Source organism: Crinia signifera, chromosome 1, assembly GCF_055691185.1.
Source record: "Crinia signifera chromosome 1, ASM5569118v1, whole genome shotgun sequence".
NCBI classification, from domain to species: domain Eukaryota; kingdom Metazoa; phylum Chordata; class Amphibia; order Anura; family Myobatrachidae; genus Crinia; species Crinia signifera.
This window is the reverse complement of record NC_139217.1, coordinates 160,728,974-161,209,251: the sequence shown is the minus strand read 5'-3', so window position 1 is coordinate 161,209,251 and position 480,278 is coordinate 160,728,974. Positions and strand designations below refer to the sequence as shown.

Here is a 480,278-nt window from a genome sequence, read left to right as displayed (position 1 = left end):
TAAGCACATTACTGCACAATATGATACAGTCCATAAAGATCACAATGTTTTATGAAAGGTTAAAGAAAGCTCAGCACATTTAGGGCAATGTCATAACCCACAAAGTCTGCGAAGAGTCCGCCGTGTGCAAGGAAAACAAACAGAGCTTTGCGGAAGGTAATATACATGTTAATTGAGTTGAGTTTTTTTTTTATTTTTTACATATATGTTAAATAAAATAGCAAATATACTGCAAAACATGACACGCTGATCAAATTGTAATGTGAACAGATAAAAGTATTGTAGAGCCCAAAGACTCCTTCAACTTAATTACAAAAAAGTAGTTATTGCACATCACTTCCCCAAACCTTACACTACAGAATGAAACTTTTCATGGGAATAAGCATTGTGTACTATAGGAATCATGGCTTCTTATGGCATGGCCAACATGATCAGCGGGTAGATCTAGATGCAAAGAGCTGTGTTCTGGGGCCTACTCTGGGTCAGAATGTGAGTAGAATACTTAAAGAAGATAGCAACAGTAATATCAGAATAATAGTACACAGTGTAGTTAACAGTACCACACTGCAGATGTTTGTGTATTCTGAACTGAGATAAAAAAACTTGCTGCCAGTCTAAGGGAGGTATTCAATGCTGACCTAAATATTACCCACAGTGGCAAATATCAGCCAAGACCTATTCAAACACTTCTAGGACTCACCGCTGCAGATCCCACTTGTTTAAAAGTTGGATATGCATTGTCGTAAATGGATGCTAAATTGTCAAATTAGCAACCGTGTCTGGCTAAAAAGATGTAGATGCGCCACTACTTTTTGACTTTTGGAATTTTTCTGACAGTCAGAAGATCCAAAATGACATTGAATAGATTGAATGTAAATTCGATCTATTCTTGTCAAAAAAGGCTGATATTTACAAAGATTGGAAATATCAGCCGATATTGAATAACCCCAAAATTGACATATTGTAGTCACCAGTTAAGAAAGTTCTATCTGTCCAGTGTTCATCCACTCCAGTGCTGCTGAGCTGACCTCTCTGTCCAGTGTCCATCCACTCCAGTGCTGCTGAGCTGACCTCTCTGTCCAGTGTCCATCCACTCCAGTGCTGCTGAGCTGACCTACTGTACTGCATCTGTCCAGTGTCTAGGCAGCCTTAGGCATTTGCCTGGGGGCACCGGTCACTGGAGGTCGGCACTCGGGAGCAGGTCTCCCCCCCCATGGAACGAGGTGAACGGCGGCCACATTATCCCCCCTCCCGCCCTGGTATCCGAACTGATCATAGACTGACTCATGATACACAGTCATATGGTCGACCACTAATTAGTGGTCAACAGTCATAAGGTCAACAGGGTCAAAAGGTCGACAGGGTTTAAAGGTCAACAGACAATAGGTCGACAGGGTTTAAAGGTCGACAGGCAATGGGTCGACATGGTCAAAAGGTCAACATGGTCAAAAAGTAAATGAAAAAAGTCGACATGCATTTTTTACTAAATTTTCAGCCAACATGTGCTGACAGGTGGTATTTCATGCCCTACTATCCACTAGGGAGTGGTGGGAGAATAAAATAGTGTGCAGAGCACAGCGAGGCACCAAGCCTGACGCATGGTGAGCGCCACAAGCCATGCGAGGGGACACGGTACACTTAGACAGTGTCCATGTCGACCTATGCCGACATAGACACCCTAAAAACATTAAGACATCATGTTGACCTTTTAACCATGTCGATCTTTTGACCCTGTCGACCTTTTCAATGTCGACCTTTTGACCCTGTGGACCTTGTGACTGTCGACCATTAGTGGTCGACCATATGATTTTAGACTTTAGACATTGTAGATGTTTTATACCATAACCCCCGTCGTAGAGCGGGTGAGTGGTGGGGCTGGTCTGGAATCCACATACACCCCCGTAGATCGACTCGACGGCCGCAACTCTCCCCTCCGTGGACTCAGCAGCGGCCTGGGGTGCTGCTGTGCTTCGTATGGGCCCTGTGTAGGTGCAGTGCCCCAATGCATTCACATAAATATAAGCACATGGAGTCCGCAGTGCGAGTTGCCATTTGTGAAAAAGTATCAAATACACACTAAAGGTTTTTAACTGACCTATCTGACTAGTTTACAGATTTTTGGGGATGATGGTTTATTGAAGCATTATATTTGGTGTGCTAGGTTCTCCCACTTCTCGAGCCTTAGTGATTTAAAGGGTTGTGGATCATAGATATCTTTATATTGCTACGATATACATAAGATTATAAGTGTGGCTGGTAAAAAGTCAGACATAAAACAAATCTATAAAGTCAGAAATAATTAGAGCTGTGTTGGTTGGATGAATTGTATTTGACTATTTTAAACATCACTTTCAGGTATACAATTACAGCAAATTTTTAACAAATATGTTTTATTTTATTATTAACCTTAAAAATATTAATTTTTACACCTTTTACAAGTAATTTTTACACCTTTCCCCTAAAAAATGCATCATATACAGTGAATCAGATGACAACGCATTTCACCACATGGGCTTGTTCACCTGACATAGGTGATTATTCAGATCTGATCGCAGTACAAATATGTTTGGAAAATGGGCAAAACCATGTGCACTGCAGATGTAACATGTGCAGAGAGAGTCAGATTTGGGTGGGGTGTGTTGAAACTGAAATCTAAATTGCAGTGTAAAAATAAAGCAGCCAGTATTTATCCTGCACAGAAACAAAATAACTCCCCCAAATCTAACTCTCTATACATGTTACATCTGCCCCACCTGCAGTGCACACGGTTTTGCCCATTTTCCAAACAAATTTGTACTGCGATCAGATCTGAATAAAGGCCATAGAGAATGCACACAGTGAGATATGCACTATTTTTCTATTCGATTTTGCTTATAGAAGCAAAATCGAATAGACAATCGAATGGGCATCAAATGGTTTTTCTACATTTGATGCCATCCCAATGCGCACTCACGTGTAGTGTAAATCAAATAGAAAATAGTCTTGACAGTCAAGACTATATAGTGAAAATCTAATGGTAAATAGTGAAAATCTAATGTGTTCACTGAAGCATTTGATCCGATGTCCATTTCCTGCCTGAAGCCAGTGTTGATCTAATAGCAAATCTAATAGCAAATCTAATACCAAATCGAATGCACCTCGAATGGAAAATCAAATAGAAAATAGTGGAAATTGAAAAAGAGTAAAAAAAAACTTTGCAGGTCAAATAGTCCATATGTGACGCACCTTAAGACTTAAGGGGTGAGATTTAATAGGATGAGAGATTCAGAAAGTGAGAGTTTTGGTAAGAAATCTCCAGTTTTTTAAAGCGGCAATCATTTACACTGCTAAACCAGTTTGATTTTGCAGTGTAAATGATTGCCACTTTAAAAAAACTGGAGATTTCTCACCAAATCTCTCACTTACTGAATCTCTTATCCTATTAAACCCAAGGTGCATACACACGGTTCAATTCCGTTTTCGATTTACACTACACGGTAGCAAGCATTGGGATCGAACGCTACACAGCACAGTGTGAGGCTCTGGCATTCTGGGGCAGATGCATGAAGCAGTGAGAACATAGGAGAAGTGATAAAGCACCTGGTAAATTATCACTGGCCAATCAGCTCCTTACTGTTAAGTTAGAGACTGGGTTTAAAAAGAGACCGTTATGAGCTGAATGGCTAATGATAAAGTACCAAGCACTTTATCACTTCTCCTCCGTTATCACTGCTTTATACATCTACCCCTCTGTTTTTTGTTTACTACATTGTGCAATAGGTGTTGCCAAAAATTGCCAATAGTTATACTCTACAATTTGCTTCATCTTTTCCCAGAGGTCCTCAACTGGACTGAATTCTGCTGAATTTAGGCCCTTATTCTGATCGGTGCGGATTTTACCGCATGCGGTCGTCCCGCCGATGGTTATCGTCTGCGAATGTGCAGAGGTCACTCTGCGCATGTGCAGGCGATTTCGCCGCACGTATTCTTCAGACGCCGCACAGGGGACGGAGAGGGGCGTGAGGGGCTACTTAGCCTCATTACCCTATGCATACGCCCCGCGTTTCATGGGCGTTCCCATGCAAACGCGGGGCGTATGCATGGTAATGAAGCCGTGACGCACATGTAGGGGGCGGGCATCTAACGTCGCCGGATGTCAGCTGCCCGCCCCCATACATGATTTCATATGGACAAGTGTCCGTGTGGTCTTGGGTGGCGGGAGCTGGTGGAGCGTGCGGCCCTGCATTCGATGGTCGGCGACCATCGAATGCAGGGGCTGCTCCCAAGATGTCGGAGGCGTATCCCCGTCCACTTTCATGCGGACCGCCACATATCCGCGTACGGACGGAGGTGGCGATCCGTATGGAAGGCGGGGATTCGCCTGCACGGTCCTGGCCGCATATTCTGATCGGGCCGCACCGATCAGAATAAGGGCCTTAGTGTCATGTTCCAGGAATGTTCCCACTTTATGCTAGACTTGTAGTATAGAACTTAAATTGCTGAAAAGCACCATTTGGGGATGGAAACGCTATCACTATTGAAGGGTCACCTAATGAAAAAATTCAGATATTTCTGTTTTAAATGTCTCTCTGCCCATATTAAACCATCCAAACCAAATGCATTGTATGCCACATCATTATGCTGCTATTTCTGGTTTACTCTCAGGGGTGGATACATGGACTCAATATCTACTAGCATGGTTGGCATAGTGGTTATCATTACTGCCTCACAGCACTGAGGTCTCATGTTCAATTTCCACCATGGCCTTATTAGAGTTTGTATGTTCTCACTGTGCTTGTGTGGGTTTCCTCTGGGTGCATTAGTTTTCTCCCACAAACCAGAAGCATACTGTCATGGTGCCAGTGGCGTAACTATAGCTCCGCAGCCCCCACGGTGGCGGGGGGGCGCAGAGAAATTGGGGGCACCGCCGGGAGGCTGCGGGGCTATAGTTACCTGCGGTCTGCGTCTCGCCCGGCTGTCGGGACCTTCCTGACGTCACGGTCCCGGCCGGCTCCTGCTGCAATGAAAACTGATAATTAGAAAATGGCTGCCCCCGTACCGCAGACAGTTTTCTGTCTGCAGTATGGGGGCAGCCATTTTCTAAGAGTCCGTTTTCATTGTAGCAGCAGGAGCCGGCCGGGACCGTGACGTCAGGAAGGTCCCGACAGAGAGCCGGGCGAGACGACGCAGACCGCGGGTAAGAAGGGGGGGCAGGTTAGGTGGGGGGCGCCGAATAAACGTGCGGCGGGGGGGGGGGGGGGGGCGCTGAATAGTTAGTTACGCCCCTGCATGGTGCGTATACTCTATATAATGCAGTAGCATGATATAGGGAATGATATTTTCGTGCATATCGTCTAGTGTGTACACACTATATCCTTAACAATGCAAACTTCCATGGATCGCTAGTGATGTCCTTCATCATCTGTACATGCAGGATAACAGAGGCTACCACTAGCAAGAGCCATGCGGAATGCAGCATGGCCCCCTGCCCACCGTCGCTTATTGCGCATGGCATCAATAAGTGTGATATAATCATATGTGTACCCAGTAACAGATAAATTGGATTTTAACACAAATTATAGTGTACTGTACATAGGACTGGTGTAAGGCAAAACTTCAACCTACTGCCCTCTGCCTCCCCACCACTACCCATACTGCCACCAATACCCACTTTCCAACCCCTTAAGGCATACTTGCCTAATATTCTGGAATGACAGGGAAGCTGCCAAAAATTGGGTGGTCCTCCCAGCTGCCCTTGGAAGGTGGGCAAGTCCCTGCTTTCCCTGGAGGCCGCAAAGTAGGGAAGTATGCCTCAAGGGGAAGTATGGAAGTGAGATCTTAGAAGCTCCACAGCCGCCACCTGCATTAAGTAAAACAAGGATCTCATAGACATCCTTGATATTTTGATAGGTAGACTTGGTGGCGCCCCTCCCAGATCCCGGCACCCTACGCAGCTGCCTAAAACTGCCTAAAGGTAGAGCCGGCCCTGACTGTATAGGTTTGCGTGCATGTTGTAAGAAATGTAAAGTGTAAGATCAACAAAGAGCAGCGACTCATATGAGATTTTCTCTGTGGAATAACTATACAATAAATAAATAACTGTAACTAAAATTTCAGTCAAAAACTGTCATTAAACGGCCCAAACTAGGATTAGTCAGACCACACAATGTTTCCCCATCATTAAGTCTAGTGTTGCTTGGCCAACTTCAACCTGCAATCCATTTTATTCACCAACAGTTGGGGTACTTTGTGACAATGGGCCTGAATCAGACTTGACCGCTAATGTGAGAAAGCCGCCATCCAGACAGAAAGAGAAAACTCCACTTGCAAAATTGTGAGAGGATTGCAAATGGATCGCTAATCGATATTAACTTGCAAATCCATACGCAATTCCTGAAACATCGAACAGTTTTTGCCATCTGTGCAATCTGTGACTGAGGAAGTGGTCATCACCAATCAAAAACACCTTAGCATGCCTGCACTTTTTGAGAAACACCCAGCAAACATTACGTTTCCTCTCTTAAACGCCGACTTCCTGTCAGTCAACGTCCGGCCACATTGCATTTGCGATCCATATGCATTTTCTTTTGATAATTTCCCTTGCACATGCGCAAAGCGAACAGTACGCATGAGCAGTCATTCAATAATCGATCAATTTGTAAAGTTTCTGATTAGCAATCAACTATGATTTAGGCCCTTTGTTAGATACTCTAAGCCAGTAGGGGTATGGATTGTTAGGTTGACCGAAGGTCGACAGACAGAAGGTCAACAGGGACTGGAAGCCGGCAGGGTTCTTAGGTCCACCGGTGGAAAGTCGACAATGCTGAAGGTCAACACAATTTTGAAAAAATTTTTTAGGTGTCTAGATATAGACGTCTAGTTCTGGACACTGTCTAAGTGTACGGCAGCCCCTCGCATCACTCGCTGCGCTGGCAATCCTTCGGGCACGGTGCCTCTCTATGCTCGGCACACTATTTTATTCTCCCTCCATGCCCTAGTGGATGGTAGGGCATGAAATACCGACTGTTCTGGAATCACAGTGGGGAAAGTGTTGACCTTCTGCATTGTCGATCTTCCGCGGCTCGACCTAAGGACCCTGTCCACCTTCCAGTGTCGACCTAAGGAGTGTCGACCTTTCTTGTGCCAACCTAACGACCGCATCCCGCCAGTAGGATGGGTGGAACAGTGTATATTGTTTATTAAGCAGTTAGTTTACACGGAAATCTATTTTAAGGAGATTTGTTTTTTTGGAATCCCACAACAGCTAAGAAACAAAGTAGACTAGACATCATATGTCAGCGTGCTTCTAGTCTTCATAACTTGTAATCACAGTTGCACTTATCTTTTACAAGTTTTGTTTTAATACATGCAGTTATGTTGTCTGTGTATAAAGTCAACACATCTAATGATTTACTGAATGTTGTCTTGTAAAAAAAAAAAAAGACAGACTCACAGCTGGGTTGCTACATGGCTTAAGGCAAAAGCCAATTTAAAAAAAATAAAAGTCTGTGCTTTGGGAGGTAAATGTTTATTAAATCATTTCAGCTATTAAAAATATATGATTCATCATTGGCCATTCTATGTGATCCAGTACCAACACCTTTCAGGCATCTAGCATGAGGTGATTGTTAAAACGGCAATTATGTCTGTCAGCTCTGCTGTTCAGTTACAAAACAAATCATGAAGTTCTACTGCATTGTGGATCAAACAAAGTGTTGCAGAACTTTCTTAACTATAATACTGTGTATTGGTTTATTCACAGCATCCTATGGTATGTATATTACACACTGATCTAAAACTAGTTGCTTGTATTGTTTATTTCAAACTGGCAATAGCAGTGTTTCATGCATTATATCATGAAACCTATTTTTATTATTATTATTAATATTATTATATTAAAAATAATAGTACACTGTGATTACATTTATTTCTATAAAGTGCAAATTATTCAGTGTTTTGGTTTTTGTTTAAAATATATATATATAATAAAATATTATTAAAGAAAATTAACTGACATGTATTATTTGTTTTACATAAAATAATAACAACATAACAAGTTTTTCACATATTTCGTTTACTATAATCAGTGGCAGTTTTTAACTAGGGAACTGCAGCTCCACCCCTATCCCCCTCCCCAGTACTATCTATTGACTTCTGATTTGAAGCACTACCTACTAATCACAGCCAGACAGGCAATGACAGGTGAGATGTTTTTTTCCCTGGGTCTGCCAGTCTGGACTGCGGCTGCAAAGAGATCATGCCTCATGTGAATCCACTACACTGCTATTATGGCAGCCCATGTGATTTCTTAGGGCTGCAGCCAATGCAGTCCCTAGAAGCCAGCCTGTAGTTGTGTGCTGGACTTAAACCACACAACAGATTTAGGCTCTGCCTCCCACTGCTGATTAGCTTAAGCACTGCCTCCTGTAACACTTCCTGAAAATGTTTCTATGGGATGACAACATTCATCTCCTGGGAGGTTCTGAAAACCTCCACCTCCAGTAACAGTTTTGTGCCCTGCTTACTCACTCACTATAGAATTGTTTTCCAAACACAGGCCAATGTAATGTATTGCGATTTTGGCAGTGTGCAATTTTTTGGTCAAAAACTGTAAAAATCACACATTTACAGAAAATTGCACCTATAAAGTTTTTACCGTTACCAAATAATCGCACATATAAAATCAAAATAAAATAAAAATTTATCATTGAAAACATTAAAAATCTTTCTCTATATAAATTAAGTCAGACACCACAGTCAGGCGGGGTAAATTTACCGTGCATACGGTCTTATGCGATTGCCGAAAATTACCGCTATGCAATTGACTGTATTAAAGGCACCAATATATTTGCTGACACAGCCCTGGAACAAACTTTCAGTACAAAAGAATGACTAGTTGGAATATTACATACACGACAATCTCTTGTACCATATAACTTGACAACTAATGTACTAATAAATACCATGTTTTAGTCTGGCGACAAGCTCAAGCCCAAATAAAGATAGCACCCACTATTATTTTATTTTATTTATTATTTATTAACAGTTTCTCATACATATTCCGCAGCGCTGTACAGAGAATAGTTGAACATTCCCATCATACCCCTTTTTCCCATTGGACATAATTCCGGATTCAAAAAAGGCCTAACATCCCACACATTTGGTATCTGGAAACTAAATGGGCTCCATTATACACATCAGCTTTTAAATTATAACATTATGTCTATTTGTTCACAGGAGCAATTGCGGGGAAAATACCCGCAAATTCAAATCCCCTTATTTGTTTATTTTCAAATACATAGCTATATGACCACATTGTTACCAAGTTTTCCCAATATAGATAAAGGCGAAGGGCTAGATGAGGTGTTAATTTGTTCTCCTAATAAGATCTTTTCAACCTCTTTGTGCCGATAATCGGGTGAAATCGGCCCAAAATCGCAGGTGTGTGATATCTGATCCGATCCGATGCACGGTCCCGTGCGCATCGGACCGGATCAGGGAGGTCAGACGGTCTGCACATAAGATCACGTCCGACCTCCCTGTATGCATATGCCTGCCCACCTGACAGGCATATGCATGCAGACACCGGGGGAGCAGTGGGCTGGGCAGCGGGTCCCTGAGAGCTTAGCTTGCGGCGCCGGCGAGTGCTGACCTGGCCGGGCGGTGATGATCATAGATATCAGCAATGCTGCGGGATTTTGGACGGGACGCGCAGTGGCGGGTATTAGATTTTAAAATACTCGCCGTTCTCTGATTGGCTGAGCTCTCATGTAAAATCTGGTACATACAATGCGACCAATGCGATGGACCCAATTTTACATAGGAACCAATGTTAAATGGCCCCCCATACCCAATTTTTGATTGTATACCCACCCTGATGGGTAATTTCTATGTGAAATGCCCCCCCCCCCATTGTTAACGCCACCCCACGATGAATGCAAACCCGAAGCGTGGCGAGCGCAGCAAGCCCGCGAGGGGCGGCGATACGCATCCTCCGACCTTTTCATAACCCCACTATCCACGTCGGCGTGGAGTTGATTTTATATAGTGTGGCGAGCGCAGTGAGCCACTGAGCCCGAAGCGTGGCGAGCGCATGCGTAATACCTGCGGAGTAATGCGCGTCCCCACACGGGGCTCGCTGCGCTCGCTACGCTTCGGGCTCAGTGGCTCGCTGCGCTCGCCACACTATATAAAATCAACTCCACGCCGACATGGATAGTGGGGGTATGATAAGGTCGGAGCACGCGGACCGCTGCACTCGCCACGCTTCGGGTTGGCGTTTATCATGGGGTGGCGTTAACAATGGGGGGGCATTTGACATATAATTTACCATTAGGGTGGGTATACAATAAAAAAGTGGGGTCTGGGTGGCATTTTACATTGGGTCCAATGTAAAATCGGGTCTCAGGGACCATTTTACAGTGATTCCAATGTAAAAATCGGGTCGGTCGCGTCGCATCGCATGCGATTTGGTGGCATGCGATGCGATTGACCCGATGGCTTACAATTAAAATCGGTGGTGCCGTGCTAGGAAACAAGTACCAAAAATAGATATAAATTGTACAATATTACAATTTAGGGGGGTATTCAATCTGTGTCGACCTCCCGCAGCCATCTCCCGACGCGGGAGATGGCTGCGGGGCCCTTTTCAATGCTGTCTTCCCCGACAGCATTGAACAGGGGTTCTGGGCAGAACGATCCCGACATCACAAGCTGTCGGGCACGTTCTGCCGAGAAAAGCTGGAAATAGGCGAGCTCGTCTATTTCCGTCCTCAACTCGTGGCCATGCCCCCTTCTCGACACTCGGCGGCCGAGACATTGAATCCCGACCGCCGAGCTCCAGTCGAGCCAAGCGAGAACGGGACAGGGGCACGGCTGTCGAGCTTGCTTGACAGCCGTTCCCCTAACATTGAATACCCCCCTAAGAGATCTATACATAAAAATCTTATCATGTACCAGTAATATATGACAGTCACGTGTAGTGTAGAAATCTCCGTGAATTAAGCAGGTTGAATTTGGGGGTTAGTAACAGCCAGTGAGCATTTAGTAGGGGTAAACTTGATAAAACAAACCGGTTAGTGGGAGTCAGTGGAAAAAGCCAAAGATATGCACAGAAGCCGTTTAGCATGTAAACTGAACACGCATAAGACAGTCAGTGGCAGTAGTACAGTCTCATGGCAAAGATAATCTCACCCTTTATAAAGTTGATTGTGGATTTGGTTTGGAAGCTGGGGAGCCGGATGGTCCGGTGGCTCAACCCTCCAAGCGGTAACGATGTCCCAAATAGGTAGCTCAGATCGGCAGAATCAATGCGGCCAGAGGCTTAATGGCCCGCTCGGTTAGTGTGTCTGCTAACGTGGTTGCAGAGCTGATGGTCAGCCGGGCTTGCTGGATCAGGTAATGGGGACGGGCAGGTGGCTGCGTCTCGGAGGCTGAGAAATGCAGCCAACAGCTGATTGAATAGCAGCTGGGATCACGGAGATTGTAGACGTGATGTCATAGAGCAGAAGTGACAGATGTCAACGCGTTTCGTTTCCAAGGTAATGAGAAACTTTTTCAGGAGGTCCCCCATACATTCTAGATGGTGCCTGACAGATAGAGTGACCAACTCATCCCTTTAATCCGGGACTCATATTAATTACACAGGTTCTGTGGCAGTTTAAAACCAGGTGAAATGGAGTCTTGAGGTGTGGCAGTTTAAAACCAGGTGAAAGCCAGCCACAGAACCTGTGTAATTAATATGTGTCCCGGATTAAAGGAATGAGTTCGTCATCCTACTGACAGAGCAATTTAAGTGTTGATCCATTTGGGTGTACACAGCTGCTAGCACTGACAATACTTGAAATCAGATTGGACACCAATGGATAAGGGCATTCTTGGGTGCATTTCTGCCTAAAGTTAAAACTTAAAATATGAACAAATTACATATTTAGGATTATTAGGTCGACTAATTGGTCGACAGCCAATAGGTTGACCACTATTGGTCAACAGCCAGAATATCGACACATGAAAAAGGTCAACATGCATTAGGTGGACATGGAAAATGTCAACATGGAAAAAGGGAAAAAGGTCAACATGAGTTTTTCAAGTTTCGCTGTGCCTATGTCAACATAGGTTGACATGGACATCATATTAGTGTACCATGTCCCCTTCCATGGCTCCCTGCCCTTGCCTGGCTTTGGGCATGGTGCCTCTCTGCCCACTGGGATGGTAAAGTTTGAACAAGTCAATTTAAAAAATAAAAAAAATAATGAAAAACCTTTGTTTGTGTCGACCCTTTGACCATGTCAACCTAAAGCATGTCTACCTTTTTCCAGGTGAGGTCCTTCTGCGTGTCAACCAATACTAGTTGAACCATTGACTGTCAACCTAGATACTATCGACCTAATGACCGCATACCTGTAGGACAGTATCATGCCCTAATACTATATGATATATATAATACTATATGATTCATTTGTGTAAAGGAACCTACACACGGTTGACAAGCGTTCTGAGCGAAGCTGCTTCGCTGAGAACGCTTGTCCCGTCTCAGCACATAGCGCTTCAGCGTGTTGTGTGCTGAGCGAGGTGTCAGGGTCTCTGTTATTCACAGGTTATAAATTGCCACCTGATTCAGGTCGGCAGGGCCGCACATTTAAATTGCTGTGTGGTCAACACCCAAATCGATTTACATGCGTTTTCAGGCATTTTCTGAGTGATTTAGTAAAATTGTGCAGAAAATGCCGGAATGTCGCCCCGTGTGTAAGGCCCTTTAGAAATAAGGGTGGACTATGCTGTATTTTAATATAAAGGTCGATATGATGAAAAGCTTGGACTTTGGCATGAAGTGCAGGCTTGAACCCTGATATTTTTCATGTTTTTCTGCATATCTACAATTCTTAGTTTGCAATGTTATTCCCCAGATAGTAAGCATGTACCATAATGCACAGGGTGAACCATCTAGATTTTGCTTTATGATGAAATATCTAAAATCATGCCCTATATATATTTCTGATCATGCCGATATTTAGGGTGCTGTTGGAGTAAGAGGTCCAATTCATTGTAAGTGATTAGTATGCATACATTGTTTTGTATATTGGTTCTTATCCTAGAAGACTGAATATTGGCTTGTGACAAAATAACGTTAATAATTATTTGATTAAAATAATAATCACTCGTGTTATATTTTATTGGTTTCTAAAAATAAATATATAATAAACACTAGCATCTGCTTGGAGACTTAAAACATCAATTTAAAGAAAAAAAGTTACTTAATAAAGCAGTATCATACTGCCATCTAGAGGAAGCTGCTACTCCTGCATAGAGTACTATTTGCTGTTGATAGCTGATTTTAGAGCTGAACATGATGACGCTCATGTAGATTTGGACAAAATTTATGGAAAACTGTATGTGAAAATTGCACCCATATAAAATAGGCAACATGCATACTATGCAGAGCTACATGTGATGTAATATGCTGGCAACCAACTGTACAGATCATTTAAAATACATATTTTTCTTATCATACTCAAATTGCATAGCAGTATTTATAGCAGAAGATAGTGAAAACTATACTATTAGCACCTTACATTGGGTATACATTAGGTGATCTATAGCATGATATATTGTTCCAAGTCAGAACGGAACAATATATTGTCCATATCCCTTTGTACCCTTGAATGCACCATCAACGGGGTTGTCCCATCTGACCTACTGTACAACAGGTAAATGTGGCAGTATGTATTGTGCAGTACATCTTTCCATTGGCCCTAAGGTCAGCTGGGAAACACATAGGACCTTATTCAGGTCCGTTCGCATGGCCGTGTGCGCGATGTTTGCATTTTGCGCATGTGCAATTCTGCACATATGCATGTGCTGGGTGCATGCACCCATGGCAGACAAACTGTTCACTGGGTGCATGCACCTATCTTTATGGGCGGAGGGCGTGGAGGGGTGGCAGGCTGGCTATTAGCATAAGGGAACGCCCAGCCTTTCATGGGCGTTCCCATGAGAATGCTGGGCATTCTCATGCTAATGAGGCCGAGATGGACATGCGGGGGATGGGCAGCTGACATAATCGGATGTCAGCTGCCCACCCACCTCCCCCTGAGCGTACATGCATACGTAACATTGCTCAAACTAATATGGACGATATACGGCCTAGTGTGTACACTCTCTGTTGTTATTGATGTGCACTTCCGCATGTCCGGACAGGGAAGATCCTCGTTAACGATGGCCATGCTGCAGGGGCAGCACCGGGTCACCCTGCCTGCTATCCCCTGCAGTCGCTCACCTCATAGCTGACATTGGCAAGTGTGTATGCATTTGAAGATGCCTGCCACCCTGCCAGGTCTCCGATGCCACCAATGCTGGTGGAAGGGGACATCGGCAAAGGTGCATGGAACTTAAAATGCATTTTTGCTGCAATCTTGAACATAGGCAGGCAGTAAAAGCTGTCGGGTTCCTGTATCCATACAGACATGTTTCAATTATCTGCATATATTCATTACCTGCTATTGTTGCAAAACTATTATATACCGTCAATATATCCTGAATGGTTATTTTATAATATAATTGACAACCAATTGGGGTGATTCTGATCACCATGCTCCCCTGCATGTTCGCACAGTGGGTGTGCATATACTTTTCATACTTTTCATTGCTGTGGAGGAGTGGTGCTCCTTTGATAGGAATCGGGCAGCAGATCTGAGGGCGCAGTAGAGCTGGGAAACCTTGTTTTTTAAGACATGTGCAGCCGCTTGGTGTGAGTGGGCACGTTGAACTACATGTTCACCTTCCCATATGCACCTAGCAGTGCGGGCGGGGGGCATCGGCGAGGGGCTGCTCCCATGTAAATTTGTCCGCGACGCAGGTGTGAGGGGCGGGCAGCTCTACAGGAAGGTGCAGGAAGCTGCCACCTGCTTCCTGTACAGGGCGGCCGTGTCTTACATCTGCGAGCGCTTGCAAAATCATTCGATGGTCAGCGACTATCGAATGATTTTGTCCCTGGATATTCAGCGTGCGGGAGGGGGGGTGATTGTGCAGGCGGCATTAAAATGACATGCAAAGCTGCAAATTTCACAAATTTGTGTGTCAACCAGAATGACCTCCTATGAGTATAGATTTGACCTATTACAAAAGCACAATATATAACTCATGCATTCTGACTGTTTATATAACTGTATAACAGGGGTCATAACTCCCTAAAAAGAAACACATTGTTTACAGTATTTCTATTTCTACCTCCACTACTTTCTCAATAAGAAATACATTTAAATGTGTTTTTCTATGTGCGTATACTACGTTTGCTGCTTACGCATGCAGAGAACCTGAATATACATACTATAAAACCAAAACAAGATAATATTATTTCTTCTGTAATTAAACCTATCCCTGGAATCTGGAAATGTTTCTCCCCATCTTGATACATTTACAGTACAAATGACTACAAACATTTTTTAATAGCCAAATAATACCATTTGGATGCCAGATACATCAACAGACAGGATATTTTACTAGTAAAGTACTAAAAATGTATTTTGATTAAAACTAAGAGGTTATGGGTTTTGAATATATAAATAAAGCAAAACAGATTGCAAGCTCTTGGTTAAGGGCTGCACATTTAAACAAAGAGTCCTGATTAGCTGGATTACTAAGAATAACTATGTTGAACCAGGAAGGTGGCCAATGACAGACAGCTTTTACTACGGTGATTGCACATTAATTTCAAGGGCAGAGTGTAGGTGGCAGATTTATTGAAGGAGAATTCTCTTTTTTATTTCATAAATGATCATTTGATGAACAATCATTAAACATACATCTACATTATGATATGCCATTAACTTTTTACAAGTCCAAGACTGTGAAAAAGAAAGGTGGAAGTATCCTATGAAAGTGACAATATCAGGAATGCACTCAGAGGTCGAAATATAATAGTATGAGACCACTGGGAAACCCACAGTAAATTTACTTTAATATTCAGAGCAATTCTACTTTTAACTTATAGAGGCATTATGAGATCTCTTTAAGGCAAAATGCTGTCTGATACCAATATGCAGTATCAATGTCATGACAAAGTTGTGCCACAGTTGTGCACTGTTAATATTTTTGCGAACTACTTGTTTCTTTTCTGTTATGTCTCTTTTGCTACAAAACTAACCAGACTAGTGTTAAATCAATTCTATCATTTTAGTTAATACTATAGTATATTTACTGTAGCTCACTAATACGTGTGACCAAAAGAAGCAATCATGTCTCTTTTATGTTTTCACTACGCCATTTATACCCCTTTTACACAGCCATAAATATCCAGAGGTTATTACACATGAATGTACAGCAACCCAGGATATTGTGCCGTCTAAAAGCACCATGTTGAAATTACATGGGTTGAGTGACCCGGCATTTCAACACAAGTAGTGAGCAGGGCTGACACATATTTGTCACACCAGGGGGCTTAGTCGACGAGACTGAGACCTCTGGTGGGGACCTGGACCGGTACCTGAACCGGGAAGGTTGGAGAGGACCCTTGCGCATGGAGTGCGCGACAGTGCACCCAGAGCCAATAAGCAGTCAGAGGTAAAATACAACCGGAGTTTATTTGCAGATGGTTGTAATATTAACAGACAGTAAAGTATGCAGGAGAAATGACAGTTTATGCAGATTGCAATACTTTACACATGTGATGATATGTGGGATCGATGGTGGAACATCGGATGTGGAGACTGTGGGTCCGGAGTGACGGACGGAAGACTGGAGCTTGACTGTGGGTCCGGAATGACGGACGGAAGCTTGGCTTGGAGATCCGGAATATCGGACTATCGATGATGATGTGGGAACATCGGATTCAGGTATCGGATATGGAAGATGACTGTGGGTCCGGAATGACGGACGGGAGATGACTGTGGGTCCGGAATGACGGACGGAAGCAGGAGATCCGGAATATCGGACTAGCGATGAAACATCGATGGTGGATGATGCTGGAGCATCGGAAGGACCAGAGTCCCGGAGCTAGGCTTGGTCGCTGGGCTGAGAGGCAGGATCACAGGCGGTGAAATAACCTGGACTTCACAGGAGATGGAACAACCTGGAACACACTGCAGCATGGAAAACAACACCAGCAGAGAAATACACGTGCACGGAGACAAGGACAGCTGACCATACACTGGAGACAACTGAAGCACTAGCAATGGTTCTGAGAGCTCCCAGCATACTTATCCCCACTGGGTGGCCAGGATTGGCCGAGGAAGTATGACAGGGAGATCAGAACCAACAGGATTGGACAGCACAGACATGTGACTGGAAAGAACATGGCAGCCCCCATGTCTGCTTTGGCGGGAAAGTGTGTTTGTGCACACCATGCTGGATACTGGGAGTAATGGCAGCGGACAGGTGGATTGCCGTGCACTGGGGACTGTCACTGGGAGACAGGAGGCCGGCAGAGATGACGTCTGGACCGCAAGCTGAACCTGCGGAGGCACTTAGCCGGTAAGAAAGTCTGTCTGACAGCTCGGATCGTGACAGCACCCCCCCCCTTTAAGGGTGGCCCCAGGACACCTTTTAGGCTTGCGGGGAAACTTGGAGTGGAACGCCCGGATGAGTCTGGGAGCATGGACATCGATGGCATTGGTCCATGATCGCTCTTCGGGGCCGTAGCCCTTCCAATCGATCAGATATTGCAGACGACCATATCGGATGCGAGAGTCCAAGATTTTACTGACCTCATATTCTGTTCCACGCTGGGTGCAAACCTTAGGAGCCTTGGGGAGCTTGGAATGAAAGCGATTCAGAACCAGCGGCTTGAGCAGCGAAATGTGGAATGTAGCTGGCACTTTCAAATAGGGCGGCAACTTGAGCTTGTAAGCTACTGGATTGACGACTCGCTCAACTGGGAAAGGACCAATATATCGGGGAGCGAACTTAATCGATGGCACTCTCAATCGAAGATTCTTGGTTGACAACCAGACACGATCTCCTGGACGGAGGGCTGGCACAGCTCTGCGTTTCCTGTCGGCAAATTTTTTGTACCTGGTTGAAGCCTTCAGAAGTGAAGAACGAATGAGCTTCCAGGATTTGACGAACTGCCGGATGGTCGTGTCGACCGCTGGAACAGAGGACACAGGTTGCAGAGTGAAGTCAGGAACTCGAGGATGAAACCCATAATTGGCAAGGAATGGAGTGACATTTGATGAAGAATGATATTGGTTATTATGGCAGAACTCTGCCCATGGAAGGAGTTGAGCCCAGTCATCTTGGGAAGAAGAGACATATGTGCGGAGAAATGCTTCAAGGTCCTGATTCACCCTCTCCGTTTGGCCATTGGTTTGAGGGTGGTAGGCTGTGGAAAACTTTAACTTGATTTGAAGCAGGGAGCACAGGCTTCGCCAGAACTTGGCTACGAATTGGACTCCTCTATCGGAGATGATTTCAAGAGGCAGCCCATGAAGCTTGAATATCTCTTTGATGAAGAGCTGGGACAGCTTGGAAGCTGACGGAAGGCCGGTGAGGGGAACGAAGTGAGCCATCTTGGTGAACCGGTCAACAATCACCCAGATGGTGGTGAACTTGTCAGACTCTGGAAGATCAGTTACAAAGTCCATAGAGATATGCGTCCAAGGACGATGTGGCACTGACAGTGGCATCAATTGCCCAGGAGGAGACTGACGACTGGTCTTGTGCTGAGCACATTTAGCACAAGAGGAAACAAAGTCCTGTACATCCTGTTTGAGGGACGGCCACCAGTAGGACCTGGTGATAAACTCGTAAGTTTTCTGAATGCCTGCATGGCCAGCGAATTTTGAAGAATGCGCCCAACAGAGCAACTTCTTTCTTAGAGCTGGCTTTACATATCTTTTCCCTGTAGGGGGCGTGAGATTTGAAACTCTCGTTGCGGAGAAGGCCACTGGATCAATAATAAAATGTTGATGTGTGGACTTAGACTCACTTTCTTGCTCCCATGGGCGGGAAAGGGCATCAGCTTTTCGGTTTTGTGTCCCTGGACAGAACGACAGCTTGAAACGGAACCTGGAAAAGAAAAGTGTCCATCTGGCTTGACGGGGGTTTAAACATTGAGCAGACTTGAGATACAGAAGATTCTTATGGTCTGTGATAATTGTGATCTCATGAACAGCGCCCTTTAGAAGATATCTCCATTCTTCTAATGCCAACTTGATGGCGAGGTGCAGCAGCCATTACAGGAGGATGAACTGGACTTGGAAGTTCTCTGACAGGCTCAGGGCCACTGAGAGTGGTCTGTAGCTTATCCAGCCGGGAAGACAGATCTTGCAGACAATGAATCACTTGGCTCTGCGCAGCCTCTTGCTGATCCAAGCGAACAGCCAGTTGCTGTACAGGGCTGGGTGGAGATGCTTGGTTTGCGGCTGGATCCATTTGGCTAGTGCTTACTGTCACACCAGGGGGCTTAGTCGACGAGACTGAGACCTCTGGTGGGGACCTGGACCGGTACCTGAACCGGGAAGGTTGGAGAGGACCCTTGCGCATGGAGTGCGCGACAGTGCACCCAGAGCCAATAAGCAGTCAGAGGTAAAATACAACCGGAGTTTATTTGCAGATGGTTGTAATATTAACAGACAGTAAAGTATGCAGGAGAAATGACAGTTTATGCCGATTGCAATACTTTACAGATGTGATGATATGTGGGATCGATGGTGGAACATCGGATGTGGAGACTGTGGGTCCGGAGTGACGGACGGAAGACTGGAGCTTGACTGTGGGTCCGGAATGACAGACGGAAGCTTGGCTTGGAGATCCGGAATATCGGACTATCGATGATGATGTGGGAACATCGGATTCAGGTATCGGATATGGAAGATGACTGTGGGTCCGGAATGACGGACGGGAGATGACTGTGGGTCCGGAATGACGGACGGAAGCAGGAGATCCGGAATATCGGACTAGCGATGAAACATCGATGGTGGATGATGCTGGAGCATCGGAAGGACCAGAGTCCCGGAGCTAGGCTTGGTCGCTGGGCTGAGAGGCAGGATCACAGGCGGTAGAATAACCTGGACTTCACAGGAGATGGAACAACCTGGAACACACTGCAGCATGGAAAACAACACCAGCAGAGAAATACACTTGCACAGAGACAAGGACAGCTGACCATACACTGGAGACAACTGAAGCACTAGCAATGGTTCTGAGAGCTCCCAGCATACTTATCCCCACTGGGTGGCCAGGATTGGCCGAGGAAGTATGACAGGGAGATCAGAACCAACAGGATTGGACAGCACAGACATGTGACTGGAAAGAACATGGCAGCCCCCATGTCTGCTATGGCGGGAAAGTGTGTTTGTGCACACCATGCTGGATACTGGGAGCAATGGCGGCGGACAGGTGGATTGCCGTGCACTGGGGACTGTCACTGGGAGACAGGAGGCCGGCAGAGATGACGTCTGGACCGCAAGCTGAACCTGCGGAGGCACTTAGCCGGTAAGAAAGTCTGTCTGACAGCTCGGATCGTGACAATATTTAACCCAGCTCGTGGTACAGTGTGAATGGGTAACCTGGGTCGATGCAACCCAGGACCAAATCACAGACGTCTTCAAGCGCCGACCCGGTGATGTAATGCCTGCATCCGGTGATGTAATGCCAAGTGGGACACAAATGTAAATAGGGTCTCAAGCCAATGTCTGGCAGGCCCCAGAGATGGACTAACATTTTGAAAGGCATCCGGATGATGGACGCACTTGACTGAATGATGGATTAGATCATTTGTTTTCCCAATTCTTGATACCTGGCATGTACACCACCGCCAGGACAGGTAATTGTCTTTCTGCCCATTGAAGGATGAGACCTACGTCTAGCATGGTGGCACAGATGCGCTTTCCCCCCTTAATGGTTTATGTAGGCAATGGGCATCTCATTGCCAAACATATCCTGCTCTTAATATCTGGATTTTATCTAGGAAGCCTGATTTCCTTAGCTGAACATCTGCTCTGGAATGTCTATTAAAAAGTGACTGCCTTCCAACCCAGAAGATGCTTCTGTGGTAAGCAGGGTCCAAACATGAGCCCAAAAGACCCCTGTCTAGATGCTATCTATGAAGCCACCACGAGAGTTACAAACCCGAACTTCTCATGGTAGAACAATCGTCTGTGACTTGAGGTGAAGGGATGAGCGGGCCACCTTTTCAGAATTTCTAATTACAAGGATCAGGAGTGGAACTGTACATAGTCCACCAAGACATAAGTCAATACAAGAGAGCTAAGGACCTGCATGAACAAATTAGTTGATACCCGTTTGTGCTCAAAGAAGCAACAAATTTTGGTCTGCAGTGAGTGCAATTTGTTGCTGGGAAGCAACACATATTAAAGCTTAAAATTCAACACTACTCCCAGATGCTGCATCTCCTGAGATGGAGTCAATTAAGATTTCCGCTTGTTGGTGATCCACCCATAAGCTTAAAGGAGATCCACCCTTATGGGGACATGTTCCTGGAGAGTTTCCAGGGTGACTGGGCTAATAGCAGTAGCTCTTGCTGATAAGGAAGGATACATATTCCCAGATAACGGAAATGTGCTGCTATAATCACCTTGATCTCAGAAAATACTTTAGGAGCCATTGATAAATCCAATAGTAACTCCCGAAACTGGAAATGGTGAGTATGCATTCTTTCCCTTGGTTCCAAGGATAAAATAATGGAAAGCAACATAACCTGGGTACTTATAGGCAGGGGTGGATTACTCATAGACCTTCCAGGGAAGATTCCAGGGAGGCCGACACACCTGCCAGCCAGTAACTTTTTTAAAAGATCTGGCCCTGCTCTGAGTAGTGGCCCTGTTCCTTCCCCCTGCCTCCCACACAAACAGCCTTGTGGTTGTCCACCTATATCCTTTGTGGGCACCCATTGATGTCCACTGTGACTTCTACTAAAGGCAAAGGGGTGGGTGCTATCTAGGAGAGCATCAATGCCTGGGGTGATTCTGGGCTCCACTGGAGAGGGGTGGGTATATTTGTGGCATTCAGCTGATTATGGTAATGAGTTGCTTGTCTGCTTGATGGAGAAATATTTGAAATGTGGAGGTTTGTCACAGCATCTAAAAGGTCTTTGGGCCATCAGACTGCCAAGAATATTGAAACCAATGGCTTCAACACAGGTGTAGAGATGCATTAATCCTGCATAAATGGACATGTGGCCAGGACCCCAATTTTAGGGTGAGCACCTTTAGTGCATGCAAACGTCCTTCCTGACTCCTGTTCAGTTTTGTATTAATGTACTAATCCTGCCTATATAGTGTTGGTGCCACTCATGTGAGGCCACGTCTAGACATTTTTCTACAGATACTTTTAGTTTCCAATCATCCCCTGCTGGCATAAAAACTGGTGCCACACTGTCCCTGGGAAACTGGAATATTGGAAGCATATGGACTCCCTTAGAGCTGCAGCTTTTGTTGGATCTACTGGTACACTGGTGGTGAAGTACTGTATTTGGGTAGAGGACACTCTCAAAAGGTTAACATGCAACCCTGAGAAACCACTCCTCTCACCAAAGCATCCATTGTGGTATCCATTCAAGCAGCCAAAAAAAAAAGCAGAAGTCGTCTTCCCACTCTCGGATTTCACACGTGGAGGCTTGTCACATCATGCAACAGGCTTTCCCATAGGTTTGGTATTGGGATGTCTTGTGAACTGGGATTGTTTTCCTTTAGCCATGAAATAACCTGTGAATCTGGTAGAAAGCAGCAAGGTCTTGGAAGTTCCCAATGTAGCAAAAATCTTGACCAGCTCTAGACCAAAGAGGGCATCACCAGTAAATGGAAGGCCCTCCAGAGTTTTTCATTTTTATTATCAGCATTGGCGAGCCAATTACAAAGTCGAAGGGCTCTCTTCTTAGAAATCAGAACACCTGCGTCAATGCCTGCTTCACCTAAATAACAGCTTATATCTTGGATAAGCCAAACCTGAGACAACAGTTAATTCCCAGGGACAACAGAATGGAGACATTCCTTAAGACAATCTTAACAACCTATGGCCTTAGCTACCCATACAAATGCAAGGCCTTGATGTAGCAATGCTCCAGCATTAGTAAATGTGGACTTTTAGGAAACTTTCTATAAGTGTGATCCTTAAGGGAGGCTGTATTTGCAGGGTAGTAGATTTAATCACCCTGGATCTATAAGCATCCACTAGAGCAGGGTTGTCCAAACTTTTTGCGACAAGGGCCAGATTTGGTGAAGTGTAAATGTGTGGGGGCCAACCATTCAGACTGACATTCTTTGAATCATTAATCACATCAGAATGGTCCCCCACTCTGCCCCCATTCACTCTATGTCCCCCAGCCTGCCCCTTCACTGTATTTCCCCCAGCCTGCCCCTCCTTCACTGTATGTCCCCCATTCACTGTATGTTCCCCACTCTGCACCCATTCACTCTGTCCCCCAGCCTGCCCCCCTTCTCTTAATGTCCATCAGTGCCTCCATTCATTGTATGTCCCCAAGCCTGACCCTCCTTCACTGTATGACTCCCATTCACTATGTACCCCACTCTGCCCCCATTCACTGTATGTCCCCCAGCCTGTCACTGCTCCCCCTTCTCTGAATGGCCATCACTGCCTCCATTCACTGTATTTCCCCCAGCCTGACCCTCCTTCACAAAATGTCCCCCACTCTGCCCCCTCCCTTCTCTATATGTTTCCCAGCCCCTTGTGTGAGCCAGAGGAAGGAGAGGCAAAGCAGGCACTGCAAGGACAGGAGATGCTTGGGCTCCCGATGCTGCCCTCCACCAGTCTGCATGTTACAGGAGCAAGCTTCCCCCTTGCTGCCCCCCTCCCCAAACACTGCTGTCAATGATTGAGGAGTAGAGTGATATGCGATTGCAGCAGCAGGGGTAGGACGCCAAACACATCGGACTGTGGCGGCCGGCACCTCCTCACTGCAGCAGACAGCAAGATAAAGGCGCACTCGCCGGAGCCCCACCTTTAGTGTTCTGTGCTGTGCTTCCCATATCTGATGCTCTGCCCACTTCCAGCTGGAGGCTGAGGGCCACTTGCAATGACAGCACGGGCCGCAATTGGCCCCCGGGCCTGACTTTGGACATGCCTGCACTAGAGGTGTAGACTCCGAATAAGTCCTGTCTGCAGTTGGAAGTGTATAGAAGGTTGAAATATACTTTGACACCAAAAAACACTTATGTGTTTGCAGCTAGTATAGTAATACATTAACAATGTATAGAGTGTATTTCTGATGTTTCATGTTATCTTCATTGGGGGAAAAAAACAGTGCTTTTCTTTAAAAAATGAGGACATTTCTAAGTGACCCCAAACTTTTGAACGGTAGTGTATGTAACGGAGATCTCTGCATTTCTATTATCATGTAGGATTTAAGTACAACCCTTCAGTCCAACATACATCTATAACTATCAACAGAAACATTCAAAACCAATCAATCTGAACTATACAAGCTACCATGGGAAATAACATACACTTCCTACAAATTCACACCCTCAAGCAAGTAATAAATATTAAAACAAAACTAGCCACTTCAAAAAGAACACTGCTAGAAACTTAGAATACTAGACAACAAGCAGCTTTGCAGAAAGAAGAAAAATAACGAAACCAATCTGACAGATTAAGTTTACATTTATGAACATTATTTAACGCACCAACTTCTCCATCCACCAGCCTTTAGACATTCATTTTATCGTATTCACAATAATCACCAGTTGCCATATTTCTCAAGAGGCAACCATGCTGATATAACAAATAGGGGAAAAGGAATAGTAAGGAATGGAAGGGCAACTACTCCATAAGCATAACACCTGCTTCAGCTAGTACTATTAAACGGTGACAAGCTAAATATATATATTTAAAATGATATATAAAGAGCCACAGACCCAGGCTTTCTACGCTATGAGATAAAAATGATTGACACTGTGCTTTTGGCCCTCACTGTAGATGTTTCGGTACCCAGCCTGTTTGCACAGATGTTTAAGCTCTGCGCATGTGCATATTCTCATATGCGCACGTGCAGGGCTTCTCTGAACACCTTTGCGGACTTGCATAATCGGTTTGTCCCTCACACGGGGAGGGGGGATGGGGGTGGAGGCGGGAGGGGGCTGCCATGACAATGCTGGATGAGGCCAAGAGAATGCAGCCGGGATCTAGTCCTAGTTCTCAGATCCGGATGCTGCAAGTCTAAGTCAGCCCAGACTGACTTAGATTTGCGAGCAGGTCAACCATCAAATGATTTCGGCCCCGCCTGCTACCCTGCAAATGGATGTTTATGCAAAACATCCATTCGCAAAGCGGCAGTTTGCTGGGTGGCCTGGGGGTGGGCATTTCTCTCGTCCAGTGGACAGCGTTGGAAGACTCGCTAAACAGCGAATTACCGCTGCTTAGCGAGCCAACCCTAGAGGAGGTGATAGGGGATGGACCTTATTATAATTAGAATAAAAAAATATAGCCAACTAAACACGGTACAACCCTATGGACTAAATGAACATAGAAACTGTATATGTGCATTTTAAACCAGTCAGTTGAATCTGCTGTGTTGAGCAGTGTGCTACTTTAATATACAAGCACCCTGAGTGCACTGCACAATAAATTATTCTGTGTGTGCAAGATGTTGAACATGTCTGAGTATATTGTTTAAATCTGAGAGTGGCTGAAATATTTTTCAAACAAATTTGTTCATATGAAAGGATTTTCAGAAGTGGAGCTTTGGTACTTGTTTCCTAGAATGGCCACAATCGCGGGCATCGTGTACCTTAAAGTTAAGGTACACGATGCCCGCGATGGACCCGGATTCCTTTGAAATCAGGTCCATTTTGCCGGCAAAGGCAAAATCGGGGGCATCGCGTCGGTCGCGGCCATTAACATGGCCCCTGATGCGACCGACGCGATGCCCGCGATTTTGCCATAGGCTTCAATGTTAAAATATTTTTAACATTGAAATCGGGAGCATCGCGTCGGTCTTGTGCCATTATAATGGCACAAGATGAGATGGACTTGATTAAGTCCATCTCACATAGGAAACAATGTGAAATGGGCCAATATGACCCATTTCACATTGTATATGGCCCGGTCGTCACCCCACGATTGACGCCAACCCGAAGCGTGGCGAGCGCAGCGACGGTGTGCGTCCTCCGACCTTTTCATACCCCTACTATCCACGTCGGCGTGGAGTTGAGAATATAAAGTGTGGCAAGCGCAGCGAGCCACCGAGCCCGAAGCGTGGCGAGGGGATGCCTATACCTGTGAAGTTATACGCGTGCGCTCGCCACGCTTCGGGCTCGGTGGCTCGCTGCGCTCGCCACACTTTATATTCTCAACTCCATGCCGACGTGGATAGTAGGTGTATGAAAAGGTCGGAGGACGCGCACCGCCGCCCCTCGCGGGCTCGCTGCGCTCGCCACGCTTCGGGTTGGCGTCAATCGTGGGGTGGCGTTGAGGGGGTAAAATTGGGGGTCTGGGGAATATTTTACATTAAATCCAATGTAAAATAGGGTCCCAGGGACGCTATTCACATTTGATTCAATGTAAAAATCGGGTCGATCGCGTCGGTCGCATTGCATGCGATTTGGTCGCATGCGATGCGACCGACGCGATTTTTCCGACACGACCACCCCGATGCAAATCGGGGTGGCCGTGCTAGGAAACAAGTACCAGAGCTTTTTCCTTTGAAATCAGGTCCATTTTGCCGGCAAAGGCAAAATCGGGGGCATCGCGTCGGTCGCGGCCATTAACATGGCCCCTGACGCGACCGACGCGATGCCCGCGATTTTGCCATAGGCTTCAATGTTAAAATATTTTTAACATTGAAATCGGGAGCATCGCGTCGGTCTTGTGCCATTATAATGGCACAAGATGAGATGGACTTGATTAAGTCCATCTCACATAGGAAACAATGTGAAATGGGCCAATATGACCCATTTCACATTGTATATGGCCCCGTCGTCACCCCACGATTGACGCCAACCCAAAGCGCGGCGAGAGCAGCGAGCTCGCGAGGGGCGGCGGTGTGCGTCCTCCGACCTTTTCATACCCCTACTATCCACGTCGGCGTGGAGTTGAGAATATAAAGTGTGGCGAGCGCAGCAAGCCACCGAGCCCGAAGCGTGGCGAGGGGACGCCTATACCTGTGAAGTTATACTCGTGCGCTCGCCACGCTTCGGGCTCGGTGGCTCGCTGCGCTCGCCACACTTTATATTCTCAACTCCATGCCGACGTGGATAGTAGGTGTATGAAAAGGTCGGAGGACGCGCACCGCCGCCCCTCGCGGGCTCGCTGCGCTCGCCACGCTTCGGGTTGGCGTCAATCGTGGGGTGGCGTTGAGGGGGTAAAATTGGGGGTCTGGGGAATATTTTACATTAAATCCAATGTAAAATAGGGTCCCATGGACCCTATTCACATTTGATTCAATGTAAAAATCGGGTCGATCGCGTCGGTCGCATTGCATGCGATTTCGTCAAGATCCCTTCGGCTCCCAGGCCGTGGACTTCCCTCCTGCTCCCAGGCCATCTACAGTACTGTGTCGGCTTCCAGGCCGTCAACCCTCCATGCCGGCTCTCAAGCCACTGCTATCACTCCGTCCTTCCAGGCCAGCGCAGACCAAATATCAAGTTCCAAGTTCCTCTGTTCCAAGACCCAAGCTCACTGCCACTAGTCACCATCCATCTCCCGTGACTGGCCAATTAGCTGTGGGGAACTCAGGTCAGAGGGCCGCCACCGAATGCAGTGGAGTCCAAACCTCCTTGCGGGGGTCCCTGGAGAAAACCGTTGGTGGTGTTAGACTCCACGCCTCTGACCAGAGTCTCGTCAACTCCCCCCACCTAGCTGTGCCCGCAGTGCCAGTGTTACTCCATATGAACTGTCCTTATCTGAAGTTTGGTGACAGACAGCACTTAGTGTAGCGCCATAGGTATGACATTGCGCGGCTGGGGAGTTCTGTGAACCTCCATTTTGTGACATTTAGCTTTCTTGGATTCTTTAGAATACCAACCAATCATTTTTTAATTTAGACCAATTCATTTCCAAAATGTTGTACTGAAAGCTTGGGACTCAGTCAAAATATACTCATACATATCTATCCAGTCTCCTTTCACTGCCAGTGTTATCTTTACTTTAAATTTTCCAACTAAATTGGCATTTAAAAGGAATTTGCAAACTGAAGTATACTATGCTTTCGTTTCTGTACTAGGGGGGTTATTCAGACCTGATCTCTGGTCTGCTAATTTGTAGAGCCCTGCAATCAGGTAATCGCCACCAAATCCTGCCCTGTGCAATCCTGCAAAAAACTTGCAAAAAAATCGTAGCCCTGCGATTAGCCGCAAATCCAAACACAACGCCTCACCAACAAACTATTTTTCCGGTGTGTGCAGTCTGTGCGTAGCCCAAGACCTACTCGGACAGTGTGATAGAAACAGGCTGATAGTGGCCAGACTCACACATCCTCCTAAACTCTTGGGCATGCCTGTGTTTTCCCTGACACTCCCAGTAAATAGCCGTGTGACACCCCCAAAGGCCAGCTTCCTTTCAATCATCTTGTGTATGGCCAGTGATAAAAAAAAAGATGATGTATTTTATAGCAGGATGGCTTCCCAGCAGACATGCTACGATATGTATGATCGATTATTTCCGGTCCTGCGAAATCGCAGCCATGCAATCAGGTCTAAATAAACCCATAGATTTGGATACACAAGCTATGAATATTATTTACACAAGTAAAACATTGTGCATTACAGGCTCCCAGAATACATTAACCCTTCCCCTCTGAATATCAAATTTGTTACTACACCATTCATTAAAAAAGCTCCGGTACTTGTTTCCTAGCACGGCCACCCCGATTTGCATCGGGGTGGTCGTGTCGGAAAAATCGCGTCGGTCGCATCGCATGCGACCAAATCGCATGCAATGCGACCGACGCGGTCGACCCGATTTTTACATTGAATGAAATGTGAATAGGGTCCCTGGGACCCTATTTTACATTGGATTTAATGTAAAATATTCCCCAGACCCCCAATTTTACCCCCTCAACGCCACCCCACGATTGACGCCAACCCGAAGCGTGGCGAGCGCAGCGAGCCCGCGAGGGGCGGCGGTGCGCGTCCTCCGACCTTTTCATACACCTACTATCCACGTCGGCATGGAGTTGAGAATATAAAGTGTGGCGAGCGCAGCGAGCCACCGAGCCCGAAGCGTGGCGAGCGCACGCGTATAACTTCACAGGTATAGGCGTCCCCTCGCCACGCTTCGGGTTCGGTGGCTCGCTGCGCTCGCCACACTTTATATTCTCAACTCCACGCCGACGTGGATAGTAGGGGTATGAAAAGGTCGGAGGACGCACACCGCCGCCCCTCTAGGGAGCTAGTTGATGGCCTGGGAGCCGACATGGCTGTTGACGGCCTGGGAGCCAACGCAGGAGTTGACAGGAAACTGGAGAATTGATGCCTGTGTTGACTTGGGAGTCAAAAGGTGGTATGGCCCTTTATGGGCAACAGCAAACTCTGCTTGAACATGCTGGAGTGCTCTATCCTTTTCCTTTGGGAGCTGGAGATGGTAGATAGCGAGGAAGGTAACCTGGCAGATGAAAAGAAACCGGGGAGCTTTAATATCAGCAGCAGATTGCACAGGGTAACCACAGGGACTCTAGACAGGATCCTGGAGCCTTGGAATGTTAAGGACTGGATACACACAGGGATCAGACAAGTTGTTCAAGGCAGGGTTAATGGGCCAGAGGCCTTACCTATATTCCCACAGCAGGTCTATGATTGGCTGCAAGCTTCAGCAGCAATTAAGTCCAGAAAGTACCTGTGCACACCTTTGGTCACATGATTCAGTGCACAGGTCAGAGCAACAAGGTCACAGGGAAATCATAGGACAACAGAGTCATGTGATTGCAGGTGTCATGGCGGCACCCATGTGGCGTGGGACGCTGGCAATAGTTCAGGGCAATGCCACTCAGATCCTGCCATGGAGAGTACCCGGGGACAGCACAGACACACCAGTGAGCGGGTAAGGAACGCCGATGCGATGAGCACCGCAGTTTCTGACACAAGCTACCTGGCTCTCCTACATTGCTTGTATGCCTAGTTCCAAACTACATTAACTGGCTCTCCTGCATTACTGGAACCCCCAGCTCCAGCCATTCAGCTATCTTGCCCTGCTGGTGTTCCCAGCCTGAAGCCATTCAGCTATCCTGCCCTGCTGGTGTCCCCAGCCTGAAGCCATTCAGCTATCCTGCCCTGCTGGTGTCCCCCAGCCGGAATCCATTCAGCTTTCCTGCCGTGCTGGTGTCCCCAGCCTGAAGCCATTCAAATATCCTGCACTGCTGGTGTCCCCAGCCTGAAGCCATTCAGCTATCCTGTCCTGCTGGAATCCTCATCTCAAGCTATCCAGCTGTTGGAATCTCTAGCCCAAGTCATTCAGCTATCCTGTCCTGCTGGAATCCCCAGCTTAAGCTATCCAGCTATCCTGCCCTGCTAGTGCATACAGTTTCAAGCCATCCTCAGCAACTCCTCTTAGCTCTGTGAGTGCTTCTAGCGAGGGGTTGTGAACTGCTGATCAGATGTAGCTAAGTCCAAACCTCCTTGCGGGGGTCCCTGGTGAATACCGCTGATCAGTTAGACTCTGCGGCCTCGCAAAGGAGTCTAGCCAATACTTGCGTTCTGTTATGTGTATGTACAGCTTCACATCTTCCAGTGTTCCTGTAGTGCTGGCATCCCCAGCTTCAGTCATCTGGGAATCCTGCTCTGCTGAAATACAGCTTAATGTGTTCCAGTATTCCTGCATTGCTGATGTCCCCAGCTTCACTCATCTGGAATCCTGCTCTGCTGATATCCAACTTCACCTCTTCCAGATACCTTGCTCTGCTGGTATTCCCAGTTTCATGCCATCCTAACCATAGACCTAACCTGATCCAGCTCTTTCTCCTGAAGTGTGAGCAGAGACTGTAGAGAGAGTCTTCTGGAGAAGAATTGCAATTACTAGAGTTCTGGAAGCTAGTCTGGAACTGGACTAATGCTGGAGGCCGGACAAGAACCAGAATAGTGGTAGAAGCCGGACTGGAACCAGATTAGTGCTGAGGCCAGACTGGAACCAAAATAACAACCAATGAAGCTTAGAAAGGATTTCTCCAGTAAAGAGAAACTGGAACCCACTGGATCACATGGACTGGAGCTGCAGAGTCACTGAATCTCAGAGAGCACAGCACTGGGTGTTGACTTTAATAAAAGCAATGTTGTACTGGTAATTTGAGAAAAGACAGGAAAAGAGTAAAAGAATTTATAGGATTAACCTAGAGTGGATTGTTGTAGCAGTCAGGTGATTTTGAAGCTGAGCTTTGAGTGGTGGACAGACATAACTACTGTATATTCAACATAAGCTGTGCCCATGTTGGTGTTTTCGAGGGAAATCTGGTGAATAGCATGCAAAGTGGGATTGCTGTGATTGGCATATGCAGTGATGTCCCTTCATGCTCAGACTGGGAGTGCGAATAGCTAACTGAGAGCGTTGTGCAGTGCCGGTGAACCTCTGTGACACCAAGGAGCAAGATGTAACTGCAGGAAGTCCAGACCTCTGTGCCTGTTGAGACAAGCAGCAGTATCTAGAATCTCTATTAATACATTTGGGCGTGGAGTTTTTAGCTTTGCAGCTCCGATTGCAGAACTCATTTCCTCGCCCAGTTTTGGAGGCCCCCACACAAACTCATGACTTACCTGTAACTGTTTTCTCACTAATGCCCCTTTAGTTCAGTTTCAACACAAATTCTTTGCTCTATTTTGTATTAAGTTTATCTTTTATCATGTGTTTTTTTTTAAATGCAAAAGTCATCCATGGAGATACTGTACAATACATATGCCGGCATCCCGAATGAGGGAATCCCTCCCCCAGCCCTCTCTTCTAGCGGACTAACCCTAACCTCTCATCCCCTGCAGCCCAACCTTAACCCTCCCTGCTAATGTCTAACCCTAACCCCTGTACATCATTGCCTAAACTTAACATCCCTGTCCCTCCTCGTGCCGCCTTACCCCTCCACTCAGCAGAGACCCGCAGATCTACTCTGCGGTGCGGTCCCGGCTCCCCTCCTGCTTCTGCTATGAAAATGGTCCATCACAAAATGTCCACCCCCATACAGCAGACAGTTTCACAGAACATCTGAGGAAGCCGCTGACACTCTAAGAGGCGGGGAAACGCGTCATCCAGGAGATTCTATCTGCTAATTCACACTCTGCAACACCGCTGGGAGACCCGGAAGCCGGAGCAGTGCGTTCGAGATAAGGCTGACAAGCTCAAACAGCCGGGAACCCTCTCCAGGCGTGGGCAACAGAATCAACTCCTAGCAGTGGATTACAAACGGAGCATACAGTAAGTATAACTCTCTGCATCCATTTACTAAAAAAGCTTTCTAACATCTTTAAGCTTATCTATGGCTCTAATGACTGAGTTTTAATGAAAAGTTTGGCTGGAAATTAACCCTTGGCTGTGCATAACAATGTGTGTCTGTTTAAAACGCTTTTTGAGCCTCCATTCACAGACTAACATTGTCTTATACCAAAGACTGCTGGAAATTAACCCTATGCATGCCTAGATTGCCTATAAAGCTTTGCAAAATATATGTGCCTCATCTTATGGTTAGCCATAGTATAGGATAGCTAAAATACCGCACATTTCTCTGTGCAAACCATATGTAGCATATTAAGAGATGCTTTTGAATTGTTAGTTATGCACCATTAGGTTTTTTAACCATATATATATATCACCGGCCTGTGTTTTCGATTTTACAATTGACTGAATACTGTGATAATTGTTTAAATAAATTTGTACTTTGCTTTTATTACAACATTATGTGTCTATAGTGTCCTTTAGCGCCGTCTACTTTATTTCTATTGAGTTCACTATTGATAGTTATCTGCTGTATGGGGGGGCGGACATTTTATGATGGTCCATTTCCAAAGTAGCAGTAGCCAAGAGGGGAGCCGGGACCGCACTGCAGAGATCTGCGAGTCTCTGCTAAGTGGAGGGGTAAGGCGGCATGAGGGGGCATGGGCGGCACGAGGGGGCATGGGCAGAGGGGGGGTGTAAGGAGCTTAGGATGGAGGGGCCGAGGCGGAGCTGCCCGGCAGCTCTGCCTGTAAATACTGTAGCATGATGGGTGTGATCCACCGTGACCATGCGCCCCAGTGGCGTCTGCTCCCCCCCGCCATTGCTGGGATTGCAGAGCGATACTTACACCACTGCTGATCGGTGATTTGCAGCAAATCCATATGCAAGCTGCTCACCATCTAATGATTTTTTCAGTGTATGCAGCCTGTACGTAACCCAGGACGTAACCTGTGGGTGCGATAAAAAACAGCTGATGTCACATAACTTCTCTTCAAACGGGATGCAGTTTAAATCCCGGCGTTCAAAATCCCGACGCCGGAATCCCGAACGCCGAAATCCCGACACTTTCTCCCCCCGTGGGTGTCCACGACACCCACGGAGAGAAAATAAATTAGTGTGCCGAGCGTAGCGAGGCACCGGGCCCACTGCGTGGCGAGCACCGGGCCCACTGCGTGACGATCCCCGTCCCCCCCTTGTCGGGATTTCGGCGTTCGGGATTCCGGCGTCGGGATTTTGAACGCCGGGATCCCGACCGCTGGCTTTTCATGCCGAATCCCTTCAAACACCTGGGAAATCCTGCATTTTCTCTGACACTCCTAGAAAATGGACGGTTACCACCCCCAACTGCCAGCTTCATGTCAATCAACATGTGTACGGCCAGCGATAAAAAAGTAGTAGGATTTTATCGCAAGATGGTCTTGCGCATGTGTACTACTATGAGCCGTATGCAAGCACAGTCGTTTCATTATCGCCCCATGTGAACAGGTCTGAATACCCCCTCAGATAAGGTGCGAGGCTCTTTCTTTCTCCAACACTAGGACAGTCTTAAGCCCCAAACAGACTAGACAACAAATTAAAAGATATCGCTCAGAAGACCCTTCTGAGCAATATGTTTTCAAATGCAGTCTAGTGTGTACACTTAATATAATTTACAACCTATTTACCAATAATGTTCAGTGTGTACACTAAATATCTTTTGACCAGTGGCACAGCCGAAATAGAGAATTCCAGAGGTTATCAAACTTTGGGTCCTGACCCCAGTGGGCCTCGACCTTCTCAGCATGGGGTCGCATCTCCATGCTGCTGACCATCAGGTTGATGACTTTTCTAATCTCAGTCAGTGATTCAATCTGTTGAATTGTCTGTTATTTTAGACGCCTCCCATCATTTTGTGCCTCCACAATGCTGCCATGTATGTGCTGTCTGCTGGCTACACATGTGATGCAGGAACTTGCTAGGGTCCTGTAATTAGTTTTATTATCTGATGGGGTCCCAGAGCAAAATAGTTTTAGGACCCCCAGATAATTCTATTGACAGCGTACCCAAGTTGTCGAGTTTGTGTGGGCTTTAGTAAACCGCCCTGAGACACCTTTTTCTAGCCACTCAAGTTATTCCCCCACCAAACGCTAACTACATGCACCCACAGTCATACATACTGCTTTTTGTCCGCGGCCGCTACTTCATCGCCTAGTGTGCACAGAAGGACTTTGGTGCATGCACAGTAGCAAAACATGGCATCACTGCATCTACAATCAACACCTGTGAGTCAAGCTGCAGCACGGATGGTGTAATTGTTAACATTACTGCCTCCCTTCACTGAGGTTATGGCTTTGATGCCCACCATGGCATGAATGTTCAGAATATTCTCTGTAAAGCACTGCAGAATATGTGTGCGCAGGGCCGACTCTAGACACGCTCAATAGGAGTGGCCGTGTCGAGCACCAGGCCTGAAGAGCGCAGTGCATAAAGTAAGGGAGCAGCCCCCAACTATTGCCAGTGCCACCCTGAGTCAAAAGCGCACAGCAGCAGTGAACACAGTGCCATTGCGCCTGCTGGCTGTCTGTTCCATGGTGCTGCCTTGAGGCTCCTCCTATGCATGCGTAATGAGCAGCTGTATGGTGGGAGGTCAAGACGCCACCCCACTCATTACGTCATGTGTAAAGTGTGCTGGGGCAGGACACCCGCCCTGCTTGAACTAGCTTTGACTTCTGATAGCCTGGGGAGTGGGGACGGTCCGGACGTCACAGTATAGCAGGGAGCCTTTTATTGTATGCACTGTCTCCTCCTATGTTGGTGAGCAAGCGAGCCTATTATATGGCCCATAAAATTTACAGTATATATGTAAACTTTTATTATCATTATGTCTTTGTACACTGTATAACTGTTGGATGGATCATGTCACTGCGTCAGATTAACGGTCCGTTTACAATTAGATTTTTGCTTTGCTATTTTTTTACTCAATGTACTGTATGTCTGATGTCATGTGACATGTGTGGAGGGATATATAATAACAGTTATATTGCACACCTGCTTTTTTTACAAGTACTGCACCCAAGTAGGCATTGTTTGGCAAACAATACCTACTTGGGTGCAGTACCTGTAAAACAGCAGCAGGTGTGCACCATAAATACACAGTTGGTAAACTAGGCTATTTTTTTTGATACTGAGTAAGTAACAAGAAATTGGTTCCCCCAGCACACTGAATAGTATTAGTAACCAATCTTGAACACTACATAATAGAATTCAGAAATATTGGTTACATATACCTGCGCAGGTGTATGATATGTACCCAAGCCATGTCAAGGCTTCTCTGTATATTGGGGGTCCCTAGTGCTATATCTGGGTGCAGGGTGTGGCACCCCAAAAACTATCATAAGCTAGGAAGCCCAGTGCGGCATGCCAGTGAAATACTATAGTGTTAATAATTAGTGATAGGAAGCCAAAGCTATATATAAAGAGAGAGAGATCAAATAAAAAATGGAATGCAATTAAAATAAGAGAAAGATAGAGTTAGTGAGGGAAAAGTGTTAATAGAATGTAAGGGCATGCCGCACTAAAGCCACCCAGCCCAATCAGTCCAGGGGCACCGCACCCCACACCACTGTTACCCTAAATTGGGTCTACAATTAACCAGCAAGGAGCCACATGATAATGGCTCCTTACTTGATATATCTGAACTAAGAGCTACCTACCTTGGAGCAACCCCAGACTACTCCATGTGGCATATCAGGACCTGCATCTCCACCTAATACAAGCTCCTCTCTGCCTCTAACAATATACATCCAGCCCAATCAGTCCAGGGGCACCGCACCCCACACCACTTGTATTAAGCAGATATACCACATGGAGTAGTCTGGGGTTGCTCCAAGAAAGTCGGCTCCTGATTGTCCGCTAGGCGGCCAATAGAATCATTTGGATGAGAGGCGCGGAAGATGAAACATCCCTGCGCCTCTCAGTCCGATCGGGTGCCGGCGGCTGATGCGGTGGACTACGGCGGAGACAGAGAAGATGACGGGATCTTCGCCAGAGGACCTGGTGAGTAGGATTTCCTTCCATAGGTCCCCCATGGATTTCTTCAGATCCAGGACTCTTCAGCCCTGGAGCCCCGGACCAGCCCCGGACCCTGCAGCCCGGAACCCAGGAACAAAGGCACCGGACCCAGGGACCTACCGACGGGCTCAAGATAGGTAAGTATCAGTATGTATGGGCTTTGGATGTATTAAAGTTTTATTTTTATTGTGTGTCTGTGTGTTTATTTGACTATTTGTTTTACTGTGGAACTACAAGTGCCAGAGGGCCCTTTAATGCCCCGCATGCTGGGACTTGTGGTTCTCCAAGTCCCAGCATGCAGGAGAGGCTTGCTGGGACTCATAGTTCCACATTAAAAGACAATCGTTTTTATTCTATTTTTTTTTTTTACACTTCAATCAGCGCGGTGACCACCGCACAGGGTCACCGGGGACAGCACCAGGATTCAGCCTGGTCAGGTAAGTCCTGGAGGGGGGGACCCCTTAATTGGGGGGGTCCCCACTCCCCCAGGGCCCCTTGCCAGGCTGACCGGTCAGAGGGCTGACTGCTTTGGCCGGGGGGACTTGTATAAAAACTCTCCCCCCGGCTGTGGCATTACCCTGCTGGCTGGTTTGGCCTGGGGCTGGTTCTTAAAATACGGGGGACCCCTAGTCATTTTGTCCCCCGTATTTTGGGAACCAGCCCCGGACCTGGATTTAAAAAATCAGTGAAGTCCTATTTGTCTGGTTTCTTGATTTTTTAATACCAGCCCCGGCTCTTTCAGCCTGGTGCTGGTTATGGCAGTGGGGGGGGACCCCATACTGTTTTTTTTTAATGGGTAAAAGGGTACCCCTTTCCCACTGCCGAAAAAACAACTTTTAAACGGGTAAAACTCTGCTTTTTACCCATTTACAAAAAAAACCTGTATTTTTAACCGGGTAAAGCAACCTGGAGCATTCCCACTGCAGCTCTACCCGTCTAAGCCTAAAAAAACGGCAAATTACCGTTTAAGAGCTGCAGTGGGAAAGGGGTATTATTCACTGTATAACAGTGGCGCACGCAGGGGGGGGGGGGGGGGGGGGTTCTGAGTACCCAGAACCCCCCCCCCCCCCAGGAGTCTAAGGGCCCTTGGGAACCAGAGATATCTCACTTCAAAGCAGTGGTCACCAACTAAGCCTGTTAATTGCTCTTTCCAGTCAGATATTTCAGGTTCTGTGTTAGTGTTTTTCTGAGGGTATATTTCAAAAGCTGGGACTCTCCCCCTTTGATGGACACTAGTAGCTTGTCTCTACTGTTCCCAGAACCAGAGATATCAGCCTTCCAGCAGCTGGTTACTGCTCCAGCTCCACACACCTGGTATGTAGTTTTATCTTCTCGTTGGCAGATTGCTCTGCCTCCTGAACTTTGATCCCCTAGTCCCCAATACCATTTGTTAGGTGGGATTCTCTAGTTTTTAATTCCATTAAACTGGAGATATCTGCAGTCAAGCAAGCTGTCCTCCCACCAGAAATGTATGAATAATAAGCCCACCCCACTATACACCCCATCTCTGCATATTAAACATCCTCTACCACCCTGGAAGTTATGTATCAGGGCCCCTTCATTCAGCCCAATGCCCCCTTCTCCCACCTTCTGTCCAGTAAAGGAGTAATTAGTGGAAATTACTGATCCAGGCCCTATGTTGAGCGGTTGATATAATACCCCCTACCACCCGCGGGACAGCAAAGCTTCCCCCACCCCTACTGCTGGAGAATCGGTAGGGGCCCCAATACATTGCTATGCCCAGGGGTCTACACTGCTGTTGACGCCCCTGTATATATGTACATACGTGTGTGTGTGTGTATATATATATATATATATATATATATATATATATTTATTATTTATATAAATTTGGTCTATCTATAATACTTTACCTGACCCGGCATATACTGGGTCACCTAAGTGTCCATCTCCGTGCTTTGCTCCGCCCCTCTGGAAACCCCCTTCTGAAAATCCTGCGTTTGCCCCTGTATAGCGGTGCATAACATGATAATTATGTTATGCACCACTATACTGGTGTTGATGGTCTTATGTGTACAAACATAGGAGCAAAGCCTACAGTTGTAGTAGAGGGGGTGGAGACCATAGGTGCCGATTCTGTGGGTGCTTGAGGGCCCGAGCACCCACCCGCTCAGCAGCGGCCCACCCGCCCGTGTCCCACTGCACTCCCCCACATTTATGTATTTGGCACTGTGGGGTCATTTATGTATTTGGCACTGTGGGGGCATTTATGTATGTGGAACTCTGTTGCCATAATTTGAATATTGGAGACAACTGTTCTGCGTAATATAAATCAGTATTATTTTGTGGCCACTTTCCCATGAAGCCACTCCCCTATATTTTTGGCATGAGCACCCACCAGCAAAAACATAAATAGGCACCTATGGTGGAGACTCAGGGTGCTAGAATACCTGGAGCATGCCCTGTGTGCGCGCTATATAAATAGCTGGTAATAAATAAAGCACGTTCTCCAGAAAAACAGGCAACCTTGTAAAAAAAATACAGGAATTACAACGTGCTTTGTTTGTAAATGACACCTGAACAATTATTATGTACTGCAATAATAATACAATGGGAAAACTGCATGTAACCATTACCAGCACAACAACACTGCTGTAGCATCACAGAACGGCCCAGGACAGTACCGGTACCAGTGCCACTGCTCCTGCTCCTACTGCTCAGCAGCAGCAGTCAGCAGTGAGCACAGTAGACACGCCAGTCACCGGCACCGACCAGACCCGCCCCTTCCTACCAGGCGCGATGACGTCACGGAGACTGGTGACGCACCACGCAGGCTGGCCGGGTCGCTTTCGCTCACACTCACTGATAGCGGGGATGATGGGTGCCAAGTAGTAGGGACTCGGACCAACATAGAGGGAGCAGCTGCCGGCAGGTAAGTGCTGGGTAGCAGAGTGGGCGGCATGTACACCTCTCTCCTGAGTCAGTCTCTCTGTGGGCAGAATACATTGCATTGTGCTGGTTGTTCTTCAGTGCTGAGACTGTATAGCTGTCACAGGACACAGGGTTGCACTCTGGGGGGATATACTGTTTATACTTCATGAGTGCACCATTTAAAATATTGTGCAAGATTTAGGTATCTAATGTATACAGTATATTATGATTAAATATTATGTCACCTAAACAGAAGTGTTTATTGTTCAATGATAAAAAACATTGTAATAAATATTTTATGTTTCTTGAACTTTGTACCAAACATTAAGGACTGGATCCAATTAGCCCTGTTAACTTTTCTCCCCCAAACCACGTCAATAACGCAATTTATGACCAATTTTAATGGAGAAAAGAGGTTTCAGTTTTAATAAATGATATAAATGTTTTGGTGAACTAATGACTCATGAGTGCCCTACAAATAGAATACTTGTTTATTGTTTTTGATGCAATGTGTATATTTTTTTAGTTGACTGCATACCAACATTAATGCAGTCCATTTCCCCTGCTCGGTCGGCACTTTGACATTAAACCTGGGTCAGTCTTTATACAGAAGGCTACCCGAGCTTAACCCTTTTTATACTGTAACCTGGGTCGAATTGCCAGGTTGGTTGACATGGGGTATAGACTTTGGTACTTTTACACCACACCTCGACCCGGGTTGACACGTCACCTACCCTGAACTTTCCCAGGTCCGAGATGCAGTATGAAAGCGATATATATTGTGAGAAACTTCAATACCTGGCTTTGCAGCAAGATACAAGGGGTTGAATTCAGTTGTTGCAATGGGCGCCACTGGATTAAGCCACATATAGTAGCTAAACCAGTGTAAAGTCCTGGTATTTTCAAACATTTATTCATGGCTAAAGAGCACCGGATCGGAGCATCAATTGAATTTCTCTGTCAGAAGCCTGTTGGTTAAGTTGCCCAGTAAACCAATTAAATTCCCCCCAAGGTGTTGTCAAATAAGGTATACACTTACAGTACTAATGGATATTAATATATAACAAATCGGTACTCTTTACCTAGAACGGCGCCCGCGATCAGAATCGCGGGCGTCGGGGGTAAAAAATCGCGGGCATCGCGGGTAAATCAAAATCGGGTACCCGCGATTACCGCGATTTTCCCATAGGGAACAATGTTAAAAAGCCTGATTGGCCGCGATTTTACTTTAAAATGCCTCAATGCCCGCAATTTTCACATAGGAATCAATGTTAAATGGGCTACAGAGCCCAAATAGCCCCAATTAACCCTTAAATGTCACCCCAATTTTTGTACGCCACCCCACGATCCACGCCAACCCGAAGCGTGGCGAGCGCAGCGGTACGCGTCCTCCGACCTTTTCATGCCCTACTATCCACGTCGGCGTGGAGTTGAGAATAGAATAGTGTGGCGAGCGCAGCGAGCCACCGAGCCCGAAGCGTGGCGAGCGGACGCGGATACCTTCACAGGTAAACGCGTCCCTTCGCGGGCTTCACAGGTGTCCGCGTCGCCACGGACACCTGTGAAGTCCGCGAGGGGACGCGTATAACTGTGAAGGTATCCGCGTCCCCTCGCGGGGCTCGGTGGCTCGCTGCGCTCGCCACACTATTCTATTCTCAACTCCACGCCGACGTGGATAGTAGGGCATGAAAAGGTCGGAGGACGCGTACCGCCGCCCCTCGCGGGCTCGCTGCGCTCGCCACGCTTCGGGTTGGCGTGGATCGTGGGGTGGCGTACAAAAATTGGGGTGACATTTAAGGGTTAATTGGGGCTATTTGGGCTCTGTAGCCCATTTAACATTGATTCCTATGGTAAAATCGCGGGCATTGAGGCATTGAATGCAAAATCGCGGTCAATTATGCTTTTTAACATTGTTCCCTATGGGAAAATCGGGTGATCGCGGGCATCGCGTCGCGGCCGTTTATGTACTGCCCGCGATGTCGCGATCACCGCGATGGGCGCCGTTCTAGGTAAAGAGTACCAACAAATCTATTCTACTGAATGAAATCTGTCCATTGTGCGATCTTATACTGCTCTGCTGCAAGCATGTCAGGTGGAAGGTGAGTGGCTGACAGCTGAGCAGGGTAGTCTCCTCTTGCATCAGGCAGTGTCCGATTAGCTGCGAAGAGTGTTATGTGCTGTTTTCTCATCATTTCAGTGTCGGCAATGACACCCAATCTCGAATCCTCCATGAGCACGTTTTGGCCTGAATTCTTCCAAAATTGTGAGAATTCAGGCTATTGTAAGTGCTGGCGCTGCCACAATGACTAGCAACCTTGAGATCATTGTTGTAAGACCTAGGAGATAATATAGCGCTTTTTGGCAGGCCCTCACTAGGCTGGTAAGCAGCCACAATCTCAGCAGAATGTTGACATTGGAAATATCAGCATTGTCATAATGTCGACAGTTCCAGATAGTTTAGAGTTAGGCATAAAAGCAAAAACAAAAGAAAAATTAATGTCAATATTATGAATCTGTCGATGTGCTTGGTGTAAAAAGTACCACCATATTGACTAGAGAATATTGATGTTGCTGTACATTATACACTGCTCAAAAAAATAAAGGGAACACTAACATAGCACATACTAGATCTGAATTAATGAAATGTTCTTATTAAATACTTTGTTCTTTACATAGTTGAATGTGCTGACAACAAAATCACACAAAAATGAAATCAAATTTATTAACCCATGAATGTCCTTAAAACAAGTCAAAATGAGGCTCAGTAGTGTGTGTGTGGTGTCTCCACGTGCCTGTATGACCTCCCTACAACGCCTGGGCATGCTCCTGCTGAGGTGGTGGAAGGTCTCCTGAGGGATCTCCTCCCAGAACTGGACTAAAGCATCTGCCAACTCCTGGACAGTGGCGTTGGTGGATGGAGCGCGACATGATGTCCCAGATGTGCTCAATTGGATTCAGGTCTGGGGAACGGGCGAGCCAGTCCATAGCATCAATGCCTTCGTCTTGCAGGAACTGCTGACATACTCCAGCCACATGAGGTCTAGCATTGTCTTGCATTAGGAGGATCCCAGGGGCAACCTCACCAGCATATGGTCTCACTAGGGATCTCAGAATCTCATCTCGGTACCTACTGGCAGTCAGGCTACTGTTCGGCCCTACAAAGAAATGCCACCCCACACCATTACTGACCCACTGCCAAACCATTCATGCTGGAGGATGTTGCAGGCAGCAGAACGTTCTCCTTGGCATCTGCAGTCTCTGTCACGTCTGTCATGTGCTCAGTGTGTCATCTGTGAAGAACACAGGGCACAAGTGGCGAATTAGCCAATCTTGGTGTTCTCTGGCAAATGTCAAACGTCCTGCACAATGTTGGGCTGTAAGCACAACCCCCAACTGTGGACATCGGGCCTTCATTGAGTCTGTTTCTGACCGTTTGAGTAGACACATGTATATTTGTGGCCTAATGGAGGTCATTTTGCAGGGCTCTGGCAGTGCTCCTCCTGTTACTCCTTGCACAAAGGCGGAGGTAGTGGTCCTGCTGCTTGGTTGTTGCCCTCCTACGGCCTCCTCCATGTCTCCTGATGTACTGGCCTGTCTCCTGGTAGCGCCTCCATGCTCTGGACACTACGCTGACAGACACAGCAAACCTTCTTGCCACAGCTCGCACTGATGTGCAATCCTGGATGAGCTGCACTACCTGAGCCACTTGTGTGGATTGTAGACTCCATCTCATGCTACCACTAGAGTGAAAGCACCACCAGCTTTCAAAAGAGACCAAAACATCAGCCAGAAAGCATAGGAGCTGAGAAGTGGTCTGTGGTCACCACCTGCAGAACAACTCCTTTATTGGGGGGTTGGGGGTCTTGCTAATTGCTTATAATTTCCACCTGTTGTCTATTCCATTTGCACAACAGCATGCAAAAATTGATTGTCAATCAGTGTTGCTTCCTAAGTGGACAGTTTGATTCACAGAAGTGTGATTAACTTGGAGTTACATTGTGTTGTTTAAGTGTTCCCTTTATTTTTTGAGCAGTGTATAATAAACCCCTACAATGTCAGGTAAAAAAATGAATAATAATGTATTCTACCTTCATTGTTCATGTAAGATAATTTTATGTTCTCCTAAAATAAGTGGCTATGCTCGTACAGGTAAAAGTGACCATGGTTAGTATTTGAATGCTTATGTTTGCTTTATTTTCCAGGATTAACAGAAGTGAATTCCCATCATGCATCAGAAGGTCCTGAAAAGTGCCCACTACATAGAACTGGGTAGTTACCAGTATTGGCCAGTACTGCTGCCAAGGGGAATTAGACTTTATTCCTATGAGCAGATCCCGGTCTTCCTTAAAGACAATCCATACATTACTGATGGCTACAGAGCTTATCTTCCATCCCGTTTATGTTTGAAAAGGTGAAATAACATTTTAAATGGCATTTTTCTGAAACCTACAGTAAACAGCATTTTAATATGTAAAGTTTAATAGTTTTAATCTTTTAGGGTGTACACAAGGTTTGATATAGTCTAGTGGTTCCCAGACCTTTTCATTGTTACCCAGCCAAAAAAACCTCAATACATGTGGCATAAACACTTTCAAGACTATACACAAACAGACGTGTCTTGATACTTATCTTTTTTGCACCATGTTACATAAGACACCTGGTACACTGGAGTGATGGGCAATTTAAAGGAGGGCTTCCCTTGAGCCCACACTGGAAAGATTTAATGAATAATGGAATGATCACTGTTCTGTCCTTCATTTGAATAGAATAGGTCACTAGCGTCGATTGGGCGTGCAGCAGGGCAAACAATTGTCCATCGATTAAGGCTGTTGAAGCCCTCAAATTGCCAGTAAACGTTGCGCAATGTAGCAGATTTGTCACTAGGAAATTACAAAATGGCCCAGCTTCGCTCCAGTGTGTAATCAGAATTACACACTTTGCTTAGAGTAGTGATTCCTGCACTTGGGTATTTGCTAAAAGTGTAGTTACGATTAGTATGTTTTTGCAAAATGAATTTGGTTTAAAGTACCAGATTTAGCATAATAATGTGTGTTGCAAATAACGGTACTTATCTGGGCTCCCGTTTTTCTTGTGAGACCGCGTCCCCTCGCGGGGCTCGCCACGCTTCGGGCACGGTGGCTCGCTGCGCTCGCCACACTATATAAAATCAGCTCTGTGTGTAGTTGGATAGTAGGGGTATGAAAAAATGGGTTGCATTTAACATGGGAGCCCAGATAATACATAAGTACCCAAATAACTAATATGGGTCTTTGGCTTTCTGCCCAAAGTGTGTCCTTTTTCCTGAATCTTGTAATGCTGTAGCAAGGAGGTGAGTTTCAATTAGCCGCAGTAAATGTTTTTTTTTTTTTTTTTTATGGCAATTCAATTGGGTATGGATCATTAGATCACCAGCATGTTGGTCAACATGGGTTAGGTCGACAGGGTCATTAGGTCAACATGTTTTTTTTTATTTTTCTTTGTCCCGAATGTCGACATGGACACAGAAATGTAGCACCTCGCATGGCTCATTGCACTCTCCATGCTTCAGGCACTAATTTATTCTACCACCACGCCTTAGTGGATGGTAGGGCATGAAATCCCGCCTGTCGGGACATGTCTGCTAAAAAAAACAATGTTGACCTAATGACCCTGTCGACATAGACTCGTGCCGACCAACATGATGGTGACCCAATGACTGTATCCCATTCAATTAATGCCCTGGTTTTTTTTTTTGTGGTAAAATTTACCCATTTTCAGTATGAAAAAACAGGACTTGTATCCATGTGTCTTTGTAACTGTGGAAAAGAAAACTAGCCATGGTAATTTACCATGTCTTATTGACTTCTCTCATTAATATTTCGGATTACCACATCTTTTTGCAAATAGATTCTTATAAAGTAGAAGATTAGGGTACATATATATATGAAGAATAAGTTGCATAACTGAGGAGCAAAGACTGTAGTGCTCTGTGGGCTATTTGGCTCAATTTTAGGATAGGTGTCATTGTAGCCCAATGATGCATCACGTTTTGAATGCTAAAAAAAAATCCTGAATCACATTTTACCTATTATGTGGGAGTACTGGTTATTAGACTCCTCGATCTCTGGAAAGGAAATGTTATGTGTCATTGTGCCAGATACACTACGCATCAAAAGTGATAAAATGTTAAAAGAGAAATGGTTGAGGGGGGCTGTCTGCTATCATTCCTTCACTTACATGATCAAGAAGTCCCTACACACGTCAAAGAGAACCCATTACTTTGGAACACAAAAAAAACATGGCACTGGGTGAGACACAAGGCAGGCCTAAATTCTTCTAAATCTATACACCTTCCTTTTTTAAATAACCATGATTTTCAGGAGGGTCAGGAGGTACAGTAATTACCCATTTACCATATGGCGAGTGGGCGGACTCTATATTATTGGATCATTGGTTGACAGGACTCTACGTAGACCTTTAACATTTTCAGAGGCAATAGAAAAATATCCTACAAGCAGTAGAAAATTATTCTACAAGCCAAATATATCACTTTAGTCGCTCGCCAATTCTCGAATAAGGACTGGACCGACTCTTTAGACCTGGGGTAGCCAACCCTAGTCCTCGAGAGCTACCAACAGTGCATGTTTTGCAGGTCTCCTCACAGAATCACAAGTGAGCTAATTACTGTAGCTCCATCTGTGGATCTTTTAAAATGTGTCAGTGATTAATGAGTGCAGCTGTGCAGCAGCTAGGTGGTCTGGAAAATGTGAACTGTTGGTAGCTCTCGAGGGCTAGGGTTGGCTACCCCTGCTTTAGACGTTCTGCTACAACAACCACCCCTAGAGAAAAAAGCTATCCCCTGTTAACATTTTAGAATTGTTCTGGGCTATTCAACATCTAAGCAGGGACTGATACAATGGCTCACTAAGTTTCCTAATTATGAAAATGAGGATTTGGTCAAGGCCTTAATTAGGTCTTGCAAGACCCTCCCCTACTCCTCCTACATGGAAATGTTTCTTAATATTTACCACAGAGCATATCTTTCACCCCCATAAGAGTTTTTTAGTGGGACCTTCTAGCTCTAGCGCTTTTTATAGATGTGGTAGTTTAGATGCGGATCTCTATCACTGCTTCTGGGCTTGCTCGATGGCTAGGAGCTTTTGGCTTCAGGTCAAAAGATATACAGATGCTCATCTACTCAATTACACCCCCTTTGCAGCTGAATGGGTGGTTTTGGGTATGATCCCCCCCAGACTTGAGGGTTAGTAAGGGTGGCAGACGACTTTTATTAGCAATAAGCGTGGCAGCAAGGAAAACCATTCTACAGGAGTGGACCCTTTCAATCACCCCCGAGATTCCCATTGTTCAAATACAAGCTATTCCATCTATTCAGGATGGGATTGGGTTGAGACGACTCTGAATAAAGAATCAAAAGTAGAGAAAAGTAGTGGGAAAGTTACATAAATACCCTATCCCTGGAAGTGAGACAACAGATACATAGAAGCCTGAAGGATACCTCCTGGTACCTGTTACGGATCATCGCAGAGGATCATCCAATAGTCACGGAATTGCCTAGAGTTGTAGGAGAGGGGGAGAGCATATTTTGATTTATTTGTTAATTTTTTTGCAAGTCTTTTATATTTATGTTATTATTTTACGCTCAAATGGAAATGTGCACAATTATCTAAGTACTCTGTTGCGAAGATTCAATATCTTAACAAAAGCAGAATTAAATGTTTCATTTATGCTACTGAAAATGATGACGCAACGCATTGAGTTGGAACCATCATGTTACCTTTTATTTCAAAACTTCCATGTATGCTACATTCCCATGTATTTCCACAATGTGTTATTTTTCCCTCCGACATTTAATGTATATCCAAAATGATTGTACATTTCTTATATGTTACAAAAGTGCTTAATAAAGAATTTGGAAAAAGTGATAAAATGGAGAGTGATAAACAACCAGCCATTCAGCTCCTAACTTCCATGTCACAGACTGTGTTTGAAAAATGTCAGGCAGGAGCTGATTGGTTGTTTATCACTATCCATTTTATCACTTTTGAATTGATTATCACTAGAATAACTATTGTAGGTTAATGCAGTTTAAAAGCAGGGACTTTCTTTTGTTAGTTTTCTGCATAGCAGTGTAACCATTACACCACTTTGAGGGCATTGAGGTCCGGCAAGTCACTATTGTGTGTCTTGCTTTCCTGCTCCAAACTTGTATTATTTACTGGTGGGGCTAATAGGGCCTACACACGTAGCAATTTTAGGCCCTAATCTGCGTGATATTACTTAACTAGATTGCTCAAAAATGGCCCTACACCTCTGTGTGTGTAGGGGCCATAGCGAAGCCCTTTCAGATTGCTCAACACACAGCACCGACACATCATTGTGTTCTGAGCGATCTAGCTTTGTGCCCCTTAAGGCCTACACATGGGGTGATTTCAACCCTTTTCCTATCATCTGCAGGGATCACAGGGCTTTGCCTGTCCGCAATGTGTGCTGAAGTGTGTCGCTGAGCAAAAGTGAGAAGTTGACTTGTGTGTGTGTGTGTGTGAAGGACTTTAGGAAGTACAGTATGTTAAATATTTATCAGAAGCCTTACAGTGCTGAGGACAAGTGGTACTTATGCTGTACTCAGAATTTTTTATGTAGATTCTGAGGATCAATCAGATTAGTCATTTGTAGGTATTATAGCAGAGACTAGAACTATGTTTATGCTGGTAAATGCAAACTTAACATTCTATGGAATTTGTTTTAAACCATAAATCTACATATAAGTATAATTGAATGATGTTTGTGTGTGTGTGTGTGTGTGTGTGTGTGTGTGTGTGGATGTTCCATGATAAAGCTTTCGAGGGTTAACTAATTATCTTAAAACTTTTCACACTACCTTATCATCTTAAGGGACCATCTTAGTTCGAAGATGGGTTTAATCGGACGACCCCTTAAGGGTGCGGTCATAAGGGTCTGTGGTTTTCATGCATTGTGCTCTAAGTAATTGGAAAGCTTATGACTTTCTTAATAAAACCAGGGCCACTGAAAGTGCCACCGGGCCCCGGTAAAAAGGGGTGTTGCCAGTGGAAAGGGGGCATAAATTAAATTTGCAGGTGGTGCGGGTTGGCTGTCCCCACCCGCTCTTAACAGCACTGAATACAACACAATAAACAGACTCCCTTAAATGGACCCTTATCCCCTTGAGAGGTGGCTTTTCCTGGGGCAGGACAAACCTGACTCCTGCAGCAGCTCCCGCTCCCCTGGGGCTGCTGCTGACAACTTCGGCTGTTTGCGCCCGCTTGGAGAAGCTCAGCCATCATACAAATGGCCAAGTGTGGCCGATCATCCCTGAGTGGCCCCGATCCTCCCCAAGCGGTGATGGGAAGGATCGTTAATGGGGGTGGTGGAGGATCAGCGACGGGTTATGGGGGTGCACCAGTGGTTCATTGCTGGAGGCACTACTGGCGCACCCTTTCTTTACAGTGGCATGCAAGGAAAATTCTCGGGAGAGCCCACTCCTGCAGTGCAGCTCAGCTGAGAAATTTCCGGGCATACCACCAAAGGGGTTAAAGGCCTATTCGGGTCCGTCGAATGGCCTTAAGACTAGCACATAAATATTTTGTTTATTTACAAATCATACTCTGTTGACTTTAACATATTTTTAATTCTCCTGCAGCCTCTTTGTTTTATCCAATGAGACCGTTAACATTTGGAGTCACTTGTTTGGTTTCCTGCTCTTCTTCAGTCTGGGGGTTTACGACATGATGTCCGTTTTGCCATCAGCAAATGCTTCCAGGGAAGATTTTGTTATCTGTTCCATCTGCCTTTTCTGTTTTCAAGTAAGCATGCATGACTGCATAATCCTTTTATCTGTGATATCTACTAATCAATGTTTAGATAATTATGCTGATTGGTTTCATATTATTACAACATGGGTGTGTGAACTTGAAATGTGTTCTGTGCATATATAAAATGCGGTTAGCAGAAACCTTAGTTTGCCTACTATATAAAGCGTAATGCATAATAAAGGCACTGTTCTCCTGGCGCTTCATATATTAGTGGAGTTCTTTTAGTGTATAGGGAATTTTCCCTGCTGCATGTGATCAACGGGATTGGCAGTCCCTACCAAATAGGCAAATCACAAGAAAGAAAGTTGGGGTTTAGTGAAATAATATATATATATATATATATATATATATATATATATATATATATATATATATATATATATATATATATATATATATATATATATATATATATACACACACACACACAGTAGTTCTCAGTATATACTCACTGCACCAAACAATTTTGGGTTTTCTGATTGGACTATAAGGATTTTTCAAAAATATGGCAAAAAGAGATCATACAAAACCTTTTCCATTAGCCTCAACCGTGACATACTTTGTATCTGGGTAGCAAGCTAATGAGTCAAGGATTATGATGCATCTGCCAGCAAAATAAGAATAATATATGGAGTACAATTGTAAGGTGGTACCCCTTGTATTGATCTTAACAATTAGATCAATCAAGCCTTAAGTTAATTCACTCTAGCATGCAGAAAAAATTCCATATAATTTCAAATGTTTATGAAAAAGTCTCTTATTCCACACAGTGGTAGCAGTTATTCCAGATCTTTATAATTTTCATTGAAACATTTCAGACACTTGGAAATAGCAGATGAGGATATCAAATGCATTTAGCCCCTTAACAGGACTTTATCAGGGGTTTACGGATAACAAGAATTATTTTGGGCAGCTTACACAAGTAGAAACTATTCATAACAAGGTGGTTAATGGATCCTTGTACAATTGATGTACCTATTCCTATTATCTCTGTTGACAAATCAAACGACTGGACGGGGCATATTCTTCCTCCAGAAGATGTTACAAAACATGGTCACAGGCTCTGTCTGAATGAGCTCATTTAAACAGAGCATGTGACCAGAGCACATCTCCAGAAGGTGAGAATTGCCTCTAGAACAATCCCAGACTCTGTACCGAAATTACCGTTTTTTTAAATCCGATTAAGCAAAATCCACCAGGAATTTAGCCTGGGTCTTGGGTCTTCCTCGACACATTGGGTTTTCTCAGATTACTTGAAGTTGCCATCGCAGTTTTAACCAAATAAAGGCATGGCCACCCAAAGAGGTCTCATCTATTGACTTACCGTCTGAATGAAAAATCTTTTGTAACATCGCCTGGAGGAAGAATATTCCCCGTCCAGTCTGTTGATTTGTCAACAGAGAGAATAGGAATAGGTACCCCAATTGTACAAGGATCCATTAACCACCTTGTTATGAATAGTTTCTACTTGTGAAAGCTGCTCAAAATAATATTTGTGATCTGTAAACCCCTGATGAAGTCCCGTTAAGGGGCGAAACGTGTTGGGTATCCTCATATGCTATTTCCAAGTATCTGAAATGTTTAAATGAAAATGCTAAAGATCTGGAATAACTGCTACCACTGTGTGGAATAATAGACTTTTTAATAAACATTTGAAATGATATGGACTTTTTTTCTGCATGCTAGAGTTACTTAACTTAAGGCTTGATTCATCAAAATGTTAAGATCAATACAAGGGGCGCCACCTTACAATTGTACTCCATATTTCCCCCGTCTCCCACCCAACAGGTGATTTTGTAAGCTGAGCGGCCCCCACACTGTTACTTTAATTCTTGTGGCGCGACACAAGGGTCTGTTCTCTCTAAGAATTATATATACTTATATATTTTATTTGATAAATATTAATTCTAGGTGTGTAGAGTTGGTACTTTTTTCCTAGCACGGTGTCCACGATTTTTAGTCGTATGGCATCTTATGTATTTTATCGCATCGCATGCCATATAGCCGCATGCGATGTAATGCGATTTAAGCACCCTATACAATTTTTAATTGTATAAGCACCCTTATACAGACTCTTCTATGGCTGTTTTTAAAAAGGAGTATGTGATCAGCACGTTATGATGTTTGCCTGGGCAGGATGTATTGCAATGTAAGTCCTGCAGGATGCCGACTGAACTCTGAGGTTTTATTTTTTTTAAGTGCATTTCCAAGGCTTGTGCTTTTTATACATTTTTTATTATTATTATTTTAAAAACTTTTGATTTTGTCTGATCACCAGACTCACACCGCAATACATCTAGTGTCTGACTGTTTCGCAGCTTCTCTGACATTTTACTTCACAAAAAGGGGAGTGGATCCTGTGCAGGAATGCGAATGGTTGTGCACGCATACACATTGTTTGCATGTGGCCGTACAGAGGAGAAATCATTTGCTGGTTACTTATTTGTATCAATAGTGCTTTTATTTCTACCCATCATCCAAGAAGTCAGAGCATGCAGGCTGCAATAAATGTTTATCGCTGCTTGTAGGATCTGTGACTGCAAGGCGCACAGGAACACACCCCGCCTTGCATCGCAGTTACAGGAAAATGACATGCGATGTGTCACTTTTCATGCAATTCATCGCAGCAATGCGTCATATCACACCAGTGGATGGCGGCCTTAAAGCTCGTCGGACTTCTCACTGGTTGTAAAGTGCCACTTTAAACTTTCGCCTAAAACCTACCTCGAAGTGACTGCTTACAATGGCCTCATAAATAGAGCCATTAGTCCTTAATAGAGCCCTTAAGGTTCCCTTATACTAGGGCGATTCAAATGCAATTTGGCCATTTTTTTATGCGATTGCGATGATAAATCGTATGAAAAGCATTAAATTCACATGTAAGTGACATCAGATGCCATTCGTGGTCCCGTGCGCATTGCATCGGAGCCTGAAGGTCGTACCCACTGCAGGAGAGATGTTGTTTAGCAGGATTCGGTATGAAATCCCGACGGTCAAAATCCCGACAGGGTAAAAATCCCGAATGGGTCGAAATCCCGACAAGGACAAAATCCCAACATGGAAAAAATCCCGACATGGTCAAAATCCCGACATTTAAAATCCCGACAGGGTCAAAATCCCGACCTATAGAATGTACAGGTGAAACAGTCTACATGACTTTCGGTCGACAGGTGCGAGGTCGACATGGTTTTTTTCACTGTTTTTTTACCCGAATGTCGACACAGTCTACATGGACACAGTTGCAAGTGAACTGCAGCCCCTCGCATTGCTCGCGATGCTTCGGGTACGGTGCCTCGCTGTGCTCGGCACACTATTTTATTCTCCCACCACGCCGTAGTGGATGGTAGGCCGTGAAATACCGCCTGTCGGCACATGTCGGTTCAGAAAACAGTGAAAAAACCATGTCGACCTCGCACCTGTCGACCGAAAGTCATGTAGACTGTTTCACCTGTACATTCTATATGTCGGGATTTTGACCCTGTAGGGATTTTGACCCTGTCGGGATTTTGACCCTGTCGGGATTTTAAATGTCGGGATTTTAAATGTCGGGATTTTAAATGTCGGGATTTTGTCCTTGTTGGTATTTTGACCCATTCGGGATTTTGAACCTGTCGGGATTTTGACTGCATCCCGTTTAGCAGCCAAGCCAGACAGGCTTGGATGGGATTGCTTGCAATATATATCGTATGCAAAAGGACCACATACGAAAAATATAGCATGCCATCCTGCCACTCTGGAAAGTTCTGGGTGGCTCAAGGGGGGCTCATGTGCGACTTCTCCCTTAATAGAAGTCACACAAGTGTTTGGCCAGCTTTTAGTCTCAAGTAAACTAGTAGAACAACGTTGTCTACCACCCCTGCCATTTAGAGAAATCAACTACATATATGATGACGGAGAATTGTGACTTGTCACTGAAAATATCAGAATCTGTTTTATTGACCAGGTATACTTGCTTATACTAGGAATTTGTTTTCGGTTTGCTGTGCAGCAGCCAGGTGGGTAACAAGTAAACAGCATACAGTATAAACAATATAAACAGGTGGGGCAACATGTACAGTCATATAGAAAGTTATTCTGAGAGGGCACTGTGTTAGATTATGTGCAAAGGGTTATGGCGCGACTAGACAGTGAGCTGTTCATGAGTTCACGTGTCAACAGGTGAACCGCGTGAGGAAACAAACTTTTTAGGCTTCTGGTGGACCTGGTGGGAATAGCCCTGTAGCGTCTGCCTGATGGCAGCAAGTTAAACAAGCCATGGCCAGGATGTAGTTGGTCCTTGACTATCTTCGTTGCCTGCTTTTTTCTCCGAGTTCTGACTACCTTTTGGAGTCTGCATTTGTCTCTCTCGCTGGCGGAGCCGTACCAGACCAGTATTGAGGAGCACAGTACAGACTCCACAATTGCGGAGTAGAAGAGGAGCAAAAGCTTCTGTGGGATGTTGAACTTCCTCAGTTGCCTAAGGAAGAATAGCCTCTGCTGCGCTTTTCCAACAATAGTATCAGTGTTGGGCCCCCATTTAAGGTCCTGGGAGATTGGAGTTCCTAAGAACTTGAAGGGGTCCACTAGTGACACCACAGTGTCAGCAATTGTTATCAGAGGAACATAAACAGCCTTCTTCCTAAAGTCCACTGCCATCTCAATGGTTTTGAGTGGGTTGAGCTCTAGATGGTTGCTGCTGCACCACCGTCCAATCGGTCCACTTATTGTCTGTAGGCCGATTCGTCCCCATCCTTGATAAGGCCAATGATGGTAGTGTCATCAGCTAATTTGATTATCTTTACTGATTTGCGCCTCTGAGGTGCAGTCATTGGTGTACAGGGAGAAGAGCAGGGGTGAGACTACGCAGCCCTGGGGTGCTCCTGTGCTGATGGACCGCACTTGGGAGGTGAATTCCCCCGCTTTCACAACTTGTTTTCTGTCAGTCAGAAAGTCCACAATCCAAGAACACCTAGCTTCAGGGACTCCTAGGCTAAGTAGTTTGGGGTGCAGGATGTTGGGGATGATTGTGTTGAAAGCTGAGCTGAAGTCGACAAACAGGACCCTTGCATAGATACCAGGCATATCCAGGTGCTGCAGAATGTAGTGCAGGCCCAGGATGACTGCGTCCTCAATGCATTGATTAGATCGGTAGGCGAACTGGAGGGGGTCTAGCTGGTGGCCAGTCACAGCTTTCAGGTGGTGCACTACCAGGCGCTCTAATGTTTTCATGATCACAGATGTCAGAGCTATCGGCCGGTAGTCATTCAAATTTGTAGTAGTTTATTTCTTGGGGACGGAACAATAGTGGAGCTTTTGAGGCAGAAGGGAACCTTGAGTAGCTCCAGTGATTTGTTGAAGATCCTGGTGAGTATGGGGGCAAGTTGACCCGCGCATGCTCTCAGGGCAGATGGTGACACCCCGTCAGGACCTGGTGCTTTCCTTGGTTTGGCCCTCTTGATCATCTCCTCCACCTCTACTTGAGTGACCTGGAGTGACTGGAGTTGGCTGTCGACATTTGGGGCAACACAGAGGGTATGGTTTGGTTCACAGTGGTCTACTTTTTCAAACCTGCAATAGAAGTTGTTTAGTTCATCAGCTAGGTCTTGGTACATGGAGGTGGGTTTGGATGTTTTCTTGTAGCTGGTTATAGATTGTGTTCTTTTTCACACAGATACAGGGTCATTAGTGGACAGGTCATTTGTCAGCTTGTCAGAGAACCGCTTTTTTGCTAGCCTGATTTCTTTTGTTAGGGAGTTCCTGGCTCGGGTTGTATTGTGCTCTGTCACCACTGATGTAGGCCTCCTCTTTCGCTCGGCAGAGTTGTCTGAGCTGGGCGTTGAACCAGGGCTTGTTGTTGTTGAAGATGCGGTAGGTCTTGGTGGTTATACATATTTCCTCACAGTAGCTTATGTAGGATGTGACGGTGTCAGTCAGGTCATTCAGGTCAGTTGCCAAGGCTTCAAAGACCCCCCAGTCTGTGCAGGACCCACCAGTCCATGCAGTCGAGGCAGGATTGGAGTTTCAGCTTAGCCTCGTTAGACCATTTCTTAACTGTCTTGACGACAGGCTTAGCTGCTCTCAACTTCTGCGTATAGGTAGAGAGTAGGTGGACGAGGCAGTGGTGAGATAGTCCTAGTGCAGCACAGGGGATTGACCAGAATGCAGACTTAAGGGTGGTGTAGCAGTGGTCAAGGGTACGCCCTTCCCTGGTGAGGCACGTGACTTGTTGTTTGAACTTGGGTAGCTCCTGGCTTAGGTTAGTTCTGTTGAAGTCACCCAGCACTATGAACAGAAAGTCTGGGTGTTTTTGCTCCATGTCAGATATGCTGGTTGCCAGGTGGTGCAGGGCTTCCTTTGCGTAGGCAAGGGGGGGGGGGGGTGGATGTACACTCCCACTATGACAATCGAGGCAAATTCCCGAGTGGAATAGAAGGGTGAGGGCTGCATGATTTGCCTAGGATCGTGACATTGGTGCACCATCTATCATTGATGTAGAAGCAGATGCCGCCTCCCTTTGTTTTCCCTGAGAGAACCTTGGAGCGATCAGCTCTGTAGAGACCAAATCCTGGCAGGGACACCGGGGGGTCAGTGTGGTCATCCAGCCATGTCTCTGTGAAGCATAATGCAGATGATCCTGCAATGCTTGACCTTGTGCTTCCCATGAGGAGGGACAGCTCATCGAACTTGTTTGCCAGGGAGCGCACGTTTGAGAGCAGGATCGTGGGGAGTGCAGACCGGTGCCCCGCCGCTTCCACCTCAATAAGGCACCGGTACGACAGCCTCTCCTTCATGACCAGGGCAGGTACACACTGCGGCTTAATCCAGGTTAGCCTCTGCTGGCAGTGCTGAAGAGCTGATCTGGTGGTCTGGAACCACCGCCACACTGCCCTGCGGGTTTACTTTTCTGCTACCTCTGTGAATGGTTCTCCAACAACTGCCATTCAACTTTGCTGCATTGTTTCTGCACAGGGCAGCGTGGACTGTGAGGGCTGCCAATCTGCCCACGTCCTGTACCGTCAGGCTCATACGGGTGGTCTGCTCCAGGGGTGAACTTCATTTCAGAAGGGCTTCTCTGCTGTGCTTGGTAACCACACTTGGCAGGGTCATCACACTCGAGGGGGTGATGAACGAGGACAAGGACAGGGGTGACATGTAGTTTGGTTGAGCTGCACAGCTACAAGGCAGCCTTCTGCGGTGCCATCTTTGTAGTAGCCAGTATGATGAGAACACTTTTCCTTTAAGTCTGTGAGTGCTCCAGGTTATTGCTGTGTGTGTGTGTGTGTGTGTATATATATATATAATTTTCAAGGTGCAGAGTGTGACGGGTTTTCTCCCCGAAACGTCGGTCTGTCATTTTGCACGTTGTTATGATTACATAAAGCACTTTGTTTACAAGCCTCCGAGTGCCGCCGTTGTTCTTCAGCCTTCATTCTTGTATTGGAAGGCACCGGAGCATATATATATATATATAGATAGATATATCTATCTAGATATATCTCTATCTATCTATCTATCTATCTATATATATATATATATATATATATATATATATATATATATATATATATATATATATATATATATATATATATATATATATATATACATATACATATACATATACATATACATATACATATACATATACACACACACACACACACATCGCAACCCCCCCCCTCCAGCAAGACACATACAGAAGCCTCCTCTCCCCACATGGCATATACCCTGAGCCGAGGGCTGGCCCGATCCTATTTCTTGGGGTAAACAAATATAACCCCTAACTGGCTTTTGTGGGTTGAGGGGGTGGGAAGTATCAATTGGCCCTCTCACAAATAAAATAATAATAATAATAATATACTAGAAAAGACATAACCCGTAAACAGGGACAGAGCCCAAAATTTAGGGCATAACTTTATGGCCACATAATATTACCAATTCACTTTACACCACACATTAGTGCCACACACTTCGCCAGCTAGAGCCATTTTTACACACTCTGCCAGGATTCCGCATTATGCCACACACTGTTATGCCCATTACACAACATGCCACATCGGTTTGGTTTGGAGGTTCTGCGCTGTGATATTAGAGCAGCTTTTTTATAATAGATAGATGTAGAGATTTGTAAAAATGCGCTAATAAATGAATATGTTAGTCGAGTGGTACCTGTAAAAGAATTGGCGTTAGTGGTAATGTTGACACCCTTTTGGGGAAGACATATAAGAAGTTGGATGACGCTGATACTGTCCCTGTAACTAACCCTTACGTAGTTCCGGTGGGGGTGGTATCTCCGTGTGGCAGGGCGCAGTGTCAAGGCTGCCGCTTGATGTTGTTGCTTTTTACCAATTCTAGTATCCAATGCAGCTGCTGCAGCTTTTGTTTCACGCCAAGTTCCGCTTTGCTTTGTATAAAAGCTTCAGACTCCATCAGACACAGATATACAATGCCACATATCAAATAAATCAGTGGAGTTTTGTACAATTCCAACCAAAAGATGCTACATTGTTCAAAGCCGCTCACTTGCACCAGGCGTCTTGCGATGCTTTTCATATTGAAACTAGGTGTACGAGGACACATCCGTACTGTGTATTTCATTTTGGAAATTAATTCAACAAATGTCCTTATTGTTTCTGGGCCACATAGTACTGTAGGATATAAAATTATACACAAAAAACGTTTCCTGTAACATAGATGCATAGTTTTTGGAGTACCTGTGTTTCTATTGAATGTGGTGTTCATATTTTGGGCGGCTGCGTACATTGGTGTCAGTGTAAGTTAAAAGTAAAGGAGTGTGTTTTCTTTTGCAGGTCTGCATGTTGTGCTCCGTGGGATATCACCTCTTTTGTTGTCATCGATCAGAGAAAACCAGCCGAAGATGGATGGCATTGGATTATGCTGGCATTTCAATAGGCATCTTGGGTTGCTATGTCTCTGGGGTGTTCTATGCGTTCTACTGTAACAATGTAGGTAATCTTTCATTCTTCGATTTTATTCTTGATCAGCGAAAGAAATCATTAATTTCCTGGCTCAAATCAATGAAGCCATCACATTGGTTTCCAGTGCCTCAGGCAAGGGTTTATTTTGTATTCTCCAGACCTTGAGTCTTATTTATCTTACTAATGAGCACTGTTGGGAGCTGAAGTCCACATCATTTTCATGAGTGAATTTCCATATTAAAAATAATGAGTGAAGGGACATGTTGAACTCATGCCTTCTGTGTGTTCTGTTTGAACATGCTTTGCCAACTGCAGCTGTACTGTGAGTACTTCAAATACAGTCTTTTATGGCAGGAAGAGAAATGCCAACTGAGAGCCATTTGGGGTTCATTAACTGTAGTCTTTGATTGGGGAATTGAGTGGGTCAGTGGTCTGTCACAGGATTTTTTAACATTCTGTATGAGATGCTACATGTCCTATAATTTCTAATATAATAATAAAACAGAATCAATAATTGTGTTTTAAAGTTTAATAATTGGCTATATTTTTAGCCCTTGATTAGCATTACCTGTCAAGGGAGGAAATCGGTTTCAATTACAAGGTAAAAATTTTTGTTTAGAAAATATATACTGTCAGAAGTGTTTGCAAAGAGGATGGTAGACAGGATCTATGCTCAGGGCCGGTGCTAGGGTGTCCGGCGCCCTCCTACAAACCATAAATTTTGCGCCCTTTCACATTGCCATTGCAACAAGCTGATTGTGGGAGCGTATGCAACATGCAATCCTATGGAGGATCTCGGGTGCACGTACATGTATGCATACACCATCTCAGTGCTGTGTCCGCAAAATGTTACAGGCACTAAAGGTCCGCAGGAGCACACATCGCATCGCACGCTGCTATTGCAGCGTGTATGGCCTTTTTTAGGCACATAACCCAGCCCATTATTTAAAAAGTGTCTAAATTAATATAAAAAAAATCTACAATTATTAAAAAAAATTGTTATAAACATGTATAATAAAAGACTTACTGTTCTTTTGCTGGTTAACTCTTGTGCAGTCCCTCCTCTTCTATCTGCATAGGCAGGACGCTGAGGACGCCATTACACCCCTCTAGGAGGAGATAGAGGGGGCGGAGTGTTAAGGACTGGCAGTGGCACTGGCACAGCACACTGAGAAGAGGGAAGGAAGGGGATGCAGCGCTGCTGCCTGTTTGTCATATGATTGACAGCTGACCGGAGCAGGGAGTAATGGGTGGGGGACATGTCATCCAGGCATTCACAGACAGCGCTACATGCCTCAGCGCAAGTGTCCGTGAGGAAGAGGGGGCAGGTCACAGGAGGAGGAGTGTGTGTGCGCGGTGCAGGGAGCTTCTCAGTCTCTCCATACTGTCACCCGCTGTCAGACAGGCGCTGCAGGCAACATGCAGGCTGTGTGCACTCCCGGTGCAGGGAGCAGCTCTTTATACTGCCGCCCACCCGCTGTCAGAAAGGCGCTGCGGGCGGCGTGCAGGAGGCAGTGACAGTGAGGGCTGAGGCAGCTTTAGCAGAGCAGGGAGGGAGACAGCGCCTTTTCAGCATGGCGCCTCCCTGCTTTGCAGGAGCTGCTGAGTGGGTAGCGCCGGCCCTGTCTATGCTCATCCAAAATTGGTGACTTAGTTTAGGAGAATGTATGGCTTACTGGAGACAACATCTCTAAATCTGAATAGCCATATTACCTTGAATTACATGCATTATGTAGGAATTCAAATGCTAAGAGGGCAACATTTGGTGCACTGCTAAACATCATTAACTATTAATTTAGTATATTGTACCAAGATCAAGAGCACTTCCTACTGTCTTAGCCTTTACCAACAGCAGGTTCCCAAGCTATATCTGCCTAATGGGCCCTAAACACATAGAGATGTGTGTAGGGCGACCTAGCTATGCTAGGTCGGGCTGTGCTGCGCCGCTATCGCATACCACACAGAGCTGACAGCCCACACACAGAGCGAGCTGTCAGCTCTGTGTGCTAAGCGAGCAGACAGCGCCAGTGTTCTCCGGTGGGAGAACCCTGCCGATGCCGAGATTGATGGACACTGTCCATCAATCTCGGCCAGCGATAAAGACGCGCGGGGACTCGCATTGCTGCCGATATAGTCCCCACACACCGAGGTGAGGGCATTTTATAAGCGACTTTGCCAAACTAAGCAATATCGCTTAGAAAATGCCTTAATATCGGCATGTGTGTAGGCCGTATAAGTCAACCACAAGAAGGAGCAGAGGAGCAAATTACATTTTAAATGTGGCTCTAATACAGTGGTCTCCATCCTTAATCGGACGTGAGCGACTCGAGACAAAATAAACTTCCTGAAGAGCTACTAAAATTTTTGTCAAAAAAAAAATAAAGTCTGCCTAATAACCAAAAATGTCCCTTACACATTATGCCACACATCACAATTTAACAAGCGTGCCCCCCCAAAAAACCAACATGGTTCCCTTTAATTGTCTCTCAGACTTTTTGCTCCAGTTCTGCTTTTGAACTATCTTTGGGAGCACCACCAACCACGGACTGCTAATAGGATCTCTCCTAAACAGCAGTCTTTATGTTGGTTTAATATAATTATTATTGCTTCTTATCTTTAAAACTTATTACCCAGCCATTGCCAACCCACACCCTATCAAATTCCACTCATCACAATGCCCCTGATACTATGCCACACACCATAATGCCCCTGATGCATAATACATACCTCCCAGCTTCGCCGGTGGGTGAAGAGAAACACCTGCGTGCGCCCAAAATTTTGAGAGCATCATTTTTGCTGTTCTAGGGGCATGGCGAGTGCTGTGTGAGCTGCTGGCCTGCCCCCAGCCCATCTGCCTGCTGCTGTGCGCATGTCCACTGTGTCTTATGCCCACTGCAGGCGAGTGGGACTGCGTGGGACACAGGACCATCCCTCCCAAAAAATGCATTACAGTAAGGCTTCTAATTACCTGCTTGTTGCGAAGGGGTCAATGCTCGCCGCTTGCCCACTGCCATCTTCACCCACACTCCTCCCCCTCGAAGGAGACAGATGCTTGAGATCATATTTCACCTCTAACGTCTTACATGGAGCACAGTGCTGCAGCATTACCCGGGAGAGCATAGTGCTATGCACCCAGTCAGACACTAGAGGTCAAATATGATCTGTAATGTCTGTCTCCTTCAAGGTGGAGGGGTGTGGGAAGGCACAGTTGTTGAGCCACCCGTATTGCTCTGGTGAGCTACCGGTAGTTCACGAGCAACGGGTTAGCGACCACTGTTCTAATCAAAGGTAGTCCTTCTCACAGTCCTGTACGTGTTACTGTATGTTGTCACCTGGAAGTGATCGTTTCTATACCACCACTATTCATTTTGTACTTTGTATAGTTTTAATCATTGTTACACTTTTTTAATAACCTTGCACATTGGCTCACTTTAATATTCCTGGATTAACAAAGAGAACAGTAACCAGATTTATTATATTGCACAATGGCGTGGGCTTTATTAACCTGGTGAAGCTTGAGAGGGAAAAAAACATCTTATAAAAGTAATACTTTTGAGGACCTGCAGATGGTATTACTAATAACTTATACAGTAGCACTTTAGAGAGAGAATGTCTTTCGCATCTCTCCATTTCCCATTGGCGCTTAAAGTTTAAATTTACATAACGTTCCAAGGCCTATGTTTAATAGCAGCAAATTAACTTACCTGTGCGCATATATGTCCTCATACATCTAGCCTCAATACGCACACAAGGTCCCATACAACTCAGCGCTGATTGCTTGTATTTAAATAAAAATACTTGTTTGCAGTGCAATGAGATAAAGACGTATGAGGAGACTGTGCTTGTTAATCTTATATGGTGCTTGTATAGTGTGTGTGTGTGAGGGACTCTGTATATGGAGCAGAACAGAACTTGCATGGGAAAAAAGCTGCTGCTACCATGTTGTAGCATATTGTGTACAGATTCAGAGGCTTAAGTCGCCCGATGATTTTCAAGGGCTGTGTGGAAATACTGCAGCAAGGATGTATGCAGAGCCGAATTTCCCATTAGGCACGTGAGGCACCGGCCTAGGGGCGGCACATGTTTGGGGGCGGCACTTGGATGCCTGTGATAGTACTGTCAGCCCAAATGTACCAATAACTGCAAAATATCCACTGTACTGTACTATATTCCATCTAAAATAGAGTGTCAATGATAGGACATGCAGATAATGCCCCAGTAAACTGTCCTACTTAGTAAATATGTATTCATAATAAAAGAACATGTCACAGTTAGTGGCTTTTTTTAAATAAATCCATTATATTGGCTATTATCAAATGAGAGCTTATAAGTAATCAATAAAAATAATCTAATTAGACAGGGGGTGAGGGGCGGCGTTATTGTTGTGCCTAGGGGCGCCGTCATCCTTAAATCCGCCCATGGATGTATGAGGACATATCTGTGTGTTTTCTGGTGTATTAATGGAATCTGGAGCACCAAAGGGAAAAACACAAATGCATGCAAACTTTATTCACAGGTGATAGCTTCACATAACAATGTGGAGATCTCTGCAAAGGTCATTTCTGAGTTCTACATTTCTAAGATACAAATAGTGGAGGCTTTTCAACACTGTTCTCTATCTGGAGAGATTCCTGACTGTTCTGACATGCTCCCATTGTTTGCTATGGCACCTTTTGCAAAACAAATTGCAGTGACTAATTTCCTTTTTTTATTCTAATTGTTTTTTTAATGAGAGCTGAGCTGTTTCAGATATGGCGGTTTAAAATTGGTTCTTTATAACAAAACTGCATGTGACACCACCTTCCTCATTAGCCAGTGCCAGCAGCATCCCCGAACACCACTGAATAGCAATTTCAGCTGGCACTTCAGTCAGGAGATGAGAAGATGAGATCTCTTCTTCAACTTTTCATCTACAGTACAAAGTATATTGAGGTGGGATGCAGGGGTAGTTTATAGTAAGAAAATATCTTGCATTAGAATGCAGACAGTGGTGTTGCACTTTTAACAGTTTTAAGCAGATGGGCTTCAACTAGGAATGGTATTCTCGATGATGGTAGCAGGTTACCATCCCCGTGGTAGCATTAATAATTGAAAGAAAGATTAGTGTAAGTTGTTGGATCCTATAAAAAAAATGGGTTTTTAGTTGACTTTTAAAAGTTGCTAAAAGTTTTCTGCAGTTTAGTTGTGAGATTTATTTCCTACTGACAATCTTTGTGTATTATTTTTCTGGTATATTAACACTATCTCATTAATGTCTTCCAGTATTGGCGTCAGGTGTATTTAATCACCGTGCTAGCTATGATTTTGGCAGTGTTCTTTGCTCAAATACATCCCAGCTACCTCACCCAGCAGTGGCATAGACTTCGTTCCGTTATATTTTGCTCAGTTTCTGGATATGGAATAATTCCAACAGTCCACTGGATTTGGCTGAATGGCGGTATTGGGGCTTCTATTGTCCAGGTATGAGCAATAACACTGCTTATTGCATTAATTGTGTTCGTATTCTTCTGATTGTTGAATTATGTACAGATCAATTCTCTTCTGCAGGAGTTCGCCCCCAGAGTCATTGTGATGTATACAATTGCAGCTGTTGCTTTTCTGTTTTATATTTCCAAAGTTCCGGAAAGGTATTTTCCAGGTAAATAAACCACTTTAGAAGCACCCTCCCCAAATAACAAATGCTGTAGTCTGCATAATTAAAAGTGATAATGGCCATGCTTAGGCTGTTGTATTCCCTACTTACTTTGGTGACCAAAGTGGGCAAAAATATTGTACTACATGTTAAGGGCAGATTATCAATCCATTTGTCTCATAGCCAATAATATACAGCTGCGCTTCTACTTAAGTGACAAAGGAAGAATTTAAAACCGTTTAGGCAGTTTAAGCTCCAAAAGAGTGCGGCAAGATAGAAATGTTTTTTTTTTAAATGTTAGGTTTTTTAAATGAAAGATTTTTATATAGATCAGGGGTGGCCAACCAATCAGAGGCAAAGAGCCAAAAAAATATGTTCTGGTAAGAGAAAGAGCCGACACCATGCAAAAATGGACGTGGCCTAGCGCCTGAAAGGCCACGTCTCATTTTAAAATGGGCTGTGGCCTATATAAAAATTGAGCCAGTTTCATCTATCTGGCCTTAAATTTCTTAGAAAGGGCCTTGCTTACTAGGGCTTTGGGGGGCAGTCAGGAGGGATCAGGATGGCAGGTGGAGCAGGAGCTGAACACGCTGTGAGTCAGGGGCATAACTAGGACTTTGTTGACACCATAGTAAAATCTTGCAAGGGCCCCAAAATACAGTAAAAAAAAAACTCACACAGGGCAAATAGCACACATCCTGGGTCCTACAGAAAAAAGAATACACTTTTGCTCCCACATGTAAAAAGTTCCCACATGTAAAAAGTGACAGTGGCCACTACAGGAAAATAAACATACACACATTGGCCACAACAGTTAAAAAAACAAAAACAACACAATGATCAATGATTGCAAGTTGCAACCAAAAAAAAAAAAAAAAACATATTTGTTGATAGCTCCATTTCCTCTGTGTCTATCTGGCCCCATATGTCTTCTGCCCTACCCATGTCACCAGACCTCAGCTTACTATATGTACTGAACCTCCATGTTATTCTGCAGACAAAAGACACATAATGGTGGATCTCACCTTCCCAAGCCGGTCAGCTTGGTTTATGTGGAAGGCCATGCTGGTAACAGGGTGCAGTGTCCACTCTGCAACCACCATTGCTCCTGGAAACTCGCAGACCAAAGGTCAGCATTCAGCATCTTGTTATCTCCATGTTCCCGGGGTGCACACTGCACAGAGCCAGTGGTCCTGGAAGAAATTGCTGTATGTGCAACTTAAGCTGGCACTCCGCAGTTACTTCCTGGCCAGCCTCTCCCAGCAGCTCCCTGCCTCCTGCACTCTCCCCAGTAGTGCTTTGCAGCACAGAAAAAGTTAGAGGGGAGGAGGGAGGAATAATCCAACTGTCACTGGCTCTTCCATCCCTCTGCAGAATTGCTGCTGTCTGGGGGAGGATCTGAATAGTATTGAACTGGTGCTGGAGACGCTGCCGCCGCCAGCAACCTCCGAGCACGACAGCACATGCCCCGGATCACTCCCCATGCGGCCGCGGCTTCGGCATTCACAGCACTGACGGTCCGCACAAGGAGTGACCCTGCGCATGCGCTGTCGCACTAGGAGGACACCGGCGGCAGCAGCAGCAGCGTCTCCAGCGTCAGTTCAACGCAATACTCTCACATTGTGTTTGGGTCTCTGCTTATGTGGCGGCGTGCACGCCCAACCCGCCGAGCCACAGATAAAGAGGAGAAGAGCCTCATGCGGCTCGCGAGCCGCGGGTTGGCCACCCCTGATATAGATGTTGGGGAACACAAGCCAGCATCTCGATCGTAAGTATGCTGGGCACCATTAGGGTTAGGCTAGGGGGGATTTGGATTGGGTTTAGGCATTATGGTGGGTTAGGCATCATGTAACGTGTAGGGTAGGCCTGATATATATATATATATATATATATATTCCATGTTAAATGTTTAAACTTTAAATATGCGATAGTCAAATATTAAGTACTGTTGTCTTGTCCAATTCCAGAAATGTGACCTTTTTACGATTTTGCAGGACAACTAAACTACCTTGGTTCCAGTCATCAGTTGTGGCATATACTTGCAGTAGTGATGTTGTATTGGTGGCACCAGTCTACAGTGTACATCATGCAGTACAGACATAGCCAGCCATGCCCATCACATGTGGAACATCTGTGATGTAAGAGAATGACACGATGTATGTATAACTACAGCCATTTGTTGAGTTCTATCATTACTAGGTGTGATACAACAGTGCATTTGAACATGAAGTCTACATTTTAATTAAACACTGATGTGTCAGTAATACATCTTATTACTGATCGGTATTTACACGGAGATTAGATATTGTACATAATGTAAATTAAGTCGCTATATGACACTAATACCTGATATTTTGTTCACTTTATGGAAATGTAACTTCTTTGTAGACCTGGCAGAATATTACGTATTGCAGCTAGTAAACCCCAAAACATACAGTAGGTTCTTTGTAGTTTCATGAGGCTATAACTGAAGACCATATCATGCACATGTCTGATCCGACCCCCATACATTACAATGACTTCTCCCCTTTTAGAAGTCGCACACAATCCCCCCCTTCAGCCGGATTGCATGCAATACTAGCCAAGCCTGACCGGCTTGGCTGTGATCCGGTAGATGACTAGTGCAGCAGCTGCCACTCGCAGGCTTGCGCGTTGAGCATGGGACCAGTCATAGCATTGGACCTGCTGTCACATACGTGCATTTTATGTGATTGATTGCAGCATTTACATAAAAAGTAGCCAAATTGCATGCAAATCACCTAGTTTATGGCAGCTATACATCCACACACAACTTTTCATAATTTAAGGGGTTTACACGCATTCAAAGAAGATTTAACCCTATTAAAAATGTCACTGAACTGTTGCACCACATTTATAGTACATTATTTTTTTTAAATGTATTGCATTATATTCATAATATATGCATTATAGTCCTAAAATAATTTATATGGTATTTGTATTGAATATAAAACCAAAACTGTGTTGACATTATGGAGCTTGTTGATCTATTTTTATATAAAAATAAGAATGTAGACACAAGTATATTTAAACAGTAATATGAATAGAACAAAGGGGCATATTTAAAAACCAGTGATATTCTTATATTCTCATTACTAATCTTAAATGGTGCCCCAACTAATCCACTCCTAACTGTCACATGTTTCAATAATGACAGTAAATGATTGGTTGGAGCCAGGGCTTTTTTTGTGCAGGCTCCAGCAGGAACTGTGGCCCTTATTCTAGTTCACTCTTTCTGACAAAATATTTCTTAGATGGACAAAACCATGTGCACTGCAGGTGATGCAGGTGTTACTTGTCCAGAGATAATTAGATTTGGGTGGGGTTTTACACCTGCCTCACCTGCAGTGCAAATGGTTTTGTCCAGCTAAGAAATATTTTGTCAGAAAGAGTAAACTAGAATAAGGGCCACAGTTCCTGCTGGAGCCTGCACAAAAATAGCCCTGGTTGGAGCAACCTTTAGGATTAGCAATGCGTGATAACAAGAATATCACTCTTGTTAAATATGACCCTAAGTCTAAACATTAGTTATTGCGTAATTTCACTGTCTGTATTTCAGTTTAGTTTCTAAAAATAAAGAAGATTAAGTCACCTCCATAATGGTAGAAATGTATCAAAACCCTAAGTAATAAATCATATGCCACCAAAAGTAATCTTCTACACATGGTGGCACAGAGGCTCTATCAAAATAAGTAATTGCCAGTAAATTGACAATTGTCTTGTAGTGGCTGTTTACCTTAGAGGAACAAATGCTTTGAAGTAGTTCAATAGTAGCAATAAAAATACTCATGACAATAGTATTTAATGCACTAATGGGTTCTTATTAAACCTATTCTCTTCCAGAATATCATCATCTTGAGAGTGCTGCTACCTAAATTAGTAATGAAGGCAACTGAAAGCTTTAACAATGATGTTAGTGTCTTTTGCGATAACAAACCCACGAGACACCCATCTTCGTTACTGCAGTTTTGACATACTTCGAATATGTAGGTGCAGTTGTAAAGTCACAAGCCATGGAATAGAATTCTGCAGACACTAAGTTTATGGTGAGATCCCTAACACGTTCTTAAAAAGGAGATGGCCTGCTAACAAGGCAGTTGGGCTTTGAACTGCGGAAATCATGGGCTTGAGAGAAAATACCAATCTGTCTTCCATAACTTGTCATTTGCATATCAGAAGGGATCAGTCACTGTCTGCAGTCCTGTAAACATATGGCCTTGCGGAGACCATAATGTGGTCAAACATTCCATTCATTTTCCACGATGACTGTTCATTGCAAAGGACTTCAAAACCTCTTTATTATCAAGGTCTTTTTGTTATTGCCTTTAAAAGAAGTAAGAGGTATTAAGCGTGATTGTAAGCTATGAAGAATTTCACCCCTTTCTATCCTTTTTTTATTTTCTGCACTCAATGTGCAAATGTGTATTATAGACTAACATTGCTTACTGGATTTTTTGTAAACATACCCATTACACTCCATTTTCCCCCCCGTTTCCTTAATTAGTGCCAATTGTATGTACAAACGGTAATTCATGCTAAAGTCTTTTTTTTTTAAGTGGTGTAAAAACAGAAATTGGTCTCTTCACTGCTTTGAGCCATTAATCAATAGCTATATTTACTGGATCCAGGCTTGGTACATGTGTAATTCACATTAACCCTTCAGTGTTAGGCAGCCAGCAACACAGAAGCTAACACCAACTAGGGAGAGAGAGCGAGACCACTGGACCTTTCCAGACAGGTGAGCAGGTGTTGCATAGCTCAGCCTTTTACACATTGCAATGGACTGCAGAGTAGTAACTTGAATTATTTTTATGTAGTATATATGTTATGCTTTATTGAGGTGAAATGTAATAGGATGAGAGATTCAGAAACAGAGATTTGGTAAGAAATTTCCAGTTTTTTTAAGCAGCAATCATTTACACTTCAAAACTGTTTGATTTTGCAGTGTAAATGATTGCCGCTCTAAAAAAAACTTGGAGATTTCTTACCAAATCTCTCACTTTCTGAATCTCTCATTAATCTCTATTAAATTTCCCCCTTGGATTTAGTTATTTTAGGACTGAAACTACACCAGCTGTAGTATCTCCACAGCCCTAGAAATTTTTCTTTGACCCTACAGTATTTCTGCAAAGTGATTTTTTTTGTTCCCACTCAATGATTCTGCAGTGGCAGTTTATGAAAAGTCATATATGGGTATTGCTCACATGGAGAACAATGTCCATCTTACAGATGTAGTCACGCTTATTGTTGCTGCAGTCACACCATACGAATCGCACGTTAAGGTGTACTGAGGTGCAGGAAGATCCAAAGAATGTAATTACACTGCTTCACCGCTTGGTCACAATTACAACATTATTGAAAACTACAGTACAGTGCTCTGTAGCCGCAGATGGATATGGCAATACAGAATACAATGTACAGAAAATATAATTGTATTTATAACAAAAAGCACAAAATCTAATTATTAGTGTGAAATGCTTTGTAAGCATCTCTTTTGTAAAAAGAGAGGTTTCTTTACCTCTTTCTGATCAGGCAGGTAATTTAGCATCCACTGCAGCTTGGCGACTTGCAGTAGCATACAGTATCTAGAAGTCCTAGTTTGCATAGAGATGCATACAGTAGTTTGTGACAGTATGGAAAGAGTAGCTGATCATGACTGTACCTGAACTGAGTTCACTGAAAGGCTTTGCAAGCATCACAAGTTGCAATGTGTATTGAAATGAGCTTTACAATGTAAAACCTATTTAGCATGAAATTGATAACAGAACATTACATTATTTGTAAAAAGTGTACCCCTGAACCCTAAGGAAAGGGCATGGCGAACCCACTAAGACAAGACAGCCACTGAGGCAGGTGATGATCACCTGCAGTGACACAGTGATAATCAGTGAATTTTATTGGTTTCGGGCATTTCAGATGCTGAAACAGCATAGTGAAAGCAAATAATCCTAATGAATTTATTACGCGACCTGCAGCCTGGCATCCATGGCAATCAGAAAATGATGCTCAGTGCATGTACTGTAGTTTTACATTTCTAGTTACTGTGTGTGATCTGTATTCAGTGTTCATGTAGCCCAGCAATCCACTGTAAAGCATGTTTTCATTGTGTCTGCTCCTACTCCTGTATCCTGCTTTTAACATACAGTATTTCCTGCACTATATTACTGTACTGTATTTCAGTATTTCCTGCACTATATTACTGTACTGTATTTCAGAGACCTCACCCATGTGTAGTGGGGATTTTCAAAAGCAGCATCTAGTGGAGGATCATAAGCAACTCCTTACGCCACACTAAACCACATTACGCCAAAGTGCGCTACTGTATCGATCTATGTTGCCATGGGATATGTATGTAGTTTGAGTCAGATTTAAAGATTCATTTTTTCTATAGCCTATCTGAAATTACCCCTTGTTTTAAAAAAGTCTAAATGATAAATGATTGTATAGACCACAAGACTCTTAATTAATTGAAGTTTTAAAGTGTATTTAATTACACACCAAAAAAGAATTCTTACTTAGACCTGGCCCCATTTTGTTTTTAGAGGTTTGATGCCCATTGCTGATAACCTATTTTTGGAGTTTTATGAGGCTTTACCACCAAATACTAACCTGCATATCGCTCATATATTACTGCACCATAGTGAGCGGAAATTCTTGCAAAGGGAATAAGCACTAAAGCGGATTGTATCATTTTGAAATGTTAATTTTGAGTTATAAATTTGAACACCGTAAATGTTATAACTGTGACAAGTTATTAAGTATTGAGGGGGCGGAATATCCACCCACAATTGTATTCATACAGATGTGTCCTAAAGTTCCCATCCTTTTTGCAGCGTTTGATGCAAAACTTCTGCAATTCCTGAGCTGTGACCTTTTTTTTTTTTTTCAATTTTCCTGCTCTTAATTTTGTTTGCAAATAGTGGCTAATTAGGATTTTTTTTTCATGCAAAGATTAAGTATAAAGTTAATGATAAAGCATATCAATGCATGGCACAGGTGACTTGTACAAGTTTTTTATTACACAGAATGAATACTTCATTTTAAGTCTCGTTTTGCTTTATAGTGTATTTTTTAGGATTAGTCATTTTGTAATAAAGAAATATGGTATAAAGTCGCAGATTAAGAATAGTGATGCACAGTGCTGATCACAATTTGAGTTTAGGTGTATTTGGACACATCTTTAGGTAAGCGCCTTGAAAGAATTCCAAGCAAATATGTATTTCTATACACGGCCAGCAATTGAACTACCAATAATGTACAAAGCAGAGATCATTGTAGAGAATTGGAGCCAGTTAAGGGGAATTCAATGTTTTCTACAAAGCAAGAAGGACAGTAGTATGGAATGATTTTCATTATAAATGTATATAAGTAAAACAAGTTTCTTTTTTAGAAAACTGACTGCAGCTTAATATTCTGGTATATTGCATGCATTAATACGTATATGGTCCATTGGTAAGATTACTACACCAAGCAGCTGTACAGTACCAGAAAAATTAAGAGAAAAATGTGACATCATATTTTGTTTACATGTAATCTAGACCCAACAAATAGGAGTTATTTGTAGAAATCTAACTTACTAAACTATTTCTGATTCATATTTATTTGATTATTTATCCCAAAGCAGAAAGCACTGCATTGTGCAACTGAACAAAATGTCAAGGTTAATAATTTATAACATGTTATTTAAATGTCTTCTTTTTTTAAAACTATGTGAATAATTATTGGATAATAAAATGTATTTATGAATCAGTGTTTTTTTTTTACTTACATAGCCATCTTAACAGCAGCTGAATGTCTTCTGCTGTTCATTTCTTGCTTGTGGTATAGTGTAGAAAACTAGAAAGGAAGTTTTCTCTAGAACAGTGGTTCTAAACCTTGGTCCTCAGGACCCCTCAACAGTGCAGGTTTTCCAGGTCTCCACACAGAATCACAGGTGAAATAATTAGCTCCACCTGTGATGTTTCAAAATGTGTCAGTGAATGCGTGCATCTGTCCACCTGCTGGGTGACCTGGAAAACATGCAATGTTGGAGGGTCCTGAGGACCAAGGATGAGAACCATTGCTCTAGAAGTTCTCTAGATATAGTTGAATGTAACATGTCACATTTTTAATGCTAAATTGCAGGGGGGGGGGGAATCTATTCCTTGGATAAAAAACTGCCTTGGTCTTAAATGTATAAAATTGCAAAGAATGGGTGACGGGGAACATGGCTACAGTCCGATTTTCAGGTGGGATTGCCTGGGTGAAAACCTATGTTGATCAACAGCAAGTTAAGTTTTGAAGTTCAGTAAACCTTTAGTGACTACTGTGGTTTTGACCTATACCCACCGATGTAGAGAGAGCAGAAATGATTTTTAGTAAGGCCTGAAATTGCATCCAGATGTTTTGCCATTATAAAGTATACAAATCGCATATTTAATGATATGCGAATTCAGGAAAATCCTACTAAAATTCGTCACATATGCAGACCAGGTTCTGACAGGCAAATGTGACAGAACCATGCACAGATCAATGTGCATGGTTCTGTCTTTAAAATGTGTAAAAGTTAAATAAAAAAAAAATTGGTTCCAAAAATATGGGGGACAAAAAAACTGGGGTCCTCTGTATTTTGGAACCAGCACTGGGCTCCAACAGACCGCGGTGTCATGCCACAGCCAGGGGAACACTTTTTTTTACACATAAGGTCCCCAGCCATACCATGAGCACTGTGGCTGGTCAGCCTTAGGGTACCTGGGGGAGGGAGGAACCTCCCCCCCCCCCCCCGGGTTGTACTGGTGGACTACCAGCGGGGTCCATTAATGCCCCACATGCTGGAACTTGTAGTTCGCCAAGTCCCAGCATGTGGGGGAGGCCTGCTGGGACTTGTAGTCCACTTGTATAATGCAATGTTATGTATGGATGATTTAATCCTATCAGGCCGGCATCTACAGCCCACGGACGCTGGTGACAGCCCCAGGCTTCAGCTCTGGACAGGCACAGCCTGGGGGGGGGAGAACCCCTTTGTTGGGGGGTCCCATTCCCCCAAGTACCCCGTCCAAGGCTGACCAGCCACGGTGCTTATGGTACAGCCGGGGGACCTTGTGTAAAAAGTGTCCCCCGGCTGTGGCATGACACCGTGGGCTTTTGGAGCCTGGTGCTGGTTCCAAAATACGGTGGACCCTCAGCTTTTTTGGAACCGGGGCTGGTTTCAGAAATATGTTGGATCCCTACACTTTTTGTCCCCCATATTTTTGTCAGGCTCAATGAGCCTGGGGCTGTATAAGCTCAGGAGGGGGAAACCCCATGGCATTTTCTTTCCTATTTTTTTTTTTTTTATGACTAAAAATCCCACATTATTGCATTCCCCCCCACCCCGGAATTCGCATCTCATTAAATATGCAAATTAAACGGAAGAAATGCAATTTTAAAAAGTGCGATTTCGGAAAGTATCGCACTACCTGCTCTAACTCAGCTGATGCATGGGAGTTTGCAGCCAAGATCATCAGAAGTGCCATAAAGGTCCTAGGCCACCTCGTCATCCTGTCCTTCCTCATAGGTGAGTTTGCTACAAGTGCACTTTTCATGGCTGGTGCTAGGGAGCAAATGCCTCCATTGTCTGTGGTACGCTACTGAAAACCAAGCTTGATCTCTGAATAATGATGTATCCACAAAGATATTTAGCTCTTCAATCAAATGTGTTGCAAATTAATATTAGCATGATGAGTACAGAAAAATATGCTTGGTTAAGGGTGTAGTGATATATAGCCCTGTATATTTAAAGATAAAACCTACATGGCGCAAGGTCTACCCCTACCTTTCAGAATATAAATAATTACTAGTGTAGTACAGGTCAGGTCTCCATGAGCCAAATTAAATACTACAGCCACAAATGGATTAGTTATGCCGCTTACCATTGTAATCCAGAAAGTCTGCTTGTGTGTCATCTTTGCAAAACAATGAGAAAAAGATGCATTTTTGGTAAAAGACGCTTGTTGCTGACCAAGTCACACAGAGCTGGCAACGCCTATGCGTTCTGTGTGCTGCAACTCATTACGCATGTGAGCTAGATGAGGATGGACACCTTTTATTTATTTATTATCGTTTTCTAATAACAAAATTCTATTTTTGACACTTACTCAACTAGGCACCTACAGGCTGGGTGTGCTAGGATAGCCCCAGGCATCAGATGTGGCCCTTTGGTGCCCTTGAGGAAGGAGACTCATTTATTTGGGGGGGGGTTTGCCATGCCTCCAGGGACTCTTGCCAGTTGTGAATGCTAAGGTCACAGGTAACACTATAAACACGTCTCCCCCATCGTGGCATTACCCTACTAACTATTGGAGCTGTACGGTGGTAGAAGAGGGGGAGAAAATGGGTGGGTGGTTGAGTGGTTGAAAATAAGATAGTCCCATGGCCACCAATCAGATTCTATATTATCTTCTAGATCAGGGGTGTCCAAACCGGTCCTCGAGATCTACCAACGGTCCATGTTTTCCAGATCACCTAGCTGCTGCACAGCTGTAGTCAATGCTAACGGTCACATTTTCAAACCTGCTGCATTCACTCCTACTATAGATCCACAGGTTGCTTGGAAAACATGCACCGTTGGTAGATCTTGAGGACAGGTTTGGCCACCCCTGTTCTGGATGATGCAAAATAAATAAATAGAATCTGATGAGCTGCTATGGGCACTATCCCATCTTAGTAAATATACCCCTTAAGTGTTCAGCTCTTGAGATCAGACCTTGACCAGCTTTAGAATATTACATTATTACATTAAATTTAAAAAAAAAAAACTTGAATATTTGGAATATGGCACATGGACATCAGACATCCTGCTATTAAAGTCAAGCACCCAAGGACTCTTTCATTATCTTATTTATTTTTTTCATAATGGCCACTTAAAAATGTAGGAACTTCTACAATGTCATAATTAGCATTTTACACTAATAATGTACAGTATACTGTACTACATTCTGAATCATAAACACATTCTGTGAATGCCTTATTGCTATTTCCCTTTGTAAAATCGATTATCCTACATTTACAGTACATAAGTCTCATACCAGTCTGTACACAATGCTTTCACTAGAGTCTCTGGACCTTACCTACAGTAACCAAACACAATGTTACTGGCTGAACACAGATCCAATGGAGTGCCTAATGCATACATCTTGATATTCAGCATGTAAAGCTTGCCATGACTCTTCTAGGCTCATATATTTCTATGTGACTTCTTTTCCATCAGTATCAGTTATAGTACAAAGATACATTCACATTAAGGCTAGTGCAATTAAATACAATGATAGTGGAATGACGGTTTCCAGCTTAATGACATACTGTATGGTGCAAACTCCTTTTACCATAAATTGGCTATCATTTTGCTGGAACTGCTAGATAAGCAATGTATTCTAGCAACCCTGGAAAATGTTACAATTACAATTTTATCCAAATAACATAAGTTTGCATTAACCATAAGACACAAACATTAAATAAACATCCTGAAAATGGTTGAAAAACATTTTAGGAATGGAAATTAATTGTTTTAAGTAAGCACTTTCATGTTAATGATAATGGCACTTATTCTGAAGATCAGTAGGCACTAGTCAATTCTTGATTACCATCGGATTCAGTACTTGTCACCAAATACTCTTCGTAGAAGTCGCTTAGCTGGTCAATGATGGGTTCTTGCTTGATCCTTTCATTTTAGGGAATGGCATGACAAGACAAGTCTTTTTGTCCCGCTCAGTGTAGAAATAGGGACAACATCCATTTTTACTTTACAAAATAGAAATAGGCTTGTAGAAAAAAATGTAGGGATCTTTGAGATAGTCATACTTAGTATTTTTTAGAATAAAAAAAACCATACACATTAAATCTATACATTCATATAAGAAACTCAATTTATGTAGGATCCAGGAGAAAAAAAAAAACTACAACCCCATGAGTTATATAAAACTAACTGCATTGAAAAGGAATACTGAATCACTAAAAGTAGGCTCAAGTATGTGGGTTTTTTGGTTATAGATGTAAATGTGCTATATTGGTACACTGTTTATTTAATATAATGTACTTCACTGCTTAGATGAAGATAATAAACCAATCAATGTTCAAGCACAGTCCAAAGTAAATCTCAGTGGTTATCCCTCAGTCCTTTACCAAGAGTATTTTTCAGTGAGACACACCTAAAAAAGTAACATCAGTATATTCTCCCCTTGATGAAAAATACAAAACTATCAGAATACTAATATTAAACAGATTTGCCAATATTTATCTCTAAAAACAACATTTAAAACTTGGTACCCTCAGAGAATGATGTAATGATATGTGTACAATAACTGGAGTGTTGCAAGGTAAGTTACAGTAACAGACTACAGATGTGGCCTATTACAGCATTGCTTATCTGTAGGAAACTGCAATTATTTGCACCAAAGGTCTCACATTCAAGTGAATGATGCAAGCAACAACAAATCTCAGAAGCTGCATGCCTCAACAAACAGCTTATCTGGACACATCTGTATCTTTTGTGGGACACTGCCTGATTCACAGATGCTCGCAGTTCATGCAACAGCTGCATCTTTGAATTCAAAAATGCCAACCCCGGCTTCACCAATCCCTGAAAACTATGTCAACCTACCCCTACTGTAGGGAACACTGGCCAGCTCAACCCACAAATGCTAACATTCTTTCAATCAGACTGCGGCTTGGAGGCACTGTAGGATCTGTCCTACACATGCGCAGCCGCCACACTATTGGAGATGTACCTAAACCATTGGGTTCACATACATCGCTGAAACAGGCCACATGTTTTCAACCCCATAAAATACTGTTTTCTTATGAAGCTGTATGGAATCAAGTTATATGGTAAGAATTTAGTGGAGTGTAAATTATTTAATGCTATACTTGGTGGATGCACCTTGGTTACAAGGAGTTTTCCACCTTTAAAATAACTTTAATGTATTTTGTGCTTAAACAAAATTAAAATGCATGTAATGCTGAAGAGCTCACCCAAGGGTGTAAGGGGTGCAGCTGCTCTGAGGCACAGAGCTGTAAGATATATGTACTATATACATTTATCAACATTTGTTGGTACATAGGGGCAATTACAAACATTTGCTATGGGGACTAAGAATATCTAATTACGCCTCTGAGCTCACCCATGTAGTATGCAAATAAAATGATAAAGTATTTGGTGAGTACAGCTGGGTACACATCTATAAATATTTCTGCAGACAGAATGGCCAGTGTGTTCTGCATACACGCTGCCTGATCAGTTGTGCCTTATGTGTAGACATTTACATGCACCCATTCATTTGCAATGTCAATCACCACCGGCTTGTGCAGCAAGTGCGATGCATCAATATATCTCTAGCTATATTGCATATCGGCTTTTCTACATCGCCAACTAAATGTGTCATTCACAGACATATTGCTGGTACACACTGGCCAACAGACCAATGATACATCGCGGCTGTTCAATTGAATGGCTGAAATATCGGCCATTGCGTACCCATCATAACACAGATCAGTATATGGCAGATACAGCAACGCAGGTAATAAAACTTGCAGGAGGTAATGTACAAAACAATGGACTAAAATTGGATGGTGGGAACCCAATTACACTAATCTCAATCAAATATGAAGGATCGTAGGATATAAGTATGGAGCCTATGTACACTTCTGCACAGAAATCATTTTTGACTGTTCAATAAAAATACTTTGAAAGTTGAATTAATAAAGATGCAGGCGCTCTCTTATGAGACATATATTAAAGCTAAATCTTCACATACTGTATTATTAGAACAATTGTAAAAAGTTATGTTTCCAGACTGCTTGCCTAGATGTTAAAAATGTGCTAAAGGTTAGAATAAAAGTTTTTCTGTTATATAAGACTTAAAAAAACATTTAAAATATTTAAAACCTTTAAAATCTTTGCTAATTAAAAAAAATCTACTGTTTTGAAGGAAAAGGAGCTGCGCCAAATGGGTCTAAATCTAATGGATGTGACTGAGGCTGCATGCTTGGTTGCTGCGTTCTACTTTGTAAGACTAGTTCTGTGAAAGGCACTGCGCCAAAGTCATCCATATTGATGCCATCACTGCTGTGGTAAGCTCCATGCAGTGAACTTTGCCTTGGCCTGCCAGCTGTAGCTGTGTTATGATCGCCACGGTTATCTGTAAGTCCATGATGCTGGGTTGGCCTCATATCTTGAGTAGGAAATGGTTTGGCACCAAAAGGGTCCACCATGCTATCATCTGCTTGTAAAATGTTGTTGCGATCTTTAACGTCTGTAAGTGAAATGCTAATGTTTTCCTTGGAGTCGGATATAGTAAGAAACTCATTGCTGCTCTGAGAGTCACGTCTTCCTCCTTTTTTGTGCCGGCGAACTTTCTCAGGTGTGCGGTAACTGGGCTTGGTGGTTTTCTTTGTGCTTGATGGAGTTCCATGATGACGCTTACCAGTGTTATTTGATGGCTCTTGTTTTGTGCGTCTCTGCCGAGATATTTTCTGCAAATTACGTTGTTGCTTAGCTTTTTGTTGGGTCTGACTTCCAGTGAGTTCTTCAAATGGCACCAAACCAAAAAGGTCCTCTTGACTGGGAGATTTTACCTGTGCATGAATAGGCTGGAAGGGTGAGCACCCAAAAACATCCACATTACCTGAAGAAGCAGGGGATATGACTTGGCAATCTTCCTGGTCTTGCTTTCGATTGAATGGTGCATGAGAAAACACATCAAACTCATCACGTTCTTTTTTGCTTCTCAATGTTGGAGAAGATTGTTTTGGGCACTGTTCCTCTTGCTCACATTTCTGAGTGTTAAGAAAGAAAAATGGCACAGCTCCAAAAGCATCTAGTTCTTGAGTAGATGGTTTGTCTTCATTGCTTCTACTAAGTGGGTGAGTATTTTCCCTATGATGGCTTTCAGTGGCTTGTGCATTACTACATTTAAGCTTCATGGTGGAAACTTTAGTTTTTGTTCGGTCATAGTCTGAATCAGAGCTATGTTTTTCTTCTTCCTCTTCATCGGAATCCATTAACAGAGGTCTTTGTCCAATATTTTCTGGCTCGGTATCATTGTCTTCATGGAAAATCCCTTGGTCCCCATGTAAAGTTTCTTCATCCTCCTGATCATCTTCTTCACTGCTCTTGGGGGAAGGAGGGTCTGATTCAAAATCACTCTCAGAGTCAGCGCTCTCTTTTGTTGCCTTCCGGGAGGAAGACTGTTCCTGTATATTCTGACGCTGTTTTTGCTGTTTCAAGGACTCATTCTGCTTTTCATCTTTACTTAAAACTTGGGAAACAACATCTCCGGCACATGTTAACTTGTCAGATATTTTTCCAAGTGAACCTATGAATTAAAATAAACACATTTTAGAAAGATTATTAGAGGAACCAAAATATCAAGCCCAAGCCAGTTTACTACTACTATTATTATTATATGCTTATTTTTCTTTTTCCGAGATAAAAAAAAAAAAGTGCACGTTTAGTATACTTCAGACCACATGAATGGTTTGTTCGCTTAAAAATTCTTGTATTAATGCATTGGAATGACAAATGTGAAATTATACAGGCTGGTTTAATGGTGGTGGTGCCTGCATAGTTTGTCAGGAGTTTCAAACAGCCTAGAAAAAGATGTTTATAGTGCAGCACCAATTGGGCAGGAACAGTCAGATGCCAATATGATGTCTTAAATGCCAGCAAATTTTCATTAAAGATATGGACTATAACTAGCAGTGGCATATTTATACAGGGTACAGCAGTGTTTGCGGTGCACATGGACCCTTGGGCCCACACCGCACTCATTTTGTTGATGTTTATCCCCCAGTAGAGCTGCCAAAATACCATGAAAAATGTTGTGGTGGTCATATTTCCAGCGATCTACGCATGCGCAACAGAGTAACTAGGGTATATTATTTATTAAAATTGGCTCTGAAAGAAAATGGTTAAAACTGGTTGTGCATAGTCTCATCCTGCCTGGGAGACATTAGAACGGTCTTTGTAATTACAATCACATTTGTGTTTGAATGTTTTTTTGAACATTGTACAGTAATTCACACATTAAATTGTTCTTTCTTCCATTCATGATATTTTCTGTTGTATACAGTTTTGTTTGTAGGTATTCAGGCCACAATTTTTAATACAAAATCTGCATTTGAAGAATGCAGAGTTTGCAAGTTTGAGACTTTGGGAGGCTTTCTTTCATACATTTTTTGGGGGCAAAATAGTATATAATTGTTGTTTTTCTAAAATCTTCATTAAATAATTAATACTCAAATAAAAGTACCAATGTGTCCTCATACATCTAGCCTCAATATGCCTTTCAGAGGAAGATGCCTTGTGGGAGTGAATCGCCAGGTTCTGTGCGACTTTGCAGACTTTATTTTTTAAGAAAATAAATCTTAGTCAATGCAATACGACTGTGCTAATTAACATTTGACACGTGTGTATGATCAGTGTACCCAGGACCAATGAATGAGGCAGGGACAAGCATGTCACTGCAGCATTTCCAAAAGGATTCAATTTTATTAGCCTCAACGTTTCGGGGCTACAAAATCGGTTTGAAGGGGAACACATTTAAAATGATTGTAAAACGGCGTCGCTACCTAAAGTGATAAATACAAAATCACAAGCAAGTGTAAACAAACAACATCAATATATATATATATATATATATATATATATATATATATATATATATATATATATATATAGTGTGAACGGCTGGCACTTCTCTTCAAAGAGACTTTTTGGGCCAGGTGCCTTCAGCGGGGGAACAGCCAATGGATGCCCCAAACATACAGTGGGGGTAGCAGCGGCACTCAGGACTTCATGAAGAAAAAACGACAAGTAGCCAATAGCAATGACGTTTCAGCCCTTTCAGGCTTTTATCAAAAAACAGCTTACAGTTTTTTGATAAAAGCCTGAAAGGGCTGAAACGTCATTGCTATTGGCTACTTGTCGTTTTTTCTTCATTAAGTCCTGAGTGCCGCTGCTACCCCCACTGTATATATATATATTTATATCACTCCTATTAAAAGTGTCAGCTGAAAAGTTCCCAAAATAACTTCTTTATTTATTAACAGTTTCCTATATAGCGCAGCATATTCCATTGCGATTTACAATGGGAGACAGTGATAAACTGGGTATTTACAGAAAGGCAAAGGTATGAGGGCCCTGCTTGCAAGAAATCTGTAGGGAAATAGGCATTGATACACAAGGACAGATATTCTTTATTTCATTAATTTCACCCAGCAGTTTGGCCAGGGGTCAGGAGGATGCAAAATGTGAAAAAAGAAAGAGATGATAAGTGTGGACTGTACAGTGGGGATGTAATGAGCTAGGAACGGTATATGACTGTTAAGTGGCTGGTTCTGGAATTTGATAAGTTTGCCTAAAGAGGTAAGTTTTCAGTGAATGCTTGTAGGTTTGGAGACTGGAGGAGAGTCTTATTGTGCGTGAGAGGGCATTTCACAGAGTGGGTGCACTCCAGAGAAAGACCGGCAATTGGGAATGGGAGCGAGTGATGAGTGTGGCTGAGAGACTTAATTCTTGTGAGCGTAGAGGTCGGGTTGGAAGATATTTTGAGATAAGAGATGTATGTTGGTGTAGTTTGGTTTAAGGCTTTGTGTGTAAGTAAACAAATTTTGTATTGAATATGGTATAATATAGGTAACCAATGAAGGGACTGACTGAGTAGCTTTGCAGATGATGATCGTCTGGCTAGGAAGATTAGCCTCCCAGCTGCATTCATTATGGATTGCAGTGGTGAGTGTCTGTATTAGGGAAGGCCAATAAGGAGACTATTGCAATAATCAATGCATGAGCTGATGAGCGCATGGATTAGAGTTTTTGCTTTGTGTAAGCTAAGGGAAATATTTTTATATGTTTTTTTTAGGTGCATGTAGCATGATTTTGCGACAGATTGAATGTAGGGAACAAAGGAAAGTTCAGAGTCAAGGATGACAACACCTAGGCAGCGAGCTTAGTGGTAGGAGTTATTTTCATATTCTCAACAGCGATAGAGATATCTGGTTGGTAAGTACTATTTATTGGTGGAAATATAATTAATTCTGTTTTAGAAATATTCTGTTTGAGGTGGCGAGATGACGAGATGACATCCAGGATGAAACCACAGAAAGGCATTCAGACACACAGCCCAATACCCACAGAGACAGGTCCGGGGTGGATAGGTAGAGCTGAGTATCATCCGCATACAAATGATATTTAAATCCAAAAGAGCTCATTAGTTTGCCAAGAGATGAGGTATAGATAGAAAAGCAGAGGACCTAAGACTGAACCCTGAGGTACTCCAACTGATAGATGTAGTGAAGAGGAGGTGGAATAAGAGAAATGAACACTAAAGGAGCGGTTAGCTAGGTAGGATGAGAACCAAGAGAGGACTGTGTCTTTAAGACCTAGGGATTGTAGTGTTTGTATGAGAAGTGTGTGGTCAACAGTGTCAAAAGCAGCAGAGATATCTAGAAGAATTAGTAGTTAGTAGTGGCCTTTAGACTTAGCAGTGACCAGATCATTCACAACTTTAGTGCGGTCTCTGTGGAGTGTTTGGAACAAAAGCCTAACTGAAGCGGGTCCAATAAGTTGTGCTAGTTAAGAAAGTGTGTGAGGCGAGTGTAGGCAAGTCTCTCAAGTAGTTTGGAGGTGCATCGAAGCTGAGAGATGGGATGGTAGTTTGAGAGAGAACTTTCAGAATCGGAGTAATAAATGTGTCAAGACTCTGGCAGGGAATTGAGCCGATCACCTGCATACCAATTCATCTCAGATCTTGCCAATCTTATCCCTGAAGTAGGCAGCAAGATCATGGATAGTGGCTCGTGGCTTGGGTGAGCGAGGGTTGGGAAGTGATTTAAATGTATTAAAAATAAGTTTTGGGTTAGAAGCTTGAGCAAAAATGAGAGCTTGTAAATGTTTGTTTGGCAGTTTCCAGGGCATAACTATAGTAGATAGTCTTATATGTTAGAAGTCCAGTGAACTGTGAGATTTATGCCATTTATGTTCAACTTTCCAAGAAAGATTTTGTAGGTGTCTTGTTAATTTAGAGTGACACGCTTGGAGTCTAGGCCTACGTGGAGTGTGGTGGGTAACTGGAGCCACTTCATCAAGGGCTTTTTTGAGAGTTAGGTTCAGGTGTGATACTGCCATGTCAGGAGTAGTGAATGCAGAATCAGGTGCAAGCTATTTCAAGTCATTGTAAAATTCCAATAACTTCAGTGCTTTCAATCCGAAAGGAATACAATATGTGCACACCAGAAAAAATAAATGTCAGACATATAGCGATGTCTTTCTGCCAGGCCCCTGTTTTCACTTTCCTTCCCTCTCGATGTTCCGAGGCATTAACATGCACTAATGCATGTTGTTCATTATAACATCTTTCGGGAGTTCTTACTGTGTGTATGTGTGTACACACATCCAAAGAATATTGGCCCCATACTGTAGGTAGAATTTTTAAATGCATTTCCTAACGCATTATTGCCATCAATCAGTGAAAGTAAGGGGGCAGGTGTAGGATTACATTTTCATGTAATGCATCCCAAAGTGATTTTAATATATGTATGTGTCATCTGAGGTATCTTAATTTTGAGCTAAATCAATAACTATTTGTAGCTGACAACAGTCTCTATTTATTGTTTATTTCTTTTTTTCGCCTAATCTCTACAATTCAAAAATATGATTAAAAATGTAAGTGAAAACAATTCAGAAGTCAACATCTGCATGTAACATAGGGCTTAAATTTCTCCACTTATAATCACGTCTGTAGCCTTTTAAGGACAATTGCTCATCCCTCCAGCAACAGTCAGGGGAACATCTTTAATCATACAAGATCATCCCAATCTTCAAGGAAATGTTATGTTCTGATGTTCTTTTTCTCGACATCCGATTAAACCTGATTAATGCCTTGCAACCAGTAATTACATGCCTTCTGCTGCATCGTCATCTGTAGAGGGGGGGATACAAGCTTTTGGTTTTCTCTCAATTGGTAACATACTGCTACCATCTTTTCACAGCAATTGGCCACATGTCAGACCCAAGGATTATCGAGACATTTCACCTAAATCTCTACAATTTCTTTGAAGAATGACAGAGAAGCATCTGCTCAATATTGCTGGAGATTTGTGGCTCTGATGCTGTGGTTTTCAAGACGCACAAAAACTGGAAATTAAAAATGTCTTTGAGGTTTACATTTTGTAATATAAATCTTTGATGTAGGTCAACCATAAAATACATCAGCTTGTTAAAATGACTGTAATGCTTAAACCCCTTCTGAGCAAACATTGTGAGTTTCTAAAAAGGGAGATGACAAAATAAATTGGTTCACAAAAGTATTATTTCATATTAATATTTCAGTTTGTCACATTATAAAAAAAAACCTGTTAGTGGATAAGAGAGAGGGTTTTACAATTTATTATGAATGAGGCAATGACATTATATTATGCCACAAAGCATAGGCAGGAAATATATATTTTGAAAGGTACTATATATAGTGAATAAAAGTATATCTACTGTAATTACAGCATTTAAATGACAACAAAACACCTTGTATTGCACATGTCCTAAGGCTTTTTTATTCAGTTGTTAGTCGCAAGGCAATGCAAAAAAAAAAGACAAAAAACCTTTCTGAGACCACACAGATTAATTGGATATGTAACACCTACACATCTGTGCAACTGAATTTAAATCTGTATATGAAGCACTACGATGCTGTGGTTTTAATCACGGCAAGATACTAGAACTCTGTGGGCCAAATAGCAAAATGTTTAAGGGACCCCCCAACTAACAACTACACTACGGCAATAGGACTAGTGCCGTACAGGAACAGTTGTTAGTGTTACCTATGATTTTAACGCTAGCCCACAAAACAACTTACTGCAACCTTTTTTTACCGTAATCCTGTATTAAAACATAGATTGCTCTCATATATACATACACCGTTCTAATACATACGCCTCCACCCGAATAGATACTGTAATGTGCAGATGTGTGTGGCTATTTGCTTTGGTGCAAACACAATTTTTTTTTAATTTGAATGTAGGTTCTTGAAACAACATGCCACATGAATTCTACCCATGAAGAGTAACCTATGCAGAATATAGAATAGAATAATAAGAATTGCGTTTATATAACACTTTCCCCAACAGGACTCAAGGCACGTTCGCATGCTAGGGGTAGCCCTGCACAGCTCAGCTAAAAAGTCATTTGCAAATAGTTGGACACGCCCGTGTTGTCCAGTCTATGCCCCTGCAATGCCACCCCTTAGACTGCGGTTGCATTTTTCTGATTAGTGAATAGCAATTACCGTACTTCGGGGTCTGAAGCTGAATAAGTCCCATAATACATAAGATTTAAGTAACACAACAGGAGGCAAGTCATACACAAAAAGGAAATCCTTGAAAGTACAGTAAGTATAATAGCCCTTATTCAGCTCTTATCACAGTACAAATTTGTTCCCAAAATGGGCAAAACCATGTACACTGCAGGTGAAGAAAATGTATCATGTATAGAGAGTGTTAGATTTGTGAGAGTCATTTTGCTTCTGTGCAGGGTAAATACTGGCCACATTATTTTTACACTGCAATTTAGATTTCTGTTTCAACACACCCCACCCAAATGTAACTCTCTCTGCACATGTTACATCTGCTCCACCTGCCTTGCACGTGGTTTTGAGAACAAATTTGTACTGCGATCAGATCTGAATAAGGACCAATATTCATTCTGCCAATCTGATCAGCCATTGATATTAATGATCTGTGATCCGTCACAGAATTGTCAAAAAACAGCATGTTATTATATCCAGCTTCACCAGAATTAACCATTTTTTGGTTGGAATTGGCAAATCAAAAATCTTAAACATGTTGGATTTCCCCATTCTGCTGACCCAGTCATCAGCAGAAAAAGGAACTGCCCCAATAACTGGCAGATGTATGGGGATCTATACACAAGCATAACAGAGGAGGAGGAGCTTTTTTTTCCAAGACCCATGGATGCCTACATGGACCCAAGAAGACACAATCTACGCCGAGGAGGATGTAAGTATGGTTTCCCTCCACAGGTACCCACAGTGGATTTCTACTGGAGAAGGGGACAGATCTACTATCAAGATAGGCGAGTATGTATTAAAGTTTTATTTTTGTACTGTGCCTTTGCGTATTTATTTAACTATTGGTTCTGTTGTGGAACTAGAGAGTCCCAGCAAGCCCATTGATGGGTCGCATGCTGGGACTTGTGGTTCTCCAAGTCTCAGTATGCGGAACAGGCTTGCAGGGACTCATAGTTCCACAGAAGAACCCAATGGTTTATTCTATTTTTTTTTACACACAGATCAGCCCGTTACTCACAGCCCAGGGGCACTGGGGACAGCCCCAGGCTCCAGCCTGGGCAGGAAAGTTCTGGAGGGGGGGACCAAAGCTGACCGGTCAGGGGGTAATGCTTTGGCCGTGGGACCTTATATAATATGTGTCCCCCGGCTGTGGCATTACCCTGCTGGCGGGTTCACAAAATAAGGGGGACCCCTACTCGTTTTGTCCCCCCTATTTTGGGAACCAGGAACCGGCCTTTTGAGTCTGGGGCTGGTTACGGCCATGGGGGGTTGGGGGGCAGGACTGTTCCGTGCAGGCTGCTGCCAATACATATTGATATTTAGTGGCCGTATATACGCCCGCGAAATCCGAATCCATACGACATCGGCAAATACAACTGGTTTCTAAATTTGCCTATGGAATACGAATTTGCAAATGACATACCACGGCCATAGCAGTCGTATGCATTCGTATTCAGAATACAAATATGAAAATTTGTATTCCTATTAAATTTTCCCCAAGTGTCATTTTTAAATGTAATAAACATTTAAGGTACAATGGGGTAGATGTATGAAGCAGTGATAAGGGAGGAAAAGTGCTGGTACTTGTGACTTATCTGGGCGCCCAATGTTGAAATTGTATGCCAGTACCCTAAGCATGCGATTTCCCTTGAAATTCCCTTGAAGAGAAAATCGCTGTTGCACTGTATGCTATTGTATTGCATGCGATGCGATTTGATGCGATTTGAATATGTACAGGCACCCAGATGCCTGTTTCATATGTGAAATGGCCCCCCAGACCCCATTTTTAATTGTATACCCACCCTGATGGCTAAATGACCCCCATTGTTAAAGCCACCCCACTATCAACGCCAACCCGAAGCGTGGCGAGCGCAGCGAGCCCGCGAGGGGCGTCGGTACGCGTCCTCCGACCTTTTCATACCCCCACAATCCACGTCGGCGTGGAGTTGATTTTATATAGTGTGGCGAGCCCGAAGCGTGGCGAGCGGACGTGGATACCTTCACAGCTATACGCGTCCCCTCGCGGGCTTCACAGGTATTCGCGTCCGCTCGCCACGCTTCGAGCTCCGTGGCTCGCTGCGCTCGCCACACTATATAAAATCAACTCCACGCCGACGTGGATAGTGGGGGTATGAAAAGGTCGGAGGACGCGTACCGCCGCCCCGCACGGGCTCGCGGCGCTCGCCACGCTTTGGGTTGGCGTTGATAGTGGGGTGGCGTTAACAATGGGGGGCATTTAGCCATTAGGGTGGGAATACAATTAAAAATGGGGTCTGGGGGGCCATTTCACATATGAAACAGGCATCTGGGTGCCTTCACATATTAAAATCGCGGCAAATCGCATCGCATGCAATCTGATTGTATGCGATGCGATTTGACGCGATTTTTCGGTGCGATGAAGAAAATCGGGCGCCCAGATAAGTCACAAGTACCAAAGTGCTAAAGTGCCTGGTACTTTATCTCTGACCAATCAGCCCCATACTGTCCCGTTTTAAACCCAGGCTGTTACTTAACAGTCAGGAGCTGATTGGCTGGTAATAAAGTACCAGGGACTTATCACTTCTCCCTTATCACTGCTTTATACATCTACCCCAATGTTTCAATTATACAAAAATAAAACCTAAGAAAACCACATTACTTATTTTTACAGAATTTTATTTACTAAATTAATGAAGCGGTATAAGTAGTTTTTTTAAATCATGTGAATTTGAAAGTACCAGGAATAGGAAAGCTAGTGTAGTAGAATTATTTATTTTTAGTTATTAACTTTAATATACTGTATGCATTCAAACTATACTACACAGCTGCACTTGCCTGAAGCAGAAATAAATGGAACAGAACCAAATGCATCTTCGGAATGCTTGCTTTGTGAAGGAAGAAGGGTGACTGTGGGTGTCCTGCACTCTTCAGGTTTATCTGGAAAGTAATGTGAAAAACATAACAAAAAAATAAAATAAAAATGAAGAAGTGCATGCTAGTCTAGAACATAAATTAATAAATAAAATAACCATGCAAAATAATAAAATTTATGATGAAGTGATTTTATTAACCCAAAAACATGGATTGACTTAAAAAAAAAGAAAATATGTATAAAAATATATCTGTATAAAAATGTATTTAAAAAAAAATTTGACTTTTGTTTCGGTTTAATGATCTAAAGTCACAGCAGTATTACATTATTACAATTCTCTGCATTGCTGACCAGCATAATGATGTATTCTTATACTGTATAAAACAAGATTGCAAATACAAGGTATTCAGGTATTAACAGTGACCTGCAATTCATAATTATATCAATTGCATACAAATCAGTGCTCTGATAATTCATAGAATACAGCATGTGCCAGTTACTGGTTTTACAAGTATCAGAGATTTTCTTTCATACACCAAAGTACCAATAGTAACATCATCTCAGAGGTAATTAAGCCACTACTTCCAATGGGATGGAATGAACTTTGTTAAGCTGCATTAAATTAAAAGAATATAATGGTACAGAGTAGTACATTAAAATAATATAATGGTATAGAGAAGTACATTGTAAGAACACACCAGTACACAGAATAGTACTTTGGAAGCATATATTAGAACATAGAGTAGAACATTGGAAGGATTTAAAAAAACTGACATTAACCCCTTCCTGACAGAGCTAGTTTTTGCGTTCCTGACAGAGCCATTTTTTTCAAATCTGACATGTCTCACTTAAGTGGGGATAACTTTTTTTTGCTTTTACTTATCCCAGTGATTTTGAGATTGTTTTCTCGTGACACATTGTACTTCAAGTTAGTGGTAAATTTTCGTCGATACAGTCTGTGTTTTTTTGTGAAAAATACCAAAATGTCGGAAAAAAATGGAAAATTTTGCGATTTGCAAAATGTTAAATTTTCTGCTTGTGAGACAAATAATCTTACCACTCAAAATAGTGAATAACTAACATAGACCATATGTCTACTTTATGTTGACATCATTATTTCAACTTCCTTTTAATTTTTTGGGACACTAGGAGGCTTACAATATGAATAGCAAATTCTCAAATTTTCAAGAAAATTTCAAACACTGATTTTTTTAGGGACCAGTTCAGTTCTGATGTGACTTTGAGGGACTTGTATGTGAGACACCCCCATAAATGATGCCATTTCAAAAACTGCACCCCTCACAGTATTCAAAACAGCATTTTGGAAGTTTGTTAACCCTTTAGGTGTTTCACAGGAATTAAAACAAAGTGTAGGTGAAATTTCAAAATTTCTTTTTTTTTTGCAGAGTTTCAATTTTAATACATTTTTCTAACGAATACAGTAGATTTTACTAGAGAAATGTGACTAAAAATTGATTCCCCCAATTCTTTTGTTTTCATAAATATCCTATATGTGGCCCTAGTGTGCACGGTGACCAAACCACAGGCTTCATAATAGAAGGAGCACCTACTTGATTTTGGAGCCTCCTTTTTATGAGATTATTTTTTAGGCACCATGTAGGTTTCTAGGCACCATAAGATGCTAAAAGTTAGGAACCCCCCCACAAGTGACCCCATTTTGCAAACTACACCCCTCAGGGAATTCATCTAGGGGTATAGTGTACATTTCAAACCCCCAGGGGTTTCACCAATTTTGATACAACTGGGCTGTGAAAATGAAAAAAATTAATTTTTCATTTTCACAGCTCAGTTGTATCAAAATTGGTTAAACCCCTGGGGGTTTGAAATGTACACTATACCCCCTGATGAATTCCCTGAAGGGTGTAGTTTGCAAAATGGGGTCACTTGTGGGGGGGTTCCACTGTATAGGTGCTTCAGGGGTCATTCAACCAGAATCTGTGCTGCAAAATCCAAAAATCACTCCTTCCCTTCTGAGTCCTGCCATGCACCCAACTGGTATTTTTTGGTCACATGTGAGGCATTGCCGTACTCGGGAGAAATTGGGGCACAGATTTTGGGGTGCTTTTTCTCCTTCATTCCTTGTGAAAATGAAAAATTTTGAGCCAGATCTGCATTTTTGTGTAAAAAATGTAATTTTTCATTTGCACAGCCCAGTTGTATCAAAATTGGTGAAACCCCTGGGGGTTTGAAATGTACACTATACCCCTAGATAAATTCCCTGAGGGGTGTAGTTTGCAAAATGGGGTCACTTGTGGGGGGGTTCCACTGTATAGGTGCTTCAGGGGTCATTCAACCAGAATCTGTGCTGCAAAATCCAAAAATCACTCCTTCCCTTCTGAGTCCTGCCATGCACCCAACTGGTATTTTTTGGTCACATGTGAGGCATTGCCGTACTCGGGAGAAATTGGGGCACAGATTTTGGGGTGCTTTGTCTCCTTCATTCCTTGTGAAAATGAAAAATTTTGAGCCAGATCTGCATTTTTGTGTAAAAAAATTTAATTTTGTACACAAAAATGCAGTTCTGGCTCAAAATTTTTAATTTTCACAAGGAATGAAGGAGACAAAGCACCCCAAAATCTGTGCCCCAATTTCTCCCGGGTACGGCAATGCCTCACATGTGACCAAAAAATACCAGTTGGGTGCATGGCAGGACTCAGAAGGGAAGGAGTGATTTTTGGTGGTGGAATGAATGGCGGGTGCTATGTCGCATTAGCAAGACCCCCGAAGCACCAATACAGTGGAACCCCCCCACAAGTGACCCCATTTTGGTCACCAGCTTTGGGAGGGGGGCTGGCGCTGCGGCTGGCGGGGGGGTGGGAGGGGTGCTGGCGCTGCGTCAGCCGGGTGGGTGGGAGGGAGGGGGGCTGCCGGGTGGGAGGGGGGGGGGGGCTGGCGATCGTTGGTGATCGGTGCGGTATACGCACACACACACACACACACACACACACACACACACACACACACACATATATATATATATATATATATATATATGTGTGTATATATATATATATATATATATATATATATACATATATATACACACACATATATATATATATATATATATATATATATATATATATATATATATGTGTGTGTATATATATATATATATATATATATATATATATATATATATATATATATATATATATATATATATATATATATATATATATATATATATATATATACACACATTTGCCCATTATTTTTTATTTTATTTTATTTTTCACTTTTCCAGCAGCAGCATGATGCTGCTGCTGCGGGGGGGAGGGGGGAGGAGGGGAGCGCAGCGTGCGCTCCGGACGTAGCGGTGGAGCCGCTGGAGCTGCTGCTGCTGCCGGGTGAGTGCCCGGCGGGTGGGAGGGGGGTGCTGCCACTCGGTGGTGATCGTGCTGCACCGATCACCACCGTTTTCTGTGTTACCGAGCGGCTTAGCCGCCGGTAACACAGGAAACGCTGTGATTGACTGTTCAGATTTGAACAGCCAATCACAGCGATCGCCGACCGGGGGGGGCACCCCTGCCCCCCCTGGGCGGCGAGGGGGGATGTCTGCTGTCAGGGACAGCAGACATCTCTTAACTGTCACCGCGTCTATAGACGCAGTGACAGTTAGAAACCATGACGTACATTTATGCCATGTGTCGGGAAGTACTTCCCGACCATGACGTAAATGTACGTCAAATGTCGGGAAGGGGTTAATGAGCAAGCGGGCCAAATGTTAGAATAGACAATGCTATACTGTAGTTGTGTTACAGCAATAAATCACAATAAAAACATCTCTAAAGTTTGACAGTCACTAATTCTGCAGTAAGATGGCGCCATTCAAGCTTTTTATGTATTGTAAGCATGACGCTGTGGATACCCTGAATAATTTTTACCCAATAATAAGCAGCCTAAAGACATAAATAAAAATTGATGATTGCAAAATATTACTAAACTTAAAATTGTGAGACTCGTGAACTGCCAGTGTACACAACACAGCTTTTACCTGGCATTCTCCGAACTCCCGGTGAAGCAGTTCTACCCGGTAATTTGCCTTTTAACACAGGTTTTTGTTGCAGTGTGAACGGGTCAACCTGTGTCTGCATACCCGTGTAAACAGCAGGTTTGGAGACCCAGGAATTTTGACAAGGGTTGAACTGTTCACACTGAAAAAAACCTGCGTTAAAAGGCAAATTACCAGGTCGACATGCTAGACCCGGCAATTTGCCTAGCAGTGAGAACAGGGTATTACACAGGTTCAGTAGCTGACTTTCACCTGTTTCAAGCCTGCATTTCACCTGGTTTTAATCAGCTATAACTTTAATCTCATACAACTGTATAGTAAAGTAAATAGCATCGCACCCTATGCGATCGCACCGCCCGGGAGGAAAAATAGCAGTGAATAAATTACATAGGAAAATTGCATCGCATGCAAAACACGCGAATGCGATGCGATTTCACTACGGCGCCCTGCTAGGAAACAAGTACCATTTTATTTCAATTTTCATTTCTTATTGATAAAGTTAAGAGAATGATCGCTAAAAAAATTTTAAGAGTCTTAATAATGTGGCACTGTGCTAATTAAGCTGGTAATGGATGGTGAAGAAGGAAAAAATAGATAATAAAGATTACAAGAATAGAAGTTTAAAGCATACAAAGCACCTGAAAAGAAAAATTGGTTAAAAATAATGTTTACACTCTTAATAATAGAGTGAGTGAATGTCCTGTGGGTACTGTGCTTTCCCTACCTCTATTGATAGATGTCAGGGTCAAGCGGGAGAGGTTTGCTGCTGCAGCGTGGAATAGCCGCTACTTGTGCTTCCTATCCACCGGCGTCTTCTTTGATGTTACGTCGCTTGCCAGACGTGTGCGGCAGCTTGTAGGACGGGAGATGGTCAGGGTGGCAGGATCCTCACGGCGGACAGCAGTGAAACAACGTGTTTTGTGCATCAAGCACTTTTTCAACTTGAAAAAGTGCTTGATGCACGAAACGCGTTGTTTCACTGCTGTCCGTCGTGAGGATCCTGCCACCCTGACCATCTCCTGTTCTACAAGCTGCCGCACACGTCTCGCAAGCAACGTAACATCACGGAAGACGCCGGCAGCCGCAAACATCTCCCGCTTGACCCCGGAATCTATCAATAGAGGTAGGGACAGCGCAGTACCCACAGGACATTCACTCACTCTATTAAGAGTGTAAACATTATTTTTAACCATTTTTTTCTTTTCAGGTGCTTTGTATGCTTTAAACTTCTATTCTTGTAATCTTTATTATCTATTTTTTCCTTCTTCACCATCCATTACCAGCTTAATTAGCACAGTGCCACATTATTAATATTCTTAAGAATTTTTAGCGCTCATTCTCTTTACCATTTGAGCTGCTTTAGTACACTGGATATCACTAAAACCTGCACTGTTGGTGTGCCTTGAGGACCGTGGTTGGGAATGCCTGTTTTAGAGGGTGTTAACTAAATAAGAAGTAGCTTCTGATTGACCCTGCCCCGTTCTCGGTCAGCTCGACCGAGAAAATGCAGGCGGGATTCAATGTCCCGCCTGCAGGGGAGCGAGAAGGGGGCGTGGGGAGATGGTCGCCGGCGATTGAATACCCCCTAACAGTTTTCGTACGTACTGATTTTGTAAATATTTATAATAATGGCCCCCAAAGAGAAAAATAACCTACCTATAGTCTATAAAATGCATATTTTACATTAAGCTAAATACAACAGCTGTCATGATCAAAAATGTATTAAACCTACAGATTCATATGTGCAATAACATATACTTATTTACAAATAACCCGGTGCAATACATACAGCATATTATGTGAACGTACAATAATGGTAATACAGACTTTTAACAATAAACATTGAAAATTATTTCATAAATGTTTAACTTTTCAGTAATAAATACAAACTATATTTTGCAATATTGCATTGGCTACAGAATGGCTATTCTATTGAAATAGTACATTTCCGTGTTGCAGCAATAGGATGCAAGATATCTTCCTGTTGTGTAAACAGCTGAAAGTGTTAATAGAAATAATGGCTTTTTATTATCTACTATCCATTTGAAACTTTATTGAATTTGTACATTAACATGGCAGTGTTGATGTTATGTTTTAATGGTTGCCAAAAGATTACTAGAAGGGGTACAGAAAAAGAGAAAAGTAATGTTAGAGAGGAGAGGCAATATAACACATTATCACAGTACACCAGTGATTTTCAACCTTTTTACCTTGCGGCACACTAAATAGGACTTTAAAATTGCCAAGGCACACCCTAAGATCCCCACAGGGCAAAACACATTGGCCACCACAGGAAAAAAACAAACCTATTAGCCCCCACATTAAAAACAATCACACTGATCCCCACAGGTAACTAAAATAAAATACATTGGCCCTTTACATGAAAAGAAGAGACCAGTAAATAACATTTGAACTGGTAGTGGCTGTAAATGGGTTTGGGCATCTCTAGATGTGGGGGCACACTTGAGAACAGCTTAAGGCACACTGGTTGAAAAACACTGCAGTACACTCTCAAATTAATAGTATGCGCCAGGCAAAGAACATAGAACATTTTAAGAAGGCATATAATGGACATATTGGAGAAAGTCTGAGAACATATAATACCAAAATGTGCTATAAAGAAAATAATTGAAGTACCAGATGGGAGTAGGCAGGGCCACCATTTAGGGGTGGGGGGGGTGGGTCTAGGGGTACTTCAGTAGAAATGGGGCCCGGATGACAGCATTGAGGTTAGTATCGAGCTGCAATATCACTAGAGACGCACACCCTAATGCACACACCTCCGGGCCCAGTGCCTCCCCGCCGCATCATGCTGTCAGTGACAGTGTACAGCTGCAGCAGTGTGTCTAAATTCTATATCTCAATACAGTGGTTATTTCTTATCACAAAATACAAACACAATTTAACATGTGGACAGTGGCCTTAGTAGCCTATGGCCGTTTCACCTAAAAGGCTTTATATCAAGGCATAAATCTGAGGACGGCATAATATACAAAAGCCGCTTATTCCTCAGGGGAGACCTGTACAAGTGATAACACTCCACACTGTGGCAACTTTGTTTAAAAAACATACATACACATCAGAGACTCCTCTATTAAGAAAGTAACAAGAAAATACAAAATAAATTGAACTATCAATCTAAGAATTGTATGGTGTGTATGATAGTGTGAGATTTGACAATTTTGCAAAAAAAAAATATATTCTAGTGGTAAAAAAATAAAATAAGAATACACACTCTCACTGTGTCTGAATTAAAGTGTATTAGTTATAAAATAATAATAAAAGTACATTAAAGATACACAGAGAAGGGTGGTGTATATCATTATCTATTTGTACTTGCACAAATAAACGAAAAACACACAGGGACATCGTATCCCTGCAAATTAAGGATTTAATGAAACAGTCGTCTGACACTGTTTTAATACACTTATTCCAATTTCTTTATCTTTCTCACATCTGTAGCTAACGTTTTAATATTTCACCTTTTTATTAGCAATATCATTAAAAGTTATATTTTATAATTATCAAAAGAGGATGTCTTAGTGCACCCAGCAATACTTTATTTTCTTGTGTGGTTGTGTAGTTTTCTGGGTGTACAGTATTTGAAAAACGCAGGTGCTCCCAGGCGTTTCTGAGGAGGGTCTGTGACATCAGCAATGACACTTCCAGTCTGTTTCAGTCACATATAAGTGGCAGCATTCGATCTACTCACAATTACACAGATGGCAAAAACTCGTTGATGGTTTGAGAATTGCCTATGGATTTGTGAATGGATAGCAATGCCATAATGCTTCCTGGTGACAAAATCTAAACTAAATTGTAACAGCCTTGTATACAGATATATAAAAATATATAAACATGTAAGTAATGTTAAAATTGAATGCCTCAATTCCCTTTTTGGTTGGTTGCATTCATTAACCCCTTCCTGACAGAGCTAGTTTTTGCGTTCCTGACAGAGCCATTTTTTTCAAATCTGACATGTCTCACTTAAGTGGGGATAACTTTTTTTTGCTTTTACTTATCCCAGTGATTTTGAGATTGTTTTTTCGTGACACATTGTACTTCAAATTAGTGGTAAATTTGGGTCGATACAGTCTGTGTTTTTTTGTGAAAAATACCAAAATGTCGTGAAAAAATGGAAAATTTAGCGATTTGCAAAATGTTAAATTTTCTGCTTGTGAGACAAATAATCTTACCACTCAAAATAGTTAATAACTAACATAGACCATATGTCTACTTTATGTTTCCATCATTATTTCAACTTCCTTTTAATTTTTTTGGACACTAGGAGGCTTACAATATGAATAGCAAATTCTCAAATTTTCAAGAAAATTTCAAACACTGATTTTTTTAGGGACCAGTTCAGTTCTGATGTGACTTTGAGGGACTTGTATGTGAGACACCCCCATAAATGATGCCATTTCAAAAACTGCACCCCTCACAGTATTCAAAACAGCATTTTGGAAGTTTGTTAACCCTTTAGGTGTTTCACAGGAATTAAAACAAAGTGTAGGTGAAATTTCAAAATTTCATTTTTTTTGCAGATTTGCAATTTTAATACATTTTTCTAAGGAACACAGTACATTTTACTAGAGAAATGTGACTAAAAATTGATTCCCCCAAATCTTTTGTTTTCATAAATATCCTATATGTGGCCCTAGTGTGCACGTTGACCAAACCACAGGCTTCATAATAGAAGGAGCACCTACTTGATTTTGGAGCCTCCTTTTTATGAGATTATTTTTTAGGCACCATGTAGGTTTCTAGGCACCATAAGATGCTAAAATTTAGGAACCCCCCCACAAGTGACCCCATTTTGCAAACTACACCCCTCAGGGAATTCATCTAGGGGTATAGTGTACATTTCAAACCCCCAGGGGTTTCACCAATTGTGGTCCAACTGGGCAGTGAAAATGAAAAATTAAATTTTTTACACAAAAATGCAGTTCTGGCTCAAAATTTTTCATTTTCACAAGGAATGAAGGAGACAAAGCCCCCCAAAATCTGTGCCCCAATTTCTACCGAGTACGGCAATGCCTCACATGTGACCAAAAAATACCAGTTGGGTGCATGGCAGGACTCAGAAGGGAAGGAGTGATTTTTGGATTTTGCAGCTCAGATTCTGGTGGAATTTTGGTGGGTGCTATGTCGCATTAGCAAGACCCCCCAAGCACCAATACAGTGGAACCCCCCCACAAGTGACCCCATTTTGCAAACTACACCCCTCAGGGAATTCATCTAGGGGTATAGTGTATCAAAATTGGTGAAACCCCTGGGGGTTTAAAATGTACAAGTGGGCAGTGAAAATGAAAAATTAAATTTTTTTACACAAAAATGCAGTTCTGGCTCAAAATTTTTCATTTTCAGAAGGTATGAAGGAGAAAAAGCACCCCAAAATCTGTGCCCCAATTTCTCCCGAGTACGGCAATGCCTCACATGTGACCAAAAAGTACCAGTTGGGTGCATGGCAGGACTCAGAAGGGAAGGAGTGATTTTTGGATTTTGCAGCACAGATTTTGGTGGAATGAATGGTGGGTGCTATGTTGCACCAATACAGTGGAACCCCCCCACAAGTCACCCCATTTTGCAAACTACACCCCTCAGGGAATTCATCTAGGGGTATAGTGTACATTTCAAACCCCCAGGGGTTTCACCAATTTTGATACAAGTGGGCAGTGAACATGAAAAATTACATTTTTTTACACAAAAATGCAGTTCTGGCTCAATATTTTTCATTTTCACAAGGAATGAAGGAGAAAAAGCACCCCAAAATCTGTGCCCCAATTTCTCCCGAGTACGGCAATGCCTCACATGTGACCAAAAAATACCAGTTGGGTGCATGACAGGACTCAGAAGGGAAGGAGTGATTTTTGGATTTTGCAGCTCAGATTCTGGTGGAATTTTGGTGGGTGCTATGTCGCATTAGCAAGACCCCCCAAGCACCAATACAGTGGAACCCCCCCACAAGTGACCCCATTTTGCAAACTACACCCCTCAGGGAATTCATCTAGGGGTATAGTGTACATTTCAAACCCCCAGGGGTTTCACCAATTTTGATACAAGTGGGCAGTGAACATGAAAAATTACATTTTTTTACACAAAAATGCAGTTCTGGCTCAAAATTTTTCATTTTCACAAGGAATGAAGGAGAAAAAGCACCCCAAAATCTGTGCCCCAATTTCTCCCGAGTACGGCAATGCCTCACATGTGACCAAAAAATACCAGTTGGGTGCATGGCAGGACTCAGAAGGGAAGGAGTGATTTTTGGATTTTGCAGCTCAGATTCTGGTGGAATTTTGGTGGGTGCTATGTCGCATTAGCAAGACCCCCCAAGCACCAAGACAGTGGAACCCCCCCACAAGTGACCCCATTTTGCAAACTACACCCCTCAGGGAATTCATCTAGGGGTATAGTGTACATTTCAAACCCCCAGGGGTTTCACCAATTTTGATACAAGTGGGCAGTGAAAATGAAAAATTACATTTTTTTACACAAAAATGCAGTTCTGGCTCAAAATTTTTCATTTTCAGAAGGTATGAAGGAGAAAAAGCACCCCAAAATCTGTGCCCCAATTTCTCCCGAGTACGGCAATGCCTCACATGTGACCAAAAAGTACCAGTTGGGTGCATGGCAGGACTCAGAAGGGAAGGAGTGATTTTTGGATTTTGCAGCACAGATTTTGGTGGAATGAATGGTGGGTGCTATGTTGCACCAATACAGTGGAACCCCCCCACAAGTGACCCCATTTTGCAAACTACACCCCTCAGGGAATTCATCTAGGGGTATAGTGTACATTTCAAACCCCCAGGGGTTTCACCAATTTTGATACAAGTGGGCAGTGAACATGAAAAATTTCATTTTTTTACACAAAAATGCAGTTCTGGCTCAATATTTTTCATTTTCACAAGGAATGAAGGAGAAAAAGCACCCCAAAATCTGTGCCCCAATTTCTCCCGAGTACGGCAATGCCTCACATGTGACCAAAAAATACCAGTTGGGTGCATGGCAGGACTCAGAAGGGAAGGAGTGATTTTTGGATTTTGCAGCTCAGATTCTGGTGGTATTTTGGTGGGTGCTATGTCGCATTAGCAAGACCCCCCAAGCACCAATACAGTGGAACCCCCCCACAAGTGACCCCATTTTGCAAACTACACCCCTCAGGGAATTCATCTAGGGGTATAGTGTACATTTCAAACCCCCAGGGGTTTCACCAATTTTGATACAAGTGGGCAGTGAACATGAAAAATTACATTTTTTTACACAAAAATGCAGTTCTGGCTCAAAATTTTTCATTTTCACAAGGAATGAAGGAGAAAAAGCACCCCAAAATCTGTGCCCCAATTTCTCCCGAGTACGGCAATGCCTCACATGTGACCAAAAAATACCAGTTGGGTGCATGGCAGGACTCAGAAGGGAAGGAGTGATTTTTGGATTTTACAGCTCAGATTCTGGTGGAATTTTGGTGGGTGCTATGTCGCATTAGCAAGACCCCCCAAGCACCAAGACAGTGGAACCCCCCCACAAGTGACCCCATTTTGCAAACTACACCCCTCAGGGAATTCATCTAGGGGTATAGTGTACATTTCAAACCCCCAGGGGTTTCACCAATTTTGATACAAGTGGGCAGTGAACATGAAAAATTACATTTTTTTACACAAAAATGCAGTTCTGGCTCAAAATTTTTCATTTTCAGAAGGTATGAAGGAGACAAAGCACCCCAAAATCTGTGCACCAATTTCTCCCGAGTACGGCAATGCCTCATGTGTGACCAAAAAGTGGCAGGACTCAGAAGGGAAGGAGTGATATTTGGATTTTGCAGCACAAATTCTGGTGGAATGATGGTGGGTGCTATGTCGCATTAGCAAGACCCCCAAAGCACCAATACAGTGGAACCCCCCCACAAGTGACCCCATTTTGCAAACTACACCCCTCAGGGAATTCATCTAGGGGTATAGTGTACATTTCAAACCCCCAGGGGTTTCACCAATTTTGATACAAGTGGGCAGTGAACATGAAAAATTACATTTTTTTACACAAAAATGCAGTTCTGGCTTAAAATTTTTAATTTTCACAAGGTATGAAGGAGACAAAGCACCCCAAAATATGTGCCCCAATTTCTCCCAAGTACGGCAATGCCTCACATGTGACCAAAAAGTACCAGTTGTGTGCATGGCAGGACTCAGAAGGGAAGGAGTGATTTTTGGATTTTGCAGCACAGATTTTGGTGGAATGAATGGTGGGTGCTATGTTGCACCAATACAGTGGAACCCCCCCACAAGTCACCCCATTTTGCAAACTACACCCCTCAGGGAATTCATCTAGGGGTATAGTGTACATTTCAAACCCCCAGGGGTTTCACCAATTTTGATACAAGTGGGCAGTGAACATGAAAAATTACATTTTTTTACACAAAAATGCAGTTCTGGCTCAAAATTTTTCATTTTCACAAGGAATGAAGGAGAAAAAGCACCCCAAAATCTGTGCCCCAATTTCTCCCAAGTACGGCAATGCCTCACATGTGACCAAAAAATACCAGTTGGGTGCATGGCAGGACTCAGAAGGGAAGGAGTGATTTTTGGATTTTGCGGCTCAGATTCTGGTGGAATGAATGGTGGGTGCTATGTGGCATTAGCAAGACCCCCGAAGCACGGTGAAATTATGAACCTAATATTCCATAGATGTGTGGTATATTTTAAAACACTCCTTTATACATAGGCCGGGTTTGTCGGGGCAAGTGTCACACTGGAAAATAGTTTGCTTTCTTATTCCCTTTTTATAGCAAACTTTGCACCTTTTTTGTGGTTAGGAAAGAAAAACAGTTTGTATCCCTATTGCACACTGAATGAGAAATATACATATAATAATCAGACAATACAGAGATCTTGGTTGCATATATCTGCAGATATAGGGTTAAGCCCCCAGGCCGTACGTCAAGGCGTCTCTGTCACTGGGGGTCCCTAACACTGGGTATGGGTCTGGGGTGTGGGCCCCCAACATGCCGACACAGGCTGACTACTCCAGGGCAGCACACAAATGAAAATTAGTAAGTGTTAAATAAGAAGCACATAAGTGCTATGTAGGGAGGTGAAGGTGTGATTAAAATAATACATACAAAAGGGAAAAAACATAAATGTTAATAAAGTGTTAGGGTGTGCTACCCTGGGGCAGACCAGCCATACCAACAAAGGGGGAATCACACTCCCAAACCCATCCCATGCACAATAACAAATTTATGGGCCTAATAGCCCAGTGTAAGGCCACATGATAATGGCTTTACAACATCTGAGAGCCAGCTTACCTGGAGATACCCCTGGCTTCTCCAATGGCACTCAGGTGTCAGCAATCCCTCCTATTGCTGACCCATCTATGCCTCTCAACTGCACAACATTTTTATTGGTAAGCTGCTCAATCAGAGGTCTGTCATTCAGGTGCCAACAGGGAGGGGTAAATCTGGTTAGGAAAGAAAAACAGTTTGTATCCCTATTGCACACTGAATGAGAAATATACATATAATAATCAGACAATACAGAGATCTTGGTTGCATATATCTGCAGATATAGGGTTAAGCCCCCAGGCCGTACGTCAAGGCGTCTCTGTCACTGGGGGTCCCTAACACTGGGTATGGGTCTGGGGTGTGGGCCCCCAACATGCCGACACAGGCTGACTACTCCAGGGCAGCACACAAATGAAAATTAGTAAGTGTTAAATAAGAAGCACATAAGTGCTATGTAGGGAGGTGAAGGTGTGATTAAAATAATACATACAAAAGGGAAAAAACATAAATGTTAATAAAGTGTTAGGGTGTGCTACCCTGGGGCAGACCAGCCATACCAACAAAGGGGGAATCACACTCCCAAACCCATCCCATGCACAATAACAAATTTATGGGCCTAATAGCCCAGTGTAAGGCCACATGATAATGGCTTTACAACATCTGAGAGCCAGCTTACCTGGAGATACCCCTGGCTTCTCCAATGGCACTCAGGTGTCAGCAATCCCTCCTATTGCTGACCCATCTATGCCTCTCAACTGCACAACATTTTTATTGGTAAGCTGCTCAATCAGAGGTCTGTCATTCAGGTGCCAACAGGGAGGGGTAAATCTGGTTAGGAAAGAAAAACAGTTTGTATCCCTATTGCACACTGAATGAGAAATATACATATAATAATCAGACAATACAGAGATCTTGGTTGCATATATCTGCAGATATAGGGTTAAGCCCCCAGGCCGTACGTCAAGGCGTCTCTGTCACTGGGGGTCCCTAACACTGGGTATGGGTCTGGGGTGTGGGCCCCCAACATGCCGACACAGGCTGACTACTCCAGGGCAGCACACAAATGAAAATTAGTAAGTGTTAAATAAGAAGCACATAAGTGCTATGTAGGGAGGTGAAGGTGTGATTAAAATAATACATACAAAAGGGAAAAAACATAAATGTTAATAAAGTGTTAGGGTGTGCTACCCTGGGGCAGACCAGCCATACCAACAAAGGGGGAATCACACTCCCAAACCCATCCCATGCACAATAACAAATTTATGGGCCTAATAGCCCAGTGTAAGGCCACATGATAATGGCTTTACAACATCTGAGAGCCAGCTTACCTGGAGATACCCCTGGCTTCTCCAATGGCACTCAGGTGTCAGCAATCCCTCCTATTGCTGACCCATCTATGCCTCTCAACTGCACAACATTTTTATTGGTAAGCTGCTCAATCAGAGGTCTGTCATTCAGGTGCCAACAGGGAGGGGTAAATCTGGTTAGGAAAGAAAAACAGTTTGTATCCCTATTGCACACTGAATGAGAAATATACATATAATAATCAGACAATACAGAGATCTTGGTTGCATATATCTGCAGATATAGGGTTAAGCCCCCAGGCCGTACGTCAAGGCGTCTCTGTCACTGGGGGTCCCTAACACTGGGTATGGGTCTGGGGTGTGGGCCCCCAACATGCCGACACAGGCTGACTACTCCAGGGCAGCACACAAATGAAAATTAGTAAGTGTTAAATAAGAAGCACATAAGTGCTATGTAGGGAGGTGAAGGTGTGATTAAAATAATACATACAAAAGGGAAAAAACATAAATGTTAATAAAGTGTTAGGGTGTGCTACCCTGGGGCAGACCAGCCATACCAACAAAGGGGGAATCACACTCCCAAACCCATCCCATGCACAATAACAAATTTATGGGCCTAATAGCCCAGTGTAAGGCCACATGATAATGGCTTTACAACATCTGAGAGCCAGCTTACCTGGAGATACCCCTGGCTTCTCCAATGGCACTCAGGTGTCAGCAATCCCTCCTATTGCTGACCCATCTATGCCTCTCAACTGCACAACATTTTTATTGGTAAGCTGCTCAATCAGAGGTCTGTCATTCAGGTGCCAACAGGGAGGGGTAAATCTGGTTAGGAAAGAAAAACAGTTTGTATCCCTATTGCACACTGAATGAGAAATATACATATAATAATCAGACAATACAGAGATCTTGGTTGCATATATCTGCAGATATAGGGTTAAGCCCCCAGGCCGTACGTCAAGGCGTCTCTGTCACTGGGGGTCCCTAACACTGGGTATGGGTCTGGGGTGTGGGCCCCCAACATGCCGACACAGGCTGACTACTCCAGGGCAGCACACAAATGAAAATTAGTAAGTGTTAAATAAGAAGCACATAAGTGCTATGTAGGGAGGTGAAGGTGTGATTAAAATAATACATACAAAAGGGAAAAAACATAAATGTTAATAAAGTGTTAGGGTGTGCTACCCTGGGGCAGACCAGCCATACCAACAAAGGGGGAATCACACTCCCAAACCCATCCCATGCACAATAACAAATTTATGGGCCTAATAGCCCAGTGTAAGGCCACATGATAATGGCTTTACAACATCTGAGAGCCAGCTTACCTGGAGATACCCCTGGCTTCTCCAATGGCACTCAGGTGTCAGCAATCCCTCCTATTGCTGACCCATCTATGCCTCTCAACTGCACAACATTTTTATTGGTAAGCTGCTCAATCAGAGGTCTGTCATTCAGGTGCCAACAGGGAGGGGTAAATCTGGTTAGGAAAGAAAAACAGTTTGTATCCCTATTGGCTCTCAGATGTTGTAAAGCCATTATCATGTGGCCTTACACTGGGCTATTAGGCCCATAAATTTGTTATTGTGCATGGGATGGGTTTGGGAGTGTGATTCCCCCTTTGTTGGTATGGCTGGTCTGCCCCAGGGTAGCACACCCTAACACTTTATTAACATTTATGTTTTTTCCCTTTTGTATGTATTATTTTAATCACACCTTCACCTCCCTACATAGCACTTATGTGCTTCTTATTTAACACTTACTAATTTTCATTTGTGTGCTGCCCTGGAGTAGTCAGCCTGTGTCGGCATGTTGGGGGCCCACACCCCAGACCCATACCCAGTGTTAGGGACCCCCAGTGACAGAGACGCCTTGACGTACGGCCTGGGGGCTTAACCCTATATCTGCAGATATATGCAACCAAGATCTCTGTATTGTCTGATTATTATATGTATATTTCTCATTCAGTGTGCAATAGGGATACAAACTGTTTTTCTTTCCTAACCAGATTTACCCCTCCCTGTTGGCACCTGAATGACAGACCTCTGATTGAGCAGCTTACCAATAAAAATGTTGTGCAGTTGAGAGGCATAGATGGGTCAGCAATAGGAGGGATTGCTGACACCTGAGTGCCATTGGAGAAGCCAGGGGTATCTCCAGGTAAGCTGGCTCTCAGATGTTGTAAAGCCATTATCATGTGGCCTTACACTGGGCTATTAGGCCCATAAATTTGTTATTGTGCATGGGATGGGTTTGGGAGTGTGATTCCCCCTTTGTTGGTATGGCTGGTCTGCCCCAGGGTAGCACACCCTAACACTTTATTAACATTTATGTTTTTTCCCTTTTGTATGTATTATTTTAATCACACCTTCACCTCCCTACATAGCACTTATGTGCTTCTTATTTAACACTTACTAATTTTCATTTGTGTGCTGCCCTGGAGTAGTCAGCCTGTGTCGGCATGTTGGGGGCCCACACCCCAGACCCATACCCAGTGTTAGGGACCCCCAGTGACAGAGACGCCTTGACGTACGGCCTGGGGGCTTAACCCTATATCTGCAGATATATGCAACCAAGATCTCTGTATTGTCTGATTATTATATGTATATTTCTCATTCAGTGTGCAATAGGGATACAAACTGTTTTTCTTTCCTAACCAGATTTACCCCTCCCTGTTGGCACCTGAATGACAGACCTCTGATTGAGCAGCTTACCAATAAAAATGTTGTGCAGTTGAGAGGCATAGATGGGTCAGCAATAGGAGGGATTGCTGACACCTGAGTGCCATTGGAGAAGCCAGGGGTATCTCCAGGTAAGCTGGCTCTCAGATGTTGTAAAGCCATTATCATGTGGCCTTACACTGGGCTATTAGGCCCATAAATTTGTTATTGTGCATGGGATGGGTTTGGGAGTGTGATTCCCCCTTTGTTGGTATGGCTGGTCTGCCCCAGGGTAGCACACCCTAACACTTTATTAACATTTATGTTTTTTCCCTTTTGTATGTATTATTTTAATCACACCTTCACCTCCCTACATAGCACTTATGTGCTTCTTATTTAACACTTACTAATTTTCATTTGTGTGCTGCCCTGGAGTAGTCAGCCTGTGTCGGCATGTTGGGGGCCCACACCCCAGACCCATACCCAGTGTTAGGGACCCCCAGTGACAGAGACGCCTTGACGTACGGCCTGGGGGCTTAACCCTATATCTGCAGATATATGCAACCAAGATCTCTGTATTGTCTGATTATTATATGTATATTTCTCATTCAGTGTGCAATAGGGATACAAACTGTTTTTCTTTCCTAACCAGATTTACCCCTCCCTGTTGGCACCTGAATGACAGACCTCTGATTGAGCAGCTTACCAATAAAAATGTTGTGCAGTTGAGAGGCATAGATGGGTCAGCAATAGGAGGGATTGCTGACACCTGAGTGCCATTGGAGAAGCCAGGGGTATCTCCAGGTAAGCTGGCTCTCAGATGTTGTAAAGCCATTATCATGTGGCCTTACACTGGGCTATTAGGCCCATAAATTTGTTATTGTGCATGGGATGGGTTTGGGAGTGTGATTCCCCCTTTGTTGGTATGGCTGGTCTGCCCCAGGGTAGCACACCCTAACACTTTATTAACATTTATGTTTTTTCCCTTTTGTATGTATTATTTTAATCACACCTTCACCTCCCTACATAGCACTTATGTGCTTCTTATTTAACACTTACTAATTTTCATTTGTGTGCTGCCCTGGAGTAGTCAGCCTGTGTCGGCATGTTGGGGGCCCACACCCCAGACCCATACCCAGTGTTAGGGACCCCCAGTGACAGACGCCTTGACGTACGGCCTGGGGGCTTAACCCTATATCTGCAGATATATGCAACCAAGATCTCTGTATTGTCTGATTATTATATGTATATTTCTCATTCAGTGTGCAATAGGGATACAAACTGTTTTTCTTTCCTAACCAGATTTACCCCTCCCTGTTGGCACCTGAATGACAGACCTCTGATTGAGCAGCTTACCAATAAAAATGTTGTGCAGTTGAGAGGCATAGATGGGTCAGCAATAGGAGGGATTGCTGACACCTGAGTGCCATTGGAGAAGCCAGGGGTATCTCCAGGTAAGCTGGCTCTCAGATGTTGTAAAGCCATTATCATGTGGCCTTACACTGGGCTATTAGGCCCATAAATTTGTTATTGTGCATGGGATGGGTTTGGGAGTGTGATTCCCCCTTTGTTGGTATGGCTGGTCTGCCCCAGGGTAGCACACCCTAACACTTTATTAACATTTATGTTTTTTCCCTTTTGTATGTATTATTTTAATCACACCTTCACCTCCCTACATAGCACTTATGTGCTTCTTATTTAACACTTACTAATTTTCATTTGTGTGCTGCCCTGGAGTAGTCAGCCTGTGTCGGCATGTTGGGGGCCCACACCCCAGACCCATACCCAGTGTTAGGGACCCCCAGTGACAGAGACGCCTTGACGTACGGCCTGGGGGCTTAACCCTATATCTGCAGATATATGCAACCAAGATCTCTGTATTGTCTGATTATTATATGTATATTTCTCATTCAGTGTGCAATAGGGATACAAACTGTTTTTCTTTCCTAACCAGATTTACCCCTCCCTGTTGGCACCTGAATGACAGACCTCTGATTGAGCAGCTTACCAATAAAAATGTTGTGCAGTTGAGAGGCATAGATGGGTCAGCAATAGGAGGGATTGCTGACACCTGAGTGCCATTGGAGAAGCCAGGGGTATCTCCAGGTAAGCTGGCTCTCAGATGTTGTAAAGCCATTATCATGTGGCCTTACACTGGGCTATTAGGCCCATAAATTTGTTATTGTGCATGGGATGGGTTTGGGAGTGTGATTCCCCCTTTGTTGGTATGGCTGGTCTGCCCCAGGGTAGCACACCCTAACACTTTATTAACATTTATGTTTTTTCCCTTTTGTATGTATTATTTTAATCACACCTTCACCTCCCTACATAGCACTTATGTGCTTCTTATTTAACACTTACTAATTTTCATTTGTGTGCTGCCCTGGAGTAGTCAGCCTGTGTCGGCATGTTGGGGGCCCACACCCCAGACCCATACCCAGTGTTAGGGACCCCCAGTGACAGAGACGCCTTGACGTACGGCCTGGGGGCTTAACCCTATATCTGCAGATATATGCAACCAAGATCTCTGTATTGTCTGATTATTATATGTATATTTCTCATTCAGTGTGCAATAGGGATACAAACTGTTTTTCTTTCCTAACCAGATTTACCCCTCCCTGTTGGCACCTGAATGACAGACCTCTGATTGAGCAGCTTACCAATAAAAATGTTGTGCAGTTGAGAGGCATAGATGGGTCAGCAATAGGAGGGATTGCTGACACCTGAGTGCCATTGGAGAAGCCAGGGGTATCTCCAGGTAAGCTGGCTCTCAGATGTTGTAAAGCCATTATCATGTGGCCTTACACTGGGCTATTAGGCCCATAAATTTGTTATTGTGCATGGGATGGGTTTGGGAGTGTGATTCCCCCTTTGTTGGTATGGCTGGTCTGCCCCAGGGTAGCACACCCTAACACTTTATTAACATTTATGTTTTTTCCCTTTTGTATGTATTATTTTAATCACACCTTCACCTCCCTACATAGCACTTATGTGCTTCTTATTTAACACTTACTAATTTTCATTTGTGTGCTGCCCTGGAGTAGTCAGCCTGTGTCGGCATGTTGGGGGCCCACACCCCAGACCCATACCCAGTGTTAGGGACCCCCAGTGACAGAGACGCCTTGACGTACGGCCTGGGGGCTTAACCCTATATCTGCAGATATATGCAACCAAGATCTCTGTATTGTCTGATTATTATATGTATATTTCTCATTCAGTGTGCAATAGGGATACAAACTGTTTTTCTTTCCTAACCAGATTTACCCCTCCCTGTTGGCACCTGAATGACAGACCTCTGATTGAGCAGCTTACCAATAAAAATGTTGTGCAGTTGAGAGGCATAGATGGGTCAGCAATAGGAGGGATTGCTGACACCTGAGTGCCATTGGAGAAGCCAGGGGTATCTCCAGGTAAGCTGGCTCTCAGATGTTGTAAAGCCATTATCATGTGGCCTTACACTGGGCTATTAGGCCCATAAATTTGTTATTGTGCATGGGATGGGTTTGGGAGTGTGATTCCCCCTTTGTTGGTATGGCTGGTCTGCCCCAGGGTAGCACACCCTAACACTTTATTAACATTTATGTTTTTTCCCTTTTGTATGTATTATTTTAATCACACCTTCACCTCCCTACATAGCACTTATGTGCTTCTTATTTAACACTTACTAATTTTCATTTGTGTGCTGCCCTGGAGTAGTCAGCCTGTGTCGGCATGTTGGGGGCCCACACCCCAGACCCATACCCAGTGTTAGGGACCCCCAGTGACAGAGACGCCTTGACGTACGGCCTGGGGGCTTAACCCTATATCTGCAGATATATGCAACCAAGATCTCTGTATTGTCTGATTATTATATGTATATTTCTCATTCAGTGTGCAATAGGGATACAAACTGTTTTTCTTTCCTAACCAGATTTACCCCTCCCTGTTGGCACCTGAATGACAGACCTCTGATTGAGCAGCTTACCAATAAAAATGTTGTGCAGTTGAGAGGCATAGATGGGTCAGCAATAGGAGGGATTGCTGACACCTGAGTGCCATTGGAGAAGCCAGGGGTATCTCCAGGTAAGCTGGCTCTCAGATGTTGTAAAGCCATTATCATGTGGCCTTACACTGGGCTATTAGGCCCATAAATTTGTTATTGTGCATGGGATGGGTTTGGGAGTGTGATTCCCCCTTTGTTGGTATGGCTGGTCTGCCCCAGGGTAGCACACCCTAACACTTTATTAACATTTATGTTTTTTCCCTTTTGTATGTATTATTTTAATCACACCTTCACCTCCCTACATAGCACTTATGTGCTTCTTATTTAACACTTACTAATTTTCATTTGTGTGCTGCCCTGGAGTAGTCAGCCTGTGTCGGCATGTTGGGGGCCCACACCCCAGACCCATACCCAGTGTTAGGGACCCCCAGTGACAGAGACGCCTTGACGTACGGCCTGGGGGCTTAACCCTATATCTGCAGATATATGCAACCAAGATCTCTGTATTGTCTGATTATTATATGTATATTTCTCATTCAGTGTGCAATAGGGATACAAACTGTTTTTCTTTCCTAACCAGATTTACCCCTCCCTGTTGGCACCTGAATGACAGACCTCTGATTGAGCAGCTTACCAATAAAAATGTTGTGCAGTTGAGAGGCATAGATGGGTCAGCAATAGGAGGGATTGCTGACACCTGAGTGCCATTGGAGAAGCCAGGGGTATCTCCAGGTAAGCTGGCTCTCAGATGTTGTAAAGCCATTATCATGTGGCCTTACACTGGGCTATTAGGCCCATAAATTTGTTATTGTGCATGGGATGGGTTTGGGAGTGTGATTCCCCCTTTGTTGGTATGGCTGGTCTGCCCCAGGGTAGCACACCCTAACACTTTATTAACATTTATGTTTTTTCCCTTTTGTATGTATTATTTTAATCACACCTTCACCTCCCTACATAGCACTTATGTGCTTCTTATTTAACACTTACTAATTTTCATTTGTGTGCTGCCCTGGAGTAGTCAGCCTGTGTCGGCATGTTGGGGGCCCACACCCCAGACCCATACCCAGTGTTAGGGACCCCCAGTGACAGAGACGCCTTGACGTACGGCCTGGGGGCTTAACCCTATATCTGCAGATATATGCAACCAAGATCTCTGTATTGTCTGATTATTATATGTATATTTCTCATTCAGTGTGCAATAGGGATACAAACTGTTTTTCTTTCCTAACCAGATTTACCCCTCCCTGTTGGCACCTGAATGACAGACCTCTGATTGAGCAGCTTACCAATAAAAATGTTGTGCAGTTGAGAGGCATAGATGGGTCAGCAATAGGAGGGATTGCTGACACCTGAGTGCCATTGGAGAAGCCAGGGGTATCTCCAGGTAAGCTGGCTCTCAGATGTTGTAAAGCCATTATCATGTGGCCTTACACTGGGCTATTAGGCCCATAAATTTGTTATTGTGCATGGGATGGGTTTGGGAGTGTGATTCCCCCTTTGTTGGTATGGCTGGTCTGCCCCAGGGTAGCACACCCTAACACTTTATTAACATTTATGTTTTTTCCCTTTTGTATGTATTATTTTAATCACACCTTCACCTCCCTACATAGCACTTATGTGCTTCTTATTTAACACTTACTAATTTTCATTTGTGTGCTGCCCTGGAGTAGTCAGCCTGTGTCGGCATGTTGGGGGCCCACACCCCAGACCCATACCCAGTGTTAGGGACCCCCAGTGACAGAGACGCCTTGACGTACGGCCTGGGGGCTTAACCCTATATCTGCAGATATATGCAACCAAGATCACTGTATTGTCTGATTATTATATGTATATTTCTCATTCAGTGTGCAATAGGGATACAAACTGTTTTTCTTTCCTAACCAGATTTACCCCTCCCTGTTGGCACCTGAATGACAGACCTCTGATTGAGCAGCTTACCAATAAAAATGTTGTGCAGTTGAGAGGCATAGATGGGTCAGCAATAGGAGGGATTGCTGACACCTGAGTGCCATTGGAGAAGCCAGGGGTATCTCCAGGTAAGCTGGCTCTCAGATGTTGTAAAGCCATTATCATGTGGCCTTACACTGGGCTATTAGGCCCATAAATTTGTTATTGTGCATGGGATGGGTTTGGGAGTGTGATTCCCCCTTTGTTGGTATGGCTGGTCTGCCCCAGGGTAGCACACCCTAACACTTTATTAACATTTATGTTTTTTCCCTTTTGTATGTATTATTTTAATCACACCTTCACCTCCCTACATAGCACTTATGTGCTTCTTATTTAACACTTACTAATTTTCATTTGTGTGCTGCCCTGGAGTAGTCAGCCTGTGTCGGCATGTTGGGGGCCCACACCCCAGACCCATACCCAGTGTTAGGGACCCCCAGTGACAGAGACGCCTTGACGTACGGCCTGGGGGCTTAACCCTATATCTGCAGATATATGCAACCAAGATCTCTGTATTGTCTGATTATTATATGTATATTTCTCATTCAGTGTGCAATAGGGATACAAACTGTTTTTCTTTCCTAACCAGATTTACCCCTCCCTGTTGGCACCTGAATGACAGACCTCTGATTGAGCAGCTTACCAATAAAAATGTTGTGCAGTTGAGAGGCATAGATGGGTCAGCAATAGGAGGGATTGCTGACACCTGAGTGCCATTGGAGAAGCCAGGGGTATCTCCAGGTAAGCTGGCTCTCAGATGTTGTAAAGCCATTATCATGTGGCCTTACACTGGGCTATTAGGCCCATAAATTTGTTATTGTGCATGGGATGGGTTTGGGAGTGTGATTCCCCCTTTGTTGGTATGGCTGGTCTGCCCCAGGGTAGCACACCCTAACACTTTATTAACATTTATGTTTTTTCCCTTTTGTATGTATTATTTTAATCACACCTTCACCTCCCTACATAGCACTTATGTGCTTCTTATTTAACACTTACTAATTTTCATTTGTGTGCTGCCCTGGAGTAGTCAGCCTGTGTCGGCATGTTGGGGGCCCACACCCCAGACCCATACCCAGTGTTAGGGACCCCCAGTGACAGAGACGCCTTGACGTACGGCCTGGGGGCTTAACCCTATATCTGCAGATATATGCAACCAAGATCTCTGTATTGTCTGATTATTATATGTATATTTCTCATTCAGTGTGCAATAGGGATACAAACTGTTTTTCTTTCCTAACCAGATTTACCCCTCCCTGTTGGCACCTGAATGACAGACCTCTGATTGAGCAGCTTACCAATAAAAATGTTGTGCAGTTGAGAGGCATAGATGGGTCAGCAATAGGAGGGATTGCTGACACCTGAGTGCCATTGGAGAAGCCAGGGGTATCTCCAGGTAAGCTGGCTCTCAGATGTTGTAAAGCCATTATCATGTGGCCTTACACTGGGCTATTAGGCCCATAAATTTGTTATTGTGCATGGGATGGGTTTGGGAGTGTGATTCCCCCTTTGTTGGTATGGCTGGTCTGCCCCAGGGTAGCACACCCTAACACTTTATTAACATTTATGTTTTTTCCCTTTTGTATGTATTATTTTAATCACACCTTCACCTCCCTACATAGCACTTATGTGCTTCTTATTTAACACTTACTAATTTTCATTTGTGTGCTGCCCTGGAGTAGTCAGCCTGTGTCGGCATGTTGGGGGCCCACACCCCAGACCCATACCCAGTGTTAGGGACCCCCAGTGACAGAGACGCCTTGACGTACGGCCTGGGGGCTTAACCCTATATCTGCAGATATATGCAACCAAGATCTCTGTATTGTCTGATTATTATATGTATATTTCTCATTCAGTGTGCAATAGGGATACAAACTGTTTTTCTTTCCTAACCAGATTTACCCCTCCCTGTTGGCACCTGAATGACAGACCTCTGATTGAGCAGCTTACCAATAAAAATGTTGTGCAGTTGAGAGGCATAGATGGGTCAGCAATAGGAGGGATTGCTGACACCTGAGTGCCATTGGAGAAGCCAGGGGTATCTCCAGGTAAGCTGGCTCTCAGATGTTGTAAAGCCATTATCATGTGGCCTTACACTGGGCTATTAGGCCCATAAATTTGTTATTGTGCATGGGATGGGTTTGGGAGTGTGATTCCCCCTTTGTTGGTATGGCTGGTCTGCCCCAGGGTAGCACACCCTAACACTTTATTAACATTTATGTTTTTTCCCTTTTGTATGTATTATTTTAATCACACCTTCACCTCCCTACATAGCACTTATGTGCTTCTTATTTAACACTTACTAATTTTCATTTGTGTGCTGCCCTGGAGTAGTCAGCCTGTGTCGGCATGTTGGGGGCCCACACCCCAGACCCATACCCAGTGTTAGGGACCCCCAGTGACAGAGACGCCTTGACGTACGGCCTGGGGGCTTAACCCTATATCTGCAGATATATGCAACCAAGATCTCTGTATTGTCTGATTATTATATGTATATTTCTCATTCAGTGTGCAATAGGGATACAAACTGTTTTTCTTTCCTAACCAGATTTACCCCTCCCTGTTGGCACCTGAATGACAGACCTCTGATTGAGCAGCTTACCAATAAAAATGTTGTGCAGTTGAGAGGCATAGATGGGTCAGCAATAGGAGGGATTGCTGACACCTGAGTGCCATTGGAGAAGCCAGGGGTATCTCCAGGTAAGCTGGCTCTCAGATGTTGTAAAGCCATTATCATGTGGCCTTACACTGGGCTATTAGGCCCATAAATTTGTTATTGTGCATGGGATGGGTTTGGGAGTGTGATTCCCCCTTTGTTGGTATGGCTGGTCTGCCCCAGGGTAGCACACCCTAACACTTTATTAACATTTATGTTTTTTCCCTTTTGTATGTATTATTTTAATCACACCTTCACCTCCCTACATAGCACTTATGTGCTTCTTATTTAACACTTACTAATTTTCATTTGTGTGCTGCCCTGGAGTAGTCAGCCTGTGTCGGCATGTTGGGGGCCCACACCCCAGACCCATACCCAGTGTTAGGGACCCCCAGTGACAGAGACGCCTTGACGTACGGCCTGGGGGCTTAACCCTATATCTGCAGATATATGCAACCAAGATCTCTGTATTGTCTGATTATTATATGTATATTTCTCATTCAGTGTGCAATAGGGATACAAACTGTTTTTCTTTCCTAACCAGATTTACCCCTCCCTGTTGGCACCTGAATGACAGACCTCTGATTGAGCAGCTTACCAATAAAAATGTTGTGCAGTTGAGAGGCATAGATGGGTCAGCAATAGGAGGGATTGCTGACACCTGAGTGCCATTGGAGAAGCCAGGGGTATCTCCAGGTAAGCTGGCTCTCAGATGTTGTAAAGCCATTATCATGTGGCCTTACACTGGGCTATTAGGCCCATAAATTTGTTATTGTGCATGGGATGGGTTTGGGAGTGTGATTCCCCCTTTGTTGGTATGGCTGGTCTGCCCCAGGGTAGCACACCCTAACACTTTATTAACATTTATGTTTTTTCCCTTTTGTATGTATTATTTTAATCACACCTTCACCTCCCTACATAGCACTTATGTGCTTCTTATTTAACACTTACTAATTTTCATTTGTGTGCTGCCCTGGAGTAGTCAGCCTGTGTCGGCATGTTGGGGGCCCACACCCCAGACCCATACCCAGTGTTAGGGACCCCCAGTGACAGAGACGCCTTGACGTACGGCCTGGGGGCTTAACCCTATATCTGCAGATATATGCAACCAAGATCTCTGTATTGTCTGATTATTATATGTATATTTCTCATTCAGTGTGCAATAGGGATACAAACTGTTTTTCTTTCCTAACCAGATTTACCCCTCCCTGTTGGCACCTGAATGACAGACCTCTGATTGAGCAGCTTACCAATAAAAATGTTGTGCAGTTGAGAGGCATAGATGGGTCAGCAATAGGAGGGATTGCTGACACCTGAGTGCCATTGGAGAAGCCAGGGGTATCTCCAGGTAAGCTGGCTCTCAGATGTTGTAAAGCCATTATCATGTGGCCTTACACTGGGCTATTAGGCCCATAAATTTGTTATTGTGCATGGGATGGGTTTGGGAGTGTGATTCCCCCTTTGTTGGTATGGCTGGTCTGCCCCAGGGTAGCACACCCTAACACTTTATTAACATTTATGTTTTTTCCCTTTTGTATGTATTATTTTAATCACACCTTCACCTCCCTACATAGCACTTATGTGCTTCTTATTTAACACTTACTAATTTTCATTTGTGTGCTGCCCTGGAGTAGTCAGCCTGTGTCGGCATGTTGGGGGCCCACACCCCAGACCCATACCCAGTGTTAGGGACCCCCAGTGACAGAGACGCCTTGACGTACGGCCTGGGGGCTTAACCCTATATCTGCAGATATATGCAACCAAGATCTCTGTATTGTCTGATTATTATATGTATATTTCTCATTCAGTGTGCAATAGGGATACAAACTGTTTTTCTTTCCTAACCAGATTTACCCCTCCCTGTTGGCACCTGAATGACAGACCTCTGATTGAGCAGCTTACCAATAAAAATGTTGTGCAGTTGAGAGGCATAGATGGGTCAGCAATAGGAGGGATTGCTGACACCTGAGTGCCATTGGAGAAGCCAGGGGTATCTCCAGGTAAGCTGGCTCTCAGATGTTGTAAAGCCATTATCATGTGGCCTTACACTGGGCTATTAGGCCCATAAATTTGTTATTGTGCATGGGATGGGTTTGGGAGTGTGATTCCCCCTTTGTTGGTATGGCTGGTCTGCCCCAGGGTAGCACACCCTAACACTTTATTAACATTTATGTTTTTTCCCTTTTGTATGTATTATTTTAATCACACCTTCACCTCCCTACATAGCACTTATGTGCTTCTTATTTAACACTTACTAATTTTCATTTGTGTGCTGCCCTGGAGTAGTCAGCCTGTGTCGGCATGTTGGGGGCCCACACCCCAGACCCATACCCAGTGTTAGGGACCCCCAGTGACAGAGACGCCTTGACGTACGGCCTGGGGGCTTAACCCTATATCTGCAGATATATGCAACCAAGATCTCTGTATTGTCTGATTATTATATGTATATTTCTCATTCAGTGTGCAATAGGGATACAAACTGTTTTTCTTTCCTAACCAGATTTACCCCTCCCTGTTGGCACCTGAATGACAGACCTCTGATTGAGCAGCTTACCAATAAAAATGTTGTGCAGTTGAGAGGCATAGATGGGTCAGCAATAGGAGGGATTGCTGACACCTGAGTGCCATTGGAGAAGCCAGGGGTATCTCCAGGTAAGCTGGCTCTCAGATGTTGTAAAGCCATTATCATGTGGCCTTACACTGGGCTATTAGGCCCATAAATTTGTTATTGTGCATGGGATGGGTTTGGGAGTGTGATTCCCCCTTTGTTGGTATGGCTGGTCTGCCCCAGGGTAGCACACCCTAACACTTTATTAACATTTATGTTTTTTCCCTTTTGTATGTATTATTTTAATCACACCTTCACCTCCCTACATAGCACTTATGTGCTTCTTATTTAACACTTACTAATTTTCATTTGTGTGCTGCCCTGGAGTAGTCAGCCTGTGTCGGCATGTTGGGGGCCCACACCCCAGACCCATACCCAGTGTTAGGGACCCCCAGTGACAGAGACGCCTTGACGTACGGCCTGGGGGCTTAACCCTATATCTGCAGATATATGCAACCAAGATCTCTGTATTGTCTGATTATTATATGTATATTTCTCATTCAGTGTGCAATAGGGATACAAACTGTTTTTCTTTCCTAACCAGATTTACCCCTCCCTGTTGGCACCTGAATGACAGACCTCTGATTGAGCAGCTTACCAATAAAAATGTTGTGCAGTTGAGAGGCATAGATGGGTCAGCAATAGGAGGGATTGCTGACACCTGAGTGCCATTGGAGAAGCCAGGGGTATCTCCAGGTAAGCTGGCTCTCAGATGTTGTAAAGCCATTATCATGTGGCCTTACACTGGGCTATTAGGCCCATAAATTTGTTATTGTGCATGGGATGGGTTTGGGAGTGTGATTCCCCCTTTGTTGGTATGGCTGGTCTGCCCCAGGGTAGCACACCCTAACACTTTATTAACATTTATGTTTTTTCCCTTTTGTATGTATTATTTTAATCACACCTTCACCTCCCTACATAGCACTTATGTGCTTCTTATTTAACACTTACTAATTTTCATTTGTGTGCTGCCCTGGAGTAGTCAGCCTGTGTCGGCATGTTGGGGGCCCACACCCCAGACCCATACCCAGTGTTAGGGACCCCCAGTGACAGAGACGCCTTGACGTACGGCCTGGGGGCTTAACCCTATATCTGCAGATATATGCAACCAAGATCTCTGTATTGTCTGATTATTATATGTATATTTCTCATTCAGTGTGCAATAGGGATACAAACTGTTTTTCTTTCCTAACCAGATTTACCCCTCCCTGTTGGCACCTGAATGACAGACCTCTGATTGAGCAGCTTACCAATAAAAATGTTGTGCAGTTGAGAGGCATAGATGGGTCAGCAATAGGAGGGATTGCTGACACCTGAGTGCCATTGGAGAAGCCAGGGGTATCTCCAGGTAAGCTGGCTCTCAGATGTTGTAAAGCCATTATCATGTGGCCTTACACTGGGCTATTAGGCCCATAAATTTGTTATTGTGCATGGGATGGGTTTGGGAGTGTGATTCCCCCTTTGTTGGTATGGCTGGTCTGCCCCAGGGTAGCACACCCTAACACTTTATTAACATTTATGTTTTTTCCCTTTTGTATGTATTATTTTAATCACACCTTCACCTCCCTACATAGCACTTATGTGCTTCTTATTTAACACTTACTAATTTTCATTTGTGTGCTGCCCTGGAGTAGTCAGCCTGTGTCGGCATGTTGGGGGCCCACACCCCAGACCCATACCCAGTGTTAGGGACCCCCAGTGACAGAGACGCCTTGACGTACGGCCTGGGGGCTTAACCCTATATCTGCAGATATATGCAACCAAGATCTCTGTATTGTCTGATTATTATATGTATATTTCTCATTCAGTGTGCAATAGGGATACAAACTGTTTTTCTTTCCTAACCAGATTTACCCCTCCCTGTTGGCACCTGAATGACAGACCTCTGATTGAGCAGCTTACCAATAAAAATGTTGTGCAGTTGAGAGGCATAGATGGGTCAGCAATAGGAGGGATTGCTGACACCTGAGTGCCATTGGAGAAGCCAGGGGTATCTCCAGGTAAGCTGGCTCTCAGATGTTGTAAAGCCATTATCATGTGGCCTTACACTGGGCTATTAGGCCCATAAATTTGTTATTGTGCATGGGATGGGTTTGGGAGTGTGATTCCCCCTTTGTTGGTATGGCTGGTCTGCCCCAGGGTAGCACACCCTAACACTTTATTAACATTTATGTTTTTTCCCTTTTGTATGTATTATTTTAATCACACCTTCACCTCCCTACATAGCACTTATGTGCTTCTTATTTAACACTTACTAATTTTCATTTGTGTGCTGCCCTGGAGTAGTCAGCCTGTGTCGGCATGTTGGGGGCCCACACCCCAGACCCATACCCAGTGTTAGGGACCCCCAGTGACAGAGACGCCTTGACGTACGGCCTGGGGGCTTAACCCTATATCTGCAGATATATGCAACCAAGATCTCTGTATTGTCTGATTATTATATGTATATTTCTCATTCAGTGTGCAATAGGGATACAAACTGTTTTTCTTTCCTAACCAGATTTACCCCTCCCTGTTGGCACCTGAATGACAGACCTCTGATTGAGCAGCTTACCAATAAAAATGTTGTGCAGTTGAGAGGCATAGATGGGTCAGCAATAGGAGGGATTGCTGACACCTGAGTGCCATTGGAGAAGCCAGGGGTATCTCCAGGTAAGCTGGCTCTCAGATGTTGTAAAGCCATTATCATGTGGCCTTACACTGGGCTATTAGGCCCATAAATTTGTTATTGTGCATGGGATGGGTTTGGGAGTGTGATTCCCCCTTTGTTGGTATGGCTGGTCTGCCCCAGGGTAGCACACCCTAACACTTTATTAACATTTATGTTTTTTCCCTTTTGTATGTATTATTTTAATCACACCTTCACCTCCCTACATAGCACTTATGTGCTTCTTATTTAACACTTACTAATTTTCATTTGTGTGCTGCCCTGGAGTAGTCAGCCTGTGTCGGCATGTTGGGGGCCCACACCCCAGACCCATACCCAGTGTTAGGGACCCCCAGTGACAGAGACGCCTTGACGTACGGCCTGGGGGCTTAACCCTATATCTGCAGATATATGCAACCAAGATCTCTGTATTGTCTGATTATTATATGTATATTTCTCATTCAGTGTGCAATAGGGATACAAACTGTTTTTCTTTCCTAACCAGATTTACCCCTCCCTGTTGGCACCTGAATGACAGACCTCTGATTGAGCAGCTTACCAATAAAAATGTTGTGCAGTTGAGAGGCATAGATGGGTCAGCAATAGGAGGGATTGCTGACACCTGAGTGCCATTGGAGAAGCCAGGGGTATCTCCAGGTAAGCTGGCTCTCAGATGTTGTAAAGCCATTATCATGTGGCCTTACACTGGGCTATTAGGCCCATAAATTTGTTATTGTGCATGGGATGGGTTTGGGAGTGTGATTCCCCCTTTGTTGGTATGGCTGGTCTGCCCCAGGGTAGCACACCCTAACACTTTATTAACATTTATGTTTTTTCCCTTTTGTATGTATTATTTTAATCACACCTTCACCTCCCTACATAGCACTTATGTGCTTCTTATTTAACACTTACTAATTTTCATTTGTGTGCTGCCCTGGAGTAGTCAGCCTGTGTCGGCATGTTGGGGGCCCACACCCCAGACCCATACCCAGTGTTAGGGACCCCCAGTGACAGAGACGCCTTGACGTACGGCCTGGGGGCTTAACCCTATATCTGCAGATATATGCAACCAAGATCTCTGTATTGTCTGATTATTATATGTATATTTCTCATTCAGTGTGCAATAGGGATACAAACTGTTTTTCTTTCCTAACCAGATTTACCCCTCCCTGTTGGCACCTGAATGACAGACCTCTGATTGAGCAGCTTACCAATAAAAATGTTGTGCAGTTGAGAGGCATAGATGGGTCAGCAATAGGAGGGATTGCTGACACCTGAGTGCCATTGGAGAAGCCAGGGGTATCTCCAGGTAAGCTGGCTCTCAGATGTTGTAAAGCCATTATCATGTGGCCTTACACTGGGCTATTAGGCCCATAAATTTGTTATTGTGCATGGGATGGGTTTGGGAGTGTGATTCCCCCTTTGTTGGTATGGCTGGTCTGCCCCAGGGTAGCACACCCTAACACTTTATTAACATTTATGTTTTTTCCCTTTTGTATGTATTATTTTAATCACACCTTCACCTCCCTACATAGCACTTATGTGCTTCTTATTTAACACTTACTAATTTTCATTTGTGTGCTGCCCTGGAGTAGTCAGCCTGTGTCGGCATGTTGGGGGCCCACACCCCAGACCCATACCCAGTGTTAGGGACCCCCAGTGACAGAGACGCCTTGACGTACGGCCTGGGGGCTTAACCCTATATCTGCAGATATATGCAACCAAGATCTCTGTATTGTCTGATTATTATATGTATATTTCTCATTCAGTGTGCAATAGGGATACAAACTGTTTTTCTTTCCTAACCAGATTTACCCCTCCCTGTTGGCACCTGAATGACAGACCTCTGATTGAGCAGCTTACCAATAAAAATGTTGTGCAGTTGAGAGGCATAGATGGGTCAGCAATAGGAGGGATTGCTGACACCTGAGTGCCATTGGAGAAGCCAGGGGTATCTCCAGGTAAGCTGGCTCTCAGATGTTGTAAAGCCATTATCATGTGGCCTTACACTGGGCTATTAGGCCCATAAATTTGTTATTGTGCATGGGATGGGTTTGGGAGTGTGATTCCCCCTTTGTTGGTATGGCTGGTCTGCCCCAGGGTAGCACACCCTAACACTTTATTAACATTTATGTTTTTTCCCTTTTGTATGTATTATTTTAATCACACCTTCACCTCCCTACATAGCACTTATGTGCTTCTTATTTAACACTTACTAATTTTCATTTGTGTGCTGCCCTGGAGTAGTCAGCCTGTGTCGGCATGTTGGGGGCCCACACCCCAGACCCATACCCAGTGTTAGGGACCCCCAGTGACAGAGACGCCTTGACGTACGGCCTGGGGGCTTAACCCTATATCTGCAGATATATGCAACCAAGATCTCTGTATTGTCTGATTATTATATGTATATTTCTCATTCAGTGTGCAATAGGGATACAAACTGTTTTTCTTTCCTAACCAGATTTACCCCTCCCTGTTGGCACCTGAATGACAGACCTCTGATTGAGCAGCTTACCAATAAAAATGTTGTGCACCTTTTTTGTGTCCTGCCCTTTTTTCCAGTGGAGGGGATTTCATCAGGAAAATGCTGCCCTGGTACAATACGGGGACCAGTACTAGAAGTACTGGGGCCCTCTGCCTGCTGGTTCCCAAATATTAGGCCCTTTATGACTTCCTCTTGAAAGTGCATAAATGTCCCCCTCTGGCCGGTAGAACGGAATAGCACGTAAGCGTTATACAGTGCCATCTGGATGATATACACGGCCACCTTCTTGTACCAGATTTTTGTTTTCCGCAGGGCACTGTACGGCTTCAGTACCTGATCTGAAAGATCCACTCCGCCCATGTACCTATTGTAATCCAGGATACAATTAGGTTTGAAGGGGTGGGTACTGGTACCTCGTACAGGGATGGAGGTGGTACTGTCTCCGTGAATTGTTGTCAGTATAAGGACATCCCTCTTGTCCTTATATTTGACCAACAACATATTTTCGTTGCATATTCCCCTGCTTTCACCCCTTCTCATTACTTGGGCAATGTGCGTTTTTGGGAGGCCTCTTTGGTTCTTGCGCACAGTACCGCAAGCTGCTGTACCTCTTGAACCAAGGGCCTTAAACAGGGGGATGCTGGTGTAAAAGTTATCCACATAGAGGTGATAACCTTTATCCAGGAAGGGGTGCACTAAATCCCAGACAATTTTCCCACTAACACCTACGAGGGAGGGGGGGCATTCTGGCGGTTCAATTCTTGAATCCTTCCCTTCATAAACCCTAAACCTGTGGGTGTACCCTGAGGTGCTTTCACACAGTTTATACATTTTTATGCCATACCTTGCCCTCTTACTGGGAAGGTACTGGCGGAATTTAACCCTTCCTTTAAAATGTATAAGGGACTCGTCGATACAAATAAATTTTTCAGGGATGTACACCTCTTCAAATTTGGCACTGAAATGATCAATGACCGGCCTGACTTTGAATAGCCGGTCAAAGGTGGGATCATCTCTGGGTGGGCAATGTGCATTATCGGTGTAATGTATACATTTAAGAATTGTCTCAAATCGAGTCCGGGTCATGGCCATACGGTAAAATGGAGTACTGTACAGAACATCTGTACTCCAATATTGCCTAATTTCTGGCTTTTTTACTATGCCCATATGAAACACCAGACCCCAAAACGTCATCATCTCTACTGCATCTACAGGGGTCCACCTAGCAAATGATGACGTGGGGTTTTGAGCAATAAACTGCTGGGCATATAAATTAGTTTGGTCCACCATTAAATTTATAAAATCATCAGAGAAAAATAATTTGAAAAAGTCAATTTCTCTGAGACCTGTGGAATCAAATTGGATTCCTGGCATGGCCAAAAACTCAGGAACCTGGGGCTCAAAATTGTCTGGTGGTGGGGTCCATACGAGATCAATTATTGGGGGGGGGGGTCTCAGCTGCTCTACGGGGGCGTCTTTGAGGGGGTCCCTCATCACCAGAGGAGGAAGAGGAGCTTAAGGCAAATCCTTCAAATTCCCCGCTTGCATCACTGGCTGTGTCAGAGTCAGAAGCAAGCATGGCATATGCCTCCTCCACTGAATACATTCTCCTGGATGACTGGGAGGACATTTGGGAGGACATTTGGGAGGACATTTGGGATGCCATTTTTATTTTTGTGTTACTGGTAGTGAAATGTTTCAACACGTGTATAGTGTAGGGGGGGGTACAAACTTTATTTCAATCCGGGGGGTATGTAGTGTGTAGTGTGTATGTAGTGCAGAAAAAAAAAATACTTTATACCAAAAAAAAAAAAAAAAAATGAAGGGGTTAAAAATAAAAAATGTAAGGGGTTAAAAAAAAAAAAAAAGGTCCTGCGCCAAAAATTGAGCACAGATGTTGGTCAGTAACGTCTGTCACTGAACAGCGCTCAAAGGCAACAGGAATTTGATCAAAAAAAAAAAAAAATAGATCAACCCTGTGCCGAAAAAGATGATCAGTGATGTACGTCACTGATCAGCGCACAGCGGCCACAGGACACCCACAAAATCACAGTGTGTGTAAAAAAAAAATTAAAAAAAGACCCCACAGCACACACACAAAAAAAAAAGGTGATCAGTGATGCGACACTGATTACCAGTGAGGTGCAGCAGGTGCACAACCTTTGGTGCAACTGACAGGTATATATAAAAAAAAAAAAAACCTCTGTACCCCCAAAAAAGTTGCTGATCACCTCAGATATAGTGATCAGCACAAAAGGCGGGGGCAGCAGACACAAAATTTAGCACTCTCTATCACTCTCTGTCACTATCTCTCTCTATCTCTCTATCTCTCACTATCTATCACTCTATGACACTGCAGCAGCAGCACTGACAGGTATATCTATATATAAAAAAAAACCTGCGCCCCCAAAAAGTTGCTGATCAGTTAATTTATACTGATCAGCACAAAAGGAGGGGGCAGCAGTCAGTTATATAAAAAATATATAGCACAATCTGTCACTATCTCTCTCTATCTCTCTCTCTCTATCTCTCTCTATAACTATCACACTGCAGCAGCACAAAATATAGCACTCTGTCACTAGGCCTCTCTATCTATCTCTCTCTCTCTATCTCTCTCTCTCTATCTATAACTATATCACACTGCAGCAGCACAAAATATAGCACTCTCTGACACTATCTCTCTCTCTATCTCTCTCTATCTCTCTCTATCTCTCTCTATCTCTCTATCTCTCTCTATCTATCTCTCTATCTATCTCTCTATCTATCTAGCTAGTACACTGCAGCAGCACAATTTCACAGGAAGGCACAAGTAGCAACAGGATCCAGGAAGCAGTGATGAAGCAGCGATCAGGTAAGTATGGAGCAAGTATGGAGCAAGGTTCTGGTCAGTATGGCGGCAGGGGGGTACGGTGACCGCACTGCACGCTATTCCAGACCGGAATGGCGTCTGCAGTGCAGTCACCGTTAGTTTAAATCCCCCTCCTTGGCTGTGATTGGTCCGTCGGTCCGACGGACCAATCACGGCCTTTGGGGGCGGGCGGGGTGAGGTGGGGTGACACCAGTGTCACCCTTACACCCCGCGGTGATTGGTGCTGTACTTTACAGCACCAATCACCTCTGATCCCGTGTCACCGGCGAACGTTATTCGCCGGTGACACAGGAAAACGCTGTGAATGGCTGTTCACACTGAACAGCCAATCACAGCGATCGCCGACGGGGGGGCGGCATCGCAGCCCCCCCTGGGCATGCACGGACATGTCTGCTGTCAGGGACAGCAGACATGTTGAAACTGTCACCGCGTCTATAGACGCGGTGACAGTTTAAATCCATGACGTACATTTACGCCATGTGTCGGGAAGTGCTTCCCGACCATGACGTAAATGTACGTCAAATGTCGGGAAGGGGTTAAAGCAATTCTGAGAAATAAGTTTATTCTTTACATGTCCTGGCATGAAGGTTAGGTGGTGTTTTATAGATATTAGTGGCGAAAAGGTTACATTTCTTTGTGTACAGCACATGTTGTTAGTTTTGGAAGCAGGATTAACCTTCATTCATATGATGTGGACAAAACCAATGGAAACATACTAAAATAAAAAAATTGTCATTGGCATATCAATACTACATTACGCACAAACTGTTATTTTTTTTGTACAGTGGCATGCAGAATATTCAACACCCTCAAGCAGGCATGTCCAAACTGTGGCCAGTTGTTGTGAAACTACACCTCCCAGCATGCCTTGCCATAGTTTTATCTATAGATTGTAAGCTTGCAGAAGGGCTCTCCTACCTCCAAATCTGTCTGTTGTTACCCAGTTTGTTTTATCACTGTCTACTATTGTAAAGCGCAACGGAATCTGCTGCGCTATATAAGAAACTGTAAATAAATAAATAAGAAATTCCCGAATCGCAAAACTGTGGCAAGGCATGATGGGACTTGTAGTTTCACAACAGCTGGAGGGCCAGAGTTTGAACTTGCCTGCCCTAAACGACAGTTTTGTTTGCATTACAAATGACACAAACTGATACCTTCAGCCAGTAATTTTATTGTGAACCAGATAGCAGCTTTTTTTCGTCCACAACATGCTTCTAAAAGTACACTTCCATGTCTTTTTGCAATATGAATCTGGTCGGATTCCTTTCTACAAAACTACGGTAGAGGTGCAGAGACACAAATTGAAGCCAAGATGGCAGGTTAAAAGAGGGAAAATATGGCTGCTTGGAGTGTCCCGACTTGTGGTCAAACCCTGGTGCAAGCTGTGAACTGATGTGAAGGCTGCAGGCTGCATCTGATAGGTCAACTGTCTAACACCCATTTAATCAAATTAATTTAAACTATTGAGGCTGTCATATAAAAGCAAGATTTGTCTACAGAACACGTAATACTGTGAGAAAGGTGGTAAGTAGGGTCTACTTACAAATTCTATATATTTAACATCAGATTATTATTCAATAAGCATTTTAGTACTTTTCTGCACTAGAAATAGAGGGGGAGATTCTCTAAGCTAAAAATGCGGTAAAAACCCATTAATCAGGTTTTTACCGCATTTTGGGATGCTGTAAGCATCCCCTGCCGGGTTACCGCGGCGGGGGGCATCGCCAAAAAAATCTGGCGATGCCCCATAGAAGCCAATGGGCTTCTACCGAATCCCACAACGACCCCCCCGCCGCCCCACATCGACCCCTCCCCCCTCACCTGTGACCAGGCACACCTCCCCCCTCACCTGCTGCCCGGACCTGTGCCCTCCTCCCTGCACTGATCCTCTTCCGGGTGCAGGAAGAAGGAGAGCCCGGCGCAGCAGCAGCGCCGGGTGTGGGAGGGAGGGGGGAGCCGCCGGGACCTGTTGGGATCCGGCGACTCTCACCGCAAAGGACAGCTCTTAACGCAAGAGCTGTCCTTTGCTATAATTATCGCATATGTTAGAACATATGCGATAATTATAATTGATGGGCGGCGAAGGGGGGCGGAGATTTTTAGAGAATCTCCCCCATAAACTGTAATTTGCATAACTTGTGTAGTGCAATTTTAGCCTGTTACATGAACAGGGATGGAGCCAAAATTACTACCATGCATATATGCTCAACCGGGAATGTACTTTTGTCCAGATGCATTGCGTCAAACTCTCAACAAATCCAAGTAGTGTTTAAAGCCATAACTCTATTGTCTGCCATTATTAGCTACATCTCTAGCAGAGATGTGCAGGTTTTGATTTACTCTGATTTCAAAGCAGGATCTTATTGGCTATCCCAAATCATATGACAGTTGTTGACAGTTGATAGCCAATAAGATCCTGCTTTGAAATCAGAGTAAATCAGAGAATGCACATCTCTAATCTCTAGTGAGGCTCCCACCTTTAATTAGTATAATGAATTGAAACACACACTCCGGCTCCTGCCGGACGGTGAAATCCCGCACGGCCAGGGAGCCGTGCCGCACACATTAGTTGTGAATGGACACTATTGTGTCCATTCACACGGGACGGCTGTGGCCATCCTCTCCATGATAAATTACTGTGTGCGGCAAGGCTCCCTGGCCGTGCGGGATTTCACCATCCGGCAGGAGCCGGAGTGTGTGAAACCGGCCTAAGTAAGCAATGAATTTTGAATCTGGTCTTATCCTTCCAAACCTCCATCTTATTAGTAAGCAAATGCAAAGGACATTGCCAGCCAAAGATACTTTGGTACTTATGTAGTATCTGGGCTGCCGATTTCTAAATCGGGTCGGATCGGGAGATCGCATCGCATCGCATGCGACCATGCGATTCGATGCGATGCGATGCGATGCGATGACCCGATTTTTCCATAGGAATCAATGTTAAAATGGACTGAGTCCATTTTAACATGGAATTCAATGGGAAAAATGGGTCCTTTTCATACCCCTACTATCCAAGTGGGCATGGAGTTGGATATAAACCTGTGGCGAGCGTAGCGAGCCACCGAGCCCGAAGCGTGGCGAGCGAAGCGAGCCCCGCGAGGGGACGAATACCGTCCCCTCGCGGGGCTCGCTTCGCTCGCCACGCTTCGGGCTCGGTGGCTCGCTACGCTCGCCACAGGTTTATATCCAACTCCATGCCCACTTGGATAGTAGGGGTATGAAAAGGACCCATTTTTCCATAGGAATCATTTTAACATTGATTCCTATGGAAAAATCGGGTCATCGCATCCGATATCGGATGCTATGCGATGCGATGCGATATCGCATCGCATCGCATCTGATTGTATGCCTTAACTTAAGGCATACAATCAAAAAATCGGCAGCCCAGATACTACATAAGTACCGATACTTTTCATAGCATGCAGTAAGGTTACCATGACTCTTCAATTAATCTATATTTACCCTTTTGCAACCTATTTTCACAAACTAGTAAATTGCTTCATACACCAGGTACATGTTGAGACAATACCACATTTTCCCAATGCCTAGATCGAGGGAATAGGGAAATCCTTTATAACTTGAAATTATTGGGATAGGCAATCATCAATGTCCACCAATCAGCAGAACAGGGAATCAGGCTCACATTGGGATTCGTATCTGGTCACCAGATCTACGATGTCTAGATCGACCACCTATGGTCAACCACGCTTAGTCCAACACATCTAGTTAAAAGTATATCCTTTTTTTATATTAAATTGAATGGATCAACACAGTGGGCTCTCTTTATTTAGTGTTTTTTTGGTTTTTAGCTGAATTTAATTTCACTTGGGAGCAGCATAAATATTGAACTGGTGCTGTGATTTTTTTGATTAGTACTTTATTGGCTGCGCCTGATATACCTAGTGTATACAATCCATTGTTTGAAAAATGACAGCAAGGAGCCGATTGGCTGGTACTTTATCATTCTCTAAAACTTAGTACATAGATCCCACTGTAGGTTAGGCATATATTTTTCTATAAGGACTGTGCTCTACACTGAATGCGCGAAGCACTACCACAATCAAAATTGTCAGACAATTTAGGAATATACGTTACATTTCAATATAGGCTCGATCCAGAGACGGATAAAGTATTGGGTCCCACTCAGATTTTGCCCATACTGTAGTTCCCTTCTTCTTCTGTCTGATTGACAGGCAGCGACAATTATTGTGTGGGGAGGGGGGTCTGTATTCCTAGAAGCAGAGACAGGTCTTCTCTGTTTTATATGAGGGGGGATCCAAGGGTCTACGTGTTGCCAAGCAGACTTCCTGGCAGTGCACCCACTGCTTTCATTGGCCAGCTATGCAAGCTGAGGCTTACTCAGCGTGGCTTCTGCAGGAACATCACAACCAAAACGACTTAATTGGGTCAACACCACTAGGTCGACATGCAGCAAGGTCGCATGGGTCTAGGTCGATAGGGTCATTAGGTCGACATAAGCATTACGTCGACATGGGCAAGGTCCACAGTCAAAAGTTCAACATGGGGTTTTCACAGTTTTTTAACCCGAATGTTGACACTGTCCACATGGTTACATTTTAAAGTGCACTGCATCTTTCGCTACGCTTGGCACACTTTTATTCTCCCACCAAGCCCTAGTGGATGGTACATGCCACCACACAAAACTGTGAAAAACCCCATGTCGACCTTTTGGCTGTCGACCTTGCCCATGTCGACCTAATGCTAGTGACAACCTAGACCCATGTTGACCTTCCTGCATGTCGACCTAGTGGTGTCGACCCAATGCTTGTCCACCTAGTTTTGTAGATCGAATGACCGTATCCCGGAAATTCAATGCTGCTTCTGTCCATGTCTGAATTAGGCCCTATGAACTACCACCTTAAGCCGAAGGGTATTTAAAAATTATTTGTACTACACTGCACTTGTTTGTATTTACTATCGTCAGATACATATTTATATTATGGTTTATTATTATAGGTTTATTAGGTTTAGGTTGTAACACTTTTTACACACACAGACAGACAAAAAAAATTCAGGAAGACAAAGCAAAATTAAGGTTTAAGTCACAAACCTAGTTACTGTATTAGCAAAATAATATGTTGGTCCACATATAGAATACAGAATTATTATTATAATAAAATGGCCACAATAAATGTGGTACTTGTATTTTGCTGCCATCAAGTGGGCAAACTTACTAAACACAGACCAACTCGCTTCCTACACATGTTAGATAAAAGGAACCATTCACCCTTCTTTATATAAATTCTCAAATTAAACCGTTTTAAAAATGTTTTAAAGCTGCTATTAATATTAAGTATTAGCATTTAGTTTTTCATGCAAATATTGCTGTTAATATTCGTATTTATCTCCAATATATTATAAATAATAGGTAAGTGGATATTTTACTGACATTATATTATTTACATCACCAATATTGTTTATTTCATTTTCTCAAAATGTAGTGAAATAAAAAATATTATAGTTATATAATATACGTATAATATATATATATATATATATATATATAATATAGTCTTCCTGACGGCGGCACTCAGCAGAATAAACACACCATAGGCGATTTTGGTAAGAAATCGACGTTTCAAGGCCGTCCGGCCTTTTTATCAAGGTGCACCTTGATAAAAAGGCCGGACGGCCTTGAAACGTCGGTTTCTTACCAAAATCGCCTATGGTGTGTTTATTCTGCTGAGTGCCGCCGTCAGGAAGACTATATGACTGGCGTATACCAATACGCTAATACACGGAAGGCACCAGGTTCATGTGCTTACCTGCTCGTTTGCTGTAGCCTACAGTGAGAGTGCCTCCTCAAGGAAGGATATATATATATATATATATATATATATATATATATATATATAGTTATCATTGGAACTACTGTACTGTCTTTTTTTTAAGACTACCTTAAACATGTTGTGTATTTTGACTTGTACATTAGCAAACTCACACATGGAATTCCCCTTTTACACCAAAATCACGGATCCGACCCAGTATTTGAAACAATGTTCCAAGCCAGGTGGGATCCGGGATTTGCACCATGTACACTGTGCTGCCGACCCGCAGTGTAAACGGGGGCGGCGCTTGGAAATTACATAATCTCGAAGCGCTGGGACCGCTGATCGCCACAGCCCCGGACCGCCACGCTGGGGGCAAGCCAAGCACCAAGGTAAGCTGCTGGGCTGCCCCCAGCCTCCGTCCGTGCGGTGAATGGATGCTGCGCACAGGCATTCATTCACCTTCTCCCTGCCTCCACTGCTGTCTGCACATTACAGCAGACAGCAGCAGAGGCTGTGTGCGCCCCCCTCCCAACCTCCATACTGATGCGGTCCGGAGTTTGGACATCCCCATTGCTGTAAACGAGAGCCGGGACGACTCGGCATACCCGTTTACATTGCCCACTACCCAGGTCCTGCCCATGTTCTACCCTGGTCAGGACCTGGGTAGAAGTCTCATGTAAATGGGTTGACCCCTTTCACACCGCCGCTGACCTGGGTCCACGAGGGAAAAACCCAGGTTTCTGCGGCGGAGTAAATGGGGTAAATTTACTAAAGCTTCTAAAAAATAAAAATAAAGTAGTGTTGTTACTCATAGCAACCAAACAGATTCTGTCCATAATTTCTCTTGCATCCTAGATGAGACAATAATCTGATTGGTTGCTATGGGCAACATCACTACTTACTTTTTAGAAGCTTTAATAAATATACGTCTGAGACTCTAGGAACATCTCTTAGCTCTATACGCAGACTGGCGATGAAATCCACAGCTGAACACTTTCAGAAAGGATGACCTCACGTAAGTGGGAGTGGTCTGGTTACTGAGTACAGACAGGTGAAAGCAACGGCTACTGATGTTGACATTTTGTAATGTTTTGTGACAGAGTAGCATGATCTATTCATGTGTTGAAGTTAAAAGAAGATGTGAATACATCCACAAAAAACAAACGAAAGAGAAAGATGAACAGGTTTATTTAACCATGTTGGGGAAAAAGAAATAACTCTTAGAGGCAGAACTTTTTAGTTGGACATTACAAACATTAACATAATGTGAAAAAAGGACCAACTCTTCTTTCAGGCATCGTCAAAGGGCATCACTGGTCTGACACAACTTGTTAAAATAATAAGGAAAAACTAAGCAGACAAGTAGGACACATTACCGTCCCAACTTGTACTTGTTGCAAAAGCTCTCATTTACAGTACCATCAATGGCTGTTCTTCACGTATTTTGTTTCCTAACAAACTAGGACACAATGTTGCCCCTCAGACACGTAGAAAGAAGTTGTGTGTTTAATTGTGGTCCACAAGCCAGGGCAATCTGGCTGAAAGTTTTGTATGTCCAATTTATTGTGAAGCAAATTAAGCCTTCAGTGTCCCCTTACTTGATCTCAGGAGGTCAAATTCCCTGTCCAGCAACTCTTCCTCTGTTAATTTGGAGAAGTTATCATCACCAAAGGGATTCCAGCCTGACATATCAGGGGGGTTATTGCCGGTCTGTTTTGGCAAATTGGAAGAAGGATCTTTGTCTGGCACCCTTCCAGGCCTGAAGTATTAAATAAATAAACATATATTAATATTTATTTAAATACTTTTAATGTCATGTACAAAAATGTGGTGAATTTTTAATGAAAATAGTACACATATTTCTAAAATCGCATCAACATTCCCTATCAAAACATTCCCATGAGTTTGCAGATCTCCATATGTCCATATTTGTTAGTACATGAGGTGCAAAAATGAAATATTACTATTTTAGTTTTTCTTTCTGAAGAAATCACTGGTACTAATCAAAGTTGTTATCCCCAGGCGCCTGTGTTATCTCATTAACCACTTGAATTTTCATGGCTCAGCTGCGCTGCCTATGCAGTAGGTGCGCGCCGGTGGTACCTCTTCTTTACTGTTTCGTATCTTTTTTGTTTTGGTGTGTTTGCTCACTTGAACATATATGGCTCTATGGATCTTTTATTAAAATTTGTTGTTTAAACTAAAGCTTTTACACTTACATATTTAGGGGAGTATTCAATGTTGGTCGTGCTCCCGCAGCCATCTCCCGACGGGGGAGATGGCTGCGGGGCCCTATTCAATGCTGTCTTCCCCGACAGCATTGAACAGGGGTTCTCGGCAGAACGAGCCCGACATCACAAGCTGTCGGGCTCGTTCTGCCGAGAAAAGCCGGAGATACGCGAGCTCCTTACTGGAGCTTGTCTATTTCCGCCCTCAACAACTCGCGGCCACGCCCCTTTCTCGCCACTCGCCGGCCAGGACATTGAATCCCGACGGCCGAGCTCAAGTCAAGCAAAGCGAGAACTGGGCAGGGCCATGGCTGTAGAGCTTGCTCGACAGCCGTGCCCCTGACATTGAATACCCCCCTTAGTGTTAGTGCAATTAACCTTTATTTATTCCCTTTATGTCTCCATTTTGCTTGGCTCTGACCCAACTTACACAGCTCTGATACATTTAGGATGATTCTGGTTCACTCAGAGTGAACTGAATTCGGCCCCCACCCGATGGTCGGTGTTTGCGCCTGTGCATTTCAGCACAGGCGCAATCCCTGACAGTGTAACTCTCTCTGCACATGTTACATCTGCCCCCCTTAAGTACACATGGTTTTGTCTATTTGAGAAGGAATTTGCCTTTGCGAGTTAACCAGAATAAGGGCCATACAGTAGGGAGGTAGCTGGGCTGGGGACATGGACATAGGTTGGCCATCAGAGATCCGCTAAGGGCCTATGTGTGCTTCGCATACCCGGAGAATGGCTGGCCCCTCTCCCCACTTTGGGCAGCACAGGCTGTAGTAGCTCTATGGTGGGACAACCAGGACAGACTGGCAGTTTCTTCACTCAACCTCAGCAGGCTTTTTTTTTTTTTAAATCAGTTTTTATTTAAGCAAACAGTAAACATACTGTGTGACGTAAATAATTCCATAGGGACAGCAAGAAATATTGAAGATATCAAAATAGGATATACATACAGTCCCATGCAAGAATATTGACAGAACGAATACATAAACATCACAAAATTACAATATAAGGCATCGTAATTTGTTTGCTAAACTTTATGCTAAGCCTACATACTTCCAATCCGCGTCATTGCTTTGAATGTGTGTAAATGTCCCATTGCCTACAGAAAACAGCAACTAAAGACAACTTAAGCTACATTTTAATCATACTTTCAAATATAAGCAAGCCAAACTAAAGTATTGTTTGGTACTTGTTTCGTAGCACGGCGTCCATCGCATCGCATACCATAAGGCATACGATGGTATGCGATGCGATGTTAGCCGATGTTATACAATTTTAAATTGTATACCATCGAATTGTATGCCATTGTATGGCATATACAATGGTATACGATCTTAAATTGTATAAGCACCCTAATGGATGTTTTCAATGTTAAATGTGCCCCCTATAAGATAAATAATTGTATAAGCACCGTAATAGGTGCTTACAATGTTAAAAGCACCCCCACGCCACCCGTACTATCAACGCCAACCCGAAGCGTGGCGGTACGCGTCCTCCGACCTTTTCATACCCCCACTATCCACGGATAGTGGAGTTGATCTTATATAGTGTGGTGAGCGCAGCATACTCCGCAAGGGGACGCGGAATACATGTGAAGTAATGCGCGTCCACTCGCCACGCTTAGGACTCAGGTGGCTCACCACACTATATAAAATCAGCTCCACACCGACGTGGATAGTGGGGGTATGAAAAGGTCGGAGGACGCGTACCTCTGCGCTCGCCACGCTTCAGGTTAACGTCGATACTGGGGTTGGCATAGGGGTGCATTTAACATTGTAAGCACCAATTAGGGTGCTTATACAATTAAAAATTGTATAGGGGCTTATACAATTTAAAATCGCATCGCATGCCATACGCTCGCATGCGATGCAATGCCATACAACTTAATATCGTGGGCGCCGTGCTAGGAAACAAGTACCTATTGTTTTTATAACAGTGTACTGTGCAACCAGTCACCACAAGTGCTTGGCTTACCATTAAAAAGTGCACAGACTGGGCCCCCATAAATATTTAGTGTAAATACTGCTAGTGTATGCAAGATAATGTACTGGAGCAAGGGTACTCAAAATTGCTCCCCAGGACCCCACACAGTTCACGTTTTCCAGGTCACGAGCAGGTGCACAGGTGCATTCATTACTCATTGAAACATTTTAAAAGATCCACAGGTGGAGCTAATTATTTCACTTGTGATTCTGTGAGGAGACCTGCAAAACATGCACTGTGTGGGGTCCTGAGGACCGAGTTTGAGAATCCGTGTACTGGAGTAATGCACTGTAGAAAATACACCTCAGAGCTGTGCAATATAAGGTAATGTATGTTAAATAATTTATAATTCAAGTGCACAGTCTCAAACCTGCACCCTAAAACAGGAGGTGGGGCCCTAGGCAGAGGGACTTACCATGGGTGTCCCCTGTACCTCTGTTTTTATGAACAGGTCCTCTTATATAAATGTAACATTGCACAAGTGCTCCATCGATTCATTGCAAAAAAAAATATAGGTGAATTGAATTAAGTGAGTCCACACTTAACGAAATGGCTAAGAGCCCTCTGTTTGTGTTACCAATAATCCCAGAGCAGGGAATGCCAGGTATTTGGTATATGTGTGGAACAAAACATCAAAAGGGAGGTTATATAGGTCGATTGTGTAAACTAACATAGAACACTTCAATACACAGCCTTTGGTAGACGTGCTAGTAGAGTTCACAATTACATAAAGGCTGTACATAAACTACTAATCAATTTCTTTTATATCCTTCAGTACAAGCAGATTCTACTAACTACCGGTGCATAAAATGGGGACAAAGTACAGTAAAGTACAAATATGTACCACACTGAGGGGCAGATTTATTAAGCTTGGAGAAGAGATAAACTGGAGATAAAGTGGAGATAAGGTAAAAGGAGATAAAGCACCAGCCAATCAGCTCCCAACTGTCTTTTTCAAACACAGCTGATTGGCTGGTGCTTTATCTCCTTTTACCTTTTCTCTGCTTTATCTCCAGTTTATCTCTTCTCCAAGCTTAATAAATCTGCCCCTGAATGTGAGCAGGATTTTGTAGAACATAATTTATCTTGTGCACTAGTTACCCCTAAAATAGTAGTGTCCTTACCTAATATTTTATATTATGGTCCTGTTTAAACATCTTAGAAAAGCTTGGCATATTCCCATATTTGAAAATCAAATTCAAAGTGAGTTTATTAAACTCATTCATTTCTGTGTGAAAAGAAAGTATTTTCCCCCTAAATTATACCACAGTTCTGGATCATACTTGGTTAGTTTTGCAGTTCTTTGTGTATTATATTTGCAATAACATTTAAAAGTAACTTACATGTTGGTATTACACACATTTCTCATTGTCCCCACTTGCTCAGGGTGGGGAGGAGCTGCATATGAAACTAAGGCTGCCGTGAACTCCTGAGGAGAAGTTAGATACTGCTGAGGCTGGGATTGGTGATGGAGCATGGCTTGCTGCTGTTGCATTTGAGCCTGCTGATACTGGTGAACCTGTGTGAAAACAAGATATATTTTACAGTGAAAAACGAAGAGTAGACTTTGCAAAAAATCTGTTGGCTGTCTGATCTTGAGTATCGATGTGTTCTCATCGGCCACCTTGAAAATCAAATACTTAATTTAGAGGACCTATTAATGCCCTGTGAAAGTGCTCTATTAATAGGATTATGAAATCAAATAGCCTTGTACATTGTTCACAGAAATCACCTTATGGGCCAGATGCACTAAGCTTCAAAAGTGATAAACAACCAACCAATCAGCTCCTGTCTGACATTTTTCAAACACGGTCTGTGACATGGCAGGTAGGAGCTTATTGGCTGGCTTCTTATCGCTCTCCATTTTATCACGTTTGAAGCTTAGTGCATCTGGCCCTATATGTGAAAGTTTCACAGTAATTATGGAAAAGTTAATGTTACTCATGAGTTATGCCTTTGAACAGTACATTTACTTGTTAAATATTTTGTGTATCTGACAAAAAAAACCCCCACAGAAAATGCAAAAAAATATAATTTTATTATTTTTTAGCAGTGCCATATGTGTAATAAAAAAGACAATATGCACAGGGGTTAACGCCTCTGTGTAAACCCCATATGTTTAATGCCTAAGTTTTGGAAGAACTAATCATCCAGTTGAGTGCTTGAAACCAAACTGTGCTTAATCCAGTCGTTACCAAACCTTTTTGAATCATGGCACCCAAGAGTATCAGAATTTATTTCACGGGAACCCTAGCCAAAAATGGTTTATGAAAAAATTCTGAAAAAACATTACCGTATGTACTTGAGTATAAGCCGAGTTTTTCAGCCTTTTTTTTTTTGCTGAAAAAGCCTACCTCGGCTTATACTTGAGTCAGTGGCTTTTTGCATAGGCGCGGCTACGACAACATGGCCGCCAGCCTCCTGCACTGAGGTTATGTCTACTGCGGGAGGCCTGGCCGCTGTAGAGTGGAGCCGGGCAGCGCCGTGGAGTTGGATGGCCAGACACAGGAGCAGGTCAGCAGCGGTGGCGGCCGCCGCGCACCCCCCCCACCCCCCCGTGGAGCAGTGGTCAGCGGCGCACCCCCCACCCCCTGGAGCAGGTCAGCGGCAGCCGCACGCAACCCCTCCATTGGATCGGACGCTGGAGGAGGTCAGCAGTGGCTGCTTTCCACCCTCAGACATATGCTATTAGTGGTTTCACTATTTTCTAGGGAATGTACAGACTTTAACTCTCAAATTCAGTTGCAGTGCAGGGAGAGCAGCCCGTGGTGTCCTGTGCAGAGGGAGCAGCCCGTGGTGTCCTGTGCAGGGGGAGCAGCCCGTGGTGTCCTGTGCAGGGGGAGCAGCCCGTGGTGTCCTGTGCAGGGGGAGCAGCCCGTGGTGTCCTGTGCAGGGGGAGCAGCCCGTGGTGTCCTGTGCAGGGGGAGCAGCCCGTGGTGTCCTGTGCAGGGGGAGCAGCTAGTGGTGTCCTGTGCAGGGGGAGCAGCCCGTGGTGTCCTGTGCAGGGGGAGCAGCCTTTGGTACCCTGGTATTATACAGAAAAATGTACCCGTAGCTGCTGCATTTCCCACCCTAGGCTTATACTCGAGTCAATACGTTTTCCCAGTTTTTTGTGGTAAAATTAGGTGCCTCGGCTTAAATTCGGGTCGACTTATACTTGAGTATATATGGTACATCAATAATTAGGGCTTATAAGTCATCTTCAGGTTCAATTATGTTCTGAGGGACAGGATTTGCTTCTGTTGGTCCACATATTTTATTACTGGAAGTCACAAGCACTGGTTCTGCTTTTGTATTTACCATAAATGTAGACCTTGTTTACCAATCAGTTTGGGAACCACTGGACTAAACGGTCTTTGAACTGGGAAATATTTGATTATTGATGCTTTAGGACAGGGATGGGGAACCTTTGGCCCTCCAGCTGTTGTTGAACTACACATCCCAGCATGCTCTGCTCCAGCTTTGCTATTTGGTCATGCTTAAACTGTAGCAGGGTATGCTGGGATGCGTAGTTCAGCAACAGCTGGAGGGCCAAAGGTTCCCAATCCCTGCTTTAGGAGATGATAAAGAAATACGTCACACAAGCCCATTAGGAAATGCTGACTGATGGAATAAAGTGGACTTACCATAGCTGGATATTGGTGTGGGAGTTGCTGTTGCTGATAGAGGGAGTGCATCAAATACTGTTGCTGAAGAAATTGCTGCTGAACTGCCTGCTGATACTGTATAGAACACAGAGCAATGGACATCGTTAATACAGTTTTATTTAATTGATGGTCTTCTTTTTGGAATTGTCATTTTGTTACTACTTCTTGTGACTATGGGAGCACCACTTTGAAGAATTGCAAATTTTATATAGCTACTGCGAGAAAACAATGAAGACAGTGTGCTTTATCTATGGCTTTTCCATATCCAGGGAAAGATACAGTACCCTTTATAGAGCAATTACTACAATTATCTCAATAAGACAGGCAAAGCAATAGCTTCATTGTCAACAGTTAAGAACTTTGTAAAAATGTAGTGCAGCCAACGAATTATCAGTCCAGCCCTGTATAACTACAATATTACTAATCAGAGATTGGGTACATTCTATTATTACTGGATCTCCGTGCACCCCCTAGCCCCTGAGGTGAATGGATGTCGCACACAGGCATACATTCACCTCCTCACTGGCTCTGCTGCTGTCTGCACAGTACAGCAGACAGCAGCAGAGGCTGTGTATGCCCCCCCTGCCCAACCTCCATACTGACCGCAGGACAATGAGGTTGGGCTCCCCCATTGGTGTAAACGGGAGCAGGGTCGAATGACCTGGCATACCCGTTTACACTGCCCCATCACCGGGACAGGGTAGGATTTGTGGGGAAATGGACCAGTGTTTTTTTTTCAGTCCCCCTTTTACACCAACACTGACTCAGGTCCACGAGGCAAAAATCTAGGTTTTTGACTCAGTGTAAAAGGGGTATAATTCAGCCTTTTACAACAAGGCACTGCGTATTTAACGGTCCTGATGTTGCAGAGACTGTCCCATGTTTTACAGATAGGTCCCCAGATATTATTTATTCAAAGTACCAATACTTTGTGTTGTACTGTTACACAGAATAGCATTTCATATCTTGTGTTACATAAAAGAAATTCTCACTGGGCCTGGACATAAGTAAAACAATGCACTAAGGGGGTGATTCAGTATGGCTAGCAAAAGTACATTTGGTTTGATAATAAACAAAAGCATTTGCACTGCAGGTGGGGCAGATGTAACGTAACATGCGCAGAGTTAGATTTGGTTCAGTTATTTTGTTTTTATCTGTCGTAAATACTGGCTGCTTTATTTCTACACTGCAATATAGATATCAGTTTGAAGTACACACCCCACCCAAATCTAACTCTTTCTGCACATGTTATATCAGCCCCACCTGCAGTGAACATGGTTTTGTCTATTAGCAAACTAAATGAGCTTTGCGAGCCAACCTGAAGCACCCCTTAAGTTAGAGTTCCAGGTAACTTGTGCCTCCAGCGATGCGGTTATTTCCAGAGAATGTCTTTCATGTGTTTAACATAGGTTCAATTGAGGCCACGCTGGAGAAGCAGACATGCGTTTCTGGTAATAGATTACAACTTTGACTTTGGATGAAAAGCTTAGAATTCATGAGTCTACACAGCTAACCCAGTGGCATATTCATGAAATATCATATTTTTTTCTCCTCCCTTCCCATCCTTTTTACTTTTCCCTCGGCTGATGCTACTGTAGCTCCCTGGTGTCACTGCTTTGCTCTTTATTGAATGATGTTTGCAGTAGAACAAAAGGGTATTAGTGTTGTTAGAAGTGGATTGTTCTGTGATGGAAAACTCATTTTTATTAACATTACAATATACAGTAGCATGATGAGGAACTGTAGGTGCTTGAATGTAAAGGGGTGACTAGGAATAAGCACTATGAAGACACACTGCACATGGATAAAATGAGACAGTACGGTGGCCTCTATGACATAAGGTACCCATAGACGGTCCGTTCCCGGACCGTCCATTTTGTACTATGCGATGCGCGCTCCTGCGCATCACATAGTACGGTACAAAAAGTATGTGCTGCACATACTTTTTGTACTAGCTAAACATCGTATCGGATCACATTGCATGCACTAGGCATGCGATCCGATACGATGCATGCTAATTAAGACCCAAACGGATCCGTTTAACGGACCGTGTATGGGCCCCTATAGATTTTCACGTTATATGCCAGCAGTCTGGTTCTGCTGCAGAAACATAATAGTGTACAGTAGGTACTCCTATTCAGCTGCATTTTGCAAGAAGGCATCCTATTGTAGTGCAGCTTAGTGTCTGCATCTTCGTCTTTCCTTGCTGTGCTGACTTCTTTGTCCTATCCTCAATGCTGAATTCATGTGGCAGACTAGCTGAATACCACTACATTTATTGGATCAGTTTAAGCCTAACAAGTTCTCCCTTTAAAATTAATGATTTAAACAATGCTTCCATGGTGGTTATCATTTCCATAAACGAAAGTTCACTATATTATGAGATGATATATCAGCAGAAACAGTCACAACAATAAATAAAGTGTATGTATGCATGCAAAAAACTGCAACCTACATTAATCTCCGGACTATAGGCCAAAGGGTATGGATCACTGGATAGACAGCAACTAGGTCAACATGGGGTTAGGTCCCACGGACACTTAAAAAGTGCACAGTGTCCCATTGCATGGCTCGCCATGCTTCAGGCACGGTGCCTCGTTACGATCGGCACACTATTTTATTCTCCCACAATTACCTAGTGGATGGTAGGGCATAAAAAAAAATACCACCTGTTGGCACATGTTGGCTAAATAAAAAGTTAAAAACCTCATGTCGACCGTTTGACTGTCGACTTAAACCCATGTCGACCTAACCCCATGTCATCTTAATGCTTGTCGACCTGGTTGTTGTAGACCTAGTGACCGTATCCTGAGCCAAATGTATTAAGCCTTAACAAGTGATAAAGTGGAAGAGGATAAAGAGAGTGATAAAGGACCAGCCAATCAGCTCCTAACTGTCATGCTACAGGCTGGGATAGAAAAATGACTGGAGTGGATTGGCTGGTCCTTTATCACCTTCACTATATCACTTGCTAAGGCTTAATACGTTTGGCCCAAGATGGTTAAAATTTTTCTTGTCAATAGCGTTAGCCTATGTTGTAGAACGAACCAGGGATCATCATCACATTATTGAGGAGATGTATCAAACCTGAATGAGATAAATTGGAGAAGTTGCCCATAGCAACTACTGTAATTTGTTTCTAGCACAGTCTATAAATAATAATAGGAATTGAATTGGTTGCAATGAGCAACGTACATACTTTTCACTCCAAAAGGTTTTACACAGATCTCTCTTTCTTTATGAACCCATTAGCGTGGGGAGAGCTGCCTACCTGTTGCATGTAGGCTTCCTGTAGCAGCTGCTGCTGCTGTAACTGATGAAGTTGCTGTAGCCTCCAGTCACCGAGCTGAAGTTGCTGTAAAACCCGGTGCTGTTGTGGAGGCTGCTGGATACTTTCACGAGCCAAAAGCGTGTCAGGCCCATTGCCAGGTCGTGATGCTGTTGTCTCTGCAACCGCTGAAAACAATGTATAACATACATATATATAAAGATGGGAATGGTGCTTATTACCCATTGTTATGCAATATTACACAGTAAGGGCAATTACTCTGGAAGTTAAATATGTAGACTCCTCATTCATTGTTGCTGCAGTCACAATAAACAACCCTTCTAGTTACGCTGAATTGTTAGCACATTTACTATCACCGGGCATCTTTGTGCATTTTCTCCCTTGAATATATGTTGTATTTGCATTGATATTTGCATTAAACACACCTATGCTATACACATAACTCATACAAATAGACGGTGCTGGTTACATTGAAAAGCAGCATCCCTATTTTTGGTGTGTAACTGTAGCACTATTTTTATACAAAATGCTATGTTATACCCCTTTTCCACTAGCCTAAATATCCTGGGTTTTTGCACAGGAGTGTGCAAAACCCGGGATTTTAGGCAGGTGGAAATGCTCCCTGTTAAAATAACCCAGGTCGTGAGACCCTGCATTTCTACCCAGGTAGTGACCAGGGTTGAACACGGGTTCAACCTGAGTCACTGTGTAGTGTAAACAGGTAACCAGGGTCGATGCAACCTGGGTCCCGTTCACTACAAAAGCAGGCGCTGGAAGATGCTTTCATCTAGTGTGAATGGGTTTGCAAGCTGGGTCGCACCCAGGTTGTAGCCAGGTACAAAGTCCCAGGTGCGACCCAGCTTGTAGATGTCAAAGGGGTATTACAGTGTTTTCCAGGCAGATACAGCCGCAATAGCAATGTACTAAGCCTGGTGAAGAGATAAAGTGGAGTTGATTGGCAGGTGCATTATATCACCTTCCACTTTATCTCTATAGATTGTAAGCTTGCGAGCAGGGCCCTCATACCTTTGACTGTCTGTAAATACCCAGTTTGTTGTAGCACTGTCTCCTTTGTAAAGCACAACGGGATATGCTGCACTATATAAGAAACTGTTAATAAATAAATAAAATAAATCTCTTCACCAGGCTTAGTACATCTGCCATTCTATTCCAAATGCTGTTTCATGTAACTGGAGACTATTTAACCAGAACCCTGCTCATTGTGTGCCTTACATCTCATGCTTCAACAGAGTTGCAGAATAATCCATAGTCGTATGCATCGTGTCTTTTGTACAATCTTATTTAATTACCATTATAGTAATTGTTTGTAACCTGTTTCCCACATCTGAACTGTTTTACTGAACCACACTGCTTTGTTCCACAGTAGGTATCATGAGACACCTGCCTGTACTTTCACATCACCAAAATAACCTGGGTAATTGCCGGGTTGCTGACTTGTCAACCCGGGTCAAGATGCAGTGTGAAAGGACCACACCTTATAACCCGGGTCCCCCAACCTGGCAATTCAACCTGGGTTATAAGAAGGGTAAAACCCAGGTCGCCCGCTGTATATTGGCCGACCTGGGTTTAATGTGAAAGCGCCAGACCAGGGTTGAACCCGGGATCAAGATCCAGGGTCCGACAAGGCACAGTTATGTGAAAGGGGTATATGTGGCCTTGGGATGAAGTGCTGCAACTAAACGATCTGCGGCCCGGATAATGACAATCCACGGCCGTTAACCGCAGAACAGGCCCGACAGCTTCTGAAGTCGGGCCCGTTCTGCAGTGATCCCGCATCAATGCTGTCCTTAATGACAGCATTGAATAGGGAGCCGCCGCTATTTCCCACGTCGGAAATAGCGGCGGCACATATGCTTGTCCATTTCTGTAAGACATATTCTTTTTATAAAAGTTTAATTCCTAGAACAGACACATCCAAAAAGCTTTGGTGTGTACCATGGGTGTAGATTAGGTCGATAATCAACAGGTTGATCACTATTGGAAAAGGTGGACATAGGAAAAAGGTCGACATGAAAATGGTCAACACGTGGAAAAAAATCAAAATAATTTTGTAAGGTTTTTTTTGGTGTATATGTTGACATCTGTCAAGATGGACCCTAAATTAGTGGGGGTCCTTCGCTCATCATGCTCCCAGTTGTAGTCCATGTGGATTGTAAAGAATGAACAAGTTATCTGAATGAATTTTTTTTTGTGAAAACCACATGTTGACCTATTGCTTGGGTCAGCCTTTTGTCGATGTCGACCTAGTGTACATATACACACACACACACACACACACACACACCACCCTTCTGATATATACAGCACACATTCACCAATGTGCGGGGGTAGCACACTTATGTCACATGTACCTTTGGCAATCACTTTATTAGAATATTTAATAGTACCATTGTGGCTCTGATGACATGGAACACTTTGTATGGCCATCTTCACTGGGGTTGCAGAAGTCGGGATATTTAGCGCTTTCATTGGGGCTGTGCCTGCAAATGCCTTAGGTCTCTGTCTTGGTGCAATTGATGTCTCTGTTGGTCCAAGTGAGTCTGTTATTCTGTAATGGGAAAGCAATACTGTGAAACATATCTACAATAAGCTTTATAATTTTCATATGAACCAAGGTAAACCTAAAATCCGGTTTGTGCCATGTTCCAACACGGTCAGAGTACAGAACGAATTTGGCACTTTTAGGTCATATTGGCTACAAATTGCTATTTGTGCACTCAAAATGTCCTGTGATCCTGATCAACATCGGGGGCCAAATGTAGTAGGGTGTGAGAATCAGAAAGTGAGAGGTTTCCCAGTTCTTAAAGCAGTAATCATTTACACTGTAATTAATTGCCGCTTTAAAAATTGGGAAAACTCTCACTTTCTGATTCTCACACCCTATTACATTTGCCGCCAGATGTTACTACTTAGACTTTTAAGACCGGTGTAATTTGGTAGGACCGTGACTGTGAAATGACAATGTGTGTGGGCATCATACAGTCAGTCTATAAGCCATATGTATAAATCATTGAGCTTAGCACTGTATAGAAAAATGCAATGGAAGCGCTGCGCTGTTTGATTAAAATAATTGCACCATGGATAAATGCACATGCACCAATATATATAAAATAATTGTTAAATAAACAAAAAATACAAAAAAGAAATGTAATAAAAATACTGGGTGGCCACCAGTTAATAGCAGTACCAATAATCACACAAATATTTCCTTCATATAATATAATGAAAGATAGATTAAGATAAAATATGCAACAAATATATTGTACTAACTTATTATCAAAGGATGGGACTATGTTCAATAGCTATTTAGTTTATAAATGCACCTTGTTCACATAACTAACAGTCCACTAAATGTCTATGGAAGTAATTGGTGGTATGTTGCTTGCCAATATGATGGATAAATGTAGAGTTTTGAAAAGGGCGCTGCAGGTAACTGCTGTGGTGCTGGGACTAGACACCCACAGCAGGGGTCCGGATTGACGGAGCTGGCTGAATGTAGATGGGAAAGTGTGCCGGGGGTCAGGGCAGCATATCACGTCTGCCGTGTGGTGCGATGTACTTTAACAAGTGTGCTGGGTATGGCGTCTCTCACTCACCGGTGATCCGTGTTTCACCGTTGGTGTAACAAATGGCTGCCAGAGTATGCACAAGGGTTAGTAGGTATCAAGTGACATCAAATTATTTCTGAGGGTTACAGGCTGGAGTTCGCCCTTCTCCAGCCCACCAGGTTTATTTAAAGAGCCCAAGAGTCTCTGCAGTGGGTTTTGCAAGTCTCGAGAAAGAATAAAAGTCTGGCACGCACTCTGGAATACCCCAAGTGATCAGGATACCGCGGTGCCACTGGTTTGTCAGAGGGCTTAGTGTCCTGTCTGAAGGCACTGATCTGGCTCCTCTGCGACCTCTGAAGGCAGAGAAACCGCCTATGTATTTACCTCTAAAGCTTGTGGTGCCGCAAAAGGCATGAAATGAAGGAGCCACAAATTGTCGCTTTTTAATTTTTGGTTCTGCCTGCCAGGAACGCAAATATACCATGCTTCTGCAAAGACCACAGAAGCCAAATTTTTTGCTCTCAAGATGGAGACATCCGATGCCACCCTACCTAGGAAGCAGCATCCTTGATAAACTCTGCTAAGGGTAAAAGTTATGTCCTAGGTGTCTTCTGTTGCAGTCCTGGGACAAGTTCTTCCGCATATTTTTCCGTGGCTCTGCTAACCTAAGCTTGAGCCACAGCCAGATGCAAAAGTACACCTGCTGTGGTATAAACTGACTTTAAAGTGGTTTCCAGATGATGATCTGGAGCTTCTTTTAGCGATACTGCCCCCGGACCCAGAAGAGTGGTTCGCTTTGACAAGTGAGAAAGGTAAACATCAAGTGGAAGGGGATCTTCCCGCTTTTCCCTTGACTCTAGTGAAAAGGGGTATAACATTTTCAAATGTCAAGAGATTTTAAATTTCTTATCTGGTGTGTTCCAAATGGCCAGAAAAAGGGTTATCTAATTCAGAAGAGTCTGGAAAAGTAATGTTTTTGAGTACCGCCAAAAATAGAGACCTGCACGGGAGCATCTTCCTCAGCTGTATTTAGGGTAGACTTGACAGCCCGTATTAACGCGTCAATACCCTCAGGATCATCCTTGCCACATTCCACCTACGGGAGTTCCTGTTCAGGGGCAAATGGAAAATCACCTTCTTCTAAGGAATCATCCTCATCTGAACACTCAGCTAGGGACAGTGAAGAAATAGCTTTGCTGGGTGTGGGTAGGGTGGTCTGAGAAGTACCAAATACCAATTGTGTAAAAATAATCCACTGACTAGCTGATTGTTTTTGCCCAAACTGGCTCAGAAGAAGCCATTTTTGCCAACTGAGTCTGAAGGACTTATCTATCTCTGTGTGACGCTGCCAATTCTGCTGCTAAATGTGACAGCACCGAATGAAATAAGTCACCAGTGGATTGATTTGACTGTGCCTGTGTCGCAGGAGGTGGCTGTAGTATAGGAACAAGGACCTGTACTGCAGCATAGCACATCTCACATAAGGAAACACCCTTGGTGTGCTGGGTAAATTGCTCCTTGCAGTTGTTACAGGAATATACTTTGAGAGCTGCTTTACTGTATATGAAGTAGCCCTTCCTGCCATAGTGCTGAGCAGAAACCATATAATACAGTATGAGTTAAACCAGGGCCTGGGTGAAATTAGGGAGAGAGGAGCCACAACACCCTGCCAATTGTAGTGTGTGCTAAACACAGTAACCCTCCGTGACTTACAGTACAATGTCCCTGTAGCCTGAAGTGGGAGAACTTCTGGCTGAAGACTGGAGTCTGGGTGGGGAAAGAGGGGGAGAAGCCTGCCACATCAAAATTCTTAAAGTGCTGACTCCTCCAGAACACAAACTCTATGCCCATACGTGTAGACTGCAGTGTCCCCTACAGCACGAAGGAGAAAAAGCACACAACTGGGCAAAATGATGCTTCAGGTGATGCTGATAAACATGTGCAGAGAGATTTAAATTTGAGTGGGTTATATTATTTCCGTGCAGTGTATATACTGGCTGATTTTGAATGTACACCATTAATATTAAACAGTTTTATGTTAACACCAATTTAGACTTCATTTTGAACACACCCACTTAAATCTAAATCTCTCTGCACATGTTACATCAGATCATCTTGCAGTCAACATGGTTTTGCCAAGTTGTGTGCTTTTTCGCCCACAATTCCATGGCTACAATTGAATTTGTGTTCTTCACTCATGTGTGACCCTTTATATTCCACCCAGATTGCACAGGGATAACTGATCCCTATGTAATGAACTCTTTGGGACATGGATCACAGAATAAAATAATGAATTTACTATTTTGTGCTTCATGTTTGCATCCATTCGTGTTAAAATTAAGTGTATTGCATAGGGATCTGACCACTACATTTTCGTTTGTATCTGAAACACGCATGCTCCATGTAGACCTATTGTACTGTTTATAAAGCAAATACATTTCCTGTGTTAAACAGGCAATACAAAAACATTTAGCAAAAATATAGTTTTTTCTTTTCCTACCACAAGATGGAGCTCTAATTCAACTTTTTCAAAGTCAGCTTTGGACATCACGTTACTTAGTGATAACATCTTCTTAACTTCCTTTATATTTATTATGCAGATTTAGAAAACAAATAAAATACATAGTGAGTCTTAAAGTTATTAATATGTGGCACAGAGACGGGCACCGAGGAAGAGGAGCAGGTACTAATTACCCTTACAGGGCTCTTGATGTTGTTTGGACCAGGTGCCTATTTGTGTGCGTAGCGCTGCTCTCAGCACTGCGCATAGTATTTTTTATAATTTTTTTGGAAGGGGATGTAGTCATGCCTCCAATATTTGGCCACACCTCCTTTCAGTACCTGGGCCCACCGGCCCTGCATAGAACATTGTCATTTTCAGCTTTTGAGCCCAGCTGATTTCTCCGAAGAAAATAACCAAGACTTTTGCAATCACTGTTCTCTTCTAAGCTTGTGCAATATTTTTGGTTACTTCTTGGAAATACAGTGTGACAGGGTGCCCAGTCATACCTCGTCCTAAGTCAAGATTGAGTTCTACTTAGGCTCAAAAAGTGAACAGTCTGTTTTAGTGCCTACAATCCATCCCACTACGTCCACAGGAATGCAGCACATGCCTTTAAGAACGCACACTACAGCAGATGCGCCACTGGGCTGTGGGCTTATTTATAGCAGCAGGAAAATAGATCCTCTTCAATTTTTTAAATCAACTGTGTTTAACATGGACCATGCAGTTGCAGGATTGGTCAATAAAAGTACAATTTAGGCATTGCAAACTCACCTGGTTTTTATTTGACTCTTTTTAGAAGCAGCCTCGCTTGCAGTCATGGGTTCTGGAAGAGCGTGTGGAATTGATGAATTCTACACACAAAAAAAGAATGCATAACAGTGATGTTGACATGTAAAATTATTTTCTTAAGTAAAATTCTAATTTAAAACTTTATTACTTTAAAATGTTAAGTTTTTTTTTGTGCGGCTGTTTCACACAATGGAACAACTTTCTATATTGAAGAAGCTAGATATATACAACTCATGGATAGAAGGACTATGATATAAGCCAAGGATAGCCAACTCCAGTCCTTGAGAGCTACCAACGTTAACGTTTTCCAGGTCTCCTCACAGAATTATAAGTGAAGTAATTAGCTCCACCTGTGGATCATTTATGTGTCAGTCAGTAATGAGTGCACCTGTGCACCAGCTAGGTGATCTAAAAAACTTGAATTGTTGGTAGTTCTCGAGGACTGGAGTTGGCTACCATTGATAAAAGCAGTAAAATAAAATCCAAATTGGAGTAGTTTAACGACATAAAGGTAATGTTCCACTAAAGCCTAGATCCCATCTTAACATATGAGAAACAATTTAAAAATGATGTTTCCCTATTTCTCCCCATTATATTTAGCAATATTGCAAATGCAGTAATAATAGTCAAATATAAGTATGCAGATCTGCATAGCTGTTAGAGCAGGGGTGGCCAAACCGGTCCTCGAGATCTACCAACGGTCCATGTTTTCCAGATCACCTAACTGGTGCACAGCTGTAGTCAATACTAACTGTCATATTTTCAAACCTGCTGCATTCATTCCTACTATAGATAAACAGGTTGCCTGGAAAACATGCACCGTTGGTAGATCTTGAGGACAGGTTTGGCCACCCCTGTGTTAGAGATTACAAATGTAAAAGTAGATCAATGAACACTTACCTAAAACATCAAAAGTGTGCCAATACCAAATTAATTGATAAATGGATACTAATGTTGTTTCCATCAGGGAGCAGTGTGACATACATAAATTCCTCTGTATAATAGGGTTGTGCGTGTATACACACATACCTTATGTCATTGGTGAAACAGTGTGGAAATATATAAATACTAAAAACCCATTTTGTGGGCACACCTTGCTATTAATTGCACTGTGCATGCTCCATAGCCAGGGCAAGTATGCTCCATAGCCATGCATAATCAACTTTGAGCAACTGCAGCCAATTCCGAATTTATGTATTTATGATCAATTATTTATACAGCATACACATAGGACCTAATTCAGATCCATTTGGTCCTTCGCACGGAGGACTGATGTTGTGCAGACGCACAAGGGGTACACCCACGGTGAACTTTTGGTTCACCGGGTGCATGCACCCTACACAGCGGGCAGGGGGCGCCGGTCAGCTCCATTAGCATATGGGAACGCCCAGCGTTTCATGGGTGTTCCAATGAGAACCCTGGATGTTTCTCAGGCTACTGAGGCCGTGACAGACATGTGGCGGGGGGGGGGGGGGGGGGGGGGCAGCTGACCTCACCGGATGTCAGCTGTCCGACCTGTCCTCGCACAGGGCGCCCGCAGTTTAGAGTCACTATAAAGCTGTCTCTGAACTGCGAGCGCTGGTCGAATGATTTCTCCCCACCTGCGAATGGATGATTATGTAAATCATCTATTCGCAGCCTTGCCGGGGGTCCGGTGTCTGAAGGTCTATATTCTGCAGCCCTTAACAGAGAATGGGGCAGATGTACAGTATTAAGCATTAACAACAGATAAATGCGAGGGTGATAAGGAGAGATAAACATCCAGCCAATCAGCTCCTTACTGACTTTTTTCAAACACAGGCTGTAACATGGCAGTTAGCAGGTGATTGGCTGGATGTTTATCTCTCCTTATCACCCTTGGCTTTATCTCTTGTTGAAACTTAATACATCTGCCCCATGATTTGCAATTCATATCAGTCCTTTCCACATAGGACCTTACAATATATATTCCCTATCACATACACAAGCACGCACAAACACATACATATATATTCATACTAGGGAAACAGTAATTTTTGTTCTGAGACAGTTTTCCTACCAATGTATTTTTGAATTGTAGGAGGGAAGGGGGTGCCAGATGACAGTGCGACACTCAGGATCCCGATTGTCAGTATGCAAATATCGGAATCCTGACAGTTCAAATGCCGACAGTCAAAATTCCGACTGATGGGCTATTCTCCCTCGTGGGGGTCCACAGGGGGCAAGGGGCTTCTTTGAGATCGCCCCCATCGAGTACCGGCGGTCGGGATTCAGATGTCAATATACTGACCGTCAGAATCCTGACTGTCGGGTCGTTATACCACACCTGGAGGAAACCACTGAGCCCTGGGAGAAAATACACACAATAAGGGCCATGGTGGGATTTAAACCCATGACCTCAGCGCTGTGAGGCAGTAGAGCTTACTGGTACACCATTCGTGCTGCATCTACGCTTGTGGCTGAGTGAGTGCTACTGGGCGGCAACTAGGCATTTCCACATTACATTTTCTAGTTCATGTAAATGGATTTCTGGAATATTCATTCAGAGTTGAGGTTACACAGCTATATATATATAATTTTATTCCGAACTATTGCACCAAGGATAGGGCTGGTGCAAGTCGGCACTTATAGTGAACACAGCAACTTTCACAATGGTATACATGGTGGGGTTGCAGCCAATGCATACAGGTGGTCTGCATTTATTTTCAACCTCCTTACCGCAATTAAAATGTGCCTTATTTAACATTACTTTTATTTGAGGTACATCTACAAAACACCCAAATAAATATAGTATAGTATTTAAAATGAGAACATAACCTTGCTATTGGATTGCTAACGATCAGAAATATTTTGAGAGTGAATATGTGCCTGGCAATTATGATAAATGCAAAAATACTCACATAAACATTTGGTAACGGACATTCTCTCTTTGCTAGTTTAAAGGCAAAATATGAAACTTGATAGATGTCAGGCCTTCGCTCCTGATCAGGTTCAAGCATATACCCTGAAAAGACAGGCTAAAAGTTACAGCACTACAGAGGCAAACATCAAACAGCCCTCACTGACAGTTTATACATTATTTGAAACCATGTGCACGATAACGACATATTGTAACAACATATTCATGTGCATCATCCAAGGAGTACACACTATATGGTTAATGATGAGTGCTCTCACGGATTGTTAGTGATGTCCAGCATGACCCCCTGCCCGATACTCCCAGCATCTGCAAGTGTGTATGACCCCACTGGGTCCTTGTCAAGCAATAAGTCACTGGGTACACATATCTAATGTGTATCCAACTTTAGTATCTCCAGAGAAATTGGAATTTGATACAGGGGATTTTATTGTTACATATAGAAAGTGATTAGAGGGCTGTATGATCCAGTCATACAGCACATTTTGGGTGTGCTGGTTAAATCATTGTCATTTTTACATTTTTTGTACAATTATATTTATTTCCAGAGGGCCTATAATAATTGCAATTCCGTAGATACTGTAGGTCATGTAAATGTCAACTCCCAATATGTTATTGTAGGTAGAACCAGCAGTTGTAAGGTGCGAGTAAAGAATTGTCCAATCTATCACATACATATTCCTGACATGGCATTTCTAAATTTATTTTATTAACATGCAGCCTGTAGTTGATATCTGTGTCATCGTAGCAAAGACTTGACATAGACTGACAGTGATTAATGAAAATTCAACCTTCACAAGGACTGTGTATAGGCAGAAAAGGTTATGCTCTCAGTTTTGTTAGTATTTTGCTGTTAAGGATTAGACTTGCTGTTTGGCACAATGGCGTTAGCTTGTTGTGCTAAAAGCAAAGAAGATTGTCCTCCCTCTCTTATTCTGCTATTCTTGCTCATGCCGGAACACCATTGTGAAATACATGATGTAATAACAGCTTTCATGACAGTAGATAATGAATTAAAGGAACAGCAAAGGGGTTATATGGGGCATACACACGGGGCGATTTAATCCCCATTTCTAAGCGATGTGACTAGATCCCTTAGAAATAAAGTACAAATCGCTGTGTGTGTGTGTGTGTGTATGCCCCATAGTGATAGCGATGTGTGGCCCCGCGCGTCACTAACACTGGGCAAAATAGTTTAACCATGCCTGAAATATCTAGTCAGTGCCTGTGTTCTCTCTATTACGAACAGGGGCAGTGACAGATCACTCAGCACACATCGCTGCTGCAGCGCTGCACGCTGAGTGATCTGAGCAACTCAGTACAAAGCTCAACTTGCCTATCACATCCCTTAAGTAAATCAAACTTTCTAAAACAATAGCATTGAATTAACATTTAAAACTAACTTCACACCCATTATACTGCATTATACATAAAACATCAGGGCCTAATTCAGACTCGACCGATGCCATTAGAATTTGCAATAGACTGCGAGGAGAAAGTCGCCACCCAGACAGAGAGAGAAGATGCTCCCTGCTAAATTGCAGGAGAATTGCGAATGGTTTGCCAATCACTATCCATTCACAATATATACTCAATTCCTGAACCATCCGTTTTTCATACTTCCCAACTCATTAAAGCTCCGAATTGGGACGAGTGCCCGCGGCCACTCTCACAAAAAGGGGCATGGGTTGAGATTCCCCTGCATTCCGCTATCGTGATTTGCTTCATTGTGGGGGCATGGCCAGCATCTAACCCCAACTTCGCTGCTATGCAGAGCAGCAGTTGATATGGGGCACTCACAACTGAGTCCTCAATGCAAGACACTGCTGACCATGGGTGAAGCATGGGACAGTCCCAAAAAAATGGGACTTCCCCGCAAAAATTGGGACAGTTGGGCGGTATGGTTTTTGCCGTCTGGGAAATCGTGAGTAACTCTGAGGCTTTAACCAATCTGCAACTGAGATAAGCTGGAAGTGGTCATCACTGACGCCACAGACCCCACTCAAAAACTACTGGGCATGCCTGCATTTTTACAGACACACCCAGAAAATGGAAGGTTATTACCCCTAAAAGCTGAGTTTCTTTCAGTCAAACTGCAAGAGGATTGCGTTTATGATCCATACGCATTTTCTGTTGCTAATTTCCCTTGCACATGCCCGACGCATACAGTACGCATGCACATATGCTCGATAATAACTTAAGGGTAATTAGCTGTCAAGTCTGAATCAGGCCCACAGTACGATGTTTTGCAAATATACCATTTCAAGCAAATTTACAAACAACGTACTTATATATCTTTGATAATGGCAGAGTAATTATTTTTATTAATCCCCGTTTCACTTTCTCCAGATACTTACTAATTAAACAATGTAATTTGTGGTCATATCGAGAATTGTCTGGAATGGTAAAATTCCCATCACAGATAGCAACTTGACTTTCTCCAAAGGGAAGGGTGAAAAAGCAAAGCTTGTATAATAAGCAGCCAAGTGCCTGAAAAACAGATTCCATTGTGTCAATGCAACGCAAGCGAAATACAGTTGGAAACTACAGGTTAGTATATCCATATTAACATTGTAATGCTCAGAGTGAATACAGGCCGATGAAAGCACCTTCTGTGTTTGTACATGTGTGAGAAAGATGTAGTTTCACTCTATGCCAGCAGATGGCAGTGTTTCGGAGACTCAAGGACACTAGACATATATATAGATGATATTAATATTTGTGTACCAAAAAAAATAGTAGTAAAGAAGAGCAGTTACAGTATACCACTATTGTGTTTAGCAGCTTTCTTTTTCACATCAATGGCCAATTCATTTAATTGAAACACTGAGCTACATGTAAAAACTAAAGTAAACTGCATTGATAGCTGAAATCAATTGATCAATGATATGAATAAAGCAACCAGCTCTTAATTTCTTTTTTTCCCACATCAACATTCAATGAGTCTCAATTGATGTGTGATCAAAGAAACCAATAACTGGAACTCCCCTCTCAACCAACCATTGACAATACAGGAAGCATGGGTAATTGCTTCTTTTTTTGTGTGTGTTTTTATAACAGATAAGTGGACTCCCAGAAGAGTTCTTAAAAGAGCATCTTGGGTCATCTTTTGTTATTTAAAAAAAATTTCCCACAGATAAATTACACATGCATTTTGCTAGGATCACAATACTCCACTGGCTTACATATAAGGAAGTTCTCATTGGATAACATTTATATTTTTTCATAAACTGGTAAATGTTTTTATTTTAGTACAAGGTGGTTTAGCAAAGATGATTGTGTGTGTTTTATTTACATACGGATTACTATTTTAGCATAATGGAAAGGGGATTAAGATATCCATTAAAATTTCTTACAAATCTTATGAAAGCGCTAAGGTGGCAGAGTTGCCACTAACAATCTCAGTATTCCATGAAGAGAGGGTTATGCTGTGTAAACACTGTTTATTTCAGTGTCACTTTCGATTCAATTCGGACTATACTCCAAATAGAATCGATATGGACTTGGTATGGCCAGACGCAGGGTCGGGCAATGTGTACACAGCATTAGCCATGTTGTTTTAGTAATATTCCATCACTGATGATTCTATTCCACACCAGTCAGCATGTATTGATAATTGGATAGACATTGACAGAGTGTTGACATTGTGCATGTCGACCTTTTGTCAATGTCTACCTTGTGCATGTCGACCTAATCAGTGTCTAGCCTATTTAATTTACACAGAAAATACAACGACATTAAACCTACCTTAAAACACAAGAGAGTGGCATTAACATTAAAATGATGTCCAGCATATGCACATCAACAAAATGCTTGAAGAACGGTCTTCTAATGCTGAAAATTACAGGTTCATGGTTTAGACTGTGTAGGGAATTAGACTCAGCTGGCAACAATTGCTGCATTACTGTTTACATATACGAGTCTTTACTTCCTGTCATTGCGCTATTGATTTTAGGCCTCGGTAATTGTGCTGTAACAGCTGATCATGCTACAGGATCAAGCATTACCAGCCTTTGTGTTAGCAAACTTGATGGCAGTAACAGGATTTGGTTCAGCTGCACAAGAAGCTGTGCCAGACTCACAAGACGCTGGCATTCAGCATTTACCATGTATGGCAAAGAACAAATCACAAAAACCCAAATATGTCCAATTTAAGTATAATGTCACCTCTTTGACTGAATTAGATAAAATAAGAAGCATTCCCTGCTTGCTGACTCATTTCATGTGTATACTACATACTCTTACCGAGAGCACACTTTTCAGTTGGAACAACTCATAACAATTGAAAAGAAAACACAATATGATGAGCAGCTAGATGTCCACTTAGAGCTGAACAAAAAAGTTTTCGGTACTTGTTTCCTAGCACGGCCACCCCGATTTACATCGGGGTGGTCGTGTCGGAAAAATCGCGCCGGTTGCATCGCATGCGATGCGACCGACGCGATCTACCCGATTTTTACATTGAATCAAATGTGAATAGGGTCCCCACGATTGCCACCAACCCGAAGCGTGGCGAGCGCAGCGAGCCAGCGAGGGGCGGCGGTGCGCGTCCTCTGACCTTTTCATACCCCTACTATCCACATCCGCGTGGAGTTGAGAATATAAAGTGTGGCGAGCGCAGCGAGCCCGAAGCGTGGAGAGCGCAGCGAGCCCTGCGAGGGGACGCGTATAACTTCACAGGTATACGCGTGGGCTCGGTGGCTCGCTGCGCTCGCCACACTTTATATTCTCAACTCCACGCCGACGTGGATAGTAGGGGTATGAAAAGGTCGGAGGACGCGCACCGCCGCCGCTCGCCACGCTTCGGGTTGGCGTCAATCGTGGGGTGACGACGGGGCCATATACAATGTGAAATGGGTCATATTGGCCCATTTCACATTGTTTCCTATGTGAGATGGACTTTATCAAGTCCATCTCATCTTGTGCCATTATAATGGCACAAGACCGACGCGATGCTCCTGATTTCAATGTTAAAAATATTTTAACATTGAAGCCTATGGCAAACTCGCGGGCATCGCGTCGGGGGCCATGTTAATGCACGCAACCGACGCAATGCCCCCAATTCTGCCTCTGCCGGCAAAATGGACCTGATTTCAAAGGAAATCGGGTCCATTGCGGGCATCGTGTACCTTAACTTTAAGGTACACGATGCCCGCGATTGTGGCCGTTCTAGGAAACAAGTACCAAGTTTTCTAATGTAAAAGTATATTGTCTAAATAACTATATTTGTAATATTTTTGCTTATCGTTGATTTTTGCACCTAAGGCATACACTTGCTAAACGCACCATTGCTCCACCTCTGAACTTAAAGAAAAAGTTGTGAAAAGGGCTTCACCAATGCTACCACCAGTATTCCAAGTCTCTAATGCCCCTTTCCCACTGCAGCTCTTAAACGGTATATTGCCGTTTTTTCCCCACAATTTACCGTTTAAGGCTGCAGTGGGAAAGCGCCAGAGTTGAAATACCGGTTAAAGTTAACCAGTATTTCAACCCGTTTTAAAAGCAGAGTCCTACACGTTTAAATACTGTTTTTAAGGCAGTGGGAATGCCTCTTAAACGGTATTTAAAAATCCCACACTAATTCCCCCTCCCCTGGTACCTTTCCTGGAAGGGTACCTGCACCGCACCCACCCCCTCCCCTGGCACTTACTGTACCTGCGTGGGGGATCTGGGCAGCGGGGTCCGGCATCATGGCATGGGCACAGCACTTCAGGTCCCTCCCTGTGGCTGGTGATTGATGCAGGGCAGCGGGGTGGGGTCCATTTGGGATCCGGGCAGTCCCTGGGGCTGATGGTAACTAGTAGTTCCCACTATGCGCATGTGTATTGAGCGCATATAAATTAGCCGCTCATTACATATGTGCATATGTAATGAGCGGCTCATTTATATGCACGGCGCTCAATACACATGCGCATAGTGGGAACTACTAGTTACCATCAGCCCCAGGGACTGCCCGGATCCCAAATGGACCCCACCCCGCTGCCTCCCCACTGCCCTGCATCCATCACCAGCCACAGGGAGGGACCTGAAGTGCTGTGCCCATGCCATGATGCCGGATCCCGCTGCCCGGATCCCCCACACAGGTAAGTGCCAGGGGAGGGGGTGGGTGCAGGGTAGGTACCAGGGGAGGGAGGGTGGTGCAGGGCAGGGGGGGGGGGGTGCAGGGCAAGTACAAGGGGAGGGAGGGTGGGTCCAGGAAAGGTACCAGGGGAGGGGGGGGTGTGTTATGAAAGACAGCCACTCTTTTTTAAATGGTTCACTGCGAAGGGAATAGCACTTAAACAGTATTTAAAATGGTAATCTGCTGCAGTGGGAATGCTAATACCGTTTTAAATACCGTTTAAAAATACCAGTACTTAAAACGGGTCTGCAGTGGGAAAGCAGCATAATGTTGTTATGCCTGCAGCAAATTAAAAATAGTCCAAAACTCTTGTCTGGAAATAAATAAACACACAAATAAACTTCACTGCACTAGTGTAACAACTTCATGAGTTGGATACAATAGTCGACAGCAGTGATTTTCAACCTTTCAAGCTTTTCAAATTGACATGGTATACCATCAGACCCCCATGGGGAAAAAACACATTGGCCCCCATCTGAAAAAAACAATGACACTGGTCCCCACAGGTAACAAAATGAAATACATAAGCCCGTGAAAACAAGAGACCATTAAATAACTGGTGTCGGTGGCTTAAAACTACTGTGGACATCTTTAGCTCCGGGGGCACACTTCAGAACAGCGCAAGGCACATTTATGTGCCACAGCACAGTGGTTGAAAATCGCTGGTCTACATTGTTACATGAATATATAAACTATAAACATGGCATAAAAAAACAAAATTCATATAATAATATATAAAAACTTGACACAGCATAGGCCTTGGTACTTGTGTATTATCACGGCACCCGATTTCATCTAAATCGCATAAGATATCGCATAAGATTTATCGCCCGATTTGCGGCCGATTCGATCTGCGATGCGATTTTGCGTCCGATTTTCGGCCTATTTTTTTCTGATTTTAGGCCGATTTGCATGTTATTCCATCCTTGCACATCCCCAGGTACTATGCGATGGTATGCGATGTGATTTTTGGGAAAATGCCCCTGATTGTACAATCAAATATCGCATAGCATTGCATGCCAGCAAGTGGCATGCGATGCGATGTGATTCGCAATGTTAAATGCACCCCCATTGTTAACGCCACCCCCACTATCAACGCCAACCCGAAGCGTGGCGAGCGGTGGCGGTACGCGTCCTCCGACCATTTCATACCCCCACTATCCACGTCGGCGTGGAGTTGATTTTTTAACAACACAGATACCAGTTACAATAAAGATTACAATACAATTCCATAGCAGCCGTGCTAGTAGGACAATCAGTTAACCAAAATACTAAGCATAATTCATAAAAAAAAAACATAAGATTTATTGTTTACTGTCGTCCATCTAGTAACAGTTAAACTAATTAACCAGCAGGGCCTTATACCTTAAACCATTACCCAATCAGACTGGTACCCCAACTTAAAGGAGGGGTTACGTTATTCATATATCCCACATTTAGCTAAACACCAAATACTTTGCGGTCCTAATTCCTCAACTATATATTACCATAAAGAAAACTAATTGTGCTCTAACATACTCAGTACTCGACTTGTGTTTAACATTATCTATAAATTTCAATACATTTCAATCAACACATAGTGTGGTTCATAACACCAATATATTATGTTTTTAAATTTTCCTTTAAGCTGATAATAACCCAAACAATAAAAAAAAAAACGGTGGAGTCCTACATTCCCTAGAACATCTCTTTATACTAATAGTGATCATGCTTTTTCAAATTAATGCTAACGTGTAAATCATAAATTAATAAACACAACCCCAGTCCCAATCCATCCCTCCCTCCCCCTATTATCATTCTATCCTATTAAATCTAGAGTAATACCATCGTCCCCATATTCCATAGAACTTAGTAACCGAGCTACTTGCCATGTAACTACTCTTTTCATGGTCCATGGTGGTGTTAACTAATGCAACCCATTCTTGGATCCTGGGACCCGTCTGGGCCATCCAGGAACGTGCAATTACTGTTTTTGCAATGGCACATAAAATAATACCAATATTGCTCATTTCTTTGGATATCGTATTAGAAGGCCATACTTCCATAATAAGTGCAGCTGGTTTGATGGTACAACTCGGGAAACCCAATTCAACCAGTATGTCCCCAACCTTCTGCCAAAAGTTTTGCAATGTTTTGCAATCCCATAGAAGATGCCAAAAGTCGCCCCCGTTGTTTCTACACTTTGGGCATTTACTAACCATATTAGAGAATCTAGAAATCCTATCTGGGGTTAGATAAGTCCGATATAATATATTCAACTGAATCTGCTGTATCCTGGTTGACCTAGTGGCCAGCACAGGTGCAGCAAGGGCCAACCCCCAAGATGTTAAGTTCAACTCAGGAATATCTTTAATCCATTTTGAAAATAACCCCTCCAGTTCCTCTCTTTGCGTATACTCACTCAAGAACTTATAGCACTTCAATAGCCTTTTATATCGACACATCTTCCTCAAAAAATCTTTAAGTGGGGAGTCCTTTATGGCTATTGGATTATTTTTTATTCATCTGATTTATAGCACTTCTCATTTGTAAATATCGATAAAACATCGTTTTAGGGAGATCATATTCCCTTTGTATCTGGATGAAAGATTTAAATGTGTTGCCCGTAAAGATCTGGCCAGTGGCCTGAATCCCAAATTGCCTCCATAGGCTACCCCCTTGATCACCCCCTAACTTCTCCATCTGCGGTAGTGTGAAGATAGCCCGATCTGGATCTACATCTTCATATTGCATACGTTTACTAATCCACTTCCAAATATTCCTTGCTTGTCTGAGCAGGGGAGGGAGGGGGGTTCTGGATTTTACATTACATTCAAGCAGTGCCTGGAGTGGAGACAAACCCAAGGCATCCTGTGTAAATTTAATAAGATCATCAGTCCATTCCTCCTCCCTTACCCAGCCAACCAAATGAGTCAATTGGGCAGCGTAATAATAAAGTTTAAAGTTGGGCATAGCCGCACCTCCTCGTTGTCTATCCCTGTACAGTGAGATCATTTTAATTCTCGGGGTTCTATTCCGCCAAATAAATGAAGATAATACTGAATTAATTTTCCTAAAAAAAGAATCTTGAATGAGGACTGGGGATTGTACAAACATATATAAGAGTCTAGGTAGGATTGACATCTTAATCAAACTAACTCTCCCAATAATTGTCAATGGAAGGTATTGCCAACTTTTACATTTATTTTTAATTTCACCTATTAGGGGATCCAAGTTGTCTAGGGGAAAGTTAACGGCTCTCCCCGAGACAACCACTCCCAAATACTTGAACTTGTCCACCGCCCGAAGGCCGAAGCTTTCACCAATCGGCCCAGTCCCGGACCTCTGAACTACGAGAAGATGTGATTTACCATAATTAATGGTAAGTCCAGAGTGTCTACCGAATTCCTTAAGCACATCAGTAACTATCGGGAGTTGATTAGCATAATCCGCCATCCCTACCAGCAAGTCATCCGCATATAAGGATACAATATTATCTCTTATGCCCACCTCACCTAATACTGTCCGCAGCTTGCACGCCAGTGGCTCAATGGCCAATGCGAACAACAGTGGCGACAGAGGGCATCCTTGTCGGGTACCACGTAACAGAGGAAAGGAACTGGATATGTACCCATTAGCTAATACCCTAGCCGAGGGAGATCTATACAACAAAAAAACCCGGTCAATAAAACGACAACCAATTCCGAAGGCCATCATTGCCTGCCTAAGAAATGGCCACTCAATTGAGTCGAATGCTTTATTCGCGTCAAAAGATGCAAGTGCAACTTTTTTACCTAATACATCGGCCATTTGGAGGTAAGTGTATAATCTTCGTATATTCATTGCCGTGGACTTCCCACGCATGAATCCGTTTTGATCAGGGTGAACAATTTTATCAATTACACTATCAAGCCGGTTCGCCAAGATCTTAGCATATATCTTTGCATCGACCGTAATTAAAGATATAGGCCGATATGAGTCCAATAAGACAGGATCTTTACCACTCTTCGGTATAACTGCAATGATGGCCTCCCTCATTGATTCTGCCAGGTCCTTCTTAGCATCCATTTCTTGGAATGTTTTCAATAACCTTGGGGCTAATGTCTGCACTGATTGTTTGTATATTTCCCCCGGTAAACCATCAACCCCTGGTGCCTTATTAGTCGGCAAAGATTTTATAGCCGCCTCGCCCCAATGTAATTCTAAAGGGGAGTCTAAAAAGATACAATCATCACAGGACAATCTAGGGAGATTAATTGTTCCTAAATACACTGCAGACTCCTCATTTTGCGAGTCCACTTTGGATTGATATATTTCCCTAAAGTGCGTTGCAAAGGCCTCCGCTATTTCAGCCGGCTTTGTATAGATCTCCCCGGTTTCTAATTGAATTTTTGGTACTATATTAACAGTATTATCAACTCTTGAGAGGTAGGCCATAAATCTCCCTGTTCGATCGATATTTTGATAAAATCTATGGGATTGCTTTAACATTCTATATCTAGTCATATTTTGAAGATGTTCCACCCATTCTTTCTGTGCAGTAAGCCAATCCACCCTATCAGCTTCAGTTTTTCCCGTAATATATTTCTGTTCCTTCTCCGTTAACCTAACTTCCAACTCTTGCGCTATTTCCCGAGCTTTCCTTTTAATCTCAGCGATCCTTTTAAGCAAGTACCCCCTCAATGTTGCTTTAAATGAGTCCCACACTATAATGGGGCTAGCGGAGTCTAAATTAGCATTAAAGAACTGCTCAATCTCTATATTCAATTCCTCAAGGCAGTTAAGGTGGGGCAGCCAGGCAGGATGGAACCGCCAATATCTATAGCCATGCTGCATTTCAAGATCGACCCGCATAACCAATGGGGAGTGGTCTGAGACCCCGCGGGGCTTATATTCTATCCCTACAACATCACCAAGTATATCCCCAGTTGTGAATATCAAGTCAATTCTTGAAAATGTATTATGCGAGGCAGAATAACATGAGAATTGTTTAAGCTTGGGGTTTCTTTCTCGCCAAACATCCCACCATCCTACCATTTTAACAAATTCCGCCAACCCACCTCTGCTAGCATCTTGACCCCCTTGTTTATTCCATTTATCCATTATAGGGCTCATCATCGCATTAAAATCGCCCAGGCAAACTACAGAGATATTCGGGCGCTGAGAGGCAAATTCAACCGCTGCCCTGAGTATATCAAATGAGAAAGGAGGAGGGATATAAACGGCCAGAATGCAATAACGTTTAGTGTCAACAACACCGTCCAAAAAAACAAAACGGCCAAGTGGATCTATTTTGGAATCTATAAGTTCAAATATAACATTTTTCGTGACGAAGACAGACACTCCTCTAGAGGAGGAAGTAAAAGTAGAATGAAATGCAGCACCTATCCAAGGGCGTTTCAATGCGTTTATTCTCCCTCCATACAGATGAGTCTCTTGGAGACATATTATATCAGCCTTGAGCTCCTTACATTGTTTGAGTACTAGGGAGCGTTTGACCTTCTCACTTAATCCACGAACATTCCAAGTTAGAAACGCCACCATAGTATTTAATGGTAAAACCTAGTAGCTTAACCTGCACCCCTCGTAGAGGTCTCAATCTACTTATATCATAGGCCCATCCAAGGCCTCTGGCATCATATGGCTGAGAGTACATAGCACATATACATAGTATCTCTGGTATCATACAACAACACACAAAAACATGGACGTAGATCAACAACATATACCCATGTCCCACCCCCACCCCCCACCCTGTATAACCTACCCCACTAGGCATACCTTACGCCCACCCAACTTTCAAATATCCCTCAAAACATCAAACCACTATCACCAACACTGAGGGCACTTTACTATTGGTCACTTCCTATGGCGGTCCGGGCCCTCCGAGGGCCGCGCACTAATACCAATCACTTATATCCACCACCCCTCCCGACCCCAAACCCCCCCCCCCCCCCCACCCGACTATTAGCTCTCAATCCACCAGAGGAAAAAAAAAAAAAAAGGATTTTTTATGAATATACATTTTTAACTCATATAAACATCAACAATAATATATCCACTTATGGACACATTACACATCTATGACATCTTTGTTTTATAACCTAAGCAGCAAAAAAAGAAGAAGAAAACAAAAAACTTCCTTAAGATACATACACCATTAGCGCACTGATATACCCATACGGGTACATAGCACATCTATAACTTATTTCATACCAGGGGGAAGAAAAAAAAAAAAAAGGTGATAATATCCATTATGTCACGTTATTATCTGTAGTCAATATTTTTTAACTGGGTGCCATTTGTCGATTAGATGGATAATTCCTATCTAGCCATGCAGTCGCCTCTCTGGGAGTAAAAAAGAACTTAGTCTCCCCACCATTTATAATTCTCAATTTAGTAGGATAAAGCATTGAAAAGTTCAAGTTCAGTTCTCAAAGTCTAATCTTGATATTTTTGAACCCAGCCCTTTCCTTTTGGATCAAGTATGGAAGATCAGGGAATAGGGAGATCTTTTTCCCGTTATACAAGAGGCCACCCTTTGATCTTGCAAGCCTCAGAATATTGTCACGGTCCTTGTAATGCAAGATTTTTGCAATCAAAGTGCGCGGAGCACCTCCAGGTATCGGGGGTCTCGATGGGACCCTATGTGCCTTTTTAACAGTGAAAAAAGGTGATAAGGCCTCGCTCCCCAGGCTCGATTTCAACCAATCTTCAATAAATTTTTCAGGCAAGCTGGACTCTACTTGCTCCTCAAAACCCACAAAACGAATGTTATTGCGGCGTAAACGCCCTTCCATATCTGATAACTTATTTTGAATTTCAGACATTTTACCGTCCAGACTTTTGACCTGGGTCTGAAGGGGCAACATTGAATCCTCAATACAAGAGACACGCGATTCCACCTCCGTCACTCGATTTCGAAGTTTCTGCGCATCATCTCTCAAAAGTATAATATCAGATTGCAATTTGTTAAGCTGTTCTGATAGGCGGGTCTCACATGAGTTGACTGCATCCAGAACCTGTTGGAGGGTAACCTCCCCCGATTGTTGGGGGGGGCTACCCCCTTTTGTGGGTGTAGATTGCGGGGTAGCTTCCCTTGACTCAGTAGGATTTTTTGCCTGGGACCGTGCAAATTTCTCTAGCTTGGCGGCGGCCGAGCTCTGCGTGGTTTTCCCCAATGTACAAGCTATGACTATTCACAAAGTCAATGCCAACGACTTAAAATGTCCCAACAAGCACAGGAGCGTTTGGCTAACACCAGAATACCCTTATATTGACCACAGGTGTATTAGAATTGAAAGACAGGGGTATATTATTACTGTGCTGGTGGTCCCAGAGATTACTGGTTCAAAGTTATTAATGTACCAAGGCTGTGCTTCACCACACACACATGGGACAATTTGTCACACACCTAGGAAATCCCCTTCAGCGTCGATAGTTTGCACAGGGTCACTCCACCATATATATGGGTTTATTAATGTTACTGGCAAGGCAAATATATACTAGAGGCAAGATGTTCTCAGCAGCAGTCCAGATACATAAGGGTCTCAAGCCCAATTCAACTGTTCTCATACAATGTGTGTGGACTTACCAACAGCCTGAGTATTGGACCGTTCCGTTGCGCCTACTACTCAGTATAGCCGCTGTACAAACATGTTGAGACTCACTGTTCACCCCTGTATGCTGGCACCCCTCCTTGCTGTATATCGTGGTCAGGGTCCTTTAACTTCTTACAGGTACGCAGCAAATAGAGGGGGGAAGATGGAAACGCCGGCCAGCAACTCGCCGCGTGTAGTGACTCCAGCACGCCGCCTGATCTCAGCTCTCTCCTCTCTCCTTCCAAGACGGCAACGTCTCCCAGCGCGTCACAGCGCGTCACGATTCCCAGCGTGCAGCGGGGCCCGGCAGACCCTCAGCCCAGTCCACCCGGGGAGATAGAGCTACCTCAGCCGCAACACGAGATGCGGCAACCAGACCACCAAAGACGGCCGTTCAGGGCAGGCACCAGGCTAAAGGCACAAGGTAACCCCGGACATATCACACGTATAGCGGGCGGGATGGCGGGAGGCCAGGGAGGCGAGTCCGGAGGCGTTTCAGCGGCGCCTCATTTCGTGCAGCCCTCGGAGAGGCCGGAGCTCCTCCCCTACGTACACGCCGTCGTGACCCACACCCCCCCCCCACCTGATTCTGTTTGTTCCTTCTACTCCACGCGTGGAGTTGATTTTAGATAGTGTGGCGAGCGCAGCGAGCGGACGCGGAATACATGTAAAGCTGCGCTTCGGGTTGGCGTTGATAGTGGGGGTGGTGTTGACAATGGGGGTGCATTTAACATTGTAAGCACCCATCAGGGTGATTGTACAATTACAAATCAAATCGCTTCACATGCATCACATGCCACTATATTGCATGCGATGCACTACGATGGAAATCGGGGGTGTGCAAGGTGTGCAATGATGGAACAGCCTGCAAATCGGCCGAAAAAATAGGTCGAAAATCGGCCGAAAAATCGCATCCGATTTTTGCATGCGATTTGCGGCCAATTTTCGGCCGATTTAGTGGGCGCCGTGATAATACACAAGTACCTAGGCCTTTATTAAAAGATATCACGATTCTAAGAGGTAGCGTCATGGGAAGTGCACCACACCCATACACGGCATTGGGAAGCACATAAACAGTTTGAATGAGAATTGGCGGGTGAGGGAGGTTGGGTGAGCAGGAGCTATGGCCCTAGCTAGCAATGTCCTCCATCGTCCTGCATGCAGGACCAAAAAAGGATTGATGCTGGAGAGTTCATCATCCACTACATTACGTGTGCACACCAGACGATATTCAGATGTTGTTAACCCGAGTCATCGAAATCAGCTAAATTGTCCCGTATATCGTCTATCATATGTACCCAGCTTAAGGTTCCTGTCGGCAGGTTTTGGTTAAGGAAATTAAATTGGCTGATGATAGAGCAGACGCCATGTAATCTAAAGGTGGTGTGAATGAGCAAACACCTTTGGACTACATGGCATACAGCAACCTGATTCATATCTATCGGACTCAATATTATTGTGTTTTTCATGTAATAAATGTTAGAATTTACACACATGTAGATATTGTATTTATGACATGGTGGAATATTGTATTCAACTCATGAAGTTGCTACACTGGCACAGTGAAGTTTTTGGTTTTATAGTATAGTATATTAATGCCACTACAGTACACAGCAAACGTCAATATGAGTATCTGTGGTGCTTACAATTTGCCCCACCACTTCTTTTACCATTTCTTTCTCTGCCTTATATGTGCTATTGTTCCCTTCACGTTTGCTCTGACCACACCCCACCTGTTTCACTGCTAAATAATTCCATGTCTGTGATCCTTCACCATCTGTACCATTGCCCCCTTCCTCCATGGCTGGTGGCTGCCCACCAGAAGTGGTATACACAAACTGAGGCACAACCATATTAAATGCCACAAAACTGGCAGGAAAGCAGATTTTTCATATACAAATCATTAGATCTTTCTCTTTAGAAGAGATAAAGTCAGGAACCAGACTTTCGCCATCCCAATAGTCACAAATCAGATGAATCCAGACCAGGGGTGTCAAACACAAGGCCCGCGGGCCAAATCCGGCCCGCCAGACCTCTTCATGTGGCCCGCGCAGCCGCCGCCAGCCTTCACCTTTTATTCTCGATTTTTTTTTTAAACAAGAAAGCCGCCTCTTCAGCGCAAGCACGGCAGCCTACAAGCCAGAGAACGTCTGCCCTCTAGCGCAGTGCCGCCGGTCGTCAACCCCTCCTCCGCTCCCACCTGCTGTATAGGAGCCAGAGAGAGGAAAGATCAGGTCCGTCGTGGTGAATGGTGCTGCTGCTGCTGTGCGCTCCAGGTCACTTACTGCTGAGTGTGCACTGCACAGTGACCGGGAGCACGCTGCCCCCCACTCCTGGATAGATAGTGCGAGGAGCGCTACTCACAGGAGGGAGGGGGAAATGCGCCTGTGTGAGAGCGCAGCTGTGTCCTTGGTGGTGGAGCAGCTCAGACTGGAGTGGACGCATCAGAGCGGGTAAGTGTCAAACTCTCTGCCTATGTGTGTGTTTGTGCACTGGCACATTGCAGCCTATCATTAATTGCTGTGTCCCATGATAATAAGCAGGACATATGCCCTAAGACTGAGTGCTGCTCCCCTGTGCAGGCAGCGTGTGCCCTAATGCACTGCAGTTCACAGCAATAGCAGGAGGGAAATGCTACTGCTGAGTATACAATAATTGAATGCAGTGACAATAATTTATGATAATAAAGAGTGGACACATAGTCCTACAGATACAACAGGACAACATTGGACCACTGGTGTAAGGAATCCGAAATTATTTCTAAATCAATCCAAGATAGTAGATCCTCACTATGTAAGCCCAACCCACGTGGTTACAGAAACCGAATACATAATGAGGATCTGCCACCTTGGATCGATGAGGATATAATTCCTCCACAGGTCCACTTGTGGGGTAATAACTATGACACATCCATCCTTATGGGGTATCAATAACATTTATTCAGTGCAGATTTTAAACTATTACCAGGCTGTGAAAATTGTATTGCTTATATGGAGTTGTATAGTTTTTACGCTTTTTTCTCTATTAAGTACTTAGTTCACAATCACTGACACACTTTTTTTTTTTTTTTTATACCACAAGCACTGCATATTGCTTGTATTGTGCAAAAAAAGAAACAGGTCACTATGCTGTGCTTGTCAAAAAACTAATTGGAAATACAGCATACAGTGACTTTTAAAGTACAAACTGTGAAAAAGGGCCAAATGTAATAGGGTGTGAGAATCAGAAAGTAAGGAGATTTTGGAAGAGCTTTCGGTACTTATATCTTAGTTGGGCGCCCACTATAGTTAGTACGCTCATACCCACACTATTCATGTCGGCATGGAGTTGATTTTATATAATGTGGCGAGCGCAGCGAGCCACCGAGCCCGAAGCGTGGCGAGCGAAGTGAGCACCACGAGGGGACGTGGAAAACGAAGGAAATAGCTTAGTGGGCGCCCAACTAACATAAGTACTGAGTTTTCCCATTTTTTTTTAAAGCGGCAATCATTTACTTGGCAAAATCAACCTGATATCCAGTGTAAATGATTGCCCCTTAAATAAAATGAGAAAACGCTCCCAAAATCTCTCACTTTCTGATTCTCACACCCTATTTATTACATTTGGACCTAAATATTAAAAGAAAAACAAAAATCTACAATTAGCTGTTCCTTTTTAATAAACATTCAAACTGAATTCACTTGATCACACATCCAAAATACAGGCAACTTTGCTTCCTCTTCTTCTTTACATTCTGAATAGCACAGTCCAGAAATTCCTGTCACTTGGTACATTGTCATTTTCAGAAACAAGGTCACGTTAAACCTTTCCATATTCTTCTGCTGCATTGGGCCACGACAAGCCTAGTGATTTACGTGAATCATTGTATTTTGTTTCTGTACGTGCTAGGCTTTACTGCAACAGTAATCTTGTTTTGAGACTACTGTATTTGATTTTTTTTCTTTTGATTGCTCGATGTACTCAAGAACACAAAATATTCCATGTGTTCCCTGTCAGGATAAAATCTGTTTGCAAAAGGACTTTCTAGAAGCTAAAAGATGAATGAAATAAATCACTGAAATGTAAACATCAAGATAAAGGGAGCATTACTTGGAGTAAGATGGCACATTATTATTACAGCAAATGGTGATCTTTTTCTTACCCATATATCTGCTTTTGTAGTAATTGGTTTTCCACCATAGAGGTTAATCATTTCAGGAGCTCTGTATGAGAGAGTGGTATACCTGAAATAGTTGTAAAGTGGTGTTTAGGAAATAGGAGGACAAACATACATAGATACATACATACATACATACATAGGGGAATATAGATCATAGCTTGGAATACAGACAATCCACCACCCAATCAGCTATTAACTAACATTTTTCTAACACACTCTGTAACATGCCAATTAGGAGCTGATTGGTTATCTTTTTATCTCTCTCAAACCTATGAAAATACCTCCCACAATGTCCAAACAGTGGGGCAGATGTATTAAGCCTGGCGAAGAGATAAACTGGAGATAAAGTGGAAAGAGAAAATGCACCAGCCAATCAACTCACAACTGTCATATTTCAAAACACAGCTGATTGGCTGGTACATTATCACAAAAAGATCAAAAAAGTTTTTTACATGTAGGAGTTGACTACAGCGCTGGAGCAATATGTTAATTAATTTGTTTTGTAGGATTTACAAGGTTATTCACTCCACTTGAACTTCACAAAATATTAACTCAACACAATTTCTTAAAACATAGTCACTTTATTGAAAAATCAAAAAGCCAATAAAAAATATGAAAAAATATATAAAATACCAAACAAAACAGTTCCTGGTTAGCTTTTTCATATTTCATATTTTTCATTGGCTTTTTGATTTTTCGATAAAGTGACTATGTTTTAAGAAATCCATGAAAGTCAAAAAATATTTTGTGAAGTGGAGTGAATAACCTTGTAAATCCTACAAAACAAATGAATTAACATATTGATCCAGCGCTGTAGTCAACCCCTACATGTAAAAAAAACTTTTTTGATCTATTTGTTTGGAAATATATCAAGATTGAATATTTCCTATTGGGGTTTAACAGCTGCAGGAAAAAGAGCGCTTGAGGCTGTGTGGACTGACTTTTTTCCCTTAAATGGTGCATTATCTTCTTCCACTTTATCTCTTGGCCAGGCTTAATATATCTGCCCCACTATACCTTATATATATGGGAAGAGATTTATAAAATTCAAACCCAGAAACTGTGGAACCCCCTAGGACAGGGGTGGCCAAACCTGTCCTCAAGATCTACCAACAGTGCATGTTTTCCTGTGGATCTATAGTATGAATGAATGCAGCATGTTTTAAAATGTGACAGTTAGTAATAACTACAGCTGTGCACCAGCTAGGTAACCTGGAAAACGTGGACCGTTGCTAGATTTTGAGGACCGGTTTGGCCACCCCTGCCCTAGGACATCAGAACATGAACAACACTGACGGCTGCAACCACAGAAACTAAAAATACATTTATGTCTCCCAAGCGTAGAAATTAAAACTTTTTAAATTATAGGTCAACAATCAATAGGTCCACCCCATTTTGTTGACAAACAGTAGGTCGACATGTAAAGAGTTTGACATGACAAAGATTGACACAGGTTTTTTTTTTACCTCAAAGTTTTCATCATTTACCATCCATGTGCACTATGACTAGGAATGTAAAGAGTTTGACCTGACTGTGACCTGACCTGACCTGTGCAGACTGCAATGGAAACATACCGATGAGGGTCCACATTTCCACTTATTTGGTTTGTATGTGCTGAAACATACAAAATAGCGCATACACACACACACAAGGTTAAGTTGGCATCTTCACTGTGTCGACCTGTTGTATCTGTCAGGCTTGTGATGTCTTCCTTTATCATGTCGACCCTCTCAACCTACATTGGTCGACCCATTGATCCACAGCCCCTAGATACCAGACCCCTGTTACCAGAGGGATGCAGTTTAATCCCGGCAGTCGGGATCCCGGCGTTCAGAATCCCGACGCTGGAATCCCGACCGCCGAAATCCCAACACTTTCCACGACACCCCTGGAGGGAGAATAAATTAGCGTGCCGAGCGTAGCGAGCCCGCAAGGGGGGGCCATCCACGTCCCCCCCTTGTCGGGATTTGGGCGGTCGGGATTTTGAACGCCGGGATCCCGACCGCCGGGATTTCATACTGAATCCTTACCAGAAGCTAGGAACCACTGGAAGCTGAAAGATGCAAATCCAAAACAGGAAAACTAGTTTAAACTGTAATCCACTGCAAACGCAGTAAAATACTGTAGTAGATTATTTATATCTGAAAGTCTTCATATGACCACATCTAAAAATCACAGATTGCTTCAGTAAGCCTAAAAAAATTGTGCTTTTATCCTCAACAAAAAGGTATTGTTGGCAAAGAAAGGTACTGCTTATACACTGTATGCATTGCTATTATTGGCTGGATGTTGCTATAAACTCATTTCCCCTTTAGCTATATTGCTTTACATGGTCAGTGCTGTGTCTGCAATGCTTAGTTTGTAAAACTGAAAATTGCTGCATTGCTAGGTGTGGTAAACCATTTCAAAATAATTATAGGGCTCTTATCATGCCCTCTCTCCCCCCTTATGCTTAAACTATACCCTATATTAATAGTGCATTTTCTTATGTTGGAGAAAAAATGCAATAGGACTTAATATATCCACCACTACATAGCTCAGTAATGTGCATAGAACAGTGGTTCCTAAACTGTGCGCCTAGGCTCCCTGGGGTGCCTCGGGACACTTGCAGCGGTGCCTCGGGTTGGTCTTCCAGGATCAATTCAAATTATTTATGATCAATTATTTCTGGACAAAACCAGTGCTGGTGGCTGCCAATCATACAATGTGTACAAACAGAACCAAATCCTGCCCCCTTTACCACATAACTGAACGGGATGCAGTTAAAATCCCGGCGGTCGGGATCCCGGCGTTCAGAATCCCAACGCCGGAATCCCGACCGCCGAAATACCGACACATTCTCCCTCCAGGGGTGTCCACGACACCCCTGGAGGGAGAATAAATTAGTGTGCCGAGCGTAGCGAGGCACCGGGCCCGCTGCGTGGCGAGCCCGCAAGGGGGGGCGATCCCCGTCCCCCCCTTGTCGGCATTTCGGCTGTCGGGATTCCGGCGTCGGGATTCTGAACGCCGGGATCCCGACCGCCGGGATTCAATACTGAATCCAACTGAACCTAAGAAACACATATAAACACAATCTACTTAATTTGATATATATTTTTTGGGGCCTAGGGGTGCCGTGGAAAAGTTCTGATACTCTAGGGTGCCATGATTAGAAAAAGATTGGGAACCCCTGGCATAGGATATCTCTCACACAGACAGGACCCGTATAAGAAGGACGAAAGGTCTGTAGTGAGCCTCCTGATGGCTGAGGGGTATTGGGAAAATATTATGTCAGAAACAAAACCTTGAGTCCACCAAAAGTTTCTACAACAAACAGGAAGTAGATGTATGAAGCCTTTAAGAGAGATATACTGTACTAAAGTACCAACCAATCAGATTCTGTCATTTTGCAGGCTGCGCTATTTGGTACTAAAAATCAGAGGATTCCCAGCATTGCAACTGTCAGTTCTCTATTTTGAGAATGACAATACTCATGAACAGTATGTGGGAGATTAATGATGAGATTGAAGGAAAAGGAAGAAAAGAGCTACAATAAAGATGCTACAGAATGTGGGTAATTCACTTCTCTGTAATGTCTGCTGAGTTTCAGCCCTCATGCATACTAATACACATTTGAAGCTTGCCACACAAAGATCATTATTAATAAAGATCAATGAGGCAGATGTATTTAGTCCGGAGAAGAGATAAACTAGAGATAAAGTGAAAGGAGATAAAGCACCAGCCAATAAACTCCCAACTGCTTTATCTCCTTTAAATTTATCTCCACTTTCTATTCTTCAAGTTTAATACATCTGCCTCAAAATGGATTATTGTTGTACCCCCATCAATGTACAACATTTCACCAAGCTGTTTGCAATCACACCATTTCTAGTCACCACTGACTTCTTCCTGTTATCTAGTTTGTGCTTATGGCGCCAGGAAACTTCAATGTAACTGTACTCCTGATATCAAACTACTATTCTTACTAGAATGTGTGGTATGACACTACTAGCTCTCTAGGCAAGGCCTTGCTTACCCTACTTCTAAAGAAGCTCAGACCAACTAATATAGTAATTATTTTTATTTGGTTTAGTGGACATTTTAGGTAAACATAGTACATTTGATAGTATGGTCTTAACAGTGTTAAGTGGATATAAATGTTCATGTAATTTTAAATATAATTTCAAATGTTTATTATAGAAGAAAGCTTTTAGTTGTGAAAACTACAATTAAAAACTGATCAGCTTTACTCTGGCTCCAGCTCTTTGAGCCAACCACCCTATTTTGGCATAAATCCATAGTCTCATCACACAGTGAAAATTATGAGAATATATTCAGAATATTCAAGTGATGTACCCTTTGGGCTATTTCACACGCTCTGGCTCCTGCCGGGCGGCGAAATCCCGCACGGCCAGGAAGACGTGCCGCACACAGTAGTTTACAATGGAGGGGATGGCCACAGCCTGGCAGCCATCCCTTCCAGTGGTGGGATCTGGCTGCAACCCCGCGGCCGGGCTGTGGCCGTCCCGTGTAAATGGACACATTTGTGTCCATTATTAACTGCTGTGTGCGGAACAGCTTCCTGGCCGTGCGGGATTTCGCCACCCGGCAGGAGCCAGAGCGTGTGAAATAGCCCTTTCTGTACCGTACTCACCTTAGATGCATAGTAAAATTAACACCAACCATCAAGAAAAATCATTAGCTTGATTTCCTAGATGTTTATACCGAAAACTAAAATCTGCAAGTAATTATCGAGCTAAGGGGCTCTAATTCAGACTGGTTAGCACGGCTGCAATTTTTTCTGACAAAACCATGCCGTGCAGGTGAAGCAAATGAAACATGTGCAGAGAGAGTAAGATTTGGGTGGGGTGTGTTCAAACTAAAATCTAAATTGCAGTCTAAGAATAAAGCAGCAAATATTTACACAATTATATATATATATATATATATATATATATATAATAACTCCCCCAAATCTAACTCTTTGCACATGTCACATCTGCCCCACCTGTAGTGCAGCATGGTTTTGTCCATCTGCAAAAATTGTAGCCTTGCAAAGAAGTCTGAATCAAGCCCATGACCACTTAAAGCCGGTCTCTAGGCCTTCCAGTGATATAATTATAATTAACTACAGTATATTGTACAGAACCAAATTTGTCTTCCTATTTAAAGTCCAAAAAGTACCCTACTGTATTAGGTGACAATAGTACAATAATAGGGCATGCAAGAGTTAAGGCTAAAACAATCACTTCTCCTTTGAGACCACACATTCTTCAAAACACCCCCAAATGAGCTGACGGAAGGCCTATTTTGAGTGGCAAATGTGTGAGCCACAACTGCTCAGCAAGGATAAAGATGTAGTGATATCCTATGTAGCACTACACAAATGGGTGACTAGTGGCCTACTTAACATGGAGTTCTGAGACTTCAGAACATCTGACTCTACTAACTGGCCACTTCGCCTACCCTTCTGGTAAAAGTGACAAAATTGGAATTTTTTTCTATATAGATTTGTTTCTATATTCACATTGATAAAAGGGTTATTTTACTATTATCCAGTTGGCTTTTATTTGGAGCACTATGGGATTGTGTTTTTCTCAGCAGGGAGCCTGAGAGTCTAAAGTGAAATGGTCTTGCACTTACCCAAATTTGCTATATTGACCGGCAATTGCAACATGTAACCCCGGGCCCCATAAAAGATAAATATTATTAACTTACTTTTTAATTTCCTCTTCAACAATGTTTACGCCATCTTTTTGAGGGTTAAGAAATCGGTTTGTTGCACTGCCAAAGTCACACAACACATAGTTCCCACTGTCATTTAACAAAATGTTCTCAACCTTGAAGACAAAAAAAACCAGGTGCATTATGCTGGGCATATATATTAGGCTGCGTATCAAAATCGAAATCACAACCAATGCATTTTAATTATGTTGTTATGCATACAAGATCTATAAACGACAATCAGGGAAATGTGGTAAATGGGAATGTCCTATTATAAAAAAATACAGAAGGGGTACTTGTTTCCTAGAACGGCTCCCACTAAGCTATTTGCTTAGTGGGGTATTCTGCGTCGGAAAATTGCATTGCATAGCATGGGCCATTTTAGTGCTGTGCGATGCGATTTTTTCAAGTAATATTAGCTATACAAAAATATGATTGTTTGTCATAAAATTAGGTTTTACGCACCCCCCCCCCCCCCCCCCCACACACACACACACACACACATACACACTATCCACGCCACCCCAGAGCGTGGCGAGCAGGGCGGCGGTACGCATCTTACAACTTTTTCATACCCCCACTATCCACGTCGGCGTGGGTTGACTTTATATAGTGTGGCGAGCGCAGCGAGCCCAAAGCACGGCGAGCCCCACGAGGGGACGTGGAATACATGTAAAGTTATCTGCGGGGCTCGCTGCACTCGCCACGCTTCGGGCTCGGTGGCTCGCTGCGCTCGCCACACTAAATAAAATCGACTCCACGCCAACGTGGATAGTGGGGGTATGAAAACATCGGAGGACGCGTTCCGCTGTGCTCGCCACGCTTTGAGGTGGTGTGGATAGTGAAGGGGGGTGCGTAAAACATCACTGTATGTCATACAATGATATCATTGTATAGCTAATGTAATGGCATCGCACACCATAAAAAAAAGGCATGCGATTTTGGGGGAGGTGCGACGCGATCCCCTGGGGCACACAGAGCAGTGAATAAATTACATTAAAAAAATCATATCGCATGGCACTAAAATGGCCCATGCGATGAGATTTCCCTACGTTTGCGTACGTAGAAAATCTGGGCGCCGTTCTAGGAAACAAGTACCACAGAAGGTTCTGTGCAATGAGCTAATTTTTTTCAAATTAGCGAAGCGTGGTTCTCACCTCCGCTTCTCCCGGTAATTGATGCAAAGAAAGGATATGAAGAATAATTAAAAAACGGAGGTTCAGTTCATCAATTTTTGACACTTATTTTCCTTCCAACTCAGTATTTAGTTGTATATGATATTCATAAATTGCAACTTGTATTTTGACAATATATGCTTATTAAAACAAGCAGAATTGGAAAGGAGATTAAAAAAAAAAAATGTGCAGAGAGATAAGGACCCTATACACTGGTCTTAAGGACAAATCAAACCCATTTTACATTCAACTTCCCTGGCAGCTCCCCGGGTGGGCTTACATACAATTTGGCAGTTGATTTTTTCTTTATTGTGATAAATCGCATCGCAGCGGAGCTGCTGGGAAAGTTGTAAGTTCCAGTGAATGGGTGAGAAAAGCTCTCTCGACCAATCAGCGACCACCCATTCATTTGAATGGGAGCTTTGGTAGCGGCAGGTGGGCGGCCAGGAAATTTCAAAACTCCCATTCAAATGAGTGGGCAGCTGCTGATTGGCTTAGAGAGCTCACCCTGTTCCCTGCCAGCCAAGGATGTAGAGCGATGAAACCGCTGGCCCACACCTAGTAACGGATATTGGATCAGATGCGATACATCGTGGGAGCTAAAAAGCACCCGTTTTGTACCATTGATGGGTCTGATTCAGACTCATTTTATGTTCTGCCGATCCAACCTCTGACTCCGATTCGACGAGCACGGGAACACGCATCAGATCCATTCAGAAGGCAAACACCTCCTATTTGGACACTTTATCCGATTTCTCAGCCAGATCCTTCAGAATTGGATGAAAAAAGAGGTCAAATGGCACAAATGTATGGGGGCCTATAGATTCAAGAGTGGATTGTCTAAACTCGCATCTAATTTGCAGTATAATAAAGCTGTCCAGTATTTGTGGGCTAGATGCAAAAGTAGCCAGTATTTACCAAGATTTCATAGACTCAATAGACCATGTCTAGTTAAAAAGTCAATAGGTCTTATATAAGTACATTTATTTATATATACAAAGTCTATCTAATTTATTCATGTCGCACGCAATCAATAAGCGAATGTCCAGATTTATAATCATTGAATATTATTTATGAATGTAAACAGATGAAACTGTATCATGGATTTCAAAATATAACAATACAGGTATTATACATAATAACGATTATTATGCCAGCATCCTTAAATACAATTAACCTCAGTGTTAAATACTGTGTATGCGAATACAGCGCGGGAGGGGGCGTGGCTATGAAGAAGCAGCCATTTTGTGATACCAAGTCTTTGTGTCCGCCATTTTAGATACCGCCGCATGGCATTCAGCCATCTTATAATAACTGTCGGCCATCTTAGATTCCACTACATGGCCCACAAAGGAACTTTAACAAAAGACTAATAACTTCCGCCTGGCAATCAAACATAAACTGACTGTACGTTCATTTGTCTTTCCACAACATTTATTCCAAATTACCTCTAACCTGCATCATGCAATACTCACAAATCCTGACTATAACTTGCACATCCATCAAACACATTATCCCTGCAGCATCATGCTAACAACACACAAAGCATTCACACTCTTCAATACAAAGAGTCCATACATGCTCACGCATAGCCTTACACATGCGTTCAGATTCATGCTTTCCTTTGAGCAAACACACACTTGATTAAGCACAAATGCTGGAGTCCATACATGCTCACGCACAGCCTAACACATGCTTTCAAATACATAGTTGTAGATCAATCTACCAAGCCAAACACATCCTCTCTGAACAGATCACAATCACCACACTTTCAACACAATACATACCTCCATATGTCCAGGGGCAACATCCCGCTGTTCCTATACATACACCATATACTCCACTCACGATTCATAACTACAGGCTAATAACACAGCACGTTTCAACCATTAGATCTATGTATGATATATTATTACAATGCCTTATCTCAATGATCCTAGCTAATCATTGGTCACACAGGTCACTTCTCAAACACAGACACAAGCTTTCTTTGTATAGCTATATGTAAACATACGCTGGGCCTATGCACATGTTAATATCTGAAGACAAACTAAGAATGGAAGTTAACTACTCTTAAACTCTCTAGCATAATCCATATTCCATAACCGGGGTCCTAGTACACAATACAATCGGTCCTACAAGTTTATACATTACTCAAAGTCATGTCCAAATCCATATGTAATGGAAGGAAACTCCCGGCGATACCAGACCCATCCTTTCTGCGTCTTGATCGAACAGCAACTGGCTATTTGGTTTTCTCTTGCTTCCCAAGAGAACTCTCGGGGGGAGGGGAGAATCTATTCATTCACATTTGCTTCAATAGCCTATAGACACGCCCCCTGATACTGTATTTCCTGGCTGGTTTACTGGTGTAAGGGAATGCTAATGACTTCATTTCTAATGCTGGTTTTTCTGTGACTAACTTATAATTTGTTATAACATGTGAGTGTGACATGATATGAAATTCTAATAACTATCATCTGACAGCTAGTGTAATTTCGCTCATTTAGAGACCAAGCATGACATTATGGGCATGGTTATAATTATGATTATGGAAATTATATGCTGGGATAAATTAGGCATTGACAGTCTAGACCAGGAGTAGCCAACTCCAGTCCTCGAGTGCTACCAACAGTTAACGTTTTCCAGGTCTCCTCACAGAATCACAAGTGAAGTAATTAGCTCCACCTGTGGATCTTTTAAAATGTGTTAGTCAGTTATGAGTGCACCTGTGTACCTGCGAGGTGAGCTGGAAAATGTGAACTGCTGGTAGCTCTCGAGGGCTGAAGTTAGCTACCCCTGGTCTAGACTATATGGTGTACATGCAATAGGTTAACAGAATGAAAACATAGCCAGGTAAAAAGGTCAATTGTGTCTGAGGTTGACCAGTACAAAAGGTCCAAATAACAATGGCTGACACGCAAATAGTTAACACACTTTTCACCATTTACTATCCACGTGGGCTATGATTGGCAAGAGTAAGCTCTCCTGAAGCATGGCTGGTGGAGAGCCAGCGTGGGTAATCTGAGCCAAATAATAATTTGGCTCAGATATGGTAAAACATATAAAATCACACACACAAATAAAATCATATCTATCATTATTGTGTTGACCATTTGATACAGTCGATTTTAGGGTCAAACTATTGACTGTCTATCAGTTTACTGTAGATCTATAAAACCAAACCCTATTTACCCTGCATGCAAAATAATAAATGTTTTTTTGCTTTGCCTCCAACATCCTAAAGTTAAAATGGAAATAAACGTTGTAGTTTGATTTTGAGTGTGAAGACAATAAATAGTAGCGGTGCTAAAAAAAAAAAAAAATTACCTTTAGATCTCTGTGAACTATTGGAGTTTTGCATTGATGAAGTCTGGCAACTGCTTCACATGTGTCACAAAATATCCTCAAGACTTCAGCCTCGGTAAATCCAGATTGGAGCCTTTGATTCATTTGATTGACAACTTGTCCAGCTGGGAAGTAAAGTAGGCTTTAAGTGCAAAACATCAGAACCAATTACAAGGCACAAAAGACATCAGGCCCTGCAAGCTGGGTTTTTATGAAACAATGTATAATAAAACTAACTTCCCATTTCAGAAAGAGAAAAGAAGCTGGGAAATTTCTGGGGCAAGTCGGGTCAACCTGGATCTTTTTTTCTGTGTAAACTCAGGTCATCGACTTTGGTCGCTACCAGAGTTATTCCTGGGTACAACCTGGGTTGCTTGCTTTCTGAAAGGTGCAACCTGTTCTTTTTTTTTTGGGGGGGGGGGGGGTTTCAAACTGGGTTGCGTTCATACACTGATTGGTTCAGATGGCAGGCCAGTTCCCAATACACAGCCTCTGATCCAATTGCCATCTTACTCTGGGCTGTTTGCATCTCTTTACCAGAGTGGTGTCTGGTACAGTGATTCTGCTGTCCATTCAAATGTGTCTGACTTCCTGGTACTGATATTTTCTGTCTGCCTTATATAAATGTCCCCACGTGTAGAGTATGAGATGTGAGGCTTTACAGCAATTGACTCCTCTCACCGACAAAAGCACTGTTATCTTCTGTGCATAGACTGTCTCTTGCCTACCTCCACCACCTCCTTGCAGTTTCTGCCACTGTCCTCACTCTCAAGCTATGCTGATAGACTCCAGCAAATTACCTGGATTCAGTGTGAAATTGGGCGACATCGGTGTAACCCCGTTCCAAATTACAGAGTAAAAGGGAGGTTGGAGCTGTGATCCAAGTCCAATCATGTTCAAAAATCTGAGAAATACCTAATCCTGTTTTTTGTCTGAAAGTGATCTTCGTAAATTTTCATCTAGACTTTAGACATAATTAACCCTTTCTCTGAATACATCTAGGACTTTACATTTCCAGATACTGTATGCTACACTTCTGGAAAATGTGGAAGAAAGTCACCTACATCCCTAATGATTTCATAATAAATAAAAAGATTAAATAAAATTAATTGGTTCCAAAAATTCAGACATAAAGTGATAAATGTATACTTACATGAGATTTACATTAAATAAAGATACCATTGTAAATACACCTGCATATCTCATGGGTTCAAACATGTTCTATAAAGGAGGAATCCTATGCAATAGCTTGGGATATAGAAGCCAGATGACTATGCACTTTTGTGTATTTTATGAACTGCAAGTTCTCACCCTCCTCTGAGGTTCCTTCCAGATCAGATACAGTAAGTTGATTTGTCATTGCAGAAACAGTTGTCAGTCATAGATAAAACTAGTTCAGAATTCATTATCTCTAGCTGCCAGCTGGACCTTATCTAACACACCTACAGCACATAAAACTGCCAAGCAACAACATAAGGTTAAGAGTGTGTCAATTAAAAGCCTAAAGATTTTAATTTGAAAAACATTTTTATGAGATTGAAAGCTGTATTGGTGTTTGTATGTGAATGAGCACAGTGGTGATTGATTCATGGTGCTACACAGGGGTCCGGTATGATATGCCGGTGGTCAAAATACCGATGCCGGAATCCCGACCACTGCAATGCTGACAGGGGGGGGGGGGGGGGGGGGGGGGGCGTGGACCATTTAAGTTGATCATAAAATCCACACCTTTCTTCCCTTTTAGGACACAACAGGTTAATTAATGGAGACCTAGCCCCCATTTTTCTTAATTCTAAGTATAGTTGAGTGCAATAGGAATTTAAACTAAAAGAAAATATAAGCATGTAAGCAAAAGTGTTCTGTTAGAAAGAAATACTATAGTAAAATAAGGGACAGTGAAAAAAATGCTATTGAAAGAAATACTTTTACTGGAGAAAATAGGGGTCTATTTACTAAGCAATTGGAGTGAGATAAAGTAGCTGGAGATAAAGTACCAGACAACCAGCTCCTATTTTTCAGCCTGTAATATGGTAGTAAGGAGCAGATTGGCTGGTTCATTATCTCCTTTAACTTATTCTCTCTCCAAGGCTTACTAAATAGACCAAACAGTACCAACCCATGAGCTTCTAGCTGTAATTTTTCAAACAGAAAATATGTATCAAACCTTGGAGAGGACTAAGTCTTTGGCCACACATAGTGGCCCGTTCAGTGGGAGCCATTTGGCAGCAAGGAGGAAGGGGGGCGTCATACACACAGCAGTTTGGCCGGATCCTGCAGAACAGGATTCAGCCACAACAGTACCAACCAGATTTCTAGTGCTACACAGCCGCACTTTGTGAACACACAAACCAAGAAATCTAGTTGCCCCGCCATCTCGGTCCTACCGCATGTGGTTGGACCTGGTGTCTGCTGCACCACCGCTAACGTGTGGGCGGCCACAGAGGAGCCCGTGTTCAGGCTCCTTGTGGCGCAGGGGGGTCCCTCTGATGGAACCCACTGCGTCACTACGTGTGGCCCATGCCTTACATACCATCCACTCAGCTTCTGGCATTTTAAAGACTTGTTAGACAGTTAGGAGCTGATTTTTGCTAATTGTCTTTCTCCAATAATTAATAAATATCCCCCACTGCATGCCCAGGCTTACCAGAAGTGCGAAAGTATGAGTGGGCAGAGCTACAGTAGTATGCTGAATTATCCTCAACATATTCAGATTGCACAGTTTATCTCCAATAAAGGTGTTTCTTCTGTATGATTGTGAAAAATAATGACCAGTATTAAAAAAGAAATAAAAAATTGTACGATAAAGTGGATTTTTTTTTACCTCTACAATACTCCATAAGGATAAGAATCTCCCAGACGTTATCACTAACAGCATTAACAGCACAGTCTAAGTAGCCAACAATATTCTTATGTCCAGAAAGCTCTTTCTGAAAAAAAAAAAAAAAAGCATCAATCACTATACAAACATTTTAATACCTTTTAGGAATTTAACTTATTTCTTTTTAAGGCAGGCAGCTTTAGGCATTTGGAGGGCGGAAGTTGTGCAGGTGTGTCGCCCCCCCCCCCCCCCCCCCCCCCCGGATGGCATGGAGGTGAGTGGAAAACTCCCCCATCCCCCCCGTGGAGCGACTTCCCACCGCATCGCCCATCCCCCCCCCAGCAACCCCATATGCCCGATAACCCCCCATGTGTAGCAGCAGGCCGAGTAGCCGGGTTCACTTAGTCATTAACCAACATTAATGCATTATATATGGCTACAAATGTAATTTCATTTATGAATATCAGTAAAATGAGTCGTTATTATGCTAGAAACATGCTCTTATATTTTGCCAACAAAACAGGTCAACTTTGTTGCCTGTGATGTTATCCTGCCCAATCTGATCAGCTCTGTTGGGGCAGTATGGGGTATACAATAAGCTAATGAGTACACTGACATGTGTTGACGGAGAGCTTTGCAATGGTCTATAGCTTTTGGCAATCAAAATATAAAAATTGATCATAAAAATACATGGCCCGTAAAAGCCCCGGGAACCCGCTTCCCCAGTCCAGGACTGGCGGTGTCCACTTCCAACAGCAGGGACCATGTTGTCCCTACTGTCCGCTCTAGGCTGAGCAGGAGATCTTGTGATAAAAGAGAGATCTCGCGCATGCCCATTACAGCTTGCCAGGGGGAGAGAGCTTTTTTTTTTTATTTATTTTTTAATAGAGCCGATATAGGAAAAACAGTAGGCAGCACTTATCTCCCCTGAGGGGAATAACGGTAATCGCTAAAGACATTCAGCAGCATAATACATGTAGATGTTATAGGTGCTGACTTCTACACGATATATGCAGATGAAACGGAACCCAAAAATTACAAAATGTGTGAGGAAAGGCTATTTAAATAGCTGTAAGTATCTGTCCACTTACCCTAACTCTCTCCCTAATACCCTACCTACTAACACTAATTCCTTAATATTGACCCTTAATTCTAATATCACTTATATCCTAGCCCTCAACCTTAAACCAAATACCATTATGCTAATGCCCCGAAATGCACCCTTAATCCTAATATACTAACCTAATGCACTAACCCTTAATTCAAACACTAACACCTAATCCGAACACTAGTGCCCTAACCTTATCCTTAAATCCCAGTACATTAACCCTCACACTTAAATCCACATACCCTAAACACCAATGACCAAACCTTCACTCTTAATGCACTAACACTAATAACCTAACCCATCCTAATATTAACCTAACTCTTAATACGAATACCCTAAGGCGAATAATTTAAACCCCACCCTTAATCAAACCCTAACACAAACTTTCACAATTAATCCCATTAGCCTTTATCCAAACCTAACACCAATGCCCTAATCTTCACCCCAACGCAAAAACCCTAACCTATCCCTAAATTCTAATACTAAATGACCTAATCTAAATACCCCTAGGCTAATATCCTAATCCAAATACCCCTAGGCTAATATATTAACCCTCTCCCTTAATCAGAAACCTGAACCCTCAAAACCTTCACAATTAATCCTTGTACCCTCAACCAAAACCCTGACCCTTATACTCTAAAGGCCCCCCATACACTAGGCTAATTTGCCCTTGTGCTCCCCCCGGCAGCTCCCCTGGAGGCTCATTTGCGATTTGGCACTTGATGTGGCATTTTTACAAGCAATAAATTGCATGCGATCACATCCGATTTGGCCCAATTCCCCGGTCCGTTCCTTCAGGATCAGGTGAAATCATCCCAAATAGGATAAGTGTATAGGCATACCCTAACCAAACTTCTAATCCAACTCTAACCCATAATGGTTCTCAACAGCCATCAATTTCTATTTAATTAAATAGCCTTTTCCCTGCACCACAACTCAAGAATTCATGTGCAGATTCACTGATTCTGCGTAAAACTATGGAAACAATGGGTTTTCCTCATGTTAACTCTTGGTGGTGTCTTTTTTTCTTATAGTAAAAAGTATATCACTACTGAAGAGTGCAAAGTTGGGCTGTCACTGCTGCATTTAAACTCTGCAGCAACAGCTATTTGTGGTCTTTGCTCAAAATTGAATCCCCCCTTAGGGCCTTCTGAAAAGATTCTTACAGATGGGTACAGTTGTGTGATGAAATCACTACTGAAACCTTAAAACTGTGTTAGCACAACTTCATTTTATGCAAGAGACATACCACAAAACATTATGTATTTTTCTTCAATGACAACAGGCACCAAAGGCAAATCATTTTTTTTCCCCAGCCTCAAGGAAAATATACAAAGTACTCAGGTTTCTCTCATCTTGCAATAGGTTCTATAGGGGTTATAACAAATTAAAAACACTTCAAACAACGGGGAAGAGACACATGCAGGTGTTTATTAACAGCAAGCTTACTTTAACCCCTTTATATATGGTTTACGCCTCAATGATCAAACCAAAATCTGTTTTTTTTTTTTTTTTTTTCAGAAAATACATTTGTTTTTAACACATTTAAATAATGTCTTGCCCAACACAATAGAGCAGTTTTATCAACGAGTTTATAACTCAGTGCATATAATATATGGTGCTCAACCCAATCCGCTCCTATCATTTGTTTGAAAATTGGCAGCTGCGAGTCGTTGGCTGGATCACCATGTAACATATGCAATAAGTTTTAAAACTCATTGCATATGATAAAACTAGTTGATATATCAGACACAATATTTTTTCTTGTACTAAAGATAGGGTACCTTTTTGGTATAAAAATGAGTTACACATAGTATGTACAGGTGACCAGTTATGTATTTTAGTATTTAACCATTTGGAATTATAGCTAAATCTATCTACTTTACTTAATGAACCGAACTGTTAATTAAAAAAGAAATGTTTTATTCTAGGGCAGAGGTGGGGAACCTTTTTTATGCCAAGAGCCATTTGTAATGTAAAAACATCCTTCGGGGCCATATATAAAATAGCCACGGTACTTGTGTATTATCACGGCGCCCAATTTCACTACGTACGCAAATGTAGTGAAATCGCAAGCCATTATTGTATGGCATGCGATGCGATGAGAGGAGATGCGATTTTCCCTGTTATAATGGTATTCAATGTACTATACCATTAAATTACATACATGTCATTTATTTACGCACCCCCCCCCCCCCCAGTATCCATGCCATCCTGAAGCGTGGCAAGCGCAGTGAGCCCCACGAGGGGTGGCGAAACGCGTCCACCCGAGGGGATGCATATTACTATGCTTGCTGTGCTCGCCACGCTTCGGGCTCGGTGGCTCGCCACACTATATGAAATCAACTCCACACCGATGTGGATAGTGGGGGACATTTAATTGTATAGCACATTAAATGTCATTATTATATGTCCAATCGGAATTGATATCTGATCGCATCGTATGCCATACAATAATAGCATGCGATGCAATGAGATGCGATTTTTTATCTGACCCGCTTTTTGTAATGTATTCACTGACAGAGCAGTGAATACATTACGTTGGAAAATCGCATCGCATCAAATCGCATGCCATACAATAATGGCATGCACTGCGATTTCATTACCCTGAATAGCCCACTACGCAAATGCCGTAGTGGGCGCCGTGATAATACACAAGTACCATAGCCACTTTCAAATCTCCCTGCTGCACCCATCCCACGCTCCAGTGGCTGCCGCTGAATAAGACTCCCAGTCACCCATGCTCCGGCTACTGAATAAGAGCCTTCAAATTCTGGTGAACCAAATCATATCAACCATGTAGATATGCAAAAAGTGTGGTTGTGTTATTAAGAAGAACAGAAGACTTTATAAATCAAGGGGAATTTAGAGGGGAGTTTTTGTAAAATAAATTGAGTACATTTCCAAAGAAACAGCTTTCCTCATGCTTTACAAAGATCACAAGAACTTTCAAATCACCCTCAAGTATATTTCACTAGTTAAAAGCCCATAAAAAATGACAGCCCAAGGTGCCCAAACACGGTGCGGTTTTCGGATGTGATGCACGATCTAGCGCACATCGCACAGCACTGAAAGTCTGTGCAGTCCAGACTTTTAGTACTAGATTGGATCATAACTAATACAAAAAGCACACTTTTTGTACTACATACAATGCAATCTTGTACAAGTACGAGTTCATCGTTCCGTGTATGGGCGCCTTTAGTCCCTATCTGCTCCTATCTCCAATCTCTTGTATTCACAGCTTCCACTCTCCATATCCAGCAAATTTAAAGTGATTATTTTGCTTTCACTTTCTGTTAAGGAAAAATTTGGTGCATTGAGTGGCCACTATTGGTCACTGGCGGTACTTCACCTTGGAAATGAGGAGTAGTTTGCCTTTTTATATATAGATTTGCATTTAATATATGTGATTTTTTTTATTATTGTTTCTTCTTAATGTTTAATAAAACTTATGAGTTTTCATGCAACATAATATATAATCGATTGACACAGAGAAACTATTTTTACAGAAAGGTATTTACAACATAAATTGAATGTTTACATGACACCCAGAGAGATTACTAACATAAAAAACATTACACATACAGTACAGCAGTAGTATGAGATACAGTATATGTCGATTTAAAGAAGTTTGTTTATTCCACATATAAAATGAAAGTTCTTCAAGGCTAACAGCAATATCACGGTGTGAAACCTTGAACATTTGAAGGTGGAGTGCTAACTGTGTCTATGAACACTGAGTGAAAGGGGGGTAAAATCTCTTACTGATCAGTACTGTTAGCTATGAATGCATTATAAATATTCAACCAGTAAATTATGAAAACATGTATTTTATTAAGATCAATAGAAAATAGGTGAATTAAAATGCAAACCCTTAAAGATAGATCAACATATTTAAAAACAATGTTGTTAAAAGGTTAAAATATAAGGTTATAATATAAAAACATTCCCTGTTGAAGACCATGAAATTATATAATGGGGAATAAAAGGTACATGTGTAGTTTCATGGTGCCGTGCTACTTCCAGTTTGTATGCTCGGGAAACTATCTAAAATAAAGTCACTTAACTCCATGCCAACGTGGATAGTTCATACCCCCACTATCCACGTTGGCATGGAGTTGGTTTTAGATAGCATAGCGAGCCCCCGAGCCCGCAGCGTAGGCGAGCCCGCAAGGGGACTCAGATGCACGGGGCCATGAAACGACACAAGTACCGAATAAAATGTAAAACACAACAAAAAGAAAAATCTAAAAACCACAGTAACACAGGCTAAAAATAAAATGAAAAACAAAAACAAATCTGGGGTTTTACATGGTCTCTAAGTTTTTTAAGCAATATTGTTTCCTGCTGTAGCTTGATGGGTGTAGGAGAATATACCGGCCATTCCCTGATTTGAGGCCTACTGTAAATGTTCCTTTCTCGGAATGTAGTCCTTACAAAGAATGGAGGGAAGTAATAGAAATATTAAAAAAATGGAGGGAAGGTGTGGGTTAATTATATTGCTGTAGGATGAACAATTGACCAACTAGGCATAAAACAGATGGTACTGAAAAATGATTCAGTGTGCCAGTCACTCAGTGCAAGATGCTAGACGTGGAGACCCGAACCATCAGGCTTCCGCCTCTATTTGTTACATGTAAAAAGGAAACAAATAGGTTTTATTTTAACACACAGGGAACCAAGCCACCACTTAAAAAAAAAAAATCCCAAAAAACGAAGAAACCAACCTTTTGCCTACTTGTTGACTTACAAAGACACATGAATTTTTTTTATTCATCTGTCATTCTTCTACCAGTCTTCAGTAGTCCACTGGTAGTGCTTCATGCTCAAGTTCTTAACCCATTACTTGTTCCCTAAAATAAGGCATTTTACTCTATGCAGGGGGCTATTAAGAGAGAGGAGCATTAAACAAATAAGCAACAATGTAAATCTAGGCCAAATTGTTGTCCACTTATTAGAAATAGAATATGGACCATGAAAGGTAATTTTTATTTTTTAATTTTAAAGGATCCAGGTGAGAGGTCAACATGCACAAGATCGGTATTGACAAAAGGTAGAATGCTCTGGGTTGGCATAGACAAAAGGTCGATGCGCACTAGGTCAACACTGACAAAATGTTACCACAAGCAAAAATATTGAAATGGAAAAGGCTGACGCATGAAAAGGTTGACACAAGTTTTTCAAAATATTTTCATAATTTAACATACGAGGGAACGTGCTGCAAAAAATAATAACTGTCGACCTAGCGCCTGTCAACCGTTTGTCAAAGTTGACCTAGCGCGTATCAACCTTTTGTCAATGTCGACTTTTTGGTTTCAAATTATTGACTTTCGACCTAGGGACTGTCTATCCTTTGATATATACCCTTACAATACCATTAACATTTGACATTCAGGTAAACTAAACATACAGTACTAAACATGCAGACTTTTTCTGGCAAATTACCATTCCGCCTCGTTTAGTGGGGATCTGGGGGTTGAATTGCAAACCGCCAGCTCCTGGAAGGGGTCGCGAGCGCCGGATCGACCAGAATCAGGCCCAAAACACATACTGTAGTGTATGGGAGGCCTTTAGGGGATATATTTTATTTTTTTATTTTAAAGAGAGGTATAATTGATAAAGAAACAGCCAATACACTGCTGCCTTACATTTTGCAGGCTGTGTTTGAAAATGACATTTAAATAAAGTTATCAAAAAAAAAATACTCAGCAGTCAGCTTCTCTTTCCAAACTTTGATAAATGCCTCACTAAATTACTTCACAAAAGGAGAATAATAAAGTTGATTTCTAAAATAAATGGTGCGTGCCCTCCTCCCTTTACTTCTGGACAGTCTGGTCATTTACAAAACATGCTATTATCTGGAAAAATTCTATATTTTTATAGTGACTCCTATTTTAGTGTAAAAGGTTTTATGACATTTGCAAACAAAAGGAGGCTAAAAGTTCACAAACTTTGTGTTAACAGAAAATACCTTAGCTACAATATGTAACCGGAAACCCTTCCATCTGTTTCATAAGAGTTATGTACAGTGCATACGTGATTTAACGCTAAAGGAGTCACATGTAGTATATGGTTTCCTGCTTACAAAGTAGGATGTTTTCAGAAAATATGTGCTGACCTGACATTACAGATATCTGTGATCACAGGCTGTGATGACTCCGTTTGCAGAGAGAATTCACACTGAAAATTATCAACTCAAATTAAAAGAAAACAAAAACTAATTATAAAAACAGAATTGTGAAATGAGGTGCTTTCTTCCCATTGTAAATCTACTAACTCAAAATAAAAAATAGCTACAATAACTGAATTGCTGCAGGCAACAAAAACTGTTGTTTTTGTGTAGTTTCACGGCGGCAGTTACATACAGTAGTTAGCGTAGCGTCCCTGTCAGGATCGGCGTAGTGTTCCCACGGCCAGCGTAGTCAGCGCCACAGTCAGTATCAGTGTAGAGTGCTCCCGCCCATTCGCGGCTAGCCGGAGCTTACGCAGTTAGCTGTCAGTCAGTCAGTCAGCGCTTATTACATTGTGTGGGAACCATTGACCACTTTAACCTGCCTGACATGACAGGTGTGAAGGTGTTCCTGAAACACCCCCACTATCCACGCCAGCCCGAAGCATGGCAAGCGTAGCGAGCCCGAGGGGATGCGGTAAGCGTCCTCCCGACCTGTTCATACCCCCACTATCCACATCAGCATGGATTTGATTTTATAAAGTGTAGCGAGCGCAGCGAGACACAGAGCCCAAAGCGTGGCGTACCCCGCGAGGGGACACGGAATACTAGTCAAGTAATCCGCGTCCACTCGCCACGCTTCGGGCTCGGTGGCTCGCCACACTTTATAAAAGCAACTCCACGTCGAGGTGGATAGTGGGGGTATGAACAGTTCGGGAGGACGCGTACCGCGTCTGTTCACCACGCTTCGGGCTGGCGTGGATAGTGGGGGCTTGAAATGGAGGCATTTGCCACATGGAGCACTGGCAAATGCGTCCTTTATTGTGCATGAGACGCACTTGCACAACACACCCCCCCTTTGTGCAGTAGACGCACGCGCTACCAAACCCCTAACCCTGTCCGTCTCCCTGAAGCGGACACAGTCAGGGTTGCCGTACCCTGCCGCAATAATTACTTAGACGCACAAGTGTCTGGGACGCTCCTGTATCTCAGACAGATGGAGCGTCTCTCCGCCGGCTCCCAAATGATCCCCTCTCCGCCGGCATCCACCAGCGCAGGTGATCTGGTGGTTACTGGCGCTGTGTGAGGAGCTCACTAGGCTTGCCAGGGACAGAGCTGCAGCTCCCGGGGATAGCACGGTGACTAGCTGCCTGACGGGGACACTACGCAGGGCTGCCTGTCTAGGAAGTCACTACACTGACTACGCTAGGCAGCTGTTGGGCTACGCTGACAACGTAGCTTAGCCTACGCTGAAAACGCAGTGTAGCCTGCCTCCGTGAAACTACACAAGTACCCAACAGACTATTCTCATTAATATCCATAGCTCATGTATACAGATACTGTAACATATAGATACTGTCTGGGAATATTCGCAGTCAGGAAGGGATTCGGAGTAAACTGTGATTGTTCTGTCATTCATTTAATCTTCCTGATGTGTACAAGCAATTGAGCTTGGTCTAGACCATTGGCCCGATTGCCTGTCATTCTGGTGTGTGACCGCCCCTAGATTTGGGAGGGATGCGTTTAAACTGAAGCAGAAATGTAGTGTACAAATGAAGCATTCCAGCATAGGTGGGGTCCATGTGAAAGATCCCAGTATTGCTTTTTAAACCTTGCTCTTAACTCAGGCCCTCAATGTGGCGGTGTATGGAGGAACTCATTATTGCGTGGTCAATAATCCTCTCTACTGTATGTCTGCTAGTCAGCTTCACTATAATGCTATTCATGGCCAGCTTAAGTCTTATGCTGGACATACAGTTAGGGTGGCCAATCCCGGGATTGGGATTGGCGGGATCCCGGGATTTGGCCCCCAAAACACCGGGATTTCAATCCCGGGATTGGAGTTTCCAATCCCGGGATTTCGGGATTAGACTGCGCATGCGCGCAGTCTAATGCCGGGCAGCGTCTGAGCATCGCTCAGACGCTGCCCGACTTCTCCCGGCAGCACTGCGCAGCGTGACCTCTCAGCGTGAGATCAGAGGTCACGCTGCCAGCCAGTGCGCCCACCCAGCCAGCCAGCGTGCCCGCCCAGCCAGCGTGCCTACCCGCCCGCCCAGCCAGTGTACCTACCCAGCCAGCCAGCGCATCCACCCGCCCACCCAGCCAGTACGCACCCAGCGTCATTGGACGACCCGTCCCCCCACCCAGCAACCCCTCAAAAAGTGATTGTGGGGCAGTCTTTTTATTAGGAAAGCCAATCCCGGGATCCCGGGAATCCCGGGATTGAGCATTTTTCAATCCCGAATCCCGGGATTGAAAAAATGCCCCGGGATTGGCTTCCCTACATACAGTGTCAGAAAAAAAGGTCTGTCAAACTGATAGAAAATCTATTTCCCCTTTCCTCTAATGTGAAAGAACAGATTCCACTGTTTGGCCAATGATTTGATGAGTTGGGCATGTTGTAAAATTGCTCATGGTTGCCCACTACTGATCAGTCGCGGCCAAACACAGTCAGCTTGATCTGCCAATAATCGGGCAGATAATTGCATAATGTATGCCTGACACCATGCCTGCTTATTTTAATCTAATTTCCAAGTAATATAACTGCAGAGTTCCTATACAACAAGTTCCGATCAGCGTTACAAATGACAGAACAGTTAACCCATCTGACATCAATCTACTTCACATTATGTATAATATGTGATATTTTCAAGAGAATGGATACATGAATATTCTCTACCTCTTTGCTTGCCTACAACCCAGCATCCTGTAGAAAGCATTTTGGTTATACAGATTTGTTGAGGTCATGACCAATGACAAATTCTGGTCATCTTTCAGAGCAAATCAACAGAGCTTTCTAAAAATAATCATCTTTACACAGCAGATGAATAAAAGAAACAAGCTTCTAGCACAGGGGATCGCAACACAAATCCTCAAGTATCACCAAGTCATGTGTTGTGGATATCTTCGGATATACCATATATACTAGAGTATAAGCCTACTTTTTCAGAACAATTTTTATGCTGAAAAAGCCCCCCTCGTCTTATACTCGAGTGAGGGTCCCACTTGAGTCAATAAGTTTTCCCAGTTTTTTGTTGTGAAATTAGGTGCCTCGGCTTATATTCAGGTTGACTTATACTCGAGTATATACGGTACACAGGTGGTTCATATATTTTGCCTCTAGTAATTATATCTCATGCTTCCAGAGACAGAATAAACGATCAATTTTTTTAGCACAAATATGATCACAGTCCCAAAACCTTTGCTTTCTGAAGGTTCAATGGGGCAGATGTATTAAGCTTTAACAAGAGATAAATGCAAGGATGATAAGGAGAGATAAACGTCCAGCCAATCACCTACTAACTGCCATGTTACAGGCTGTGTTTGAAAAAAAATCATTAAGGAGCTGATTGGCTGGACGTTTATCTCTCCTTATCAACCTTGCATTTATCTCTTATCTTTTTTTTTTTTTTTTTTTTTTTTATATTGAAAGCAATTGCCTTTAGGCTATGTGCATAAAGTGTATATGTAACCTAAATGCATTGTGTGTTTTGACATTGATCTCGTAACCAAGATCTCTCAATAACATGCTATTTTTCCAATATACAGAAAACTCATAAATCCAAACTACCTCTGGTCCCAAGCATTTCTTATATGGGAGACAACCGGGATTGTTAAACCATGTCTCCACCTCTGTGAATAAATCAAACAAAACAAGTCTACCAGGCTGTCAGACACTGCTGCTCAGTTAGAGAAACACCTTTGTGGCAATATGTCAACTTGCTGCAGCGGAGGGGTGGCGCTGCACAAATGTAATCAAGTATAAAATATCCACAACCAGATTATTCAATTCAGTAATACAAAATCTTTGAAACATGTGATACATTCATTTGAAATAGGGATGTCACATGCTCAAAGTCTGGAATTACATAAACAAAACACATCATATTAAAATGTTAACTATTAGGCATAAACCAAATACCAAAAACAAAAAAGAATTCTGCGCAGTGTTCAGAATTAGTGCAGCCCTCACACAGGTCATGTATAGATCTCATGGGGAAGCGGTCATCTATTAGAATGAACTTAGGTCTACAGTCATTAGATCGACCCCACTAGGTCGACTGGCAGGAAGGTCAACCTGACTTGAGGTCGACATGGGCCAAGGTCGACATGACTTAAGGTCGAATTTGCATAAAGGTCGACATGAGGAAGGTCGACTGGTCATAAGATCGACATGGGGTTTTTCTCTGTTTTTTGAGCCAACATGTGCCGACAGGCGGTATTTCATGCCCTACCATCCACTAGGGCGTGGAGGAGGTTATTAAAGCTGTGGCGAGCGAAGCGAGCCACCGTGCCCGATGCATTGCGAGCGAAGCGAGGGTCCAATTCTCATTGCCAACTGTGTCCATGTCGACTGTGTCGACATTCGGATCAAAAAACAGTGAAAAAACCATGTCGACATTATGACCAGTCGACCTTCCTCAAGTCGACCTTTATGCAAATTCGACCTTAAGTCATGTCGACCTTGGCCCATGTCAACCTTAAATCAGGTCGACCTTCCAGCCAGTCGACCTAATGGGGTCGACCTAATGACTGTAGACCTAAGTTCATTCTGACAGATGTACCGATTCCATCTCATGACCATAATAATTTCCTCTTTTTTTTCCGATGTTACAGAGCAAGCACAGTGCATCCACACCATACTGTGACAGTATGACTGCACAATGAGCTCTACTCCTGACCTTGACTAGATAAACATAGGTTGGTAAACAGTTTGGGCTGCATGTTCACCTCATGCTGGGACTCAGAGCCTTCTCTATATACCATTAGTCTGATCTGCTGCAAACCTTAAAGGCCCATGCACACTAGGGGATTTTGAGCTGAAAGCAGCTAAGCTTTGTCATTTTAGCTGCTTTCAGCTCAAAAGCCACCTGGTCGTATGCAGGTCGAACTAGCAATTGTATGTGCTTTAACCCTATCAGGTCCAACGTCGAGTCAGGCTCAACAGCCCTAGCGCTAGTAGCAGATCGAATAGTGAGCCACTTTAAAAAAAAAAGGGTACTTATGTAGTATCTGGGCTGCCGATTTTTTGATTGTATGCCTTAAGTTAAGGCATACAATCAGATGCGATGCGATGCGATGCGATGCGATGACCCGATTTTTCCATAGGATTCAATGTTAAAATGGACTGAGTCCATTTTAACATGGAATTCAATGGGAAAAAGGGGTCCTTTTCATACCCCTACTATCCAAGTGGGCATGGAGTTGGATATAAACCTGTGGCGAGCGTAGCGAGCCACCGAGCCCGAAGCGTGGCGAGCGAAGCGAGCCCCGCGAGGGGACGGTATTCTGTGTCCCCTCGCGGGGCTCGGTGGCTCGCTACGCTCGCCACAGGTTTATATCCAACTCCATGCCCACTTGGATAGTAGGGGTATGAAAAGGACCCCTTTTCCCATTGAATTCCATGTTGAAATGGACTCAGTCCATTTTAACATTGAATCCTATGGAAAAATCGGGTCCATCGCATCGCATCGCATGCGATTTGGTCGGGTGCGATGCGATGCGATGGACCCGATTTCAAAATCGGCAGCCCAGTTACTACATAAGTACCAAAAAAAGAACATTAACATTGTTCAACATTCAATGTAGACCATTTTTGAATAAGAAATAAAATAAAATAACAATAAATTGAAACATTTAAACCAGACTGAAAAAAAAAATTGGACTGCAAAGGGTTGAAAGCACATACGATCAGTTTACGACCTCAATGGAAGTCGACAGATCAGACATGCAGCACATCTGATCTCAGGCCATCCTTTTTTGATATTATATGGTTTCTTCTGTATTTTGAGAGAAAACATAGTTGCCAGGGAACCTACTACTGAGTGAACTCAAGACGTCCGTACAAGAGTTCTAGGAAAGGATTCGGTATGAAATCCCGACTGTCAAAATCCCAAATGGGTCATAATACTGACAAGGACAAAATCCCGACAAGGACAAAATCCAGACATTTAAAATCCTGATATGGTCAAATTACCGATATATAGAATGTACAGGTGAAAGAGTCAACATGACTGTGTTGACAGGTCGCGAGGTCCACATGGGTTTTTTCACTGTATTTTTTTACCCAAATGTCGACACGCTCGCGATGCTTCGGGCACGGTGCCTCGCTGCGCTTGGCACACTCTTTTATTCTCCCACCACACCCTAGTGGATGGTAGGGCATGAAATGCCACCTGTCAAAACAGTGAAAAAACCATGTCGACCTCGCAACCTGTCGACACAAAGGTGTTTCACCTGTACATTCTATATGTCGGTATTTTGACTGCATCCCCTAGGAACCAATTGTCCGGGAGGAATGCACTTAATGTGACACCAACCTGTAGAATATAAAATGCCAATATCCCCCCATTAAGGATAATAATGTTTATTTTTGTTTTTTATTCATTTAGAATTGCTCTAACCCAGCCATTATGAAGGGGTCAAAGGTTACGTTAAAGTATTTTTACCGATAATGGGATTATAATGTGATTTATTTTTCTGTGGGATAGTCTGTCTCCATAAAGTTTTATTGAAAATATTGAATATGCTTGCTTTTAAATGGGTGAATCAATTAATCATGCTAATTAGAGTAAGGGAACTCTGGGTATAAATATGAGCCCCGTACTCATAACAGCACACCTTGATAAAGCTGGCACTGAGTCCAGTAAAACGCGTTGGAGCATTATTCAGAACCAGTACTGCTGGACCCTCCATTGCTGTTGGACGTACCTGCTGATTTCGCTGACCACCTGGCCCCCAAAGGTTGGATGTCTTTGGTTGAATCAAACCTGGTACCATTTGGATATAAACATGCTCAGAGGTTGTAGTCCCATCCAAGTCATCTAATTGGGACTCCCTCATACAGCTCCCAGGATAAAACAGTGTGTGGACTCCATCAAGTGGGACTGCTGCTATTGTGGACAGTGCAGGTCATATACCAACCCCATTTTGGGTCAATTTATCTATTCTAACAGTCTGGAATATTCGGATGCTGTTTTTTTTATTCATTGGGCTGTATAACATGCTTTATGAAAACTGTATTTTAATATAATTGATTCACCCATTCTTATCATTTAAGCGCTACTTTCTGCTTTGTTTTTCCCCTTTTTTTTACACAGCCTGTAAATTTAGTTAGAAGCTGATTGGCTGGTAATTTATCTCCCTCCAAGCTATGATGAACCTCCCCCATTACTTTACCATTTTCTACTGTATATAACTGTTTACACTAATATTTTATTGTTTTTTAGTAAAAAAAAAAAAACTATTTCAGGGGGGGAGATACTGGTTCCTTCTGTAACTGTGGGACAGTACTGCAATTGAATTAAGTTATTTCAAGACACATTTTTGGACTCTCAATGACATTGAGATAATTATCTACTGTTTTTCATTTAAGTATAGTACAAAATAACTCATCAACATTTTACGAGGAAAGACATAAAATACTTTCACTCTGAACCCTGAAACAAAGATGAATAATTAATCTAATGTTATTTATACTGCGCTGCAATAATATAAAAAAACTCCCACAGAAAAACAAGATACTATTTTTAAATGTCCTTTGATGATCATGTCTGAAAGGCTTTTATCTTTGAAGCAATGAGTTTGCACTCTAGATGTCTGACAAATAATAATATAATAATCAATAGTCTTTACATTATATCAGTGACCGCTCATACCTCTGCGGAGGAGGGGGCTACCGCGATGACCCCCCCCCCCCGCTATGCTGCCACCACCATGGTCCCCTCCAGCTGCTGCCAGATATCCTAGGCCCTGGCCCCTGGTCCCCATCGCTGTAGCTTCTGCGGTACTGCACACACGCTGGTCCCCAGACTCTATGGGGCTGCTTTTGCAGCAGCCCCCAGAGGCATATGCAGGGCATGCACAGTATCATCCTCGTACTGTGCATGCGCAGAACCTGATTTTTATGGGCTGCTGCTCAGCAACCCATGTAGTTGCGTCCCGGAGGGAGGCAACACCTCCCAATGGGACTGCCTTGGGTGACTGGCAGGTTGGACTTGCAATAGGAAGTCACTGCCAGTCACAGTGAAGCCAGAGCAGTCTCACAAACAGAGACAGTGGCCCTTATTTAGATCTGATCGCAATACAAATTTGTTTGGAAAATGGGCAAAACCATGTGCACTGCAGGTGGGGCAAATGTAACATGTATAGAGAGAGTTAGATTTGTGTGAGTTATTTTGTTTCTGTGCAGGGTAAATACTGGCTGCATTATTTTTACACTGCAATTAAGATTTCAGTTTCAACACACCCCACCCAAATGTAACTCTCTCTGCACATGTTACATCTGCCCCACCTGCAGTGCACATGGTTTTGCCCATTTTCCAAACAAATGTGTACTGCGTTCAGATCTGAATAAGGGCCAGTGACAGAGACCAGTGGCGGATATTACCTGGGGGGCCCTGCAGCCCTACAGCCCATAGGTAAAAACCGCCATTGCATTATATTGTTTTTGTCTAAAAAGGATTTGAAATTGTTTTATTTTAATTATATATTTTAAGTAGAACAAAGCTCTAGAAAATATTTCAGATGTCAGAGCAGGATTTCTAATACACTGCTCAAAAAAATAAAGGGAACACTAACATAACACATCCTAGATCTGAATGAATGAAATATTCTTATTCAATACTTTGACATAATGTCCTTAAAACAAGTCAAAATGAGGCTCAGTAGTGTGTGTGTGGTCTCCACGTGCCTGTATGACCTCCCTACAATGCCTGGGCATGCTCCTGATGAGGTGGTCTCCTGAGGGATCTCCTCCCAGACCTGGACTAAAGCATCCGCCAACTCCTGGACAGTCTGTGGTGCAACGTGGCTTGGTGGATGGAGTGAGACAGGATGTCCCTGATGTTCTCAATTGGATTCAGGTCTGGGGAACGGGCAAGCCAGTCCATAGCATCAATGCCTTAGTCTTGCAGGAACTGCTAACACACTCCAGCCACATGAGGTCTAGCATGGTCTTGCATTAGGAGGAACCCAGGGCCAACCGCACCAGCATATGGTCTCACGGGATGCGGTCATCTATTAGAATGAACTTAGGTCTACAGTCATTAGGTCGACCCCACTAGGTCGACTGGCAGGAAGGTCGACCTGACTTAAGGTCGACATGGGCCAAGGTCGACATGACTTAAGGTCGAATTTGCATAAAGGTCGACATGAGGAAGGTCGACTGGTCATAAGGTCGACATGGGTTTTTCACTGTTTTTTGAGCCGACATGTGCCGACAGGCGGTATTTCATGCCCTACCATCCACTAGGGCGTGGTGGGAGAATAAAATAGTGTGCCGAGCGCAGCGAGGCACCGAGCCCGAAGCATAGCGAGCGAAGCGAGCGATGCGAGGGTCCGATTCTCATTGCCAACTGTGTCCATGTCGACTGTGTCGACATTCGGATCAAAAAAACAGTGAAAAACCCATGTCGACCTTATGAACAGTCGACCTTCCTCATGTCGACCTTTATGCAAATTCGACCTTAAGTCATGTCGACCTTGGCCCATGTCGACCTTAAGTCAGGTCGACCTTCCTGCCAGTCGACCTAGTGGGGTCGACCTAATGACTGTAGACCTAAATGCAGTCTGACGAATGATCCCATTCCGGTCTCACAAGGGGTCTGAGGATCTCATCTCGGTCAGGCTACCTCTGGCGAGCACATGGACGGCTGTGCGGCCCCCTAAAGACATGCCACCCCACACTATTACTGACCCACTGCCAAACTGGTCATGCTGGAGGATGTTGCAGGCAGCAGAACATTCTCCTTGTCATATCCAGACTCTGTCATGTGCTCAGTGTGAACCTGCTTTCATCTGTGAAGAGCACAGAGTGCCAGTGGCAAATTTGCCAATCTTGGTGTTCTCTGGCAAATGTCAAACATCCTACAGGGTGTTGGGCTGTAAGCACAACCCCCACCTGTGGATGTCAGGCCCTCATACCACCCTCATGAAGTCTGTTTCTGACCGTTTGAGTAGACTCATGCACATTTGTGGCCGTCTGGAGGTCATTTTTCAGGGCTCTGACAGTGCTCCTCCTGTTCCTCCTTGAACAAAGGCGGAGGTAGCGGGCCTGTTGCCCTCCCACGGCCTCCTCCACGTCTCCTGATGTACTGGCCTGTCTCCTGGTAGAGCCCCCCTGCTCTGGACACTACGCTGACAGACACAGCAAACCTTCTTGCCACAGCTCACATTGATGTGCCATCCTGGATGAGCTGCACAACTTGTGTGGGTTGTAGACTCAGTCTCATGCTACCACTAGAGTGAAAGCACCACCATCTTTCAAAAGTGACCAAAACATCAGCCAGAAAGCATAGGAGCTGAGAAGTGGTCTGTGGTCACCACCTGCAGAACAACTCCTTTATTGGGGGTGTCTTGCTAATTGCCTATGATTTCCGATTGTTGTCTACTCCATTTGCACAACAGCATGCGGAATTGATTGTCAATCAGTGTTGCTTCCTAAGTGGACAGTTTGATTTCACAGAAGTGTGATTGATTTGGAGTTACATTGTGTTGTTAAAGTGTTCCCTTTATTTTTGTGAGTAGTGTATATTATTAATCATTCCTTAAATGCCAATAACTGTACATTATTAGTCATCAAAATATTACCAACAGAAAGCAAAACATCACTTATGTAATTTATTTGTTCTCATATATAAGTACAGTACAGGTAATTATGAAATCTCCCTATCATTAAAGTATCACAAATTAAAACGGGTGCTTTTAAACACATGACAGCAGCTGATCATTTGTAACAAAAATATCACTAGTTGTTATATCTGCCCTTCAATTTCATAGACTGTACTTCAAAAGACTGTGCCTTAAGCTGGACATTTAAGAGGCAGATTACATGAGCCAAGTGGTTCTTCTCTTCCGTCAAATAATATGTTTCTATATTACACGTTTTACAGCATTTTAAAATTTACCAACCCGGCCGCACTGTCTTCAGCAGGCAGGGTATCGCCACCTTTGGGTGGTGATACCCTATAGAAGCCCATCTTCCACCTCCGCCGCAAACCCGCCGCCTCCGCCGACCCCCCCTTCCTCTGGCTTACCTTGCTGCAGGTCCTTCTGGACCCGGAAGGTAAACCCCTCCTCCCCCTAGCAAGGCAGCCGGAGGTCCTTCCGGCTGCAGGTGGGGAGGGGGGGGGGAGGAGTCGCCGGGGACAGCCTGTTTAGCTGTCCCGGCATGAAGGGAGGAGGAGGCGCCCATAGAGGTGATGGAGACAGGTATCACGGGGAGGCTCCGTCACCACAGTGCGATGCTAGCCGCATATGTTAATACATATGCGCTAGCGTCGTGGCGACCAGGCGGCGATGTATATTAATACATCCCACCCACTGTGAGATAAAATGTCTGTTGAATGATCCGGCAGTCTGAAACCCAGAAGATTTAGCGGCCATACTGTGGGCGGGATGTATCATGTATTGCATAATGTATGCAATACATCCCACCCCATAATGCATCTGTAGTATTTATTAACATAGTACTCATGAAAAATTATACATGAGACAGCTCTTTTACAGTTCAGTACACCCCACCCCACCCACTACAACATATAACCACACAATATCTGCATTTATCCCTTGGGTAGGAGACATTTTCTGCTCATTACCAGCAGATGAGCAGCTTTGTGGACGGCTTTGCATAGCACTGCATTATGCAAAGCCTTCCACCCCCCCAACTGACAGCGCTGGGCAGGGGGAAATCAGCTCAGTGTATATGCACTTATTAGTGGCTTTCCCCTCGAGCGATGATAGCGGTCATCGCTGTCCATACAAGCTGGGCATAATCGCCCAGTGTGTATGGACCTGGGAATCCACATTGCTAAAGGTGTTGTAGCGGTGTCCAGTGGCGGAACTCCCGGAGGCAATGGAGTCATCTGCCGCCGGGCGCCAGGCTTACAGGGGGGCACTGGCTCCATTGCCTCCGTTGTTCCGCTTAGTGCCGCTGCCGCCTGCCGCACTTATCTTACTCATACTACGGTGCAGCTGTTATGTAGCAGTGCGGGTCAGTGGGCGGGCAGGCGCTCCAGTTTTCTTATTACCGGTAGTAGTGGTACGCCGTGCAGGTGTGCGGTCGCCCCCTCCCCTGTGTTTGGGTTGCTCCCCCGTAGCCATGTGCGCAGCCCGCCCGTGTCGCTGCTCCTCTGTCACCTAGCGATAAAGCCAGGAGTCGGGCGGCAGACAGTATACTCCCCACAGCCAGTGTGCGAGTGTGACTGTCTGTCACTGAAGCAAGCAGGCGGCAGGGAAATGCGGCAGGGAGATGCGGCAGCGTTTGACTGTAAGTCTATGAATCTCTCTCTCTCTCTTTTTCTATGAAGGGGGGGGGGCACTTATCTTGCCTCCGGGCGAATTGAACGAACTTACGCCACTGGCGGTGTCCAAGGGTTTTCCTGATATTATATATAAATGCTGGATGGTAAGACTACTATTAACTCCTAAGAATCCCCATGTGAACAATATTATGCTAATAGAGGGTTATTAGAATTAGAAATTGAATACTTTGCCTCTGCATTGGTAATAGATTTTGTTTATTGCTTGCAATCATGAACAATTGTAAATTCGGCATTTAAGACAATGCTGTAACAATCCCTCAGCTCTGCAGTAACAGTGTCTAACCTGCATGAAAAAGGTGTGAAACTTATACTGTGGCACCAATTACACTGCTGACAGATGACTATCTCAATGTACCTGGAAATCCAGATCTCCCCAGGATTATTATTTACTTTATTAACGGTTTCTTATACAGCGCAGAAGGTTTCCGTTGTGCTTTACAATTATAAATACAGACAAAACAGTGTCTGCACGTACTGTGAACTAATGGTCTGAGGAGTCAGAGGAGGTCCTGAAGGACTGTTTTGAATCTACTGTGTGTGTGTTTATAGACTCTCATGGGGAGGACATTGATGGTCTTACAAACGGAGTTACAGATCATATTAATTTGTGTGTGGAAAGCACTGGGCTGGTAAAAAACAGTATGATGTTTCTCGAACAACAAACCCTGGATTATCCCTGGCATAAAGTCTCTTCTCAAAGATAAAACGAGGGCTTTTAGGTCAGGCAACAAGGAGTTGAGGATTGTGCAGAGGGAATGGAGGGCGAAGATTAGTAAGGGGAAGTAGAGCTATAGGAAGAGGATGGAGGAACAGCTCCAGTTTAGGAATGTCAGTGGAATCTGGAGAGATTTAAAAACCATTTCTGGCTATAAAGAACTGGTCTTCCAGACTGGGGAGGATTTAAAGTGGGTGAATTATTTGAAGGTTTTTTTTCAACAGATTTGATCAGGCTGTCACTTCACCCCTGGTAGATTGCCATCGACAGCAGCATCCTCTATCTTTAATGCCAGGGCATAGCCCTATTACCCCCTATTGACTCCACCCTGTCTTTTACAGCGAATTAGATGAGAAGTGAACTTAGTAGGTGTAATGTAAGGAAGGCTGCGGGCCCAGATGGTATCAGTTCTTAAGTCCTGTGCAGGGCAGTTGTGAGTGATAGCAACAACCCTCTTTAATATAAGTCTGTAGGGAGGGTACCGCAGTTGTGGAAAACATCTTGTGTGGTACTTGTGCCAAAAACTTCACATCCTAAGGACATCACAGCTGATGAAGTCCCTGGAAAGTTTGGACCTTGGCTATCTTCGACCCCTTGTGATAGCTTTGATGAACAGTTTGCTTATCAGCCTGGCATTGGGGTGGATGACGCCATCATATATTTGATGCGGAGATCCTTCCCTTCCTTTTGATGCGGAGATCCTTCTGGAGAGGGCTGGGGCCACTGTGGAAATCATGTTTTTTTATTTCTCCAGTGCTTCGAACACCATTAGGCCCATAATTCTGGGGAAAAGCTGGTGGACTGTGGGGTGGATCATCACCTAATCACTTGGACTAACCATCAGCAATATGTGAGGACAAGGGAGTGCCAGTCTAACACTTATTTGTAGTACGGGGGCGCCACAGGGAACGGTTTTGGCACCATTTACCCTCTATACTGCAGATTTCACATATACAGATGGAGCGCCTCTAGTTCTTGCCCGGGGATCGCCAGTGCAGAGGCGCTTCATCTGAATGGGACGCGCGTGTGTCTCCCCATTTCCAGACGGCGCCACTGCGGGTCCCTGCCCACCTTCACTTCAGAGAGACGGACAGGGATAGGGGGACGGTGGGGTGGCAAGGAGCACCGGGGAAGGTGGCGGAGAAAGCTCCGTAGCCAAGGGGCGCGCGCGAGCGTGCCCGTGGCAAGAGCCGGAACTGCAAACCCCTGCAAGAAAGAGGCCGGCTCCATCTGTAATACACCAACTTGTCATCTCCAGAAGGTCTCTGATGACTCTGCTATAGTGGGCCTGATTTTAGATGGGGATGATAGGGAGTACAGAGAACTTACACAGAATTTTGCTATTTGGTGTCAGGGGAACCATCTTCAGCTTAATATGGGAAAGACTAGGGAGTTTGTAGTTGATTTTAGGAGACATCATCATACTCTTCCAATACCGGTGAGGATTTAGGAAGTGAATATTGAGATTGTAAAATCTTTTAAGTACCTGGGTTTTCACCTGAATAATAAACTGGATTGGTCTGATCATTCTGCTGCTCTGTATAGGAAGGGGAAGAGCGGACTTCATCTGCTGAGGAGATTGAGGTCCTTTGGAGTGCAGGGAGCGCTCCTGAGGACCTTTTTTCGACTCTGGTGGCATCGGCCATATTCTATGGAGTGGTTTGTCGGGGCAGCAGCATTTCGACTGCCCACAGTAAGAGACTAAACAGACTAGTTAGGAAGGCCTAGTTTTGTTTTGGTAGTGCCTTTGGATACGGTAGTAGTAGTGGGAGAGAGGAGTATCATTAGCAAGTTAACATCCTTATTGGATAATGCGTCAGAACCACAAATATTTTGTTGGAACTGGGTAGCTCTTTTAGTGATAGGCTGCTTCACCCTCGATACTTAACGTAGGTCTTTCCTTCCTGCTGCAATTATATTGTATAATGGTCATGGTTGTGTATCTTGTGTGTTTGAACCTTGCTATAACAATGCAAATTTCTCCATTGTGAGACGAATAAAGGAATTCTATTCTATTCGAAAACAAAATGGTCAAATGGTAGGAGGGCCCTGCTCACAAGCTTCTAATCTATAGGGAAATATACAGTGATACAAAAGGAGAAGCATATACTGTATTCTATAATGCACAATGATCCACCAGATTGCAAAGGTTCATGGTGGGCTTGAAAAATATGATGACCGAGTAAAGTAAGCCAGGGGTCAGGAGGTAGATAGAGTAAATAAATGAGCAAATAAGTGAGCAAGTTTGTGCTGTACAGTAAGAATTGATGGATGGAAGGAAAAGTTTTATGAAGGTAATGTGGGCGGTTCAGGAATCCGATAAGATTGCATGAGGAGGTGAGTTTTCAGGGAACGCTTGAGGGTTTTAAGACTGGAGTAGAGACTTATTGTGCATGGGAGGGCATTCCACATAGTGGGTGCAACTCGAAGAAAGTCCTAAATGTGAGAAGGAGAATTAAGAACAGGAACAGCCCGGACCCTGGAAACAGAGACCGTCAACCTGCAGTGGGGCTGTATTCTCTCCCTACACGGTGATAGCTGTGACAGACATCCTTCCATTTGTTACCCAATATCCATGCTGTAAACTCATCTTAAATTAACCCAGGTATCAACCTTTGTCAATACCGGGGCAGGAATCCCATATTACAGGTGCCCATTTTTTTTTTTTCTGGAACCCTTTTCCACTGAGTCACAACCCGGGGTATTATGACAATAACCCAAAGGGGCATACTTCATATACATCAGGAAAGCAAACATGAACAGAGGAATAGCATCATATAAATATATATTTTTTATATTTCTCATATTGTTTTCTATGCCATTAATGAAGAAAATAATAAATAAATTAAACATTTGCAAAGATTAATTTACAAAAATATGTGCTCAGCACTTTGCAAAACTGGTTAATGTGGTCTGGTCATTGAAGTATAAAACTTTGGAGTGTTAAGGATTAATAGTTTGCAGCTACAAGCAGATTAATCCAACCCTTTCCCTGTTTGCTATGTGCTATAAATTGCATACATAACCTCTTCAGTTAGACTTACCATAATAGTTATTTCTCTCTTGCAAATGTTAAGGTCAGGCACATTGTTAACGTACATTTTCTTCAAAGCACAACGTAGTCCTCCATGAGTGCGAACCAGAAACACAGTTGAGAAGCCCCCTGAAAACATTAAAGAGACAAATAATCAATTGTCTTATAACGAACACATCTAATGAGTCAATAATACAGTGTTGCATATCTTAATGATTGGACATGGTGAGGTTAGGATAATATGAAAAATACAATGCTGACATACAGCACATTTTAGCAAATACATTGCAATAGATATCATAGAACACAAATTGTAAGCACATACAGTACAAAGCACACAATACAATAACACTTTAGCGTAACGAAAATAAATGTTTACCTCTCAACTGATATCTGACAGTATAAACTATTGAGCATGTACACTGTAGGTTTTATTAAAGCCGACTCCTGAAGAGGTCACAGCAGTGGCGTCACTAGGGTTGGTCTCACCCGGTGTAGTAACTCATGGTGTCACACACACCCCCCCCCCCCCCAATTTTTTTTTATAAACAAAATTGGGGGTGTGGCCTATCAGCAGGGGGCGTGGTCTGTACCGTGATTGTACTGTGTGCTTGCAGATTGAGTCAGCACACCTATTCCAATCTTACAGTATTATAGCAGTGCTGTATAAATTGATTGATAGATCAGTCCCTGCATTTTTACAGGCTACTTAAATCATTAAACACTGTTTATCCGTAATGCCAATTACACATTATGCCGCACACAGGGATGCCAATTACACAATAAGCCGCACACCGTGATGCCCATTACACCGCACACCATGATGCCCATTACACAATACGCCGCACACCATGATGCCCATAATTACGCCACACACCGGGATGCCAATGACACAATACGCTGCACACCGTGATGCCCATTACAACGCACACCATGATGACCATTACGTCGCTCACCGTGATGCCAATTACACAATATGCCGCAAACCATGATGCCCATGATTATGCCACACACCGTGATGCCAATGACACAATACGCTGCACACCATGATGCCCATTACACCGCACACCATGATGCCCATTACGCCGCACACTGTGATGCCAATGACATAAAATGCCACACACCATGATGCCCATTACACCATGATGCCAATTACACAATACGCCGCACACTGTGATGCCAATTACACTGCGCACCATGATGCCCATTACAACACACCGTGATGCCAATTACACAATACGCCACACACTGTGATGCCCATTAACACTGCACACCGTGATGCCAATTACACAATATGCCGCACACCGTGATGACCATTACACCCCACACTGTGATGGCAATTACACAATACCACCCCATAGTGCCAGACACAGATATGCCCCCACAGTGCCAGACATATACCCCACAGTGCCATATATGCCCCCCAGAGTGCCAAAATATCCCAGCATACATTATTAGGGGCCTGAACACTGCTCACAGGCTTAGCGCCGGCCTATACACACTAAGGTTACCTTCAATTAAACCAATCCTAACTGTGGCTCAGGCCTAATGCCTGTCGGTGACCGCAGGCCTAATGCCTGAATGGGGCACAGGCCTAGAGGCCTGAATGGGGCACAGGCCTAGAGGCCTGAGTGGGGAACAGGCCTAGAGGCCTGAGTGGGGCACAGGCCTGGGGCCTGACTAATCGAGCCCCTGGGCCTAGTGCCCAGCTATGGGGGCCTCAGGCCTAGCGCCCGGCTGTGGTGCCACGGGCCTAGTGCCCGGCTAATTGGAGCCACGGGCCTAATGCCCGACCTAGTGGGGCCACCGGGGAGTCCTTGGGCCAGGAGGACCCAACCAAATAAACAAAGGGCCAGGAGGGCCCAACAATTATATGCCCCTGGGCCAAGAGGGCCCGACTATAATGCCCACAGGCCAGAGGGGCCTGAAAGTACCCACGGGCCTAGTGCCCGACACCCGGTGGTCTAGGGTAGGGGTAGGTGGCCCAAGGGCCGCCTACCTGGGGTTGGAAGAGGCAGCAGGGGGGAGCTTCGTCAGCTCTTCTGCTGGCCTCTCCGGTGATGGCCGCCATCTTCTTTCTTCTGCCGCTGGCCTGTCCTGGCCAACGGCGGCGCCGCTCCCTTTCTTCCTCCAGGAGGCGCCGGAGATCTTCTGGCTTGATCCCGGCGTCTTCTGGCCTCTTCAGAGGCCGCCGGAGCTCTTCTCTCCGTCGCCGCCGGAGCTCTTCCTCCAGCTCCGCCTTCTATCTTCAGCCGGGGCGCTCCTGCACTCCGCCGGCATGGGTGCTTCCTCCTTTGCCTCCCGGCGCCGGGGCAGAGTACGGCACGGCGAGCGCTGATTGGCTCGCCGCGTCCGTTTCCTATTAGCTCACCATTCGGGAGCCGTGATTGGCTCCCAAATGGCGCCAGTGTTTATACGCTGCGGGCGGCGTTTTCCATTGGCGGCCACAAAGGCGCCAATTTCAAATCGGTTCACACTGCACAACAACCTTGACTGCAACCTGGGAATAACCCTTCTTTTAACCTTGGGTCAGATTGCCAGGTTTCTCAAAAGGCCCTCTCTCACCACACAGTGACCCGGGTCCACCCAGCAAAAACCCTGGTCGTACCAGAGGTATTTGTGCGGTGTGAAAGGGGAGTGGAACACTATTGTGTTATACAACTTTAAGTTTCTACATACTGTAACTCAATTTGAAGACTGATAGCTAGAAGGAAGTCATAAGGTTCATCTTCACATGACCAATAATCATTGCAAGTATCAACTTTAAATTAAGTCAGCGTAATAGTACATTCAGTAAATGGTTTCACAAATTTAAAAACAGTGTACGCTATGTTAGTCTACATTTCTATTTTCTGTGTCCACATATCCTATTTATCATGTTCCTGTAACCCAAGGCTTATTAGGATGTGAATCAATCTGTGCACGTACAGGATATTTGCACATACTCTAACTTTACAGACATCTGCAAAACATGTAGTACATACTATTAAATAATTGTCACTGTTGGCCTATTCATGGAAGTATGCTAAGGCCTATGCTAATACTACTTTCTCTGCAACACAACAGCAGTTATTAGCAAGTTAAGTGAAGCTGCATCACGGAAATAAGAAGATGCCCACCAGAGCAATCGCAGTACACATTCCAGCCTATGCGCAAGGACAAAGAATATCGAGCTCAAGGGTAGACCTATATTATAGGAAGACTGACCACAGCAGTGCCATCATACTAGGCATGGGCAGAAGGATCATACACCGGGAAGTCTTGTGATCACAAAGAAGAGATCTCATCTAAAAGGGCTGTAATAATTTCATTTAAAAAAACATATTCACGACACTACATAAGTTGTGGGATGTACTGTATTGCATCGTGGATACAATATGTATTGTAGTACACTCTGCCATAAAACCTACATATGGACAAATAATGGACACAAGTAAAATCCAGCCAGTGTTCAGTCCAGGGAGAAATCAGGCAACTCACGTCTAGATGAATAAAACCATTACAAAAATCCATAGAAAACTAGACTAACATTACTACTAGTAAAAAAAAAAGTGAAACTATTGATCAGATTCAATTAGATTCAATTAGCTTCAATGGTTTCTGGCGGCTTTGCAAGATATTTCTTGTGTTCTAACCTCATAACAGTATAGCAATACATAGCTGAAGGCTAAGCGGGCCTTTCCCTTTTTTTAATAGGCAAAGCCCTGCGATTTAGCAGGAAAGCCAGTGTAAGCACTGGCTTTACCTGTGGGGTATATGCAGAGCATATACACGAAGCAATCAGTGGTCCATTTTTAAGCGACCTAGTCAGATCTCTTAGAAATGGGGCTGAAATCACCCTGTGTAAGTATCCATATCCCACAAAACAAAACTTTTTAAAAAACCTATAGCATGAAACACATTTGTAAATATTTACTATATTAACCGCTTAATCCAGGTTTCAGCTGCTCGGTAACCGTATCGATGGGCTTTCTTAGTTCTTATATTGTTATCAGGAATACTGCTGGCCCAGCTATCACAAAATGCTCAAGAGAAATTGGGTTACTTTTCTGAAAGGGGACATCCTTTCACTCAATACAAGAATGTCCATTCATTTCAGAGAGCATGTGATAAAGGGGCTGAGAGCGTATTTGTTGTGTTCACAACATGCTACAACTGTCCTAAGCAGCATCATAGCATGTCTGTCAGGCAACTGATTACTTGTGTGTGAAACAATGTGCACATTGTCATGATGACATTACAAGTATCCAGATAGGAGAAAAAACCTTGCCATTTTGTGAACTAGCAAAGGCAAAATAGACCTAAAAAGGTAAAGAAATGTTAAGAGGACAAACAGTTTGGTGCAGTGCAATACAAAAGACCAGTAAGCTATGGTATATCCAAAAACACTTAGTTCAACCAGGCTTCATTGTAAAAACATCAGAAAATGCACCCTAACTGTAAAACGTCCATGATAGAGGTTTTTACCCTCCACTCAAATGCCCCTATTGTTTTGAAGTTTGCCATTAAAAAATGTTTTAATGGTCTTTGGTATCTAAGCATCTCAAACATTGTTAAAGATGTAAAGAAGAAAAATAAATCAGTTGAATTTTCAGATTTCTTGTATTAATTAATCAAACTTGTTTATGAAACCATATGGGGCTGTTTTGAGGAGGGAACACCTGTCCACATAGCAAGTTGGAATTCACTATAAAAGATAGTCTGACTATTGAATCAATAACAATCAGTAATTGTATTTTAATATTTTTTTGCTTACTAAAGTTTGGTAAAAAAAAAAATCTTCTTATCTTCATTATTCCTGCAATGGTAAAATGGCACGTGAGCTGGTTTACATTCCTCTGGGGGAAAAAAAAAGATATTGTTAGGTACTTGTTTAGTTTCACGGCGGCAGCGCGCCTCTATGTGCTTGAATCTTGGCAGTTTGCCAAACTGCCTTACTTCGCTAATCGTATGTACACACGGTGAAGATATGCCGTCCTAATAACCTAGTGTGGCGAGCGCAGCGAGTCACCGAGCCTGAAGCGTGGCGAGGGGACACTGATAACTTCACATGTAATCCGTGTGCAGCGTAAAAAATTTAGCGTCTAAATTAAGACACTACAGCGTCTATATTTTGACAACTCTTTGTTAGCGCGGTGTGCCGGGGTATCTACTTTAGACGACCCCTTTGTTAGCGGTGTGTCTGGCTGTCTATTTCTCTGTGGAACTACGAGTGCCACAATGACCTGTCAGCGCAGGGCTGCCGCAGAGTCAGCGTAGAATGCTGATAATGTAGATTACAGAAGTAAGGCAGCTGGCGAGATGCCAGGATTCAAACAGGCGCTACGCTGATAACATAGCTTAGAGAAGTAAGGCAGTTTGGCAAGCTGCCAGGGTTCAAACACAGAGTGGCGCGCACTGCCGCCGTGAAACGAAACAAGTACCTATTATTAACATTTAGATATGGTTGAATGCTCTGAATTTCTAGCATGTTGAGTATATGACTTCCCTGGTTAACAACTTTAAAAACTTTCCCTACCCTTAAACTACATTAAAAAACTTTCCCCAGCGTGTATGGATAACAATAACGGGGAAAATCACTGGGCTGAAAAACGCTCATTGCATTCACACACTTTTATCCAGGATGGACAGTATGGAAAGCCGTCCACTCCCTCGCTCATCTGCTGGTAATACCAGCAGATGAGTGGCGGGGGCCATTGATGATGCGGGCCCATACACACTGGGCATCTTTCAGCTGAAAGTCACCCATTTTGTATGGGGCTTTGGCAAAGGCACCAATTTATCTGGTACATTTGTCCATACATAAAGCTGTGTACACATTAAGCCCCATGCACAATAAACAATATTACAAACAACATTGTTCATTTAATATCATTACCGATGCATGCCCCCGTGGGTTGTTAACGATGTCCTTCGTCATCTGTACATGCAGCTCAATTTTGACCATGTTGGCATAGGGACAGGATGACATGACTGAACGATATCGTTAAGTGTGTATGCACTATATTGTTTGCCTGCTAGTTCTGAGGAAACCGGTCACAATATTGCTGCTAATGGAGTAAATTGTCTAGTGTGTATGGGCTTTAAGTCCCATACACACTAGGTGGCTCTGGCTGCGGCCGATATAGTTAACAATATTCCCTGCAGGCAGGAGATATTGAGAGCACACACTGAACAATATTGTTCAGTTATATATGTTTAATATGTATACACTATCAAAGAGATTCAACTGCATGACAGTAGAGCTTAGCAGCCAGTATGGCCGTGTATGAACAGCCCGTGAAATATTATTAATATTGTATACTACATGATATCTTCTTGGTGACCTTACCCTAAAAAACAAATAAATAACCAAACAGAACTCTCATAATGAATAGTAAAAGATGGAAATACAATGGAGCAATTGTTCTGACATCGAAATTAATCCGTTTGTCCATACACACTGGAGCAATGATAATGAAGGATGAATTTCTTCTTTAGCATGCATGATGTCGCTAGCAATATAGTCAGGTGTGATGTGCAGCACATCAAACTTGACGTTGTCGCATGCAACTGCGGGAGTCCACATATTGTCAGTACATACTGTGCAATGTAAGCGATATGCCAGTATAGATAAGTGTGTACCCAAGGTAAGATAAAACTATACATTGTATAGGAGTACATTGCGATGGGGGAATAGACTAGAGTAAAATGTGGGGAAGGCAAAAAATGCAAACCAGACAAAAATATATATATACTACTCCAGCAAATAGTTAATCATCATTCATTTGTGGAAAGGAAATCCTTCTTTTAGTAAAGTTATCAACATCTAACACTTGCATCCTGTGAGATTATTTACTCCACTCTAACCATTCCAATGAAAATGCTCTACTCTGCAGTGCAATCAAACAGCAATACACTCAACACTACTTCCTACTTCACTGCTTATTACTGTCCTATGACCAACACCCTCCTAGCTGGATATACTGTACAGAGCTTTACCCATACAGTAGAAATGGTGCTGCAACTGTCTTCTCAAACTGCCGTGACACTAAATGAAATAAAGTTCTAAAGTGATTCAAACAAAGCAAAGTTAAGGGTGCAACTACTATATGAAGCAACAGAGCGAGGGTGTAAGTTGAAACATCTGTATCTCAGAAGATCAGCCTTGCCAAGTACAAGAACTAAAGGCCCATACACACTAGACAACCTTTCAAAAGATATCGCTCAGCACGGTCGTGCATCATTATTGCCCCCATCATCGAAACATGCAGGTCAATTTTGGCTATGTTGCAAAGACCGGCATGTTCAGCAGCCCTGGGTGACGTCACTGAACTATATCGGTGACCAATATCTTTCAGTGTGTATGCACTATCTTGTTTGACTATATCTGAGGTGCCCCTAGTTGTCCAGTGTGTATGGAGCGTAAAACTTCCTTTTATGTTTCCAATCAATACATTAAGCAATAGTGCATTATACGGTTACCTTTTTTTTGGCAAGGCAACTGAGAAAACAAAAACAAGGGGGAACTACTGAATCCGTGGACCTTATTCTAGTCCACACGAATTTTGCAGCACTTCAAGTGGATTTAATGCCGCTCGGCGAGTTCCCTGCATTGCTGAGAATGGATGTTTTGCATAAACATTCATTTGCAGCTGTGGGTGCGGGGGACAAAATCAATCGATGGTCGCCGACCAAAACTAACCTCCCAGTACGGGAAGAGGGCGGGCAGCTGACATCCAGTGATGTCAGCCGCCCGCCCACGGCAGCCGCATCACTGCTGAATTTCCATGCAAACTCCCAGCATTTTCATGGGATCACCCATGAAACACTGGGCGTTCCTGTGGGCTCAACCATCGCCGCCAACCCCGCACTGGTAGGTGCGAATGGGATGGCGAACTGCTATGCACATGCGCAGAAATGCACATGCATAGTAGTAAAACATCAGTCCCCCGTGCGAACACGTAGGAGACCGAGTGAACCAGAATAAGGCCCTGTATCTTCATATACAAGTATTCACCTAACAAGCACATATGCCTTCTTTAAAATATATGAATATAAGGGACTAAACCCGTTCACAGATCTACAAGCTATATGCACGTTTCTGGGTATTTCATAGCATTTTATGAATGAACCCCAATCAGCGCATGTGGAACATTTTAAATATAAATTTACATTTAGATTTTTGAGATAATGTAAAAAAAAAAACTTGGTCCAAGGGTGATGGTGAAAACCTTTGAAAGAGCCTCATCTTCTGCTATTTTACCATTAAATAGTTTTAGATCTAGGTGGACCAAATATTACAGAATACATGGACCTAGATTTGTTTCAAACAATGTATGGGCCCAAAAAGGCTCCAAACCCATATGTATAAGATAATGATCATTCACATGTTTAGCTTTTATTTTGTATACACATATCGTTCCTATTTGTCTACCTGTAAAGTATGCGTCATCAGGAGTGACTAATACCACTGACTAGGACTAGGGTAAAGCAACCAACTGGCCCATGTGTTATTATGCTATGAAGCATGATCTACTGCTAGTGATCTAACCCTAAAAACAAAACAAACAAACATAAATAAATCGGATATGGATCTGTAAGTTATCTACCATGACTACTTAGTCCCCTGCAATCCCATGTGAGCACCAGCAGGAGAAAACAATGATTTTTATAAGGTGTACTGTGCACAAACAACTAAGCCTTCGAAGCAATGCATACATACAGACCTATCACAGTGGTGTAATACTGAAAGTGAAAATAAAGGTTCCTCAAGGTGTGGTAAAAATAAAAACGGACATGCATAATGTCGACATGTTCTCAATGTTGACATTGTCATAATGATAACAGTTGGCATGTCAACAATGCAGTTTTGTAGAACTTCTCAACTAACCCTAACTGCAACTATAAAGGAAGCTGATGAAGTTCTGTAGACTTCTCAATGTGATTTATTAACATTTGTGAATACTGACATTCCAAATCTCAACATTCAGACCATGACGATATTCTGGTGTAGACATTTTGAACATACTCAAGATGAGTGTACACAGTTTCTCTCACCTGGCTCTTATGCAATCTTTCAGCACTGTAGTACGGTCACATAAATATGATCTTCATCAAAAAGGCTGTTCTATGGATTTGCCCATTTGTACAACATTCCCATTATCAAAAATGACAGAATGCCCTAATTTTTAATTAGGCAATATTTGCCCAAGCTAGATATCAGCATAAACTGATTTAAATCTAAAGTAGGGCACGTAGGGCAATTCTTATGAGAATGTTTGCATGGAACTTCATGAACTATAGCCTATATCAGGGGTTCTCAAACTCGGTCCTTAAGTACCCCACAGAGTTTCTTTTTTCCAGGTCATCTGGCAGGTGTACTCATTACTCATTGACACATTTTAATAGATCCACAGATGGAGCTTATTATTTCACTTGTGATTCTGTGAGACCTGCAAAACATGCACTGTGTGGTGTTTTGAGAACATGTGGCCTATATAGTAGAGAACCTGTAAATACTTTATCATTTATAATAATTGCATGCCACATGAACTAAAATGCTAGAAACTGGCAGAGTCTCATACATTTTAAAGAAAGGTGTTTCAGGAAACAATATGTAATATGCCACCTTTGGGTGGCGATACTCTATAGAAGCCTATGGGCTTCTCTTCACTGCCCAATGCCTCCACCGCAAACCCGCCGACCCCCCCCCCCCCCCTCCCCCTCCCATTCCCTCTGGCTTACCTTAGTCCAGGTCCTCCTGGACCCAGAAGGTAAGCCCTTCCTCCCCCTAGCAACGCAGCCGGACGTCCTTCCGGCTGCAGGGGGGAGGAGGAGGCACCGCGATGCCAGCCGCATATGTTTGTACGTATGTGCTGGCATCGCAGCGTGCAGGCGGCGATGTATTTTAATACATCCTGCCCTTACTGTGGAGATAAAAGCTTAAGCACCCCATTTTATACATGGAATTAGATACATAAGCAGATATGCTGCAATACTGCTCAATGCATGCAGTCATGTAAAAAGGCTATAGTGTAGATGCTCAAAGTGCCATCACATTTATGGCTGCCTTCGACTTGAATCTTGTAAACAGAAATTAAATATAACAAAAACCTTTAAAACCTTAACCTTTTGCAGTAAAAAATTTTTTTGACAATTCAAACGGTCTGGTTTAAATTAATTGTAAATTTTTTTTTTATTATTCAAAAATAGTCTACATTGAATGTTGAACGATGTTAATGTTCTTATTTTAAAGTGGCTCACCATTGGAACTGTAATTAGCGCTAGGGCTGTTGAGCCTGACTAGGCGTTGGACCTGAAAGGGTTAAAAAAAAAGATACCGGAAAGCAATAGTAATACACAGACAAAACCAGTTTTTCGTGTATTACAACTATATTATCCTTTTTACAGTCAGCCTCTTTGAAAGACAGCTGATTTTTTTCAGTAGTTCTCAAAACTCCTTCTTCAGGACCCCAAACCGTTCATGTTTTGCATGTCACCTAGCAGAAGTACACGTACATTCATTACTCACGGTCACATGTTAAAATAAGCATAGGTGGAACTAATGATTTCACTTGAGATTCTGGGCCTGATTCAGACCTGCTCGTTGGATTGTGAATGTTCGGAGCCCAGCGAGCAGTTAAACACCACCCCTCCATCGGATGACCGCCACCTGACCATTAATTGATTTGCCCCATGTTCACAGCACTGGGAAAACCAGTGTTTTCTGTGACACTCCCTAAAATGCTGCGTTACTGGCTCTCAGTGTGTCAATCATGCACAGCTCATGCATGCGCACAGTGTACTATTCGCAGCCAGTCCCAATGGGTCTGAATCAGTCACTCGGTGAGGAGACCCGGAAAACATGAACTGCTTGGGTTCCTGAGGACAGAGTTTGAGAACCTATGAATTAAAAAAATTATTTTACAATTTAATTTTTATACATTGTGTTAAAATAGATTACATTTTAACTATAGTACGAGGGCGGATCAATAATTACCTGTGTTTGAAGACAGGTGTCGTTGCTGAGGAAAGTTGGTATTACTATTGTTTTCTTCCATCCTTAAAACAATGCCATACCAAATTTCAGATTTTTTTCATAGGTCAGTTTTTTTTTTCCACCATTTATGTGAAAAAATTTGGTCTTTATTCTTAACTCAGGTACTTAATGATCCACTCTATCAAACATATCTGAGGGTGAAAAACAGGATTTTTATTCCCCCCAAATTTTTCACTATTTACTTTATCACACAATGCAATTAGGTCCATTTGAATATCAGTGTGAATGGATCAACCCAGGTTTTGTGCCACGGCTCAGAGACCCTAGTCCCTAGTTTTGACAATGTATTATAATCTGAGGTAGATATGCTGCATTCTGAAAGGGTGTTCCCAAATTACTCAATCTGGTTTATGTTAAAAAGGGGTTTAATAAGCTCCTTTTAATTCCTATATCATACTGAAGCATGGGCTCTGAAAAAAAGAAAATGGCCAGGGTTGGGGAACAGTGTCAATCCAATCCAGAGACACAAAACCTAGGTTTCTCCAGGATCATTGCCTAAGGGAAATATTCTATCTCCCGCCACCATTCCCGACAGGAAAAAAAATGAAGGCCGGGCCCTATTCAATGCCGTCTTCCCTGACAGCATTAAACAGGGGATCTCGGCAGAATGAGTCCGACTTAACAAGCAGTCGGGCTCGTTCTGCCGAGAACGGCCGGGAATTGATGAGCTCAAGGTCTCAGCTCGCCGATTCCAGGCCGCTTCTTGCAGCCACGCCCCCTTCTTGACACTCGGAAGGAGGGACATTGAATCCCGCCTGCGAAATGAGCGTCGATCGGGCCAAGAACTGAGTAGGGTCACGGCTGTCGGGGCAGCCCGACAGTTGTGACCAGACATTGAATAACCCCCTAGGAGTGAAAGGGTTATTAACATGGGTATACACTGTGTTCATTATCACAGCTTGCACCAATGATTAGTACACCTGTTACTAGAGGTCAAAATGGAAATGTAGAATTAGCAGAAATGAAAATGTAAGGGAATGGTATTACATAATAGTACAATCAAAGCATCAGAAGGAATGGGGGGTATGGCAGAATGTTGTGCACCTTCCTCACTACCTCACTGTCCATTATTACACATATTACAGTATAAGTGACATTTATTTTGCTGCCTTAGTTGTCTCAGAGGACTTGTGCCTTTACACAGTCATGGACCCTTCAGGGATTTTGTTATTTACAGCAATAAATGCTCTGCTTAAATGAATAAGTCAGGCAATGGGGTCTAAATACGTATAGCCATTTATTTTTCAAAATAGAGGAACAAAAAGGTAAGGAAAACAGATAAAAAGGCAATTAGCAACCTGTCATTATAAGCCAGTGACTGTATAATACATAAAAGCTTAGATTTATTGCTAAACTATTAGCTGGAACTAATTTACCTGTATTTATATTCTAAATACCGTACTTGTTGATAGCAATAGCATAAAATGTATGCTGAGATAATAAGAGGCCATAAAGTCAGGATGTACACATTTGGTCATTGTGTGAATGTTTCTTTTGCACAGTGACGTGGCTTGAAAGCAAGCTGCAGCCACTGACAGGCTCCTGTTAAGGATAAGCAGTTCAGTCACTGGACACGTCTGCGTGTTACGGTTGTAACTGGTCTAAACCAGATCACTTCATATTCTTCTTTTCTTTCACACACACAACTCACATAATCAAAATCGTAAAGGAAGTTTTCAAAAGGAAGTTCTCTTTAAAAGGAGGACTCATTCACCATCAAATAATAATTCCAATAAAATGTTTGCTTTTAGACATGCAGTATTATTCAAGTTTAACAATTTAAAAAAAGTTTTTCAAAACCAATTTATATTTTACACATTTCTTTTAACAGTAGGTTTATACTGTATATTTGTATAGCTTGCAAGTGCAAATGCTGATAATTTAATGTAGATTCAGAGGGGACACGATCATGGGTCACCAGCATTATGGTCGACAAGCATTAAGTCAACATAGGTAAGGTCGACAGGATCATTAGGTCGACATGGGGCTCTTTACTGTTTTTCGAGCCAACATGTCCCGACAGGTGGTATTTCATGCCCTACCATCCACTAGGGCGTGGTGGGTGAATAGAATAGTGTGCCCGAAGCATGTCGATCATAGCGAGCCATGCGAGGGGACGCGGTGCTACATTTTAGTGTAAATGTTGACTATGGCCGGCTAAAAAACAAAACAAAAAAAAACCATGTCCACTTTTTCAATGTCAGAGACCATCGAATGGGGCAACCTTACATATGTGTGCAGAAATGGGGGGGCAACCGAAGTCAGCTTCCCCCCCCTCCCCCCTCCTCCACGGCCTCATTGTAATGAGAATGTCCAGCATTCTCATGGGAACGCCCATGAAACGCTGGGCGTTCCCATATGGCAACGGAGATGCCCGGCACCACACGCCCCTCTCCCCGCACGCTGTCCTGGGTACATGCACCCAGTGATCCCACATTTCGCAATGGGTGCACGCACCCAGCGCATGCACAGAAATGCCCACAGCAACCAGAATACCCCCCAATACATATTCATTACATTTGAGAAACTATTCAGTGGTGCATCATTTTAGTATTACTTACTACTGCAATGTGCAAGTTAATTAGGACAATACTTGTGTGTAGCTGTATTTAGTGTAACAAAGATTCCACAGAACTGTTTACGTTTGTAGACTCGCTTTGTTTTTTGGAAGGAAGTCTGGCTGGTTCGTCTTCGGCACTGGACCCAAAATGTGAAATAAGCGCCCTTCTTTCCCTCTGTGGGCCCCCCTCTGGGGTTCTCGCTCTCCTGGTGGTCGGGAAGACCATGGGCGAAATGTAATAGGGTGCGATTTTTAGACTAAAAAAAAATCGCACCAAATCGCACCTTTAAAAATCGCATTTTTTGCCGCGAATTCGCATATGTAATGAGATGCGAATTAGCGGCAAAAAATGCGATTTGCCGCGATTTGCCGCGATTTTTAGTCATGAAAATGTGCGCATTTTCAGTCCTGAAAATGTGCGCATTTTCATAAATGCGATTTTGTTCCAAAAAAAAAAAGTAAAAAAAAAAACGGCGTGGGGTCCCCCCTCCTAAGCATAACCAGCCCCGGGCTCATTGAGCCGGACCTGGTTCCAAAAATACGGGGGGACAAAAAGCATAGGGGTCCCCCGTATTTCTGAAACCAGCCCCGGACTCTTGGACCGGTCCTGGTTCCAAAAATACGGGGGACAAAAAATCTGGGGGTCCCCCGTATTTTGAAACCAGCACCGGGCTCCAACAGCCCGCGGTGTCATGCCACAGCCGGGGGACACTTTTTATACAAGGTCCCCCGGCCAAAACATGAGCACCGTGGCTGGTCAGCCTTGGACGGGGTACCTGGAGGAGTGGGGACCCCCCCAATAAAGGGGTCCCCCCCCCAGGCTTCACCCGTCCAGGGCTGAAGCCCGGGGCTGTCACCGGCGTCCGTGGCCAGTGGACGCCGGCCTGATAGGGTTAAATCCATCATACATATCATTACATTGCTTTTTACTGGCGAACTACAAGTGCCAGCAGACCTCCCCCGCATGCTGGGACTTGGAGAACCACAAGTCCCAGCATGCGGGGCATTAATGGGCCCGCTGGGACTTGTAGTCCACCTGTAAAAAGAATGTTTATAAAAAACACACACACAGAGAAGTACAAGTTTATTACACACACACACCTCAATTTTACACCAGCATACTTACCATTCCTGGATCCAGCGCTGGTCTGGCTGCTTCAAAGCCGGCTCCCCCCGCACTGACAGGCAGCGGGGAGAACCGGCTGTCTCCGTCGCTTCTAACAGCCTCTGTAGCGCTGTCCGAGTGCTACAGAGGCTGAGAGCGTGATTGGCTGAGCTACAGTATGCGTCTCCATGGAGACGCATGGCTCAGCCAATCAGGACTGAGCTATGCGTCTCCATGGAGACGCATACTGTAGCTCAGCCAATCACGCTCTCAGCCTCTGTAGCACTCGGACAGCGCTACAGAGGCTGTTAGAAGCGACGGAGACAGCCGGTTCTCCCCGCTGCCTGTCAGTGCGGGGGGAGCCGGCTTTGAAGCAGCCAGACCAGCGCTGGATCCAGGAATGGTAAGTATGCTGGTGTAAAATTGAGGTGTGTGTGTGTGTAATAAACTTGTACTTCTCTGTGTGTGTTTTTTATAAACATTCTTTTTACAGGTGGACTACAAGTCCCAGCGGGCCCATTAATGCACCGCATGCTGGGACTTGTGGTTCTCCAAGTCCCAGCATGCGGGGGAGGTCTGCTGGCACTTGTAGTTCGCCAGTAAAAAGCAATGTAATGATATGTATGATGGATTTAACCCTATCAGGCCGGCGTCCACTGGCCACGGACGCCGGTGACAGCCCCGGGCTTCAGCCCTGGACGGGTGAAGCCTGGGGGGGGGGACCCCTTTATTGGGGGGGTCCCCACTCCTCCAGGTACCCCGTCCAAGGCTGACCAGCCACGGTGCTCATGTTTTGGCCGGGGGACCTTGTATAAAAAGTGTCCCCCGGCTGTGGCATGACACCGCGGGCTGTTGGAGCCCGGTGCTGGTTTCAAAATACGGGGGACCCCCAGATTTTTTGTCCCCCGTATTTTTGGAACCAGGACCGGTCCAAGAGTCCGGGGCTGGTTTCAGAAATACGGGGGACCCCTATGCTTTTTGTCCCCCCGTATTTTTGGAACCAGGTCCGGCTCAATGAGCCCGGGGCTGGTTATGCTTAGGAGGGGGGACCCCACGCCGTTTTTTTTTTATAAAAACACTTTTACACATTTTTATTAACAGAACCATGCACAGATCTCAATGATCTGTGCATGGTTCTGTCAAATTCGCCTGTCAGAACCTGGTCTATTTTTTTTGCGATTTTTGGTAACATTTACCAAAAATCGCACCCTATTACATTTGCGAGTTGTATACTTTATAATGGGAAAACATCTGGATGCGAATTGAAATGTGACTAAAAATCGCACTTCTAAAAGTGCGATTTCGCGGTAAAAAGTGCGATTTTTTACCGCGATTTTCAACCTATTAAATGTGCGATTTTCGGAAAATGTGCGATTTCGGCCGTTTTTGACCAAAAATCGCACATGTCTAAAAAATCACACCCTATTACATTTCGCCCCATGTGTTAATGATCCTCCCACATCTTTATCAATGTAAAACTTGTTTCAACTTCGCTTCAGAACAAACAGTTGTCAACCTGTAGTAATAACAACCTCAGGGGTATTTGCTGTGACAGAGGGGTGTACATTAAAAAAATTATATCCGTAATGGCTGGGTGGATGTTTGCAAGCTATTATTGGCAGTACTTGCTTCTATGATGAGCCAAGACGGTCTTCCTTCCCCTTTTAAAGAATCTTAGCCTGAAATTTGTTGAAATCCTTAATTATGTTCTTGCCTTTAATTATAATGGGAACTGGCCCGTGCTTACAAAACCAACAGCTCCCAACTATACATTGACCAGGTGTCCTGCTGGACAAGTAAGAAACACATAAGAAAGCAGTATCATAGAGATATATTCCCCCATGAATACAGTGGTGATTCCTGCATTTAAATAAAATCAAGTTATTCTCTGACACAGCATCCCTAATATCAGAACTAGTCAATGTGACAGTAGTCTAATATAGTACATGTTAATTAGCATTTTCTAGTTGATTCAAAAGAATACATATAATACTCATTAACCCCTTCCCGACATTGCCTTTTATGGTAATTTTTTTTTTTTTTTTCCTCCTTGCGTTCAAATAAGCGTAACTTTTTTAATTTTCCGGCTATATAGACACATGAGGGCTTTTTTTTTGCGGGACAAGTTGTACTTTTTAATGGTACCATTTACTATACCGTATAATATTCTGGGGAATCAGGAAATAATTCAATGTGGGGTAAAAAGAAAAAAAACGCAATTCCACAATTTTGCGCTGGTTACGGTTTTTTTGGAGTTCATAGTTCGTTTAAAATTATGGGTTATCTTTATTCTATGGGTCGTTACGATTCCGGTAATACCAAACTTATATAGTTTTCGTTACATTTTACCACAAAAAAAAAAAATAGAAAATGTTACGGTTTTTCGAATTTGCGTCGCGTCGCCATGTTCTGCGGCTTATAACTTTTTTATTTTTCCACCTACGGACCTGGGTGAGGGCTCATTTTTTAATTAATACCATTATGGGATATGGGCGACTTTCTGATCTCTTTTAGCTATTTTTTTTTGGGTAGGCGATGCGACCAAAAAACGTAGTTTTGGCGTTGGGGATTATTTTCCGTTTACGCCTTTAACCGTGCGGGATAACTAATGTTATATTTTAATAGATCGGACTTTTAGGAACGCGGCGATACCAAATATGTTTATTTTTTTATTTTTTATTTATTTTTATTTGGGAAATGGGGAAAGGGGGGTGATTTGAACTTTTAATATTTTTTTTTTTTTTTTTTTTTTAAACTTTATTTTTTTTTTTTTTTTTACTTTTACTACAAGGCCCCCTAGTGTACTTGACCACTAGGGGGCGCTATCGCCTGTACTAGGTTCAGCCATAGAGCTCTATGGCTGAACGTAGTGATTTTATGCACTTCCTATTACATCCTGCCTCAGGCAGGATATGATAGGTATGCAGACACGGCCAGCACAGGGGTCTACATTAGACCCCTGGCTACCATGGCAACCGATCGGCACCCTCCGATCTCGCTGCGGGGGGCCCCGATCGGCGCCGGAGGGGGGCGCCCCCCCTCCGATCAGCTATTTAAGCACTGCGGGCGCTTTGCCCGCGGTGCTTAAAGGGTTAAACGGCCACGATCGGCGAACTCGCCGCTCGTGGCCGTGAGAGCAGGGACCTGGCTGTAATATACAGCCATTACCTGCTCTCTTTCAAGCCAGCTCACTCCGTGAGCTGGCTTGATTCCCCCGCAACCGACATATGACGTAAATGTACGTCATATGTCGGGAAGGGGTTAAGGGCAAGATGTAATAAGCCAGGAATAGTGATAAAATGTAGAGTGATAAGCCACCAGCATATCAGCTCCTAACTGTCATTTATTCAAACACAGCCTGTGGCATGGCAGTTAAGGGCTGATTGGCTGGCACTATCACTCTCCATGCGTACAACCAGCAGCAGCTGGTATGAGGATTGTCAGTCCTCTGAAATTAATGCAATAATGTGTGGTGATTACCAGCACTGGCTGAATCGCACATATATATTTATATATATTTAAAGCATGAATACCATTCCATGCAATGCGATCCCCTGGGGCATACAGAGCAGTGAATAAATGAGATTAAAAAAAATCGCATTGCATCGCACGGCACTAAAATGGCCCATGCGATGCGATGCAATTTTCATATGCAGAAAAACTACATATGCAACTAAGCTATTTGCTTAGTTGGCGCCCTGCTAGGAAACAAGTACCGCAATTTCAAAAGGATATCCAGTAACATAAATCCAGTGATAAAATGATTATAAGCCATGTTATGTGCTCAATGTGAAAGCGTTCCCCTCAAGAAGAACCTTTCCAAAGATTATTAGGCAGCTGAGAGTTTACAGATCCTGATGGGGGTCCACTGAGTGAAAGGTCCTTATGTGCTTTTAGGAGTGAGTTGCGGTCGCCCCAGGATGATTTCCTTCCTCAAGTGGAGCTCTATTATAGGCCTGAAGAAATGGTGATGCAGGTTGATTGTGGAGCAAGATCCCAAATAAGTGTCCAATAGAGCAAGTGGCATTATAAATAATATCACTATCAAACACATAAAATCATCTTATGGCTGGAATCCAATTAGTTGCAGAAATTTACCGCAGGTCATGGATTCGGGTGTGGCTATCCAGACATGCAGCATTTATCAAGGATTATACTTTGGGGGCTTTCTTATGTTCTCAAAAAAGTAAAATACATACAAAGAATTACTTCCTCCTAATTAGTTTGCATATCACTGTATTTGAAAGCAACAAATTGGTTTAATAGATAAACCGGCCACAAGGATGGTTATCTGATTTTTCCGCTGTTAGCCTGGACTGACTGTTCCAGTGTGCGCTTCCTGGCTATTTCGGGGTGGGCACTGATGTCATGTGACATCAGCCGTCCACCCCAAGCAGGTATGGGCATGCCCTACGTTTCTATGGGAGCAAAAGACCAAATAAATAAAAGGGGGAAAAAACTGTTGAAACAAAGGCAAATTTCTTAAAAAAAAAAAAAGCTACCTTAAAATGTTTATTGTACTTCTCCAGATTAGAATATAGGGTTCCCTGCAGAGGACTCACCACATACAGTCGTCACCAAATTATACATGTAGAATTAATCAGATGCTGGCTGATCCCCTGGCAAAGCACAGTTTGATGGGATGGCTATTGTTTCAATTAATTGACCTTTGCAATGAAAAAAATAAATGTACGCAGGCTGCATTGACAGAACATTTTAGTTAGGGAAGGAACCATATGGTTGAATAGATATTCAGAGGTGGATATCCCCTTAAACAGCTGCAGATGTTCAGGAAGTAAGAGGTAGTAAAAGATCCGGTTTTGTGGAGATTTCTGGTTTCTACATAACAGTACTCTTTGAAATGCAACACTTTCATATACTGTCTTAATTATTTAGCTGTTTGAGTAATGCTTTGTTCTACAAAATGCTAAAGTTTAATAAACAAAGGGGAGTACTCAGCCACCGGATGATATTCCCGACCTGTGGAAATATCGTCTGTTTCCGACAAGATTAGGTTGAATTAACATTCAAACTATTCAATGTCTGGTCCGTTTTTCTAACTGTCGGAATAGATTCCGACAGTCGGAAAGTCCGTTCATCAGCGAAAATTGACGATATTAGTCTAAAAGGGCTTCGGATTCCTCAATCCAGCAGTCGTTTTTGACAATGCAGATTAGACTTTAAAAATACAGTCTAATCTGCACAGGCAAGTCCCGGACAAAAATCCGGCCAGGATTTAACACGGATGCTCGATATTGCTGCCGGTCGGAAATATTGGTTAGAATACCCTCCATAGTCTACTATGATTAGTTAAAGCTGGAATAGTTAAGTTCTGCAGGAGGATATTGAAGTTTATAATGGCTAACGTCATAATATACATCGATAGTTCAGCTCAAATATAAAATTTATAACATAGGGGGGTATCCAAATGGGCGCAAAATTTTGGAATAATATAGGTTTGCGCGTTCTTGACACCCACTGTATCCAACTTTTTTTTTTAAATGTAAAAGAAAAACAACAAAAACAAGAATGATACTTACAGGTTCGGTAGTTGCAGACCCAGCATGTCATTAGGTTAGGTCGACATGGGTCATTAGGTCGACATGGGGCTCTTTACTGTTTCTCGAGCCAACATGTGCCGACAGGCGGTATTTCATGCCCTACCATCTACTAGGGCGTGGCGGGAGAATAAAATAGTGTGCCCGAAGCATGGCGATTGTAGCGAGCCATGCGAGGGGACGCGGTGCTACGTTTCGGTGTCTATGTCGACACTAGATGTGCTGACAGGCGGTATTTCAAACACTACCATCCACTAGAGCATGGTGGGAGAATAGTGTGCCCAGCGTAGCAAGGCACCATGCCCGAAGCATGGCGAGCGCAGAGAGCCATGCGAGGGGACGCGGTGCTACATTTTAGTGTAAACAAACAAAAAAAAAAAACATGTCCACTTTACAATGTCAGAGACCATTGAATGTGGTAACCTTACATATGCGTGCACCCTCTGGAGGAAATGGGGGGGCAACTGAGGTCAGCTGCCCCCTTCCCCTCCCTCCACCCACGTCACGGCCTCACTGCAATGAGAATGTCCAGCTTTCTTATGGGAACGCCCATGAAACGCTGGGCGTTCCCATATGGCAATGGAGATGCCCGGCACCACACGCCCCTCTCCCCGCACGCTGTCCTGGGTACATGCACCCAGTGATCCCACATTTCGCAATGGGTGCACGCACCCAGCGCATGCACAGAAATGCGCACAGCAACCAGAATTCGCCCCAATACATATTCATTACATTTGAGAAACTATTTAGTGGTGCATCATTTTAGTATTATTTACTACAGCAATGTGAAAGTTAATTAGGACAATACTTGTGTGTAGCTGTATTTAGTGTAACAAAAATTCCACAGAACTGTTTACGTTTGTAGACTCGCTTTGTTTTTTGGAAGGAAGTCTGGCTGGTTCGTCTTCGGCACTGGACCCAAAATGTGAAATAAGCGCCCTTCTTTCCCTCTGTGGGCCCCCCTCTGGGGTTCTCGCTCTCCTGGTGGTCGGGAAGACCATGTGTTAATGATCCTCCCACATCTTTATCAATGTAAAACTTGTTTCAACTTCGCTTCAGAACAAACAGTTGTCAACCTGTAGTAATAATAACCTCAGGTGTACTTGCTGTGACAGAGGGGGGTACATTAAAAAAATATATCCGTAATGGCTGGGTGGATGTTTGCAAGCTATTATTGGCAGTACTTGCTTCTATGATGCTCCATGAGCAAAAATACACTTGCCTAGCTAGAATAGTAGCCAAGACTGATACCCGCAGTATCCAACTTTTTTTTTTAAATGTAAAAGAATAACAACAAAAACAAAAATGATACTTAAAGGTTCGGTAGTTGCAGACACAGCAGGTCATCTCCCTCCATCTTACTCTACACTACTAAGTGGTGATTGGTCTCATCTTCTCTCCCTCAAATGCATAGGAAAACCCCCTATGCCACAGGGTCTATATAAAAGAGTGCACAATTCAATATGCTACAGTGCTACAAATAATAGTGTTACATATATCAGATGCGAATATAAAATATGTTCTTAAGAAGTAGGTTGCATTCGCATGATCAGTATTATGTGAAGTCCTGCAGCTCGGCCTCAAGGAGAGGGGGAGGGGGGCTTTGGGGGTCACACACAGTGTTGTGGCTGGATCCTGCAGAACAGAATCCAGCCATTGCTCACCGGATTTCTAGTGTTACATTGTAATGTATTTGTTCTTGACCAAAGCCGGCAGTCCCACCATCCGGTCAGTCCGCAGCATGCTGCTGAAGGACCGGCGGCTTCGACCCTGCCGCGAATATGTGCGTGTCCACATAGGATCATGTGTGCAGGCTCCTTGCGGCGCTAGGTTCTTGCTGAATGAGACCCACTGCGCCGCTATGTGTGGCCCCAGCCTTACACAAAACTGTGAGGCCCAGTACTAGAAGTTTACTGAACATCCCCTGCTTTCCAATGAACAAGACAGAATGGGGCAGGTGTATTAAGCCTGGTAAAGTGGTGATATAATGGAAGGTGATAACGCAACAGCCAATCAGCTGTGTTTGAAAAATTACAGTTAGTTGAGGGTCTGGTGCGATATCACCTCCCACTTTATCACCACATTATCAATTTACCAGGATTAATACATCTGCCCCAATACGTTATTTGTTTATATCTTTACAAAATTTATCTAATTAATACAGCAACAGTTTTCTGTTAATCTGTGCTTTAGTGTAGTGGTTTTCATTGCTAGTTCTGCAGACAGTATGTACTACAAAAGTATGATGACATTCCTAAACAACTGCTGCGATTATATAACAGAACTCTCAAAATGGAAAAAACAATACACTCCAGAGGTACTTTACATGCTGGACTATCAAAACTATTTGTACAGTATAAAAGAGCTTCTGGCATTTACAAATCATTACTGCTCAAAAAAAAGGTTCTGCCAGAGGGGTTAATATCCTCCAAACAAGAGGAGAAGAAGGTCAGCATCTGCTTTTAATAAATACTCTTCATGTTATAAACTTGCAGTGCGATAGGAGCTTACAAAGCATTTATCTCTAGGCCTTGTACAAAATACTAAACTAATTCCTACCACATTCCCAGTGGAGAACTTTTTATCTGGACCTCAACTGCAGTAACTGGTAAATATACTTTGCAAATTGTCATTACGGCTTTCACAACAATAAAAAAAAAAAAAAAGCTGTGTAGGTTAATTTGTCTAGCAGATGATGCCATTTCTGGGAGCAGCAGCAGCAGCATTGACTGCTTGGTCCCCTGCTAAGGAAACACACAGGAAATAGCCTCCAGATAATCAACAACAATGAAGACAAGTATTTTGGCTCAAAAGGGCTCATTGCGAGATACATTAATTCACTTAAATCCTTACTGCAATATGTAACACACAAAATGACCATTAGGCTTCTGACTTCTAAAAACACAATTTCATTTTCTCCAACCATTTCCATTACTCCCCTGGCTGCCAGAGGGACCTTAGCTTCACTATGCAAGGGTTAATTATAAACAGCTATCATCTGCCAGCAGTGATGTCAGAGTGTGTGAGGCCCACTGATAGACCCTCAAGCTGGAAATGTCTTTTATCAGCACTGTCGAAATGTGTTCAAAATGCTGCCGATACAGCATAAAGGCCCTTATTTTGGTTCATTCTTTCTGACAAAATCCTTCTTAGATGGGCAAAACCATGTGCACTGCAGGTGGAGCAGATGTGACTTGTGCAGAGAGAATTAGATTTGGGTGGGGTTTTACTTCAAAGTATTGAAGTAAAAATAAAGCAGCCAGTATTTTCCCTGCACAGAAACAAAATTACTCACCCAATTCTAATTCTCTCTGCACATGTTACATCTGCCCCCCCTGCAGTGCACATGGTTTTGTCCATCTAAGAAGGATTTTGTCAGAAAGAATGAACCAAAATAAGGCCCAAAGTGCAAACTATTACAGCACGGTTATTCATGGAAGGTTAACTTACATTAATTTTCTTGATATGAAAAAAAGTTACTAATAAAAATAGAGAACAACAATGTATTGGCTACCAATCCGTTTACTACATTGTCATACCTCCCAACTGTCCCGCTCTTCGCGGGAACATCTCGGCTTTTGAGGCCGTTCCCGTGTCCCACCCAGGGCCGGCAGTGGGGGGGGGGGGGGGGGGAGATAGACCGCTTCTATTCTGCAGCCTGAGGGGCTGGGGACATAGTCAGCAGCACAGAGAGCCACTAACCATGCCCCCACAGCGGTGAGAACATGGCAGCAGTGAATGACAGGGGATCTGATAGAAGACACTGTCCAGGAGTCACTGAGAAGTAATGTAATCACATGACTTCCTCATTTGCCCCCTCAACAGAGCTACAGCTCTCACCGGACACCCAGAGGGGGAGGGAGGCACTACCATTTATTTCACCCGCTGATGCCTGGTATTAGCTTATGTCCCTGCTTTAAGCAGCCTTGCAATGCTTAACCACTCCTTAACCAGTATTCAAAGTACTATAAAGTAAAAATCTAAATGCATCTCTTAAAAGAACTTAAAGACCAGCAAAATCATAACAGCATTTATGAAACTTCTTAAAAAACCCACTAAAACACACCCAAACACAGAGACGTTCCTGTGGCTAAGGACCACAAAACTCAATGCTCTGTAAGCAGAGGTCAGGCGTGTAATTCCCAGGCTACATGGCCTCCCAGCAGTGACACAAGCTGGAAATGGTGATGTATTTACAGATTTCAAATCCCAAGTCAGTTCAAACCAGTTACTTTGCTGCAGAGAATAGTCTGAGATTTGTGGATGAACTTTGTTATATTTCTGAGGTAAAAAAAAAAAAATTTAAACCAATTTGCCATTCCGAACTACAATAAAAAGGACAGCAGAGCCTCATTATGGTAATTATCAGTACATTTGAATAGCATTTCTATTTACATTACTATTAATATTTCTAATTTAAATTGTTTATTGCAGAACACTGCCCAAGGATATTTACACATACTGTACAAATCCTATACAGTAAAAGGCTAACGCTGCTCCTCACCTCTGTGTGGGAATTCATGTGTTTTGAATGCCACTAGTTACTAGATGGTTAATATCAAAGCTATTTAATTGTTGCTCTTTTTGGATGCGCACTGCTGATGATGCTGACATTACGGTTATGTTGTTCCGTTATTTTGACAGGCTAGTAAATAGTACATTATATATTTATTAACTGATGCTGTGAAAAAAAATGTAAGGATGAATTTCTGAGAGTACCACTTTCAGAGAGAAATGCAGAGTCATTTTGCCAGGAGCAGCCTGACACCCCTTCACACATAAGAACAAAAATTACCGGTTTGAAAATTTGTGCCTTTTAATTTGCTGAATAACACGGGTATTTCTTCTGTTTGAAGGGGTGAACCCCGGTCCTCAAACATGGTAAATTCCAGGGTCCCATGTTGACCCTTTCACACAGAAAAAGGACCTGCGTTTTTCACGAAATTACCGCAAAGAACTGTTTCACCAGGTAATTTTGTTTTCTGTCAGAAAGGGGTATTAGATGCTGTCCCACCAAAATGCTTTATTGGCGAATGAAGATAATGGCAGCATAAAATAACATTATTCTAAACATAGCATTAACGAGAGCCAATACCTACAAAACGAATACGGCTTTGCGTAAGAGGTTGCATAAATATTCCATCCCAAGTCCCTAATGAACCTTTGTCACATGGGTGCCACAGCTGTGTCTGTAATAATGATACCCCTATTATAATACTATTGTATTTTCTCTCTGAAGCAACGGTGTAAAGCACACAGTGGTAGGAAAGCAAATCACGTGATCTGTTGCTCCATGGAAATATCTCCGTCTCTGAGTTCTGGAAAAGTATAATTATATGTGGTACCACATATGCTTAGAGGTGGGGACATAGGTTTAGCAGTATGTTTCCCATGAGTTTTAAGGCATGCAATATATTTTATAGTCAGTATGCATAGTTTCCATAGCATGGTACTGAATGTTTGGTCCAACAATTTAAAGCTATAGAACAATGTTTCTTTAAGAAGGTTTGTTCTATTTAGAATGTAAAAAGATGACTGTAATCATGATAAAGCATATATGATATTGACACAGTAGACCCCAGTATATATATGAGAATGTACGAATGTATCCATTTATTACTAGATAACAATATTTCTATTATTTTAGCTGTAAACACACTAGCACCATAGAAAAGACAAAAGGAAACGAAACACTTCTAGTATACCCTTACCAATATGCACTGGAACGTTATACTGGATACTCACATTCATCTATAACCACTTTGTCATTAGTGAAATAGCCCACGCTGAATATTCTGGTCCTTACAGGTATATTTGCATATCCAGGCATGGCAGGCTTCTGCACAGCCTCCTGATTACTTGGATCAGCCCCTTCTTCTGAATAGGTAAGAAGCGGTCAGAAGTGTCCCTGAAGATCACACCTACACTAAATATTTATTTTTTAATTTGATTCCATAGGCAATGGAGGTAGCATGCACATCCTCAGTAATTCAAACAGGGCATGAGGTCTACAAGGTGTTTTTTTTAGTTCTAATCCTTGCCCCCAGTAGTCATGAGAAGTACTACAGGAAACAGTATAATTGTATAAGGCTACTTAAACCACACATCCAATTACATAAGAAGAATGCTGTTTTAAAGGAACCCCTACCAAAAATGTATTGTGCTGGTCTGAATGGGCACATTTTTGTGTCCTAATTTTAATACAAAGTAAATATTTCTGTCACTGCAATGATCTATGGCATTCTATAATAAAATACTTAGCTATTATGACCATTCTATTAGGACTCCTTTATTGGATTTAAGCTTTGCAAACACAGCCCAATTAACTACACCAACTGCTTTTTTCCCCTCACAGACTAATCGTATTGTTATAATGAATCTTTAATCAAAAACAGAAACCAATCTCTCTTATGGTCAATCAAGGTTTAAATGCTGATAGTCTGTTATGAAATCATTAATATATGCATGTGCAGTACAAAGATGTGTTCCTTTAGAGAGTGCCTATTTATTATAATGATGTTCTATTTGGCATTAGAAAGATACAAGCATGTGAATGACCGTACAATGAAGTATAGGGTCTGGTTTTATGAATACTATACAAGAAAAGAAAAACTATATAAAAAAGCATAAGCACAAAATGTATTAAAAAATACGGTACGGTTTCTAAACATACATTGCATGTATCCAACAAATGTCGATAAGTCAGTCAGTACACCTTCAGTTTCCGTTATATAATCACTTCAATACCAGACACCTCACTATTTTATCAACTTTACATCTGCCGTTACCTCATATTAAAAAAGGAAAATAGATCTACTTAAAACACAAAAATAGTAGGAGGATTTGTTTTATATCCAATGAATTAGCTCTTAATTTATTCAAATATCACATCTACTATCTGTTAGATATTTAAGAATTTTTTTTACAGGGCTCTTATAAAAGTGTTAATACAGTCTATAACAAATGTCATCACTTGTTAAATAGCCTAGCTGTTCTCAGTAGCATAAATATTGCAAACCTCGTGCCGTGTTATGCTGCCCAGTTTAAGAAACTGCAACCTGGACCCAAGTTGATGCCTGGTCTTGCTCAAAACGGACTATGCCTATGTGGTAGCTTTCAGCAGGTAAGGTGCCCATACACAGTTCATTTCTCTGGTGGGACACAATGAAAGTCTGTACAGCCAATGCTTTTTGTACTAAACCCAGCAGAAATTGTTGTTTGCAGACTTCAAAGTTACAAAACAGTACATTGAGAATACAAATATGGAATGTTTCCCCATTCCCATGGTGCCACAAGGCCAACCTGCCTCATAAAGACTCATCAGATGGGGCCCACTGCACTGCTGTGTAGAACAGCAAGACTGGAAGATTTCCAGAGCGACATTCACGAATTTGGGGCTTTAGACGTTTAGGCTTGAAATTTGTAATTTAAGAGATCCTATCAAATTTGATCAGCATCACACGCGATATGATAAATGGGCTTAAAAAAAAAGTGTTCTTTATTATTTTGTACTTAATCTAGTCCCCCGTAATATTATATAATAATATTATTTTCCTTCAATGGAACCCCCAAAATACAACATACATACAACCTCTAATGCCTGTGAAATGTGTAATTTTAACATGAAAACAAGAGTGTATTCGATGCGGCCGGCGAGAGGGTTTTTATGGCGAGGATAACTTGTCTTCGGAGAGGATCGCTGAAAACAAGCCATCCTCGCCGTTTAACCCCACGCCGGTCGCTCACCCTATTCAATGTTCCAGGGGAATACTCGCTGTCAGAGGACGGCGAGGATTGCCCCAAACGCTGAGGTTTGCAGCTAATGCAGGGACCCTGCTCCATTTAGCCGCGAGCTTCGCCATTTCCACCTCACTGTAAAAACGGCGGGTGCAGGGTAGGGTCAGTTGAATACTGACCCACGAGCTGTGACTGAGAGCAAGCAGCACTGCTCGCCGTCACAACTCGCTAAAGAGCATTAAATATACCCCAAACTGTCACCCACAGTCACTAGTTTCAATGTCCCATCTAGTTGCAATCACCTATGTGAATTATCATTTTAGTCTTGCTGTCTATCTAGAACTAGGGAGGCCAATCCCGGGATCGGGATCGGCGGGATCCCGGGATTTAGGCCTAAATTCCCCGGGATTGGCTCATCCAATCCCTGGATTTCGGGATTGCTTACCGCATGACATTTGTGTTTGTTTTTCTTTAAACGCCGGGCAGCGCTGAGTAGCAAACGTTGCCCGGCTGCCCCTCTTCGGTGCGCAGCGTGACCTCAGAGGTCACGCTGCGCAGCCCAACATCCGTGTCCACCCGCTGGGTCTCCTGCAGACGTTGCCTGGCTGCCCTTTGTGCGCAGCGTGACATCAGAGGTCACGCTACGCAGCCCGACAGCCGCATCTACCCGCTAGGTCTCCTGCACGCCGAACCAAGTCTATCCAGCCAGGAAGAAGCCAGCCCAAGACAACTGGCTAGGTAACAGCAGCTGCACCCGCCCGCCGGATCGCCATGCCAGGTCTCCAGCCAGCAAGCAGAGGTTGGTAGGCGGGAGGAGGGAGAGAGGAGACAGATATAGAGAGAGGACTGACAGGGGAGAGAGAGCTAGAAGGACTGTAGAGGAGAAAAAGAGTATATAAGGACTGAAGGACATGGGGTAGAGCTAAGGAGGAAGATGCAGTGCAGCTAAAGAGCCCTGCTGCTACCTGCTTTTTCACCATTAAATCAATCCCGGGATCCCGGGATTCCCGGGATTGAGCATTTTTCAATCACGAATCCCGGGATTGAAAAAATGGCCCGGGATTGGCATCCCTATCTAGAACTAGAACTTTACTGGTCTTTTTCTCCCTGTAAATAACTCCATAGATGCAAAAAATAATAAAATAAAAACAAAATAAACAATTTAAATATATGTATAGTTTCTAGAACACCAGTGCTGCTACAGGTGTTTTTCGGAACTTAAGGATTTATAGCCTAAGAGTAAAATCGTCATTTTCAATGAATAGGGCAAATCCCCATTCGCCCTAAAAAAAACATTGAAAAGTGAAGATTTTTCACATAGGCAAAAATTAACTGAATACCCTGAAACCTGATAAATTATAGAGGGTTTTACTTTTTTATGTAAAGAAAATCTAATGGCAAATGCATTTTCACTGTCAAAAGGTTTCTAAACGATTATGGCCTGGTAGGGAGTGTCCGTACATGTGACATAAGCTTGGAACATACATGACTGGAGCAGAAATGTATGCATGCATTTCAATACCAGGCAAATTTGGTACAGGGTGGAAGAGTTTTTTTCTCTTTAGATTAAAAGTATTTGCAGCATATGCGTCAAATGCAGTGTGAGCTCCTTAATCTTTATTTTACTGTGTTTTTGCTGCAGTCACCATTCTGAGGTACTTTTTTTTTTTTTTCAAACATTCAAAGTACAAACATAAATGTGTGCGCTAACAGGACGACCGATAAAGCGGAGGATTAGCCGGCTTTGAAATGTAATCTCTAGATTCTGAGGACTTCTTTCCAAACACGCTAAAGGTGCCCATACACGTACCAATTACCCGGTACTTTTTGTGCTAAAATAGCATCGTTGTGCATATGTTGTGCATGGGATGCGATGCTATTTTAGCACAAAAAGTACCGGGTAATTGGTACGTGTATGGGCACCTTAAGGCACATAAAAGTGGATTTGCTTTCAAGGCTTTTGAACAAATAAGAGTGCACAGGGAAAAGTCTTTAGTTTAATTATGTCTAATTGCTCAAAGCTATGATATATATACACATTTATTAGCACCCAACTGTGAGGACCAAAGAACCCAGTTCCCCTGAATGTCTTTATTACAAAATTAATTAACTAAATATTGTTATTTTAAACCGCATTTTTTTAAATTTAAACTTCTACACAGTGATTTTCTATAAAAAAAATAAAATAAAAAAATAAATAGACATAAAAAACACAATGGGAGTTATTACCTCAAGGCATCTGCTTTTGTATACTATATGCTGCAACGTGCAATAAAATACTTGTATAACTGTGTGCACACATTGTTTTATGCATGTTGAACAAAACAGGTCAAAGCACATTCCTATTTTCCAATCTCTCTATTGCAACGTACTACTACGCTTACTCCTGCTTGGTTAAAAGGGCTTGGAAAAATAAAGGCACAGCATGATTCTTCAAACTTGAAGAGTCACATTTATGGATTATGACACTTATGTATTGCTTTACTTGCAGATCGCCGGTACATCAGTTTTTTTTTTTTTTAAATGGCCATGCTTTGTTGAAATCATTGTTCAGCCTACATTTTTGGGACCCTGAAGCTTGAACTGCTATGAGGCCCTTTTGCAAACCAGTCACAATAGGGCACCATCCAACAAGGTCCAAATGTCTACCTTTCCCTGGGGTAAAAAAAAAATATAGATTTTTGGTGTTAAAATGAGACGACCATTGATGTCATCACTAAAATAATCCTATTTTAAGAACACCCACTTAAAAAACCCTAAAAACACACCTCATACCCTTCAGAATAAGGGACATTTAAACTTGAACTTCATTAGTTTCATAGTAGATCTGCCCCTGGTTGGGGAAATTGATGCACACAGGCAAAACCGTTTCATGCAGATTTTTGTAGTAAAACAAATGTGCAGCATTGCAGAGGGGAAGCACATTTTGTTCTGCTTATGAGGCATATACCATACCACTTTGTTGTAGCATAGCAGAGGCATTAGTACAGGATGCAGTCAATTTGCCGGCGGTCGGGATCCCGGCGGTCGGAATCCCGACACTGGAATCCCGACCGCCGAAATCCCGAAACTTTCTCCCTCCGTGGGTGTCCACGACACCCATAGAGGGAGAATAAAATAGCGTGCCGAGCGTAGCGAGCCCGCAAGGGGGGGGGGCGCTCCACGTCCCCCCCATGTCGGGATTTCGCCGGTCGGGATTCCAGTGTCGGGATTCCGACCGCCGGCATTACATATCGGATCCATTAGTACAGAGGACAGTTACAAGAAGCAATGAAGGCCCAATATAATGACAAACTTATTATGCTTTATTCAGTAAACATATGTCCCCACACCCTGTCATTCCCTATGCAAGAGCCTAAATAGGAGCAGATGCATTTATCATTTCACTATAGCACTTCCTGTTTTGCCTCATTACCGAGGTGAAGCAGGAATGAACACCGACAAGATGTATGAACATTTTGTCCTCTGGAGCAGGGGGGCAATTCTCCCTTGAGCACACAGCATGTCAGCTTAACGCTGACACACCGGGCATGTGCAAGATCTCGATATTCAGATCTCCTGCAAGGCCCTGGAGCCAGTAGCCACCTCAGCAAGGGACAGAGTTGTCCCTGCTGTGGAGATAGGGCAACACCACCTGCAGGTGTCAAAATGGTCAGCATGAATGACCATTCATACATTGTCCTGCATTATTGCTGTACTCTTTTAGATAGCAGCGCCGATATAGTCAAGAGTACATAGTGCCCCTGTCATTTACCAATTAAACAGCAGAATCATACATGGGGGGAAAATAGGTATCAGCACACATAATGTGCCCTGAAACCACTTCTCCCTCATGATGCATCATACATCTCCCCCTTCTTCTTTTCCCATTCTCGCTTTACTTATTTTCCCGTCTGTTTTCTTTTCGGATTATTGGCCAGATGTATCAAGCTTCAGAAAGTGATAAAGTGGAGAGTGATAAACAGCCAGCCAATCATCTCCTACCTGTCATATTTCACACCCAGCTTTTAACATGGCAGTGAAGAGCTGATTGGCTGGTTGTTTATCACTCTCCATTTTATCACTTTTTGAAGCTTGATACACCTGGCCCATAGTATGTGACAATCAAAAGAAGGAATGAGAAGAAAGGTTACCATATAATTCCTATATAATAGCCCAGATCTGTCACTCTGTGAGCGTGTGTATAATACTGGGCGGTGTCTTAGAGTGACAGATCAGGGCTAATAGCCTATCCAGCCCCACCATTAGGTGAGGGGAGGTCCTGGGTCCCTTTCTGCCTGCCCCTTCGGAGGACGCGTACCGCCGCCCCTCGCGGGCTCGCTGCGCTCGCCACACTTCGGGTTCATGTTTATAGTGGGGGGGTGGCGTGGTGGTGCATTTAACATTGTAAGCACCCATTAGGGTGCTTAAAAGCACCCTTTAGGGTGCTTATACAATCTTTCATCGCATAGGGGGCAAAAATCGCATCGCATGCCATCGGGTGCATGGCATGCGATGCGATTAAAACATCGCGCGATGTACATCGGGGGCGCCGCCAAAATACACAAGTACCACGGAAAATCCTAACCAGCCTCATTCATTTGCAGAGGAGTCTTCATAGTAAGAAACTCGTGGCTGCGGCTGCCTCCTTTTTACTAAGCAGGTACAATGGCAATTTCCATAATTTTATATGAGTTAGAACAGAACAGACTGTGAGGCAAAAGCTTTCATCTCTAAAATGCTGGCTTAGCCATTAGAACAGAATACAAAACAAAATTACCAAGGCCAGTATAGCAATTTCATTGTAAATGAGAAGAGGAAACACAAAAAGAACACACTCGGATATCAGTGTTGCAACATCTATCCCACAAGGGAAGGAACAAAAAAGTGACAGATGGGGTTTAACTACAATGTCTTGTTCTGCCAGACTGTTATGGCGTATGAGGAGTCAGTTTGCTCAGTAACTGCCACTTGGGAAAAAAAATTTGCTAACAAACCATGCAATCCACTACGAAAATACAGCACTAGGTGAGAGGCAATTAGCTCTTGCTGTGACTTCTTAATAGAAAATGCAAAGCCAATAGTTAAACAAAAGGGAGTTTTATTTTTTGATTTAAAAATAAATTTTATCACTTATGTGTAAGTAAAACATCTCAGTCCAAACGATTACATTACATCACATGGGAACCTATCTTATTGAGCTCTTTTATCAATACTTTGAAATATAAACATTAATGTTATTTCAAAACTGCATAGATAATTAGAGTATCTGCGATAGCAGCAGTGGTGTGACAACAATGCAACAATATTCTTTATTTGTCCATATAAAATAGTATTTGTGATCTACCCTAGAGATAGCCCAGTGCACAAGCTATTTTTTTTCAGTAGTTAAACTACCTTACCTACTGCGATCTACTGTATTTTTAGTCAAAAAGTAAATTTTATCAATTGCATTCTCTTTATTAATTAGGTGCTATTACAAATAAGTGCTATATTTCCATCACCTGTTTCACACATGCTAGAATTTAGCCTCTGCAACCATGGATTGGTACGGTGTACTACTATTGCAGGCAAGATTCCTAAACCTACTCTTCCCACTTATATCTCCTGTGTGGGCTAACCAGAAAGCCTTACTTGGTTTTTCTTGGCCCCAACCACTGCTTTTCCGCAGTGAACCCTTCATGACTCAATCTAACAGTGGTCCTGATGGTATTTCCTTTCACTTGAATCTACTCACACTAGCCACACAACTTTCCAATGTACACTATATTACTAGTGGCAGGCACTGTGGGTTAAGTTACAGAAAAACTCTACAATAAGGGAGTACCCTTCTGAATTTTTTACATGAAGAGCTCTAATACTCAGTATTATAATTGGGTGGAATGTAATAAGCCCTGAAGTGTGGAAAGTGTAGAAATAAAATACCAGCTGACAGAAGCTGGGTAATAGTTTAGGCATGGGGCCTGATTCAGACCTGTTCGCTATTCTGCGTATACTTACAGCCTAGCGAATAGGTAAGCGCCGCCCCCTTCCCTCCCCTACTCGTGTGAGCACCTCGCGATTGTGATATTCGCAATGGTTTGCACAATGGTTTGTTTTCGGATATAAAAATAGACATATTAGTCGCTGAACCTTTAACCGTAGACACGACAAGCAACACTATAAAAAATGTATTTAACCCCTTCACGACATTTGACGTATATATACACGTCATGGCCGGGAAGTACTTCCCGACACATGACGTATATATACGTCATGACTTTAAACTGTCACTGCGTCTCGAGACGCAGTGACAGAGGGACGATGTCTGCTGTCCCTGACAGCAGACATGTCCCTGCGTGCCCAGGGGGGGCTGCGATGCCGCCCCCCCATCGGCGATCGCTGTGATTGGCTGTTCAGTGTGAACAGCCATTCACAGCGTTTTCCTGTGTTACCAGCGAATCAGACGCTCGGTAACACAGGTGTCAATCACCGCCAGGCGTCAGGGGGCATGAGGGGGTCATCGGTGACGATGACACCTCACCCCACCCTCACCCCACCTGTCCCCAAGGCTGTGATTGGTCCGTGGGACCCACGGACCAATCACAGCCAAGGCGCGACATTTAAACTAACGGTGACTGCGCTGCAGACGCCATTCCGGTCTGGAATAGCGTGCAGAACGGTCACCGTGCCTGTCTGCCGTGATACTGACCTGATCCTTGCTAATACTTACCTGATCCTTGCAAATACCTTACCTGATCACTTGATCACTGCTTGTAGCGTGCTGGACGCTTCCTGGATCTGACTTCCTGAGACTTCCTGCTGCTGCTGCAGTGTGATAGAGAGATAGAGAGAGAGAGAGATAGAGAGAGATAGAGAGATAGTGACAGAGAGAGCTATATTTTGTGTCTGCTACCCCCCCTTTTTGGGGGTGCAGGGGTTTTTTATATATAAATAACTGTCAGTGCTGCTGCTGCAGTGTCATAGAGTGATAGATAGTGATAGATAGTGAGAGATAGAGAGATTTGTGTCTGCTACCCCCCCTTTTTGGGGGTGCAGGTTTTTTTTTATATATATAACTGTCAGTGCTGCTGCTGCAGTGTCATAGAGTGATAGATAGTGATAGATAGTGAGAGATAGAGAGATAGAGAGAGATAGTGACAGAGAGTGATAGAGAGTGTATATTTTGTGTCTGCTACCCCCCCTTTTTGGGGGTGCAGGTTTTGTTTTATACATATAACTGTCAGTGCTGCTGCTGCAGTGTCCTAGAGCGATAGATAGTGATAGATAGTGATAGATAGTGAGAGATAGAGAGAGATAGAGAGAGATAGTGACAGAGAGTGTATATTTTGTGTCTGCTACCCCCGCCTTTTGTGCTGATCACTATATCTGAGGTGATCAGCAACTTTTTGGGGGCGCAGAGGTGTTTTTTTTTTTTATATATACCTGTCAGTTGCTGCCAGTTGCACCAAAGGTTGTGCACCTGCTGCCCCTCACTGGTAATCAGTGTCGCATCACTGATCACCTTTTTTTTTTTTTGTGGGTGCTGTGTGGTCTTTTTTTAATTTTTTTTTTACACACATTGTGATTTTGTGGGTGTCCTGTGGCCACTGTGCGCTGATCAGTGACGTACATCACTGATCAGCTTTTTCGGCACAGGGTTGATCTATTTTTTTTTTTTTGATCAAATTCCTGTTGCCTTTGAGCGCTGTTCAGTGACGGACGTTACTGACCAACATCTGTGCTCAATTTTTGGCGCAGGACCTTTTTTTTTGTTTTTTTAACCCCTTCAATTTTTTTTTTTTTAACCCCTTCAATTTTTTTTTTTTTAACCCCTTCAATTTTTTTTTTTTTGTATAAAGTATTTTTTTTTTCTGCACTACATACACACTACACACTACATACCCCCCGGGTTGAAATAAAGTTTGTACCCCCCCCCTACACTATACACGTGTTGAAACATTTCACTACCAGTAACACAAAAATAAAAATGTCATCCCAAATGTCATCCCAAATGTCATCCCAGTCATCCAGAAGAATGTATTCAGTGGAGGAGGCATATGCCATGCTTGCTTCTGATTCTGACACAGCCAGTGAGGCAAGCGGGGAATTTGAAGGATTCGTCTTAAGCTCCTCTTCCTCCTCTGGTGATGAGGGACCCCCTCAAAGACGCCCCCGTAGAGCAGCTGAGACCCCCCCCCCCCAATAATTGATCTCGTATGGACCCCACCACCAGACAATTTTGAGCCCCAGGTTCCTGAGTTTTTGGCCATGCCAGGAATCCAATTTGATTCCACAGGTCTCAGAGAAATTGACTTTTTCAAATTATTTTTCTCTGATGATTTTATAAATTTAATGGTGGACCAAACTAATTTATATGCCCAGCAGTTTATTGCTCAAAACCCCACGTCATCATTTGCTAGGTGGACCCCTGTAGATGCAGTAGAGATGATGACGTTTTGGGGTCTGGTGTTTCATATGGGCATAGTAAAAAAGCCACAAATTAGGCAATATTGGAGTACAGATGTTCTGTACAGCACCCCATTTTACTGTATGGCCATGCCCCGGGCTCGTTTTGAGGCAATCCATAAATTTATACATTACACCGATAATGCACAGTGCCCACCCAGAGATGATCCCACCTTTGACAGGCTATTCAAAGTCAGGCCGGTCATTGATCATTTCAGTGCCAAATTTGCAGAGCTATACATCCCTGATAAATGTATTAGCATCGACGAGTCCCTTATACATTTTAAAGGAAGGGTTAAATTCCGCCAGTACCTTCCCAGTAAGAGGGCAAGGTATGGCATAAAAATGTATAAGCTGTGTGAAAGCACCACAGGGTACACCCACAGGTTTAGGGTTTATGAAGGGAAGGATTCAAGAATTGAACCGCCAGAATGCCCCCCCTCCCTCGTAGGTGTTAGTGGAAAAATTGTCTGGGATTTAATGCACCCCTTCCTGGATAAGGGTTATCACCTCTATGTGGATAACTTTTACACCAGCATCCCCCTGTTTAAGGCCCTTGGTTCAAGAGGTACAGCAGCTTGCGGTACTGTGCGTAAGAACCAAAGAGGCCTCCCAAAAACGCACATTGCCCAAGTAATGAGAAGGGGTGAAAGCAGGGGAATATGCACCGAAAATATGTTGTTGGTCAAATATAAGGACAAGAGGGATGTCCTTATACTGACAACAATTCATGGAGACAGTACCACCTCCATCCCTGTACGAGGTACCAGTACCCACACCTCAAAACCAAATTGTATCCTAGATTACAATAAGTACATGGGCGGAGTGGATCTTTCAGATCAGGTACTGAAGCCGTACAGTGCCCTGCGGAAAACAAATATCTGGTACAAGAAGCTGGCCGTGTATATCATCCAGATGGCACTGTATAACGCTTACGTGCTATTCCGTTCCACCGGCCAGAGGGGGACATTTATGCACTTTCAAGAGGAAGTCATAAAGGGCCTAATATTTGGGAACCAGCAGGCAGAGGGCCCCAGTACTTCTAGTACTGGCCCCCGTATTGTACCAGGGCAGCATTTTCCCAACGAAATCCCCTCCACTGCAAGAAAGGGCAGGACACAAAAAAGGTGCAAAGTTTGCTATAAAAAGGGAATAAGAAAGGAAACTATTTTCCACTGTGAAACTTGCCCCGACAAACCCGGCCTATGTATAAAGGAGTGTTTCAAAATATACCACACATCTATGGATTATTAGGTTCATCATTTCACCGTGCTTCGGGGGTCTTGCTAATGCCACATAGCACCCACCATTCATTCCACCAGAATCTGAGCTGCAAAATCCAAAAATCACTCCTTCCCTTCTGAGTCCTGCCATGCACCCAACTGGTATTTTTTGGTCACATGTGAGGCATTGCCGTACTCTGTAGAAATGGGGGCACAGATTTTGGGGTGCTTTGTCTCCTTCATTCCTTGTGAAAATGAAAAATTTTTAGCCAGAAGTACATTTTTGTGTAAAAAAAATGTAATTTTTCATTTTCACAGCCCAGTTGTACCAAAATTGGTGAAACCCATGGGGGTTTGAAATGTACACTATACACCTAGATGAATTCCCTGAGGAGTGTAGTTTGCAAAATGGGGTCACTTGTGGGGGGGTTCCACTGTATTGGTAATGCAACATAGCACCCACCATTCATTCCACCAAAATCTGTGCTCCAAAATCCAAAAATCACTCCTTCCCTTCTGAGTCCTGCCATGCACCCAACTGGTATTTTTTGGTCACATGTGAGGCATTGCCGTACTCTGGAGAAATGGGGGCACAGATTTTGGGGTGCTTTGTCTCCTTCATTCCTTGTGAAAATGAAAAATTTTGAGCCAGAAGTACATTTTTGTGTAAAAAAAATGTAATTTTTCATTTTCACAGCCCAGTTGTACCAAAATTGGTGAAACCCCTGGGGGTTTGAAATGTACACTATACCCCTAGATGAATTCCCTGAGGAGTGTAGTTTGCAAAATGGGGTCACTTGTGGGGGGGTTCCACTGTATTGGTAATGCAACATGGCACCCACTATTCATTCCACCAAAATCTGTGCTCCAAAATCCAAAAATCACTCCTTCCCTTCTGAGTCCTGCCATGCACCCAACTGGTATTTTTTGGTCACTTGTGAGGCATTGCCGTACTCTGGAGAAATGGGGGCACAGATTTTGGGGTGCTTTGTCTCCTTCATTCCTTGTGAATATGAAAAATTTTGAGCCAGAAGTACATTTTTGTGTAAAGAAAATGTAATTTTTCATTTTCACAGCCCAGTTGTACCAAAATTGGTGTAACCCCTGGGGGTTTGAAATGTACACTATACCCCTAGATGAATTCCCTGAGGAGTGTAGTTTGCAAAATGGGGTCACTTGTGGGGGGGTTCCACTGTATTGGTGCTTTGGGAGTCTTGCTAATGCAACATGGCACCCACCATTCATTCCACCAAAATCTGTGCTGCCAAATCCAAAAATCACTCCTTCCCTTCTGAGTCCTGCCATGCGCCCAACTGGTATTTTTTGGTCACATGTGAGGCATTGCCGTACTCGGGAGAAATTGGGGCACAGACTTTGGGGTGCTTTGTCTCCTTCCTTCCTTGTGAAAATGAAAAATTGAGCCAGAACTGCATGTTTGTGTAAAAAAATGTAATTTTCCATTTTCACATCCCAGTTGTACCAAAATTGGTGAAACCCCTGGGGGTTTGAAATGTACACTATACCCCTAGATGAATTCCCTGAGGAGTGTAGTTTGCAAAATGGGGTGACTTGTGGGGGGGTTCCACTGTATTGGTGCTTTGGGAGTCTTGCTAATGCAACATGGCACCCACCATTCATTCCACCAAAATCTGTGCTGCCAAATCCAAAAATCACTCCTTCCCTTCTGAGTCCTGCCATGCGCCCAACTGGTATTTTTTGGTCACATGTGAGGCATTGCCGTACTCGGGAGAAATTGGGGCACAGACTTTGGGGTGCTTTGTCTCCTTCATTCCTTGTGAAAATGAAAAATTTTGAGCCAGAACTGCATTTTTGTGTAAAAAAATGTAATTTTTCATTTTCACTGCCCAGTTGTATCAAAATTGGTGAAACCCCTGGGGGTTTGAAATGTACACTATACCCCTAGATGAATTCCCTGAGGGGTGTACTTTGCAAAATGGGGTGACTTGTGGGGGGGTTCCACTGTATTGGTGCAACATAGCACCCACCATTCATTCCACCAAAATCTATGCTGCAAAATCCAAAAATCACTCCTTCCCTTCTGAGTCCTGCCATGCGCCCAACTGGTATTTTTTGGTCACATGTGAGGCATTGCCGTACTCGGGAGAAATTGGGGCACATATTTTGGGGTGCTTTGTCTCCTTCATTCCTTGTGAAAATGAAAAATTTTGAGCCAGAACTGCATTTTTGTGTAAAAAAATGTAATTTTTCATTTTCACTGCCCAGTTGTATCAAAATTGGTGAAACCCCTGGGGGTTTGAAATGTACACTATACCCCTAGATGAATTCCCTGAGGGGTGTACTTTGCAAAATGGGGTGACTTGTGGGGGGGTTCCACTGTATTGGTGCTTTGGGAGTCTTGCTAATGCAACATGGCACCCACCATTCATTCCACCAAAATCCAAAAATCACTCCTTCCCTTCTGAGTCCTGCCATGCGCCCAACTGGTATTTTTTGGTCACATGTGAGGCATTGCCGTACTCGGGAGAAATTGGGGCACAGACTTTGGGGTGCTTTGTCTCCTTCATTCCTTGTGAAAATGAAAAATTTTGAGCCAGAACTGCATGTTTGTGTAAAAAAATTTAATTTTCCATTTTCACATCCCAGTTGTACCAAAATTGGTGAAACCCCTGGGGGTTTGAAATGTACACTATACCCCTAGATGAATTCCCTGAGGGGTGTAGATTGCAAAATGGGGTGACTTGTGGGGGAGGTTCCTAACTTTTAGCACTTATGGTGCCTAGAAACCTACATGGTGCCTAAAAAAAAATCTCATAAAAAGGAGGCTCCAAAATCAAGTAGGTGCTCCTTCTATTATGAAGCCTGTGGTTTGGTCAACGTGCACACTAGGGCTACATATAGGATATTTTTGAAAACAAAAGAATTGGGGGAATCAATTTTTAGTCACATTTCTCTAGTAAAATCTACTGTATTCGTTAGAAAAATGTATTAAAATTGAAACTCTGCAAAAAAAAAGAAATTTTGAAATTTCACCTACACTTTGTTTTAATTCCTGTGAAACACCTAAAGGGTTAACAAACTTCCAAAATGCTGTTTTGAATACTGTGAGGGGTGCAGTTTTTGAAATGGCATCATTTATGGGGGTGTCTCACATACAAGTCCCTCAAAGTCACATCAGAACTGAACTGGTCCCTAAAAAAATCAGTGTTTGAAATTTTCTTGAAAATTTGAGAATTTGCTAGTCATATTTGAAGCCTCCTAGTGTCCAAAAAAATGAAAAGGAGGTTGAAATAATGATTGCAACATAAAGTAGACATATGGTCTTTGTTAGTTATTAACTATTTTGAGTGGTATGATTATTTGTCTCACAAGCAGAAAATGTGACATTTTGCATATTGCTAAATTTTCCATTTTTTCACGATATTTTGGTATTTTTCACAAAAAAACACAGACTGTATCGACCAAAATTTACCACTAACTTGAAGTACAATGTGTCACGAGAAAACAATCTCAAAATCACTGGGATAAGTAAAAGCAAAAAAAAGTTATCCCCACTTAAGTGAGACATGTCAGATTTGAAAAAAAGGGCTCTGTCATAAAGGCACAAACTGGCTCTGTCATGAAGGGGTTAATTTAACCATTGGAGTGCCGCCTGCCTTGTTATTGGACCTGTGTACAGGCTGATCGGGGATCCAGAGAATATTGATCTTTTTAAGGAAGGCACCACAGGATATTCAAGAAGTTATCAGCAGAAGTGCCAAACTACCACATAATATATATATATATATATATATATATATATATATATATATATATATATATATATATATATATATATATATATATATATATATATATATATATATATATATATATACACACACATACATACATACATACATACATACATACATACACACACACACACACACAGTTGACACTTGGATTTTATTCATGAATCAAGTTAGAATGTGGCTTTGTGACTGGCAAGTAATGAAAGAAGGGGGACTCAACACATGTTTTGCTAATTAAGAATTAAATACTATTGTTTTTATTCCATATATGGTATAATGATGTGTCTCAACATCACAAGACAATATAACCTAATGAAATAGCTTAATAAAAAAAAAGGTGTGACTACTGTAAATAATGTTATGATTTTATTACTGAGGAAAATGTGGGCAATGGCAAAATAATGGTTTCAAATTGTACTAGAACAAAGTATAATCAGGGTGTTTCCTATGGAACACACATTATTTTCATTTGCAGAGTTTATACAGTTGTTAATCACTGAAAATAAATGTCTGATTGTTATGTTTTAGTACAAATATAGGCGAGACCATTGAGCAATGTTCATAAATATTATGAACAGCATTCAATAGCAAAAGTTTAAACATTTTAGTTTTACAACGTTATACATCAAATTTCCTATAATGTTCAGCACAGGTCCAACATATTTCACTTTTGTGACACAGCATGTATGACAAACGTAAAAGTTGTGCCATTTCTGATTCTTTACACCACGGGCAGGTGTCAAGCTAACCCCTATATCACTAAAGAAGTGTAGCAACAATCTGTTGCTAATTAGTGAGCCAAGTAATGCTTCTTTCGGACATGTGACACCGAGCAGGGACATAATCTGGGACTAAGTCCCAGGTTGTTTAATTTCACACATGCAGAAATCCCAGGTTGATGCGGGTTTCATGTACAAAAACCCCAAGTAGAAACCCAGGATACAGCTGCATGTGTGAAAGGGGTAGAAGTTATCCTAAATGTTGCAATACACAATATCTTCATCTGCATTTGAAGCTCTAATTCACTGTTTCAATTATATTTTGCACATGGAAAAGATAGTATAATAGTATCATTTGACCTATTAAAGCACTAATAGAAGCAGAATTCACAGGGAGACATTAACTATTACCACTTTTACAAAGGGGCAGTAACCTGGGTCGTGGACCGATGTAAAAGGCTTAACCTGGGTTCAGTGGCCAAGCAATTGTAGCCAGAGAGCTATCAGAGTTGTCATCCAACCCAAGTGCCATCCACTGACGCATGCTTGGCTCTTGAAGATGATGTCATCCCTTATAGGTCTGATCACACCCATTGTTGGTGCAAGTCTGTAAGGATGGTCATAACATAGCAATAGTATAACACAACAACCTACCTGCCTAAAGACCATTACTAAGACAAAGGGGTAAATTTACTAAGATTGGAGATCTGTTGAAGATGGGATATTGCCATTGCAACCAGATTCTACCTTTTATCTACTAGAAATAATAATAAATAAATAAGAAGTAGAATATGATTGGTTGCTATGGAGGTTGCAACATCCCCTCTTCAATAGAAGTCCTATCCTAGTAAATTTACAGCATAGTGTTTGGTTTAGAACAGTGGTTCTCAAACTGGGGGTCCTGATGCCAAAGCGGGAAGTGACCATCGCAGTATAGATTAGCGATTTATGTTTTATCTAATCTCGCAGTCAGTTATCAAAGGAGGCTGAAAATTCAGTTGAATTGTCTGTTACAGAACGTCAGACTCCTGCCATCATGTTGTGCCACCACAGTGCTGCCATTCTGCGGTAACTTGCTGAGGTCCTGGAATCATTTTTATTGCCTGACAGGATTGCAGAGCAAAATAGTGTGAGAACCCCCGGTTTAAAAACATAGCAGACTTAAAATCTTACATACATATTGCCCTGAAGTATTGCATGTCATCTGTAAATGTTACGTTAGCCACTTTCACAATAGCGCCATTGGCCGCTCGCCACACTTCGGGCTCAGTGTCTCACTTCACTCGCCACAACTTTACTAAAGGTAATAGATGGTGGTGTGGACACAGGAGGGTGGCGTGGACCCAGGGTGGTGCAGGTTATGGTACGTAAGTTCCGTAGTGTAAGCTGTGGCCACAAAGATGAGGAAGTACCCATTTGCCTATGTGGGGAAATAAACAAATGACTCCTCATAAAAATAGGTTATAGTAAAAGTTTAATTTTTTCAAACCTACAGTGTAGTTATATGAAGTCATTATAGTAGTATTACTACCTTCAGTAATAGGATTTCCCTGTATGGATAGGATATGCAATAGAAAGATGTGCCATGTTTTAGGAGTTCAATAGTTTTCAAAATGGGTATTTTCCAAAACAGCTGATGCTGAATGAACACTAGACTGCCAGGACCCAAATTACTATGAAAGGACTATTTTATCTGTGAATGGCATGGGGAAATCTGTCTCAGCCTGTATCCAGCTCAGAAACAATCCCGCAAACATCTGATTCACAAGTCATTTTGTCAATAGACTAGCAGCTGGCACATTGAAATCTATGTAACATAAGGTTCTGAATCTATTAGTACACATGAACACACACAATGTCTACATAATATCAATGAAACCGATCTTGTAGCAAATCTGTATACTACCAGCATGATGTTAAACCTTTCTAATAAATCATAATAAATCTAAAGAAAAAAAGAAAGGCTAGTAAAGTGCTTCCCTCTGACATGCTAGCTATCCAATGCATGTTTTTGATTAAAAAGGGATATTAAAATCTCACATAAAACTAAAATAAATACATACACATAATTAAGAAACATATCTACAGGCAGCATAGAACTAGTACTGAAATGATAATGCAGCACTAGTGTTCCCGCTAGGCTGTTTTAGCGGGGCGCTGCGCCCTGCCCGTTTTTTAAAGGGCAAAATGCGCCCTGCCCCTCTAGCAGCGCCCCACTAAAACAGCCTGGTGCCTGCCCGACTCCTTGCACGGGGAAGCCCAGCGCCGCCTTAGACGGCGATGCCCGGCCCGCCCACTTTAGTGACGCTGCCAGGCCGGTCCGCCCACTTTAGTGACGACGGCAGTTCGGGACCGCCCACAAGTGTGCCGTCAGCTGCCCTGGCCCGCCCCCCCGGCACCCTACCCGGCACAATTTCTAGAGGGAACACTACAGCACAATAATCTAAATTAAAATTTCAATGATGCACCCCTCTCTCATTAAAAACTTGGACATGACCCAGGTCATTAAACACAGGTGTACTGCAGAGAGATTGGACCCTGGTAAGTGGTGGGTCTTCCCTCTGCCGTTGTTGGAGATAACATCACCTCCAACCACTGGTTAGCTACAGTAGCTTTCTACAGAATATTAACCCTTTGAGGAACGCACCAAAAAAAATCAAAAAGCAAGGAGGAAAAAAAAAAATTCTTTGCATTTTTAATTCAATGAGGATTATATTAACAACAATCAATAGTTTTTTTTAAAGGAGACCCCCACAGTTTTTGAGATATAGGCCTCTACCAAACGAGAAATCCATTTATAATAAACTTTTTTTTTGGTGCGGACCTCAAAGGGTTAATGGGACCCTTCTCGGATAACCCACTTCACCTGTTTATATCAGATTTTCTTGTCATGGAACCTGGGTTATTTTTGAAAGATACATTTTCCGTTAAGTCACAACCTAAGTAGACCTAGCAAGAACCTTGTTTATTGCAGCAGTGGTAAAAAAAATAAATAATGCTCAAGATGGCTTTTAGACATGGCTTTGTTATGAAAGTCCTCTAGATTTGCATGTCTTAAGGCTCATACACTCGAGGCGACTTGTGCGTAGAGATGTGTGCTAAGTGATCTAGGGTAGGCGACTTCACTTAAACTTCCTAGTGGCTAGAATGTCCGCTGAGTGATCTCTGCTAACCAGTGTTCTTTATGCACATGCTGGGGGATATACAGTATCTAGATTTTGCCTGCATGTGCTAAAGTTCTGAGCTGGCGATAGCGGAGCTCACCATCACTATGGGGTGTACACACAAAGCAATTTGTGCTTAATTTCTGGACAGACTATTTAGAAAATAGGCAAAAACGGCACTCACAGCTAAATAAATATACAATACACGGGTTGTATATATATTATATATAATATTAATATTCCGAAATTCACATGAGAGCAATCCATGAGAAACTGCCAAGGGAGTAGCTTATTCTAGTAACAATTTAAACAAAATCTTCTGGACGATAAGAAACTTCTCATAAAGATAAATACATTTCTTAATAAGAAAACAGTTAACGTCATAAATTAGAGGGGTCAAGTTCAAAAGATCTATACTTAGGTCATGAGATTCCAATCTATTCAGATTTAGTTGTCACCTGGGACTAAAGAATCTAATACCTCAATAGTCCCTGTGAAATAGGATTCTGACAGCAAAGAGCCTGAGGGATGTTTGACAGAAGCAGCCTTTGGGGAATGTTTCTCTTGCTTCAACAGCAGAAACCAGCAAAAGCTAGTTTTGGGAGCATGGTTACAGTTTGATTTGTTAATTTGACTTCTTACAGCTTGGTCCTGCTTTATAAAAATTTTTTTTTTTTTTTTTTACTTGGTCAGGCTACATCTCACCAAAATTACTTTCCTTATGAAGTCAGTTTTGGAAACCTAAGGAGGATATATTATGGACGATGTCATCATTCATACTGTAGCAACCATTCCGCTAGATAGCACCAGTTTTCATATATTTAACTCTGCATAACAGGAGATTTTTGAGTTTGCCTAGCTAAGTGGGTCTTAAGCAGCCCATACACGCTGCTATGAGGGCGCGCTTTCCGTGCTGTACTAGCACGGATCACATTGCATTGCCTGTGCACACGTTGTGCATGCAATGCGATGCAATGTGATGAAACCGAAGTACAAAAAGTATGTGCAAGCACATACTTTTTGTACTGTGCGATGAGGTGCCGCGGGAGCGCGCACCTCAAAGCACACATCGGGACAGCACGTATAGCAGCGTGTATGGGCAGCATTAAAGCTGCTTTACAAATTTGCCCCTCTACCAGGGAAATGGCTGTTCATGTATACACATTGCAAATCATTTAAAGCAGAAGGATGTGAGGACCAATGACAGACTACAATATCTTAACTTCAGCTTCTTATTGGCCAAACTACACAAATCCCCACACTCCTATTTTTTTTCAAGGTGGTAGGGCAGCTCTTAGACATTTATAGCCAAACAAAGTCAAAGTAAAAGAATATAAGTAACTGTGAAAAGCTCAACTTTTGAATAAGTTCTGAGTTACAGTTTGATTTGTTCATTTGACTAACTACTTGGTCCTGCTTTTAAAAGATTGTGCAGTCATTATCCCAGCTGTCAAGATGCCGGCGTTTAGTATACTGGCATCTCGACTGCCTTCAAAAGATTTGGAATGCAACTCAAACAGTGAGCATGCGGTGCGAGTTAGGGTCAGGCCAGGAAACGTTAGGGTGGTTAAGGCACTAGTGGGGAGAATTGGGGTTAGGCTGTGGGGAGGGCGAAGGTTAGGGTTAGGCACATAGAAGGGGGGGTTAGTGTCAGGCTACAAGGTGGGGGTGTTAGGTTTAGGAAACAGGGTGCAAGGGTTAGGGTTAAGAACTAGCAGGGTAAGTTAGAGTCAGGATTTTAGAAGGGAAGGTTATGTGGTTAAGTATACTTACCTAACCCCTTTTGGGGTTCCCTCTTTCAGGATGCCGGAATCAGTATTCTGACCACCGGTCATCCGTATGTATCCATTTAAAAAAAAAAAAAAAGCTCAAATAACTATTTTATTATTTAGTATTCTCATCTTGATATAGCTTCCACAGCTTCCCACTATCTTTTACCAGGATTTATGGGGCTGTAATATTCGCAAATGCATGTTAAATCATGTTACTACTGTATCATACAAACTGATCTTTATTCATAGTTCCATTAAAGTTGTTTTAGCTCTTACTTTCTTAATTTGAGCACACAATTAACTTGGAAATGTAGTACTTGCTTACTTTTGTTTTTGAAACACGCTTCTTTTTTTTTTTTACTCTTCTCTGGATGAAAAAAAAAAAAACTGAAAATTTATTTTATCTGCTGCCTTGGTGTCATTCAAAACTATGAAGCAAAACAGACAAGCTGGAGATCAATATAATGATGGAGATCAATAATGTTCAGTCGCAAGAACATTTAAATAGGTGTGCTGAAATATCAAGCTTATAAGTAATTGTTAACAAACAATTATATAAAGCAGTTTAACTTTAACATAGTACGAACGTTATCAGCTGAGTTCTGTCTGGCTCATTGACATTGGTCTCTGCTCTTGATAAAATGCAACCAGCCCTGACGTGATATTCCCTAGTTCCTGACTCTATCGAGCTTGTCACATGGTCGCTATACCCAGTACAGTTCCAAGTCTCCCTGTCTGTTCCCGTGTCCCGATACCCTGCCCCAGTCTTCAGTGTGATGTTCCTAACAGCCCTGCACCCGTGTCCTGTTGGATTTCGCACTGTACCTGCTATCCTGTGTCCAGTATCCTGCTAAGTCTCAATCATTATTCCTTGACAGTTCTAGTTCTGTGTACTTCCAGCTTGTGTGTCAGTGGTTGCCTACTCCAGCAAAGTACTTTTCCTCCAGCCGTGCCTATAGTCGCTTGATTCCTGTATACCCGAGCCAGTACTTAAGTTGCGGCTTAGCCTCTTCACCTGTCCTATATTGTCATTGCAGACAGTGGACTAGCTGCATTATATATCTAGCAAGTCTCTCTGCAGTTAGAATACATTATCTGGCACTCTGCGTCAGATTCCAGTACACCTGTTTCCAGCAGTTAACCACCGCCTGACTATGTTCATCAGCAGCTATCACCTTATTTCTCCCGTTAACCATTGCTTTGTCATGACTTCAGTGCACATGCAGTTCATCAGTTTGTAGTCATCCTACCTTGATATGACATCATCCATCATAGTTACATGCAAATTAGACACAGCAATGGTAACTGGAGACAAGCCTGTTTTCAGTTACCATTGCCATGTCTACTTTGCCTGCAACTAACTCTTGCTTTGTTAGCTACTATAATCCAGGTTATTCAGTCTGTGGATCCCTGCCTGTTTTAATAAGCTATTACTGGCCTGAGTATAAGACCAGGCAGCATCTTAAGTTCCAGTGAGAGCATACAGCTCTATGGTAAGATGAGCGGCTCTATGGTAAGATGAGCGGCTGTTATTGGCATAAAAACCTCACCAGTGAGGTTCTAAGGGACACATTTACTAAAGCTTCTAAAAATGAAAAGGTGATATTGCCCATAGCAACAGAGCAGACATTGTCAAACCATCCCTTATTGCATCCTAGAAAATAATAGTCCAATCATGCTGTTCCTTGTAGTGCCATTTGGGGAATCTAGGGGTGACTCCAGGTGAGTTGGACCTCAATTTAGATATATATTGTAGCAGGAGAACAATAAGCAATTATATGATCCAGAGTGGGCGCAATTATCTATCATTAGGAACCTGCTAGAACAGACACCTTAACGAGGCATGGTGGCTTAATCATATGTTTGCAAATATAGGCTACTAAGATCTCATGTAGTGAGATCAATACTTGCACATATTACAAACTTCCCATGATAGCTTGCTTCGGTGATAACTTTGACCTACTGCATCTTGATCCCAATGTTATTTTATTTAAGTCAGTAAGTGGGACCTCTGAAGCTGCCGGTTTTACATGGTAAGATTATGGTATCCCCAAATTTGCTTCCTGTTTGGGGATGGTACTTTAAGTAAATGTAACAAATTGTAGAATGTACACTCAAAATGGCAAAAGAATGGAATTCAAGAAAGTAACTATTCTACTTGAATTTTGACAATTAAAACACATTTGCAAGAATATTCACTTTATACAAAAAGCCAAAAGTTCAAACTCAAAATATAGCCATTTTAAAATCTAAGTAAATATATTGCAAAATATACAGCTCAACTATTGGTCATATACATCACGTCCATGCAGTTTCCAGAGGATGCATGACCGTTAATAAAAATGTTAATACAGAGCACAGATGTAGGACTGGTCTGAGATAAGGCTTTACAATCTGCTAGCAAATTAAACTTCAAAACATTTACCAAGCAGAGTTCAAACATGTCTTTTCTGACTAATATACCGTATGGTACCAAATGGGAAAACCGACAGTGTATTCATGTAAAGCAAGTATACAGTAGGATTATATTTTGGCTTCCTTTCCTCACAAACTACCAAAACCATTTCAGTTCTCCAGAGATGTTTACAGCTGTCGAAAAATGTTTTAAAAAGGACAAGAAAGCAATGTCAACAACAATCCATGAATTTAAGATGCATAATTCCCAGTTTTCACGGTCAATAATAAGCTTGCATTTAATATCCAGTGATCACAGTCAGTGAAAAAATGTGTGGGTTGAGAAGGGGGGAGGCAGCAGGGGAGAGAGAGGGTGACAGACTGGGTGGGTGAGAGCACAGGAGAGAGAAAAGGGGATGGGAAGAGAGTGAAAAAAGGAGGAAAGAGATGGGGATGGGGGGGGGGGGGGTGATAAAGGGTGAGGTGCCAGGTGGCGAGTGAGTAAGGTGATGGAGGGAAAGGTGACACGGGGTTAGGTGAGAGGAAGTGAGGTGACCAAGGGTTAGGTGAGATGCAACAGGGGGTGATAGAGCAGGTGAGGTGACAGGTTAGGTGCTTGGTTGGGCAAAGGGGTGAGGTGACTAGGAGTTACTTGAGAGGGGGTGAGGCAGTGATCAGGGGGAGTGAAATAATGGGGGTAAAGTGACAGAGGGAGAATGTGTGGGTTGGGGAGGTGAGCCAAGTCTTCTCACCAGCATCAGTGTGTCTCCTGGTCCATTGCTTGGCTCCTGGCCGCTGATCAGCACCTGCTTCCTGGTGTATGCTTGTTTCACGATCCCCCTGCTTGGCTCCTGCTCCCCAGCCACTGCTTTTCTCATTATCCCTTGCTCCCCAGCACCAGCCCCTGCTTGGCTCCTGCTCCCCAGCCGCTGCTTTTCTCATTATCCCTTGCTTCCCAGCACCAGCCGCTGCTGGGCTCCTGCTCCCTGGCTACTGCTCACCAATGCAGACCCTGGCCGCTGCTCCACAAACGTTACTCTACAACCGCTCCCCAGCGCAGGATGCCCAGCAGCTTCCACGACACTGCCTGCATCAGATCGCGTCCTCAGGGACCCATTCAGTTTGCAAAACTGAGTCCTGACTTCGCAATTTACAGCAAAATACTTGCTATAGCGCATATTTGCAAACACTGATATCACCTGAATGTATTTTATATATTGAATTAACTTATCTGTTATTAAGCAGTATATGTGTTGTACAATGTGATAGATGACATTCTTACACCATAGTATTGATATTGCCAATGGCTTCATTGCTTTGAGGCAGCCTAACTTATTTACCTAAGCCATACAACTAACAAAATTTTTGTAGGGAGTCACAGAACCCGTTGCCTCCTTATATCCTCATGGTTCCAAACATTTCATTTATCTGATCATGCTTTTCAGGCAACAATACTAGATTTAGCACATGAAATTGCTTTGCACATTCCCAGATAAATTGACTACATGCAAATTTGCATGATTCTGCCACTCACACCTGGACAGGGGAGTTCTATCATACAGAGGTCTGCACTCTCATTTCTGATTTCTGTCAAGTTAAACAGTCCTCTCGGTCATGCGTTTACTAACTTTGAGTGCATTTTTATGCAGGCTTCCTGGGAAACACTACCGTAGTATTTCACAAGCAGAATATAATCATGCCACATATTTTAATTGTCCGATTCTGCTTGTGCATCTTTTTGCATAGCAATGTGAATAAGCATTTTCAAGGTAATAAAGATGCTTAGCACTGGACAAGTCACAAGGGAGTTGGCATCTCTTATGCGTCATTACTACTTACAAAAGGCCAAAAACACATGTGCTTCAGAAAGCTGTATTAATACAAATATAGCCAGCATTAGCAACTACTTATGGTTGCTTGCACAGGTTATGATTTTAGATATAGAAGTACTACCCAATGGATGTAAACTATATATTAAAGCCCCATGGATAATTAAACCAAATAACACCGAAAACGTGATTCAATATTATTGCAGTTGCTGTATAAAGGCAAATCATAGATAGAGCAGGGTAAAAGTAAGCATTACAGTAGCAGAGATAACAGGACATAACAATTAGCATGACAGATCTCAGTAAACTTTACAGCTGGTAAGCGGCTACAGTATGGGACAGGTCATCAATAGCGAAAGTGACACTAATAATTAAGAGCTAGCGGTGTGGGCTATAATTGAAGTGCAAGAATAGAGGCCTAAGAAAACAGGAGGGAGCCAGCTCCTAAGAGCTTCCAATCTAAGTGGAGGGTAGACAGACAGAAAACATGAGGAATTAGTTAATTTAATTGGGATGCACATTTATACAATGTATGCATACAAAGTAATCCGCGGTGTATATATTAGTAACCAAATTTGACTGCATATATTTAATAAAACACCTTTAGGTTTTTAGGTCAGGTAGGATTCTAGATTAGTAACAGTACATTTTAATTTATATTAAAATCATGACTGAACAGAATGGTAGAACATACTCTTAAGCGGTTTTATAAAAATCATACATACTGTACAGAAGCCTGACCACCATAAATTTGCAGATACCCTCACAACACGCTTTGTATTAATTTTATGTTCCTTTTATTTTTGACTACACCAGTGGAAATTAAGGGAGACTCAATCACCTACTTTCAGGTTTTAAGGGTTGTTGACCTGGTGAATGTATAGCATTATTCAAAAAATAAGAACTGAAAATCCCATATTTGTATAGTTCTGTCCTTAGACTGGGTGACTTGTAATGGTAAAATAAATAAATGTTAAAAATACTAAGAATTCAGGCACAGCATGACAAACAGCAGCAATTGACAGGAATTGTATAACCACACTTGTGGTCATGATGTGTCGATCGTAACTACTTCCAACTGCATTGGGTATTAAATAAGTGCAGAGCACTAATGTCATTCTTAGCTGAACTTTAAATAAAATGGTTTCAGCCATTACACATGAAAAAAAAGCAATATTTTTAGGCCATAAAATTCTACCAAAAAAATTGAGAGTGACCCCAATCTTCAGGTGCAACCACCCTTATTGCTCATATGCAGTTGCCATCTTAAATGTGCAGTTGTGCTAGTAAAATAAATGACCATACAAGTATCAGTCATAGGCATCAAGCACAAAAGCATACACGGAAGTCAGCTTTTCCAGTTGGAACATTTAACTTCCTGATTATGAAATGTACTTAAACTGCTGATGTATTTTAAAAGAAATAGAAGCTGTCACAATATGCAAAAAAATCATATTATATATTCCCTCAAAGCTATATTTAGCAAAGATGCATGTCATTAATAAACATCTAAACAAAGCAGACACAACAAACGTGATCAAGGTTGGTTACCCACTGGTATCAAAAATCATGTTACTAGTGTTGCAGCATGTAAACTGGTATGGAAAATAATGTATTGGTGCCAAAGATCCACCTATAGCCACTTGCCTTTGTCACCCAAAGTGTTTGAAACAGATTTTTTTTTCATGTTACCTGCTCTGTCCCCTTGTAATCTAGAAGCAAACACATTGGGTGGAGGGAGGTCAGGTTTCAAATGTTTAAGTAAAGGGAGCATGACTGGTGATATTCAATAATTTTGCAGATGGGCAACTTGTGTTCCTTGTAGGAACTGTAAACGGCAGGGCGCTGCGCAGGTGCAGGATAAGGGTGCTGGATCAGGCCCGCCGACGTTACTGTTGTGGGCGGTCCCGGGCCACCGTCATCATGAAAGGGGCGTGCCCGGGCCGCGATGTCATTAAAATGAGCGGGCCGAGCCAGCACCAACATAAAAGGGGGCGGGCCTGGCCCGAGTGAAGACACTGCTTTGCCAGGGAAGCGCCCGGCATCGCCATCTATGGCATCGCTGGGCTTCCCCGTGCACACCGGCAGGGAAAGGCAGCTTGCTTTTTTAACGGGGTGCTGCTAGAGTGGCAGGGCACATTTTGCCCTTTAAAAATCGGGCAGAGTGCAGCGCCCCGCTCAAACAGCCTAGCGGGAACACTAGGCAACCATTACAAATGTACCTGGTGTGGATGCATCAAGTTACTAAACCAGTAATAAGAGCAGTGGTGGCTCCAGGGGTGGGAGCAACACCAACTGCCACTAAGTAAGTCTGAAATGGCAGTTGCTGTGCCTCCCCTAGTCAAATTTTGAACTGGAATTTGAAACTCCCTGGAGCCTCCCCTGATTAGAAGCATTGCCGAAATAGCAGAATGGGCACCTAGAGAGTCTGCTTTTGGTAGTTTTCTGTTCACCACTTCATGAGAGTGCAAACAGAAATAATGGGTGCCCGCCAAACTCGCTCTCATTGGCACAAACAATTGAATAGCTCCTGTCACTTAATCTGTGGATGGCCAAAAACTATTGAATTTCCCCCAATGTGCATTGACTTCCTTCTTAGCAGCAAGTGCAAACAATGGTTAACAGCATATAATTTCATAAGACTGTTTCAGCCACTAGGGTCACTGGAGCCTTCCAAGCCAGAAGATAAAGTTTAAAGAAAATAAAAGCTGCATATGTAAGTAAATATAGGGTATTTACAATATAACAAACAGGCTGCACAGAACTTAAAATGAACAGAACAGATGAGATAAAAGGCTGGCTAGCTGTAGCTGCATGGAGCAAAGGCATTTAAGATTCCAGAGAGATAGCTCATAGACAAAGGCGCATATGAATATAAAGCAGCAATAGTGCTTAATCTTCTTAAGATATTGTCATAAACCTACAGAGTTATTTCATGCACATAGCTTTCTTTCAAGTTGCATTTCAACTAAACGGATGAGTGATCCCCTCATATTTTACAAATGCTCTGCAGTGTTCAGAGATGCTAATTATTTCTAACACAACTCTCTTGGTGGGTGGAAAACTGAAGTGAGAATTAAATGATATCATGCACATGAAAAAATTGCTTTTTTTATGCTTGAAATATAAACCATTCATTATAATCTTTATTTCCAGATTTATGAATTGCATTTTTAACTTGGGGACTTTCAAAATTAAGGGAAGAAGAAAATTACAGAACTTGCCCAGAGATGCCGAACAGACCATCACGACTGCCAGCAAATGGCGCAATAGTGAATTAACATTACTACAAAAACGTTCTGGAAACTTTGGGAGGACAAAAATCGGGAAGAATGAGACAAGATTTGTGGCAAAAAATTTTCATCCTCCACCAGGACAATGCACCAGCCCACACAGCTCTCTCTGAGAAGCCAGACCTAGCACTGTGTGACTTCTTTCTTTTCCCTAATGTCACATCTCTATTCAAGGGAGCGCCTTTTAAATCAGTTACAGAGGTAAAGAAAATGACAACAGAGCTATTGAGACACCTGACAGATAATGACCTAAAGCATGGCTTTGACGAATGAAAAATAAGAATGCAGCGGTGTGTGGATGCAGAAGGGGAGCAGCGTTAAAATGTAGTTAGTATGAAACATAAATTATAGCATCAGTCTCCTCACGATGCATGATTATTATTTTTTTTAATTCAATCGTTTTTTTTGAGTTTTTTACATTACAAACAAAACCCCAAACACAAAACATAGGGGGCAGGAATATTCATACTGGAATACATATTGGACAAAACCAAATATTAGGACATGTACAATATGGTCGTAATTATGAGAGGAGAACATGTACAGCATGAAACAGAAGAAAGAGAATTACTTTAGCACAATATTGAATAATCAAGAACCCCAGGGCGCCAGTCGGGCAAAATTATATGAAAACAGTACACAATGTATATGGAGATATTATTTATAGTAAAAGGCAAAAAACATTCTCCTATACAGTATGTAGTATAAAAATTGTGTACCAGTACGAGCTACAGAAAGGGGGGGGGGGGGTAAACTAGTAGCCTTGCGGCTAAAAGTATTACGAACGCCTGATAGGGTGGTTTGTCAAGCTGCTCCTACTGGGGGGTGTCACGTCCCTATAAAGCGTATACAGAAAATGAAAAAAGGGGTGGAGAGCTAAAAATCAGTATAATGGTTAATTTAATTAATAGTAATATTTATTAAATGCTGTGCCTTTAAGCACTGAGTATATGATTATAAAAACACAAATATTATTCAAAGGTCACAATTTTGTACATTACAGTATAAAATGTAAATAAAAATTACAAGTATAAAAAAGAAAGAATGGGTCTGATACTTATTGGTCTGAGGTCCCACTTTGGATTCTTTTTGGTTTGGAAATGTTTTTGGTTTCCTGGGGTAAGTCCACCAAATTTGCTAGATGGTTAATGGGTCCATTTACCTTGCTGGATTTTGATCACGCTGGAGGAAGAGATTTTGTCCCCTGTTGGAGTGTGGGGAATCCTCACAATTTTGCGGATTGTAACCCTGAATTTGCAGGTGGTGGTGTCCCAAAGTAGTTGTTGCGGTTGGAGACCCAATTGGAGACAAGTTGCAATTTTGCTTTCCCAAAAACCAGGGGATCCAAGTTAGAACAAAGTACTCCATGACTTTATTAGCAGGTGCTCCCTGACATGTTTTAGCCGTCCAAACTGACAGGCTTTTTCAAAGGTGTGTTTTTATACTTTTTTATACTGTGAAATATCTGTATATTCATATGTGTGTGTAATATCTGTATATTCATATGTGTGTGTAAGTCTGTGCAAGCATATGGCATGTGTCATTGATATACAGTACAATCATTAAGACAAAAGTAATACCGCCAGACATGAAAACTAGTTTATTACAGATGGTAAAAACATGCAATGACATTTATACTGTATATGCTATAATGCTGTCCTACACTGTAAATACATTCTATGAGAGAACGTAAGCAGAGCCAATATCAGATTGAAGTTTTTGGAAACTGAACTGAGATGTGCATAATACTGCACCAAATGCATTATTGCAAAAAAGGGTGCTTCACTTTTTCTTGACAGAACAAGCGTTTTTTCCTTAGCTTGGATGTTTTCAGTTATGATTTTTAATGCGATTATAAAAACAGGAAAAAAAAAAAAACAGCCTTTGCCATTTGTGGCACCTACCAAAAATGGATTACATGTCTGTCTTGTTAGGGTATCGGATAATGAATGAAACACATAGTTCAATATATGATATGTTTACTTGTGTGGAAATAGCTAGCCGATGTACAATTGGCCGGTGAGAAGTAAAGTAGGATACATATTGATGAGCTTGTATGTCCAAATTTCATGTGAATGTGAGATCGATCGAGGTATTGCCGAGCATAGTAGGCATATCGAGTGGGCAAAGAGAGACCCCGTATTTGCATAAACGGAAGAAGCGGACAAATGAGACACTCGTCCATCGCGGTGAGCTGTGGCAGAGGATTCGGTTTTGGCTCATACTTGAAGCCGAACTCCTTGCACATGGGTGGCAGTTTATTTTGTCGCAATGATCGCATACACGTACCGCATGCCAGAACCTCCGCATTTGCTATGTACTCTGTCTCACTAAACGCCGTAGTTAGCACGCAAATGTGATCGGTGGTGCACTTGCGAAGTTCACAGAACTGCGCTTTCTTACGCCAGAAGCGATCACGCTAGTATTTGGAGCCCCATAACTTCTTTCCTGGTGATCAGATTCTCTTAATTTTATTTTCTCTCTATACCTGTGGCTCTGCTCTGCCAAAGATAATAGCAGTTGTCAGTTTTGTGGTGGATTTGGACTAGGATCCTTGCTCTACTTTCATGGCATGACGCTGTTTCACGAGTCAAAAGTGCAGCTGCTTTTAAAAATTTCAGAGTAGTTCAATAGTTGTTGCATTAAAGGGAGGGTCCTTTTGAACCCTTTTGAATGAGCCACCAATCACGTCCGTGGCACTTCTAGTTTCAGAGCAATGGTGCACAAAAGAATCAAAGTGCTGCAAATTGGGCCGAAATTTGTCTGAAACAAGATAACACACCACCTGAAACAATAAGGTGAACGTTATAGATCAATGTAGATTTAATGTGCGGGCAACCTTGCTCCGTCGATCGATACACGTGCGCATACGAATGGGGACTGAGTGTGGTGGCGAGGAGAGGTGCATGTTTTCGTGACAGGGACTGCAGCCTTCACTAAACCCTCTAAGTGTGCGAGAAACACATACAGGTTGAGTATCCCGTATCCAAAATGCTCGGGACCAGGAGAATTTTGGATAACGGATTATTCCGTATTTCGGAATATTTTAATATTTCAATGATGTATTTTGAAGTATCTTGCATGTATGCTGTATAAACACATAAAATACACACTAATATATTTTATTACCACATAAAATACAAATATATTTTATTTGTTCAAAAAACAAGGTTTCAAAACCTGAAACAAAATTTGTGTACTATCTCAGATATTGAATTTGAATGCCAAGCAATCATTTTCTTGCACATATATAGTTCCAGTTACATATCATGTCACCATTAGTGCTGTTACAAATGTCCCCAGTGAGTTTTTAGCAAAAAAAATATTTTTTTTTCACTTTCTGGAATGTATGGTTTTCGGAATAATTTGGATAATGGATACTCGGATATAGGATACTCAACCTGTATAATCCATGTCAAAATAAGCATATTAAAAAAGCAATATTAAAACTTCTCTAGGAATTTGTACAAAATACAATAGCAGAACATTTCAAAATAAATATGAAGACACGTGCCTCAGTTTCTACTCCAGAATGCTGGTCTGGACTGACCTCATTGTCACTGTTTATTTCATAATGTCCTCTTTTATCAAGAGAAACTGCACACAAAAAACAACAATGAAAGTACAGGAATTCCTATTAGATAAATGCATTGTATCATGCCAGCACAGCATCAAGGCAATGACTATTTAGAACAAGTAAAATTCCATTTCCCAGAAATAGTAAAGCAACTTTACATAGAACTAAAGAAAAAAAATGGTTAGTTCCCTTGATGAACAAATAATAGTTTTACCTTTTTTTTTATAAATGTACCTAAAACGTATAGTGTGGGTTAGATATAGTGCAGGTTAAATAAAGTATAGCCCAGATACAGTTTGGGTTATAAACAACGAGGGATGGATACAGTGTGAGTTGGTCACAGTGCAGGGATACAAAGCGGTTGGGATGCAGTGTGGGTTGTATATAGTGTAGAATACACTGCAAGCTGTATAAAGTATTAAGTCGGATATAGTGCAAGGGTGCCAGCAGTGTAGGGATGCCAGTGATTTGGGCACAGGCGGCGTCTTCAGGAAGAGTGTGTCGGCAGCCCAGTCCTCAGTGCAAGGGTGGAGGGTGGACGCGTGTTGTCCCATTAAGTCAAAGGGAAACTGCTGACTGACTTCAATGGGACTTCTGAAATCTTCAGCACGGCCGCCACTGCCTGTTTCATGCACCTCTCTCTCCCAGAAGCCAGCAGAAGCAGGATGCAAAGTACGGAGAGTGCCTCCTCACTCTGCAGACTGTGTGTGTGCCAGCAGATATGAACTATAGGCAAGGCACCACTGCCACACACTTAGTTATGGCCTTGGGCCTACACCAGAAGTAGGATGCATTCACTAAAACACACAATTATAGTGTTCATTCTAGAACCCAGGCTAGGCTGCAGGTAGGGAGGGTTAGGAGGGGCATTACCGGACCCCTGTTGGGATTCCCACTACTGGGATGTCGCGTCCGAATTATGACCTTTGGCATCCCGTCTGAAAGTAATCTGCATGTATCCCATATAATCATGGTTCTCCATGGGCATTTCTCACCTTAAAATTACCAGTGTGACATTTAAGTGTGTGTGTGTGTGTGTGTGTGTGTGTGTGTGTATATATATATATATATATATATATATATATATATATAACAAAGGGTGACTCTAGTCGCACCACTCAGAAGGCCGCTACTCTAAAGAGACTCCCCTGTTAGTGGGAGACAAAGGGTATGGATAGTAGAAAGTATAGAGAGCGCCAGAGGTTTCCACCACCTTAAGTGCAGTGCATGAATCAGATATACAAATGATCAAAACATGTTTTAAAAATTTACATATTTTATTAAAACGTTTATGAGAAAACATGTGGTGTCTCAGTTCTTTTGAAGACGGTAACAACCCAACGCGTTTCGTCTTTAGAAAGACTTCATCAGGGGTTTTAAAATAGACACAAAGAATACATGGAGATGCCTCAAATATTTTCAAAATATATGATGAAACTCAGTGATGAGAGTGAGCTTGCAATCTTCCGGATGTTATCTTAGGGTGAACAGGGTGGTAAAGGATGGAACTACTTCCGTACAAACAGGCGTTGCTGTAAAAGACACTTGTACGGTGGCTTTATGCAACCGTGGTTCTGCACAAATGTAGCAAAGAGGACGTTGCTGATGCCCTCTTTGCTACATTTGTGCAGAACCATGGTTGCATAAAGCCACCGTACAAGTGTCTTTTACAGCAACGCCTGTTTGTACGGAAGTAGTTCCATCCTTTACCACCCTGTTCACCCTAAGATAACATCCGGAAGATTGCAAGCTCACTCTCATCACTGAGTTTCATCATATATTTTGAAAATATTTGAGGCATCTCCATGTATTCTTTGTGTCTATTTTAAAACCCCTGATGAAGTCTTTCTAAAGACGAAACGCGTTGGGTTGTTACCGTCTTCAAAAGAACTGAGACACCACACGTTTTCTCATTAACGTTTTAATAAAATATGTCAATTTTTAAAACATGTTTTGATCATTTGTATATCTGATTCATGCACTGCACTTAAGGTGGTGGAAACCTCTGGCGCTCTCTATACTTTCTAATATATACAGTTGGGCAAAAAAGTATTTAGTCAGCCACCAATTGTGCAAGTTCTCCCACTTAAAAAGATGAGAGAGGCCTGTAATTTTCATCATAGGTATACCTCAACTATGAGAGACAAAATGAGGAAAAAAAATCCAGAAAATGACATTGTCTGATTTTTAAAGAATTTATTTGCAAATTATGGTGGAAAATAAGTATTTGGTCAAAAACAAACAAGCAAGATTTCTTGCTCTCACAGACCTGTAACTTCTTCTGTAAGAGGCTCCTCTGTCCTCCACTCGTTACCTGTATTAATGACACCTGTTTGAACTCTTTATCTATATAAAAGACACCTGTCCAACACTTCAAACAGTCACACTCCAAACTCCACTATGGCCAAGAGCAAAGAGCTGTCAAAGGACACCAGAAACAAAATTGTAGACCTGCACCAGGCTGGGAAGACTGAATCTGCAATAGGTAAGCAGCTTGGTGTGAAGAAATCAACTGTGGGAGCAATTATTAGGAAATGGAAGGCATACAAGACCACTGATAGTCTCCCTCGATCTGGGGCTCCCCGCAAGATCTCACCCCGTGGGGTCAAAATGATCACAAGAACGGTGATCAAAAATCCCAGAACCACACGGGGGGACCTAGTGAATGACCTGCTGAGAGCTGGGACCAAAGTAACAAAGGCTACCATCAGTAACACACTACGCCGCCAGGGACTCAAATCCTGCAGTGCCAGACGTGTCCCCCTGCTAAAGGCAGTACATGTGCAGGCACGTCTGAAGTTTGCTAGAGAGCATTTGGATGATCCAGAAGAGGATTGGGAGAATGTCATATGGTCAGATGAAACCAAAATAGAACTTTTTGGTAACAACTCTACTCGTCGTGTTTGGAGGAGAAAGAATGCTGAGTTGCATCCAAAGAACACCATACCTACTGTAAAGCATGGGGGTGGAAACATCATGCTTTGGGGCTGTTTTTCTGCAAAGGGACCAGGACGACTGCTCCGTGTAAAGGAAAGAATGAATGGGGCCATGTATCGTCAGATTTTGAGTGAAAACCTCCTTCCATCAGCAAGGGCATTGAAGATGAAACGTGGCTGGGTCTTTCAGCATGACAACGATCCCAAACACACTGCCCGGGTAACAAAGGAGTGGCTTCGTAAGAAGCATTTCAAGGTCCTGGAGTGGCCGAGCCAGTCTCCAGATCTCAACCCCATAGAAAATCTTTGGAGGGAGTTGAAAGTCCGTGTTGCCCAGCGACAGCCCCAAAACATCACTGCTCTAGAGGAGATCTGCATGGAGGAATGGGCCAAAATACCAGCAACAGTTTGTGAAAACCTTGTGAAGACTTACAGAAAACGTTTGACCTCTGTCATTGCCAACAAAGGGTATATAACAAAGTACTGAGATGAACTTTTGTTATTGACCAAATACTTATTTTCCACCATAATTTGCAAATAAATTCTTTAAAAATCAGACAATGTCATTTTCTGGATTTTTTTTCCTCATTTTGTCTCTCATAGTTGAGGTATACCTATGATGAAAATTACAGGCCTCTCTCATCTTTTTAAGTGGGAGAACTTGCACAATTGGTGGCTGACTAAATACTTTTTTGCCCCACTGATTATATATATATATATATATATATATATATATATATATATTACAAGTAATAACAACCACCTTTCCTAGTGCAATAACCAGTATGCCAACACAATAGATTCAGATACCAGTTTCCTAAATAACTGTGTAATGTCATATGATCCTTCTCTGAAAGCTAGAACACTGTACTTACACTTTACGCTGTGTTATCGGCCATTTTTAGCTGAAAAAGGGTGATTTCATCATCTTTTAACTTTGCTGTGGAAAAAGTATCCCTCCCTCACACGCACTACTTTATCTAAAGTTATTCTCTTCTGATAAGCTCCTGAAACTTTAACACATTTTTAGGTTTAGTAGCTCTTATATACACAATGTAACTTGTATTTATTGTGTAGCTAAGAAGCATTCACTAAAAGCATGCCCCAAAGTTGTAACAGAATCTTAACCCTTTGAGTGTCAACATCTGTGAGAGATGTTCCAAATATCCACTTAAAATGCTAGTGTCCTTCACATTTGTTATAAAAATTCAAATAAAAAACGTTGTTTAAAAAAAAAAAAATTATATTCCCTATTTACATAGGGAATATAATTTTTTTTTTTTTTTTACTTTTTTTTATTTGAATTTTTATAACAAAAATAAACATTACAGGCCATTATGATAAATGTAAAATGTCTGCTTGCCAATTTTGCCACCTAGTCTGACAAATTCACTTGGCACTCAAAGGGTTAAAAAGCGTACTCGTCAACAAGGCCTAAAGAAGAAATTCAGTCCCTGATACTGCGACTACTTGAACCAGCCCAATCTGTGTATGCGTACTGATATACCAGCTGAGGTGCACTCTGTTGCTCGGGTTTAGTTGTGCAATTACTGTAGCATCACTTGAACTTTATCCTTCTCTTGATTTCAGCTTGAAAACGCTTCCAACAGACTCAGGAGGTGGCTGCCTAGTGCCATCTGCAGTTCTCATCCACATGAACATGTTTCCAATGCCCATGGTATGCCCAGCATACACCTCTCTGGAGGATCTGACCGCATTTATTTTTCTTAAACGCCATGTCCTCTACCCCCTCTATGTTATGCAACTTTGACATACCTTGCTCTCCTGGCCCACTTTTTGTAGTGGCCAGACCCCTTTTTGTGCCCCCGGGACCCAGGATTTGAGGTTGTAGTGGCCGTGAACCTAATCTGGACCTAATCAAGCCACCTCGCTTTGGTTTAATCTAAATCGGTCCAACAGTGTCCCAATGCATACCGGACAAAACAGACAAATAACAGACAACAAATATGTAAGAGATTAGCCTGTACAGTCATTTGTCACCTCTCTCTACAGCCGAGAATTCATGTCTCCAGGTCAGATGGAGTGGTTACAGCTTAAGACAGTGTTCATTGTAATACTCATGCTTTATAAAGTAATAAAACCACAGACTTGGATCAGGAAACAGTTTACATTTGGGATTTGTTTCTATTCTTTTCAGTAAACTTATTATATCAGCCAGGAAGGACTTCCTTATATTAGCTGCAGGGTCTAACCTAAAAGGCATGAAGAAATGCACAAGAGAAAGCCAGCAAAATAGTACAAGCTATATATGGGCAGGGCACATACAAAATCAGTGCTAACAAAAGTCAAAACTTTATTGAAAAGCAGCCAAAATGACAATAAAAGCAATTTTCCTGCTTCTTCAGTAGGAAGACGCAGTTAACGGAAGCTACAGGGGATGAAGCCGGCACTGGAGAAGGCATGTGCCAGTAATACCCCTTTTACACCAAAATCCCAGATCCGACCCGGTATTTGGAACACAGTTCCAATCGGGGTCGGATCCGGGATTTTTCCCATTTACAATGTGGTGCCGACCTGCAGTGTAAACAGGGGCAGCGCTTGGAGATAAGCAGTATGCTGGTGGGCTGCCCCCAGCCTCCTTGCATCGCTAACCCCCCTGGCTGTGAGGTAAATGGATGCAGCACACAGGCATCCATTCACTTCCTCCCTGCCTTTGCTGCTGTCTGCACAGTACAGCTAACTCCCCAACCCTGACCCGGGTCCACGAGGCAAAAACCTGGGTTTTTGCCTCGGTGTAAAAGGGGTATTAGTGACGTATTTTCTTAGTGCTATCTGTGCAAGCAGGCAGAAACCAGAGTAAAACCTTCAGTACATATCGAGAAGTGATATGTACAGGAATTTTATCTGCTTTATTTATTGTAAGGCCACCTTATCTTTACTTATGTAAATTATGTAGACCCCATGGTCTCTGTAATGTACTGTATTAGAAATGTGCTGGGCATTCATTCCAGGGCAATGACTGGGAAGTGGCTATTCAAACACCATGGATAAACTCTCTTATGGGCAAGATATGGGAGTGCCAAGTCATTGTGCATTACTGGTTGCAAACATCGATGCTTAAATTGCTAAAGGGCCCGAGATTTTGTCAAATTTGACCCAATTCAGATGAATTGGGCCAATTTATCTGACAAAATTTGATGTGTCTGATGTGTAGGACCCAATGCACAATCCTGTGCGCATTGGGTCTAACCAAAAGATTGATCCTCCTGCACATAGGATAAATCTCAAGTCAATCAGGTCCAACTTGTTGGACAACAAGTTGGACAAGTGTAAGGGGGCCTTTACACTGTAGGCCAAATCTTAATGGAGAGTCTGCACCTGGCATGGGACAAGTGCTGGTTCCAATAGTGCACAGGATGATAGCATTTAAAGAGCATCAAATAAGGTTGTTGTATCTAAAGGTACACAAAGTACACATCCCAGTCCTTACAAATCAAACATACTTCTGTAAATTACAGGAAAGGCTTTTACTCGCATTAGTGTGTAATCACAAACAACTATAACAAGAGACACTAAAGCGATCACAACACCATATTTGTTCTAGTCTAAACAACAGCTACAGTGTAACAGATTTGGTTCTAGTCATTTAAAAGAGAAATTGGTTTCAATCTAGGATTATGCCATTTTATCTAACAACAAATACAAACGATATACACTTATACATAAAGGGTTTACCACTAAAGATATGGTAAGCCAAAGATTTTTAGATGTAGCAAACATCAAAAACACATACAAACAACAATTGAAACCTCACTATACTAGCAATTAACTGCATATTATCCTGCGAGAGACAAGCAAAATGAGACAAATATATGCAAGCAAGGTTATTACTGAAAATACTCCATTTGCTGTTGTAAAGAATAGGCTAATGTTTCTTAATACATCAAAACACTTTTGGCCAGATGCATTAAGCTTCAAAAGTGATAAAATGGAGAGTGATAAACAGCCAGTCAGCTCCTACCTGCCATGTCACAGGCTGTGTTTGAAAAATGTCAGCCAGGAGCTGACTGGTTGGTTGCTTGCTTATCACTCTCCATTTTATCACTTTAGTGCATCTGGCCCTTTAATAGATAAGTTAAGGAACACTTGCTTCATCTAACACCTGTAAGTGATGTAAAAGGTGCCTATACACTTGTCCGATTTTTCAGTTTTTGATTAGATTTTGCGGTACTTCTTTACTTTCACGGCGCCACTCTAGATAGGACAGATAGGATACTAGATAGGATACGATTTGTATGCGATTTGACATAAGATATCGCATAAGATATAGGATAGGACAGATAGGATACTAGATAGGATACGATTTGTATGCGATTTGACATAAGATATCGCATAAGATATAGGATAAGATTTACTATCCATTTCATTACCCCACTATCCACTAGGGCGTGGAGTGAGAATAGAATAGTGTGGCGAGCGCAGCGAGCCACCGAGCCCGAAGCGTGGCGAGCGCAGCGAGCCCCGCGAGGGGACACGGATGTTGTTTGAAAGCAAGTCCCCAATATCGCATGCCATTTGCATGCAATTCCATAAAATACATTCCGTGTCCCCTCGCGGGGCTCGCTGCGCTCGCCACGCTTCGGGCTCGGTGGCTCGCTGCGCTCGCCACACTATTCTATTCTCACTCCACGCCCTAGTGGATAGTGGGGTAATGAAATGGATAGTAAATCTTATCCTATATCTTATGCGATATCTTATGTCAAATCGCATACAAATCGTATCCTATCCTATCTGTCCTATCTGTCCTATCTGTCCTATCTGTCCTATCTGTCCTATCTAGTGGCGCCGTGAAAGTAAAGAAGTACCGATTTTGCTTATAGAAGCAAAATCGAATCCACATCGAATGGTTTTTAGGACACTTTCGATCTGCATTCCATTCGATGCGTGCTCCCGCTTTCTCAAAATCGAAAAGAAAAATAGACTGTGCAGCCAAGGAAATCTCGAATTCGATCCAGTAAATCGTATGAGTACATTGTGCCTACACTGTGAAATTGAATCGAATGCAAAAATACAGATCTAATGCCAAATTGAATGGGAAGATCTAATGCCAGATCTAATAGAAAATCGAATCTAACATCAAATCTAAAGCAAAACGAAGTGTGTGTACATAGCTTTAGAAGAATCAACAAGATATTTACACTAGCTCAGTAACATGTGATCCTGTAATCACAGTTATAGGTAATTAACTTCCTTCTCAGATACTTTTGTGTTGTATCTGTGTCCGTGGGTCTTCAAACTGTGGCCCTCCAGATGTTGTGAAACCACAAATCCCAGCATGCCTTGCCACATTTTTGCTATAAGGGAGTGTTAAAACTGTGGCAAGGCATGCTGGGATTTGTAGTTTCACAACATATGGAGGGCCACAGTTTGAAGACCCATGGTGTAGCCTCTATTGGCATTATGTTTGCATAGGAAGAAGTAATCTTCAAGGTCATAGTAAAAACATACTGTATATATACAGTATGGGGAATCACTCATGAACATGAAGACCCCTTGGCATCCAAAGTCACACTTTTTACTGAAAATAGGGTAAAGGAATGGCAGTCGCAATTGTGTTTAGTCCTTGGATTAGTGTATAGCCCTGTACACACGCTTAGATTTGCTTTAGATTTGATGTTAGATTTGATTTTCTATTAGATCTGGCATTAGATCATCCCATTCGATTTGGCATTAGATCTGTACTTTTGCATTCGATTCGATTTCGATTGCACAATGTACTCATTCAATTTACTGGATCGAATTCGAGATTTCCTTGGCTGCACAGTAGATTTTTCTATTCGATTTTGAGAAAACGGGAGTGCGCATCAAATCGAATGCAGATCGAAAGTGTCCTAAAAACCATTCGATGTGGATTCGATTTTGCTTCTATAAGCAAAATCGAATAGAAAACATGGAAAAATCTAAGCATGTGTACACAGCTTATGGCTCATCTTAAATGCCATTGGGTAACAAGTCTTAAGCCCCATACACACTTCACGACAGGGGCCACCGATATTGTTTGTACACACTGAACGATATCGACTGCTGATATCGTTCATTTACGTCACATGGGGCCCACTAAATATGCAGGGTTGCTTGACTGTATTGCCAAATTGACCTGAATGTTTGGACACAATATTGCCTAGTGTGCAAGGGGCTTTAAACACTGTTCCCATAGACATATTCAGTCAAATGTGATTTATAGTGGAAAATCATCTCTGCCCTTTGGTACTTTAACTGATAAACATTATTTTAGTAGGAAAACATTTACAGTTTGGTAAACTGAAGGCACAATTGGTGGCGTGTATGGGAAATGTGTGGAAGGTGAGAACAAGGTCTGTCATTGCTCCTACTGTACATACAGTACAATAGATATCGATATTATACAATGTGTGCACACTCCCTATTCATTGCACAATCATATTAAATGTGGGACAAAGTAACCTGCCTGGACTGGAACATTGAAAAACCACGTTCCCTGTAATCATTGCATACATATGGATCATTCTTAAAACATATTAATGAAAATAGGTAGATTGAAGGCTGAGATATTGTGTCCATTACGTATTCATAATTTTTTTTCACTGAATCGTCTCAGAGAGTTTGTCAGTAATAATATCACTACATTGCTTGAGAACAATCTCCTGGGCAACACTTACCTGTACATTACCCACAACAACGCAAACACAAATGGACAAGCAATGAAGGAGACTAAACACTTATTACACAACTACAGTATATGAACATATGTATGTGTTCTGTGTGAAGCAGCTGGAGTAGACTTATGCCCCTTTCCCACTGCAGCCTTAAAACGGTATTTTGCCGATTTTTGAGGGCAAAATACCGTTTAAGGCTGCAGTGGGAAAGCGCCAGAGTTAAAATACCGTTTAAAGTTAAACGGTATTTCAACCCGTTTTCAGAGCAGGGTTTTGCACGGTAATCTACCGTTTAAGATGCAATGGGAATGCATCTTTAAACGGTAGAGATGATTGCTGATTTTTTTCAGCAATCATCTCCGTGTGTGTACGCTGCCGGGCTGAAAGATTAACCACTTTCAGCCCGGCGGTACGCCCCGCTGCCCCCCGCCCTCCCCCTCGCCCCCGTCCTGTTATACCCCTTTTACACGGGTCCGTGTAAATGGCATGCAGCGCTGGGCAAGATGTGCCCAGGTGCTGCGGGAGGAGGGGGGTCCCTGCTGCTGCTGAGGGGTACCTGTCAGCCTGTCACATAGAAAATGACGCGCTAACCGCCGCAACCAGACCCGCCACCCCGGCCGGTGATTGACACGCGGTCACAGTAAGGTAATCACCGCCGCAGCTCATCCAGAGTGTGCGCGTGGTCTCCCGTGCTGTATCCCACACAGCAATCAGACACGCTGCTCAAGTGATTTAATCCTCACCGCAATACTCATTGGCAGCATAATCTGTATCTCCCCCCCCCGGCGGCCGCTGCTGTATCTCCCCCCCGGCGGCCGGTCCTTGCGGCGGATGTACAGTCAGTGTCGGCGGTCCCTCTGGCGCAGGGGAAATAGTACTTATTTCCCCTGGACCGCCGACACTGACTGTACATACGCCGCAAGGACCGGCTGCCGGGGGGGAGATACAGCAGCGGCAGCGCCGTGTCAGGCTGACAGGTACCCCCTCTCCCCTCAGCAGCAGCAGGGACCCCCCTCCTCCCGCAGCACATTCGGACAGCTTCCCCCCTCTACCCCCACAGCACCCGGGGACAGCTTCCCCCCTCTACCCCCTCCAAGCTGCCTGTCTATCCTTGTTGATAGATATATATCTATCTATCTATATATATATATATAGATCTATATATATATATATATATATATATATATATATATATATATATATATATATATATATAGATCTATATATATATATAGATCTATCTATATATATATATATATATATATATATATATATATATATATATATATATATATATATATCTCAACAAGGAAAGACAGGCCTGACCCATTGTCACAGGCACTAAACGTTTTGAAGAGCTAAAACGTTTTACCTGCAATGGGACTGGTACTTAAATGGCATTTGAAACTGTAATCTGCTGCAGTGGGAATGCTAAATACCATTTAAGATTACCTGTAAACTAAAACGGGTCTGCAGTGGGAAAGCAGCATTATACATGTAGCAGTATGCATGACAAATGATTAACAATTCCTTACATGTACTAAGAAAGATATTTAACTAGCAATACTTTCAATAAACATTATGCCCCAAAAAAACTAGCATTATACTATAAACTGTAAAGGTATATTACCTTCCGCTATAAGCTCCTCCACGGTCACCTGGTGACGCCCAATGGTGAATCCTCTGCCCACCGTCACCGCACCACTGCCAAAATTTCCAGATGATCCTGCACCCAGACTTGACCCACCGCCTCCACCTCCTCCACCACTCTCTGACTTGGGCATCCGAGAAAACTTCTTCATGGTGTCCTGACCTGACCAGCACTCTCAAGCAACAGCAGCACTCCTGGTGTATGCAGCAAGGCTGGCAGCCCACAGGCTCAGTGCCACACGTTCTGCAGCTATGGGCAGCTACAGGGCAACAGTGTGCTCTTCTCACACATATACACACACACAGAAGGTGCACCAGCAGCAATCACAGTGATACAGACAAGGAGTCACACCGACAAAGTAGCAGACTACTGAATTTCTGGCACACACTGGCATACACTGGGAGAGGAATGCAGAACACAGATGCACACACTATGACAATAAACCGCACCTGCAGCATGACAAATACATCCAGCGCTCACATCTGTGATACACACACAGGGAACTGCAACATGCATGACCCGCAAACAAGGCAGTACCCCATGATGCCCCCTCCAGCTACCACACTGCCAGACACAGCACACGCATCTGTCACACATACACACAGCCCGCACTGCACTCCCCCGGGCTGCTCACTGCCAGGGCTCTTGTTGTCGCTTTCTCTGATTGTTGAAGTACTGGAAACGGAAGAGGAGAATCCGAAGTTCATCCATTCAGAGGCCAAAAACCTCCCTCCTCTGCCGCCTCCCGCTGCCGCTGCTGCAGCTCTAGTGCAGCTCCTCCTCCCCGCGCCCGCCCAGGAAACTGCCAAGGATAGTGCAGGGGCGCTCGCCGCTCATACTCACGGTCTCACCGCTCCTCCTGCGGCACACTCAATATTACTGCTCACACTTACCGCTGTACACGTTCATACACTACTACTGCTGTACACTCACTACTACTGCTCACACGTTCCACTCATCCTGCTGCTCACTCACATACTACTATTATTTATTAACAGTTTCTTATAGTATGCTCACACTCACCGCTCATTCTGTTTCCCCCCCTCACTACTAGTGCCCACACTCACTGCTCATTCTGCTTCACACTCACTACTAGTGCTCACACTTACTGCTCACTCACATACTGCTTCACATGATTCACTCACTACTAGTAGTGCTCACACCGCTCATCCTGCTGCTCACTCAGGGGTAGATTTATTAAGCTCAGTGAAGTGATAAAATGTCTGGTTTTTATCACTGTCCAATCAGCTCCTACCTGTCAATTTTAAAATCAAGCCTGTAACTTCACAGTTAGGAGCTGATTGGTCGGTGATAAAAAACAGACACTTTATCACTTCACCGAGCTTAATAAATCTACCCCTCAGACACATACTACTATGCTCACACTCACCGCTCATTCTGCTTCACACTCAGGGGCAGATTTATTAAGCTCAGTGATGTGATAAAGGGTGAGATGTACTAAGCCTGAAAAGTGATATATCAACAGCCAATCAGCTCCTACCTGTCATTTTTCAAACACAGCCTGTGACAAGGCAGGCAGGAGCTGATTGGCTGGTGGTTTATCACTCTCGTTTTTATCACTTTTCAAGCTTAGTACATCTGGCCCCAAGTGTCTGGTTGTTATCACTGGCCAATCAGCTCCCAACTGTGAAGTTACAGGCTCTGTTTGAAAAATGACAGGTAGGAGCTGATTGGCCGGTGATAAAAACCAGACACTTTCACACGTTCTGCTCATCAAGTAAGCACAGAAAGGTAGGAGGGCGTGTAAGGGCGAGGGGAAGCGCCGTCCGTTCCACGGATAGTCAGGTGTGTGGAGGGGATCCAGCAGGAATGCCAGCGGCCCCCCCATTTCACACCTGTGAAGCAGAAATTAAGCACAGAGGGGATTGGCCAGCCAGGAGATTACAAGGAGCAGACAGCATTCTACACAGACAGAGCAGGACAACGGCGGATAAGTCAGCTACGGGCATGGGGAGGGCGACCCGCAGGGGCTGGTTCTCGAGGAAGGGGGCGTAACAGCGGGCCTACACCAGGGGCACACCCCCATATTATGTCATTGACAGGTTGTTGCCTTGCCCACTGTTCTCTGTCCTTACCCTGCAACTGTAAGTCAATTTAAATAAAACTGTGACCATTGCCTCTATTTCCTATTCTCAATCACTTTATAAAAGGGTTATTATAAAAGGTCTGGGGGATTAGAGCATACAGAAATGTGGTAAAAACCCGATAACGGGGGTTTTACTGCATTTCTAGTTTAGAGTATTCCTGTCCTTTATAGCTACTTTTGCATAAAGGATCTTGGAACAGCATGGGAACAGGGCCGGCATGGTAACACCCATGAAACGCTGGGTGTTACTATGGGCACGTCACCTCACTGACACCTACGCACTGGTAGGTGTGAACAGGGAGGTGAACTATTAGTTCACCATGCCCGCTCGCACCCAGCGTATGCAAATGTGCACAACTAAAACATTGGTCCCCCGTGCGAATGAGCAGAGACCGAACAAATTAGAATAACCCCCAAAGTCACATGATGTGTAGCCACCTATATAATCAGTGCATTTCTGCATGCAAATCAGAATCAGGCCCAGTGGTATCATGTAATAGGGACATATATATGAGGGGATCAGTATGAAATCCCAGTGGTCGGAATCCTGACCACCGCAATGCCGACAAGGAAGGGGGGGATCGCATCCCATTGCGGGCCCGGGACCTCGCTATGCTCGCCACACTATTTTATTCTCCCTCTATGAGTGTTGTGAACACCCATAGAGGGACAAAGTGCCGGCATTGCGGCGGTCGGGATTCCGGCGTCGATATTTCAACTGTCAGGATTCCGACCGCTGGGATTTTGACCGCATCCCTATCTGAGACATTCAGTGCATGAAGCCTGCAGACTGGGCCGTTTGCTTTTTTTTTCTAGAAGCCTAATGATGGTAAACACCATGTAGAACTATTTTCTTATTGAAATACTAAATAAATAACTAGAAAGAAATACAAAAACAAAAGACCAAAGTGTTATAAACAAGAGGCAATGTTTACTGTATTTCTATAAACTATGACATACATGAAAAAAAATGATCATAAAGAAGAAAACATTGAGACGAGGAACCGAGATACATTCGTGACATCCTGGAAAGAAACCGGCAGAACTATAACCTGACACTGTCAATTGGAAACTGAAGATTTGTCAAACTGCCAATGTCAATAAACATCTTGAAATGTAGAACCAATTTTCACTTTGTATCTTCAGGCGATGTTACCCGGGGCCTCTGCTGGTCTTTTGTTGCAGCTGAAACAAAAATGATAGTAAAAACAACCAATGTTAATCGAATTTCTCCCACTGTAAACAACAAACCTAGCAAATCGAGGTATAGGATGCAAGATGGATAACTTAATCCCTAGAACAAAATGTATTGTATTTATTAACAGTTTCTTATATAGCTCAGCATATTCCTTTGCGCATTACAATTGGAGACCATGATAGAACAAACTGGGTATTAAAGATAGTCGAAAAGGTAGTAGGGCCCTGCTCGCAAGCTTGCAATCTATGCATGTTTGATCTACAGCAGAAGTGTCAAATAGCCATGTACTTGGTGGTTAGTCTGAGAAATTTGATCTTTTGCAGGTCATAAGCTGCCCATACATGCTGCTAAGCGTGCTGTCCCGATGTGTGCTTTGAGGTGCGCGCTCCCGCGGCACCTCATCGCACAGTACAAAAAGTATGTGCTTGCACATACTTTTTGTACTTAGGTTTCATCACATTGGCCCTTATTCTGGTTGGTGCGGTAATATCCGCGTGCGTTCGTGCCGCCGATGTTTTGTGTCTGCGCATGTGCAGAGGCGTCTCTGCGCATGTGCGAGCGGGGCGTACGGCCAAATTCCGCATGAAATGTGAACACTCCGAACAGGGAGTGGAGAGGGGCGTGAAGGGCTATTTGGGCTCATTACCATATGCATACGCCCCGCGTTTCATGGGCGTTCCCATGCAAACGCTGGGCGTACGTATGGTAATGCAGTCGTGACGCACGTGTAGGGGGCGGACATATGACATCGCCGGATGTTAGCTGCCCGCCCAGATCCCTGCTTTTGCACTGAGAAATGCCCGTGTGGTCTGAGGTTGCGGGAGCTGGTGGACCACTCGGTCCTGCATTCGATGGTCTGCGACCATCGAATGATGGGGGAGGTTACCTGAGATGGAGGAGGCGTATTCCATGAGAAATACACGTGCGGTCCGTTCGGACAGCTTCTTACTGCGTACGGACGGAGTTGCCGATCCGTATGGAAGGCGGGGTTTCGGACGCACGGTCCTGGCCGCATATTCGGATCCGGACGCACCGATCAGAATAAGGGCCATTGCATCGCATTGCATGCACAATGGATGCACATGCAATGCAATGCAATGTGATCCGTGCTAGTACAGCACGGAAAGCACGGCCACAAAGCAGCGTGTATGGGTAGCTATACTTCCTGGACTTCCCTGGTAATGTATGATTGCCATCACCTGTGGTGACACAACTTTCTTATCAATTACCCAGCTACCCACAGGTGATGGCAATCATACATTACCAGGGAAGTCCAGGAACAGAGCATTTTCTCCCTCATGGAGAGGGTCAGGTAGGCAAGTATGACTAATGCAGCCCACACACACACCGATCCCGGCGTGCGTTGTGGGCTTAACTAGCACACAAAGCATTGCATCGTATGCCTTGTGCATACGATGTGCATGCGATGCTGTGCTAGAAAAAGCTATTACAAAAAGTATGTGCAGCACATACTTTTTGTACTGTGCGATGAGGTGCCGTGGGAGCGCGCTCCCCATCGTACAGCATCGCACCGCCCACATCGGTGCGTGTGTGGCCTGCATAATGTACAGGTTTTTAGAATATGGTGTCAGAATCCTTACTGCTGGGATGCCAATTGTAAGTATGCAGGGCAGCCTAGCATCAGGCGGGTACAGTAAATTGGGCTTAGGTTTAGGCACTAGTCTGGGACTTCGGATAGGTGGGTTAGGGTTAGTCTGTGGGAGGGAGGCTTAGGTTTAGGCATCTAGAAGGGGGGGTTAGGGTTAAGTTTCTGGGTGGGAGGCTTAGACTGTGGTGTAAGGGGGTTAGGTTGTGGGGTGGGAATGTTAGGATTGGGCACTAATAAGGATGAGAAGGGTTAGGCTGCAGGATAGGAAGGTTAGGCACTAGTGGATAGGATTAGGCTCAGGCTGCGTGGGGAGGGTAAAGTTTAGGTTCAAAGTAGAGACAGTCAGAGGGTAGGGTTAGGTCACTTACAGAGCCCCTGTCGTGATTCTCCATATGGGAATACCAGGGTCTGTCTTTTGACTGCCAACCTATCATAATGTATCCCTGTGTAATGTGAGACATATATATGTGTATGCCCCAACACTGTTCATGGGCACATCTGTATACTGCACAGGTATCAAAATCAGGACCCCACAGAATGCATGTTATCCAGGTCATTTATAGATTTTGAAAAATTTGACAGTTGGTGAGACATGACCTGGAAAATGACCTGTGTGCTTTAACCCCTTCAGTGGTGTTTTTTTTTTTAGGAAACTTGGCGAGTTATTTCTGGGGAGCACTCCATAAAAAAGCCCTACCACTATAACCCCTGAGTCCAGGCAGCGCCGCTGAACAGTCCTGCTGCCCAGCCCTGTACCCGGCAACCCGGCTGTGTGCTGCGTGACGTTACAAGGTCACACCGCACACAGCTGTGGGACGGAGGCAGGACCGCGAAGCGCTGATCTCATCACTCAGCTCAGAGGCGCTGCCCATCAGGAGGGAGCACATGTAGTGGCATTCCCGAGTATTTCCCGGTTTTGCCAGTCTGCGCACTGTATCAAAACCCAGAAAATTCTCGGGAGTGCCACTGAAGGAGTTAAAGAAAGGAGCAAAACTCGATAGTGATCTCATTGGCTAGAGAAAGCATTGTTAGATAACTAGAAAAAAAGGGCTCAGATTTTGTTGTACATGTAATTTACATTTTTATTTCCTGCAAAATGTGTTTTTATTGCGTGTTTGCACCTACAAATCTTTTGCATCCATACCAATGAAATCTGAGATGCATTTTGGGGAAAAGGCAGGCATTATATGACTGTGTAAATGTCACAAATTACAGATGGGTAAGGAATGTTTGCCCATATTTGGGATTGCAAAGAACCAGAACAGAGGTGTGGAGGTGCATAGGTGCCGATTCCATGGGTGGTCAAGGACCCAAGCACCCATGGAAAATGATGAGCACCCACAAGCCCATAACATAGACCTCCCACTGCTGGGTCACTGTCACGAAATGGGTGTGTGGAATCAGTCGTGACTGGAGTGGTCAGATGGTGGATTGATGGAGTGGTGCGGATCTCAGGAAGAGAGGCGTGACCAGCCGGAGATGGGTTAACACAAACAGGTTTATTGAAGGAACTCATATAACAGATAATGTAACCAGGATCAATACTTCTTGATTGGACAAATAATAAATAGATGCAAGTCTCTGATAAATAACAAGTAACAAAAGATAGCAGTCCTTTGCAAAAATAAACAAGATGGCAGTCCGTTCAAAATAAACAAGATACGTGCCGGTAGTTCTGGGAGGATAAGGCAATGTTCAGGATTTGAGTTTAGAGAAAAGGATACCTGAAGATTGGACAATTGGCTGACTGAAGATTGGACGATTGGATGACTGAAGATTGGATGGCTGGATGACTGAAGATTGGATGGCTGGATGATTGAAGATTGGATGGCTGGATGACTGGATTACTGGAAGCTTACAGCAGAGACGTAGCACACAATGGCTGGATGCAGCTTGTAGCAGGCAGGTCAGGAAACTGGTATCAGGACAGGGTAGCGACTTGGCGTTGACACAGGAACAGGTGACGGAGATAACAGAACTGAAATGGCTGACTTGGCATATAACAAATAACTAAAGAAAACCGAGTATAAACACAGGAACTAGATGAGCAGGAACTGGAGCAGGAATTGGACAATTTGTGGACCAGACCGGGATCGCTGGACCAGCCGGACAAGCAGAGCCTCTGGGAGCTGAACGCTGAAGACTCACGCAGGGATTCCAGGAAGCAGGCTTGAACTGCACAGAGCATCCAGCACATGCAGCAGGAAGACAAGTTGCTGAAGGCAGTTTCTGTGTCTGTGAGCAGGATATTTAACCCCCCTGCCTTGCATTGATTAGAGGAAAGGACAGAGGGCATTCTGCAACCTGAGGCAGGAATCCAGGAGACTTCAGTGTGAATTTAACAGGTGAGCAACAGGGAACAGGACAGCAAAGGGTTACAGGTGATTTCAGTTTTAGACTGGATTCTACGCAGCTGCACAATCAAGGAGCCAGCAATGCATAGACTGACTGGCAGCATGAATGCAGACAGAACTGATTCAGACTGAGACTGAGAAACAGCAGAATCACAAGTCATGTAAGCTTGAATAAGCAGATCCGTGACAGTACCCCCTCCTTCAGGATGGACTCCGGACACCTATGCCAGAACCTTCTTTGGAAGGAAGCTCAAGGTCAACAACGATGCTTCTTCTTCTTCGATGAATTCTTGGATTTTTTTGAGGAAGGTGAAGCTTTAGGTTCTGCAAAACAGGCATCAGAGAGCACAGGACCTCCCAGGAAGGGAGTTGCATCATAATCAGAATCATACTCTGAATTTGAGTCTTGGTCTAGGGTCAGGATTGTAGACCTCTTAGTTGAATTCAAACTCCCTGAAGGACCACCGAGGTAGCATGAAGCGGAAGATCCAATATATATGGTAGGTATTGACGAGGCAGATTCCTTTTCAGAAGATGATCCTGGAGAATTGGGCAGTCCAGAGGAACCAACACAATGGGTGGACATGGATGTGTACCCAATTCTAATGTCCATAGATTCGGGTATCGATAGATAACTCTTTGAAACCTTGGAGGTTCTAATGCTTTGTTGAGATGGCTCATAATCTTGGATGGATGGCAAAGAATGGTCGGTTTTGGCCACCGGATGACTTTTAACTGTAGTGGTGGAGGTATTCTTCCCGGCAGTCTTTGAACCGAACCTTTCCACTGCGGCCTTGGAGAAGGATGTCAGATCTCGAAGTCTGGAGTCGTTAGATTCATAAAGCGGACTAGCCCACTCCAAAGCTTCTCCTTTTAATGCCAAAAACAGGTAACTGACGATGTTGGCCAGCATGAGACCAGATGAAGGTTCGGTTTCCAATACAGACAAATATTGGTTCACCAGGGCTTCATAATGGACAAGATCCCCATCAAAATAGATGGGCGAATATTCTCTGCTGGAATCTTTAAATGGTTTTGATGGAATTGGGGCTTTGGAAGGCTTCAGCTGATCAAGAATCTTGGACTGTATGTGTTTTATATATCTGTACTGTTACTTGTTACCTTCCTTTCTGTTGCACAACAATCCAAATCTAATTCCTATTATATGCAAGTATACATGGTCAAATAAAGCTGATTCTGATTCTAAATACCACTTTTACACCAAAACTGCCGACGCACCCGGGTTTTGGACCTGGATGCAACCTGGCAGTTGTTCCCTTTTACACTGGCGTCCCCCGGCATTATGCTGGGTGAGCAATGCTGGTAAAGTCTGGCCCTGAGCTGGCTCTTGGAGATTACATAATCTCCAAGCGCTGGGAAACCAGCCGACCGACACCCCCACAACGCCGACCGACACCCATGCAACCCCGACCGACATGCTGGGGGCAAGCCCAGCATCCAGGTAAACTTCTGGGCTGCCCCAAGCCTCTGAGGGCCCCCAGCCTCTGTCCATGAGGTAAATGGATGCTGCACACAGGCATCCATTCACCTCTGCTGCTGTCTAGTACCGCAGACAGCAGCGGAGGCTGTACGCAGCCCCTGCCCAACCTCCGGACTGACCTCAGGGTGCTGCAGTCCGGAGGTTGGGGCTCCCTGATTGGTGAAAATGGGTCCCTGGTTCAGATAACCTGGGTAACCCATTTACACGTCCCCTAACTCCAGGGAAGCCCTGTGTCCGACCCTGAACATTTGCCGGGTCAGACACCGGGTAACAGGAAGGATAATGAAAAAAATGGATCGCAGCGAGGATAGTCTGCTAGTTGTGGCAGGTGACATGGATTTCCTGGACACTCTCCAGTGATGGGTGGCTACTCTAGAGGCATTTGCCCTGATAGTTGTTATGTAGACTACATTTCTGCAATTATGGACAGGAACAAAGCAGAAGCCCGAAATCAGCAGCAGACTTCCAACAGAGTTGAAAGTCGAGCCTCCAAGACTTCCCTGATGTACTGGCGACCAATTCACTCTGGGGTGTACATACATTATTTTATTTATGAGATTGCTTATTATCACACCCCTTTCCAACACTTACATGCCCCACCGCCTATGAAGATCCACTGTATAATGGGCATAATGAGGCCCCTACTATATCTTCAGCATTTCCGATATTCTGTACTGGGCACAGAGACTGCGTGTGTGTGTGTCTCTGTGGGGGAATCCATTAGCAGCAGGTCTCCATCAGTACTACACTGATGTAGTGCTGGATACCAAGAAGTGTTTTCACTTTTTTTGTCCCGAATGTCGACATGGACACCGTATCAGTTCACCGCGTCCCTGTGTATGGCTTGTTGCGCTCACCATGCTTTGGGCACACTATTCGGTACTTGTGTATTATCACGGCGCCCATCGCATCACATATCATAAGGCATACGATGGTATGCGATGCGATACAATGTTAGCAGAGGTTATACAATTTCAAATTGTATACCATCGAATTGTATGCCATTGTATGGCATATACAATGGTATAAGATTTTAAATTGTATAAGCACCCTAATGGGTGTTTTCAATGTTAAATGTGCCCCCTATAAGATAAATAATTGTATAAACACCGCAATAGGTGCTTACAATGTTAAAAGCACCCCCACGCCACCCGCGTTATCAATGGCAACCCTAAGCTTGGCGAGCGCAGCGAGCCCACGAGGGGCGGCGGTACGCGTCCTCCGACCTTTTCTTACCCCCACTATCCACGTCGGTGCGGAGTTGACTTCATATAGTGTGGCGAGCGCAGCGAGCCACCGAGCCCGAAGCGTGGCGAGCGCAGCGAACCCCGCGGAATACATGTGAAGTAATGCGCGGCCCCGGAATACATGTGAAGTAATGCGCGGAATACATGTGAAGTAATGCGCGGTGGCTCACTGCGCTTGCCACACCATATGAAATCAACTCTACGCCGACGTGAATAGTGGGGGTATGAAATGGTCGGAGCACGCGTACCGCCGCCCCTCGTGGGCTCGCTGCGGTCGCCATGCTTCGGGTTGGCGTTGATAGTGGCAGTGGCATGGGGGTGCATTTAACATTGTAAGCACCTATTAAGGTGCTTATATAATTAAAGATTGTGTATACAATTTAAAATCGCATCTCATTGCATTGTATGCCATATACAATGGTATACAATTTTAAATGGAATACAATGCCAGATACGACTGAATATCGTTGGCGCCGTGATAATACACAAGTACCGCCAAATACATACGTGCATGCCACATATATAAGCCAAATACATACGTGCATGCCACATATAGAAGTCAAACAAATACCCAGCTACTGTAGTTCAAATACGCATAACCTTAAAAGGAGCTAAGATGCTTTGTTACTACCTGAGTTGCTCTTCTATCCAGAGTGTTTTTAACAGTACAGGTTCTTTAATAACATAATGTCAAATTGCAAACAGGTTTACTTACAACCCAAATCAACACATTCCATCTTGGAACACTAACATGACCTGCTACCACAAAAGTCCCTTCTCGTCTTTGGCAAAACATACAAATTTCAAGTACATAAACAAACTAGATTTCCCACGTTATATCCTCCTACATCACTCTTTCTTCTCAGTCACTTTTAATAACAGCTCTGTAATTTATATGTTTATTATTTTCAAAATGTAAAAATATATATTTTTGATATAAGTGATATAAGTGCCAGGGGCTTTTATATTTATTACATTCTATTTCTTTCTGATTGTATTGTATAAAATAAATATATACTGTATACCTTATACTTGCCCGCTGGTGGATGGCAATAAGGGTAGGTGGTCATTAGGTCCACAGTGTCTAGGTCAAGACTGAATAGGTTAAGTGCTATTGGTAGACACACAATAATGAATAAGGTCAACATGGACAAAATGTCGACACAAGCAATATGAGGACATGTAGATAGAAAAAGGTCATCAGGAGTTTTTCGTGATTTTTTTTTCAAATTGATTTGATTACTTCACCATCACAGTGGGCAAGGAGGGAGAATATATGAGTGTGAAGAGTGCAGCGAGGCACGGCGCCAGAAGCATGTTGAGCATAGCGAGCCATGCAAGGGGACGCTGTACATTTATACGGTGTTCATGTCGACGTACAGTATGTCAACATAGAAACAAACAAAAAAACATGAACAAATTATGTCAACCTTTTCCTGTGTCCACAATTTTCATGTAGACCTTTTGATTGTGTTGACATTTTTGCTGTGTTGACTTATTCCCTGTCAGTTAATAGTGGTCGACCATTTGACTGTTGACTTAGACACTGCCGACCTAATGACCCATACCAGGCAATCTAGGAGATTAGCAGGCATTGGTTACTTATTACATGGGCCACAGGCTCTAACCTATTCCATGCAGCCTGAGTGTCAGCTGACGCTTCCAGACAATCCTGTGCCACCTACAAATATAAAGCTCCCAGTTTTCTTAGGGTCAGGTTGTCAGTGTCATAAGTCACACAGCTCATTGTGTGAGCATCAAGTTGCACTTCTCTGAGTAACCAGTGACTGCTTTGTACCTGAGTCTCTGAGTTCTTCACTTGTTCCTGCATGTCCACCTGCATTGCTTGGGAGTCACCTTGTGTCATCCTTCTGGATCCAGCCCGGTCAGCACTATGGTTCCATTGCAGATCACCATTGGTTCCAGTCCTATTCTACTCACCATTGTTTGCAGTCCGATACTACTCACCATTCCAGTTGATCACTTTTCCTGATAACCCTTATCCCAGTCTCCAGTACTAGTCAAGAAGACCCAGTCAGTGGGTCGCAAATGGCTCGCTGGGTGCAACAAAACCCAAATCCCCTTGCCAGGTTCCCTGGAGAAGACCACCGATGGGGTGACTATCCGCCCCTGCTCTGGGTTTCATCTAATTACTGTTGCTAGTTTCCTATCCTTTCATTACTCAAATGAGAAGAGACTACATTAAGCCTCTGACCTTCCACCATCGCACATCTCCAGTCACAGGCATCACTGTCACACTTGTGGAAAAATCCAAATACCGAATACCGAATCCCGACACATTGAATGCTTAAACCGATATAATGTTTCATAACACAAGGGTTTTAATCTAGGGGTAAAAAATGACTCGTCCATTAGTGTGATTTTTATTAAATTTTTCAGTAGAATGCATTTCTTTGTAAACGTACAAAGTTTTGTAATGAACACTTTTTATACCGTATTAAGATTTGGTATTGATTATTTTACCAGTAACGACTGGCCCCAACCCCGTGGTAACTTACCCCCATAGGGAGCAGATTGTTATGATTATTTTCGCTCCGGAAAACATGTTTTTTATTATGACTAATAATTACTGGATGTAACTGACACCCAATATAAATAGTGACAATCACTCAATAACCACAAGCAGAACAGTTGCATTTTGCCATCACATTATAAACATTTTATTATGAAGGAAACATTCATATTAGAATCACTGCTTCAGTGCACTTTGACAGAGGTTTCAGCTTGTCTATTGTTTAGAAACTAGTGGACAGCTGGCCCTGCATTATATATATATCTGTAGCAAGATAAGTTTGGTAGCTTATTAATTATTGCTTAATAATTAATTGACAAACCATGCCTATGTAAGCAACTGATTGATATATCTTCTAAGCTTTATATTCCAGTGTTTCATTATATATGTGTAGTTTATAAATACAAAAATATGTATTTTATGGTACAAGTTTATTCACAATTGCCTACAAATATAATTGAAAACAAGACCATGGTATTGAACTATATAGCAAGGGGCATTAATAATCCGTACAATAATAATCGCTATAATAAAGGAAGTGTTTTTGTCAATGATTATAATGTTTTTCTGTGTAACATATGTAAAAATGTCATGGCTTGAGACAGAGATCTTGTGCTTCCTAAAATAACATCCAAGTTTCTCTGTAACCACAGGCTTGCCGTGGCTCAGACACAAGCAGCTACACCGTGGAACCCAGCCATGTCTCCTCATGTCTTTCTTGTACTTGTCAAGAGATCATTGTTCAGACAACTGTGAGGATCTCTTTATTTCTATGTCTGAGAAGCAGTTTTGGTTTGTTGTGAAGGTCAGACTTTCACTAAAATAACACTGTTGTTTCCTTCCACTGGGAAACTACCCAAACCCCCTTGCCCTGCCAACTGCTCAAGGCATCGCAATGCATTGCCATAGTGTCCTCCTGAGCAGCAATGGTGGTGCCCAAAAATTAGCAGAACATCCAATATGTATGGTCCTCCTAGTATGGAAGATTTCTAATCTTTATAATTGATGAACTATTTCCTTTTTTTGTAATCAAAATAGCCAATTTATTATTTGCTTACTTTGCTTCTATTACCTGTAAATTCAGTTACAGTGAAATAATCCGTCTAGTCGGTGAAGGGTTATTTATACAAAGCAAGAAGAAGACAGGATACGACCTAGCACCCCCACCCCCCCCCCCCCCCACACACACACACACACACTCCTGCTATTAACCTGTATTCTTTTATTAGCATTTGTGGACTTTAAGAAACATATGAAGCAGTGAAAAGAGTGGAGAAGTTGCCCATGGAAACCAATCAGCCGCTACATATAATTTTATAGAATAAGCATGTTAAATTTTACTTCAATGACGTTTGGTTTACATGGCACACTTCTCCACTAAGTAACCTGTTTAATAGCACAAAAATACCAAATAAAGGAATCAGTTAATAGCAGGTCTTAATGATAAACTGGATGAATTAAAAACCACATATGTCAGCAGTTACTCAGCCTCTAAAGCAGGTACACTTTGGGGAGTATTTAATGTTGGGCGCTATTTCAGACAGGGGAAATAATGCCTGCTATTCAATGCTGCAGTTTCCAACAGCATTGAAGGCGGAATTCGGTAAAACAGATCTGACTATTAAATCAGTCGGATCTGTTCTGTTGGAAATGGATGCGGATTGTCAAATTTGTATCCATTTATTGACAATCCACGGCCATTTTCGCCAACATGCCGCCCTTTCAAGAGTTGACAGGTGGAACATTGAGCTTGGCAAAACGGGCCGGCATTCCGACTGTCGGGACTTTCCGACAGTCGGAATCTCGGGGTACATTTACTAAAGCTTCTAAATATGAAAAGAGGTGATGGTTGCTATGGGCAACATCACCTCTTTTTACTATTTAAAAGCTGTAGTAAATTTTCCCCTAACTGTCCAGGATCTAGTCATAGCCATGCTTGATCACAGATGGTTAAAACAAAATAATTTGGATACCTGTGCACAAGTACAGTATGGCTATCCTTAAAACCTGGATTGTTAGTACAGGTTGAGTATCCTGTATCCGTACATCCCTTATCCGAATTATTCCAAAAACCGTGGTTTTTGGAATCATTAAAAAAAATTTTTTTTAACCCCCCCTAACCCTCTTTTCATACTTACCAAGTCCCCGGGCGTCCACAGCAGGCCTCCGGCATCTTCTCCAGGGTCTCCAGCGGTCCCAGGAATGCATTGCGTGAGTGTGCGCACGCACCGGTGATGTCACCGGTGCGCACACACACTCGCGCAATGCATTCCTGGGACCGCTGGAGACCCAGAGAAGATGCCGGAGGCCTGCTGTGGACGCCCGGGGACTGTGTGGACGCCGAGGGACCACCGGACACCATCAGGGGACAGGTAAGTATGCCTAAAAAAAATATTCCAAAAAACGAAAAATTCCCCTATCCAGAATGCTCGTGGTCCCGAGCATTTCGGATGGGGATACTCAACCTGTATTCCTTGAGGACAGTGATTGGGAACCCCTGCTATAAGGTATACCATAAATGTGCTGTTTCGAGTGATAGCTGTAAACAAAACCCCAAAATGATTGTAGAGTAGTCTAAATGGCCCAAAGATAGAAAAGGTAGTCACATGGGGTGGGGGGAATGTATAAATACATTGATCTGGCTGAGATAACTATTGTGCAGCAGACTGAGACAGACTGCCACTCTCAGCTGACAGCCGCTGCACATATGAACGGATGTGGTATAGGGTACCGACAGTCATTAGCCCGACGTTGGGATCCCGGCTAGCCGGACTCAGACAGCATGGCTGCGCTCGCCACGCTGCGGGCACGGTGCCTCGCCATGCTCGCCACCTGTTCTATTCTCCCTCCATGGGGGACGTGGACCCCCACGAGGGAGAATAGCCGGTGTTTTAACAGTCGGGATCCCGAAGTTGGGTAAATGACTGTCGGGACCCCGTCCGGCACCCATATGAACCCCCTACTGTTAGACTCCTGCAGCTTTGAAAGCTGCTCCCAGGTATATCTGTGTGTAACTGCTCTGGTTGTAGATGATTCATATTACGGGACCAATATGACTATTAGCTAGCCGGCACTTATAAGAGATGTCCTAGTGAAACAATAAATGTGGCTGGCAAGTTAGTCAGATTGCAGATACAATAGCACCAGTTCTAACATGTTTGCCTGCTGCAGCAGGTTCATCAGAAGGAGATAATCCTCACACATTTATGGTATACCTTATGGTACATTTATAGTATACCTTAGTGGCCGAGTACGCACAAGCAGACACACAAGTACTCTGTTTCTCTCCCAGTCATATGATTAGGGTTCCCGTCACCCGTCTGGGATTCCCTTCCAGAAATAGCTAGTAGCTACCTATTCCCAGGCATTGTATAGTCCGGGAATACCACCACTCCAGACTCCAGTCTTAATTACCGGACTGTGTGGAGTAATCCTGGATGAGTGCTAACCCTACATATGATACATGTGATTTATGTTTGTTTGATTGTTTGTTTATTTATGTATTTATTTAGTGGCTTTATACTATTGAACCAAATGTTCGAAGGACTACTGTATGTGCAAACACTTGTTGGAAAAGATTTTTCATCTACACTGACCATTAGAACCTGCAGTTCTCTAAGACAGTGTTTCCCAACCTTGGTCCTCAAGTACCCCCAACAGTTCATGTTTCCCAGTCCTCCACACAGAATTGCAAGTGAACTAATTGTTCTGTTCTCTGGTTCTTTTAAAATGTGTCAGCTAATAATGAGTTCACCTATGCCCGGGAAAACATGAACTGTTGCGGGTACTTGGGGACTGAGGTTGGGTACCTCTGCTCTAAAAGGCCAAATACTAGACACGTATATCAGGCTTCAGACACTTCATAGTGACACATAAACAGGGTATAGGAGCACCAATGTTTTTGTTTTTTTTATACAAGATTATGATAAAATTATAACCTGGGCCTACATACCTCCCAACAGTCCAGATTACCACGGGAATGTCCCAGTCTTCAGGGACATTCCAGCATCCCTCCCGTGGCTGGCAGTGTCCTGCGGTGAGGGGGGGCTGTTGGGAGTCCCCCTGTCGGCTGCTGAGCAGCCGGGAATAAACGCTGTGCGCATGCGCACAGCATCTATTTCCGCAGCCAGGGGCTGGGGGCATGGCTAGAGGCTCACAAGTATAGGCGGGAGAGCCGCAAGTATAGGCCATGCCCATTTAATTACGCCCCCCCCCCCTCCAATTTTCGGCGCGCCTGCTGTCCCTCCTCACATCTGTCCCTCCTCACATTTTTGTGATGCATCGAGGGGAGGGACCCAGCATGCGGAGCAGCCTTGTCCTGTGTTGGGGCCCCCGCATGCTAGCAACGGAAGTTGTAGTTTTGCTAATTTAACAAAACTGCAACTTGTGCTGAATCATGCCCAATATCATAATATTCCAATGAATATAATTGCTGCTAAAGGTTAACTGTTTTAAAGAGCATTTTAATCTGTTTAATAGATCAATCTATTTTTCTCTGCTGCTTATCACAATCAGACCAAAAGTCCTAACTGTCCTGATTTTTGCAGGACAGTCCTGTTTTTTTGGCCTGTCCCACTCTCCCAACAGTGTGCCGTGTTGGGGGTAGGGGCAGTTGAGTCTCTCACTTGCTGCTCCACTAACAGAACAGCAGTACATAGATGCTGTGTGCACAATGGGGCCAATTCAGACCTGATCGTTAGGGTCCGAATTTGACCCGTCCTTGATGTTTGGGGTTTGTGTGTGCGCAAATATGCAGCTGTGCAAACCCCGGGTTCAGTGAGCTTAACACTCGCCTGGCCATTCATTTGGGGAGGGGGTGGACAGGGGGCAGCAGCAGGGGAACACCCAGCGTTTTATAGGCATCCCTATGTGGGCGGGTGTCACATTATGACAGCGCCCGCTCTGTGCTCAGCAGTGGTCGCCAACCCGTCGCTCGCGAGCTACTGATAGCTCGTCTGAGCAAAACGGGTGGCTCGACCACTGCTCTCTGCCCAGTCCGCCTGCCCACTGCTGCCGCCGTCTTACCCCACTGCTGCAGCCGCCGCCATATTGCCCCGCTACAGCTGCCGCCGTCTTCCCCGACTGCCACCGCCTTCCCCCTCTGCTCCCTTGGCCCACACTCCTTGTTCCGGGAACCGGAGGAGAGAGGCACTAGAAGTCATATTTTACCTTTAGTGTCTGACAGGGAGCACCACACTAAGCCCTCCCGGCACTTCTGGGTAATGCTGCAGTGCTGTGTTTCCTGTTAGACGCTAGAAGTGAAATATGACTTCTAGTGTTGTGTGGAGAAGAACGGACTCCTTAAGCCAGCAGGGGGGTGATGGAGGAGCTGAGCTCTGAACGCTGCAGCAGCCAGCAGAGATTAGTTTATTATGTGTTATTATGTGTGAAAAGATGGGCATAGTGGAGGGGGGCAAGCAGTGACATCCTTGACAATGAGCCCTAGCAATGAAAATTAACGCATGTCAAAAAAAATTAACCCCTGGCAGCAAGCATTGACCCCTGGCAATAGGCAGGTAATTTACATTTTATTTTATTAGAAGCCTTACTGTGGGACATTGTGTGTAGAATCTTGTGTCGGGGCATTGTGGTGTGGCATAATGCATTTTTGGGGGCTGTCCTGCGTCCCACCTGAGGCCGGCAGTGCTCTTCCGGTAAATAGACGGTGTGCACATGCGCACAGCATCTATTCAGACATGTCCATTGTATAACCCCATTTTTCAGGGCACTGAGGACACTTTTTCAGACATCTCTGTACTTACTGGGTATTGCCTGCCTAGTGAAGTGGTATCAGGGACTCAATACCTACATCATTCATCTAAATCCCACTCCACAGATGGCAGATCCCGGACGCACATCTAACACCAACATAGCTGTCAAGGCTGCAGTTATCCACTTTTCCACAGGATGACCGCTGTCGTACTTCGTCTTCATCGCAAAGGACTGTTGGACGGTCAATTGCTTAGTGAAAGACGTAGCGGTATTCCGACTTCCCCTCTGGGATGATGAAAAACTCCCAGCAGCGGCGCAGGAGGCAGAGGAATCCTGGATACAAGAGGAGTTAATCATTCCGGTGACATGGCCTGCAGAACTACCTCCGATCCGGATCGAGGAGGAAATTGTGAGAAGTGACTTGCTGATGTGGTTTTCAGGCGCTTGGATACAACAGGATCAAGGGATTTAGGTGTCACTGGACTGCTTATGGTCCTAGCCACAGTTTCTGAACTAAACAATGACTTATGAATGAACTTCAGATGACCTTTCCCGTTTATTGCAGCTTTACATATGCTACATATGGCAAGACAATTGTTGTGGTGGATTTTTTGGTCTGCTGCTCAGGAATGGTGATGGGCTTTTTCATCCCACGGACAACTGTCTCACCAGGTGCCTCATTTAAGCAAACCACATCACCATCAGCATCCTCCTCATCAACTTCCTCCTCAGCGCCAGCTACATCACTATCCTCCTCCTGGTGTACAACATTTGACACTGATGGGAAGGTCAGGCATCACAACCACCAACACACTTGGACTCTCCTAGGGGGATTTGTGATACCATGTATTTAGAAGGCACAGTTGTTTGCTGTGCTTTTGACAGCTCAAGTCTCTTAAATTTTCTAGCGGGGGAGGGGGGGGGGAGGGGGAGTGCTTAGATTGTCCTGTGAAGCTGAACTACTAGTCATAAACATAGGCCAGGGCCTTAGCCATTCCTTGCCATTCCTTGTGGTAAATAGCAGATTGGCAAGCATATGTTTCTCCTCAAAAGATTTACATTTATTTTTTTTCTTTGTGTTACTGAACTGGCATTTTGGATTTTACATGCCCTCTACGATGACATTGGGTATTGGCCTTGGCAGATGACGTTAATGACATTTCATGTTCTATATCATGACTAGTGGCACCAGCTTCAGCACTAGGGGGAAGTGGTTCTCGTTCTTTCACTATTTTATCCTCCAAATTTTGGTTCTCCATAAACTTTAATGGCAATATCACTGGACTGGACTTATGCAGCACTATCACTGGACCGGAACTGCAGCAGTATCACTGGACTGGCCTATACAGCACTATCACTAGACTGGCCTATAAAGCACTATCAATGGACTGGCCTATACAGCACTATCACTGGACTTTAGCGGCAGTATTACTGGACTTATGCAGCAGTACCAATGGACTTTAGTGGCAATGCCATTGGACTGGACTTAAGCAGCAGTATCACTGGACTGGACTTACAGTATGCAGCAGTATCACTGGACTGGGCGTATGCAGCAGTAACACTGGACTTTATATGCAGTACCAATAGACTGGACCTATGCCGCAGTATCACTCTACTGGACTTATGCCGCATACCACTGGACTGGACTTATGCTGCAACACTATCACTGAACTGGACTATACAGCTATATCACTGGACTGGGCTATACAGCACTTTCACTGGGCTGGACTATATACAGCACTATCACTGGGCTGGACTATATATAGCACTACCACTGGACTGGACTATACAGCAGGATCACTGGACTGAACTATACAGCAGATTCACTTGACTGAACTATGCAGCAGTTTTACTGGACTGGACTATATACTCAGCACTATCAGTAGACTAGACAACACTATCACTGAATGACAAGACAGCGGGCCGGCAGGCAGTCAGTCAGTCAGTTGGCCAGGACGCACTGCCTCTTCACTCTCTGTGTCTGGAGTGAAGATGGCGTCCGGTCGCCCGCCCTTTTTATAGGGTCCAGATCTGACAGTTGGATCTCATGAGGTCCCGATACCCAAGCTCCGAGTCTGGGTGGGAATACCTGAACAGGTTCGGAGACTGAGTTCGGATTGGGGGTATCCGGAGGGTATCCAGATTCCCCAATCCGAACTCCCTAGTAATTAGGGTTTAGCCCTTAAAAATGACATGGCTTAGAAAATACCATGACTCAATGATGGTTAGGGAATACTCTTAAAATGACACAACTCTGAAAGGCAAAGGGTCAGGACACCCTCTGGTGTCTCCTGCTATGGAAGGCTTAGTAAAATTACCCCAACATGTGAGTTTAACCATGGTTATTTTTATATATTTGTCTTTTGATTCTATTCCCCTCACTTGAAAGGATGCATTTATACTTTTCTGTCTCCTGCCTTATACCTGTATTTTAATCCCATGGGTGTATCTTCATTGATCTATTAGCAACTGGCTCTTGCTGCCATGATATTATGGGCACAAATGGATTTTCTTACCTAACATTATTATAGACAACATACACACCAGTGCTTATATCTCCCTAGTTCTCCCCTCCTATATTAGATTATTTATACTCCACAGATACAAATCAATATAAGAAACATCAATTAGTGCCTTATACTGTTAATCAGGACTTCATTTGTAATTGCAATAACTTTCTGAAGGTTGCAGAACACCAGGACTGATGAGAGTTTTTCAGCTCAGACAACACATATGATCTACAAATCCTTGTTAAGAATGTGAGAATTATAATTTTCAATAGCATGTTAAGGTCCATACATACTGGGCGATTATACGTGCATACACACTGAGCGGCTTTCCCCCTGCCCGGTGCTGTCAGTGTGGGGCAGCGCTATGCAAAGCCATCCTCAAAGCCGCTCATCTGCTGGTAATACCAGCAGATGAGTGGCTTTTGTGGTGATGATGCGGGGTTGCGCAGCAGCGCTCACTGCTCATCGCAGAGCCATACACACTGGGCGGCATTAAGCTGAAAGTGGACCAAATTTACTGTTTTATGCCAGAGGCGTAACTAATATTGTGGCGTCCCCCCCGCCCAAAAATTACCTTACCCCTTCGCTTGCCGCCGCCGCTGGCCCCGCATTCAGTCCGGCACCGCAGATTGCCTCCGGGCTCCGTCTCCTGCAGTAATGAAAAATGACATGACAAAATGGCTGCCCCCGTACAGCAGACAGTTTTTTTAGGCCTCCTCTAGCATCCTTAAAAACTGTCTGCTATTAGGGGGCAGTCATTAGCAGTGCCGGACTGAATACGGTGGCGGCGGCATGCGGAGGGGTAAGGGGGGGTCTGACCAGAGTGCCAGGGCACCGGGGGCGCCCCGCTGACGCTTGCTCCCCCAAGCAGCCGCGGTGGCTGCCTTACGGTAGCTACGCCTCTGTTTTATGCGGCTTTCAGATCAAAGTCGCCCAGTGTGTATGGGCCTTTAAAGGACTCGTGTATGTTGCACTAATTAAGGTAACTATTGTAAATCAGCTACGCACTGCAAAAATATGCATTTTTAAAATTATTTTTATTATACAATAAAAGATAACAAATAAAGAAGAAACATACAAAGAAAGGTGACATCAATGAGAAAAAAGGACATATGTTTGAACAAATTGGAACATTCTAAAATAAAAAGAACAATATAAAGGCATACAAAAGGTGGATACAATTAAAAAGCACAATGTTAAAGGCAACAAACCTTGTTTAAAATGGGGTAGAAAAAGGAAACCAATATGGTTTGAGAAAGAAGTTTTAGGAAATTATAATTAGTTTTAGAATAATGAAGACAAAGGGTCCCATTTATCATTTAGTATTTTGAGGGTAAGCTGCAAATAATAAATACCGCTGGCATATATGTAGAAGGGACCACAGCAGGAATCTCCAATGCCTGCTGTGATCCCTACTATCCCGCTTTCAACCGCATCCCCGATGCAGTTTCTATGGGGGATGTGATGCTGTCCTATGTACCAAATTATCAGCTTCTGCAGCTACCAACATCTCATTATGGCAGTAGTACATTGTAGCCTATGGAGATAAGAAAACTTAGGAGGAGCGCCACTATCTGGCTGCTGGTACAGGGGTTGTCAGCCCCAAATGGGAGATTACAAAACAGAAAAGAATGTACCAGCGCCGGCTGTATATAGTGAATAGAGATGAATGGTTTCTACTAATGTTTTTTTATGGAAAAGGTAAGTATACAGCAGATGGTGTCCACAGTTCCAGATGGGCTATATTAAACCTAGGTTGAACTAGATGGACGCAAGTCTTTATTCAGCCTTATCTACTATGTAACTATATTATGGTAAACCTGGATGAACTTGCAGTTCAAATGAGTTGCTTCGGATCAGCCTCCAGATACAAATGTGGTGGAGATGGTAAGCAAAGTCCCAATGATGGAGATAAGTTCTTATTGCAAGCAATTCAGTGAAATAGGTGATATAGCGCTGGATAAGCAGCTCAACACTTTCCCTGAGGTTAATCTCCCAGCTTCTTCAGGAGCAGAATGAAACCAAGGTGTAGCAGAGGGGTTTATATATACCTCTCACATTGATTGTATAACAAGAAACAGCTGTGTGCATCTTAAATACCTGAGAAGAAAACCGTTCATCAAAATACATGTAAACACACATTAGTTTAAGGCAAAACTGCACGTCAAATCCCTTACTAGGGAGAGTAATAATAATAAAAAAATTATAACCAAGAAATTAAAGTTTTAGTGAGATCACGTGACCTTGCTCCAGTCACGTGGTCTCACGTCCTCCCCGCAACCTGGCAGTATGTCCATTAAATTGGGTGTGCAATCGGTATATAGGGCGCTTTCCTCGATGTAGCAATCATGTCCAGACCTTAGAGGGGACTCCCCCAATATTCACGCAAAACGGGGCAAGCAGGGGGAACCAGGCAACCAAGCACCGCATCTTCGCCAGGCATTCAGTTACCATTGTGAGACTGGCAGCCATTCTCACCATGGCAACTGATTGCTTGGTGAAGATGACCAATCATTGGGTCCAGCTTAGGACATGTGGTTTGTATATGTCACATGACTAAGTGTCATTTCTGGTTATTTAGACATAGTCACCAAAGCCTATGGGCTACACACTGCTCTGCTGGCAGGGCAGTGCGGTCAGCCAGGGGTCAGTGCTAACCACGCATGCGCACACCCCACAGCTCATGGCAGAGCAGATCACAGGGACAGGCTCCTTTCAGAACCACTGTCCCTGCCTCTGCAGGAAGATACATCCGTACATTAGGATTGCATATTGCAATGCGATCCTGAGCAGTAAGATCCCGTCCAGATGGCATTGCAAATGCGATCCATAGTAAATGGACCCCAAAGAGGTGTATGTAAATGGTATATTAAGAGGGGAGGAAGCCCATGTGCAGTCAGCATCTGGGTCCCCCTACTCTAGCCCACAGAGCTCTAGTGAGCACTGACAGACTCTGGCACTGTGTCACAGCTACTGCATTCAAAGGTTTACGGGAAAATAGAGCAGGCTCTATTTCTCCAGTGGAAGTAACCAGCGCTGTTGGAAGTTATTGCTTGTAGTCTCAGGAAAAGCAGGTGGTCTAATTAACCAAAGCGCAATTGGAACCACACTTACTTCTTAATTCTTTCCCGAGTACATGTAGCAATTTCTTTAAAACCTCACGTAAGTCACTTAACATTGTACATCATATGTAAAACCAGACACTTACTTAAAAATTCTCACTCAAATGCATCAAAAGGTATCTTTAAATATCCTTTTCAAATAAACTGGCCTCGACCAACACAGTAGATGGTGAAAAAGTAACTTACTTTATTGTTCAACCTCGCTTACATGTAAAGGTATCTTGCATCACATGGTCATGTATAAGAAAGCCAGGTTTATTAAAATCCACATACAGACGGGTATACAGGACAAAGGGCCGCTCGCATCACTCTCCACGCCGGATGGAAAACAGTTCCTTCTCCCCTCTGACGCGCTGCAGCACGAAGCGGTGAGACGGACGGCTGGAGACTTCAGTGGGCGGCTACAAACAGATAGCGCTGCCTTCGATGTGACAGCGTCTAGCAGCAATCAACGCGTTTCGGACTTAGTCCTTTTTCAAGATATGCTGTTCAAACTTCTTGGGTGGTGTTTTATAGCGACACCTCCTTATCACGTGGTATTGTTCATCCAATCCGTGATATACCTAGACCCGGCTCATCACAATCCATCACAATAATACATTATATATACATGTTGTCATTATATACATATTGCACACTCCCACAAGTAGTTGATATTCAGAGCCGGGTGGAGACATAAAAGACATATATTAGTGAATGGTTCTAACAGAACTAATGAATATGAGGTCTTCACTGATCTCCAGAAATTCATTAGAAAATTAACATTAAAAAAGTTCTTCGCAGATGCAGGTGAAAATCCCCCAGAAGAAACCATAATGGAAGATAACATCAAAGTGTTTAAGAAAAAATCCACTTTCTACCCCAGGTTCAAAAAGGGTAGTTTTATTGATGTTTTCGAAAAATTAGTAAAAGATGATCTTGAAAAAACATCTTTTAAAAAAATCCCCGATCCTAATCTAACTAAAGCTCAAAAATCTGCCATCCAATCATTAAAAAATAACACCCAAATTGTTATAAAGCCGGCAGATAAAGGCGGTGGTATCGTCATCCTCAATAGGGACGATTACCACACTGAGATAATGAGACAGTTAAAAGATGCTAATACATTTAAAAAAACTAGCCGGTGATCCTTCAATTAAAATTCAGAAAAAAAATTATGTCTTTATCCATATGTACCTTAACTTAAAGGCTATTACTGAAACAGAGGCTGAATATCTGAATGTGTAAAATCCTTCGATACCAGTAATATATATCTTACCAAAGATACATAAATCTACTATTAATCCACCAGGTAGACCTATTGTGGCCAGCATAGGTTCTATCACATCAAATCTCTTCTGTTTCCTAGACAACAGACTGCAGCCACTGGTGAAGAATACCAAATCATATGCAAAGGACACTATTTCCGTTATAAACAAATTGAATTCTGTGAAGTTGGAACCTGACTTTGTATTAGTGACCGCTGATGTAAAGTCACTCTACACTATTATACAGCATACGAAGGGTGTAGAAGCTGTCTTGCATCATCTCAGTGAATATGATGAAATAACACAAAATGTTATTATTTGAAGGCATAGAATTGGTATTGAATAATAACTTTTTTTGGTACAATGGAGATTTTTATCTCCAAGTGGCGGGTTCAGCTATGGGTGCCAAGCTGGCTCAAGGGTATGCTAATTTATTTATGGCCCATTGGGAAGACCTACGGGTATGGTCTGAGCATCCCTGGAGTTCCAGCTTGGCACTCTGGACCCGCTACATAGACGATATTCTATTTATATGGCGTGGAGATGAATTATCGTTACATTTTTTTTGTGATTACCTAAATGACAATACATAGTCACATAGTCACATAGTAGGTAAGGCTGAAAAAAGACTTGCGTCCATCTAGTTCAACCTGGTATAGATATCCATTGCTGATTTGGTAGGTTCTGGTATTTTACAGACAAATTATATTTCTTATTTGTACCCATGGATGTTTTTCTCCAGTAAATGTTTGTCCAACTTTGCCTTGAACGTATTTAATGAGCCAGCCATTACCACCTCTCTGGGAAGAGAGTTCCAGAGTTTGTCTGTTCTGACCGTAAAGAAATTCTTTCTACTAGCTGAATGAAATCTTTTTTCTTCCAATCTATACTCATGCCCTCGCGTCCTAGATTCCTTTCTAGTAGAAAATAGGGTGTGTGACAGTTCCTTATATTGGCCCTTGATATACTTGTACATGTTGAGCATGTCCCCCCTTAAACGTCTCTTTTCTAATGTAAATAGTCCCAAATTGCTTAATCTCTCCCCGTAGCTTAAATTCTCCATTCCCCTAATAAGCTTTGTTGCTCGCCTTTGGACTTTTTCTAATTCTATGATGTCCTTTTTATAGTGTGGGGCCCAGAACTGTACTCCATACTCTAGGTGAGGTCTCACCAATGCTTTATATAGTGGCATAATTACCCTTGAGTCCCTAGTTTCCATTCCCCTCTTAATACATGCCAGAATTTTGTTGGCCTTTTTTGTAGCTACATTACAATGGGCACTACATCCTAGATTGCTGTCTATTTGGACTCCTAGATCCTTTTCAAGTATGGAATTACCCAGTTCCTCTCCGCTAAGGTTGTAACTTGCACACTGGTTGTGTCTCCCAAGGTGCATAACCTTACATTTATCTACATTGAACCTCATCTTCCATTTTTTAGCCCACTCATCTAGAATTGCAAGATCATTTTGAAGCATGGTGACATCTTCTGGTGATTTGATGACTTTGCTAAGTTTTGTATCGTCCGCAAAGATGGATACATTGCTGAGTAACCCTATCCCAATATCGTTAATAAAAATGTTAAACAAAATGGGCCCCAAAACCGAGCCCTGGGGCACTCCACTTAGAACCGGTATAATATCTGATACGGCACCATTCACAACCACTCTTTGTTCTCTATTACATAGCCAATTCCCTACCCATCTGCAGATATTTTCACCCAATCCTAGGTTCTCCATTTTATTAATCAATCTCTTGTGTGGGACAGTATCAAATGCTTTAGCGAAATCTAGGAAAATCACATCTACAGCATTTCCATTATCGAGGTTTTTGCTAACCTCTTCATAGAACCCTAGTAGATTAGTTTGGCATGAACGATTTTTCACGAACCCATGTTGGTTAGTACTGAGTAGACGGTGATTATCTAAATATTCCTGGATACCATCCCTTAAAAATCCTTCAAATAGTTTACCCACAATTGATGTTAAACTAACGGGTCTGTAATTAGCGGGATCTTCCTTTTTTCCTTTTTTGAATATTGGCACTACCTCTGCTATTCTCCAATCTTTTGGTACTATACCTGACGATAGTGACTTGCTAAAAATATAATGTAGGGGGGTAGCTAGTTCATCCCTTAATTCCATTAATACCCTCGGATGAATCCCATCTGGCCCTGGTGAGTCAATACATTAGGGATTGAATTTTCTTTTACCATCAGCACATTTGAAATTAATTTCTTGGACCTCACCATATACATTGAGGACAACGTGGTTAAAACCAAAAATTGTATTAAACCTACTGACTGTAACTCTTATATAGACTGCAACAGTAACCACCACAAGAATTGGATACAAAGCATTCCTAAAAGCCAGTTCCAACGACTGAGACGAAATTGCAGTGAAATAGATGTGTTTAATTCCCAAGCACAGAATATGAAGGATAATTTCCTACAAAAAGGTCATTGCCCTGCCCTGGTGGAGAGGTCATTGGAGGAAAACATAATTGCACCTAGAGAGAACCTGTTGGAAAGCAGGATGCCTAAAAACAAATCTAGGAATAAAGAGGTGTTATTTATAACCAAATATACATCTCAACATAAGACGGTAGAAAAAATTATAAAAAAACACTGGAATGTTTTAATCCAAGACCCTGTACTAAGGACCCATCTAGGACCACGTCCGAAGTTTGTCTACAGAAAAGCAGACAACTTACGGAGTCTTTTAGTAAAAAGTGCAATACCTGTAGACAAAAGACCTTCAAGAATTACTTCAAAAGGTTTTTATCGATGTGGGCAATGTGCAATGTGTAAAGGGTGTAAAACTACCAATAAAATGATCACCTACAAATCTAATGTTACGGGTCGAGAATATTCTATTAAAGATTTTATCACATGTGGAACAAAAAATGGGTACTTGTTTCCTATCTGGGCGCCCACGATCAAAATCGCGGTCATCGGGGGTAAAAATCGCGGTGATCGCGGTCATCGCGGGCATCGCGGGTAAAATTGGATGGTCGCGATGCCCGCGATGACCGCGATCACCGCGATTTTCCCATAGGGAACAATGTTAAAAAGGCTGATTGACCGCGATTTCACTGTTAAATGGCTCAATTGACCCGATTTGGCCATATTAACCCTGAATTAGGCCCAATTAACCCTTAAATGTCCCCCCCAATTTTTGACGCCACCCCACGATCCACGCCAACCCGAAGCGTGGCGAGCGCAGCGAGCCCGCGAGGGGCGGCGGTACGCGTCCTCCGACCTTTTCATGCCCTACTATCCACTAGGGCGTGGTGTGAGAATATAATAGTGTGGCGAGCGCAGCGAGCCACCGAGCCCGAAGCGTGGCGAGCGCAGCGAGCCCCGCGAGGGGACGCGGATACCTTCACTGTGAAGGCTGCGAGGGGACGCGCATAATTGTGAAGGTATCCGCGTCCCCTCGCGGGGCTCGCTGCGCTCGCCACGCTTCGGGCTCGGTGGCTCGCTGCGCTCGCCACACTATTATATTCTCACACCACGCCCTAGTGGATAGTAGGGCATGAAAAGGTCGGAGGACGCGTACCGCCGCCCCTCGCGGGCTCGCTGCGCTCGCCACGCTTCGGGTTGGCGTCGATCGTGGGGTGGCGTCAAAAATTTGGGGGGACATTTAAGGGTTAATGGGCTCTGTGGCCCATTTAACATTGATTCCTATGGCCAAATCGGGTGGATTGAGGCATTTAACAGTAAAATCGGGTCCATCGCGGCTTTTAACATTGATTCCTATGGGAAATCGTGAGCATCGCGTCGCGGGCATCGCGGGTACATTTATGGCCGGCCGCGACGCGACCGACGCGATTTTTCAGGTTTAACATGGTTTTCAATGGGAAAATCGCGGGCATCGCGTCGGTCGCGTCGCGGGCAGGCATAAATGTACCCGCGATGCCCGCGACGGGCGCCCAGATAGGAAACAAGTACCAAAAAATGTAATATATTTATTAGAATGTATATGTGGCTCCCAATATATAGGTCGGTTAAAAGAACGTCTCACGGAGCATGCACGCAATATAAAAAAAGGGTATGACCTACACAACGTATCCTTACATTTTAAAGAGAAACATTTATGTGATATTAAGAATATGAAAAGTTTTTGTGGCATTAAAATATGTAATGGTAATTGGAGGACCAAAAATACAGATCAAGACTTGGCCAGACTTGAAATGAAAACTATCTTTGAAATGAAAACTCTAGTGCCGCAAGGTTTAAACGTCGACTTTGAATATAAGTGGTTCCTATGAATTTTTAAAATACATGGTTTTAACATTTGTGTTTTAATATCTGATTTTAATCATTTTTTTAAATCTAGGCTTTTTATAACCATTCACTAATATATGTCTTTTATGTCTCCACCCGGCTCTGAATATCAACTACTTGTGGGAGTGTGCAATATGTATATAATGACAACATGTATTTATGATGTATTTTTGTGATGGATTGTGATGAGCCGGGTCTAGGTATATCACAGATTGGATGAACAATACCACGTGATAAGGAGGTGACGCTATAAAACACCACCCAAGAAGTTTGAACAGCATATCTTGAAAAAGGACTAAGTCCGAAACGCGTTGATTGCTGCTAGACGCTGTCACATCGAAGGCAGCGCTATCTGTGTGTAGCCGCCCACTGAAAACTCCAGCCGTCCGTCTCACCGCTTCGTGCTGCAGCGCGTCAGAGGGGAGAAGGAACTGCTTTCCATCCGGCGTGGAGAGTGATGCGAGCGGCCCTTTGTCCTGTATACCTGTCTGTATGTGGATTTTAATAAACCTGGCTTTCTTATACGTGACCGTGTGATGCAAGATACCTTTACATGTCCGCGAGGTTGAACAATAAAGTAAGTTACTTTTTCACCATCTACTGTGTTGGTCGAGGCCAGTTTATTTGAAAAGGATATTTAAAGATACCTTTTGATGCATTCGAGTGAGAATTTTTAAGTAAGTGTCTGGTTTGACATATGATGTCCAATGTGAAGTGACTTACGTGAGGTTTTAAAGAAATTGCTACATGTACTCGGGAAAGAATTAAGAAGTAAGTGTGGTTCCAATTGCGCTTTGGTTAATTAGACCACCTGCTTTTCCTGAGACTACAAGCAATAACTTCCAACAGCGCTGGTTACTTCCACCTTTTGTGTTCTTAAATTGTCAGTTTTTCCAGAGTGTGGATGGTCTCTGGGGAAGATACCAGCTGCAACTGTAGCGCTTGTTATAAATCCTATTTTCTGCATCTATTTCTCTAGTGGTTTTTCTATCACACATGCAAAACACAACAAAAAAGTTTGGAGCAAAGAAGAAAAAGGGGGAACATGATAGGGCCTTCAAAGTCAAAGATGTATTAGAACACGAGGACCTGCACTAAGACTGGTAGGAGGGAGATTCAGGGAAAATTTAAGAAGAAATTATTTCACAGAAATGATAGTGCACAATTGGCCCATCAGGGGTAGTGTGGGCTAATTAAGTAGAGCATTTTAAACATGCTTTGGATAGATATAAGTATATAATTACAAATTATGATAAAAAAATGGTTTTGTGGGTATTATAAATATAGAATGTCTCAGGCTCGATGGGCCAAGTGGTTCCTATCTGCCATCAAATTCTATGTTTCTATAAACTTTGAAAATCTGTATGAAAGCCCTAAGAACAATGTACAGACAAGAGTTGTCCATGGTCAAGACACAAAGGATAGAAATAGTATATGAGGACGAGAGGGGTTAGGAGAGGGAGGTCAAGGAAGGGGGTGGGGCAACAATCCCAGCCCAACTCAGACTGAGTCCCCTAGAAAAAGAATAACAACAGAAGAAAATAAAGGAAACTTTGTTGGAGAATACACCTCTAATAATGGAATCTTATTTAAGATTATTCATACAAAATAAGTCCTTATGACAAATATTTAATAAATTATATGCCTGAGCAGGGCACATCATATACCAAATTCAAGGGGAGATGTAAGAAGGGTCATTACGGTGGATAAGCAGTATCAGTGCTGTTATGTCCTTGAAAAAGCTGTCCTTTGAGTGACAGCGAAACGCATTGGTGATCTCTTTGGGACCTGTCTTGGACTCACTACAACCCACCTGCTTGATAATATGGACTTTGCTGTTTTTATTTTCCCAACCTGGAGCACTTTACTTTGCTCAATACCCTTTTCAGTACAATCGCACCTTAGAGAGGATCCCCACCTGTTTACAAGTCCTCCGCAGGACTGGGACACCTCCAGCGAAACCTTGGAATACAAATTGGACTCCAGCCATCCCTTGGTTTGACCCCCCTCAAGGGTCTTTGGGAAACAGATTGACCAGAGCAGGTTATCTTACACCTTTATTGACAGGTCTCCTTTGTTACAATGTTTTAAATTATTTTGCTTTTTAATCAGTGATTTATTGTTACCCTATTATTAATATCAATGTATTCATTAAATATGTTTTAAATACTTTATTGGGTGCAATCATTAAAATCGAGCACTGCATTATCTTCTTTGTTTTGTGTTACCTATAACAGACCTGACTAGTGCCTTTTGCAGCTGCTCTACTTGAGAAATCAGCCTTGGCAAGCGCTCTATACAGTTCTTACTGTACTTTTTGTTCAGTGCTGTTATGTGCACTGATACTGCTTCTCCTCCCGTGTAAGACAGGAGGGGATGTGTGCTGTATTACATGGTGCTATACGCCCCTGTCTATATCGGCGCTGCTATTTACAAGATAGAGAGCTGATGTGTGGGGGCAATGTATGGATGTTGACCATTCTGACAACAGTGCTGTCCGTGGCTGTGGTGACTGCCATATCTGTAATCCACAGGTAAACTCACACATGTCCAGTGAGCTGGCGGGAAGTAGAGACACAGCACATCAGCACTAGGCTGATGTGCTATGGGGGTCTGGCAGCGATAATGGTTTTTCACTCCCCCACTCAGGCATACAAGATGTACATACATGTTACTATTGCTTTCTGCTTCACCTCCATGTAGAGGCAAAGCAGGAAAGGAAATATCAGCCCCGCCCCCTTCACACTGTGCCTGTAAGAATTCTGTTGAAACAATTTGCAACATGCAGACGGAATGAACATGCTCATAGAGGCAATTACAAAATCCACTGTGTATGTGGTAAATTGTTTCAACAGATTTCTTACAGGCCCTATCTTTTACATCTCCATAATGTGATAGAGTCTATCAGATAGACAATGCTACTATATATCCTCTGAAGTCTGGCAGACGTATATATTGATACAGTGTCAGGAGGCATTAGTGCCCCTTTTGTTAAATCACTATTTTGATCTGTAGAATGAATTTATTGTGTACCTATTGTATCTGTGCAAATACATTTATTTTAATCTGCCTGCGCTCCTATCCTTCTTTTTTTCTTCCTCTCCCTGGATGTAAAAGTAATGGGAGCTGGTTGGCTGGTACTTTATCTCTGTTCACTTTATATTTCAGCAGCCTAAGAGCCTTAGTACATTGTGGGTAATTTAGACCTGATTGCACAGCTGAAAATTAGCACCGCAGCTGATTAGCTATACACTGTGCATGTGTACGGCTCGTTGTACACATGGGCGAGGCCACGCTGCTTTTTAATACTACTACTTTTTCTATCTGCACACCATTCACAATTGATTGAGAAAGAAGTAGGCGTTTGGGGGTGGAAACCGTTCGTTTATTGGGAGTGCCAAGAGAAATGCAGGCGTGCCTAGGAAACCGCTGGGAGTGTCTGAGAAAATTGCAAGCCACCTGAGCATTTTAGGGGAGGGTGTGCGATGTCAGCTTCAGGCCGGATATGGCTCTTTCCACCCCCCCCCCCCCCCCCCCCCCCCTGAAGAGGTCTCTATCTACTGTGAGCCTGCGATGGCTTGTGCTCAGTGCAAAAATCATGAGATGGAGAGCCTGTTCCGATGGGTTTTGTACACTCATCATTCACATTCCTTTGCAAGGTGGGATTTCGCTGTAGCGGGGTGGCGCTTAACTGACCACTAACCCTGCAAATTCATGACCGTGTAATCAGGACTGAATTAAACCCCTTTCATATTGAAATCTTTTGTCCTTCCTGGACAAAAGATTTCAGGCAAGCGCACATCTTTACCAAAGATTTATCTTAAGATCTGTTGTGCGTTCCTATGGATCTTTTGCTAAATCTTCTGATCTTTCATGCAGCATGTAAGATCAGAAGATTCGGTACTTGTTTCCTAGCACGGCCACAACGATTTAGATCGTTGTGGTCGGAAGATAAAAAATCGGATCGATCGCATCGCATGCGATTTGGTCGCATGCGATGCGACCGATCCGACCGACCGATTTTTCAGCCGATTTTTTTTTTTCACCCGATTTTTTTCAATTGCCCCCCCAAATGTTACTAAGTGGGCTAGACCCCACGATAGACGTCAACCCGAAGCGTGGCGAGCGCAGCGAGCCCGCAAGGGGCGGCGGTGCGCGTCCTCCGACCTTTTCATTCCCCTACTATCCACGTCGGCGTGGAGTTGAGAATATATAGTGTGGCGAGCGCAGCGAGCCACCGAGCCCGAAGCGTGGCGAGCGCAGCGAGCCCCGCGAGGGGACGCGTATAACTTCACAGGTATACGCGTCCCCTCGCGGGGCTCGCTGCGCTCGCCACGCTTCGGGCTCGGTGGCTCGCTGCGCTGCGCTCAACTCCACGCCGACGTGGATAGTAGGGGAATGAAAAGGTCGGAGGACGCGTACCGCCGCCCCTCGCGGGCTCGCTGCGCTCGCCACGCTTCGGGTTGACGTCTATCGTGGGGTCATGGCGGGCACATAAAAAATGTGAAATGGGTCATATTGGCCCATTTCACCTTTTTTATCATTTTTCCCTATGTGAGATGGACTTAATCAAGTCCATCTCATCTTGTGCCATTATAATGGCACAAGACCGACGCGATCCTCCCGATTTCAATGTTAAAAGATTTTTTAACATTGAAGTCTATGGAAAAATCGGGTGAATCGGTCGGTCGCATCGCGGCCGATTTTAATTGGTCGCGACCGACCGATTGACCCGATTTCTGTCATTCAAAGGCAAAAAATTGTAAAAAAATCGGCCACATCGTGAGGATCGTGTCCCTTAATTAAGAGCCACGATCAATCACGATTGTGGCCGTTCTAGGAAACAAGTACCGAAGATTCAGCAAAAGATCCGCAGCAACGCTTATCTGATCAAGATCGGCTGATTTGTGACGATTTTGCAGTAAAAAATCAGCCGATCAGTCTGAAATCGGACGATCTGCAAATAAATTGTACTATTATTTGGGTACCATAAGTCTCCTGCAGATATATGTTATTTTATATTGCAGCTCACTTTCAATGTGATGTCTCCTATGCTTAAAACAACTCTGTCACAGCCTCCACAGATCCTGCTGCAGCTTAAATCTCCTGCACACACTGCTGGTGCTCTGCAGCAATTCCCAGCATCCTGTTGGTGGGTGCTAAGTGGCTGAGGCATAAGGCACCACCTCAGCTTGCCCAGTCCTCACAGACCAGTGGATCCTTTTTCTATTCCTAGCATGTTATTTTCTATGCTGTATACAGTAGCTCCACCAAGTGGTAGCATTCAATAAGTAACATCCATTGACTTTCATAGAAATCAGGTACAGTAGTACATCACATCATTCCCTACAGGGCCGGTGCTGGGGTGTCCGGCGCCCTCCTGCAAACCATAAATTTTCACATTGTCATTGCAACAAACTGCAGCCCGATTGTGGTAGCGTATTCAACATGTGATCCTATGGAGGATGTACATGTATGCATACACCATCTCAGTGCTGTGTCCGCAAAATGTTGCAGGCCTAAAGGTGCCCATACACGTTGCGAGAATCACATACATTGTGTGCTAGATCGCATCCCACGGCATGCATGCAATGTGTGTGCAATGAGATCCGAATGCAGTACAAAAAGTATGTGCAGCACATACTTTTTGCACTGTGAGATGCGATGCCCGCAGGATCGCACATTGCATCGGACGCTGCTATTGCAGCATGTATGGCCACTTTTAGGCACATAACCTAGCCCATTATTTCAAAAGTGTCTAAATTAATATAAAAAAAATCTACAATTATTAAAAAATGTGTTATAAATATGTATAATAAAAGACTCACTGTTCTTTTGCTGTTTAATCCTTGTGCAGTTCCTCCTCTTCTATCTGCGTAGGCAGGATGCTGAGGACGCCATTACACCCCTCTCGTGACTAAGGGGGAAAGGAGGGGAGAGAAGGAGGAGATGGAAGAAGAGGGGAGGAGATAGAGGGGGCGGAGTGTTGAGGACTGGCAGTGGCACTGGCACAGCACACTGAGAAGAGGGAAGGAAGGGGAGGCAGCGCCTGTTCATTAGTTGATTGACAACTGACAGGCGCAGGGAGCAATGGGTAGGGGGGCGGATCCAGACATGACATGTCATCCAGGCATTCACAGACAGTGCTACATACCTCAGCGCAAGTGTCCGTGAGGAAGAGGGGGCAGGTCGCAGGAGGAGGACAGTGTGTGGGCGGTGCAGGGAGCTGCTCAGCCTCTCCATACTGCCGCCCGCTGTCAGACAGACGTGCAGGCTGTGTGCACTCGCGGTGCAGGGAGCAGCTCTTTATACTGCCGCCCGTCCGCTGTCAGACAGGCACTGTGGGCGGTGTGCAGATGGCAGTGATAGTGGGGGCAGAGGCAGCTTTAGCAGAGCAGGGAGGGAGACAGCGCCTTTTCAGCATGGCGCCTCTCTGCTTCGCAGGAGCTGCTGAGTGGGTAGCGCCGGCCCTGATTCCCTACCACAAAATATGAAAATCCTTCACAGTACATGGACAGCTCAGTGCAACACTTTACAGGTTCTGAAAATGTCACTGTGAAAAATATAATACATATCACAGAATTCTAGGAAAAGTTGAGAACAAATGCAGCTCCTGATATTTTAAGTTTTGCTTTGGAAAGCCATAGGGTTAAACAAATGCTCTCAAAGTTTGTCAACTGTAGTCTTGGAGATAATGGGGTATATTTACTAAGATTCATATCTATCCCGTGTTTGACCAAGATTAAACAGGAGTGAAACTGATTAGACATGGGGATGCAGTTTAAATCCCGGCGGTCGGGATCCCGGCGTTCAGAATCCCGACGCTGGAATCCCGACCGCCAAATCCCAACACTTTCTCCCTCCGTGGGTGTCCACGACACCCCTGGAGGGAGAATAAATTAGCGTGCCGAGCTTTTGAACGCCGGGATTTTGAACGCCGGGATCCCGACTGCCGGGATTTCATACTGAATCCTAGACATGATCCTGTAAAGCTATGTTTACGTGTTTTACAGGATCATGTTTTCCATTGGAGTATAACTTAGTGTTTGGCTGCTGTGTTTGTCTCGTGTTTGGCAGACATGGTTGCTAACAGCCAAACAATCCCAAACATGAAGAAATCTCATTCATCTGTGCAGGCTTCTCTGTGTAAATGTCTGTAAATATTTGAAAAAATCGAAAAACACTATATGGGCTCCTCCCTACAATAATAAGCAGCCCTAGACTCTTTGAGCCGGTCATGATTAAAAAATATACATTAGAAAAAAATGCATGAGGTCCTCCTGCAATTTAGGAACCAGCACAGGGCTCTTGGACCAGTCCTCATTAGAATAATATAGTAAAAAAAGATGTAGGTATTTTTTAAGTCTAGCACCATATAGGGGACATGCTTATATTGGTCTAAAGATTGTAACCTTGCGAGCAGGGCCCTCATACCTTTGACTGTCTGTAAATACCCAGTTTGCTTTATCACTGTCTCCTATTGTAAAGCATATCTGAATATTCTGCGTGATCTAAGAAACTGTTAATAAATAAAATAAATAATTGGTCCCCTGGCCGTAACATTAACCACCCATAACTAGCTAGTCCAGGCCAGGGTTTCCTGGGGGAGTGGGGACTCACCCACATACAACCAGGGCTGGTTTAACCCTTTCAGGTCCAATGTCTGGTCAGGCTCAACAGCCCTAGCGCTAGTAGCAGATCCAATGGTGAACCACTTTAAAATAAGAAAATTAACATCTTTCAACATTCAATGTAGACCATTTAAAAATGTACAATTGATCTAAATATTTAAACCAGACTGTTTGAATTGCAAAAAAAAATTGGACTGCAAAGGGTTAAAAAATACTGGGGACCATTACATCTTCTCCCCCCCTCCCCCCCCCATATTTTTGGAACCAGGAATGGTCCAAGAACCCTGAGGCTAGCCCTGTCATGTTTTGGGGTGGCACTTGACTGTTTTCAGGGAGTGTTGGACAAAAATGCAGACAGAACCCGGTGTTGGAAGGGAGGATCTCTCACATTAGCGCTGGACCTGGATCATCGCAGCACCGAGGAAGTATATGGCTTCTCAACCACTGCACACAAGGGGGGGGGGGGGAGATCCATTCGATTTTGACTGATTGCTAATGGATTTCCCCAAATTTGCATGGCTGCAATGCCATTCACAGTTGTGCACAGGGTCAGGTTTTCTCCCTTGGATGGATTGCTGGGCTACGAAAAGTAGCAGACCAGCGATCAGGTCTAATCAGGGCCCCTGTGCTGGACCTTATAATGCAAGGGGATCTCACACATTTTTTCCCATATATTTTTTGAACCATGACTGGCTAAATGAATACCCATATTGGCCCTTATTCAGATCGGTGCGGATATTCCCGCATTCTTACGGAGCGGTCCGCACGCCACGGTGTTTTGCCGCGTGCGGCCATCGTCCGTAGAAACGCCCACGTGTCCTCCGCATTCGGACGGACTCACTCTTTAAGAACAGGGCGTGTTTACGGACGACATACAAACCATGCGTGTGCGGGAGAAACACTCCGATTCTGCACGGTATTACAGAGTATTACAGAGTATGCTCGGAAATACCGCATCCGACCGGGAGCCAAGCGGTGCTACCGCCCGTAAGCGGAGTATTTACGCCAAACAACCCACTATTAAGTATCTTCTGCAAGACATCACATGACCCACTTATTCAATTACCTATCCTCATAAAAAACTGCTTATTTGGAATTGGAATCAATTAGATGCCAATATATCCTTACAAGCATGCCTAACACATGCATTGCACACATTAACCCTTACAGCAATTGAAGTGCAATGGTTTCTATTAGACCCTGTGTAAAAGATTATAAACAATCTACACATATACTGTTTAATGTGCAAAGAAAACCAACAACTGTGAACTTGCATAAACAATTTATTAGAAAACACAATGAACATATAAATAAACAAATATCAAATAATAAATTAAATCAGCAGATCTCTGAGGTCCTGCAGGTCGGCTAGCAGGAGCCTCAAGTGGTGCTCCGCCCGCAGGAGGGCACCACGCACCCCCTCATCTGCCGGTGTGGTGTCATCTGTGGGCATGTCAAAGGGGCAAAAATTAGTCATGTTATTCATGCATACATTTCACATACTGCGACATAAATTCCACAAATGCTAGGTGACATGTGTGTGTATATATATATATATATATATATATATATATATCTATCTATGTAGAGAGATAGAGACACACATAGATAAATAGATATGACACATACATATATACATACATGCAAACTTATTTACTACATACTGTCTTTTTTTGCCTCTACCCTTTACTCTGCAGAAGACATAACAGTCATAGTGTTTCTTCTCAGTCACAACCCACCCATGACTAACCAATGACAAGCATGTCATGGCCTCCGTCAATAAGAACTTGTCACAATCTGCTCAGTCTAAGTTCAGTGATGGTTCGTGGCATGGGAGTTATGCAAATGTCAGGAATGCACAGTACACATCCTCAAAATCATAATTCTGTCTAAACCAACCTACAATTCTGTGACGGCAAAAAAACAATCTGAACTACAGGGGGTGTTTAGGTAGAGGAGGCTCCTGGGACACTGGCAACTTCTGACTCCATTCCAAGGTAGCCCGGCCCATACTCCATTTATAGCATACATCCTAGAGTTTATAAATAACATTCACCAACAATATAGATTCCACTATTTGATGGGTCATAATCTACGATTGCAGCAGGTGAATTTAATCCACAAATGATCCACTCATCCCTTTACTCCAGGATCCTGTTTAACTACAACGGTTATGTGGCAGTCAAAATGGAGCTCCAACCCATCCCACAAACCTGTGTAATTGAGAGGTGTCCTGGATGAAAGGGATGCCTTGGACACCCCATCTAACCCGTACCTGTATCTGTAGCTACCCACTTTGGGGTCTATATGAATAGTATTGGAACAAAATTTTTAATCACCAGTGCTACATAACAAATACCAGTACAACTACTTCATGAATGATGCATTATGTAAACATACCAATCTGCTGGGACTCCGGGGCTTGGCACGCCTCCTCCCCCTCTGAATCTGACTCCTCTGGGGCAACCGTGGCCTCCTCAGCCCCCTCCTCCGCCAGCTCCTCTGCCACCATCACCACGTCCACCTCCTCCGCCACAAGCACCTCCTCCTCCACCTCCTCCTCCTCCTCCACCTCCTCCTCCTCCTCCACCTCCTCCTCCTCCACCTCCTCCTCCACCACCACCACCTCCTCCTCCACCTCCTCCTCCGCCACCAACACCTCCTCCTCTTCCACCTCCTCCACCACCACCTCCTCAGGCACCTCCTCCTCCTCCACCACCTCCTCCACCATCTCCTCCACCATCTCCTCCTCCTCCACTTCCTCCTCCTCCACCCTTGCCGCCACCTCCTCCTCTGGGTGTTGGGCCTCCTCCTGGGCCAGGGCTGCCTCGGCCTCTTCACGGGCCTGTCGGCCTCGGGCTCGTGCTGTGTGGTAGAAAAAAAAATCATGGTCAATGTCGGGTCATTGGGGCACATGTATTAATCCATAACAAGACATACATGGAAGGGTGATAATGATGGCAAACGATGCAGGCAAGTAGCTCCTTACTGTTAATGGACTCAAAAATGTGACATTTAAATTATTATGTGATTGTTAGTAATTTGTTCAAACATTACAACCCTGGCATTTATCAATGTGTAACACATATTAGATCTGGCACATTGTATGCATCAGAATCCTCAATGCTATGTCATTACATATAAAAGCCACATGACTGCATGTTAACCAGGAAGAAGCACACATAACAGTCTATGGACTTTTAAACCCATGGACACCCACTTATCATGAGACACATGTTATTGTTTATATATGCTATGTTGTAAGTGCGAAATTTCATAGCTAAAATACTCACATTCAGCAATTTCGCCCCTGATTTGCTGCAATAGCTGGGGCTGGCGCCTGCGGAGGTCCGACCACCGCCTCTCGAGCTGCCCGAGGGACCTCCGCACCCGAGTGCGGGCGTAAATACGGCGCCCTGCCGCAGCATAGGCCCTCCGCTTATGGCGGTTAGTTATAAAGGGCCCCGTACGGCCCAGCCTTGTCTCCATGACGGAGACCAGAACCCTCAGCTCCGCATGTGTAAAGGGGTCTGCCCTTCGTGTCTCCGCCATGTTAACAATGGCATCTATCAACCAATCAGGTGGTGGCATTGGTTGATCACAGTTATTTGTGTTAATAACTTTATTGTTCATCTTTACATGAACAGCGTCTCTGCGCCAACACAAATGGTGACAAATTCGCATGCCTTAAAAACAGTAGTGCTGATGTATGGCAATGAACAAATCTGATATATATAAAACACAGTGTGTATGCACTTAGCAAATCCAATGACGCCTCGCTCCGCCAAGCAACGCGTGCTATAGCTTAGCAACGCATAGCTGTAGTTAGCATTACTTACTCTATGCATCTATGTGTATGCGTACATTTATGTGTCAAAGACACATACACATACTTGCAGGTATCCTGAGACCAGCATTATACACCAGCCCTGCCTGCCTGCCTGCCTGCCTGCCTGCCTGCCTGCTCCTTGAAATGTTGAAACATGTGAATAAATTCAAATATCATATATATATATATATATATATATCTGCAAACAAATCATACATCAACACAGGAAAAAATCCCCAACACATTAGAGAATAAATCAATGTACTCACCAGTCATCAGGGATAGTATCAACTACAATAATGAAGATATAACAAACACATAAGATCCCTTGTACAAGGTATAATAATTAGCACCTATATTGAACTTCCCCCAAAACTAAGCACATATGATAAATATCTCCTATTTCTTTGCCATTAGGAGGGCAGGCTGGCTAATTTTAGTTTTGTAACACTGACAACTAACACACTGTACTTATTTGAAGGGCTGATTTTGACTAAAATTGGTGTGTTCTGTCAACTCGATAACATGTACCTGAAGTATCTTTGCGCCACAGAGTCCCGCAGCTGGTATCCCCTCCGGCATTCAGGGGCGCGGGATGGGCGCATGGGCGGATCTTGCGGCTCAGATGGTACCTCCCACTCATCAAAGGGTATCTCACGCCGCACAGCAATGTTGTGGAAAAATATACACAGGCCCACGATCCTCGACACCATTTGAGGCGCATATTGTAAGTCACCACCAGTGCGGTGGAGCACTCTAAATCGACCTTTTAAAAGGCCAATTGAGCGCTCCACCACTTGCCTGGTGGCAACATGCGCCCGATTGAATGCCTCCTGTGGGCCCGGTGCTGGGTAGCTGTACGGCGTAAGTAGCCAGGGCGTACATGGGTAACCGGAGTCACCCAGAACCCACGCATCACGGCCTTCCAGCTCTTGGAGTCTTTGCCATATCCCGGTTTGTCGGATGACATGAGAGTCATGGGCACTTCCGGGAAACTTCGAGTTGAAGGCGAGAATTTCCATGGATGGGCCACATACCACCATCACGTTCAGTGAGTGGAACAATTTGCGGTTCCTATATATCTTCTCACTTCGAGATGGAGGCACAAATGGTACATGGGTGCCATCCACAGCCCCTATCACATTAGGGAAGCCAGCAATTTGATGGAAGGCCTGCTGGCTTCTGCGCAGGGTCTCGGTGGCAAATGTCATGGCCATGAAGTGCCCCTTGCGCCTGAACATGGCCGACGTCACACGCCTCAGGATTCGGCAGAAGGCCGGCTGAGATATTCCAGCAAGTACTGCCACTACTTGTTGGAATGATCCTGAGGCGCAGAAATGCAACACCGCCAGCAGCTGTGTGTGAGGCGGAATTGCTGTCGTGATCCCGTGTAGAGGTTCCAGATCGCTCTGAATTAAGGTGAGCAGATCCAGAATGACATGTGGCGGTAACCGGTACCTAGTAAGTACCTCATCATCGGGCATAGCAAACAGAGTCACCCGTGTGCGATAGATTCTAGCACGTCCTGGCCTCCTTGGCCGACGAGTGGGGAGAGCCGCAAGTGCCCTTAGCCTCCTCTCCATGTAGCGCATCATTGCTTCAGCAACCTATAAAGAAATGAACATAAATACTGATGCACCTATGCACATAATGGCCATATCCCACTACAAATAGATTTGTAGCCTTCAATACGTACAATAGATGGCCGCCCCGTGAAATCCCTCAGATCCATTTGACTCTATAATGATGACACAATAATATGAACTCAATACACACCGTCCCAAACACTCAGATAAAGGTGTCAGCATTTTTTGCCGACATCATGTACTATGAGACATTTCATCTATTGCTGGGACATGTTGTCCTGCAATAGATGAACCCACACAGGTTTAAGACCTGTGAGTGAAATAGTGAACATGTGACATGTTGCAATAATGCTACACGCACTTTGCTGACCCAACAATCTGTAGTCAGTGAGGCAATGGTGCATACATTCATACACTTACATTGTTAATGGATATCATATCTACAAGGAGCATGGAAGAGCTTACCTTAGACCCTGACAAGTCCAGATCTGGAGACAAATGATTCTAGCAGCAAGTCACTATTTATAGGCCTCTCACATGTGTGGTCTATAATAGTAGAGATGAGTATTGCATGACTTGTGGCCTGGATTATCTAAGGGATTGGGCTACTTTTAGCTTGCAATCAAACGCCACAATACCACAGTAGTCATGACTCAAATGTCATGTCATGCTAGCAAATAGCATGTGTATTGTGCAATAGTCACAGGTGTATCAGAAGATTCTATGCAATGTTAGCATTGGTGCCCAGTATTTCATGTAGAACTTTCGCCAGGTTTTACACAATGGAATTTCCGCCACCGTATGCGGCGCGAAAAAACAGCGACGTACGCTCACGCACGGAACGCAGCTGCCGCTGATGTCCGCCAAACAGGATACACAAACAGTATATAAAGGTGTATTAGAAGGTGACCATGTTGTTGCTAACATGTCTGGATCACAACCAGAGGTGGACCCAGATCTGCAGCAACTATTTGACCAGATGGACTCCAGCACCACCTATGTGCCACTGCACATGCGGGCAGTGGGTAATGAGGAGGCTGCTGGCCCTTCTACAGCAGGGCAACCTGCACCTGACCATTCTACAGCAGGGCAACCTACACCTGGCCCTTCTGCAGCAGGCCAACCTGCAGCTGGCTCATATGCACCATCAGCAGAATTGATTGGAACACAACCGGGGACTTCACAAGGTAGTACCATGGCCAGCACTTCAAGTGCAGCGACACGTGACAGGGGGCGTGGCCAAGGACGTGGCAAGGGGAGAGCCAGGGCAACAGAGGAACCACCCAAAAAAAATAAGGCATATGAAGCACAGGAGCTTGCCATCCTGGTTCCCCGAGCACGTGATTGGATTGAGTGTCCATCGGAGAAGCTGACACACACACGCAGATGGAAGATTTGGGAACAGATAACGGCAGAGATTAATGAAGTAGCGCCACAAGTTCGTGAGACGGACCAAGTTGTTTTGTGATACATGTGCCCAGTAATAGCCAAGTAATGATTGAATTGATGCTTAGATGGATTTTGCAAATGGCCCGTGAGGTTGTTACGATACACATACATTATTGCTGTCAGACGCCGCCGCCGTGCAGTCGCCTCCCCGTCCTCCGGGGTGCACGGCGGGCGGTCCTCTGACGATCAGGACGTTGCTCAGCAACGCCCCGAGCGTCAGCAACGTCCCGAGCGTCGGTGACGTCACGCCCGGCGCCCGAGCATCGGGGCGTTGCCTAGCAACCACGTCCTGCTGCCCGGCGTCCTTCCCCGCCGCGTCATCACGACGCGCCCCGCTCAGTGTGCTGCACGCACACTTCTCCTATAAATGGAGATTGCTCAGTCCAGCAAACCGCTGGTTATAAGATTGCATAGGCACCCTGGGGTGTCTTTCTCGTTTTCTTCAGCCCACACCGCAGTTCATTCCCTGCCTGATACTCGTGGTCTCTCCAGCTGCCATACCCGGATTTCTTCCCTGCCTGTTGTCGGTGGATCCTGCAGCTCAGAGGATCCGTGCAGACTTTTTCCTGGCTTCCGGCTTCCTGCAGTCTCCTTGGAGATATTCCTGTCTTCTGCCTTGTGCCCTGGAGTGGTATCGTTACACACTCCTTATTCCCATTTATTCCTGCTGTACCGTGGTTTATTATTTTATGTATTGTTATCAGTGCTAGGTTCAGTGTGCAGGGGTTACTAGGACTCCCGTCCATTCCCGTGTCCATCTCCCTGCCATCTGTCTCGGCCACCGGGGTCATTCAGTTAGCTCTCCCCTTGTCCACCTCGTTCCTCCAACGGTAGGTTGTGGCCACCACCTAAGACGCTTTGGAGGGCACCGGAGTTGTACAGGCTTAACCCGTGCTTCAAACGTGGCTGCCGTGCGAGAAGATTTAGGGCCTCCGCACCTACCGTGGGACGTACTGGGTGACAACGGAGTTAGGGGCCGAGACAGTTTCCTCCCTACCAGTGCTGACCATCTCCACCTCCGGGTCAGTCACCTACCCTCGCTACTACCCAGTGGGCCTCCAGGGCTATCGCCCTTCGTTACCCTGTTGATTCCTCTGTGGCCCATGTCGACCGGTGATGATTACCAGCTAGGACCCATTTAGCTTCACAGTTACCGGGTCTCCTAGCACGTCTGAGCCGTCTCGATACCTCCACTTTGGATTCCTGGCACCTTGTGCCTAACAGTATAACCAGCCAACAGTTCTGTGGGCCATTCACCCCCGCAGGGAACGGTCCATATCCCCTTACCACTATTTTTTCATTGGATATTGCTCGGTCATCATGGATCCCAACGCGGCCCAAGCTTTGGCCAATCAGGTTTCGCTCCTGACCAAACAGTTACAGGATTTGTCTATTAAGGTAGAGACCAGATTCTCAGCTCAGCCACCAGCAGGTTCTCACCAGGAACCCAAAGTTAACTTCCCTGATAGGTTTTCAGGTCATAGGCCCCATTTCATGAATTTTAGAGAGAGTTGTAGGTTGTTTTTTCAGTTAAAACCACACTCCTCAGGTTCTGAGCAACAGAGAGTGGGCCTTGTGATTTCCCTTCTCCAGGGGGACCCCCAGTCTTGGGCCTTTAGTCTGGCTCCTGGCGATCCTGCTCTCCGCTCGGTAGATGCCTTTTTTCAGGCATTAGGAGTCCTTTATGACGATCCTGACAGGTCAGCCTCCGCGGAGGCTTATCTTAGAGCCCTGAAACAGGGTCATCTTTCTGCCGAGGAGTACAGCGCCAAGTTTAGACGTTATGCCGCCGACTCTGGGTGGAATGATCCAGCCCTACGGAGTCAGTTTCGCCTAGGTCTGGCGGATAACGTTAAGGATGGTTTGGTGCAATATCCCTCTCCTCCTTCTTTGGATAAATTAATCCTTCTAGCCATACGTATCGATCGGAGGATTAGGGAGAGGCGGTGCGAAAGAGAGGCTCAAGCATTACCCAGTTTTGAGCTACCAGAGGAGACGTCCCCAGACCTGGGTGAACCCATGCAGCTTGGGGCTACCAGGTTATTTTCTAGGCTCACTCCCAAGGAGAAGGCCCGACGACGCTCCCTGGGGCTATGTATGTACTGTGGATCTAAGGATCATATCCTGAACAAATGTCCCCTCTTACAGGGAAACGGCAGAGCCCAGAAGTAAGGGGGAGTATCTTCTCGGGCCTTTCATTGTTTTCCCCATCTGATTCGTTGTTTATCCCAGTTAGTTTCAGTTCCTGGGAGGGTAAGGCGTTAGTGGATTCTGGCGCCGCAGCCAATTTTTTGGACAGTAAAATTGTCATTGATTTGGGATTACCGCTGCAATCGTTGACATCCCAGCTCACGGTTTGCGGATTAGACGGTAATACCCTGCTCGGTGGAGCCATCACTCATTTTGTGGAGTTATTTGATTTTCGAGTTGGACTTTCCCATTCGGAGAGCATAAAGTTTTTTGTTCTCCAGTGTCCCATTACACCCATTGTGCTTGGCCTTCCCTGGCTTAAGAGACATAACCCGGTCTTTGATTGGCGGTCTGGGGAATTGATACGGTGGGGCAAGGAGTGTTTTGAGCAGTGTATCAGTTTTCCAGCTCTTCTCACCACTTCCATTCCTGCCGGGTTGCCAGCCCAGTATGCGGAATTCGCTGATGTTTTTTCTAAAAAAGAGGCGGACTCTCTTCCTCCGCATCGCCCGTATGACTGCGCCATTAATTTGTTACCGGACTCTAAATTACCCAAGGGTAGATTGTACTCTTTGTCTTTGCCTGAAGAGAAGGCAATGCAGGAGTACGTGGAGGAGAGCCTAAAAAAAGGCTTCATCAGAGCCTCGAAATCTCCAGTTGGAGCAGGTTTTTTTTTTGTTAAAAAAAAAGACGGGACCTTACGGCCCTGCATTGATTTTCGTCAGTTAAATGACATCACGGTAAAAAATTCTTATCCTTTGCCGTTGATCTCTGTTCTTTTTGATCAGTTGCGTGCAGCTGTGGTTTTTTCTAAGATTGATTTACGCGGAGCGTATAACCTCATCCGCATTAAGGCGGGAGATGAGTGGAAGATGGCGTTCAACACTCACTCGGGCCATTATGAGTACTTAGTCATGCCGTTCGGCCTTGCCAACGCACCCGCTGTGTTCCAGGACCTCATCAATGATGTTCTCAGGGAGTTTTTAGGTATCTTTGTTGTGGTGTATCTTGACGACATTTTAATTTATTCTTCTTCTTTGGATCTTCATCGCCAGCATGTCAGGGCTGTGCTTCAGAAGCTTAGGGAGAATAATCTTTTTGCCAAGCTCGAGAAATGTGAGTTCGAGGTAGATTCCATTTCGTTCCTTGGTTACATTATCTCTCCCAAGGGTTTCGCCATGGATCCTGTCAAGCTTAAGGCCATTCGGGAGTGGGTGCAACCTTCGAATTTGAAGGCGGTTCAAAGATTCTTGGGCTTCGCGAACTACTACAGGAGGTTTATTTCCCACTTCTCAGATATTGTCTCCCCCATTGTGGCCCTCACCAGGAAGGGAGCCGATCCTGCATCCTGGCCGGGTTCTGCCATTGAGGCTTTTAAAGAGCTCAAACGGGCATTTTCTTCTGCGCCCATTCTTCGACACCCCGATCCCGAATTCCCTTTTATCCTCGAGGTAGACGCATCAGAGATTGGCGTAGGTGCGGTGCTTTCTCAAATGGACAAACTGGATGGCTTGCTACATCCTTGTGCTTTCTACTCCAGGAAATTCTCGGAGGCCGAATGCAACTACGATGTCGGTAATAGGGAGTTGCTGGCCATTAAATGTGCCTTAGAAGAATGGAGGCATTGGTTGGAAGGGGCCAAACATCAGGTCACGATCTTTACCGATCATAAAAATTTGGCATATTTACGTTCAGCCAAGAGATTGAACTCGCGGCAGGCGAGGTGGGCTCTGTTTTTTGCCAGGTTTAATTTCTTAATTACTTATCGACCTGGGGCAAAAAATGTTTTAGCAGACGCCTTGTCCAGGAGTTTTGCGGCCATGCAAGATCCAGTTTCTCGTCCCGATCCCATTATTCCACCTTCATGCATTCTGGCCGGACTCACGCAAGGGCTACTGGATTCGGTGCTGCTGGCCCAAAGTTCGGCTCCTGCCACCACTCCCGAGGGTAAATTATTTATTCCCCAGAAGCTCCGGGAAAAGGTCTTTTCTGAATTCCATTCATGTAAATCCGCCGGCCATCCGGGGGTTTCCAAGACACTTTCCTTAATGTCGCGTGCGGTCTGGTGGCCAAACATGAGGACAGAAGTTGAGCAGTTAGTGTCCAGATGTAACGCATGTGCTCAGAACAAATCTTCTCGTCTTTCCCCCATAGGGCAGCTGGTGCCGTTACCGGTGCCTGATCAACCTTGGACACACATCTCCATGGATTTTGTTACGGACTTTCCACCATCATTGGGTTTTAATACCATTTGGGTTGTGGTCGACAGATTTAGTAAAATGGCACATTTTGTACCCCTCAAAGGCTTACCCTCGGCTAAAACGTTAGCCTCCTTATTCATCACCCATATCTTTCGGACTCATGGCCTGCCCTCTGACATTGTTTCGGACAGAGGTGTCCAGTTCGTTGCCAGTTTTTGGAAAGCAGTGTGTGTAGCCCTGCAGGTTAAACTTAGTCCTTCGACGGCCTTTCACCCACAGTCGAATGGTCAGACGGAACGGGTTAACCAATCCTTGGAACAATTCCTACGGTGTTACGTTTCCAAGACCCAAAGGGACTGGGTGGAGAATCTGCCTTTCGCGGAGTTTTCTTATAATAATGCTTGGCATGCCGCTACCAGGATGTCCCCGTTTTTCTGCAATTACGGTTTCCACCCTAGAGCAAATTCTTTCTTTCCCACAGATGCCAAAGTGGGTAATTCTAGGTGGGTGGCGTCGAAGAGAAAGGTTTGGCGCATGGTTCGGGGAGCGCTCCTCTCTGCTGCCAGGTCAGCCAAACACTTCTCTGACCGCCACAGGAGACCGTGCCAGTTCAAGGTTGGGGACTGGGTCTGGCTTTCGACCAAGAATATCAAGCTCCGGCAATTCTCACGCAAATTGGGTCCACGTTTCATTGGTCCCTACAGGATTATCAAAAAGGTTAACCCGGTCGCTTTTAGATTAGGGCTGCCCCGCTCTCTCAGGATCTACAACACTTTCCATTGCTCTCTTTTCAAACCTGCTCTTCAGCCGGTTGTCCGCAGGCCAGTGCCCATCTTACGTCAGGGCCAAAAGGAGTATGTGGTTGATTCCATCCTGGATTCCAAGACTTCCAGAGGGAGGATCTTCTTTTTAGTACATTGGAAAGGTTTTGGACCGGAAGAGAGGTCGTGGGTCGCTGATCAAGATCTCCATGCTCCTTCACTCAAGAGGAGGTTTTTTCAGTCGTTTCCGGACAGGCCCGGTTTCAGAGGTCGGTTGACCTCTCCTCGAGGGGGGGGTACTGTCAGACGCCGCCGCCGTGCAGTCGCCTCCCCGTCCTCCGGGGTGCACGGCGGGCGGTCCTCTGACGATCAGGACGTTGCTCAGCAACGCCCCGAGCGTCAGCAACGTCCCGAGCGTCGGTGACGTCACGCCCGGCGCCCGAGCATCGGGGCGTTGCCTAGCAACCACGTCCTGCTGCCCGGCGTCCTTCCCCGCCGCGTCATCACGACGCGCCCCGCTCAGTGTGCTGCACGCACACTTCTCCTATAAATGGAGATTGCTCAGTCCAGCAAACCGTTGGTTATAAGATTGCATAGGCACCCTGGGGTGTCTTTCTCGTTTTCTTCAGCCCACACCGCAGTTCATTCCCTGCCTGATACTCGTGGTCTCTCCAGCTGCCATACCCGGATTTCTTCCCTGCCTGTTGTCGGTGGATCCTGCAGCTCAGAGGATCCGTGCAGACTTTTTCCTGGCTTCCGGCTTCCTGCAGTCTCCTTGGAGATATTCCTGTCTTCTGCCTTGTGCCCTGGAGTGGTATCGTTACACACTCCTTATTCCCATTTATTCCTGCTGTACCGTGGTTTATTATTTTATGTATTGTTATCAGTGCTAGGTTCAGTGTGCAGGGGTTACTAGGACTCCCGTCCATTCCCGTGTCCATCTCCCTGCCATCTGTCTCGGCCACCGGGGTCATTCAGTTAGCTCTCCCCTTGTCCACCTCGTTCCTCCAACGGTAGGTTGTGGCCACCACCTAAGACGCTTTGGAGGGCACCGGAGTTGTACAGGCTTAACCCGTGCTTCAAATGTGGCTGCCGTGCGAGAAGATTTAGGGCCTCCGCACCTACCGTGGGACGTACTGGGTGACAACGGAGTTAGGGGCCGAGACAGTTTCCTCCCTACCAGTGCTGACCATCTCCACCTCCGGGTCAGTCACCTACCCTCGCTACTACCCAGTGGGCCTCCAGGGCTATCGCCCTTCGTTACCCTGTTGATTCCTCTGTGGCCCATGTCGACCGGTGATGATTACCAGCTAGGACCCATTTAGCTTCACAGTTACCGGGTCTCCTAGCACGTCTGAGCCGTCTCGATACCTCCACTTTGGATTCCTGGCACCTTGTGCCTAACAATTGCCATGTTATTTCGGTGAGAGTTAGAGTAGGGTGATTGTGAATGTGTATTGTAACGGTGGATATCATAGTTGCATGTAATATTATCTTTCGGACATTAATCACATGTCGTAATATGTAGCACAGAGCAATGGCTGCAACAGCTAACATCTGGAGTGACATGTATTAATATGTCAACTTACATTGCAGGTGGCAGGACTTCAAAACCAACCTGAAGAGGAAGATGACCAAGCGGTGGGAACACAGCCAGACATCTGGGGCCGGGCCCATGCCATCAGGGCTAGAGCTCACCCCCCTGGAGTTGATGGCCGAGAGCTGTATATCAGTTGAGGAGATCAGGGGGGTGAGCACGATGGATAGCGAGGCCCCAGCTGAAGTGTTTGCGTCTTTTCTGGAAGGTAAATATTGGTCATGCCATAAACTTGTGCAAGTAATTATCTTAGAATGTCTCCTAATTGTGTTTATCTTTTTCCACAGACACCCCACCGCTTGGTGACGACTCTGCTCAGGAGGTGGAGGAGTCCGTGCCACCTGGCCCCAGTGGTAGGCCTGTGCAGCAGCAGCCGCCATCGGCCCAAGCCGATTTGGCCGCCTTGGCCCAGATGCTTGGGGACATCAACCAGCAGGGAGACTTGGCATCAGAACGGATGCATAGGACCGAGGAGATCCTGGCGAGCTTGGTCAGCACCCAGCAGGCCATCGCTGCGAGCATGCAGGCCATGGCTGAGTCACATCAGGCCATGGCTGCAAGTGCTCAGGTGCTGGCCGAGCAAGCCACCCGCCAAAATGATCTCCTCCTCCACCATAATGAGCTTATGGTGGAGCTGGTTACCAGCAACAGGGTCCTAATGTCATCCGTTTCTGGTGCATTACCACCGGCAACACTCCCTGCTGGCAGGAGGGGTAGACCAGCCAACCCCTCAACATCATCTGCTCCACCTGCCCCAGCATCTGGCCGTCCCCGAAGAGCTGCTGCACAGGCCAAGGAGCCTACCAAGGCCAAACGTGGTCGCAAATGAACTTGTGGCTGCATTAATCTCCACCGTTATGTGGTCCCAAATCTTCCATTGTGCTGTGTGTGTCAGCTTCTTGTGTCCAATCACGTGCTGAGGGTAACCAGATGAGCCCTTGCTTCATATGTCCTTTTTGGTTCCCCTGTTGCCCTCTTTTGCCTGCCATTAGTGTCAGCTGTACTTGAAGTGATGGCCATGGTACTATCTTGTGAAGTCCCCGGTTGTGTTCCAAATGATTCTGCTGATGGTGCATATGAGCCAGCTGCAGGTTGGCCTGCTGCAGAAGGGCCAGGTGTAGGTTGCCCTGCTGTAGAATGGTCAGGTGCAGGTTGCCCTGCTGTAGAAGGGCCAGCAGCATCCTCATTTCCCACTGGCTGCATGTGCAGTGGCTCATAGGAGGTGCTGGAGTCCATCTGTGTGCAATTATATTTGTTTTGTATTATTATTTATTTTGCTACATTCCTGCCATGTTGTTTCTTTTTTGTATTTTGTATTTTTTGGTCATTGCATCACAGTGGCATTGACTGTGACATGTATACAAATAAATTTGTTTACTTTACCCAAAAATGTGTGGTTTCATGAGTACATGTCGAATACACATGTGTATTGATAGTATTAATATTCAGTCATGTCCATTGTTAGCAGTTTTTAAGTGTGTGACAAGTACAGCATATGTGGGGGATTACTAAGGTTTCCTTGAAGCAGCAATGGTTTCAATTAAAGCACTGACAAGCGGCCTATTAGTGAGTAATGAGTAAAGGAGTCGATTCTATTGGGTTCAGGTGTTAATGCTTGTAGTCATTAGGCGTACGTTCGCCTACCGCATGAACGAGTGGTGTCCGCAAAGCAATAGTACACTTGTGGACACCGCACATTTCTGCCCTTTTTGATCGCGTGCATTCGGAGTGCTATCCGAATGTACGCCCCCCAACATAAGTGTACTCCCCCGTATCCGCCCATGTTTCCGCCCCGTTTTGCCCACTTTGAAACTACGCCCATGTGTCATTCCGCATGACGCCCATAATACGCCCATATTTCCCGACTGATTGCGGGGAACAGTTTTGGACGGGATTTGGCCGAACTGGTACGGAGTCAAGGCGTGGCACATGCGCGTGGCGTTCTCCACGCATGCGCAGACGCCGAAAAGACGCGATCCGAAAGTATGCGGTAAAGTCCGCGTCAATCAGAATAAGGGCCATTGTTATTTTTTTAAATAACACTTTAAACACTTTTCCGCATAGAGGCACTGATCGGAATGATCTGTGCAGGCTTCTTTTGAACATGCTGCTGAGAGGGATGTCTATTTGAAAAGTGCATTTTTGATCTAAGTTTCTGAATTCACAGGTGTAATTACAGAAATGAATCTAGGTAAATTCCTGTGTTTCAGTGTTGTCTATGGAAATTACATCTGAGTTTGGCCGATGGTGTATTTGATCGTATGTCAATGTCCACTAATGCTTTGTACTTTTATTGAACAGACACTCCCATGTTTGTTCTTTAGTATATTATAATGATTGAAAATATGCCAAAACACTCTAATGTTTGCCCACTCAGGAGAACACAGAACTTGACTTCAACTTCAAATGTTCTAAGGCCACAATCATCAAAGGATGTTCACTGACAATGGGAAGAACCGGTGCTTTCTGTCATGGATGTAAATTTTGATCCAGATAAATCTTCATCAAATTATAGTTTCATTTTTCTGACATCCACATCTGTCACGATATGCTTGTAACAAGAAATGCTGTTGTGACTTTCTATCGTGGCAATACAATCTGTGTAATTCTTTGAGTTCTGGAGATGACAGTTCATTGAATGAACACTACTCTCTGTAGTCTCAAATAATCTTGTAGCAACAATATCATAACTTTTGGATCTGCTTCCTGTCTCTGAACTTTGGCCAGGGACTGTCTATTAATCAGCCTGGTCTTCAGACACTCATGAGTGGCAGGCCAGTGATACCCTTAGTCTGGGGTTGCCAGTTGTTAGCACTGTGGAGGGGCAGCGGTAGCCTCAGAGTGGGGGTGTAGCTGTGTCTGCATTGCGGGGGCAAATGGAATGCAGAGGTTCCGGTGCTGTCGGCTGGGGTCAGCAGTGCGGCCGGTGGGGTCGGCAGTGTGGATGGGAAGGTGGGTGACATCTTTTTGGGCAGTGCCTCATTGAAGTCAATGGGTAACCACTGATTGGCTGAGGGCCATTAACAGATGGCTCTCTCAGCCAATTAACTGCATCCCATTGAATTCAATTGAGCATTTTGGAAGTGATGCCCAAGACAAAACCGGAAGATCTGACAGCGGCATCTCTGGCTTTTTGGCATGGAAGAGGATCCTGGGAAGAAATGGGAGAGTCGAGCTGCAGCTCGATTTGTCTCCATCCCCAAACTTCGGGCGGTTCAGGTTTCTTAATACAATCTCTAGTTAAAATATTACTTTTATCAATGTATTATTCGAATATAATGTCATACATTGGGCGAAATTGACTAAGATTAAATGGTTACGTGCCCGTATTTGTATTCATTCGATGGGATATACAGCCATAAATTCATATTTTATGAATTTACCAAGGCACTTGTATGGGTGTTCGTATTTTTTTACAACCGGTATATCCCTTCGTATTTCTATTTACAAATGAATACACCATCGAAAGAATACAAATAGATTTCACCATTAACTGGAACGGTGAATCCAAATTTACTATCAGGCCGTATGCCAAATACAGCTGGAAATTCTTCAGAAAATACTTCTGCAAAATACTCCCCATTTTCCATCAAATCCGTGCAGGCTTCTCTGTGTAAAAAGGTAGAAAGATAAATAAGTGTTTTTTAAAAAAATGTTGTGTGGACCCCACCTGGCAATAATCAGCCTCGGCTCATTGAGCCTGGTACTGGTTGTGGAAATACAGGGGGGAAAAAATCTGGGGTCCCCCTGTATTTCTATAAACAACACCAGGCTCATGGCTCGGTCCTGGATCCCAAAATATGGGGGGCAAAACAGCCAGCAGGCTAAACCCACAGCCAGCCCGCTCCTAATTGGCTGGGGGAAGACTTGTAGTGAGGGTGAGGCTTGCTGGGACTTGTAGTTCCACAACAAACCCAATGTGTATATTTTACACATTTATACCATCAAACCGGTGCCCACCACCGGGGACAGCACCGTGCTTCAGCTTGGGCTGAGGGTGCCCTGGAGGGGGAGACCCTTTTATTTGGCGGGTCCCCACTCCCCCAGGGACCCAGCTCGGATAATACGAATCAGGATAATACGTCAGTTTAGCAAATATGCCATATTCTCCAGTTATATTTTTGGCCGATTGCAGCCAATCTCAGTTGTAGGCGTTCGTACCACTGGCCGTGATCGACGATCTTAGTAAATTTCACCCATTGTATCATAGGAAAAACCAAAATAAAGATTGACAGTAAAAAAATATATACTAGTATTGTTTATCATATATATGATTCAGTTCAATATCATTTAGCTTTACATACAAGTATATTTTTTTATCACATGCATAATATGCAGCAATAAGCAATGCAGACAAAAATACATACAGTACTGCAAAATGAAACTACATTGTAATGGAAATGCTGGTGTTTAATACTGTTTTGAAGAATATTAAATGAAATACAATATACTGTGTAACATTCATAAGTATATTCTTGGTTCCATTTTATTCAGTCTTATTTAACTATCATGAAAAGTAAGTATTGCATGTAAAATGTCTCATTTTGTATGTGTAACTGAACAGTGTACTCTGGGGTTAATTCAGTAAGCCCTGCCGATCTCTGAAAATTGGTATTCGTCTATTTACGGGCCAGATGTACTAAGCTTGAAAAGTGATAGAATGGAGAGTGATAAACCACCAGCCAATCAGCTCCTACTGTAATTGTCATGTCACAGGCTGTGTTTGAAAACTGACAGGTATGAGCTAATTGGTTGGTGGTTTATCACTCTCGGTTTTATCACTTTTCAAGGTTTAGCACATCTCACCCTCAAACTGCGGTTTTACAGCGACCGCAGTTTAAGGGCGGGATGTATTAATATACATCGCCACTCTTCACCGCCCGGCCGCCGCGATGGCAGCGCATATCTACTAACATATGCGGCTGGCATCGCGGTGCGATACCAGTAAAGTGGTGTGCGGGGGTCTTCGTCACCTCCCAGCCGCCTACTGCTCCCTTCACGCCAGGACAGCTCAGCGTGGCTGGCCCCGGCGCCTCCTCCTCCCCCCTGCAGCCGGAACCGGAAGGATGTCTAGCTGCATTGCTAGGGGGAGGAGTGGTTTACCTTCCGGGGTCCAGGAGGACTTTTCAGGAAGGTAAGCTAGGGAGGGGGAGTGTCGGGGGAGTGTCGGTTGAGTGATGTCACATGCAGCCTCTGTGACCCAAAATATGGCCTGTCTGTGTCTGGAACCCATAGGGACAAGGACTCTGTGGTGTAGTGCATGTGCGGTCAGTCATACCATGATGCACAGCTACTACTTGCGGTGAAGGGTTCCTGAGGAACCCTCTGGAACTACATCACCCACTCTGTAGCCTATAGCCCATATATTGATACATCTGGTAGCCGCATTCCTATGGTGTATGTGGCTGTTGGTGAGAAGGGAATGATCGCAACACCAATGCCTGCCATTCCAAGCTGATGTCCCCACTTTCACTACTTATTATTCCCAGACTATGATGCGACTTTCACTGCCTGCCACTCCCACCTACATTACCTGTGAGCTTTGTCCCCATGCCTAGTCATGGCTCCACTGCCAGTCAAGACCTGGTCCCGCCCCTCAAATCCGAAATTGACTCTCTGACATCTGAAGTCCTGATGAGTCACAATGTAGAAGGAGATTTTTAACCCGTACTTAAACAATAGAGGGGGAGGGGATCTGGAATGGGTGGGGTGCTATGTCCAGCCTGTCCCCTTTATTTGGCTTGCCCCTTCTCCTAGTTCGGCCCTCCAACTTTCATCTCTCAGACAGCTCTGACTGCTGCAGTGCTGCCTGCACTGCTGGAACATTCAGGCCCCCTTCCACAGATGTCTCTGCAGAGCTGGCAGTACCACAGCAGCTAGTTTCATTTTGTGAGACAGTGTTTACTGCTGCATGTGCATGACTGGGAGCAGGGGGAGCTGCAGGCCCTGAAAACAGCTGGGGCCTCATAGCAACCACATCCCTGGCTTTTACCCACGGTAGTTACGCCAATAGCCAGAAGCTGGTTGCCACATTTGGCAGGGAACTCCATGGTTGGTAACTTTTTGGCTGCCCTCTTTAAGGGATGAGTTGGGAGGGGGCCCCAATTTTATGCATGAATAATGGGTCCCCCAATGCGATGTGTGGGACACCGGTGGCATGTCGAAAAATATTATGTACTGCACATAATATTTATCAAATTGCATGAGCAATCGCATGTGGGGGCCAGATCATGGGTCACAGTGGAGCATGGACTGGGGCACGGGTGTAGAGCAGGGACCGGAGTGATGGAGCAGCAGCACTGTGAAGGCACTATGGCAGCGGTGGGACTCAGCATCGGCACCAGAATCTGGAAAAAATAATATAAAACCCAGAGGCAGCCTTCTGATTGGCTGAGGGAGTTCTCTTTGCCAATCAGCGGCCTTACGTTCAGGCAGCCGCTGATTGAGCTCTCTATCAGCAAATCAAGCAGCCGCCCAGTGTTTCAAATTCTGCTGCTGATGCTACTGAGCCTAGTTGGCGACAGCGCTGTTGCCCCACCCTTCTTCAGTGGCGTAACAATAGAGGGTGCAGGGGGTGCAGTTGCTATGGGGCCTGGCAGGTTGGGGGGCCCGAGGCCAAGCTAGCAATCCCCTGCACCCTTTAATTTTTTTTTTAAATAGCGCTGCTGTCCCGTGCCCTCAGTTACATTCTTTTCTAATGAAAGGACATGCAGCGGAAGGGACTGGGAGATACAGTGCTGGAGGAGGTGGGCTATTACTGCCTCTCTCCTGGAAGCTGGAGCTCAACGTCACTAGTGAGAGTCCAAAGTCCAGCCTCAGCGCAAAATATGAAAGCGCCTGACCTGTCCAGCTGCCGGGGCTGACAGGAGAAGCGGTTTGAGGACCTGGTGTGGCAGTGTGGAGACCCGGTGCGGCAGTGCGGGGACCTGGTGGTGTGGATCCCAGCAATACAATGCAGGGACCCGGTGCGGTAGAGTGGAGACCCGGTGCGGCAGTGAAGGGATCTGGTGGTGTGGATCCCAGCAATGCGATGCAGAGACCCGGTGGTTGCCCGGCACTGGTGAGCGGAATCCCAGTGCTGCGCTGCCGGAGGTACAAAGCTCTATCTGTCCTAGGGGTGTGTGGCATGTACCATCTGTCCAGCTGCAACTTTACTGGGGGAGTGGGGTACAGTGGGAAGCACACAGTTCCATCTATTCTGGAAGGAGGGTGGTGCCTATCCTGCTCTCTCCCCTACCCTCTCTTTTCTCTCCTGCTCTTTCCCCTGCCACCACTCTTTCTCTCACCTCTTTATCTCTCTCTCTGCTGCTAGTCCTTATCCTCTCTCTCTCTCCTCCCCACTTCTTTCCCCACGCTCCCCCTCTCTCTATTTCCTCCCTCTCTCTGACAGTCTCCCACCCCTCTCTACCTGCGCTCTCTCTCCCCCTGTCTCGCTGACACTCTTTTTCCCTGTCTCTCACTGACACTCTCACTCCTAATTGCCCCATCACTTTCTCTCTCTCTCTCTCCCTCTTTTTCCATAAAGCGCCATCCCCTATCTCTCTCCACAACACCATTTGTCTCTCACTCTCTTTCTTCTGCACCCCCATAATGAACATTGTAGTGACAATAGGGGGGGGGGGCCTTCCAAGATTTTGCTATGGGGCCCACATCCTTCTAGTTACGCCCCTGCTTCTGGTCCCCACTCCACAGTCACCAGAGCTCCGGTGCCCGCTCCACCGCCACCCCTCTTTGAGCCCCCTATGTGGCATCGCAGATGGCATGTGACCTTGGGTGCTGGAAAAAACACACTGGGCACCACAAGATGTAATGGGACATGCATCCGATTGCATAAGTGTATGGGCACCATTCAGTGGCAAACGCAGGATTTTCAGAAGGGGGTTTCCAGAGGGGCGGAGCAAAGCACGGAGATGGACACTTAGGTGACCCAGTATATGCCGGGTCAGTTAAAGTATTATAGATAGACCAAATGTATATAAATAATAGTAATAATAATAATAATAATAATAATACACACACATATATATACATACATAACAGCAGTGTAGACCCCTGGGCATAGCAATATATTGGGGCCCCTACCGATCCTCCAGCAGTAGGGGTGGGGGAAGCTTTGATGTCCCGCGGGTGGTAGGGGGTATTATATCAGCCACTCAGCATGTAGGGCCTGGATCAGTAATTTCCACTAATTTCCCCTTTACTGCAAAGATGGTGGGAGATGAGGTGGGAGAAGGGGGCATTGGACTGAATGAAGGGGCCCTGATACATAACTTCCAGGGTGGTAGAGGATGTTTAATATGCAGAGGAGGGGTGTATAGTGGAGTGGGCTTATTATTCATAATTTTCTGGTGGGAGGACAGCTTGCTTGACTGCAGATATCTCCAGTTTGCAGAAACAGATTTCTTCGATTTTAGTGGAATTTAAAACTAGAGAATCCCACCTACTAAATGGTATTGGGAACTAGGGGATGGGAATTCAGAAGGCAGAGCAATCTGCCAATGAGTATATAAAACTACATACCAGGTGTGTGGAGCTGGAACAGTAACCAGCTGCTGGAAGGCTGATATCTCTGGTTCTGGGAACAGTAGAGACAAGCTGCTAGTGTCCCTCAAAGGGGGAGAGTCCCAGCTTTTGGAATATATCATCAGAAAAACTCTAAGTCAGACAGAACCTGAAATATCTGACTGGGAAGAGCAATTAACAGGCTTGGATGGGGACCACTGTTTTGAAGTCAGATATCTCCGGTTCCCAAGGGCCGATTTTTTAAATTCTTATACCCATGGAAAGAGGGGACCCTTAGCTTTCAGCCTCGGGTCCTTAGACTCCTGGGGGGGTTTCTGGGTACTCAGAAACCCCCCCTGCGTGCGCTACTGCCATTAGTGACACAAACACACTTACTGATACAGCAGGGACGTGCAGTCAGGGGAGGCAGGGGAGGCAGTGCCTCCCCTGTAATAATTGATTAAAAAAAAACATAAAAAGATATTTATAACACATATACTGTGTAATAAATATCTTATTTGTATTTTTCGCAATAAATTATGAGGTGATACACTGTGTGGGGAGGCTGTAAGGCAGCGGGAGCTGTGCCTCACGCTGACCATTGAAAACTGTCAGCAGCAGGGGGCAAGGCTAAGCCATGGGGAGAAAAAGTAGCTACAAAGCCCATTGAAAATCAATGGGGAAGCGGCATCTACACATCTGCCTCAGTGACAGGGAAGTCACTGAGGCAGATGTGATAGGACAGCGGATTAGGCTGTCACACACTGACAGCCTGTATCCGCTGTCACTGAGTGCAGTGTGGGAACGTGTAGTGCTGGCAGAACCCTGCAGTGCCTGCCCTTGCCCTACCTCCCTCTACGGTTATCCCTGCTTAATAAATGTAATGCTGGTGGTGGCAGCGATGGGAACCCTGCAGCGCCGCCACTCCCCTCCCTCCCCCGCTTGTCCCTGTTTCTGTGCTGGTGCTTGCCGCTGCTTCTGTCAAGCTATGACAGACAGCGGCGCTGGGGAACTAGACAGCTGCGCTGGGTAACTAGACAGCGGCGCTGGGTAACTAGACAGCGGCCCTCCTTCCCCTCCCTCCCCCGCTTGTCCCTGTTTCTGTGCTGGTGCTTGCCGCTGCTTCTGTCAAGCTATGACAGACAGCGGCGCTGGGGAACTAGACAGCGGCGCTGGGGAACTATACAGTCAGCGGCCATCCTTCCCCTCCCTCCCCCGCTTGTCCCTGTTTCTGTGCTGGTGCTTGCCGCTGCTTCTGTCAAGCTATGACAGACAGCGGCACTGGGGAACTAGACAGCGGCGCTGGGGAACTAGAAAGCGGCCGTCCTTCTCCTCCCTCCCCCCGCTTGTCCCTGTTTCTGTGCTGGTGCTTGCCGCTGCTTCTGTCAAGCTATGACAGACAGCGGCGCTGGGGAACTAGACAGCGGCACTGGGTAACTATACAGCGGCCATCCTTCCCCTCCCTCCCCCGCTTGTCCCTGTTTCTGTGCTGGTGCTTGCCGCTGCTTCTGTCAAGCTTTGACAGACAGCGGCGCTGGGGAACTAGACAGCGACCGTCCTTCCCCTCCCTCCACCGCTGGGGAACCCTGCAGTTCCCGTCCTTCAACTCCCTCCGCGCTGAGGAAACCTGCAGAGGCTTTCCTCCCCCTCCCTCCTCGCTGGGGAACCCTGCTGTCCTTCCCCTCTAGCCCCACTGGAGAACCCTGCAGTGCCCGTCCTTCCCCTCCCTCCCCGCTGGGTAACCCTGCAGTGCCCATCCTTCCCATTCCTCCTTTGGTCCCTGCTTAAGGGACTCTTACCAAGCTCTGGCTCACTCAAAAGCACTGGAAGCCAGGGTGATGGGGCTCAGTGCACCTGCAGCTCCTGTCATGGCTGTTGTAGGCAGGTGAGGAGCTGACCCGGCATTACTGCATTGCTGTCCCCGGCTGACTACCTAACCTACCTCTACACATCACCTTGTGAGGAGTGCTGATGCCAGGAAACCACACATCTGGAGGAACAGGTCCAGCCACATTCAAGCCTAAAAATGGTAAATCATAATGTGATATGGGCATTACGGTGTGTGGCATAATGTGATATGGGCATTACGTTGTGTGGCATAATGTGATAGGGGCATTACGGTGTGTGGCATAATGTGATATGGGCATTACAGGGTGCGGCATAATGTGTCGGGGGAATTACATTACAATTATGTGGCTACGTCCCTTCCCCATGAAGCCACACACTTAAATTGTTTTCACTATGGGGGGGCACCAATTCCCTTTCTGGTGCAGGGTACCAAAATGTCTAGTTAGGGCACTGGCGGTACTCATTCCCATTTTGCAAAAGCACCTGCCTCACCTGTCACTAACCTAACCGCACGTCACTGTGATACAGACACCACTTACTGACAGATTTTACTTATACCCCTTTTCCACAAGCAAAAATAACCCAGGTCGATGCACGGGGAAGAAGCCCCAGTGGGATTTTTGCTAGCGGAAATGCAAAATAATTGGTCTCCTGACTTGGGACTCCAACCCTGGAGTTACCTAAGTTGGACCCAGGAGCAGAGACAGTGGAAACAGGTAACCCATTCACTGCATTACAGAGCAGCCGCTGGAAGATGCACTTATAGCCCAGCGCCTCCCCGACCCGCAACACGATGATATCACCTGTCTGGCTTTATGCCGTTTCGGGGCACCAGTGGGAATGGATTTGCAAGCCGGGTCGCACCCGGGTACAACATCCCGGGTGTGACCCGGCTTGCAAGTGGAAAAGAGGTCTTAAGGGCACAGACAAAAAATCCCCCTTACTGACACATAAGCTCACAACACAGTGCAAATTTACTAAGATGGGAGTTCTATTGAAGATGGGATGTCACCCATAGCAACCAGAGTCTGCTTCTTATTAATTTAGCACCGTCTAGAAAATAATAGATATAGGGGGATATTCAATCTCCCGCCAGCATTGAACAGGCATCTCGAAAAACGAGCCCGACTTTAAAAGCAGTCGGGCTCGTTTTGCCAAGTATGGCTGTGGATTGTCGAGATCACAGCCGGATCTCGACAATCAATGTGGTTTCTCATGGCCACACCCCTTTTCGCCACTCGGCAGGCAGGACTTTGAATCCCACCTGCCGAGATACAGTCAAGTGGGCCAAGAACGCGACCAGGTTACGACTGTCGGGCCGGTCCGACAGTCGTGACCCAGGATTGAAAACTGCCCATAATCTGATTGGTTGCTATGAACAACATCCCATCTTCAACATAACTCCCATTTTAGCGAATTACATTACATTTCCTCAATGTGTTCTTGCGTCCAGGCCCAATGATTTTCCCTACAGTGACAACCAGCATCTGTCCTCCAGGCATTTACCTGAAGGGGAAATTCTAAAAGTTGGTTAATAGTATTATGTTTAATTATAATTAATATCCTTTGTTTGCAACTTTGATGAATAGAGGCATATTTATCAAATCCAGCCTTTTTGGCATTTAAAAATATTGCCCTATTTGCAATGCAGTATAATTTCCTGTTGCTGATATCATCTCCTGCTATAACTTTGCTTTCTGGTTCGGACCCAGAGCCTAGTGCACAAATGCTGCTGGCATATGCAGAGATTCCTTTCCATAAAAATGCAATACAGTAGTCTATAGGCTACAATAGGTTATTGCCATCTGATGTCACCAGGGAGGTCATTCTCGCACGTGGGAGCGATGTTTAGCTACTGCACACACGCATAAGCAGTTATGCACATGTTCAGCCTGAACAGACTCGGTGACTTGTGTAGTCGCCGGCTTGTTAGCATGGAGCAGTGCGAATGGGGGGCAGGGGGCACGTGTTGCCCCTAATGCAGGGCTGGGCAACACCGGCCCTCCAGATGTTAGTGAACTACACATCCCAGGATGCTTTGCATTAGTTTTGCTATGTGGCCATGCTGAAACTGATGCAAGGCATGCTGGGATGTGTAGTTCACTAACATCTGGAGGGCCGGTGTTGCCCAGCCCTGCCCTAATGGAACATAGGCGTTCCCGTGGTAATTCGGACTTGATGTGGATGCAAAGGGTGGGTAGCTGACGGTCCCAGATGTCAGTTACCCGCCCTCTTCCCATACAAGGGCGCCGCAAATCTGAGTCACCAGAGAGTGACTTCGATTTGGGAGAGCTTTAGAAATCATTCAATGATTTCTGTCCCGAACACAAGCTGCAAATGGATGTTTATGCAGAACCTCCATTTGCATGCGTGCAAGGAAAATCAGCGTGCGTACAGCATGCGTTACGGCAGGCGGCGGGCAACATTTAGTAGATTCGCAGCTTTGCGAGTCAATCAGAATGAGATTCCAATGCTATAGTAACAGCACTTGTCCAAACATCACCCAAATCGAACTGTCTCCACAAAGAATGATCAAGAATACAGTATGCCCCTTTTTTAAAGGGCAGTAATAAATCCAATAAAAAAAAAATGTTCTTCGTAATTAAGAACCTAATAAAAAGCGTTGAGCTTTCTAATTTTATTTTTATTTTCAGTACTCAAAATAGGTCCAGCAGATGGCAGCACAGCCCAAAGTATCCCCCTAAGTGTAACATTGCCATGAATGCTGGTGGCTGTTATTAATAAGGACCTGGAAGCAAATTATTGTTATAGATTGATTTGTGTTCTTTATAAAACAAGTACTGTACTGTATAGTTTAAAAAAATAGTAATGTGTCAATGTTGGTTATAAGTACTTACTGGTGTTATTCTACCTCTTGTGTCTCCCTGGCAACTGTTATTTTTCATTTTTAAAAGAAAATGCTGAAACAAAGAACAGGATACTAAAAAGAAAATGCAAAAGTTAATTTGTTCATGTAATATAAAATAAATAAATTATATACACATTTTTGAATAAATGTATTATTTATTGCTCTTTAAATTGGCTGTGTTGCCCAGACCTATTGGAGCTGTCAAAGTAAAAAAAAACAGTAAAGGCAAGCTACCTGACAGCAAATCTGAATGCGGCAGATGAATTCTGATTTTCTGCCACACTGCCTATCACTGCACTGTGCGGCCCTCACTGTGTATAGATTTTAGACTATACACATGGGCGGATTCAGGGGGGGGGGCACCGGGCCGGGCACAGATATGTTCATATCTCATTTTGGGAGCTGAGGACCGGGGCTTTCCAATGAGCCAAGTGTAGCTATCCCCCCCCCCCCAGAAAACGGAGATGTCACCAGACAAAGCTAGACCGTTTTTCCCATAGGATAACATGGGACCCGATAATTCTGTCCCCCACCCAGTTCCGAAGGCTGCCTGTTCACCCCGCGTCATCACAGAAACTCGTGGTTGATCTGGTTCAATTGGTTCCAGAGATATTGTGGGTAAACAGAGTTTTTTATTTCTGAAATGTAATTTCATGGCTGTTCATGTACTTTGAGGGTAGATTACTCTGGAACCAAGCACCGCAGTTTCACGGGACTAACATAATTTGAAACCCACTTATAAGTTCTTCAATATGATACTGGTCGCATGTAAATGGGTCTGTTGGTTCCAAAGATATAGCCGGTTAAACAAGATAGCCGGTTAAAGGGGGAGAAAATGCAGAGACTAGGCTGGTGTAAAAGGGGCCAACCCGGGAAAGTCTCTGCATGATCCTGGGACAATTTTCCCTGGTAAATCCCTGCATTTTCTGGTGTGAAAGGGGTATTATTTCAAATAGCCAGGACCTGTAGTGCTCTCAATACAGCCGGGCAGCCCCCTGCTTTCTGCCTGGCTGTCAATGGCTGTCACTTCTGCCTGGGGGTTGCTTTCCCCCAGTTACCGCAAGCATGTAATCCACCTTGGCAATGACCATGTAATCCCACATGGAGTATGGAACCCCTGGCAATGAGCATGAAACCCTTGGCAATGAGCATGTAGGTAAGCAGCACTTATGTAGCATACTTTTTAATAGGCATTATGGTGTTTGACATAATACATAATGGACATTATGCTGTGTGGCATAACACGCAATTGGCATTATCGTGTCAATTTTTAAAGCGAGCCTTGGGCCTGTAATGTCCCTGTTTTTGAAGAATATTGTGAATTTTGATTTAATCTCTGCTGCATTATGTGAATTTTTGCTCTATTCGTGTGGCATTATGTGAATTGTGGCTCAATCCATGTGGCATTATGTGAATTTTGGCTCAATCCATGTGACATTATCTGAATTTTGGCTCAATCTCTGAGGCATTATGTGAATTTTGGCACAATCCATGTGGCATTATGTGAATTTTGGCTCATTCAATTTGACATCATGGGGGAAATTTACTAAAGGAAATTTGTAAAAAAAATAGGTCTATTTGTATCCAGAAATACATTTCGTATTCGTATTGATAGCACATCAATACGAATACGAATTGCCATATTTTCGGGATAGTAAATGTCAAAAATAAGTGTATTTCTGGATACAAATACACCTATTTTTTTACAAATTTCCTTTAGTAAATTTCCCCCAAACGATCCCGAAAATACGGCAATTCGTAGTTGTATTGATGTGCTATCAATACGAATACGAATTGCCGTATTTTCGGGATAGTAAATGTCAAAAATAAGTGTATTTCTGGATACAAATACACCTATTTTTTTACACATTTTCTTTTGTAATTTCCCCCCCATGTGTAAATAGCAAGTATAATGGGGTCTAGTATTTTGTTGCATAATGTGTAGTAGTTGTATATGGTGTGGTACTCTACACTCAGGGGCACGCCCCCTTTTGAGTGGCCCTCCTTTCTGGAGCGCGCCTTCACTTTTGTCGCCAAGGTGGGCCTGTGTACTTTAAATGCAAGGGCCTATTTTTAATCCCATTCCCGCCCTCTCTCTGCTCTCCTCTCTCTCGCCACTCCCTTAGCATGTACACTGGCACCACTAACACCCTCCCCCTCCCAAACCCTCTCCTATTATGGTGCCCCCCCTGTCATTTTCTCCTGGATCCGCCCCTGACTATACACACTGGCGTAACTAAGCCACCGCAGCCCCCGCCATGGCGGGGAGGCGCAGAGTAACTATGGGCGCCTGGGGGGCTGCGGTGCTATAGTTACCCGCTGCGCTGCTGCCCGGCCGCATCTGCGGTCACTGCCCGTCACTCGCTCCCGGCGCCGGCTCCTGCTGATAATGAAAAGTGACACTTAGAAAATGGCTGCCCCCGTATTGCAGACAGTTTTGGCAGCCATTTTCTAAGAGTCACTTTTCATTATCAGCAGGAGCCGGCGCCGGGAGCGAGTGACGGGACAGTGACGCAGATGCGGCCGGGCAGCAGCGCAGCGGTGACTGAGGGAGACAGTGACCGGCAGGTATGAGAACGGGGGGGGGGGCGCCGAAAAAATTTGGCGGGGGGGCGCAAAATATATAGTTACGCCACTGACTATAAATAAGTGTGCTATCGATCTGACATCTGCTGTTTGCCTTTGATTTGCTAAATTACAAATTATGTTCTTCTATATCATGCTTGCCTCCCCTCTCAGGAGCTTATGAAATCCCCACAGCACCAAAGAGCATAGCTGCCTACTCTCCTGCATTCTGCAGGAGATTCCCTGAAATAACAGCAATCTCCCTCTCTCCCTCATTAATCTACCAATCTCCCCCATTTCACCTAGCCCACATTACACCACATTACATTTTTTGGGGGAAAAGGAATGAGAAGTTGATACATTTAAATTGAATCATCAGTACCATTTCCCAGCACTTGAGCGGAGCTTGACACGCCTCCGCTCAACATGAAAAATTTATGTCAGAGAGTCACAGGAGCTAAACACGCCTACTTGGCTAAATGAAAACTGGGAATAAAGGGATAACAGCCTTCTTGTCAAATAAAGGGACTAGAATAGTCTTACTGGACCGGATGTGTGGACTGAGATAACAGGAGGCTTGAATAGGGGAATATACCAGGCTGATTGGGCTGAAATGGAGTGGAGAATAACCAGGGACTGGACCGGCGCTGGAGAACTGAAGAATACTTTATACTGGAGAATATCAAGGAACTGGAACGGAGCTGGAGAACTGAAGAATACTGTATACTGCAGAATAGCATGACTACTGTATACTGCAGAATAATTGACCGGCGCTGGAGAACTGAAGAATACTTTATAGTGGAGGATAACCAGGAACTGGACCAGAGATGGAGAACTAAAGAATACTGTATACTGTAGAATAACCAGAAACTGGACCGGAACTGGAGAACTGAAGAATACTGTATACCAGAGAATAACCAAGAACTGGACTGGAGCTGGAAAACTGAAGAATACTGTATATCAGAGAATAACCAGAATCTGGACCGGAGCTGGAGAACTGAAGAATCCTTTATATCGGAGAATAACCAGGAACTGGACCGGAGTTGAAGAAAATGTTATATCGGAGAATAACCAGGAACTGGACCAGAGCTGGAGTATTGTAGAATACTGTGTTTTAGAGAGTATCCAGGAACTGGATTGGAGCTGGATTATTGTAGAATACTGTATATTGGAGAATAACCAGGAACTGGACCGTAGCTGGAGAACTGAATAATACTGTATATCGGAGAATAACCATAAACTGGACCAGAGCTGGATTATTGTAGAATACTGTGTATTGGAGAATAACCAGGAACTGGACCGGAGCTGGAGAACTGAATAATACTGTAAATCGGAGAATAACCATAAACTGGACCAGAGCTGGATTATTGTAGAATACTGTGTATTGGAGAATAACCAGGAACTGGACCTGAGCTGGAGAATTTAATAATACTGTATATCGGAGAATAACCATAAACTGGACTAGAGCTGGATTATTGTAGAATATTGTATATTGGAGACGAACCAGTAACTGGACAGGAGCTGGAGTATTGTAGAATACTGTATACTGGAGAGTAACTAGGAACTGGACCAGAGCTAGAGAACTGAAGAATACTGTATATCGGAGAATAACCGGGAACTGGACCGGAGCTGAAGAACTGAAGAAAATTATATGCCAGAGATTAACCAGGAACTGGACCGGAGCTGGAGAAGCTAAGAATACTATATACCAGAGAATAAACAGGAAGTCCGCAAATCTGATAGCATCTGATTAACAGTTTGGAGACCGCACAACGACACAGTAGCTGATGGTGGTAATAACAGCTAGGAGCATGACTAGATTGAGAAACAGAGCGTAGATAACAAGTAATACTTGATGACTGGTATGATATAACTTCAGTCATGATACAATGCAGGTGCCATGAAACAAGCTTATACAGACCAGCGGACAGAACATGCGTTACCGAAGGCAATCTCTGAATCTTTAGAGCAGGATACAGTATTTATCCCCCCTGGTTACAGCGTGGAGGGCATTTACCTGCTCAAGTGTTCGCTTCCTAGTGAGTGAGTCTGAATTAGGCCCTATGTCACTTGAATAAAATAGATAAAATGTCAACAATAAATTGCGCACATAGAGAAGGAATATAATTAGAAGCCCATTTCCACACTAGCAGCAATAAGGAGAGCCCGTTCCTAGCATGGCCAGAATGTCAAGATTTAAACATACAGTAGTTACCATTCCAGATGGGTTTGGTAGTTGCAATGTCCTTAGATCCAAGTGCTCGGCCCAGATGGCACAAATCACCGAAATCCACTGGAGTTGGTTTGAGGACAGTTTGATGGAAAACCTGAGATGTTCTGGATGAGGTATTTAGGTAGAGAGCAATGGTGTAACGGTTTTTAATGTCCCAAGATGGTTTTATTGCAATCTAGAATGACAGTCAGAATCACATTGGTTCCTATGGTGTTGCAGGTATTCCCTGCTACATACAGTGTGGCATGTATCCCCTGCTAGTGGTTCCATATATATTCCCTGCTATATGCGGTGTTGTGTCTATACCCTGCTACATGCAAAACCTTCAATTACCTTTTATAAGGCAGGGCTGGGCAACACCGGCCCTCCAGATGTTAGTGAACTACACATCCCAGCATGCCTTGCATCAGTTTCAGCATGGCCACATAGCAAAACTAATGCAAAGCATCCTGGGATGTGTAGTTCACTAACATTTGGAGGGCCGGTGTTGCCCAGCCCTGTAGTAAGGAGATCGCATTTCCCATACTTGTGATAGGAAATGTTATCTAGCTTAATTGACCCCCCCCCCCCCCCCCAAAAAAAATACGAAAAAGATTGGTCACAGCTTTATTATAATAATAAAAAAAATAACCTACCTCCCCTGCCCCCTACTGCCCCCGCTGCAGCGATCACTGCTTGGGTGCTCTCCTCACGTGACTGCGAATCCTGCACTATGTCATATGCTGTTAACCAGCAGTTTAAAGCATCAGGTGAACAGGTCACAGTGCAGGAAGGGTGCCCAGAAGTGACGTTGACTGCGGCAGTGCATGCACAGCTCATAGGATTTTTTTAATGAACAATACCATGAAAAAGCTGCAGAGTGCATTCACAGGGAAATAGTTTTCCCACAAGCTCTATACCTGCACGCGATAATTGATATATCCATGCTATGTATTTAGTTACCGCAATGCAGATTGGGGCAATTTTAGCACCTCATTATCCTCAGATGCAGATTTTGCTAAATCTGCCCAAAAATGTGAAATATTGTATACTTTTTTAAATATAACTAGAGACACAATTTTAATATTTATGATTTATGGGTGATTGTGTGGCCAATGGGGCAGCTGCATATCATCATGCTCCAATGATGGTGGAGCGAGTTTTGTGTGGCGGCCTGGAACTTTAGCCCCATTCACCCCATGTGGCCCTGGATGTAAGAAAAACATAAATTCCGTGAGTGAAGTAATCTTCTGAGAATTCCTAGGAACTCTGTGAAATGTACAGTACATTACTAATTACAAAATGTTGAGTCATTCAGTAATCTGAAGCTTATCTGAAGACGTTTGTACAAAGGTGTGTACATTAAGGACGGGTTCCGGTTTCTGGACTACTTTGTATATATATCTACGGATTTTTACTGATTATTTCATATTGTGTTTTATTCTTTTTTTACAAATATTTTATAACTAAATTTACTTAAGATATATTTTCAAAATATACGCATCTTAGATGCTCCTAATAGTTATAGTAAGAAGATCTTTCAAATATTGGGGAAGATATATTAAGCCTAGAGAAGAGATAAACTTTACATAAAGTGGAGATAAAGCACCAGCCAATCAACTCATTTTTAAACACAGTTCTTTGGCTGGTGCTTTATCTCCTTTTACCTTATCTCCACTTTGGCCCTTATTCAGATCTGATCGCAGTACAAATTTTTCATGTTACATCTGCCCCACCTGCAGTGCACATGGTTTTACCCATTTTGAGAACAATTTTGTACTGGGAACAGATCTAAGGCCCTTATTCTGGTTGGTGCGGTAATATCCGCGTGCGTTCGTGCCGCCGATGTTTTGTGTCTGCGCATGTGCAGAGGCGTCTCTGCGCATGTCCGAGCGGGGCGTACGGCCAAATCCCGCATGAAATGTGAACACTCCGAACAGGGGGTGGAGAGGGGCGTGAAGGGCTATTTGGGCTCATTACCATATGCATATGCCCCGCGTTTCATGGGCGTTCCCATGCAAACGCTGGGCGTACGTATGGTAATGCGGCCGTGACGCACGTGTAGGGGGCGGACATATGACATCGCCGGATGTCAGCTGCCCACCCAGATCCCTGCTTTTGCACGGAAAAATGTCCGTGTGGTCTGAGGTTGCGGGAGCTGGTGGACCACTCGGTCCTGCATTCGATGGTCTGCGACCATCGAATGATGGGGGAGGTTCCCTGAGATGGAGGAGGCATATTCCGTGAAAAATACACGTGCGGTCCGTTCGGCCAGCTTCTTACCGCGTACGGACGGAGTTGGCAATCCTTATGGAAGGCGGGGTTTCGCACGCACGGTCCTGGCCGCATATTCGGATCCGGCCGCACCGATCAGAATAAGGCCCTAAATAAGGGCCTTTATCTCTAGTTTATCTCTTTTCCATGATTAATACATCTGCCTCAATGCTCTCTAAATTATATATATTTTGATTCTCATTTGATTGTTGGGGTGAATTTACTTCTTCAGCTTCCTCAACCGTGCATAGACAATTTTATTATCCTCATTTTTGTTCAGATTTTATAGGGCTCCCTTTTATACCACAACAATTGCGTTTAGCTTATGGGTATGGGTCTTTAGGTTGACAGTGTCTAGGTCAACAGTCAAAAGGTCGACTATTATTGATCGACAGTCAAAAGGATGGCACATTAAGATGGTTGACATGCATTAGGTCGACATGGTCAAAAGGTCGACATGAGCAAAAAGTAGACATGGATTGTTCATGTTTTTTTTGTGTGTCTATGTCGACATAGACACCATATAAATGCACCACGTCCCCTCGTTCGCCATGCTTCGGACAATCATTTACACTGCAAAACCAGTTTGATTTTGCAGTGTAAATGATTGCTGATTTAAAAACTGGAGATTTCTTACTAAATCTCTCACTTTCTGATTCTCTCATCCTATTACATTTCAGCCTCTGTCGTTCCGCTGCCCATGGCACATTATCTAGGACAGACTATTCACTGGTTTCAGATTCACTTCTATGTAATGTGAGTAATGCTGAGATTGAACCTATCTCTTTATCGAATTATGCGCTAATATGGTTTACAATACCCATTAAATCTTCACAAGGTTCCTATAAAATGTGACTCTTTGCATCATATTTATCTCATTCCCGTACATTTTGTAATAAAGTCTATTTACGATGACTCACCAACCTGGAGAATATAATCGATTCAATGTTCCTTTGGCAAAACTCTGAAACTGTTCTCCAGGGTGCAATTTTTTATCTTTTGTGAAACAGTTTAGGTGCCCACATACTAAAAAGATCTGCAATCTTAAGATGTGTGCATAAATTAAGGTGCCCACACACTAGAACGTTTTTTTTTTTTTTTGCCGATTGGCCAATTTCCGATCGATCAAATTTTACTGCAAAATCGGCCACAAATCTTGCTCGGATGCGCCCTCCCGCGGATCTTTTCCTAAATCTTCTGATCTTACATGCTGCATGAAAGATCAGAAGATTTAGCAAAAGACCCTTGAGCTGGCCATACATCTACAGATCAAGGGGGAGATTCTGTAAAGCAAGAATGCGGTAAAAACCCCGTTATCAGGGTTTTTACCGCATTTTGATATGCAGCAAAACCCGCACGGCGGGTTTTCGCTGCGAGGGGTCTCGCCAGCAAAAGCTGGCGATACCCCAAAGAAGCCTATGGGCTTCTTAACGCGACCCACGCCGCCCCGAATGGACCCACGCCATCTCGCGCCGACACCCCCCCCTGTACACACACACACACATTCACCCCTGTATAGCAATGAATGAAAAGGTACTTTTTATTCTGTCCAGTATGTCAGAAAAAAAATCGACTAAATTGACTTTCACTATACTGTAGGGTCCACCAAGAGTTCATCAGTGAGGTAGTTATTAGGAACACATTCATAATGCTAATGTATTAAAGACTTGGCAGTGGGAAGGCCTGCGTCCAGTGCCTGATTAACAATAGGCTGATGCTGCAGCCTAGAGTGCCAGGACTGGGGGGCACCTTGCAGGTGACAGCCGATGAATAAAAGGAAAGCCTCATTTATTCCATGCTTCTTAGCTATCACCCGTTCTGATGTATTTGATGCCATCTGTGCCATCCTGACAAAACTGACAATTCTGAATAAACTGGAGCAAGCTGGTTCAGCAAGAAGTGTGTAGATATTCTATTATTGGGCAGCCCGGACGGTGTAGTGGTTAGCATTACTGCCTCACAGTGCGGAGGTCATGGGTTTGATTCCCACCATGGCTCTAACTGTGTGGAGTTTGTATGTTCTCCCCATGCTTGCTTGGGTTTATTCCGGGTACTCTGGTTTCCTCCCACAATCCAAAAATATATGGGTAGGCTAATTCGCTCCCAACAAAAGTTAACCCTAGAATGTCTGTGTGTGTGCGTGTACATGTGGTAGAGCATATAGATTGTAAGCTCTACTGGGGCAGGGACTGATGTGAGTGTTCAAATATTCTCTGTAAAGCGCTGCGGAATATGTGTGCGCTATATAAGAAACTGTTAATAAATAAATAAAAATACATTTTATTACCTGGTTAACAAGACCACATATTACAGCAATACAACTCGAATGTTATTTATTAATACTACAACACAACCATAGGCGTGCGCACATTGAGTGTTAGGGGTGCACAGGCACCCCCTAATGCTGTGCCCACCCTTACGAACACCTCTGCCTCTAGCAATACTAGCAATACCTTTAACTAAAGACTTTTGCTTTTTAGAACTGTATTCCATTTAAAGAAGAGCCCACCAATCAATTATGTGTGTTTGCATTGTTAATTGTACTAGACCATTGTCATATCACTACTCACATGTGTCATCCAAATATATTTATGACTGTATTTGCATGTACTGTTACACAGAGTAATTAGAAGATTAAGGGGCAGATTTATTAAGCTTGGAGAAGAGATAAACTGGAGATAAAGCGGAGAAAAGGTAAAAGGAGATAAAGCACCCAGGGCCGGTGCAAGGCTTCTCAGCACCCTAGGCAAACTTCAACCTACTCCCCCCCACATACTGCCACCAATACCCACTTTCCATACCCTTAAGGCATACATTCTGGAAAAAAAGGGAGGCTCCCAAAAATTGGGTGGTCCTCCCAGTACCTTGGGAATCTGGGCAAATCCCCTGCTTTCCCGGAAGGTCCCCTTTACCACCCACAACAGAGTACAAGGAGGAGGGCCATCAAAGTAGGGAAGTATGCCTCTAAGGAAAGTATGGAGGTGAGGTCTTAGAAGTTCCACAGCCGCCACCTGCATTAAGTACATCAAGAATCCTCATAGACATCCTTGATTTTTTGATAAGCAGACTTGGTAGCGCCCCCCAAGATCACGGCGCCCTAGGCAGCTGCCTAAAGCTGCCTAATGGTAGAGCTGGCCCTGAAAGCACCAGCCAATCAGCTCCCAACTGTCTTTTTCAAACACAGCTGATTGGCTGGTGCTTTATCTCCTTTTACCTTTTCTCCGCTTTATCTCCAGTTTATCTCTTCTCAAAGCTTAATAAATCTGCCCCTAAAACTGAAATAGGCAGGAGATTATGGTGTGACTGAGAGACATTTATATTGTAGAGAGTGCCAATAGATGACGGAAGACATGCCTGATTGGCGGTGTTAGACATGCCCAATAGGTGGAGCTATGTACACCCCTTTGATGGTGCACCACGTAATAAAATGTGCTGCGCACGCCTATGAACACAACAACACACTACAGCTATGCCACACAGTTGCAACATCACTTGGTCAGTCTTCTGCGTGTCTACAACTTACTGTAGTAGCCAATGAGAGATGTCAGGATGTGATTATGGAATGTTGGAAGTGGTGATTTAATACCAGATGTTATTATTATAAGATAAGCGATCATACCTCCAAACTGTCCCAATTACAATGGGACAGTCCTGCTATTTGGAGTCTGTCCCACTGTCTCTCCCGTGGGTGGCAATGTCCTGTGGGCGGTGGGGGTGGGGTGCAGTATTGTGAGCTGGAGATCTCTGTTGCTCTCTCTGCAAGCGCACAGCATCTCTTCAGTGCAGGGAGGGAGGATAGGGAGGGAGCCGGGGACTGACCAGTTGCTAGGGGAGCTCTGGGCACACCCCAAAAAATGGGGTTACGGCACTAGGCCACACCCTTTGCCAGAGGTCATGCCCACTTGCCCCATTGCTCACACCCTTTTTTGGGCCGGCCGCCCACCCCTCAGGCACGGCAGGTCCCAATGACTGAATTAAGAAAGATGGGAGGAATGGGAGTGAAGATGTAGGGGGAAATTTACTAAAGGAAATTTGGAAAAAAAATAGGTGTATTTGTATCCAGAAATACACTTATTTTTGACATTTACTATCCCAAAAATACGGCAATTCGTAGTCGTATTGATAGCACATCAATACGACTACGAATTGCCGTATTTTCGGGATAGTAAATGTCAAAAATAAGTGTATTTTTGGATACAAATACACCTATTTTTTTACAAACTTCCTTTAGTAAATTTCCCCGTAATGTCAGCTGTGATAATAAGATATAAGGAGTGATAATGTGATATCTGCAGTAATGATGTCATGCGAGATGCAGAGGTGTGACAACAGCGGTAATAGTGTGATATCTGTAGTAATGATGTCATGCGAGATGCAGAGGTGTGACAACAGCGGTAATAGTGTGATATCTGCAGTAATGATGTCATGTGAGATGCAGAGGTGTGACAACAGCGGTGATAGTATGATATCTGCAGCAATGAGGTCATGTGAGATGCAGAGGTGTGACAACAGTGGTGATAATGTGATATCTGCAGTAATGATGTCATGTGAGATGCAGAGGTGTGACAACAGCGGTGATAGTGTGATATCTGCAGCAATGAGGACATGTGAGATGCAGAGGTGTGACAACAGCGGTGATAGTGTGATATCTGCAGTAATGACATCATGTGAGATGCAGAGGTGTGACAATAGCAGTGATAATGTGATACCTGCAGTAATGATGTCATGTGAGATGCAGAGGTGTGACAACAGCGGTGATAGTGTGATATCTGCAGCAATGAGGTCATGTGAGAAGCAGAGGTGTGACAACAGCTGTAATAATGTGATATCTGCAGCAATGAGGTCATGTGAGATGCAGAGGTGTGACAACAGCTGTAATAGTGTGATATCTGCAGCAATGAGGTCATGTGTTATGCAGAGGTGTGACAACAGCGGTGATAGTATGATATCTGCAGTAATGACGTTATGTGAGATGCAGAGGTGTGACAACAGCTGTGATAGTGTGATATCTGCAGCAATGAGGTCATGTGAGAAGCAGAGGTGTGACAATAGCGGTGATAGTGTGATATCTGCAGCAATGAGGTCATGTGAGATGCAGGGGTGTGACAACAGCAGTGATAGTGTGATATCTGTAGCAATGAGGTCATGTGAGATGCAGAGGTGTGACAACAGCGGTAATAGTGTGATATCTGCAGCAATAAGGTCATGTGTTATGCAGAGGCGTGACAACAGGAGTGATAATGTGGTATCTGCAGTAATAATGTCATGTGAGATGCAGAGGTCAGTGGCGTAACTATAAATTCTGCTCCCCCCTGCCAAAAAACTTTCTGGCGCCCCCCCCCCCCCCCCCTTTATCTCCTTTTACCTTTTCTCCGCTTTATCTCCAGTTTATCTCTTCTCAAAGCTTAATAAATCTGCCCCTAAAACTGAAATAGGCAGGAGATTATGGTGTGACTGAGAGACATTTATATTGTAGAGAGTGCCAATAGATGACGGAAGACATGCCTGATTGGCGGTGTTAGACATGCCCAATAGGTGGAGCTATGTACACCCCTTTGATGGTGCACCACGTAATAAAATGTGCTGCGCACGCCTATGAACACAACAACACACTACAGCTATGCCACACAGTTGCAACATCACTTGGTCAGTCTTCTGCGTGTCTACAACTTACTGTAGTAGCCAATGAGAGATGTCAGGATGTGATTATGGAATGTTGGAAGTGGTGATTTAATACCAGATGTTATTATTATAAGATAAGCGATCATACCTCCAAACTGTCCCAATTACAATGGGACAGTCCTGCTATTTGGAGTCTGTCCCACTGTCTCTCCCGTGGGTGGCAATGTCCTGTGGGCGGTGGGGGTGGGGTGCAGTATTGTGAGCTGGAGATCTCTGTTGCTCTCTCTGCAAGCGCACAGCATCTCTTCAGTGCAGGGAGGGAGGATAGGGAGGGAGCCGGGGACTGACCAGTTGCTAGGGGAGCTCTGGGCACACCCCAAAAAATGGGGTTACGGCACTAGGCCACACCCTTTGCCAGAGGTCATGCCCACTTGCCCCATTGCTCACACCCTTTTTTGGGCCGGCCGCCCACCCCTCAGGCACGGCAGGTCCCAATGACTGAATTAAGAAAGATGGGAGGAATGGGAGTGAAGATGTAGGGGGAAATTTACTAAAGGAAATTTGGAAAAAAAATAGGTGTATTTGTATCCAGAAATACACTTATTTTTGACATTTACTATCCCAAAAATACGGCAATTCGTAGTCGTATTGATAGCACATCAATACGACTACGAATTGCCGTATTTTCGGGATAGTAAATGTCAAAAATAAGTGTATTTTTGGATACAAATACACCTATTTTTTTACAAACTTCCTTTAGTAAATTTCCCTGTAATGTCAGCTGTGATAATAAGATATAAGGAGTGATAATGTGATATCTGCAGTAATGATGTCATGCGAGATGCAGAGGTGTGACAACAGCGGTAATAGTGTGATATCTGTAGTAATGATGTCATGCGAGATGCAGAGGTGTGACAACAGCGGTAATAGTGTGATATCTGCAGTAATGATGTCATGTGAGATGCAGAGGTGTGACAACAGCGGTGATAGTATGATATCTGCAGCAATGAGGTCATGTGAGATGCAGAGGTGTGACAACAGTGGTGATAATGTGATATCTGCAGTAATGATGTCATGTGAGATGCAGAGGTGTGACAACAGCGGTGATAGTGTGATATCTGCAGCAATGAGGACATGTGAGATGCAGAGGTGTGACAACAGCGGTGATAGTGTGATATCTGCAGTAATGACATCATGTGAGATGCAGAGGTGTGACAATAGCAGTGATAATGTGATACCTGCAGTAATGATGTCATGTGAGATGCAGAGGTGTGACAACAGCGGTGATAGTGTGATATCTGCAGCAATGAGGTCATGTGAGAAGCAGAGGTGTGACAACAGCTGTAATAATGTGATATCTGCAGCAATGAGGTCATGTGAGATGCAGAGGTGTGACAACAGCTGTAATAGTGTGATATCTGCAGCAATGAGGTCATGTGTTATGCAGAGGTGTGACAACAGCGGTGATAGTATGATATCTGCAGCAATGAGATCATGTGAGATGCAGAGGTGTGACAACAGTGGTGATAATGTGATATCTGCAGTAATGGCGTCATGTGAGATGCAGAGGTGTGACAACAGCGGTGATAGTTTGATATCTGCAGCAATGAGGACATGTGAGATGCAGAGGTGTGACAACAGCGGTGATAATGTGATATCTGCAGTAATGACGTCATGTGAGATGCAGAGGTGTGACAACAGCGGTGATAGTGTGATATCTGCAGCAATGAGGTCATGTGAGAAGCAGAGGTGTGACAATAGCAGTGATAGTGTGATATCTGCAGCAATGAGGTCATGTGAGATGCAGGGGTGTGACAACAGCGGTGATAGTGTGATATCTGCAGTAATGACATCATGTGAGATGCAGAGGTGTGACAACAGCAGTGATAATGTGATACCTGCAGTAATGATGTCATGTGAGATGCAGAGGTGTGACAACAGCGGTGATAATGTGATATCTGCAGCAATGAGGTCATGTGAGAAGCAGAGGTGTGACAACAGCGGTAATAGTGTGATATCTGCAGCAATGAGGTCATGTGAGATGCAGAGGTGTGACAACAGCTGTAATAGTGTGATATCTGCAGCAATGAGGTCATGTGAGATGCAGAGGTGTGACAACAGTGGTGATAGTATGATATCTGCAGCAATGAGGTCATGTGAGATGCAGAGGTGTGACAACAGTGGTGATAATGTGATATCTGCAGTAATGACGTCATGTGAGATGCAGAGGTGTGACAACAGCGGTGATAGTGTGATATCTGCAGCAATGAGGACATGTGAGATGCAGAGGTGTGACAACAGCGGTGATAATGTGATATCTGCAGTAATGACGTTATGTGAGATGCAGAGGTGTGACAACAGCTGTGATAGTGTGATATCTGCAGCAATGAGGTCATGTGAGAAGCAGAGGTGTGACAATAGCAGTGATAGTGTGATATCTGCAGCAATGAGGTCATGTGAGATGCAGGGGTGTGACAACAGCAGTGATAGTGTGATATCTGTAGCAATGAGGTCATGTGAGATGCAGAGGTGTGACAACAGCGGTAATAGTGTGATATCTGCAGCAATAAGGTCATGTGTTATGCAGAGGCGTGACAACAGGAGTGATAATGTGGTATCTGCAGTAATAATGTCATGTGAGATGCAGAGGTCAGTGGCGTAACTATAAATTCTGCTCCCCCCTGACAAAAAACTTTCTGGCGCCCCCCCCCCCCCCCTTATAATGCACCTTACACTATATGCCACTCACCGTAGGACCCCTTTCACAATATGACACAATGTAACAACACATCACACACACACACACACACACACACACACACACACACACATATATATATATCACAGTGTGTGTGTGTAAATTGTGCTTACCTGCCATAATTCTTGCTTCTGTTGGTCACTTTTAATGGCAGCCACCAGCCATGGGATGGGGGAGGCGCAGGCACACATTAGGACGAGGAAGTAGCAGATGTATAGATGAGGAAGGAAGAGTGGGGAGAGGGGTGCCTAGAGGGACAAATGGAGATTGTGGCAGAGGTAAATAATAGAAAGAGGCATGGATATAGAAAGTACCAAAGACCATACAGTATATAGGGAAAATCTTGCATGCTCATCAACTTCTCCTCCACACACACACACACCCTGCCTATTAAATTTTCTTTCATGCCCCAGTGGCAACGTTTAGCCTGTGGGGGCAAATTAAATCAAGTGGCCCAGCTGTTCTACCAGTGCAAGGACAAAATGCAGCAGCATTTCGGTACCACCTCTTTGCTAAGAGACCTGGGCAGCCTTTCTCACAACAACCCGTCTGTCCGCCCACGCCAAAACATATATACGTGCAGGGGTGTAATTAGAACTCTGTGGGCCCCATAGCAAAATTGTGATGGGGAACCCTACCCCATTGTCTTTACAATGTCTGTTAAGGGAGCAAGACAGAAAAAGAAAGTGAGGAGAGTGAGAGACACAGAGGGTGTGAGAGAAGGGTGAGAAAAATATGGAGAAGTGGTCAGGGAGGAAGGAAAGAGAAGATTTCATGGAAAAATAGGAAATGAGAGAAAAAGGGGTACAGGGAGAAAGAGAGAGAAAGGGATGAGAATGGGGGGGGGGAGAGAGAGAAAAAGGGAGGGAAACTAGAGCGTCAGGTAGATACAAAGAGGGTGTCAGGGAGAGAGTCAATCAGAGAGAGACAGTGTCAGGGAGAGAACAAGAGGTAGAGACAGTGTAAGAAAAATAGGGTGGCTGCTACCATCTCCCACACCACAACACACACACAGATATATTGCGCAGGGACTAGGGGTACCCAGCAGAGTTGGCCCTAACCAATTTGATGCCCTAGGCAAAACCTTGACTGCTGCCCCTATCGTGTGTGTGTGTATAATATGCGAATACACAGATGTAGCTATCTCCGATCGCCACCACTTCCCTCCGTTTGTTGCTCCTAATTTGCCCACCTTGTCGAAATTTCCACACAGGTGATATCACCACTCTATTGTCAGGGGAGTCGATAGATAGATAGATAGATAGATAGATGTAGCCGCGCTCATCCATCTATCTATATCTTATAAACACACTTGTTTAAGAACATTATAAAATAATGCTCTATACTCACCACTACACTACTGACCCCTCTATACCCACCACTACATTACGGATCACTCTATACCCACCATTACGCTATTGATCCCTCTATACCCACCACTACACTACAGATCCCTTCATACCCACCGCTACACTACTGACCCCTCTATACCCGCCACTACACTGCTGACCCTTCTATACCAAGCACTACATTACTGACCCCTCTATATATCCACCATTACACTCCTGACCCCTCTTTATCCCACAGTGAACCCTCAGACTAATAAATCTCCCTATACAGTATATCATTATCCTCCCAGTTCCATTTCTGTGTGAAGACACCTGAAGGCCTGTAACTCACCTTAAGCAGCTGTACCCTCATCGGCTCCTCAGTCTTCTGGTCTTCTCTGCTTCCTGCATGTCCTCCCAGTGTCCTAACTCTATTTTTTTTTAGAGGTGCGGGATGCCAGGCAGTAAAGCAGCAGCTGCAGGGCTCACCCAGGGGATCTCTAAGATCCTTATGGTGCTAGTGAAATAAAGTGGTGACACCCCCTGGATCATAAAATAGCAGCAGGGGGGGATGGAGCAGAGAGTGGGGGGGGTGTTGGGGCGCCAGGATCGAGAATCAGGGTCTGCTATGGCAGCCCAGAGGCAGCGGCTGAAAGAAAAATTTACGAAAGGGAGGTGGACCTGGCAGAGATTAGGTGAGGAGAGGAGGAAAAGTTGGACTGTATGGCCCCTTTCTGCACCAGCTCTTGCTGTGGGCAAAGGCCAGCTTTCTGAGCTGCCCTGCGGACGGCTACCCATAGAGCGGCATACTAATAAATAACAGCCAGGCAAGAAATGCCTTGCATATGAGCAGGGCTGTGGGAATGCGCAGCACCGCAGCAGCCCTCAATCTGTCATTACACTTCATGTTGCTGCCTGCCTGATCGCAGCTTCCTGTTGCTTCTGTTCGGCCAAGCAAGGGGCAGGGTGAGCCGGCCAGGTGTTCTGATGCCCCAGTAACTTGCTGACATAAATGAGCCGGCCCTAGACTTGGGGTGGACGCCCCTTGGCATTCCAAATGCCCTAGGCATTTGCCTAGTTTGCCTATGCCTAGGGCCGGCTCTGGTACCCAGGCACCAGGGGCACACTGACACACAAGCACATACATTGTACATGGACCATGGATACACTGACACACACACATATACATTCTATAGGGACCAGGGGCACATTGACACAAACACACACAAATTATATAGGGGTCAGAGGCACACTGACACCAGTACACATTGTATAGGGACCAGGGGTGACACACACAAACATATGTATTGTATAGGGACCAATCCAGGGGCACACTAACACAAACTGTACACATATACTTTGCATATAAAGTTCAGTTATATGCAATACCTCCCCTCCTCCACGATGAGTACCTCTGTGCTGGGCTGCAAGACTTGTGTCTCCTGACGAGTAGCAGGCAGATTCTGCAGCGTTCACAGGCGCCGGGCAGGAGGGGGGCACTGGTCATAAAGCAGCAGCTGTTCTCTCCGCGGCACTGGCACTGGCAGCCCAAGGAGCAAAGAGGGAGCAGCCTCAGCACACCACAGCAGGCCTCTCTGTCTGTGGCTGTGCTGCAATACAATCGGAAGCTACAGCTTGTAGCTCCGCCTCCCTAAGCTTCTTCCTTCCTCACACAGCAGCCTTCTCTCCCGCAGCGGTGCGGCGCGGCCATTCAGCCGCATGTGCTGCTGTTACATAGATTCATCTGTGAGGAAGAATCTCAGGGAGGAGGAGCTGCAGCCTCCGACTGTATTGTAGCACAGCCACAGACAGAGCGGCCGGCGTTCTATCTTGAATTACTGTTTGCGACTGCGGCCCTGGAGACCTAAATATGTAGTGGCCCCGGGAGCACGAGGCACCCTGCCCCCCAGCCCAGTCCGGCGCCCCCGCTGCCTCCCGCTCCCCCAAGCGGCAGCGGGGGCTGCCTTACGATAGTTACGCCACTGGCAGAGGTGTGATAACAGCTGCGATAATGTGATACCTGCAGTAATGCAGGGCCGGATTAACAATGGGCCTGATGGAGCTACAGCTCTAGGCCCACTCTCCAAATAGGCCCATTTTGTAGCTGAGGGCCAGGGCTTTCTAACGAGCCCAGCCCCACGTTGGTCCCCACCTGGAAACAGGAGATACCGCCAAGCAAACCTGGAACATTTTCCCCATAGGATAACATGGGACCCGCTAATTCCCACCTCCACCCGGTTCCAACAGCTGCCAGTTCCTTCTCGGGCATCACAGAAGCTTGAGGTTGATCTCAGTCCAACCCAAATCGCTGGGCCTTTATTCTGATACCTGATCCATATGGGTTCATTGGTTCTAGAGATATTGCCGGTAAACCAATTGTTTTCATTTCTAAAATGTAATTTCATGGCTGTTCATGTCTCAGGAACCAAACGGTCCAGTTTCATGGGACCAAAATCATTCGAAGCCTACATGTAAATGGGTCAGTTGGTTCCGAATATATAGCTGGTTGTTTAAAGGGTGGCGGGGGTGGTTTGGGAATGTCCCTGCATGATCCTGAGACCATATTTTGGCTCAATCCATGTGGCAAAATGTGAATTTTGCCTTAATCTGTGTGACATAACATGAATTTTGACTCAATCTGTGTGCCATAGTGTGAATTTTGGCTCATTCCATGTGGCACAATGTGTAAGAGGCAAGTACAGTATAAGGGGGTTACTATTGTGTTGCATGATTTGTATAAGGGGTATATGGTGTGGTAAATTTAGGTGACCACATAAAAGGTGCTGAAATGTTGTCTACCAAGTTTCGGCTTTCAGTATTTTTTTTATGACTGGAATGCCGCCTCACCCTGCAAGTATCTTAGGACATCGGCGTCCTGCGAGTGCACCTTTGGAGTGCACCCGCCAATATATCTCCCTGCATTTTTCTTATGCCAGCCCCCTGCCTTTTCCAGGTATATATATAATTAGTTGAAAGTACTGTATTTACACAAATACAGACACACCCATGAGCAGACCACCCAAACAGAACACTGGTCACGCCCCCACATTATTAGGTGCTGGCCACAACCCCTATTATTGCGCATAATAGGCCCTTGATGATTTTCAGCTCCAGGCCCATTTAGACCTTAATCTGGCTCTGCAGTAATGATGTCATGTGAGATGCAGAGGTGTGACAACAGCAGTGATAATGTGATATCTACAGGGCCTGTGCAAGGTTATTCAGCACCCTAGGCCAAACTTCAGATTACTGCTCCCAAGACCACCCACACACCAATACCGACTATCCAGAACCACATGTGAAAGTGTAGAGGGGGCATCTTAGAAGTTCAAACCTGCAGTTTGCATTAAGTTCCACAAGGATGCCTCTCTTGGCGTTATCGGTAGTCAGGGGTGCTCCCCAGATTCTGGAGCCCCTAGGCAGCTGCCTAATGGTAGAGCTGACCCTGGATATCTGGAGTAATGATGTGATATCAGTAGGAGTGCTAATGTGATGCTGAATAACATTATTTATGTTTGTGCTGATGGGCTTAGAAGCTACCTCTAAAAACAATATTGGCCATCCAACAATAAGGGCTTAATCAGTGGTTCCCCAAAACTTTTTTGAATCATGGCACCTATAGGCCAAAATAAATGAGGAAAAGACTGGTTTTGTTAATAGCATTGACCCAATATAATTTAAATTAGTCCTGGACAACCAACTTCAGGCACCCATGCAAGTGTCCCGAGGTACCCCAGGGTGCCACGACATACAGTATGGGAACTACTGGCTTAAGTGGGATTTTTAATTTAAAAGTTAAATACAGTAAAATATAAATATATGAAAACCTCATTCCCAATCTGTGGATGTTCATGCACACTGCTTAGCAGACATGATCCATTTCCACCTTGGTTAATGTATACTGTTTAACAGCTGCACAAATTACTTTGTAAACAGGAATTAAAGGGAATTTAATAACCTAGCAATAATCTGTATCACTACACTGACACCTCTTGTCTACCACTTTCAGTATCTATGATGTGTCTATAACAAGACTGAAGCTTGGTAAGGTATAGAGGAAGTGAGATTGGATCTGGATCAGAGTAGGGGGAGTTAAAGGAAGGAGATGAGATAAAATTGTGTGCCAGATTAGACTAAAGTAGGGCTGGCCATCGATGACTCAAAATTATTGAGATGGTTTATGGCCGATGTTGAATACTTTCGCCATCGATGGGGGAGAACCGGATGGTTTCCCTACATCGATGGCACAGCAAAACCAATGTTTTTTTTTTCCTTTTCCCTTTTTCAAAATGCCGTGACACGGAGCATAGCTCTGCCCCCCGACACCCGTGAAGCCCCGCCCATGTGTTTTGATTGTCCCACAGGCCAATCACTCAAACATAACGGATGACCATCGATATGTGAAACTATCGATCGTCACCCATTGCATAGTTTTACACTAAGTAGACTCAAAATTAAGCTTGAAACAGCACTAACGGCACATGCATCCAGGAGGCCACTATAATTAAATTAAGCACGCCCGGGTGGTTAAATCACAAAGGGGGAGATGGTTACTTTGTATCTGAGGAAGCCGCTGATCAAAGAACAGGCGGGAAAATGCGTTATACAGTTACTTTTTACTTATAACATTGCCACCGACTGGGAGACGCTGTGTCCAGGCACTGCATTCTGGATAAGGCTGCTGTCTAAACTGACTTTTATTTCTGCCTCAGATCACCAAAAAGGGGGCAAGCGTGACTGCCAAATGTGGCACCGTCTGATGTCGTCTGAAGCGGCCCCCTGGGTGTATGGTGTATAAGACAAATATGGTTCCTCTGTGCCTTTAAAATAAATTAATTCTTGAGCAGCAAGGTAGTGCCTCCCCAATTTGGAGTGGGTATGACTAATTTGCTGTATTACATCATGGGTCAAAAGATGAATCTCACACTGTAACCGACTTTAATGTTTTATTAACAGTTTGATAAATGCAAAGTTTTACATTTTACAGTTAACAATAGCTTTACTAAAAAGCGTAGCAAGAAAAGGAGTCCCTGTTGTTCTTTTGATTTTCTTCAATGCTAACCGAACCATATTAATATTTATCTGGCTTATACAAGGCTCAACAATGATTTCAATTTTTCATTTTAAAGCTGATCTGTCCGTTTGTATAAGTCTTTTATACTATTTAATATATGCACTTTAGTGTCCAGTGTTGGATTTAATTGCCAGCACATTAAGCGGATACAGATACTCAGGAACATTATGTACAAAATCTGTTAAAAAATTAGTAACATAAATCATGGGATTATGGTCCTTATTCTGGTTCACTCACAAAGGCAAATTCCTTCTCAAATGGACAAAACCATGTGCACTGCAAGGGGGGGGGGGGGGGGGAGGCAGATTTAACCTGTGCAGAGAGAGTTAGATTTGGGTGGGGTTTTACTTCAAAGTGAGATCTATATTGCAATGTTAAAATACAGCACTCAGTATTTTTACTGCACAGAAACAAAATAACTCACCCAAATCTAATTCTCTCTGCACATGTTACATCTGCCCCCCTTCAGTGCACATGGTTTTGTCCATTTGAGAAGAAATTTGTCTTTGCGAGTGAACCAGAATAAGGGCCTACATGCATTAGTACTAGAAAGGAAAGTAATAGATTAGACTAAAAGAAATAGAGAATAATAAACTGGGTACACACTAGGCAACTGCAGGTCCCAGTAAGCCTTCTGTACAAATACCAGCATGCAGGGCATTATCCTGTTTTGTCCGGGTACCTGAACTGATTGAAATTATTTTGAGATTTCTTAAAAGACAACTAGTTTTGTCCCAATGAAGAAAAATCTGGTGGAATTTTTTTTAATATAATGAAAAAATAAATAAAAGAAAGCGCTGTTTAGAAAACTACCTACCTGGACATCTACCAAAAAAACAAAATCTTTTATGGTGGATGTGTCCAGTTATTTGTCCGTAGAGTACAGCATTAAAGATATTCTGTATAATCCTAACTATCCTCAATGCTGCAGCCCGGCTCATCATCCTCACCAAATACACTACATCCACCTCTCCTCTTCTACAAGCCCTTCACTGGCTCCCCTTATAGAATCCAATTTAAACTTCTTACACTCACTTACAAAGCTCTCACTCCTCTCCCATTTACATCTCTGACATCATCTCATTTTACACTCCTACCCATTATTTTTGCTCTGCTAATGCATGCCACCTCTTCTGTCTACAGATTACTTCCTCCCACTCCTACCTCCAAGACTTTTCATGTGCTACTCCCTACCTCTGGAACTCTCTACCTCTCTTCCTTTGACTCTGCACCGCTCTACAAAACTTCAAATGGGCTCTCAAGAACCATTTCTTCCCCCTAACTAACTCTCCTCCTAACCCACTTTTACTTGCTCATGCACCAGGTCTACAGTCATAAGGTCGACAGGGTAAAATGTCAACAGGGTCAAAATGTCGACGGTGTCAAAACGTCGACAGGGTCAAAAGGTCAACGGTCAAAAGGCCATCAGGGTCAAAGGCTCAACAGTCAAAAGGTTGACAGGGTCAAAGGTCAACATGGAAAAGGTCGACATGAGTTTCTTTGGTGTCTATGTCAACATAGGTCAGTATGGTCACCGTCTAAGTGTACTGCGTCCTCTCACATGGCTCACTACACTCGCCATGCTTCGATCACTCTGCACACTATTATCTTCTCCAACCACGCAACCAAGCCAACCACAGCTAATTTTTTTAAACATTTTGACCATGTCGACATTTTGACTGTTGTCCTTTTGACCCTGTCGACCAATAGTGGTCGACCTTTTGACTGTCGACCTAGACACTGTAGGTCATGACTGCATACCCAAAAAATAAAGTGAAAGTCACAATGCGCGCCTGAGACTACTGCTACGTATATACAATACTCATGGTTACCAAACACAAGACACAATGAAAAAAACTTTATATTCTGAGGCGCTGTCCCTCAAACATTGACATTTCTTTCTTCTCACAACTTTCACTACATATTCAGGTCCATGCACTCCCATGCGCACGGGAGCGCAATGTTTCCTAACATTTCTGCATATGTGCATGAGCTTTGTTCATGCGGCCAAGGCGAACAGTGTTCGCCAGGTGCTCGCACATTACAGTGCGAGAGGGAGGCATGGGGCGGCCGGGCCAGCATTTAATGGGCGTTCCCATGAAAATGTTGGGCATTCTCATGCTAACACCCAAGTGACGCGGATGCTGGGGGTGGGCAGCTGACATCCCCGGATGTCAGCTGCCCTCCCTGTCCTTGCACAGTGGCCATTGAATGATGTGAGTGTCTCCCCATAGGCTGTGAATGGATGTTTATGCAAAACATCCATTTGCAGCCATGTGGGCGAATTTGCCCTGCAAAGGGTGGCGGGGGTCTGTGCAAACAGCGGGCAGGCTAAAAAAGACCTTTGCATTGCTGTGTGTCAATCAAAATAACCTCCAATAACTCTGTTAAGTCCCAGAAGACATTAAAATATCCTGTAAGTTGATAATATGGGGGAATCAACCTTATTCAAGAGCCCTATGTGCACATAGTGGTTTCTTTGTATTCCACACACCTTAGACCCATAGGTAGAGACAGGCATGTTTGTCACTCGCACAGGACTATCCTCTCATAGGAGGGACAAATCGGACTCCCCAGAGGTGACCAAGTGTGATATATATTTATTTCAACTATAGGGGAGGTGTGCTACCACTAGACAACAAAATGAATATGACTAATTTTTTAAGAGAAAAAAGAGAAAAGGGTTGTCAGTGGTGTGGTGCACCTTACAGGATCTCACACAAACGAATGTAACCTTTATTATTAGTTTAAAACTTGTGAAATATAAAACACACACAAAACATAATAGAAGTGACTGACAAAGAATGAAAAGGTGTGTTAAAATACGGTGGCTTTCTGGCAACACACTTTCAATTGATGGTGGTATATAGGTGTTTATGTTTATTTCTCAGGTCCTTTTAATTGACACTTAATGAAACAAATATATGTATGCTAATATTATAATTTTATAGTCTCATTATACTGCCAAGATCAAGAAGTGGGTCAAAAGGAAAAGGTTCAGAATATTTCCCTTGATATTGCAACATTCTATATGTTGCAACTGTGTGTATGTGAAACAGTTACAGTTGTTGCAACCATTGTGGTTTGGCAGGGAATGCTGTAACCTAAAGATATCTGGGAAGATAAAGTAACGGCTTACTGAAATAAGACCGTATCACCCAGGACTAGTGCCCAATAATCTCTACAAGCCAGGAATTAGGGCAAGATATTTGAAGGGATATAATCACATTCACCCAGTATAGAATAATGTACTGATAGAAGTACCCTCCCGGAGTTATGTATGTATTATACAGTAGTTGACACTTGTATGTCGACTCTACCAGTTATAAGCTGTTAGAGTAGGGATATTAAATTCCCACTAGGACAGGTGTCCTTACACCCACACATTTGTTATAACTTAAGTGGAAGCTGTCTAATAAGTGAGTAGACTGCATAGCTTCTCAAGCTGTGTGATAAGCAGGGATTTCTATATTATAGGTCGACATTTAAGTATTCACAGTGCTGGGGAATAGTCTGTCAACAGATTTATATTAATCTTAGTGAGTTTTCCTTGTTGACACCCATCAAGGGCCACCCATCATGGGTTGAATACAGTGTTGTGACCGTGTGTTACTCCGGGAGGGCACCGGGCAGCATTTACTTTCATCAGCAAAGGAGTGCCGGCAATTGACTAAGTATACAGTATATACAGGGTATGTCTGGAAAGTAATGAGACTGATTTTTTCAAGCCACTCAGAACAGGCGCATGGCGGTATTGCGGGGTGGGATGGGTGGAGGGTGTCTCAGCTACACATTCTTGTCAGTGGCAGTTGCCTGTAAGCCTTTACAGTGTACGGATCAAGCTGTAAACAAAGTGTACTTTTTTAACCCGGTCGAGGTTTGAGATGAAGTGTACCATCAAGCAAAGATTTGTGGTAAACTCAGGAAATCGGGCACCGAGATGCTTGCCATGTTGCAAAAGGCCTTTGTCCAAGTCGCAAGTATACCCTTGGTTTCAATTTTTTAAAAGGAGGGCAGAGAAGACGTTAACGATGAACCCACGCTCTGGGCAACCTTAAACAAGCTGAAATGAGCAAAATGTGGACAAAGCATGCAATGTTTTGAACACTGACCATCTGAGTGTAAGAATGGTAACAGATAGGTTGGAACATACAAAAACTACTGTGCAAGAGATAATGAGAAAAAATAAGCTATGCAAAAGGTATGTGCCTGATTGGTTCCCAAGGTTTTGACTCATACTCAAAAGACAAGCATATGGCGATTTTCTGCAAACTTTTGGAGCATGTGCAAAGTGAGCCTAATGTTTTTGACAGAATGATAACAGGTAACGAGTTTTGGACCTTTGAATACGATCCGGAGACCAAAAGGCAAAGTGAAGAGTGGCACACAACATTGTTGCCTGACCCCAAAAATGGCTGAATGAGCAGATCAAAGACCAAATCCATGCTCATTGTCATTTTCGACTTCGAAATTTCTACGAACCGGCCAAACTGTCAATGGTGCATTTTACACATGAGTGCTCAATCGCTTGAGAATCAGGGTCCTCCATGTCTGCAAGTTGATCACATCACTGCAAATTAGGTTTTTGGCCAAGCACAATGTGACAACGCTCCCTCAACCTCCTTATAGTCCAGATCTGGCCCCGAATTAATTATTATGTTCCCCTGGATCAAGAGTGGCCTAAAAGGATACCTTTTTCAGACCACAGACAAAGTGGAAGTGGCCACGACAAGGCCACTCAAGGATGTTCCAGTTAATGCCTTCCAGGAGAAGTACCACGCTTGACAGACTCACTGGAAACAGTGTATCAATGCTCAAGGGTCATACTTTGAAGATTATTAACCCTATGTATCTGAAGGTTCTATAAATTGTTTCCCCCAGATTTAGGGGTTTATTCTAGTTCATTCTTTCTGACAAAATCCTTCTTAGATGGACAAAACCATGTGCACTGCAGGGGGGCAGATGTAACATGTGCAGAGAGAATTCGATTTGGGTGAGTTATTTTGTTTCTGTGCAGAAAAAATACTGACTGCATGATTTTACACTTCAACATAGATCTCACTTTGAAGAAAAACCCCACCCAAATCTAATTCTCTCTGCACAAGTTACATCTGCCCCACCCGCAGTGAACATGGTTTTGTCCATCTAAAAAGGATTTTGTCAGAAAGAATGGACTAGAATAACCCCCTTAGTGTGTATATATATATATATATATATATATATATATATATATATATGTACACTGTCTCTTTTTGCATCAACTGATTACAACATGGGCCCTTGATAAAAATGCCTATATCGGCATACCCTTTGAGTGCCGCAATTCTTCAAAAAACTTAAATATATATACAGACATTCCTCACTTAACGACCAGGTTCCGTTCCTACGACCCGGTCGTTAAGTGAATTGGTTGTTAAACGAGCATATATAAAACCCCTTAAGATTTCTGAGACGCTGGTCGTTAAACAGGCAGGGCAGGTCGTAACTGCGAGAGGGGAGGCAGGCAGGTCGTAAATCAGAGTAGACGGGGTCGTAAGTCTGAGGAGTCACAGCACGGACGCTAAACGAAGGCCCAGGTCGTAAGTCCGGGTGGTCGGTAAACAGGTAAGTCGTTAAGTGAGGAATGTCTGTATACATATATATATATATATATATATATATAAATATATATATATATACATACACTCACCTAACCCTTGGTGCAGTTATTCCATGCAGGCATTGGAGAGGTTGCAAAGTAAAAAAAAAAGTCCCTGTGCATACCAAAGATAACCATGCTATATGTACAGTATATGCTGTACATACAGTATAGTGAGGCTCCTGGAGATGGTAGAATCCACGAAAGTTCTGTCACTTGTATGGCCACCAGCAACAACATTTCCTATAGATTTATGTGCAAATATCAGAAACGTAAAGTTATTCATTCCTTGACTTCTTTTGATTGGAGGGGCTTTAATGCATACAGAATATTACAGCTTCTTTGGATTAAAATTGTCCCTTTCATATGCTAATCTTTGCATGCTGTGTATAAATGCTCTCAAAATCCAAATACTTTTCTTTGAGCAATATAAAAAGTTAATCTCCTAGGCAGGTAGCCAGACTTACCTATTACCTATTACATTAATTGCAAACGTTAGAGCTTACTTAACTACTTATCAGGAAAATATTTATCATCATCCAAATATATGACATTTCATTATAATTATCAATACATTTTTAGTAAATAATAAAGCAGATGGGGCCGTTAACATCATGAGCTTTAGTTCCATCATTCTTATCTAAATTATTACATGCATTTCCAGGGATGGCTCAAGGAGCACGCTGGCATGCAGGGCCGCTGACAGGGGGGTGCTGTGGGGTACAGCTGTCCCGGGCCCCGGTCTCTGGAAGGGCCTAGCTCATTTTGCCCACTGCAACACCCCCCGACTGGCTCTGCTTTGCTGCCTGCTTCTTCAATGCATGATGCAAGTGGGCAATTAAAATGCTGCACCAGCTTTTGTGCCAATCAGAGCTTGTGTACCATTAGCCAATCGGAGCGGCTGCCGATACACGAGCTCTGATTGACTCACCAGCTGGTGCTGCATTTTAATTAGCTGCCAATAACCTGCATTGAAGAAGCCTGTGCTTCAGGACCTGCAGCAGGAGTCGGAGGGGAGGGGGAGCCCAGAGGGGCCCGGACTTGAAATCATTCCCGGGCCCAAAAATTCCTAGTGGCAGCCCTGCTGGCATGGCTATTGCCCAGGCATTGTGACTTGTGGGAGAACGGGGCCCCATTTTTTTTTACAATTACCAATGAGTGGAAAACCTACTAATCCTCAGTTTTGTACCTCCTTTTTCATGATTTTATTTTTTGTTTTGGATGTTTGAATAAAGGGTTACTTTTATCTATCTGAGTGCCCTCATTCTTTGTTTCATATGGTCTGTAACTACAAGTTTACACTATCCATTGACGGAAGTGGTTTCGAGGCAAAGACCTGTGAGATACACTTGGCTACATAATACGTAATTGCAGTAGATGGTACCCCCTGAAGAATCTCATTACATAGCTTGGTGATTGTGATACACAATTTATTACAAATGTTTGTGAATTTAGCACTTTTTGCCTCAGCACTTTTATAAGGTGCAGGTTATTTGCACCCCACCCATAGTTTGAAATTAAGGACGCATAGTCGTCAATAGTATTACACAAGATTTGTGTTTTTTTCTCTGTTTAAATATTCTATCTGTCCCTCGAGGGGTGAAGAAGACTAGACGAGCCCCCACACATGCACTAGGGGAGTATTATTTAGCAGTGTCTCAGGTGTATGGTTGAAATCTTTCTTTATATGTTGTCATTTGTCGGGGACTTTGGTGTACATACTTATTTTCAACAAAGACTATAGGCTGCTGTATTGCACAGATTGGAATACCCCTTTTTCTATTCTCATAATCCTGGCTGTGTAAGCATGCCTTTCTGACCCCCAAGTATGACAAGGCTACTGTCTTTAATCACACTTACTTCAGTCATTTAAAGAGGCAAAAATGGAGTACAGGTCTGTGGACTCAATGGTTCAAAATGGATTGTATGGTCCATTACCTCGTGGAAATCATAAACCCCCCTGACTTCTCAGCCCACAAGATTTTCTAGTGATATTGCTGTGGAACCTTAACCTTCCCAAACTCTGCAATGGCACTGAGAACGTGTTCAGCAGCTGTATGGTGTTCATACCCTGCATACCAGAGTACCCCTTCAAGTCCATGTGGCTGATTTTCCCCACAATGACCATCAAGTCCGAAGGGCAGTAGCTGAAGATGAGAGGGATTAACTTTAGGTAGGACTGCTTCTCACATGGGCAGTTCTTTGGGGCCTGCTCCAGAGTGAGCTCACCCAGTAACCTGGTGATCTTAACACATGATGGAAAACCACCAATGTGGTGTGCGAAGGCATCCTTATGTAGACAAAAAGCGGTCTAATAACCCACCTTCAAATCATTCATATAAAAAGGTTTATCCTAATAAGTCATAAAATTCAGTATGAATATTGGAATCTGGACCACTTTGAACACAGGGAATCGGAGTCTACCAAGCCATGGCTCTGGTTAGGGTGGCCAATCCCGGGATCAGGATCGGCGGGATCCCGGTATTTGGCCCCTAAAACGCCGGGATTTCAATCCCGGGATTGGAGTTTCCAATCCCGGGATTTTCGGGATTAGACTGCGCATGCGCAAACTAATGCCGGGCAGCGTCTGAGCGTGTGCTCAGACGCTGCCCGGCTACTCCCTTACCCGGCAGTATGGCTCTGCGCAGCGTGACGAGCCCAGAGGTCACGCTGCGCAGGCCAAGTAGCAGCTGCACACAGACGCGTCCAACATGACACGCCCGCCTGACCGGCTCCTGTATCCTGCCTGCCCGGCTCCTGCTGCTCACCCGCCCTCCTCCCGGCATCAATCAGCCGCCCACCCTCCCAGCTTCACCGACCACCCTCCCGGCTGCACCGAACCGCACATGTAAGTAAATATGCGGGGCGGCCGGGGCAGGTTTTTTAATCAGGGAAGCCGGGATTGAAAAAATGCTTCGGGATTGGCAACCCTAGCTCTGGTGTTCCTGCCAGACTCAGATCCCACTATGAGGCCAAATGTCTTCTTCCTGGTGTTGGTTTCTCGTAGGACTTGGTTTTTATAAAAGGCGTTGCGGCCTGGACTCGGTGCCATTTCATTCTAAGGAATGCTGCTATTTGTTGTGCTGTACTCTACTCTAATTGCTGTGCTGTGTCCAGCGTCTCACAAGTGGCTGTGCTGTATAGTGACTGTATTTAGGGGTAATTGCACACTGCTGAATGCTCTGCTATACTCTGCCATATTGTCTGTTTCCAAAATAATGATTGGCTGTGCTTTGTATAGTGACTGTAGTGGCAAATTGTAAAATCGCAGGGATGGAATTAGGTCTGAATAACCCCCCATGTTTCATAGAATTGCCCTGTGCTTATGCTGCTGCACTGAGTAACCATCCAGATTGCTGTATCCTTTGGCCTATGTTGGTGAAAACTATTTTGTGAGCTATGGAGTGGTCACAAACTTACTATAAAATGACTGGAAATTTATGTTATATAGGTTAATAATACTCTAGGAACAAGAAAAGACTCAAGTTATGCGATTTTAGCTTTTTTGGAAGAGAAAGAAATCCCAAACCAGTCACATTGGTTTGGCAAATCGAAATTCCAAACAGAATGATGAATCAGAGCTATATCCGATGGTCAATCAAACATCTCTAATGCATTTAAGTTAAGTTAAAATGATATGAATGAAATGGAAAGAGTACTGTAGATATCAAAGGTCTACCTGGGTGAAACTGGACACATCAGCTAGTATAGGTATATTCAAATAAAGGAGGTCATGGGTTTTGTTTCATTTTAAAAAGTGAGGGAAGATTTTGCTTTCCCACATAAGAAAATAACATGTACTATAGTTGTATAGATAAAAATGTCCATACTGTATGTTCACCATGTTCACATTTTATCTCTCATGAAACAAAGGAAGGCAACCCAACATCTGTAATAAAACTAGACATCTAATCAATGGCAGGGCAATGTTACTATAAAACTAAACATTTCTAAAACACCAACGACCACCTCAACCTATGTATGGGAGATTCTGGTTGATCACCAAGCTGCACTATACAGGAGACAACGGTGGCAAAATAATTGGACACAAATCCTATGTTGCTGGCGTGCAGGTCGGTTGCCAGGTATAATGTGTACAGGGAATTAACAAGTTTACATTAGCCTTACGCAACATTCGGAAGTACCAGGTTCAAAAAGGTCAAATGTGTTAAAAGCACTAGCTGAAAGCTATATAAAAGAATTACTTTCAGAACATAAACATTAAGCATTAACACTTATGAACCCAGTCTATCCACTGTTTATAGAAACTATAATTACAGTGTATATAGCAGAGTGCTATAATTAAGCTGATAACAGTAACAATGTTTATAATGTACTGTATTAGATACTTAAATAAGCAGTGCAATCAGCAAATGTTTGAACAATAATTACTTTACAGCATAATGTACTGACACAAAATGGTGTCTAATAATATCTACAGTTGTATGGGTGATATGAGATATACAAGTTTAGCACATTTCATGTTAAGAGCCTTCCTTTAGAATTTACTACATTGTATTGATTATAAATCCAATTTGAAGTATTAATTCCAATTGTAATTGGGCCATTCCATGAAAATGAGTAAAAATGTGCCAAGTTTTCAACATAAATTGATAAGATAACTTTTAGCTTTTTCTCATAGGTTTTCTTGAAAAATAACACAGGGTCTTAATCAAAAGTTGAGCTGAATTATCGAGTAGAAGTTTATTTTACAAATGGTGATTTACTGGGTTTTCCTGCACCGAAACAAATTAACTCACCCAAATCTAACTCTCTCTTTTTGCCCATTTTGGGTTTGGGTTAATGCTTTTTGTGGTTGGCTGCAGATAGGGGCATAACTAGAACTTTGTGGGTCCCATAGCAAAATCTTGAAAGCCCCCATCCACCCTTTGTCACTACAATGATGAGAGGGGGTAAAGAAAAAGAGGGCATCAGGGAGAGAGAGAGGTAGACAGTGTCAAAGAGAGGGAAATAAAGAGTCATGGACAGAGAGATTACCAGTGAGAGCAAAAGAGAGGTGGTGGGGTCGATAGGGAGAGAGAGAGAGAGAGAGAGAGAGAGAGAGAGAGAGAGAGAGAGAAATTGGAGTGTGTGACACTGCCTGATTACAGCACAGGAAGGGATGGGGGGCATATACAGACAGACAGAGGCATGGTTCAACAGACAGAGCACCGTATGGAAGCATAGTAAAGCAGATGGACAGAGAGGGAGAGGTCCATAGATGGGCAGACTGATGGATGGAAGGATGTATATGGGGGCATAGATAGACAGACAGACAGTTGGACAGAGAATCAATGGGGGGGGGGGGGGGGGCATAAATGGATACAGGGGTGGATTGACATGGAAAACCAGTCCGGGAAATCTCTGAAAGCAACCCCATTGAAGGAGTAGGCCAAAGAGGTGGGGTCCACTGAGGGGGGTGGAGTCCACTGAGAGGGGAGCAGGATCCCTCCCCATATAGTCATGCTCGCCATGAAATGCATTGCATCTATTGTTGCCATCAAAAACTTACCCCTTACAACACTTACCACCATGCTAATACTTCATGACCAGCTATCCATGAAAGAGGAAGAAACAGAACATTCTTTTTAAAATAAACAAGTTTTAGCATAATACTGTAAATATATGTTACTTATGTGTTCTCTCCTATACAAACTCCACTCCACTACCCCATAGATGTGCAAAGGAAGCTGGCAATGCTAAGCTGAGAACAGAAAACATTGGGCCACAATAGTCCAAAAATCACAGATTGCAATTTATGGACAACTGCGTATGTGCATGCATGACTGCGTGAACACTTAAACTGCGATCATCTGCTGTTTAAGCTCTGATGGGGTCAGCAATGGGGGCAGTGAGGCGACATTGCGGTGGCAGAATGCAACGTATTCAGGGAGTGCCCCTGAAATGCAAACGTGTCTGGGCCACTCTGGGGGAGGGTCACTGCAGCAGCTGCGTGACATCACATGCCGCTGCTGCAACTTGAAACATGGGGGCTCTGTGTTTGGCTTTACAGCTAGACTGTGCAGCTCAGGAGCTGCCAGTCAAGTGCAAGCGACACGCTGTGGAGTGAAACACCCGCACGGGGGGGGCTGGCAATCAAGATAAAAGCACAGCTACACAGAAAATATTTGAACACTTACATCAGCCCTAGTGGAGTGTACACGCACACAGACATTCTAGGGTTAATATTTTGGTTGGGAGCCAATTAACATACATGTATTTTTTGGATTGTGGGAGGAAACCGGAGTAAACCCATGCAAGCACGGGGAGAATAAACAAACTCTGCAGAGTAAGGACCATGGTGGGAATCAAACCCATGACCTCAGTGCTGTGAGGCAGTAATGCTAACCATTACACCATCTGTGCTTAGAACAATACAGGGTACACAGGACTAAATATAACAGTAACTGAAGAACTAAAGGAGCCCATACACACTCCGTTCTGTGCGTCCCTTCTGTACTTTTAAAGTACACATCGTATCGCATCGCATGCCTTGTGTATGTAAAGCTAGTACAAAAAGTATGTGCAGCACATACTTTTTGTACTGTACTATGAGATGCGCGGAAGCGCGCATCTCATAGTAAGGAACGGACGGAGCACAGAATGGAGCGTGTATGGGCTCCTTAAGGCATAGCACAAGTAACAATTAGCGGCATAATTCTTAGCACACAATACAGCTGAGCTGTAGGTAAGCAGACGAGATGTCTGCATGCTATCAGGGACAGGTTGTCATTGGTAGAGATGAATGAACACAGGTGAGAAGAGATGCAGGTATAAATGGTACAGTAGATGATCAAGGGAGCTGTAGTTTAAATGCAAGAAGAGGGTTGTGGGAACAGGAGGATCCCTGCTTCAAGGAGCTTACAGTCTAGATCAGGGCTGGGCAACACCGGCCCTCCAGATGTTGATGAACTACACATCCCAGCATGCCTTGCATCAGTTTCAGCATGGCCACATAGCAAAACTAATGCAAAGCATCCTGGGATGTGTAGTTCATTAACATCTGGAGGGCCGGTGTTGCCCAGCCCTGGTCTAGATAGAGAGGAAGACAGACAGACGACATGAGCTGCCTGCAAGGACGCCTGAAGACATTTTTGCTACTCGGCCTAAACTGCATAAGTGCACATTCATTTAGAAACTGGTTTACCACCATATATTTATATATATAGTAAGGAGCAAATCGCAACACACAAAAGTTATGTACTTGTATATTGAGCAACGGCTCCTCAGAACTTCCTAAACGGTCAAATGAAATGTATTTCTATTGCTAGTTAACATTATTCATGTTTTAGCCTTAATAACAGCTACAAATAGATAGTGCAGTCTGTTTAATGTCTTATAGACAAACATCTTGTTTTCTTTGTTTGAAACATTCATTTGAATTAGCTACAAGAAAAAGACTCAATACACAAGTTTAGAAATTGAAACGCTGATTGCTTTAATTCTTTCTGCATGGTGTCGTCACTTGGAATTGTTTCCGTTCTTCAAAGCCATTAGATATTTTGATACACTTTGCTTCCAATAATGTACAGCACTGAAGAATAATTTAGGCTTTCATGGGCGCTGTTCGAGAGTAATTTCATGTATCAGAATGTGCTCATTATTAACTGAATCTCTGATTAGCCCAGCTGATGCAATTCAAGTATGTGGTATGTGTATTAGGATAAAGGCAAGCAGAAATAGATAAGTACTAGACTATTCTTGATCATACATTACATATGCATTTTCTTAGTTATCAGCCTTAGGGCACACGTCCTTATCATATTAATGGGACACAGAAGGGAAGGTTACAGTATCATGTATCATGTGACAATTTGGCATGTGATGTGTCCAGTATGAAGAGGAATACAAGGACACATCTTGCTTGTCTGAGGCCAGACACTACAACGTTCACTTATCAAATAGGACTAGAACTCAGTAAGGGGTGGAATCGGGGTTAAAACAGCTCAACAATTAATTTAAAAGCAGATACATTGTTCCAAATGTTGCTGAGCTTTTCAGGTTATATGCATTTGTTGTTGCAAATTGTTATTTGTAACGAAACTGTTTCTGTTCATCATTTATTTTACACCATATCCGGTTTCTGGAATGTATACTGCAGCCACTTATCCATACCAGTCATTATTCTGTATGCAGGATTGTGATTACCCACAGGGGTAACCCCCAGTAGGCCCCACTCCCTGGGGCCCCACCTCTTCTTCTAGGGATCAAGTTACAGACTGTGCACATTATAAATATGTTACCTTATATTGCAAGGGACTACGAGGCAGATGTATTAACCAGCATTAAGTGCATTTCTGCACTTAAAGCTGGTTAACTGCAGGGATTACCTTTCTCCTAATGTATGAACAGCACACCTAACGTGCACTAGGGACAGCCCACCGAGTAACGCTCGGCGGAGCTGTCCCCTGTAATCCCCCCAGTATTTCGCTGCCGGGGCAATGTATTAACAGCCTCCTAGGTGTTAAATCACCCCGGCCGCAATGCCAGCTCAGGGCTAGCATTGTCCTATCCCACTGTGGGGACAACGCTAGCCCAGCCGGCTGCACTGGAGATCTCACGGTAATAGTGAGATATTGCGCATGCCCATTACAGCTGGCCAAGGGGAAAGTAGGTTTGCGCATGTGCAGGAACGCCGGGGGCGCCCCCTTATCGGCTGGGGGGAGATTAATACATTTGGCCGCTATGGGTGCCCTCTTCTCTGCGATATGCAGGAGAAGCGGGACCTATTATTTTACAAGCATTAAGGGAAGTGTTAATACATCTTCCCCTATGGGCCTTATTCAGACCTGTTGGCAAGGTTGCATTTTTGCAGATGGACAAAACCATACTGCACTGCAAGTGGGGCAAATATAACACGTGCAGAGACAGTTTGATTTGGGGGCTGATTCAGACCTGTTTGCTAGGCTGCGTGTAATTGTAGCCTAGCGAACAGGGAAACGAAACCTGCCACCCAGGCAAATGCCCTTAGTAACCTGTGATAAAACAAATGAGGAAGGGATAAAACAAATGGTCGGTGATCTACAGTAAGTAGACTAGAGGAATGGTCAAGACCATGGAAATAACAGTTTACTGACTAAAAATACAAAATCATGCAATTGGGTCTCAAAATTCAAAGGTATATATAGTAGTGAAGGCAGTATATTTGAAACCATAGAAGAGGAAAGGGATTTAGTAGTCTATTTAAGGTGACTTAAATGCAGGAAATCAAGCCCGATGCTTGGTTGCATAGGGAGAGGAATCAGCAGCAGTAAGAAAGAAGTAATAATGCCACTGTATAGGTCATTGGGACGACCTCATCTAGAGTACTGTGTTCAGTTCTGGAGGCCATATCTCCAGAATGATATAAATACATTAGAGATTGTAGTAGTGAAATCCCATTGCATGTGATTTTTTTGCATGCGATCCGATCGCATGCGATGCAATGCGATATTCCTATGTAATTTATTCACTGCTCTCTGGCCTTGGCCGGTGAGATGAGATCGCATTGCATGCAATCGCATCGCGACTCCAGCAAAATCACATTCGATCACATGCGATTTTATAGGGTGCGATGCCATTTAATGAATGCACTTGTATGAATGCATCCTCCCGACCTTTTCATACCCCCACTATCAATGTTGGCGTGGAGTTGATGTTATATAGTGTGGCGAGCGCAGCGAGCTACCGAGCCCGAAGAGTGGGGAGAACAGTGAGCCCCGCAAGGGGACGCGAATACATGTAACGTAATTCGTGTCCCTTTGTGGGGCTCGCTGTGCTCGCCACTCTTCGGGCTCGGTAGCTCGCTGCGCCCGCCACACTGTATAAAATCAACTCCACGCCGACATGGATAGTGGGGGTATGAAAAGGTTGGGAGGACGCATTCCATCGCCCCTCGCAGGGCTCGCTGTGCTCGCCACACTTTGAGGTGGCATGAATAGTAGGGTAGGGGGGTGCCTAAGTCCCATTGGATGTCATACAAGTGTATACTACATTAAATGGCATCGCACCCTATAAAATCGCATTCAATTTTGTGGTAGGTGCGATGCGATCGCATGCGATGCAATCTCATCGCACCACCCAAGGCCAGAGAGCAGTGAATAAATTATATAGGAAAATCGCACTGCATGGCATGCGATCGCATCACATGCAAAAAACGCATGCGATGTGATTTTCTTACGCAGAATCGCCCACTAAGCTATGTGCTTAGTGGGCGCCTTTTTACTACATAAGTACCAAAGAAACTTTCAAATATATCAAGGGTTTTAACAAGGTCCAGGAGGGAAATATTGCTCAAATGAAGGGAACTTTAGAACACGAGAACATGCACTGACACTGGAGGGAGGGAAGTTCATGCTTAGACAGTAGAGCAATTAAAACATGCCTGTATAGACATGAGGATATCATTACACAGAAATAAAGGATCAAATGGGGTTTGAGGTAACAACATGGTTAAAAAAAGGGAAAACTCGATGGGCCAAATGGTGCTTATCTGCCGTCACATTTTGTGTTTCTATGTATTAGATACATTAGATCCAGTGCTCACAGGGTAGTATGTTAATGTCAATTACATACAGACATACTTCTGTTACGCTGCAGGCACAAGTCTTACATATGTATAAATGTTCCCACAAATATCAGGTGCATCCTACTTTAACTACTTAGCAGTTGGATATTTTTCCAAGAACAATTTGTGAACTAATAAATAATCGTTTTTTTTCTTACAGCAATCCCTATAAATCCCTATAAAATCACCATGGAGAACATCAGATCATAGTGATCATCTTTTCAATGAATCAGATCTAAATGTCTATGGTTTAGTATACAGTTCTTGTGATGTTACTTACTATTTTTAATGGAGGTGTGGTACTCACTTTATTGAATCAAGCTGCTTATAAGATAAAAATAGAAATATTTATGGTATACTGTAGAGCTGCTCTTTGACGACTGCACAATCAATGGCAGATGTTTTTTTTTCTCCATTGCTAGAAAAACATTGATAGTTCAGCCATCGGTGGGTGAGTGCTACACATGTGTAGACCAATGCCACTGGACCATCCTTGTTTTCTTTACACTTGTGCTAACATTGGCGGTAAATTGTCCACACTCACCATTAATGGAACACCAAACGCTCTCACATTGGCAATCAGCCAAAGACCAACAACAATGGTTGACGTCCATACCTAATATATTGTATAGAATATTATATATCATCCCTAATCTAATCTATTCTTGAATAACACACACTACCCTCACCCTGATATATCAGAAAAATCACTTAATCGATAATCTGGACAGGAGCTTGAAGCTGTGTAACCAGTGGCTGCTCCTTTCTACAGCTGTTGGATAATGTACAGCGAACTGGTTAATTCCCACTGGTGGCTTCAGAGGTGGGGCTGCAGCTCATTTCAAAATCTAAATAAAGGAGCCATTCCAAACTGACACACCGGCCTCTCAAGCCGCCACTGGGAATGCCCATAACTAGCAAGTTGACTGACTGGAAGGAGCCAGTGGCACAAAAATTAAGAGCACACAGAACTGATGTGGCATGGCAGCACATCTGTATGACTGCACCATGAAACCCCTTGAGACTGGCTCAATTTTTAATTGACATGCGTCTGCTTGTTGGGAGAATATTTTCTTCCATATTTGAAGCTGTATGGTATCTGCAGGTCCATTGAGAAAATTGCAGGGCCTGGATACTGAAGGAGGCATGAACAAATAGGCTCTTCCAGGAGAAGTAATTAGAAGAACCCCCCCCCCCTTAACCTTGGCACCCCTGGGTATATGATAGCTGTACGGAAGGATTCTATATGCCAGCCATCACATGCCTTCTGCTTAAAGAGCTATCTATGTCCTGGGTTTGCAATGCATATTTGATATGGATGATTGCCTTACATGTTTTTTGTCTGTATTCCATCTACAACGTGAACAAATAAAGTACCAACAAATGTAACTATAGTGCCGCAGCCCCGGTGACGGTGGGGAGGCGCTGACTAAGTGTGTGCGCCTGGGGGATTGCGGGCACTATTGTTGCGCCCCCAGCTCCCCCCTCCTTGTGGGTGCAGCGGGGTGCATGCAGGGGAAGTCTGTGCGGCACGGGTGTACCTGCCGCACTGTCTAGAAGCCGCGGTGAGAGGGTTTCCTGCGGCACTGTGTAGTGAGTTGGCACTGGGTCCCTGCAGTGTCTTGGAAATAACCGGGCGGTGGCGTGGGAAGCGCTTCTGATTTTGAAAACACTGGCCGCACGCTCATTGGCTGAGATTCAGCCAATCAGCAGTGAACACCCCCCCCCCCCCCAGAGTGCCGGCCACCCCCCTCTCGCACCCGCAGTTGGTGACCATCAAATGACATGAAAGAAATGCGTCCGGATGCGCAGGGGACCAAATCAATCTGAATAACCCCCTTGGTCTTAAATTGGGGCAATACAAGGAATGATAAAAGTTTATACAAGTGGTCAGGTGTATCTAAGATTTGAACTTGGGATTTAAGAGAACAAGCATAGTGTGCTGCTTGGATACATATAAAACTGCTTGAGCTGAATATTTGCTTAGTTGGTAGCGTGGAATTTGAGCATTTACACTTCAATCGTCCGACTCCTCTTGTACTATCAAAATTACAGGAACTTGGGATATGTAAACCCTATTAATAGTTTTAATATGGACCTCTTGTAGTCAGGAGCACTGTAAGAATCTGAGAGTGGAGTCATATGTATGCAACAAAAATTCCAGTGAGGTAACATGAGGGACATCTCTACTCCAGAACCTAGGACCTAGGTCGACATGGGACAAGGTCGACATGGGTTTAGGTTGATACATGTTTTAGGTCTACATGGGTTAGGTCAACAGGTCGTTAGGTCGAAATGGTTTTTTTCACTGTCTTTTGACCCGAATGTCGATACAGTCGACATGGACACAATTGGAAGTGAACCGCAGATGCTCGCATCGCTCGCTTCGTTCGCGATGCTTTGGGGACGGTGCCTCACTGCTCTCATCACACTATTTTATTCTCACACCACACCCTAGTGGATGGTAGGGCATGAAACACCGCCTGTCGGCATATGTCGGCTCAAAAAACAGTGAAAAAATCCACGTCGACTTAACGACCTGTCGACCTAACCCATGTCGACCTAAAAGCCCGTAAAACAGAAATAATGTTAGTGGAAAAGCCAAACCGTGCAAGAGTGCAGTATAGATGATCACAAATCTATCACTTTTCCTCATCCTTGGAAATAATAACTATAGAGCTAGATGACATACAGTAGCAGCCGACTGTAGTACAGAGATCACCTTATGTATATTAAAAGCAGAGGTCCACCCCCAAATAAAGCCAGTTTGGTCAGGTCTGATAACTCAGGTAATATAAGTTTAGTTCTATCAGAAATTATTTTCATAAATAATTTATAGTCCACATCTTACAGCCCATTCACAAGGCCACGCCCCATTTTTTGCAGCTGTAGGGGCACAGCTCACGCTCTTTGACAATCCTTTTCTTGGGGACTGTCCCATATCACACCAGGGGCTGGAATTGTCTTGCAGTGGGGAGCATTTGGGAGTCTCCCTTACTCGTCACTGCTCCATTGACGCTGTGCACATACTCACAGTGTCTATTTAGAGAAGTGGCTGGCAACCTGGGGTACTCGTACCCTGGGAGGTACTCTGCAGACAAGAGGGGCACTTAAAATTAATATTGGTAATGGCGCAAGAGGAATTCTCCTGAGGGTGGAAGTCTCCCATTGCTATAGAAAGGAACCACGTCCCATCACTTACGGTTCTGTCCGAAGTATCATCAGAGTCAGTGACGCACGCAGTGGGGGTTTCTGAGTACACAGGAGTCTAAGGGACCTAGCCTGAAAGCTGAGGGTCTCCTCTTTCCAGGGGTACAATAATTTTTAAAATCGGCCCTTGGGAACCGGAGATATCTGACTTCAAAGCAGTGGTCCCCATCCAAGCCTTTTAAATGCTCTTCCCAGTCAGATATTTCAAGTTCTGTCTGACTTAGAGATTTTCTGAGGGTATATTCCAAAAGCTGGGACTCTCCCCCTATAAGAGACACTAGCAGCTTGTCTCTAATGTTCCCAGAACCAGAGATATCAGCCTTCCAGCAGCTGGTTACTGCTCCAGCTCCACACACCTGGTATGTAGTTTTATATGCTCGTTGGCAGATTGCTCTGCCTCCTGAACTTTGATCCCCTAGTACCCAGTACCATTTGGTAGGTGGGATTCTCTAGTTTTTAATTCGGTATTTGTGTAGTATCACGGCTCCCATCGCATGCCATCGCATGCCATATGTAGTGGCATGCGATGGCATGCGATGCGATGCGATTTTTCCGGGTTTTTTTATGCATTTGTGCTAAAAATCGCATGCCATCGCATCGCATGCCATGCGATGGCATGCGATTTTGATCACAAATGCACCCAAATGCATTTAAATTAGTAGCAAACATGTTAAATGCACCCCAAATGTCATTTTTCACACTGTACCACCCCCACTATGAACGCCAACCCAAAGCGTGGCGAGCGCAGCGAGCCCGCGCGGGGCGGCGGTACGCGTCCTACGACCTTTTCATATCCCCACTATCCATGTCGGCATGGAGTTGAGAATAGAAAGTGTGGTGAACGCAGCGAGCCACCGAGCCCGAAGCGAGGCGAGCGCAGCGAGGCGAGCGCAGCGAGCCCCGCGAGGGGACGCCACACTTCGGGCTCGGTGGCTTGCTGCGCTCGCCACACTTTCTATTCTCAACTCCACGCCGACGTGGATAGTGGGGGTATGAAAAGGTCGTAGGACACGTACCGCTGCGCTCGCCATGCTTCGGGTTGGCGTTCATAGTGGGGGTGGTACAGTAACAAGTGCACTTTGGGGTGCATTTAACATGATTTTAACACATGACAATGATTTCTGTGAAGAATGGCATCGCATCGCATGCGATGGCATGCAATGCGATTTTTTCCTATACGATGCACATCGTGGGAGCCGTGATACTACACAAGTACCTTTAATTCCATTAAAATCTAAGTACTGGAGATATCTGCAGTCAAGCAAGCTGTCCTCCCACCAGAAAATTATGAATAATAAGCCCACTCCACTATACACCCCACCCTGCGTATTAAACATCCTATACCACCCAGGAAGTTATGTATCAGGGCCCCTTCATTCAGCCCAATGCACCCTTCTCCCACCCCATCTCCCACCATCTGTGCATTAAAGCTTCCACTCATAGCACCCCCCACCCCTACCGCTGGAGGATCGGTAGGGGCCCCAATACATTGCTATGCCCAGGGGTCTACACTGCTGTTGGTGCCCCTGTATGTGTATATATATATATATATATATATATATATATATATATATATATATATATATATATGTATGTATGTATGTATATATATATATATATATATATATATATATATATAGATATGTATATATATATATCTATATATATATCTATATATATATAGGTATAAGGTTAGCACTCCAATGAGCCCAAGCTGTTTTGCAGGCTTGATGCAGGCTTGATAAATGAGGATTGCAGTAAATCCGGTGCCTTCTAAATCCGGGAGAGCCAGTGGGATCTCTCGGTACAATATCAAAGATGTGGGGCGGCGGCACTCAGGCAAATAAAGGCAAGAACAGACGGTATTTAAAACCAACTTTTCAAAACCCTAAGGTTTTTTTTATCAAGGTGTAGCGAGAACGTTCTCACGCTACACCTTGATAAAAAAAACTTAGGGTTTTGAAACGTTGGTTTTAAATACCGTCTGTTCGTGCCTTTATTTGCCTCAGTGCCGCCGCCCCACATCTTTGATATATATATATATATTTATTAAGCAATGGGGGGGATCCCCTTCCTGCGCTCAGAGTGTACGAGCAGCTCCTCTGAGGGGTCCTCTGTTAGACAGGACCCAAAAGATAGGTATGTAAAGAAAAGGAGTTTCAGAGAGCGCTTCAGAATATAAGACAATTTAAAATAATTGATATTTAATAAAATATACAGATATATAAAAAACCTGTAATCAGGTAATATACAGATACATGTGATGAACAATGAATACAGCTCTGATTAGTTGTTCAGTTCATATGATGACAGGGCCCAACGCGTTTCGTCATAATCATTACTTCATCAGGGGCGAGAAATGAAATCGGATATCACTATGGTTGTCCTATACTGTGGTATCCACAGATGAACAATTCTAGATAATATTCGGGAATATCCCAATCACTCAAGACAGAAAAAGTTTTTCTCAAAGTCAATGAGGTTGTTTTTAGGGACTTTTGTTGGAAGAGAATTTCCACAATAATGGGCTCAGGAGCAGTAGCATGCAGCTGGAGTTCACCACAGTTTCCGTGTTCCAAATGCCTGGTCGGATCTGGGATTTTTGGTGTAAAAGGGGTATAACTAATACAAAACAATAACCTCTTTAAAAATAATAATTTCTCAATACAGTAGTTATTGCATTGAGGATTAAAACACATCATATTAATTTCAACCCTCTTCTTCCCTTCTAGCTCCTTGTCAAGTGGATGCAATATAATTACAAAGTACCACTGTGCAAAGTCACTTTCAAGCCTAATATTATAATATAATTAATAAGTACCACAGTATAATGTCACTTTCAAGCTCAATATTATAATTTTGCTATGCCTATCTATTGTCTGACCTTGGTAAGAGGCTTTGAATTTAGCCCATTAGTAAAACTGAAGTGCCGGTCTTAATTTAAAGTAGCACTTTCATTTGTATTATAAAATAATGCATTAATTATCCGAATTACTTAATATAATTCCTATTTATGTTTTGTCTGTGTAAATGTAGATTCTGTTTTCCAGTCTTACACAAATTGATAGTAGCAGCTGTTTCCAGCCATCTGCGCAGTGAAAAGCAAGCAAGAAAGAAAAAAAATGTTTTATATGAATGAAATAAAAATGAAATCAGCTAGCATGTTATGTTTTACATTAGAAAATCATTGATTTATGGTGTGTACACACTTGTACAATGTACATGAGATTTTGGGCCTTTTTCTAGTTTGCTCTTTCTGACAAAATTCTTCTTAGATGGACAAAACCATGTGCACTGCAGGGGGGGGGGGGCAGGTGTAAAATGTGCAGAGAGAATTAAATTTGGGTGAGTTATTTTGTTTCTGTGCAGGGTAAATACTGGCTGCTTTATTTTTACACTGCAATATAGATCTCACTTTGAAGTAAAAACCCACCCAAATCTAATTCACTCTGCACAAGTAACATCTGCCCCACCTGCAGTGCACATGGTTTTGTCCATCTAAGAAGGATTTTCTCAGAAAGAGTGAACTAGAATAACTCCCTTTCACTATATAGTCAAAATCTCATCTGGATCTCATGCAGATCGCACAGGTTTTAACCCTTGCGATCCCGATGCGCGCTCCCGTTTCGCAGCCAGAAAGTCTTGGCTGCATAGACTATATAGTGCAGATCTGCACTATATAGTCTAAATTCTATGCAGATAGTCTAAATTGTATATATTGTATGCAGATAGTCTAAATTGTAATATAGTCATGACTGTACAAGTGTGTACACACCATTAATCAGGGAGACAGATAAATCTTGGTCTATTCAACAAAAGTTTTTTTTTTAAATTGTGAAATTACACTGCACCATTAAAAAAACTCTTATATATGAGCATTTAAAACCTAACTCTCTATCTATCTATCTATCTATCTATCTATCTATCTATCTATCTATCTATCTATCTATCTATCCGCATGTTAGCAGCGGTTTCCATGGAAAAAACATTTGTGGATCTACGTATTGTTTCTACTTTTACATTGTTTTCCTAAAGTCAGAAAAAATTTAGAGATTGAATAGATGGAATGCGAATTTCAGCTACTTTGTCCGAAAAAGAACAATATTTCCTGATATTGTAATGGATCGGAAATATCGGGAAACATTGAATACCCACCTATAAAGAAATGTTGCGGATCATAATATGTCTGTTTGTGTAAGAGTGCGCTTATCTGGGTGGACACATGCCATTCGCATACGACACCACTATCATCTGCCTAATCAAGGATGGTGATGAGACCGCGTACAGGCGTGTAGTGGAGAAGCTGACACAGTGGTGCAGCAGCAACAACCTTGATCTAAACCTCACCAAAACATTCGAGATGGTGGTCGACTACAGGAAAAAAACAAATGCACTGGTCCCGCTAACAATAGCCAACACAGTGGTGTCGCGAGTTGAATCCTTCAAATTCCTAGGAACAACCATGTCCAGCGACCTAAGATAGGGGTTACCACATAACCACAATTATCAAAAAGCACCTGTTCTTCCTGAGGCAACTCAGGAAATTCAACATCCCACAGGAGCTGCTGTGCATATTCTACACCGCCATCATGGAGTCTGTCTTATGTTCCTCTATCACAATCTGGTACGGTGGTGCAAGCGAGAATGACAAACAAAACTGCAGAGAGTAGTGAAGACTGCGGAAAGGATCATAGGGACCGACCTCACCCCCGATAAGGGATCTGTTCTCATCCAGGGTAAGGAAACACGCTGAGCAGACCGCGAAGGACAAGATGCATCATGGTCACAACCTGTTCGACATCCTACCATCCGGAAGACGGTTCAGGTCCGTCCCCGCCAAAACATCTAGATCCGCAAGAAGCTTCTTTCCATTAACCGTCCATCACCTGAACAATCCAATCAAAGCGAATGCAATCCCAATATCAACAGCCAAACATCGTGTCCCTACTTGGCGACCTGCCCACCATAGTCGTAGCTAGAAATGGAATGCATGCAATGTCTTAATGTAATGTATGTAATGCCCCCCCCCCCCCCCATACCCCTGTTTGATGCAGCTCTGTAATCCACAAAAAAAATCCTAGTTTGCGCAAGCATACATGACCAATAAAGTTGATTCTATTCTAATTATTCCCTCATAAGGTTTGGGAATAGACGTCTGTTCAGGTTGGCAAACATTCATTCCATTTTGGTAGTTGTTTATTTATTTATTAAGGTGTAATATTGTACTGCTAATCATGTGTTAGTGTTTTAATTTAGTTGAGTAAAGTTGTTGCTTAAAGACTTAAAGAGTTCCCTTAGTGGTTGACTGTTTCACTATGCATACTAAAAGGTAGTTTTATTATGCATAGCAAACAGAGCAATCTCTAGGTGTCTTAGTGATGGAAACAGTAATACAATAGGGTTACTTGTCATGGTGTGATCACACCACGATCTGAAGAAGCCGCTGAGTAGCAGGCGGAGAAATGCGTAATCCACTAAAGTCCACCCTTTCTGGATACAAAACTTTACTAGTCTTCATTTATTTAGTTTATTGAGGAGAATAAAGGATTACGAATATCCCCATGGTCCTATACGACATACCCAGGACTCGGAACTTCTACATAACTGGGTCCCAGTGTGGAAATCCACCGGTCTGGCCAGACCTAAACTAAGAGATCTTTTTACCTTTTTTATTTTTATTCTAAACTTTTTTTTTTGCCTTTTTTTTATAACCAATTACTACTAACAGTGCCTGTTTCTCAATAAATTAAACACTCTGAGGGTTAAATACTAAAAAGAAGGTTACTACTATTTACCTCCAGGCATCTATTCACACTAAAAAGCTGCTAACCCAAATAACCAATATAATTTTATTTTATCTAATTATCTTTCATATTTTTTTAATTGATTATGTACTGTATAATAAATACTAGTTATTCTAAAGATACTCTCCAGTGCAGTTTTTATATGGTTGTTTTTTACTTTATGTCACAATAGTTTTAAGGCTATAATCCACTAATTTTGTACTTATCATACATAATCAATAAGGTATATTTTAATAAAAAGCTGGACAACTAGTTTTTCCATTCATAGCACCCATATTTCCACACTTTTAAATTCAGGTTCAATAAAAAATAGCCAAAGTGTCATGGAGTTTTCCACACTGGCTGGCAAAATGACATTTGGCAGTACACTCCACATCCTTTCTTCTTTCACAAAACTCATTCTCTTACGCGCTACTTCCTCTCCTCAGAGCATAAGTATCGGATTTGGCTAGGTTGTGTTGTGCTAGCAAGTGAGCCTACTCTGCATATTTGAGGCTTTGGATTATCAATGCTGTTAGTGTCTTTTTGTCAAAACAGGATTTCGTTAAAGGACTTTAAATTAGGTAGTCACTTTGTATACCTAGCTCATTAGTAATGTTAATGAAACTTATGATAACCTGAAGTTGTTTAAGGTCCCCACACTTTTTCCACCATTGTATGGTTTTCATAAAATAAGTCTTCCCCAACTTTATTTATGTACAGTATGCATATAGATGAACATTTTCTGACAGTGCTTGAGATGTGTAGACCGAATTTTCATGGTGTTCCACAATTTTGTAGAATAAGTTATTCAGGGGTAGATTTATTATAGCGGCGCTAAGAGCGCCGCTATAACACTCCCTGCTTCGCCTCATTAGCGAGGCGAAGCAGGAGGGGACACAGACAAGATCTACTAAGATCTTGCCGCCGAAGCGGGGGAGCATTAACTCCCCCCTCCGGCGATGCCTCCTCCAGTCTGCTTCTCCCTGGCCGGCTGGACTGCGCATACGCGGGATCTCGCTACTCACGCGAGATCCCAGCGCAGCTCAGAGCCAGCAGCAGGGACAGTGCTGTCCCTGCTGTAGGCATAGGGCATCGCCGCCTGCAGCTGTCGAAGTCGATAGCTGCAGGCGGCGGAACGGTCAGTGATGCTGACCGTTCATAAATTAAATATGCAGTATGCGCCCTGTACTAAAACTAGTACATGCGCTATGATGCCGTCTCCCCACCGCCGCCGTTACAGCACCCGCACAGCGGGTGTGATAGATCAGGGGAAGCGCTATCCCCTGCCATAAGGCACGGGATAGCGCATATACCCCTGATCGTCAGATCATAAATCTAGCTCTCATTTTCAAAACACATACTAATAATGCTATGCTAGGCTAGATATAATCTAATACATTCATCAAAATCTCAATTTCCCATGTGTAACTTCTACATGAATGCTGCTTCCCTGCAGCTGCCCCTTTAATAAATATATATATTGTATGTTTTATAATATAAAATGGGTTGGTGGGTGCGTGTTAACTGTTAAAGTTACTTAACATCTGCTCCAAAGCAACAATCCCTTCATGGCACTGGCAAGCGTGATCCAATAGACATTCTGAGCTACCATAGGGTTGCTTTAACCCCTTCCTGACGCAGCATGTTTTTGCCTTCCTGACAGAGCCCTTTTTTTCAAATCTGACATGTATCACTTAAGTGGGGATAACTTTTTTTTTGCTTTTACTTATCCCAGTGATTTTGAGATTGTTTTCTCGTGACACATTGTACTTCAAGTTAGTGGTAAATTTGGGTCGATACAGTCTGTGGTTTTTTGTGAAAAATACCAAAATGTCGTAAAAAAATGGAAAATTTAGCAATTTTCAAAATGTTAAATTTTCTGCTTGTGAGACAAATAATCATACCACTCAAAATAGTTAATAACTAACATAGACCATATGTCTACTTTATGTTTCCATCATTATTTCAGCCTCCTTTTAATTTTTTGGGACACTAGGAGGCTTAAAATATGAATAGCAAATTCTCAAATTTTCAAGAAAATTTCAAACACTGATTTTTTTAGGCACCAGTTCAGTTCTGATGTGACTTTGAGGGACTTGTATGTGAGACACCCCCATAAATGATGCCATTTCAAAAACTGCACCCCTCACAGTATTCAAAACAGCATTTTGGAAGTTTGTTAACCCTTTAGGTGTTTCACAGGAATTAAAACAAAGTGTAGGTGAAATTTCAAAATTTCATTTTTTTTGCAGATTTGCAATTTTAATACATTTTTCTAAGGAACACAGTAGATTTTACTAGAGAAATGTGACTAAAAATTGATTCCCCCAATTCTTTTGTTTTCATAAATATCCTATATGTGGCCCTAGTGTGCACGTTGACCAAACCACAGGCTTCATAATAGAAGGAGCACCTACTTGATTTTGGAGCCTCCTTTTTATGAGATTATTTTTTAGGCACCATGTAGGTTTCTAGGCACCATAAGATGCTAAAAGTTAGGAACCCCCCCCACAAGTGACCCCATTTTCCAAACTACACCCCTCAGGGAATTCATCTAGGGGTATAGTCAGTGGCGTAACTATAGAGGGTGCAGGGGATGCAACTGCTATGGGGCCCGGTCGCTGGGGGGGCCCGAGGGTCCAGCAGTCAATCCCCTGCACCCTTTTGAATCGTTACTATTATTTTATTATTTATTTATGTAGTGATCGCAGCATGCACTGCCAGCCGCTGCAGCACCGAGTTTTTTCCTTCCTTTTAGTAACGTCAGGGACCAGGTACAGATAAACCCAGCCATGTAGACCACCACACTATAGAGGGCGCTGCAGCGGCTGGTGGTGCAGACTGCCTGGCAGCCTTTTCCTTCCCCTGCCTGTAAGATGCGGAGCCTGCGGTGTGTAGACCCCAGCGCTGTCAGTGGAAACCGGGTGCAACTTACCCCTGCTGCTCGTCCTGCATTGCCGCTTCTCCTCAAGACCTGAACAGGTAGTGGGCGGCAAGGGAGTGTGTTGCGCACGGCGGGAAGGGAAGGGAAGAAAAAGATGCGAAGAGCCCAGGGACAGGTGCAAGCACAGCAGCATTGGGTCACCGGCTCTGTGCATTGCCAAATATGGCCAGCGCAGGAATGATAAGTACTGACCCCAAACTGTGTGTGTGTGTGTAGGGGTGTCATGGGCACTGGATCTAGAGGTTCTTCTTCACCCTCCTGCACGTTACATGTTTTCCCTCACCTGCAGGTCTGTCACCCCCCCCCCCCCCCTATAACTGACAGGTTCTTTCACCTCTCTCCCCTGTATTGTGTGACAGCTTGCCATGTGACATAACTCTGTTTCCCCTCTGTGTGAGACAACTGCCTCCGTTCCCTCATCACTTCTATGTGCTTCAATCTGCCTGTTCACCATACTCAGTGGCGGGCTGGGCCGGGGGGCAGGGTGCCGCATGCCCTCCGGGCCGGTACAATTTCAGTGTCATGGGGCTGGCTTTTGGAGCGACAGTAGCGGAAGCTACCGGCCTTACTGAATACTCTTCTTGTACTTCTGAGCTCCTGTAAAACAGGGTAGAAGCAGGGAGGGGGAGATCCCCATATATATAGCTTGTGCCACTGCCAGGGACATGACAGTGGCTGCAGAGACAGCCGCTAGCTGTGCGGTCAGATTGCAGGGGAGGCTGGTGTGCATGCTGGGGATGGGAGCAGAGTGGTCTGGGCCATCGGTATCTGCTGCTCTGTGCCGAAATACAGCCGTACTCTGCGCTCTCCTCAGGGGCTTACCACAGGACTGGCAGGCAGAGTCATGACTGCTACGACTGGAGCTCAGCTCCTGGCTGAAGTTTCCTGCGGCTCACTGTTAGTCAGCAGGGGCGTGCTGGTGTATCACATGTTGCTGGGTGAGGGGGCCAAGCTACACTTGGCAGACACTGTAGCTGGAAGGTCTGCTGACAGGCAAAAGAGGGGTCCGTGATTACATTAGCCAGCCCCTTTTACCCAGTAATGCATTGCTTTACAGTTGTCGGCCTCTCCCCTGGGACCAGCCACCAATGAGCTGCACTCCTTTGCAGGCTTGCCCCTCCCTCCTGTCTCCTATCATCCCCCCTGTATCACCTCCTCCCTCTTCTCTGTGATCATGGCTGCTTCCATCAACTACAAAACCCAGGTAATCTGTAAATGGGACAGCACTGCTACAGTTCTGGGGGGAGGTGGAGAGGGTGCTTGTATATGTATGGTAGGAAGGGGTTCTAATGTGTATATGGTACACGTGTGTATGTGTGTGTCACACACACACACACACACACACATTTGTACCATATACACATAAGAACCCCTTCTGTGTGTGTGTTGCTTTATCCTCAACTGTAAATGACCGCCTTGCCCCGAGCACCAGAAACCCAAGTTTTGGCCCTGAAATACACCGACCCCCTCACATGAAGCAGAAGACCAGCACTCAATTGTATTAGTAGAATAGGGTTTATTCAAACATCATAAACACAGATGTTGTGGGGAACTAATATATATTAGTGAGATCCAATAAGCAAAAGCGCCATTCCAGGATGGTAGGATTTTTCATGTCACTTGTCCCTTTTTTTAACTCAGCACCTACTAAATTATGGAATATATATAATAATCCTTGGTGCACTAGAGGGGCATGGTACAGTGGCGGTGGGCATCTTCATTGTGCTGCCACCTGGGCTGAAAGTTGCCAGCCAGCCCCTGACCATACTCTGCATATATGTCTCTCACCTCCCGCCTCTATTTGTTTTAATCTTTCTGTCATCCAGCAAGCTTCCACTTTCATTTTTGCACCTTCTGTCCCACCTCTCCCTTCTCTCAATATATGACAGCCTAACCCTCTATCCCATATTTGGCCCCTGGACATGGTCTCTATCTCACTATGAGACCTGTTCTCTCTCCCTGGCCCTCTCTCTAACACTGCCTCTCTCTCCATGACAATCTCTCTCTATCCTCCTGACATACTCTTTTTCTTGACTTTCTTTCTCTCACTCCCTCTTTTTTTCCTCTCTCCCTGCCCCCCTCTCTATATCGCTCCTCTCTTTCTTTCCCCTGACACCCTGTTTGTCTCTCACTCCCCTCACACTAAGGGGCAACGGTGGGGGGGGGGGGGGGCCCTTTCAAGATTTTGCTATGGGGCCCACAAGGTTCTGGTTACGCCTCTGGGTATAGTGTACATTTCAAACCCCCAGGGGTTTCACCAATTGTGGTACAACTGGGCAGTGAAAATGAAAAATTTATTTTTTTACACAAAAATGCAGTTCTGGCTCCAAATTTTTAATTTTCACAAGGAATAAAGGAGACAAAGCACCCCAAAATCTGTTCCCCAATTTCTCCCGAGTACGGCAATGCCTCACATGTGACCAAAAACTACCATTTGGGTGCATGGCAGGACTCAGAAGGGAAGTAGTGATTTTTGGATTTTGCAGCTCAGATTCTGGTGGAATGTTGGTGGGTGCTATGTCGCATTAGCAAGACCCCCGAAGCACCAATACAGTGGAACCACCCCACAAGTGACCCCATTTTGCAAACTACACCCCTCAGGGAATTTATCTAGGCAGGGCCGGTGCAAGGAGGTTTGGCACCCTAGGCAAAACATCAAATACTGCGCCCCCCCTTACTTTCCCCAACACACATGTCCCCCAGCCCTGCACTTTCCCCAACAGACATGTCCCCCCAGCCCTGCACTTTCCCCAACACACATGTCCCCCCAGCCCTGCACTTTCCCCAACACACATGTCCCCCCAGCCCTGCACTTTCCCCAACACACATGTCCCCCAGCCCTGCACCTTCCCCAACACACATGTCCCCCCAGCCCTGCACTTTCCCCAACACACATGTCCCCCCAGCCCTGCACTTTCCCCAACACACATGTCCCCCAGCCCTGCACCTTCCCCAACACACATGTCCCCCAGCCCTGCGCTTTCCCCAACACACATGTCCCCCCCAGCCCTGCGCTTTCCCCAACACACATGTCCCCCCAGCCCTGCGCTTTCCCCAACACACATGTCCCCCCAGCCCTGCGCTTTCCCCAACACACATGTCCCCCAGCCCTGCGCTTTCCCCAACACACATGTCCCCCCAGCCCTGCGCTTTCCCCAACACACATGTCCCCCCAGCCCTGCGCTTTCCCCAACACACATGTCCCCCCAGCCCTGCGCTTTTCCCAACACACATGTCCCCCCAGCCCTGCGCTTTTCCCAACACACATGTCCCCCCAGCCATGCGCTTTCCCCAACACACATGTCCCCCCAGCCCTGCGCTTTCCCCAGCATGTCCCCCAGCCCTGCACTTTCCCCAACACACATGTCCCCCCAGCCCTGCACCTTCCCCAACACACATGTCCCCCCAGCCCTGCACTTTCCCCAACACACATGTCCCCACAGCCCTGCGCTTTCCCCAACACACATGTCCCCCCAGCCCTGCACCTTCCCCAACACACATGTCCCCCCAGCCCTGCACTTTCCCCAACACACATGTCCCCCCAGCCCTGCACTTTCCCCAACACACATGTCCCCACAGCCCTGCGCTTTCCCCAACACACATGTCCCCCCAGCCCTGCGCTTTCCCCAACACACATGTCCCCCCAGCCCTGCGCTTTCCCCAGCATGTCCCCCAGCCCTGCACTTTCCCCAACACACATGTCCCCCCAGCCCTGCACCTTCCCCAACACACATGTCCCCCCAGCCCTGCACTTTCCCCAACACACATGTCCCCCCAGCCCTGCACTTTCCCCAACACACATGTCCCCCAGCCCTGCACCTTCCCCAACACACATGTCCCCCAGCCCTGCGCTTTCCCCAACACACATGTCCCCCCAGCCCTGCGCTTTTCCCAACACACATGTCCCCCCAGCCCTGCGCTTTTCCCAACACACATGTCCCCCCAGCCATGCGCTTTCCCCAACACACATGTCCCCCCAGCCCTGCGCTTTCCCCAGCATGTCCCCCAGCCCTGCACTTTCCCCAACACACATGTCCCCCCAGCCCTGCACCTTCCCCAACACACATGTCCCCCCAGCCCTGCACTTTCCCCAACACACATGTCCCCACAGCCCTGCGCTTTCCCCAACACACATGTCCCCCCAGCCCTGCACCTTCCCCAACACACATGTCCCCCCAGCCCTGCACTTTCCCCAACACACATGTCCCCCCAGCCCTGCACTTTCCCCAACACACATGTCCCCACAGCCCTGCGCTTTCCCCAACACACATGTCCCCCCAGCCCTGCGCTTTCCCCAACACACATGTCCCCCCAGCCCTGCGCTTTCCCCAGCATGTCCCCCAGCCCTGCACTTTCCCCAACACACATGTCCCCCCAGCCCTGCACTTTCCCCAACACACATGTCCCCCAGCCCTGCGCTTTCCCCAGCATGTCCCCCAGCCCTGCACTTTCCCCAACACAAATGTCCCCCAGCCCACTACTCTCCCCAACACACATGTCCCCCAGCCCACTACTCTCCCCAACATACATGTCAAACCAACCCTGCACCCAGACACCTCCCTCATATGCATAAAGTTACCTTTTTTGTATGTCTGGCATGGTCTCTAGGAGATTGTGCTGGAGGGGGGCGGAGCTACAAGACGATCTCTGTGTGAAGAGCAGCAGCAGGCAGGAAGCACTGAAGCAGAACTTCAGATCAGATTGAAGAGCAGGGACACAGACACAAGCATCATTTCCTGCAGTACCTGCACCCTGCCTGGCCGGGGTAACAGCATTTGAATGTGCTGGGGGAAGTGCTAGGCTCTCCTAGGACCCGATAAGTCCACTAAAATACTTAATTTTTATGATGACAGTATAGGGGCGCCCTCTAGTGGCCAGCACCCTAGGCAGCTGCCTAAGGCTGCCTAGTGGTAGCTCCGGCCCTGTATCTAGGGGTATAGTGTACATTTCAAACCCCCAGGGGTTTCACTAATTTTGATACAACTGGGCTGTGCAAATGAAAAATTACATTTTTTACACAAAAATGCAGTTCTGGCTCAAAATTTTTCATTTTCACAAGGAATGAAGGAGACAAAGCACCCCAAAATCTGTGCCCCAATTTCTCCCGAGTACGGCAATGCCCAGTGGCGGATTCAGGGGGGGGGCACCCGGGCACGTGCCCCCCCTGTCATTTATTTTGTAGATGAGGACCAGAGCTTTTCAACGAGCCCAGCCCCATGTCTCTAGCCCCCCGGGAACCGGAGATATCGCCTGGCAAAGCTGTAACATTTTTTCCCCATAGGATAATATGGGACCCGTCAATTTCGACCCCCACCCGGTTCCGACGGCTGCCAGTTCCCCTCTGGCATCACAGGAGCTTGTGGTTGAAGTCATTCAATTCCAAATCGCTGGGCCTTCAATATGATACCAGGATGGTCCATATCGGTCAATCAGTTCCAGAGATATAGCATGTAAATCGATTTTTTTATTTTTGAAATGTAATTTCATGGCTGTTCATGTTCTTTGAGGGCAGATTACTCTGGAACCAAACGTTCCAGTTTCACTGGACCAAAATCATTCAAAGCCCACTCAAAAGTTCTTCAATATGATACTTGTCTCATGTAAATGGGTCAGTTAGTTCCGAAGATATAGCCGGTTAAATGAGATAACTGGTTAAAGGGGGGGAGGGGTGGTTTTCTATCCCCCTCACACCAGAAAATGCAGGGACTAGGCTGGTGTAAAAGGGGCCAACCTGGGAACGCATTTTCTGGTGTGAAATGGGTATTATTTCAAACAGCTGGGACCTGCAGTGCTCGGAATACAGCCAGGCTCTGCCACTGTCAGTGGCTATCACTTCTGCCTGGCGGCAGCTGTCCCCCATTTACCACGAGCATGTATTCCCCGTTGGCAATGAGCATGTAATCCCACATGGCAATGAGCATGGAACCTCTGGCAATGAGCATGGAACCCTTGGCAATGAGAATGTAGATAAGCAGCACTTACTGTCATAGGCGAATCTAGAATTATGGTAATGGGTGGTCCCAGAACTAGACATAATAGTAGGGGGACCTTTGTGCGGCTTAGCCGCGCGTTAAAAAGGAGGCGTGGCATCACAAAAAGGGGTGTGGTATTACACTTTAGACCATACACGGTAATGCCCATTACACATTTTAGCAAACTCCGTAATACCCATTACACATAATGCCACACGCCGTAATGCCAATTACACATTAGGCCACACACCATAATGCCCATTACACATTGTTCCACACATCATGATGCCCATTACATACTATATAACAAACCGTAATGCCCATTACATATTTGCCACATAAGTGCTGCTTACCTATGTGCTCATTGCTAGGGGGTTCTTGCTTGATGGCACCATAGTACCCATTACACATGATGCCGCACACCATAGTACCCATTACACATGATGCCGCACACCATAGTACCCATTACACATGATGCTGCGCACCATAGTACATTACACATGATGCTGCACACATAATGCCCCTTACACATTAAGCCACACATTATGCGTAATGCCCCAACATACTGCCACTTGTAGCGTCCCTTAAGCAATGCCCCCAAAAGTGCCACTTACTGTAAATTTTTATATGAGCCGCAGAGCACGCTCCCACTCCCCTCCTGGTGTCCCCTCTAGCCGAGTGGATATTTGAAATATTATGCGCGCTGTTGTGCGTGATGTCGGGGGAGCACACCGGGCGCCGGCACCACATGATTAAAGGGGGGTGGGCTAAGGTGAAAGCGGGGAGAAGAATTGGAGCGGAAGCTGCAGGGGTGACAGTCATTGACAGCTGGGCAGAGAGCAGGGGGCTGCCCGGCTGTATTCAGAGCACTGCAGGTCACGGCTGTTTGAAATAATACCCCTTTCACAACAGAAAATGCAGGGATTTACCCGGGAATGTGGTACCAGGATCATGCAGGGACATTCCCAGGCTGACCTCTTATACACCAGCCTAGTCCCTGCATTTTCTGGTGTGAGGGGGAGAGACAAACATTCCCCTCTCCCTACACCCCTTTAACCAACAAGCTATATCTTCGGAACCAACTGACCCATTTACATGAGACCAGTATCATATTGAAGAACTTTTGAGTTGGCTTCGAATGATTTTTGGTCCCGTGAAACTGGGCTGTTTGGTTCCAGAGAAATCTGCCCTCAAAGAACATAAACAGTCATGAAATGACATTTAAGAAATGAAAAAAAAAAAAAAACGGTTTAACCTCAATATCCCTGGAACCAATTAACCCATATGGATCCAGCCTGGTATCAGATTGAAGGCCCGGCGATTTGGGTTTGACTGACATCAACCTTGAGCTTCAGTGATGCAGTAGGGGGAACTGGCAGCTGTTGAACTGGGTGCGGGTCTGAATTAGCGGGTCCCATGTTATCCTATAGGGAAAACGTTCCAGCTTTGCCTGGCAGTATCTCCGGTTCCCAGGGGGCTAGAGACACGGGGCTGGGCTCGTTGGAAAGCCCCATCCCCCAGCTACAAAATGGGCGAATGGGTGGTCCTGTGCACCCCCGCACCACCCCCTAGATTCGCCTATGTTTACTTTATGTAGCATCATTTTTAATAGGCATTATGGTGTTTGGCATAATACATAATGGACATCATGCCGTGTAACTTAACGTGCAATGGACATTATGGTGTAAATGTTTAATGCGTGCCTTTGGTGGACAATGTCCCTGTTTATGAAGCGTATTGTGAATTTTGTCTTAATCTGTGTGGCATTATTTGAATTCTGTCTCAATCCATGTGGCATTATGTGAATTTTGGCTCAATCCATTTGGCATTATGTGAATTTTGGCTCAATCCGTGTGGCATTATGTGAATTTTGACACAATCCATTTGGCATTGTTTGAATTTTGGCTCATTCCATTTGGCATCATGTGTAAGGGGCAAGTATTATGGGGTCTAGTATTTTGTTGCATAATGTATAGAAGTTGTATATGGTGTTGTACACTACACTCAAGGACATGCCCCCTGTTGAGTGGCCACACCCCCTTTTCCAGAACGCACCTTCGGCGCGTGCACAACTACATCCTTCACTTTTGTTGCCATGGTGGGCCTGCGTACTTTAAATGCCAGGGCCTATTTTTAATCCCATTGCCACCCTCTCTCTGAAGCTCTCTTAGCATGTACACTGGCACCACTAACACTGGCCCTCCCCCACCTAAACCCTCTTTTATCATGGTGCCCCCCCTGTCATTTTATCCTGGATCCGCCCCTGGCAATGCCTCACATGTGACCAAAAAATACCATTTGGGTGCATGGCAGGACTCAGAAGGGAAGGAGTGATTTTTGGATTTTGCAGCTCAGATTCTGGTGGAATGTTGGTGGGTGCTATGTCGCATTAGCAAGACCCCCGAAGCACCAATACAGTGGAACCCCCCCACAAGTGACCCCATTTTGCAAACTACACCCCTCAGGGAATTCATCTAGGGGTATAGTGTACATTTCAAACCCCCAGGGGTTTCACCAATTTTGATACAACTGGGCTGTGCAAATGAAAAATTACATTTTTTACACAAAAATGCAGTTCTGGCTCAAAATTTTTCATTTTCACAAGGAATGAAGGAGACAAAGCACCCCAAAATCTGTGCCACAATTTCTCCTGAGTACGGCAATGCCTCACATGTGACCAAAAAATACCATTTGGGTGCATGGCAGGACTCAGAAGGGAAGGAGTGATTTTTGGATTTTGCATCTCAGATTCTGGTGGAATGTTGGTGGGTGCTATGTCGCATTAGCAAGACCCCCGAAGCACCAATACAGTGGAACCCCCCCACAAGTGACCCCATTTTGCAAACTACACCCCTCAGGGAATTCATCTAGGGGTATAGTGTACATTTCAAACCCCCAGGGGTTTCACCAATTTTGATACAACTGGGCTGTGCAAATGAAAAATTACATTTTTTACACAAAAATGCAGTTCTGGCTCAAAATTTTTCATTTTCACAAGGAATGAAGGAGACAAAGCACCCCAAAATCTGTGCCCCAATTTCTCCCGAGTACGGCAATGCCTCACATGTGACCAAAAAATACCATTTGGGTGCATGGCAGGACTCAGAAGGGAAGGAGTGATTTTTGGATTTTGCAGCTCAGATTCTGGTGTAATGTTGGTGGGTGCTATGTCGCATTAGCAAGACCCCCGAAGCACCAATACAGTGGAACCCCCCCACAAGTGACCCCATTTTGCAAACTACACCCCTCAGGGAATTCATCTAGGGGTATAGTGTACATTTCAAACCCCCAGGGGTTTCACCAATTGTGGTACAACTGGGCAGTGAAAATGAAAAATTAAATTTTTTACACAAAAATGCAGTTCTGGCTCAAAATTTTTCATTTTCACAAGGAATGAAGGAGACAAAGCACCCCAAAATCTGTGCCCCAATTTCTCCCGAGTACGGCAATGCCTCATGTGTGACCAAAAAATGGTAGGACTCAGAAGGGAAGGAGTGATATTTGGATTTTGCAGCACAGATTCTGGTGGAATGTTGGTGGGTGCTATGTCGCATTAGCAAGACCCCCAAAGCACCAATACAGTGGAACCCTCCCACAAGTGACCCCATTTTGCAAACTACACCCCTCAGGGAATTCATCTAGGGGTATAGTGTACATTTCAAACCCCCAGGGGTTTCACCAATTTTGATACAACTGGGCTGTGCAAATGAAAAATTACATTTTTTACACAAAAATGCAGTTCTGGCTCAAAATTTTTCATTTTCACAAGGAATGAAGGAGACAAAGCACCCCAAAATCTGTGCCCCAATTTCTCCCGAGTATGGCAATGCCTCATATGTGACCAAAAAATACCAGTTGGGTGCATGGCAGGACTCAGAAGGGAAGGAGTGATTTTTGGATTTTGCAGCTCAGATTCTGGTGGAATGAATGGTGGGTGCTATGTGGCATTAGCAAGACCCCCGAAGCACGGTGAAATGATGAACCTAATAATCCATAGATGTGTGGTATATTTTAAAACACTCCTTTATACATAGGCCGGGTTTGTCGGGGCAAGTTTCACAGTGGAAAATAGTATCCTTTCTTATTCCCTTTTTATAGCAAACTTTGCACCTTTTTTGTGTCCTGCCCTTTCTTGCAGTGGAGGGGATTTCGTTAGGAAAATGCTGCCCTGGTACAATACGGGGGCCAGTACTAGAAGTACTGGGGCCCTCTGCCTGCTGGTTCCCAAATATTAGGCCCTTTATGACTTCCTCTTGAAAGTGCATAAATGTCCCCCTCTGGCTGGTAGAACGGAATAGCACGTAAGCGTTATACAGTGCCATCTGGATGATATACACGGCCAGCTTCTTGTACCAGATTTTTGTTTTCCGCAGGGGACTGTACGGCTTCAGTACCTGATCTGAAAGATCCACTCCGCCCATGTACTTATTGTAATCTAGGATACAATTAGGTTTTGAGGTGTGGGTACTGGTACCTCGTACAGGGATGGAAGTGGTACTGTCTCCATGAATTGTTGTCAGTATAAGGACATCCCTCTTGTCCTTATATTTGACCAACAACATATTTTCGGTGGATTGTGCCCTGCTTTCACCCCTTCTCAGTACTTGGGCAATGTGCGTTTTTGGGAGGCCTCTTTGGTTCTTGCGCACAGTACCGCAAGCTGCTGTACCTCTTGAACCAAGAGCCTTAAACAGGGGGATGCTAGTGTAAAAGTTATTCACATAGAGGTGATAACCTTTATCCAGGAAGGGGTGCACTAAATCCCAGACAATTTTTCCACTAACACCTACGAGGGAGGGGGGGCATTCTGGCGGTTCAATTCTTGAATCCTTCCCTTCATATACCCTAAACCTGTGGGTGTACCCTGAGGTGCTTTCACACAGTTTATACATTTTTATGCCATACCTTGCCCTCTTACTGGGAAGGTACTGGCGGAATTTAACCCTTCCTTTAAAATGTATAAGGGACTCGTCGATACAAATACATTTTTCAGGGATGTACATCTCTGCAAATTTGGCACTGAAATGATCAATGACCGGCCTGACTTTGAATAGCCGGTCAAAGGTGGGATCATCTCTGGGTGGGCACTGTGCATTATCGGTGTAATGTAAAAATTTAAGGATTGTCTCAAAACGAGTCCGAGTCATGGCCATACGGTAAAATGGGGTGCTGTACAGAACATCTGTACTCCAATATTGCCTAATTTCTGGCTTTTTTACTATGCCCATATGTAACACCAGACCCCAAAACGTCATCATCTCTACTGCATCTACAGGGGTCCACCTAGCAAATGATGACGTGGGGTTTTGAGCAATAAACTGCTGGGCATATAAATTACTTTGGTCCACCATTAAATTTATAAAATCATCAGAGAAAAATAATTTGAAAAAGTCAATTTCTCTGAGACCTGTTGAATCAAATTGGATTCCTGGGATGGCCAAAAACTCAGGAACCGGGGGCTCAAAATTGTCTGGTGGTGGGGTCCATACGGGATCAATCATTTGGGGGGGGTCTCAGCTGCTCTACGGGGGCGTCTTTGAGGGGGTCCCTCATCACTAGAGGAGGAAGAGGAGCTTAAGACGAATCCTTCAAATTCCCCGCTTGCATCACTGGCTGTGTCAGAGTCAGAGGCAAGCATGGCATATGCCTCCTCCGCTGAATACATTCTTCTGGATGACTGGGATGACATTTGGGATGACATTTGGGATGACATTTGGGATGACATTTTTATTTTTGTGTTTCTGTAAGTGTAATGTTTCAACACGTGTATAGTGTAGGGGGGGTACAAACTTTATTTCAACACGGGGGGTATGTAGTGTGTAGTGTGTATGTAGTGCAGAAAAAAAAATACTTTATACAGGAATTTGATCCCAATAAAAAAAAAAAAAAATTGAAGGGGTTAAAAAAAAAAAAAAAAAGGTCCTGCGCCAAAAATTGAGCACAGATGTTGGTCAGTAACGTCCGTCACTGAACAGCGCTCAAAGGCAACAGGACACCCACAAAAGCAACGTGGGTGTAAAAACAATTAAAAAAAAAAAATACCACAGCACTCTCCAAAAAAAAAACTATTTAAAAAAACTGCAGAAAAAAAATTATATCAACCCTGTGCCAAAAATGCTGTTCAGTGATGTACGTCACTGATCAGCGGCCACAGGACACCCACAAAAGCAACGTGGGTGTAATAAACCACAGCAATCTCCAAAAAAAAAAAAACATTTAAAAAAACTGCAGAAAAAAAATTATATCAACCCTGTGCCAAAAATGCTGTTCAGTGATGTACGTCACTGATCAGCGGCCACAGGACACCCACAAAAGCAACGTGGGTGTAATAAACCACAGCACTCTCCAAAAAAAAAAAAACAATTTAAAAAAACTGCAGAAAAAAAATTATATCAACCCTGTGCCAAAAATGCTGTTCAGTGATGTACGTCACTGATCAGCGGCCACAGGACACCCACAAAAGCAACGTGGGTGTAATAAACCACAGCACTCTCCAAAAAAAAAAACAATTTAAAAAAACTGCAGAAAAAAAATTATATCAACCCTGTGCCAAAAATGCTGTTCGGTGATGTACGTCACTGATCAGCGGCCACAGGACACCCACAAAAGCACCCACAAAAGCAACGTGGGTGTAAAAACAAAACCCCACTGCACTCTCCAAAAAAAAAAAAAAACTGCAGATCAGTGATGCAGTGATGCAACACTGATTAGCAGTGAGGGGCAGCAGGCACACAAATGTGGGTGCAACCTGACAGGGTATATATAAAAAAAAAAACCTGGACCCCCAAAAAGTTGCTGATCAGTTAATTAATTTAAACTGATCAGCACAAAAGGGGGGGCAGCAGGGGGGGCAGCAGTCAGTTGCACAGGCAGCACAACGTTTGGTGCAACTGACAGGTATATATATAAAAAAAAAAAAAAAAAAAGTTGCTGATCAGCACAGATATACTGATCAGCACAAAAGGGGTGCAGCAGACACAAAATATAGCACTCTCTATCACTCTCTATAACTCTCTGTCACTCTCTGTCACTCTCTGTCACTATCTGTCACTATCTCTCACTATCTGTGACTCTATGACACTGCAGCAGCAGCACACAGGAAGTCACAAGATCCAGGAAGCATCCAGCTGCTGGCAGCACGCTACCAGCGGTGATCAGCGGTGATCAGGTAAGTATCAGGCAAGGTTCAGGTATGTATAGCACGACAGAGCCGGTGACCGCTCTGCACGCAATTCCAGACCGGAATGGCGTCTGCAGCGCAGTCACCGTTAGTTTAAATGACGCGCCTTGGCTGTGATTGGTCCGTCGGTCCGACGGACCAATCACAGCCTTGGGGGCAGGTGGGGTGAGGTGTGGTCATCACCGGTGACCCCCTCATGCCCCCTCACACCCGGCGGTGATTGACACCTGTGTTACCGAGCGTCTGATTCGCCGGTAACACAGGAAAACGCTGCGACTGGCTGTTCACGTTGAACAGCCAATCACAGCGATCGCCGACGGGGGGGGGGGGGGGGCATCGCCACCCCCCCTGGGCATGCAGGGACATGTCTGCTGTCAGGGACAGCAGACATGTTTAAACTGTCACCGCGTCTATAGACGCGGGGACAGTTTAAAGTCATGACGTATATATACGTCATGTGTCGGGAAGTACATCCCGGCCATGACGTATATATACGTCAAATGTCGGGAAGGGGTTAATGTCAGATGATGTGGCCGATGTTTGATATATAGTCTGTCTTCATGTGCACATATTCAGATTTGCAGTGAGGCCACTGAGTGTTACATTAGGAGGCTGACTGACTGCAGCATTAGCATAAAGACTGTGGGGGGAATTTACTGTATTTCACATGTGATGTTGTTATTGACAACCAATCAGATCCTGTCTACTATCTTCTAGAGGCTGCTAAATACATAAGAAGTAGATTCTGATTGAATGCCCATAGCAACATGTGAAGTAGAATACACATATTAGTAAACTTCCCTCCGTGACTTTGTTTGCAGTATTATACCCTCCATAATGTTAATACAGCACCACCCCACCAGACACCAGTTATGTAACCTCCATAATATTAATTCCCCCCATCCCATCACTCAGCAATAATGTAACCTCCCCAATATTGATTTGACCCAACACCCAGATAACAGTAATATATCCTCCAGAATATTAAAATACTCCAGTCCACCACGAGATAGCAGTAATATACCCCCATAATATTAACAAACCCCCCATCTTGTTAACATTACCCTCACAGATAACTTGCCCACTGAGCCCACTCCTCCCCCTTACCTTTAATCCAGTTTTGTTTAGAGGTCCAAATCCTCAATCCTGTTTCATCTAACTCCTGTAATCATCCCATTTGCAGGAGAAATGTAATTCCAAAATTTGAAAATTTGGGTAAAGTTCGAGGAGAGGTAAACAGTACAATTTACTGTCCTCTACAAGGACAGTACATTGCTCTCCATTGTCATCCAATAAGTGCGCCTTTATTAAAAGATATAAGCAATTTATCAGCGAGAACTACTGTAGCATCTCTGTCATAGTAAAAAGAAAATGCATGTGACAGTCCTTTCACATAACATGATAGATATGTGCTACAGTGCTACAAAACCATCCTGAAAAGCCAGTATACAGCAGATACATACAGTATCTATCCTATCATATCATATCCTAGTCTATATACGGTATGAAAAAAATATTTTACCCAGTACTGTACTGTATCAAAATCATCCAAATTTTGTTTTGTAAATGATTTACAGATTACTTTCTTTTCTGGTGCCTTTACAAATAAGCTTTTTTTAATAAGCAAATAAAACCATTGTTTATTAAAATATAATAATGGCAGTGTATTGTATTGGCGAGTTCCATACTAAACATTAAGGGTGGTATTCAATGTGGGCCGGTGAGGGGGTTTGTATGGCTTTTCCTCACCTAAAACAAGCCATCCTCGCCGTCAAACCCCCTCACCGCCCCTTGCTGTATTCGACGTAAGGGAGAAATCCTTGCCGTGAGAGGACGAAGAGTATAACCTTAAACGGCGAGGTTTACCACAAATGCAGCAAGTCCGCTGTGGTGAGCCCCACCATTTTAATGGCCACACTCGCCTTTTCCACCTCACCAAATGGATCCAGCAAGGTGGAAATGGGGAGTGAAGGGGAGGGAGTTGAATACTCAAACAACGAGCTACCAGCACTGCTCGCCATCATACTGTAGCTCGCCGTCAGAGCATTAAATAACCCTCTACATAAGTGGAACATGTTTATGTAGTGGATTGGCTTGAAAATTATCCAGGAAGCAAGCTGCAGCAGATTGGCTGGGAAAGCCTATGTGATACTGGCAAACATGGCTGCACCCATATTTGGCTGTGGAGGTAAAGTTAGTTTGTATGCAGCATAGATGAGGCCTACCTACAACAAAGGCAGTAATGAGAAAAGCCACAGCAAGCTTGCAATGGCATCAGACAAGACTGCAGGGGTATGCTACATAGGCACAGTATCAGCAGCACCAGGTGACCTCTGGAGACTAGAGTTTAGTCACCTGGATCATTGCAACAATGAAGTAAATGCTAATGTAGCCTGTTAAATGACTGCTGAGCATGCTAAAACAGACAATTCACTAATGTAGGATATAGGAAGAGAGCAGATTTGTCTCGATGGTGGTGCACCACAGATTAATTATACGCTTAAAACTTAATAACTTTTATTAAATATGCTAAATAAAAAAAGCTGTGAAAATATGACAATACTACATATAACATAGAACAAAGACAAGTGAGAAAATGTGCAGTTTAAAACTAGGGCTCATGCGGAGTCCCTTAGCACACTGTTCCCTTTAATTACAATTTTATTTCTGTTTCTGTTTGTTTAGATGTCGTCTTTCCCTGCGTGTCGGCTATGTTGCCTGGACCACGCCCAGGGGACAAATCTGTTCACAGTAATTTTGAACAATATCTCCCTGTCTGTGCACAATGTTTTTTCAAAGGTTCTCAACTGTAGTGATATTGTGTCAATCGGTTTTGATTAACACTACCTTGTTAAGTAAGAGGTAATAACACACCCAATGCCGCAGCTATAGGGTGCACACACTGGATATAATGATCTTTGTTACTGTGTAGCGTATAGGTCACTTAGTAGTGAACCACCACAGTCATTAAGATTCTATACAAATTACGGGCAAATATCGCCTGGTGTGTGCTCTTAATCCTGGTACCGCAAATATTATGGGCTATTATAGCACTTCTGGTCTCGTATCAGCACATTCCCTTCCGTAGCTACCAATATACCTCAGTGTATAGCATCGGGTACCAACCTCATATATGCTCGTAGATGGTTGTACGGATATTAATAGGGTGGTGTATGTGCGTGCCAGGCGGGTAAGCCGGGCTGTATATAACCCGCTCCACCAGCTTGGATTGGCCAGTGAGATGGCGGATCTTCGCCCTGACGAAGAACTGCGAAGCGTACGCCGGCCTCCATAGCCGTGCGGCCGCTCACTTAGCTCTCCCTACCCCTGTCTGACTGCATTTCTAGTCCCTTTCAGGACTCTAATGTCTAGCTTAAAACTGTTATTTGCATTGTGATTTTCAGCCCTTATTGCCATACTTACCTTGTTCCCTGGTGACGCCGCCATCTCACTGGCCAATCTGAGCTGGTGGAGCGGGTTATATACAGCCCGGCTCACCCGCCTGGCACGCACATACACCACCCTATTAATACCCGTACAACCATCTACGAGCATATATGAGGTTGTTACCCGATGCTATACACTGAGGTATATTGGTAGCTACGGAAGGGAATGTGCTGATACGAGACCAGAAGTGCTATAATAGCCCATAATATTTGCGGTACCAGGATTAAGAGCACACACCAGGCGATATTTGCCCGTAATTTGTATAGAATCTTAATGACTGTGGTGGTTCACTACTAAGTGACCTATACGCTACACAGTAACAAAGATCATTATATCCAGTGTGTGCACCCTATAGCTGCGGCATTGGGTGTGTTATTACCTCTTACTTAACAAGGTAGTGTTAATCAAAACCGATTGACACAATATCACTACAGTTGAGAACCTTTGAAAAAACATTGTGCACAGACAGGGAGATATTGTTCAAAATTACTGTGAACAGATTTGTCCCCTGGGCGTGGTCCAGGCAACATAGCCGACACGCAGGGAAAGACGACATCTAAACAAACAGAAACAGAAATAAAATTGTAATTAAAGGGAACAGTGTGCTAAGGGACGCTGCATGAGCCCTAGTTTTAAACTGCACATTTTCTCACTTGTCTTTGTTCTATGTTATATGTAGTATTGTCATATTTTTGCAGCTTTTTTTATTTAGCATATTTAATAAAAGTTATTAAGTTTTAAGCGTATAATTAATCTGTGGTGCACCACCATCGAGACAAATCTGCTCTCTTCCTATATCCTACTTATAAAATTATCCAGTGGTAGCACACCCCCTGGGAAATCACACAAAATACAACTATTATACCCAACGGGGGGCCTCCTTTTCAACAACCACGATTATTAACCTTTGCCCTGTGCGACTGACCAACCCAAACCTTGTATACAGTTCACTAATGTAAATGGAAGGGCTGGACGTAGAGTTTCATGGGCCTGGGGCTGAAAAGGGGCCTATTATGAGAAGGAGAAGAGGTGTGACCAGTGCTCTGTGGGGTAGTGGCCAGTGCCATGGACACATGTAGATCCTGTACACTATCAGCCCCCATGTCTCTCTAAATATGTAAAAATACAAAAATGGCATCATTTTGTGTGGTAAATAGAAATACAATTTATGATTTAGGATTCATGGCCACCATGTAGCTAGCTGTCTGTCATAATGATGGGCACATAATTGTGTGGCGATTTGGAGCTGTAACTCCATCTGCTCCATTGGTAATGTGGCCCCTATCACTGTGTATATGGTAACTGGAAGCTGTTTATACTGGAATTAGGGTATGTATGCACAGTTATTTTTTTCTAAATAAACTGGCTATTGTTGTAGCACTTAAGGGAAAAAGGAAAAACACTCTCTTTTTTGTTGGGGCATTCTTTAAAAAAAATATATATTGGTTTATTGTGATTCTTGACAATTAAAAGGAATTATGGTGGAACAAAGCGAGAGGTCAACTCCAAAAGAGCCTCATATGTAATGTGTTAGGGGCTAGTATAACAGTTTGCAGAGGCTGAGAGAGTGCTCTGATTTGATAGGTGTGTTAAAATGTAACTTTTAATAGTACAATTTAAGATAAATACTAGACAGACGTACAGACATAGACACACATAAGCAAACAGGTATGATGGTTAGTGCATAGGTATACTGCTTAGATTATTGAGGATACTTAGGCAGTACAAAGATCTGGAACTCTGCTTTTGATCTCCAACAGGAGAAAAAAATGATAGTTTGTTTCAAAAACCAGTTTACACATTGTCTATGTAACGGAAACAGTGTGTCAGATGTGGGCAAGTTTTCTGGCTGGTTATTTGAGATTAATGCAGCAGGTTTGTACTGTAAAGGCCCATACACACTAGAAGATTTTTATTTCAAAAGACTTTGCCAAAATCTCTGATGATATAACTTTCCTGAAAGTAGTGCGTACACACTGAGCTATTTTCCCCAAAGAGCAAGAGATTTTCAGGAGGCGAAAGACTATGCTGAAAATCTTTCATATAAAAGGCTATTTACATAATGGGCGGGGTTTGAATTCCAAGGGTGGGAGCAGAGGCCATTTTATTCAGTGCATTTCTGTTCTTGGTGCCAGATTGAAAACTGATAGCTGGGCTGCATATATTCAGAGTCCAGAGATCAGGTACACGCCGCCCCACCCGGGGAAATCCTGCCCATGTGCACGGCTACGGTTGTATTTGCAACCGTGCATGTAGGGAGAATTCCAATCACCTGCGCCAACAGTGTATACTCTACTGATATAATAAAATTAGGGTTACCACCTTTGTTTTAAGAGATCCCTTACAGTCGCCCACCCACAGACAACCTCTTTCCTGCCTTTTCATGTTTTTTTTTAAATATTTGCTAATATTCTATTTTTGATTTTGCACACCGTAATGCCACTTACACATGCTGCCACACATCGTAATGCCCATTACATGTTATGCCACACACTGCAATGGCCATTGCACATTATGTCAAACACCGTGATGCCCACTAAGTTACATACCATAATGCCTATTACACATATTGCCACACACTGTGATGCCCATTAAATATTATGCAACACACCGTGATGGCCATTACATTTTATATCACACACCTCAATGGCTATTACATATTATGCCACATTAGTACCGCTTACCTACAAGTTAATTGCTAGGGGTTACGTGCCCAATGCCAGCATCTTCATTCTTGATGCCATGGGGTAGTAAAGTGCTTGTGACCAAGGGGGAGTTACGTGTATACATTACCGCCATAAAAAAGAAATTGGTGGCCAGTGGCGGCGGTAACATATACTGGGGATTATTCACATTTCTTCGGTGGTGCTGCGCATGTACAGAAATACGGTGTGTTCACCCACGGCTGCCTCATTACCATATGAGAATGCCCAGCATTCCATGGGCGTTCTCATGGTAATGAGGCCATGACACAAGAGCGGGGGCGGGCAGCTGACATCACCGGATGTCAGCTGCCCGCCCATATCCGTGCCAGCGTGCACGCATATGTAAGTGACTTAAAAGTCACTAATATGCATGTACCTTCCACATCTTTCGATGTTCGACGACCATCGAAAGATGTGGGCAGTTACCCTCAGCATGCGAATGGATGTTTATGCTAAACATCCATTCGCAGCCTGTGCGGGCGAACCCGCACTTCGAGGGGGGGGCGCTGGTGGGTGTTCATTCGCCGCGCGGGGGTTGGTGGACTCGCAAGTCTGCGAAATCGCAGCCTTGCGAATCAACCAGAATAACCCCCACTGTACATTGCTGGCCTGCATGGCAATGTATACATTGCCGCCATAAAAATTATACATTGGTGGGCAGTGGTGCCAGTGATATATACCATATATATTACTGGGTTATTATAAATATGCATTGGTGGGCAGTGGTGCCAGTGATATATACATTGCTGGCATGTGCCAGCAATGTATATATTATTGGCTTATACATATACATTGGTGCCCAGTGGTACCAGTAATATATAGATTGCTGGCATGTGGCAGCAATCTATATATTACTGGCTTAAAAAACACATTGGTGGCCAGTGGCTTATATAAACACATTGGTGGCCAGTGGCATTTATATGCTCCACAGTCACACTGTGGAGCAGCAGAGCAGTCAGCTGGGGGGGGGGACGGGGCGTTCTGCCGGGGGCGGGGCGCTCCGCCGGGCTGCGTGTGTGTGACCTGGCCGGGGACTGACTGGGAGACGCAGAGCAGCGGCGTGGAAACGGCGGCAGGTAAGTATGTGACAGGGGGTGCGGGGGCGACGGGGGTGCGGTGATTGTGGGCGGCGGGGGCAATGGGGGCGGGGGTGATGGGGGGGTGGTAGCGGCTGGTCAGCTGGGCTGAAAGTCTCTGATCTTTCAGCCCGGCTGCCGTACACACCTGGCGATGATGGCTCAAATATGAGCCATCATCTCCAGACATGCTGGTAAAACCAGCAGACGGCCCACTTTCTAGCGATGATGCTGGAACGCGCATCATCGCTAGTCGGGCATCGGTGGCCTATACACACTTGGAGACTTTAAGCTGAAACTCGCTCAAAACGGCTGTTTTGAGCGAGTTTCAGCTTAAAGTCGGCAAGTGTGTATGGGCCTTTATTGTTTAATGCTTCAGATTGCTAAGTGCAATAATCGTTAAGTATTTGAAAGTGTATAATCTTATAACATGATTGTCAAATGCATCCTGTAATATCACTAAGTAACCCTATGCACCTGCACACAATGGTATATAATATATGAAACATTTTCTGTACACAATGGTACTGTATATAATATGTGAAGAATTTACGGTGAAATATAAAGGTGTAAATAGTTAATGAAGAATAGTTTCTAATGGCGGTGTTTACAATACGCCAAAGATGTCCAGCAACACGTTATACTGAAGAGAATTTATAAGCACTCAAATATATATATATTTTAAAGCGGCAATCATTTACACTGCAAAACCAGTTTGATTTTGCAGTGTAAATGATTACCGCTTTAAAAAACTGGAGATTTCTTCCCAAATCTCTCACTTTCTGAATTTCTCATCCTATTAAATCTCACCCACTGTGTTAAAAGTACTCGTACGTATGCCAGCAAAAAAATAAAAACGCAGTTGTATTTATGCAGATTTTGTGATAGGCAATATACAGATGTGTCCACATACATCTTGGCTTTTTTTCTCAATTTGCGACAACATGTAAAACACGGCTTAGCTGTTTTTCCAAATGTAGCAACTAGATAGAGTCTAAAAAATTTCTGAAGCAGTAGAACTTGTATAAAGTGATAGATTAGAGAAGCAAATTTTTAGAAAAATCACAAAGCGTGACTTTTGCAGAGTCCAAGTAGGTGTGAGGACTGGTAGGTGTAAGGTGTGAGGAAAAAGTTTTGAGACAAGAAAGAGATGAGGGGGAAAGGAACCGGAAGAAGGAGAAAGAAATAAAAAAATAAAAAAGGGATATGCAGGTGAGAGATAAAGTGGGAGAAAGATAAAGTATAGATGAAAAGTCTCCCAGAGATATCCCTGACAAACAAACTAAAACCGACTTTATATACCTTTTGGCATAGGCGGGTTGCCTGGTTAGTTCCGGGAAGTCACCTTTCCCTTTTGGCAGAGCCATCCAGAATTTGCCAGCTGCCACTCTATATAGGTGGGCTTTTTAGGTATTGTGGAAAATTGTTGTCATTTGATGGAGTCTGAGGGATAGAGAAAAACAGGGAAGAGCACTCTCAATCTCCTTTATGAAGCAGCTGCTGCCCAGCTTTATATACCTGTAGTAAAGGTGGAAATGTAGCACCAGTTATCAGAGAGGTCACTCTTCCCTTTTCTGTGTTATCCACACTTTACCAGCTACCATCAAAGTGCTTATGATGAGCTGTTATAGGTATGGCGGGTGAGCATGCTAAAATGTAATGGAGTTTTTAAGAGAGGCAAAGAAATGCCCCTTTCAGACCGCACTTAAAAACCGGTATTTTGCTGATTTTTTACCGTTTTAAAAAGGTAATCTGTGCGGTCTGAAAGGTGCAGGACCACTTTACCGTTTTACAAAAGCCGTTTTTGTAAAACGGTTAAAATGGAGGGTCCTACCCGTTTCAGACAATAAGCTGGGTCCTAAATTCAGCGCAGTGAATATTTAATGGGCTCATTAAATATTCATTGCAATGGAGCCCCCCGCCGCCCCCCCCCCACGCGGGTTAACATCCCCGACCCCCCCCCCCCCGCCCCGCATTGTGTTTAAGAATCCCCCCCCCCCCTCCGTGAAGCCGGTACCTTCTTATAAGAAAAGTGACTTTCGGAAAATGGCTGCCCCCATACGAAAGACAGTTTTTTTAAACTGGTTTTCCTATGGGGCAGCCATTTTCCGAAAGTCCCTTTTTTCATAAGCGCAGCCAGCCATCCATACTGCCGGGATCCTCAGTAGGTACCGGCTGCACGGGGGGGGGGGTGTTCTTAAACACATTGGGGGGTTGTTAGTCCTGGGGGGGGGGGTGTTAATCCGCGGGGGGGGGGGGGGGGGCGCTGAAGACTGACTTTGACCCTGTATTTGGAATGTTTCCAAAAACGGGTCTGCCAGTGTCCAAAAAAACGCACTTAAACGTTTAAGAGATGCGGTGTGAAAGGGGTTTTACCTGGCAGACCCGTTTTTGGAAACGTTTTCAAATACAGGGTCAAAGCCAGTTTTGCGGTCTGAAAGCAGCAAAAGGAATACTGCTGTCCCTGTTAGCCCAAGGGCCCCCTGATTAGATATGTTCCAGTGCAGGGTGGTCTCTTAGGGTGTTTTAGGGATGAGTGTTCCCAGACAGGCAATTTTATGTATATGATATTAATATTAATTCCTCCCACAGGTGTGCTGCTGTCCTCCACTTGTAATGTGTTACAGTGGTGGGGGATGAGCGGCACCTGGTATTGTTGTCCAAGTGGTAAGTGATATATATTGTGGCTTTAATGCACCCACAGGTGTGCTGCTGTCCACCACTTGTAACGATATTACAGTGGTGGGGGATGAGCGCCTCCTGACTCGGTCGCCTGGCACTGAGGAGGAGAAAGGCTGAGGAGAGAAAGAGTGTACAGGCTCAGCGAAGCCTGTGAAGGAAGCGGCAGTGGAGATAAAAAAATAGGAGAGCCGGAGGAAAGAGACGGAAAATACCTGTCAGTGTGCCTGGCGGCACTGCATCTGCATCAGTCTGTAACTGGCGGCTGCGGGAGACGCTGGGAATTAGCGTCACTAAGTTCACGATCAACGACGATTGTTTCACCTACTGCAGGCTTTCTCAAGGTGTGTTTTTTTTGCTGGCATACGTACGAGTACCATTAACACTATATATATTTGAGTATTTATAAATTCTCTTCAGTATAACGTGTTGCTGGACATCTTTGGCGTATTGTAAACACCACCATTAGAAACTATTCTTCATTAACTATTTACACCTTTATATTTCACCGGAAATTCTTCACATATTATATACAGTACCATTGTGTACAGGAAATGGTTCATATATTATATACCATTGTGTGCAGGTGCATAGGGTTTCTCAGTGATATTACAGGATGCATTTGACAATCATGTTATAAGATTATACGCTTTCAAATACTTAATGATTTATTGCACTTAGCAATCTGAAGCATTAAACAATAACAGTACAAACCTGCTGCAGACGCCAGACAAGTTTCCACTGACAGTGAGGGACGGTCGGAGTAAGGAGCAGGAGCCAGGTACGTGCCGGTGCACCACCAGTGGTGCAGGGACGCAAGCCCCTGGTGACACTATTGGAGCACCAATGGTATAGATTAACTTTGTTTCCCACCCACCCCGGACTGTAAACCCCCCCCCCCCCCCAATATTCACCGCTGCACAGAACACCTAGCCCGGTGGACTGGACTCAGTGCAAGCCCACCCCCACTGGATACCTGGAGACCCCATCATCCCCCACCCGTCTCCCAGTATCACACCGGAGGGAGAGTCATACCAGACCGCAGACACACAGTGCAGCGGTACTCTCCCCTCTCTCCCCCCACAGCACCAGCACTGTCAGAATATTTTGGTTGCAGAGCAGTTTATACCTATACACTGTGTCCAATACCAATAAATTCTTTGTGCTTCACCTACTCATATCTGCATTTTTCTTACCGCCGACATAACACACCATCCCACTTATTCGGGGACACATTTATAGAGCTGGTGCGCTGGTCATTATCTATCTATTTATTAGCATTGTACAGTAGTTAGTCAGAAGTAGCGTCCCTGTCAGAAACAGCGTCTTGTTCTTGTGGCCGCTTAGCGTAGCCAGCGTCCCTGTCAGATGCAGCGTAGTGTTCCCACAGACAGCGTAGCGTAGCCAGTCAGCTGGTAGATTGAGCAGTACGCAGTTAGCGTAGTCAGTCAGCTGTTAGATTCTGTGAGAGTCATTTGTGTGAGAGTCTTGGCTGCTGAAAAGCTCACTCTTTTCAACCTGCCGCAGATGGAGGAGGAGTGGGAGGCTTTTCTACAAAGCCACAAATTTCTGCCTGACACCCAGACCTGCCTCAATGGCCACCCTATGAGGCTAAATGTCAGGGAGACAAATCCGCAGCTGTGGAATGAAGGTCAGCATCAGGGCTGCGCAATGGTTCAGACGGTACCACACGAGGGGATGCCTTTTGATACCCACACTATTCACGTAGGCGTGGAGTTTATTTTATAAAGTGTGGTGAGTGCAGCGAGCCACCGTGCCCAGTGGCATAGATTGTGTAAGGCAGCCCCTGCTTTGGGGAGCGAGCGGCAGCGGAGTCTGCGTGGGCGCCAGCACCCGCCTGGCGCACAGACAATCATCTGACTCATAAGCATGTACACGGGGGTGCTGGGGGTGCACAGTGTAGCAAATTCTGTGACCGGCATCTGCAGCTACCGTCTGTGGCCCGGCCAGCCTATTTTCTATTGATGACACCCCCCTCGCAGCTGCTGCACCTGTGTCACACTGTATTACAGGCAGCAGCACCCACAGCACAGAGGCTCCCTTCCTGGTCAGCACCGCTGCAGGGACCGAAAAAGGGGTGGGGCTAATGGCCGGAAGGGCGGGGCTACACGAATGGAGGGAGCTACAAGGAAGGAAGACTGTGAAATGGAAAAAGAAGGGAGCTGCCAGCCTGAAGTGCCCTGAACTAGTTGAGTAAAATGTGAGTGTACTGCAACTGGTGTGGGCATATGTACAGGCAGCACTACTAGTGTCGGCAACTGGTGTCGGCAGCTGGTGTGGGCATATGTATAATCAGCACTACTAGTGTCGGCAACTGGTGTGGACATACAGATGGAGCGGGTCCCATCTTTGGCCGGTGCTCGCCAGATCCCTTGCACTGGCGAGCGCCGGCGATAGAGACTGGGACGCGCGTGCGTCACACGCACGCGCGTCCAAGTTTCCTGTCGGCGGGGGGACGGGAACTCTGTCCGTCTCAGCTTCAGGGAGACGGACAGGGTTAGCCGGGGGGTGCAGCAAGGCGGCAGGACCCGGGGCGACCGTCGGCGAGGCGGCGGGGACCCGGGGGAAGCCGCGTTTTCTCCGGCGGCTGGCGGGGGATGGCGGCTGGCAAATCTTCCACCATCCCCTGCAAAGCTGAGACCCGCTCCATCTGTATGTACAGGCAGCGCTACTAGTGTCGGCAACTGGTGTGTGCATATGTATAATCAGCGCTACTAGTGTCGGCAACTGGTGTGGACATATGTACAGGCAGCACTACTAGTGTTGGCAACTGGTGTGGGCATTTGTATAATCAGCGCTATTAGCGTCGGCAACTGGTGTAGACAGCTGGGTCTGTGTTTGCGCCAGGAGATTGGTATCCGCCCGGCGCACAGACATTGGATAGTGGGGATATCAAAAGGTCTGGAGGACACGTAACGCGTCCGCTCGCCACGCTTTGGGCTGGCGTGGATGGTGAAATAAACAAGGTCGACAGCTGTTACGTGGACAAGTGTCATTGTTGACAGGTTTAATAGTGTTTTTCAGACTGCACCCCTATGTACCCCTATATCCAACTAAATTTAGATGCACCCTTGTTAGCGGTTTGCAGAGCGTCAAAATTCGCTTGAGCGTCTAAATTTAGATGCACCCTTTGTTAGCGTCTAAATTAAGATGGTACATCGTCTAAATTTTGACGACCCTGCTGGCGCTGTACTTTTAGTGTTTGTTAACGTTTTGCTGGAATGTCTACTTTAGACACCACCTTTGTTAGCGGTGTGCCGGGGTGTCTACTTTAGACGCCCCCTTTTTTAGCATTGTGCCGGGCTGCTATTTCTCTGTGGAACTACAAGTGCCACAATGACCTGTCACCGCAGGGCTGCCGTGGAGTAACTACGCTGACAACTTAGTTCAAGCTGCCGCCGTGAAACTACACAAGTAACACAGCCTTTGAGCTACGCTGATAACGTAGCTTCAAATTAACTACAGAAGTAAGGCAGCCGTTGTACTACGCTGCTGCCGGGGCTTCGCTGATAACGTTGAATTCAAACTTAGCGTAGAGCTGCCGCCGTGAAACTACACAAGTACCAAATTACTTATTAATAATGTTGTCCTAAAAATGTTATGAAAGAAAGGATCAGGGTAGGTTTTATAAGTATCTTAACAATGCAACAGTTAATCAGGTGACGCATGTATCGCTAAAGTGTGTAGATATTCCACTTATAAAAAGAACTTCCACATACAGTAGTTTCCACCACCTACTGAACGCAGTGATATAAGCTTCCCAGCAGCTTTATGATCCACTTGATGAGACAATAGACACTAGTCCATAAAAATCAACATTTCTAACGTTCTTCCTATTGTATTAGTGCTCTGTGTTTAATCAATTACTGATGGTTTTATTTCTCTGTGCAGAGTCTTAATGATCAATACAACATGTTAAAATGAAATTCTCTTGTTACAACTTACTGGAAAAGTCATGTGTCATTGTTGGTCTAGGACAGGAGTGGAGAACCTCAAGCCCGGGGGCCGTATGCAGCCGGTCTGATTGGCCCGCCCACCCGCCCGGCGGCTTTGTCGGGAGTCAAGTACAGGAGAATTCTCGCGAGAGGTTGGTTGTTATCACGAGATACCTCTTAATCAAAAGAAGCCGGAGACTGTCAGTCCTATGCAGCCGCAGCCACCAGTGTGGGACAGTTGCAGCAGGACAATTTGTAAGAGAAATTTTTACATATGGCCCCCGAAGGATTTTTTCCCTATACAAACAGCCCTTGGCACAAAAAAGGTTCCCTGCCCCTGGTCTAGGACAATAGTTACATTTTCAATGCCTTTTATTTTTAGAAAAATAGTGTATCATTAAATAAAGAATCATTAAACACTGCAAACATCATCTGAAATAAGAATTAATCATCTCTGTCAACATCATTGTGATTATCAACATAGTTTTAAAAGCAACCCCTTAAACAAGGAGCAGTCTGCCCCTTAACAACAATTCATTGATTATGAGTCATTGCTGGGTTTAGATTTATTTGTTCCTGTGTTCAAAGAGAGCTTTTGCATTGATGCTGATTCTTTTTACCTTGATGTCATGTGCGCTCTGCTTTTGTTTCACCGCAATCACATTTCATGTTTGTGTGCCACTGAACTCAGCAAACCAGATAATCAAAACACAAGACTAAAACCCTGTACACACATGCTGAGCGAGGTGCCTAAATAAGAGAAGCTTTACGTACACCCCATTCATGTTACTGATGGAAATGATTAGAAACCTGTACAAATAAAACAACAAACAGCAAACAAAATCTCCAGAAAGAATAAAATCTACTAATTTGTGATAATCATTTAAAAACCCCCCGAAGGGGGTAGATTTACTGAGCCTTTCAGATGAGAAAGATGAAAAAGATAAAGTACCAGTGAATCGGCTCCTAAATGCCATGTTACAAGTTATGTTTGAAAACGGAGCTGATTGGTTGGTAGTTTAACTCCATCCACTTTATCTCCCTTTCAAAACATAGTACATTTGCCCCAATAAGTTAAAAATATAAAAAAAAGGTTAAGCAGTCAGTTATTTGGGATACTATATAGTCCAAATCGAATAGAAAGTGACCACTGGCTTTTAACCTCTCCCTTAGGGCCAGATGTACTAAGATTTAAAAGTGATAAAATGGAGAGTGATAAACAGCCAGCCAATCAGCTCCTACCTGCCATGTCACAGACTGTGTTTGAAAAATGACAGAGAGGAGCTGATTGGCTGGTTGTTTATCACTCTCCATTTTATCACTTTTCAAGGCTTAGTACATCTCACCCTTAATTCATAAACTGCCTCTCAGTCTCCCAATATCTCTCCCTGTTACCCAGTGGTGTAACTCTAAATTTTGCTCATCGCTGTTTCCTCCCAGCATGCCCTGCAGCGGCCGCCGTGACTCTGCGTAAGCACAGAGGAACTTCTAGGTTGCAGATCTGGAAGTCCACTGATGGGGCGCATCACAAAGGACTGGTCTTATCGGAAGAGTTGTCCTTTGCGGTAACAATGCAAGACCCTGCAACGTGTGGTGGGATGCAACGGTAAATTTTTGTGTATCCCACCCTTGATGTGATCGGCAGAACACTAGCTAGGTAGGTAGCAAATGAATTGTTTCTCGTGCATACAGTATTTATAGTATTCTATTCTGGGCCTGAGCAAATGATTTAGGGGCATGTGTACTAAGCCTTGGAGAGAGGGAGAAAGTGGAGAAAGATTAAGGGCCTGATCAGACCTGATCGCACGGCTGGTAATTTGCAGCAGCTAGCGATAAAGGATACTCCTACCGGTACTCTTTACCTAGCACGGCGCCCATCGCGGGCATCGCGGCCATCGCATGCACTAAAAAACGGGTGCGACACGATGCCCGCGATTTCCCATAGGGAACAATGTTAAAAGTGTGATTGGACGCGATTTGAGTGTTCAATGCCTCAATGCCCACGATTTTTCCATAGGAAACAATGTTAAATGGGCCACAGAGCCCAAATAGTCCCCCTGAAGTCTGAAATGGCCCCCACAATTTTTAACGCCACCCCACGATCAACGTGAACCCGAAGCGTGGCGAGCGCAGCGAGCCCGCGAGGGGCGGCGGTACGCGTCCTCCGACCTTTTCATACCCCCACTATCCACGTCGGCGTGGAGTTGAGAATAGAATAGTGTGGCGAGCGCAGCGAGCCACCGAGCCCGAAGCGTGGCGAGCGCAGCGAGCCCCGCAAGGGGACGCGGATACCTTCACAGGTAAACGCATCCCTTCGCGGGCTTCACAGGTATCCGCGTCCCCTCGCGGGGCTCGCTGCGCTCGCCACGCTTCGGGCTCGGTGGCTCGCTGCGCTCGCCACACTATTCTATTCTCAACTCCACGCCGACGTGGATAGTGGGGGTATGAAAGGGTCGGAGGACGCGTACCGCCGCCCCTCGCGGGCTCGCTGCGCTCGCCACGCTTCGGGTTCACGTTGATCGTGGGGTGGCGTTAACAATTGTGGGGGCCATTTCAGACTATTAGGGCTCTGTGGCCCATTTAACATTGTTTCCTATGGAAAAATCGCGGGCATTGAGGCATTTAACACTAAAATCGCGTCCAATCACACTTTTAACATTGATCCCTATGGGAAATCGCGGGCATCGCGTCGCACCCGTTTTTTTAGTGCATGCGATGGCCGCGATGCCCGCGATTTTTTACCCCCGATGACCGCGATGGACATCGTGGGCGCCGTTCTAGGTAAAGAGTACCCTCCTGCCTTGCAAATACAAGATGTGCATGGCTTGCAAATCTTATTTAACAAAAAGAGAGAAATCCCGCACTAGATTTTAGTAGATAGGTCTTGGACTGTCTGTTCTCCACACTCTCACTGTTTCTGAATTAAAGTGTAAAGCTGCAGAATTAACAGCTACAGCATGACAAATCTGAGGACGGCATAATATACAAAAGCCGCTTATTCCTCAGGGGAGACCTGTACAAGTGATAACACTCAACACTGTGGCAACTTTGTTTAAAAAACATACATACACATCAGGGACTCCTCTATTAAGAAAGTAACAAGAATATACAAAATAAATTGAACTATCAATCTACGAATTGTATAGTGTGTATGATAGTGTGAGATCTGTCAATTTTGCGAAAAAAATAAATATTACAGTGATAAAAAAGTAAAATAAGAATACACACTCTCTGTGTCTGAATTAAAGTGCATTGGTTAAAAAATAATATTAAAAGTACATTAAAGACACACAGAGAAGGGTGGTGAATATCATTATCTATTTGTACTTGCACAAATATACAAAAAACACACAGGGACATCGTATCCCTGCAAAATAAGGATTTAATGAGGCAGTGGCCCGACACTGTGTAATACACCGCTGTGTAATACACTTATTCCAATTTCTTTATATTTCTCACATCTGTCGCTAACATTTTAATATTTCACCTTTTTATTAGCAAAATCATTAAAAGTTATATTTTATAATTATCAAAAAAAGGACGTCTTAGTGCACCCAGCAATACTTTATTTTCTTGTGTGGTTGTGTGGCTTGCAAATCTATTCACAACCGTGCAAATATTTCCAAATCCATTTGCAAGCTACTTACCATTAAATGATTTTACCAGTGTGTGCAGGCATGTACAGGCTCTGAGTAGCCCTTAACTTACTTGGCAACTGGAGCTGGTGTCACACACCCTCTGCTAAAACCCTTGGGCACACCTGCGTTTTTTCTAGCATTACCAGGAAATGGGCAGATACCACCCCCAGGTGCTGGCTTCCTGTCAGTCACCTTGGCAACAGCTAGTGATCAAGAAAAGTAGCAGATTTAATCGCTGGGCAACGTTGCACACCCGCTTTGTGGTCCAGATACATGCACAGTCTATCAGTAATCAGCCGCTGTGTGAATTTGCAGCTGTTTAATCAAGTCTGAAGTAGGCCCTAACTACCAACCAACAAATGTCATTTTTCAAATACAGTCTGTAACATGGCAGTTGATTGGTTGGTACTTTATCTCTCTAAACTGTATCTCTCTCCAAGGCTAAGAGCAATATGAGTGTGTAAATGTGTCCACGCCCTTGGCCGGATCCAAGGGCGGATCCCTCTGAATCACGCACGCCCCTGGTACTGAAATCAGAGCACAGCAGGATTTAGCTGTGTCTCCGATTTTACCACTACACAGCCACTGCCAGCACCGCTCACAGAGGTGTTGCTGAAGTCACTGTCAGCCTCTCGCGGGATTTCACAGTCACCACTGTGGCCACTGGGATTTTTGTGATGTACAGGAGCTGAGAGTAAGGCGGTGCCGTTTCACTATTAGCTCTTTCCTCAGCAGCGCCGGCCATGTGTGACTGGCTGGCAGTGGGACTTGAGCTGTGTTGATTTTACGTATATTTATGGCGTAAACAGGGCCAGATTAAGGTCTGTGGGGGCCCTGGACAACAAACTTGTGGGGGCCCTACCAATAAAAGCAGTTATAAAAAGAAAGTATAATTTATCCTTTTATCTAATGAATCTATTACTTTATATGTATTTTCTTGGAATGTACAAATTAATCTTTTGTGCATTAATTCTAAGAAAGTACAAAAAACATAAGTAATGGATTAACAAAAACGGGAAGAAAATGGAACTCAATAAATCTGATAAAATGGAATAGAGTATATAGTAAACAGATATGTCTGATGCCACACAGCTCAAGTCCCACTGCCAGCCAGTCACACATGGCCGGCGCTGCTGAGGAAAGAGCTAATAGTGAAACGGCACCGTATGACCTTGGAACTAAATATCTTTCCACATAGTCTCTGCGCTATTCTAGCATAAGGGAAATCATTGTCAAGCAGGTAAAGCCCGTACATGACAGCTTGCTGTACTCCACAGTTGTTTGCGAATTCACATTTCACCAAGTTGCATAAAAGGTGACTCCTGGATCACGTGGCGGCTGCCAGCGCCGGGCAGAGGAAGATAAATCCTTCGGTGGTAAATAACCATTGAAGAATTTGCCCTCTGTGTGGCCGCCTGTGAATGGATTTGTACCCGTACACATCAGTTCGCAGCCCTGCACATGGGTTCGGATGGCGACGTTAATCGGCTCACTGGGATCCAACACACGCAGCCCAGCGAGCAGGTATGAATGTGGCCCATTGTGACAAACTTCAGTAGCGTATGAGCTTGGTAAACTAGTCCACATATCTTGTATAATGCCGTATAAAGGTAATTACATGAGGCTTCACACAAATCAGAAAGCAAATTGCATTGGTTTTAGCAGCTGCGACTTTCTCAGTTGATTGTACTGTGATGCAATGACTCAGTGACGCATGCTTATTAGTTACTTTGTGATTGTATTTAGTAGGATACTCTACAGATAACCCAAACACAGCTCTAGTGCAAGGGCTTAAGGTGGCCATACACATGCAGATTTATCTTCAGATCTGGCTGGTTGGAACAAAAACATGGTTATGGATGAGAGCAAATAACAGTTGACCATTTGCTTGGAAATGCTGGAAAACTGACAGACTCACTCATCCATAACCATGTTTTTGTTCCAACCAGCCAGATCTGAAGATAAATCTTACTAGTGTATGGGCACCTTTAGAAACAAAGCTCACATGTAGGATCTTATTCGAATTGATCTGCAAGGCTGTGAGTGTCGCAGCCTTGGGAGTCCATCAGACGCCGCCCACCACCCACAGTGCCGGCTCCCCAAATCACAGGCGCGACCCCCCAACCTGCTAATGGATGATTTACATAATCATCCATTAGCAGGTGGGGAGAAATCATTAAGTAGAGCAACATGTATACTTCAAATGTAAAATGATTAATGGCATTGTCACACATTCTGTACATTTTAGGGATTCCACAGACACAAATTGTGGCCCATTGTTACTGAATACTTGCTAAGGGAGAATATGTCTTGCAAATATGGTTTTCAGAACAGCAATTTTTAGATGTAGTGAATTTAATCTTTATAACTTCTGAACATGTTGAATGAGCATCCACTGCAATAAGAAACATACAATCCATGAAAGGACCAACATAGACACACTGCCGTGTACCTGAAGGCTATTTCCATGGGTTTAATGAGGCTATGGGCAGTACATTTATTTTGAACTCTTTAAAATCCTTCACATTCTTTTGTCATTGTTTCTATTGGCTGGTGCTAACCCAAACTAATTTGATTTTCTAGGCAAGATTTTGGCTGGGGTACCTTACCACCACCACCACCACATTAGCGATCCAGCAACCCTCTCGCAGCAGCACAACCACCACCAAGCAGCACAGATCACAGCAGCATTCAGCAACACCCATCACGCCTCAACCATAGCAATTCTCATCCATATAGCCATAAATAGACGTTTCTGCAAGGGCATTATTGTTCTCATTACCCATGTTTTGAATAGAGATAGCATGTGCTGAAGGAGCGTGATCTCTTCCTGGCAAGAGGCGTGGCTTCACAATATTACAACCAAATCAAATGATGCCACAAAGTATTGCAACTTTGTTTACATTAGATCTCAAGATTTTGTCCATTATTCATGTTATGCCACACAGTAGCACCCCTTTTCCTTATACACATTAAACCTTACATTAGTGTCCCTTATTTATGTTGCGTCACACAATCGTGTCAGTTATTCATATTACACCACACCATATTCCTCCTTATTCACCTTATATTACACCATATTGTTCTTTATTCACATTACACCATGCCACATTATTAACATTACACCATACAGTAGCAACATATACAAAACGTCACACAATAATGCCCCTTAAACATAATGCCACACGTAATGCTCCTTACACATTAGGCTACACATTAGTAATGCTCTCATACACATGTTATTCTTATTCTGGTCCGTTTGCATGGACCTTTTGTTAGCAGGGGACAAATGTTTGGCAGATGTGCATGCACAGCAACATTTCTGTGCATGTGCATACGCTGGGTGCGTGCAGCCACGGCAAACAGACTGTTAGCCGGTTGCACGCACCCAAGACAGTGGGTGGGGGGTGGTGGCGTATAGTCGCGCCCATGGAATGCCCAGCATTTCATGGGTGTAACCATGAAAACGCTGGGCATTCCCATGGAAATCACTTGGTGACGTGGGCGCCGGACCGTCATTTGCAGGGTAGCGTCTTAGGGACTCGCAAAGGCTGTGAATTCGACCAGAATAAGGTCCATAATGTCTCACAGTAATGCCTTTTACATATTATGCTCCACATTAGCAATGCCCTCATACATATAATGCAACACAGAAATGGACCTTCATCAATAGTGCCCTTATACATACACAATGCCCCCACAGTAATGCACTTTACACATTATGGCCTGACATTGGTAATGCCCTCATACATATAATGCCACACAGTAATACATGTTATATATTATGCTACACATTGGTAATGCCCTTATACACCTAATGCTACACAGTAATGCAACCTACACATTATGCCCCCTCATTATTAATGCCCTTATACACATAATGCTACCTTGTGCCGACCAAACTCTAGACTAAATACATCCACCTTGTGCCCCCATATGGTACACTGTGTATACCATCCTTGCATCCCCATACCCTAAACTCTATATAACCAGTTTCTGACCATATTGACACTATTTTTACCCACCGTATCCCCCCAATACTCCACACTATATATATTTCCACTATGTCTCCCCATATAGTACACTTTGTATACTCTTTATTTGAATTAACTTCAAGACAAGTTCACTGTCATCGATCCCCAATGTGGAAAAAAAATACCAGTTGTGGACAGTTTGCTAATGATTACTTACTGTGCAGAGGCTGTGGATACTTCCTGTTGTTGTTGTTATATACATCACTCCCTAAAGCCTCATCTCAAATGCTTACACCCAGCCCTTTCTTCCCTGAAGCCAATGTTTGTACACTGAGTCTGTGTAGGCTGCTACAGCATGTTCTTTGGTTGGCCCATAGGCATAGTTAAACTCAATAATCCTACAGCTGTGTCTTGCAATGAGCAACAGTTGGAAGTTGGTCCTCCTCTACTTGCAGGTGCCCTCTAGGCCTTATTAGTAGACATCCTTCCTTCTACTGGAACCCCCTCAACCCCTCTTCCCAGCTGTATAATCTATAATCTGGCCCTGGCAGTATGGCAACCAGAGCAGTATGCCCAGTTTTCCTATGCTTAGGGCTAGTTCTGTATTTGGCCATCAATTCCCGGCCATCATGCTTCTAACAAGAATATTTAAATTTACTACACATAGGTAAAATTCCAGTTGATTACACAGACTGGAGACAGAATGCTTTCAGTACTGTCACGATTTTATCATTCGTCTTGTACAGGCTTCTTTATTGATTACATACCCACAATAGGAAATGCTTTATTGGATAAATGCACATTTGTCTTTATTCATGTAGTCAGGCTAATACTCGTACCAAAGTCATCAAAATGTGTTCATGTGCCAAATATGCCATCCAGGTAGCATTGTGTACCTGGTATTCCTTGTAGGATTTAAACCATTGCTCTTCCATAGCACTTGGGCAGAAGATAGTTTAAATACAAGATGGTTTAATTGGAATTATCATCCGATGTCTTCACGTTGGTACAGTCGATGCATAGCTGTTGTGAGCTAGGATGTTCATCCGCACTTTGACTACAAACCACAGTAGGTTTTATTGAAGATTAAAAAAATAGATGACAAAAGATAAACAGCAGTTAATATGATAAGGTATAAATCTCTCCTGGGCTAAGTACTGTACATCAATGAAATTCCAATAACACATTGACAGGCTTGGGCATATGCAGACCCTTTAATTGAGCCAAGTAAACAACATGCACCTGCAGTCTAATCAGAATGACCTTTAAGACTGATGATTGGGAGATGTGATGTTATTTTGGCTGATGAGTCATATACAATAACTCTAATTTAAGATATAGCTTGCAGCATTTAACCATTTAAATACATGTCAACAGGAATAAGCCATTGTGTGTATTGATATAATTTTTTGAATGCTTCCCAGCTGTAAATACATTTGAGTTAGGACAAGTTAAAAGAAAGGGTTGCACGCCTGAGAGAGCTGCAAAAATGTCCTCTATTTTAGGCAAAAGATACTGTTCAGTGTACTGGATTTATTGTCATTTTGAAATCTCTGCAGATTTTTTACCACGGGAACTCATTTTTTTATAAATATTTTTTTATTAGTTCTAAAAGTATACAGATTAGAAATATTGAAGCAATTGGAATTAGTTAACAATGAACACAGGGTCAAAGATGACACACGAAATTATGATCCCAAGAACATTTTGCAATTCATCAGTCATAGATGACAATGAACAGTACAAACAAATGACATTTAGGGTGACATTCTATGGGATGTGATAAATGCGCATGTTATTTAAGCGCACCACATCGCCGCTATTCGCCCTTTTTCAAATCGCATTTTTTAGTAATAATTCGCATATTTAATGTGATGCGCTTTGGAGGCTGAAAAGTGCGAAGTGGTGCGAGTTGCGGCGAAGTGGTGCGATTTTAAGTAACAAAAAAGTGCAAATTCTTCCGCCGGCCATGTGCGAGTTTTGGACCAACCGAAGTGCGATTTACAAAACTGTCTCCGCATGACTAAGAACCCCCCAACCTATTGGCCCACCTCTGTCCCCTACATTATGCATCACACCCCCTATATAAAGGGGCATTGGCGCCATTTCACTCTTTGATAGGAAGTAAGGAGCATGGAGAGGAGCAGTGGCAGTGTGAGTAGAGGAAGAGGTGTTGGTGGCAGAGTAAGGAGTGGCAGAGGGAGCAGTGGCAGAGTGAGGAGTGGCAGAGGAAGCAGTGGCAGAGGGAGCAGTGGCAGAGGGAGCAGTGGCAGCAGCCAGCCAAGTGGGAGAGCCAGCAGTGTGGCAGGCAGCATGGCCACAGCAAGGCCAGCCCCAGACCAGGCCCTGAGCGTCCAGCCCCAGCAGGAGGAGGTGGAGGATCCGCTGGCATCCCCATCCTATAGCCAAGACCTTGACCATACCCCACAGCAGCTGCAGGAGGGCCACATGTCAGAGATGGAGGAAGATGGAGGTGAGGAGGAGGAAGACACTGGCATGGAGGAGGAGCGGTACATGGCTGGAGTAGAAAATGAGGAGGAGGAGGAGGTGGAAGCTGGCCGCACAAAAAAGTGGCCGAAAGGTCCGATTCTCCTATGAGGAAAATGCTGCACTTGTCCGGGCTATCATGCCTGTGTTTGACCGTTTACTTGGCAAATCTCACCACAAGACCACTGCACAGCGCAAAAGGGCTATGTGGAAGGACATCACCCAGGCGGTGAACGCTGTCAGTCAGCACAAGCGCCTGGTCCGAAATGTAAAGAAGAGATTCAACGACATCAAAAGGCAGTTGAAAAGTAAAATGGCCATGGAGTTGGAGGAGGCCACCAAGACTGGCGGAGGAAGCGGATACCGATAGGCCGCAAACGCCATCCAGAGCTGGTAAGTGTGACCACATGCTAACTTAAACATACATGGCAATGCTTTCTAACTGTAATGTTCACTTGAATTGTTATGCTAAGTAAAGTGCTGCTGTGGAACTACATAGCCCAGCAAGGTCATGCACAAGAAATTGCCTGCTCCTACTTTCAAATTGCTCATAATGCTGGGCCTTGTAGTTCCACAACTGCTCATATTGATCAACACTGTAACATTCTTTCTAGCAGCCTAACATGTATGTGGCCAAAAACACAGAGGTGTACTGGTGGTTTACCTGCCATGACTGCATACCACAGATTATCCAATAGTTGTCATGTGTCCACTAATTTAATAATAAATTAACCAAATAATATTGTGAAAAAAAAAAAAATGTGGTGAATAAATAATGTAGTCCTTATCCAAAGGATGTATTGTCCATTATTGTCATTTGAATGCATGGTTTTTGAAAATGCTTATCCATTGTAAGGTCCATAATGGCTGCCCATCTTTCCTTGCACAGATTGTCCATCCCGAAGTGCTGCGGCATCCAAGAAAAGAAGGCCCGTTGCTGCAGAATCTGTGGAAGCAGGTAAATGAACAAAAAACACGCCATTTCACATACAGTACACACACCCATGTCACATCAACAATATCTCACACTACATTCATCCCCTGCGGCAACATTGCAACGGAAATGAATGTAATCTGAGCTAGGCATGTGACTTATTATTAATGTCAATGTTACATGCTGTATCGGGGTACATGTGTAAGTACATAACACCCCTAGGTATGTGCATCCAGCATCTCAAGCCCTTTCTAAAACAGTATAGATGACAGTCTGGCCTATATATGCATCAGTACGTACCTCTTCATCTGTATCCACAGGTACTATACAACTAGGGACAGACCAAACCGAATCTTCAATAATGGTGTTAGACGAAATGGACATCATTCTTGAACCGGTGGAGACCTTTGCGGCAGAGGAAGAAATACAGACCTCATCACAGAGTGATCTTCCCCCAAGTGGGGTGTCTCCCAACCCACCCCCACCCACAAACACACCCCATACAGCAGCTTCTGCTTCCCAAGTAGCTAACTCCTTGGTCAATTTCAAGGACAAACAGATAGAATTCATGGCCTCCCAAAGCCTGCAAATAGGTAACATCCAGGGGTACATGTGTGACACGTTTCTTCAATTACGCAAAATTGCACGTAGTGTACGGGTAGGTGTAGGCACTCATGTGCGCATTGCTAACAGCATTGACACCCGTTTTGCAGATTTAACTTCTGCTGTAAGGGAACAGAATAGCCATATTGGCAGCCTTGCGCAAAGTATAGCTGCACTAAGCCAATCATACACAGCGCAGACCAATGCCTTAATAGGTATGCAGGCCCAACTACAGCAGCTGGAAGCCAATGTCGGAGGTGGCGCAGCATCAACCCTCAGCAGTGTATCCAGCACCCCAATAAGTGGCTCCCCCACTTCCCCACCCCGTCAGAGTATTAGGACCCGTGGTGGGCTTGGTGCAGGTTCTAGAAGTGGTGTAGGGTTGCCTGATGCTGGGAGAAGGTAGCTCATATGTTTGATCGTTTTGTTATATCCAATACATCTTGTAACATGCCCCCACAGTTTTTATGTTTCACCTGCAAAAATGCAGATTGCGTCTGACAAAGTAGCCTGAAGTAAAAATGTCTAACCGCATACCATTGTGTTTGTGTATTATTTGTAAACCAACTATTGTGTGAATTATAACATATTGTAATGGTATATGACAATGGGATTGCACTAAAGTAGTGTGGGGTAACTCCTGGCCCGTGAAAGGTTGTGGAACTACATATTCCAGCAAGCTCTGACACTCATGGTTTGGACTGTAATGGTTATAGTGTGTCAGGGCATGCTGGCACGTGTAGTTCCACAACACCAGTGAGCCATGTTTTACTGCAAACTTCATTCATACATGTATCAAATGTACTTACAAGCTTGATACCAGCAAGGGATAGGTCAGCACCACCAGCTGCATCCGTTGGGCTCTGTGTATTAGGCTAAATGTGGGTGGAAACAGATGGTATTGGTCACAAATTTGTTTATGAGTACACTTACAGCACAGGTACATTTTGGAGTACAGGGCACATGTGCTTACCAGAAAAGTAACGGCTGATGATGTGTGTGCGCACCAGATTCCCCCTCTGTGTACCCCTCACTACCCGAGGTGTGGTAGGTTGGGCTTCCTGCACGACTGCTGCATGTTCCTCCTCCACATAGGCAGGTTGGGACAGGGCTATGTTGTGCAGCATGCAGCAAGCCTGGATGATCATCACTACTTTGGCAGGGTGGTAAAGCAGCGTACCCGATGACCTGTCCAAACACCGGAATCGACTCTTCAAAACGCCAAATGTGCGCTCCACCACATTGCGGGTTGCAATGTGGGCTTCATTATACCGGTGCTGTGCAGGGCCCTCTGGGGAGCACAAAGGTGTCATGAGCCAGGAAACACAACCATATCCTGAGTCACCTAAAACACAGATAGGAAGTGATTGCCTTATATGGTAAGGTATGTGTTTCTTTCAAACAGGACACACTGTTAGAAGAGCAATATGCTTGTGAAACAGGAAACACACACACATTAGAGCAGATACAAATAAGGACAGACAGGGTAATATGAAAAAGGTACTTACCTAGTAGCCAGCCCTCTGGCATTTGGTGGTCGGTAAATCTGTTCCAGAGGGCTGAGTGTCTCAGAATATAGGCGTCATGGCAGTTCCCAGGAAAGCCTGCGACAACACTCAGGATTTTCAAGTGAGCATTGGATACAACCTGCACGTTCAGGGAGTGCCGCCCACGCCTATTGACGTAGACGTGGCCCTGCACGTGCGGTGCCCTAATCCCAATGTGTGTGCAGTCTATAGCTCCCAGCACGTGAGGGAATGCTGAGAGTCTATAGAAAGCCAACTTGTGGTCCTGCCACTCCAGCTCAGAACTGGGGAATCTGATGTATGTGCGCCACAACTTCTTTAAAGCAAGTAACACTTGAGTAAAATGCTTAGAGAAAGTGGCCTGTGATACCCCCAAGGCCCATGAGGTCACAGACTGAGTGGAGCCTGTGGCCAAATAGTAGAAGGCACACATTAATTTGTGCAGGCCAGACACTGCATAGTTGCCTCCCCCAAAAGGGTCCAAATCATCTCTCACCTGCTCATATAAATCCAACAGGTTAATGCGGTTCAGCCTAAACATCCCCACAACCTGTTGATCCGAGAGGGAGTCCAGGTACAGCCGAGCACGATACATACGTGGGGTACGCAGTAGTCGGGGGGCTACCTGGATCTGGCGCGCAGCTTCCTCCCTCCTGCGCAGCTCCTCCAAATGGGCCACATCACAGATAAGCAACTCCAAACCACTCTGCAAAATCTCCATGTCTCAAACCCTCACAGGTGTCCTTAATGATGTTGGGGTTTATGTAGGGGTGTTTGTGAGTGAAAATGAGGGCACCTGTGCTGAAATTAACCATGTGTGCACTTGACCAAAATGAGTTCTGGGCCAAATCGCCAAACAGAACCTGGTCTGAAATAAGTGCGATTATTAGACACCTAAAAAGTGCGATTTGCGAAAACGCATTGCATTAAATAAGCGAATTGTATACTTTTCTGTACGAAAACATCTGGATGCGATATAAATGCGAATTAATCTCGCACTTTTGGTCCGCATGCCTTAACGCACATAATATGCGATTTCAGTTCCTATTAAATAGGCGATTTGACGGAAAAATGCGATATCGCCATTTTGTTTACAAATTAACGCCAAAAAACGCAAATCTCATCCCATAGAATGTCCCCCATAGTACATGAAAGGAGTTGTAGGCTTCAACACATCACCTTTTTTCTCATTTTTCACCTTGGTAATATTAAGTCTCTACACACAAAAATTTCTGGTACAGAGTAAAAATGTAAGTGTTATTGAAATGAATCTAGCCTACATGTATATTCGGAAAAAAAAACTATTATGCAACAAAATGCCGAACACCATGGGTGACATTTAATGGAATGCGATTGTTGAATTTTTGCGATGTTTAGGCAACAAAATGCTAAACATGTGCTCGCCAGAGGTAGCTTGACTGCCATTAGGTACCAAGATGAGATCCTCAGATCCCTTGTGAGACCATATGCTGGTGCGGTTGGCCCTGGGATCCTCCTAATGCAAGACAATGCTAGACCTCATGTGGCTGAAGTGTGTCAGCAGTTCCTGCAAGACGAAGGCATTGATGCTATGGACTGGCCCGCCCATTCCCCAGACCTAAATCCAGTTGAGCACATCTGGGACATCATGTCTCGCTCCATCCACCAACGCCACATTGCACCACAGACTGTCCAGGAGTTGGCGGATGCTTTAGTCCAGGTCTGGGAGGAGATCCTTCAGGAGACCATCCGCCACCTCATCAGGAGCATGCCCAGGCATTGTAGGGAGGTCATACAGCTGACGTGTCGAAACTGTGGCCCTCCAGCTGTTATGAAACTACACATCCCAGCATGCCTTGCCATAGTTTTAGCATTCCCTAATAGCAAACAATGGCAAGGCATGCTGGGATGTGTAGTTTCACAACAGCTGGAGGGCCATAGTTTGGACATGCCTGTCATACAGGCACGTGGAGGCCACACACACTACTGAGCCTCATTTTGGCTTGTTTTAAGGACATTACATCAATGTTGGATCAGCCTGTAATGTGTTTTCCAGTTTAACTCCATGGGTTAATAAATTTGATTTCCATTGATAATTTTTGTGTGATTTTGTTGTCAGCACATTCAACTATGTAAAGAACAAAGTATTTTTACAAAAAATATTTCATTCATTCAGATCTAGAATGTGCAGGGCCGGTGCTCCACTGGGGGGGGGGGCTTTGTGATGCGGCCGCCGCTACCAGGGTGGGGGGATGATGCGGTCGCCGCGGTCGCTCCACAGGGGGGTGGTGGGTTGGGTTGCCCACAGCGGGGTTGGGGTGGTGGGCGAGTGGGGGTGATGCTGAAGCCACCACCGACTGCTGAGGTTGCTGGGGGTGCGGGGAAGCCGCTCACCTGCATCCGTGGGGGTTTCTGGATTGAGGTTGCTGGAGGGGGGGGGAGTGACAGGCAGCCACTCACCTACATCCAGGGGGGTTCCTTGCTCCCGGCTACCGCCCTCCAGTGGCCAGCGCCCTAGGCAAATGCCTAAAGCTACCTGGTGGTGGCGGCCCCAAGGATGTGTTATGTTAGTGTTCCCTTTTATTTTTTTGAGCAGTTTATATAACTAACTGTAATGCCCATTACATACTATATAATAAACAGTAATGCCCATTACACATTTGACACCTAAGTGCCACATACCTACATGCTCATTGCTGGGAACTTCTTGCTGTATGCCAGGGGCTTCATGCTCATTGCCAAGGGGGACTGAAATTGCTTGTTGCCAAGAGGGACTGACATTGCTCGCTGCCAAGGGGACTGAAATTGCTCGTTGCCAAGGGGAACTGAAATTGCTCATTGCCAAGGGGGACTGACATGGCTCATTGCCAAGGGGGACTGACATGGCTCATTGCCAAGGGGACTGAAATTGCTCATTGCAAAGGGGGACTGACATTGCTCGTTGCCAAGGGGGACTGACATTGCTTGTTGCCAAGGGGACTGAAATTGCTTGTCGCCAAGGGGGAATGCAGCCCGCTCCCCTGCCCATCCAGCTCCCCACTGTGCCCGGCTGAGCCAGAGCTCAAGTCTCCCGCTGGACCACTAGTAGTAGTAGTAGTAGTTTGTTTATTAGCCAAAAAGCGTTTGCAGTCCAGCAGCCAATGCTGCTTCTGATTGGCTGCTGGACCGCAAGTGCCTATTGGCTAGCGGTCCATTGGTTGACTTTAACTGAAAATAGCGGCAGACCCCGACGCTGGCGCAGCATGGAGCGGGCGCAGTGGGGAGCGGGCACAGCGGGGAGCGGGCGTGCTGGGGGAGGGGGCGAGCAGGGCAGGGGAGCCGGCGGCAAAGTGCACGGCTCTGATGCCCGGTGACATTTCGGCGCCCGGAGCTCGTGCTCCGCCGGCTCTGCCCTAGCTACAGTATGCCCCTGCCTGTAGTGCGCAGGAGCCAATAAAATGCAGCCATCAGGAGCTGGCTACTAGACCAGGTACTGCCTTGCCCCTAACTCCAGCCAGCCTGAGCCCACAATAGTCGGCCCCAGAAGACCTATCGCAGCTTGACTACCTCAACTACCCTCCCTAGGGACAGACAGACCCAGTGTGCCTTCAAGTATTTTGGAACAGAGATTGGGCCTAAGTGCTGAGCCAGCGTGACCCTCAGAAGTCATCCCATAGAATCCAGGGTGAGGGAATAGATTACCCCTGTGTGGAAAACATATCTACCCACAGCGCCCCCTATCTGCTTACATTGAAGTATAGTGCTCATGTTCCACAACAGCCCCTATTGGTGGAAACTGGTATACACTGCCTGTGTTGCACAGTGCCCTCTATTTGTGGAATATAGTATATACTGAATGTTCACATTCTACAGTGCCCTCTATTTGTGGAACCTGGTATACACTGCCTGTTAATACTCCGCAGGGCCCTCTATTTGCAGGTTTGAGTATACTTGGACACAACCTGAATACAGTACTGTTTACTGGATTAGAAATAGCTGTGCACAGTTCAATCCTATTACACAATTTCCAAGAGAATATTACTATATAGAGCATTCCAATGTCACCGATTTAACTGAACCAAGACAGCGCCACCTTGTGAACACTCCTTAGATAGGCCAGTTCAAGTTTACATTTACTGCATGTGATTCTGATGATTTTATTTTTATGCGATAACTTTCATGCGATAACTTTCAAACAACGTTTTGCAGTGCCATCTATGAAGGGAAACCTTCTGGTTCTCTCTCATCGATGACAAAAGTATTCAACATCGGCCACAAATCTTGATGATTTTGAATCATCGATGGTCGATGGCCATCCCTACTTGCTCCCTATATTTTATGTTATCCTTTTAACATGATTACTGATCTATTCAAAATGGCAAGGATGTATGGCCCAGAGATGGCATAGAATTGTTAAATCACCAACATTTTTTGTGATGATTATAATGAGAATGTACGATGTAATTAATGCAAGTAATGTCAAAATACATTATTGCTTACGGAGTATGCCGTTCCAGATCTGTAAAGCACAAATAAGTTGATAACTTTTAAATACAAAATGGTATGTACTGAAGTAAAGATGAGGCTCATCTCTTCATCTGAGTGCTGTGATAGCAGGATTGTTCTATTGTTAGTGCATAATACAAACAGTAAACGGAGTTGTATTGCAGCTCAGTGACAGACAACTAAACCTAAATCTGAACTGCTCATGAAAGCATGTCCATAAGGGGATGCGGTTAATTTCCCGGCGGTCGGGATCCCGGCGGTCGGAATCCCGACACTGGAATCCCGACCGCCGAAATCCCGAAACTTTCTCCCTCCGTGGGTGTCCACGACACCCATAGAGGGAGAATAAAATAGCGTGCCGAGCGTAGCGAGGCACCGGGCCCGCTGCGTGGCGAGCGCAGCGAGCCCGCAAGGGGGGGCGATCCATGTCCCCCCCTTGTCGGGATTTCGGCGGTCGGGATTCCAGTATCGGGATTCCGACCGCCGGGATCCCGACCGCCGGGAAATCATATCGGATCCGTCCATAAGTGCTCAGTTACACAATGTGACTTCTACTCACACACTAAAGGGAGGAACCAGAGGAGTACACAGAGTACAGGTCAGTACAAAATGAACTTCAGGCAAAGCAAGACAGCATTGTATGTCAGTAAATAATAGGTGTTACATTTCTACATTGTTTTCTTTCTTTTTTTTTTTTTTTTAAAGGGACATGCAAGAGGATTGTTTTACATTTTATAAACCACTCACAACTATGGGGTCAGATTCAGAAAATCCTTTTCTATTATGTAAATGTATCCTTATCAACATAATATTTGATTCTTACAGCCCGTCCAACAATGTAATACAGTATATGCAACATTTTTACACACCACATTGCCTTTTGGGATTCATTTAACAGTAGCAGAAGGTAGTCACCTCTAGACCCTTTACCATACTTGCCTACACTCCCGGAATGGGCGGGAGTCTCCCGAAAATCGGGTCCCCCTCCCGGCCCCCCGGGAAGGTGGACAAATCTCCCGCATTCCCCCGAGGGGGGGACATGGATCGCCGGGATTCCGACCGCTGGGATTTCAACTGCATCCCATGATGATACCTGTTGAAACTTTACACATAAATGTCATGAGATAGTTCTAGTTGTCCAGAAAAACCCACTAGCATCACCCTTGAATCAAAGCTGCCCCTCTCTTGCCTGTGCAGCAGTGATGGGTGGACTGTTAGTGGTCACTCTATATGCCCTGGCAAATTTTAGTAGCTTGTCTGGTGGGTTAACCACCCCAGTTATAATTCCTGCTTTGTTGTTGTGGCCTGTGCTACTGAAATCATCCTTACAGTTGCTGATAGTGGATCCCTATATTTCTTCATTGGTATTGACTATATCTATCCCTTTAACTATATTTTGTCTGCTGCCAGCCCCTAGCCTTGGAACATTTAAAGTTCTTCTGTTTTCTTTATTCTTGACATTGGCATGTATACACATTTGACATACTCTTTACATGCACACTGTTGTACAGTACCTTACTGTAGTTGACTATGAATTGAAGCTAGCTATTGCAAAGCAACTTGCCATCTACTACTCAATAGAGATTATTGTATTATATAAGGTTGTCAGGTGTCTGTGGTTTAGTTGACCCAGGTTAGAAACCCTAGCCCTAGTTTCGGTATTAGCATAGTGCAGTGATTTTAAACCTTTTTCAACTTGCGATACACCAACAAGACTTTAAAATTGCCAAAGCACAGCATCAGGCCCCCACAAGAAAAAAAAAACATACACGGTGCCCCCAAAGTAATACAATCCCACCAAAGTAATTCAAAGCCCCCAAAGTAATTTCCATAGTAGTCCAAATACACTGGCCCCTACTATATCAGAAGATAGTGCCCCCCTATTCCACACAATGCCTGACTACCCACCCCCCAGTAATTCGACACATTGCCAGTGGCAAGCATCTCAAACAGAGGGAAGAACACCTGGCGACTGCAGGCGGTTGAAAAACGGTGGCATAGTGGATGAAGCAGGGTGGCTTGACTGGATTTCCTCCTCATAGAGATTAGTAATAAACAAATGAAGGCAGAGTAGGCTGGGGAACTGGCTTGAAGCTTGGAACAACTGAGACAAAATATTGTATATCAGACTCTGAAACTGACTCTAAAACAAGGAAACCAGGTTGATACATGAAGCAGATAGCACAGGCTGAATCAGACCTGCGTGTGGAGAAGATAACAGAGCCTCAGGATGTGGGTAGATGAGTTTTAGCTAGTATAGTACAGTACACTGCTCAACCATGTTGCACTGCAAGTGGGGCAGATGTAAAACAGACATTACAGAGAGATTTTAATTAGGGTCGGTTACAATTTTTCTGTGCAGGGTAAATACTGGCTGTTTTTGCATTTAGCATTTTGCATTTAGCAAAAAACATCCTGAGCCTAGTTTTGTCCATCACAAACCGAGAGGATTACAATTATTCTGTTTCCATGAGGAAAGGAAATAAGACTGCAAAAAAAGTGAACTGGTTTTGCTGTGTAAATGATTGCCGCTTTAAAAAAACTGGAGATTTCTTACCAAATCTCTCACTTTCTGAATCTCTCATCCTATTAAATCTCACCCATTATGTTTAGGCTATTAAACCTAAAGCCAGACAGGCCATTATTGGAGTCCTTATTGAGTGAGTTGCATTAAGTGCTGGCAAGGTGCCAAAATTCAGCCAAAACTCAGCTACCACTAAATTGACTTGAAGTGTACATAGTAATTAAAGGTACCTTACTCTAAAAGCTAAACTGCACAGTTTAGGGTCTGAACTACGTATTGAATTCAGGATACTTGAACGCATTTCCGTGCATTGTATTTTATTGCATTGTATTTCATGCATTTGGTGCCAAATCTTTGATATTTTTCTCTTTTATTCATTGCATTGTTTTTATATGGTACAGTCTATTGTCTGACTTGCCGTGTGTTTTGTGGCTTGACTTTGCCATTGAGCCACCTACCGCACGACATTACGTAGTGAATCCTTACTGTTATTCTGATTTTTACAGATGTCATATTCTGCCTGCCATTCTACACAGTGTTATGCTATGTAGGCCTTCTGCCATTTCAATAAACAAAAGCATAGCATAGCATTGACCCATGATTTACCCAGAACAATAAAAGTCTAGTAATCACCAGCCACACATGTGGCGATTATTTTATTGTGTTTGGGTTGTTGTCTCTTTGGGTTTCTGTGTCCTTCTGCCCTTAGAGTTCATTGGGCGAGAGCAGCGATTCTCCAGGTTGACGCTGATGAGAAGACTCCGCATCTCGAGTACTGAGGCATTGTCTGACACCTTCACACTATGGGGGAAATTTACCAATATGAAAAACCTAGTTTTTCGTATTGGTATTTTCCCTACGACTGCATACGACTGTTTAAGTCGTATGCAAAGTCGTGTTCCGGAGGATCAGTTACAAAGCAGTCATATACGACTGCTTTGTAACCCTCCGATGGTGTAATGATTCGTATTAGCGGCCATATATACGGCCGCTAATACGAATTATTTCTAGCAGTCTGCACGGATCAGTCAGATCCGTGCAGGCTGCAAGGTGTAAAAAAAAATAGAAAAAATAAATAAATAAATAAAAAAACGGCGTGGGGTCCCCCCCACAGCCGAAACCAGCACCAGGCTGAAGGAGCCGGGGCCGGTAATTAAAAATCAGGGAACCCGACAAATAGGGGTTCCCCGATTTTTAACAACCAGCCCCAGGCTCCAGGTCCGGGGCTGGTTCCCAAAATACGGGGGACAAAATGAGTAGGGGTCCCCCGTATTTTAAGAACCAGCCCCAGGCACAACCAGCCGGCAGGGTAATGTCACAGCCGGGGGACACTTATAATATAAGGTCCCGCGGCCAAAACATTCTCCCTACCGACCAGTCAGCCTGGCCAGGGGCCCTGGGGGAGTGGGGACCCCCCCAATGAAGGGGTCCCCCCCCTCCAGGACTTACCTGACCAGGCTGAAGCCTGGTGCTGTCCTCGATGCCCCTGGGCGGTGGGCATCGAGCTGATAAATGGTGTAAAAAAAAGATGAACCTATTGTTTTTTACTGTGGCACTACAAGTGCCAGCAAGCCTCCCCAGCAAGCTGGGACTTGGAGAACCACAAGTCCCAGCCTGCTGGGCATTAAAGGGCCCGCTGGCACTTGTAGTTCTACAGTTAAAAAAATAGTGCACAAAACACACTGACACACTTTTAAAATAAAACTTTATTACACACAAAGCCCACACATACTAATACTTACCTATCTTCTTCCCATAGGTCGCCCTGGTCCTGTATCGGCGTCTTCTGGTCCTGTGTCGTCTTCTTCCTCCATGTCGACCGTCGCTGTCGCCGTCCGGATCCGACGAAATCCATTTGGGAAGCTGTGGAAGGAAACCATACTCACCTGTCCCAGCGCGACGTAGTCCAGGTAAGGGTCTTTGCAAAAAAACAAACCGACACCCCGAAACCAGACCGGACTGACGGAGACGCACGGTGTTTACATCGTGCGGCTCCGCCTCCCGAATGCCGCTATTGGCCGCCTTGCGGCCTAGCGGCCAATCAGGAGCCGCTAGGCCGCAAGGCGGCCAATAGCGGCATTCGGGAGGCGGAGCCGCATGATGTAAACAAACACACGTGCGTCTCCGTCAGTCCGGTCTGGTTTCGGGGTGTCGGTTTGTTTTTTTGCAAAGACCCTTACCTGGACTACGTCACGCTGGGACAGGTGAGTATGGTTTCCTTCCACAGCTTCCCAAATGGATTTCGTCGGATCCGGACGGCGACAGCGACGGTAGACATGGAGGAAGAAGACGACACAGGACCAGAAGACGCCGACACAGGACCAGGGCGACCTATGGGAAGAAGATAGGTAAGTATTAGTATGTGTGGGCTTTGTGTGTAATAAAGTTTTATTTTAAAAGTGTGTCAGTGTGTTTTGTGCACTATTTTTTTAACTGTAGAACTACAAGTGCCAGCGGGCCCTTTAATGCCCAGCAGGCTGGGACTTGTGGTTCTCCAAGTCCCAGCTTGCTGGGGAGGCTTGCTGGCACTTGTAGTGCCACAGTAAAAAACAATAGGTTCATCTTTTTTTTACACCATTTATCAGCTCGATGCCCACCGCCCAGGGGCATCGAGGACAGCACCAGGCTTCAGCCTGGTCAGGTAAGTCCTGGAGGGGGGGACCCCTTCATTGGGGGGGTCCCCACTCCCCCAGGGCCCCTGGCCAGGCTGACTGGTCGGTAGGGAGAATGTTTTGGCCGCGGGACCTTATATTATAAGTGTCCCCCGGCTGTGACATTACCCTGCCGGCTGGTTGTGCCTGGGGCTGGTTCTTAAAATACGGGGGACCCCTACTCATTTTGTCCCCCGTATTTTGGGAACCAGCCCCGGACCTGGAGCCTGGGGCTGGTTGTTAAAAATCGGGGAACCCCTATTTGTCAGGTTCCCTGATTTTTAATTACCGGCCCCGGCTCCTTCAGCCTGGTGCTGGTTATGGCTGTGGGGGGGACCCCACGCCGTTTTTTTTTAAATTTATTTATTTTTCTATTTTTTTACACTGTAGCCTGCACGGATCTGACTGATCCGTGCAGGCTAAAACGCAAATAGAACAGGAAAATGGTGTTCTATTTTCCTGTCGTATTTGCGTGGGTGTTTCACACCACTAAGCAGCCGTATTATCAGTACGGCTGCTTAGTAAATCAGGAATCACCATTCTTTTGAATGGTGATTTCTGTCGTATCCTATCGATGGTGTAGGGCATTCGTATTTGTAACTACAAATACGAATGTTCCATCTTTAGGACTACGAATTGTTGTATTTTTGGGATTGTAAATCCCGAAAATACAAATTCGTAAAAAAAAGGTGTATTTCTCCCTACGAATACACCTTTTTTCTACGAATCCATTTTGGTAAATGTCCCCCTATCTGTCAAAGATTTCTTGTTAAAGATTTCTCTCTTTTTTTTTATCTCATCTGAATATGATTAGTTATCTGAGGTCAGCGTATATTGTAAGTCAAGGTATTTTCACAAAACCTAGTGTGAGGAATGCAGGGTGTTTTAAGAAAAGTTTTATGAAAGTGGAAAACCATGTAAAACCTGCAATCAGGCAGTTACTTGGAGTGTGTGCAGGGCGCTAGTGGTGGCATCATTGCGGCCCCACAGAACCTGCATGTGACTTGTAGGGTTCCTAAAAGGGTACTTCTTCAGAGCTGCTTGAAGCTTATAAAAGATGCTCCATGTGATTGTAAGCTTGCGAGCAGGGCCCTCCTACCTCCATCTCGGTTTTATCTACCCAGTTTTTAAAATCACTGTTGTTTCCAATTGTAAAACGAATATGCTGCGATATATAAGAAACTGTAAATAAATAAATGTGGGCACCAAGCAGCCTGTGGAGATGCGGGCAGACTTGTACTACATAGAGCCAGCCAGCCCTCACTATAGGCGTGACATCTTTATGTTATGGGTTTAGGGGGTGAAGCTAGGGGCCGGGAGGCAGCAAGAGAATTCTGGATGGTCATACCTTGGTCGCCACCTCAAATGTCTAAAAGTATACTGACCCGGGGGGCAATTGGAATCCTGCCCCTTGGCCCAACCCGCCATTGCATGCGCAGCATTCAATATCGCACCCTGGTTATCTGTAATAAATGGGCCCCTTATTTGAAAATTGTACTATTCTATTACACACCTTTCAAATTAGTTGTTATATTTTGTCCAGGGCAGCAGAGAGCCTGGCTGGGCCCATGTACTTTTCAGGGGGTGTGGCTTAATAATCCACCCTTAGAATAAAATAGAGGAAGTAAAAGCACTGTAAGCACCTCCCTGGCCACACTGCTGCCCTGCACACAGCAGCATGTGCTGATTTGGGAAAAGCTACTGCAGGTGCTGTTTCCGGGTTAATAGGGGCCCTACTGGGCCCCTCCATCAGATTTGGGCCCAAGTAGTTAGAACCATATCCTCCCCTCCTCTCAGCACCACTCAATTTTTCTTCTTGGAAACTGCATTTCATAAATCAAGTTGTTTTTTGTCCTCTTGCATTAGTCAGGCACCTTATATAAGAAATAAAAATAAGCATTATTGTTGAATAATAATTCTACTTTGTTGTTCTGCTGGAGAGATTTCCATTAGAAATTCAGTACGTATGACTTTTATTCAGACATGTAATGGATTTCAGTTGTTAAAAATAAAGCTGTTCTTTACAAGGTCACTAAAGCAAACCCTATTGAATTAAGTGCAGTAGCCTGATTTATTCATACATTTTTGCTTTGTTGGAACATGCTCCAAAGAAATGTTCATCATTATGACGTATTTAAGCTCCTTTAAGATAGTTTTGTCCTCCCTCTTGTATCTAATGAATCACCTTGAAAATGACCCAGAAGAAGTGAATTAAGTTCTGATAAACAGGTTTCTGCTTGTTCAACAGTTATGCAGCTACACTTTATGAAACATCTTTATTTAAAAACTTCCCTACATGTAATTCCTACAGTGCCTATACTGTTTTAAAAATGTAGAGATAACCTTATTAGGCGTCGGTATTTCGACAGCCGTGATTCTGATCACCACTATCCTGAAATATTCTCCCTCTGTGGGTGTCTACGACACCCATGGAAGGAGAAAAAATTAGCATGCAGGGACCCCACATTGTGCCCAAAATTAGTGACTTCCGCAAATCGCGGGAGGGGGGGCGTGGGGGGGCTGCAAATCGCAGGAGGGGGGTGTGGGGGCTGCCATGAATTGCGTGAGGGGGGGCGTGAATCGCGGAGGGGGGGAACGTGAGGTGCGGAGGGGGTCTGCAAATCGCGGGAGTGGGGCGCTACGGGGGGTTATGTGAATTGCGGGAGGGGGCTAGAATCGCAGGAGGGGGGGCACTAATTGCAGGAGGGGGGGGTCGCAAATCGCAGGGGGGGGTGCCGTGATTCGCGGGAGGGGGAGGGGGCTGCGGTCCGCAAATCGTGCAGGGGGGGTCACGGGGGTCCCGCGAATCGCGGGAGGAGGGGTCCGGGGGTGGGGGTGCTGGCAGAGGGGGGGGGGGGTGCAGGAGTAATGGTGGATGGTTGCTGTGGAGTAATGGTGGATGGTGGGCATGTACTGTAGCCCTGGCTGGGCGGGGGGAGGTGATGTCAAGGGGGTGGGGTGTGTAGAACGTTATACACATAGAACACTTTTCCCTGGGGGGGCGGGTTTGTGTATCCTGCTGGGCGGGAACGTTATATACACAGGGGATGAGTGACAGATCTGGCTAAATATATAAGAGATAACAGATGTAATGTTATTTTCAGCCTACAAAAGCACAACTTTTTTTTTGCCAACAATTATTGGGGCAGATGTATTAAGCCTGGCGAAGAGATAAACTGGAGATAAAGTGGAAGGAGATAAAGCACCAGCCAATCAACTCCCAACTGTCATATTTTAAACACAGATGATTGGCTGGTGCGTTATCTCCTTCCACTTTATCTCTTCACCAGGCTTAATACATCTGCCCCAGTGTATCATAAAAGTATAAAAGTTATTTGCAGAGGCGTCAGAAGGAGGTGGGTGTTACCCTTCTACGGGGTAACACCATCATTCAGCTCATCTGCGGTTACCATGAGTCTGGTGCTGCAGTGTTCTGCTCCTGTCACTGAAATGAAGCAAGCAGAGAAGACATTAATTTCCGGAGGCAGCTCATCATCTTCAGGGATGCTAGACACACCCCTGGAGTGATCAGTTGGTACTTCCTGCAAGGCAACGCCTCTGGAGTGATGTCATGTGACCATGCCCCTTCCTGTGAAATCACTTCCCTTTTCCCAGTGCTGTTACCACTTGTTTGCTCTAATACAAAGATGAGATCACTTGCTTTTGTTCTCATATTGGGGCCGATTCACACTTGCTTGTAGCGGGTCGAATTCGGCCCCTTCCCTGATGTTTGGGGTTTGCATATGTGTGTTTATGCGCATGTGAAAACCCCTGGAGCGAAAGGCTTTCACACTCACCATGCCGTTCGGTCCAGAGGGGGCGGACAGGGGTCTGGAGCAGGGGAACACCCAGCGTTTTGTGGGTGGCCCAATAAAAATGCTGGCTGTTCCCCTGGGGATGCAAGCATGGCGTTGCTTGTTCGGGGCAGGCAGCTGACATCACATGACATCAGCGCCGTCCCGTATGCGGCGGAAATAAAAGTCCGTTTTAGCGACCATCTAATGATTTCTCTAACCTTCAGCTGCATTCTAAGGGACGTGTTACACACCCCCCTCGCATGCTAGCGAGGGAATTCCGCTTTCTGTGGGGCAGAGCTTACCGGTTCGCTAGGCTGCGAGTATACGCAGGCCCTATGTTGTAACACAGGAGTACAGATGTTCTTCTGATCTACCTTATGACCATAAGTACATTTATGCTCTTTTTTACACTGGTTTGAACTGATTAGGCTAGCTATCAGCTGGTGCTGCGTATATCCTTTACTATTCAAAATGTGTACTATGTTGTTCGCAGGTGAATGTATACATCAGACTCACAACATGGGCCCTTGCACCGGGTACTAAATGCTCTGTCCAGCATAACTCTGGAAGGCAATGGAGTCATCTGCCGCCGGGCTCCTGCTCCCAATGGGTAACTCTCCTCCCCTGCGATTTTGAATCAGTTAATTGAAAGCTGTCGATATCGCTTCTGTGGCTGAATCCTTCTCCTAACATCACATCCTGTAACCACATGTGTTGGACAAATTCATTCATGAGAAGAGGTCACTGCAATAATAAATGAAGAGTATTTTGTACCTGGCGTAAGCAGTCATGATGGAGGATATGATTAACGTAAGGATCACTCTTGGTGCTGGATACATGTACATTTTTTATGTTATATCTTGAAAAACTTTTCTCACTACAATTTGTTTTCCTATTCCCAGATATTTTTTCTGTGCCTCTAAGTACGTATATGCAAGTATAAATCACTTAAAGACAGATTTCTGTGTACCAATCAGTGGCACAAATAGCAGAGCAGCTGGTGACGCAATGTGCCAATCAGGGGCGAATTTAGGGATCAGGCCGCCCCTAGGCACAACCTGATACACACACCCCCCCCCCCCTCCCCTATTTTCACATAATCATTGTTTTGGCTGAACTTTGATTTTATATATATATATATATATATAAAATCAAACTTCAGCCACAGCGGTACGCACCTTTTTTTTTTTTATTTCTGTAGTGCAGTGAAGTGAACTCGTCTCGAAAGGGAGGGAGAGCGGGAGCCTGGAGCTGAGGCACACAGTCACACACACAGTATGACGCCCACCCTGCACGCCCATTGACACAGCAGCCAATAGCGACAGGGGGGGCAGTGGCTCAGCTGAGCTCAGCATCAGCACGCTGAGCTAGCTGAACTTCCGGACCAGACGGTGACATCGCTGTGGCAGGAGACGGACTACAGTGCAAACACACATGTGAGAGGGTTGTGGTGACAAGCGGCACCGCCGCCGATCATGACACCGGAAGCGCTGCTTATCATTTGCTAATGCCCGCTCCGCCTGGCCATGCTGCTGCACTGCCGGCCATCTGATCTCAATGTTGCCCACTGCCGCCCATACATTGTGCCGCCCCTAGGCCCGTGCCTCACAGGCCTAGTGGAAAATCCGGCCCTGGTGCCAATAAGGTCCCTCCAACCTTCACCAATACACCAGATACAAACAAAGTCTGGAACATATAACCTCTCTGGTGCTCTGAATCTCCAATGGAATGCTCCTCCCACATGGATAGTAACATGCAAGGGGAAAAAATGGGATATAATAGTGAAGTACGTTTAAGCACTTAGTTTAATCGCACAATCCCAATGATACAATAAAATATGACAATACAAATACAATATTTAAAATGGTAGATGGGCACTCTGTAAAGTGCAACAGTGACTGGATCCAAACAGAATCGGGTGATGAATAATTACCGGGTTTTAGGGGAACTGAGTTTCAAACAGTTCCAAAAAGGCATAGATGGCAGTCCTGAATGGGCTGCCTGCTTCCCGCACAGGGCGCTCGCAGATGTAAGACCCCAGAGAGGTGTCTTACATCTGTGAGCGCTTGCAAAATCATTCGATGGTTGGCGACCATCGAATGATTTTTCGGCATGCGAGTAGTGGACATTTGTGCGGGCAGCGGGTGACGTTTAAAGGATGTGCAAAGCTGCGAATGTCCCAGCTATGCGTGTAACCAGGAACGAGAGCCACTGTGTAAATCCTCTAGTGGAGAATGTCACACATTTCCAAGGCCCTGAACAGAAATGACCTATTACATGCTGAATATCTTTGTGCTGGGTAAATAACGCAAGGTCCATACCAAAAAAATATCTTTTTCATTTTTGTAATTTCTAAGGCTTATTTTTATAATGAAACATCTATACAAAATAATAATGATCATATAAAGAAAGAACAGTAGCATAGTGTGCATTGATTTTCTCAAGAGACGTTAAGAACATATTTAGTGAAACAAGATACTTAACACAGAAACACAGGCTTGGATTCATATATACTGTATAGTCTCATTACTGGCGCTAGATCTGATAAGTCTGATATTCCTTAGTTCATGTGCCTCAGGTCCTAGACTAAACTGTGTAGTTCCTTGTTCCCCAGGTGATAACTTTGGCAACATTACTTACTGTAACATACTGTACATACTCTACTCACATAATGCAACGGTAATATTGATGTCCCTTGTGATGAACACAATTCTTGATGTCCTTATGACGATGGTAAAGAAAATCAAACAATGACAGCTGTGTCCTGCACACATACAGAAAGTGAGCAGCAGAGGGCTTATGGCCAGGATAAACACGTAGAACAAGACTTGCAAATTTGAATTAATTTTTTGTGAGGAAAGTTGAAAACAAACAAAAACAATGTGGAATTTGCTACTATGTGCATACAACTTGTTTACTGTACGTTACTCTTCAGTTTGTACAGTATAAACTTTGTTTCTAATACTGCCCTGGGGATCATTCATGCATTGCGGACTGGCATGAATGATCCCCAAAAATAACCTGGGTGCTGTGGGCCACAAATCCAACCCGGGTAACGAGTAGGGTTGATCCTGGGAAGGACCTGGGAATGGGGCTTATTTAGACCTGATTGCACGGCTGCTAATTTGCAGTGGCCAGCGTTGAGTTAAGCCACCGCCCTGCGAGAGTGAAATTCCACCTTTTGAATCAATCAATCTATTAGCAGCCATGTGAATATGTCCAAATCCCAGGCTGTTTGGGGAGCAGCACCAACACAATACATTGCGCTGGGATGGGAGCGCTTCCTGATGCCACTGGAGTTGTGAGCCAAGCAGGCTTTCGATATATCCCCCAGGAACTATGCGAGTAACGGTGCCTGCTGGGATCACGTAACTGAGACAGGGATGCCAGGAAAAGAAGATCCTGTGAGACCCACGGCTGGCTCGGCCACCAAGGCTGTGATTAATATCACTTCCACCGTAGCCAGAACTGCTAGGGCAGTAAGTGGCAATATTAATAGAGCTGAGGCCAGAGCCTGTTACAGATTTTTAGCTGAATATGTGTAATACCCTGGTACTGCAAGAGTTAATAACTACTTAGTTTTATCATGCATAGCTAGGGCTATTTCCTGTGCACTGATTGGGAGAATTTTGGAGATCAGGCAGTGTTCACATGCAAGCCTCCTGCAGAGGGGGAAGACAGGAAGTGAAAGTAAAGGCGCATACACACGTAGAGATCTGTGCTAAGCAATTTTGCTAGTGTCAAGATCTCTCATGGAGAGCACATACACACGCAGAGATTTGTGCTAAGCAATGACTAGCTGTCATTTCCATGGTCCCCAGCTTTGCAAACAGCAGTCATAAGTTGCACCCCTTCTATGGAGAGAGCAGCAGCTCCTGTGTGTACTTTTCTGCAGAGTAACATGAGGAGAATGCAAATGTGGGGAGTGCTGCCAGTCCCAGCAAGGCACCTGTGACCTGACACAGAGAGAGATCGCATTGTGAGAGCAGCAGTACTCAGAGTCCAGTGAGAGGGTGATGCCCACCTGTAGAGATGCCCTAGAAGTGTGCCAGGTGAGAGTCTCAGGAGAGGACGTACAGTATCTGGGTGAGCGGTCGAAGCCACACGGCATGCTTAGTAGCCCCCCATTGACAAGAGTCCTTGTTATGGATGAGAGAGACGGTATTATTATTATTATATTTTTATTTATAAGGCCCCACAAGTGGTACACAGCGCCGTACATATAGAACAGTATAACAGTACAGGGTATACAGAACTAGACATAACAGTGACAGAAAAACAAAAAAAGAGCACAATTAACAGCACAAATCTTGGTACACAATACAGCTGAGATATAGGAAAGTGAATGAGAATAGATGCAGGTATAGATTCCAGGTGAGTAAGACAGCTGTAACTGAAAGACAAGAAGAGTGCTGTGAGAACAGTAACCTGTGATGTGAAGCACTACTAGTCCCAGGATGCCGTGGTATGAACTGCTGTTCGCCATATTTATGCCGCTGCAATTAAGTGATGTGCTGGAGGAGGTGCCTTGATGTAACCAATGCGATTAATGGGCTGGAGGCATTGGTACGTGATACATGATCTAATGTAACCGTTATGCTGTGTGCTGGAGGAGAGTGTTTCTTGAAGTTATCCCTGCTATATCCCTGCTATATGTTAAATAAACTGTTTATGCTGTTTTATTAGATGGCCTGGTGCCCAATTCTTTCTGCGCTGCACTGACACCTGTAGTCCACTCCCACAATGCAACCATAATTACCCATGACCAGCCGGAGGAAAGTAGGTGTGATTCACCATACACAGTGGGCGGTATTCAATGAGGCTGATTCACCAGGTTTTTATGGCGATTTTGTGCTGTAAGGCGAATTTCTGACTAAAACGGTGAATCACCCTATTCAATGACCAGATGGCGAATACATTTCAAGGTTTTTTTCACCATGATTCACCCAGTCGCAATCGCTATCTTTTTATGGTGAAGTGGAAGGTGAACTTTTAAAATAAAGTGTTTTGTTTTTTACAATTGGTGTAAAAAAATCTGGAATTTTATTCTAAGGAGGGGCATGCTATTTTTATTCATGTGCTGTAAGCACATGAATATATATTTAATTAAAAAAAAAAATATATATATATATATTTTTTTTTTACACAGACCAGCCAGCAGGGGGCCGGAGCCGAGCCGCTCATTAGATATTCATATATTCACTTCACCCGATCATGACATATGCATGATCGGGTGTAGTGAATATACCCGGTCCCCTGCTGGCACCCCTGGGGGGCAGCCTGTGCTGCCTGGCACCCGGGGAGCCCACCTCCCACCCACAAACGTTCTGGGGCAGGCAGGGAGACTTTCATCTCCCTGCCTGCCACCGTCTCCAGGCTCCCTGCGGCATTCGCCGCAGGAGCTCATATTCGCCGGTCAGGGGCAGCGAGCCCCTGACTCGTTGAATACCGGAGCCGGCGAGGCTCCGGAACGCGGCGACCAGTGTCGAATGTGCAGCGAATCCTAAACAGGATTCGCTGCACGTCGCCGGTATTCACATTGAATACCGCCCAGTGACTGCGGGTTTTCACACCTAGTCCCCAGTGGCGTAACTACAGAGGGTGCAGGGGATGCAACTGCTATGGGGCCAGACAGCTTGGGGGGCCCCAAAGCAATCCCCTGCACCCTCTTGATTATATAAATACTACTACCCAGACAGTGCCTGCACTGAGTAGGTGACCCGGGCAGTGGCGACAGCGCCAAATGGCGGAGACCTGGGCAGCGCGGAGCACCGAGCTAGACCCAGCCAGTGCCTCCATGAGGCAGGAGACCTGGCTAGTGGAGGTGCCGAGCATAAAACCTGCAATTGGCTCCACTGAGCAGGAGACTGCGCAGAGAGCGAGCCCCGGCCAGTGTATCCACCAAACGGGAGACTGCTGCGCCGAATGCGAGACCCAGTAGCTGCACAGAGCGGGAGACCAGGACAGTGGAGGCGCCGAGCAGGAGACCCGGTGCTCTGAGCTGCTGACCTAGAGCTGACGCCAGCGAAATGAACTGGGTCCTGGTGAGTGTACTGAAGGAGGGGGAGGAGTGGGACTGGGGTGGCAGGCGGCACAAATATATTTATATCAAACCCCTTTTCTACCTCCTCTGAGCCCTACCCTTCACTCTGCCTACACAGCGCTGCTTGCACTGGGGTGAGGGGGACAGGAGGAGGTACATATTGTCAACTGTATTGGGAAGGGGGGGTATTAGGACCTGCTCTTCCTCTTTATCCCCTCTCTCCCCTGCTGTCTGTCCTCTTTATCTCTCCCCCCTCTCTCTCTTCTACATGCCCCCTCTTATCTCAATACTCTCTTACTCCATTTCACCTGTCTTTATCTCTCTCTCTCTCTCTGCCTCTAGTCTCTTTTTACTTACTCTCTTTTTACTCTCTCCTCCCCACCTTTTCCCCTATGCATCCCCTTTAACAGACTCGGGGGTGAATTTATGAAGCTTGGAGAAGTGTTATCTATCCCCATAAAGAACGTTATGAGCAAGGTGATAATGGTTCAGCCAATCAGCTACAATATGTAAATTGACAGGTAAGAGCTGATTGGCTGAACCATTATCAACTTGCTCATAACGTTCTTTATGGGGATAGATAACACTTCTCCAAGCTTCATAAATTCACCCCTCGGCGTCTTCCCACCCCACCTCACCTTTCTCTCCGACATGCCCATTCTCTGGCTCCCCTCTTTCTCTCTCCCTTCCTCCCTGACATTATCTGTAATGCCTGCTTGCACTACCTTTCTCACTTGCACTCCTCTTTCTTATTCCCTCTTTTTTTTGTGCAGGCCCCCCTCTTACTCCACTTTTTTGCTTTCTTTCTCAAAACCTGATTTGTCTCTCAAAAAGCTTTCTCTTGACCCCCCCCCCCCCCACCCGGGGCATTTTGGTGACATGGGGAGGGGGGGGGCTTTCAGGATTTTGCTATGGGGCCCATGAAGTGCTAGTTACGCCCCTGCTAGTTCCCGTTGGGTTTTACATATGAGCAACACAATTGATAAGGAAGGGGGGGGGGCAGGGGGTGGCCACCTCTGTATTAGCCTAGAGTGCCTGGATCCTTGACAGGCTTACCATGAAATGATTATTACAACAGGCACAAGTCATCGCAGGCTCAGAGTAGCCAGAGACTTACTAAGCGGTGTGATGGGAAAAGCATATCTGTGCTGGAACTGACGTCACACACCCTCCATTAAACTGCTCAGGCACGCCGAGCATGTCCCATGACACTCCCACAAAACAGACAGCTTCCACCCCCAGACACCTACTTCCTGGCAATCACCTTGTGAATGGCCTGAAAATAGAAAAAGTAGGGAACTTCAACGCATGATGGCCTTGCACATGCATACTACGGTCCGATCACATGCGCAGTGCTAAGACATGTAGACATCACGACTGTTGGCATTGAGGATGTTACAAATGTCAACCTAATGATTACTTGTCGTTATGGAGAGCTTCTCAGATACTATAAGAGAATGAAGGGAGAGGACGGGTGACTAGAATGATGCCTGACTGCTAAGGGGCTATTCTATCCAGCAGAGGGGCATCTTCCGGGAGGCTTTCCTGTATCCCACCTGTAACACTTCGCCTCTCTGCCCACAACCAGTCTGGACTCATCTGTATAGCAGCACATATAGGGCAACGAAAGAGAGGAGACTGCCTCTCTCACACACTGTCCAACGTACTGCTACAGTATATAGATTGTGGGCTCATCTGTAGTGGGCAGAGAGGAGGGCTGTTACAGAAAAGGTCATTGCTGCCTTGACCTCTTTAACTGGCCTGGGCTGGGGTAAGTAGTACCTGCCCTCATCCCTTTCAGCACATCTGGATGTGCAATAAGAACTGTCCGAACCATCAGATGTAGGAACTTCCCTACCTGTATCTTTGCTCATTTTTATTTGTGCACCAAAGGGATCTGGAGGACAGTGTCAGACAGTACCTACTATAATAAACAGCCACAGTATCTGGATGACCAGTTTGTTCATTCATTCAGGACTGACCCTAATATAGCAATCCTGAAGCGTTTCTAGCAGAGGACAAATAAGCACAAGGGTCACCTATATCTCATGTATATCTATAAATAGTACCAGTTTCATGGTACAGTTGGCTTATTGCCAAAAATAATTCAAAGAGCAATTTATTCACCAACATGTTTTGCTTTCTTCTGATGAAAGGTTATGAACAACCTGAAATATATCGTTTATAAATAAATAATGACGTTATTAACTTTGTTGAACTCGAAATTTGGATATTAAGAAGAAAAAAATAAAAGATTCCACAAGTAAAAAAACTGTTGAAATCACGAGAAATGTGACCACAATTGTTTCCATTGAGCTTCTAAAATCTAAATGGTTAACCTGATAATTTAATGGAAACACTGTACATATTTTTTCCTGGGATTTGGTGACTTAGCTGTGTCATATGCATAAACCAACCACATGTCTGCAGAACATGAGATCTAAGTCACAGGTTACATTATTGGTGGTTTAGGTACATTTGCAGAAGGGAGTGTAAGTGCCTGAAGGCAGAACAGATTTTGTTAAACAGTTTGTAATACGTGACTCAGATGTTCACTATAAAATAAAACCATGGAAACAAATAATATTTTTCAGAACTGTTAACACACTTAAGTAATATGATATTTCTTGAAATGTTCAAAACGTAACAAAAAGTACATACAGTATATAGAACATCATGTTTTAACTGCTGGAGTGGATAAAGGACAAAGTGTGTGCTCCCCTGGGTGTGAGCAAGCTTTCCTATAAACTTGGAGCCCCCACCCGTAGTGCCCTCAATATTGATCCGTATACTAAGAAAAGGTGTTGAAATTTCTGCACCGCTCTCAGTATAATGCTTTCGCTGATATGAATTTAAAAGCCTGTCTCTTTGACATGATTTATAGAATTTGGAAATCAAAATGTAGAATACGATCTCTTCAAATTCATGTATGGTTTAGGTCTGAGGTGCGAGATGGCAGACGATTTTGGATATTTTTTTTTAAAACTGCAGTCATCTACAAAGCAAAACCATGCCTTTGAAATGATCGCGGATTTAAAAAATCTTACGAGATCGTCCAGCATCCCGCACCTCAGGCAAACTCAGATCCTATTAAATATATCCCCATATCATATGGTTGCTGCTAGTTCCACTTTACCGTATGTAATTTGGACCACGTGACCTATGGAACATACCATGTAGCAGTGGCAGCAGCAAGGACGTGGAACAAAAATGTATTTATCCAAGCCACCATCTATTCTAGTTGAGCGCGCCACTGGGACCAAAGCGTGACGAGCAAAGCAAACCCACGAAGGTACACTTTGTGTGTCCTGGTGCCTATTTTCATGCTCCCCCTGCCCTGCTAAGTGATATGGTATGTCCCATCAGCCGGAAACATTTACTGTAGAATATAAAGATCCAACCACTATCATATGGCTTGATTTTTTTTTTTAAATAAAAGCCTGTAGGAGTATGGGTTACTAGATCAACAGTGTCTAGGTAGACAGTCAAAAATTTACATCTGAAAAAGGTTGACTTGGTCAAAAGGTCGACAGGCAAAACTCGACACGTAAAATTGTCGACGTGAGTTTTTTAAAAATGTTGTTGTCTATGCCGACATAGGTGCACATGCACGGTTGTTGGATAGTCCAGCTATTCTACACCATAATCTGCTTCCGCACCCCTGGAGACCGTAACTGCTGACCTTCCCAATTGTCTAGCCTGCTTCTATGTCAAAGCCTGGTCTTCGGTCCTGTTTCAGACCTGATTGCTGGGCTGCTAATTTTGGAGATCAGTGATCAGGGATACGCCATCCTGCCAGAGTGAAATCCTGCCCTTTGCAAAATTAAGAATGGTTTGCAAATCCATTTGCAACCGCTCACTAATTATTTAACCAAGCCCAAGGCATACTCTGTGGCTGTTATAGAATCAGGCAGATCATGGCCGGAGCTGACGCTGCACACCCTCCCTCCAAACGCCTGGGCATGGCTGCGTTTTCTCTGACACTCTCAGAAAACGGTGGGTTACCACCCCCAAACGCCGGCTTCATGTCCATCAGGATAGGTCACTAGTGTAGGTCGAGAATAAGACCTAGGTTGAAATGCATTGGTCTACCAATTAAGGTTAACATGCATGAAGGTCGGCATGTCAGAAGGTCGACACGGGGTTTTTCACTTTTATTGCGCCGACACTAGGGCATGGTGGGAGAATAAAATAGTGTGCTGAGCATAGCTCGCTATGCAAGGTGAAGCAATGCACTTTGTTCGTGTCCATGTCAACATTCGGGATAAAAAAAGTGAAAAAACCCATGTCAACCTTTTGACAATCGACCTTGCCCATATTAACTAAAATTCTTGTGTCCACCTAATGATCCTGTCAACCTAACCCCATGTCGAACTTGATGCATGTAGACCTTAAGTGGTCGGACCAAGGCATGTCGACCCTATGACCCATACCATGTCAATCACCTTGCAAATGGGAAGCAAGTAAGTAAACAAGTAGCAGGCTTTCATTGCAGGATGGCCTTGTGCATATTCGCTATGGACTGTCTATCAAACGCTCAGCCAGCAAATTCGCTGGCTGAGAAAATGAGGTTCCTTGAGTAGAGGACCCAAGGCATATAATGGGTGTAGTAGGTGCAGTGAACACAGACCTCTCAGATCCAGGGGGTCAGCACTGCACAATTTGCGCCCATTTGTTCAGTACTTAGATGGTTGGAATTCCGTGTTGACAGTGTTGCAAAATCACCAGGAAAATGGTGCAGCAGACATTTTCCCAGTTATTTACACAGGCACAGTAGATTCTAGCACAGCGCTAGAGTCTACTAGAGCTCACAGTTTACACTCGCAGAGTCTCACACTATGCTGCCAGCTAGAGAGAAGGGGGCCTGTACATAGACTGCACACTAGCCCCCTCCTCTCTTAATATGCCCCTGTGAATAAAGCTGTCCTCCAGCTGCTAGACCATTAACTTTTGCATACATCCTAACTGTCCCATTTTCACAGGAGAATCATGATTTTTTGTGATTTTTTTGTGGTATTGGCAAAATCTGTTAAATACCAAACTCTTATTGACCAAGAAATGGCTAATGTGTAAAGAATATAACAGCAACCTCTGCTTATTCCCACATCTTCACCTCTTCGAAGACCTACTTAATCTTGACCTTACTCATTGGGCACTCTGACCGAAACGTTCCACTAACCAAACTGTGAGATAGTATCATCTGGTTTTACTGTTTACGGTTACGGTTTAAAGTGAATGCAAAATCATTTCTTCTATTAGAAATGTTACTGCTGTTCAATCCTTTGCCTCTCAGCTGCATCTATTTCAAATTCTGGCTACATCCACACTGAAAAGAAGGTGCAGGCTTATTAACATCACAAAGGCCCACCAAAACCAGACATAAATTGGATTTTCCTTGTCAACTGATAGTCATCAAGGATAAAAGGCTTTGTTCTGTAAACCCCTAAAAGGATACAAACTTCTTAAGACAAACTTCATCTCAGAACTGCCCGAGCTGCCTCTGCTCAATAAAGCCCTCTGACTCCAAAGATTACAAATTGAAACACTGCTTAAATGTGGGGGGTTTTCAGTTTTTTGCTATACTTTCGGACTTTTTATATTATTTCTCATTAATTTTTGCTCCAGGTTTGGCTATATTTTACCTTATGTTTGAGGATAGGATTCCCCAGATTATTAATATCTGTACCTAGACCTTTGGTATGTCAATTGCAATAATACAACTGTACTTATTTGTCTTCTCTAACATACTTTAATAATGCTACAACATTTATGTGCACTTACATTTCTAACTTGCTTTCCTATTCCATTTAGCCAGAACCAGATATCCTAAAGTAAAGATCTATTAATCCAGACCTAGATATAATCCCCAAGCATTGAGGAAGACATTAGTCTTGAAATGTGTTGACTCTGGGGACATTATCTAGGAAAATTTGAAGAACGTATGCCAGCATCGGATTATTATGGACTTCTGGGTGATTCCAGAGTCCCAGTGTTGGTATTATACTTCGCCCACTTTCTATTGATCTTTGCTGAAGTTACCATATGGGTATCTGACTAGTGATCCAGAGGTGGGGCTGCAGCACAGTCCAAAATTCAAATAGGGGAGCAGCACCAACTGCCAGTGAGTCAGTTTGGAATGGCAGCTGGTGGCAGGTGCTGTGACTCCCCTATTTAAATTTTGAACTGTGTTGCAGCCCCCACTCTGATGAACATTACTGAGAATGGGGTTCAGAGTCCTTTCAGAGTTTTATAAGGGTATGCGTGCACAATATCATACTTCCACTGCTTCTGTGGAATGGAACCACCCCCTGCCATTAAGTTTGCTCTAATAATGAAACAGTCACAGTAGTGGGTTCTGATGGTCTCGTGTGAGGATCAGGAAATACTGCTGACTCTGAAGTAGGAGGTTTGAAATGGACTGGTTTAATGATAGATCTCTGCAGAAAAACAATAGAAGTTGCACAAATAAATTGGGCAAACAAAGGGAAGTCCAACTGTGCTCGCAAATACATCTTTGCGGCAATAAAGAAAAACAAAAAGAGTCCAGTATTTTTACTTTAAATGGGTCAAAGGATTAGGTAAACTGGAATCCGGAGCTGTAACTGGAAAAAGTGCAACAATGGTCGGAAAGAGGTCTAACGCCAAAGTAGGGGAGGGCGTAGCCAACACTTGGCCACGGGGCTCGAGCAGCAGATTACAGGATTGCTGGGCCGAGACGACTGCAAGGAGTACCAGGAAGTATCACCAGCAAAAGACTCTTTGAACTGACACTGGTGAACCAAGCCAGATCCCCCTTATAGCAGGAGGGCGGATGCCATTGGTTCCCAGTATCAGAATTCCAGGAAGAGGCAGAGCCTGGCAAAATTATTTATTTGCCCAAAACCAAGATGGCACCCCCAGCCTCCCGCCACTGCGCCAGACCCTGCTGCCACCACAGCTACCAGGACCAGGCCCCCGTCACCACCAACACCCAGCCACCAGTCCCCGGCCGCATGCATGCCCCGCTGACCTCACCAAGAGCCGCAGCAGGACACTGACGGGTGAGTAGTAGACCCGCCGAGTCCTGTGGTGACAGAAACCCATAGTTTCCTATGCTTGCTTAAACCTTGGTATCTCTGGTATTACTCTTTGTCTACAAGATCACAAAATTGAATTCTATGTCAATAATGTGATCCTGTGATAAACTACATTTATCCTTTCCAAACTTGCTTCATGAAATAAAGACCTACAGTCTCCTCTCTATGGGCCTTATTTTGGTTCATTCTTTCTGACAAAATCCTTCTTAGATGGACAAAACCATGTGCACTGCAGGGGGGGTAGATGTAACATGTGCAGAGAGAATTAGATTTGGGGGTACTTATGAGTTATCCGGGCGCCCGATTTTTTGATTGTATGCCTTAAGTTAAGGCATACAATCAGATGCGATGCGATGTCGCATCGCATCGCATCGCATGCGACCATCGGATGCGATGACCCGATTTTTCCATAGGAATCAATGTTAAAATGGACAGAGTCCATTTTAACATGGAATTCAATGGGAAAAAGGGGTCCTCTTCATACCCCTACTATCCAAGTGGGCATGGAGTTGGATATAAACCTGTGGCGAGCGTAGCGAGCCACCGAGCCCGAAGCGTGGCGAGCGAAGCGAGCCCCGCGAGGGGACGGTATTCTATGTCCCCTCGCGGGGCTCGCTACGCTCGCCACGCTTTGGGCTCGGTGGCTCGCTACGCTCGCCACAGGTTTATATCCAACTCCATGCCCACTTGGATAGTAGGGGTATGAAAAGGACCCCTTTTTCCCATTGAATTCCATGTTAAAATGGACTCTGTCCATTTTAACATTGATTCCTATGGAAAAATCGGGTCATCGCATCGCATCGCATCGCATCGCATCCGATGGTCGCATGCGATGCGATGCGATGTGCCCGATCCGACCCGATTTAGAAATCGGGCGCCCGGATAACTCATAAGTACCGATTTGGGTGAGTAATTTTATTTCTGTGCAGAGAAAATACTGACTGCTTTATTTTTACACTGCAATATAGATCTCACTTTGAAGTAAAACCCCACCCAAATCTAATTCTCTCTGCACAAGTAACACCTGCCCCACCTGCAGTGCACATGGTTTTGCCCATCTAAGAAGGATTTTGTCAGAAAGAATGAACCAAAATAAGGCCCTATGTGTAATAACAATGCAGACAAGTCTGAAATATAGGATGAAAAAGGTCCCCGCTAACACACTTCCTGTTATAATTAGGAATTCCTGTGACAGCTCCACAAATTAAAAACATAGGGGCAGGGCCGTTTCTAGAGGCGGACAAGCCGTGCAGCAGCCCGGGGCGCCGCACGGCTTGTCCGCCTCTGAAACAGCCAGGGCGCCCGGCAGATTCCCCCCCAAAACCCTGTAACCGCCGCAGCCGCCGTAGCTACCATAGCCGCCGCAGCCGCCGCCGCTGTCTCCCCGGCCGGCCCGACTACACGCTGGAGAGGGGAGGGGAACGCATCGTGCGTCTCTCCGTCCCCTCGCTCAAGTCACTGGGCTGCCGCTGTCAGCCAATCAGATCTCAGGCGCGAGATATGAATGGCTGACGGCTCAGCTCAGGTACACACACTGAAGGGGAAGGAGAGAGGCAGGATGCGCTCCCCTCCCCTCGGAAGCAGCATAGAAAACGAAAAAGTGAGTTTGGCACTGTGGGGGCATATATTTGTGGCACTGTGGGGGCATATGTGTAGCACTGTGGGGGCATATATTTGTGGCACTGTGGGGGCATATGTGTAGCACTGTGGGGGCATATATTTGTGGCACTGTGGGGGCATATGTGTAGCACTGTGGGGGCATATATTTGTGGCACTGTGGGGGCATATGTGTAGCACTGTGGGGGCATATATTTGTGGCACTGTGGGGGCATATATTTGTGGCACTGTGGGGGCATATATTTCTGTCACTGGGGGCATATGTGTGGCACTGTGGGGGCATATATTTGTGGCACTGTGGGGGCATATATTTCTGTCACTGGTTGCATATGTGTGGCACTGTGGGGGCATATATTTCTGTCACGGGGCATATGCGTGGCACTGTGGGGGCATATATTTCTGTCACTGGGGGCATATATTTGTGGCACTGTGGGGGCATATATTTGTGGCACTGTGGGGGCATATGTGTAGCACTGTGGGGGCATATATTTGTGTCACTGTGGGGGCATATGTGTGGCACTGTGGGGGCATATGTGTGGCACTGTGGGGGCATATGTGTGGCGCTGTGGGGGCATATCTGGCACTGTGGGGGCATATCTGGCACTGTGGGGGCATATCTGGCACTGTGGGGGCATATTAGTAAACGACATCAGTTGTGCGGCAGCGGCACATGGGGCATAATGTGTAATGGGCATTACGATGTGTGGAGTATTGTGTAATTGCCATCACAGCGTGGGGTCTAATGGGCATCTTGGTGTGCGGTGTAATGTGTAATTGTCATCACGGTGTGCGGCGTAATATGTAATCGTCATCACAGTGTACGGCGTAATGTGTAATTGGCATCACGGATAAATAGTGTATAATGATTTAAGTAGCCTGTCATTGTTTGGCCTTGATCTGTGAGGCGTACTAGGTCACTGTGTGTGGCCTTCAGCCGGCCAACCTAAGTGCTGGAGGACAATAACAATTCCTGCAGCAACCAATGGCCCTTATTCTGATCGGTGCGGATATTCCCGCATTCTTACGGAGCGGTCCGCACGCTACGGTGTTTTGCCGCATGCGGCCATCGTCCGTAGAAACGCCCACGTGTCCTCCGCATTCGGACGGACTCACTCTTTAAGAACAGGGCGTGTTTACGGACGACATACAAACCATGCGTGTGCGGGAGAAACACTCCGATTATGCACGGTATTACAGAGTATAACAGAGTATGCTCGGGAATACCGCATCCGAACGGGAGCCAAGCGGTGCTACCGCACGTAAGCGGAGTATTTACGCCAAACAACCCACTATTAAGTATCTTCTGCAAGACATCACATGACCCACTTATTCAATTACCTATCCTCATAAAAAACTGCTTATTTGGAATTGGAATCAATTAAATGCCAATATATCCTTACAAGCATGCCTAACACATGCATTGCACACATTAACCCTTACAGCAATTTAAGTGCAATGGTTTGTATTACACCCTGTGTAAAAGATTATAAACAATCTACACATATACTGTTTAATGTGCAAAGAAAACCAACAACTGTGAACTTGCATAAACAATTTATTAGAAAACACAATGAACATATAAATAAAAAAATATCAAATAATAAATTAAATCAGCAGATCTCTGAGGTCCTGCAGGTCGGCTAGCAGGAGCCTCAAGTGGTGCTCCGCCCGCAGGAGGGCCCCACGCACCCCCTCATCTGCCGGTGTGGTGTCATCTGTGGGCATGTCAAAGGGGCAAAAATTAGTCATGTTATTCATGCATACATTTCACATACTGCGACATAAATTGCACAAATGCTAGGTGACATGTGTGTGTATATATATATATATATATATATATATATCTATCTATGTAGAGAGATAGAGACACACATAGATAAATAGATATGACACATACATAATACATACATGCAAACTTATTTACTACATACTGTCTTTTTTTGCCTCTACCCTTTACTCTGCAGAAGACATAACAGTCATAGTGTTTCTTCTCAGTCACAACCCACCCATGACTAACCAATGACAAGCATGTCATGGCCTCCGTCAATAAGAACTTGTCACAATCTGCTCAGTCTAAGTTCAGTGATGGTTCGTGGCATGGGAGTTATGCAAATGTCAGGAATGCACAGTACACATCCTCAAAATCATAATTCTGTCTAAACCAACCTACAATTCTGTGAGGGCAAAAAAACAATCTGAACTACAGGGGGTGTTTAGGTAGAGGAGGCTCCTGGGACACTGGCAACTTCTGACTCCATTCCAAGGTAGGCCGGGCCATACTCCATTTATAGCATACATCCTAGAGTTTATAAATAACATTCACCAACAATATAGATTCCACTATTTGATGGGTCATAATCTACGATTGCAGCAGGTGAATTTAATCCACAAATGATCCACTCATCCCTTTACTCCAGGATCCTGTTTAACTACAACGGTTATGTGGCATTCAAAATGGAGCTCCAACCCATCCCACAAACCTGTGTAATTGAGAGGTGTCCTGGATGAAAGGGATGCCTTGGACACCCCATCTAACCCGTACCTGTATCTGTAGCTACCCACTTTGGGGTCTATATGAATAGTATTGGAACAAAATTTGTAATCACCAGTGCTACATAACAAATACCAGTACAACTACTTCATGAATGATGCATTATGTAAACATACCGATCTGCTTGGACTCCGGGGCTTGGCACGCCTCCTCCCCCTCGGAATTGGAATCCTCTGGGGCAACCGTGGCCTCCTCAGCCCCCTCCTCCGCCAGCTCCTCTGCCACCATGACCACGTCCACCTCCTCCGCCACAAGCACCTCCTCCTCCACCTCCTCCTCCTCCTCCACCTCCTCCTCCTCCACCTCCTCCTCCACCACCACCACCTCCTCCTCCACCTCCTCCTCCGCCACCAACACCTCCTCCTCTGCCAACAACTCCTCTTCCACCTCCTCCACCACCACCTCCTCAGGCACCTCCTCCTCCTCCACCACCTCCTCCACCATCTCCTCCAACATTTCCTCCTCCTCCACTTCCTCCTCCTCCTCCTCCACCCTTGCCGCCACCTCCTCCTCAGGGTCTTGGGCCTCCTCCTGGGCCAGGTCTGCCTCGGCCTCTTCACGGGCCTGTCGGGCTCGGGCTCGTGCTGTGTGGTAGAAAAAAAAATCATGGTCAATGTCGGGTCATTGGGGCACATGTATTAATCCATAACAAGACATACATGGAAGGGTGATAATGATGGCAAACGATGCAGGCAAGTAGCTCCTTACTGTTAATGGACTCAAAAATGTGACATTTAAATTATTATGTGATTGTTAGTAATTTGTTCAAACATTACAACCCTGGCATTTATCAATGTGTAACACATATTAGATCTGGCACATTGTATGCATCAGAATCCTCAATGCTATGTCATTACATATAAAAGCCACATGACTGCATGTTAACCAGGAAGAAGCACACATAACAGTCTATGGACTTTTAAACCCATGGACACCCACTTATCATGAGACACATGTTATTGTTTATATATGCTATGTTGTAAGTGCGAAATTTCATAGCTAAAATACTCACAATCAGCAATTTCGCCCCTGATTTGCTGCAAGAGCTGGGGCTGGCGCCTGCGGAGGTCCGACCACCGCCTCTCGAGCTGCCCGAGGGACCTCCGCACCCGAGTGCGGGCGTAAATACGGCGCCCTGCCGCAGCATAGGCCCTCCGCTTATGGCGGTTAGTGATAAAGGGCCCCGCACGGCCCAGCCTTGTCTCCATGACGGAGACCAGAACCCTCAGCTCCGCATGTGTAAAGGGGTCTGCCCTTCGTGTCTCCGCCATGTTAACAATGGCATCTATCAACCAATCAGGTGGTGGCATTGGTTGATCACAGTTATTTGTGTTAATAACTTTATTGTTCATCTTTACATGAACAGCGTCTCTGCGCCAACACAAATGGTGACAAATTCGCATGCCTTCAAAACAGTAGTGCTGATGTATGGCAATGAACAAATCTGATATATATATAAAACACAGTGTGTATGCACTTAGCAAATCCAATGACGCCTCGCTCCGCCAAGCAACGCGTGCTATAGCTTAGCAACGCATAGCTGTAGTTAGCATTACTTACTCTATGCATCTATGTGTATGCGTACATTTATGTGTAAAAGACACATACACATACTTGCAGGTATCCTGAGACCAGCATTATACACCAGCCCTGCCTGCCTGCCTGCCTGCCTGCCTGCCTGGGTGCCTGCTCCTTGAAATGTTGAAACATGTGAATAAATTCAAATATCATATATATATATATATATATATATATATATATATATATATATATATATATATATATCTCTGCAAACAAATCATACATCAACACAGGAAAAAATCCCCAACACATTAGAGAATAAAGCAATGTACTCACCAGTCATCAGGGATAGTATCAACTACAATAATGAAGATATAACAAACACATAAGATCCCTTGTACAAGGTATAATAATTAGCACCTATATTGAACTTCCCCCAAAACTAAGCACATATGATAAATATCTCCTATTTCTTTGCCATTAGGAGGGCAGGCTGGCTAATTTTAGTTTTGTAACACTGACAACTAACACACTGTACTTATTTGAAGGGCTGATTTTGACTAAAATTGGTGTGTTCTGTCAACTCGATAACATGTACCTGAAGTATCTTTGCGCCACAGAGTCCCGCAGCTGGTATCCCCTCCGGCATTCAGGGGCGCGGGATGGGCGCATGGGCGGATCTTGCGGCTCAGATGGTACCTCCCACTCATCAAAGGGTATCTCACGCCGCACAGCAATGTTGTGGAAAAATATACACAGGCCCACGATCCTCGACACCATTTGAGGCGCATATTGTAAGTCACCACCAGTGCGGTGGAGCACTCTAAATCGACCTTTTAAAAGGCCAATTGAGCGCTCCACCACTTGCCTGGTGGCAACATGCGCCCGATTGAATGCCTCCTGTGGGCCCGGTGCTGGGTAGCTGTACGGCGTAAGTAGCCAGGGCGTACATGGGTAACCGGAGTCACTCAGAACCCACGCATCACGGCCTTCCAGCTCTTGGAGTCTTTGCCATATCCCGGTTTGTCGGATGACATGAGAGTCATGGGCACTTCCGGGAAACTTCGAGTTGAAGGAGAGAATTTCCATGGATGGGCCACATACCACCATCACGTTCAGTGAGTGGAACAATTTGCGGTTCCTATATATCTTCTCACTTCGAGATGGAGGCACAAATGGTACATGGGTGCCATCCACAGCCCCTATCACATTAGGGAAGCCAGCAATTTGATGGAAGGCCTGCTGGCTTCTGCGCAGGGTCTCGGTGGCAAATGTCATGGCCATGAAGTGCCCCTTGCGCCTGAACATGGCCGACGTCACACGCCTCAGGATTCGGCAGAAGGCCGGCTGAGATATTCCAGCAAGTACTGCCACTACTTGTTGGAATGATCCTGAGGCGCAGAAATGCAACACCGCCAGCAGCTGTGTGTGAGGCGGAATTGCTGTCGTGATCCCGTGTAGAGGTTCCAGATCGCTCTGAATTAAGGTGAGCAGATCCAGAATGACATGTGGCGGTAACCGGTACCTAGTAAGTACCTCATCATCGGGCATAGCAAACAGAGTCACCCGTGTGCGATAGATTCTAGCACGTCCTGGCCTCCTTGGCCGACGAGTGGGGAGAGCCGCAAGTGCCCTTAGCCTCCTCTCCATGTAGCGCATCATTGCTTCAGCAACCTATAAAGAAATGAACATAAATACTGATGCACCTATGCACATAATGGCCATATCCCACTACAAATAGATTTGTAGCCTTCAATACGTACAATAGATGGCCGCCCCGTGAAATCCCTCAGATCCATTTGACTCTATAATGATGACACAATAATATGAACTCAATACACACCGTCCAAAACACTCAGATAAAGGTGTCAGCATTTTTTGCCGACATCATGTACTATGAGACATTTCATCTATTGCTGGGACATGTTGTCCTGCAATAGATGAACCCACACAGGTTTAAGACCTGTGAGTGAAATAGTGAACATGTGACATGTTGCAATAATGCTACACGCACTTTGCTGGCCCAACAATCTGTAGTCAGTGAGGCAATGGTGCATACATTCATACACTTACATTGTTAATGGATATCATATCTACAAGGAGCATGGAAGAGCTTACCTTAGACCCTGACAAGTCCAGATCTGGAGACAAATGATTCTAGCAGCAAGTCACTATTTATAGGGCTCTCACATGTGTGGTCTATAACAGTAGAGATGAGTATTGCATGACTTGTGGCCTGGATTATCTAAGGGATTGGGCTACTTTTAGCTTGCAATCAAACGCCACAATACCACAGTAGTCATGAATCAAATGTCATGTCATGCTAGCAAATAGCATGTGTATTGTGCAATAGTCACAGGTGTATCAGAAGATTCTATGCAATGTTAGCATTGGTGCCCAGTATTTCATGTAGAACTTTCGCCAGGTTTTACACAATGGAATTTCCGCCACCGTATGCGGCGCGAAAAAACAGCGACGTACGCTCACGCACGGAACGCAGCTGCCGCTGATGTCCGCCAAACAGGCTACACAAACAGTATATAAAGGTGTATTAGAAGGTGACCATGTTGTTGCTAACATGTCTGGATCACAACCAGAGGTGGACCCAGATCTGCAGCAACTATTTGACCAGATGGACTCCAGCACCACCTATGTGCCACTGCACATGCGGCCAGTGGGTAATGAGGAGGCTGCTGGACCTTTTACAGCAGGGCAACCTGCACCTGACCATTCTACAGCAGGGCAACCTACACCTGGCCCTTCTGCAGCAGGCCAACCTGCAGCTGGCTCATATGCACCATCAGCAGAATTGATTGGAACACAACCGGGGACTTCACAAGGTAGTACCATGGCCAGCACTTCAAGTGCAGCGACACGTGACAGGGGGCGTGGCCAAGGACGTGGCAAGGGGAGAGCCAGGGCAACAGAGGAACCACCCAAAAAAAATAAGGCATATGAAGCACAGGAGCTTGCCATCCTGGTTCCCCGAGCACGTGATTGGATTGAGTGTCCATCGGAGAAGCTGACACACACACGCAGATGGAAGATTTGGGAACAGATAACGGCAGAGATTAATGAAGTAGCGCCACAAGTTCGTGAGACGGACCATGTGAAGAAGAGGCAAGTTGTTTTGTGATACATGTGCCCAGTAATAGCCAAGTAATGATTGAATTGATGCTTAGATGGATTTAGCAAATGGCCCGTGAGGTTGTTACGATACACATACATTATTGCCATGTTATTTCGGTGAGAGTTAGAGTAGGGTGATTGTGAATGTGTATTGTAACGGTGGATATCATAGTTGCATATAATATTATCTTTTGGACATTAATCACATGTCGTAATATGTAGCACAGAGCAATGGCTGCAACAGCTAACATCTGGAGTGACATGTATTAATATGTCAACTTACATTGCAGGTGGCAGGACTTCAAAACCAACCTGAAGAGGAAGATGACCAAGCGGTGGGAACACAGCCAGACATCTGGGGCCGGGCCCATGCCATCAGGGCTAGAGCTCACCCCCCTGGAGTTGATGGCCGAGAGCTGTATATCAGTTGTGGAGATCAGGGGGGTGAGCACGATGGATAGCGAGGCCCCAGCTGAAGTGTTTGCGTCTTTGCTGGAAGGTAAATATTGGTCATGCCATAAACTTGTGCAAGTAATTATCTTAGAATGTCTCCTAATTGTGTTTATCTTTTTCCACAGACACCCCACCGCTTGGTGACGACTCTGCTCAGGAGGTGGAGGAGTCCGTGCCACCTGGCCCCAGTGGTAGGCCTGTGCAGCAGCAGCCATCGGCCCAAGCCGATTTGGCCGCCTTGGCCCAGATGCTTGGGGACATCAACCAGCAGGGAGACTTGGCATCAGAACGGATGCATAGGACCGAGGAGATCCTGGCGAGCTTGGTCAGCACCCAGCAGGCCATCGCTGCGAGCATGCAGGCCATGGCTCAGTCACATCAGGCCATGGCTGCAAGTGCTCAGGTGCTGGCCGAGCAAGCCACCCGCCAAAATGATCTCCTCCTCCACCATAATGAGCTTATGGTGGAGCTGGTTACCAGCAACAGGGTCCTAATGTCATCCGTTTCTGGTGCATTACCACCGGCAACACTCCCTGCTGGCAGGAGGGGTAGACCAGCCAACCCCTCAACATCATCTGCTCCACCTGCCCCAGCATCTGGCCGTCCCCGAAGAGCTGCTGCACAGGCCAAGGAGCCTACCAAGGCCAAACGTGGTCGCAAATGAACTTGTGGCTGCATTAATCTCCACCGTTATGTGGTCCCAAATCTTCCATTGTGCTGTGTGTGTCAGCTTCTTGTGTCCAATCACGTGCTGAGGGTAACCAGATGAGCCCTTGCTTCATATGTCCTTTTTGGTTCCCCTGTTGCCCTCTTTTGCCTGCCATTACTGTCAGCTGTACTTTAAGTGATGGCCATGGTACTATCTTGTGAAGTCCCCGGTTGTGTTCCAAATGATTCTGCTGATGGTGCATATGAGCCAGCTGCAGGTTGGCCTGCTGCAGAAGGGCCAGGTGTAGGTTGCCCTGCTGTAGAATGGTCAGGTGCAGGTTGCCCTGCTGTAGAAGGGCCAGCAGCATCCTCATTTCCCACTGGCTGCATGTGCAGTGGCACATAGGAGGTGCTGGAGTCCATCTGTGTGCAATTATATTTGTTTTGTATTATTATTTATTTTGCTACATTCCTGCCATGTTGTTTATTTTTTGGATTTTGTATTTTTTGGTCATTGCATCACAGTGGCATTGACTGTGACATGTATAGAAATAAATTTTTTTACTTTACCCAAAAATGTGTGGTTTCATGAGTACATGTCGAATACACATGTGTATTGCTAGTATTAATATTCTGTCATGTCCATTGTTAGCAGTTTTAAAGTGTCTGACAAGTACAGGATATGTGGGTGTTTAGTAAGGGTTCCTTGAAGCAGCAATGGTTTCAATTAAAGCACTGACAAGCGGCCTATTAGTGAGTAATGAGTAAAGGAGTAGATTCTATTGGGTTCAGGTGTTAATGCTTGTAGTCATTAGGCGTACGTTCGCCTACCGCATGAACGAGTGGTGTCCGCAAAGCAATAGTACACTTGTGGACACCGCACATTTCTTCCCTTTTTGATCGCGTGCATTCGGAGTGCTATCCGAATGTACGCCCCCCAACATAAGTGTACTCCCCCGTGTCCGCCCATGTTTCCGCCCCGTTTTGCCCACTTTGAAACTACGCCCATGTGACATTCCGCATGACGCCCATAATACGCCCATATTTCCCGACTGATTGCGGGGAACAGTTTTGTACGGGATTTGGCCGAACTGGTACGGAGTCAAGGCGTGGCACATGCGCGTTGCGTTCTCCACGCATGCGCAGACGCCGAAAAGACGCGATCCGTAAGAATGCGGTAAAGTCCGCGTCAATCAGAATAAGGGCCAATGTCTGGTCATGCAGGTTGCAAAAGTTTGATATAAGGTAATTGTTTTCCTGCTAGACCACGCCTCACATTAAGCCACACCCCTTTTAAAATTAAGCCACACCCCCTATTTCGGCGCGCGCCTGTGGCGCGCGTAATTTCTATTATCCCATGTTATGTATTGGGGGGGGGGGGGCGCATTTTTTTTTCTTCGTCCTAGGAGCTAAATTGTCTAGAAACGGCCCTGCATAGGGGTATATTTGAATAAACATTACTCACAGCTTCGTGATGCAACTTTCCTACACTCTTTTCATTCATTAAATTGGACTTTTCCATTTAGGATCCACTGTTTGATGCAAGTGATCCCAGAGGGGAGATGTAAAAAGTATGATATACCATAGTTGTCTATTTTCGAGTAGCGCTGAGAGGATACACTACTAGGGATGGCCATCGACCATTGATGATTAAAATCATTGATGGTTTCTGACCAATGCAGAATAGTTTTGCCATTGATGAGGGAGAACCAGATGGTTTCCCTCCATAGATGGAAAAGCATAACCGAATATTTTTTCTTCGTATCCAAGGGGCCAGTACAGCGTGGCCAAATTGCACATAGTCAAAATTGCAAGTGAAGATAGTCAAAATCACATAGTCAAACTTGTATAGTCAAAATCGTCCATGAACCAGAATCGTATCATGTGTACACACCTTTAAGTCAGAAAGCTTTAATATATATATTTTTTTAAACTTTACTGTGTGTCTTCTTTTTGGGGGGAATCTTGAATGTAAAGCCCCGTAAACCTGGTGAGATATTGTCTAATGGTCAATTTTGACTAAGCAGTGTTGACTAAATGCACAAGAAATTTTGGCTAGATGCACTGGAGATTTTGAAGTGATTTTGTCTAGCTAATGATAGTCTATGATCTATTCACAATTGCCTTGCCTGCACAGTGTATTTATGCTAGGAGATACTGACTTAAGGTCCATACACACTGGGCGATTGGTACTTGTTTCCTAGCACGGCGCGCATGGCGAGCGTAGCGAGCCCGCGAGGGGCGGCGCTACGCGTCCTCCGACCTTTTCATACCCCCACTATCCACGTCGGCGTGGAGTTGATTTTATATAGTATAGCGAGCGCAGCGAGCCACCGTGCCGAAGCGTTGCGAGCGCAGCGAGCCCCACGAGGGGACGCGCATAACTTCACAGGTATACGCGTCCCCGCTTGGGGGGCTCGCTGCGCTCGCCACGCTTCGGGCTCGGTGGCTCGTCACACTTTATAGAATCAACTCCATGCCGACGTGGATAGTGGGGGTATGAAAAGGTCGGAGGACGCGTACCGCCGCTCCTCGCGGGCTCGCTGCGCTCGCCACGCTTCGGGTTGCCGTCAATAGTGGGGTGGCATTAACAATGGGGGGGGGACATTTCACATACTTATTGCAAAATTGGGCCCATTGGCCCATTTCCCATTGTTCCCTCTGTAAAATCGCGTTGATCGCGTCGATCGCATCACATGCCATTATAATGGCATGCGATGGACGCGATCAACGCGATTTTAACATTGAAAGGTAATTTAACATTGAGCCCTATGTAAAATCGCGTTGATTGCGTCGGTCGCATCGCATGCCATTATAATGGCATGCAATGGACGCGATCAACGCGATTTTCTCTTTGCCGGCAATAAAGCCACTTAATTAACAGAAAATCGCGTCTATTGCATACCTTAAGTTACCTTAACTTAAGGTATGCGATCTACCACGACGGGCGCTGTGCTAGGAAACAAGTACCGGGCGATTTTTCCAGGGTGTATGGACAGTGATGATGTGAAAATCGCTCGGTGCATACACACTGAGTGATTTTCTCCATGGCCAGCAATTTGTAATGCTGGCACTTTTATTTAATATTTTGCACAAAGATGTTGGCACTCATAGGGTTAATACAGGTAGTGTCTATGAAACATGTAAGGCCCCACCTCCACACTTTTTCTTGAGGAACTGGAAAGTGGGTAATGGTGACAATGTAGGGTTTGGGGTGGGGCAGTAGGTTTAAGTTTTGTTAAAATGCTGAACCTGGATAAGTCAGCACCCCTTGACTCCCAGCCTCCCCCCCCCACTGCGGGACACTGGTGACCCCGGGCGGGATGCGGTTATGTCCCCAAAAACCGGGACATTCCCGCGGAAAGTGGGATAGTTGGGAGCTATGCATGTTACAGAGTGTGTATGAAAAATGAGAGTTACGTAGGAGCAGATTGGCTAGTATTTGTCTTTCCACAATTTATCACTCTCCAAAGCTTAGTATATATTCCCTTTAAAACCTAAATATGTAAATTCCTGTCTGTCAATTATATTTAAATTATGGGGGGCGTGGCTTAGAATTCACACCCTATTTACTTGAGGTGTTATCAGTAGTTCTGCAAAGAAAAATACAGATGCACACTCCCCATTATTAATGAATAATTAAGGTTCTTGGTATATTAATTGGCCAAGAAACATTTGCTCACCAACCAGCTTCAAGGTGACCTTGTATCTCTAGTGGGTCCCTAATACTCAATACACACTGAGTGAGTTTGAGCTGAAAATCGCTCAAAACACCCAGTTTGAGCGGCTTTAGCTCAAAGTCGCCCAGTGTGTATGGCCCGGCGATAAGCGCTGCTGCACGCTCCCGTATCATCGCCGGGAAAGCCGTTCATCTGCTGGTTATACCAGCAGATGAGCCGCTTTCAGGACGGCTTTGCATAGCTCTGCACTATGCAAAGCCGTCCTCCCCCCTCCGTTGGTGCCGGGCAGGAGGAAAACCGCTCAGTGTGTATGCACTGAGCGGCATTCCCCGCAGCGGTGATTGTCATCATCGCTGTCCATGCACGCTGGGCATAGTCACCCAGTTTGAATCTGGGTTGCGGGACCTCCACAAAAAGACGGCATAAGCCAGTCACCCCAGGGCAGCACACAGGTGAAAAACTAAGCTATTAGTGTGTTAAAAAGTGTGACAAAACTAAAGTGCAGAAAATAACTCAATAAATGTTAAGGTGTGCCACCCCAAGGCAACTCAGCCACACCAACCAAAGGGAAGCCACGCCATCCATTCCTTAAGCTGTGTACAAACGGCGGCAATATATTGCTCAGCAACCTATTGCTCAGTGTCTCCTTTTCATCAGCGACCAGAGATGATCGCTGATGAAAGGGAACCTCTGCCGGGGGAGCCGCAGAGGGAATCATCTCCTGCGACCGGCGATCACAAGGGGGCTAAAAACAGGAGCGCGCACCCGGCGATAATCGCCGGTGCACACTCTAATTGCTGGCACACTCCAATTGCCAGCGATTATAGCCCGTGTTTACGCACCTTTAAACTAGCAAATAGTGTACATTTTTAGGTCTGACCATAATTGTACCTTCAGTTTGCAGTCTGTGTACTTATTTTCAGGCAGCTTTAATTTTCGCGATTTTCGTGAGCCTTCCGTAATCGCGAAAATGTAAACCGTGTGAAATATTTTCTCCCCTTCTCATTTAATACAGGGGGGTTCTATTTACAGCAGGTACAGTAGTTATTAGCGAAATTTTCAGCTCGCGAAATCGCCAATTTCTTCATTATCGTGAAAATTACTGCTCGCAAAATTAAGTGCTTATACAGTATACCAGACATGCACCATTTTTTTAAATTATATTTAAAACAAGTAAAATGTAACTTGACATGCCTTCTAAATAAGAAATATACAAATGTACTGTATTTATATCCCTGCACACAAAATAGATAGAAGCCATAAAAGACAAAAATCCACCCCCTCTCCCCAAATATATTGTGTAATGAATCACACAATGAAATAGTAATGATAATAATAAGTACAGGAATGTCTGGAATGCTAAGAGAGACAAAACACACAACAGTTACATGTTTATGTGAGCCAGTCCAATGTTTCATAGCTAAAGGACGTTGTAAAGTTGTAATAATGTCTGCTTTCATCATTTTTAAGGAAACACAGATGAACTACAGTATGTATTAAAAATTATCAATGGAAGGTGACTTGGTATTCTTAAAATGAATGAGTTAATTATTTCTTAATAAATACATTGAGTTCATATTTAAGCATTTGAACAGGGTTTTATGCAGTAACAGTCATTCATATTAGTCTCTACTCCAGATTACAATATATATTTCCTACAACATGGTCAGTTTTGCACTGGCTGTAGACGTGGACGGTAGCCCTCTCCTAATGGGTGATGTCATCCGGAGGCAGATGAAAAGTGAATCAGCAGGAAGTGTGGGCTGGGCTGTGAAGTTGTGGCCTAATGGGATAAGGTCATTAGGTCACCAGCAAGTTGATAGACAGTCATTAGGTCAACACCATTCAGTCGACATGCAGGAAGGTCGACATGAGTCTGGGTCGACGTGGGTTAGGTCGACAGGGTCATTAGGTCGCCATGGGTTAGATCGACAGTCAAAATGGTCAACATGGGGTTTTTCGCTGTTTTTTGAGCCGACAAGTGCTGACAGGCAGTATTTCATGCCCTACCATCCACTAGGATGTGGTGGGAGAATAATTTAACTCTCTCTGCACATGTTACATCTGCCCCACCCACCTGCAGTGCACATGGTTTTACCCATTTTGAGAACAAATTTGTATAAGGGCCCATATGTATTGCAGAACTTTCTGGGCCTCTCAGCCCAAACCCACAGTTAAAGTTGTATGATTGCGTGCACAAGCTAAGATGTAATGTCACCTGAAGGTGACATTTTCACCATTGATAAAATAAAATGCTGGATAGCACAGCTGCCCATACTGAATGCAGACATGGGATGACACTGTCACTATGGCCTTTATTCAGATCTGATCGCAGTACAAATTTGTTTGGAAAATGGGCAAAACCATATGCACTGCAGGTGGGGCAGATGTAACATGTGCAGAGAGAGTTAGATTTGTGTGAGTTATTTTGTTTCTGTGCAGGGTAAATACTGGCTGCATTATTTTTACACTGCAATTTAGATTTCAGTTTCAACACACCCCACCCAAATTTAACTCTCTCTGCACATTTTACATCTGCCCCACCTGCAGTGCACATGGTTTTGACCATTTTCTAAACAAATTTGTACTGCAATCAGATCTGAATAAGGGCCTATGTTCAAAAAAATTCTCTTATAGTGTATTTGAAGGCGCTGCTGAAAGTGAAGGGTTAATGAAAGACATTGGAACAAAACTTGACTGTGAAGTCTGCCCGAGGCAAATTCCAAATACCAGATAGGACTAGCAATACCATATACAGCCTATCACTGGGCAGTCAGGGTAATCCACCGACTAAGTACCTTCCTATCCAAAACAAATACACATAAGTAAATGGATGACAAGTTAATCTTGAAATTACTACTCTGGGATATACTGGCATGAAGTTGTTCTAAATTCTTCCTCCATATGGCTAAGCCAAGCACAAGGCTTGTACTACTCCGGTCAGTGGCATTAAACTAACAGAGAGAAAGGTGCTGGAACAATAGATGTATACGTTATGAAGAGATGCTGGTGAATCCTTATTTTGTTTCTGGGAATGTTCTGTTGTGATGGTCAGTCAGTGATAATGCCCAGTGGCTGTAGGAGCGAGCTGCCTGGGTGCTGGGACTGTAGCGACCGCTGTCAGACATAAGTGGTGGCCATACACAATTTACTGTATCTTATGCAAAAGGACTGGATATAACATATTGTATGTTATCCGGGTGCCGGGTCAAGTTGTCAGGATATCGCATGCGATACCTCACACAAGTGTATGGGGGCCTTTTGTTCCTCTTGCTATAGGGCGGCACAATGCTGAGAAAAAAGGACCCTGTTCCGTTGAGTATTATATAGTTATTCATCACCTTGTGGTAAGGATCACCATTACCAGAGAAACATTAAATAAAGGGTGTTATAATAAATATATTAAGTGATCTGGAGTTGGAATACAACAAACAGATGGGTGAAAGTAACATGTACTGTAAGAGTGCTGCAGCAGCTACTGGGGACTGTCCTTCTACAGCTGTGTTAGAAACTGCTCGTGCAGCGCCAGCGCTAGCCCGGCAGTCTCTAGGCGGCGTGTCACGGCTGTTGCTAGGCATCTCAGGCGCAACCCCTTCCTCCCCTGCCGCAGCGGTTGCCTAGGCGACGGGGGATGGCAGGCGGCCGCTGGGAGGAAGGGGTGTGTAGCACGCCGCACTCAGCTGATTAGCCGCAGCTGCAGGGGACACTTTGGCGCCCTATTTAAGTTCCTGGGCGGGACACTCTGGCGCCGGTGATAGTTCTAACTTTGCGGTCAGAGTGTTCCCGGTTCCATGTTCCTGACGGTTTGGTGCCTGTCTTGCCTGCGGTTTTCCCAGTCACGCCTCCTGGTCGTCTGCCTGGAGGAGTACCTTCTAGTCTGTAGCATCATCATTCAGATAAGTTGGGGTTTTCCCTATTCTCTAGCTCTTGTATTCTTTTTCTTGTTGGTACATCTATTGTGTATTGTTACACCCATTTGTTGTCACGCTGCTCATAGAGGGTTCAGTATTTTATTCTTACATCGGGTCATCTTCATTGTGTTGTGTTACACCTGTACACCTCTAGGCAGTTGTTGCTAGTACCATCTTTGAGTATTGTTACTCCTGTACGCCTTACGTCGCTTATTACCATCATTGAGTATTGTTACTCCTGTGATGTTGTTTCCAGTCACCCCCTTAGCAGGGCCGGGAGGTCCTCGCCTCTGGTGGTCTAATCAGTTTTCCCCTTGTTCTCCGTTGGCCTTCTCGGCCGCATTGTCACTAGTAAGACCTGGTGGCATCAGGGTTGGAGCCTGACTAACGGGCTCCTTCGAACGCGGCTATTTTAGGTGAAGCCTAGCACAAGCATGCGTCCGTCAATCCCACTCGGTGGCAACGGAGTTAGGGCTGGTGAGGACTCCCCGGATCCTAACAAGCTGATGAATCATGCATACCAGGTTCTTCTACAGCCCATAATATCTCCATGTGAATGCCTTGTGTTCAGCTCAGGGTGATAGCATCAATCAGCACCTATGGGGTGAGCAACATGACAGCAACATAACACCAACATTAGCCAGACCTAGGTCCATTGGTCATTAGAATGGGTGTGGTGTAACACTCCGACAGTCATTAGCCCGACATCGGAATCCCGACTGCATAGCGGCGGGAGCGCAATGAAGCCCCTTGCGAGCACGGTGGCTCGCCACCTATTTTATTCTCCCTCTATGGGGGTCGTGGACCCCCACGAGGGATCAGTCAGGATTCCGACGTCGAAGTAATGACTGTCGGAATCCCGACTGTCGGAGAGACGCCCGACACCCATTAGAACTGGTGTCAAAGCTGCCTCCTATCCTTTTGCAGCTCCCGAACCTGGTTGGAGTGCAGGAGCAGCTTCGCCGGGCTTCATTTGTAGTGGTACACCTCCTCAGAACAGTGTTTCTTATCTACAGGCCTTACAAGCCAATTACAGTGCCAGAAGGGGATTCACTTCATCAAGCTGGCTCTGGCTCTGTTTCGACACCCGCCTCACGCCAATGGCACAGACTAATACTACAGCCTAGAGACACACAATGACAGGAGGAGTGCTTATGTTGCTTGGGCAGGCCTGCAAATGGTCAGACTGGCCATTGGTGGGTTCAACGCATATCGATTAACCAATGGCTTTTCTTCATCAGGGAAATGTGCCTTCATCATGGACATGATTTTGAATAACACTGCCTGATCGGAACTAAGCTCTAGCTGCCTCCATCCAGGTGTTTCAATCTTCAACTGGCTGGATGCCCCTAGACATTCCAGATACCCTAGGCATTTGCCTATAATGACTATACTCTGTGTACAGACTCAGTCACACAAAATCTTGCACATAAAAACAAATGAGCACAGTTTCCAGGTGCATCCTGGGCACATCATGATGTAATTGAGATGAATTTTTAAGTAAAATGACACAAAAAAGATGCCCGGTGCTAGCAGAGTTGCACAGGAGTTGGCATACTCACACCAGGTGTACAGGGCCATTAGGGGTGTGCTTTTTGGTCCCACCACACAGTACATAGGGCTGTGTGGGTGGGGGATATGGTCATAAGGTTGACATTACGAAGGTCAACATACTTTTTGACTGTTGACCTTCCCATATTTGACCTATTGCTTAAGTCGGCCTTCCGACCCTGTCAACCTCAGCCAGGTTGGCCTATGTTATGTGTCCATCTAAGCCCTGCGGACCTTTAGTGGTCGACCTAATGTATGTCGACCTTCATAGTGTCGACCCTATGACCCATACCCGTGGGTAGTACCATCACAATGCCATGGTCCTTAGTTCTGGCTAGCAGGATACTTGGAACTGCACCCTGTAGCCAGGATTGTTACAGTACTAGCAGAGTGTATTTTAATGGTCCAGATAAGCTCCCTGCAGTTTGTTCAGCCTATCAGAGCATCCTCAGGAATCTCTGGTCAGCATTGCACTTACCGGTGCTGGCAGCCCTGCCCCATCTGCCTGGCATAATGACATCATGCACAAGTGACATCATGATGTCAGGCACTTAGGGAGGAGGCAAGCACAGTGAGCATATGTATCATCTATTTATATATATATATATGTCTAGTGTCCGTGAGTCTCTGAAACACTGCTATCTGCTGGCCGAGAGTGAAACTACATCTCTTTCTCACACAGGCACAAACACAGAAGGTAGCAGACTAGCTTTTGAAGCTTTTGCTTCGAGCGGGTTTACTAGTATATTATATTTATACTAGAGGTATTGCTACCCAGCAGATGACACACCAATTATAGCACAGCAGACTCTTGCCAGGGAGATACTTGCTCTAATCACAAATAGTGGTCTGCAGGGGCTAACTGTGAGGACACCCTTCCAAGGTCACCTAGGTCAATGGGGGTGATTTACCCATGGGGCGATTCCCCCAGGTGCCTCACCTCTCTCTCTGTTGGGGGCGGATGCTGGACGCCTGTCCTCTTGCTGTCCCCCTGCTCTGTTGCTGTTCCCCAGGGAGATGGAGTCCGGGTGCCTCTCCTCTCCCTCTCCGCCGCTCTCTGCAGTACCTCTCTGCGGAGGATGGCCGGTAAATCAGCGCGCCCTTTCCTGCTTGCGGCACGGCAGGCACTTGGCTCCTGCACCTCTTAGCTGGTCCTGACATCACTGCTGCCCGCCGGAGGTTGTGATCGGCACTCAACACCGCCGCTGTTACAGGGGCAGACCACGGGGCTCCACACGCCTCCCCTCCGGTCTCCGCTCGTCTCCCTCTCTTTTCTGTCCGGGCACATTCTGGGCCTTATTCTGATCGGAGCGGCCAAACGTGCGTACGTTCGCCATTACCGCACGCTAGCCGTACGCGGCCGTTAGGGTTAAGTCCACCCACAAATCAGCCGCTTACGTACGGGCAGAAATACCGTAGAAGGGGAGTGGCGTACAAATGAGCGTACGGCAACGTACGCGGACGGGCCAGCCCTTGCACTCCGACAACAGGCGTACAACTGAGCGTACGGCGCCGTGTACGGCCGTCTTTCCTCCGTCTCCCCACCGACTTCTTGCGGAGATCTGAGCGTACAACAGTTTGCACGGATGGGTCCCTATTGTTTTCAATGGAAAACTCAGCTTATGTCACCGCTCGTGAGAGTGAGCGTACGTCCGTGCACGCTGGCATACCCTTCACATATATGGACCTGCAAATCTTGCCTCTCAACTACTAATCTGACAATTGATTAATTAATCTATTTGTTATTCACTTATTGTTTTCTATTAACTCAATTGTCTACCTTAATAAAGACCTAATAAAACTACATTTGAACCCACATTACATGTATATTTGTTATGTTCTAATGTGGCATTTTAATCACTATCTATGTGTCCCCATATTGCTGTTACTTTTAAATCAAGTTATGTTGGTGTTTCTGTATATGTACTAAATTATGTACGTAATTACTTTGTCCAAAATGTGTAACATGTATACCTACCCTGATGTTATGTGTGATGTTTTAATCGAACAACATTAAACATTCATGCATTTTCACTATGTGTTATTTTACTCAAAAACACACACATTCACACATCAATCATTACCCCTCACCTCAAATTACAAGTATAACTTACAGTACACATCTGTATGTACCTACCCTTACACGCCCTCTAACATATTTATTATTAAAAACACAGGCAATTTCGAACTGTAATCAAACTTTTATTTGAGACAAAAATAAAAAGGGGGGGGGGATAAATAAAAAATTAAAGGCGGGCCTCCAGAAGGCCAAAAAGGAGCTGGAGGTATACAAGGGTCAGCATGATTTCCCGCATGAGGGCTGCCACCTCCTCCTGCTGCTGTTCAGTGTCTGTAATGAAGGGATAAAACAAAAAATTAATATATAACATACACAAATGTTTGTTGTATTTGTACATAATAAAAAGTTCAGAGTTATGTGTGAAGGCCACATACATTTAGAAACTACATTGAAGATGGGTCTGCTGTAAACACAGTACTAAAAAATAATATGTTAACACACACATACTGTACATAGTAAATAACATTAATTCAATTACTCCTTCATCAATGAATGTATGCTGTATCCCAATTGGTACTTTGTTTTTGGGGGACTGTCCTCTAACCTCACAATTAGCCTGTGCTATTTAAGGGTTATGACATTGTTGTGGCTTAAGCACTCCTTACTATTTTAAATTTAGGACATTGCTGTACAAATTATAGGCCTACAGCTATGTTTGTAAAGCATGCATCCGCATGGCCTCACACACTATTACCAAAACAATCTCTACATTTAAGTTGCACCAGTGGCAGATTAAGCCTTTGGGGGGCCCGGGGTACTTTAGAGCGGGGGGCCCCCTTGCACTTGTCATTACTGGCCGCACACTGCATGGGCGAATATTATACTGTCAAAACATAGAGTAAAGAAGGCAGAATAAACTTGGTCAATGGTTACCTGCAGGGGATATATATATATATATATATATATATATATATATATATATATATATATATATATATATATAGACAGGGGGTTGGCGGCACTCGGAATAATAATAGACCCCATATATATATATATATATACACACACCACATGAAAAGCCTGTGTTTGTCCCTCTGCCCCTTACTCTGGAGGAGACCTCACAGTCCTAGTGCTGCCTCTGATTAAAAACCCTCCTATGACTAAGCTGCTGCTGCTGTTCTCCATGGACCTGAGAAGCATGTAATGAGCTCCACCAATCAGAGCTCAGCACAAACTTCTCAGCCTCTGTCCTCTGGTGCAAAGTGTCATGGGACTTAGTCAACTCCCAGAAATGCACTGCACACTTGTGCAATCAGTGTGCCTTGGCTCCCGATGCTCAGCACCATAAATCATTGTCACATTGGCAGATAGGTGAAGCTGCAGCACTACCCCACCCATGCACAAAACATTTAGCTAAAAAAAACAAAACATAACTTAAACATTTTATTTTTAAAAAATACATGACAACCACAGGGGGCCCCTAGCTAGAGGGGGGCCCAGGGGCACTGACCCCTTGCGCCTCCATTATAATCCGGCCCTGTGTTGCACATCATGCTGGGAACTGGAGTTACCCAACACCTGGAGCCACATAACTACCACACCACTAATGTCGGATATCTCATTGGATGTACTGTTATGTCAATTATTCAAGGGGTGAGGCATGGCCACACTCAAAAAAACCACCAAGGGGAGCCTTGTTCCTGGAGAAGGACAGGACACACCTCATGGTCGGCCTGCAGTGATATGTTGCAACTAATGTTGATGTTGGATACACATATGTGGTTGTTGTGATTGTTTATGTGTAGAAATGTGTAGGTCAACATTAGACACATTATTTACTTACGGCTACTTGAGCCATCCTGGTTGCCGCTGGTTGGCTGTGCAGTGGTTGGGGGGGTCAGGAGCAAGGTGGATGGTCCTTGAGTTTGGCCCGAGGTAGTGGGTGTGAGTGGGGAGTGGAGAGGTTTGGGGGTGGGTGGTGGAGAGGTGTAGGGGGGTAGGAAATGGGGTGGGGAGGGGGGGGGGGTGGGGGTTGTGGAGGTGGTGGGGGTTGTGGAGGGGGTGGGGGTTGTGGAGGGGGAAGGGGATGGGGAAATGGTGTGGGTCCAAACTGCACCCATTGTCTCCAGTGTTGGGGAGGGGGTGTGGGTTGGGGAGGGGGTTGTGGAGGGGGTGGGGGTTGTGGAGGGGGTGGGGGTTGTGGAGGGGGAAGGGGATGGGGAAATGGTGTGGGTCCAAACTGCACCCAGTGTCTCCTCTTCTTCCTCCTCCTCTTCTTCCTCCTCCTCTTCTTCCTCCTCCTCCTCTTCCTCCTCCTCTTTCTTCTCCTCCTCCTCCTCCTCCTCCTCTTCCTCCTCCTCTTCTTCCTCCTCCTCCTCTTCCTCCTCCAGGGCTGCCTGGTCCCGGGCTGCCTGCTCCCGGGCTTCCATACGTGCCCTTGCCCGTGCTGAAATGTTCATGTTGATGGCATAGAAATCGAAGATTGGGTTTCATAAAAAAGGGGGAAAGAAAAATTCACATTAGTCATGCTCATAACCTTCAAAATTATCATTGCTGTGATATTTCAGACATTTATCATGCAAACTATTTGATATCCTACACCCAAAAACTGATCAACTACTTAAACACCCCCCTATACACCCCCTATACACCCCCTATACACCCATATACACCCATATACACCCATATACCCCCCATATACACCCATATACACCCATATACACCCATATACACCCATATACCCCCCATATACACCCATATACACCCATATACACCCATATACACCCCCATACACCCATATACCCCCCATATACCCCCCATATACACCCCCATACTCAGGAACATATTTATAAAAAGTACACAAAACATTGCTAAAAAACGCTGACATACTAGTAATCAAAACTTACATCGGGCAATATGGCGGCGAAGGCTGCTGAGTAAAACCGGCTGCCGCCGGCGCAGGTCTGACCAGCGCCGCTCAACCTGCCCCAGGCTTCTGCGGACGCCGGTCGTAGAGAAGATGAGGCGGCGGGCAGCAGTATACGCCCGCCGCTTGTCGGCATTACTGACATATGGGCCCCTGGGCCCCAGGTGACGGTCCATCACTTCCACCAGGGCCAAAAGCTCTGAGGTGGAAAAGGGCCTAGCTCTTGGACAAGTCATATTGGCAATGGCGCAGTTATTAATTGCAGGTACATATATCACTTTTGGTGCTTGCTGATTGGTCGAAAAAATTGTTTGTTTGGTATTAACTTTATTAATCCCTCTTACATTAACAAACTGGATGCGAATAGAAACTTACGCGGACCGTTCCGATATACACACACCACAACCAACAGCATGCATTCAATGAACAGAGAAGTACTGTATTTACAGTGTGCGGAAAATAATACACGCAACCCTCTACTTATAACTACGCTGCTTAAAGGGGGCACGATGCACCGATATGCATACAGAGAAGTACTGTATATACAGTAGGCGGAAAATAATACACGCAACCCTCTACTTATAACTACGCTGCTTAAAGGGGGCACGATGCACCAATATGCATACAGAGAAGTACTGTATATACAGTAGGCGGAAAATAATACACGCAACCCTCTACTTATAACTACGCTGCTTAAAGGGGGCACGATGCAACATGTTGCTGTATGACAATTTCATACACATTACATATGTAAGGAAAGCATTATAACGTGATGTTTTGAAATGTGACTCACAAAGCATACACGAACTCCAACAGATACCAGCTGACAACACTCGTCATTGGAATGACAGGTGCCCACATTTCACGATGTAGCACAATGCTCCACAACCTGTGTATGTGCATATTCAGGTGTTTGGTCAGGTGCGTTGAGACCTGCGTAATTTAAGCGGCAATTATCGCGGGAAATATCGGCGTAAATTTGCATCTATATTGCGTGGAAAAATATACGCCCCCTTGTTCATGGCGGGAAATTAACATATAAATA

The 480,278-nt window shown here is 44.2% G+C and overlaps 2 protein-coding genes across 5 annotated transcripts; one reads left to right on the top strand and one right to left on the bottom strand.

The window, feature by feature from the left end:
- Positions 1–39,100: 39,100 nt before the first annotated feature.
- Positions 39,101–83,933, top strand: PAQR3 (progestin and adipoQ receptor family member 3). Of its 3 annotated transcripts, none has more exons than XM_083175590.1 (8): positions 39,101–39,241; positions 43,443–43,651; positions 48,899–49,061; positions 57,860–58,015; positions 63,251–63,448; positions 63,536–63,626; positions 65,615–65,758; positions 83,643–83,933. In XM_083175590.1, the coding sequence occupies exons 2-7, from the start codon at positions 43,467–43,469 to the stop codon at positions 65,755–65,757; spliced, it is 936 nt and encodes a 311-aa protein (XP_083031716.1). In that variant the 5' UTR covers positions 39,101–39,241; positions 43,443–43,466; the 3' UTR covers position 65,758; positions 83,643–83,933. The 3 variants fall into 3 exon arrangements, with proteins under 3 accessions (XP_083031716.1, XP_083031708.1, XP_083031700.1); XM_083175582.1 differs by lacking the exon at positions 83,643–83,933 and adding an exon at positions 67,482–71,384; XM_083175574.1 differs by lacking the exon at positions 83,643–83,933 and adding an exon at positions 67,482–71,384 and having other exon boundaries at positions 65,615–65,776.
- Positions 74,478–275,447, bottom strand: BMP2K (BMP2 inducible kinase). 2 transcript variants are annotated; one of them, XM_083175555.1, is made up of 16 exons: positions 274,627–275,447; positions 205,243–205,361; positions 181,887–181,992; positions 179,048–179,190; positions 174,537–174,658; positions 168,822–168,903; positions 153,337–153,469; positions 150,963–151,066; positions 148,066–148,145; positions 143,628–143,788; positions 141,202–141,386; positions 137,910–138,005; positions 135,627–135,802; positions 131,662–131,822; positions 87,767–87,868; positions 74,478–78,967 (listed from the first exon to the last, which is right to left on the bottom strand). In XM_083175555.1, exons 1-16 carry the CDS (start codon positions 274,796–274,798, stop codon positions 77,568–77,570), a joined length of 3,342 nt encoding a protein of 1,113 aa, XP_083031681.1. In that variant the 5' UTR covers positions 274,799–275,447; the 3' UTR covers positions 74,478–77,567. The 2 variants fall into 2 exon arrangements, with proteins under 2 accessions (XP_083031681.1, XP_083031690.1); XM_083175564.1 differs by lacking the exon at positions 87,767–87,868.
- Between the last annotated feature and the right edge of the window lie 204,831 nt (positions 275,448–480,278).

Bases quoted from the DNA above. Each gene is read 5' to 3' on its own strand.
- PAQR3 (XM_083175590.1), top strand. From the start codon at position 43,467: ATGCATCAGAAGGTCCTGAAAAGTGCCCACTACATAGAACTGGGTAGT. The intron at 58,016-63,250 runs GTAGGTAATCTT...AATGTCTTCCAG, and splicing joins ATGCGTTCTACTGTAACAAT to TATTGGCGTCAGGTGTATTT. The intron at 63,449-63,535 runs GTATGAGCAATA...TCTCTTCTGCAG, and splicing joins TTGGGGCTTCTATTGTCCAG to GAGTTCGCCCCCAGAGTCAT.
- BMP2K (XM_083175555.1), bottom strand. From the start codon at position 274,798: ATGAAGAAGTTTTCTCGGATGCCCAAGTCAGAGAGTGGTGGAGGAGGT. The intron at 205,362-274,626 runs GTAATATACCTT...TAATGTTTTCAG, and splicing joins GGAGGAGCTTATAGCGGAAG to GGGGCTTCTCAACTGTGTTT. The intron at 78,968-87,766 runs GCAAGTGCAGCT...TTTAATTCATAG, and splicing joins TCCATTTATTTCTGCTTCAG to GTTCACTTGGAAAAATATCT.